Raw genomic sequence first — 576,716 nt, forward strand, 5'->3', positions numbered from 1 at the left:
TGGAGTGTATGTTATAAGCGAAGTCATCCCAGCCAGCAGATCTACTGCAGGCCTTGGTTAGGGGCAGATCCGACATTTCCCGCAAGCAGCAAAGCTGAGCTCTCAGCAGCAACTCCACCCAAGACACAGATTCAGAGGCATTTCTCGTATGCCTCTAGGAATAAAGCTGGCGCGAGCTCCTATTCAGCAGAAGTTTAAAACGAACAATGCTGCATAAAGGGATTCCCCCCGCCCTCAGCTTGAAAACCGTGGCCTTTCGCACAATGGAATAAAATGGGAGCGCGGGAGAGAGAGAGAGACAGAAATTGAATCTCAGCACTTGTTCCTGAGAAAGAGAGAGAGGAAGCCCTTTATCCACCTTTAGAGGAAAATGGTACCTGGCTGTCATTAGAGAAAGGGATCATTTTTCTTGGCCGCGCAATATTTCAAGGCAATCAGCGGCCACTTAATTACCCCGTGGGATTCTCTCAATAAACGGGTCTCGCTAAAGGGGGCTGAGCGAGAGCCCCGCAAAAAGGTTACCCAGAGAACCATTTTTGTCAGTCACAGTTATTTCAGATAATAGTCCAAAGTTCAACAGCATTCATATTGGTCCTCTGGATTCAATTGATTTTGTTAAAGTTCACTCCGGCAGTCGGAGCCCGTGACTGCAGCGATTGCAGTCTAGGGACCCTTCCCGGAAAGTTATTGGCATTCCAGGCATGTGCCGGTTGAGATGGCAGTTCATGATGGCTGCGAAGACGGCTGGACCAGTGGCAGGGAAGAAAAAGAGGGAGTTTGTTTCCCGATTACCAAGTAAATACTTTGCAGTAATTACAACTTTAAATTCTAAAAGCGGTGATCTATAGGAGTAATATCGCATGTATAGGCAAGAGGGGAGTTTCTGCGGCCATCAGGGAACGGAGCGTTGGCAGAAGGATTAGATTAGTGGTGAAATGAAGGCAAGGCGGTGAAAATGAAAAATGAACGGTGCCCGAGACGGTGCTGCTCGTGGCTGACTCAACCTGCCGACAACGTCAAACAGGGATCTATCGTCACGGCCCCTTCCGACTCCCGTTTGCTAAGTGAAAGATGGAGTTTGCCTCCAGTTGCAGAGAACCGCCATTACACCCAAATGGACCTCATCATGATAAAGAATGATAACATTGCATTCCACCGAGTGGAAGAGGGGTACAGTGGTACCTTGGGTTAAGAACTTAATTCATTCTGGAGGTCCGTTCTTAACCTGAAACGGTTCTTAACCTGAGGTACTTTAGCTAATGGGGCCTCCTGCTGCCACCACCACACAATTTCTGTTCTCATCCTGAAGCAAAGTTCTTAACCCAAGGTACTATTTCTGGGTTAGCGGAGTCTGTAACCTGAAGTGTCTGTAACCCAAGGTACCACTGTATTGCCAAAGCCACCGGGTAGCCTGAGGGGAACTCTGACTTCAGATGGCACGGTTCGCTGCGAGTGGCTGTAGCACTCACCTTGGCACCCACCGAAATGGACCTCATTCTGACAAGAATCCTAGACATTCCACACAATAATATGGGGATGCTAACTTGTTCCTCAATGCTGACAGCTCCTTTCTCAGGTGATTCCTGTTCTGCAGCTGCTTTGGCTGCCAAATCTGTCCTTCAATTTCCTTTGATTTCAATTTGTCCTTTCTGATGTGCTTGGCAGAGGACTACTGCCACCTCCTTGGGGGCCCACACTGCTTCCAGGAGAGCAATGATTTCTGGGCCATATTTTACTGCCTTTCCTGTAGACTTGGGATGGCCCACTGAGGTCCAGCTCCAAGGGCCTTCTGGCAGTTCCCTCACTGCAAGAAGCGAGGTGACAGGGAACCAGGCAGAAGGCCTTCTCGGTAGTGGTGCCCAGCCTGTGGAATGCCCTCCCGTCAGATGTCAAAGAAATAAACAACTCTCTGACTTTTACAAGACATCTGAAGGCAGCCCTGTTTAGGCTGCATTCCCAAGCGGCTGCATTCCCAAGCCTATCTCTGTAAATATTGAATAAAAAAGCAGATGGTAAGGACTTTTCCTTGTCTTATTAATTAATTGATATACTGCCCTATACTCGGAGGTCTCAGGGCAGTTCACAGAATAAAATCACAATCTATAAAATCAAAATAAGAACAATAACCCAATAACAACCCCCCCAAAGAGCCACATTTTAAAAGGGTATAGGATGTCCATCAGGTTAACCAAAGGCCCGGTTAAAAAGGAATGTTTTTGCCTGGCGCCTAAAGGTGAATAATGAAGGCGCCAGGCGAATTTCCCTGGGGAGAGCATTCCACAGACGGGGAGCCACTGCAGAGAAGGCCCGTTCTCGTGTTGCCGCCATCCGCACCTCTCAAGGAGGAGGCACACAGAGAAGGGCCTCAGAAGATGATCTCAGGGTCTGGGTAGGTTCATATGGAAAGAGGCAGTCCTTGAGGTATTGCGGTCCTGAGCTGTTGTCTTATCCGTTCCTGGCAACCTGCCATGGGGTTTGGTTCCTCTGCTACCTGACAGCCCTGCTGCTCTGGTTCCTGTGCATTGACCCCAATTGACCCCCTTGTCACCCTTTGTCACCCCATGAGTACTTCCTACACAAACTTCTCTTTCCCATCCCAGCTTGCCCAAGTGTGTTCTAGTTTCAGCTATACCCCCTGCCAGGATCTTCCTCCTCCCTATTGTCATGCCAGTTCATGTCCTTCCACTTCCATCACGAGTGGTAGAAGGAGCTCAAAGACTTGGAAGCTGAGGATCCTGAGGAGGGATTCAGTGGGCTGTCACCAAATCAGTCCATGTCGTCCCAGCATGCAAGTTATCTAAATGTTGAATGTTTTCAGGTTTGGATCAGGAGCCCTGGGAGCAAGGCACTGACTAGCAAAAGCTAGCAATATTATTTGTTTTTGAGAGGGGACATTTGGCACGTTTGGAATGTTGAGAAAGTGCCATGGGTGTCTATCACAAAATGGCTGCTGGGTGGTTATGACGAGGCACAAAATGGCTGCCGCATCTAAAAGAAAGAAAGAAGCAGAAAAAGAGAGTGTCAGGTGATCTGTGGCGTAGTGTGTTTGTGGGGGGGGGGCACAAGGACAGTTTCCTTGGGTGTAAAATTGTTAGGGGGGTGCAAAATTTCAACACTCAGTGCTGCCTCGATACAGCTCCGCTGAAAATGGCTTCTTCATACAAACCAAGAAATGATTTCCCAGGACAATGGAACAACTCTTCTTATCTCTGTGACTGCGATCTCCTGGGTGACGTGGACGCCAAATGGCAGTTAAATGCACACGCGTACTTTATCCTTTTCCCACCTACCTACTCTGCGCTGTCCCGGGTGCTGGCAACCCATGCTACGTCACTGCAACTGATAAATACCTGGTGGGGACTCGGGCTTGTGCACCACCACCCACCTCCAGCAAAAGCGGGAACTTACTAAGATAACTGAGGGATAACTGAGAAGAAGAAGAGGAGTTTGGATTTGATATCCCGCTTTATCACTACCCGAAGGAGTCTCAGAGTGGCTAACATTCTCCTTTCCCTTCCTCCCCCACAACAAACACTATGTGAGGTGAGTGGGGCTGAGAGACTTCAGAGAAGTGTGACTAGCCCAAGGTCACCCAGCAGCTGCAGGTGGAGGAGCAGAGACGTGAACCCGGTTCACCAGATTACGAGTCTATGGCTCTTAACCACTACACCACACTGGCCACAACTGAGGGCCCATGGCTTAGTGCATAGCATTTGCTTTCATGCTTGGTTCAATACCCTGTGGTATCTCTCCTGTGGATATTCCCTGCCTGAACCCTTGTCCCCTGTCAGCGACAGCTCCTCTTATGTGGAATCACCTCCCTAGTAAGGTGCGCCTGACCCCGTCTCTCTGTACTTTTAAATGGTTAGTTAAGATGAATCTTTTTCAGCGAGTGTTTGGAGCAGGAGAGATCCGATTGCTGCTACTTTGATCAGTCATTTCTCTTTTGCTATTTGTTGCGTGTTTCTCAAACGATTGTGCTGTTGGATGGGTTTTATTGATTTCTATCTGTTTGCCTTGTTGTAAACCACCTTGTGGTTCGTGCAAAGGAAGGCATATAAATTATCTTAACCATATGAATAAAAATAACGACTATGCTGCGTTTGTGATTCCTATGTGTTCCTCTCTAGTTTCATGGGAAAACCAAATACTGCGAATGGTAGTCTGCTGCCTTTTTGGGAGAGACGAGAAGCAGGACTAATTCCATCAGCCTTTCTGAAAGACTAGCTCCATCAAGGCTGTTTCTATGCTAGCTGGTGATGGCATGAACTTCTATTTAAGAATCATTCTCTGAGTTTGCTTTTTTCCTCTTCCCTCCCTGTCCCTTTCCCCTTGTGTGTCATGCCTTTTAGATGGTAACCCTGTGGGCAGGACTGCCTTGTGTTAATCTATTGTATGGAAGCCCCTCTAGTAGCCTTTCCCCAGTGAGCCCCAATTTCTCCCCACCTTCATGTCCAAAAGCAGCCCTTATCACTAGACCCAATGCATCCTACATCATTGCACACAGGTTTTGTGGAGGAAGCTAGAACAAAAAGAATGCAATAATCTTTTTAATATTCCCAGCTGAGAAAACATAATCAAATATGAATGTGATGCAACATATGAATCTATAAACCTGAGCCATATTGCTGTGCCGTCCCCTTAAAACCCAGAAGCGGCTCCCCGTTGCCTAATAAGCAGGCTCTGAATGTTAATCAGAGCATTATTGGCCCAGGATGACAAGGCAGGGATGAGCATAAAGCTAAAGAGGATCTCGGGAGATAGCAGCAGGATTTCCAGTCCTGAAAACCATCCTGAGACCTCTGGGTGTGGGGCGGTATATAAATTCAATGAATAAATATAATAACAATAATAATAATAATAATAATAATAATAATAATAATAATAATAATAATACAGTGGTACCTTGGTTCTCGAACTTAATCTGTTCCGGAAGTCCGTTCAAAAACCAAAGCATTCCAAAACCAAGGCACACTTTCCCATAGAAAGTGATGCAAAACAGATCAATCCATTCCAGACTTTTAAAAACAAGGCCTCAAACAACAATATCACATGAATTTTACTATCTAAGGAGACCATTGATCCATAAAATGAAAGCAATAATCAATGTACTGTACTATAAAATAAGTAAGACGGTATTGTAGATGTTAAAAAATGAAATTATTTTTTTTCTTACCTGCACTGATGATAGTCATTGTTTGGATGGGGGGCTTTTATCCATTTCCGCAGTCACACAATCAGCCAGTCAGTAGCTGAACTGGGTTCTACACAGTCACAAAAACAAATGAACTGAGCCTCAAAAACAAAAACACAAAATAGCAAAAACAAAGGAGCCAAACTTCATCAGTTCCAGAAGTTCTTTTGACTTCCAAAATGTTCGAAAACTGAGGCGCAGCTTCTGATTGGTGCAGGCACCCCGGAAACAATAGCCAACAGCCATATTGGACATTCGGCTTCTGAAATTTTTTCGAAAACTGGAATACTTACTTCTGGGTTTTAGGCGTTTGGGAACCAAGGTGTTTGAGTACCAAGGTACCACTGTAATAACAAAGGGGGTATTATCAAAAGGCGTCAGTTAGGATCCACAAGGACCACTGAAATGTGTCAAAGGGATTTTTGGAGTGGGGAGGGGAAGTGTGGAAAGAATGCCATGCCTCTCAGGAAGTATGAAATGGCAAGGAGGAGAACTGAATCCCTTGGCCAGAGAAGCAGCAGCTGCAGGGAGCTGGTTTCCATGCTCCAAGCTGCCCTGCCACTGTTCCCTTGCCTAGAAAGCACGGTGGCCTTCCATTTGCTCCACCGCTTTCCCCGAGGAAAACCCAATTTACCGGTACGTTTGCTCCAATTCAGAGATGGGGTTCCCCTGGGGGAAAGTGGTGGGACAGCTGGAAGTGGGGATGAGACCCTACTCTGGCCTTATCCATCAAACAGAAGACTAGAGGCCACTGGGAGGCCGTACCTCCCAGGGGCGTAGCGTTGTTTGCCAGCTCCTGGGGCAGGTGCGTTCACACGCTCCGGAGACAAAGGCAGAGGGCGCTCATTCAGTCCTTGCTGCTGATGCTGCCAGACTTAGTGCTCCAGGCAGGGATGGGGCATGAAGGGTTCCCTGCCCCAGCACTTATTATTGATGGGCAAGGGGACACACCAGGAGGGGACAGGGCAGAGGGTGCACACCAGGGATTGGGGGGTGGTGCTGGTTTGTTTCGTTCTAATTGTGTGCCCGGGGCAATAATCACAATCATCCTCATCACAATAATTTATTATTTATACCCCACCCATTTGGCTGGGCCTCCCCAGCCACCCTGGGCGCCCCCCCCAAAGAATATTAAAAACATGATAAAACACCAAACACTAAAAATTTCCCTAAGCAGGGCTGCCTTCAGATGTCTTCTAAAAGTCAGATAGTTGCTTATTACCTTGACATCTGGTGGAAGGGCGTTCCACAGGGTGGGTGCCACTACTGAGAAGGCCCTCTGCCTGGTTCCTTGTAACCTCACTTCTCACAGGGAGGGAGTCACCAGAAGGCCCTTGGAGCTGGACCTCAGTGTCCAGGCTGAATGATGGGGGTGGAGATGCTCCTTCAGGCATACTGGGCCGAGGCCTCTGCCCCCGCACGATCCCCCACCCCCCCATGCTACGCCACTGGTACCTCCTGTCTCCCAAAGGAGGTCACTGTAGAGGGAAGGAGCTTGTTTCTTTGCCCTCTGCCAGACAGTACATCCTGCTCCAACTTCCAGTTGACCTGGGACTACAGAGATGGTTCCTTCTGGTTCCATCCATTAGCCAGGCCATTAAGGGCTACTGGGTGATGCTCTACTGAGCTTTGCATTATGACACGTTCATGTCTATTATTACAACCCATTGCAAGCTTACTTGAGAGTCATTGGCTCAAAAGGTGGTATCCAAATCAGTGAATCCAGCTATTAATAACAAGAAGGGTTCAAGTATCTTAACGGCATCAGAGGCTGTTGGCTCTGTATCAAGGGAGAGGTCTGATATTTTGCAATAGTTGGTGCACCCATTGCAGGTTTTCTGTTTCCTCCCCCAACCCCTGCCTTTCCCTCCTCTTACCTTCTGAAAGATATCTGGGAATCAATCAAGCCTTTTCATTTCACTCCCACTTAGCAAGCATCCTCATTATTAATAATTGGATAGCTTAATTTTAATTCCATTTATTCAAATCATTATTCCGCCCATTGATCAATACAGTGGTAATTAGATTAACAAATACAGAGTGATTAACGGGCACAGGAAATGCAGTTTAATTAATTTAAATGAAGCGCTTTTGCTTTTTTTTTTTTTTAAAGGAGGAGGTGAAAACCACCCCAGACCGTTTTAGTTTATTTATTCCTCAGGTGGGAGGGGGCTGTATAGCATCTCCCAAATTGATGCGAGGCTTCCCCATCCCTATTATTTTTAAATATTAAAAACTGGAAATTGAGTTGGGATCTAAGGTATAATTGCATCCTTCATGAAAAAGCAGAGGTTTAGGAAACCCAAAATGCACAGTATTGTGAGCTACTGCAGAGGCAGGCAATCGGTAGCCCTAAGGGCACAACGAGTAGTAGCCATTGATTGCCTTACCGACCCTACATGAATTTACTTAATACCATCTGAGCTGCCAAATACAGCAGTTCTTTCCAAGGATATCAGGACAAAAGGAATGAGGAGGTGGAAGAGGAACCCAAACAGTTTGATTAACAAATAAACAGCAGGCATGCAAAGCATAAAATAAAATATACCCTACAGGGGCTACCCACTCTCCCCTTCAGCTGCCTGGAGCCCCAGGAGAAAGACCCTGACCCTTGGTCTCCCAGCATCAGGTCCTTTGATCTGGGCAGAAGCTCACCAGGCCCTTCCCACCTATGGCTTTTGTAGCCTGCCTTGATGTAATCAAGTGCACCTGGCATTAAAGCAAAGGTAAAGGGATCCCTGACCATTAGGTCCAGTCGTGACCAACTCTGGGGTTGCAGCGCTCATTTTGCTTTATTGGCCGAGGGAGCCGGCGTACAGCTTCCGAGTCATGTGGCCAGCATGACTAAGCCGCTTCTGGCAAACCAGAGCAGCGCACGGAAACGCCGTTTACCTTCCCGCCAGAGCGGTACCTATTTATCTACTTGTACTTTGACATGCTTTCGAACTGCTAGGTTGGCAGGAGCAGGGACCGAGCAATGGGAGCTCACCCCGTCACGGGGATTCGAACCGCCGACCTTCTGATCAGCAAGTCCTAGGCTCTGTAGTTTAACCCACAGCGCCACCTGCGTCCCTGCACCTGGCATTACTCATGATTAATACAGAGCAGCTGAGAGTCTCCCACTACCTGCAGCCGGCAACCAGCCAGCACTTGCAACACAGAAGAACCCAATAAACTCCCGACAGGTGTGTGAAACACAAGAATCCACCAGCCCTCAAACGGAGGATGTTAAAAGGAAAGGGATATGCCACCTAACTCCTCGAAATACAATTGTCTTCCGCATTTCCACTACACCATCCATGTTGGTAGCCATTACTGTCTCCTGCAGAAACAAGTTCTGTAGTTTAACTATTTGCTGCATGACTAAATCCTTTCTTTTTACCTGTCCCGAATCTCCCAACATTCAGCTTCATTGGAAGCTCATTTGTTGTAGTGCCAGTTCTATAATCTCACCTCTTACTCAGCTTTCCTCATAGGGAACTCGCTCCAATGTGGTCTAAACCCCCCTTTAAATCCATATCAACAAAAAGAAAAGAACTCACTCTGAAACTCACCTACAGGTGGTACCTAACACCAAGAAAACTAGCTCAAATACACCAAGGAACCTCCCCAAAATGCTGGAGAGGGTGCACCTCCACAGGCACATACCTCCACATGTGGTGGGAGTGCCCCCAAATCCAACCATTCTGGACAACAACCATATGAGAAATAAGTAAATTAACTAAGCAAGTATTAGAAATCACCCCAGAATTGGCCCTACTAAACATCTTCCAAGACAATAATGCCCACTTACACCACAAAGACCTCATAACCCACCTACTTTCAGCAGCCAGAAGCATCATAGCCAGACATTGGAGAGACCTGTCAGGAGTAAGCATGGACCAATGATACCAAATAGTATGGGAAACAGCCCTACTAGAAAAATTAACCAATAAACTGAAACTGACACAGGGACAAATAGAAGAAGACACCTTCTTAAAGGTATGGCTGCCCTTTATCACATACACAGCTGAACAAGACAATGACAAAAATCCACCAACGGCATACAAATCAATATGGCTAACCTGATCCAAAACACCCACCCACCCACCCCACTCACACATGAAAACAAAGACCACCACCGCCCACCACATATGACCAACTACACCCTAGGCCAACCCCAACCTCTCTCATCAGCAAAGGAACACAAGTGAATAGAAGAACCTGCACAAACAACGCTGACACCAAACCCTACATATATTAAGTAAAATAGAAAAATTGCCACCCGACCCCCACCCATCTTTCCCCCCTCCACCTCTTTCCCCCTTTTATTCCTAATGTCTCAATAAATGAAACTGATTTGTAAAAATGTTACATGGGGGGAACACGAGAGAGACATTGCACACTTTTGTAAATCATCAAAATCTCTAATAATAATAATAATAATAATAATAATAATAATAATAATAGGGGACTCGCTCCACCCCCTTGATCTTCCACAAAGCCCCAGGCCTTTTGCGGGCAGTGTGTGTGGAAATGGCCTCAGAATTGCTGGAAAACATTCCCAGGAGATTCTATAAAGTGGCTTTCTCGTTTCACAGGGGCAGGATGAGAAGATTAAATCTCAGATGTTTCCTCGGGAAAACGTAAGAGAAATTTCAGCTTGGCTGTTTGCAATGCGTTAAGAAATCTCAAGGAGGTTGTCTTATGCTGAATCAGACCATTGGTCCATCTAAGTCAGTGCAGGCTACACTGGCTGGCAGCATCTCTCCAGTCAAGAGACACACTCAGGCCTACCTGGGGATGCCAGGAATTGAACCTGGGACTTTCTGAATGGAAAGCCGATGCTCTGCCACTGAGTTACAGACCTTATCGTAAGACACAGGAACATAGGAAGCTGCCATTGGCTCACCTAGTTCAGTATTGTCTACACTGGCTGGCAGCAGCTCTCCAGGGTTTCAGGCAAAGGATAATCCCAGCCCTGCCTAGAGATGCTGGGGATTGAACCTGGGACTTTCTGCATGCAAAGTAGATAATAATAATAATAATAATAATAATAATAATAATAATAATAGCACTAATAATAGTAATTGCACTAATAATTTCTTTCGTGCACTAATTTCATTTTTTTATCTCCCTCCCCCAGGATTTTGTGTTGTAGCCCTGTTCCTCTCTCCAGCTTCAACGAGACATTTCCTTTTGCACTCTCATCCCACCTTGTGAATCATCTCAAGGAAATGTTAACACATCTCATGGGGTCCTCGATGTCTGGCGTGCCCAAAAATGAGTTTAAAACCCTCCGTCGGTTTTGCGAGATGCAAAGCATTGAGCTCGCCGGGATCGGTCTGTGTGTGTTTTGGGAAAGAGCAGTTGACCCGCTTTCCGGCAATCTGTAGAAGGCCAGGGCTCCCCCTGGGAAGATTTTGTGATTCATCTTTCTGGGCATTGATTCCTGGCCTTGTTTTTCAGACGTTGTTGTTCTCCAAAATACAGACAAAGACCTTTCGCAATTGCGAACGGAGAACCCATAAAATGTCTGCATTTCAAAATCACGTTGTAATGAGCATGCCTGGAAATCACGCATTTTAATCTGGGAGGAGTCAAAGCAAAGCTAACTGAAAAGAATGAGTTTGCTGCGGACTTTCAGGGTACAACTGAGTTCTATAAAGAAGAAATATTGATGGAAGTGGTTCTCCTTATTCCAGATTATTGTAAAGTCTGCTACCTGGCATGGCCATTATGTTCCCTCTTCCAAATAGTGGGATGCAGTGATGGGAAATACTTTTTCTCCTGCTGATTCCTTTACATTGTTTCTTTACATCGTTCTGCCCGGATACTGAGGTCCAGCACCGAGGGCCTTCTGGCGGTTCCCTCGCTGCAAGAAGCCAAGTTACAGGGAACCAGGCAGAGGGCCTTCTCGGTAGTGGCGCCCACCCTGTGGAACGCCCTCCCACCAGATGTCAAAGAGAAAAATAACTACCAAACCTTTAGAAGACATCTAAAGGCAGCCCTGTTTAGGGAAGCTTTTAATGTTTAATAGGTATTTTAGTGTTTTGTTGGAAGCTGCCCAGAGTGGCTGGGGGGACCCAGCCAGATGGGCGGGGTATAAATTTGTTGTTGTTGTTGTTGTTGTTGTTGTTGTTGTTGTTGTTGTTGTTGTTATTATTATTATTATTATTATTATTATTATTATTATTATTATTACATGCATTCAACCGATAAAGTCACAGGAGGCCCCCTCCCACAAAGAACCCTCAGTTTTCCCTCAGCCAGCCCTCACTTGTCTGCCTTTTTCCTCACAACCAGCTTTTTCCTCCTCCCACATTCTGAAGTATTGCCCTTGTAGAACTCAGAATAGAAGAAGATGGGAACTAGAATGGGTTGAGTTTGCCTCTCTTGGGCTCTGGCGCCACCTACTGTTGGGCTCCTTGCCTTCCATCCTACCAGGGTTGGTAGCTGCATGAAAATGGGGGGCGGGGGGAGAACTTGGGGAGGGACAAAGCCCAGCATTTGTTTCTCAAAAGTTCCCTGAAACTTTCTGCTTTGCCTAAGTCACCCCCCCCCGCTTTTTCTCTAAAAATGCATTTATTACCATCTAATGAGCTAGTGCCACGCTTCCATACCAATAGCGGAGTTGACGATAATATATGGCTTTAATTAGCAATCTGGATTTGAGGTATGGCTTATTATGTGGATAGTTTCAAAGCATTCCCCCCCCCATAAAACAACGCCTTTGGAGAGGTTTCCTAATGACACGGAGATCTCCATTTTGTAATATAATCATGTAATTCTCTAGGCAATAATTACACACTGGCCTGCTGGTTAGTCATGACATTCTAGATTTCTTGGATGTTCATCCCCAGTCGTCTCAAGATAGGGCTAAGGTAAGGGTAGCATGACCTCTGAGGATGATTCGAAAGGACGCTGCTCCCACACTTGAGTGGGGTGTGTGTGTGTGAACTTGCCACACCCTGATTCCCCCAGGGAAGAAGACTCAGGTAGTCTCTCCCTGGCTGGGGCTGGGATGGCTCATGGGTAAGTGTGAGCCAGTCATAGTGTTATGGGGAAAAACCTGCTCCTTTCCCTTATGAGGTATCCAAGAGCCCGTTATAGAGTCCTTAAGTGGGTTCCCTATCGGTAGGAGAAAATAACAGAGGCCAACCAGAGAATATTGAGAAGCAAGGCGGCTAGTAAGCTTGATCTTTATTAACTATTGCAACAGGGTCCCCACTCACCACACACAGGAGGGAGGAGAGACCCCCGAACAATGGTGCGCAAGCCCTTATATAGAATTTTGAAATTGCCCACCCTTTAGCTCAAGACTGTGGGAACATTTATATAATTTAGCAGAGTTTAAACGATCCCCTGTTTGAGTTTATGCAGCGACAAGCGGGTTGCTAACTCGTTTGAGTCCTATCAATAATTACACTTTTCTGGTTGATAATCCCTTTCTGTCCCTCTTAAAGAAAACACACACGAATCTGAATCATATTAACAAACTACTTTACTATCGTGGGAAGCAGGTGGCGCTGTGTGTTAAACCACAGAGCCTAGGGCTTGTCGATCAGAGGGTCGGCAGTTCAAATCCCCACGACGGGGTGAGCTCCCGTTGCTCGGTCCCTGCTCCTGCCCACCTAGCAGTTTGAAAGCACATCAAAGTGCAAGTAGATAAATAGGTACCGCTCTGGCAGGAAGGGAAACAACGTTTCTATGCACTGCTCTGGTTTCTTCAGAAGCGGCTTAGTCATGCTGGCCATGTGACCCGGAAGCTGTACGCCGGCTCCCTCAGCCAGTAAAGCGAGTTGAGCACCGCAACCCCAGAGTCGTCTGTGACTGAACCTAACAGTCAGGGGTCCCTTTACCTTTACCTTTACTTTACTATCAGATTCATTCAGCTTTACCTAGTTGTTCCTGAAGGCAGGCTTAGGCTTAGGTTACATAACAGATAAACTATATACTAGATAGTAGTGAATTATGAGAAGACTGCATCTGAACAGTGACCAGTTAACACTCCTTGCAGCAACTGACCAACCAACCGACAAACCTGCCTGCCACATAGAGGTAGTTAGTCCTTTCGGAATGTTGGACTTGACTGACAGCTTTATATAAATCCCACAAAGACCACACCCAGAAACATCATACATACATCACAGAAGGGGGCGGTCTACAGCAGAAATCCTGTCTCCCAGGATACCTGACAATAGTCCCGGATTGCTTTACCTGGGCAGCCCAACCATTCTTTAGCAGCCTGACCCAATCTGAACAGTCACAACAAAAAGACTGCCTGCAGTTTTCAGATCTGAGGGAGACAGAAGTGCTTTTCCAAGCTGTCATATGTCAAACGCTCTACGGTGTGGCCATTAATTGCTTGGGGTTGCCCGGATGACAAGCCCAGGATACAGCAGGAGTAGTCAATAGAAAACAAAAATTGATATCGGTGAACATTCATTCCACAGGTCATGTTTCTGGGCTTCCAATAAGAGCATAAGGTGAGCCTGCTGGCAAAATTAAATGCGGTAATAAGATATCAAACACACCAGAAATTAAGGGCACAATGGTTATGGTTTGAAGAATATATGAACAAACACTGCTGTAAAGATAGCATGCTGATCTGTTTAGACTAAGATTGTAATGTGGCTTGATGTTATACCATAATAGTACTATTAAGTAATTACAGTGATAAATGATATGCAATGTAAATAAGAACTTAAATGACTCAAAGATGATGAGTGCTGGTGGAGGGGAGTCAAATGGGTGTGGTAATTCAACTTTTTTTCTTTCTTACCGTTTCCCTTTATTCTCTTTGGTATTTGGGGTTAACTGTGTGTACCTTATTGTTTGTTTGTTGTTGTTAGTTAGTCATTTAGTCGTGTCCGACTCTTCATGACCCCCTGGACCAGAGCACGCCAGGCACTCCTGTCTTCCACTGCCTCCCGCAGTTTGGTCAAACTCATGTTGGTAGCTTCGAGAACACTGTCCAACCATCTTGTCCTCTGTCATCCCCTTCTCCATGTGCCCTTCATCTTTCCCAACATCAGGGTCTTTTCCAGGGAGTCTTCTCATGAGGTGGCCAAAGTATTGGAGCCTCAGCTTCAGGATCTGTCCTTCCAGTGAGCACTCAGGACTGATTTCCTTAAGAATGGATAGGTTTGATCTTCTTGCAGTCCATGGGACTTTCAAGAGTCTCCTCCAGCACCATAATTCAAAAGCATCTATTCTTCGGCGATCAGCCTTCTTGATGGTCCAGCTCTCACTTCCTGTTTGTTTGTAAATATGCTTAAATAAAACATTAAACCATAAAAAGATGACCCTGCTGGATCAGGTCAGTGTCCTGTCTAGTCCAGCATCTTGTTCTCACGGTGGCCAACCAGACACTCCAATGGGAAGCTCACAAGGGCACTATCCTCTCCTGCAGCTTCCAACAACTGGAATTCGGAAGCATCAAGAAGATCAGAAGAGCCTGATGGATCAGGCCAATGGTCCACCTAGTCTAGGATCCTATTCTCACTGTGGTCAACTAGATGCCTGTGGGAAACCTGCAAGCAGGATTCAAGCACAAGAGCTCTCTCCCCTTCCTCTGGTTTCCAGAATTTGGTATTCAGAATCATTGCTGTCTCTGGCCGTGGAGCCAGAGCATAGCCATCATAGCTAGTAGCCATCAATAACCGTCTACTCCATGAATTTGTCTATTCTTCTTTTAAAGACATTCAGGTTGGTGGCCCTCGCTGCCTCTTGAGAGAGCAAGTTCTATGTAAATTTGCCTACTTTTTCCTCTTCCCTCCCAAACGCCCTTTCCTTTTGAGTCAAGAGTTTTACATATTGAAAACCATGGCAAGGGGCTGTTTTATTTCAATTGGGGTGGAGTACGGGGAAGGGAAACCCTTTTCAGATCAGGGCACAAGTGCTCTAAATCAGGGACGTCCAACTCCCAATAGACTGCAATCTGTTCACAGTATTAAAAAACTGGCAGTGATCTACCTAAAGTTGTTGAGGTTTTTTCTGGAAGCCAAAGTTGTGGAGCTTGACCTTTTTTTAGGAAGCCAAAGTTTTTGGCTCTTTCCAGCTTGCAAATGGTGGTTGATTTCCCTCATCCTCTTAGATGGTTACCGCGGCCTAAGTTAATCCATTCATCCTCCCCTTGTTGCATTATCCAATGTGCCGACTACACAGTTGCTGTTTCTGAGGCTGGGTCAGTGTGGTGGTGGAGGGTGAGCTGAATTACAGGATGGAATTTTGCGCCTGTGTATTCCCAGAGACATTTAAATACATTGGTAATCAATCAGCTTAATTAACGCCTAAGAGGAAAAGCTGCAAATTATATTCATGGAACGGCCAGTTTCATCCTGTTGGGGCTGGCTCAGTGGGGTCGTGGGAAATGGGGAAGGAGTTGCCAAGCAACCAGAAGGCCCTGGTTGTGCTGGGGTTTGCAACCCTCCTGAATCAGCTTCAGTTTGTTTCAAGGGAGAACCCGCAAAATAATTAACAAGACACTCCAACATATGGTTTGAAAGGGTTGCCAGTTTTCTTTTATTGTACACCATCCCATTGGAGAATGTGTGTTTGTGTGTGTGTGTCTGTATTCATTCATTCATTCATTCGCAGGAACTCTTGATAATATAGTCTGAAGTACAGTCATACCTTGAAAGTCAAACGGAATCTGTTCCGGAAGTCTGTTTGACTTCCAAAACGTTTGGAAACCAAGGCGCAGCTTCCGATTGGCTGCAGGAAGCCACATCGGACGTTCAGCTTCTGAAAAGCATTCAAAAACCGGAACACTCACTTCTGGGTTTTGATCATTTAGAAGCCAATTCGTTCGGGAGCCAATGCGTTTGAGATCCAAGGTACAACTGCCGTGGTTAGATTTCTGGCCTATGGGGGCAGTTGGATGAGTTGGAAGAGTTAGGGTATATTTAATCTGGAAAAGAGAAGGTTAAGTCAGCAGACCCTCCCAGTGTCCCTATTTTCCAGGGAAAGTCCCAAATTTACACAAGCCATTCTTGTCTCTGATTTGATCCTGGAATATCCCGCTTTTCTGTAGGACGTCCCTATTTTCATTGGAGAAATCCTGGAAGCTATGGAGTTATAGGACCCCCAACCAATGAGATAAGCATGCAAGACATCTGAAGGTAGCCCTGTATAGGGAAGTTTTTAAAAATGTTTAATGTTTTATTATGTTTTTATATATGTTAGGAGCCACCCAGAGTGGCTGGGGCAACCCAGTCAGATGGAAGGGGAATAATAATAATAATAATAATAATAATAATAATAATAATAATAGAATAGGACATCCCTATTTTCATTGGAGAAATGTTGGAGGGTATGAGTCAGTAGGGAGAGGCATGATATTAGCTTTTAAATACCTGAAAGGAATCTATATATCTGCTATATTTTTTTTAAAATTATATACTACTATTCATAACAAGAGTGATTTACAGGAATTGTACGTAAAACCATAAAATAAAACTACAGTGGTGCCTTGATACTCAAACGACTTGGTTCCCAAACACCTTGGTTCCCATGACTCATGGGGAGGGGGAAAGGAGGAACCAGCCAGGTGACAAGATACTCAGGTTACCTCCACAACTCCTCCCTCAACCCCTCCTTTTTGTGATGTGTCAATGATGTAGTCATGATGTATTTGTGATGTAGTTCTAGGGGCGTAGTTTGGGGGATTAGTAACTAATAAAAGTTGGGGTCTTCTTTTGTTCTGGGCTTCCATTTTGTTTCACCTGGTGGCAGGTGGGAGTCCCGTGCTTTGTTCTGGATCTTAGGCAATCAATCGAAAAAACTCAACAATTTCAGGGTGCCCTAGTTTTTTACTTTTTGAAATGGGTCAGCCCCACCTATCCCTGAACATACCATCACCCTGGGCATTTCCTTACAGAAAGAGGAGGCTGAGGGATTTTCACGAAGAAAGAAAACATGGAGGAAGTCCTGCTCATTTCAATCAGACTTGTGAGGAAACATTCAGCGAGGATCGGGCCCCTCCCCTCTTTCTCTCCCCTCTGCAAATATAATGAAAGGAGACCCCAGTGACAAAAAGTAATGTGATCCTAAATTAATGGCAAGATTCTAATAAATAATGGTGATGATTAATACTGCCCAATCCCCAAAGTAATAATCATTTAATAAATTGCAGAGGACTCCGGTAAGTCTCTGTGTATCTTTTAATTATATTGAACGGAGAGAGCAATTAGCGTAAAAGTTATTACTAATGGGGGCTAATGTAACTAAGCAAGACCACGCAAGTGGGATTAAATTATCCCATGCCTATTTTTCCCCCTTCCCCAAACACTCACATACTAATGGAGCTACAAAATGGAGAATCACTACTACAGTACTACATTGATGTGGAAAGAATAAATTTTCCATCCTTCTGTCTGAGAAGAGAAAACAAATTATCTCTCTCTCTCTTTAATAATAATCTTTATTAGTAAAGGGTAAAGGGACCCCTGACCATTAGGTCCAGCTTCCAGGTCATGTGGCCAGCATGACTAAGCCGTTTCTGGCGAACCAGAGCAGCGCACGGAAATGCCGTTTACCTTCCCATCCCACCAGAGTGGTACCTATTTATCTACTTGCACTTTGACGTGCTTTCGAACTGCTAGGTTGGCAGGAGCAGGGACAGAGCAACGGGAGCTCACCCCGTCACGGGGATTTGAACCGCCGACCTTCTGATCGGCAAGTCCTAGGCTCTGTGGTTTAACCCACAGCACCACCTGGGTCCCTGCTAATAATCTTTATTAAGTTCACACATAGACATATATGCATAAATAACAAATATAGACAAAATAAGTAGTATAATGAGAATTATTAATGTTTAATAGGTTATTGTATTTTAGTGTTTTGTTGGAAGCAGCTCAGAGTGGCTGGGGTATAAATAATAAATTATTATTATTATTATTATTGGAAGTTTTATATTTTAACCTGTTATCTAATTGTAATATATTGTGTTTTGTTTTTGTTTTCTTTCTATTTCCTTTCCTTTCACTGTTTCTGTCTATTTGTATTGCTTTTGCTCTGTTATGGTTTGTCATTTGGAAACAAATTCTCAAAGCTGCAAAAATATCGTGCAGTGTGCTAGACCGTTGTTGGAGCATCCAGTGAAAGTGAATAATGGGAGATTAGGGATGGACAAGAGGAAAGACTTATTCGCCCAGTGCATAGTTATCCTGTGGAACACCCACCCACTGGAAGCAGTGATAGCCACCAACTTGGGACGGCTTTCAAAGACAAGTTCTCGGAGTAGAAAGCTACTGGCCACGTTGGGAACCACAAGTGGGAGGACTGGTTATTGTGTCCAAGTCTTTCTTGTGGGCTTCCCAATGGGGCATTTGGTTGGCCACTGCCTGCTCGACTAGGTGGGCCATTGGCCTGTTTGCAGAGCTCTTCTAACATTCCTACAACAAGAATAAAGAAGCGATCCTGTGTCACAAAACCCCACAGAGGGAACCTCCTCAGGAAAGGTGAAAAATCCCAGCGGCATTCAAGTACAGTGGTACCTTGGTTCTCAAATGCCTTGGTTCTCAAACAACTTGGAACCCAAACACTGCAAACCCGGATATAAGCGTTCCGGTTTGCGAACTTTTTTTGGAAGCCGAACGTGCTCCGTTTTAAGCGTTACGCTACTGTTTTGAGTGTTACGCTCAGGGCCATCTTTAGCATACGTGCCGCCGGGGTGCAAAGATCCGCCCAGCGCCCCCAAATTTAGTTTAGCCGCCCCCAAATTTTTTAGAGGGGGGCAAACTCAAAGTTGTTGACCTTTTTGAAGGAGGGGGGAAGCCAAAGCTGTTGACTTTTTTGGGGGGGGGGAATCACTCACCTGTAACAATGACGCAGCAGAAATAACTGCTTTTGTTTCATGACGGAATATTTGACGCAATGGAGTAACACAGCGATGGAGGGGGGTGGGGCTTTTGCTCCATTGCTTTTCACTGCCACCGATCGATGTATACACTAGGTATATGTTTGGTGCCCCACCAGAATACATTTGGCGTCCCACAGAATTCAGTGCCCGGGTACCCTGTACACCCAGGTAAAGACAGCCCTGGTTATGCTGACAATTTGAGTGGCGCACTTCTGTTTTGACTGTTACGCTGAGGTCTGTCTCTTTTTGCTATTTATTTTGTTTTTGTGGCTTTTGTGGTTTGTTTTTGTGACTGTGTGGAACCCAGTTTAGCTACTGATTGATTGATTGTGTGACGGCAGTACATTGTTTATTGCTTTCATTTTATGGATCAATGGTCTCGTTAGATAGTAAAATTCATGTTCAATTGCTGTTTTAGGGGTTGTTTTTAAAAGTGTGGAACAGGTGAATCCGTTTTGCATTACAGCGGTACCTCAGGTTTCATACGCTTCAGGTTACAGATGCTTCAGGTTACAGACTCCGCTAACCCAGAAATATGACCTTGGGTTAAGAACTTTGCTTCAGGATGAGAACAGAAATTGTGCTCCGGCAGCGCGGCAGCAGCGGGAGGCCCCATTAGCTAAAGCGGTGCTTCAGGTTAAGAACAGTTTCAGGTTAAGTACGGACCTCCGGAACGAATTAAGTACTTAACCTGAGGTACCACTGTACTTTCTATGGGAAAGTGTGCCTTGGTTTTGGAACACTTTGGTTTTGGAACGGACTTCCAGAACGGATTGAGTTTGAGAACCAAGGTACTACTGTAGCCATCCCTGCAGTTTCCATTTACTAGGGCCTCATATCCACGTGGGTGGCGCTGCGGTCTAAACCACTGAGCCTTGGGCTTGCCGATCAGAAGGTTGGCAGTTCGAATCCCCATGACAGAGTGAGTTCCTGTTGCTCGGTCTCTGCTCCTGCCAACCTAGCAGTTTGAAAGCACATCAAAGTGCAAGTAGATAAATAGGTACTGCTCTGTCAGGAAGGTAAACGGCGTTTCCGTGCGCTGCTCTGGTTCGCCAGAAGCAGCTTAGTCATGATGGCCACATCACCCCGGACCTCCCTTGGCCTATAGAGTGAGATGAGCACCGCAACCCTAGAGTCGTCCGCAACTGGACTTAACGGTCAGGGGTCCCTTTACCTTACATATCCACTAGCCATGCATGGTAATTAAAAACGAAAATCTCGCTGCCACTGCCTGTTGGGAAGGGCACTTTTAACTAAAGAGAAGCCTCAGAGTGTAAAACTCATTTCCATTTCCAACGAGGACACGTAAGGACAGTTCAGTGGAGTCAGTTTACTCCCCCCATAGAGAATAGGCAACCCCCCCATGCTGTAATCCCAAATGACAGGCAAGCAATGAGGTCAAGATCACTAAGAGAGCCTTCTCCTGCTTATGACTTTTTTTTTAAAAAAGAATACATTTGCATTGATATGTACACATCAATAGGATGCCCCCATGCATTTAATTATTTGCAGGAGCAACAGTTCCCGAATGTGTCAATACACATTTATTAGGAGACAACTATTTGCTCTGCGCTCCATCCTTCCTTGACATCAGGGCCCAACGCTCTCCAAGGTAGGTCTTTAAAAGCACCAGAAGAGGTTCCTGCCAGGCTCCCAGTTAACAATCCCCGGGAACACCTATTCTCACAAACACACTCATCTACAATTGGACAACTCTTTAGCCTTGCAGGAGGATCCTTGAGAGGCACATTGCCATGGCAACCACCTCTTCTTTTGCTTAGAGAGAGAGGACCGTTGTGCTGAGGCTCAATCATTTGGGCCTTGGAATGATATTTTTGGCACGGTTTTTTTTCAGAGATGAGCCACCCCCCCTCCAAGCCTCCCAGGCAAGGCTTGCCAAACGCTTAAAACTGCTGGAAAACTCTCTCTCTCTCTCTCTCTCTCTCTCTCTCTCTCTCTCTGACATGTGGGACTGGCTCACTAACTGATTCATGCAGGGTGGGAGGTTAAAAATATTATGGTGTTTTGCGAGCCACTAATAGGAATGTTGGAGAATTCTGGCAAAAGCAGAAATAAAAAAGCCACAAAAATGCAAAATAAATAGCAAAAACAGACAGACCTCAGCGTAACACTCAAAATGGAAGTGTAGCACTCAAAACGGAGAACGTTCGGCTTCTGGAAAAAGTTCACAAACTGTTCACATACTTCCAGGTCACATACTTCCGGGTTTGCAGCGTTTGGGTTCCAATGTGTTTGAGTACCAAGGCATCTGAGAACCAAGGTACCACTATAAATATTCCGGAAGAGGATATAACTCAGGAATAGAGCACCTGCTTTGCATGCAGAAGGTTCCAAGTTCAATCCCTAGCATCTCCAGGTAGGGTCTGGGAATGTCCTGGGGTCTGAAACCCCAGAGAGCTGCTGCTGACCAGTGTAGGCATCACTGACCTACATGGAGCAACCTACATGGAGCAACCGCCTGACTCTGCCTAAGGCAGCTTCCTCCATTTGCAGTTGCAGCTCAGGGGCAGAGCATCTGCTTGGCATGTGAAAGGGTTTGATCCCTGGCATCTCCAGGCAGGGTTGGGGGAGATCTCTGAAGAGTCAGTGCTGCCAGTCAGTGTACGTAACACTGAGCTCGACAAAGCCCTTTTCTTTTATTTCTGGAGCCGGGAAGCCCTGAGCTCAGTGCTGCCTTTGCACAGTTGCCTAATGCCATTTGCATTCTGGTTCCATCTCAATTTCCTTTGGTCCCGGCTCCTGTCGCAATGGCCTCCCCTCCCTCTTGTTTACAGCCTTCACAAATATTTGCTGATGCCTTTGCCCCTCATTAGTCCTCATTTATCAGAGCTGTGCACAGTTAGCTCCCCTAATGTTGTCTCATCCATCACTCCCTCCAGCCCCCTAATGATCTCTATGGACACCCCATTTCCCCATTTATCTTCCCTTCCACTTCGCTCTAATCGGGTGAGATTGGATTTTCTCCAGTTAAAGCCTTATGCGCCCCACACTAGCTCAGGGTGGTTTGTAGGGCTTTGATGGAGCAGTATAGACTCTTGTCTAATAATAATAATAAATTTATACCCTGCCTATCTGGCTGGGTTTCCCCAGCCACTCTGGGCGGCTTCCAAAAGAATACTAAAAGCACAATAAAACATGAAACATTAAAAACTTCCCTAAACAGGGCTGCCTTCAGATGTCTTCTAAAAGTCAGATAGTTGTTTATTTCCTTGACATCTGATGGGAGGGCGTTCCACAGGGCAGGCGCCACTACCAAGAAGGCCCTCTGCCTGGTTCCCTGTAACCTCACTTCTCGCAGGGAGGGAACCGCCAGAAGGCCCTCAGAGCCAGACCTCAGTGTCTGGGCTGAATGATGGGGGTGGAGACGCTCCTTCAGGTACAATAATAATAACAAAGGGATAAGACAAGTATAAGGGATGCGGGTGGCGCTGTGGTCTAAACCACAGAGCCTAGGACTTGCCGATCAGAAGGTTGGTGGTTCGAATCCCCATGACGGGGTGAGCTCCCGTTGCTCGGTCCCTGCTCCTGCCAACCTAGCAATTTGAAAGCACATCAAAGTGAAAATAGATAAATAGGTACCACTCCAGCGGGAAGGTAAACGGCGTTTCCGTGCGCTGCTCTGGTTTGACAGACGCTGCTTAGCCATGCTGGCCACATGACCCAGAAGCTGTACGCTGGCTCCCTCGCCGCAACCCTAGAGTCAGTCACAACTGGACCTAATGGTCAGGGGTCCCTTTACCTTTAAGACAAGTATAAGAGCTCACATTCAAAAAATGAGTCTTCTTTCCCTGTAAACAGGGAGGACAGCAACATATAAATAAACTTTTAAATGGGCTCATTTCTTACATTGTGGAGCAGTGGTTAGAGTGGGAGGCCAGGGTTCAAATCCCCACTTGGCCATGACAATCACCGGGTGACTTTGGGCCAGGCACTCACTGCCTCTCAACAGAACCTACCTCACAGGTTTGTTGTGGGGATCAAAGGAGGGGTGAAGAACCATACATACCACTTTGAGCTCCTTGAAGAAGGTGGACTATAACTGCAACAAAAGAAATAAACTGGGTTTATAGGCCAATTTTCCTTCCCAGAGTTTGCTTCACTTCCTCCCCATTTTGTACCCATAACCACCCTGCAAGGTAGGTTCGAGGTAGCGCGATAGATATGGGAAAGGCCATATCTCCATGGTAGAGTATCTGTTTTGCATGCAGAATGTCCCAGGTTGTGTCCATAGCATCTCCAGGTAGGACTGGGAATGTCCCCTGCCTGAAATCTCGCTGAGCTGCCACCAATCAGTGTAGACAATGCTGAGCTGGATGGTCCAATGGTCTGGCTCCATATAAGGCAGCTTCCTGTGTTAGGCTGAGAGACAGCGATTGGCCAAAAGCCACCCAATGGTGAGTCGAGATTTCAACCCTGGTTTCCTAGGCCCTGGTCAAATGCACTGACCACTGCACCACCACTGTCTGTTTCAAAACAGACTGAGGAACCATAAAGCTGGACCTGAACTGAGTCTGGAGGGGAAGGAATGTTTTCACAGATGAAACTCACTGGTGGCTTTCTGCAACAATGAGAATAATTTCATTTCACCAAGTGTACAGAGATTAACACACACACTCCTGAGCTTATTGTGGTGGTCTTATGAAATTCTGTGGCTGCCATGATTTTCATTATGAAAATGCTGCTTTCTTCCTCGTCTTTTCATATGTGGCTTTATTGATGCCATAAATTGTGTGCTTTATTGGTTCTTGTGTGGAAAGCCATCTTGAGGGCTTTTGAAAAAGCCATGTGACGGCCAGGAATCGAGCTTTTGTGCTGTTGCAACCTGGTTCCCGTAACTGGCAAGGAAAGCTTCCCTCTCTGATCAAATGTCTAAAGAGGGCTGAGGCTGCCTGCTTTCTTGCTGTCATGGTATTTGCATTCATACAATAGCCTCACTCTCACATAATTCTAAACCATGGTTAATATTAACCATAGTTCATAAACCATGGTTAAAGTCGAGGTGTATCTAGGTGGGGAATTTTTTTTTTTTTACTCAGTTTACATTTGTAAGTTGTTTTAAACTGTTGTCACCTGCCCTGAAACCTTAGGGTGAAGGGCCAGTCATTAGCATCACCATCAACAACTTCATAGGTGAATCTGCCTAATTCATGCTTTCTGAAACAGCACAAGAGCCCCAAAATAGCCACTGCTGGAAATTCAGAATGCTCCAATTTTTTCAGTGCAGTTCCCCAACCCTGTCATGTGTACAAACATGCATGTATGTATAAAAATGAATGTGTGTGTATATACACATATATGTAAATGTATGTATACACACACACTTTCATCTATATCTATCATCTATCTATCTATCTATCTATCTATCTATCTATCTATCTATCTATCTATCTATCTATCTATCTATCTATCATCTATCTATCATCTATATCTATCTATCTATCTATCTATCTATCTATCTATCTATCTATCTATCTATCTATCTATCTATCACCTATCTATCTATCTATCTATCTATCTATTATCTATCTATCTATCATCTATCTATCATCTATATCTATCTATCTATCTATCTATCTATCTATCTATCTATCTATCTATCTATCTATCTATCATCTATCTATCTATCTATGATCTATCTATCTATCTATCTATCTATCTATCTATTATCTATCTATCTATCTATCTATCTATCTATCTATCTATCTATCTATCATCTATCTATCTATCTATCTATCTATCTGTATCTATCTATCTATCTATCTATCTATCTATCTATCTATCTATCTATCTATCTATCTATCTATTATCTATATCTATCTATCTATCTATCTATCTATCTATCTATCTATCTATCTATCATCTATCTATCTATCTATCTATCTATCTATCTATCTATCTATCTATCTATCTATCATCTATCTATCTATTATCTATCTATATCTATCTATCTATCTATCTATCTATCTATCTATCTATCTATCTATCTATCATTTATCATCTATCTCTCTATTTGTCTATCATCTATCCACACGCTTGCATGCACACACACACGCACACATATGAAAGCAGCATACAAAAATGCATTATATAAGGAATAATTATTTTACAAAGATGTGTACATCAGGCAAAATGGCATAAAAAGATGTGTATACTAGGTTAGGCTGAGAGGCAGCGACTGGCCCAAGGTGACAGCCAGTGAGCTTCATGGCCATGTGGGGGGGGGGGATGAACCATGGCCCCCCAGGTCCTAATATGACACTCTGCAACCACTACACCACCCTGGCTTTTTTAACCATCCAAGAAGTGGTGTAGCGTGGGTTGCCAGCACCCGGGGCTGCACAGAGCGGGTGGGTGTAAAGGAGGAAAACAGACGGAGTATGCAGGCACATTCAACTGCCTGAGTCACCCAGGAAATCACAGCCACAGAGATAAGAAAAGAAGAGTCATTCCATTGCCTGGAGAGGTCACTTCCTGGTTCACATAGAGAAGCCATTTTCAACGGAGCCCAGCAACGGAAGTGTGCAGTTGTTTTAAGGCAACACCAGGTGTTGAAATTTGGTGCCTCTAACACAGAGCCTAGCACTTGCCGATCAGAAGGTGGGCGGTTCGAATCCCCATGACAGGGTGAGCTCCCTTTGCTCGGTCTCTGCTCCTGCCAACCTAGCAGTTCGAAAGCACGTCAAAGTACAAGTAGATAAATAGGTACCACTCCAGCGGGAAGGTAAATGGCGATTCCGTGCACTGCTCTGGTTCGCCAGAAACGGCTTAGTCATGCTGGCCACATGACCTGGAAGCTGTACGCCGGCTCCCTCGGCCAATAAAGCGAGATGAGCGCTGCAACCCCAGAGTCGGTCACGACTGGACCTAATGGTCAGGGGTCCTTTTACCTTTACTTTTAACAATTTTGCACCTGGGCAACCGCCCTTGTGGTCCCCCCAGGCTACGCCGCTGCATCCAAGTTGGCTGTTTGCTACCTCTCGTGTGAACCAATTCCAGAGCCATGCAATTTTTAACTTCTTGCTCCTCCTCATCACCCGAGAGGATATCATCTACAGCAGTATCTCTTGAAGACTTTTGCATTCGATCCCTTCCACACCCTCCCACCTCCACAACCCTGCTGGTTTTAAGTCCCAGCTCTGAAGTGCATCTTCAACTGGCTTCTCCTCTGTGTCAAGGACCCATCGCTTCTCCAAGCTCCGGTGCAAATTGGAGCGTCTCCTCCTCACCACTGTTGCCTCGATTGCTCTGTTTTGTTTCCGCATCATTTGTTAATTCAGGAGGCAATTAATTAGCTGTGCAAGCGCGGCCCTCTCCCCCTCCCTCCCCCAGCAGATGTTGGCGGCTGTGCGCAGCCGGTGCACGCGCCTTCGCCTTGCTCTGCAGCTGTCTGCCTGCGTTCGCAGCCGAGACAATGGCAGCTTTAATCATGTCATTACAAGGGATTTGGATGCTGCCGAGCTCTCCCTGTCTTCTCTCTGTCGGCTTGGAACAAGGATGCTCTCGCCCCGGGGCCCAGTTCCTGCTGCCACCAGCCAGATGTCCCCCGAGATTGTTCAGCTCTGGAAGTGCCGCTGAGCCTTCTGTGGGCTGGAACTTCCACTTGTCAGGCACTCAAAGACTTGTACGGCCCCGGGTTACGCAGAGATTAGACTAATCTCTTCATTAATTGAAATCTCTGCTTTTGCCTGTGCTAGGCACACAGCTGTTTGTTCATGCAGCACAGAGGAGTCAGAAATAGTGTCTTAGGTGATCGTCTAAGGTGAGTTTCCTGATCTGTGGAGATGAATAACACCGGAAAGACCACCGGTGAATGGTCACAGAAATCGGAAAGCGAGAAGGATTCTAACATACATGCCTTATAGGCCTTCAAAGTAGGCCCCCTCTGATACAATGCACCATTGACAACATTCGTACAACTGTTGCAGGTGTCTGGAGAAGTCCTCTTTTCGTACTGTTTTCAGTTCCCTTAACACAGCAGCTTGGACGTGTGAAATGTTGGAAAATCTGTGCCCTTTTAGTGCAGATTTCAGTTTTTTTGGGGGGAAAAGAAATCCAGTGGGGTCAGATCTGGAGAATATAGAGGGTGGAACAACTCGGTAACCTCAGTAACGATTTCACACGGAATATGCAATTCTTCCGCCATCATTCAGACGGACAAAGGCTGATCCCGCATCAATAACTCACAAACTCTATTGACATTTGCCACCATTCTGCTTGTCAATGGTCTGCCAGACCGAAGGTCATCTTTGATGGTTTGCCGCCCTTCACGGAAATGCTTCAACCACTCACACACTGTCTTTCGAGTTACAGTTTCATCTCCATACACAATTGTGAGCATTTCATGGGTTTCTGATGCCGATTGTAAGTTCGAATATTTCTCGCCATCCGATTTCTGTGACTATTCACCGAACTTCCTGGTCACACCTTGTAAAGTCATAGAACTGTAGAGCTGGAAGTTAACCCCAAGGTAGAACCTTACATTTGTCCTGATTACAATTCATTTTGTTAGTTTTGGCCCAGTTCTCTAATCTCAAGGTCATCTTGAATCCTGTTCCTGTCTTCAGAGGCATTGGCTACCCCTCCCAGTTTGGTGACCATTAATTGAAGAAGCTCGAGGTGGTGTACATAATTCTTCTTCTCCCCATTATATCCTCAATTTGTGGGCATCCAATGAAGCATAATACAGAAGAGATAAAAGAAAGTCCTTCATTCAGTGCAGAGTTAAACTGTAGAACCTGTTCCCGCAGAAGGCAGTGATGGCCCCCAACTGTCAGGCTTGGGGGATTCTCTCCTCCCCCAGTAATAGTAATAGTAATTTATTATTTGTACCCCGCCCATCTCGCTGGGTTTCTCCAGCCACTCTGGGTGGCTTCCAACAAAGATTAAAAATACATTAAAATGTCACACTTTAAAAACTTCCCTAAACAGGGCTGCCTTCAGATGTCTTCTAAATGTCAGGTAGTTGTTTATCTCTTTGACATCTGATGGGAGGGTGTTCCAACAGGGCGGGTGCCACTACCAAGAAGGCCCTCTGCCTGGTTCCCTGTGGCTTAGCTTCTTGCAGTGAAGGAACTGCCAGAAGGCCCTTGGCGCTGAACCTCAGCATCCAGGCAGAACAATGGGGGTGGAGACGCTCCGTCAGGTATACTGGGCCGAGGCTGTAGCATCAAGGGTCAAGGAAGAAACAAGAAAGTTCGTTTTTACGGCTTTATTCAGTCATCGTGGTGCAAGACAAAGAACCCAGTCCTTTACTCCATAGTGACGTTGCTCACACTGACCTCCTCCCCTTCTTTCCCCAGGAGCAGCCCTTGGCTCTATGGGGGGCCTCAGGAGTCAATTGTTGTTGAGCCTTTTGCTCTTGAATTCCAATTGAGCAGCGAGTTCGCGGGGATGGTGGTTCTTCAATGCTTTCCAGGGACATCTCTGCTGGCAGTTCTCCCCTTCCTTCTCCTAACACCTCATAACTTGGAAGCTCTGAGTTCTGCTGTAATTCAATCCTGTCTCCCTCTTCTTTTGAAACTACTGGAAAGGGGGGGGGCGTGATTCCCCCACTCCTCTGAGGGAAGCAGAGGAGAGGGAGGGGGCGACCCCCCGCCCTCCTCTTCAGTCCAGTCCTTGACATAATCTTTGATGGCTTTAAAAGAGAAATTCAGGAGGATAGATCCACCAATGGCTCCTAGCTATGATGGTTGTGATCTGCCTCTATGGAAACCACAGGATGGTGGGGGGAGTGCTCTTGTGTTCGAATCCTGCCTGCGAGTTTCCCACAAGCATTTGGGTGGCCACTGTGAGAACAGGATGCTGGCACAGATAGGCCATTGGCCTGATCCAACAGCCTCTTCTTAGGTTCTTAGTGAGCATAATACACACTCACAACTCAGCCTCCACTGAGGTCAATGCAAAAATCCCCACTTGAGGCTTGTTTAACAAATGTTGACTTCATCAGCTTTGATTTCCAATTTGAAGAGTCCCAGCCAAGCCGTGTCTTTGATTAGCCAAACTAACTGAACTAGTCGCGCTAATCAGAGTCAAAGGTAGGGTTCATTACCCAAGCAAATCCTAGCAAAATTCAATCAAGTCAGATATTCCCATTGATATTCTTCAAGGCATACACTTCAACGGGAGTTTTAGCTAATGAAAATAAAGACTTGATTAGTGGATTGGGAGAGTATTGCTCCTCGGCGAGAAAAATCCTGAAGAAAGATATAGATAGATATATTTAAAAGCAAAGATTAGACATGCACTGGCTGTGTTTTGCCAGAGCCCAGGAAGCGGAAGGTGGATCCAGGTCAAAGACTCAACCAGAAAAACTGAGATGAGATGGCAGACTCTTGGTTACTGATACCTCTTGTCACTTCTTTCATAGCCTCCCAAAGGTTGGTAGAAGTGGTTTTGAAATGGTGGACTCTTGTGGCGATAGGATAGACTTTACTTAGTTTGGAGATGGTATTTAACACCAGTCAGATTAAATCAAGTAAACAAGAAATGTTTGGTGTTATGTTGGAGGGGATGCCAGGAAACCGGGAATTGTGCTCACATGTAATGAACATGTGAAAAATGTACAATTTTTCTGGCAAAGGGTGTTTAAGGAGATAACAGAAATCACTCGGTTCTTAGTGAGCATAACACCCACACAACCCACACAAGTGACCAAAAGTCCAGAGGTAGCATTATTATCAAGGTTCGCAGGCTATGAAGGACTTGCTCACAAATTTATTGACAGTGGCACGAATTATGATAGCTAGGAAGTGGAAGGGGCAATATATATATATTGTGTGTGTGTTTTTGTAAATATTTTTTATTAATTTTTCATTAATAACACTCCAGTTGATAGAATATCAAATCTTGCCAATATAAAATGGAAGAATGGTATAAAGAGGTGTGGGATATAGCTATTAATGGTAAATTAACATGTGCCATTAAGGCAAGACTGGGAATATGCAGGAGAAATGATTTTGAGCAGATATGGAGTGTGTTTGTAAGAATTTGTACTGTTAAAATGGAAAGGGGTCAAACCATCTCAAGAGGTGTTGAAATTTTGGGAGGCCGGATTGTTACAATGGTGGTGCACACTTTTAGTCTTATTTATTTATGATTGTTACTTTATCAAAGCAATAATAAAAAACAGGAAAAAAGATAGGCTTCACGGCATCCTGAAAGCATCACCTAAGCTGTATGAGAAGGGGACATAAGAAGCTACCTTATCTGGAGTCAGACCATTGGTCCATTTAGCTCAGTATCAGCCACACTGGGGATGAGGGGTAGACCAGTGACTGCACAAAGCTTTATAGGTCAAAACCAGCACTTTGAATTGGGCCTGGAAAATACTGTATTTTTCGGCCCATAGGGCACATCTAGTTTTTTGGGGGGGAAATAAAGGAAAAAAATTTTAGCATCTCCCCCCAGGCACGGGGCTGGGGTGGGGGAAGCCCGAGCTTCCCCCGACCCAGCCCCCAGAACAGGCAGCTCTCCACAAGCCGTGGGAGAGCTGCGCGAAGCCCGAAGCCTGGGGGTGCTGAGCTCAGCGCGTCCCCAGGCTTCGGGGTGCAGGCAGTTCTCCACACGCCGTGGGAGAGCTGCGTGACTTTGCGCAGCCCTCCCACGGTTTGCAGAGAGCTGCCCAAAGCCCGAAGCCTGGGGCGCTGAGCTCAGTGCGCCCCCAGGCTTCAGGGTGCAGGCAGCTCTCCACAAGACATGGGAGAGCTGCGCAACTTCGCGCAGCTCGCCCATGGCTTGCGGATAGCTTCCTGAAGCTTGGAGAGTGAGAGGGGTTGGTGCGCACTGACCCCTCTCGCTCTCCAGACTTCAGCGAAAGCCTGCATTCGCCCCATTGGATGCACACACATTTCCCCTTCATTTTTGGAGGCGAAAAAGTGCGCCCTATAGGGCTAAAAATACGGTACTTGGTAGCTAGTGCAGTCAAACCAGGATTGGTGTGATGTGCTCAGACCATCTTCCCCCAGTGAGCAACCTGGCCACTGAATTCCACACCAGCTGCAGTTTCTGAACTCTCTTCAAGGACAGCCCCACATAGAATGCATTGCAGTAATGTAACCTAGAGGTTTACCAGAGCATAAGCAACAGAAGTTAGGCTGTCTCAATGTGTGTGCGTGTTAGGAGGGTTGACATTTTTCAGATATTAATAGAGCTCTTATAAATAAAAGGCAGAATCTTTACTCATCAGTTCCGCCCAAAATGGGTTTAAATGAGCAGAAGGTAAGATGTGCATTACAGTTGTCTGTGTACAGACATTATGTCTTTGGGGGAGCAAGCGTCTCCCAATCTGCCCATCCAGTTCTGTGCTATTTGCAGCTCTCGGAACTGATGCACCGTGAATAACATGAGAACGTTGTCTGATCGCCGCCGTTATTAATGGCTCCCTGAAGCATCTCAAGAGCCACCGGGAAAAAAAATATAAACACATGCTAATGCAATTAAATACAAAAGCGTTAGTTAATGTGGCATTACCGAGCTGATGCCAAACTCCTGTTCCCCGAGAGATGCAAACAAGAAACTGCTGAATGTCACTCCTAATGCAAAGGAAGGTGGGAGAGTTGAAGGACCTGTGTTTGATCTCCAGCTTTAAAGGGGACACCAAAGAGTTCAGTTTGTATGTAAACCTCTGCCACTTCAGAGGTTGTTGGACTGCAACTCCCATCAGCTTTCATGAAAATTTATCAACATTTTAATGCAAATTTATTCGAACTTTGAGGCTGGATTACTGAAATGTGGTCTGTGGGGAGCTGTCCTTGGGCCTGGTTCTGAAACACCAGCTGGGGCAGAATGCTGGGGCTAGACTGCTGATGTGTCAGGGACTGGACTGAAGGGGACGAGATGGAGGAGGAAGCTTCCAGAGAAGAGGAAGGCAGTATTGCAGTGATGGCCAAACTTGGCCCTCCAGCTGTTTTGGGACTACAACTCCCATCATCCCTCACTAACAGGACCAGTGGTCAGATATGATGGGAATTGTAGTCCCAAAACAGCTGGAGAGCCAAGTTTGGCCATCACTGCCGTATTGAATTACAGCAGTGGATTGAGGAAGGTCACAGCTCAGAGACAGACAAACAGAAGAGTTGGGAGGTATTGGGAGAAGAGATAGGGGAAACTGAGAAAGAGAGCAGCCAGTTGACACATTAACACTGGAGAGTATTTCTGAACCCCCTTCTCCCAGAACCTGGCGGTCGTTGAGAGTGCAAGAGCAAAGGACTCAGAGACAATTAACCCCTGTTGGCCGCGGTAAAGGGAGGTGCTGCTGCTAGGAAGGGAAGGGGGAAGGAGCTCAGTTGGAGCAAAGCCGTTAAGGGAGACAGACTGCATTCCTTGTCTCCCATTGTGATAATCGAATAAACTCACTTGTAAGACCTCTTCTTTGTTTTCTCTGCTTCTTGCTGCCACTGGGGGTGGGGTGGGGTGGGGGGAGAATTCCCCGAAGCTTGACATGATGGGGGCATCTGTCTGAGACAGGTGTGCCAACTCTATAGGACTGAAGAAGAAGAGTTTGGGTTTGATATCCCGCTGTATCACTACCCGAAGGAGTCTCAAAGTGGCGAACATTCTCCTTTCCCTTCCTCCCCCACAACAAACACTCTGTGAGGTGAGTGAGGCTGAGAGACTTCAGAGAAGTGTGACTAGCCCAAGGTCACCCAGCAGCTGCATGTGGAGGAGCGGGGAAGCGAACCCGGTTCGCCAGATTACGAGTCTATCGCTCTTAACCACTACACCACGCTGGCTCTCTGAGGCCATTACATCCCTCCAATGCCTGTTGGGACAGGGCTCAGCTCCCCTAATCATGAGGAGGCAGGTGTGGTATGGTGGGAAATCACCCCAGACTGTAAAGCAGCGGAAGATACTGCATGGACTGGTGGGATGTGACCCTGGGCCGACCAGCGAAGCCTAGTGCATGAATGTCACATCGGGAGGAGGCCTAGTTGGCCTCTCATGAGGAGACAGTTGGCTTACACACATGTAATGCTCATGATGTCACACACAACCCCTTCAATGTTGGGCACCACTTAGCACCTGTGGTCTGAGAACATGGGACATCATTGTTAATTCCGGTTGCCCATCGATTACTGAGCCAGGTTCAAGGTTCTTGTATCAATTTGTAAAGCCCTGAATAACTGAGGCCCAGCGAACCTCAGGAATTGCCTGAACCCTTATATCTCAGCTCGATCATGGAGATAATCTGCCAGGAGCATTGCGTGTCATTTTCCGAGTTGGCCAGGCTCACTTTTCAGCAAGAAGAGCCTTTACTGTCATTGGCCGAGTCCTGTGGAATCCTCGGCCAATAGAGATTCAGCAGGAGCCTTCTGTGCCAGCCTTTGAACACTTGCTGAAAACTTTTCTATTCCCCCAGGCCTATGCAAACAATCAAGTATCAAGTATACATCCTTCTGCAATGGTTAATTGAACTCCGATTTCAATTTTTATAAGTTTTTTTTTGTTTTTTTTTTACTGTATGGCTTCATGCAATGCTTTCCCCCCCTAAACATTTTTTAGGGGTACTCTCATTTTGACTCAAGAAAATCACCATTTTATATTTCAAGTTGGGGAAATTAAATGCAGTAAATAGACAAAAGTGCAAAGAGGCACAAAATGTTTAGGGGTGTGCGTACCCCTGCATCCCTCCAGAAAAAAAGCACTGGCTTCATGTATTTCTGTTGTAAACCACTTTGGCATTTTTCATAAAACGGCAGTCTACAAATAATATTGACATTTTCTAATCCAATTTCCCCTAATAGAATGCCTGTCTTTATCCAAGCATAGGCATTTTAATGCATTCCTTGTGTGAAGAACTGCATTGCAAAACTGCATTGCAAAAATTATATCGGTGTGAATTTCAAAGGTGCATTTATGTTCGCAATTTGTTTCAGAAAATGTGAATTAAGTCCACTGCCTTCTTTTTTTTTTTGCGGAGAAAGTCCTGTTGCTCTGCCGTGACCTCCCTGCCAATTTAGATACAGTGACTGAACTGGAGGCCCCTCGACTGACTTCAGGTCCAGTGTTGGACCATTTTGATCGAATACTCCCTGCTGATGTGGATAGATTCCACCTGCCTCCTTGATCCGTGCCCGTCTTGGCTGATTAGGGAGTGTCCAGATGTTGCGCGGACCCCCCTGGTTGAAATTATCAATTTGTCCCTTGACACGGGGACATTCCCAGGGGAACAGAGGGAAGCAGTGGTATGTCCACTCTTAAAGAAAACTTCATTAGATCCCTTAGACCTATCCAATTACTGGGTACTGGGTAATTACTGGGTAAGGTGGTTGCTGAACAGCTTGGTAGGTTTCTTGAGGAAACATTGGCTTTAGATCCATTTCAGTCTGGTTTCCGTCCTGGTTTTGGGACCAAGACGGCTCTGGTCGCCCTAACAGACAATCTCCGTAGACAGCTGGATCGAGGCGGGTCAGGACTGGTGATCCTTTTAGATTTGTCAGCAGCCTTTGACATGGTCGGTCATGATCTTCTGGACCACCGCCTCGCAGACGTGGGGATACAGGGCATAGCCTGTAACTGGCTGTGCTCTTTTATCTCTGGTCGGGGACAGAGGATGGCACTAGGGAGGGAAATGTCGCCGTGCCACTCCTTGGTGTGTGGAGTGCCGCAGGGCGCAATCCTCTCCCCAATGCTTTTTAACATCTTTATGTGCCCCCTTGCCCAGATTATACGGAGCTTTGGGCTGGGTTGTCACCAATATGCTGATGACACTCAGCTCTATCTGCTGATGGATGGCCACACTGACTCGGCCCCGAATACACTGATGAGTTGCTTGGAAGCTGTGGCTGGATGGTTTCGTGGGAGCCGATTGAAACTAAATCCTTCGAAGACAGAGGGAAGCTGTCCCAGAAACTCCAGCGGGTGCAGAATGCTGCAGCGAGGCTCCTCACGGGGTCTCTGCCATGGGAGCATATTCACTCAGTGCTTTTCAAGCTGCACTGGCTCCCGGTGGAGTACAGGATCAAATTTAAGGTGCTGCTTTTGACCTTTAAAGCCCTTCACGGCCTAGGACCCTCGTACCTACGGGACCGCCTCTTCCGGTATACCCCACGGAGAGCCTCAAGGTCCATAAATAGCAACACCCTAGTGGTCCTGGGCCCTAAGGAAGTTAGATTGGCTTCAACCAGAGCCAGGGCCTTTTCAACTCTGGCTACGGTCTGGTGGAACGCTCTGTCTCATGAGACCAGGGCCCTGCAGGATTTGATTTCTTTCCGCAGGGCCTGTAAGACAGAGTTGTTCCGCCTGGCCTTTGGCTTGGAGCCAGTTTGATTCCCTCCCTTTCTTTCTTTTTTCTTTTCCCTCTCCTCCTGCGATGAGGCTACATTTTAATATTTTAATGTTTCAATATTTTAATGTTGTAATTTTAATTTTGTTTTTAAGTTGTAATCATTTAACTTGTTTTTATTATTGCTTGTTAGCTGCCCTGAGCCCGGCCTTGGCTGGGGAGGGCAGGGTATAAATAATAATAATAATAATAGTAGTAGTAGTAGTAGTAGTAATAATAATAATAATAATAATAATAATAATAATAATAAAAAATGTGAACTGAAGTGAATTTCTACCCCCACCCCATTTTCGGTTGGGCCTGCTGCAGACCATCTTCCTGCCCCTTCTGTAGAATATGGATTCCCTCCCTCCCAAGGAAGACAGACTGTTAATTAGTTGTGCTTAATTCCCTTCAGCTTGTTACTATAATTAATGCCTAACTTTCTGAAGTCTAATTAAAGTAGGATTGTTGGGTGCTCAACAGCTAAAATGTCCCATTAGATGAAGCTAATGCAACAGTCTCCAAATGCTAAGTGGCGTCTTTCTATAAGGGACAGATAAATAGGGCCTCGAAAGAAAATAACGCCCCATTGCAATGTGCCTGGAATAATGACGCGATCATTAGAAAGAGTTGTTGACGGAGCGGCCAGGGGCTTAATGACTCATTTACAAAGGCAAGGATATTTGTAGACTCCATTGGTTGTCCGTCCAGAGTGCCTGGGTGGTGAGGACTTATGGACTTCTCCCCCTGCCAAACATCCCCCTTTCTCTATTCTGCCAGCTGTGCTAGACAAACTAATAGACGGCGGGGAACATGTTGTGCTTGTCAAACCTTTAGGCGGTTATTATGAAAGATAGCCGGATTTGGAGAAGAGAGAGGAGAAAGAGAGGACTCTTGGAGAAGGGGCTAGAGGTGGAGGGAAAGACCAACTGCATAGGGAGCTGCCTCATTCTGAGTCAGGCCATTGGCCCATTTAGCTCTGCATTGCCTACGACACTGACTGGCAGCAACTGGTTTTAAGAGGGTGTCTCGAACCCCTGACCTACCAGGTGGCAAGTCAGTATGTCAAGTCCCCAGTCCAGAAGCCGGAAGCTCCTGCAGCCAATCGGAAGCCCCGGAAGCCCCGCTGGATGTTCGGCTTCCAAAGAATGAAAACTTCCGGTTTTCAATAGTTCAGGAGCCAAATCGTTTGGCAACTAAGCCGTTTGAATTCCAAGGTACACTTGTAATTTGCATCTGTCTGTCCCAGGAGAAATGGAAGAGTGCGCCATTGGTGTCTCGCCAAAGGCAAGGTGGTTCTTTTTAAATGAGATTCACAAGCAATACAAAATACACAAATGGGTGAGGAGGTTAAAGATTTTCTTCCAAAACAGCAATCGGCATATACCTAACAAGCAAGCACTTCAATCTGCCACTTGGAAGCTCTCAAGAAATGATGAAGTGACTCCTCCAGGTAGCCTTGGTTTGCACGGCCCTGCAGCCAATCAGTCTGTGCATGAGCTTCAAAGAAACCCTGCCCAAGCTGTCCGATTTTATAGATAGCCACCCCTCCCAATGCCTATCTTTCCCAAAACAATGTTTTAACTACAGAGATTTGGTTGCCCTGTCGAGAAGGAATAAAATCATCACTAGGTGGGAGTTTCCCCGAGATCTACTCTTCAGTATCAAAGGAAGGAAAATAAAAATAAGATCAGTAGAAGACAAATAAAGTGCATGTATAAATACGAAGAAGACTCGCAGAAGGGACTTGGAAAAGAGTTAAGAGCCTTGGACAGAAGATTACCAGGTTCATGGACTATATGGAATTGGTGGAAACGACTGGCAGAATCCGAGACCAGGGAGAAGAGACGGTGGAAGAAGATTGGAAAAAGTTTAAAGACTATTTATAGAAATATTGTAAAATTAATGAGTGTTAGAAAAATGTTGGAATGAAGCTATACGGCTTTAGCAGAAATGTTAGAAGGAATTAAGTACAAATAGATTATTGGAGTATTAAAGGGAAAATAAGGTTAAAATATGTTAAGACAATTATATGACAGAAAATAGAGGAAGATGGAAAGGAATTGCTGAAACAATTAATAGAAGTGGAATACAAAAAGGGAGGTGTGAGGAGGTCGTTGAAACAAGGGAATGTAAGATATGATATTGAAATGGTATAATGTGTGTTTTAAATTGCTTTTGCTTTGTTTTGTTTAGTTTATTGTGTTAATGTTGATTTGTGTATTGTTTATATATTGTATTGTATTTTCTTTTTTCTCTTCTTTTTTCTTTCTTTTTTTCTTTTTTGTAATGTTTAAAAGTAATAAATATTATTAAAAAAAAAACCATGTCCAACTTCAAAGAAGGTACCCAGTATTATCCTGCATCAAGCAGCTGTGTGTGGGCCTTCACCTCCTCCCAACGTTCTCAGGACATTAAAGGCTGTTCTCACACCATCAAAATACTTAACAAGAGACAGGGAGAGGGAAAGAACAGAAGCAGGGATTCCGGTGCCCCACAATTACAATCACATAAGAGCGATATCTGTCCATTGGAGGCAGGGAGAGTTCTGTGTTAGATTACCAACTCCTCTATACAGCTTTTGGTCTTCGGGGTGCATTTCCCAAACAACTGGAGAGTCACAGCGCCTGCTGTGGCTGTAGAGACCGATACAGAAAATACATGTGGAAAAAAGCTCCCCTTTGCCTGACTTTTTCAGCACATTGGACAGCTCCAAGCAGCCAAGTTGCTTCAAAAATATCTGGTACACAACTGAGGCAAGAGGGCTGTGTATGTGATAAAGGGGGCCATACCAGAGTGAAAGCACCCTCTTCTATTTCTCCCCATGTCAGTTTCAGTCTACTGGTTAGCTTTTCTAGTAAGGCTTTCCCCCCATATTGCCAGTTTTCCATGTTTATTCCTGACTGGTTCCTCCAGTGTCTGGCTATGATGTTTCTGGCTGCTGAGAGTAGATAGGTTATGAGCTCTTTATAGCATGAGTGTGCATTGTTATCTTGGAAGATGTTCAGTAGAGCCAGTTCTGGGGCAACTTCTAGCACCTGTTTAGTTATTTTGCTTATTTCTTGTATGACAGTTGTCCAGAAGAGTGACGCTGACACAACCCCCCCCACATACACTAAGTAAAAGAACATATGCTTTGCCACCCCCTCCAGTCCCCCCTTTTCCTCCCAACCCCATACTGCATATAACACCAGTGTCTCACAACAAATGTAAGTGATCTGTAGAAAACACAACCTGAAGAAAGAGACAATGCATAGGCTTTTGTAAACGAAGAATATTTTCATTAAAAAAAACTGAGAAGGATGAATTCAGTAGGGCAATGAGTAGGATGAATGAGTAGAGAAGGATGAATTCAGTAGGGCTTGTTGATGACAAGGTGGCAGCAATTAAGGCAACAAAGATGAAGACAAAGGCAAGAGGAGGAAGAGGAGGAGGAGGAAAGACAAAGATGGAGGGAACAGTTAAAGCCCCCAATAAATTGATCTGTTGTGCAGTACTGGCTACAATCATAGAACTGTAGTATTGGAAGGGTCCATGAGGCTCCGCTTGTCCAACTCCTGCAATGCAGGGATCTTTTGCCCAATGTAGGACTCAAACTCACCACCATGAGATTAAGAATCTCATGCTGTGCAGATTGTTTAAAGCTGAGAAGAGCATGGGCGGTGCCCTGTTGAGAACTATGGGGATGGGAAGAAGGAAATATAAGAGAGGATTGAAATGAGGCACGTGGGGAAGGAAGGGAAGGAATTAAATGGGAAGTGAAGCGAAGTGGAGAGGAGATATGACTGGGCAAAGAAAAGGTAGATGATCAAAGTGAGGAAAGGTGACGACCTTTGGGGCTTTTTAGGTCAGAGGATAGTTGAGCAATGGGAGTTTTTCTCTTCCTCTAAATATGTGCTTGAATGTTTCACTGTCAAATCGCACATATGCCATTGGGTGCAAAGTGGGGGCAGGATGCTATAAACAAACCAATATTGACATTCTCCAGATTATATGAGATGCTTGCTAATTGCATATCATAAAGAGAAGTTTTGAGGTGGCACCTTTAGCTCCTGGCCTGGACACCAGCGTTCCTTCCTGGGGAGCAAAGCAACACAAATTCCACCTTCAGAGGCGACCCAGCTGCAACGTTCCAAAAAGAGTGTTTGACCACCAGTAACATTCCGTCATGCATATTTTACACCCCTCGATTATTTTTGAACATTGTGTCCTTGTGGAAGGCGGTGGATTCATAAAAAGACATTTAAATCTTTTATGTGCAATTTATTTTATATCCCCTCTCTAGGGCTCTCTCTGTTTGACTTGGCAAAATACGAGAGCACCCAGCTTGGCCCAGAAGAGGCGACCTTCTGTCCTTTCTCCCTACTTTCTGCTCCTGTCCGCATGACTGGAAAGGTTAAATTGGATCTGAATCGATTGCATTGCAAATAATTGAAGTAAACACATGCATGTTTTTAATTAGGCATTCCTAGCAAGCTTTGATGTGCCCCTGGAATGCAACGCTGCAAGTGACAATTAAATGGTGCAGTGTTTTTGTTTTGTTTTTTAACACACTGTGTACCGCAAACATTCCATGCTGTTATATATTTCAGAAAGATAAATTGGCAGGAAGCCGGGGGTGGGGGTGGGGGTGGGGGTGGGGGAGGAGGGCCCAGGTGGAAATGCCATAGACACCAAGTTTAAATAGCAAGAATGAGGCAACAGTTCCTTTAAGTACAACAGTGCCGTGATTCTCAGCCAATGCTGTACTGTGTTTAGAGGCATGTTGTCTCTGACAGCAGAGTTGAAACATATCCATCATGCCTAGTGGCCATTGTTAGTCTTCTGCTTCATTATTCTGTCCAATGTTCTTTTAAAGTCATCTAAGTTGCTGTGGGGGACGCGGGTGGTGCTGTGGGTTAAACCACAGAGCCTAGGGCTTGCCGAATGGAAGGTCAGCAGTTTGAATCTCCGCAACGGGGTGAGCTCCCGTTGCTCGGTCCCTGCTCCTGCCAGCCTAGCAGTTTGAAAGCACATCAAAGTGCAAATAGATAAATAGGTACCACTCTGGCGGGAAGGTAAACAGCGTTTCCATGCGCTGCTCTGGTTTGCCAGAAGTGGCTTAGTCATGCTGGCCACATGACCCAGAAGCTGTACGTCGGCTCCCTTGGCCAATAAAGCGAGATGAGCGCCGCAACCCCAGAGTCGGTCACGACTGGACCTAATGGTCAGGGGTCCCTTTACCTTTTAAGTTGGTGGGCATCACTGCCTCCTGCAGCAGGGAGTTCCACAGTGTGAAGAATTCCTTTCTTTTACCCATCCTGCATCTTCCAGCAATCAGCTTCATGGGTTGTGCATGATTTCTAGCATTATGAGAGAGAGAGGAAAACTAGTCACTGCATAGTAACTATACACCTCTTTTGTGGGAATGTTCAGGGAGGCAGGAGAGGATATATTGTTTATTAATATCCTTCCTAACTTGCACTAGCAAGTTCTATAACTTAGCCGAGTTTTACATTCCCCTTTTAAACGCACAGTGGTTAACTTGTTGCAAGCTTGTTTAAGCTTCTCAGTACAGTGGTACCTCGGGTTAAGCATTTAATTCGTTCTGGAGGTCCATTCTTAACCTGAAACTGTTCTTAACCTGAGGTTCCACTTTAGCTAATGGGCCTCCCGCTGCCGCCGCGATGCCACCGCTCAATTTCTGTTCTCATTTTCTGTCGCTGTTTTTTGTGTTGAATATATACTATATGGTAAATAATAATAATAATAATAATAATAATAATAATAATAATAATAATAATAATAATTTATTTGTACCCCGCCCATCTGGCTGGGTTTCCCCAGCCACTCTGGGCGGCTTCCATAGAAACCAAAAAACACTAAAATATCACACATTAAAAACTTCCCTGGACCTAATAGGTATCGAAAGCCATTTTCACATAACAAAAGGCTAGCAGGTAGAGCCCATTATTTACATCATAGGAGCCTACACAACACAAAACACTGTTGCTGTATGTAGGTTTTATTTTATTTGCTTTTTATCTTATATTTTGGAAATGTACATCCAGTTTTTTCCCTTTAATTTTTTTGGGGCCCCCAAGAGAGTGGAGCCCTAACCATAACTTGTTTAGCTTATACGGAAATCCGGCACTGCCAACAATTAACCATCTCTCTGGTTGTGCTGATTTAGGAAAGTGATCCTGAAACGAAAAGCTTCCCCCTTCCCCTTCCTGCCTTCCCTTCCTCTTCCTTCCCCTTTCCACCCTTCTTTTCTTCTTCCTCCCTTTCCCCTCCTTCCCTTCCTCTTCCCATTTCCTCACCCTCCCTTCCCGTTACCAAACGGTACAGAAACGGTGCCACGGTGTGTTTATCATTAAGACAATTACGCCGGGCTGCCCTACTTTCCTCTCTGTGCCTCTGCAATAACAGGGGCCAGTTCATTAGATTGTCAGGACGGGCACCGGCGGAGAGGAGCTAATTGCCAGCAGGGCTCCTTAAGAAATGAAGCAGCCCTCATCATTTGTCACCTCACGTTTTTTCATTATAGCCGAGGAGCCGGAGAAGATGTTCCCTGATTAGTCTGTTGAATTATGAATTAGGCTTCGGGTCCCTTCGCTGCTGTTTCCTCCATGTCATTCCCGGCTCTTTATTTCCCTATCTGCTTATAAAACCAGGAACTTGATCCTGCAATAAACACTTCAAATGCCTTCTCACTCTCTCTCTCCCCCCCCATCTCTTCTAGAGGCTAATTAATTGTGTTGCATTTCTAGAGCACAACCTGCTACCGGGACTTGCATCAAATTAACAATGCTAATCTCTCTATCTCTCTCTCTCCCACCACCTCCATGTTCATACTCTGTTTGGCACCCAGGCAGTCCCCTCCTACAGCCCAGCTGGAAGATAAAACGAAATGACATCAAATGAGTATTTATCCCCATTGAAATGCACCGTTCACCATATATACAGGGTCTGGGGTGTGTGATATGCAAATACTCAGGAACCGGCTCTACTGTTAGGCAGATGCCTTGGACAGCAGGTGCTGGTGGCAAAGGGTTGCCTATTTGCCACCCGGACAAGTTCAATGTGTTACTATTAGTCTATGAAGCCAGGTTATCTTCGAGATAGTCTTATTTTATTTATGCCCCCTTGACTGCTTCCATCTGCAGACCTGGAGCTATTTCTGGTGCCACAGAATGCCACATCTGCATTTGTAAGAACTCAATCTCTTCATTGGGCAAAACCTGCACCGTGGAACTCCCTGCCACTTGACACAGATGCCTTCACTGTACTCTTTTCAGTGCCTGCTAAAAACATTTCTGTTTATGCAAGCCTATCAAGACGTGACAAATATTGGCATGTGCTTTAATCTGGTTTTTAGTTTATTGCTGATTTTCATCAATTTTTAAAATGTTTTAAATGCAGTAGCTCTTTTTAACTGTACCAATTGTTGTTTCATTTCCCCCCATAAACTGCTTCGAGGTGTTTTACAATCCGCTTAGCTCCAGCATGCTGCTTGGACCCTTGTATCCCAGCTCAGTCAAGGGAGATCATCTGCAGGAGTGTCGTTCGTCATTTCGCAAGTTGGCAAGGCTAATTTGACAGCAACAAGAAACCACCAGAAAGTTCCTCCTAATGTTCAGTCAGAATCTCCTTTCTTGTCATTTGAATCCATCGGCTCAGGTCCTCCCCTCTGGAGTAGCAGAAAACAAGCTTCCTTCATCTTCCACTTGACAGCCCCTCTGATATTTGAAGATGGCTATCATACCTTCTCCAGGCTAAACACACCCCACACCCAACTCCCTCAACCACACACACACACACGCACACACCACCCCAAAGCTTGGCTTTCAGAACCTTGATCATCTTGGTCAACCTCCTTTGCACGTTTCAGCTTGTCAATATATCCTTCGTAAACCATGATGCCCAAGACAGAATAGAGTGGCACTCCGAGGATGTGGACAGGCTGCTTGGACAAGTGAATCCGACCACCTGTCTCCTTGATCCTTGCCCATCCTGGCTGATAAAAGCGAGCCGGGAAGGGCTGGGCGATGGGCTCTCAGGGGTGGTGAATGCTTCCCTCTGTGAGGGAGCCTTCCCAGACCCGCTGAAAGAGGCGGTCATTAAACTTCTTCTTAAAAAAACATCTTTAGACCCAGCCAATTTGGCCAACTATCGCCCAGTCTCAAATTTACCATTCTTGGGCAAGGTAATTGAGTGGGTGGTTGCCAAACAACTCTGAGCATGCCTGGAGGATGCGGACCATTTGGATCCCTTCCAATCGGGATTCAGGCCTCACCATGGGACTGAAACTGCCTTGGTCGCGCTGGTTGATGATCTCTGGCGGGCTAGGGACAAAGGTGAGAGCTGTTTCCTAGTTCTGCTGGATCTCTCAGCGGCCTTTGACACCATCGACCATAACATCCTTCTGGACCGTCTAGAGGGGCTGGGAGCTGGGGGCACTGTTATATGGTGGTTCCGCTCCTTTCTCCTGGGCCGTGTTCAGAAAGTGGTGGTGGGGGGTGAGTGTTCAGACCCCTGGGCTCTCACTTGTGGGGTGCCTCAGGGTTCCGTCCTCTCCCCCATGCTTTTTAATATCTACCGGTATATGAAGCCGCTGGGAGAGATCATCAGGGGGTTTGGGCTGGGTGTTCATCAGTATGCAGATGACACCCAGCTCTACCTCTCCTTTAAATCAGAACCAGTGAAGGTGGTGAAGGTCCTCTGTGAGTGTCTGGAGGTGGTTGGAGGATGGATGGCGGCTAACAGATTGAGGTTGAATCCTGACAAGACAGAAGTACTGTTTTGGGGGGACAGGGGGCGGGCGGGTGTGGAGGATTCCCTGGTCCTGAATGGGGTAACTGTGCCCCTGAAGGACCAGGTGTGCAGCCTGGGAGTCATTTTGGACTCACAGCTGTCCATGGAGGCACAGGTTAATTCTGTGTCCAGGGCAGCTGTCTACCAGCTCCACCTGGTACACAGGCTAAGGCCCTACCTGCCCGCGGACAGTCTCACCAGAGTGGTGCATGCTCTAGTTATCTCCCGCTTGGACTACTGCAATGCGCTGTACGTGGGGCTACCTTTGAAGGTGACCTGGAAACTGCAATTAATCCAGAATGCGGCAGCTAGACTGGTGACTGGGAGTGGCCGCCGGGACCACATAACACAGGTTCTGAGAGATCTGCATTGGCTCCCAATACGTTTCTGAGCACAATTCAAAGTGTTGGTGCTGACCTTTAAAGCCCTAAACGGCCTGGGTCCTGTATACCTGAAGGAGCGTCTCCACCCCCATCGTTCAGCCCGGACACTGAGATCCAGCGCCGAGGGCCTTCTGGCGGTTCCCTCATTGCGAGAAGTAAGGTTACAGGGAACCAGGCAGAGGGTCTTCTCCGTAGTGGCGCCTGCCCTGTGGAATGCCCTCCTAGCAGATGTCAAGGCAATAAACAACTATTTTACTTTTAAAGGACAACTGATGGCAGCCCTCTTTAGGGAAGTTTTTAATGTCTGATGCTGTACTGGTTTTAATATTCAGTTGGAAGCCACCCAGAGTGGCTGGGGAAACCCAGCCAGATGGGTGGGGTATAAATAATAATAATAATAATAATAATAATAATAATTATTATTATTATTATCATCCTTGATCTGGACTGTTGATGCACCCTAGAATTACATTAGCTTTTGGAACTGATTTGTGGAAGTTGCCCTCTGCCTGTCTTGGGAGACAGTGAAGAAGTGTGCCTTTGGGGTGAAGTCAAACTGTTGGGAGCTCACAGCGCCTGCTGTGGTTGTAGAGACCAATACAGGAGAGACATGTTTTGTTGCAGCTTGGGCAGATGCAGGCATCCAGTTGCGCTGATGGGAGAAGCACCATGGCATTTCTTCTTTCTGCCCTCCTCCCACCAGCCATTTCTCCTTTTGTCGCTCCTTTGTGGTCACGTTCCTTTCTGTGTAGGGAGGAGGGATGTCTTCAAAGCCAAGGCTTCCCCGACTTAAAGCTGTTTTGCTTTCAACCTTTGTTCTGTGTGCGCAGGAAGGATTTCTGCCAAAGCAAGATATTTAAAGCACACGACACCTGATGGAATTGCAAAAAAGAGGATTCAGACATGTGCCACGACAATCACAAGGGCTGTTTTATTACTGACTTCCATGTTTTCAAATGCTGTCTATTGTTTTCCTCCCTCTCCTTTTCTCTTGAGCTCATTTATGTAGCTTATTATTATGGTGATGTCTCTTAGGAACACAGACCCATACACAATTTGGTTGCTGTTAGGGAGTTTAATGACACACGACTGAACTGACATTGTGTCTATGACGATCTGAGACAGGGCAGGATATCCAGTATGAATACATCATTGGAAAACCAAATTTTGAGCAATTGTATTGGGATTAGTCTTGGCAAGCAGAGTGAAAGCAGCATCTGATTTTTGGGTATCATGACAGGGAAGCGAATTCTTAGTTATTTTATCTATTTGTGTGCTTGTGCGTGGCACCTGCCATTTGCAAAACACCTGGATAGTTATCCCAGGGAACCAGTGCTTAGAACCTTCAGGCTACATGGTTTTGCTAACGGAGGATGCTGAGGATTCACTCTGAGATGATATTATCCACAGGGAAGAGCGCCGTACAAGGGGAAAGCAGCACCGAAGGCTTGTTGAAATTAATGAGCCTCCTCAAAAGAATGCAAAGTGCTTTGGTCAGTGATAATTAAAAGTTTCAATCTCACGATGCCAGCAATAATGGCAGGGGCGGTTTAAGAACATAAGCAGAGCCCGCAGGATCAGGCCAATGGCCCATCTAGTCCAGCATCCTGTTCTTACAGTAGCCAACCAAATGCCTGTGGGAAACCTGCAAACAGGACCTTAGCCAAAGGGGGCACCCTAGTGGGAATGTTGTGGGTAACAGGAGAGGATATATTGATTAATATTATCCTTCCTAACTTGGGCCGGCAAGTTTCTTTATACAACAGAGTGCATTGCCCTATTACATGGCAGGAAGCTGATTGCAGACTCGTTAGAATCTCTTAAGTCCTATTATTCCTGGTAAGACCCGTTGAAACCCTCCTAAAAGAATAAAGACAAAACAGTCTTATTCATAAGTAACAAAAAGAAGTTTACTTATAATCAGGCAGAGCACAGTGTTATCCCTGAAGGCAGGCTTTAGGCTTAAAGTTACAAATTACAAATAGGGTTTACCCCATATGGGAGATAACCCAGGGAATACTGGCTGAGAGCACCTGTGCGTGCCCCTGGGCTGGCCGAGAGGGAGGAAGGGGGAGGGTGCTTCCACCCCCACCCCCCATCAAGGAGGAAGGAAGGAAGAGGGAAGAGGAAGGTTGGAAAGCACTTCTGGAGCCTTGTGCATTGCTCAGAGCACGTCAGTGCAAGGACAGGAGTGTGTGGCATCACAGAGGTGCTCCTGGCTTCTGGCATTTCTCTCCCTTAACTCTGCTCCCAGGTTGGGGCTAGTTTGCAATGAGAAACTCCCTTGATTAGATGCTAGCCGGTGAAGGGACTGGCCGCTGCCTAGTCTACAACACTTGCCTTGCCCTGGGTAGCAGCAACCCACGTTATGCCCCTGCTTCCAACACCCCATATTCAGAAGCATTGCTGGTCCCAGCTGAGATGGCCAATGGCCATGGATGATGGGATTTGTAGTCTGGCAACATGGGGGGGGGGGGCTTGACATCCACTCCCCAGACCTGTGCTATACCACAATCCATGAACACAAAGCGGGATCGTATCTCACCTGAATTCTGGCTATAAAGTAAAAGAAAGAAAGAAAAAAGAGTGAGTTACGTTAGATATCCTATGACATGGGTAGGCAAACTAAAGTCTGGGGATCAGATCCAGCCCAATTGCCTTCTAAATCCGGCCCACGGATGGTCCGGGAATCAGCGTGTTTTTATATGAGTAGAATGTGTCCTTTTATTTAAAATGCATCTCTGGGTTATTTGTGGGGCATAGGAATTTGTTCATATTTTTTTCCAAAATATAGTCTGGCCCCCCACAAGGTCTGAGGGACAGTGGACCAGCCAGCTGCTGAAAAAGTTTGCTGACCCCTGTCCTATGAGCTCTAGATCATAGAGGTAAACCTTGCCAACCCCTGCTCTAGAATCTAGATAATACTCTCTCCCTCCACCAAGGCCAAAACTTTTAAGATGAGCCCTGTTGTCTGGCCCGAGGGGTCTCATTTGACTGACATTCCAACTAGGAGCTAGTGTGGGGTCCTTTGTAGTCCCTTCCTTCTCTCTAGACAAGTTTCTATTTTGCCCCCGGTTTGTACAGGGAAAACGAAACTGTATTAGGTTCTCCTTCATGCATGCATACATTAATTCCAAAGGAACACTCGGCTTCTTAAGATGACTAGAATTATTGGGGCTGTCAACCAATTAAAGCATTTTTAGCTGATTAATCACCTGCCTAAAATTAATCCATTTATCAATTACTTTTTTGGAAAAAATGTTTTGCCTAGCGCCAAAGTTCAGGTGCCTTTCTGAGATATTGAATGAAGTGTCGGGGTGGGTGATTTTAATAATAATAATAATAATCAAAGGCTACCACCCACCCAGCGTATTCATCACATCACATCACATCACATCGCATCACATCACATCAGGGCTTATTTAAATTCAAGTGCAATGGATGAAGGTGGTCTTTGCTTTGGGTTCCTTGAGGTTAGTCTTCGGCAGGAGCACACTGGTCTTCCTTGTTAGAGGGGATGCCCACTACATCAGAACCAGTGGAGGATGGTGATAGTAGAGTATGGTAGCCCCAGGAGCGAACCTGAGTAAGGCCATTTGACAACCTCCCCAAAATCCTCTTGGCGCTAGATTAAGCCGGGCTTTGATAAGGAGGCATGAGGCTCTTGCATAGTCCTAGAGCCCTCCTATCTCCAACAACAACAACAACAACAACAATGTATTATTTTTATAATTTATACCCTGCACATCCGGTTGGGTTTCCTCCTCTCTTGACCATTGGGCATGCTGGCTGAGGCTGATGGGAGTTGGTGGAGCCCATTATGTGGAAGGGTACACAAATGTTCCTAATATTTGCATTTTTTTTATTGCGTCTTTCATTCTTTCAGTGCTAGTCCTACTCAGAGGAGACCCATTGATCTTAATGGACATGCCTAACTTATGTTCATTCATTTCCATGGGTCTACTCTGAGTAAATGTTAGTTGACTACTCCCTCTTTTTATGTGCTGATGTTAGGACAGTGACAGAAGGTCTTCTGAAGATCCAGTATACCTGAAGGAGCGTCTCCACTCCCATCGTTCAGCCTAGACACTGAGGTCCAGCTCTGAGGGCCTTCTAGCTGTTCCCTCCCTGCGAGAAGTGAGGTTACAGGGAACCAGGCAGAGGGCCTTCTCGGTAGTGGTGCCTGCCCTGTGGAATGCCCTCCCATCAGATGTCAAGGAAATAAACAACTATCTGACTTTTAGAGGACATCAGAAGGCAGCCCTGCTTAGGGAAGTTTTTAATGCTGGATGTTTTGTAATAATAATAATAATAATAATAATAATATTCTGTTGGGAGCTGCCCAGAGTGGCTGGGGAAACCCAGCCAGATGGGCGGAGTATTAATAATAATAATAATAATAATAATAATAATAATAATAATAATAATCGTTCATGGCACCGAAATGCCAAAATCTGCTGCCAAATCTAATGCCTTTCTTGTACCTTTCAGCAGCTCCTCTCATGACCTTGGGTTCATATTCCTCTTTGGCATGATGCAAGAACTCTAAATCGGAAGGGAAATTGAGTACAGGGACAGCCATGGAAGTCCTTCTGCAAGGTGAGTTCATTATGCCAGTGACCCTCTGGCCTGAGGTTGTCTCCTTGCCGATCTCTAACCTGGAGGACTTCATTGCGGAAGTAATGTTGGAGTAAAAGACTGCAGGAGCAGACTGGTCCCCGTTAACTGAAGACTCATCTGTCGGCGAAGGCAGAACTTTCAGTTAGGAGCAGAACTGCTGGATTTATTTATTTGTAGCATTTTATCCCACTCTTCAGCCTACAAGTCTTCCAGAGTGGCTCATATAAGATCAATTGAAACAAGACCATCTCTGACTTTTTATCATATGTGGTGGGAATGTAGAGAAATTAATATTTTTTTTGGGAAATGATATATAATGAATTGAAGAAAATGTTTAAAATGACACTTGTTAAAAAAACCCAGAAGAATTTTTGTTAGGGATTGTAGGACAAGACCTGCCAAGGAAAACAAAGAATTTATTTATGTGTGCAACAAGAGCGGCAAGAGTCTTGATAGCACAAGGATGGAAGAATGAGGAAACCCCGACAAAACAGCAATGGCAAGAGAAATGGATGAACCACACAGAAATGGCTAAATTGACATACAAACTGAGAGATAAAGACAACCGTGACTTTAAAGAAAAATGGGAAATTTTCACATATTACTTAAAAAGACAACACAATGAATTGGACTCCTTGGCAGGTTTTGAATAAACACACACAAATCTATTGATTATTGATGTAGTAGATAGATAATATAAGGATTCATACAATTTTACAGTATGCAGAGAACAATATGAGTTGAGAAATCAGAGAGAGGAGCTGAGGGAAGTCTTGGGGGGGGGGGAGGAAGGGAGGGTTTGATGGGTAGGTGGGGGGGAAATAATGAATATGAGATGTTTTGATACGTTGTTATGTTGAAATCGTTAATAAAAAATATAAATAATAATAAAAAAGAAACAAGACCATCTCTGTCCCTGCAAGCTTACAATCTAAAAACAACAACCCCGCAACACACAAGGAAAAAGGGGCAGGGAGGGAAGAGGAAAAAATAAAACGCAGGCACCAATTTCTAAGCAGTTGTTTCTGTAATGACCAGCTGGCACAGTTCAGGGGCAGGAGGTGCCTGATTTGGCGTGCGTGGGGGGGGGGAGCTCAAGCTAAGCTGATGAAATGATCCCTGTTTTCTATCTGTCCCACCGAGGAAGCTCCCTTATCTAGTGCTCAGTCTTTAATGACAATAAAGATATTATTATTATTATTATTATTATTATTATTATTATGAATCAACATCCAAGTCTTGCTCTTCTTTAGTGTTCCCCTTGAACTCTGCATAAGGCCTTCTAGATTTGCCGCAGAGCACCTTCAGTGATGCCATCTGTTTTTAAGTTAGTGATTTTTATTACTTTCTGCTACTTCTTGAAGATGGTTGGTAGCTGTGTTATTATTATTATTATTTTTAAAATCATTCGATTCTATATATATGATCTAGTTGAGATAACTGCATTGCAGAGGGTTGGTCTGGATGACCCCTGCGGGTCCCTTCCAATTCTGCAATTCTGCGATTTGATTTTATGATCTTGGGGAGGTGTCCTGAGAACTCGCCAGCCAGAGTTCAATATCCTACATGATTGTAGGATACACAAGAGGATGCTAATGATGACTCAGCTTTCTGAATGGGGAAACAGGCTCTACTGAGAAAGTGCACTGTAATGGCTAAACTAACAAGCTGTATTTGCATAAAAGAGAGATGATCATCACTGGATTAAATTTATTGAGTTCTGCAAAAGCAAGCTACATTCATCAGCTGAGGTAGCACAGCCTTTTTGATTTATTGCAATGCATTAATCGATTGTGATCTTTGGTTCATTCTGGCATTTTAAATTTAATTTTAAATTATTATTTTTTTAAAAAAAGCAACAGCATAAGTGGCCCATGTCCTTGTCATCTCCCACAAGGCTGAAAAAAATTGAGAAGAGCCCTGCAGATGGATCAGGTTAAAGGGGGCCCATCTAGCATCCTGTTCTCACAGTGGCCAAATGCCTCTAAGAACCTGGGGCATAGCTGTCAACCGTCCCTTATTTGGCAGGAAACTCCCTTATCCCAGCACCGTGTCCCGCTTCTGTCCCTTATTGATGATGTCCTTTAAATTTCCCAGGTTTCAAAGGAAGCAGCTCCTCCTCCTCCCTCCCTGCCAGCCAGGGAGGAGGGAGGCTCCAACTGTGTTGCTTGGCTGCGTTGCTCACCCAATAAGGAGTCTAAGAATGACTGGGGGGTGGAGCTTGCATGCCTTGTGCCGATCAAATTGGCCACGTTGCCTGGGGACTCGCCTTTGCTCAGCGCTTCCCAGCGGAGAGGTGACGGTGGTTTTCCTTGCTGCATCCCCTTTGCTGGGTTGCTGCGCTGTGGGAACCACCGCTTGAGGCTTCGTTTGGCTGCTGGTTGACTAAAATCCCTTATTTTCAAATCTGTAAGTTGACAGCTATGACCTGGGGATCTCAGATAGACTGCCTCTGGACCTGGAAATTCCATAAAAGAGCCCGTTGGATCATCTGGTCCAGCACTCTGCTTTTACAGTGGTAAACCAGATGCCCCAGTTGGAATCACACAGTGTTCTCCCCATTTGTGATTCCCAGTGACTGGAATTCTGTATTTTCTTTGAAGGTTGGTGTGTTTGGTATTGATTCTTTGAGTTTGATTGGTTCAATTAGCTGTTAGTTCGGGACAGGAAAGACAGGTAAAAGGTAAATGTAAAGGATCCCTGAATGGTTAAGTCCAGTCAAAGGTGATTATGGGAGTGTGGCGCTTATCTTGTTTTCAGGCCGAGGGAGCCAGCATTTGTCCACAGACAGCTTTCCGGGTCATGTGGCCAGCAGGACTAAACCGCTTCGCAACGGGCGCTCACCCTGTTGCAGGGATTTGAACCACCAACCTTCTGATCAGCAAGTCCAAGTGGCTCAGTGGTTTAGACCAGGGGTCAGAAAACCTTTTCAGCAGAGGGCCAGTCCACTGTCCCTCAGACCTTGTGGTGGGCTGGACTATATTTTCAAAAAATAAAATAAATAAATAAATGAACGAATTCCTATGCCTCACAAATAATCCAGAGATGCATTTTAAATAAAAGGACACATTTTACTCATGTAAAAACATGCTGATTCCCAGACCGTCCGCGGGCCTGATTTAGAAGGTGATTGGGCCGGATCCGGCCCCTGGGCCTTAGCTTGCCTACCCGTGGTTTAGACCACAGCACCACCTGCGTCCCAAGAAAGGCAGGTCGGGATATAGTGGGGTAAATAGATGAGGTCTGCCCATCTAGCTGCTCTGATTGGCCTGCACTTGCAAGTGGACCCTCTCAAGCTCCTCCCCAGGGAGAGACTGCCTGAATCTCCTTCTGGGGGGAACTAGGGTGTGACAAACTCACCCCCACTTAAGTGTGGGGCTGGTGTTTCCTAATGCAAAGCTTGTTTTTTGTTGTTGTTGTTGTTGTTGTTTAGTCGTTTAGTCATGTCCGACTCTTCATGACCCCATGGACCAGAGCACACCAGGCACTCCTGTCTTCCACTGCCTCCCACAGTTTGGTCAAACTCATGTTCGTAGCTTCGAGAACACTGTCCAACCATCTCGTCCTCTGTCGTCCCCTTCTCCTTGAGCCCTCCTTTCCCAACATCAGGGTCTTTTCCAGGGAGTCTTCTCTTCTCATGAGGTGGCCAAAGTATTGGAGCCTCAGCTTCAGGATCTGTCCTTCCAGGGAGCACTCAGGGCTGATTTCCTTCAGAATGGAGAGGTTTGATCTTCTTGCAGTCCATGGGACTCTCAAGAGTCTGCTCCAGCACCATAATTCAAAAGCATCAATTCTTTGGTGATCCGCCTTCTTTATGGTCCAGCTCTCACCTCCATACATCACTACTGGGAAAACCATGGCTTTAACTGCATAGCTAAATCTCCAAGGGTTGTATCTCAAGGATTCTGCATCCTGGCAAAGCCCTGTGCCATCCAACCAGCTGCTCTGTCTTTGCAAGGGCCTTCTTTTGTCCTTGAGTCTGTAATTCTCAGGAATTGAGGGGGAGACCATCATTTTTCTTAATTTCTAGGACCCCCCTCTCCCTGGTGGGCTCCGTTTTGCCAGCTGGCATGGAGAACACACTTAGTCAAAGTTGCAAAGAAAGGGGGCGGCCCAAGGAGAGAGGAGAGAGACACAGAGAGAGATATCTTATCCCATTGTTTGTAGAAATCTGGATGGACTCATGGAAGCATAAAAGAACTGACTTTTTCTCCAGCATGTTCATCAAAGAGAAAATTGCACAGGAGCAAGAGTCAGCATTTAAGGAAGGCCAGAAGTATGGGTATATGGGGAGGACCTCCTCGGGGCCTTTTTGGATGGCAAGAGGGGATGGTTTTAGTGCAGTGGTTCAATCCAGCCCCAGCAGAAGGACTGTAGCTAAGGAGGTCCCAGGTTTAATCCCCAGTGGCATCTCCAGGTAGGGGCGTAGCGTGGGTTGCCAGTGCCCAGGACCACGCAGACAGGTGGGAGGGAGGGAGGGAAACAGAGAGAGTTTGCATGCACATTCAACTGCCTAGGGTCATTCCATTGTCTGGAGAGGTCAGCAGCAGCACTTTGAATTGTGCTTAGAAACGTACCGGTAGTGTCACATTTATGACGTCACACAGCTGGAGGAGGCCCAATGGGGCCCAACACACTCTCTGAAAGGCCCGATGGGGGCCTGTCGCAGCTGAGGCTAGGCTTGATGGTGCCTTTTCACTTGATGAGGCTCGCTGCTACTGCAGGAGGGAGTTGTGAAGGGGAGAGTTGTGGAATATTGAGGGGGCTCAGCCTAACATTACCAGACATCCCCGTTTGCCAGGGACAGTCTCCGGATTTACAAATCAGTCGTCTGACAAAATCCTATCATTCCTACTGAAGTTGAAAAGTGTCCCTGGATTCATTGGGGGGAAAATCTGGTCACCTTAGCTCAGCCCCCTCATTGAAAATGTGTGTGTGTGTCTCAGCCCCCATAGCCCCTGCCTGCTGTGGCAGACGCTACACAATTGAGCTATGGGGGATCTGAAATGCAGTGGTACCTCGGGTTACAGACACTTCAGGTTACAAACTCCGCTAACCCAGAAATAGTACCTCGGGTTAAGAACTTTACCTCAGGATGAGAACAGAAATCGTGCACCAGCAGTGCTGCAGCAGTGGGAGGCCCCATTATCTAAAGTGGTGCTTCAGGTTAAGAACAGCTTCAGGTTAAGAACGAACCTCCAGAACGAATTAAGTTCTTAAACCAAGGTACCACTGTACAGACTACATAGCTCAGCCCTCCCCCAAACTATGGCTGCTTTATTTTTTTTTGCCCCCACCATCAAAATCAGCGGGATCTTGTGCGGCAGAAAAAAATTGCTGGGGGATACAGTACATCGGGCCCTCCAACGGGGGTTTAACCACCCCATTCTAAACAGACATACAGTGGTACCTCTAGTTACGAACTTAATTCGTTCCGGAGGTCTGTTCCTAACCTGAAACTGTTCTTAACTAGAGGCGTGCTTTCGCTAATGGGGTCTCTTGCTGCCGCTGCGCCGCCGGCACACAATTTCTGTTCTCATCCTGGGGCAAAGTTCTCAACTCGAGGTAACTCTTCCAGGTTAGCGGAGTTTGTAATCTGAAGCGTTTGTAACCTGAGGCGTTTGTAACTCGAGGTAGCACTGTATTGGCAGTTGGCTCTGCTGAAATATTATGCTAAAAGTATCTACCAAGCACTGTGTCATTTTCCCTGCTTACGCAGCTGGTATTTCCCCTATAAAATGGAGTCTTATCAGATGTTAATTGCTATCTTTCTATTTTACGCAGGGTGTCATTACATGTCAATGAGGAAGAGAGAAGCTCGAATCGTTTCTCGCTCTCTGTCTGCTTGGTGGTAAAGCAATTTCCAATCTGTCAGCAGTGAAAGGATTTCCAGCCCTGCGGGATGCCACGTTACTAACCTGCAACACACATCACACACAGGCACGGAGAGAGACCATTGGAAGCCCACCAGTCCCTTAAACAATCTTAAGAGGAGTAAACCAACCTTATGGGAAATGCTTGAGGGAGTTGGCTATAGAGAAGAGGAGGCTGAGAGGAGATACAATAGACATCTCCTGTATTGGTCTCTACAACCACAGCAGGCGCTGTGAGCTCCCAACAGTTTGACTTCACCCCAAAGGCACACTTCTCCACTGTATCCCAAGACAGGCAGAGGGCAACTTCCACATATCAGTTCCAAAAGCTAATGCAATTCTAGGGTGCATCAACAGAAGTATAGTGTCCAGATCAAGGACAGTAATAAAGGTAAAGGTACCCCTGCCCATACGGGCCAGTCTTGACAGACTCTAGGGTTGTGCGCTCATCTCACTCTATAGGCCGGGAGCCAGCGCTGTCCGCAGACACTTCCGGGTCACGTGGCCAGCGTGACAAGTTGCATCTGGCGAGCCAGCGCAGCACACGGAACGCCGTTTACCTTCCCGCTGGTAAGCGGTCCCTATTTATCTACTTGCACCCGGGGGTGCTTTCGAACTGCTAGGTTGGCAGGCGCTGGGACCGAGCAACAGGAGTGCACCCCGCTGCGGGGATTCGAACCGCCGACCTTTCGATCGGCATGTCCTAGGCACTGAGGCTTTAACCCACAGCGCCACCCGCGTCCACTCTATTCTGTCTTGGGCATCATGGTTTAAGAAGGATATATTGACAGGTTGAAACATATGCAAAGGTGGTTGACCAAGATGATCAAGGTTCTGAAAACCAGGCTAAGGGGGGGGGGGTGAGGGAGTTGGGTGTGTTTAGCCTGGAGAAGATATGAGCCATCTTCAAATATCGGAGGGGCTGTCACGTGGAAGATGGAGCAAGCTGGTTTTCTGCTACTCCAGAGGGTAGGACCTGAGCAGATGACAAGGAAAGGAGATTCTGACTAAACATTAAGAGGAACTTTCTGATGGTTTCTTGTTGCTGTCAAATTAGCCTTGCCAACTTGAGAAATGACGAATGACACTCCTGCAGATAATCTCCCTTGACTGAGCTGGGATAAAAGGGTTCAAGCAGCATGCTGAGCCTAAGCGAATTGTAAAACACCTCAAAGCAGTTTACGAAAAGAATGAAACAACAATTGGTACAGTTAAAAAGAGCTATTTAAAACTTTTTTTTATAAAAAGATTAAAATCAGCTATATGCCAAAAGCACATGCCAATATTCGTCACACCTGGATAGGCTTGCATAAACAGAAACGTTTTTAGCAGGCACTGAAAAGAGTACAGTGAAGGCATCCGTCTCGTGTCAAGTGGCAGGGAGTTCCAAGGTCTATGTCAGGGGTAGGCAACCTAAGGCCCATGGGCCACAAGCAGCCCATTGGGGTCGTTTAACCAGCCCATGAGACACCCCCTCGGCGAGGCCATGCGTGCTGCACTAAACTGGCTCAGCGTGGCACGGGGACTTGCTTTCGTGGTGCCGGAAATCGCATCTGTGCAGACACAGACGCTGGAAATTGTGGGCGTGCGCGCTCATGCGCACATGCAATTTGGCCCATGGAGGGATCTCCACTGGAGTGAACAGGCCCAGGAGAGGTAAACCTTGCTGGCCCCTGGTCTAGGTTTTGCCAGACTAAAAGATTGAGTTCTTCCAAATGCAGATGTGGCATCAGAAATAGCTCCAGGTCTGCAGATGGAAGCAGTCAAGGGGGCATAAATGAAATAATCTCGGAGGTGACCTGGTACCAAGTTGTTCAGGGATGCATAGACTAATAGTAACATGTTCAGGGTTGCATAGACTAATAGTAACACATTGAACTTGTCCAGGTAGCAAATAGACAGTGGATCTCCAGGATTTTCAGGCAGGCGATGTTCCACGCCATCCCTAGAAATGCCACCTTGTGCATATAAAGCGATTGCTCTACCACTGAACTATGACCCTTCCCTTAAAAATAATTAAGATTCTAGCCCTCTTGGTTCTGAATAAATGGATCATTTGAATGAGAAGCTGCATTATACCAAGTCTGAACACTGGACTATTTGGCTGAGTATTGTCTACACTGACTGGCAGAGCCTCTAGGCTTTCAGGCAGGCGACACTCCCAGCCCCACATGGAGATGTCAGGGATTGAACCTGCAACCTTCTACATGGAAGGCAGAAGCTCTGCCACTGAATTACAGCCTGTCTGGAATGCATCTAAGCCTTTCTATGCATCAGTTTTTGCCCTGCCTACCAGGAATCTTCTACCTTAGGCTGACAAGCAACAGAAAGAGCTTAATCTCTTTGCTTCATTTGGACCAAATTGCTTTGTGTAGTAAATACAGTAATAAAAGGGGCCCTCCTTTTTAAATGTTTACAGGCTGGACTCCTTCGCAAAATGTAATGCCGCTGTTGATGGAGTCTGTAGTTTGCTGCTCCTGTATCTAAATTACCAGCCATTATTGCAACCGGCAATTGCCTGATGCTGGCTGATTTGAAGTTCTTGAGCAAAGCACTCTGCGTTCCGCGGGAAACGGTGGTGATGGACTGAGAACTGCCTTGCTGAATGAAGGCAGCTGGAGGCGGTCACTGGGGCAGGGGAGTGGGGGACCTGCTTCTCCCCTAGCAAATCAGGTCCCTACTTTGGGGAGGCTGTGATGGATGTCTGTTTTTTAAACCTTAGCAAAAGCATCACACACACACACACGGGTCACACTTGTCATCTGCTGGCTTCACGCCAGGGATGGGGAAAGAAGGCTTTTCGCTCGATGTGAATCCCAAAATGTCCACCAAGGGGCTGTTAAGAGGAAAAGCCCACTTGAAACGCAGCCATGAAATGATGGCTCCTTTCCAAACACTCTGATCACGCCACTGGGCGAGCGGAGTTTTCTTCCAATTGCCCCAGTGCAGAGATAATCATTCCTTCTAATGGCAAACTCAGGTGTTTCATGCCAAAAGGATTCCAGACAAAATGCATCTAGGGAGTGAAATGAGAAGGAAGGAATTATCAGCACAGTGATGCTCAGAGGTTTGCAGAAGTACAGAATAGTTTTTTCTTTTCTTTTTAAGACCAAAGTGTGTGTGTGTGGGGGGGGGAACCCAGCCGAATGAGGACTGAGCATGCTCAGTACCTGTGGAATATTGATTGAAAGTTGGAAAGTCGACTGTTCAAATTACTTCTGGAATGGTATACAAAAGATGGAGAAATCAAGGCAGTGATGATACACTGGGCTAGAGATTTTGGGTATAATATGCAACTTTTATCTTGGGAAAAGTTATGGAAAGAGGAAATTAAATTTACTGCATGCTGTTTGTTGAAAGAAAATTATATGAAAATGATGTATCGTTGGGATCTAACACTGAATAAAACTGTAGAAATGTACAAAACGAGTTCAAATTTGTGTTGGGAGGGAGGGTACTTTTTACCATATGTGGTGGACATGTACATTGGTAAAAGCTTTCTGGGAAATGATATATAACGAACTAAAGAAAATGTTTAAAATACATTTGTTAAAAAAACCAAAAGCTCTTTTGTTAGGTATAATAGGTGAAGAGACACCAAGAGAGGATAAAAGATTCTTTACGTCTGCATTACAGCGGCGAGAATGCTACTAGCCCAGAGATGGAAGGAAGAAAGAAGTACCAACAAGAGAAGAACAGCAGATGGAACGGATGGAGTATATGCAGAGATGGCGAAACTGACGGGGAAGATCAGAAACCAGGAAGATCCAAGACTGGAGTAAATTCCTAACTTACTTAAAAGACCACTGTAAATGGTTAAAATCATTGGCAGGGATGTAATGACGCTTGCAATGTGGAATTAACTCTGGTAACTATGGATATGTAACAGATGGATAATGGTAAAAGATGCAGAAAATCTAATTTTAAATGGAGGGAGGGAAGGAGGTCCGAAGGTTCAAACGAACCTTTTATTTCAATGTTTGAAATGGTTAAAGTTAACATGTATAAAATTTTGTAAAACCAGTAAAAATATTATTAAAATTAGAAAGTTGGAAAGTGGAGGGAATGGTTGGACACAGAGACTCCTTTTGTGACGGGGATGCGCTACAATATTTTGTTGCTGAACTCACGCCCTTCCCATTTTGCCCCCCAAATAAATGATTGCTTTTCGGCAGGTGCTGATTGAAGGTATATATGTGATTGAAGCCACCTTAGCAAAGCTGCTTGACAATCACAAACCCGACTGCCAACTGATTGAAGCAGATCCTTTAATTGATTAGACGTCTCTCTCACTCCAACATCGCATCCACTGTTTGGGGATTTTTTTTAAAAAAGCAACCCACTTGCTTTGCGGGGTTGTTGTAAGGAGTGCAGAGATAATGTGCCTGAAGTGTTTTGATTGCTCCAAAACTTCCAGATAACTGCTAGAAGTTAATAACCTCAGATTTTTTTTTTTAATAAAAAGCAGTCTGATTGATCAAATAATTTTTTGCAATTAGCCAGATGTTCAGATCACTAAAAATAAAATAAATACATGGCCCAAGTGCAGATTTGGGACATCAAGAAAAATGTTACAGTGTAATCCAACTTTCAGGGACGTGGGTGGTGCTGTGGGTTATACCACAGAGCCTAGGGCTTGCCGATCAGAAGGTTGGCGGTTCGAATCCCCATGACGGGGTGAGCTCCCTTTGTTCAGTCCCTGCTCCTGCCAACCTAGGTACCTATTTATCTACTTGCACTTTGACGTGCTTTTGAACTGCTAGGTTGGCAGGAGCAGGTTCTGAGCAACGGCAGCTCACACCGTCGCGGGGATTCGAACCACCGACCTTCTGATCGGCAAGCCCAAGAGGCTCTGTGGTTTAGACCACAGTGCCACCCGTGTCCCTTGCAAGATGAGCGGTGGCCAAATGACAGCAGGGGGAGCTGGCAGCTAGGGGGAAGAATACGCACGCAGTGGAATGGACAATTTGTCAATTTCAATTCCCATTTTTCTGTTTAGAGTTCAGTTTTGCATCACTGTGTTATAAAAACAAACAAAACGTCCTCATAGAAATTTATCACATTGTCATTGTTACAGTGGTACCTGGGTTCTCAAACTTAACCCGTTCCGGAAGTCTGTTCCAAAACCAAAGCATTCCAAAACCAAGGCGTGCTTTCCCATACAAAGTAATACAAAATGGATTAATCCATTCCAGACTTTTAAAAACAACCACTAAAGCAGCAATTTAGCATGAATTTTACTAACTAACAAGACCATTGAGCCATAAAATGAAAGCAATAAACAATGTACTGCAGTCACACAATCAATCAATCAGGAGCTGAAATGGGTTACACACAGTCACAAAAAAGAAGAGCTGCAAAAACGCAAAATAAATAGCAAAAACAGACAGACCCCCGCGTAACACTCAAAATGGAAGTGTGACACTGAAAACGGAGCATGTTTGGTTTCCAAAAAAGTACAGAAACCCAAAAACCTCTGGGTTTTCAGTGTTTGGGTTCCAAGTTGTTTGAGTACCAAGGCATTTCAGAACCACTCTGGGCGGCTTCCAACAAAACACTAAAATACAATAACCTAGAAGTTTGGTAGTTATTTTTCTCTTTGACATCTGGTGGGAGGGCGTTCCGCGGGGCGGGTGCCACTACTGAGAAGGCCTTCTGCCTGGTTCCCTGTAACTTGGCTTCTCACAGCGAGGGAACCGCCAGAAGGTCCTCGGCGCTGGACCTCAGTGTCCAGGGAGAACGATGGAGGTGGAGACACTCCTTCAGGTATACTGGACCGAGGTCGTTTAGGGACTTGAAGATTGTTGCTGAAAAGGTATACACGGGTGGCGCTGTGGTTTACACCATTGAGCCTCCTGGGCTTGCCAAACAGTGTTACAGTGTAATCCAACTTTCAGGGACGTGGGTGGTGCTGTGGGTTATACCACAGAGCCTAGGGCTTGCCAAACAGAAGGTTGGCGTTTCGAATCCCCGTGACGGGGTGAGCTCCCAATGCTTTGTCCCAGCTTTTGCCAACCTAGCACTTCGAAAGCACACCAGTGCAAGTAGATAAATAGGTACTGCTGTGGCGGGAAGGCCAACACCGTTTCTATGCACTCTGGCTTCCTTCACAGTGTCCCATTGCACCAGAAGCGGTTTAGTCCTGCTGTGCACATGACCCAGAAAGCTGCCTGTGGACAAGCGCCAGCTCCCTTGGCCTGAAAGCAAGATGAGCACTGCAACAGTCGCCTTTGACTGGACTTAACCATCCAGGGTAGGACTAGATGGGCCACTGGTCTGCTCCAGCAACTCTTCTTACATTCCTATGATCTGCACGCAAAATGTCTCAGCTTCAGAAACTAAGAGAAAACAGCACCCCTAGCTGATGGGAGAGGGAGTCGAAAACATCTGGAGAGCACCAGGTTGGCAATGGCTTCAGAATAGGAAGGCTGGCATATATTTTGGGGGATGAGGGCCAGCAGCCTAGGATGCTAATGAGCATTCCCAGACTCCGTAACATTTGGGAATTGCTGACTTCACAGTCTGCCGTCCAGGGGTCCTTTACTTTTGATTATCATTACCTTTTTATTGTTGCTGTATGTCTTAATCTGTTTTTAATTAATCGCTGATTTGATCTTTCGAGCATTTCAAAGTGTTACCATCATTTCGTTGTTTTGTTTTCGTTGTGAATCAGTTTTGGGTGTTTTTTCTTTTTTTTAAAAAAATAATATTTATTAAGATTTTACAAATAGAAATTTAAAAAACAAAAACACAGAAACAGACAAAAAACAAAAAACAAAATTTAAAAAGCAAAATTAAAAAGAAAAAATCCCTCTTTCAAATATTGTACCATTCATTAACTTATTTTCATGACTTCCTCACACCTCCCTTTTTTGTATTCCATTTATAGGTTTGTTCAGCAAATTCATACCCTCTTATTTTACCCTTAGTTATTTTCCTCACTTATTGTAACTTCTAATCATATTGCTAGAGCCACTTCGTTTCATTCCAACGTCATTCACATTCAAAAATTTTACAATATTTCTGTAAATAAATTTTAAATTTCTTCCAATCTTCTTCCACCGACTCTTCTCCCTGATCTCGGATTCTGCCAGTCATTTCCGCCAGTGTCTTCCAATGCTTTGCAGTTTTGGGTGTTTTTTCTCTCCAGTGGCGTAGCGTGGGGGGTGCAGGGGGGCCCGGCCGCACCGGGCGCAACATCTGGGGGTTTGGGGGCGCAAATCCATAGGTTAGGGGGTGCAAATTACTTGCCTTGCCCCAGGTGCTGACAACTCATGCTACGCCACTGTTTCTCTCCCTCAGTCAAGCAGTGTATACATTTCTTAAAGTAACTAGGAAAATGCTTTTCGTGCAGCGATGCCCTCCTCACCTCTCACTTGCTGGGCCTTAAGCAAGAAGGAGCCATTGGGGGAAATAATAAAAATATCAGAAAGGGAGTGTCCAGGTGGTGACGCTACTGGCAGCACTGACAGTGCCACCATCAGCAGGCAAATGTCTTCAGGCTCTCGGAAGGTATTAAAACTGTCTATCTTCGCAACGGATGCCCGTTGCCTCCATCTCCGCTACTCTCTGGGTAGCGGTGTGCAGCGAGACAGGAGTCATTGCTTCCCCATTTTCGCTTTACAGCTGCCTGAGGACAACACATGTGTTATAAATCCTGCCTGCGTTATCCAGAGGCCAGCGAAAAACAAACACGGAAATTACCCCCTCACCAAACAAAGAACGACAAGAATTACTGTGTGGCTCAGGTGTCTGGCGCTGGGAAAAGTGACACCAAATTGGAAGGGAATGGTGATGTATGGGAACCGGGCAAGGCGGCCGCCGGCCCCCAATCGCCAAGGCGCTGTGGGCTACGCCAGGCTTTAGTTAACGATACATCAGCCTCCAAATTGGATTTTAAAGGTGATCTGTGGTGCAAGCTACAAATCAACCCCCAATGCAGATCAAAAAGGGAGGGTTTCACTATCAACACCCGGGTCTCTCTCTTGATTTAGTCCTGATAGAGAGTGGTGGTGGATTTAACAAGGAACTCCAATAATAATAATAATAAGTAACTTATACCCCGCCTATCTGGCTGGGTTTCCCCAGCCACTCTGGGCGGCTTCCAAAAGAATACTAAAAGCACAATAAAACCTGAAACATTAAAAACTTCCCTAAACAGGGTTGCCTTCAGGTGTTTTCTAAAAATCAGATAGGTATTTATTTCCTTGACATCTGATGGGAGGGCGTTCCACAGGGAGGGAGCCACTACCGAAAAGGTCCTCTGCCTGGTTCCCTGTAACCTCACTTTTTGCAGGGAAGGAACTGCCAGAAGGCCCTCGGAGCTGGACCTCAGTGTCCGGGCTGAACGATGGGGGTGGAAACGCTCCTTCAGATATACTGGGCTGAGGCCATTTAGGGCTTTAAAGATCAGCACCAACACTTTGAATTGTGCTCGGAAACATACTGGCAGCCAATGTAGGTCTTTCAGGACTGGTGTTATATGGTCTTGGCAGCCACTCCCAGTCAATGTCTCACTTTCTGGGCCCACAACATCCTGTCTCGGCTGAATTCTGGGACTGGATAGCCTCCTCTGAAGCACCTGTGGCCCCACAAATGTCTGGGAATGTGTTCTTAGAAGGAACAGTGCCCCCACATTAACGTTTATGTGGAATTTAAACACATTCCTATTCACCTGGACCTTGTGTGGTTGAGAGATTTTTGGCCACTTTGAAATAATTAGTTATGATTTATTTTTCAGCGTTAAAGTGTATCTTTTCATTGTTTTGTTGCATGCCTCTCTGGGCTGCTTTGTGAGGGATAGTGGAGTTAAGATATTACCCACCATGGTAATGTTAATTAATAATAATGGTAGGACTGACTCTGACTCCTAGTTTGCACAGCTCCACAGAAAGCTAACTACCTGCCCTGATGCCTCCGTCCCCAACATGCAGAGGGTTCTTCATCCAAAGATGACAGGGTACCCCAAAAACAGGAAGATAGGATCCCACTTTCCTCCACAGACACGTCCCAACAAATGCTGGGACTTTCACCCCTTGCCTTGTCCAAACCCAGATTCTAGTGGGAACTTTTCTCAAGGTTCAGCCATTGTTGTTGACGACGACAATCACCTTGAGCCCAAGGAGGAAAGTCCCATAAAATGTCGCCCCCATCTTTGCATCGTCGACAGAGACAGTCATTTCTTTTCAGCTGCTCTGTCATCTTGAGTAATGGTCGAGAGTGGCGGCAGGATGATTGAGTGCAGGTCAGAGATGAGCTCCTCCGTTGCCGATTCCAAGCCTCGCAACGAGAAGCCCCAGATGCACATCGTGGCAGGGGGGAGAGGGAAAGGACTGGTTTTCATTTTTCGTTGACTCCTATGACATTTTGGGGACATGGGGCTGCTGCTCAAGCTGTAGCAGGGCGATGAGGAACAAGACTGGTTGTTTGTGAGATGCCAGAAAAGGCCTTGGATCAGATGAGGTCCCTGCATTAAGAATATAAGATGAGGTCAAAAGATGAGGAGGTAAAATCGGTCATGATCAAATGGGCACAAGATATAGGACACAACATACAAATTGAGGACTGGGAAAAACTGTGGAAAACAGATTTAAAATTTACAGACTGTTCTCTTTTGAAAGAAAACTACAGTGGTACCTCGGGTTACAGACGCTTCAGGTTACATATGCTTCAGGTTACAGACTCCTCTAACCTAGAAATAGTACCTCGGGTTAAAAACTTTGCTTCAGGATGAGACCAGAAATCGTGCAGCGGCAGCACACTGGGAGCAGGAGGCCCTATTAGCTAAAGTGGTATTTCAGGTTAAGAACAGTTTCAGTTTAAGAACGGACCTCTGGAACGAATTAAGTACGTAACCAGAGGTACCACTGTATATGAAAATGATGCATAGATGGTATATAAAACCAGTACAGATAGGAAAAATGTATAAAACTGGGTCAAATACATGTTGTAAAGAAAAAGAAGGGACTTTTTATCATATGTGGTGGGAATGTAGAGAAGTTAAAAATAATTGGGAAATGATATATAATGAATTGAAGAAAATGTTTAAAATGACATTTGTAAACAAACCAGAAGCATTTTTGTTAGGGATTGTAGGACAAGACCTGCCAAGGAAAACAAAGAACTTATTTATGTATGCAACAACAGCGGCAAGAGTCTTGATAGCACAAGGATGGAAGAATGAGGAAACCCCGACAAAATAACAATGGCAAGAGAAATTGATGAACTACGCAGAAATGGCTAAATTGACATACAAACTGCGGGACGAGAACAACTGTGACTTTAAAGAAGAATGGGAACTTTTCACATATTACTTAAAAAGACTACAAAATGAATTGGACTCCTTGGCAGGTTTTGAATAAACATACACAAATTTATTGTTGATAATAGGATGGATAGATATGTAAGGAGATATACAATTTAATAATATGCAGAGAAAATATGTGCAGCGAAATCAGGGAGAGGAGCTGAGGGAAGCCCTTAGTTGGGGGGGGGAGGGAAGGTGGGGGGGGAAGGGGGGAAATTATGTAGGTGGTTATATGATTTGACAATTTGTTACGTGGAAATTGAACAATAAAAATATTTTTTAAAAAAGAATATAAGATGAGGTTCCTGCTGGATCAGGAAATTGGGCCATTTAGTCCAGTATCCTTTAAAGCCCTATACGGCCTAGGACCCTCGTACCTACTGAAGGGAGAGGGAAGGGTTGCTTCCTATATATGCTCTCTATATCTTGTACCTTGTACCTAAGAAGGATTTTCTATATTCTCTGTACCTTGGATCTAAGTAAATTTCTGAGCTAATTTGACTTCTGCAAAAGAAGGTCAGCTAGCAGCTAGCAAGAAATAACCAGACCTGCAAAAGAGGCCCCTCGCTTTCCTATTTTAGGAATGCAAGATAAGAAAGACACATACGAGACGGGAGGACGGGATGCAGGACGCTTAGGGAGGGGGCTGCTTAGAGGGGCTAGCAATATAGACATGCCATTCTATATTAAGAAATAAGTTGAAAACTTTCCAGCTGATTGGGGAAGTTTTTCTTGGAGGGCGTTTGGGGAGGAGGGAGGGAGCTTTCTCAAGGTATAAGAATGTTTGCAGAGGCGTATTTCGGGGCAGCCAGTTTCCAGAAGTGATTCTGCTGGCTGTCACTGTGCACAGATAATAAACTGCTTTCCTCCAAAGAAGGATCTTTCCTGGAGCTTTCTTTCGCTCTCTCTCCGGATCTGGGGACGCGGGCCAACGATTCCCTGGCATGGACTAGGCTCAGCCTACATCTTGGTTCCCTGACCGGGAATCTGCCCCACCCCAGAGGACTGGGGAGAGCCAGGCTCGACCTCAGGTGGACAGCTCTGATCGGCGATTGCAGGCTCCACGCGCACCCTGCCAATTTGTGGGGGGAACCAGCCACACCGCTCCGGAGCAAGGACCCAGGTCGAGGGAGGAAAGAGGACTGGCCAGGGAAGGGAATCCGCAGCTGCTGAAAACGGTAAGCCCAAGGGAAAGGGCGTCGGCCCAAGGGAAAAGGGCGTGGGCCCAAGGGAAAAAAGGCGAGGCCTGATCAGCCTCACCTGGTCGTGTAGTGGAGTACCGCCAGGAAGGGAAAAGGGCGTGAAGGAGACTGGGCGTGGCAGTGATGTGCCACTAGTAAGGTTTGGTAAAAAAGGGGAACAGAGGGGAAAATTATTTTGGTGTGTTTAGTGTGTTACATGTTGAAATTATATTGATGTGTTTTGTATGTTGTAATTTTGGTGTGTTTAGTGTGTTACATGTTGAAATTATATTGATGTGTTTTGTATGTTGCATGTTGCATGTCAGTCATTTTAGTGACTGAATTGTCAAGTGTGGGCCAGGGCTTAGTGTCCCCCTTGGCCGAGCGATTGTAGGGCTGTAGTGTGTGGAGTGTGAAAGAATTTACAACCTGTTAGGAGCAGATTATCTGAAAATGGGGTCTGGGGCAAGCCAATGTAGTCCCCTGGAATGCTTTTTAAACAACTGGAAAGCAGCCACAAAAAATGATGACTGGGGAATTAAATTAAGAAGACAGAGAATGAAGACATTATGTGAGGTTGACTGGCCCTCGCAGCAAACTAACTGGCCCCCGGAGGGGAGCTTTGATTTGCAACTAATCAGCCCATTATATCAGAACATCTTGAATGTCCACCCAGATCAGATCCCTTATATTTCTACTTGGAAAACCAATGTAGAGAAGAACCCACCATGGTTGAAAGCCTGCCGAGGCGACGCCCCACAAAGTATAGTTTGTGCAGTTCGACCGACAGGGAAGTCAGAAAAGCCCCCAGTGATATCAGAAGAAGAAGAGGAGGGGGAAGTCATTAAACCACCTCCACCTTATGCTCCACCAACTGCCCCTCCCCTGGACCCAGGTCCCCAGGCCCCGGGAGGAGCTAGCCCCCAGCCTGAACCCCCCAAGGCTGATGAATCAGAAGAGGAAGAGGAGGATGATGAGGAATTTGTAAAGGGATTGGTTGAGTTAGCAAAGAAGGGGAGAGAGTGGACTCAGTATCAGTCTTTGAGATTGCAACAGTATGTACAACCCTATGCAGAAAAAGTGGATGTTAGCCCCCATGTGTTGGCTGCAGCAGGATGCTCCTCAACACAAGGGAAGAAATGGCAGAGGGAATGGATAGAAGCAGCAACCAGGGCAGCCTTCCATAAGTCCCATGAGGCACAGAAAAAGGGTGAGGCCGGAGTAATGCCCCTCCGAAGGGTTTATGACCCACCAGGACCTCCAGGGGCTAATGGAGCAGCAGCAGAACGGACCTACACGGTCCAGCATATACCCTTTTCAAGTGCAGATGTCTGTAACTGGAGAAATCAAAACCCATCCTTTGAGGAAAACCCAGTGAAAATCATAAAGCTGTTTGAAGGGATTTTTAAAACTTATAATCCCACTTTTGATGATGTGCAGTATTTGATGGATGCGCTGCTAACCACAGAAGAAACTAGACGAATCCATGCTGAAGCCCGAGCACACCTGAGAGCGCAGGGAGTGCAGGATCCAGCTATGGCAGCAGGATATCCAGAAAACACCCCGAATTGGAATTATCAGACTGTTGATGGCCAGAACACCCTCACTACCTACCGCCAGAATGTGTTAAATGGTATGAGAAGGGCAGCTAGGAAACCCACCAACTTTGTGAAGGTTAGAGAGATAGTGCAGGGGAATGAAGAGGCCCCAGGAGCATATTTAGAACGCCTGAAGGAAGCCTACTGCCAGTATACTCCTGTGGACCCAGATGAGGCTGCCAACGCCCCTATCATAAAAGCTGCCTTTGTGGCCCAAGCGGCGCCCGATGTCCGCCGAAAGATCCAAAAACACGAGGGTTTCATGGGCCACACCCTTGAGTGGATGTTAGAACTGGCTCAAACCACTTATAATCAGAGGGAGGAAGAGGCACAAAAGAAAAAGGAGAAGTACCAAGCAAAGAAGTTGATGGCGATACAGGCTACCGCACCCACCCCTCAGGAAAGAGGAAGTGCCCGGGGAGGAGGGCAAGGCCGTCTGGGGAGGAACCAGTGCGCCATCTGCCGGCAGGAAGGGCACTGGAAAAGAGAATGCCCACAGGCTCACTCAGGTGGAAGAGGACGAGGAGAGCGAATCCCAGGCCCAATCCCCGTGGGACCTGGACAAGAACTGAGACCTTGGACATCGGCAAATACAGGCAGGGGTAGAGGACGTGGACAGGGACCTCCCTGGCATCCTCCAGCCCAAAGACAGCCCGCCACGATGAGCCTGAGAGAGGAGGAGGAAGAATACTAGGACAGACCGGGCCCAGCTGATTTAGGTTCCCGTGAGCCCATGATCAAAATACAAACAGGGAACCGAACCATCCCCTTCATGGTTGACACAGGAGCTGCCCACTCTGTTTTGCCAGTACCAGTGTCCAAGCCCACCAAGCAAACAATTAACATAATAGGAGCTACAGGCAAATCACAAAGAGCCCCCTTCTTGCAATCTGTTGCCTGTCGCCTGGGCGGCCAAGTGGTCCAACACAAGTTTTTGTATATACCAGAGTGTCCCATCCCATTATTGGGCCGAGACCTGCTATCAAAATTGCAAGCCCAGATTTCCTTCCAACCGACAGGAGAAGTGACAATGACTACAGGGCAAGCAGGAGAGTTCTCCTTAGAGGTACCCATGAGGGAACACTGGCGCTTAATGATGATAAAAGAAGAGGAGGGGATTATTCCAGAAGACCTCCTGCAAGAAGTTAACCCTGGTGTATGGGCAGAAAGCAACCCGCCCGGAATGGCAAAGAACATCCCACCTATAATAGTCAAGCCCAAGCCATTCGCCAACCCTGTGGCTGTGAACCAATATCCTATCCCCCGAAGAGCTGCGGAAGGAGTATGGGTACATTTGGAACGGTTACTTCGCCATGGCATCCTGAGACAGTGTCAATCTCAGTGGAACACCCCACTCTTGCCGGTGAAGAAGGAAGATGGTTCGTACCGCCCGGTCCAAGACCTTAGATCAGTCAACCAGGCCGTGGAGACCCTCCACCCCAATGTGCCCAATCCTTACACGCTGTTGAGTCTAATACCTCCCACCGCATGTTATTTCACCGTATTGGACTTGAAGGATGCATTCTTCTGTTGCCGCCTGGCAGAAGAAAGTCAGCCCCTGTTTGCATTTCAATGGACAGATCCGGGAACAGGCACTAGGGTGCAATACACGTGGACGAGGCTTCCACAAGGCTTCAAGAATTCTCCAACCCTTTTTGGGGTTGCATTGGCCTCGGACCTGTCTAGCTTCCCCACCAGTCCGCGCAGAGTCTTGATGCAGTACGTGGATGATCTTCTTTTGGCCTGTTCAGACGAGAGCACATGTATGGAGGCCACCAAGGATTTGTTAAATCACCTGGCTGAAGCAGGATACCGAGTATCTAAGAAAAAGGCCCAGATATGTCAACCCACCATGAAATACCTTGGATTTGATATATCCCATCAGCGACGGACCCTAAGGGAAGAAAGGAAGCAAGCCATCATCCAGATTCCAGAGCCAAAGAATCGCAGGGAACTTCGCGGCTTTTTGGGCTCAGCAGGATTCTGTAGAATATGGATACCAGACTACAGCACAATTGCCAAACCTCTGCATGAGTCAACCAGAGGAACTGAAAAGGACCCCTTTGTGTGGGGAGAAGAGCAACAGCATGCCTTCAAGGATCTGAAAAAGGCATTGCAGCAAGCACCAGCGCTGGGCATCCCAAATCCTGAGAAGCCTTTCTCCCTATTTGTGGATGAAGACCAGGGAACAGCAAAGGGAGTGCTATGCCAAAAATTGGGAAGCTGGCAGCAGCCCGTGGCATACCTATCTGAGCGCCTGACGCCTACAGAACAAGGTTTACCGCCATGCATGAGAGCAATAGTGGCAGTAGCCACCCTACTGAACAAAGCAGACAAATTTACCTTTGGCCAAGACACTGTTTGTGTGACCCCGCATGCAGTCCCAGCCCTGCTTGACATGAAGGGTACCTATTTCCTCTCCCAAGCAAAAATGAGAAAGTGCCAGATGCTATTGTTGCACCCGCGTTTGAAGTTTCAGGTTACCACCGCCCTCAACCCAGCTACCCTGTTGCCGGTAGGAGAAGGTGAGGAGCAGGTGCACGATTGCATTGAAGTGATGGATGAAGTATATTCCAGCAGACCTGACCTAAAAGATGAGGCAAACCCCCACTGGCCTTCATGGTTTGTAGATGGAAGCAGCTTTGTTGAGACTGGACAGCGGAAAGCAGGCTATGCAGTAGTAGCCCTGGAAGACCAGGTGATCGAAGCAAAGTCACTCCCACCTGGAACATCGGCCCAGCTGGTAGAGTTAACTGCGCTTACCAGAGCCCTGAGCCTGGCAAAGGGACAGAAGATAAACATTTATACAGATTCTAAGTATGCATTCCTGACTTTACATGCCCATGGAGCCTTATAGAAAGAAAGAGGTTTGCTTACCTCCAGAGGAAACCAGGTGGCCCACCCACAAGCCTTATTGAACCTTCTGGATGCTGTATGGGAGCCCGAGGCAGTGGCAGTTATCCATTGTTATGGACACAAGACTGGACCAGGGGAAGTGGCCAGAGGAAACCGATTGGCAGACAGAGTAGCCAAGAAAGCAGCCCAAGAACTGGCCCCCGCCTCGGTTATTGGAGCACTGGTCCCAGAAGAGATTTTAAGCACTACTGACAAGCCAGCTTATACGAAGCAGGAAAGGGACACTGCGGACGCTCAGGAGTTGACGCTGTCCAAAGAAGGATGGTACCTTACCCCTGATGACAGGATATGGATTCCAGAGTCCCTTTCTCGGCAGGTCACTCAGAGATACCATGATTCAACCCACATAGGACCAGATGCTACAACCAAGCAGCTGGAAAAATGCTTCTATATAGCCCACCTCTACCAACTGGCAGCCCAGGTCTCCAGGAAATGCCTGCTGTGTCAAAAGAATAATCCCAGAGCCGGACCACTGGCTCCCCCAGGGATTCAGCACAGTGGAACTGCACCTATGGAAGATCTTGTCGTGGACTTTACTGAATTACCCCGTTGTGGACTGCACCGCTACCTGCTGGTAGCAGTGTGCACCTACACCGGATGGGTCGAAGCATGGCCCACAAAGACTGAAAAGGCATTTGAAGTAACCAGGTGCCTGCTTAGGGAAATCATCCCTCGCTATGGACTGCCAAGGTCCATAGGATCTGACAATGGACCAGCATTTGTTCATGCAGTCCTACAGGGACTGGCAAAAGCGCTCCAGATCAACTGGAAGCTGCATACTGCTTATAGACCCCAGAGTTCTGGAAAAGTAGAGAGAATGAACAGAACTCTAAAGAATCAGCTGTCCAAGCTGGTACAGGAGACCGGGTCTAATTGGGTGACCATGTTGCCCTTGGCGTTACTCAGGGTCCGCAGTCTCCCGTCAAAACGGACCCATTTGTCACCTTTTGAAGTTATGTTTGGGAGACCAGTTCCATATGTTAGAATGTTAACTCCATATGCTAGCCAAGATGTGCAATTGAATAACTATGTACAGTCACTCTCCCAAGTTTTCTCTTATCTCAATAGGTGGACCCAGGCTCGCACCCCATGTGTGTTAACTGAACCGTTCCATCAGTTCGAGCCAGGTGACGAAGTGTGGGTGAAAGACTGGCAGCGAGCCCCCCTACAGCCCTGCTGGAGGGGAGCTTACACTGTGCTACTCTCCACACCTACTGCTGTGAAGGTTGCTGGCATCACCCTGTGGGTCCACCATACTCGAGTGAAGAAAGCCATTTCCGACTGGACAGTAACACCAGATCCAGAGAACTCCCTTCGGCTGACCATCTCCAGGCGCCCGGTAGACGACCGCCCTGCTGGTATCACTCCGGAGGCTGATACCTCTACGCACGGCTGAAGAATTGGATGGGAGGGGCGCCCGCGGGCAGCGCTCCCAACGTACCTGCTCTACGAACTCACCCACCTGAGAATATCCTACCACAGTACAGGGACAGAGTGAGACTTACAATAATTTGGGAAGGGGACCACCCCATTGGGCATTTGACTCCTCACCAGGCTAGAGTTTTAGCAGCAGTCTATTCTTGTGGGTGTGTTGCTTTTTATTTCTCACCAAACCCCCCTCCAGGAGGTGCTTCTCTTTCTCCCACTCATCGAAGTACCATATACCCAGTGGGCCTTAGAGAATTGGTTATATTCTTGGTTGCCCGAAGGTGGATGGATGGGGAGGATATTTACTATGGTGATAGGTCCAATAATGCTTCTATTGCTTTTCTGCTTCTGTATGCCCTGCTTGATGCAATGTATGCAAAATATGATGGAGAAGATGATGTCTCGCATGATGGGACCTCGCGTGATTGCTTTCATGAGAGATTATAGACCCCTACCCCAGAACGAACCTAAGTATTAGGTTGTTCATAAGAAGAGGAGGGAGTGAAGGGAGAGGGAAGGGTTGCTTCCTATATATGCTCTCTATATCTTGTACCTTGTACCTAAGAAGGATTTTCTATATTCTCTGTACCTTGGATCTAAGTAAATTTCTGAGCTAATTTGACTTCTGCAAAAGAAGGTCAGCTAGCAGCTAGCAAGAAATAACCAGACCTGCAAAAGAGGCCCCTCGCTTTCCTATTTTAGGAATGCAAGATAAGAAAGACACATACGAGACGGGAGGACGGGATGCAGGACGCTTAGGGAGGGGGCTGCTTAGAGGGGCTAGCAATATAGACATGCCATTCTATATTAAGAAATAAGTTGAAAACTTTCCAGCTGATTGGGGAAGTTTTTCTTGGAGGGCGTTTGGGGAGGAGGGAGGGAGCTTTCTCAAGGTATAAGAATGTTTGCAGAGGCGTATTTCGGGGCAGCCAGTTTCCAGAAGTGATTCTGCTGGCTGTCACTGTGCACAGATAATAAACTGCTTTCCTCCAAAGAAGGATCTTTCCTGGAGCTTTCTTTCGCTCTCTCTCTGGATCTGGGGACGCGGGCCAACGATTCCCTGGCATGGACTAGGCTCAGCCTACACTACGGGACCGCCTCTCCTGGTATGCCCCACAGAGAAACCTACGGTCTGCAAATAATAACATCCTCAAGGTCCCAGGCCTCAGAGAGGTTAGGCTGGCCTCAACTAGAGCCAGGGCCTTCTCGGCTGCGGCTCCAATCTGGTGGAACGCTCTGTCACAAGAGACTAGGGCCCTGCGGGACCTGACATCTTTCCGCAGGCCCTGCAAGACAGAGATGTCCCACCAGGCCTTTGGTCAGGGCGCAGCCTGACTCCCTCCTCTGGCAACCTGCACAGAATTTTGCTTAATCGGTTGCCATCAATTTGATTTTAATTAATTTTTATAATGAAATATTTTTAGAATGTGTGATTATTTGACTGTTTGATTATTTGATTGTTGTTAGCCGCCCTGAGCCCGGCTTTGGCTGGGGAGGGCGGGCTATAAATAAAATTTATTATTATTATTATTATTTTTTTATTATTATTATTCTGAAAGTGGCCATTCACATGTCTGCAAGAATCCCACAAGCAGGGCCTGGGCCCAAGAAAACACTTCCCTCCTGTGCTTCCCAACAACTGGTATTCATAGAATTATAGAATTGTAGAGTTGGAAGGGACCTAGCCCAACCCTCCACAATGCAGGAACTTTCACCCAATGTGGGACTCTAACCCATGACCGTGAGATAAAGAGTATTGTGCTCTACTGACTGAGCTACTCAGAAGCATTGTAGCCATCAATTGCCATTGTCTAATCCTCTTTAAGGGACACAGGTGGCACTGTGGTCTAAACCACTGAGCCTCTTGGGCTTGCTGATCAGAAGGTCGGTGGATCGAATCCCCGTGACGGGGTGAGCTCCCGTTGCTCGGTCCCAGCTCCTGCCAACCTAGCAGTTCAAAAGCACACCAGTGCAAGTAGATAAATAGGTACCGCTTCGGCGGGAAGGTAAATGGCGTTTCCGTGCGCTGCTCTGGTTTTGGTGTTCCATTGCGCCAGAAGCGGCTTAGTCATGCTGGCCACATGACCCGGAAAAACTGTCTGCAGACAAACGCTGGCTCCTTAATTCCCAGTACCTGCGGCCTTTTTTTGTAGAGGAGTCACAGCGTCATTTTAGTTGCCCTTTTCTGAAGTTTTCTAAACTCTACAGCGACCAGAACTCTAGGCCTTATGGAGTGTAACAACTACAGACCGGCCGCCGCCATCCCTTCCTTGGCAAAGGTGGTGGAGAGGGTGTTTGTGGAGCAACTGCAAGCATTTCTAGATGAGACCAATAATCTAGATCCACTACCACCTGGGTTCAGACCTGTCTTTGGAACTCAACCAGCCTTGGTCACCTTGATGGTCGACCTTAAGCATAAGAAATAAAGGATGCGTTTATGGTATGTTGTGAAGCTGTCATGCACAACCAGGGGAGCATCAAGGCGCATAAAATCCAAGACTGGCAAATATTGCTAAAAGAAGGATAAAAAGGTAAAGGGATCCCTGACCATTAGGTCCAGTCGTGACCGAATCTGGGGTTGTGGCACTCATCTCGCTCTATGGGCCGAGGGAGTCGGCGTACAGCTTCCGGGTCATGTGGTCAGCATGACTAAGCCACTTCTGGTGAACCAGAGCAGCGCACGAAAACGCCATTTACCTTCCTGCCAGAGGGGTACCTATTTATCTACTTGCACTTTGACGTGCTTTCAAACTGCAAGGTTGGCAGGAGCAGGGACCGAGCAACGGGAGCTCACCCCGTCGCGGGGATTTGAACCGCCGACCTTCTGATCGGCAAGTCCTAGGCTCTGTGGTTTAACCCACAGCGCCACCCATGTCCCTTTTGAAAGAAGGATAGAGCAACTCAATTATTTATTAAAGTATTTATGTTCCACACTTTCACCAAAGCTTATCAAGACAATATGCAACATGCAAAGTTAGAATAATATCAGCAATAGCGTCCATTTAAAACAACAGCACCCATTTAAAACATAGATAAATACTGGTTGGTTAAAAAGAGATAATTCATATTGCGAATGCCTTGTTGAAACAATGCACTCTTCCAGAAGACATCTGGGGGGGGGGGAAGGAAGAGATGGTTCCTGCCAAACTTCTAGCAGCAGTGAGTTCCACAGTACAGGGACTGCCACACTGTAGCCTCAGCCCTTAGTCACAGCCAGCTGAACCTCAAAAGCATAGGGAACTGCCACAGGTACCCTATAAAGGGAGGTCAGTGACTGAGGTGAAGTTTAAGGAATTGGACAGTCCTTACTGGAAGAAGCAAAGATCACCAGTTCCAAGGCAACTACACTATTCCAAACTTAAAAATGGAAAGTGTAATGCTGGTGGTCAACAAAAGAGGTTTAAAGACTCTCTCAAGGAAAATCTAAAAAAATGTAGTATAAACACCAACAATTGGGAAACACTGGCCTGCGAGTGCTCCAGTTGGAGAACAGCCTTTACCAGAGGTGTCATGAGCTTTGATGACACTCGATCTTGGGACGCAAGGGAGAAACGTGCTAGGAGGAAGGCACGCTTGGCAAATCCACACCATGATCAGCTCCTGCCCGGAAACCACTGTCCCCGCTGTGGAAGGACGTGTGGATCCAGATCCACTTATGGACTCATTGTTAACACTGTGTTCATGGAAGACAATCTTACTTGGCTATGAGTCATCACAGTGGCGTAGCGTGGGTTGTCAGCACCCAGGGCAAGGCAAGTATTTTGTGCCCCCTAACCCGTGGATTTGCGCCCCCTAACCCTAACCCCCAGATGTTGCGCCCGGTGCGCCCGGCCCCCCCTGCACCCCCCACGCTATGCCACTGAGTCATCACCAAGAAGAAGAAGAAAGAAGGTTGGGTTATGAGGTGTGAAAGGACACAATACCGTGTTAAACAGTGAGCTCGTTTCCCCAAGGAGACAGTGATGGTCACTAACTTGGATGGCTTTAAAAGAGGATTGGATAAATTCATGGAGGAGGAAGCTGTTGATGGCTGCTTGCCATGATGGCTGCTCTCTCTCTCTCTCTCTCTCTCTCTCTCTCTCTCTCTCTCTCTCTCCACAATTGGAGGCAGTAATGCTTCTGAACACTAGTTGCTGGAGGCTGTGGGAGTAGAGTGTGTTCTGGTGCTGGAATCCTGCTTGCAGGTTTCCCATAAGGAGTTGGTTGAACAGGGGGCTGGGTTATATAGGCCACTGGCTGGATCCAGCAGGGCTCTCCTGAAGTTCTTAAAGTCCAGTTCTATCCAGTTGAGTTCTTTAATAATGGACAGTGGACATAGTAGCAGCTCTAATGAGAGCAGGGTTTTTGTTTGTTTGTGAGGATAGTGGTGGAACCGATAACTAGGCAGAGATACCAATCATGCAGCTGCTAAACTGCCGCATAGGCTGAAAACAATATATAAATAAAAAGACTCGAAAGCGAATCACAAGAGCAGCAGTCCCTCTGCCATGCATTCTTTCGCTTTGTATCCACGTTCAGTGAACGCCTGCAAATTGTGTTCCGGAGAGTAATGAATGTGCTGGTTTATCAAAAGGCTCCCAACTAATTTCCTTAATAGCCTTGGTGCCAGTCTAACTAGCATAAATTCTATTTATGCAGAGGGATAGCGTTCCTGTTCAATTATGTTCCAGGTAATAAGACAAGTCTCCCGCTCCCGCCCCCCCGACTGTAGCTCCCTTCGCCCCACCTGGTCCCTTAGCAGCAGGAGATTAGGGACAGAGAGAGATATATAAGCTGGACTTTGTCCTTGGAGTCTGTAATTGCTTGTCAAGTTAAATGCAGTGTATGGGAGACGGAGAACGCTATTTGCAAGTGTCTCTCTCATGCCACAACTATGCAAAGATTGCGTATGTGTGAGAGAGGTCGGGCGGGGGTTAGGGACGTGGGAGAAATACATTTTAATGTAAGCCCACTTAATTTGCAGTCCCAGAAGCAATTCGTGAGCCAAAAAGACAGCTTTCCTTTGAAATCCTCACTTCTTTGACTTTTGAAGCGCTGTTCTCCAACCAAATGTTTGCACAAATGCACGTTAGGGGAAAGTGTGTATAAAAATGCATATTTTTGGAGTGGGTGGGTGCGTTGGATATACAAAAATATATTATATTGGGGGGGGTGCCTTGCAAAAATGTATGTATTAGGGGAAATTGCCGACATAAGAACATGAGGCCACAATATTCTGTTGTGAGGAAAAGTTGCAGCATTTGGGACTTTTTAGTTTAGAGAAAAGGTTAAGTAAGATGTGATTTGTTAGAAGTTTCTAAAATTAGGCATAATGCCAGAACTTGCGGGCATCGAATGAAGCTGAATGTTGGAAGCTTCAGGACTAGACAAAATAAAGTCCTTCAGGCAGCATGAACTATGAAAATCACTCCCAAAGGAGGCAGGGTGGCCACCAACCTTTAAAGGGGAATTGGACAAGGCTCCTAGTCACAGTGGCTGTGCTCTGCCTCAATTGTCATGGTCCATTAAAGTCTTGGCTGGGGACGTCGGGACCAGGGGCAAGATGGTGGGGTGGGAGCAGGAACGGGAGTCCAGAAGCCAGGAGTCAGGAAGCCAAGAGTCCAAGGGTCAGAGAGCCGGGAGTCAAGAAGCTCCTGCATGCACACCTGATGTCAATGATTGGAGGCGATGATGCTGATGAATACCTGTTGCTGGAAGTCACAGGCGGGGAGAGCACTCTTGTGCTCAGATCCTGCTTTCCAGCTTCTGATTGGAGGCATTTGGGTGGCTGCTTTGAGAACAGGATGCTGGCCTAGCTGGGCCACTGGTCTGCTCCAGCAGCCTTTTCTCCTGCTCTTAATGCTTCGGGAGAACAGTTGCTGGAGAGTGCAGGAGGGGAGAGTTCTCTTGAGCTCGAGTAATCAAATCAAATCAAAACTTTATTAGCAAAGCCAACAGGCCACAGCTATACAAGAGTTAAAAGTGAAAATAGGGATAAAAGGAAGAAAAGAACAAGCAAAAGGAGGTCCGTCAGATGAACAAGTCTGTCACTCAGATGGTGGCCCTCAATTTCGCAGCTCTCTCGATGTACCTCGCGACCTTCTCTGTTATCTGACTATCCGTATCAGATAATAGAAAATACAGTGTAATGTCTGGTGAACGGCCGGGGTTGGAGAGAATGAGTGGAGTAATAATCTCATTCCTTAGGTCTTTGTAAAGGGGGCAAGATAGAAGGACGTGGGACACAGTTTCCGTGTTACCATCTCCACATGGGCAAAGTCGTTTTTCAAATGGAGTCTTTTGGTAACGACCTTCGAGTACAGCAGAGGGAAGAACATCCCATCTAGCCAATGTAAAGGCACGTCTGTATTTTGGGATGGTTAGTTTAAACAAATATGAAGCTGGAGAGTCAAAATGAGAAGGGGGAAAGTAGGTATACCATGGGCACAGTTTCTTTAAGATAATCAGGTTGTTTTGTCGTTCAATGTCTTTCAGGCGCTGGCCTATTAGACTCTTTGCTTTAATGAGGCCCATTGATAGTAGGGACTGTGAATGCAGACCGCATGTAAGGAGTTTTTGATGCACAGTTTTGAACCACTTGCTTTTGTGAGGGTCTTGCATTACTAGAGGCAGTAGACCAGGTGGATTTAGATTAAGACGAAGCCAATAGTTGAATGTTCTCTGCCAGGTCTGAGTTTCTACAGATGGAAGCTCGAGTCTTGCTTGAGGGTTTCCCATTGGAGGCATCTGGTTGGCCAGTTGTGCTGGTACAGGGGGGAGGTTACCGTGGGGCGAGGTCCAGGACCTGAGTTGAGGGTCGGCAGACAGTCCTCCTCGGGCGAAGCGGGGTCCACAGCAGGAAGCCAGGCAAGGACAGGAACTCTGGGGGAAACAGGACTGGATGCTGGCCGAAACAGCTCATCAACGATGTTGCTCCCGCAACCTGGGACCGGGCTGACTGGCTTTTATCTTCTCTGAGGCCAGGGGCGGTCCCGGCCCCCAGGAGACCCGCCTCTCTTAAGGCGAGCACTCCTCCTGGGAGAAACCAGTTCCCTTTGCCTCTCTGCCCTGAGCCTCTGCAGTTCAGGAGAGGCTGAAGGGTTACTGGGCCCAGGGGGAGACTCACCTGTAGGCACTGAGTCCTCAACCACCTCTGGAGCCAGAGTGGATTCACCTGGTGCCTGCTTCTGAGGATCAGGCACAGGTGCAGGCGCTTCAGAATCAAGGCCCTGCCCCAGTTCAGCCGGCCCTGGAGGCAGGGACTCCTGTGCAGGCTGGGACTTCTCCGGTTCAGCCTCTGAATTGGATTCCCAGGCCATCACACCAGTGTGAGTACAGGATGTTGTACGCGGGTGGCACTGTGGTCTAAACCACTGAGCCTCTTGGACTTGCAAATCAGAAGGTTGGTGGTTCAAATCCCCGTGATGGGGTGAGCTCCCGTTGCTCTGTCCCAGCTCCTGCCAACCTAGCAGTTTGAAAGCAAACCAGTGCAAGTAGATAAATAGGTACCTCTTTGGTGGGAAGGTAAACAGTGTGTTTCCATGAGCTCTGGCTTGCGTCACAATGTCCTGTTGCTCCAGGAGCAGTTTAGTCAATCTGGCCACATTACCCGGAATGCTGCTTGTGGACAAACGTCAGCTACCTCAGCCTAAAAGTGAGATGAGTCCCCCAACCCCATAACTGCCTTTGACTGGATTTAACTGTCCAGGGTAGGACTAGATGGGCCACTGGTCTTCTCCAGCAACTCTTCTTACATTCCTATGGTCTGCATGCAAAATGTCTCAGTTTCAGAAACTAAGAGAAGCTGAAAACAGCACCCCTAGCTGATGGGAAAGGGAGCCGAAAACATCTGGAGAGCACACCAGCTTGGCGATGGCTTCAGAACAGCAAGGCTGACATATATTTTGGAGGATGAGGACCAGCAGCCTAGGATGCTAATGAGCATTCAAACCTCCCAGACTCCGTAACATTTGGGAATTGCTGACTTCACAGTCTTGCCCTCATGGCAAGGAGGAGCGGATAAAATTGTCAGACCTAATGGATACCCTGAAAATGTCAAGGAGGGCTTCACACAAATCTACAAGAAGAGGTGCAGTGGAAGAAGCCAGCTTCCTCATGAGTTGCTCAGAAGATGAAAAAACCAAGAAGGCTTCAAGAAGATGAGCACTGTTGCAAACTGGAACCTGAATTCAACAGCAACAAGCCCAGCTTGGAAACAGAGACTTCACCTTCTTCTCCTTTCTTTTTTAATATGATTTTTTTATTACGTTTTCTATTTTACATTTCAAAATATTCATTTAAACAACCTTAAATCAACGACTTCCCTTCTCTTTCCGTGGTTCATTTTGCACACCCTACATCCTTGCATATTTTACATGAACTAAATCATTCAGTAACCCATTGTTACATCCATCAAAACTGATTAACACTGTTCAATTTATTTTAATGCTACCAGCATTTTTAAAGGAACAAATTTCCCCCCATATATTCAGTAAACATTTTCCAGTCTTCTTTAAACATACATTCTTCTTGTTCTCTTATTCTATATGTTAAATCGGCAAGCTGCGTGTATTCCATCACTTTAAGTTGCTGTTCTTTGGTTGTGACCTCGCATGTTTGGGGCTAACAAAACATGGGCTGCAGTAGTAGCATACATAAATAGTCTTTTTTGACACCTGGGAATTCATCTCTGAATTATCCCCAACAAAAAGAACTCTGGTTTTTTTTTGGGAGAGGTGCTTTTAAACATTTTTTTCAATTCATTATATATCATTTCCCAATACTCTTTTACCCTTTTTCAAGTCCACCACATATGATAAAACGTACCCTCAACCTCCAGCATTATCTGATTCGGACTTACACATTTTAGCAAGTCTACTTGGAGTTAAGTACCATCTATAAATCATTTTCAGGTAGTTCTCTTTCAAAGAATAACATGCTGTGAACTTCAGATCGCTCTTCAAGTGTTTTTCCCAGAGATTCAAATCTATATTATGTCCTATATCTATTGCCTAGTGAGTCATAGAGGCTTTAACAAGCTCGTCTTTCGTTCCCCAATCTAACAACAACAGATCGTACATTTAGATAATAGTTTTCCTTTGTTTTGTAAAAGTTCTTTTTTTCAGATCGTGAGCTTTGGTCCAGAAAATCATTTTTCCTGTCTGTTTGAAACATTTCATATAACTGGTGATATTGTAGCATCATGTCCAGCTTGGAAGCAGAAACTTCACCTTCTTCTCCTTTCCTTTCAATGGAGTTCAGATGGAGCATCTCTGCTTTCTTGATCCAGCACTGAGAACACTGTTGCATTGTGGGTTATGATAGATCTGGCTGACATAGGGCAAGGCATATGTATGTAATTGACAATTAAATTTTATTTTGGCCTCGTTCTCTGTGGAACTCAAGGTGGCATATATTGTATCTTCACAACCAATGCTATTCTTCTATGCATCCAGCTATAGCCACCAATGGCCCTCTCCCCCATGAGCACACCTCTACCTTTTTGTCCGAACTGTGGAGATCCACCTGAGGCCGTTAAAAACCCAATTTATATTCAGCAGCATGAGGAGACAGAGAGCAGAAGCTTCAGTCTCCGAACTCCTCTGCCCCAGCGTAATGGAAAGGGTTGTGGCTGCCTTGACAGCAGCCCTGTGAACTGCGTTGAAAAAAGTCACCCTCTCACAGGGTCATTGGACAGGAGATGGATTCTGTCTTCTGAGGGTGAGGAGAGCAAAGGGGCCTGGTCCAGAACAAGGGAGACATGAACATGCACCGTTTAGGGTTCAAAAGGCTAGCACCGGAGGGGATTTTTCTGAGCGTTTGAGCAACCTATCCTTGTATACTCGAACACCTCCTTGCCCACGGTCATTGTTGCAGCTGGTTTTGAGAGTCTCGCCTCATTCTTACTAAGTTGCAAGTTCCACTTCTTGTGTAGAAATGGGAGGGAAAGTCAATTCAGTTTACATTGAAGCAGTTTGCATGAAACACCACGGATAGCTTTAAAAAAGGATTGGACTAATTGATGGAGGCGGGACGCGGGTGGCACTGTGGGTTAAACCACAGAGCCTAGGACTTGCTGATCAGAAGGTTGGCGGTTTGAATCCCCGCAACGGGGTGAGCTCCTATTGCTTGGTCCCTGCTCCTGCCAACCTAGCAGTTCGAAAGCATGTCAAAGTGCAAATAGATAAATAGGTACCGCTCCAGAGGGAAGGTAAACAGTGTTTCTGTGCACTGCTCTGGCTCACCAGAAGCAGCTTAGTCAAGGTGGCCACATGCATGACCCGGAAGCTGTCTGTGGACAAATGGCGGCTCCCTCGGCCTATAGAGCGAGATGAGCACCGCAACCCCAGAGTTGGTCACGACTGGACCTAATGGTCAGGGGGCCCTTTACCTTTAATTGATGGAGAGGAAGGTTCTCAGTGGCAACTGGCCATGATGGCGACGCTTGGTCTCCATGGTTGGAGGCATTGATGCATCGGAATACCGGTTGCTGGAAGTCGCAGGAGGGGAGAGGGTTCTTGTGCTTGGGGGTTCTGCTTGCTGGTTTCCCACAGGCATCTGGTTGGGCATTGCGAAAACAGGATGCTGAACTACATGGGCCACACTTGCTCAACCCAGCAGGCTCTCCTGATCTTCTTAAGGGCAAATTAATCAAATTTGCACTTTCCAAAATGAGACAAGTGTCAGGCCTCAGAGAAACCAACCCCAATGGCAGGTTACCAGGAATGGACAAGACATGGAAAAGTCCTTACCATCTGCTTTTACAGTGGTACAGTACCTTAGTTTGCAAGCGTTTTGGATTACAACCACGTCAAACCCTGAAGTGCGTGTCCCTTTTTTTGGATTACAACCCATTTTTTTTTATTACAACCCTTTCTTTTTTTTGGAGGCCCCATTGGCGAAAGCGTGCCTTGCGTTACAACCTGTTTTGGTTTACAACTGGACCTCCAGAAGGGATTATGGTTGTAAACCAAGGTATCACTGTACGGCCATGCCTCATGTTATGTCCGCTTCATGTTACGTTCTTTTGGGTTACGTCCTGTGGCAACCCAGAAGTTCCGGAAAGGGTTACTTCCAGGTTTCACTGCTTGCGCATGAGCAGAAGCGCAAAATGATGTCACGCGCATGCGCGGAAGTGGCAAATTGCAACCCGCGTGTGTGCAGATGCGCCGCTGCGGGTTGTGCTCTTTTCATGTTTCGAACAGGCCTCCAGAATGGATCCCGTTCACAACCAAAGGTACCACTGTATTCAATATTCACAGAGAGAGGCTTGGGAATGTGGCCTCTCGGATTAATGGCATTGCTCGAAGTGAATCTCCACCGCCTCTGTTTCTCCCACTTCCTCATGAGTCATCACTACGGGTGCTGGAAGGTGCCCTCTGCCTTTGAGCTCTTTGCTTTCCTACTTTCAAGGCTCGCCGGGTTCTGGGAGGGGGCGTGTCTGGAATACTTTCTAAAGACACTGTGTCCGTCAGCTGTCTCCCTTTTGGTGCTTCTTCTTCCTCCTCCTCTCCCATTATTTCCCAGCTTTCCCCCTCAACTGCCTCTGAGCTTGACCTCCCTCAACCCCCTGTTGTAATTCTGAACTGTCTCCTTCTTCTCTGGAAGGGTCAGGCTGGGGAGGTGGTCTCCACCATTCCTCCTCTGCCCAGTACCTGACAACAGGAACTGAAACACAGACACCCTTCAAAACAGGCACTTAGGCAGATTTTGCAACGCAGTTCTCTGAGCGAACATTGATTGCAAAAATGCCTGTGTTGGGGGAAAGTGTGCATTATGAGAATTTAAAATAAAATAAAATAAAAACATGGCAAATCACTGCAGAAGCAAGGGCAACTGACTTTAAGAAACAAAACACATCTCATCCCATCAATCCTTATCAGGGTTCAAAGTTTGCCGCTTCCCACTGCATGAGCAGGGATGAATAAATGCCCTTGGGTTTAAAGAGTGGCTCTGAAAGAGGTCTGTGATAATTCCCAAGGCATTGGCTTCAGCCATTATTAAAATTACAAAATTAAAACGATTTGCATGCTGCCTTTCAGGGTACAAATCCTTCTAAGGTAGCTACAAGAAATACCATATTGGCCCAAATATAAGCTGCACTGCCCTGCCCCCATTTTTTCCTGACTGTGACAAGTTAAAGTGCAGCTTAAATTCACAACCTTACAAAAATGGGCTTTTACTATATCGCTGCTGAAACAGACATACGGTAAAACGGAACAGGTGTGAGTGGCTGCGAAATTTTAAGGGAGCGGCTTATATTTGGGTATTGTGTCCGTCCCCCCACTGAATTCTAAAGGTGCGGCTTATATTCGGGCCAATACGGTAGCAGCAAACTTCTTCCCGCCCCCCAATAAGCAATAATAGCACACAACAAGTCAGCAGGACTCTTCTCACAGGACAGCTGGTGGGAGATGTCCTAGTGGAGGAAGAGACCGTCCAGCTGGAATAGAAACAGGGTCCTGATGTCTTCTTCATCTGTCTCCCTCGCTTTACTGATATTCCAGCCATACGGCACTTGGGGGCAATTGGCCCTGTGAGCAGGAAAGGAAGGCTATCCAACTGGAAGAAGCTGGGGGGGGGGGCTTTTGTTTTTGTTCTTCTTCAGAGAGAGATTCTGCTAAATTTGTTACCTATTATTATTATTATTTTTTAACACCTCACTTTTCCCCCTGATGGAATTCAAGGCAGCTTGCAGAGAAATCCATGTATGGCTAAAACATAGACAAGCCAATCATTAAAATACAATTAAACATAGATAGGATTAAAACTACATTAGTGAAACAACCATTCTAATCTATGCCAGTAATGGTTCCTAATAATTTGGGTAAAGGTAAAGGGACCCCTGACCATTAGGTCCAGTTGTGACCGGCTCGGGTTGCGGCACTCATCTCGCTTTATTGGCTGAGAGAGCCGGCGTATAGCTTCCGGGTCATGTGGCCAGCATGACTAAGCCACTTCTGGCAAACCAGAGCAGTGCACGGAAATGCTGTTTACCTTCCCTCCGGAGCGGTACCTATTTATCTACTTGCACTTGACATGCTTTTGAACTGCTAGGTTGGCAGGAGCAGGGATCGAGCAACGGGAGCTCACCCCGTCACGGGGATTTGAACCGTCGACCTTCTGATTGGCAAGTCCAAGGCTCTGTGGTTTAACCCACAGCGCCACCCACGTCCCTAAGAATTTGGCTAGGGTGTGGCAAAGAGGTGTCATTCTTCCAGATTAGCTATTAGGGACCATGACAGTGTGACAGTTCAGCTGAAAAAAAAGGGAAGCCAGGAGTCTTGTGGCTGAATCTTTGTTATGCTGCTCAGAGCACTCGATATGTTGCAAGGCTCTAATTTTTTTCTCCCATTCTGTTAGGAAATATGAAATCTCCTAGTTACTTAATTATCTCTCCAACATTAAGCTTTGTAGAACTATGAGTGGGGGAGAGTCATCTGCTATCAGAGACCAGGCTAAGGAGTACTGGTCTGATGAAGAATGGTGGCAAACTTGCATATACAAAGTTGTCCGCATCAAGATAAATTTGTACTAAGATGGTGATGAATTTTCCTTTCTTTCTCTCCCCGCCCCCCCAGGCTTAAACTAACTTTTATTTAAGATTCAGCAATAACAAAAAATCCACAATAGTTAATACATCAGTTCATTTCAACTGACCACCTGACAAATTACAAAACATCACTTTAAGTTAGTCAATTTTTCATATCTAACTTTTATCTCTTTATCTCTTTCTTAGCAAATCAAAAAGGAAAAAGACCAAAAGAAGAGGATGAGAAAGAAGAAAGAGAGGAAAAGGGGAAAAAGGGGGTGGAAATAAAAAAGAAGGAATTAAAAGGAAAAAATAAATAAACACATTTGACTTCCGATAGATGACGAATTTTCATGAGTTTTGTTTGTTTGCTTGTTTTAAATTCGCAAACTAAAGTTGAAATGTGGAGAACTGAACTGAAGGTTGGGGGAAAAAAGGATAAATGCCAAAGCTGACAGATTCACCCTCAGCTGTTTGGGAAACATGAGCGTGAGCCGATTTTGCAATGACAAACGGAGCACTTCTTTTAGCCCTGATTCAGGCACTTCGATTGGATGCTGATGGGCGCAGCCCTTGCGATGCAGGGATGAGACTCCCATCAGCATCTTTCCTGCCTGCCGAGGTGAATGGGGCCGTCACGTTCCTGTCTGCTTTTTAAGCTGGGACGCCGGCTTCCTCTCGGCAACATGCAACAGATGTTGTCTCCTAGACAGAAGGAGGTTAAAAGACCTTGCTAGGGCTTTGCTCTGTCTGCTCCTTTGAATTCCTCTTTGCAATTTCTCTCTGCCATGCCCCTATTAAGCCGACTGGCTTGTTTGCCCAGTATGTGACCTGCCCGCACAAACAGCAGTCGGGATTCACTTTGGCTGGGAAGAGACACTCTCTTCTGAAACAAGGCTATTTGGGTGTGAGCGAGAGAGAGAGAGTCCCTTTATGAAACAGTAAGAGAACCAACCTAGCTGGAAAGGGCAAAGCCTACATTATTATTTTGCAGCCTCAAAATGCAAGCACGGATCTCTCAAATTCAGTGCTGGAGGATTTCAAGCTCTGCAAATTGGGGGGGGGGAATGGGTGCTGTGGTTTAAAACCAGTAGCTCCCAAACTTTGTTGGGCCTCCTCCTTCTCCCTGGTTTCATGAACTCCATCCCAGTGCCCCCTACTGTTCCCTGTAAAAAGCATTATTGAGACATTGGTATTGTATACAAATGTAGAAAATACAACATGAAAAAAGGGACAATGCATGTGCTTTTGTAAATGAAGAAAACCTTCAGTGGGTTTTTTTTTTTTAAAAAAACCATTATTCATAATAGTGGTTTGCATGGTGAATGAAGATAGCACCACAATAAGATTCAAAGCAGTAACAATTGATTGCACATTTATTCAAAATCCAATTAAAATGATTTAGTTTAATTAATTCAACAAAATAGATGAACTTGATTCAGTGATTCCACATGCTACCTCCTTGACTTAGTGCCCCCCCCAGATAACCCCCCCCCTCCAGATCATGGTACCACTCACTTTGGGAATGCCTGGTTTAAATGATTGATGCAAACTGGGGGAAATTGCATTTAATGGGCTGGGACATGGATGGTGCTGTGGGTTAAACCACAGAGCCTAGGACTTGCTGATCAGAAGGTCGGCGGTTCGAATCCCCACGACGGGGTGAGCTCCTGTTGCTCGGTCCCTGCTCCTGCCAACCTAGCAGTTCGAAAACACGTCAAAGTGCAAGTAGATAAATAGGTACCGCTCCAGCGGGAAGGTAAACGGCATTTCCGTGCGCTGCTCTGGTTCGCCAGAAGCGGCTTAATCATGCTGGCCACATGACCTGGAAGCTGTACGCCAGCTCCCTCAGCCTATGGAGCGAGATGAGTGCTGCAACCCCAGAGTCAGTCATGACTGGACCTAATGGTCAGAGGTCCCTTTACCTTTTATTTAATGGGTGTGCCTCGTTCTTGTCTAGAATTTGGGACTACACACCCTACACACCATTAATGGGAGGAAGTTCAGGCATGGCCCCCCCCAGCTCTGCAAAAAAAGTTGCTGTTCTCCTTTTGACAGTGTAGGAACCTAGGAAGTTGCCTTACTCTGACTCAGATCATTGATCCATCTAGCTCAGTTCTGTCCTCACTGGCTGGCAGTGGCTTTCTGGGGTTTCAGGCAATGGAGAGTCCTCAGCCCTATCTAGGGATGCCGCTAGGAGAACTGAACCTGGGACCTTGTGCATGCAAACAAATGCTTTGTCACTAAGCTGTGGCCCTTCCCAGTTTGGGAGACTGAGCCCAAGAGACACAGGCTAGCCTTGAGCAGCAGCTGGAATTGGAAGCCCTGTTCCAAAATCAGTTTTCATCAACTGGTGCCATTTTAAACTAGAACGGTCCTAGCTGGGGATTTTGGGAGCTCCAGCCCCAATCACCTGGAGGGCACCAGATCGAGGAAAGCTGTCCAAGAGCCAGTCTCCCTTCTATTCAGTGAGCTTTAACAGGGATAGCCATGGCAAGGTCCTCTAAATGTTGCTGGACCACAGCAGCTCTAATCCCTGACTATTGGCCATACTGGAGGGCATTACATTGCCTATTTGAGTGAGAGCCCATGTGACGTAGTGGTTAGAGTGTTGGGCTAGGACCTGGATGACCAGGGTTCAAATCCCCACTCAGCCACGAAGCTCATTGGGTGACCTTGGAGGCCAGTCGCTGCCTCTCGGCCTCACCTACCTCACAGGGTTGTTGTGGGGGCTAAAAGAGGAGGGGGAGAACTATGCATGCCACCTTGAGTTCCTTGGAGGAAAAGGTGGGATATAAATGTAAATCAGCATCAGTGGTATTCTTCTCGAAAAAGAGGTGCTGGAAGTTACCACAAACATCTCTCTTGTTCTCTTATAATGGCAATGGTACCCACCTGAGAGGTGCCGGAATAGAGTTCTGGAAATAGAGTTCTAGGGACATGGGTGGTGCTGTGGTCTAAACCACTGAGTTTCTTGAGCTTTCCGATCAGAAGGCTGGCGGTTCAAATCCCCATGACGGAGTGAGCTCCCCTTGCTCTGTCCCAGCTCCTGCCAACCTAGCAGTTTGAAAGCACACCAGTTTGAAAGCTGAAAAATATCTTCATGTATGCGACAACGGTCACAAGAGTTCCAATAGCACAAGGATGGAAGACTGAAGAAACCCCAACTAAAGAATCATGGCAAGAAAAATTGATGGACTATGCAGAACTGGCAAAATTGACATATAAGCTATGGGACAAGGATAACTGTGACTTTAAGGATGAATGGGAACCCTTTACAAAGTATTTGAAGACATAACAAAGCGAACTGGATTCCTTGGCTGGCTTTGAATAAACATTCACAAACTTTTCTATTGATGATAATCATCTAAAAAGTTTGAGGATCTATACAACTGTGTAACATGCAGAAAACAGCATTCTTAGAGAAATCAAAGACTGGAACTGAGGGAAGCCGGGGTTGGGGGTGGGGGGTTGGGTTTAGTTTGGGAGGGTGGGGGGAGGGAGGAAAAATGGGGGGAAAATAAGGATGATATGTTTCTGGATAATATGTTTGGTTTAAGTTTGAATTAAAAAGTGTAAAAAAAGAAAAGAAAGCACACCAGTGCAAGTAGATAAATAGGTAACTGCTGTGGTGGGAAGGTAAACGGCATTTCCATGCGCTCTGGTTTCCATCACGGTGTCCCGTTGTGCCAGAAGCAGTTTAGTCCTGCTGGCCACATGACCCAGAAAGCTGTCTGTGGACAGACGCCGGCTCCCTTGGCCTGAAAGCGATGAGCGCCGCAACCCATAGTTGCCTTTGACTGGACTTAACCATCCAGGGGTCCTTTACCTTTACCTAGAGTTCTGTCAAGTTCTGGCTGAAAAAAGCAATAATAATAAATAATAATAATAATGCTTAGTGACAGTCATACAGGTAAAAACAATGCCCAGATTCGGTCAAACAGAATTTGATCTGATTCCTTTGATTTACTTGCCTTGGAATTGTTCCTATCGCTTACAATCGTGGGATCCAAGGCTTCTTTGACAACCCACTTTACTGCTGCCTCATCCTCTCCTTCCTTGGGCTGCTGTAATTTCCGAAAGTGGCACTTAAGGGATGCTCCCTCTCCATCCATATTCTTCTGTAAATGGGGCAGCACATTACCTCTTGGCATGCTCAACGGCCTCACAACAACCCCACAGCCTTCTGGGATGACAGGAAAGGCTCTGGAAAGGGCATCAATTTATCCAGCAAATCCCCAGCCCCGGCCCATCCTGTCCCTCAGCCCATCAACTTATCCTGCACCGACGTAAAAAAGAAGAAGAAAAAGAAAAAAAAAGGAACCTTGAAGAAGTGTTTCTTGCAGCTTTAGAATACATTTGTTTCCTCCTGGCTGGGAGAAGATGGGGACAGATCAATCTTGAGCCTGTTGAGTAACGAAGCAATGATATGAACACAAGGTCAATTCATTAAAAGCCCATCATTTGCTCTTAAGGAAGAGATGCTGACTTGCTATCGGAGTTCCTGCTTTTCATCCATCACTCTGCAAGATGAAATGCGCATTCTGGTGGTCATTCTGGAGCATGACTGGGGTCTCAAGCAGCGGTGGAGCAAGCCGATCGGGTGCCTGGGGTGGTGCGCGTGCCCTGTGCCCAGGGGCAGGGCCAGCTGCCCATGGGGATGGGGTGAGCCGGGTGCAGGATGCTCTGCGGGGGCCTCCAAGGAGTCTGCCTACCTCCCACTCAGCTGCCCTACAGCTGAGGGAGAGGTCTAGGGCAGACTCTTTAGGGCAGCACGGAGACTGTGGGCGCCCAAGCCACCGTGTTACTCCCAGGAGAGATGCATGGCTTGGGCACGCTGCAGGCCCCGTGGTCCCAGCATTTTGTCACCCCCCTCCGTGGTGACACCCGGGGCGGTCCACCCCCAACACACCCCCTTCCTCTGCCCCTGGTCTCAAGGCAGGCATGGAAGCAAAAACCCTGCCATGAACGGGAGCTGCATTGAATACAATACAAATGAAACAATGCGTCACTTTTGGGTTTCAATATATTCTATTTTTAATTTTTTTTATTTATACTTTTCAAATATATACATTTCACTGATTTTGCAATCATTTTGACATTTTAAAACTTGACTTCCTTTCCCCTCCTTCTGCGGTTCCTTAAATTTATTTTTAATATCTTCTGCATATCCAAATTAACTTTATTTACTCATTTATTTATCTTCTTTATACAGTCAAACCTCGGTTTTCGAACGTCTTGGCTGCCAAACGTTTCAGAAGACAAATGCCCCAAACCCGGAAGTGAATGCTTCCATTTTTTAACGCACCTCAGAAATCGAATGGCTTTCGAGGTGCGCTTCTCAATTCCCCACATTGAACTTGCTGACAGCCCTTTGATCCTCAGTTTTTGAACATTTCAGAAGTTGAATGGACTTCTGGAATGGATTACATTTAAAAAATGAGGTTCCGCTGTATGTATACAGCAATAATCCTGCCAGTGTTTTTATCTGTTTACAATTCATCTGTTAATATTCAATAAACCATTTCCGTTCTTTTATAAAAAAAAGTTTGTTATCTTGATTTCTTATTCTTCTGGTAAGTTTCGCCATTTCTGCATTGGTTTCAATCCATTCTAGACCTACAGTGAAATCAGTGGACAGCTCTAACTTAGCTTCATTCATTTCAATAGGTCTTTTGTTTCAAGACAAGCCAAGAAAGAGGTGACACAACAGACACGTAAAACGATGCATGGCATGGAGATAATGAACAGAAAGAAGTCCCACCCCTTCCTAACAATCGAACATGTGGACATCCATTGAAACGAAAGCAGGACCCAAGTACAAGGGGGTGGGGTGGGATTAATTGGGTTACTGCTTTTGGTTTGATTTTATTTGTTGTGGTCTTGTTGTGAACTGCCCTGAGACCTCCGGGTATAGGGCGGTGTATAAGTTTAAATAAATAAATAAATAAATAAATAAATAAATAAATAAATAAAGCAAGCAAGCAAGCAAGCAAGCAAGCAAGCATTCTCCCTCCCTGCAGCTTCCAGGAAAAAGTTTTCTGAAGCATTAAGAACATAAGAAGAAGCTGATAGATCTGGTCAGTGGCCCAACTAGTCCAGCATCCTGTTCTCACAGTGGCCATCTGTAGGAAACTCACAAGCAGGACCTGAGTGCGAGATCCCTCTGGCAACTGGTACAGTGGTACCTCGGGTTACAGACGCTTCAGGTTACAGACTCCGCTAACTCAGAAATAGTACCTCGGGTTAAGAACTTTGCTTCAGGATGAAATCATGCAGCGGCGGTGCAGCGGCAGTGGGAGGCCCCATTAGCTAAAGTGGTGCTTCAGGTTAAGAACAGTTTCAGGTTAAGAACAGACTTCCAGAACGAATTAAGTTCTTAACCCCAGGTACCACTGTATTCAGAAGCATTGCTGCCTCCAACTGTAGAGGCAGAGCATAGCTATCCTGGCCAGTGCTGGATCAACATATAAGCTAAACAAGCTATAGCTTAGGGCCCCACACTCTTGGCCCCCCCAAAAAAAATTAAAGGAAAAACCCCCTGGATGTACATTTCCACAATATAAGATAGAAAACAAATAAAATAAAACCTACAGACGGCAACAGTGTTTTGTGTTGTGTGTATGTAAGTAATGGGCCCTGCCTGCTAGCCTGCTCCCTAAAATATCACTGGTTTGCTCATTTCTATATATAGGGTGCCTACATTCTGCATGTGCAAATGGCTTTAGATACCTATTAGATCCATAATTTACCATATAGCATACATTCAACACAAAAAAAAAACAGCGGCAATTTGTTGTTGACAAAGGACAGTTGGACATATAAAGGGCCCCATTACCTTCAGTAGTTTAGGTCCTCATCAAACCTAAATCCGGCCCTGCTAGAAGCCTCAGTAGCCATCTCCTCCATCATTTTGTACCATCCTCTTACAAACCATCTAGGATGGGGGTCACTACTGACTTTTGTGAGAGCAAGTCCCAAAGTTTAACTAGGCACTGCATGATGAAGGACTTTCCTTTTTTCTGTTCTGAATCTTCCGGCATTCAGCATCATTGAATGACCCTGAGTTTTAGTGTTAAGAGAGAGGGAGAAAAACTTTCCCCCTCTCCTCTCTCTCTATCACTTCATAAACTTCTATTATTTCACTTCTTGCTTGCTTTTTCTCTAGACTAAGAAATCCCAAAATGTTGCCACCTTTTCTCATGGGGTGTGTGTGACTCCATTGCCTTGATAGCTCTGGTTGTCCTTTTCTCATCCTTTTCCAACTCTGCAATATCCCCCTCTTCTTCTTCTTTTTGCATGAAACAACTGTAAGCAGTTAAGGCTCAGCCTTACACTTTTTATTTCCTCCTCTGCAATATTTATGCCCACTCTGTGTGATGGCGGATGGTCTCGTTTTCTCTCTGTGTTATGTGTGTGGGTTCATGTTGGTTGAGAGTGAGAAATGATGAAATTTCCTGGATACCTTTGTGGATTGCCAGGTAGTTGGAACCAAGGCGGAGTTTATATTAGAGTGCCTCTGATTTCTTCTGGGACTCGCTGAGGGTTGCCAATTTCAGAGAGAATTAATGGGACTCTCTCTTGCTTTCATCCCCTAGGTAGGAAATGTGCGCTGTTCAGGGTTTCCTGAACCTGCCGTGATAGATTCCAAATCACTGAACTTGGCTTTCAATAAGGAACCTGCCACTGTAGCCTAATACAGCAATTTCCCAACTCTTCCTATCTTCCCGGAGCCCTTCTCATACTGGCTTGTTGAAAGAGTGTCTCTGTTACAGTGGATTCTGAGACATAGAAGCATAGAAATCTAGAGTTGGAAGATTCCCCCAAGGGTCACCTAGTTCAACACCTTGAAATGTAGGAATCACTGCTAATTCTCCTCATGTTTGAGAGGTACACCTTAATGGGATTAATGTATGATTGTGAAACATGGCCCACTTATAAACACCATCTCCAACTCTTCAAAAGATTCCATCAACAGTGTCTCTGAAAAATTGTATACATCACTTGGGAAGACAGGCGAACTAATGCCAGTGTGCTGAGAGAAGCAAAGATCACTAGTGTCAAAGCCATGATTCTTCATTGGACTGGTCATGTTGTGCTAATGCCTGATTATCATCTTCCAAAGCAACTACTCTATTCCAAACTTAAAAATGGAAAGCGTAATTCTGGTGGTCAGCAAAAGAGGTTTAAATACTCTCTCAACACAAATCTAAAAAAAGTAGTATAAACACTGACAACTGGGAAACACTGGCCTGCGAGAACTCCAGTTGGAAAACAGCCTTTAACAAAGGTATCATGGACTTTGCAGATGCTCGAACTGAGGACGAAACATGCTAAGAGGAAGGCACGCTTGGGAAACCCTCACCATGATCATCTCCCACCCAGAAACCTATATCCCCACTGTGGAAGGATGTGTGAATCCAGAATTGGCCTCCACAGTCACTTACAGACTCACTGTTAAAACTGTGTTCATGGAAGACAATCTTACTTGGCTATGAGTCATCACCAAAGAAGAGAAGAAGAAGAATGGGCTTTGCTGTAATAGGAATAGAGATTGCAGTCTAAAACAAACCCAACACTGGAAGGAAAGGCCACAGCTCACTGGCAGAGTGTCTGCCTTGCACACAGAAGATCCCAGGTTTGATCCCCAGCATCTTCAGGTAGGGCTGAGAAAGACTCCAGGCTGAAATCTGGAGAGGCACCATGAGACAGCTAGAGGGACCAATGGTTTTAGTATAAAGCATCCCCCTATGCACCTTTAGGTAAAGGTAAAGGGACCCCTGACCATTAGGTCCAGCCGTGGCCGACTCTGGGGTTGCGGCACACATCTCGCTTTACTGGCGAAGGGAGCTGGCGTAGAGCTTCTGGGTTATGTGGCCAGCATGACTAAGCCGCTTCTGGTGAACCAGCGCAGCACACGGAAACGCTGTTTACCTTCCTGCCGGAGCGGCACCTATTTATCTACTTGCACTTTGACGTGCTTTCGAACTGCTAGGTCGGCAGGAGCAGGGACCGAGCAACGGGAGCTCACCCCATTGCGGGGATTCGAACTGCCGACCTTCTGATCGGCAAGTCCTAGGCACACATGCTTTGCAGGCAAGATGTCCTGGGTTCAATTCAGCCCTCATAGAATGAGCAGAATGCCTTTTCAAGTTCATGTGCTTTGCCATCTTATCATTCCATTGTGGTCTGACCAGAGGAAGACATTAATAATGTAATCACCACCATCATAATCTTCATCATCATTATTTATACCTCACCCATCCAGCGGGGTTTCCGCAGCCACTCCGGGCGGCTCCCAACAGAATATTGAAAGCATGATAAAACATCAAACATTAAAAACTTCCCTAAAAGGACTGCCTTCAGGTGTCTTCTAAACATCAGATAGTTGTTTATTTCCTTGACATCTGACGGGAGGGCGTTCCACAGGGCAGGCGCCACTACCGAGAAGGTCCTCTGCCTGGTTCCCTGTAGCTTCACTTCTGGCAGTGAGGGAACCGCCAGAAGGCTCTCGGAGCTGAACCTGTGTCTGGGCTGAATGATGGGGGTGGAGATGCTCCTTCAGGTATACTGGGCAGAGGCCATTTAGGGCTTTAAAGGTCAGCACTAACACTTTGAATTGCACTCCGAAACAGAAATTTGCATCTGGTGATCTCATGGTTGGAGTCCTGCTTGGGATATATATAAAGAGAAGTTCTATATAATTGCATAAAGAGTTATGTGAGCTGGGTTCAATTCCCAACATAAGAGCCCTGAAGAAGAAGAAGAAGAAGAAGAAGAAGAAGAAGAAGAAGAAGAAGAAGAAGAGGAGGAGGAGGAGGAGGAGGAGGAGGAGGAGGAGGAGGAGGAGTTTGGATCTGATATCCCACCTTTCACTCCCTTTAAGGAGTCTCAAAGCAGCTAACATTCTCCTTTCCCTTCCTCCCCCACAGCAAACACTCTGTGAGGTGAGTGAGGCTGAGAGACTTCAGAGAAGTGTGACTGGCCCAAGGTCACCCAGGAGCTGCATGTGGAGGAGCGGAGAAACAAACCCGGTTCCCCAGATTACGAGTCTACCGCTCTTAACCGCTACGCCACACTGGCTCTCAGTGTGAATCAGGCCAGAGGCCCATATAGTCCAGCATTGTGTTCTCACAATGGCCAACAAGATGCCCCAAGAGAAAACAAGCAAAAGTGAGGAGGATCCTCATTACAAGTCATTCATAGGTCACATTGAATCCCAATCAGACTGTACCATACACATGGCACCTCAGAGCCACTCCATTGCATGTTTAGATCATATTCTGAAATACCAAATGCTGTTCCTTGATGGCCGCCTGGTGATGACCCTCCCAGCAGGCTGCCTCAGTGGGAGAGATGTGAAGCTCTGCTGAGAGATCAGTTCCACCAGGTCACTCCTTGCCTTTGAACCATTTCTTTTCTGGCTCATCACGATCAGAACTGCAATTTACATTGAAGCATGTAAGAACGTAACAAGAGCCCTGCTGGATCAGGCCAAGGGCAGCATCCTGTTCTCACTGTGGTCAGTCAGGTGCCTGTGGGAAACCTGCAAGCAGGATTCAAGCACAAGAGTAATCTCCTCTCCTGTGGTTTCCAGAATCTGGTACAGTGGTACCACAGGTTACAGACGCTTCAGGTTACAGACTCCACTAACATAGAAATAGTACCTCAGGTTAAGAACTTTGCTTCAGAAAAAGAAGAGTTTGGATTTGATATCCCTCCTTTCACTCCCCTTAAGGAGCCTCAAAGCGGCTAACAATCTCCTTTCCCTTCCTCCCCCACAACAAACACTTTGTGAGGTGAGTGGGGCTGAGAGACTTCAAAGAAGTGTGACTAGCCCAAGGTCACCCAGCGGCTGCATGTGGAGGAGCAGAGATGCGAACCCGGTTCCCCAGATTACGAGACTACCGCTCTTAACCACTACACCACACTGGCTCTTCAGGATGAGAACAGAAATTGGGCGGCGGCGGCACAGTGGCAGTGGGAGGCCCCATTAGCTAAAGTGGTGCTTCAGGTTAAGAACAGTTTCAGGTTAAGAACGGACATCCAGAATGAATTAAGTTCTTAACCCAAGGTACCACTGTATTCAGAAGCATTGCTGCCTTTGGCCGTGGAGCCAGAGCATAGAAATCATAGCTAGTAGCCATCAATAGCCATCCCCTCCACGAATTTGTCTATTTGTCTTTTACAGCCACCCAGGTTAGTGGCCATCACTGCCTCCTGTGAGATCAAGTTCTATGTAAATGTGCCTGTGTTTACTTGTTCCTCTTCTCTCCTCAACACCCATTCCTTTTGAGTCAGGACTTTTACATATTGAAAACCATTGCAAGGGGCTGTTTTATTTCAATTGGGGTGGAGTACGGGGAAAGGAAACCCTTTTCAGCTCAGGGCACAAGTACTCTAAATAAACAAGCAGTATTATATAGATTGTCCTTGCTAGTTTTGGGCATGTGAAGCATCATTCTCCCCTGAATGCATCTTGTTTCTTTGGGTGTGTGTGTGTGATTTTAATCCTTCACTTGCCTTCTGATCAGCAAACCATTATTATCTTCATGCACAGACAATTAATGCTCAGCCTCTCTTCTGCTTTGTCCTCCCCAAGTTGTTCCCAATAAAGGATTTATAGTGAAGCACTCTCTCTCTCTCTGCAAGGAAAATGTCTGCATTTACAAAAAGGGGATAATCAAGAGAGTGTGCTGGCCTTGGATCATTATTATTAATCATTGATATAGAGCTGTTTGGTTGCCAAACACTCTGCAATCTTTCTCTCATTCATTCTCACAGAAAGTCTGGGAAGCAAAACATTATTATTCCTCATTTGCACAGCGAGAGAGACAGAGAGAGAGGACAGGATGCAGAAAAGCCAAGTGACTTTTTCAAGGCTGGTTCGCAAAGGACAAGAATGAGAGGGGAGTTGCTCTCCTCTCTCTCTCTCTCTCTCTCTCTCTCTCTCTCTCTCTCTCTCTCTCTCTCTCTCTCTCTCTCTCGGGCTGGATTTAGGTTTGATGAGGCCCTAAGCTACTGAAGCTAATTGGGCCCTTTATACTTTCAGCTGTCCTTTGTCAACAACAAATTGTCGCTGTTTTTTGTGTTGAATATATGCTTTGCATGGCGAGTTCCCGTCCCCACCAGTGGAAATAATGACACATGACACAATTATTAAGGTTAATGGGCTAAGTAAGGCCACAACTTTATTGGTTACAGGTGATGAGCGGTATTGGCTTAGGCATTGGTCCTAACAGACTATATCCAGCTTCAGCCCATTCGTTTGAAGTCCGGGAAGGGTTAACCACCAGTAGGCAGAGTCCTGCTGATGCACATCAACTAGGAACTCCACCCAGGGTCACCGATAGGGGGCGTGCCTTAGGTCCTCACCTCTCCAGGCTTCGGACAGGGCCACACCCCCCGGAATCCTTTATCGGACTACCCTTCAATATGTGGGGCAGGTGATGGCACTACCTCCCCTCTTCCATCTACAGAACAATACCAATGCCTAACTGCCAATACCCAGAAAGTTGTGACGATTTGGTACAAGGTAGGTGAAAACCAAGTGGCTGGTGCCAATTTGTGAATTGACACGTCTGGTAAAGGCTGTTCTCCAACTGGAGGGCTCGCAGGCAAGTGTTTCCCAATAGTTGGTGTTTAAACTACATTTTTAAAGATTTGTCTTGAGAGAGTCTTTAAACCTCTTTTGTTGACCACCAGCACTACACTTTCCATTTTAAAGTTCAGAATAGAGTAGTTGCTTTGGAAGATGATAATCAGGCATTCACACAACATGACCAGTCCAACAAAGTTGATGTTGAAGAATCAATGCTTCGACCCTGGTGATTTTTGCTTCTTTCAGTACACTGGAATTAGCTCGCCTGTCTTCCCAAGTGATGTGTACAATTTTTCGGAGACACCGTTGATGGAATCTTTCGAGGAGTTGGAGACGGACTTTATAAGTGGGCCATGTTCCTCAAGCGTAAAGTAAGGTATTTGGCCAGCCCCTCACAAACTAGAATTCCCAGAGTTTCCTGCGAAGAGGGATTGAATGTTAAATCACTCTTGAGAATTGCAGCTCTGTGAGAGGGAATAGGTTGCCTTTCAGCACCCTTAACAAAGGACAGCTCCTGGGATGCTTTGGGGGAAGCTATGGCTGCTTAAAGTGACATCACAGTGCTTTAAATGTGTCCTGGGAATGTGGCTTAACTCTGCACATTGGTTCTGAGCAGAGCAAACTCCGCTGAAGTGTGAGAACTGCTTATTAATAAATAAATAAATCATGGAGGGGATAGCGGGTGGGGGATGAATCCCAGCTCAGCATGAAGAAGCCCCTGGGCTTGAAAAATAAAAAAAACAATAATCAAAACATTTGCATTGATCTCGGCACCTTTCATGTGAAAATATCAAAGCGTTTTGTAGACATTACAGGATTAATGGGGGCATTTTAGCCCCAGGCAGAAGAAAGCAAGATCTTCTCCATCCATCTCCACTTGCGCTCCCAAGAGGCCCACTGTGAGTATTTATATATACAGTTAGAATTGATATTTGTGTTTTCTAGTAAGGGGAGGGCTGTGAAAAGGAGCTGGATTTGGCATTATGCATTTCAGGAGCACCTTTGCTGTTGCTGGACCGATCAGCTCTGCAAATTTTATATTGATTATCTATTTACTGCATTTTTCTATCCCAACTCCCCCCCCCCAAGAAGCTCAAGGTGGTATACATGAATTCTCTTCCTCATCATTTAATCCCCACAACAACCCTGTGAGGTAGGTTAGGCTGAGAAAAGACAGTGACCAGTTCTCGGGATCACCCAGTGAGCTTCATGGCCCAAGTGGGGATTCGAAACCTGGTCTCTCCCAGATCCTAGTCCAACGCTCTAACCACTGTACAACACTGCCTCTCACACTCAGCTCTCAGATCCCTCACAATACAACCCTGCAGGTATTTACTCGGAAGAAAGCTCCCATGCTTCATGGGGTTTACTCTTTGGCTAATGTACATTATTGCATTTCGACTCCACCCTTCCTTCCCAAGACGCACAGGGCAGAAAACAGATATAAACCAAATATATTCTAAAATGTTCTGAAAACAATTACAATTAAAAACAAGCTTGAAAATCCCTCTTGAAAGTTAAACAAAAGTTTTCCAGGTTGGTTGTCCATCGGTTCTACTGCTAATTTTCTGGAAGCTGTGTGTGTGTGTGTGTGTGTGTGTGTGTGTGTGTGTGTGTAAAAACTCCAACATGTACAAATATAAACAAAGGAAACACACTGGCTGCTTGTTCACTTGATGGCAAGGTTAAGAGTCACAATCTATAAAGCCTCAAATGGCTTGTGGGCCAGGCTATTTGAAGGACCTCTTTCTGCCCCTAGGAATCTGCCTTGAAGTTGTGTCCTTTGGGAGAGGGTCTTCTCTTGGTTCTGCTGATCTCTGATGTGCATTTGGTGAGAACTCAAGAAAGGGCCTTCTTAGTGACAGCACCCGGAGTTGGGAACTCCCAACTGAGCGAGGGCTATCTTATCGCCATCCTGTTGGGTGAAAGCCTGTCGCTCTGGGGCACAGCATTTCTTTTGCACACAGAGGGTCACAGGTTTAATCCCCAGAATCTCTGGAGAGGGCTAAGAGAGAGAGCCCTGCCTGAAACTCAAGAGGACCACTGCCAATCGGTGTCCTAAGCTAGATGGACCAGTGGGCTGATTCAGTACAGTGGTACCTCAGGTTGCATATGTTTCAGGTTACAGACGCTTCAGGTTACAGACTCCGCTAACCAGAAGGATGATTGAGTGCAGGTCAGAGATGAGCTCCTCTGCTGCCGATTTCAAACCTCGCAACAAGAAGCCCCAGATGCACATCGTGGCAGGGGGGAGAGGGAAAGGACTGGTTTTCATTTTTCGTTGACTCCTATGACATTTTGGGGACATGTGGCTGCTGCTCAAGCTGTAGCAGGGTGAGGAGGAACAAGACTGGTTGTTTGTGAGATGCCAGAAAAGGCCTTGGATCAGATGAGGTCCCTGCATTAAGAATATAAGATGAGGTCAAAAGATGAGGAGGTAAAATCGGTCATGATCAAATGGGCACAAGATATAGGACACAACGTACAATTTGAGGACTGGGAAAAACTGTGGAAAACAGATTTAAAATTTACAGACTGTTCTCTTTTGAAAGAAAACTACAGTGGTAGCTCGGGTTACAGACGCTTCAGGTTACAGACTCCGCTAACCCAGAAATAGTACCTCGGGTTAAGAACTTTGCTTCAGGATAAGAACAGAAATCGCATGGCGGCAGCGTGGCAGCAGCAGGAGGCCCCATTAGCTAAAGTGGTACCTCAGGTTAAGAACAGTTTCAGGTTAAGAATGGACCTCCAGAATGCATTAAGTTCTTAACCCGAGGTACCACTTTAGCTAGTGTCATAGCTCAGTGGAAGAGCATCCATCCCAGGTTCAAACTGTAGCCTATCCAAGGAGGGCTGGGAATGTCCCCATATCTGAAACCTGGGAGAGCTGTTGCTAGTCAGTGTAGACAATGCTGGATCAATGACTTGACATTGACTGGAATCAGCTTTCCAGTTTCCCATGTTCCAAGTCTCTTCCGACAGCAGGCAGCAACTTCCTTATGTAAAGAAGCATTTGTCCTATTGCGAGGCATTTGTCTTATGGATTTGTCTCGCTCTGCTGCTCTGCGTTTTAATCTGCATTTTTATTTCATTGTGTTTTTAACCAGCTGCCATTGTCTGGCTTTATCTGCTCTTGTCTACTAGTCCTGCTCTTTGGTTTTTGTTTTGTTTTGTTTGCTGCGTTGTTGCTTTCTTGTTTTATCGCTTGGTTGTCGTTAGGCACCTTGGACATTTTATATGGAAAGGTGGGGTATAAATTTAAGCAACCAATTAATGGGTGCACATTGCACAGCCCGCTGCTTCCCCGCTCCACAGCTGCTGAGACATCTGCTGGAACTGCAGGCAACATATTATCGGACCGTTATGTATTTCTGGTATATCTGCCAATATACATAAAAATGTAGGGTGTTGTCACGCTCTGCAGTTTGGTCTGTGCCTATTGGCAGAAGGAGGAATTGCAGGCAGGCCCAGGAGAGCTGTTTAATGGGAGGGGAAATACTTCTCATAGCAGTTTAGCAAGCCCCTTTATGAAACACCTCCCACTCCTTTAAAAGAGGGTGGGGCTTAGGGTGAGAGGAAAGGAAGTGGGGCAACCTGTGGGGAGTAGGCAAGGGGGTGGAGAAGGCATAAAGGGAGCAAGGTTGTCAAGTGTGAGGAAAGTGCAAAAGGGTGTGCAGGATTGGCATGTGGAGGGAGCAGGCCCAGAAGTCCCTGGTCTTTAATCAAAGGGATAAACCACCCTCTTGGCTTTTAAATCATTGGAGGGCAGGCTTTTGCTGGGAAGATGAATAAAGCATTCAGGAGGCAGAATGGTGAGAATGGCCCTGGGAAATAGTCTCAGGTCATAAGTTTACTGTTATAGCCAAAGGCCATGACAAACTTATAGCAATAGTGTTAATAAAATAATACAGAACATATATCCATAATATGAACCACCACTCACGATGTAACAGAAAAGAGTTACCAGAGACACCAATAAGTGCAAATCCAGCTTGATTGCAGATCAAATGTCCGAATCAACACAACAATTTATGGTGATTTCACTTAATTCCATTTCCAGATTTTTATTTTTTTGCTGCCAGTGCATAGAGGGCCACTCTGTGTTACAAAGCTATTACTGTCATTCAGAAGAAACTGAATCATTTCTTCCAGGGTGTACCTGCTTGCTTGTGGGAACAAAGGTTTCAGAAAATGATCTCTTGGGTCTCTATATAAGGGGCAGGCTAACAGTAATGAGTTATGTCTTCCACCTGAGGTTAACCACAACTACAAAGTCTATGTACGCTACCTTGTTGTAGAGGCTATTATTATTGTTATTATTTCAATTTATACACTGTCCTATACCCAGAGGTCTCAAGACAAACAAGACAACATAAAAGCAAACCAAAAACAATAACCCAATAGCGGCCCCCCTGAGCAATATTCTAAAAGGGTGTTAGATGTCAATAAGATCAACCAAAGGCCTGGTTAAAAAGGAACGTTTTTCCTTGTCACCTAAGGGTGTCTAATGAAGGCACCCGGCGAACTTCCCTGGGGAGAACAATCCACAGACAGGGAGCCACTGTAGAGAAGGCCCGTTCTCATGTTGCCACTCTCCAGACCTCTCAAGGAGGAGGCACATGAAGACGGGCCTCAGAAGATGATCTCAGGGTCCAGGTAGGTTGATATGGAAAGAGGTGGTCCTTGAGGCATTGCAGTCCTGAGCCATTTAAGGCTTTATAGGTCAAAACCAGCATTTTGAATTGGGTCCAGAAACTAATTGGTAGCCAGTGCAGTCGGACCAGAATCGGTGTAATATGTTCAAACCATCTTGCTCCAGTGAGCAACCTGGCCACTGAATTCTCCACTAGCTGAAGTTTCTGAAACATCTTCAGAGGCAGCCCCATGTATAACACATTGCAGCAATCTAACCTTGAAGTTACCAGAGCGTAGACAACAGTAGTTAGGCTATTCCTGTCCAGAGAGGGGTGTACCCCCAGGCTACGAACCTATCCAAGACTGCAGTGGGCATCATTTGGAAACACGGCACGAATAAAGGCATTCTGAAGGAAACTGTTGAGAGAGTGGTCAGCTAGCTAGCTGGCTGAAGGGTGAGTCTGGCCCTGGGTTCAAAGGAGGGAGATGCTTTTGGGTAATGGTCCTCAGGGTTAGAAGCACACCACTGTTTCCAGGGAATCTAGTCCTGGGAACACAGAGCCCACAGGCAGGGAAGGAGAAGGCAGGCCCTATATCTATGCTGGATTGACATAGTGGTAGCTGGTGTCCATTGGGACTGGTAGGGCAGAAGAGACCAACAGTAGGTGCAGCCAGAGCCACTCTTGATTGGTTGTAAGTAAAAAGGTAGAAATGGTTGGGTTGGCTGAGAACAAGCTAAGGTTGGTGGGGCAGCCTTGCAATCACCCTAATGGACCAGCCTCCACAGCCTTATACTGAGACAGACCACTGGACCATCAAGCTCAGTGTTGCCCACACTGAATGGCAGCAGCTTTCCAGGGTTTCCAGCAGGGGGCATTCCCAGCCTGAAGTCAAGATGCTAGGGACTGAACCCAAGACTGGGACAAAGGAGGGGAAGCTGACAGTTGGGACCAACCTCCCAGACTGGTTTAAAGTATGAAGACAAGTCTTCTTCTTCTTTGGCAACCACTCATAGTCAAGTAAGGTTGTCTTCCATAAACACAGGTTTAACAGTGAGTCCCTAAGTGACTGTGGATGTCAATTCTGCATCCACATGTCCTTTCACACTGGGGACATTAGTTTCCAGGTGGGAGTTGATAGATCATGGTGAGGGTTTGCCAAACATGCCTTCCTCTCAGCACGTTTCTCCCTTTTGTCCTGAGTTTGAGTGTCTTCAAAGCCCATGACACCTTTGGTAAAGGCTCTTCTCTAATTGGAGTGCTTGCAGGCCACTGTTTCCCAGTTGTCAGTGTTTATACTACATTTTCAAAGATTTGCCTTGAGAGAGTCTTTGAACCTCTTTTGTTGATCACCAGCATTACGCTTTCCATTTTTAAGTTCAGAACAGAGAAGTTGCTTTGAAAGACGATAATCAGGCATCCGCACAACATGACCAGTCCAACAAAGTTGATGTTGAAGAATCATCGCTTCGACACTTGTGATCTTTGCTTCTTCTAGTACACTGACATTAGTTCGCCTGTCTTCCCAAGTGATGTGTCATTTTTTTCAGATGCCATTGATGAAATCTTTTGAGGAGTTGGAAATGGCGTTTATAAGTGGTCCATGGTTCACAAGCATACAGTAAGGTTGGTAGGACAATAGCTTTGTAAACAAGCATTTTGGTTTCCCGGCAAATGTCCCGGTCCTCAAACACTCTTGTAATGGTTCTAGGGGTTGCTTGTGTGTAAGTTGCCGCCACTCCTGGCCAGGTTACCTGATTGAACCCTTTCTGTCTGGACAGCCCTTCACTTTGTGGCTGTCTCAGTCGCTGGCAGAATCCGTCAGTGGGCGTTTCTTGAACTTCTTCCAGCAAAGAAGTTCTTTGACGCCAAGTCTCCTCCTACTCTCCCTGCGCGGAAGTCTTCTGCGCAGCGAGGGTGTGGGCAGCGGATGACCCGTGCTCTCTCCGCTGGTCTCCGGTGAAGAGTCCTGGAGCCTCCTCTCCAATTCCCCCATCTGCCCCCCTTCTCCACTGGTGTTACGCTGATTTCCTTCCCCAGCAGATGGGCTGCCTCTCTCCCTGCTGGGACCCTCTCCGGTGTCCCTCTAGAGCCTTCCCTCTGCTTCTAGCTCCAATGGCAGTTCCCTGACAACTCTGCACATCAATCCGGAGAAAGCTGCACTCACAGAGCTCAGGTGATGCTGGATTTCGGCATCAATGTTGTATGCTTGGAGGAGTCAAGGCCATCTTGGCTGTGAGTCCTGGGAGACCTGCTCCATTTTTAAGAACCTGCCTGATTCCTGTGATTTAATAATAATGTTGTGTTTGGATTGTTGCAGCCTGCCCTGGGACCTTGGAGCAAAGGGTGGGTAACAAATTGTAACAACAACAAGAGAAGAGCCTGCTGGATCAGGCCAATGACCCATCTGGTCCAGCATCCTGTTCTCACAGTGGCCACCCAGATGCCCCAATGGAAAGTACGCAAGCTGGACCTATGCACAACAGCACTCTCCCCTCTGGTGGTTTCCAGGAACTAGTATTCAGAATCCAAAACAAGGATTCTGAACTCCACAAGCAGGAGTCTAGCATAAGAGCACCTTCCCCTCCTGTGCTTCAGCTAACATGAATTTTATACAAATTTAAACTAGCCAGAATACAAATCCACAATCAGGCATCTTTGGGTATTCGTCACCCACACAGGGGCTTAAGCATGTGCAATTGAAAATCACATTCCAAGACCCTAGTAACTCACAGCATAAATTAAGTAATTTGTGGAGTTGAAAGATTACTGTACAGTTCTCGCTAGAGGAGGAAAGTTTTGAATTCTAAGGTGCCTAAGGATTGGAGTGGCGAGGAGTTAACTTTATGAAATTACACTCTTCAGAGGTAATCTAAGGCACACTGCCTTAAATTTATGTTGGCAAGATGCAAATTGCAGACAGAAGCGACTTCCGCAAGGTAATCAAACAGTAATTGAAGGTGCTATTTAATGGAGAGCAAAATAAAATAGAATAATCTTGCCATTGTGAAACAGGACACATCTGCACCGACACTTAAGTGTTCCAAATAGACCTTTGTTTGGCAAGGAGGAAACAGTGGGTGACAAGTCTGTTGGGAGCCACTGAAGCAAGATGTATCATACAAAAGCAACAAAGCGCTTTGTCACACCTTGAGGTTTGTTGTGACTCTCCTATAAGGGAAGATTGCAGTGTTTGGGATCTTTTAGTTCAGAGAAAAGATGAGTAAGAGGCAACATGGTGGTAGCTTAAAAAATTACGCACGGCATGGAGAAAATGGATAGAGAACAGTTCCTCTCCCCTCTCTAATAATGAAAGACCTCATGGACATCCATTCAAGATGAAGGTTGGAAGATTCAGGGCAGATAAAAGAAAGAATTTCATGCAGCACAGAGTTAACCTGCGGAACTCACTCCCACCGGAGGCAGTGTTGACCACCAACTTGGACTGCTTCAAAGTGGATTGAACAAATGCATGGAGAAAGCTACTCATGACCCCTAGCCATGCTTTGCCTCCATGATCAGAGGCTTCTGGTCATGTTAGGTTTAGCACATCTCTCACGCATGACACAGCAAGCTGGCAGTTGAACTCCTTTAGCTTTATTTGTCAATTACAGGCTTACAGCAAACAGAGCCTCCCACAGCTCATTCTTCACTATCAGAGTCAGTTGACTCGACTGGCCTCTGGCCTCTTCCAAGGCCAGATATATGCTGAGCCCGCCCTTGCTTCCAGCTGGTCTTCCTTTGCTGTAATTGCTTGCTCTGCCTCCTACTTCTGGGAGACTCAGGTGCAGCCACTTCCTCCTCCTCTGGAGTTGAATCCAACCCCCTACTACCACCTGCTTCCTGCTCCTGCATCTCAGTGTTGCTTTGAGAAGTGACAGGCAGCCTTCTGTTTCCCTCTGCCTCTTCCTCCCCCTCTGCCTCTTCCTCTTTGTGGGCCATGTCTCTGACAGGTCACTAGTTGCTGGGAATCCTAAGTGGGGAGGAGCTGTCATGCTCAGGTCCTGCTTGCGAGTTTCCCAGAAGAGGCATCTGCTTGGCCACTGTGAGAACAAGATGCTGGACTAGATGGACCACTGACCTGATCCATCAGGCTCTTGCATTCTTAAGGCTCACAAATTCATTATGGCATGAAGTTTCATGGACTCGAGTCCACTTTGTCAGATGCATGGAGTGAAATCTCCGTTGGCAGGTATATAAAGAAAAGGGTAAGGTGACTGGAAATTGAACCCTGAGATGAAAAATTGCAGTCAGCGATAATTACAGCTCAAACACATATTAAATAGGCCTGCCTTTTACAGTAATGGACTGGTGATATTTTACTCGGCATTGCTGAGATGATTGTATTAATACATGCCAAAGCCGGCAGGAGAGCAAAATGGAAAACATTCAGGCACCTAGGTGCCCAGCTCAAGCAGGGAATTGTGCAGAATGTAAAAGCCAGTTCAGCAGCAGCAATAATTGCATTGTGTAGTAAAAATGATCGTGCATTGTTTGCACAACAGAACTGGGCAGCTGGTTGCGCAATGTGGAAAACACTGGTGCAAGGCTGGCCACCTGTCATGGATGCTTTAGCTGAGATTCTTGCAATGCAGGAGGTTGGACTAGATGACTCTTGGTTCCCCTCCAACTCCACATGCTTATTATATATTTTATTTATTTCATAAAATGTATACACTGCTTGATTGTAAAACAACAACAACTTAATTTGCAAAAGGATAAAACAATAAAACGATCCACAAGCAAAATGAACAACAATAATTTAAGGCGTTGGAAAAGTTAAAATGACAATAGACTAAAGACCAGCACCAATTTTCCAAACATCTGGGTGGGCTTTTGCTTAAAAAAGATTGTTTTTGGCAGGTACAGTGAAGGCGCCAGCCTGATATCAACAGGCAGGGATTTCCAAAGTATAGGTGGCGCCACGCTAAAAGGTCCCAGGTATTATGCAACACATGTACATAGCTGTCAACGTTTTCCCTTTTTAAAGGGAAATTCCCTTATTCCAAATAGGATTCCTTGCAAAAAAGGGAAAAGTTGACAGCTATGCACATGTAACAATGCCAGTTCCACAGACTGAAGCAGTCAAGTGGGCATATCAAAGGTAAGGCGATCTCATTGGTAAACTGGTCCCAAGTTAAGGGCTTTATAGACAAATAGGAACACCTTGAACGTATGGGGTGTTTGGGGAGGGGTAGTACTTCTGGGGGGGCATGCCATGCTCCTTTGGTTTATCCACCTTTGGTCCCCACCCTGCACTCGGCTCTCACCTGTGACTCCTAGAAGCTGTCAGCATGCGACAGTGACCACACTCCATGAACGGCTTTGACTAACCAGCTAAGCCAGGTGAGGGTAGCCAATGGGTCTCAAACCCTCAGTGAGTTAGAGACTGTAAAGGCAGGCTCTGGTGGATTGACTGGATGAGAGTGGGTCCGATGGTCAAAAAGGTGCTTTCTGCATGTGCTGTGGAAGGAAGTGAGGGGAAGATGGGTGTCAGGGACTGTGCGGAGGAGGGCTGTACTGCTGAGGAATGGTGGGAGCCACCCCCTCCTTCTTCCCAGGAGCAGGAGGACAGTATAGACTTGGAACAGTGGTTTGCAGAGGGGCATAGTTCAGAAGGCAGAAGTTGGGAAATGCTGGATGGGGAACAGCTAGGAGAAGAAACACTGGAAGACAGAGGGTTAACAGATTCACAGTCTCTGGATAGCATCCCCCCCCATCCCCAAGGACAAGGAGAGCTCAGAGAGTGTTAGAACAAGCTCAGATTACAAGCTCAGAGGGTACAAACTCAGATTACAAGACGTAGGAGTGACGTCGATTAATGGGGAGGGGGTGAACCTTAATTGGGAGCACCATCATTCTAGGCATACACTTTCTTTTGTCTCTCACTGTGTTTATTTAAGAAACTAACTGGTAAGACTTTCCTTTAGTTTGATCTGCTTATTTATTGCCACGTTGGAGGAAGCCAATTCCCCGAAGCCTGACAATGGGGCTCATTAACCTGGGAAGGTAGCCCGTCTAGGAGAAGGAAAACTCTGATCCTAAAACTCTGCTGCCTTGTGGGGTATCTTCAGGAGAAGAAAAGGCTAAGGAGAAAACCCTGCACAAATTCAGAGTGGAGTCCCTAAGATGCTTGGCTGGCGCCTTGGACGCCTTCATCTTGTGGGATGTGAAACACAAGAGCAGTCAAGTACAACATTCCCAGAGTGAACATGTTTACACATGGGGAGGAATGTTTGTCCAGCCAGCAGGTAAACTTCCTGTTTCCTTCTGGGCTGGGACAGACTTCCTCTGCATGTGACTAGAGGTGGCCGTGGCCTCACCTGTGCAGATAATGACAAAAACACAGGCCAGCCATCTCTCTCTCTATGACTACATGCATTGAAGAAGCAACATCTACTTAGCCAAAGATGCTCTCTTGGCATCCAGCCAAGAAAGGACAAAGGGATTATCTCCTTACGAGATAGTTCCCAGGTGTATGTTACTTTTCTAAGCTAAGTTGCCTTCTGGGATCCGATTGTGAACAGAATGTGAGTAAACTCTTTTTATATTTTTATAGAAGACTGTGTTGTGTCTTATCTTTTATGAGGGAATAAGGTGAAAATACCAGAACAGTTATAATACAGTGGTACCTCAGGTTAAGTACTTAATTCGTTCCGGTGGTCCGTACTTAACCTGAAACTGTTCTTAACCTGAAGCACCACTTTAGCTAATGGGGCCTCCTGCTGCTGCTGCGCCGCCAGAGCACAATTTCTGTTCTTATCCTGAAGCAAAGTTCTTAACCTGAAGCACTATTTCTGGCTTAGTGGAGTGTGTAACCTGAAGCGTGTGTAACCTGAAGCATATGTAACCTGAGGTACCACTGTAGAGGCTTTAGCGAGCCTGAGCAAACGCATCCGCTGTGAGTTTTAAAAGGGGGATGTTACTCTGCTAAATTGTGAACTTGTTCCCACAAGCTGGAAAGGCTATAATCAAACAATATATCCTCTCCTGCATCCCTGAACATTCCCACACATCTGGCATCTCCTGCAGCCAAGCTGGTACCAAACCTGTTGCTCTGCTTTCCTTTGGACCACACCAAGAAGACCTTGGCGTCTGGGCAGCCCACACCCTCCCTACACACTGCCCAGGCTTGTGCCCAAGGGAGGTCACTTTGGTGCTGCTAACACAGTGGTTTGACTTCACCCCTGAAGATCCACTCCATCATCTCTAAAGACAGACGGATGCCAACCGTGAACGTGGCTCGGTAGCAAATTGGCAACCAGTGCAGATCTCTGAGCAGGGCTGTTATATATTGACAAGGTCTCCCCGCAGCTTTACGCAAACACGTTCTAGCTGCTGGCCTGGAGGTCAGTTGGGTTTTGCTTCATCCTTCCCTCCCCCTGGTTGGTTGGCAGTCCTGTATCTCTGAAGCTTCTGCAGCCCCTCCAGCTTCTCCTTGGATTAAACCGTAGATAACGCAGGAGCTCTCTCCTGCGCCGCGGCCTGTAAATCACCGCCTGAAGCATGGAAAGGGCTGGGTCGCCTCTTTCCCCCCTCCCTCTGTCCCATCTTCCTGTCACTTGAACCTCCTTTCTTGAAGAGGAGCGCAGAGGGATTTATGGTAAACATAACCTTGGTTCCCTCCGCTGCGTATTTCTTCCCTGGCTGGGTATTTATCACAGGTGCCTTTCACCTCCATTAAAGCAGGGAGATGAACAGAGCAGATTTATTCATGCAAAAGGGCATTGCAAGGTGCTTATAAAACTTTGTCGGCTGTTCCATACCCCCTTAGCAGGCTGCTTTTTAATGGTCTCTGCTCAAGGAGCTCGGCACCATGCAGAAAGGGGTGGTAAGGAGAAGAAATACAAGCACTCTCTTCTTTATGGGAGGCGGGCATCAAAGCTGTGAGCATATGCCCACTAACTTCAGAGCTGCAGGGATGGATGAATGAATCTGACACTTTCGGTTCCTCTCTGTTCCTCTTTTTCCCAGTCTTCCATTCAGCTACATTTCCACATCTGTTTGCGTTAAAGAAAGAAAAAATACCCCACAATTCATCAGCATTTTAGTGCATTTTCCTCCTTAATATGCTCATGTTATAAAGCAGCTTTGCCTAACATAGACACGTTTTTGCAAGCAATTTCCCCTAACAGAATGCATCAACTTCTGACAAGACAGAAGTACTGTTTTTGGGGGACAGGGGGCAGGCTGGTGTGGAGGACTCCCAAGTCCTGAATGGGGTAACTGTGCCCCTGAAGGACTGGGTGTGCAGCGTGGGAGTCATTTTGGACTCACAACTGTCCATGGAGGCACAGGTCAAATCTGTATCCAGGGCAGCTGTCTACCAGCTCCATCTGGTACGCAGGCTGAGACCCTATCTGCCTGCGGACTGTCTCGCCAGAGTGGTACATGCTCTGGTTATCTCCCGCTTGGACTACTGCAATGCGCTCTATGTGGGGCTAACTTTGAAGGTGACCCAGAAACTACAACTAATCCAGAATGCGGCAGCTAGACTGGTGACTGGGGGCAGCTGCCAAGACCACATAACACTGGTCTTGAAAGACCTACATTGGCTTCCAATACATTTCCAAGCACAATTCAAAGTGTTGGCGTTGACCTTTAAAGCTCTAAATGGCCTCGGCCCAGTATACCTGAAGGAGCATCTCCACCCTCATTGTTCAGCCCGGACACTGAGGTCCAGCGCCAAGGGCCTTCTGGCGGTTCCCTCATGGCGAGAAGCAAAGCTACAGGGAACCAGACAGAGGGCCTTCTCGGTGGTGGCACCCACACTGTGGAACGCCCTCCCATCAGATGTCAAAGAGATAAACAACTACCTGACATTTAGAAGACATCTGAAGGCAGCTTTGTTCAGGGAAGTTATTAATGTGTGACATCTTAGTGTATTTTTGGTCTTTGTGGAAGCCGCCCAGAGTGGCTGGGGAAACCCAGCCAGATGGGCGGGGTAAAAATAAATTATTATTATTATTATTATTATTATTATTATTATTATTATTATTATATATCACCAATGCACACATCTGCTTCATATTTTCAAAGGATCCGAGGGTTGGAAGGGATGCAACTCCTTGCAATCTAGTCCAGCCCCTTGCAACAAAGGATTCAGATCTTGGACCCAAGTGGTTCAGGGCTTTGTATACCAACACAAGAACCTCGAAGCAGTCTTCTTTTAATTCCAGGACCCTCCCACGCCTTTAAGAGAAGAGAGGCTTCTAGCCTGACTCTTAGGAACTATAACTCTCCGTCCTGCTCTCCCCTTCCTCTGGACACTAACCCAGCTCACGTGCCACGCTGGAAGTGCAGATGCAACTGAGATGGATTGAAAGCTTAATCACCTTGGCTCCTTCAGTGGAGACTGCTTAAACTCCATTTTATCACCCTGCTGCAATGTCATATTATAGAGAATTAGTTTTTAATGGCTCCTAAATTATCCCCTTCCAGGTCTGGAAACAAAGAACTCATAATGACTCCCTCTTCTCTCTCTCTTTTTTGCTTTTTGTTCCATAGGGAGTTCTGGCTTTATTAGTGTTGCCTGGGCAGCTTCAGTGGCACAGCAAGGGACCTCTCTGATGAAAGCGGGGTACACCGTCGACTAGTGGAAGAGGTCTGCAGCTGGATCAGACCAAAGGCCCCTCTACTTCAGCATCCTGTTGTCCCACAGGCCAAGCAGATGCCTCCAGGAAGCCTGCTAAGTTGCACTTGAGAGCAACAGCGCTCTCCCTGCTCAGGCTCCCCAGCGTACTGCCTTCAACAGTTGAGGTAGAACATAGCAAGGAAGTGGTGGACCACAAGCTTAACATGAGTCAACAGTGTGATGCAGCAGCAAAAAAGGCTAATGCTATTCTAGGCTACATCAACAGAAGTATAGTTGCCCAGATCAAGGGAAGTAATAGTACAGCTCTCCTGAACTGCAGAGGCTTAGTGCAGAGAGGCGGAGGGAACTGGTTTCTCCCAGGAGGAGTGCTCGCCTTAAGGCCAGGAGAGGCAGGTCTTCTGGGGGCCGTGACCACCCCTGGCCTCAGAGAAGATAAAGGCCAGTCAGCCCGGTCCCAGGTTGTGGGAGCAACGTTGTTGAGTACCTGCTCTTGCCTGGACCCAGACCTGACCTTCCAGTGTTCCTGTCCCCGCCCGGCTTCCTGCTTCGGACCTCGCCTCGCTCCTTGTGAACTGTTTCCAGACCAGTGACCCAGGACCAGACTTTGACTTCGCCAACGGTAACCTTCCCCCTGGGACCAGCACAGGTGGGAAGGTAAACGGCATTTCCGTGCGCTGCTCTGGTTCGTCAGAAGCGGCTTAGTCATGCTGGCCACATGACCCAGAAGCTGTACGCCGGCTCCCTCAGCCAATAAAGCGAGATGAGCGCCACAACCCCAGAGTCGGCCATGACTGGACCTAAATCAGGGGTCCCTTTACCTTTATAGGGCTCCTCCCACTGGTGTTTTACCCTTGTGAGACTCCCAGCAGATGGGCAGGAGTCGGGAAATAGCCGGGTTTCACCCAATGCCAAACCGCTCACATCTGTAACCAATAATGTTGTGGCCCAATTTATCCCCTAAGCCTATATATCTGTGTCCGTGTGTTTATTATCTGAGAGAACTGTGGGGTATGCAAGTACACAGCTCAAAGTAAACCTTGATAGATGGGCAACCGACCTCTGCTGAGAAACCTGTCAAATGGGTCTTACCATCAGAAAACTCTTCCGAATGTTTCGTTGGAACCTCCCTTCTTGTCATTTGAATCCATCAGTTTGTGCCCTACTCCTCAGAGCAGCAGAAAACTAGTTTGCTCCATCTTCCATGCGACAGCAGCCCTTTCCCTGTTTTTTCTGAGCTGGGACTTGCCAGCTGGTAGCAGAGAAGCCGCAGGTGGCTCTTTTGCAGTTGTCTAAGCCAGAGAAGCAGCCTTTGCCGTGCCCAGGGAGGATGGGATGGAGCGTGCGGGGGGGATTACCTCGCAAATGGTTATATTAAAAGGGTTAGGAGCTAAGCCCGGAGGCCCAGGCCTCGGAGGCTAAATGAAAAGGCGGATAGAAATTGGATAATCTAATGCCAGATGTTTAGAGCTCTTTGCTGCTAACTTGTCCCTTACAACACACCCACCCGGGAGGTGTCAGGCCTGCATTTCTAAAAGCAACTTCTGGAGCCCCTGCCCCCCCCCCCGGGTGACATGAAAGCAAGCTCCTTGTTGCTGGGAGATGCACAAAGCTGGGAGACTAGATTCTTCCCCTTCCCTCATGATTCTTCCTAAGAACAGGACAGGCTTTCTCCACCGAAGCCAGGGCTTTAAGGAGAAGCCACGTGGTCCAAAACATGGCACTAACTTGCAGGAAGTCTGGGGGTGCCACACAGGAGTGGGGGTGAAGTTGCCATACCCCAGCTCATCTGGAAGAGAGGACTCACGTGGTTTATCCTAGGAGAGGGATTTAGGAGAGGGAGACCCCCTTTAAGCCTTGCTCCTTCCCAAACGATCCAGTCTTCTCCTGCAGTATGGGGTTTTGCTAACTACCCATATTGAAGATGGGTAGGATTTTTTGGCGATGCGGGTGGAGCTGTGGTATAAACCACTGAACCTCTTGGGCTTGCCGATCAGAAGGTCAGCGGTCTGAATCCCTGCGATGGAGTGAGCTCCCATTGCTGGGTCCCAGCTCCTGCCAACCTAGCAGTTCAAAAGCATGCCAGTGCAAGTAGATAAGTAGGTACCACTGCAGAGGGAAGGTTAACGGTGTTTCTGTGTGCTGCTCTGGTTTCAGTGTTTTGTTGTGCCAGAAGCTGCTTAGTCATGCTGGCCACATGGCCTGGAAAAACTGTCTGTGGACAAATGCCGGTTCCCTCAGCCTGTAAAGTGAAATGAGCACCACAATCCTAGAGTCGTCTGCGACTGGACTTAACTGTCAGGGGTCCTTTACCTTTACCTTTAGGATTTTTGGGGGGAGCTCCTAATTAGCTGTGGAACTCCTATTTTCTTCCTGCTTCATATTGTTGGGACAATTGTTTGGAGTGCTGTTGTATTTTATTGGTTTAATTGGCTGTTGGCTCAGGCAGGGATGTCAAGAGAGGGGTGGTGGGTAAATAACTGAGGCAGTGTGTGGGAATGTTGTAGATACTAGGAGAGGATATATTGATTTAATAGTACCCTTCCTAACTCATGCTTGTGAGTCAGCAGCAGAGTACAACCCTCGATATATAGCAGGAAGCCAGTTGGTAGATTTGTTTGAATCTCTTTACTTAAGCAATCCATTCTGGCTTTTGTATGGGGTCTGCAAGGCTTACGTCCACCTACCTGGTCACAGGCAGGGGGAGGATGCTCCAGACCAGGTGTAACAGGAAGTTCAACTGCCTGGATCAACATCCCCCTGTCTGTGTCCACTCTAGGCAAACAGGAAGTGTTGTACTTGACTGCTTATGTTACATCCCACACAGTGTTGGGTTAAAGGTACTCTTTGATCACCATGCACTGTCTTGTGTGGCATCATTGAGGTGCCATTTAGATTTGGCATGCATTTTGGGGACATGCATGTATCATTTTCACACTTATTGTAATACATTGCAAATCCATAAGCAGTTCATTAAATTGAAGTTACTTGATAATAAGGAAAGAAAAATCTTTATTTCATAAGAACTCGTTTTATAGCGGCATATAATCTATCCAGGGACCATTATCCTGACTCCTTCTTGATGAATTATAAAAGCAGGATCCTGTTTGTTTAATACTTCATTAGGCATTTTAAAGGATCGTAACATTGCTGTTAGTTTTATCACTCTAGGTTGCTCTCATAATTTTTGTATTCCTTCTTATTTGCCTGGCGTCACCTCCGAGTTTGAGCAGACAGTATCCTAGCAGAAGGCGATTATATGTGCAACACTTGTGCTCAAAGTTTGATTTTAACAACTACAGCGGTTTGTACATAATTCAGGAAACATAATAATGGCTCGGTTGTTATGCTAACCACAAATATTGCCTTAACAGCGGTTGTAACAATTGACCAGTATTTCTTGGCTTCCTAAAATTTCCACCATAAATGAAAGTGGAGGAGGGGGGGGTCGTCATTTGCCTCTTGAGACAGCCAGCAAGAGCCAGTAGCAGCTGCTGCCCATTGGAACAGGTGGGGTGGAAAGCAGGGAGGCCAACTGTAGGTGGCGCCAGAGCCAAAGACAGGGAGAGGCAACTAATTCTAGCTTTGCCCCCATCCTCCTCCCTGCTGAGTTCTACAGGGGCAAAACTAGGACTAAGGAAGCAGGAACCAGACAGGCAGTGCCACTCCCAAGACTATAAGAAGAGCTCTGCTGGATCAGGACAGTGGCTCATCCAGTCCAGAATCTTGTTCTCACAGTGGCCAAACAGATGCCTCAACGGGAAACCAACAAACAGGATCAGAGCAGAAGAGCACTCTCCCTTTCTGTGGTTTTCAGCAAGCGGTATTCAAAAGCACATTTGCCGCCTTGTCCCCATGATAGAGAAGATCCAGGGCCATGTGACATCAGTGTGCCATGCGTGCATGTCCCGCAGTGTGTGCGCATGTCACCGGGCCACGCCCGGTGGTATGCTGACATCAGGCATGCACGCCCAGCACCGTCCCTGTGCAGCTGCTACAGTAGTTAGGGGGTCCAGCCTTATTATTTAGAATTTTGTTGGGGCCTTGGCCCCTAGGGCCCCCCAGACTTGACACCCCTATTCAGAAGCAGCACTGCCTCGACTGTGGAGATAGAGCATAGCCAACATGACTGGTAGTTGTCCATAGCCTTCTCCCTCATGGATTTCTCCAATACTCTTTTAAAGCAATATAACTTTGGACACGGGTGGCGCTGTGGGTTAAACCACAGAGCCTAGGACTTGCCGATCAGAAGGTCGGCGGTTTGAATCCCTGTGACGGGGTGAGCTCCTGTTGCTTGGTCCCTGCTCCTGCCAACCTAGCAGTTCAAAAGCATGTCAAAGTGCAAGTAGATAAATAGGTACCACTCCAGCGGGAAGGTAAACAGCATTTCTGTGCACTGCTCTGGTTCGCCAGAAGCGGCTTAGTCATGCTGGCCACATGACCCGGAAGTTGTACGCCGGCTCCCTAGGCCAGTAAAGCAAGATGAGTGCCGCAACCCCAGAGTCGGCCACGACTGGACCTAATGGTCAGGGGTCCCTTTACCTTTACCTTTAAGTTGGTGGCTGTCACTGCCTCCACACGGGCTACCCACTTGCCCAACCCCGGGCACCAGCAACCCACGCTATGCCACTGGATTTGAGTTCCATCGTTTAGCTACATGCTGCGTGAAGAAGGTCTTTCTTTTAAGTTTCCTATCCAGCGTTTCCCACTTGATCCACCCCTGTTCTAGCTAGCGCTGCACATGGAACTAACTGTGAAACTGTCCATTTGCAGCCAGTGCTAATAGTCCACTTCAGGGCAGGGGGCAAGCGAGCAGGGAGGAAAATCCCTGGCCAGCCCCCTGAATGAACGCAGCTCAGTGTGCAGCTTCCAGAACGACAGGTTCAGCAGCTTCCGCAAGGCAAACTCTCCTGAGCTTGGTGTTTCCCTGCAGCAGCGGTGAAGGAGTTAATACGGCATGTTCTCCTCTCGCTAATGCAATGATGATTGCTCTGCCCTGTGTATTCCTTGGGGCAGTGGGCAGGGTGGGGTGCTATTCCTCAGCAATAATTGCAGATTGCTTTCGTTATAATTGAATTTCAATTGTAACACATGATTCAACCCCCCCCCCCCCCCCGCTTTGCTCGCAGCCCCAGAATCAACAGTATCATTTAACCAGCCAACTAGATGAAAAGTTGCATGAGCTGGATTAGCTTTTATAATTAAAATGTGAGTCTCCCAGGAAAGATTCCTCTCTCTTTCTCCTCCTCTCCTCTCCCCGCCCCCACTCTCTCACACACCTATCTGTGTAGCCCCAAAGAGCCTTCAGCACTCCGATAAGAACATAAGAATGCAAGATGAGCCTGCTGGATCAGGCCCATGGACCATCTAGTCCAGCACCATGTTCTCAAAGGGGAAAACAGATGCCTGTAAGATACCCCCGAGCAGGATCCAAGCACAAGAATGCTCTCCGCTGCTGTGGTTTCTGGGTTGAACCACCAAAAGGGTCCACTCTGCTGATTTTAACACCCAAGAGAGTCTGTGTAGGAGATATTCCAGATATTTGGGACTTTAAACCCCCGCATGAGCACCTTGAGTCAGGTCTGGAAAGAAACTGGCAACTAGTGCAATCTGGCTGCTGCATTTTGGGCAAGTTCTGAGTAATAATAATAATAATTTATTATTTATACCCCGCCACCCTGGGCGGCTTCCAACGAAGTATTAAAATACAGTGGTCTGTTAAACATTAAAAGCTTCCCTAAACAGGGCTGCCTTCAGATATCTTCTAAAAGTCTGGTAGTTGTTCTTCTCTTTGACATCTGGTGGGAGGGCATCCCACAGAAGGCCCCCTGCCTGGTTCGCTGTAACTTGGCTTCTCGCAGTGAGGGAACCATCAGAAGGCCCTCTGAGCTGGACCTCAGTGTCCGGGCAGAACGATGGGGGTGGAGACGCTCCTTCAGGTATACTGGGCTGAGGCCGTTTAGGGCTTTAAAGGTCATCACCAACACTTTGAATTGTGCTCGGAAACATACTGGGATACTGTAGATCTTTCAAGACCAGTGTTATGTGGTCTTGGTGGCCGCTCCCAGGTACCAGTCTAGCTGCCGCATTCTGGATTAGTTGTAGTTTCCGGGTCACCTTCAAAGGTAGCCCCACATAGCGCACATTGCAGTAATCTAGCCTAGACATGAGTAATGTGCAGAGTGCCATGGCCAGGTTGTCTTTGTCCAAATGGGGCATAGCTGATGAACTACACGGAGCTGGAGAAAAGAATTCTGAGCCACCGAGGCCACTCCAAGTTACAATGTCTCTTGCACCTGATCCGGAAGCAGCAGTTAGTTCAGAATGCTGCAGCACGATTGCTGACAGGACTGAGATCTTGTCAGCATATAACTCTTTCTGCTCAAAGATTTGCACTTGTTGCTCATTTGCTACTGGGCTAGATTCACGTTGCTGCTATTACCAGTGCTTTTTCCATGGGGTACTTAAGGGTACACGATACTGTCAGCAATATTTGTTGTTGTTGTTGTTAAAAAGTGTGACACTTACTGGAACAACTTCTTGGTGGGCACTGATTTTTCTTGTTTTGAAAAAGCACTGGCCGCGGGTGGCACTGTGGGTTAAACGACAGAGGCTAGGACTTGTCAATCAGCAGGTTGGCAGTTCAAATCCCCGTGACGGGGTGAGCTCCTGTCACTCGGTCCCTGCTCCTGCCAACCTAGCAGTTCGAAAGCACGTCAAAGTGCAAGTAGATGAATAGGTACTGCTCTGGTGGGAAGATAAACGGCATTTCTGTGCGTGGCTCTGGTTCGTCAGAAGCGGCTTAGCCATGCTGGCCACATGACCCGGAAGCTGTATGCCGGCTCCCTCGGCCAATAAAGCGAGATGAGCGCTGCAACCCCAGAGTTGGTCACGACTAGACCTATTGGTCAGGGGTCCCTTTACCTTTACTATTAGAATATACAACCCTTGGGACCAGTTTGCCTGACGCCATGCATGCTACTTGACCATGCCAATCTGTGGAACTGGCACTGACCTGTTCCACTTTGTAAAGAAATTGATCTTTTAGTATGGAAACACATAAACTCTGGAACTCCCTGCCTATTGACACCAGGCAGGTGCCTTCAATGTACTGTTTTCACTGCCTGTTAGAAACTTTTTTGTTTCGAGAAGTCATGCAGGACATGCAGAATGTTGATGTATGCTTTCATCTGTTTTTATTTTATTGTTTTATTGTGGGTTTTTTTAGTGTTTTAAAGTGTTGCTTTTACTGATAATTTAATTGTTTCATTCTAGGGTTGCCATGTTTCAAAAAGTGAGAACCCGAACACACATGTTTTTGAGCTTTTTTTGCAATATCTTCTGCCGGATGGGATGCCATAATATTATGAAATATATAAATTGTAAATTATCTCTATACTCCAGGGTCTGGAAACAGAGTGCTGGGAGGGCTACACACATGAAATGGATATTTGCATGTTTGGGAAACAACAAAGGTGCTGATTGTAAGGAAACAACAAAGGCTAGCTATGAAAATGGATTAAAATTAATAGAAGGATGAGAAGGTGATTAAAGAAGAAGAATGAAGTAGCAACATCAGGAAGCGATGAACATATGTTTGTAACAGGAGCAGGAAATCTCTTTTTTATGTATTAAATTTAAATAATTTGGATTGATTTATTAAAATTTGGAAACTAATAAAAATATTTTTAAAATGAAATAGATAAATAGATAAATGTTGGAGAACCGCCAAAGGTTGATGGTAGTTGGAGTCTATCCTGATATGGAGGGCACCATATTGATTACCCCTGTCCTAGTGGATCAAAGAGAAAGACATTGACATTAACTGGAACCTTTAGTTTCCTGCTGGAACCTGTTCCTTGCTCCACCGCATCGTCGCATCTTCAGCTCATATTTCTCCTTCTGTTCCTCATCTCATAGCCATTAACTCTTATAATTGGGAGGAAATATTTAAATGAGGCCCAATGAATAGGCAAAGGAAAGATTTAAGAGCCGAGCAGGAATGTTCCATCGGGGAGACTGCAAAGTGACTTATTGTCAGACCTGACCAAAGTTGACGTTCAAAGACCTCTGGGACCAAGTAGGGAGGAAAAAAATTAGAACCCTCTCAAGTTGCAAAAGCAGCTGAGCCATGTGGAAGACTTCCAAACTGCACATAAAAATGAATTATAAGTTGGCAAATGAGATGCAAGCACATTCAGCTTCTTCTCCAGTATTTGTTGACTGATTCGTCTCATGCCGTCCAGGGAAATGCTTAATCTTGAGCCTACATCATCTAACCTCCTAGATCTCTGTTTTCCCTTTTAAATCCTGGTTTGGGAATTTGAGGGAGTGACAGGTGAATTCCCCCTTGGCCTGATTCAGATTTGGATAGGCATTTATGATGTTTCCTGGGAAAAATCTTAGCAATTAATAATAATAATAATAATAATAATAATAATAATAATAATAATACAGTGGTACCTCGGGTTAAGTACTTAATTCATTCTGGAGGTCCGTACTTAACCTGAAACTGTTCTTAACCTGAAGCACCACTTTAGCTAATGGGGCCTCCAGCGGCTAACGCGCCGCTGGAGCACAATTTCTGTTCTCCTCCTGAAGCAAAGTTCTTAACCTGAAGCACTATTTCTGGGTTAGCGGAGTCTGTAACCTGAAGTGTATGTAACCCGAGGTACCACTATAATAGCCTCCTCTTCCTCTGTATCTCCTGTGGTGCAATGGGTTAGTGCGTCTGTCTGTTAACCAGAAGGTTGGTAGTTCGAGCCCACTCAGGTATGGCAGGATTCCTGGATTGTAGGGGCACTCAGGGTCCCATTCTATGATTCCATGACTTTGTCCAATCCTTTTTCAGCCCTGTCCAAATTTTGTGGCACTCACTACCTTTTGTGGGAGCAAGTTCCGCAGTTTAGCCATGCGCTCTGTGAAGAAGTCATAGAATCATAGAATCATAGAGTTGGAAGAGACCACAAGGGCCATCGAGTCCAACCCCCTGCCAAGCAGGAAACACCATCAGAGCACTCCTGACATATGGTTGTCAAGCCTCTGCTTAAAGACCTCCAAAGAAGGAGACTCCACCACACTCCTTGGCAGCAAATTCCACTGTTGAACAAACAGTGTCCTTTTCAAACAGTCACCAACAATTACCCAGCTACAAATGTGGCCGTTTATATGACTTTACATGTGTGAACATATCTGGGACATTTCTCCAGTGCCTGGGTTTTGCAGCAACTTCTGGGGGGCTGTGCACACAGCATACGTTTAAAACACATGACTTCCCCCAAAGAATTCTGGGAACTGTTGGTTGTTAAGGGTGCTGGGAAGTGTAGAACTGTGAATGACAGTTCCCCCCTTTTTTTGCAGGAAATCTAAGTGGTTCAAAATTCTAGCAATAACGTCCCCCTGCCCCATCATGAAAATCAAGCAATGCTTCTGAAGTTTTGTTGTTGTTTAGTCATTTAGTCGTGTCCGACTCTTCATGACCCCATGTACCAGAGCACGCCAGGCACTCCTGTCTTCCACTGCCTCCCGCAGTTTGGTCAAACTCATGCTGGTAGCTTCAAGAACACTGTCCAACCATCTCGTCGTCTGTCGTCCCCTTCTCCTTGTGCCCTCCATCTTTCCCAACATCAGGGTCTTTTCCAGGGAGTCTTCTCTTCTCATGAGGTGGCCAAACTATTGGAGCCTCAGCTTCACGATCTGTCCTTCCACTGAGCACTCAGGGCTGATTTCCTTCAGAATGGAGAGGTTTGATCTTCTTGCAGTCCATGGGACTCTCAAGAGTCTCATTCAGCACCATAATTCAAAAGCATCAATTCTTCGGCGATCAGCCTTCTTTATGGTCCAGCTCTCACTTCCATACATCACTACTGGGAAAACCATAGCTTAGCAAGAGTTAAAACAATGACTCTGAGGTTCAGCAATGGTTCTCCCCCTTGCAAAACACACCTGGAATTCATAGCTCTGCTCCCCATAAAGGTTTGCAGCTCCATCCTTAAGCATAATTAAGTTTAACAATGTATCATAATCCACCCTCACATTAAAACCTTTAATACTCAATTTTACAGTACCCGGTGACTCCATTTCTTCTCCCTCTCAAAGCCATCTCTGCGGAATGCGGCCAGTTTTTCCCCTGGAAGGCCTTGCCTGCCAATCTCTTCCATTAGAAAAAGATCTCTCTCATTTTATCCTGTCCAATCTTTTTTTTTTTTGGGGGAAAAAAGAAATATTTTTTTTATTATTGATTCGTATCCAAATAGCTTCCAATGATTGAACTTCGCAGAACCCTGTTAAGCTAGGAAAGATCTCAGCGATTCTGTTAAAGTTGGCAGACTGCCCAAAAGCAGCAGGGGGATAGAAAGAGGGGGAGGAAGTGGAGAAAGGAGAATGATGGCGCAATCTTTTGCCTATTTGGATGACGGTCAATTGAGCTAACTCCCACCAAGCAAAGTGTGTTCAGGTTTGCAACCTGAACCACAGCATGGATTAACGACAGAACCCGTTAATATATAAAATTAGGAGCAATGCAGCATCTTTTAACAGCAGCTAATCATTCTGCAGGTTAATTCTCAAGCTTGCACACCAAGCTGCTAATTTGTGGCCTACAACAGAAATGTGATATGTGAGGGCTGGGGGTAGAATGCATTCCTCTCTGAGAAATGGTGGCTTGCAAAGGACACCCAAGCAGAACTCGAACACAGAGCTCATGGGTTCAGCTCATTGCACCACACTGGTCCTTAGCACTGCTCTGCATATACACAGCTTCCATTTACTTCAAAGTAGCTGGAGCCCCATCACAGGCAGAGGCGAGGGTACCATGGACAGGGCTCAGGCTGACCTCTTCCTAAGAGCAGGGCTCCGATGTTGTTTCAGCACTGGCCAATCTCAGACTGAGCCTGAAATAGGAGCCTCAGCCCTACCATTGGCTCCCAGTATGTTTCTGAGCACAATTCAATGTGTCGGTGCTGACTTTTAAAGCCCTAAATGACCTCGGCCCAGTATACCTGAAGGAGCGTCTCCACCCCCATCGTTCAGCCCGGACGCTAAGGTCCATCGCCGAGGGCCTTCTGGCGGTTCCCTTATTGCGAGAAGGAAAGCCTCAGTGAACCAGGCAGAGGGCTTTCTCGGTAGTGGTGCCCGCCCTGTGGAACGCCCTCCCATCAGATGTCAAAGAGATAAACAACTACCTAACATTTAGAAGACATCTGAAGGCAGGGAAGTTTTTAATGTGTGACATTTTAATGTATTTTTCATCTTTGTTGGAAGCCGCCCAGAGTGGCTGGGGAAACCCAGCCAGATGGGCGGGGTACAAATAATAAATTATTATTAATATGTTGTTGTTGTTTAGTCGTTTAGTCGTGTCCAACTCTTCGTGACCCCATGGACCAGAGCACGCCAGGCACTCCTGTCTTCCACTGCCTCCCACAGTTTGGTCAAACTCATGTTGGCAGCTTTGAGAACACTATCCAACCATCTCGTCCTCTGTCGTCCCCTTCTCCTTGTGCCCGCCATCTTTCCCAACATCAGGGTCTTTTCCAGGGAGTCTTCTCTTCTCATGAGTTGGCCAAAGTATTGGAGCTTCAGCTTCAGGATCTGTCCTTCCAGTGAGCACTCAGGGCTGATTTCCTTCAGAATGATCTTCTTGCAGTCCATGGGACTCTCAAGAGTCTCCTCCAGCACCATAATTCAAAAGCATCAATTCTTTGGCGATCAGCCTTCTTGATGGTCCAGCTCTCACTTCCATACATCACTACTGGGAAAACCATAGCTTTAACTATTATACCTCAGTTGCGAGCTCCGCATTGACTGAGATGGGTCTCTTCATTGAAGGGGTCCAGCCTGCTTCAGCAGCTGTCAACTCTGATGGAGACAGTGAGAGGAACGTTGCACTAGGACTTTTGAGCTGGAGTCCTCTGAGCTAGAGGGCAAGACAGCATCTTCAGGCTAGATAGGCTGGTGGCATCATAGGCTGTTTTTGAAGAAGTGCTCCCAGTATTTTAGGTGCTAAACATAAGAAGAACCTGCTGGATCAGGCCAATGGCCCATCTCATCTAGCATCCTATTTTCACAGTGGTCAACCTGAGGTCTCTGGGAAGCCCACAAGCAGGAGTTGAGCACAAGAGCACTCTTCTCTCCTGTGGACTCCTGCAACTGGAATTCAGAAGCTTTGCCACCTCCTACCATGGAGTCAGAACACAGTCATCCTGGCTTGTAGCCATCAATAGCCCTTTCATCCAAGGATTAGTCTAATCTGCTGTGAAAGCCATCTAAGTTGATGGCCATCGCTGTCTCCTGTAGAAGTGAGTTCCATAGTTTAATAATAATAAAAAATAGTAATAATTTTTTATTTATACCCTGCCCTTCCCGGTTCCAAAACTGGGCTCAGGGTGGCTAAGAACAAATTTAAAACACTTTAAAACACTTAATTATAAAAGCAGCATAAAATACAGTATAAAAACATGAATAACAATAAAAATAAAAGATTAATGAGATAATCCCCAGGGCTAGCTGGCTGAGTTATCCTACTTGGGCCAGTGAGGAGGCCAAGGGAGAATTAGCTGTGGGGTCTCAGATTGGGTAATCTTCATAAAAGGGGAGAGGGAGGGAAGAGAAGGGAAATAAAAGATCAGGCTGAATTCAAATTAAAGGCCAGGCGGAACAGCTCTGTCTTATAGGCCCGATGGAAGGAGGTTGAATGGTCCTAGTCCCATGGGACAGAGCATTCCACCAGGTTGAAGCCATCACTGAAAAGGCCCTGGCCCTGATGGAGGATAGTCTGACTTCCTTAGGGCCCGGGACCTCTAAACTATGGTTATTAATGGACCTTAAGGTCCTCTGTGAGGCATACCAGGAGAGGCGGTCCCGTAGATACGAGGGCCCTAAGCCACAAAGGGCTTTAAAGGTCAAGACCAGCACCTTGAACCTGATCCTATACTCCACCTAGTTTAACTATGCGCTGCATGAAGAAATACTGTCCCCGAGGGCAGTCTCCTTTCTCACTGTAAATCCCTGGACCTGAAGTCTTCCTGAAGACATAGACCCTGACTTCTGGGGCCTTGACAGTAAGCTGGTGAAGAAGGACTACCCATTGGGTGGTGCTTTGTACCAGTAGCATATTCTCACCCCAGTGAATTTGTCTGCATAAATAGATAGCCTTTCACCACTCACTGTTCCATCCTGGAAAAAAAAGCACAGGGATACCATTTGAGCATATGGGTGAAATAAAGCAGAATGAGTGCAGTAGAATTTAATTCCTGTGCAGGGAACCAGTTAAAAGCCTGAGTGCCACTTACGCTTGTGTGTATGTGTGTGTGTACCGTTTATTCGCTAGCACCAGCACTTTGTAAGGTGATGATGATGATAACTCTGGCACACTGAGATAATTGATGGTGCAACTACTTTGGAAATGACGGCTGGCTTCATGGCTGTATATTCTGGACCTTTCCCACTCTACCTACACCCAGAACATTTTTGTTTTATCACTAAGAACATTTGCATGGCTATTAAGAGTCCATCTGTTCTCACACTCTCTTGCCTGGATCATAACCGTAATCCTGTTTTTTTTATAGTGGTATCCCATTCGTCTCCATGGCAATGGCCGATAATGGGGCCATGCTCAAGTCTCTTGAACATAAAGGAAGGATTAAATTAGGAGGAACATGCGCTCATGTCAACACCAACCACTGGGGAGCTAGAAGGTCAACCCCAACCCAGGAAACTGCCTTATTCTGAGTGAGACACTTAGTCTACCTGGCTCAGTATTGTCTACACTGACTGGCAGTGTCCCTGGACATTCCAAAGATTGGAATCAGGGCCTTCTGCACGCAAAAGTGATGCTCTGCCACTGCGTTGTGACTCTTCTGCTTAGGAAAATAAGAAGCTGCCTTATACTGAGTCAGACCATTCGTCAGCATCGCCCATTATAGTTTCTCTGCAGGGTTTCTCTCCAGGGGACATTTCCAGCAGTGGTGTAGCATGGGTTACCAGTGCCCGGGGCAAAGCAAGTATTGCATCCCATAAGCCATTAAAAAGTGTACAGTATTGGGGGGGCTGAGACAGAGGAAGGGGGTAGAGGAAGAAAGAGTGTAAGAGAATCTCAATCCTAGAAAAAAGAAGGAAATGATCCAATTTCCTTGGGGAGGGGGTGCCAAAAGGGTGATGTTCTTGGTGATAAATTGAAACTATAAACAGGCCACCTCCCTGACCAAATTAGTCAGTGAATTTCCTCACCCACTTGGCAAGATGTAAAGGTAAAGGGACCCCTGACCATTAGGTCCAGTCGTGACCGACTCTGGGGTTGCAGCGCTCATCTCGCTTTATTGGCCGAGGGAGCTGGTGTACAGGTTCCAGGTCATGTGGCCAGCATGACTAAGCCGCTTCTGGCGAACCAGAGCAGCGCACGGAAATGCCATTTACCTTCCCGCTGGAGCGGTAACTATTTATCTACTTGCACTTTGACGTGCTTTCAAACTGCTAGGTTGGCAGGAGCAGGGACCGAGCAACAGGAGCTCACCCTGCCATGGGGATTCGAACCGCTGACCTTTTGATTGGCAAGTCCTAGGCTCTGTGGTTTAACCCACAGCCCCACCTGCGTCCCTATGGGTTGCAGCAGGGGCAGGCAAAGTTTACATTGTTGTAGGAATACTGTAAGTGAATGAGGTTTGTGCTGGTGTGACAGCGAAAGAGAGACCATTTTACCTGTGCCACGCCAAGTTTCCGGGAAAGACCAGACATTCTCTCGCTGTGTTGAGCAAAGAGCTCGGAGCCCCAGGAATCCACTCGCATTTGGTTTTTGCAAGCCTTGTACTGCCTGGAAATTTGCAGCTCTGTGCCCGGTGAGAGACAAGGCTGCCAGCTCCTAGGGAACAGCAGGGAACGGAAAGCAAAGTTCTGTATTTATTTTTCGAGGTTACCTACAGAGAGATGAAAGCGCAGACATGGGCAAGCAGGAATCACTTAAGGAAGCAACAAGGTGCGTGCTTGTCTCTGTGTGGGTGGGTGGGAGCAATGGGACCCACAGCACTCCACATCTATTGCTCCTAGTGGTACAATAAAGAGATGTGTTTTTGCAGGTCTGACTTCGAGCTGCATTTCCTGGATATTCAGAAGGGAAATCAGAGAGCTCTAGATAAGAGCAGCAATAGAGTGGTACCCAGACCGGAGCCTGGTATGTGGTTATTCACATTTCTCTGCATCAATGCATTTTTTAAAGGAAGAGGTACCCTGAATCAGAGGGGGAGGACAGGATCCAGCCCTGCTCCTTGTGGTCCAAGTTGGGCAGGTGAGTGTGGCTACGCACCTGCCAATCACTGAGCATCACTTGAGCCATTTCAGCCTGTGCAATTAGGGGTTCACCTGTCGGGGGGGCAGCATGCCAGACAGTGCTGGATTTACATATAAGCTAAACAAGCTATAGCTTAGGGTCCCACTCTCTTGGGGGCCCCAAAATGTTTTTAAAGGAAAATAATACTGGATGTACATTTCCAAAATATAAGATAAAAAACAAATAAAATAAAACCTACATACAGCAGCAGTGTTTTGTGTTGTGTAGGCTCCTATGATGTAAGTAATGGGCTCCGCCTGCTAGCCTGCTCCCCAAAATATCACTGGTTTGCTCATTTCTGTATATAGGGTGCCTACATTCTGCATGGACTGGTTGCATGCCAACATGTGCAAAGACCTATTAGGTCCATAAATTAGCATATATTCAACACGAAAAACAGCGACAATTTGTTGTTGACAAAGGACAGCTGGACATATAAAGGGCCTATTACCTTCAGTAGCTAAGGGCCTCATCAAACCTAAATCCATAGCTGTCAACGTTTCCCTTTTTTAAGGGAAATCCCCTTATTCTGAACAGGATTCCTCGCAAGAAAAGGGAAAAGTTGACAGCTATGCCTAAATCCAGCCCTGATGCCAGAGAAAGGTGGGGTCAGAGCCAAACCTCAGCAGGATCAGAGCAAAATGCAGAGCCAATTGTGGGCAGAAACACTTTCTCTTTCTGTCACCCTTTCCTCTCTCCCTCCCTCCCTCGCTTGCTCTCTCTCTCTCTTTAACCTCTTTCTCTTTCTGTCACTCTCCTCTCTTTCTCTCTTTCTCATCTGTAAATGCAGCATCCCACCGCTGCACTTATTTAGAGGTATATCAAGATATACTTAGGCAGCCTTCTAGAGTCAGAACTTCCTCACATGGATTAGTGTCGGGGCCAGCCCAAGACATTGTGGCTTCTGAGGCGAACCACAAAATGGCAGCCACCTTCCACCGGAGAAGAAGAGGCGAGTAAAGATCAACAGGATCAAATCAACCTTGCCCTGTGGTGGAAATGTGAATCACATACCCTCCAACATTTCTCTGATGAAAATAGGGATGTCCTATTCCATAACAATAATAGGAATTTTACTATTTATACCCCGCCCGTCACAAGCAGTGACTGGGATACCCCAGCCACTCTGGGCGGCTTCCAACACATATAAAAACATAATAAAACATTAAACTTTTTTTTAAAAAAAATACTTCCATATACAGGGGCTGCCTTTAGGTGTCTTCTAAAAGGTGATATTCCAGGGGAGTGGAAAACACTTTTTACGTATGCGATGACAGCCGCACGGATGCTACTAGCCCAGAGATGGGAAGAAGATAAAGTCCCTGTTATGTACTGAAGTTCTCACCCTGGGCCAGCAGGGGGATACTGTAGATAGTTATGCAAATAAGGGATCGAAAGTGACGTTCAGTGATTGGATAGTCTTAGAAAGTTGTTACAGTAACGTTGTACTGGAGCTCTATATAAGCAGGCTGACTGAACCCTTCAGTTCAGTTCTGTTCTGGCCTGTGAATAAACAAGAGCTGTTTGAAGAATCGCTGTGCCGTCAGATATGTTTACCCACAACTTAACAGTCCCTACCAGAGAAGAATGGCAAATTAAACTGTTGGACTATGCTGAATTGGCAAAACTGACTGGAAAGCTCAGGAACCAAGAATACTAAAGCTTTAACAAAGAATAGGGGGGAAATTATAATCTCTCTTGGAGACCACTGTAAGCAGGATAAAAAACAATAGCAGGATTGCAGTAACACTTCTGTAAATCTGGGACTGGAACGCTTGTCTGGGATGCTTGTGTTGGGATGCAGCCAATTTGCAAGCCCCCAGTTGGCCCCAGCCCACCGGCCGGTAAGCTGGGTGATCTCCAGTCCTTGGCTCAGTGACCCACAGCTTCAGAAGTCTTCAAAAGCTGGAGCACACACTAATCAGCAGAGTAAATGCTACGCAACAGAAGTGGCAGGAGATGGCTATGTTGAGCATATTTACAAGCAGTTTATTCAGCATACATCAGGACAAAAGGAAAAACATTTCTTCTCCCTTTCCTGTCCAAGCAAGTGGCATAAGCAATAGATATATGTACACAAAACGGAAGTTCCCAGCAAGCTGTGCTGGAGTGTAAACAGACATGTGACATAAAACAATCCACACATCTGTTCTTAAGGTGGAACGGAATATCCTAACAAACCAAAACACCTACTTCCAGGTTTGCAGCGTTCTTAATCCAAGTTGTTCATAAACAAAGCTGTTATTAAACCAAGGTACTACTATATAAGAGTCAATAGACTGACCTTTTAAATAGGAAGCTACTCTTTATGTTTCTAAGCCATTTTTTGTCTTTCAATTAATTCACCAATTTTATAATGGCTCTTAGTACCATTAAATAATGCCTTACAGTGGTTCCTTGGTTTACGAACTTAATCCGTTCTGGAGTCTGGTCTTAAACCAAAGTGGTCTTAAAGCAAGGCATGCTTTCCCATAGAAAGTAATGGAAAACGGATTAATCCATTCCAGACGATGAAAAACAACCCCTAAAACAGCAATTTAACATAAATTTTACTATCTAACGAGACCATTGATCCATAAAATGACAGCAATAGGCCAGGCTGTAATCTACTACCCAGTATAAAAACCCTTCCCTGCCCATGCCATCCTGTGAGGGAATGCCATGGCAGTCACTTCTTGTCAGCGAATCTCAGATGTGGACAGGAGGAGAAGAAGCAGGCATAGGGAGAGAACCGTTAGCAGCGGAGGGCAGAGAAGAGGGGGAGAGCAGCTGTAATCTGAGCTCGTTAAGCAAAGGGGGGGGGGGAACCAAGGTGCCAACAAAATTCTGTTTTATTTTTTAGCTATGCTAGAAAGACCAAAGCAGGTTGCAAAGAATTTCGTTTTATTTTTTAAGTAACAGCAACACTCCTGAATCGCCCTCCCTCTCTGCAGCAGCTGGAGAGATAACCCTAACATAAAGTAAGTCATATAAAACTTGTCAATAAATAATATGCACAGATAAATGAGCAAACAGGCTTTAGTCTAACAGGTTAGGATGCAGCTTTTTTTAGGGCAATGTCCCCTCCCCTCTCCACAGGTGGTTTAGAAAAGACTGGATTCCTCTAGGTCAGAGATGGATTATTTAGCTTTCTGGGCCTTGCAGAGCCTGGGTGTAGCACCCTGCTTGTGGTTAACGCTTAGCTGGAATGAAATATTCAACGCAGCAATAGAGAAATTAAAATAATAATTTATTTGTCAGACAAATAAATGAGACACACAGTGGTATATGGTTACCAAAGCTCTGCCCACTCCAGCCCTGATGGCCAGCACTTATATTTCCTCAGCCCAGCCCCCTTGCTCCTCCTTTGGCTGCCTCTGTCCAATCAGCCTGGTTGAAATTCCTATTGGCTGTTTGCTAGAACCAATCATAAAAGATACACCCATTTCCTATTACCTTTTATGGGAGACAAAGAGCTATATTTCCTTCTATCTATAAATGGCAAACAAGTAGCCATATATCTTACATTTGCCTCAACAAGGCACCTTAATTACCAGAGCACCTCTTGCCCTTCTTGCCCTATTGCCCTCCAAAACAGATGGTTAATGGTTTTAAATTTTTACCTTAAACAGAGATCAGAGATCTTGGGCTCACATTCTCACACACCATCAATGAAATAAGAATCTAACATAAGAATCTAACATTTCTTACTTTCTAAATACTTTGCATAATTACATTTAAGCCAATATATTTCATACATAACATATATAGATTTTTAGAAGCAAAGGCCTTTTCAAAGTAAAAAGGAACTTAGTAAAAAACACTTTCCAAAAGCAATCCCTTAAATTTACACCCCCCTTTCAAGCCAGCTGCTGTTTCTATTAGCTCTTGCCGTTTAACCTTAGGAAAATATGGCTCAAGTCTGATGGGAGGCACCTAGTATTATTTTCTGTTAAACAATAAATCCTACTATTTACCAACTCTTAATTGTGTTTTTGCAGCTTGATTGTATTCTGTAATATGTATGGTCAGTATGACCTTTTGCTCCTAGCTTGTAATTTTCTTTTACAACTTTGAGAATTTTGGCTCCTATAAATCAGGGGGCCCTTGTCCAGGAGGATAAACATCTGCCAAAGCCAGCTGGTCTTCTGCCTGGCATAAAAACATCTTTAAGTTCATTTTTAAAATACAGGCCTTGATCAGATGCCTCATGGGAGCTGCTTCCCCTCCGTCTCTTGGCCTCTGCCATGTTGACTCCTTTGAGCTCTTAGAATGCCTGTGCAGACCACTTTCTCAGGCAGGTTTGTCAGCAGTGCTGTGTTTCTGCCAGCACCTCCTTAATTTTGCTAGCCCCCGCTGCCAAAAGAGACCCAGTAAAGAGGCTTGTAGCAGCCGTCCCCAACTTGGTGCCTTCCAGATGTTGTTGGCCCAACTCCCATCATCTCTGACTGTTGGCTATGCCGATGGGAGTTGGATTCCATCAGCATCAGCATTGCTATCCTGTGCAAATGAACCTGTTTGCCTGGGAGTTTTGGGTGGGCAGGAAGGTGAAGGGAATTTTGAGAGTCCAGGTGGTTCATGAAGCGTGCTATGCTTTTATCTGTTTTGTATAAGCAGTGTTGGATCGGTTTTATTCTTGTGTTATATTATAATGTAAGCTCCCATGGAATCCTTGGAAGAAAGGCGGGTTAGAAATTGTCTCATAAATAAAAATTGCAGCGGGAGACTTAAAAAGCATTAGATAGCAACCTGGGAGCAGACATTGTCTGCCCAAGGAAGTTGCTTGTTTGTGTGCAGGTGTCATTCAGCACAAATAACAAGATGAAATATGAAAAGATCTTTTTTAATAATTCCAGTAATTTAGCTTTAGTATGTATAATGGGACATGAATCCAATATCTCAATTCAGAACAGGTCTCTCCATAGTTTTTAGTTTGGTAATGAGTTGTAATTCAGCAACCTCTCTTTCAAGTGTATTTCTAAAATTCTCTGCAATAAGACAGCTACTTTAAGATCCTGTATAGAATGCAGTTAGAAGCTAATTTTGGTCATCTATCCCTTTAAGAATCCCTTGCCCTTCCCTGTGGAACCAACTGCCATAACAGTCCTCAACAGTTATAAGGCTGAAGTATCTGATGAAGTGTGCATACACGAAAGCTCATACCTTGAAAACTTATATTGAGTTGATCTTTAAGGTGCCACTGGAATTATTAAAAAATATTTTTCCATCTTGTTATTTATTATGACTATGACAGAGCAACATGGCCTTCCACCTATATCTGGTGTTATTCGTGGTTCACCTCTCCTACGCACACTGTCTTAGGCAACTTATTCCGGTTTTCAACTTCGGCTTTTGATCTCAAAACTTTCTGTTTATCACAGCTGATTCCTCTGTTCGTCTTTATTGGAATCGGAGGGACCGAGTTAGAGTTAGCGTTAGAGTTAGAGTTAGCATCAGGGGTAGGGGTAGGGTACCTTGGTTTGCAAACTTAATCCATTCCAGAAGTCCGTTCTTAAACCAAAGCATTCTTAAACCAAGACGTGCTTTCCCATAGCAGCAGGTGACTCAATTTACAAATGGAACACACTCAACAGGATCTGGAATCAAATGCCATCATGGGAGGGGGGTGGGGGGTGTAGACCTCAGGAGACCCCAAAGGGGATCCCTTATCATTTCCTCCCTAGGGATTGGAGGAGATCAGCAGCACCTCCTGTTCAACAAGACGCTGCTGTAGAGGTGGCATGCGGAGGAGGTTGCTGAGGAGGCGGCAGATCTGGCCTCCTGGAGTACACTGCAGCTTTTGCTGCCACTGTGGCAGTGGAAGCAGTAGCGGGCAATACATTCCTTAGAGGCAAGATTTGCTGCCCCTGTGGATCCTGCTGCCCAAGGCAGTCGCCTCGCCTTGCTTCACGGAAGAGCCGGCCTTAATTAGAGCACAGAATGAGTTTTTTCTGCTCAGCGGCGTAGCGTGGGTTGTCAGCACCCGGGGCAAGGCAAGTAATTTGCGCCCCCTAACCCCTAACCTGCCGCCGCTGCCAGCTTCTTCTTGCTGCTGCCTGGGCTGGGGTATTTACGGTAAGGTAACCACGGCGGCGGCGGCGGGTCCGTGCAGCAGCTGCAGCAGCAGTGGCGGTGGCGGGGCTGTGAGGAGGGGCTGCCTGGCGCGCCCTCCGCGGCCCTGAGGCGAGCGCTGAGAGCTGCTGCCTGCCGGACGCCTTCAGCCCTGAAGCGCGCACAGCTCGTCGGTTCCGCGAGACATGGGGCTCTGCTACAGCCTGCGCCCGAGGCTCTTCGGCGACTCCGGAGGCGGCAAGCGCGCCCCCCCCAGATGTTGCGCTGCCCCCCCTGCACCCCCATGCTACGCCACTGCTTCTACTACCTCCAGAAATGTCTGTCCGCCTGCCCGCCCTTTCGTGACCTTCTCTCCTCCCGTACAATTAGCAGGGACCCGAATTGATCTGTGCACATTTACCAATTGGCAAGCCTTTGTAGCGTTAATGAATGAGCCCTCAGAGGGAATATATTGATTGGTTTGCAAATAGCTCTTCTTTGATACCTCTGCAATGTAGCCAGCCCTGCTGTTTCCTTAAGGACACAGTAGATTCCCAACATTCCTGAAGGCTGTCCCACCTTCTTTTTGATGCTGGAGGCTTTCTTTTCTAATGTGTCTGGTTGTTCAATTAACCCCAATGGCTGTGATAAAGATATTGGCATTTTCTCATATATGCCTTGTTTAGTCGTTTAGTCGTGTCCGACTCTTCGTGACCCCATGGACCAGAGAACGCCAGGCACCTCTGTCCTCTACTGCCTCCCGCAGTTTGGTCAAACTCATGCTGGTAGCCTCGAAAACACTATCCAACCATCTCGTTCTCTGTCGCCCCCTTCTCCTTGTGCCCTCCATCTTTCCCAACATCAGGGTCTTCTCCAGGGAGTCTTCTCTTCTCATGAGGTGGCCAAAGTACTGGAGCCTCAGCTTCACAATCTGTCCTTCCAGTGAGCACTCAGGGTTGATTTCCTTCATCATTTCTCATATATACCATATATATATATATATATATCGAAAGCATATATATATATATATATATATATATATATATATATATATATATATATATACACGGCCAATAAAGCAAGATGAGCACCGCAACCCCAGAGTCGTCCGCAACTGGACCTAATGGTCAGGGGTCCCTTTACCTTTTTATATATGTTGGAAACCACCCAGAGTGTCTAGGACAACCCAATCAGATGGCTGGGATATTATTATTATTATTATTATTATTATTATTATTATTATTATTATTAGAGGAGCACATTGATAATGACCTTGAAGCAGTTTCCTTCTGTTGGGGGGAGGGGATGCAGAGTGAGAAGGAAAGGGCATTCCTAGAGCTTAGTTTCAGCAATGCCTTCATTAAGGCAAACCAGGGACATTGCTGTGTTGTTTTTTCTTCTAATAAAAAGCTAATTGCGTTACATGCCTTCTGTATGTGTGCCCACCCTGTGGATGACCTGGCTCATTGACAGTTCCACCATGACATCCTTTTTATGTTGCTCTTTTCTGTGAACCGCCCTGAGACCTCCAGGGATGTGGGTGGTGCTGTGGTCTAAACCACTGAGCCTCTGGGGCTTGCTGATCGGAAGGTTGACGGTTTGAATCCCAGCGACGGAGTGAGCTCCCAGTTCCTGCCAACCTAGCAGTTCGAAAGCACACCAGTGCAAGTAGATAAATAGGTCTTGCTGAGGCGGGAAGGTAAACGGTGTTTCCGTGCGCTCTGGTTTCCATTATGGTGAGCCAGAAGCGGTTGAGTCCTGCTGGCCACATAACCCGGAAAGCTGTCTGTGGACAAACGCCGGCTCTCTTTGCCTGAAAGCGAGATGAGTGCCGCAGCCCCATAGTCACCTTTGACTAGACTTAACCATCCAGGGGTCCTTTATCTTTTTATCTTCATAGGGTAGTATATAAATTCAATAAGTAATACTAATACTGTAATAATAGTAGTCATTGTCTTTCCTCCATGATCCAGCAGGCATTTCTTATGTTCTTATGCAGGAAATGTCAAGTTGTTGTATACAGTGGTACCTCGGGTTAAGAACTTAATTCGTTCTGGAGCATAGCTGTCAAGTGTCCCTTATTTGAAGGGACAGTCCCTTATTCCAGCGCCATGTCCCGCTGCTGTCCCTTATTGATGGATGTCCCTTAAATGTCCCTTAAATGATATCCCTTAAATGATGTCCCTTAAATTTCAAAGGAAGCAGCTCCTCTCCCTCCCTCCCTGCCGGCCAGGGAGGAGGGAGGCTCCAACTGTGTTGCTTGGCTGTGTTGCTCACTCAATAAGAAGTCTAAGGACGACTGGGGGGGTGGAGCTTGAATGCCTTGTGTGTGGCTAGTTAATGCAAGCTGAGAGGTTTTTTGAATGCTGGACGCCATTTTGTTGCACGTGCTGTTGCAAACTTTGCGGTGCAAAGCCAGGCTGGGGAGCCATCTTAAGTTGAGGCTGCATAGGCCTTGTGGTGCATGTGATTCAGATTCTATTCAGTTGAACCTCTGGTTACAAAGTTGGTTGGACAGTGTTCTCGAAGCTACCAGCATGAGTTTGGCCAGACTGCAGGAGGACAGGAAGACTGGAGTGCCTGGAACAGGTGAGGCTGCAGGTCCCTTATTTGGGCTGCTGGTCCCTTATTTTCAAGGCTGCTGGTCCCTTATTTTCAAATCTGTAAGTTGACAGCTATGTTCTGGAGGTCCGTTCTTAACCTGAAACTATTCTTAACCTGAGGTACCACGTTAGCTAATGGGGCCTCCCACTGCTGCCGCACAATTTCTGTTCTCATCCTGAAGCAAAGTTCTTAACCCGAGGTACTATTTCTGGGTTAGCGGAGTCTGTAACCTGAAGCGTATGTAACCTGAAGTGTCTGTAACCCGAGGTACCACTGTACAGTTTCAGCGCTGCTTATATTTGATTCTGGAGTGTTCTCAGAGGTAAGCCGTATTCCTCCACACTTTCAGACACCATCAGTTCTCATAGCGATGACATGTATCCAAAAATTGCCTCCTTTAGACAAGCACATTGACAGCTCTGTGGTATCTTATCAGTTTCCAGCAGCAAAAAGAAAAGAAAAGTTTCTCCTTCACAGCTTCAGCCTACCGCTAAAAGGTTACTGTCTCTCAGTGCTCTTATGTCCAGATCCTTGGGTCTCAGAGCCCATCTTGGTGTGCCTAATATCTATTAGCAACCAACATGATGGGCCATTGAAGAAACACATTGTAACCCTCTGTGTCCATTGAGAAAAGCCCAAATCTTAGCTATTCACGAAACAAAAGACATTGGAAAAGGTCAACTCCCCCTGGATAGCCATTATAGGATTTTGACCGTCTCCTAGCCTCTCTCTTTTTTAATAGATCTAGCTCTTAAATACATTTTTATTTCCCTTTCAAATTCCTTCCTTCCTCTCCAAGCAGTAAAAGCTCTCAGATTAATATTGGGCAGCACCTCTTAAACTTGCAAGATTTGAATAATTTCTGGGGGCACAGTTGAGCCAAAGTTTATCATGGCATCTATAGTCAGTCCAAGGGAGCTCAAAGTGATTTACATGGTTTCCCCCCTCCCCTGTTTTTATCATCCCAACAGCCCTGGGAGGTAGGTTAAGGTGAGAGAAGGTCAACAAGTGAGCTTCGTGGCTGAGTGGGGATTTGAACTCTGGTCTCCTTGGTCACAGCCCAGCATTCTAACCACTGCACCATACTGCCTTTCTATGTTGTGCTTGACTTTGCTTAAACTTGCTAAATGTGGTTGGATGATGGTCCGTGAGCTGGGTGGCCAGGGGGCTGGGAACAGGGTACTGGACTAGATAAGCCGTTGGTCTGATCCACCAGGCTCATCTGATGACTGCCAGTCAGTGTAAACAATACTGAACAAGATGGATGAATGCTCTGCCATGGTATAAGACAGCTTCTTATATGAGAGGGGGAGGGTTTGGTCACCTATTCTGTTGCCTTGGGGTGGGACTTGATCGTGACAGTGCAATAATAATAATAATAATAATAATAATAATAATAATAATTTTATTTTTATTATTTAAATAAAAAAATTATTTACACCTCACCCATCTGGCTGAGTTTCTCCACCCACCCTGGGTGGCTCCCAACAAAATTAATGATAATAATAATTTAAAAACCGATAAAACATCAGACATTAAAAACTTCCCTAAACAGGGCTGCCTTCAGTTGTCTTCTAAAAGTCACATACAGTGGTACCTCGGGTTACATACGCTTCAGGTTACAGACTCCGCTAACCCAGAAATAGTGCTTCAGGTTAAGAACTTTGCTTCAGGATAAGAACAGAAATCGTGCTCTGGCGGCAGCGCGGCAGCTGTAGCCCCATTAGCTAAAGTGGTGCTTCAGGTTAAGAACAGTTTCAGATTAAGAACGGACCTCTGTAACGAATTAAGTTCTTAACCTGAGGTAGCACTGTAGTTGTTTATTTCCTTGACATCTGATGGGAGGGGCGTTCCACAGGGCAAGTGCCACTACTGAGAAGGCCATCTGCTTGGTTCCCTGTGACCTCACTTCTCACAGTAGGGGAACCGCCAGGAGGCCCTCGGAGCTGGACCCCAGTGTCTGGGCTGAATGATGGGGGTGGAGACGCTCCTTCAGGTATACAGGACCGAGGCGGTTAGGGCTTTAAAGGTCAGCACCAACATTTTGAATTGTGCTTGGAAATGTACTTGGGAGTCAATGTAGGTCTTTCAGGACCGGTGTAATCTGGTCTTGGCAGCCACTCACAGTCACCAGTCTCTCAGCTGCCACATTCTGGATTAGTTGTAGTTTCTGGGTTACCTTCAAAGGTAGCCACACATAAAGCGCATTGCAGTAGTCCAAGCAGGAGATAACTAGAGCATGCACCACGCTGGCGAGACAGTCCGCGGGCAGGTAGGGTCTCAGCCTGCATACCAGATGGAGCTGGTAGACAGCTGCCTTGGACACAGAATTGACCTGTGCCTCCATGTCCAGCTGTGAGTCCAAAATGATGCCCAGGCTGCGCACCTGGTCCTTCAGGGGCACAGTTGCCCCATTTGGGACCAGGGAGTCCCCCATACCCGCCCGGCCCCTGTCCCCCCAACAGTACTTCTGTCTTGTCAGGATTCAACCTCAATCTGTTAGCCGCCATCCATCCTCCAACCGCCTCCAGACACTCACACAAACATAAGCCCATCACATTCCAAAGTTTTGGGTCTTGCAAAATTTTAAGAAACAATGTGTAGTGTTAGGGCCACATTCAAACACGCATTAGCTGGGCAGTTTTGACAGGAGGCATCCGACGTCTATTGAAGGAACTGTCTGCAAGAACCTCGGGGCGATATTTTAAACCTCAACGTCCTCCATCACTCAGATGAAGTTGGACGATCATATTCCCTCTCCCCCCCCCAGCCCCAAAGCAGCATACATATTTCTACCATGCCCCTGGATACTACAGAGCTTTTAACATATTTTCCCCATTATGCTCTTCAAAGATGCAGAGATTTCCTCTCCCTCCCTCTCCGACTAGAAGTTTAAATCATCCTGGTGCCATAAATGCAAAACAACTACGTCAATTGTTTTGCTGGGCGCCTTTCAATGCATTATGGCACCAATAACTCAGAACGCGGTGAAATTTCCTTCTCAGTAAATTCACTTTACTGGGTATCACTTGTTCTACTCCTATGCAAAGTAAGCACATTTTGACTAGGGAAAGCAAGCAGGTTTTCTTCTTAAAAATAAAAAAAACAAAAACAAAAATCCCCAGCTCAAAAAAACTCACATTTTCTCTCCTGCACTGGGGGTAGGAGGCTGGGAGCTTGTGTCCCTCCATCAACCCCAACCAGCATGGTCAATGTTTGGGGATAATAATAATAATTATTATAATAATTTATTTATACCCCACCTATCTTGCTGGGTTTCCCCAGCCACTCTGGGCAGCTCCCAACAGGATATTAAAAACGCAATAAAACATCAAACATTAAAAACTTCCCTAAACAGGGCTGCCTTCAGATGTCTTCTAAAAGTCAGATAGTTGTTTATTTCCTTGACATCCACAGAGCAGGTGGCACTACTGAGAAGACCCTCTGCCTGGTTCTCTGTAACCTCACCTCTCACAGTGAGGGAACAGCCAGAAGGCCTTCAGTGCTGGACCTCAGTGTCCGGGCAAAACAATGGGGATCATGGGAGCTATTCATTTTAATATTACATAGTTGCTCCTGAGCACCTTTTCCTGCTTCGTGGAGCCCTTTTAGCTCCCTGGTATTTTCCAGAGCTTAGGGCGAGGAAACATCCATCCTCCTTAGAGGCAGTGAAGGTGGCAAAGGTGGCATACCAGTAATTTTCTGCCTCCATTGTATCTTCATTCTGCCATCCAGCAGAGCTTTTCTGGGTAATACCGAGCCTCTTGCAGTCTGGCTTGAAGAAGGTGGTGGAACTGATGGCAGCTCATTGTGACTTGTTTGCAAACGAAATGTTAAGTTGTGGGTGAACATATCAGACGACACAGCGATTCTTCAAACAGCTCTTGTTTATTCAGAGGCCAGAACTGAACTGAACTGAAGAGCTCAGTCAGCCTGCTTATATAGAGCTCCAGAACAACGTAACTGTAGCAACTTTCTAAAACTATCCAATCACTGAACATCACTTTCGATCCTTCATTTGCATAACTATCTACAGTATCCCCCTGCTGGCTCAGGGTGAGAACTTCAGTACATAACACAAAGTATTTTGAGGATAAAATCATTGGCATCCACCAGGACCTTGACTCCGCTGTTACAGCAGATGAACCTCAAGGGGAGTTCTTAGTACTTTCCTAGTCCTGTTGTGCTGGATGAGTTTCAGTTAGTAAGGCTTGAGGATGTGGACAAGGTCCTTGGACACAACCACTTGCACTCTGGACCTCTTGGTTCATAAAAACTAGTGGGGAGAGGACAGCTGGCTGGGCCAAGGAGGTGATGAATGCCTCTTTGTGTGAGAGGGTGGTCCCTCCCTCCTTAAAGGAGGGCAGTGGTAAAACCACTCCTCAAAAAATCATCGAAGAAATTACTGGGCAGTTGTGAATCTCACCTTATTGGGGAAGGTTCTTGAATGGGTGGTTGCGGACCAGATCCAGGCACTCTTGGAGGAAATTGATTTTCCAGATCTATTTCCCTTGGACATCGTCACGGTTTGGTTCACAGACGATCAAAGTCCTGGCAGGGGATGTCAGGACCGGGGGCAAGATGGCGGGGTGGGAGCAGGAACAGGGGTCCAGAAGCCAGGAGTCAGGAAGCCAAGGGTCCGAGGGTCAGGAAGCAAGGAGTCACAAAGTCAGGGGTCCGAGGATCAAGAAGCAAAGAGTCATGAAGTCAGGGGTCCGAGGATCAAGAAGTGAGGAGTCACGAAGTCAAGGGTCCATGGATCAAGAAGCAAGGAGTCACGAAGTCAAGGGTCCGAAGATCAAGAACCAGGGAGTCAAGAAGCCAAGGTTCAAGGATCAGAAAGCAAGAAGCCAAAGGCAGGAAGTGTGTTGCTGTGACAAAAAACTGAAGGGAAAGCTGACCTTATAACCATTGCCGGCTCTTGCCACCATGTGCTGTGAGTTACCAGTTGGCCTCACCTGTGAGCCTTGCCTCTTCAGAACAAACTTAGGAAGGCCCCAGTCCTGCAAACTCTGATTGGTCACAAGGCCTGGTTCCTGCACACACACCTGACAGACATTAGGCCCACTTTTTGGCACAGAAACTGCTTTGGTCACCTCTGTCAGGAGAGAGACAAGTGAAATGTGTCCTTGTTAATTCTTCTCAACTTCTCAGCAGCTTTCAGTGCCATCAACCATGATATCCTTTTGGAGCGGCTGTCTGAGCTAGGGGTGGGTGGCACCACTTTGCGGTGGTTCCAGTCCTACTTGGATGGTCATTACCAGAGGATGATGTTTGGGGAGTGCTTCCTGGCTCGTGGAGCCTTCAGTTTGATTTTATCCCCCATGCTTGAACATCTACTTGAAACTGCTAAGTGGGTTCATCAGGAGTTTTGGAGTACCTTGACAGCAATATGCCAATGACACACAGCTCTACGTCTCCTTTACATCTGCAGGTGTGGCTGAAGAGGTGCTGGACTGCTGTGTTGCCTCAGTAATGTGGTGTAGTGGTTAAGAGTGGTAGTCTCGTAATCTGGGGAACCGGGTTCGTGTCTCCGCTCCTCCACATGCAGCTGCTGGGTGACGTTGGGCCAGTCACACTTCTCTGAAGTCTCTCAGCCTCACTCACCTCACAGAGCGTTTGTTGTGGGGGAGGAAGGGAAAGGAGAATGTTAGCCACTTTGAGACTCCTTAAAGGGAGTGAAAGGCGGGATATCAAATCCAAATTCAAACTCTTAATGGACTGGATGAGAACCAATAAACTGAAGCTCAATCCAGACAACGTCACACATGTCTCCTGACACCACTCAGACCATACTGGTTGGGGTTTGTGGGAACTGTAGTACAAAGTGGTAGAATCTGATGGGAGCTTTTGTCCAAAATGGGGGTTAGACTAGATGACCCCTAGGGTGGGGTCCTCCTCCAACTCTACAGTTCTATGATTCCAAGTGGCTACAGTCACTGGGGCTGGTGGGAATTGTGGTCCCAAACATCTGATAGGGCACTAGCTTGTCAGTGGCTGCTTTAACAGTCCCCCCCCCATCTCCCTTGTCTCTTTTTTCTCAGCCCGAGAGATAAACATACAGCTTGCCATTGTTGCATTTCTGAATAGCACCTCTGACTTTCCCTTCAGAATCTCCAAGTTCATTTCCAGCTTTGGTGAGGAGCCCTGCCTGCCTCTCAGAGTTTCACCCGCCATTGAAAAATAGCCAGTTCTTTGCATTCTATTTCTTTGCATTCTTTGTGAGGGGTTTTTTCTCCAGTTCTTCTCTCTTGCTCAAGAGGTCTCGAATGTTCCTGCACAATTCTTCCCTTTTGTAATTAATGTTCATGGCAGGAGACTCCAAGACACTCAGCCCTTCATGTGTCCGGGGCTTTAATGACACCAAACATCTTCAAGCTCTGAGATGTCATTCTCCAGCTGCCAAGCTCTGCATCAAAGCTGTCTCTTTTCAGCTGTACTTTTGACCATTGTGGCTTCATTGAGGGCTAGTCTGTCTCCAGGATAGTATGTGCAGATGATATCTCCTTCTACAGCTCTTTCTGTCTGGCCTGGGAGTGTCTTGCTTTCAGGCTGTGAAGGAGTAAGGCTATTATTATTCTGCAGATCTACAAGGCTTCCCCATAAAACAGGGACATCTGTGGCCCTCTTGATGTTGTTGAATGGCAGCAGGGGCCTTCCACAAGGTCTTCAGGCTATCTCCTCACCCACACACCCCTTTCTCAGGTCACACACCTCACCCTCTTTGCATTAGAGTTTGTATGCAATGGCAGAAATTACCTTCCTCAGCAACTGCTATTCAGGGTCAGGATGCAAAAGGCGATTGTCTCTGCAGCTGCTGGAGTTAGTAAGGGCATGGCAGGGTCTTCTCTGTGGTGGCCCTGTGCCTGTACAATGACACCCCTCAAACGTGCACCATGCACCAACATTACTGGCGTTTTGTTGGCCAGCTTTTTGGAAGGGGTGAGGTGCAATACTGAAATGGAACGATTCATTTTATTTATTCACTCCGCGCTTTACTGGCTGCTGTTGACTTTTTAGCATAAGGTTTGATGTTTTACATGCTTTAGCCTCTAGAGATGTTGCTCATTATTGTTTTAATGTTCTATGTATTCCTGCCCTGGGACTGCTCGGTTAAGCATGGGTTATAAATATGGTAAGTCAGGGGATAAGTAAGCTCTCCCTCCCAAAGCTGCTGTAGTTCGTGCAGAAAGGGGAGACCCCCCCATCCTCCAACCTAGGTTCTCTTGCATTTCTCAGGGCGCCTAATGCCCGGAACTTCCATTCCAGTATGAAGGAGGAGGTGGGTGGCCCAAAAGACAGATAACTTATTTAACTTGCATTACAACCCAGTTTGGGAGAGGGAACTATTGGTGGGCTGGCACCTGGTTTGAAATTAGTGGGGGGCACTTTTTATGAGTGTGCCATATTCCTATTCTGTTCTGGGTAGTTCTGAAATTCAGCAACATCACTAGTCAAGGATGTCCCCATTCCCATAAGTACAACATTGCTGGTTACGCCATGGACCAGTTAAATAAAAACCAAGGGCATGGCCAAGCAACAGGAGCTGTGGGCAAGAGGAATGGTGGGTTGGCTAATAGCCAGGCTCAGTTCATGCAGAGTTGGCCAGTTTCCCATGGATGGCACTTTCCATAAAAAGTCCCCAAGCAGGTATGATTACATTTGTTTGGCAAGGAGGAAGGGAAGCATTTGATCGGGACAGAGTTCTCAGGAGGGTTTCTGGTGCTTCATTTCAGCACATGTTACACCCCCCCTCTCTCTCTCTCCTCCCCCCTCCCCTCTCTCTCCCCCTTCCTCCTTCTCTGTGCACTGCTTACCCACAAATTTCCAGCTCTCCTCATGGGAGCACTTCCACACTTCTGCTGACTTCTATTTACACAGCCCCAAAAACGTTACACTGACACGGGGCAGGCTGTCCAAAGAGCTGACACAGGTAAATGCTGATAATGAGCCCAGCGCCCGACCGTCGCCTTAACGAGACTCGGTGGAGCACATCAAGGCAGCCAATTAGGTGAGCTGAAGGGAAAGGGGATGATTTACATTGTCTTCGCAGATGGATCTCCAAACTTGCAATCAGAACAAAAGGGGACTGAAACAAGCTGGAATTGTTCCAGAGAGGGATCTGGGTATCCCACACCTCCCAGGCTCCCAAAAAGAAAACAAGCGCTGTCCTCTCCTCCTAAAACTTAGCACGATTTCCGCCTCCGCTTTCAAGTGGTTTTGACCCTCACCCCAACCATTCTGGGTAGTCCAATGCCAAATTAGCAATTCCAGTGCCACTCGACTGACTGTTTCACCATATCACAGTGACCTAGTAAGTTGTGCAGCAGTGCAGGAGAGACTTTTCAGCCTGAGTGCCACATTCTGTTCCGGGCAGCCTCCCAGGGGCCACATGTCAGTGGTGGGTGGGACCAGAGGCAAAGGTGGGTGGAGAGACAAATGAAATTTCACCTGTGTACAGTAGGCTATACTCACACCCACCTCTCTGCCCTCCATCCAGGTAATCAGCAGCAGATCATCTAAGTGTCCCTTTTTTCCAGGGACAGTCCCAGATTCACAGAAGCCATCCCAGTTTTTAATTTGATCCCGGAATGTCTTGCTTTTCCTTAGGGCATCATTATTTTCACCGGAGAAATGTTGGAGGGGATGGAATAGGACACCCCGGTTTTCATTGGGAATATGTTGAAGAGGGTGTCTCTATTTTCACAGGAGAAATGTTGGAGGGCATGGAATAGGACGCCCCTATTTTCATGGGAGAAATGCTGGAGGGGATGGAATAGGATGTCACTATTTTCATGGGAGAAAAGTTGGAGGGCATGGAATGGGTCATCCCTATTTTCACCAGAGAAATGTTTTAGGGGATGGAATAGGATGTCCATATTTTCATTGGGAAAATGTTGAAGAGGGTGTCTCTGTTTTCTTCGGAAAAATGTTGGAGGGTATAGAATAGGACGTCTCTATTTTCATCAGAGAAATGTTGGCAGGTATGCAGCAGGGCTTATCAGAGTTCAATCATACATTGAATCAGGCAGCGTAGGAAGAAGGGATGTTGCCTAGGGCCAGTTTGTGAGGCCTGGGGTGCTGTATCTGGTCCCACAGCCTGAGGTACCCCAACTCTGTAATACAGGAATAAATCTTGAGGTCATTGTTCTTCAGTTCCTTTCAGAAAAATGGAGAAAGCATTTTGTCATAACTCCAGAATGCCACGGTCATCCAATGAAGCTGAGTGTCGAAACCATCTAGGCAAGTGAGACCACATTCACACCACATATTTCAAGCACCATGATACTATTTTAAACAGTCATGGCTTCCCCTCAAAGGATTCTGGGAGCTGTAGTTTGTTAAAGGTGCTGAGAGTTGCTAGGAGATGCATATCCCCCTTCCCACAGCTACAGTTCTCAGAGTGGTATAGCCATCAGTCCTTTTTGATAGGGAACGCTGGGAATTGTAGCTCAGGGAGGAAAACGAGGGTCTCTTCTAACAAAACCTCAGCTTTTGTTTCTCATTAACTGGTGGAGAATGGTCAAGCAGGTGGTGGCAGCAAAGAGGGATAAATTTCTGCCAGAGCACTAGCGTTTACGGCATAAATGGTTTATTGGATTTCTCGTCTGCAGTCCCTTTTTGAAGATGATATAACATTGGATTAGAAGCTTTTACGGCTGGATTACCTCCCCGGATGACTTGCTGGGTTATGAGCTAACGGCGTTGCAGCAACTCTGGCAGAGCGCTAGGTTATCGTCTGACTTACCTGTTCTTTGGATTTTTGTTATATTAAAAACAGCTTGACCTTTCTTGCTCTTTTTTAAAGAAAAGAGACAGGACTTTAAAAACTGGTATCCAGATTTTGTTTAAAAATGGCCATATGCACACTCAGGAATTATGGACTGGGTTCTTCCCAGTGGAACACAATACGTTGCCTTATTCTGAGTCAGACCTTTGGCCCATCTAGCTCAGTATTGTCTACACTGACTGGCAGTAGCTCTCCAAGATTTCAAGCAAGAAATCCCAGTCCTACTGGGAGATGCTGGGGATCGAACCTGGGACCTTCTGCATGCAAAGCAGATTTTCTACCCCTGAGCTACAGTCATTCACTATATTGAGTTGGACTACCAGTCCATCTAGCTGTCTGCAAAGCCCTTTCCGAGCCTGCAGAGGAGAGGGTGTTGCGGGCAGGACCCTCCCACATTCGCGGGGGCTTCCCTCGCCCCCGCGAGAACTGGGGAATCCCTGGGCGTGCTTGCAACCCAGCCCGCCAATCGGCGGACGAGGGGAGGCGCGGCCTGGGCTACTTAAGGCCAGGCATGCCCAGGGACCGCCCTCTTTTCCCCCTCGCCCAGCAGCTGAGCGGTTTTCCCATCCCACCCACCCTTAGGTTTAGCTAGAATTGGCCTTGCTATGGACTCCGGTTGGTCACCGCAAGGGGCCTGGTAGGAATTTTTCCAAATTGGCGCACTTCCTGCCTTTTGGTTTTTTCGCCTACCTCGTAGCAATCGTCACAACTTTCGCGGTATTGGCGGTTAGGCATTGGCATGGGGCAAATTTTAGGAAAAGGAGGGGGGAAGGGAGCGCCATCACCTTCCCCCAATGAGAAGGGGTAGTCCGGTAGAGGACTCCCAGGGGGGCGTGGCCTTGTCCGAAGCCTGGAGAGGTAGGGCCTCCGGCACGCCCCCGAGCGGTGACACCCGTGGGATCCTAGTTGGCGTACTTCAACAGGACTCCTGCGGTTTGTGTTCAACCCTTTCCGGTCACCATGCCGGGTAGTCGATAGAAGCCAATGCCTAAGGCCAATACCTTCAATTCCGTAATCAATAAAGTTGTGGCCTTTTACGCCTATTAACTTTAAAACAATGTGTCTGTGTCTTCATTTCATCTGGGGGAGGAAACTTGCCACGCAATGACAGGCGCTGGCTCTCCAGCATTCCTGGCAGGGGTTATTCACAGCACAACTTCAGCATGCCAGGAATTGAACCCGGGACCTTCTGCATCTAGAGCAAGTCCTCTACCACTGACCTCCAACCCCTCCCAAAATAGCAAAACAAGAAGATGCCTTATACTGAGTCATATCGTTGGGCCATCCAGCTAAGTGTCTTCTTTGTTGCTGGGCAAGGGATATTGGACATATTATACAATTTTCTTCATGGGAAAAGTTATGGAGGGAAGATTTAAAATTTACACCATGCTGCACGTTGAAGGAAAATTATATGAAAACGTATCGTTGGTACCTAACTCCTATTAAACTAGCAAAAATGTACAGAACTGCTACAAATATATGCTGTAAAGAGAAAGAAGGCACATTCTATCATATGTGGTGGAAGTGCAAGAAGATAAACGCACATTGGGAAATGATTTATAATGAGTTGAAAAAAATGTTTAAAATGACATTTGTTGGAAAAACCAAAAGCCTTTTTATTAGGAATTCTAGGTCCAGAAATACCAAAGGAGCAGAAATGACTGTTTATGTACACTACGACAGCTGCGCAGATGCTGTTAGCCCAAAGATGGAAGGAAGACAAAGTATCTGCAAGAGATGAATCACTGATAAAGATGGACTAGGCTGAAATGGCGAAAATGATTGGGAAGATCAGAGATCAAGAAGATAAAAAAATTAATAAAGAATGGGGAAAATTTATAAGTTACTTAAAAGAACACTGTAAACATGCAAAAATAAATGTCAGGATTTTTTTAAAAAAAACACTTGCAATGTAATGAGAACTATGGTGAGAACTGATTTTTAAAAAACAAATAAATATGGAGAATATTATATGATGTAGTTGGAAAAGAATAAATATGGAAACCATGGAGGGGTGCAGGGAAATCCAGGGATTCAGAGAATCCTATGTGTACATGATTATTACTTACCATACTTTTCTGTGTATAACACTAGGGTTTTTTTTTACTCTAAAATAGTGTTTAAAAATGGGGGTCGTCTTATACATGGATAGCCATCTCCCCTCATTTTCTTAAATTTGAGTCCCCCAAAATAAGGGGCGTCTTATACACGAGGGCATCTTAGACACGGAAAAATATGGTATTTGTGAATCTAACTGTTAAAATTAAAAGTGAATGAAGTGTCTTCTTTGTTTACAAACTCTATTGCAAATTTCAAAAACAATTACCAAACGTAAAAGTGTTGTCTTCCAAGACAAATACCTGTGCAGATGCTATGTGTCACATGCAATCATCCACATGGCGTCCAAATAAACTCAAAAAAGCTTATACATTACAGATTAAGCTCATATCCGCAGGGTGGACTTCAATCCAGAGCGTTGAGATAATTTCTCCATGGTGGCTGCTGCGACGGAGATGGAAGGGAGATGACTGTTGTTAAGAAAGGATATAAACTGAAACCATATGGAGCCAAACCCATCTTTCAGTGTTGTCTGCACTGACTGGCAGCAGCTATCCAGAACTGCACACAAAATCCCCTCCCAGCCCTACTAGGAGATGCCAGGAATTGAGCCAGGGACTTTTAGCTCAGTGGGTGTGCTGCGTCCCTCCTATAAATGCCGTGTGTCTGTTGCAAAAGAAGAACAGAAAAGCTGTGTGTGAGAGCAGATGGGAAAAAGTAGTTTTTGAAGTGTAGGTGGATTCCCACAAGACACAGTGATAACAACAAGAACCTTCATTGAACTAACGGAACTGGACAACAGGGACAAAGCAACTGCTTATATACATTTCTGAAGGCCTAGGCCACTCCCATTCCCAATGTGATTGGCTGTCTAAACTTCCAAGCTGCGAATCATGACTCGGAGTTTAAGGGCCAATGGCAGAGGCCTAAATCCTGAAATGTTCTATGATTGGATATCATGTAACGAATCAGGAGCTCAAAATCCTTAGACCAGACTCAAGCTCAGGCAAACACAGACCACTGAATATATAACAGTTTTCTTGAGCCTTTATAAGCTTAAAGTGTCCTGGAGGAAGATAATAGGTAGGGCCTGTTGTGGGGGCATGTAAGGATGTACTGCAACATTTTGTGGCAGTTTCTTCTACTACTTTTAAAAAAGCCATCTACAATACATGAGCATCGTCCACATTTTTTAGCAGCAAATTCCAATGCGCCAATTGCATTTTATGGGAAGTCGTATTTCCTTTAATCAACGAGAGAATCTTCTGCTAACGTGTTTCTCTGAGCAGTCCCAAGTTCTCGCAGTGTGAGAGATGGAGGAAAATCTCCTTTTCTCTGCCCCTCACCTCTATGATGTCACCTTCCCCCACCTAAACTAAAAAGCCCCAATTTCTTTACCATTTCCTTCCTTACACAGACACTCAAATCTGTTCCCTTCATCTTTAGAGATGCCCTTTCCATGTTCCATGACTGCCCTTTTCCCAGACCTCCCCACCCCCCGAGGTCAGCAAAAACATTTGTAAATTTGCCAAAGGGTTCAGTGTTTGGGGTCTGAAGTCTGCGCTACCACTAAGAGCAATAAATCTGAATTAGGTTTGACCTTCTGTGAGAGATAGGAAAACAAAGAGCATCAATCAATTAGCTCCTGGCAAAAATGATTTTTATTTTATTTTTTAATGGAAAAAAAATCCACGGGCAGGCAAGAAGTTGGGGACGAATGCTACTGCCTCAGATCCACCCATTGAAATCCATCTTGAGGATTTAGAAAATAGATTTAGGCCACACTCACACAGTGAAGGAAAGGAAAAAAAGGACAGGGAGGGAAGAGGGATAAAGAAAACCAGTTTCTTAAAGTAAAATAATCCTTCTTACAAGGGCATTGCTGAGAGCAGCACCGGGTGTGTGGCATGTGAAGAAACACTCTCATATCAAATGTCTGGAAAAGTAACAGCCTGGCTTTTTCAAGGCCGTAATACTGGGGAGTAAGTAAGTTCCGTGGTGTCGCCCAGTGGATCAGAGCAAAACCTGCTTTAATTTCAGGCTGCAAACCAAACAGCCGCCTCCTGGCATTTCCCCCTCTGTCATCCCTGAGAGCTGTTGGCAGGAGATTTCACCTCCCTATTGATTCTAAATCTTTACAAAATTATTCACAAAGTGGTTATTCTTCATTTTCTGTTTGCAAATGGAAATGTTTCTGTATCAAGCTGAGCGGAAAGGTAAATTTGTTTTTAAACGGGCATTGTATCGGCAGGCGGGGGAGAAAAACCTCCCACGGTCCCCTGGGCTTTGAATGGAATAGAACGGCTCTCTCTTCCTCCCCTGGGTCTGTAAATCTGAATGCGTACAGAGAGCTCTCTGTTATGAGCAGCTTAGCAGAGACAGAGGGAAACTGCTTTTACTCACCAGAGTCCCTACATCGAATCTCATAATTGTACACTTGGAAGGGACCCCAAGGGTCATCTAGGTAAAGGTAAAGGGACCCCTGACCATTAGGTCCAGTTGTGACTGACTCTGGGGTTGCGGCGCTCATTTCGCTTTATTGGCCAGGGGAGCCGGCGTACAGCATGACTGGTGAACCAGAGCAGCGCACGGAAACGCCGTTTACCTTCCCGCTGGAGCGGTACTTATTTATCTACTTGCACTTTGACGTGCTTTTGAACTGCTAGGTTGGCAGGAGCAGGGACCGAGCAATGGGAGCTCACCCCGTCGCAGGGATTCGAACCGCCAACCTTCTGAATGGCAAGCCCTAGGCTCAATGGTTTAACCCACAGCGCCACACGTGTCCAAGTGTCATCTAGTCCAATACCAATACCAAATTTATTATTTATACCCTCCCCACCTACCTGGGTTTCCCCAGCCACTCTGGGCAGCTTCCAGCACAAATAAAAACATAACAAAATGTCAAGCATTAAAAACTTCCTGGTGCAGGGCTGCCTTCAGATGTCTTCTAAAAGTCAAATTGTTGTTTATTTCCTGATGGGAGGGCGTTCCGCAGGGTGGGTGCCAGTGCTGTGAAGGCCCTCTGCCTGGTTCCCTGTAACTTCACTTCCTGCAAGGATGGAACCGTTAGAAGGCCCTTGGAGTTGGGCCTCCGTGTCCAGGCTGGACCATGGGGGTGGAGACGAAGCTTAAGAGGAGTGCAATTATAAAGCATCATATTAAACAGGTATTTAAACAGCCTAAGTTTTTATCTTCCACACGAAAGAGGCTACTAGCGGAAAGTTGGTGCTCTGTGAGTCATATGTGAGTCATGAACTCACAGGGCAGCTACTCAACTCTCAGTCTCCACATCTACAGTTTGGGAGAATTGTACTGCTCTATGTTACAGAATTGTTCGGAGGATTATAAGTCACAGTCCAACCCCCTGCAATGCAGGAATCTTTTGCCTAATGTGGGGTTCAAACCCACAACCCTGAGATTAAGAATCTCATGCTCAACCAACTGAGGTATCCTATGGTGGCATTGAACTCCCACTGCCACTACCCCGCAGCCTAGGCCACCCATGTCTCTGTGTATTTATTGATTTCATGAAATTTATATACTACTTAAAGCCAGTGGCGTAGCGTGGGTTGTCAGCACCCGGGGCAAGGCAAGTAATTTGCGCCCCCTAACCCCTGGATTTTAGCACTCGAGTGTGAGCACGCCCCCCCCAGATGTTGCGGCCGGCCCCCCTGCACCCCCCACGCTACGCCACTGGGGCTGGGGGCGAGCGAAGGAGCCAAGGACCCCCCCTTAAGGCTCAGCAGGAATTTATTAAATTTATTATTTGCGGCGCCCCCGCGGGCCGAGGCAGCCAAAGCCCCCTCCCCTCGGGCGCCTCCCCGCCCCCTCCTCTCCTTGGGCTGTAGGTGGAGCCCGCGCTCCGAGGCGCTGCAGATCGGGGCTTGGCGAGCGCCTCTCCTCCCCCCGGCCTGGACCGGGGGCTTCCAGCCGCGCTCCGTCCTTGCCCGACCCCCCTCCCCCCGCAGCTGAGAGTTGCTCTGAGAGCCGGAGCCAGCGGCGCCCCCTTCCGCCGGGAGACCATCGCCCGCCCGCCGGCTTCCTCTCGGAGGGTGTTGGGGAGCGCAGGGCGCGGCGAGGCCCCTTGGAGCTCTCCTCCCCCCCAGTCGGCAGAAGCAGCCGCCGCCTGTGGCTGGGCTGAGGGGATGGCGGCGGCGGCGGGGTGCGGAGGCTGCCCGTGCCGGCCAGGCGTTGGTGGTGGCGGTGGCGCTGCTGCAGCAGCTGCTCCTCCTGCGAGCAGTGAGTGGAGCGCAGCCGCAGCAGTGGCGGCGGGGGGCGCGCGCGCACTAGGGCGCAAGGCTGGCGGTGGCGGCGGGGAGCCCGGCGGAGGAAGGAACTTGTCCCTTCCCTCTGGACTCGCGCCCCCCCAGAAGTTGCGCCCGGTGCGGCCGGCACCCCTGGCACCCCCCACGCTACGCCACTGCTTAAAGCAGTGATGGCCAAACTTGGCCCTCCAGCTGTTTTGGGACTACAATTCCCATCATCCCTGACCACTGCTCCTGTTAGCTAGGGATGATGGGAGTTGCAGTCCCAAAACAGCTGGAGGGCCAAGTTTGGCCAACACTGACTTAAAGGGTGAAAAAAAACCTCAAAGCCGGTTACGAGAAGAATGAAACAATAAGATTATCAATAAAAATGGTTAAAGCAAGCTTTTTAAACAATCAAAACCAACTAAAAACCAGGTTAAGCACATGTTCAAATCCTAAGTGTCTGCATAGGCTTTGCCTAAACAAAAATGTTTTTGCAGGCGCTGAAACCAATACAGTCAAGGCACTTGCCTGGGGTAAATATGCAGGGAGCTTCAGAGGGTGGGCTCTGCCAAGGTAAAATATCAATTTCTTACAAATGTGGAATGAGTACAGTCGTGCCTTGGAAGTTCTCCCTAGTTCTCAAACGTTTTGGCTCCTGAACGATCGAAACCCGGAAGTGACTGTTCTGGTTTTCAAACGTTCTTTTGGAAGCCAAACATCTGATGGGGCTTCTGCGGCTTCCGATTGGCTGCAGGAGCTTCCTGCAGCCAATCAGAAGCTGCACTTTGGGTTTTGAATGTTTCGGAAGCCGAATGGACTTCCAGAACGGATTCTGTTTGACTTCCAAGGTACGACTGTATCATAGCTGTCAACTTTTCCCTTTTCTTGCGAGGAATCCTATTCGGAATAAGGGTATTTACCTTAAAAAAAATGGAAACATTGACAGCATGGACTGTATTATGTGACACCTGTAAAAGCAGGGTTGTCTTACCCATAGGCACTAGAGGTGCGGGACACCTGGGCACCGGGCTCTCAGGGGCGCAGGCCAAGAGTCTGGGGCCTGAGAGTTGAGTCTGGGGAAGAGCCCGCCCGTTGGTCAGAGTGTTGGAGATAAGCAGTGTCCAGTGCACAGCGGAATGATGAGAAGTATATGCCAACATGCTCTATACTACTTTATTTACAGTTCAAAGCTGGTAAGTTACAGAAAAACATTTTCCCTCTGCCGGAGCAGAGAAAGCGTCATCTCTCCTCTAAAGCACGGAGAGAATCACAAACTTAAACTGCAAAGAACAGTGAAAAAACAGGAAACCAGTGTACGTCATATCCAGTCTCCTTTCCCGTGAGAAACCCAACAGTACAGACTCTGTGGAATGTAAACAACCTGCCTCGTGACAAGCACTTCGCTGCACAGAGAAGAAAGCAGAAACCAACATCCTCCCCCTTTCTGTGAACATCTCTGGGCAGCGTGTTCGTACAATATCAGTACAAACCCAACTTCTGCACATAGGTACAGTGTTGATCCCTTGATACAATCTTGGACAATACATCAGCAGGAATTTCATTACCTGGCATATAGGACACCGTTACGAGTCCCTTTTGAATATGTTCCCTAGCATGTTGCACCTTCAATTGCAAGTGCTTCGTGCTTTGCTTACAACCTTCAGAATTCAGCAAAGCCAAACATGCTTTGTTGTCCTGGTAAACCTGGATTGGACATTTGACAGGAATTTTCATGTCTTTGCACAATTGTAACAACCATTCACAATCTTTAAGTGAATAAGACAGTGCATTCAGTTCAGCTTCACAAGTACTTAAGCTAACTGTTGTTTGCTTCTTGCATGACCAATCAAATAGACCCTGATTGTACTTATAGCAAACTCCAGACGTACTTTTCCTGTCTGTAGTGTCACTTCCAAAACTTGCATCTGCAAATATCTCAAGACCACCAGACTTCTGATTGTTAAATCTCAGTCTGTAATGCATAGTGCCTTTCAAATACCGCGCTATGCGTTTCAGAGCTTTCCAATCCTTAACAGTAGGATTGTTGACTTGTCTGCTTAGCAAATTACAGCTAACAGCAATGTCTGGTCTTGAACATCTGGCAATGAAGTTTAGCTTGCCTAGCACACTTCTGTACAGTGTAGTGTCAGAAAATGCTTCTTCAGTGTCATCTACCTGATAACCTGTTGTCATCGGTGTGTCTACAGGGTTAGCATCCATCAGGTTTAGTTTGCTTAACACATCAGCAATTTTCCGTGACTGGTGTACTAGAATGTTACCATCTTGATCTCTCTCTATTTCCAGAGATAGGTAGTTGTTTACCTCACCAAGATCTTTCATGTCAAAGTGCTCTTTCAGTTGAGCTAGGGCGTTATTGTACATTGTGACATCTTTCCAAAAGAATAAAAGATCATCAACATAAAACAAACAATACAGTTTCTTTTGCCCCTCCTCTTTGACAAATACACATGGATCAGATTTCCCTTGCTGAAAACCTAGAGAAAACAATACTTCAGTGAGTTTTGTGTGCCAACACCGTGCACTTTGTTTGAGACCATAAAGGGACTTTTTCAGAGCACAAACAAATCCCTGTTTTACCTGTACGCCATCAGGTGGAAGCATATAAAGTGATTCATTTAGAGATCCGTACAGAAAAGCTGTATTCACATCATGGTGACTAATGTGTAGATTTTCTTCTGCAGCTAGCTTGAGCATAAGTCTAATGCTCTCATACCTTACTGTAGGTGAGTAGGTCTCGTGACAGTCTTCACCTGGTACCTGAGCAAAACCTCTGGCTACCAATCTGGCTTTGTGTCTGACTATCTTGCCATTTTGATCAGTCTTCGCTTTGAAGACCCATTTGCTTCCAAGCAATTTCATTCCTGGAACTACTGGAACTAGGTCCCATGTTTTGTTCCTTTCCAAGGAATCAAGCTCAGCCTTCATGGCATTTAACCATGGCTCAGCTTCCTTTGAATCCAAATCCTGGATTTCTTGGAAACTTGAAGGTTCAAAAACCTTCTTGGAGCTTTTAACAGCTGTTACTGCTATCTTAGCAAACTCATCAGCAAATCTCTTTGGAGGTCTGCCTTTTGTGGCTCTCTGTGACCTGCGAATTAGCCTTAAGTCTTCAACACTCTCCTCTTCCTTCTTAGGAGAAAAGTGACCTATTGTGAACAATGGTTCCTCCAATTCTTGATCAGAGCTTTCAGAGGGTCGCATAGAGGCTTTCGCACTCTTGAAATCCTCTGAATCACTCGATTCAGTTTCAGACTCAGAATCAGAACCTTCATCAGTGGGTGTGGGTTGTTGCGGTTGCTTTTGACTATCCTCAGTCTCATCACTGTCATCAGGATAACATTGGAAAATTCCCACATTCTCCCCCCACTTGGCATTGTACTCAACACTTCTTGTGAGCTTAATTTCCTTAGAGTCAGTCATCATTATTCTGTAAGACCCTTTCTGATAACCTAGAAAGATACCATGCAATCCACGCTTGTCTAACTTGGAGTTTTGTGGTGAGTGAACCCACATGTCAGAACCAAAAATTTTCATGTGTTTGATGTATGGCTTCTTGCCAAACATCTTCTCATAGGGGGTACAACCAATCGCTGAAGATAACCTGCGATTATAACTGTAAGTGAAACATGAGAGAGCTTCGGCCCAATAACTCTCTGGAAGATTTGCATCATGCAGCAAGGTTTTTAACCCTTGAAGCAATGTCTGATTTGCTCGTTCCGCAAGTCCATTCTGCCATGGCGAGCGAGGACTAGACAAATCGTGTTGAATTCCTTTCTCAGCCAGAAAAGCTTCAAACTGCTGAGAAGTGAATTCTCCCCCCCGGTCAGTGAAAAGAATTTTTATCTTCTTACCATGCACATTTCCCAACCAAGCACAGAATTCCTTGAACCTAGGAAAAGCCTCTGATTTCTGCTTGAGATTGTACACATAAATATACCTGGAAAATGCATCAATAAGAACCATGAAGTACCTATTCCCACCCAAAGAGGGCGCTAGTGGTCCAACCAAATCAGCATGAATAATTTGGTATGGTTCTGTAGCTTGCCTACTAGACACCTTACCTTTCGCAGCCATTTTTACCTTGTTTGCTGCGCATGCCTTGCACTTCATGTGGTACCTGCAGGGTTTAATAGTCATACCTTCAACCAAGGCAGGCATTTTAGATACTGCCTCAAAATGCAAATGACCAAATTTTCGATGAAAATCGTGAATACATTCTGCATGCAAACTTTTGTTAGAACCTGCAATGCAACAAGTGTCATCTTGCACAACATCATCATAATACAAAACAAACAAACGATCAACAAATTCAGCATACAATTGATAATCATTTTTCTTGGTGATGATGCACTTATTGTTCGTAAAGGAAACGTCTATTTTCCGCTCCATCAGCTGTCCAACGCTAAGCAGATTATGTTTCGCGTCCGGCACATAAAGAACATCCTGTATCGATAAGTCCAAACTGTGAAGAACAACAGTTCCGTAGCCTTTACTGGGGATAGTGTGGTCATCCGCCTGGTGAATTGCACCTTCCTGCGGTGTAAAAGACACGAACAGTCGTTTATCGTTGCACATGTGATGCGTTGCCGCTGAATCAACAACGAAGAAAGATCTAGACGTCTTCTGGACCTCTGCAACCTCTGCAACCTTTGTAACCTTTGGAGCGTAGCGTGAGACCATTGCCTTGTGCTGCGTTGTCCTGGACACCGGACCTTTGCCTTTGCTCTGGCCTTTTCCACGCGATGAGCTTTCGCTGCGCTGCTCTGTCTTGGCCCTGGGATATTTGCATTCCCTCTTCATATGGCCTAGACGTCCACACGAGTAGCATTTCACTGCCTTCAAAGCTTTGGCGCCATCTGGTGGTTCCACTGCACTATGGGATGACGTCTGTGAAGACTCCCCCTTTCCCATGCAGCCAGCACCCCGCCGATCTGCTTCATTCTGAATCATGGCAGTATCACAAGCTACTGTGAGTTGAGCATTTGGCTGATCAGTGGTATCAAATTCCCCACTTGCCCCATCCAGCCTTCTGCAGCTAGCCATCACTGCTGCTTTAAAAACAAGCTGCTTTAATCCAAAGGCAATTTCAAAACAGCCTCTGCCTATGAGCCTGTGCAGCTCTTCTGTTTATTTGCTTTGCTTATCTGCAGCTGCTTCAAAGTGCATTCCAAAAGCAAATTCAAAAGCGAAAGTCCCCAAGTGCTTTCTCTATGTTGCCCTTTAATTCTAGCTGCGTCATGTCTGCAGCTGCTTTGAAACTGCAGCATTTGTAAAAGTTACTTTCACTTTCCCAGCCATCCAAGCCACTACGCTTGTGCCGTGGAAAACGGCTTTAAAAGTTCAAAGTCCAGCCTTAAAGCCATTAATTAGAAGCTGGCAGGCTGCCCGGAGCAGTAGCACATACCTTCATCAATCATCTTGACGCGCAGAGCAGATACCGTGCGATCCGTGCCTCTGCCGCTGTTCCGATGCTTTGCCGGCACTTCGTCTCTGTGCTCCTTTGTTCCTTTGCCAGGAGCCCGACTTCTGAAGCCCATTCTCAAAACACTGCATTTTTCTGGGCCCGGAACCAAATGTTGGAGATAAGCAGTGTCCAGTGCACAGCGGAATGATGAGAAGTATATGCCAACATGCTCTATACTACTTTATTTACAGTTCAAAGCTGGTAAGTTACAGAAAAACATTTTCCCTCTGCCGGAGCAGAGAAAGCGTCATCTCTCCTCTAAAGCACGGAGAGAATCACAAACTTAAACTGCAAAGAACAGTGAAAAAACAGGAAACCAGTGTACGTCATATCCAGTCTCCTTTCCCGTGAGAAACCCAACAGTACAGACTCTGTGGAATGTAAACAACCTGCCTCGTGACAAGCACTTCGCTGCACAGAGAAGAAAGCAGAAACCAACACAGAGTGCTGCTACGGGATCTTCTGCTGCGGGCGGCTCTGTGTCGTGCGTTTGGGGGCGCCCAAGCCAGCGAGATGCTGAGGTGGCTGGCCGGCTCTGCCCTACTGCATGCCTGGGACTTGGCAACCTGGGGTGTGTGTGTGTGCACGCTGGATGGATCTTTGCACCCCGGTGCCACATATGCTTAAGACAGCCCTGTGTAACAGGGCAAGTTCTGCAGATTGAAGCGGCCGAGAGGGCGTATAGGGGGTAAAGCGATGTCACAGGTAAACTTGTCTCAATTTGTTGAGGGTTAATCTAATAGCAAGATACACTGTAAGTGTCCCGTAAAAACCGGGACATCCCTTTTTTATTGTGAGAAAACAGAGGCGACTTGAGTTGCTGTGATCGAGGAGGGCTGGTCTTCCTTCCTTTTTTTCAGCTCTGCTAAATATTCTGGAGGTTATGCAGTGAGTCCTAAAATTGGTGGCTATAATCCTCCAGCTGTGGATATGAGGAGGCTTGCTGGACTGGAAACCTGAATAAAGTATCTCTGGCAAAATCTTTCACTGTACCCCTCAAGGAAGGAGTGCGGCATTTGTTTATCTCGTTAATCTGTTTGACTTAATTCCCCATGCAGCCTATGTCTGAATGTGCTGGCATTTAGTTGTGGGGGGGAGAAAGGAGGAAAAAAAAACCACACACCCCACTCCATCAGATAAAACTAACACTCTTCAGGGGTTGTTAACCTCCTGTGTGTTTTGGAAGGAAATCAGTCTCCAGTCAAACAAAGAGGAAATAGCAAACACTTCATAATTTATAATACCATCCCGCGTTCGCACATGATAGACTCTGGAAATGCAAGGTAATTTCAAGGTGTTTGGACAGTGCAATGACATATTGTTGTTCCAAAGCATTGTCCCCTCTCTTCTGTGTACCTAGCAGAATTGGCTCCAGTCAGAGGAAAAATTCATATAGTGGTGGTCACTTCTCTCATTGTTCCAAAACAACCTCTTTGGTGCTCACTGAAATGTCCTCTCCTGTGTACTTCTTCCACATAAGCTGCAGGAAGGATAGAAATCAGAGGCAAATGGTTTAGTAACAGAAAATAACGTAGGACCCGAGGATTTACCAGATCTCGATTCCACCCCCCCGCCTGCCTTGGCTAAAAATGGATGGCGGCTAACAGATTGTGGGTGAATCCTGACAAGACAGAAGTACTGCTTTTGGGGGACGGGGTGGGGGGTGGGTATGGAGGACTCCCTGGTCCTGAATGTGGTAACTGTGCCCCTGAATGGCCAGGTGCACAGCCTGGGAGTCATAGGTCAATTCTGTGTCCAGGGCATCTGTTTATCACAGCCGCTCTGGGAGGCTCCCAAAAGAATATCAAAAGCACAATAAAACATCAAACATTAAAAACTTCCCTAAACAGGGCTGCCTTCAGATGTCTTCTAAAAGTCAGATAGTTGTTTATTTCCTTGACATCTGATGGGAGGACGTTCCACAGGGCAGGCACCACTACCGAGAAGGTTCTCTGACTGGTTCCCTGTAACCTCCCTTCTCACAGGAAGGGAATTGCTAGAAGGCCCTCGGCGCTGGACCTCCATGTCCTGGCAGAATGATGGGGAGACACTCCTTCAGGTATACTGGGCCGAGGCCATTTAGGACTTAAAAGGTCAGCACCAACACTTTGAATTGTGCTCGGAAACGTGCTGGGAGCCAATGTAGGCCTATCAGGACTGGTGTAACATGGTCTTGGCATTCATACATACATCATTTTATTTGTATGCTGACTTTCCTTGCTCAAGGCAGCTTACAAAATGAAAGTAAATAAATACATAATGACAGAGATAACCCAAGTAGTCCTGAACAATAAACAAAGCACATCAGAAAGTACGCAACCAAAATGCAACCATCAGTTTTGAATGCTCCTAAGGGCTTGTTCAAGGGACATGGGTGGCACTGTGGGTTAAACCACAGAGCCTAGGACTTGCTGATCAGAAGGTCAGTGGTTTGAATCCCCGCGACGGGGTGAGCTCCCATTGCTTGGTCCCTGCTCCTGGCAACCTAGCAGTTCAAAAGCACGTCAAAGTGCAAGTAGACAAATAGGTACCACTCCAGCGGGAAGGTAAACGGCATTTCCGTGCGCTGCTCTGGTTCACCAGAAGTGGCTTAGTCATGCTGGCCACACGACCCGGAAGCTGTATGCCGGCTCCCTCAGCCAATAAAGCGAGATGAGTGCCGCAACCCCAGAGTCAGTCACGACTGGACCTAATGGTCAGGGCTTGTTCAGATTATGGGTACCAATGTACCAGGATCTGTTCTCCATTTCACAGCCACAGAGCATGAAAACTACCCAAGGGAAAGGTATATCCTGATCACCTCCAAGTAATGGGAGTGGCGCACACCATGCTCTAGGCTGAAATGCAAAATTGGGGATGTGCAGATGGACCTACGAGCCATTTGAGAAGACAATGCTGTTCAGCAACTCCTGTGCTTTCCTGTTTGGTGAATGTGTGGAATCTTCCTATGACGAAATGAAGGTGGGAGGGAAGAGAATTATTTGAGTAACACAGGTTCTTCAGAGCTTGGATGGGTTGGCGGGTGTTGAACGTCCTTATATACTTTATACACCTCTCTCATGCCCGCCTTACTCACATTTCCCCCCAAACTAAACAGCCTCCAAACTCTCCCGGCTCATTCCCAGCCAAGTTTGGTGTCGGTAAAAGAGGTGGTTTGAAAAGGATTGGACCAATTCATGGAGGTGGGGTGGAGACTATGGGTGGCTATGCTCTGCCACTGCAGCTGGGAATAGTGATGCTTGCTGGGAGCCCAGGAGGGGAGTGTTGCTCTTGTGCCCAAGCCATGCTTCTGGGTTTCCCATGGGGGCATCTGACTGGCGACTGTGGGGAGAGAATGCTGGACTGGATGGGCCATTGGCCTGATGTACTAGGTCCTTCTGATGTTCTTAGATGCAGTCTCGCCTAGGAATCTGGAGGAAAGCTATGAAATTTTGATGCAGTCTGTGTATGTGTGTGTATGGGCAGAGCTCTCTTCCAAATTTCAACAAAATACATTTTTTTGGGTACAAATTAAACATGCCATCTCAGCTGTTCGATACTTCATCATAACATTTAATTATAAAAAAGTTACCATCTGTGAAATAGTATCCGGCAATACATAATGGTATCATTTTCTTTTCATCTATTTGAATTTCATTTTGCGTGTTCAGCAAAGTCATCAATTATCTAGACTTAGTTATTTTTCTCAACAACCTCCCCCCCACCCCAATTCTTTCATTTCCAGTAGATAATATTACCACTCTGGAAAGTCTTTTCTCTCCCCCTCTTCAATTTCCAGTTCTCTGAAGCTTTTTTTAAAATTCCCATTTGATGTTTGACAATGGGGATGCAACTTAGGCTGAAGGTGGATGAGTTTTTCCAGAGATTTGGAAGCAGAGCAATGAAGGCACCATTTCCTGCAGTGCAAATATTCATCTCATTCTCAAATGTGTTTTTTAAAGGGTTTTAGAATATATATATTTTAATCTGCACCTCAAAATTAGAGTCACCTTTGTATTGCCACAGAAGCAAAACCTGGAGGTGAATTCGGATCTTCCTCTTTGGGTTAGACATTGAATGAGTTCTCAGAGAAACAAAGAGATGGGTAAGGCTCATGGAATTTCTCTGAGGGTATCCAGCTGCTCATAAGAACTTAACATGACCCTGCTGAATCAGGCCAATGGTCCTTCTTGATTAGCATCCTGTTCTCATAGTGGCCAACCAAATGGCCATGATGGGAAATCTGCAAGCAGGATCTGAGCAACAGAGCCCTCTCCCCTCCTTTTAAGTTCCAGCAACTGGTATACAGAAGCATTACTACCTCTGAACATGGAGGCAAAGCATAGCCATATGTAGCCATTGATACAGCCTTCTTCCTCTATGGACCACTTATAAACACCATTTCCGCCTCCTCGGAAGATTCCATCAACGGTGTCTCCAAAAATTTTTACACATCACTTGGGAAGACAGGTGAACTAATGCCACTGTACTGGAAGAAGCAAAGATCACCACTGTGGAAGTGATGATTCTTCAACATCAACTTCATTGGAATGGTCATGTTGTGTGGATACCTGATTATTGCCTTCCAAAGCAACTACTCTATTCCGAACTTAAAAATGGAAAGCGTAATGTTGGTGGTCAACAAAAGAGGTTCAAAGACTCTCTCAAGGCAAGTCTTTAAAAATGTATAAACACCAACAACTGGGAAACACTGGCCTGTGAGCACTCCAATTGTAGAGCAGCCTTTACCAAAGGTGTCATGGGCTTTGAAGATGCTCAAACTCAGGACATAAGGGAGAAACGTGCTAAGAGGAAGGCACACTTGGCAAACCCTCACCGTGATTAACTCTCACCCGGAAACCAATGTTCCCACTGTGGAAAGATGTGTGGATCCAGAATTGGCCTCCACAGTCACTTACAGACTCATTGTTAAAACTGTGTTTATGGAAGACAATCTTACTCAGCTACGAGTGATCGCCAATGAATAAGACTTGTCCAATCCTCTTCTAAAGCCATCCAAATTGGAGGACACCACTGCCTCCTGTGTTAGCAAAACCATGCACAGCATGCAGAAGAGTTTTCTTGTACATGTCCTCATTCTTCCACCATTCAGCTTCCTTGGATGGCCACAATATATACAGCCCTATACCACTTTAGGTCTCCGTGATCTCCCAGGATTCTAAAATGAGTGGGGAGTCGGTTGATGTAAGGGTAGCAAAAACACATCTAGGAAGCTCAAATCAGTGGTGTAGCGTGGGTTGTCAGCACCCAGGGCAAGGCAAGTAATTTGCACCCCCTAACCCGTGGATTTGCGCCCCCTAACCCTAACCCCCAGATGTTGCGCCCGGTGCGGCCGGCCCCCCCGCACCCCCACGCTATGCCACTGGCTCAAATCATATTTGTGACTGACACCCTTCTTTGGAAATCAAATCAGTGCCCAGACTTTAACATTCAAAAACTTTACTTGCAGAAACCTACAGCTATGGATGAATTAAAGCATAATATTCACAGTCGCATGCTTCTCCAATCATGGGCTTACAGTCTCTTCAAACTTCCAAAAAACTGCATTTTCCCTCTTTCCAGAGCTCAGCCTTCTGTATCTCAATTAGGCCATGCCTTGCAACTCCAATGAGAGATTTCCACTTTTACCTTCTCCTGCAGTTTTGCACTTTTTTTCAAGCAGTGAAGAAGCACTCCAACACTCTATCCCACTGAGCGGTGTTGACAGTGGAGTCTAAAACACAGTCATCTTGCTTCACATAAAAAAGGAGCCTCTCCTTTGCAAGGTGCCTCCCATGTGACCAATGTTAGCTAATCACATGAGAACTACTAGAGAACTCTGTAGAATTCAGATACCAACCAATCAAGTTTAAGCACCCAGTAATGCATGCAAGCATTTAAAATTTCAGGGAATTAAATTGCTATACTCAACAGAGCCTACAAAAGGAAAGGAGGCTCCACTTGCGTGGTTCTGTCTTCAAAGAAACATCAGGACGCTGGAGAGCATTTATCATCAGCTAGCTTCTCTCCCCCCTCCCCACCTATTTAAAGCCCAACTAATAAAATTTAAGCAATACAAGAGAATAAATGCTCAGTGCAACAATCCAATAAAAGAACTCATAAAAAAACAGCTTAAAACCCACAATATTCTTTCTGTCTAAAATCACAGCTTAACTAGAAGCAGGAACAAACCCCAAATATAATCTCTACCAGCAGTTTGCAAGCTATAATCAATCCATCTGTTTCAGGTTTTGGACCCCCACCATTCTGCCTTACAAACCATGCACCCCCAGCAACTAACAACAAAGGCAATGCAAAAGCTTTAGTCATTCAAACCATATGACAATTTGGAACATAACAAGGCAGTAACTTACAGCGGCTGATTGGCTGCTGTGAGAACTTGGTGTATTGGACTAGATGGGCCTTTGATCTGATGCATCCACCAGGCTCTTCTTATGTTCTGTCCAGCAGTGAAACAAATTCCCACAGACACATCTATTCTACAAGCTAGGACAATAGGGGCTCAATGTGGGTGTTAAGAACTCACAGGGGAAAACCTGCTGGCCAATGGCCCATCTTGTCCACAATCCTTTTCTCACAATGACCACCCAGATGTCCCAATGGGAAGCTGACAAGCAGGCCCTGGGAGAGGAGATGTGCCTTTGCCCAGATGGTGGACTAGAGCATAGAATTGTAGAGCTGGAAGGGTCCCCAAGGATCAACTAGTCCAGCCCCTCTGCAATGCAGGAAACTCAGCTAAAGCATCATGACAGATGCCATCCAACCTCTGAAGTGAAGGCATGAGACGGGTGTTGGTAATGCAGGTGAGCTGGGCAGAAGCAAGCTAGCAAGCATGCTCCAAGCAAGCTGCCGGCTAGCTCTGTAGAGGCTCCTTTTATTAGCAGAAATCAACAATTGGAAACAGTAGTGAAACCACTCTGAACTTTAACATATTTCCATCTAAGCTCATTTCCAGTGTTAGCAAATACACGTGTCAGCAGGTGCTTCCCTCAAATGTTCCCCCGATACTTGATTACATCTGTGTTCCCTGTCATGCTCCAGACAAGCGATATGTCCAGCAAACAAATTGTGAAAGGACAAAAGATCGGGGGGGGGGGGGAACCCTGTTTTCTAGCCAAGAAGGCAAAAGGTCAGGGAAAGCAGGTGTAACGCTCCTTGACATACTGTGGCACGTCTGATGAGAGGTTTACCTTCGCAAAGCGGAGCGTTACCTCTACAAACCTCTGCTTAAAAACCTCCAAGGAAGGGGAGTCCACAACCTCCCGAGGGAGAACAAGATGGGTCTTGAACTGATCAGCGGTGTGGTGGTCCAGAGCTGGGGGAGGGGAGTTAAAGACCTATTACTATTTCTGCAGCAGGGTACTAGTCTCCAGTGTTCTGGAGTTGCCAAATCAGCATGAAAGCGGAGCTTTTAAGCCCCTGAGAAGAAGTCTTCTCATCCTTTGTGCTGGCTGGAGCGCGAAAGGAGGTGAGTTGGCCACTCAGGAGTTATGCTGTATGGTTCAAACCTAAAAATTTAGGAAAAGTGAACAATGGAACTTCACACACAGCAGAATTTAAGTCCTTCCAAAATATGATATTGGAGCACTTCGAATCATTTACCCAGGTATGTGTCCAGAAAATCTTAGATCGAGCAAAGAGGCAAAACATGGAGATCTGCACTGATAATTGCAATGCATCCCTATATAATTATAAGATTACAGTGGTACCTCGGGTTAAGAACTTAATTCGTTCCAGAGGTCCGTTCTTAACCTGAAGCACCACTTTAGATAATGGGGGCTCTTGCTGCTGCCACGCCACTGGAGCACAATTTCTGTTTTCATCCTGAAGCAAAGTTCTTAACCCGAGGTACTATTTCTGGGTTAGCGGAGTCTGTAACTTGAAGCATCTGTAATCTGAAGTGTCTGTAACCCGAGGTACCACTGTAGTATTCTTATTAGAAGGGGACATGGCTGTGACTATCATGAAGAGACCCAGGACTTCTGGATTTGCCACTGCACCATGGGGGCTGGACCTACATTGTTCAGAGTCTTGCAGATTAATACAAGAGCCTCAAACGTGGCTTGGTAGTAGATGGGCAGTGTCAGGTGTGGAGAATCCTCTCCCCCACTGGTAGCATCAAAGGCAAGGATAACAAGCAGTTTGTATTTTGTGGTCCTTTTTATTCAGTCATCTGGTTGCACAAGAAGAATCCATGTCTCCACACAAAGAGCAACGTTGGCTCCTCTGAGCCCCGCCTCTTCCATCCCCAACAACATTCCTGAGGTTCGAATCCCTGTGATGGAGTGAGCTCCCATTGCTCTGTCCCAGCTCCTGGCAATCTAGCCATTTGAAAGCACACCAGTGCAAGTAGATAAATAGGTACTGCTGCAGCGGGAAGATAAACAATGTTTCCGTGTGCTCTGGTTTCTGTCATGGTGTTCCATTGTGCCAGAAGCGGTTTAGTCATGCTGGGCACATGACCCGGAAAGCTGTCTGTGGACAAATGCCGGCTTCCTCGGTCTGAAGGCGAGATGAGTGCTGCCACCCCATATTCACCTTTGACTGGGTCCTTTATCTTTTACCTAGTCTGATCTAAAGGTAAAGGGACCCCTGAGCATTAGGTCCAGTCGTGGCTGACTCTGGGGTTGCGTCGCTCATCTCGCTTTATTGGACGACGGAGGCGGCGTACAGCTTCTGGGTCATGTGGCCAGCATGGCTAAGCCGCTTCTGGCGAACCAGAGCAGTGCACGGAAATGCCGTTTACCTTCCCGCCAGAGCGGTACCTATTTATCCTACTTGCACTTTGATGTGCTTTCAAACTGCTAGGTGGGCAGGAGCAGGGACTGAGCCACGGGAGCTCACTCCGTCACGGGGATTCAAACCACCGACCTTCTGATCGGCAAGCCCTAGGCTCTGTGGTTTAGACCACAGCGCCACCCGTGGGGCTTTATTTTTATTCCCTGAGGACCAGGGGCAGCCTGGTCAATTGCCCACCTTGAGGATTTTTGCAGGTGCTATTTTCCCATTCCTGGTTTATTTTCCATTCATCTCCCTCCCCCTCCAATTGCTGATGGAATCTGGTGCCTGGGACGCAGGCAGCACAGGACTCCCAGGTGAGAGGCATTTCAACTCCAGCTTCCTTTGATATCAACTCCTGCGCAGGGCTGATAGGTTTGCCTTAAACAAGCACCTTCTTGACAACTAATAGCTTAATACCTGGCACGCAATAATACCTGTCTCAGAAAGTGATGGAGGAACAACAGCTCTCCCTCTGAGGAGGGTGCTGAATGACTCTTTAAATATATTCCTGTTTTGATCGGGGGTCTCCCCCTCCATGCCGAGGGCTGACAATTTATCTCTGCTTCTAGGCTTCCTATTTGGCGCCAATATTGTGTGTCAGGGAGCAGAAGGAAAGGATTAGCCGTCCCTTATCTCCATTCACATGATAGCAACGCAGGCTTGATAAGGCGCTAATCCACCGAGATAAAAGAGAGAGAGAGAGAAAGAATGAGAAAGAAACAGTGCAAGCCGATTTCACAGGCCTTTAGGATGAAACGTGTAGAGGGATTTATGTTATGCTTGCAAATGACAAAAACTATACAGGTTGGTTTTTTTTTTTTGCAATGCGAGCTGCAAACGCCCGTGTCACCAGGGCAATTAGCTCCCAGGATCCAGCTGATTTTCTTAAAGCATTAAGGAGATGAGCTGGCAACATGATAGAATGGGGGGGGGGGGGGAGAGAGAGAGAGATGTGGTGTGGGGGGTGGGCAACCGGGAACCCGCGATGAATGAGACCTTCAGCACGCCATTGTATGGGAATCACAAGCCATTTCTATTAACAAACAGAATGACAAGATAAGCAGTTATTCTTTCCGAGAGAATTGCTGTTTTGGTGTAATGAAAGGAGTTGTGGGGGCGGTGCAGTGCGAAGGCGGAGGGAATAGACTCTGAGGCATCTGCTGGCTGTGAAGGAGATTCGTGGAGAGAAACAGAAGCCATGCGTGCAGTTGTGATTGTGTCTTATAGTGAGACCCAAGCTGAGATCGAGGGGGCAAGCAGATGATCAGTAAGAAGAAATGGGGGGAGTTTGAAACAGGGGTCAGGGACTAGGGTCATCCCAGCGGTGGATGAGCTACAGCTTCCGTCATCCCTGATCATTGCCCCATGGTGGCTGGACTGATGGGAGCTGATGCCCAACAGCATCTGGCAAGCACAGTGATGTTGCCACAGGGTGCGGTTCTATGGGTCTCTACAGTCACGTTTGTACCACACAATTAAGGTATCAAAAGTCATGGTGTTATGAGAATTCTAAGGTCTCAAATATGGAATAAATGCTCGCATTTCTAAATATATAAACCACGTGTCTGAAATAGTACAGGAGAGCAATCCTGAAGCCATTTTGACTCTCCCGATGACCCAGTGGCGTAGCATGGGGGGTGCAGGAGGGGCCGGCCGCACCGGGCGCAACATCTGGGGGTTAGGGTTAGGGGGTGCAAATCCACAGGTTAGGGGGTGCAAATCCACGGGTTAGGGGGCGCAAATCCACGGGTTAGGGGGCGCAAATCCACGGGTTAGGGGGCGCAAATCCACGGGTTAGGGGGTGCAAATTACTTGCCTTGCCCCGGGTGCTGACAACCCACGCTACGCCACTGCGATGACCTCAAATATTCCTCTGCAGTAAGGGAGGCAAATGAGGAAAGCCTTCCCATTGTCTTTTTGCTTCCAAATCCTGTTTTAAGGATTTTATTTGTGTATGAATAGGGTGAGCATGCAACCTGGATTCAGGAACTAAAGTATGAGCCATCACAAAAGAATGGCCAGGCTGCCCAGGTAATGCAATCGGTGACCATCTTCAGGTATCCTGGCAGACAGGATTTCTGCTGTAAACTGCCTCCTTCTGCAATGTGTGTATGAAGATTTTGGGGGTGGTCTTTGGCTAAGGGGGTTGGGCAATGTCAAAAGTCTTTAAAGGTGCCTGTATACCTTTGTTCAGGGTCTGTCCCTCCTTGGAAGGAGAGGAGGGAACTCTGTTGCAACAGAAAAATAAATATCTGCCTTGCTTTCCACTGGATTCTGCCTCCATCCATTCTTCTCTGACTAATAATAATCATCATCATAATAATAATTTATTTATACCCCGCCCATCTGGCTGAGTTTCCCCAGCCACTCTGGGCGGCTCCCAATCGAGTGTTAAAAACAATACAGCTTTAGATATTAAAAACTTCACGGACTTAGGGGACTCAGAGTCTGATGGGGAGTTGGACAGCAAAAGCCAAACCCCATTTTTTACATCACTAGCTTCCCCCCCAAAATCATGGGTGTAGTTTGTTAAGGGGGCTGAAAGTTATTAGGAGACCCCCTCTATCTCCCTGCCCCGATCTACAATTCTCAGCTTTTTCTTGCAAGAGAAATTGATTGTTCAACCACTCTGGGAAATGTAGCTCTGGGGGTCTTCTAAGAGCTCCCAGACCCCTTAACAAACTACACTTCTCGGGGAGGCTGTTTAAAATTGTATCATAGTAGTTTAAGTGTATGGTGTGAATGTGGCTTACATGAACTTCACTGACTTCAGTGTCAATTTCAGTTCCCCAAGTTATTTATTTTTCCAGTCTTAAATTCTGTTCCCCATATTTCCACAACCATTTCCGATTTCTTTCTTTTTTGTTTTAAAATAATCCCCATGAAAAGTCACCAACCTCTTACTGCAAATTTCTCATTATACAGTATACATCTAGGTATGCAATTTTGCCCAATATACAGATTGGTGTTTTTTTGGCAAAGCGATTCTTTCTTATGTAAGGCATCTTGTATATTGTGTTCACCAATATGTATACCTTTCTGTGCATGTTTTACCCTAGCATTACAAAATTCAGAGAAGCGCAAATTTCAAAGGATGCTTTAGTTCACGTATAGTATCGAAAAGTGTCAGTTTGGTAGGTTCAATGTTAAGAGCTAACTGAATCAAATTTCTCCTCCAGTCCTACTTGTAATGTTTGGCTCTCTAATACCAACTTGTAACTCTAGGGGGCATTGTGGCTCCCTAGTTCTTCTCCGGCTCGGATTTTAATAACCCTTTACTAGCCATTCTCTATGCACTCCTTGCTTGCTTTTGCCTGGCTAGTGTGTGTTCTTGAGCTCCGTGCACTCTGGCACTCATCATGGTGTTCTGTGCACCAGAAGCGGTTTAGTCATTCTAGCCATATGACCCGGAAAGCTGTCTGTGGACAAACACCAGCTCCCTTGGCCTGAAAGCGGAGATGAACGCCACACCCCATAGTCGAATTTGAATGGACTTAACCGTCCAGGGGTCCTTTACCTTTACCTTTTTAAAAAGATGAAACCAGGGGTGTGACTCAGTACAACAAAGGACCACAGCGCAGTGGCAGAGCCTTCAGAAAGCATTGGGTTCAATTCCCAGCTTCTCCATGTAGGGATAGGAAAGGCTCCCTGTCTAAAACCCTTCAAAGCCACTGCATGTACAGAATACTGAGCTAGATGTACTGGAGCATCATATAGGACATAGAATCATAGAATTATAAAGGGACCACAAGGATCATCTAGTCCATGTTAGAATTCTGCCTGGGTCAGAGGAATGTGCCACAACGTAGGCACCGGCAGATATTCCTTATCGACCTCCCCGCTGCGCCACTCTGCTGATAAGCAGGCGAGGTCTCGGCGATTCTTCTCAGAAGTGTGAGAGGAACACACCATTCTTCCTCTCTCCCCTTTGGTGTCCCCCAGGGAGGGGAAAGGAGCAGACAGAAATCTATTTACATCTTTTATTTCTGTCTTTTACATCAGTACAGAGAAACATGTCTGCACTCCACAGCAGTAAGAATAAAACTCCACCCATGTACTTCCAGTAGGGGTCATATGACACACACACTGAGCTAACATCCGGTGCTCAGTACAGAACGGACTGCCCCTTTGTTCCCATGGCAACAGTCACAAACATCCTGTTTGGCTTTCCAGCCACAAGCAGCTGACTGAGCTGCTAGAGCCTTTGCTTGCTGCAGCTTTGGTGCTTTATGGTAACAGTCCAACCCCATGCAATTCAGGAACCTTTTTGCTCAGCATGGGTCTTGAGCCCACAACCCTGAAATTAAGAGTTTCATGGTCTTACTGACTGAGCTATCCCACTGTCCCACTGCTGTGTGTCTGTGTTCCTATACATAGCCCAGTAAGGTCTGGGTATGATCTGTGGCCACTGAATTCTGTTGAAGTGGGGATAGGACGGCATGAAGTAGTCTGGACAGGGACTAGAATACTCTATACTGCAACATCTGGTTGCAGCCCTTCCTTGTTTCATTGAAAGATGATTTTTAGGGCTTTGTACCCAGGCACCGCAGGCCCTCATCTTTCCCTACCACCTGCAGCCGCACCCGATTTAACCTCAAGAGGGCTGGGGTTCTTTATGCTGACTGATATTTGTAAAAAAGAATCTTCCACACTCTGGCTACAGCGAGAACCCTCACATCTTGCACGGTGGCCTAGCCTGTCAAGCAAAGTCTTCCGCATTCAAGGGGAATGTGGAGGGATTTGACTTTATTAAACTGGAGATTTAGGTCAAAATAATTCAAATGCCTAATTCTCAAAGCCTCCAATCTGCTTAGTGGACATTTGCTTTTAATGTCATTTCAGCCAACAGTCCTATTTTAGACATTTGGTGGCCATCTTTGGCCCGAGGGAGATCTCTAGGTCTGAGCATGGTGCAGGCTGAACCTGGAACCTGGGTGGCTCCCAACAAAATATTAAATACATGATAAAACATCAAACATAAAAAAACTTCCCAATACAGGCCTGCCTTCAGGTGTCTTCTAAAAGTCAGATAGTTGTTTATCTCCTTGACATCTGAGGGGAGGGCATTTCACAGAGCGGGCGCCACCACCGAGAAGGCCCTTTGCCTGGTTCCCTGTAACCTCACTTATTGTAGTGAGGGAACCGCCAGAAGGCTCTTGGAGCTGGACCTCAGTGTCACACCCTCTGATAAAACCAGATTGAAAAAGTGCTTCTTCATGCAACATATTGTTAAACTATGGAAGTTGTTCCCCCAGGAGGCAGTGATGGGCCACCAGACTGGATTACTTTAAAAGAGGATTGGATAAATTCATGGAGGATAGGGCTATTAGCCATCATGGTTATCCTATTCCTCCACAGTCAGAGACAATAGCAGTTGCTGGAAACCACCATAGGGGAGAGTCATCTTGCACTGAGCTCTTGTTTATGGGTTTCTGCAGGCATCTTGTTAAGTTGTGGGTGAACATATCAGATGATTCTTCAAACACAGTGATTCTTCAAACAGCTCTTGTTTATTCACAGGCCAGAACAGGACTGAACTGAAGGGTTCAGCCAGCCTGCTTATATAGAGATCCACTAGAACACAACAGTAACCATTTTCTGTAACTATCCAATCACTGAACGTCACTTTCAATCCCTTATTTGCATATGTGGACCTGAGTGAAAACTATCTACAGTATCCCCCTGCTGGCCCAGGGTGAGAACTTCAGTACATAACACATCCGGCAACAGCCACTGTGAGAACAGTACTTTCTGATGGCTAGATGCACTGGCTCAAGCCTTCAGATGCTGGAGATTCCAAACTGGGATGACTTTTAAGGAGCATTTCTTGTGAAGCAATACAGGGAGCTGCCTCTTACCAAGCCAGACCATTGATTCATCTAGCCAGGTCTTGCCTACATTGGGTATGTGGATGTTTTAGACCAGGGTTTCCAAAACTTAGGTCTCCAGTTGTTTCTGGACTACGGTCCCCATCATCCCGAACCACTGCTCCTGCTAGCTAGGGATGATGGAAGCTGTAGTCCAGTAACAGCTGGAAACCCAAGTTTGGGAAACCTTGTTTTAGACAAACACATGGAGGAGAAGGCTACCAGCCCTGATGGCTATGCTCAGCATCCATGGTCAGAGGTAGCAATGCTTCTGCGTCCCAGTTGCTGGAAGCCTGAGGAGGAGAGCGTGCTCTCGTGCTCAAGTCCTGCTTCTCCCATTGGGGCATCCGGGTGGCCACTGTGGGAACAGGATGCTGGACCAGATGGGTCATTGGTCTTCTTATGTGATGTTCTCTCCATCAGGTGTTAATTGTAGTGAGGCCACAGTTTGGAAACCGCACAAAGGCCTGGGCCAGGAAAGCTCTGCAGCATCACAGGGGCTTCTGACTTGTTCCAGGCAGGGTTAATTTACAGCTCTGCATTCGGGGTGAAAAGAGGGCTAACGTTATCCTCGTAAATAAAGAGCAAATCCAGAGCTTTCTGAATTAAAGGCTAAGCAGCGGCTCCTCTAATCACTCTCAACAGGGCTGAGGAGGATCTGCCCTCATTTAGAGAGCGATTTTTCACATTAACTTACTGCAAAAAACCCACTTTGGACTAATCTGTCTTTGCCCGGGGAATCTGGGCATATGGCTTTGACAGGCACAATCCTGAGTAAGAGTGAGTGGGGTGTTTTTTTGGGTGTTTTTTTTGCAAGGGGGGGGGCGTTCTTAATCTAGCACTTGCCAGTTGATACAACCTCTCTGCTCTTTTAAGTAGCCCAGGAATAACTTTATAATCACTCCAAACAGCCCAGTTTCCTTGACCATCCCGGTTCCCAAAAGAAGTTCAGCTGCTATCTGCAGGCTTGGTAACCTCGCTTCAGGGTGAAGACTGCTTTAAGACAGAGAATTGCAGTACCATCTGTCCTGAATATGCGGGTGGCGCTGTGGGTTAAACCACAGAGCCTAGGGCTTGCCGATCAGAAGGTTGGCGGTTCGAATCCCCGCGGCGGGGTGAGCTCCCATTGCTCGGTCCCTGCTCCTGCCAACCTAGCAGTTCGAAAGCACACCATTGCAAGTAGATAAATAGGTACCACTCCAGCAGGAAAGTAAATGGCGTTTCCGTGCGCTGCTCTGGTTCGCCAGAAGCGGCTTAGTCATGCTGGCCACATGACCCAGAAGCTGTACGCCGGCTCCCTCGGCCAGTAAAGCGAGATGAGCGCTGCAACCCCAGAGTTGTCCGCAACTGGACCTAGCGGTCAGGGGTCCCTTTACCTTTACCTTTACCTGCCCTGAATACCAGTTACTGGGAATCACACATGGGGCGACGGTGCTGTTGTGCTCAGACTCTGCTTGCAAGTTTCCTATTGGGGTATCTGGCCAATGGCAGCATCCTGTTCTCGCTTATTATGCAAAGCCCACAAGCAGGACCCCAGTGCAACAGCACTCCCCGCTCCTGTGGTTTCCAGCAACTAGTATTCAGAAACATTACTGCCTCCAACTATGAAGGCAGAAAAGAGCCATCAATGTTAGGAGCCATCAAATGCCTTCTCCTCTGTGAATTTGTCTAATCCTCTTTTAAAGCCATCCAAATTGGTGGCCGTCTCATGTGGGAGTGAGTTCCATTGTTGAACTACAAGCTGCATGAAGAAGTCACCCCCATAGCTGTCAACGTTTCCCTTTTTTAAAGGGAAATTCCCTTATTCCGAGTAGGATTCCCCGCAAGAAAAGGGAAAAGTTGACAGCTATGGTCACACCTAGAAAACTTTAATATGGAAAATTTGTGAAGAAGAAGGAATTCCTGAACGAATATAGCCCATGGGAACTGGGTGCTGAGCTATGAGTCTGATCCAGCAAGAAGTCCTCAAGGAAATTCATCAGTGTTAAAGCACTTCTAATATATGCACATTTTTGCATACCATCTTGCTATTTTCGCAAACATTGCCCCCTAATAGGATGCTATGCTGCTTTCACTAATATATGCAATCTTCCCTTTAATGCACACATATTATTTGGTTTGGAGAGCTGCAATGAAAACGCCCCCAGAGAAGTCTGGATTTTGAAGGAAGGCTGTGTTTTGTTTCACATATCACATCTGGGAAGTGGGAATCAGGTAGTTTTCATTAACATGAGAACCGAGCCAAATGTCCACACCATTCCTACACAAGGCGCACCTTGCTCTTCAGATCCTGTCCCTTCAATGACACCTACAACCCTATCATATTGCACAGGTTTGCAGTAAGAATGGAAGCTCCACCAGTCAAAATGTGATCTTGTAAGCCATTTGAATCCCTATAGCTGTCTGTTCATACTGGTTCTGTGCATCTTTCTATATGTTTCTCTTCTACCAGGCATTCAGCTTATTAACAACCCTATGGTAGTGCTTTTTCCCCTTTTAAAAATGTTTAGGGGTACTCTCATTTTGACTCAAGAAAACCACCATTTTATAGTTCAAATCAGGAAAAATAAATACAGTAAATGGACAAAAGTACAAAGATTCACAAAATGTTTAGGGTATGCGTCCCCCCCAGAAAAAAGCACTCTCCTATGATCTTTTAAATGTGTTTGTGGGAGGGGGTTATTGTTTAGTTTTAGTTTTAGTATGTATTTGGTGTTTTTGTGTTGTATTTTTATGCTGTGAACTGCTCTAAGATATTTAGATGAAGATCTAAAATACAAATGTTGGTAATAAACAACAACAACAACATGCAATTGAACTTCCTTTCACCCTTTCACCAATCCAGCTCAATATTGCCTACTCTGACTGGCAGGGTCCCTCCAGAGTTTCAGGTGAGGAGTTTTTACCAGCCATTGAGGATTGCACCTGGGCCCTTCTGCATGCAAAGCGGGTGTTCCATCACTGACCCAAAGCTCTTCCCTTACAGATAGGTAAAAGGTCAAGGACCCCTGGACAGTTAAGTCTAGTCAAAGGTGACTATGAGGTTGCGGCGCTCATTTCGCTTTCAGGCTGAGGGAGCTGGTGTTTGTCCACAGACAGCTTTCTAGGTCATGTGGCCAGCATGACTAAATTGCTTCTGGCACAACGGGACACCGTGACGGAAACCAGAGCGCATGGAAACACCATTTACCTTCCCGCTGCAGTGGTACCTATTTATCTACTTGCACTGATGTGCTTTTGAACTGCTAGGTTGGCAGGAGCTGGGACAGAGCAACGGGAGCTCACTCCATCATGGGGATTCGAACTGTCAACCTTCTGATCGGGAAGCCCAAGAGGCTCGGTGGTTTAGACCACAGTGCTACCTGCATCCCCTTACAGATTAAACAGGATTCCAGTCCTCATGGTTCTGAATGAAGGGCTGGTTTCATGGGAAGCTGCCTTATACTGAGCCAGACCATTGGTATGAAGTCAACATATATGCACACTTCAGGGATCCTCCAGGCAACAGCTTGTGGCCTGAGTCCAAACCAGCATCATCTCCCACTTTGAGGAATCTGTCATCTTCCATCCCAGTAGCCTGCCTTAATGGTGCCTTTCATGATTCTTTAATGGCGGTGAGGGATCCTGCTGCTTCAGCAGTCTGCTGTCAGAGTGGGTGCTAGTAAACCACAATGCTGCAGGAGGAGGTTGAGCGGACAAGCAGGGGCTCTCTGCAGGCCCCTCGCTCCGCTCCAGTCGATTTGATTAAAGACGTAAATCAAAAGGTGGAGGCAGGAATCAATAGCCCTGACAAATGGAGACTCTTCTGGAGACGCTACACCTGGCCCAAGTCTGATTCATCAACATGCACTGAGTAAGTAACTCTTGATGCAGGAGGGGAATTGTGGAGAGGGTGGGGGAGCCATAGGTAGCAGTACTGGCCCATCAATAAGAAAAAATCCAAAAGTCACAGCGTGATTTAGGAAGGGTCAAATCTGTCTGTTATGGGTTATTTTCACTTTTATAATTGTCGTCGTCGTCATCATCTTCATCATCATCATCATCATCATCATCATCACAAAATAGGTATTTACTGGGGGCTGAATCCCTGCTTGCTCTGCTCACCAACCCCCTGGCCAACCCCTGCTACATTAATTCCCAAAAGCTTCCTCTTCTCACTCCATGCAAAGACTTAGTTCACTTTTCTTGGCCTCTTGGATTTTTCTTCATGCAAATGCAGGGTTGCGATGCCGCACTACAAATCTTCCAATGGGAGCTACGTGACGACAGCCTTACATTTTTATGTATATAGGAGGAAATACTTCACCGGATGGTACTTCAATGTGAATTTTTGCCTTAATATTGAACATGTAAATGGATAGAAACTGCATCAGCTGTGAGCCAACCTGGCAGGCAGGTGCACCATCAGCACTGAGATCAGCACCAGTCAGCTTGGAAACACCATTTTTAATTTCCTATATGCTTTGTGGGTGTGGGAATCTTTTTATCCTGAGGGTCACCTTCCCACTTGGGCCACCTTCCAGCTTCCCATTGGTTCATCTGGTTGGCCACTGTGAGAACAGAATGCTGGACTAGATGGGCCTCTGGCCTGATCCAGCAGCCATGCTCTTCTCAAAACAGAGGTTAGGTGAAAACACGTCCCTTGGATCAAGTCTGACTCAAGGAAACACCCAGCTGGGTTAAAAAACTAGTATCAGGGCTCTCCCTGAAGGAGTATCCCCTTGACATTTATCTGACAAGCTTCCTGTTTGTACTTTCTTAGGGCTTCACGAGACAGGATGCTAAATGTATCCTTAGAAACACCAGCCAGTTTTAAAAATTATTTAATAGCAGGTGCTGAGGCTGATTTTCAGTGTGTGTATGGAGATAAAGATTAACTCTTCCTTCCCCAGTTACTTACCTAACAAAAAATTGTTCTGTCCTCACTAGGTAGAGGGACCAGGGGCCTGATTCTGTATGAGGCAGCCACCTACTTTTGAGCCTGGTAGACTGGGTGTGGGCAGAAAAAGTGATGTGAAATGTCATGTCCTACATCCTTATCTATATAAAGCACCTGTCTTGATATTAGAAAAGAAATTATGGCTGTACTTTTTTTTCTTTCCTATGCTGACAATGCAGGGTCTTTTCCTGTCTAGGTAGGTAGGTAGGCAGTGGTGGCACTGTGGTCTACACCACTGAGCCTCTTGGGCTTCCCGATCAGAAGGTGGGTGGTTTGAATCCCCATGACAGGGTGAGCTTCCATTGCTCTGTCCCAGCTCCTGCCAATCTAGCAGTTGGAAAGCACACCAGTGCAAGTAGACGAATAGGTACCACTGCGGCAGGAAGGTAAACAGCATTTCTGTGTGCTCTGGTTTCCATCATGGTGTCCCGTTGCACCAGAAGCAGTTTAGTAATGCTGGCCATAGGACTTGGAAAACTGTCTGTGGACAAACGCCGGCTCCCTCAGCCTGAAAGTGAGATGAGTGCTGCAACTCCATAGTCGCCTTTGACTGGACTTAACCATCCAGGGGTCCTTTACCTTACGTTTTTTTTTACCTTACCTTTGTCTGTCTGCTACATTTGAGATTCTCAGTTCCTGCAGTGGACTTCAGAAACCCAGAGAGGAAATAAGAGGTACTATGGTCAAGAGTCTGAAAGCCAAGCCTTAGGAGTTGAGGGATTTGGGCATGTTCATTCTGAAGAAGAGGAGAATGAGACGTGATATGAGAGCTGTCTTCAAATATCTGAACCGCTGTCATATGGAAGATGCAGCAAATCCCCCCCCCCCCCCGCTTCTCCAGTGGGTAGGACCTGAACCAATGGATTCAAATGACAAGATAGGAGACTCAAATGAAACATTAGGAAGAACCAGGGCTTTTTCCAACTGGAACTCACCACAACCCAGTTCTGGCCCCTCTCAGGTGGGCACCATTGTAAGATAACAAGGAAGGTGTTCATGATGAGTTCCGGCACCTCTTTCTAGAAAAGTAACACTGGGAAGAACCTTCTGATGGTAAAAGCTATTCAACAGCAGAACAAACCTCCACCAGAAGGTTGTGGACTCTCCTTCATTTGAGGCTTTTAAACAGAAGCTGGATGGTCATCTTTCAGGGATTATTTAGCTGTGATTCCTGTCTTGCAAGGAGTTGCAGTAGATGCCCATTGAAATTCTAGGAGTCTATGATCCAGCCCTAGGTTTGGATACAGGGACCCTCAGCCTAACCCTGAAAGTCACCTGGAGCTTAAAAAGCAAATATTGCTATGCAAATCCCCCCGCCATCCAAAAAACAAACCCAAGAAGATGAGACTGTAGTAGAGGGAGAATGTTTTTGCACCTGGAAACCAGGTACGCATCCTGAATCCAGCCATGATTTGTTACCCTCCAGTTCCTCTTTTGGAAGAAATCTGGCCCTTAAATCTTCTTAAGGAAGCCACCCATCAGTCCCAAGCAGGTGTTCTATGGAGACAACTCTATTCTTTGGGAAAGATTATGGTGACAAATGGGAGGTGTGTGGGTGCCATGCATCTAAACAAGCACCCACTGGGATGGGTGGGAGGGCTGGCATTAAAACTTTTGCGCCACTGAACCAAATAAGGAGTGAAGCCACCCAGGGACCCGGTTTGCTTGAGATTGTTTAGCCAACCATGTCATGCAGATCATGAAAAGTGCTTTAATCTGCAATGTTACAGGGCTTCCCGAGGGGATTAGCTGCCATCCCAATATGTTAATATAGCAAAAATGGATGATCCAATTAAGCTCTGCAAAGTCGCGTTGGAAGCAAAGGCCCATATGCTGCTTTTTATCCCTCTCAGTGTGCAAGGATGCAGCATAAAATCCTGGCGGTCTGTGACATCCGATGAGCCGTTTTGGCCTTCTGCAAGACGGTGTGTGTGTCTTGTGGGAATCTCTTCAATCTCAGAAAGCCTGAGCCGAAAGGACTTTTCTGAATTCATCATGCCATTCACAGGTGGCAAATTTGGGGAGGATTTCAATGGTCTGCAGGATAGACACAATGTCTGTTCACAGACAAGCAGGTAGCGATGGTTCACTTCAACAAGGAGAGAAGGTTCACTCCAGCAGGTGGAGGAGGTTCACTTTAAGCCAGGAGAGGTGGTTCATTCCAGCAGGTGGAGGTGGTTCACTCTAGCCAGGAGAGGTGGTTCATTCCGCAGGTGGAGGTGGTTCACTCTAGCCAGGAGAGATGGTTCACTCCAGCAGGTGGAGATGGTTCACTCTAGCTAGGGGAGGTGATTCACTCTAGCCAGGAGAGATGGTTCACTTCACCCAGTTGGGATGGCTCACTCCAGCCAGTAAAGGTGGTTCATTCTAGAAAGTAAAGTTAGCGTGCTTCAGGAAGTTGCCTTATCCAGAGTCAGGCCATTGGTTAATCCAGCTCAGTACTGGCTGGCAGTGGTTCTCCAGGGTTTCAGGCAGGAGTCTTTTCTCTGTCTAGTTTGGCCATACCAGGGACCTTTTGCATCCAAAGCTGCTGCTCCACCATTGAGCACCACCGGACTGCAAATCCCTTGACCCTTGACCATTGGCCATGCTGGCTTGGACTGATGGGAGTTGATGTCCCACAACATCTGGAGAACCACAGACTAGGGGAGGCTGCTCCAGATATCATAATATGGGCTTTATCAGAGATGTTGTGGACACATGATTCGGCCTGGGGCTGCTGCACCGCAACACAGAATTGCATAGTTTTCGGCAATGCACAGAGGAGTGTTTTCTCTCTCTCTCTTTTTCAGAGTAAGAGCATGCCAGCAGGCCTTATTAAAGAAAAGCATGCTGATGAAAGGAGAAAGCCAGAAAGTGTTCCAGGGAGAGTCCTTTGGCTCCTGCCCCATCCTCTCCCAGTTACTGGAGCACTGGGGCTCACAGTAAATGGCTGTTGCTCATAATTTGCTGAGCTCATTGCAAGCAGAAGCAGAGGGAGGCCAACTCCTTGCCTGGCAGGACCATTTCAATACAGACACATAAAAGAGATTTGACTTCCCCGCTGCCTTGGTAGGATGTAAGCCCAACTAGCTTTTCTTCTATCAACCGCTGATGGGGAAAGGGAGGACTCCCGAGCCAGCTAGAGGAGCCGATTACCAGATTTAGAGAAGAGGCTCTGTCAACTTGCCCTTTACATTGCTAGGCCTGGCCCAGTGTTTCCCAAACTTGGGTTTCCAGCTGTTTTTGGACTACAACTTTCATCATCCCTAGCTAGCAAGGCCATTGGTCAGGGATGATGGGAATTGGAAAACAGCTGGAGACCAAGTTTGGGAAGCAATGGCTTGCTTATGAGAACCACTTTGGAAAAAGGCACGGAGGGAAATTTGAAGTCTGTTGGCTGGATGTGGGCCATCAGGCTTTTCTACCTGGCCCTTGAGACTGCCTCACCTGCTCTGTGGGCCATACCTCTCATCTGTGTTGATCCAGACTCTCAATTGCTTTTGCCTGGCTGAAACGTGCCCTTGAATTGTGATAATGCCTCTTGCTTGCTGGATGGAGATAAGCTTAGACACTGCAAGCTCCTCCTCCTAGGGAGGTGGAGCCACTGGTAGGCGAGGCCCTGCCAACCTTTATATGGCTTAAGAAGGGATGACAACATCTTCCCAATCTCAGATAGCAGGTTTCCCTAGAAGAAGAAGAAGAGTTTGGATTTGATATCCCGCTTTATCACTACCCGAAGGAGTCTCAAAGTGGCTAACATTCTTCTTTCCCTTCCTCCCCCACAACAAACACTCTGTGAGGTGAGTGGGGCTGAGAGACTTCAAAGAAGTGTGACTAACTCAAGGTCACCCAGCAGCTGCATGTGGAGGAGCGGAGACATGAACCCGGTTCACCTGATTACGAGTCTATCGCTTTTAACCACCACGCCAGACTAGGAGCTGTCCAGGGTCCTGATTCCTCCCTGGCCCAGAAGAGGCTCTTGTATTCATCACCAAGTCAAGCCCCAGTAGAAAGAGGATTGGTAGCAGGGAAAGAATGCAGACCAATGGCTGGTAGACAATGGAGACTCATCGCAACAATCTAGGAATGAGTCTGAGGAAGCCCATTGGTTCCCTTACTGTTCCCTACTACGATGAGCTGTGTTTCCACACTGATGCTGGCAAGGTTGCCAGAAGGAGTGGGAATCAAGCTCAGGACACCAGCCTTCTGGTCGCTGCAGAGTATCACTGAGTTGTAGGTCTGATCTATGGAAGTGTTGAAAGGTCACTGCTTGAACTGAATATGGAACTCACTTCCATAGAAGGAAGTGATGGCCACTCACGTGTAGGGCAGTAAAAGAGGACTGGAGAAATTCATGGAGGATAGCAATGGCTACTAGTCATGATGGCTGTGCTCCGACTCCACAATCCAAGGCAATGATGCTTCTGAATGGAAGCGGCAGGAGGAGCGAGCTCTTGTGTGTTCATGGTCCTGCTTGAAGGTTCCCATGTGGGTATCTGGACAGTCACTGTGAGAAAAGTATGGGGCATTGACCTGATCCAGAAGGCTCTTATGTTCTTCTATGTGCATAGAATTGTTATTGTTAATGTATAAGACAAATAATAAATGTTGGAAATGTAAAGAAAAAGGAGGAACATTTTACCATATGTGGCGGGAATGTAAGAAAGTCAAAAAACTTCTGGGAAATGATATATAATGAGATGAAAAAGATGTTGAAATATACATTTTTTTTAAAAAAAAACAGAAGCATTTTTACTTGGTATTATAGGTGAGGATATTAATAGGCAAGATGTTAAATTGTTTTTATATGCAACAACAGCAAGAGTATCGTTAGCCCAGAAATGGAAGCAAGAAGAAATTCCAACGAAAGAAGAATGGCTGACAAAAGTAATGGATTATGCAGAATTAGATAAAATGACAGGAAGGATTCGAAACCTGCGGGACCAGAGAATTACAGAAGATTGGAAGAAATATACAAACTATTTGAAGAGCAACTGTAATCAACAAATTACGCTAGCAGGACTACAAGAAGTTTTGTAAGGAGAAATGTATGAAGCATTGCAAAGTAGAGAAAGAATAGTGATAGTAGTTATGAGTTAAATGTAATTGTGGAAGCAAGAAATGTATACTTAGTGAATAGATTGGAAAATTTTCAGATGTGATTGATGGAAGTCAAAAAATTGTATAAGATGTTAAAGTACATTTAATTATTGTTGAAAATGATATGTTGAAAATTAATAAAAATTTAATATATAAAAAAGAATTGTTGTTGTTGTTGTTTATGGAGGAGCAGTCAGTCAGACTCCACACTGGACCAGCTACTAGTTATGATGGCTATGTTCTGTTTCCATGGTCGGAGGCAGTAATGCTTCTGAACAGCAGTTGTTGGAAACTGCAGGAGGGGAGAGCCTTCTTGTGCTTGCCAGTGTGGTGTAGTGGTTAAGAGCAGTGGACTCGTAATCTGGTGAACCGGGTTCGATTCCCTGCTCCTCCACATGCAGCTGCTGGGTGATCTTGGGCTAGACTCCTTAGGGTAGTGATAAAGTGGGATATCAAATCCAAACTACTACTATTCTTCTTCTTCTTCTTCTTCTTCTTCTTCTTCTTCTTCTTCTTCTTCTTCTTCTTCTTCTTCTTCTTCTCCTCCTCCTCCTCCTCCTCCTCCTCCTCCTCCTCCTCCTCCTCCTCCTCCTCCTGCTTGTGGGCTTCCCATTGGGGCATCTGTTGAGAACAGGATGTCATGCACCATTGGCCTGATCCAGCAGGCTCTTCTAATGTTCTTTTTTTATATAAAAATAAATAAATTTATTTAACACAATTGTTACAAAATTTAAGCAAAATATTGCAAATACATACATGTATATTTCAAATAAGCATATATATGTGAAAAAAGTAACAAAAGAGAAGAAAAGAAGAAGAAGAAGAAGAAGAAGAAGAAGAAGAAGAAGAAGAAGAAGAAGAAGAAGAAGAAGAGGAAGATACTTTTGGGGGAGGTTCCCCCTTCTCCTTCCACCTCTTCTCAAGCTGTGCCTTCCACCTTTTAAAGACCCGACCACCACGTTAGAGTAATTATCCTCATCGAGTTATCTGCAACTGGCAGAGGAAGATTCAGTTGGGTCGGTTAGCAGCTAAGAGAGAGTGAACGGACAGCACTCTCAAATCAATTAGCAGCCAGCAAGGATCAAATTGAAAGGTAATATTATTTTCATCTCCTGTCTGGGAGACAGGCTGGAGCGAGGAAGCTCAGGGCTGAACATCATACCCAATTGCTTCTAGTCTGGGAGCTGGAATCCTTGTCATTAATCTCTTCTTCTTCTCTGGCTGCAGTGAATCAGTGTAGAATCTCAGAGAGATGGGTCTGAACATGTGGATGCTCTGAAAAGGGATATGGCTCCAAACCCTGCTCCTTGCTCCATCTATTGCTACACCTCATTTCTCCTTCAGACATGCTCTTCTGCTCTCACTTCAGTTGTTGCACTGTGGCTGGGGGCAGGTGCCATTCCCAGCAGCTGCCTGGTTGGTGTTGACCCATGGCAGGGCCTTTTCAATGGTGGCTCCCATTTATAGAACGCCCTCCATAGTGATGTGTGTGTCCCTCTCCTTCATTATTGACATTCAGGGAGCTTTTGAAAACATTCCTGTTTAACCAGGCAGTTGGTGGCTAAAAAATGACACTGTTCCTAGAAACCCCGAGAACACCAGCTGAGAAAATGTTTCTAAACTGTTTTCAGAATGTTTTAAAACTGCTTTCGCTTGTTGGTGTTTTTTTAAACGTTTAATCATTGCTGTGACTGCCACCCTGGGCTCCTTTGGGAGAAAGGGTGGGATATGAAGCAAATAAACAAAAACAAAAAGAATAAATTTGCGAGGGAGAGAAAGTCGACGAAGAGAAGGAAAAGGCAGAGGCGGTATGTTATCGTTATAGCAACGTAAGATAAATCGTGTCTGCCTGGAGAAGCAGAGGTGGAAGGGCACCATCTTCTCTAGAAAGGAGACCCCTCCTTCAATGGGGTCATAAATCAGTGCTTGCTCTCAGATGATGTTGATGGGGCAAGGAGAAGTTTCCAGGTAGATGGGAGCTGTGCCCTCTGAGTCAAGGAGAAAGAAGGGTCAACTGCCAGGGCCATCAAAACTCCTCCACGTCCATTATGGGCTGCTGTTCACCATCAGTGTGCCTAGGAATGGCTCTCCAGCAGCTGTGGACCCCATCAGGAAAAGCCCCCTTTGGCTTGCTGTTTTTCAGAATCTCGCAAGATGGCTCTCTGAGCTATCATTGCAGAACCAGGGACTGAGATGTGTTCCCTGCGCCGAGGAAGCCGCCCGGATAATGAAGATGTAGACACATTTCCAGTGCACAGCCCCAGCTAAGTGCAGGCAAATAATCGCTCTAATTACTCTAATTACTTAAGAGATAGCTCTGTTTTCCCAAGGAAACGTTTTAACATGGCGGCTCAGCAAAATAAACGTGTGTGGCTGGCTCCAACCTCCGAGCTACAGGGCAGCTGGCAAATGCGTCCCTCAGCTGGATGCAGATGTCCAGACTGACCAGGTGTGTTTGCCACTTCAGGGAGGAAATGTCAGTCATGACAGTGGATGTCAGAGAATCTGGACTTAAACAGAAACAGAAATTGCCAATGCTTGATTCATCCCATGTCCAGAACTGAAATCAATCCAGAGAATACTTTTTGTTGTTGCTGTCATCCTGCAAAAGATACCTGAATGCTTATGTCTGCATTTATTTTGCCTTGAAGTGAATGTAGTTGGAAGGAAGTCATGACGATGTCACTTACATAAGCGACTTAATTTCACCACAGCAGAGAGTGAGTCGAATGACGTAGTTTTGGTGGAAGGCGAACCGCAGCAGAATGGAAACGCTGCTGCGTGTGAAGACTACACAGTGGAACAGAAAACAATGTGTTCTTACATCCCTAGTTAAGCTTAAGGGTGCAGAAGATTAAGAAGGAAACAAACCTGACCCGTTGATAGGGAATTCTCCTGTGTAAAGCCTCCTCAAAATGAATGGGGATGCTGAAAGAGCTGAAATGGGATGTTCATGTTCTTGTGGGAATGTTGTAGATACTAGGAGAGGATATACTGATTTAATAGTATCCTTCCTAACTCACCCTTGTGAGTCAGCAGCAGAGTACATCCCCAGTGTGCCAGTGTGGTGTAGTGGTTAAGAGAGGTAGATTCGTAATCTGGGGAACCGGGTTCATGTCTCCGCTCCTCCACATGCAGCTGCTGGGTGACCTTGGGCCAGTCACACTTCTCTGGAGTCTCTCAGCCCCACTCACCTCACAGAGTGTTTGTTGTGGGGGAGGAAGGGAAAGGAGAATGTTAGCCGCTTTGAGACTCCTTCGGGTAGTAGTGATAAAGCGGGATATCAAATCCAAACTCCTAAACTCCTCCTCCCCAATATATAGCAGGAAGCTAGTTGGTAGATTCGTTTGAATCTCTTTACTTAAGCAATCCAATCTGGCTTTGTTCAGATTGGGTTTTGTTCCTGGCCAGTCCCCTTTTTATCTCTCCTAAAAAGAATAAAGACACAAGAAGCTTCCTTTAAAAGTAACAAGTTTACTCACATTCAGTTCACAGTTGGATCCCTGAAGGCAGGCTTTAGCTTGCAGTTACAGATACAGTGTGGCTTACATCCTTGTAAGGATGGGCCTATGAGCTAGCAGTGCAGTCCAAGAGAAGAAAAGGCATCAAAAGAGGAAGATGGCTGTGTGACCAGCCCCTTTTATGGGGTCTCCCAGGATCATGCCCACCTGCCTGGTCAAAAGCAGGGGGAGGAAGATCCAGATCAGGTGTGACAAGAAGTCCTCCTGGCTGTGGAGTTACACCCCCCTGCATGTCCACTTGGGCAAACAGGAAGTGTTGTACTTGACTGCTTATGTTACATCCCACAGTTCTGAGCCAGTATATTCATTAGGGCAAATGGGGCACTGCTCCACCAATCTCATTCTGCCCTCAACCAGCCATCTCTTGACTGTCTTCTTAATTACAAGCAGTCCAGGGGGTGGCCCATCCTATCAGCTTCCTCCTCCTTAGTCTCCTAGTATTACCCTTGTAGAACTCATCCGGGAGGAGGATAGGGACAAAACTAGTTGCCTGTCTTTGACTCTGGAGGCACTTACTATTGCGCTCTCTGACTTCACCCAAACAGTCCCAATAGGCATCATGCAGCACTGAATATAACCCTAGTTACCCCCAGGGGATTGGTAAGACTGGATGAGGAGAAAAGCCTCTTGCCTGCCAAGAAAAAAATGTGGAAAGATGCATGGGTGTCTCTGTGCAGAAACTTTGGACCTTTGCCTGTTGGGAATGTAGTCTATTGCACAAAGGTATTGTCCATTGGTCTGCCTACTTGTGCATCTGTTCACACTCAGCACGAGTATGCGGCACCTGGAGATTTTGGGGGAAGGGAAAGAAAAAATAAGACCCCAGGAAATGTTCTCTGAAGTTACTCAGGGCAGTGTTGGCTAGCCTAACCAAGGAAGGGCTGTGACTCAGTGCTAGAACATCTGCTTTGCATGCAGAAGGCCCCAGGTCCAATCTATAATGGCAATCTCTGATGGTGACTGAAAGTGGCTGCCGAGACCATATAACACTGGTCCTGAAAGACCTACATTGGCTCCCAGTACATTTCCAAGCACAATTCAAAGTGTTGGTGCTGACCCTTGAAGCCCTAAACAACTTCGTCCCAGTATAACTGAAGGAGTGTCTCCCATCGTTCAGCCAGGACACTGAGGTCCTCCTCTGAAGGTCTTTCGTTGGTTCCCCCGCTGCAAGAAGTGAAGCTACAGGGAACCAGGCATGGGGCCATCTCTGTAGTGGAACCCGCCCTGTGAAACACCCTCTCACCAGATGTCAAGGAAATAAACAACTATCTGACTTTTAGAAGACATCTGAAGGCAGCCCTGTTTAGGGAAGTTTTTAATGTTTCATGTTTTATCGCTTTATTATTATTATTATTCTGTTGGGAGCCACCCAGAGTGGCTGGGGAAACCCAGCCAGATGGGTATGGTATAAATAATAATAAGTTCCTCCTCTTCCCCTGCTTCTACTTCCTATAAGTCTGAGAATGTCCCCACCCATGTAAATAATACTAAACTCACTAGACCAATGGACTGACTCTATCTAAGGCAGCTTCTGACGGTCCTGTGTTTGGGTAATGCTCAATCCCCTCCTGTCTTCATACCCAACCATCAATGCCAGTTCTCTGCCCCCTATATCTCCAGATCAATATGTGGGTCAGTAGTCAAGGCCTGTCCAAGAGAAGTGGTTGCATCTTTCCTCAAGCCACTGTCTAGGTCACTTGTGGGGACTAGGACTGTGCCTTGCCCCATGAGCTTCCAGAGGTAATTGTCCGGCTGCTGCTGGCTGCAACAGCTGGAATAGATGTATCTCAATCCAACCCAAGACTTTTCTGAGGTTCCTGATGTGTAGTCATTCCTCCAAGCTGAGCTGAAACAGAAGCGAGTTGCCTGCACAGTGCAGGCACCTTCAAATTGAATTTCAACAGGGAGGTATCAAACGCTACAAGCAGGAAGAGAAAATCAATCGCATTAATGCAAAATGGAGGTTAATTGGCTAGACTCTAACCTTCCTGTGCAGCTTCTGGGGATGATGAGGAGTCCCTGCTTGGGTAGGAGGCTGTGATATCACACTGTAGAGAGAATATGGTTACACTGTCAGGCCTGTCTCCCCTGCATCAGCAGAGGTTTTGTGAAAGGTGTGATGGGGAGGGTTGTGGAAATCAAAACTGCAGAAATTACTTGGGAGAGGGCCCCGAACTCATGAGAGCCAGAGAGTCCTCTGAAAATGTCGTGAAATGCAGAATACAGTATTTATACAGTACAATGGTACCTCGGGTTAAGTACTTAATTCGTTCTGGAGGTCCGTTCTTAACCTGAAACTGTTCTTTACCTGAGGTACCACTTTAGCTAATGGGGCCTCCCGCTGCTGCTGCATAATTTCTGTTCTCATCCTGAAGCAAAGTTCTTAACCCAAGGTACTATTTCTGGGTTAGTGGAGTCTGTAACCTGAAGCGTATGTAACCCAAGGTACCACTGCAATTGTCACACAAAGCTCAAAGAATAATTTTCTCCAGTATAGTGGGATATTGCAGAAAAGGTTCAAAGCAATATTTCAACACCTTCTGAAATACTGTAGTTGCTTACCTTAGATTCAGCTTGCGTGGCGAATATTTTACTTTACTGGCAGTCTGTGGTTTCATGTGTTGGAACATTTTTGCACAGTTTGTGTGTGTGTGTGTGGCTTTTGTGTACATGAATAATCAAATTTGCCCTTGTGCTTATTTCATGTCACCTTCACTCTTGTGAAGAAAAGTTCACAATCCTTAATCCTGAAGCCAAACTTTATTTCTTGCTCTAACAGTGGTCAGCTTTCTTAAAGGCTGGTTGTCCCTGTTTTTGGGTTCTTTTAGAGCATGGCAGCTAAATGTATTCTGGAAAAAACATTGCATTTGATATTGGTGGTCGGGCACCCCTGTTCCACAGGCCTGATTAGGAGGTCCATCTGTCTTGGTCCACACTGCCAGATGAATAACTCAAACTTGGGATAATGTTTCCTCCAAAGTCTTTCATGCACAAATCTGCAGGGTGAAGACGTGAGAATTAAAGGCACAGGGGGTGCATTACATGTGCAAACTGAGACATTGATTCAACAAGCAACATGCTGCCCGTCTCTTCCTTTTGAAGAGTGGGGAAGGCAAAAGTCTTAGTGGAGCAAGTGATGTGTTTCAGGATTTGGCAGGCAAATGGGCACTACTGCAAATGAGTTGAGTCTTTGAGGTTTGTCTTTGCTGGCATTTCCATGTCTTTGGTATTGGAGTCAGTGCTGGCTCGGTATTGGACATACTCTCAAGTACCTCTCCAGAAGGATGAGACTCCTTACTGACAGTAGGAGAAGGAGGTGGCAGGCCCACTTCAGAAGGTGCCCAGGTATTGGATAACACAATGGTGCCATGGTTAGAGTGTTGAACTAGAACAATGTCTCTGAAAAAAATTTACACATCACTTGGGAAGGCAGGTGAACTGTTATGTATTAAGCTTGGATCCTAGAACAATAGGCAAGTAGAATAGTAGAATGCAACAACTGATTGGCTTGCAGCAAAAGACCAATCAGGCTCCAGGAGGAAGTTAATCGGTCTATTAGGCTGGTAGGATCGTAGAATGCAACAACTGATTGGCCTGCAGGAAAAGACCAATCAGGCTCCAGGAGGGAAGCAGAATTAGCCAATCACACGGGACTCATTGTGTAAATAATGTATATAAAAGCCTGAGGTTTTTTTTTGGGGGGGGGGGGAGCAATTCAATCACTGTTTTACAAGCTGCAATAAAGAGCATGAAATCACTACAAGACTCCGAGTATATTTCACGAACTAATGTCACTGTACTGGAAGAAGCAAAGATCACCACTGTGGAAGCAATGATTCATCAACGTCAACTTCATTGGACTGGTCATGTTGTGCAGATGCCTGATTATCGCCTACCAAAGCAACTACTCTATTCTGAACTTAGAAATGGAAAGCGTAATGCTGGTGGTCAAGAAAAGAGCTTCAAAGACTCTCTCAAGGCAAATCTTAAAAATGGTAGTATAAATACTGACAACTGCGAAACACTGGCCTGCGAGGGCTCCAACTGGAGAACAGCCTTTACCAAAGGTGTCATGGGCTTTGAAGACGCTCGAACTCAGGATGAAAGGGAGAAACATGCTAAGAGGAAAGCACGCTTGGCAAATCCTCACCGTGATCAACTCCCACCCGGAAACCTATGTCCCCACTGTGGAAGGACATGTGGATCCAGAATTGGCCTCCACAGTCGCTTATAGACTCCCTGCTAAAACTGTGTTTATGGAAGACAATCTTACTTAGCTAGGAGTGATCACCAAAAAAGTTTAACTAGGACGTAGGAGACCAAGGTTCAAGTTTGCATTGAACTATGAAGTTCACTAGGTTTGCATTAAACTATGAAGTTCACTATGAAGCTCAGGGCCAGTTGCTGCCTCTAAGCCTAACCTACTTTGCAGGTTTACAAGCCACACCGGAAAAGCGAAATGCAAGGGCCCCACCTACCTGTTATAGTGACCGACTGTGAATGGGGCATCTCAAGATGTGGCTAGCTGAACTGAAAAACATTCCCCACCTGTGAACTCCCTTAAAAGAAAATGTCCATCTGTTCCTTTGACTCCTAACAAAAAACAGCTCTGCTACTCTTAAGATAACTCCAAGGGCACAGAATTGTGCTTCAACAAGGTCAGGGTTTTTTTTGTAACATGGGAGGAATTGGAGTCGTGGCAGCTGGCAATAGCCAGCTGATAAGTTCTTCCTTCCTCAGAGGATCTTGGGTTGATGTCACACAGACTTCAGTACCTACCTCTGTTCAGACACACCCTTATATAGAACCCAAAAGGGTGAGGAAGGAGGAGCCACGGGTTGAAAGAGGCAGCACTTCTCCCCCAGCAAACTCCATCCCCCATATGTGAGCGGGCAGACACACATTGTGTATCAGTGAAAAACCTGTCCATACTGCACTTGGCTTCCTTCTCCTGAAGCCTGTTGAAAAACAAACCCTTCTCCCTACCAACTTAATTATCCCCCATGAATATGGAGAGGTTCCTTCTGCCTGGGAAGCCTTGCAGATCAGCTTCTCATGAATAAATTATCTTTGCTTTGTGAGACTCAATGCACCCTCCTCACCCGTTGGAAGCATCCATAATTACCTTTGAAATACAATCATCTCTTGGATGGGAATGTTTGTGTTGCCACTCTGCTTTCATCTTCCTCCCCCTCTTCCAGAAATGCTAAGCCATTTCCCTTCTCAGGGTGGCTTTATAAAGTTCATCTGGTTAGGGGAGAATCGAAAGCACTCGTCGTTTTTTGATCCTGCCAAAACTATTCCTGAAAAACAGGAAGGGGGAAAGTCTTCGGCCAACCTATTTGGTGCTGCTTACATAAAAGCTTGCTTGCTCATCTTAATTGCCCCCTATTCCTGCCCCACCTGCCCCATAGACTTTATTGAATTCATTGATGTAATCACCTCACCAAATCTGATGGATGCTATAGTGTAGTGATGGCATCTTATTCACTGTGTGACTTCTGACTGGCTGTGAATCACTATTCAACTCATCCAGGAGGTTTCTTTGCCCATGGAGACCTCTGGTCAAATCTGATTGGATAGTCCCATGTGACATCATCCTTTTATGATGGGAACCATAATTGGCTGAGACTGCTCATGATTGAATGAGCCATCAAGAGGTAAATGATGAATCAATGAGGGAATGAGCCACTGAAGAACATGTTGTTGTTGTTTAGTCGTTTAGTCATGTCTGACTATTCATGACCCCAAGGACCAGAGCACGCCAGGCACTCCTGTCTTCCACTGCCTCCCGCAGTTTGGTCAAACTCATGCTGGTAGCTTCGAGAACACTATCCAACCATCTCGTCCTGTGTCGTCCCCTTCTCCTTGGGCCCTCCATCTTTCCCAACATCAGGGGCTTTTCCAGGGAGTCTTCTCTTCTCATGAGGTGGAGCCTCAGCTTCACGATCTGTCCTTCCAGTGAGTGCTCAGGGCTGATTTCCTTAAGAATGGATGCGTTTGATCTTCTTGCAGACCATGGGACTCTCAAGAGTCTCCTCCAGCACCATAATTCAAAAGCATCAATTCTTTGGCGATCAGCCTTCTTAATGGTCCAGCCTTCACTTCCATACATCACTACTGGGAAAACCATTTGTTGTTGTTTAGTCGTTCAGTCGTGTCCGACTCTTCGTGACCCCATGGACCAGAGAACGCCAGGCACCTCTGTCCTCCACTGCCTCCCGCAGTTTGGTCAGACTCATGCTGGTAACCTCGAAAACACTATCCAACCATCTCGTCCTCTGTCGCCCCCTTCTCCTTGTGCCCTCCATCTTTCCCAGCATCAGGGTCTTCTCCAGGGAGTCTTCTCTTCTCATGAGGTGGCCAAAGTACTGGAGCCTCAGCTTCACAATCTGTCCTTCCAGTGAGCACTCAGGGTTGATTTCCTTCAGTATGGAGAGGTTTGATCTTCTTGCAGTCCATGGGACTCTCAAGAGTCTCCTCCAGCACCATAATTCAAAAGCATCAATTCTTCGGCGATCAGCCTTCTTTATGGTCCAGCTCTCACTTCCATACATTACTACTGGGAAAACCATAGCTTTAACTATACGAACCTTTGTTGGCAAGGTGATGTCTCTACTTCTCAAGATGCTGTCTAGGCCTGTCATTGCCCTTCTCCCAGGAAGCAGGCGTCTTTTAATTTCGTGGCTGCTGTCACCATCTGCAGTGATCATGGAGCCCAAGAAAGTAAAATCTCTCACTACCTCCATTTCTTCCCCTTCCATTTGCCAGGAGGTGATGGGACCAGTGGCCATGATCTTCGTTTTTTTGATGTTGAGCTTCAGACAATATTTTGTGCTCTCCTCTTTCACCCTCATTAAAAGGTTCTTTAATTCCTCCTCATTTTCTGCCATCAAGGTTGTGTCATCTGCATATCTGAGGTTGTTGATATTTCTTCCGGCAATCTTAATTCTGGCTGGGGATTCATCCAGCCCAGCCTTTCGCATGATGAATTCTGCATATAGGTTAAATAAGCAGGGAGACAAAATACAGCCTTGTCGTACTCCTTTCCCAATTTTGAACCAATCAGTTGTTCCATATCCAGTTCTAACTGTAGCTTCTTGTCCCACATAGAGATTTCTCAGGAGACAGATGAGGTGATCTGGCACTCCCATTTCTTTAAGAACTTGCCATAGTTTGCCGTGGTTGACACAGTCAAAGGCTTTTGCATAGTCAATGAAGCAGAAGTAGATGTCTTTCTGGAACTCTCTAGCTTTCTCCATAATCCAGCGCATGTTTGCAATTTGGTCTCTGGTTCCTCTGCCTCTTCTAAATCCAGCTTGCACTTCTGGGAGTTCTCGGTCCACATACTGCTTGAGCCTTCCTTGTAGAATTTTAAGCATAACCTTGCTAGCGTGTGAAATGAGTGCAATTGTGCGGTAGTTGGAGCATTCTTTGGCACTGCCCTTCTTTGGGATTGGGATGTAGACTGATCTTCTCCAATCTTCTGGCCACTGCTGAGTTTTCCAAACTTGCTGGCATATTGAGTGTAGCACCTTAACAGCATCATCTTTTAAAATTTTAAATAGTTCAGCTGGAATACCGTCACTTCCACTGGCCTTGTTATTAGCAGTGCTTTCTAAGGCCCATTTGACTTCACTTTCCAGGATGTCTGGCTCAAGGTCAGCAACCACACTACCTGGGGTATACGAGACATCCATTTCTTTCTGGTATAATTCCTCTGTGTATTCCAGAGGAATACACAGAGGAATTTCTGTGTACTCCTGTGTATTCCTGTGTATTCCTGTGTACTCCAGGGTGGGAAGTTTTAGACAGCGGTGGCTGGTGCACATTGGAATGGATGGGTCAGTAAGCTAAGAACCCAACAGAAGATGAAGGCAGAGCCAATGACAGGCAGTGCCAACTAATTCTACAAGGGCAACTCTGATACTTATTAAGAGGAAGAACCTGACAGGCAGGGCCAGCCTTCTGGGCTGGTTATAAGAAAGAAGACAATCATGTGAGTGCTGGCTGAGGGCAGATGGAGGTTGGTGCTCCCTTTGCCGTAACGGAACAACCTCGCCTGCTGAAAGCTTTATCTGTGGTGTATGATCCTCAGGCATATAGTAAAAGCTATGGTTTTCCCCTGTGTATTGGGGGGAAAATACACAGGGGAAAACCATAGCTTTTACTATATGCCTGAGGATCATACACCACAGATAAAGCTTTCAGCAGGCGAGGTTGTTCCGTTACGGCAAAGGGAGCACCAACCTCCATCTGCCCTCAGCCAGCACTCACATGATTGTCTTCTTTCTTATAACCAGCCCAGAAGGCTGGCCCTGCCTGTCAGGTTCCTCCTCTTAATAAGTATCAGAGTTGCCCTTGTAGAATTAGTTGGCACTGCCTGTCATTAGTTCTGCCTTCATCTTCTGTTGGGTTCCTAGCTTACTGACCCATCCATTCCAATGTGCACCAGCCACCGCTGTCTAAAACTTCCCACCCTGGAGAATTTGGGTTTTGGATTGCAGCTTCAAGGTTGCATCCAGTGCTGGCCCTACCCAGAGTTAGGCCCATTGATAGGCTGCAGCAGACTTAAGTTCACTAATTTCAATGGGTCTACCTCGTGTAAGTTTATGATGCAACTCTTATTCTCTTCACTTCCCACTACTGCTTTTCCGTTGAGTCATTTTATATCCTTTTTGTAATATTCACCTTATTTCTTGTATTTATTTACGTGAGTTGCTTTGAGTATTGATTTTCCCCACTATAGAAAGTTGACCAATAAATCCATATTACCACAATATCACCCAATATTCCTGGAAGAAATAAGCTTCTCAGCAGAGTAGGTTCACACATTGAACATAATGTTTCAGTCATTGGCAGAGATGTAGTGGTCCAGAGTCATGTGGGGGATGGGGGAATTGAAGACCTGTAACCATTTCTGCAGTGGAGTCCCTGCCTCCAGCACCCGAGAGTCACCCAATCAACACGAAAGGGGAGCTTTTTAAACTTCTGAGAAGTCATCTTCTCACTCTCCATGGTGCTTGGGGCCAATCAGCATGAAAGGAGGTGAGTCAGCAGCTGAGAACGGGCTCCTAGGGCCGCTCTGAAGAAGGCACATTGGCAGAACACCATAGAGGAGTTGTTCCTTATGCACCAAAGTTAAGCATTTAGGAGCATGCAGTTTCCAGAATATAGTGTACATGTCCTGTTATGTGCAATGGAACTTGATGAAAAAATGCAACTTCAAAGGATGACAATGGAGCACTCCGGATCATTTCCATGTGCACAAGAAATAGTAGTTTTGAAAGGCAGTGCATGGGGATCTGGGTTGTGTGGGATGTAATCCATTGGAGCAGTCAAATACAACATTCCTTGTTTCCCTAGAGTGGGCACAGACAGGGGAACATCCACTCAGTGTAACTTCCTGTTCCACTGGTCTGGAGTGTCCTCCCCCTGCATGTGACCAGGAAAATGGGTGTGACCCTGGCTGACTCCATAAAAGAGCTGAGTCACATAGCCACTTCTCTCTCTTGATGACATGCTGCTCTCCTGCAGCCATTTTGTTCTCTTAATGCTGTTCTCTTAAAGTATTTTGCTGTCTGCTGGCTCTCAGCCAGCAGCACATGGGCTCAATCCCCATAAGGGATGAATTCACACTATGTTCTGCTAAAATCTGCCTTCAGGGATCATACTGTGAACTGAATGTGAGTAAACTTCTTGTTACTTTTAAGGAAAGACTCCAGTGTCTTTATTCTTTTAAGAGGGATCAAAGGGGACACCAGGAATAATCCAGTCTCATCAAGCCAGACTGGATTGCTTAACTAAAGAGATTCAAATGAATCTGCAGACTAACTTCCTGCTGTATTGAGGGGAATTTGCTCTGCTACATGACCTACTAATGTGAGTGAAGGAAGGATAATATTTAATCAACAGATCCTCTCCTACTATCCTCAACATTCCCACAGGTTGATCATTGCAGTGCATTCTTAATTACAATTATTGCATAATATGTGATCTTAGAATGGGGTATGGCTATAAGGGAGGGAGCAAGATTATGACTATCATGAAAGGACCATGCACTTCTGAATTTTCCAGTACACTACTGGTCATTGAATATGCATATACAAGTAGGTCTCTGTGCCTGGGAGTTCAATGTAATGTATTTCTATTTTGCCAGTCAATTAATTATTTGGCAAAGTTCAGAGTTAACCCTCTGTGTTGGCACCCACAACCCATTATTAATCTTTCTGCCTCCATTGGTTTAGAGGAGTTAATGGAAGGAGCCAGAGAGTGGATGTTTTGTCTTCAATGACGTCCTCCTGGTAGCTGCCTTTTCTATTTATGCAGGAGAGGATCCCTGGCTCTCTCTGTTCCTTTTCTTACATTGCAATTTCAGACTGGGGTATTTTTCCACATGGCAGAATTATTTATGAGAATTCTGAAAATGTAGATATAATGTTTCCAGCTAATAGAACTCAAATCACTTGTGCTGCACCATTAGAGAGCAAACCTTCCCAAGTAAATTATACACAGGCTGTAAATGGAAGGACTTGTAGTGTTTTTATGACCCTATAAAACTTTGGAAGTTTATTGCTATTGAACAAACAGGAGATCCAGATCCTTGAAACTCAACGGCAGAAACTGATGGCATCCAAAAGCATTGCAGTGACGTCCAGACCTATTTACTGTGATGAATATGATTAGTGGTTTGAGCAAATGGATCATTCAAGGCCTCCTTTGTGGCACAATCTGAAAAGGCCAAGAATAGGGATGGGTGTAATATATTTGAGGTGGTGGTGTATTATTGCATTATATATATGTGTGTGTGTGTGTGTGTGTGTGTTGCTTTGCTTCTCCCCAAATCCCCCATATTTTTATAAGAACATGAAAGCAGGCTGCTCATATACTTGAAGGAGCGTCTCCACCCCCATCATTCAGCCCAGACACTGAGGTCCAGCACCGAGCGCCTTCTGGTGATTCCCTCACTACAAGAAGTGAGGTTGCAGGGAACCAGGCAGAGGGCCTTCTCGGTAGTGGTGTCTGCCCTGTGGAACACTCTCTCATCAGATGTAAAGGAAATAAACAACTATCTGACTTTTAGAAGACATCTGAAGCCAGCCCTGTTTAGGGAAGTTTTTAATGTTGATGTTTGATCGTGTTTTTAATGTTCTGTTGGGAGCTGGCCAGAGTGGCTGGGGAAACCCAGCCAGATGGGTGGGATATACCGGTAAATAACATTTCTTCTTCTTCTTCTTCTTCTTCTTCTTCTTCTTCTTCTTCTTCTTCTTCTTCTTCTTCTTCTTCTTCTTCTTCTTCTCCTCCTCCTCCTCCTCCTCCTCCTCCTCCTCCTCCTCCTCCTCCCTCTTGTCAGCCCAATGACCCATCTAGTTCAGCATCTGGTTCTCCTGAAGAAGGAGGAGGAGGAGAGTTTGGACTTGATACCCCGCCTTTCACTCCCCTTCAGGAGTCTCAGGGTGGCTAACATTCTCCTTTCCCTTCCTCCCCCACAACAAACACTCTGTGAGGTGAGTGGGGCTGAGAGACTTCAGAGAAGTGTGACTGGCCCAAGGTCACCCAGCAGCTGCATGTGGAGGAGCGGAGACACGAACCCGGTTCCCCAGATTACAAGTCCGCTGCTCTTAACCACTACACCACGCTGGCTCCCAGTGGCTAGAGGACTCAAACTTATGAGGTCCCTGAGTCTTAAACTGGAGGATCAAACAGCCACAGCAAGTGCCAGTGATATACCAGATACTTATCTGCAGTCCTACAGCACCCGGCAGGAGGTGGTGCATTATAGCTCCACTGCAGCAGGTGGTCAGGAAGGGGTACTGCAGCTGCTAGCTTCACATAGATCAGGTGACACATGGCAGCCAGTAGGGCTCAACCTGGTCCTATAAAAGCTGTTGACTGCAGCCGAGCTTCTCACTCTTATTTATTGCTCAGTAATGCCCATCTAAGAAGCACCTTCTGGATTTCACCAACGATTAATTGGGCTTTTTGAGCCTTCCAGTTAGAGATCCATTCTGCAGCTGAGATATGAGTTCTGAGGCTATACTATGCCAGCTTCAAGCAGAGGTGGGAGTCCTGCGTTCTTCTCAGATTGAAATGTAAGCATAAATCTTAAGTGTCCTGTTCTCACCCCTGACTTCATAACATAATCGGCTACCAATCAAAATTCAAGGCTCTGGTACTACCATTAAGAATCCATGCAGCTCAGGACACCGTTACTTTAAAAACTGCCTTATGTACCCAGAAGGTCACTGCTCTCTGCGGGAGAGTCTCTCCTTGGAACTCTTAAACCAACAGAACCCCACCCCTGACAGCAACTCAGAGCAGTGTGGAACAGAATCCTTTTGTCGGAATACAACAGGTGCCCACTTTTTGTAGTTTCCAAAAACAATTAAAGGCATTTTTGCATGCAACATTTTCGGTTCAACCACCTTTGGTATTATATATTATTATATTGCATATTAATATAATATAATATAATATAATATAATATAATTATATTATAATCTATTCAGTAGTTTTTTTGGGGGGTACCCCTAAACATTTTGTGAATCTAACAGGAGATTTTTTAAAAAAATAATAATAGTTCCTTCTCTAGTATGGTGAATTTTCAGTTCCCTTGCTACCCCCAATGGTGGCCTTTTGTCCATTTACTGTATTTATTTTCCCTGATTTGAACTATAAAATGGTGATTTGCTTGAGTCAAATGAGAGTACTTCTAAACTTTTTTTTTTAAAAGAAAAAAGCACTGTTTACCATATATTTCACCATTACTCCAAGAAGCTCAAGCTGGCATACAAAGTTCTCCTTCTCCCCATTTTCTCTTCAATTCATGAGCATCCAATGAAGCACAATGTTGGAAGATTCAGGACAGATAAAAGAAAAATCCTCCTTCATGCAGCACATAGTTAAGCTTTAGAACTGGTTCCCGCAGGAGGCAGTGATGGCCCCAAACTTTAATCATCATCGTCATCATTTTATTGATTTGTTTTGGATGTTTGGATGTGATGCCAATAAAAGGTTTGATGATGATTTTATTTGTATGCCACCTTTCCATAGTTAAAACAATGCTCAAGGCAGCTTACAACATGACAAGATTGACATAATTACCAACATAACAAAAGTCATAAACAATAAATAAAACACATCAAAAAGTACACAACCAAATGGAAAACAATTTCCACATAAATCATAAAATCTAAAACTAAGAATATAGCTTTAATATCAATCACAATTTAAAGTGACATAAATCAAAAACAAAAACAAAAACAATATGTCTTGCAGGTCATTGTCTGTAAAATTTTACTTTCAGTTCATGAAGCATTCTCTATCCACCCACCACGCTGATGAAGAATTCTACAAAACAGTAGTCAACACCTGGAATTACTGTTCAGTGTTGGACATCATTGTTGAATACACAAAGCTTCACAGCTTGTCTTCCACCGTACAATGTTTGGCACCTCGCTTCATCTAAAGCAGTGTTTCCCAACCTTTGGTCTCTAGCTGTTTTTGGACTACACTTCCCATCATCCCTAACCACTGGTCTTGCTCCCTAAGTATGATGGGAGTTGTAGTCCAAAAACAGCTGGAGACCCAAGGTTGGGAAACACTGATCTAAAGATTGTCAGAGACTTTGAGACTAAAGATTTCATTCTGAACTTTTTATGATTTGAAGGAATTCTATAAAGATTGTATATTACATATGTATATGGTCATCGTGTGGCCTAGGCATTGTTGATGTTCTCTTTGCAACACAGGGGTTTGTTTGGCCCCAACCCAAGCCAGGTGGAGAGAAGCAGGGCAGGGCCCTTCAGGCTCCCAGCAGGTCAGTCCTGGCTTTAATAGAGGATTAGGCAAATTCAGGAGGAAAGGGCCACCAAGGGCTACTGGTTATGACAGTTGTGTTCTGCCTCTATGGTCAGAGGCTGCAATGCTTCTGAATGCCAGCTGCCGGAAACCACAGGAGGGAAGAGAGCTCACGTGCTCGGGTACCGCTTGCAGGCTTCACACAGGCATCTGGTTGGACTAGGATGCTGGACTAGATGGGCCTTTGGCCTGATCCAGCAGGGTTGTTCTTCTGTCCTTCTGCTCTTCTGGCCCAAGCAGGGAGGTCTGGACATTGACTCCAGCATTTTGCTTTAGGCAGAACTTGCTGGCAGTGCCGGCGCAGGGAGAGATTTATGACAGTAGGAAGGCATCCGTCCTCTACCGGTTCCCGTTCTTCATGTGACAGAGCCTGACAAAGGACTGAGCACAAATCTGCGGTGCTCCACACGGAGAGGATCGGATGAGTCAACTCCAGCATGCCTGCCTTGCTTTGCAGCATGCCGATAAATTTATAAAGTTTTTCATATTTTATGAACGCGATCAAGCAGGCAGTGGGGGGGGGGGGAGAGAGAAAACCCTCATTATATCTGAAAGGATGAACTCTCTAGAGGGCTTTGGGGTTTAAGCATCTTGCTATACAGCAGTAGCAGAAACACAGAAGAAAAATAACAGTACGGAGATTCACAGTTTACGGTGCCCAGTGGAGACCTGGCTTTCTCAGCGCAAGGTCATCTGATTAAATGGAGAGTTCGGGTTTGGTCATTCGCCATCAGTGGCGTAGCATGGGTTGTCAGCACCCGGGGCAAGGCAAGTAATTTGTGCCCCCTAACCCGTGGATTTGCGCCCCTAACCCGTGGATTTGCGCCCCCTAACCTGTGGATTTGCGCCCCCTAACCCTAACCCCCGGATGTTGTGCCCGGTGCGGCCGGCCCCCCCTGCACCCCCCACGCTATGCCACTGTTTGCCATTCCATTTGATGGCTGTGCTGTGGCTCCACGGTCAGAATACCAGTTGCTGGAAACAGCAGGAGGAGAGAGGGCTGTTGTGGTCAGATCCTGCTTCTGGGCATCCATTTGGGGCATATGGTTGACCACACTGACCACAGGATGCTGGGCTAGATGGGCTACTGGCTCTGCTTATATCCTGATTTGCTCATGGGATGGTTCCGTCAGACAGAATACAGCTAAATTTGCAAGCTGGGGCAGGGGTGGCTCCACTGAAGTCTGTGGGCCGTATCTGGCTACCGAGAGGGTTTTTGTGACTCCCACTCTGGACCCTCCCTCCAGAAATGTAAAATGATAACTAGGTCACTTTAGTGCTGAATCAGGTTTGTATTTGATCTCAGAGGAGGCTGGACACAGTTTCAGGTACTGGAAAGGTAGGGCCTTAAGGCCCAAAGCTCCTAAGGACCACACACAGCAGCTTCATATAGATATTAAATAGCCTCGGGGAGAAATGGTACCCAAGCCAGCTCAGCCATGGGATGCTGGGCCTGATGGAAGTGATGCTGCAAAACACCAGGAGAGCACCTGGTTGGTGAAGCTCAGCCTCTGTGTTCTTTTCATTCTGAAGGGGTTCATCGTTATCGGGTCCAGTGAGAGCAACCACCTGTATCTTGCAAGTGTGTGTGTTTGACAGGATGGATTGCACATATTGATAAAGCCCGGAGCATCGTGTTTGGGTGCAGGGACATGGTGAGGGAGGGAGGGAAAGAGAGAGAGAGGCAGAGAGATTTATGGCCGTAATAAAGGGCAGGTGGAGAAGCCTTTTCCTGCAGCACTGACTGACATTTGTGTTTCAAATGGAGCGTAACGTCTGCCAAATAAGTAGCTCAGGCAGCTCAGTCAGATGAGCGTTCTTGCCTCTTTCTGATCTGGACCAAGATACTTCTCCTGCCCCCACCCCCTATGCTTTTGCAAGCAAGCCTCTGGACCATGGGTAGGCAAACTAAGCCCGGGGTCCAGATCCGGCCCAATCGCCTTCTAAATCCAGCCTGGATCCGGCCCAATTGCCTTCTAAATCCGGTCTGGGAATCAGTGTGTTTTACATGAGTAGAATGTGTCTTTTTATTTAAAATGCATCTCTGGGCTATTTGTGGGGCCTGCCTGGTGTTTTTACATGAGTAGAATGTGTGATTTTATTTAAAACGCATCTCTGGGTTATTTGTGGGGCATAGGAATTAGTTCTTTTTTTTCTTTTTCAAAATATAGTCTGGCCCCCCACAAGGTCTGAGGGACAGTGAACCGGCCCCCTGCTGAAAAAGTTTGCTGACCCCTGACAGACACTTTCTGTGGGCATTTTCATGAATCCCCCTGATGCTATGATACCTTTTATTCAAACTGCCTTGAGACGGAGGTTTAGAAGGCAATTAAAAAAGCATAGATCAGCACCATAATCAGTGCTGCTATTTTGTGGGTTTCGACTTTGCCTGCACAGATTGATTGCAAATCCCATGAGCGAAAAAGGGGGTCATCTGACTTTGGAATGCTATCGACCGGTTGACTGGTGGACAATCTCAAGCATCTGTAGAACTTGGCTCACCGGGTGGTTGGAGGAGATAAAACCAACTGACATGCCATCTGGATCCAGTTTCCTAGCCCTGGCCTAGAGATAGTCCTGAGGGCCGGAGAGAGACGTCTCTAGGGCCACATTTGCCCCTTCCTCCTCCCAGGCCTGAGGCTTCTCAGCCCTGTCCTAATAGAACTTAGTGCACCAAACAGGCATAAAACTGGGTTGTGTGACCTGCCTGCTACTGTAATCTAACTGCACCCTCTGGCTGCAACAATACACTACAGCCTTCAGTACTCCCAAAACTGTTGTGTGTCCAGAACTGGATGCCATGAGACAAACATTTCATTCTCCCAACGGCTGGGCTTGGTGCCCACATTTGACAACTGTCACCTGCCCACTTGTTTCAACCTCTATCCTCCGGTCTCCCCCATCCTCCTGTGGCATTCTGTTTCACGTCAACTCCCCCGTCACACATGTGGTGCTGACAAATGTTTATTAATGAATAATTGCATGAAATATTCACAAGCCAGCAATATTGAATATTTTAGTAATATTTTGGCATGCATAATGGATGGCACGCAGCACTCACTATTTATTAAACATTGACTCTCATTATTGCTTCTGAGAGGGGCTGAATTACACCCCTCCCCCCAAAACACACACACACACACACACACACACACACAGACACCCCTCCTGGCAGTTCCTCCTCCTCGTCTTAATGTCTGTTCCACGAGCAAACCATCCTCTCCACCCCTTCCAGAACTGATTCTGAGCATAATCTCAGGCTCGGGAGCTGTATGTGGCCCTCCAGGGATATATTTATGGACCTTGGGATTCTCCCAAGGCCATATCATTCACTGCCCTTGTTCAACACTCTCCTTGAATTGTAGAGTTGGAAGGCACCCTGAGGATCATCTAGTCCAACCCCCTTGTAATGCGGGAATCTCAGCTAAAGCATCCATGGCAGGTGGGCATCCAACCTCTGCTTAAAAAAAACCCCTTCAAGTGCTTTTGGAGGTTTTGAGTGTTTTTGCCTGGCTGGAATGGAAGGATCCTTGAACTGCAATAGAGCCCTGCTTGGTCAGGCCAGTGTCCCATCTAGTCCCTCATCCTGGTCTCACAGTGGCAAAACAGGGAAATCCCACAAGCAAGATTTGAGCACAAGGTAACTCTATCCACTTGTGGTTTCCAGCAACTGGTATTCAGAAGCGTTACTGCTCTTTAAAATAGCACAGGAACAACTTCATAATCACTCAAAACAGCTTCCTTGACCCAACCCAGTTCCAAAAAGTTCAGCTGCTATCGACAGACTTGAAGCAGCAATTACAGGAGCAAAATGAAGGCTGGTTTATGACTATTATGTAGGTTACTAAAGTACTAAATGTAAGTTCAAAAATGGTGTCTGAGCTGCAGAGCTCAGACAGGCACAAACAATCAGCTTGGAGGCATGATAAAGAAAAGAGAGGTTGCCCGGGCAGGAAGGAAGTATGTGATGTTATAGCTTCCTGCCAAGGCAGACAAAGGAAGTTATCTCACAGAGTTCTCTTTAGTAAATTTACAGGGAAGCTGTGTGAGACTCAGCCCTTTCATGGGCCCATCTGGCAAAGCAGGAATTGTTGGTTTGACTCCAATACCTGAATACCTGAATGAGCGTCTCCACCACATCGTTCAGCCCTGGACACTGAGATCCAGCTCTGAGTGCCTTCTGGTTGTTCCCTCACTTCGAGAAGTGAGGTCACGGGAAAGCAGGCAGAGGGCCTTCTCGGTAGTGGCACCCACTCTGTGGAACGCCCTTTCACCAGATGTCAAGGAAATAAACAACTATCTGACTTTCAGAAGACATCTGAATAGTATAGGGAAGTTTTCAATGTTTGATGTCTTACTGTATTTTAATTTGTTAGAAACCACCCAGAGTGGCTGGGACTACCCAGTCAGATGTGTGGCATATAAAAAATAAGTAGCAGTAATAGTAGTTATAATGTGCCACAATTTTAAAGATATGCAACTGAAGACCAGCTACTTGAAATCCTGCAGGCTAAATGCAGGTGCAAGGAAGAGAGCTTAAAAGCTCTTTTTTGTGCCAGGAAAACCTGGTGCTAAAGAGCTTTTAAGATCTTTGCCTTGCATGGGGAGTGAGGCCTTCTCTGCGCACCAGCTCAAGAAGTCCTGGGCTGTTTTCATGAGATCTTGTGGGAACTCAGATGGCCCTGTAAGATCTCATGAGAGCACCCCAGGTTTCCAGAGTTGTTGAACAGAAAGGCAGGAAAGGGAGCTAAGGACTTACAGGCATGCCAATTCCAGAAGCCTCAGGATGCTCTTGTTGGGGCAGTTCCAAGGCTCTGAGTACAGTCGTACTTTGGAAGCTGAGCAGAATTTGTTCCTGAAGTCTGTTTGACTTCCAAAAGGTTCGACAACCAAGGCGAGGCTTCCGATTGGCTGCAGGAAGCTCCCGAAGCCAATTGGAAGCCATGTTGGACGTTCAGCTTCCAAAGAACGTTTGCAAACCGGCACACTCACTTCCGGGTTTGCGGTGTTAGGGAGCCAAAACGTATCAGTGCTAAGGCGTTCGGCTTCCAAGGTACGGCCGTACAGTGGACGCTCGGGTTGCGAATGGATCCATGTGGGAAGCATGTTCGCAACCCGCAGTGCTGCGTCTGTGTATACACGGATCGTGATTTGGCACTTCTGCGCATGCACAAAGCGCGATTTAGTGCTTCTGTGTATGCGTAAGCACCGGAAGTAACCCATTCCGGGACTTCCGGGTTCGGCATGGTGCGCAACCAGAAATCGCGCAACTTGAAGTGTCTGTAACCTGAGGTATGACTATATATGCATTTTCATGTATACCAGGAACTGTTAGAACTGAACCTCTGCATACCATGCGATTGTACTACAGTGGTACCTCGGGTTAAGTACTTAATTCGTTCCGGAGGTCCGTTCTTAACCTGAAACTGTTCTTAACCTGAAACACCACTTGAGCTAATGGAGCCTCCCGCTGCTGCCGCGCCGCCAGAGCACAATTTCTGTTCTCATCCTGAAGCAAAGTTCTTAACCCGAGGTAATATTTCTGGGTTAGCGGAGTCTGTAACCTGAAGTGTATGTAACCTGAAATGTATGTAACCCGAGGTACCACTGTATTTTCTTTGTTTGTTTCTTAAAGGGGTGAACTGGAACTAGTTCTGGTTCCTTTTCAAAAGGAACTTTCCAAACTCTGACAATCGCCAATCTTCCCTAAACCAGAAGAGAAAGCCTGTTGAGACGGCATCTCTCCAAGACATCCATTTGCATACCCACATTTCATCTGACAGCTCCACGCAGCCAAAGAAAAACACTTGCCTCCGACCCTCCCCTCCCCCTTGACGCTCATATTTTGTTTTTATTTCGGTCTTCCTGCCCCTCTGGCAATGATAATACATTATTTAGCTGCTGCTGTGGTTCATGATTTCCCTTTTTTAGTGATTTAATAAAAAGCAAACAGACATAAATCCATTTTAGAGAGGGGCTTCCCAACACCCCCCTCCCTCCAAAAAGTAATGGAGAGTCACAGGAGTCGGAAGAGGAATTAAAGCAACAATTCACGATCCTGAGCTTTCTGCCTTTGAGAAACCCAGCAGCTGAATGAAGGCACAGTGAGATTCCTGCAAAGAGAGAATACACTTCTTTCCCTCCCCCACTTTTAAATTTAATAACTTAATTTGATGATTGGTTGCTTCATTTTTATTTTCATTTTTTGCCGCTGAACTGCACGCTTTCTATTAAATGCATAATTCAGGTGTCTCCAGACATGCAAGTCGGGGCTCATTACGTCTCAGTCAAATGAGGTGGAAATAAAACTGAGTTGTTACTTTGGAAGAAGGCGGATTGCTTAATAGATGGGAAGGATCACGCCCCATTCCAGCTTTTCCCCATGAAAGGCTTTGAAACAAACACTAATATGGTGCTGCAAATTTAAGAGGGATGGGGCAGAGGGCGCATTAGCCTGGTGGTGTTGTTTAGTCAATTAGTCGTGTCCGACTCTTCGTGACCCCATGGACCAGAGCACGCCAGGCACTCCTGTCTTCCACTGCCTCCCGCAGTTTGGTCAAACTCATGCTGGTAGCTTTGCAAACACTATCCAACCATCTCGTCCTCTGTCATCCCCTTCTCCTTGTGCCCTCCATCTTTCCCAACATTAGGGTCTTTTCCAGGGAGTCTTCTCTTCTCATGAGGTGGCCAAAGTATTGGAGCCTCAGCTTCACGATCTGTCCTTCCAGTGAGCACTCAGGGATGATTTCCTTGAGAATGGATACATTTGATATTCTTGCAGTCCATGGGACTCTCGAGTCTCCTCCAGCACCATAATTCAAAAGCATCAATTCTTCGGCGATCAGCCTTCTTTATGGTCCAGCTCTCACTTTCATACATCACTACTGGGAAAACCATAGCTTTAACTATACAGACCTTTGTTGGCAAGGTGATGTCTCTACTTTTAAAGATGCTGTCTAGGTTTGTCATTGCTTTTCTCCCAAGAAGCAGGCGTCTTTTAATTTCGTGGCTGCTGTCACCATCTGCAGTGATCATGGAGCCCAATAAAGTAAAATCTCTCACTGCCTCCATTTCTTCCCCTTCTATTTGCCAGGAGGTGATTGGACCAGTGGCCATGATCTTCGTTTTTTCGGTAAAGGACCTGGTAAAGGACCTCATTTGCTCCAAAGGGCATTTTTTGCTGAAGGTGCGACAGCATGGATCATTCACTTTGTAACTTCAGGGTTAGCTCAGTTGTCCATAAGTGAACAGGCCAAAGTTACTTTGCTTCGCAACTAGGGATGGGCATGATCCTTAGTGAGGTAGCATGTGCTTTGATTGGCTGTGTAACTGGGGAGGTGCTTTCTGGTGAATGTGAAGTTGAACCTAAGTTTGCTCTTAACAAGGCCTGCCCTAAAAGATAAAACCGCCCCCTGTTCCTTTCACCTCAAGTTATATGCTTTTTTTGGTTCACTTTCCTCAGTAAAGTGTTATCAGGTTTTCTTGTCTCCAGACAGTGTTGAAGAGAGTATCGAAGCCTTAAGGGCCAAGGAAAGAGGTTTAGAGGATAATAATAATAATAATAATAATAATAATAATAATAATAATTTATTTATACCCCACCCATCTGGCTGGGGAAACTCTGGGCAGCTCCCAACAGAATATTAAAAACATGTTAAAACCTCAAACATTAAAAACTTCCCTGAACAGGGCTGACTTCAGATGTCCTCTAAAAGTCAGATAGTTGTTTATTTCCTTGACATCTGGGGAGGGCATTTCATAGGGCGGGCGCCACTACCAAGAAGGCCCTCTGCCTGGTTCCCTGTAACCTCACTTCTCACAGGGAGGGAACTGCCAGAAGGCCTTCAGAGCTGGACCTCAGTGTCCGGGCTGAATGATGGGTCTGGAGACGCTCCTTCGGGTATACTGGGGCCAAGGCCATTTAGGTCAGCACCAGCACTTTGAATTGTGCTCGGAAACGTACTGGAAGCCAGTGTAGTGTTATATGGTCTCGGTGTTATAAGGCCTGAGGTTCTCTGCCGCTTACATATCAAATGCTTCTTGTGTGGCATAACATCACTTTCCTCTGTCCACTGAAAATTCCCCTGGGATTTCAAAGAGATTCGAAGTCGTCTCCGAGGTGTGTGGAAGGGGAAGCTTTTAATGTTTAATAGACTATTGTAATTTGATATTCTGTTGAAGGCCGCCCAGAGTGGCTGAGGAAACCCAGCCAGGTGGCCAGGGTATAAATAAATTATTATTATTACTATTACTATTATTATTATACATCTGGAGGCCTGGGGGGGGGGGTGTTCTCTGCTTCTGCTGGGTTCCTTCTGCTCTGATTCTCCACCCCAGGCCTCCCTCTGATGTTGACAGGAGCCTTAACATGTCCCTCGAGATAGGAGCTGGAGAGCGAGAGCTACTAGAGCAGCTGCGAGGCCGCGTTCAGGCCGCCCCCCTCCGTCCCGTCTCCGTTAACCATGTCCGACTTCGACGAGTTCGAGCGGCAGCTCAACGAAAACAAACAAGAACGCGACAAAGAGAATCGTCATCGGAAACGCAGCCACAGTCGCTCACGGAGTCGTGACAGGAAACGCCGCAGTCGCAGCCGTGACAGGCGCAACAGGGATCAGCGCAGTGTTTCAAGGGATCGCAGGAGACGCAGATCACCCCTAAGCCTAGCAGGTCCCCTGAGCCGTTCTCCCAGGCATGAGAAGAAGAAGAAGGTTCGCAAGTACTGGGATGTCCCGCCCCCAGGCTTTGAACACATCACTCCCATGCAGTATAAAGCCATGCAAGCTGCTGGGCAAATTCCAGCTACAGCCCTCCTGCCAACGATGACCCCTGATGGACTGGCGGTGACTCCCACTCCTGTGCCAGTAGTAGGCAGCCAGATGACACGGCAAGCCCGGCGTCTCTATGTGGGAAATATCCCCTTTGGAATCACTGAGGAGGCTATGATGGATTTCTTCAATGCTCAGATGCGCCTTGGTGGCCTTACCCAGGCTCCTGGGAACCCTGTCTTGGCAGTGCAGATAAACCAGGACAAGAACTTTGCATTTTTGGAGTTTCGCTCTGTGGATGAAACTACCCAGGCTATGGCTTTTGATGGGATCATTTTCCAGGGACAGTCGCTGAAGATCAGACGCCCACATGATTACCAACCGCTCCCTGGCATGTCTGAAAACCCTTCAGTCTATGTGCCAGGAGTGGTGTCCACAGTGGTTCCAGACTCTGCTCATAAGCTGTTCATTGGGGGTCTGCCAAACTATCTTAATGATGATCAGGTCAAGGAGTTGCTCACTTCTTTTGGACCCCTGAAGGCTTTCAATTTGGTGAAGGACAGTGCCACTGGCCTGTCGAAAGGTTATGCCTTCTGTGAATATGTGGACATCAACGTCACAGACCAGGCCATCGCGGGCTTGAATGGCATGCAGCTGGGCGACAAGAAACTGTTGGTGCAGAGAGCCAGTGTCGGAGCCAAGAATGCTACTCTGAGCACAATAAACCAGACCCCAGTGACCCTGCAGGTACCGGGCCTGATGAGCTCGCAGGTGCAGATGGGAGGTCACCCCACGGAGGTGCTGTGCCTCATGAATATGGTGCTGCCCGAGGAGCTGCTGGATGACGAGGAGTATGAGGAGATCGTCGAGGATGTGCGCGATGAGTGTAGCAAGTATGGTGTTGTCAAGTCCATTGAGATTCCCCGGCCTGTTGATGGCGTTGAGGTGCCTGGCTGTGGCAAGATCTTCGTGGAGTTCACATCTGTCTTCGACTGTCAGAAGGCCATGCAAGGCCTGACTGGGCGCAAGTTTGCAAATCGGGTCGTGGTGACCAAGTATTGCGACCCCGACTCCTATCATCGCTGAGACTTCTGGTAGCCCAACCCTGAGCCAGGCATGGGGGTGTGGGGTGTTTTAAGGAGGCAGGGGCAGCTCGCTGGCCGGAGAGGCTCCTTTAGCAACATAGCCTGTTTATATTTTATGGCCAAAATCTCCTGTATTTTTTTTTCTTCCAATTGTCCCAACCCCTTCCTTTTCTATCCCTGCCACCAGCTCCCTCGGCCCACCCCACCCCCCTCGGTTTCCCAGTGATGGTTACTCTGTAGTAGAAACGTTGTCTCTTTTCCCCCATATCCCCATCCCACTGTGATGTTTCTGATTTTTTCCTAAGAGGAGTTTTGCTCTAAAACAAGATGGGCCCGTTTTGTTGTATTTTCCTTTCCTCTGCGCTGTGTGTATGGACGACTATTTCTCTAGCATTGTCTCTCATAATTAAACATTTTTTCCAATAAAAAAAATAAAAAAATAAAAATAACATGTCCCTCGAGATAGAATCTGCCCCTGACAGATGAAGCCCCCCACAAAAAAGCCCTCTGTCATTCACTAGAGAAACCTGCTTTTCACCCTGCCTCAAGTTCCTTCTCTTACGAGAGTATAAGGCACGAGAGGGGGAGCTTTAACTATATACTTAGGGATTATTTATACAGAGAGGACACATTATAAAAATAGATAGGCTCCCCACGCCTGGATCACACTGGCTTCGCGCCGGTATCAAGCTAAGTGATAAGGAGTAATGAAACTCGTGTGCTACCCAATCGGAGGAGATAACCAGCTGCTTGGAGGCTGCCGGCTGCTCCGTTTGTCAGAGGAAGAGAGCAAGGGATGGTTTTTCTGCCTGCTGAATCCAGCCACGTTTCTCCCCATCTTGTCCCTAATCTGATCTCTCTTTGTGGGGGACACAGACAATCGACGACACAGGAGAAGGTGGTGGATTTTGGCCTTCATTTTCTTAAATGTGCTCTAAACTGCATTTGTAGCAGATTTCATCATGCTCTCTGGATGCTGCTTCTTCTTCTTCTTCTTCTTCTTCTTCTTCTTCTTCTTCTTCTTCTTCTTCTTCTTCTTCTTCCACCCTGTTATTGTTCCAGGCTTGCATTCCATGTTAACCTGACTCAGGGTGGACCCTGGGAAATGAATGAACATGACTGATTTAGGCTATGGTTACCAGAGGTGCCCATTTCCCGCGGACAGTCCCCAGATTTTCAAATCTGTCCCCGGAATGTCCCCGGATTTCATTTAATGTCCCCGGAATTATATTTTAAGTGTTGTAGATTTATTAGTAGGGAATGAATGTTGCGTGATTGATTCAACAGCAAAAGACACATCATATGGGGACTTCTGGCGAGGCAAAATGGTGGCTGCCACGGCAGCGAGCAGCTCCTGAAGCCGGCCAGAGCCAACTGCACTACCAGGCTGGCTCCAGGCTGCTGAGACTGCCACTGCTGCCACCACTGCCGAGGGGGAACTGGGGATGCCCGGCACATCAACTGAGGGAACCGCTGATCCTCCATGACCCAAATTGAGCCAGGAACGAGAGCACCCGGCTGACTGCCCAGTGGTGCTCCGGGGCCAGGAAAACCCCAGAACCAACACAGGGAGAAGGAAGAGAGGAGAAGGAGAAGGAGAAGGAAGAGAGAGAAAGAGGAAGGAGAAAAAAGTGGGGAGCCCCAACCTTGCTGCGCTGCTGCCGTCGCTGAGGAGGAAAGGTAGGAAACAGCACCCAAGCCTATTCCACGGCTGCTAGTGCTCCAAGAGAGAATGCCCCGGGCCCAGAGGAAGGCCGTGAGACAGAGGAAACCACAGAATAGGATATATTACTTCTTAATTTTTTTAAAAAATACTTTTTAAAATTAATTAATCTTTGGAAAAAAATCTGGTAACCTTAATTTAGGCCCATTCATTCCAATGGATTTATTCTGAATAGAACTGAGGCTGCATTCACACGACAGTTTGTTCCGTTTCCTGAACTGTTGCTTTCTGCACCCAAGTTAAATAGGGTTGCCATATTCCAGAGAGTGAAAATCCGGACACAAAAGTTGTTGAGCTCCCCTCCCCACCTTCCACCATCAAAGTTGTTGAGCTATTTCTGCAAAATCTACAAAAAAAATCAAAGTTTGACCTGTGTTTTTTTTTAAAAGGAAACTTGCCAAATAATGTTATGCCGTACACCTGGGTTTTCTTGGACAATTTATCAATTTCCGGAAATCCCCCCCGGATGCTATTTCCAGCGGCTGAATCTTCCCCTTCTTAACCTGGATAACTTGTGATGGTGGGATAAGCAGCCTCATATGACCAACATGCTTAAGTTTAATTAATGCACGAAGGGGTTAATGTCACAGAGTAAGCTGTCCTGCCAGGCTCAGCTAGGCCACTTCCCCTCACTTTGGGAGGAAAGTAATCAAGCCTGTTTTTGTACCTCCGTCTATTTGAGAAATTCAGCATGTAAAGATGTCTGAACTGGTTGCTCCAAGCTCAGGCCACATGGCTCTAACAAGCCTTTGTTTGAATTCCTATACTAATAAGTTAGGAACTTTCACTACTGTAACTAAGCCAAGTTTTGCTGCCTGTGCAAGCTTTTCTGAATGCTGTATGGAAAAGCACACAAACCTGACCTTTGGAGAGTTGGTAAGTAAATGATTTTTAGCTTACCAAGTGTATAGTCTTTTACCTATGCTGGGGGAAAAGGGAAGTTTTGGAAATTTATTATTAATTTTTAATTAAAATAAATAAATGAAGTTTTGGAACTCACAAGGGCATCTTTAAAATGTCTAACAGCTTATGTCTCCATGCTTTGCGATTTAAAATCTCTCTTGGGGTTCTCTCTCTAAAGATTCCTAAACTTGGATCTTGGCATCCAGCAATTCTCCTTCTATATTTATTTTTTTCAGCATGAATTGCACCAGACTCACTTGGTTTCCTAAATGGCAACCAATTGAAAGTCCCCAGAGGTGGTTGTTGAGAGGTTCAGAGTTGTGTCACAGCATGATGCAAGCAAATTCCCCTTTAAATGCATGGCTGTAGTTTTTATCGCTGCAATGCAGAAGGAATATGAATGTCCAGCCTCCCTCAGCTGGGCCCAGCAGGTGCTGGAGACAAAAATAAAAAACCCCAAACAAACAGCCTCCATTCCAAATCTCTCTGGATCCTCAGCCATTCTGGTGGCTTTAATGTTGGAGATGGACTTGGAGGCGGGTGCTTTGAGGCTACCCTATTAGCAAAAAGCAGCTGAGAGCCAACCCAATCATCTCAACTCCTCTACTTATGAATGCTTTGTTTTGCTTTTTTGCAGGTTTCCCAATTAACCATTGTTCAGTAAAGTTGTTTTCCTGATTGCCGATCCTTCCTTCTACCAAAAAGCACACCATGAAATCTTGCAATCCACTTCAATCCACTTAGCTCTTGATCAAATATAAATCTTCTTCCCGAATATAATTAATCCAATTTGGATTAAGGGGGGATTAGCTGTGCTCTTAAGGCCTCTTTTTGATAGCTCACAATTGTTGCCTGCCATGCTCCTGTTGCTCAGCATAAGAGAGACAGAGATACAACAGGCAAATCAGAATTATACCCAAGGCTAAAGCTCTCAAATGTTCTCTTACAGGCAGGAGAGCTGAGGATCATATTGGGGAACTGGCAGCTTCTCTTTCAGAGCTGCGTAGCAGGAGCGAATGAAGCGGTAGAGCATCTGCTTTGCATGCTGACAGTCCCAGGTTCGAATCTGGCACCTCCAGGTAGGGCTGAAACCCTGAGGAGCTACTGCCAGTATTTGTAGGCAGTACTGAGCTACCACAGAGCCTAGGACTTGCCAATCAGAAGGTTGGCGGTTCGAATCCCCATGACAGGGTGAGCTCCCGTTGCTCAGTCCCTGCTCCTGCCAACCTAGAATTTCGAAAGCACGTCAAAGTGCAAGTAGATAAATAGGTACCACTCTGGCGGGAAGGTAAACGATATTTCCGTGTGCTGCTCTGGTTCACCAGAAGCAGCTTAGTCATGCTGGCCACATGACCTAGAAGCTATACGCCGGCTCCCTTGGCCAATAAACTGAGATGAGTGCCTCAACCCCAGAGTTGTCTGTGACTGGACCTAATGGTCAGGGGTCCCTTTACCTTTACCTTACTGAGCTAGATGGACCAATGTTTCATAGAATTGTAGATCTGGAAGGGACGCTGAGGATCATCTAGTCCAGCCGTTCTCAACCTGTGGGTCCCCAGATGTTATTGGACTACAACTCACATCATCCCTGAGCTCTGGCCTTGCTAGCTAGGGGTGATGGGAGTTGTAGTTCAACAACATCTGGGGAACCGCAGGTTGAGAAAGGCTAATCTAGTCCAACCCCCTTGCAGTGCAGGAATATGGAGCTGCCTAATAGGGGCATCGAACTTGCAACCTTGGTGTCATCAGCACCACCCTCTAACCAACTGAGCTATCCAGCTGCTGTCGACTCAGTATAAGGCAGCTCCTGATGTTTGTATGCTGTGGGAACAAGCTTTTTAGCCTTATTGGGAACATGCATGGTTTCTCATTAATCAGTTTCCTGACTGGCCTGAGGCTCCTTCTAATTGATTTAGAGTGCAGCTTTAACGCTTTACTTTAAAAAGGGGGGAGAGAATTCAATTTACCTACTCCGACGCTAACGTATCCGTCTCGTTTCACATAGATTTTTAAAAAACAAAAACAAAACCAGTGGGTGGTTTTCTGATCCAGCAAAGAAAGATCAAGATTCCCACAAGACAATTGGTTGAAGCTCCTCACCTGATAACTTACAGGGTAGAAAGAACTTTTTCCTTTATTGCAATGCTGCGAGTGTTTATATTGTCAGTGCTATTTTTCTAGGAAAAGAGGTGCCGGAACTCACCATGAACACCTCCCTTGTTCTCTTAAAATGGCATGGGAGCCCACCTAAGAGATGCTGGAACTGAGTTCCGGTGAGTTCCGGCTGAAAAAGCCCTGTACAGTGGTACCTCGGGTTACATACGCTACAGGTTACATACGCTTCAGGTTACAGACTTCGCTAACCCAGAAATATTACCTCGGGTTAAGAACTTTGCTTCAGGATGAGAACAGAAATCGTCTTCCGGTGGTGCTGCGGCAGCAGGAGGCCCCATTAGCTAAAGTGGTGCTTCAGGTTAAGAACAGACCTCCGGAACGAATTAAGTACTTAACCCGAGGTAGCACTGAATATCATATTGTTTCTTCAGGTTGTAAAGCATCTCGCACAGCAATTGACTGATCTGCAACGATTTGGCAGTTCAGCCTCTGTGAGGATAACAGTAATATAAAAATGATGTATTTATTATACCCCGCCCATCTGACTGGGTTGCCCTAGCCACTCTGGGCAGCTTCCAACAAAATACGGCATCAAACATTAATAGTTTCCTGAAACAGGGCTGGCTGGACTTGGAATTATAAGGGACAGTCACATACCCTCCAACATTTCTCTGATGAAATTAGGAACGTCCCATTCCATAATGATAATTTTACTATTTATGCCCTACACATCTTGCTGGGTTGCCCCAGCCACTCTGGGCAGTTTCCAACATACAGTGGTACCTTGGTTCTCAAATTTAAACTGTTCCAGGAGTCCATTCAACTCCCAAAGTGGTTCAAAAACCAAGGCACAGCTTCCGATTGGCTGCAGGAGCTTTCTGCACTTAATCAGAAGCCCCAGCAGCTGCGTCTCAGACATTCGGCTTCCGAAAAATGTTCACAAACCAGAACAGTCACTTCCGGGTTTGCGGCGTTCAGGAGCCAATTTATTAGGGAGCCTACCAAAGTATATAAAAACATAAGGTAAAGGTAAAGGGACCCCTGACCATTAGGTCCAGTTGCGGACAACTCTGGGGTTGTGGCACTCATCTCACTTTATTGGCCAAAGGAGCCGGCGTATAGCTTCCGGGTCATGTGGCCAGCATGACTAAGCTGCTTCTGGCGAACCAGAGCAGCGCACAGAAACGCTGTTTACCTTCCTGACAGAGCGGTACCTATTTATCTACTTGCACTTTGACGTGCTTTCGAACTGCTAGGTTGGCAGGAGCAGGGACTGAGCAATGGGCGCTCACCCCGTCGCCGGGATTCAAACCGCCAACCTTCTGATCAGCAAGTCCTAGGCTCTGTGGTTTAACCCACAGTGCCACCTGTGTCCCTATATAAAAATATAATGAAACATTAAACATTTTTAAAAACTTCCCTACACAGGATTGCCTTAAGACTGCTTGGGGGGTCAGATAACTCCATACCCTCCAACATTTCTCCAGTGAAAATAGAGATGTCCTAAGGAAAAGCGGGACATTCCAGGATCAATTCAGAAACTGGGATGGCTTCTCTAAATCAGGGACTTCCCTTGAAAGTAGGGAGACTTGGAGAGTCTGCAGTCATAAGGGACTGGCTATTTAGAGGAGATAACTGAGAGAAGATTTTTTAGAAAGCAGCTCTGCAAAAGAACAACAAACCCCCAGCCTTGGAACAAAGGCCATTTCAGAAAGATATTGCTGATCCCTCTGAATTTCTTCTGAGCTGCATTGAAGTCGGATCAGTCTGGGGCTGCTTTGATTGCTCTGACAGATCCAAGGCTTGATCTGATTACCTCCAGGAAAATCGCCCAACTTGCTAGAAGGCAAAGCAGATCAGATCTTTATTGTTTATATATTTAATTGCCCTAGTCTGCCACCCTTCAAGGTATACATTCTCAGGGCTGCTTACATTCATAAAACAGAACAGAGGGGAAAATACAGTAATTTCACAGTATTAAAACAACCGATAAAACTTGCAACCAAACATCAGAGCGAGGAGAAAATATCCGAACGAGGAGAGTGAAAATCCTGTGCTCACCCTTCCACCCCAAACTAGCAGGACTTGCCCTGTGATTCAAAAAAGTGGCTTCTTGTCTGTTGGTGACTTGTGGAGGTCAACTGGTAGCTCATCACTCCTCAGCAGGTGAGATGCATCAGCAGAATATTCAGAGCCCCAGCAGAGTCTTCAGAAAATTCCTGCTCCTGGCAGAACAGCTTTTTCCAGAGTTCCCAGTTAAGGGGGGAAATTCCTCTCCCACACAGTTCAAAGTAATACTATGTTTACTGTCTGCAGATACAATGCAAAGCTAAACTCTACTATCTGCTATATACAGTTCTTCGGATCTATAGAGATACATCTTCGTCTTTGGCAATCACTCACAGCCGAGTAAGATTGTCTTCCATGAACATGGTTTTAACAGTGAGTCCGTAAGTGACCGTGGAGACCAATTCTGGATCCACAAGTCCTTCCACAGTGGGGACACATGTTTCCAGGCAGGAGTTGATCACAGTGAGGAAGGCCAAGCATGCCTTCCTCTTAGCACACTTCTCCCTTTGGTCCTGAGTTTGAGCGTCTTCAAAACCCATGACACCTTTGTTAAAGGCTGTTCTCCAATTGGAGCACTCCCAGGCCAGTGTTTCCCAGTTGTCAGTGTTTATACTATCTTTTTTTAAGATTTGCCTTGAGAGAGTCTTTGAACCTCTTTTGTTGACCACCAGCATTACACTTTCTATTTTCTAAGTTTAAAGGCTGTTCTCCAATTGGAGCGCTCGCAGGCCAGTGTTTCACAGTTGTCGGTGTTTATACTACATTTTTTTAGTATATACTACATTTGTGTTGAGAGAATATTTAAACATCTTTTGCTGACCACCAGCAATACGCTTTCCATTTTTAAGTTTGAAATAGAATCGTTGCTTTGGAAGACAACAATCAGGCATCCACACAACGTGACCAGTCCAACGAAGTTGATGTTGAAGAATCATTGCTTCAACACTGGTGATCTTTGCTTCTTCCAGTACACTGGAATTAGCTCGCCTGTCTTCCCAAGTGATGTGTAATATTTTTCGGAGACACCGTTGATGGAATCTTTTGAGGAGTTGGAGATGGTGTTTCTAAGTGGTCCATGTTTCACAAGCATACAGTAAAGTTGGTAGTACAATAGCTTTGTAAACAAGCATCCACTAACACTATAACCATTCTAGCTGTCACTGTTGGGTAACAACCACAGCCTATTCCCCTAACACTCACGGATTCACATTCAGACCCTGACAGCAAACAGGACAGGACGCAAACATAACAGACACAATGAAAGCAATGCCCTAGAGACTATTGCACCCATCCTGACATGGGAGGGTGAATACACTTGACCTCTACTCTTTTGCTATGGTAACCCAATGGACTTGCTCTTTTATCTCTGAATACCCAGACATGGTGTGTGTGTTTCCAACTCAAGACACGAGACCAGACCCTGTGTAATTCAATGCACATTACGCCAACATTGTCTTCCTTCTGGTCCTCCTGCAAGAGCCGCCTCCCACCCAGACCTTAGGACAGTGAAATGTTCATTATGTATTGGTTTTAAACTTGGCTCCAGTTCTCAAAACCAATGAACCATTAGACCAGTGGTTTCAAAACCCTTTGGGGCTACTGCCCCCTAGGTTCCATAAACTCATTCCCAGTGCATCACACCCTACCCTATAAAAAGCATTATTCAGAATAGCAGAATAGCAGTTTGCATGACTCACTACGGAACAGAATGTGGCATAAAAAACCCCAGTAACAATTAATTGCACATTTATTCAAAATCCAAACTATTTCACCAAACTGATGAACTTGACCCAGTGATTCCAGCTTTTCAAAGTTGGATAGTCATTTATAGCTCCATTGCCCACTTGCCTCTTAGTGCCCCCCTAGGGAATCACATTTTGGGATCCACTGCCTTAGACCAGGGGTCAGCAAACTTTTTCAGCAGGGGGCCGGTTCACTGTCCCTCAGACTTTGTGGGGGGGCCGGACTATATATTTGTTTGGGGATGGGGGGGGGAGAACGGATTCCTGTGCCCTACAAATAACCCAGAGATGCATTTTAAATAAAAGGACGCATTCTACTCATGTAAAAACACGCTGATTCCCAGACCATCCGCGGGCCGGATTTAGAAGGTGATTGGGCCGGATCCAGCCCCTGAGCCTTAGTTTGCCTACCCATGCTTTTTAGACTGACAAGGTGCTGGGGCTATCTAATGCAAGAGAGAGTGTGTGTGTCAGGAAGAGAAAGATTTATTTACTTTATCTGCTAACTGACTTCAGATACAGCTTCTAAACTCACCGAGAGCGGTATTTATCAGCTGGAGAATGGGGGGGGGGGGGGAAATATACCAAGACAAATACATGAGCTACCTGTGGCAGATAATAATTCAATGAGCCGGGCAAGCCTACCGAGACTGGCATTTCTCATTTCATTGTTGCCGTGTTTGCAAAGGACTTCGCCCTCCCCTTGTTCCCCTTGTTCCCAGTTAATTTCTCTGTTTGTTGAGATTTAGCCCTTGGTTGCCAGCCGCGGATCTGATAAGGGGAGCTGCAGCCACACGGAGGAGCAGGCTTGCGCTCGCTCTCTCTCTCTCTCTCTCTCTCTCTCTCTCTCTCTCTCTCTCTCTCTCTCTCTCTCTCTCTCTCTCTCTCTCTCTCTCTCTCTCTCTCTCTCTCTCTCTCTCTCTCTCTCTCTCTCTCTCTCTCAAGTGGAACCAAGCTCAGCGAAAGTGGCATGTGTGAGTTGGGGGGGGGGCACAGCTCTTTTATTAAGAGCCCAAATATTGACTGATGCAGAGAATGAAGGAGCCAAACCAGCTTCAGAGATTGCAGCACAGTGGTCTGTAGGAAGATGATACAAACACAAGCTCAGCCAATCACAGGGTATGATTTCCCACTCCCTTAACCATTAAAAAAATGGAAAACTTCCTTTTGTGGTTTTTGGCTCTTTAGTCATCGATTGCAATTCCTGTGTGGAAGCCCAGATGCACAAATTTTCTGGAAAGGGAGCAGTCTTCAGATGGTGCTAAACTGATACCCATCTACAATCTTTCTCATCACCATCCCCCCATTTTTTTTAAATATAATTTTTATTTTTGAGTTTTTTCAGTTTTATAGCCTAAATAAATACAATGGAAATACAATACAATACAGATATCTTCTTTGACTTCCCTTGCCCCCTTTTGTGGTTCTTTGTGTTAAGGTTTTCTTACTGCAGCTCCTTTTTGATTCCAATTACAGTGGAACCTCAGGTGTCTAACGTACCATATTTTTCTATGTATAAAATGCCCCCATGTATAAGGGGGGGACTCAGATTTAAGAAATTTGCACTAGGCACTATCCATGTATAAGATGACTCCCACTTTTTAGCATAATTTTAAAAGAAGAAAACCTGGTCTTATACATGGAAAAGTATGATAATCCGTTCTGGAAGACCGTTCGACTTCTAAAACATTTGACAACTGAGGCTCAATTGCCAGTGGGCCAATTCCTTTTAAAAACTGGAGAAACACGTCTCGGAAGTCATTTGACTTCCAAGGCGCGTTCAAAAAGAGAAACATTCACTTCCGGGTTGTTGGCGTTTGGGTTCCGAATTGTTTGGCATCGGAAGCGTTTGACAACCGAGGTTCCACTGTATTATTTACTCCCTCCGTTTTATGAGTTTTAAGTTAATCCTGCTGATGGATTTAATTGTTCACAGTAATTTCCCAAATAAATGACATGCTCCCCATTCTTTGTTAAAGCCACTTCCGGCCTGCCCAGGAGGTGGGGTTGCGGGCTTCACGCCCACCCCCACATGAGCTACTGGTTTCAGCCCCCACGAGAACAGGGGAATCCCGGCCTGGTCTGCTCTATTTAGGGCCAGCGCAGAGGGGGCTCGCCCTCTTTCGCCGGCTAGCCCTCACGTTTTCCCACCCTCCCTCCCTTTAGGTATGCTTTAGGTAGGTCTTTGACTTTGCTATGGACTTCGGTCTGTCGCCGCAAGGGGCATGGAAGGAATTTTTCCCAATTGGCAATTTGTAGCCTTTTGGTTTTTCGCCTACCTCGTAACAACTCGTCACAACTTTTCGGCATTGGCGGTAGGCATTGGTATGAAGGGGTTAAGAGGATGTGGGGGGGGAGGAACACCATCACCTCCCCCCAGTGAGCGAAGGGTGGTCCGTTAAAGGACTCCGGGGGGGGGGCGTGGCCCTGTCCGAAGCCTATGGAGGTGTGGGCCAAAGGCACGCCCCAGAGCGGTGACCCGGGGGAGCTCCTAGTCCACGTGCCTCGGCAGGAGACTCCCCCGATAAAGTGTTAACCCTTCCCCGTGTCTCCAGCAAATGGGCTGGAGCCGGATAGTCGATAGGTCCAATGCCTAAGCCAATGCCTCTCATTCCTGAATTCAATAAAGTTGTGGCCTAATTCGCCCAATTAACCTTAATTATGGTGTCTCGTGTCTTTATTTATCCTGGTGGGGGGGGCGGGAACTCGCCACGCAAACGTTGTTTCTTCCTGATTTCTGATTCTTCTAGTAAGTTTGGCCATTTCAGCATAGTCCATTCATTTTATCTTTCTCATCCCCTTTAATTATTATTTATTTATTTATTTATTTATTTATACCTCACCCATAGGGATGCGGGTGGCCTTGTGGGTTAAACCGCAGAGCCTAGAACAGGCTGATCAGAAGGTTGGCAGTTTGAATCCCCGTGACGGGTTGAGCTCCCGTTGCCCGGTCCCTGCTCCTGCCAACCTAGCAGTTCGAAAGCACGTTAAAGTGCAAGTAGATAAATAGGTACCACTCTGGTGGGAAGGTAAACGGAGTTTCCATGTGCTGCTCTGGTTTGCCAGAAGCGGCTTAGTCCTGCTGGCCACATGACCCGGAAGCTGTACACTGGCTCCCTTGGCCAGTAAAGCGAGTTGGCCATGACTGGACCTAATGGTCAGGGGTCCATTTACCTTTACCTTTGCCTCACCCATCTGGCTGGGTTTCCCCAGCCACTCTGGGCGGCTGCCTTTGGCAGGGGTGTGTGGTTTGAGTGGCTGTGTGATTTTTTTTAAAAAACTCATTTTGTCACCCCCCCCCCAGTGATGACCCACCGCACCCGCTTCCTCCCCCACTGGGGCTCCGCAATTGTGCCACTTCCACGCTCAGCTTCCAATCCCTGAATCCCTTTCATCAGCAGCTGCTGCGAAGAGCTCCCCTCCCCCCCACACTTTGCATGAATTTCAGCTGTCATGTAATTATGTATGTTTTTTTTTTCATCTGTCACTTTCTCCTTCCAAAGTGACAGAGTGTCAGAGCAGGACGGAGGGGAGCCCTGGCGTTCTCACCCACTGCTGGGATTAGCTGCCGATCCGTCTTCCCTCCGAGTCCCTTCCTGCCTCTGAAAAGCAAACCCCAACCCCCTGGTGGGGGCGCTTGGCTGGCAACTGGCTTTGACGCAGGATGAGATTGGGAGAGATGTCGATGCGGCAATGACAGATGCCCTGCAGGGACAGATTTGCAGATCCTGTGAGGCCGAGCCAGAGAACAAGGCTGGCGTTTCGGGTGAAGAGACAATCAAAGGCTGGACTGGCATCGCTGCCAAATTCGAGGTCCTGTGGCAGAGAGTCTGGTGCGGAAGTCCCAGAACTGCCAGGACTGGTGATGGGGGGGGTGATGACACTTGTCTCTTCCAGGAGGATGAAAGACTGCTTGTTAGCTTCAGAACAGATAAATGAAAGCCCTTCTTCAAGCGGTGCATAGTTAAACTATGGGAGGCAGTGGTGACCAGCAGCTGAGATAAGGTAATAGACCCCTGACTATTAGGTCCAGTCGTGGCCGACTCTGGGGTTGCAGCACTCATCTCGCTTTATTGGCTGAGGGAGCCGGTGTACAGCTTCCGGGTCATGTGGCCAGCATCACTAAGCCGCTTCTGGCGAACCAGAGCAGCACACGGAAATGCCATTTACCTTCCCACTGGAGCGGTACCTATTTATCTACTTGCACTTTGACGTGCTTTCGAACTGCTAGGTTGGCAGGAGCAGGGACCGAGCATCGGGAGCTCACCCCGTTGCAGGGATTCAAACCATCAACCTTCTGATCGGCAAGTCCTAGGCTCAGTGGTTTAACCCACAGCGCCACCCGCGTCCTGTAACTTTAAAAGGGGATTAGACAAATTCATGGAGGAGAGGTCTATCAATGGCTACTAGCCACAGTTGGAGGTAGCAATGCTTCAGAATGACCGCTCCCCGCTTAAAACGGGGGGCGCCCTTTGCGTGGACGCGTGCAGCCCCTAGATCTGGAGCGGCTCCAACAGCATAGGCTAGGCTTTGCCTTCCCTCAGGTGGGATACCTGGAGGTCTCTGCCTACCTCAGTCAGTTGTACAATCCCACCAGGGGGAAGAGTTGCCAAGGAGACCAGGCCAGGTAGGGGAGGGATTACCTGCCCACACAAAGGAGGGAGGATCTTACCTGGGAATTCTCACTTGGCTCCAGAATGCCAGTTGCTGCAGGAGGGGAGTGTGGTCTTGTGTTCGAATCCTGATTGTGGATTTCCCACAGGCATCTGGGTGACCACTGTGATAGATGCCTGTGGGATTTATGTGGGGGGGGGGGCGCGTGCAGGTCTCCTGCCATTGGCATAGCGAAGGGCGGCAGCTGCTCCCCCGAAATCAAGTAATAAAAATTCTTCAACTAACTGAGGTTCTGCCCGCCCCCTCAACATGAAACCTGCCCCCCTAACAAAAATTCTGGCTATGCCCATGACACCCGCCTGTCATCATCCTCTGTCCGGCTCTGTCTAGCAGATTTGGAGTGAATTGTCTCAATCACAGTTGTTTTAAATGGCTTTCTTTTGACTCCAAGTGCTCAGAGAAATCTGTTAAAATCTTCAGTCACTGGAAAACTAGAAGTAAAATAATAATAATAACATCAAGGTTTATCTTTCATGAAGTTAATGGGTATATTTTGCAAAATTACAAAGGACATGCCCTTTTTCATCTTTTTTTTAAAAAAATCCAAACTAATACTTATTATTTTTACAATCAACCAGTGTATCTTATGAAATAAATAAAATAATAAATGTTATTTTATGAAATAACCAAAATAAAGTTTGTGAAATAAAGAAGAAGAAGAAGCAGGTGGACGTGACCTAACCTGTCCAGGTAACAAATGGAAGAGTCACGCAGCACACCTCTTTTTTTGGACTCCTTCGTTTGACTAGCTTTTAGCTAGGACTGCTCTACTAGCTCTCAGCTAGCAGAACAGTGGGATTATTCCCCCATATGGGGTAGATCCACATGTACATATTTGTAACTAAGTCTGCCTTCAGGGATTCAACTGTGAACTGATGTAAGTAAACTTCTTTGACTTTGAGAAAACAACAACAACAACAATGCTGTGTGGAAAAAGTCCTTTCTTTTATCTGTGCCAAATCTACCAACTTCAAACTACATCTGGAGGGCCTCAGGTGAGCTACCTATGTCCTAAAGGCTGCTTGTTCATTCCCTCTATCATTTCCCTTGCAGGGAAGAATGAATGGAAGGCTATCCCAGAATGTCTCAAACCAGAGGCAGCCAAATGATGATGGCGACCCTTTCCCAACATCTGACGAGGAGAAAGACGGAATGACCACAAATCCTTAATTAAACACTTATTCCGAAGAATCCGGGAGTCTCCCAAGGCTTCTTTGAGATCCCCGAATGCCTTGCCCTGGGATTTGAGGCTTTCATTCCGATCACATTGGAAGATGTTGTCAAGGTAGCGAGTGGCCTACTTACAGCAATCAAAGACTTCTCAAGATTTGCATCTTGAAACGGCAGCTGGAGAAAAAGAGTGTGTTTGTGTTTGTGAGTGAGAGAAAGCAGATTACATAACGACAGCTGGCTTTTGTTTATTTGCTTAAACTCAACCTTGCGTTGTAGTCAAGAAGAGACGCGGGGGCAATTCTGATAATCCATTGCTTTTTAATAACATTCGCAGAGTGCGATGCGGTGGACTGGCACTTTGGAGACTGGCTGACAGCCTGCCTGTGGTGTTTGCTCTGAGGGAGCACTCCAGAGACCTCATCTCCACAAGCCCGCAGGCAGTGGCTAAGTAATTGAATGTCTCTGCACACTGATCCTTCATATATATATATATATATATATATATATATATATATATATATGGTGTGTTTATCTGTTCAATATTTCCTAAAAGGCTATATTTACCTGTGCACGACACAACATATTTGCATTTGAAACACAACAAAACAAACACACAGACACAAACACTAGAAAGAGGATGGAATGTGTGGGGAAATGTGTCATTTGGAAAAGTAGGAGAAAACCGTCACTGGCGAATATTTATTTTTTCATTTACTGCTTTTCCATCCTGCCCCCCCCCCAAAAAGAATAAAGGCGGTGCCTGTGGTTCTCCCCTCCCTCAGTTAATCCCCACAAATACCCTCCGAGATAGGTTAGGTGAGAGACAGTGACTGCCCCCCCCCCCAAGGTCACACCGAGTGAGCTTCAAATGGCCGAGTCGGGATTTGAACCCTCAGGTCCTAGTCTGACATTCTAACCACTATACTAGGGGTAGGCAACCTAAGACCCGGGGGCCGGATGCGGCCCAATTGCCTTCTAAATCTGACGGTCTGGAAATCAGCGTGTTTTTACACGAGTAGAATGTGTCCTTGTATTTAAAATACATCTTTGGATTATTTGTGGGGCATAGGAATTCATTCATTTCTCCCCCCCCCAAAAAAATATATAGTCCAGCCCACCACATGGTCTGAGGGACAGTGGACCGGCCCACAGCTGAAAAAGGTTGCTAACGCCTGTGCTATATGATGCTGGCTCTGTTGTGGGGATGTAAGAAGGCGCCATTTTCCGTTCGTCCTTGCGTTCACTGCACACAGCACTGTTTCCATTCCGCTGCAGTTTGCCTTCTTCCCAAAGACCACATTCTTCATCTCGCCGTCTGCTGTGGTAAAGCGACGTGACTTACACCATGGATTCCATATATCATGTAAACTATGTAAGGAACATCCTCATGTCATTTCGTTGCATTCGGTTTACGGCAAAAGAAGCACGGCACAAATACAGGAAAGAGTAGTCAATTAGGTTGCACTGAAAGCAACAAGAATTTGTATTCGCTGGATTGCTTTCTGTCCCAGGCAAAACGGAACGCAGTGTCTGCATTGCTATTTATCTTTCCCCTTCAGGGTCTCTCTTTCTTGCCATCAGTGCCCCACTGTGGCATCGCGGCAAGTAACTCAATTCCCCCTTAATCTGCCTTGCCAGCTAGGGCTCCGTGCTGCATTATTTTAATGCCTCCGTGTGGCTTGTGAGAGCGCTTCCATTTATTTTCCTGTCTCATGGAGTTCTCTCCCATCCCCCCATAGCTGCCTAATGTTTTATTCGTTTTTGTGGCAGAGCCTTCTGGCTTCTTCACACCTGGCTTCCAATTTTCTCCATTTCAGCATCCCCCCCCCCCCCCACACCACAATCCTCGTGACAGTGTCCTAGCAAGCATTGCTCTTGCAGAGGCAGATCTCCTCCTGGGGTTCGTTCTGTGATGCTTCACAAGGCGGGAAGAAGCTGTCTTAGGATGCCATGCTACTCCAGGGGAATATTGCAGCTGGGGAAGCATTTATTTGAGATATTTGTATACCGCTGTGTAATAAAAATATACCTCAAAGTGGTTTACAACAATAAAACCGTAAAGCCATACTGTGAAAACTGATTTTAAAAAGTTTTAAAACATACATCAATTTATATATATTATATACATACAGTGGGTTTTTTGTTAAAAAACTGTTTAGGGGTACTCTCATTTTCCTACTCATAGTGAAATACTGCCCCTCAATGAGACTAAACTTAGATTCACAAAATGTTTAAGGGTATACATACCCCTGCTTCCCCCCAGAAAAAAAAGCAGTGTGTGTGTGTACACAGTGGTACCTTGGGAAGCAAACGGGTTCCATTCCGGAGCCCCGTTCATATCCTGAATAGAACGTAAAATGCAACTGCACATCTGCGTCTACGCAGGTTGCGTTTCGCAACTTCCACGCATGCGCATGACGTCATTTTGACCGTCTGCGCTTGCACAAGCGTCGGAACCCGGAAGTAACACACTCTGTTGCTTCCGAGTCGCCGCAGAGCGCAAACCAAAAATACTTATCCTAAGCATATTTATCCTGAGGTATGACTGCATGTGTATACGTATACATATGTGTGTGCACGCGCACACACACTCTCTCACACATACACACAGTGCTTTTTTCTAAAAAAGTGTTTAGGGGTACTCTCATTTTGACCTAAGAAAATCACTGGGAAAGGAAATGAAGCCGCCATTGGAGTCACAAAATGTTTAGGGGTATGTGCACCCCTGTGTCCCCCCAGAAAAAAGGACTACACACACACACACACACACACACACACACTACCCTATAACTGCAGGTCTTGGATCAGTTCACAGAATAAAATCAAAATATAAAACCACAAAATACATAACCAAAATAAAAATAACTCCCCCCAACCCCCCAATCCCATTTTAAAAGGGCACAATTAACCATTGTGGAAGGCTTCATTGCCTGCATTGGCCTGGTGGAATAGGAAAGTTTCCAGACACAGTTTAGAGGTTGACACAGAACGCACTCACTGTATCTCTATTGGCAGAGAGTCCCACAGGACTGGGCCAATGACACCAAAGGCTCGGTTTCTTGCTGCTGTCAAAGGAACCTCGCCAGTGCTATTCTTCTAGAAAAACAGGTGCTGGACTCACCAGGTCTCCCTTGTTCTCCTAGAATGGCAATTAGAGCCCATCTGAGAGAGCTGAGCTCCTGTGAAAAAACAGTCCTGAGCTCGGGGAATAGCCAGGGATTCTCCTGCAGATGATCTCTGTGGTAGAGCTGGGATAGAAGGGTTCAGGAGATCCCCGAGGGATCCTGTCTGTCAGGGATTCTTGAGCTGTGATTTCTGAACTGCACGGGATGCAACTAGATAACCTTTGCCTATCCCTTCCAACTCTACAATTCTCTCTCTCTCTCTCTCTCTCCGAATTTAATGGAATTATAAAGTGGAGAGGAGCTAGGAAACTGGAGAGGGGCTTTCAGCCCCGCACCAGATGCTATTGTGTTCATTCCATGTTAGCTTTCTTTCTTTTCTTTTCTTTTTACAACAATATTTATTATTTTCCATACTTAAACGTAACAGAAGAAAGAGCCAACCATAATAAAGAAAAAAGAATGAAACGGAAAAAGAAAAAAAGAACATATAACATAAAATACATCAAATCACCACATAAACAAAAACTTAATTCATGAATCAAAATCCATCTTCATAAACATATTACTTGACTTCCTCAAATCTCTTCCATCTGAGTTTCTTAGTAATTATATATAGCACTTTCCAATATCATTATTTCATAAAACCATATCACAGTCATAGTCCTATTTCCTAACTTTTCTTATTGTACATTTTCTTATTTATTTATTTATTTATTTAATCCCAATTTAATCCTAGGCCTAATTGATTCTTTCAAGTGATTACATATCTTTATCATTCCGTGTTAGCTTCCTTAGCCAGGGTCAAGTGCCTCCCCCATCCTTGTCTCGCAGTTATCAAAAAAAGGGCTCCTTTTTCTCCCTGGAGCAAACCCATTTGTTACCAGAGTTTCTGAATGGCAGGCCGTTACCTGCGAAGCATCGCATAATTCCGTGCTCCTATTGACATTGCTCTTTAATTAAAGACCGTGTAAATGCACCGTGTACGTAGCTCCCCATCAGATAGGATTTATGCCCCCCTGAAGGGAGGGATGCTGTGTTAAAGGAGCGGAGACGCCGCACGCGCGAGGTGCATTCTAAGTTTTCTCTGCTTCCAACTTCAGGGGGCCAGAGAAGATTTGCAATCTGCTCCGGCTTTGCGTCAATCAAGTTAATGGGAAACCAAGCACAGCAACAACCCAGAGAGATAAAGAGACCACGTGGAGATCTCTAGACCTGGGCAGTGCTTCAGTGTGACACCAGGTGATGATAGCAATGGATCTCTAAGGGACTCTACGACTTCTAAGGTCCTCAGCTGGGTGATAAGGCCATCAGTGTCCAATAGTCAAAAGGGCTATGTTCTACTTCCATTGGCAGAGTGGGAGATGTAGTGAAGGCCAGAAACTTGGATGGCTTTAAAAGAGGATAGGACAAAACTCATGGAATACATACAATTGGAACTCCCTGCTGTTGACATCAGCAGGCCCCTTCACTGTACTCTTTTCAGCTCCTGCTAAAACAGAGACATGTGAAGACCCTCCAAGTGCCCCCATTTTCCAGGGACAGTTCCCAGATTTACAGAAGCCATCCTGTTGTAAACTGTTTTCTGATTTGATCCCTGAATGTCCCACTTTTCCTTAGGACGCCCCTATTTCCATCAGAGAAATGTTGGAGGATATACTGTACATGTGTTTCAATCTGGGTTTTAGCTTATCATTGATTCTAGCTTTTATTTTTAATTTTTCAGATAGGTGTTTTTTTTAAAAGCTGTTTTTACTAATATTTTCATTGTTCCATTCTTTTCATAAGCTGAGTTCTTGTTTGGTTTTTAACAATCAAACAGCATATAAATTTTATTAAATATTCCAGTAGTCCTATGTTGTTGTTATGTGCGCTCATGGGTTACATTGCTGGTATTATTAAAAAACCAATCTGGTTTCAATTGAAAGGACAATGTCAGGAGCAGCAGTCAAGCATAGATCAACAATATGTTATAAGAAAAAAAAACCTGTTCTTTTTCCTTTATGGGGTATTCCGGAGCCTGTATAGAGTCCTTAAGTGGGTTCCTTATCAATAGGAGAAAATAACAGAGGCCAACCAGAGAATATTGAGAAGCAAAGAGGCTAGTAAGCCTGATCTTTATTAAACTGTTACAACAGGGTCCCTACTCACCACACACAGGAGGGAGGAACAACCCAGAACAATTGTGCGTAAGCCCTTATATAGACTTCTGAAATTGCCCACCCTGTAGCTCAAGACCACCACCCCAAAACATCATACATACATCACAGAAGGAGGCGGTCTACAGCAGAAATCTTGTTTGCCAAGATATCTGACAATGGTCACTGACTGCTTTACCTGGGCAGCCTGGCCTTTCTTGTGTGATGGTAAATACTTTAATTCCTGAATCCAGGTCACAGGCTCACCCTAGGTAAAGGTAAAGGTACCCCTGCCCGTACGGGCCAGTCTTGACAGAGTCTGGGGTTGTGCGCCCATCTCACTCAAGAGGCCAAGGGCCAGCGCTGTCCGGAGACACTTCCGGGTCACGTGGCCAGCGTGACATCGCTGCTCTGGCGAGCCAGAGCCGCACACGGAAACGTCGTTTACCTTCCCGCTGGTAAGCGGTCCCTATTTATCTACTTGCACCCGGAGGTGCTTTCGAACTGCTAGGTTGGCAGGCGCTGGGACCGAGCAGCGGGAGCGCACCCCGCCGCAGGGATTCGAACCGCTGACCTTTCGATCGGAAAGTCCTAGGCGCTGAGGCTTTAACCCACAGCGCCACCTGTGCACCCTATTCATACACAAATACGTCCTTAAGACAGGTAAGCAAAAGACAGTGGAGAGGCTTTCAGATTTCCTTCCTCCTTGCAGAGAAATATTTGAGGTCAATTTAGGATAGTCAAAATGGTTTGGGGAGAGTCAAAATGGTCTCAGGATTGGTCTCCTCTTCTATTTCAGACACATAGTTTATATACTTATGTATGTGTTTGGCATGTACATTTATGAACGTTTATTTTATATTTGGGACCTTAGAATTCTTATAACAAATAACCTTGGAAGAATGGCAGATGAAAGTGATAGACTATATGGAACTGGCGGAAATGTCTGGCAGAATCCGAGACCAGGGAGAAGAGTTGGTGGAAGAAGATTGGAAGAAATTTAAAGACTATTTGCAGAAACATTGTAAAATTAATGAATGTTAAAATGATGTTGGATTGAAATGAAACGGCTTTAGCAACAAGGTTAAAAAGAATATGTAAAAATGGATTGATAATCAGATGAAAATACGAAGTTATAATACATTAAGATATAGAATTAAGATAAAAACAAAGAGGGAAAGGATTTGCTGAATTAACCATGTGAACTGGAATACAAAAAAAGGAGGTGTGAAGAGGTCAGGAAACAAGTAAATGAAATATAAGACATGAAAAGATTGATTTGTTTTTAATTGTTTTTAATTTTTCATGTATCTTGTATTTTTCCTTTGTATTTTTGTACCTTTTTTCTTTTTCTTTTTTCTTTTTTTTATTCTGTAACTTTTTTCTGTCTGTAAAACTTCAATAAATAACATTTTTTTAAAAATAGAATTCTTATAACAAATAAAAAACCACGGTGTCAGTAAAGTTAATTATTTATTCAAAGAAGCTAAAACAGGGCAGGCCTAGTGAGCCCAACAACTCTTCCCAGTAGGACTTGCTCCAACAAGGCTGTTGCGAGGACTGAAGGTCCCACCTTCCTAATACTTCCTAAGACTCCTCCTTTCCAGGGTTTTCCCCAAGCAGTTGCAAACTGTCCTCTTCATTTCTCTGCATGTTCTGGGACAGCAGGTTGTGGGGAGGGGAGCTGGTTGCAGCAGGAGGGGAAGACTCCCCGGCTTCTTCAGCAGCCTCCCTCATCTCTGTCTCCTGGCCCCACCCCACTCCAGCCTCTGCTTCTGCCTCAGAGTCTGAACTGCCCTCTGCCACAGCCTCTACCCGCTCACCTGTCAGGGACCGTGCTGAGGGGGGCTGCACTGAGGAGGAATGGTGGGAGCCACCCCCTCTCCCTGCTCCTGCATTTTCCCAGGAGCTGGAGGACAGTATAGATTTGGAACAATGGTTTGCAGAGGGACATAGTTCAGAAGGCAGAAGCTGGGAAATACTGGATGGGGAACAGCTAGGAGAAGAAAAGCTGGAAGAGAGAGGGTTAACAAATTCACAGCCGTTGGACAGCATTCCTCCACCGCCCTCCCCAAGTTGAGAAGAACTCAGAAAATCTCAGGACAGAAAGCACAGAGGGTACAAGCTCAGATTACAAGACATAGGAGTGACATACAGTGGTGCCCCGCAAGACGAATGCCTCGCAAGACGAAAAACCCGCAAGGGTTTTTCGGTTTTTGCATCGCTTCGCTAGACGAATTTCCCTATGGGCTTGCTTCGCAAGAAGAAAGCCCATAGGGAAATCTCCGGGGACCTCTTTTAAATGCTGGCGGTGGGGAGCAAAGCCTTTTCCCCCCCTCCGGACTTCAGAAGAGGTCCAGGAAGGCCGGCGGGGGCCAAAAGGCTTTGCTCCCCACTGCCAGCATTTTAAAAGCGTCCGGGATAGCAGGGAAGCGCTTCCCGCTATCCCGGACGGCTTTTGAAGGCAGGCGGGGGGGAGCAAAGACTTTCGCCCCCTGCCGGCCTTCAGAAGAGGTCCTCGACCTCTTCTGAAGGCCGGCGGGGGGCAAAAGTCTTTGCTCCCCCCTGCCTGCCTTCTCGGGAGAGCGGAAAAACGCGCTGCGATTCTCCGCTCTCCCCGACGGCTTTTGAAGGCAGGCGGGGGGGGGAGCAAAGACCTCTTCCAAAGGTGGGCGGGGGGCAAAAGTCTTTGTCCCCCCTGCCTGCCTTCCCGGGGGCTTTTAAATCGCCCCGGGACTGTCCCTGGGCAATTTAAAAGCCCCCAGACGGCTTTTGAAGGCAGGCGGGGGGGAAGCAAAGACTTTTGCCCCCCGCCAGCCTTCAGAAGAGGTCCCTCTTCTGAAGGCTGGCGGGGGGTAAAAGTCTTTGTCCCCCCTGCCTGCCTTCCCGGGGGCTTTTAAATTGCCCCAGGACAGCGGAGAATGTCCCGGGGTTTTTTAAAATGCTGGCGGGCGGCAGTGAAGGCTTCGCTGTCGCCCGCCAGCATTTTAAGATCGCCCCGGGACAGCGGAGAAATCCTCTGCTGTCCTGGGTTTTTTTTTAAATGCTGGGGGTGGGAAGAAAAGCCCTTGTCCGCCCCCCCCCAGCCTTCAGAAGAGGTCGGGGGACAGACTGTCCCCGGACCTGGTCTGAAGGCGGTTTCCATAGGAATGCATTGATTGATTTTCAATGCATTCCTATGGGAAACCGTGCTTCGCAAGACGAAAAACTCGCAAGACGAAAGAACTTGCGGAACGAATTAATTTCGTCTTGCGAGGCACCACTGTAGATTGATAGGGACAGAGGAGGTGTAAGCCTTAATTAGGAGCACCACCATTCTGGACAGACACTTGCTTTTGTCCTTTGCTGTGTTTATTAGAGAAACTAACTAGTAAGAATTCCCTTTCATTTGATCTGCTCATTTACAGCCATAAGGGAGGACGCTGATTTCCCCCAAACCTGACATCGCCAAACCTGTAACCTTTTCTGCTCCCGACACCTCCTGCCAGTCTGCTTCTTCTCCTCCTTTCAACTACTCATCGATGTCCCACCACCAATCCTCTGGCTCTGAGCTGTCTTCCCCTGGAGGTTCATGGGGGGGGGGAGTTTTCCTAGCTGATGCCTCCCACCACTCCTCTGCATCCAGCCAGCCTATGGCGAACAATGCATCCAGGTGTTCAAGTTTTAAAAGAGCTCTTTGGGACCACAAACATAAGGATAAGAGCTTGGATTTCCCCCTGAACTTCTTTTGAAACTTCGAACGTGCTGGGTCTAAGACCAATGAGATTAGGTCATGTCTGTCTGTCTCTCTGCATGTGACACGACAATGGAGGCCAGACTCACCACTGAAGCCTATTAGCAGATGTCGAAAGAGGCAAGGAGTCTCCAGTGGTTGCCATCTCAGTAATCCTCTCTCTGATTTCAAACATGGGATCAGACACAGGTGAAAAGCAGATGCTCTTAATGCTGATCCTTCTTGGAAGGTAATCAATATGTCTGCCGACAAGGGAAAGAACAGCGTTAGATGTTGCTAACAGTGAGTTTGAGAAGAGTCACGGGGGGAAATGGTTTAATGAGCAGAGATCATGGCCCTTTTGCAATCGGATCCCATTGCTGAATTAATAAATATCAGAATAGAATTAAATATGATATTCCTGGAAGGTTGGGAGTATTATTTATCTATCTTGCATTTATATCCCATTTTATTTTCTCCGAAGAGCTCACAGCGGCATACATGGTTCTCCCCCTCCTTGCTTAATGCCCACGACGACCCTGTGAGGTAGGTTATGCTGGGAGGCAATGACTGGCCCAAGCCCACTCAGTGAGCGACATGGCCAAGCGGGGGGGGGGGGATTTAAACCTAGGTCTCCAGATCCTAGTCCGGCACTCTTAACCACTACACCAAACTGGCTCTCTAGGGTCAGGAAGTGATAGCAGCTTAAAAGATGGATGGTAGCAGGAAAAACCCAGTTTGGATTTGAGAAGCCAATTCTCCGACCACAGTGTGTCACAGAATAATGGGGGAGGGCAACAGGGGGAAATGAAGGGCTTGGCTAATTTGCAGCTGAGCTCACAGGCCCTTTCCAGTTAACGTTCATGATCTGTCTCCACTATCTCCTCTGAACATCAGTTGCCGGGAATATCAGGTGAGCAGAGTGCTGCTCTTGTGCTCAGGTGCTGCTTGGGGTCTTCCTGATCCAGAAGTGTCTTCTTATGCTCTTATCCTTAATGAAAGAGATGGAATCGTTCTCAGGATTCAGGGCAGAGGGGAAAAGAGGGCTTATTTATGCAGTGCATAACTAAACTATGAGAGCCAGTGTGGTGTAGTGGTTAAGAGTGGTGGACTTGTAATCTGGGGAACCGGGTTCGCTTCCCCGCTCCTCCACATGCAGCTGCTGGGTGACCTTGGGCCAGTCACACTTCTTTAAAGTCTCTCAGCCCCACTCACCTCACAGAGTGTTTGTTGTGGGGGAGGAAGGGAAAGGAGATTGTTAGCCACTTTGAGACTCCTTCGAGTAGTGATGAAGTGGGATATCAAATCCAAAGTCATCGTTGTCCTCCTCCTCCTCTTCTTCTTCTCCAACTTCTTCTTCGAAACCTGCTCCCACAGAAAGCAGTGATGGCGACCAAAGGAGCCAACTAATAGGGGTCCCTTTGGCTCCCCCAATATAATACTTGAGTGGCCACCATCTCCCCCTCCCCCTGAAAAAAAAGTTCAAATGGTGTGCATGCACTGCATCATGTGATCGTTTAGGTGGGGTGGGGCTTACTTGGCCCCTCAATATTTTATTCAAGTTGCCACCCCTGATGGCCACTAACCTAAATGGCTTTAAAAGAGGATGTGATAAATTCATGGAGCAAGCTATCAGTGCCTACTAACCATGATGGCTATACTGTGTCACCACAGTTAGAGGTGCCCATGCCAGTTGCTGGAAACCAAGGGAGGAGAGCATGTTCCTGCGCATGGGTCCGGCTTGTGGGTTTCTCTTGGGCATCTGGTTGGCCAGTTTGAGAACAGGATGCTCAGCTAGTTAGGCGGCCATTGCTCTGCTTGCATCCTGATCATTGGTGAAGGAGACAAAGCATTGAGCTTTAAAAGAGGCAGAAATGCAGGTGCCCAGTTTCCACTCGAGAACAAAGCATACTGTAAGTGGCCTAGCCTACCTCAGAGGGTTGTTGCGAGGGCAAAACCGGGGAAGCCTGTGCATGCGTCTGTAAGAAAAAACAAGAAACAAAGTTTTGCACTGTGGTCACCTTGGAGCATTATTTTCCTCCCAGATCCAGTAAAGGTTCTATTAATTACTTCATTAGCCTAATGGTCTCCAATGCACTTTGGTGACTAAAGGGCCAGGACACTGCAGAAATTCTAATGCTGATGATTGATGCAAATGCCATGTGCTTCCATTACTCCTTGCTGATGCTAATTGTAGGCTGGAGGTTGTTTTCCTGCTGTCTCTTCCCCCCTGGCGTTTACATGCCTTCCTGGATCAGATTTCCGAAACTCATTGGATGAAAAACGTAGAATTGTAAAGTTGGAAGGGACCCACCCAAAGGGTCATCTGGTCCAACCCCCTGCTATGCAGGAATTACAGCTAAATAATCCCTGACTTGTGGCCATCCAACTTCTGCTTAAAAGCCTCCACTATGACTTTCTGAGGGAGTCCATTCCACTGTTGAACAGCTTAGCCAGAAAGCTCTTCATTTGCTTTGGCACCACCTAATGTTGGCCTCCCAGCCTACCAGTCCCAATGGTCACCACCCATTGGCATAGCTGTCAACTTTCAAATTTGAAAATAAGGGATCAGCAGCCTCGAAAATAAGGGATCAGCAGCCTCACCTGTCCCGGGGACCGTCTACAGGATATCTAACAATCCGGGATAGCAGCGGGAAGGAGTGGGAAACGGCGCTAGAATAAGGGATTTTCCCGTAAAAAAAGGGAAGATTGACAGCTATGCCCATTGGACCAATTGTAAGACTCAATATAAGGTTGCTTCTTATGTTCCTATGATTCCAGAAGCCAGTTTGAAAGTTGGCAACTGCTGCTGTTGCTATGTCCGCCCTTGTATTGATGCTGCTAGAGAGTTGGAGAAAGATGATTGGCTGATCCCTGCCCCTCTTGTGATGTCACAATTGCACTGGTGCATGCAAGGATGGAAAAGCAAGGGATTGGTTCACTTGCCTCTGTTGTCATAATCACTGCCTGGGATGGGTAGTTACAGGAGATTTGAGGTAAAGGACTGCTATGCATTGTCTTCTCTTCATCAGGTAACTTATACTACACATATTTGTTCCCTGGTGTGGCGTTTGCCCTCCTAGGTGTGTGACATCATACTGGGTTAAGGTGTGTGACATCATACTGGGAAAAGGTTAACTAAGTGTAAAATGATTAACCAATAGGAACCCAAGGGGAGGAGTTAGAGTTAGTGTTGTTAAGAAATCAGTCTGGAGTTAGAGAAGGGAGAGGGAGGATAAGTCTGTGGGTTGGGCTAGTTTGATGTGAGAGAGTGAGAGAATCTGTTAAGAGGAGTCAGTTAAACAGTTGGGATACTCAGTTAGAAGGTATTAGGAAGGTATAGGCCGGTAAAGAAACTAAGGTTAAGAAACTGACAAGAAAAAATATCTGAAACCATAAACTTGTTAATGCTTATAAAATAAACTTGTTTATTTGGTTTAATGTTAACAACTGTCTGGACTCAGTGTGTACCTGAGAGAAACGGGTTAGTGGCAACGGGGAAGCTATCACAGTGGTGGCACAGGGATCAATAGACCGTCAAACGTCCATGGACACTGTGTGATCGCCACACCTGGACTCAGGGTGTTAATGCTTTAGGTCACCCAATGGTCTTCTGCTGTCATCATCAGCCAACAGAGGAAAAGGGCTATCTTAATCAATCACACAATTGGTGGGTTGGGGTATACAGACCAAGAATTTGGTTTGTATCCAATATTGAAATTGTAGCACGGGAAGGATTGTGGAATGTAGATTGGAAATTTACAGTGTGTTATGTGATAAAAGAAAATTATATGAAATGATGTATGGATGGCATCTGACTTCTAGTAAATTAGCAAAAATGCATGTCGAAATCAGCTGGAAATGGAAAAAGAAGGAGGGTACCTTCTTCCACATGTGGTGGACATGTAAGTAGCAAAAGCCTTCTGGGAAATGATTTATAATGAATTGGGGGAAAATGCTAAAAATAACCTTTGTCAAAAAACCAGAAGCTTTTCTTTTAGGTATAATCGGTGAAGAGGTACCCAAAGAACAGAAAATGAACTATTTATGTACACCATAACGGCTACCAGAATGATTTATGCCCGGAGATGGAAAGAAGAAACAGCTCCAGCGAAGACGGGCTGGCAACTAAAATTGAATGGAATATGCTGAAATGGCAAAACTTACCGGAAGAATAAGAAATCAAGAAGAGAGACTTTTGAACACAGAACGGGGAAGGTTTATGGATGATTTGAAGATGTAAACAACTTAAAACATTAGCAGGATTTATATAAAAAACATGCAGTAGGAATAGCGTAAAGGGAATCTAAAAGGAAAATTAGTAAACAGGTTTGGATTGGATGTGCAGTGGTAAAAGATACAAAATACCAGGTAAGTAACCACAGAAAACGGGAGAGGGGGTTGAGGAGGATGTGGTATTGTAGATTGATTGTGTAAAGATGTTTTTTGTTTTAATATTGTAAAATGACATTATGTATATATATACACACACCTGAAGGAGTGTCTCCACTCCCATCATTCTGCCCGGACACTGAGGTCCAGCACTGAGGGCCTTCTGGCGGTTCCTTCACTGCGAGAAGCCAAGTTACAGGGAACCAGGCAGAGGGCCTTCTTGGTGGTGGCACCCGCCCTGTGGAACGCCCTCCCGCCAGATGACAAAGAGAAGAACAACTACCAGAATTTTAGAAGACATCTGAAGGCAGCCCTGTTTAGGGAAGCATTTAATGTTTAACCGACCATTGTATTTTAATATTTTGTTGGAAGCCGCCCAGAGTGGCTGGAGAAACCCAGCCAGATGGGCAGGGTATAAATTTATATATATATATATATATATATATATATATATATATATATATATATATATATGCAGGTTTTGGTGTCCTCGGGTGTCTTCCCGTGTAAAAGTTGGGGTGTCTAGGCGACGTTTCGACGAGGTCTCACTCGTCATCTTCAGGCTGGTGCTTTCGGCTTCTTGTTACTGGAACAGAGCAGGATCTCAGTGTTTGAGTTCCTATAAATACTGTTGAGGGGGTGTGGTGTATAGCCTCCAATGTTCTGGGCAGAGAGGAAGTTCCCAGGCTATCCAATCCACACCTAATGACCCACCTAAGTGGTACTCAGGATATCACTCAAGAAATCACTCAAGATATCCCTCAAGTAATTAAGGAACAAAAGAAGAAAAGGCACACTAGCCTGGGAACTTCCTCTCTGCCCAGAACATTGGAGGCTATACACCACACCCCCTCAACAGTATTTATAGGAACTCAAACACTGAGATCCTGCTCTGTTCCAGTAACAAGAAGCCGAAAGCACCAGCCTGAAGATGACGAGTGAGACCTCGTCGAAACGTCGCCTAGACACCCCAACTTTTACACGGGAAGACACCCGAGGACACCAAAACCTGCATTCCTGTACCCGTGAAAATCTACGAAAGCAAATATATATATATATATATATATATATATATATATATATATATATGGAATCTGGGTTGGATCAGGCTAAGTTCTGCTCAAAGGATGCCTATTTAGAGCACTCCTAGGAGGCTCCCAAGCCTTCTAGAGCACAATATACACACTTCCAGATTTAACGCTAAATACATTACTTCTGGTAAATGAGCTGCCATAGCTATTAGAGGGCTGTGAAAATTTGCGTCCTAGGCTTTTTAGACTCATCTACCCAAGTACTATCTGAAACCAAAGGGTCGCATGGGTTGCCAGGTGTGATATCCCCCCCCCCCCGCTCTCCTACCCAACTAAAGGTGTTCTTCCTCTTTTGTAAATCATCTCTGAAAGAAAAATAAAAACAAAACAGTCATCCTGGTTCCCCTGACCTTTCTCCTGCGCTCAGCAGGGCAGATCAATAAATTTCACAAGTGCTGAGCCAGGGGGAAGGAAAGGCCATAGCCAAGGCTTCCCACTCTAATGAGATGGGTGTCCTTTCGTGTGCCAATGCTGCCCAGAGAATCAGTTTGTTGTTTGTTCTGAGCGCCATACTTGTTAGCATTGGGGAATCGGCTGGATTTGAAGCAGTTTAACCTTTTGAGAGTTTTGACTAGGCTGGGCCTTTGCAAGAGTGGAGACAGGTATATCAAGGTGATGGCGTTCGTATTGATCAGGCAGGAGAGGTGGTTGGTCATTTTTCATCCCAAATTCAATGCACATGGTGCTAATAGGCGTTCTACAATCTTTATCGCAGGCGGTATCTGTCTTGGATTTGAGATCGTTTTGTATATGTTTGCAGCTGTACACTGTTTTTATTGCTGTGATTGTTCTTATTGTAGGTTGTTTTTATGCAGTGCTTTTTTTCAAAGGTACACAGAACTGGCACTTTTCTTCTTAGAAGAAAAGCACTGGTTAAAAATGTGGCACTTACTGCAATGACAACATGGTGAGTACTGGCACATTTTTTCCTCCCCCCCCCAATTATTTTTTATTAGTTCTCTAAATTATTGCAGATCAAACCAAATCACTTTAATTTAATACAATTTCTTTTTTAAAAAAAACAGGTTTCCTGCTCCTGTTGTAAACATATGTCAATCATTTCCTCCTGTAGCCGCATCAGGTCTTCTTTAATATCCATTTGATCCTTCACTTGTTGTTAGTCCATTCTTACAGCTGAGGCTCATTTTTTCCCTAGAAGGAAAGTACTGATGGTGTGAGCAGGAGCAAAGTTCTGCTTTGGAGCGGGGAGCAGAGTTGGGAGCTAATGTGTGTGTAGGGAGAAGGTTGAGAGTGAAGCAGGGGTGGTTGTTTTTCCCCAGCCAGAGCTCATCGGAACTCAGTTCTGGCAACCTGAGAGGTGGACGCCATTGCCATTATAAGAGAACAAGTGAGGCGTACACGGTGAGTTCCAGCACATCTTTTTTCCCAAAAAAATAGCTTGGCTTTTATGTATGCAATTGTTTTATCTGCTTCTATGGATGCTGTTGTTTTTGCCCATGGAGTTTTCTTGGCAGGGATACTGGAGTGGCTTGCCAGTTCCTGCTCCAGGTGGATCGCGTTTAGTCAAAACTCTCCACTATGACCTGTCCATCTTGGGTGGCCCTGCACAACATAGCTCTTAGCTTCTCTGAGTTATTCAACCCCTTCGCCACAACAAGGCAGTGATCCATGAGAAGAGAAGACTCCCTGGAAAAGACCCTGATGTTGGGAAAGATGGAGGGCACAAGGAGAAGGGTACAACAGAGGATGAGATGGTTGGACAGTGTTCTCGAAGCTACTAACATGAATCTGATCATGGTCCATGGGGTCACAAAGAGTTGGACACGACTAAACGACTAAACAACAACAACATAGATGCTGTTACATTGCAAATCACTTTGGATAATGATATTAGGTGACATCAGGTGTTTGGGAGCAGTGAAAGACTCAGCTGCAAAGGAACAAACAGAAGAGTTGACTGTGAGTTGTTCCGTGCAAGAAGGACCCACCGTCAGTATTATTACTGCTACAGTGGTACCTCGGTTACAAACGTTTCGGGTTACAAACGCTTCTGGTTACAGACTCCGCTAACCTGGAAGTAGTACCTCGGGTTAAGAACTTTACCTCAGGATGAGAACAGAAATTGTGCGGCGGTGGCGCAGCAGCAGTGGGGTCACATAACTCTATACCCTCCAACATTTTTCTGAGGGAAATGTTGTGTAGTGGTTAAGAGCAGTGGACTCGTAATCTGGTGAACCGGATTCGCTTTCCTACTCCTCCATATGCAGCTGCTGGGTGATCTTGGGCTAGTCACACTTTTCTGAAGTCTCTCAGCCCCACTCACCTCACAGAGTGTTTGTTGTGGGGGAGGAAGGGAAAGGAGATTGCTAGCCACTTTGAGACTCTGCAGTTCTGCAGTTCCGCCTTTTCTGCCACCCAATTACATTTCTTATACTGTACATGCCCTTCTTAAGCTTCAGATCATATGTAAGCTCCTTATGCAGCCATACAAATTTCTTTAGATGCCTCCCACTTTTCTTTCTTGTTGTAATAATCTTTGTGCCTTCAATATTTCAACTTTAAGAAACACCCATCCACCGTGGACTCCCTTCTATTTCAGTATTTCTGACCATGGAATCTCACCCAGTAATTCCTTAAGCTCTTTGAAATCAGCCTTCTTAAAGACCAGAGTGCATGTCTGATGACACTCAGCTTTCCTTTCCCTCTGTACCATGTATTCAAGCAACCTCTGGTGTCCAAGAGGGCAGGCAATACACTTAGCACCAGACGGGAGCAATGAAACTATGCAGAGTTTGCACCAATTTGGCCCTTTAGTCATCCAAGTGCCTTTAGGGAAGTTTTTAATGTTTGAAGTTTTATTCTGTTCTTAGTGTTCTGTTGGGAGCCGCCCAGATGGGCGGGGTATTATTATTATTATTATTATTATTATTATTATTATTATTATTGGAGACCATTCGGCTAATGGCTTAATAGAACCTTTACTAGATGCAGGCGGAAAAGAAGGTTAAATGGTGCCCAAATTGCAAAACGTTGCATAAACTCTGGGTTTCCCACTCCTGCTTCTTCCAGTCTTGAAAGTCCCTTCTTTGCAAAAGGCAGCCCCCATATTTCACCAAATCAATATCCCAGAGTGAGCGAATATAGATTTTGTCAGCCGCGGGCAACATAGAAATGAAAAGCAATCAGAGGAGGCCTATGAGGAGGGATTTGCCTTGTTCCTCTGAGATTTGGGCAGAAATGATATGCAGGGCAATGCGGGGGGGGGGGGCTTTTGTTGTGGAAGGGTAGTCCATGTCTATTGCTGCGTATCTGCAAAAAGACCTGATATTTTCCCCAGGATCAATTTTTTTTAAAAAAAAATATCAATGTACAAGGTGCATCCTTATAGGATCATAACACAATAAGGGATAGACTGGGTGGGACATAAATCAGGGCTAGATAAGGGTGCATTTATAATATGCATCTAGCTTTTACTGTTGGCAAATCTGCCTTGAAAAGCTGGGGTGCAAAGTTCTGTATGCAGGTGTGGCATGTGTGGTTAGTAGCCTTCAACAGCCCTCATGGAGGAGAGGGCTCTCAATGGCCGCATGCCGTGATGGTTATACGATACCTCCATAGATGGGGGCAGCAGTGCTTTTGAATGCAGTGGTACCACAGGTTACATACGCTTCAGGTTACAGACGCTTCAGGTTACAGACTCCGCTAACCCAGAAATATTACCTCGGGTTAAGAACTTTGCTTCAGGATGAGAACAGAAATTGTGTTCCGGCGGCGCAGCGGCAGCAGGAGGCCCCATTAGCTAAAGTGGTGCTTCAGGTTAAGAACAGTTTCAGGTTAAGAACGGACCTATGGAACGAATTAAGTTCTTAACCCGAGGTACCACTGTACCAGCTGCTGGGATCTGCAGGAGAGGAAAGTTGCTCTTGTGCTTGGGTCCCTCTTTCAGGCTTCCCACAGGTACCTGGGTGGCTGCTTTGAGAACAGAATGCTGGACTAGATCAGCCATTGGCCTCATCCATCATGCTTTTCTTATGTTCTTAAGTGTGGCTTGAATTCTAATCCTGTCTGAAAATTAACAACTTCCATGGGGCTCACTTTAAGTGCTGATCAACACTGATAGTGGAGGGGTCCTGCTTGCAAGGAACAACTGACAGTCAGCTTTGACTATTTATGTATACTACTACTGCGGCCCGTGTCTTATCAGCCCCAAAATGGAGAGGTCCCAACCAAAGAAGAATGACAACTTAAACTGATGGAATACGTGCAACTTGCAGATTTAACATATAGAAGATGAAAAGAAGAAGAACATATGTTTAAAGAAGACTGGAAGATGTTTACTGAATATATGGGTGAAACTTGTGTTCATTTAAAAAGGCTGGTAGCATTAAGACAAATTCAGCAGTGTAAATAGGTTTTGATGGATGTAACAATGGTATACTGAATGGTTTGGTTCTTGTAAAATATGCAGGGACGTTTGATAGTCACGATGAACCACGGAAAAAGAAGAAGGGAAGTCACTGATTTAAGGTTGTTTAAATGAATATTTGGAAATGTAAATTAGAAAATTTAATTTAAAAAGTTGTGTGTGTGTGGCTTAAATTCAAGCCCTATCTGAAAATGTACAACTTCCATGGGGCAGTGGGAGGCCCCATTCGCTAAAGTGGTACCTCAGGTTAAGAACAGTTTCAAGTTAAGAACAGACCTCTGGAACTAATTAAGGTCTTAACCAGAGGTACCACTGTATTATTATTATTGAATGGGATGTCCCTATTTTCATCAGAAAAATGTTGGAATTGCTCAACACCTACTTTGCCTCTATCTTCACCCCAGAGAAAAGCAGCGCCCAACCTGGTGATAACAGAATAAACAATGCAAAGAGGGAGCCCAAGATGATAAAAGAAGTGGTAAGGGACTGCCTGGTTACTTTAAATGTATTCAGCTTTCCAGAACCTGATGAGCTGCTCCTAAGCATACTAAAGGAGCTTGTGGATGTAATCTTAGAGCCTCTGTCTTTAATCTTGGAGAATCCTTAGAAAACAGGTGAAGTCGCTGCAGATTTTTGTTTTTTTTAAAAAAATAATATTTATTAACAGTTTAGAGTTTACAAAGAAAAAGAAAAAGAATTAAACAAAACAATACAATATAAAAACAAAAACACTACATAAAACATTGAATTAACAAAACAAAACAAGAACAATTAAAAACACATCCAATAATTTCAATATCTTATCTTTCATTCACTTGTTTCATCGACCTCCTCACACCTCCCATTTTGTATTCCACTTCAATTAACTGTTTCAGCAATTCCTTTCCATCTTCCTCTGTTTTCTGTCCTGTAATTTATCTTAACATATTCTAACCTTATTTTTCCCTTTAATGCATTAACAATCTATTTGTACTTAGTTCCTTATAACATTTCCGCTAAAGCCATATAACTTCATTCCAACATTTTTCTAACATTCATTGATTTTACAGTATTTCTTTAAATTTTTTCCAGTCTTCTTCCACCGACTCTTCTCCCTGATTTTTGTTGTTGTTTAGTCGTGTCCGACTCTTCGTGACCCCATGGACCAGAGCACGCCAGACACTCCTGTCTTCCACTGCCTCCTGCAGTTTGGTCAAACTCATGCTGGTAGCTTCGAGAACACTGTCCAACCATCTCGTCCTCTGTTGTCCCCTTCTCCTTGTGCCCTCCATCTTTCCCAACATCAGGGTCTTTTACAGGGAGTCTTCTCTTCTCATGAGGTGGCCAAAGTATTGGAGCCTCAGCTTCAGGATCTGTCCTTCCAGTGAGCACTCAGGGCTGATTTCCTTAAGAATGGAAAGGTTTGATCTTCTTGCAGTCCATGGGGCTCTCAAGAGTCTCCTCCAGCACCATAATTCAAAAGCATCAATTCTTCGGCAATCAGCTTTCTTTATGGTCTAGCTCTCAAGTAGGCAAATATTGTTCCCATCTTCAAAAAGGGGAAAAAAGAAGACCCAGAGAACTACTGAGCAGTGACATCAATTCCAGGAAAGGTCCTAAAACAAATAATTTAAAAGTCGGTCTGTAAGTGCTAAGAAAAGGATTCTGTGATTACTAAGACCCAACATTGTACAATAAAACAAATTGTACCAGATGAATCTCACTACTTCTTTTTGGACAGAGTTAGGGTCCAAAGGAGTTAAGGCCCGAAGGAAGGAAGGAAGGAAGGAAGGAAGGAAGGAAGGAAGGAAGGAAGGAAGGAAGGCAAAAAACCTATCTGTTCATTTCTTCTCAGATTATACACTGTGTTTTGTTCCATTTTTCCTCAGTGAAGTGTTATTGGTCCTTTTCTACCTGGACTCCCCCAGCATTATTTAAAGGACTTTGCTAACAGAGAAGAATGCTTTTATCTGCTCTTCTGTACCCTGATTCAGAAGACGATAGTGGAGCTGACTTTGAAGAGGCATTTTAGTATGCTGACTGCCTCCCCTCATGTGACTATAGAAGTGTGCAATTGTGGGCTTGGGGTGGGGGCTGTTTCATCTATATTTTTTAAGCCACATTTATTTCATTTTAACTGCATTTGCTTTAACTTACTTTTCTTCACTGATTTCAATGGAGACCCCTCCTGTCGCTTGGTACCTGAACCTTTGGGGTTTTCGATTCAAAATGGCACAAGACGTAATAGGCTTTGTGCTACTAGCTTAGGGTATCCCATATGCAATATTTCAGGCAGACTGGGAAACACACACACACACACACACAGAGAGAGAGAGAGAGAAAATGAATGTGCCCACATTTGGTTTTGCTGTTTGTTTTACATTTTTTAAGAAATCATTTTAATTCATTTAAGAATGAACCCTGCACGTTCCTATTGTGAAACAGCATTTTCAGATGGCATAACTGATCTGGTTGGGCACGGTCTTTATATTATTATTATTTATTATTACATTTCTGTCCCATCTTTCCTCCAAGGAGCTCAGGGTGCCATACATGGTTTTCCTCCATTTTATCATCACAGCAAACCTACAAAGCAGGCTAGGTCACAAGACTGTGACTGGCCCAAGGTCATGTTGTGAGCTTCCCACGGCCAAATGGGGATTTGAACCCTGGCCTTTCCTAGTTCAATATTCTAGCCACTATACCACACTCTCTGTAAAGGAATTGCAACTCAAAACAGGTCCAGCAATGTTTACTGTGCCAATAAATTGAGAAGGAAGGTGGGAGAGTGTTCAGACCCCTTCATCTCTGTACCCACGCCCCTTGGTATATAAAAAAGCAAAAAAGCAAAACAAAAACCCCATTTTTATATACATGAAAGTGGCTAATATAAGATCAACAAAGTTATCTGCTTCAATTGCATCTCATTTACTGCTTTGTGCCTTAAATTCCCAGTAGGTCTGTGGAGATCTTCTCCTGTAGTGTAAGCTCAGAGGATCTCAGAGGCCTGTTCTGCAGTTTCTCAGAGGAGCAAGGCCTTGAACATGACTGCTGCTGTTTCGTGGAACAGCATTCCTGTCAAGATGTGAAGGCATCTGCTATCTGCACTGTCTGGAAACAACGGAAGATGTTTTCGATCCAGCAGATTTTCCTGGCTCGATGAATAGGTCTCTACCATGAGTATCTATCCATATTATCCATCTGTAATATTGCTAGCTATTTTTCTGAGTCGTGCAGAGTGATGCTGTGGTTTCACCCTCAAAGTCCTATTGATGATGTAGGCTTACACACGAGACTTTCAAGATGACTCTTTAGTTGCAGGATGGCAAGTATTAACAAGCAGTATCATACATATATATGAAGTCCAGTGTGATGCGTTGCATTCTCTTGAGCCCAAGAGAGGTTCTTTTTGCTTATGAAACTCCTTTGAAGCATTCCATGAATTATAGCTTATCTGTCCTCACCAACTCCTCCTGGCAGCATGTTCTTGGAGTCTCCACAAAATGTGAAACAGCCAGCCAACCTACAACTTCCATACAGGCTCATTTTTAAAGGGAGAACAAATTATTGACACGGCAATGATTCAGCATTTGAGTCAACAACTTCGGCCAAAAGAAAGCTCAACAACTTTTGTTCCCAGATTTTCACTTTTTGAAATATGGCAACCCTGCAATATTATATTACATAGGTTTTCCTTTACCCAGTACAATTTATTCTTTGTAAAATGCATCTTCTAACAAATGCAGTCCAAATACAAATATGCTTTCCATGTTATGTTATGTCTAACTATTTAAAAGTGGTTTTTTAAAAAATCTTTGAGGGGTGTGGGCCAGGCCCCATCTGCCTCTGCTGCCACCTGTATACCCTCCAACATTTCTCTTATAAAAATAGGGATGTAGCGTCTCCACCTCCATCATTCTGCCCGGACACTGAGATCCTGCGCCGAGGGCCTTCTGGTGGTTCCCTCACTGCGAGAATCCAAGTTACAGGGAACCAGGCAGAGGGCCTTCTCAGTGGTGGCGCTCACCCTGTGGAACATTATCCCACCAGATGTCAAGGAAATAAACAACTATTTGCAAGAACCTTTATTGAACTAACAGAACTGGATAACTGCAACTGCTTATATACATTTCTGGAGGCCTAGGCCACTCCCACTCCCAACATGATTGGCTGTCTAAACTTCCAAGCTGCAAATCATAACTCAGAGTTTAAGGGCCAATGGCAGAGGCCCAAATCCTGAAATGTGCTGTGATTGGACATCATGTATCAAATCAGAACACAGGGGCTCAGAATCCTTAGTCCAGACTCAAGCTCAGGCAAAGACAGACCACTGCATACATAACACAAGCTGCAGAAGAATTCCTGAGCTAGCGTATGCAAAACAACCTGGTCAAACTAAGACCATTAAGCAATACAGGGTCATTGAGAGCCATTGGCAATGCAAGAGAACTGTCCTTCCCCCTGGCCCTGGGGTGTGAACAGAGACTGGGGGTTTGGAAGCTTGCCAGGGTGACTGGATGTGAGATGACAGGAAAAGAGAGGGGTTTTTTTTTTTTAGCAGGGTGTTCTGGGAAGAAGAAGGACTGGACTCCATCTTGGGCAGGTTGGCTGAGAGAGGTGCCTTGGACTCCAGGGCTGCACTTCTGTGGGGGACAAGCCCCTCTTGAAATGACCATGTACAGAAAGTACAGAAAGAATGAAAATTTTTAAAAGAATATTTGAAAAATTATTGTAATACCAATAATCTCCTGGCAGAACTCGAATGAGTCTTGTAAAATAAAAAAGTATAGATAACAACTCCTTTTTTGATAAGAGCAAAGAAAATAAATGGTAATTTGAGACTGTGTGTAAAACAAGAATAGGAACAATAATACAATGAGTCTAATCGGAAATCAAATTTATTTCCCCCCATTTTTTCTTTATTTTTTATTCCTTCTCTCTCTCTCTCTCTCTCTCTCTCTCTCTCTTCCCTCTTTCGTTTTCTTTCTTCTTTGTTATGTAAAACAGATAAGGTTTAAAAATATATGGAATGTTGATCCAGTCATCGTGATGTTTTGTAATGCTATGTATTATTAAGGATGGTGGAATGTAGTGAATAGTGAATTGTTGTGTTAGTTATTGTTTGAATGTTAAATAAAGGCTTTTTAAAATAAAGAAAAAGAAATGACCATGCTACAAGATCTGGACTCCCTCCATGCAGACTGATGTTGTAAATAGATAAACCGTATTTCTTAAAGCTACGAGAGTCTCTGCCGTGTCTCAGTTCTCCAAAGGACCGCAAACCCTGGATCCCCCTGAGATCTTGTGATTGCTCGGCAGAGAGTGGGAATGGCACACAGAATTATCCCCAAGTGGGTGCACCAATGGGGGCAAAGAAAATATTGGATATCTTTCTTAATCAGGAGATCACGAGACACTTAATCCAGGTCGTGGGTTTGAGCCCAACGTTGAATAAAAGATTCTTGTATTGCAGGGGGTTGGTCTAGATGACCCTCGTGGTCCCTTCCAATTCTACGATTCTTAAAAAATCTATTTCGCTGTAGCTTATTGGCTAAAGAAAAAGTGCAAGTTTCAGGGCAGCACACAACTGCCGTAACAAAAAGCAGCTTTGTTAGATCAATGGTTGGAAAAGCCTCCAGTCCCCATTGTGTCTTGGGTAGTACTGGGCATGGGGACGGATGGCCAGGACCGCAATCAGCCAGAGTACGTGATTGCCGCTTGCAAGTAATGTCACAAGTGGCTAAGTGTTGCCTCTAGGAGAAAACAATGGTGTATGGCTTGGAAAGCTCTCCGTGTGCATCATGGGCAGAGCTGGTAACTGCTTCCCATCTGTTCTGCGACAGATCTAATACCGCTGGGGGCATCTGGGAGATTTTAGTTTTGTTTTCCAGAAACCAAAACAAGACAGATTGGGAAGCATGGAGGGAATATATTTTTATGATTTGTGTGTGTATGTGTGTGTTTAAAGAGAATAATGTTCAGCACTGTGCCATCCAGAAGGTAGTGGACAGTATTCTGGCTCAGCCTATGACCCAAATGACCCCCTTTGGCACTGAGCTCTGATCAGGGCGATGTCTGCCACAATCGCAGTCAGAGAAGAGATAATTGTGGGGTGGGAGGACGGCACATGGGCATGTGATCCTCGTTTTGGACTATTGCAATGGTCAGTGCTTTTTTCTGGGGGTACACAGGGGTATGCATACCCCTAAACGCATACCCTTTCCCTGCCCGCTTCTCAGAGCTTCATTGAGTGAGATGCTTTTATTCAGTTCCTGGGCATCTTAGGTACATAGGAAGCTTTCATGTATGGAACAACATCCGCCCAGATGTTATTGGCCCAGAGATGGAAAGAAGACAAGGTCCTTACCAGAAAGGAATGGCAAACCAAGTTGATGGACTATGCCGAAATGGCAAAACTGACTGGAAAACTCAGAAATCAAGAGGATTTTTTTTTAATAAAAGAATTGGGGGAAAAAAATTATAAGTTATTTAGAAGATCACTGTAAGCAGATGGAAACATTGGCAGGATTTTGATATCACTCGTAGTGTAACAATTATCATAGGTAATATGGATTGATATAAAAGTTAAGAGTATGGAAGAATATGCAGTTTTAAATGTTTGAAATGGGACCCCATGGAGGAGGTGGGGGGAAGTCCCAAAATCCAGAGGAATCTCTGTATATTTGAATTTTTATAACTTTGTATTTGTAAAACCAAATAAAAATGATTATTTTTTTTTTAAAAAAAGGTACATAGGAAGCTGCCTTAAACATGTGCTTGGTCTATCTAGTTCAACATTGCCCACACTGACAGGAGAAGAAGAAGAAGAAGAAGAAGAAGAAGAAGAAGAAGAAGAAGAAGAAGAAGAAGAAGAAGAAGAAGAAGAAGAAGAAGAGTAGTAGTAGTAGTAGTAGTAGTAGTTTGGACTTGATAGCCTGCCTTTCACTCCCCTTCAGGAGTCTCAAAGCAGCTAACATTCTCCTTTCCCTTCCTCCCCCACAACAAACTCTCTGTGAGGTGAGTGAGGCTGAGAGACTTCAGAGAAGTGTGACTAGCCCAAGGTCACCCAGCAGCTGCAGGTGGAGGAGCGGGGAAGCGAACCAGGTTCACCAGATTACGAGTCTACTGCTCTTAACCACTACACCACACTGGCAGCATCTCTCCTGGATTTTAAACAGGGTTCTCTCTCTTCCCACTTGGAGATGCTTAAGACTGAACCTGGGACCTTCTGTAGCCCAGGCAAGATGCTCTAGCTACTAATCTACAATGCTTCCTGTATATTATGGGTCTATTGCAGATCTTGTATATCCACAATTATTTTATTTGCTGCTATTCCTTCTCACCCGCTGCACACGCACAAAGGAAGGTGTCAGGAGTTCATGTTTCTTTATTTGAGTCTGAATTGGATTATTTTCATCCTGAGAAGTAGCTGAGAGAAGAGTCCGTTTTTAAAAAGAAATAATTGGGGGAGGGCAGAGGGAAGGGGGGTGTTTTCTGAATTGTAACCGCTATCCGAGTATGGGAATTGAAGCATTGTGTAAAAAGAAGACGGTGTTTAAACTTCACTTTGAAAGGAAGGTAATTGAAACTAGTGTTGACTGTCATGTTGGTTTCAGATTCAAGGACTGTGACAGAGATCAGAAGGGCCTGCTTTTTTTTCTGAATGCAAATTGACTTTATTGCAAGGAACTCGTTTTGGCAGAATTTTGATCCCCTTTAGAAATAGCAAATGCTTTAGTTTAGTGGTTCCTTAGGTTTCCAGTTGATCTCTCAGGATTCATTGTTTTTTGAGAAAGATTTCGGGGTCTGTGTGTATGGTTCTAGAGCTGCTACTGGATTTTCTCCTAAAGGTTCCAGCCTCCCAATTTGGGAAATTTCAATACAGTGGTACCTCGGGTTACATACGTTTCAGGTTACACACTCCGCTAACTCAGGAATAGTGCTTCAGGTTAAGAACTTTGCTTCAGGATAAGAACAGAAATTGGGCTCCGGCGGCGCGGCAGCAGCAGGAGGCCCCATTAGCTAAAGTGGTGCTTCAGGTTAAGAACAGTTTCAGGTTAAGAATGGACCTCCGGAACGAATTAAGTACTTAACCCGAGGTACCACTGTATAAGCAGAAGAAAATGACATGTGACAGTTACTATCAGTGGCTGCTACCCATGATGGCTCTGTTCTGTTCTCACGGTTGGAGGCAGTGATGCTACTGAATACCAGTTGCTGGAAGCCACCGGAGGGGAGAGGGCTCTTGTGTTTTGAGTTTTGTGCAGACATCTGCTTGACCACTGTAAGGACAAGATGCTGGACCAGATGGGTCACTGGCCTGATCCAGCAGGCTCTTCTTACGCTCTTACAAGTTGATCCTGCAAGAGGGTTCATGGTGCCACCCATCCTTGCCCATCCCCAGGACACTCCATTTCATCCATCCAGTTTACCATTTTTAAATTGTTTTCCAGCTGTCACTCAGCATTCTGTGGCAACTGAGCATGCTCAACCCTCACTAAACTCCTTTGCTCCCTTTTAAAAAAGTTTTATGTATGCCTAGCATGGACTATGATGTTCTTCTTCTTCTTTGGTGATCATTCATAGCTGGGGTCAGCAAACTTTTTCAGCAGGGGGCCAGTCCACTGTCCCTCAGACCTTATGGGGGACCGGACTATATTTGGAAAAAAAAGATGAATGAATTCCTATGCCCCACAAATAACCCAGATATGCATTTTAAATAAAAACACACATTCTACTCGTGTAAAAACACCAGGCAGGTCCCACAAATAACCGAGAGATGCATTTTAAATAAAAGGACACATTCTACTCATTCCTCCTCGGTCCAGCCCCTGACACACGGTGAAGATTTGCCAAATGTGCATTCCTCTTAGCTTGTTTCTGTCTTTCGTCCTCAGTTTGTGCTTCTTCAAAGTCCGTGACGTATTTGGTAGAGGCTATTCTCCAATACTTGCCAACAAAGGTTCATATAATTAAAGCAATGGTTTTCCCAGTAGTGATGTATGGACATGGCAGCTGGACCATAAAGAAGGCTGATCGCCGAAGAATTGATGCTTTTGAATTATGGTGCTGGAGGAGACTCTTGAGAGTCCCATGGACTGCAAGAAGATCAAACGTATCCATTCTTAAGGAAATCAGCCCTGAGTGCTCACTGGAAGGACAGATCCTGAAGCTGGGGCTCCAATACTTTGGCCACCTCATGAGAAGAGAAGACTCCCTGGAGAAGACCCTGATGTTGGGAAAGATGGAGGGCACAAGGAGAAGGGGGCGATAGAGGACAAGATGGTTGGATAGTGTTTTCGAGGTTACCTGCATGAGTTTGACCAAACTGTGGGAGGCAGTGGAGGACAGAGGTGCCTGGCGTTCTCTGGTCCATGGGGTCACGAAGAGTCGGACATGACTAAACAACAACAACAAATTCTCCAATTGGAGCACTCGCAGGCCAGTGTTTTCCAGTTGTCAGTGTTTATACTACATTTTTGAAAGATTTGCTGTGAGATAGTCTTTAAACCTCTTTGGGTGGACTATGTATGCTCGTATGGACTAGCTTTGGATACCATCCTTTTGCTCCAAGGGAAGGCAAAGCTACCGTAACTGGATTAGGCACGTCTATCCTCTGCCAATTTCAATGCACCTACTCCTGAGTATATCTTAGTTGGATAGAACCTAAAGCACAGGTGTATGATCATAGGTATAAAATGCAGAGCAAATGTGGAAGAGGTATGAGGTGAGGAAAGATAATGGCATCTGTCTTTCATTTAAAAACTGTAAGATGCAGCAGCTGGGAATGGATCAAGGAGCTGTTGAAAATGCACGTTCACTCTTGATGCGATGCCTGTCTCTTTTTCTACTTCTAGCCCCCCACCCCGAGTGTAGAAACAGTTGCAGGAGATTTTTTTCTCAATATTCCATACGAAAGAAGCAAGATAAATTAGCAGTGGGAAGGTGTCTTGGCTTCCAGCTGCTCAGGAACAAAGAATGGACAAGGAGCTCTTTCCAAAGGCTTTACTGCTTAGATTTACTGCGGTACCTATGCAGATGGTTGGCTTAAGACACTTCAGGCAACACACACTGCTGATCAGGAATACAGCTACAACAAAGGCAGGTGCCATTTTGTAAAAAATAAAATAAAATCGCAACACTGAGCAGGGGCAAGAAATGGACTCAGTTTCCCCAACAGAAATCAGGCAAAGCCCACTTTAGTGTTTTAACTTTTGTATGTATAAAAGTATGGGTTCTCTTCATTTTACTGTTTTGTCTTTTGTAAACCGCTTTGAGGGGGTTTTTGTTTTTTATTTTTACAATCAAACAGTCTATAAATGTTATGAGATAATAACTAAACCAGTGCTGTCACGGATATTATTGTCCATATACACACCTCTACTAAATACGACCCCCAGATAACCTCCCTGATTTCTCATCTCTTTGAATCCAGGTGCATTTGGGAGGGAATCAAACTAGGCAACTAGGATCTTGAAGGGATCCCAAGGGTCATCTAGTCCAGCCCCCTACAATGCAGCAATGAATCGCAGTTAAAGATTCTCTGGCAGGCGGCCACCAAATCTGTTTAAAAGCCTCCAATGAAGAAGAGTCCACCACCTTTCGAGGGAAAGGTACAAGGACCCCTGACTGTTAGGTCCAGTCGTGAATGACTCTGGGGTTGCTTTGCTGGCTGAGGGAGCCTGTGTTTGTCCGCAGACAGTTTTTCCAGGTCATGTGGCCACCTTAGAATCATAGAATCATAGAGTTGGAAGAGACCACAAGGGCCATCGAGTCCAACCCCCTGCCAAGCAGGAAACACCATCAGAGCACTCCTGACATATGGTTGTCAAGCCTCTGCTTAAAGACCTCCAAAGAAGGAGACTCCACCACACTCCTTGGCAGCAAATTCCACTGTCAAACAGCTCTTACTGTCAGGAAGTTCTTCCTAATGTTTAGGTGGAATCTTCTTTCTTGTAGTTTGGATCCATTGCTCCGTGTCCGCTTCTCTGGAGCAGCAGAAAACAACCTTTCTCCCTCCTCTATGTGACATCCTTTTATATATTTGAACATGGCTATCATATCACCCCTTAACCTCCTCTTCTCCAGGCTAAACATGCCCAGCTCCCTTAGCCGTTCCTCATAAGGCATCGTTTCCAGGCCTTTGACCATTTTGGTTGCCCTCCTCTGGACACGTTCCAGTTTGTCAGGTCCTTCTTGAACTGTGGTGCCCAGAACTGGACACAGTACTCCAGGTGAGGTCTGACCAGAGCAGAATACAGTGGCACTATTACTTCCCTTGATCTAGATGCTATACTCCTATTGATGCAGCCCAGAATTGCATTGGCAAACCAGAGCAGCGCACAGAAACACTGTTTACCTTCCTGCTGGAGCGGTATCTCTTTATCTACTTGCACTTTGACATGCTTTTGAACTGCTAGGTGGGCAGGAGTAGGGACTGAGCAATGGGAGCTCACCCCATCGCGGGGATTCGAACCGCCAACCTTCTGAACGGCAAGCTCTAGGCTCTGTGGTTTAGACCACAGCGCCACATGCGTCCCTTAACTTTCAAGGTAGTCCGTTTCATTATTGAACAACTCTTACCACCAGAAAGTTCTTAATGTTTAGTCAGAATCCATGGGTTTGGGTCCTAAACCCTGGAGCAGCAAAAAGCAAGTATGATCCAGGCTTCCATGCGGCAACCCTTCATATATTTGAATATGGCTACTGTATCACCTATCACTCACCTCTTCTCCATGCTAAACACAGCCAACTCCCTCAACCATTCCTCATAAGGCTTGGTTTCCAGACACTTGAACATCTTGCCCACCCTTCTCTATACATGTTCCAGCTTGTTAATATTCTTGTTAAAGTGTGATTCCCAGAGCTGGACACAGGACTCTGACCAAGGCAGAACAGAGCGGTACAGTGGTACCTTGGTTCTCAAACGCCTTGGTACTCAAACAACTTGGAACCCAAACACTGCAAACCCCGAAGTAAGTGTTCCAGTTTGTGAACTTTTTTTGGAAGCCAAACGTGCTCCATTTTTAGGGTTATGCTTCCGATTTGAGTGCCATGCTTCCATTTTGAGTGCCTGAAGTCTGTCTGTTTTTGCTATTTATTTTGCGTTTTTGTTTTTGCGACTTTTTTGTTTTTTTTGTGACTGTGTGGAACCCAGTTCAGCTACTGATTGATTGATTGTGTGACTGCAGTACATTGTTTATTGCTTTCATTTCATGGATCATTGGTCTCGCTAGATAGTAAAATTCATGCTAAATGGCTGTTTTAGGGGTTGTTTTTAAAATTCTGGAATGGATTAATCTGTTTTGCATTACCGTACTTTCTATGGGAAAGTGCACCTTGGTTTTGGAACGCTTTGGTTTTGGAACGAACTTCCGGAACGGATTAAGTGTGAGAACCAAAGTACCACTGTACAATTGTTTCCTTTGATATGGCCACTAGACTTTCATCGATGCAGCCTAGAATTGCATTAGCCTTTCTGTTGCTGCATCGCACTGCTGGCTTGCAGGTTAAGACCCCCTAGATCTCTTTCACAGGTACTGCTGTCCAGCCAGGTATCCCCCATACTATATTTGTGCACCTGATAATTCCTGCCTAAGTGTAGACCCTTAAAGGTAAAGGTAAAGGGACCCCTGACCATTAGGTCCAGTCGTGACCAACTCTGGGGTTGCGGTGCTCATCTCGCTTTATTGGCCGAGGGAGCCGGCGTACAGCTTCTGGGTCATGTGGCCAGCATGACTGAGCCACTTCTGGCAAACCAGAGCAGCGCACAGAAACACCGTTTACCTTCCCGCCGGAGCGGTACCTATTTATCTTCTTGCACTTTGATGTGCTTTCAAGCTGTTAGGTTGGCAGGAGCAGGGAACGAGCAATGGGAGCTCACCCCGTTGCGGGGATTCGAACTGCCGACCTTCTGATTGGCAAGTCCTAGGCTCTGTGGTTTAACCCACAGCACCACCTGCGTCCCTTGTGTAGACCCTTACATTCTATAAAAACAGCAGCCAACTTGTTTACAACATTTTCTCCTCTCCAAGTCCCAGCAGCTCCCAGTCCTCGCTCTAAGCCTCGATGCCCCTAGCCATCCTAAGCTCTCTCTGTCTCCCCAACTACCTTCCATGTTTGCAACGCACGTGTCCAGTTCCTGGCTCCAGCACGCCCTGGACAGCTCGTGGCTGTGTTCCTGAACTCTGCTGCCTTGCCATCAGCCTGCAGGCACACCGAGTGAATAAATAACTTGCCCCCGTCCTCATTGATCGGCCTGGCAGGATGGGGAGTGGAGCGCAAAAGCAGCACTCGGGTTTCCCATTGATTTTTCCGTGGGATGTGCAGTCCTTGACCTGTCGGCAGCGCGCGGCGGAGAGCTCTCCATTAACAAAGCCCCCCGGATATATTTTTCACCCGCTTCTGCCGTGCATCTTTATTACCCAGAGAGGTTTGTGTTTTACATGATGGCCTGTTAGGCTGGGAATAATTAAACCACAGATGGATGTTTGCTGTTTGTCTCGGAAAGTTGAGTCTTGTAGCTGGAGCACCTGCATATGGATTGCTTGGGGTTTTCAGGAGCGGGGATTAGCTAGTTCTCGAGTGCTTAGCTACAGCTTCTCATTATTGGTATGGAGTGTCTCTGCCTCTGGTTCATTTGTTCCTAGCACCTGGAATCATTGCCTGGGATGTGGAGAAATTTGGTCTGGTTTGCGTTTCAAGGTAAACCTGCCTCATTTGACAGATGCAAGAGTTCCTGGACCAGGAAAGGAGTGGTGGGAGGCACCAGCTGTAGAACCCCCAAAGGAACCCCCAGGGGAAGAAGGCTTAGAGCCAATGGTGGTGGGTGGGATGGCAATGAGTGGTCAGTGGGAGAAGACTGGGGGTGGGTGGGCAGCTGTCAGAAGCTGGAGGAGCAACAGGGTTTAGTGAGCAGGAGAAGTCTGTGTCAGAGAGCAATGCAGACTCTGAGGGTGAAGGACAGGAGGAATCAAGGGCCTGCAGAAGAATCCGGAATTTCCCCCTCCTGCTGTGACCAGCTCCCCTCCCCGCTCGTCTCCAAGGGCATGCAGAGAAATGAAAAGAGCAGAACAGAGCCGTGATCTGTTATTGGTCCAGAGATGGAAAGAAGACAAAGTCCCTACTAGAGAAGAATGGCTGATTAAAATGATGGATTATGCCAAAATGGCTAAAGTGACCAGAAGAATCAGAAATCAGGAAGACCAAAATTTTAATAAGGAATGGGGGGAATATATAATATATCTTAAAGACCACTGTAAACAGCTAAAATTGTTAGTAGGTTTGGAATAACACTTGTTGTTTAATGGTGAATTTTGGACACAATGGAGATTTTAATCTGAAAAACCGAAGAGAGAGAGAGAGAGCTCAGAACAGAGATTAGTTGTGTGCAGACATAGTCTGAGACCGCATAGAGGAAACCAGGGTGAGGAGGAGCCTTAAAGAAGGGCAGAAAGGACCTTCAGTCCTCACAATTATGTCATTGAAGCAAGACCTCCTAGGAAGAGTAGCTGAGACCACTAGGCCTGAGCTGTGGTTTGTTTACTTGAATAAAGATTTGGCTTCACTGGCCTCAGAGATTTATTGCTTTTTGTTGTTGACCTACACCTGACTTAAGCCCTGACAATTGGCAACTTCAAGACTGGATTACTGCCACGTGCTTTATGCAGAGTTTCCTTTGCACTTGATCCGGAAACTGCAAGTAGTGCAAGAATGCTGCAGAACAATTGATGACAGGAGCGAGGCCTTGTTAGCATATGACACCTGTGCTCAGAGATCTGCACTGGTTACTGATTTGCTACTAGGCTGAGTTCAAGGTGTTGCAATTAGTATATAAAGCCCTTAACAACTTGGGATCAATTTACCTTGCCCCATAAATGCCCACTTGACTGAGGAACTGGTACTGTTGCAGGTGCCATGTCTTCTTCTTCTTATTATTTTCTTCTTTGGCGATCACTCATAGCCGAGTAAGATTGTCTTCCATGAACACGGTCTTAACAGTGAGTCCATAAGTGACTGTGGAGGCCAGTTCTGGATCCACTAGTCCTTCCACAGGGGGGGACATAGGTTTCCGGGTGGGAGTTGATCATGGTGAGGGTTTGCCAAATGTGCAATGTTAGCATGTTTCTCCCTTTCATCCTGAGGTTGAGCATCTTCAAAGTCTACGACATCTTTAGTAAAGGCTGTTCTCCAATTGGAGCGCTCGCAGGCCAGTGTTTCCCAGTTGTCGGTGTTTATACTACATTTTTAAAGATTTGCCTTGAGAGAGACTTTGAACCTCTTTTGTTGACCACCAGCATTACACTTTCCATTTTTAAGTTTGGAATAGAGTAGTTGCTTTGGAAGACGATAATTAGGCATCCAAACAACACGACCAGTCCAACAAAGTTAATGTTGAAGAATCATCGCTTCAACACTGGTGATCTTTGCTTCTTTCAGTACACTGGCATTAGTTCGCCTGTTGCAGGTGCCATGTATTACCCATTTCACATTTATAAGAAATAAATATTTTAGTGCGGCAACACCCGCACTTTAGAACTCCCTGCCTGTTGACATCAGGCAGGCACCTTTCCTGTACTCATTTGGGTGCTTGCTAAAAACCTAGTAGGTTCACTTTTAAACGTGAGCTGAAATTCTTTCCCATCAGTACAAGCTGTTCCTGTTTTTTGTGGGGCTTATGTCCCAAGGCACTGCTCATGTCAGTGAAAGCGTTTATCATTGAAAAAGCCTGCAGACACCCCGCTCTGCCCCTGTTCTGCATCTACCCCACCCCCGTTGCACCCTTTTAGGGATGTTCCAGTAATGCCTTTATGATGTTTTTGGGTCACATCCAGGTTCCGCACGATGTGCGCATATTGAATGTAAATGGGGGGGCTGCTTGTACTATTTTCTGAAGCTCCCCAATTCTGAACTTTTGAGGGACCCACTATTCAGTTCTCAGGACAGATAAAAGAAAGGCCTTCTTCATGCTGTGCAGAGTTAAGGTAAAAACGCATGTGGCGCTGTGGTCTAAACCACTGAGCCTCTTGGGCTTGCCATTCAGAAGGTCGGCAGTTTGAATCCGTGCGACGGGATGAGCTCCCATTGCTCTGTCCCAGCTCCTGCCAACCTAGCAGCTCAAAAGCACACCAGTGCAAGCAGATAAATAGGTATTGCTGCGACGGGAAGGTAAACGGTGTTTCCGTGTGCTCTGGTTTCCATCATGGTGTTCCGTTGTGCCAGAAGCGGTTTAGTTCTGCTGGCTGCATGACCCGGAAAGCTGTCTGTGGACAAACACTGGCTCCCTCGGCCTGAAAGTGAGATGAGCACCGCAACCCCATAGTCACCTTTGACTGGACTTAAACATCCAGAAGTCCTTTACCTTTTACCTGCAGAGTTAAACTCTGCAACTCGCTCCCACAGGAAGCAGTGAGGGCCACCAACTCAGATTGCTTTCAAAGAGGATTGGACCAATTCATGGAGGGGACGGCTTTTGAAGGCTGCTAGCCATAATGGCTGTGGTCAGAGGCAGTAATGCCTCTGAATCCCAGTTGCTGGAAGTCATAGGAGGGGAGAGAAAGCTCTTGTGCTGCTCTTGTGCTGCTTGTGAGTTTCCCAGAAGAGGTATCTGGTTGGCCACTGTGAGAACAGGATGCTGGACCAGTTCCAGCTGGGCTCTTCTTAACTTTATTACATCCTTGTGCCTTTGTTGTGTTTCCCCCTCCTCTCCCTGCCTTCAAGGAAGGTAGGGCAGAACAGCTGTGTTTAGCTGCATGCCTCCTGCAGTTCTCCTGGAGCTCAGCAAATATTAGTGCAGCGAGACACATTCCTTGCTTTACAATTTTCTGCTTGCCAAATATGCTTTTCTTTTTTTTCCTATGATATTTTATTTTTATCGCCCTCCGTATGATCTGTTTGTTTGCATTAAGTCGATGCGAAGTTTTCGTAATCTGATTAGGGGGGAGTGGGGCTCGGAGGGAGGCCGTAAAACAGCTGAGCGTGCCGGCGATATTACCTGCGTCTCCTCGGCTCCGGCTGGGGCTAGCTGGGCTCTGTGCCAGACGCATACATCGCGGGGACTTCTTGTTCCCACCAGCAAGAAATCTCATGCCAAGCTCACAAGCCACAAGGAGCTCCAAAGGCATAGACTCGTATTAATTTAATGGCCGTATCTATCAATTTTAGCACCGGTGAATGATGGACTGATTTGTGCCTGATGGGGCTCTTCCTTGGGAGGTTGCATGCCATCAGGTAGTTAAAGCAGACCTGGCCCTGCGGCAGATGCTACAAATCACTCGTTCTACATTTGTGAGAAACCGATCCTTTTTGTACCTTTGGAACTCCCTGCCTATTGAAATCAGGCAGGCAGCTTCGCTGTGCTCTTTCCAGTGCCTGATAAAAACATTTCACTTTAGGCAAAGCCCTAGACAGACATGTAGAGTGCGGGCAGGTATTTTAATCTCTACACAGCACAAAATTGAGCAGTGGAACTTGCTCTCCTAGAAGGCGGAGAGATGGCCACAAACTTCGATGGCTTTAAAAGGTAAAGGTAAAGGTACCCCTGCCCGTACGGGCCAGTCTTGACAGACTCTGGGGTTGTGCGCCCATCTCACTTAAGAGGCCAGGGGCCAGCGCTGTCCGGAGACACTTCCGGGTCACGTGGCCAGCGTGACATCGCTGCTCTGGCGAGCCAGAGCCGCACACGGAAACGCCGTTTACCTTCCCGCTGGTAAGCGGTCCCTATTTATCTACTTGCACCCGGAGGTGCTTTCGAACTGCTAGGTTGGCAGGCGCTGGGACCGAGCAGCGGGAGCGCACCCCGCCGCAGGGATTCGAACCGCCGACCTTTCGATCGGCAAGTCCTAGGCGCTGAGGCTTTAACCCACAGCGCCACCTGCGTCCCCGGCTTTAAAAGAGGACGAGACAAATTCCTGGAGGAGGAGACGTTTATTGATGGCTGGTAGCCATGATGGATATGGTCTGCCTCCATATCCGGAGGTAGTAATGAGAGTTTGTGGAAACTGCAGGAGGGGAGAACAACAACAACAACAACAACAACAATAACAATAACAATAAAATTTATTTATACCCCGCCCTCCCCAGCCAGAGCTGGGCTCAGGGTGGCTAACACCAATACAATTTCAGTAAAAACATAATAAGAAAAATATATATTAAAATGCAGGTTAAAATGCCATTTAAAATGCAGCCTCATTTTAACAGTCAAAATCATGAAGGGGGGGAAACATAAGGGTCAGACTGAGTCCAAACCAAAGGCCAGGCGGAACAGCTCTGTCTTGCAGGCCCTGCGGAAATATGTCAAGTGCCGCAGGGCCCTAGTCTCTTGTGACAGAGCGTTCCACCAAGTTGGGGCCAGTACTGAAAAGGCCCTGGCCCTAGTTGTGACCAACCTAACCACCTTGTGACTTGGAACCTCCAAAATACTGTCATTTGTGGACCTTAAGGTCCTCCACGAGGCATACCAGGAGAGGCGGTCCAGTAGGTACATGGGTCCCAGGCTGCACAGAGCTTTAAAGGTCAAAACCAGCACCTTAAATCTGACTCTGTACTCCACTGGGAGCCAGTGGAGTTGGTAAAGCACTGGATGAATGTGATCCCATGGCAAAGACCCCGTAAGGAGCCTCACCGCGGCATTTTGCACCTGCTGGAGTTTCTGGGTCAGCTTCAAGGGCAGCCCGGCATAGAGCGAGTTACAATAATCAAGCCTGGAGGTGACCATTGCATGTTCTTGTGTTTGGTTCCTGCTTGCTCTTACTTTTGGTGGCATCTGGGTGGCTGCTGTAAGAATAGGATGTTGAGCTAGACAGGCCATTGGCCTGATTCCTCAGGCTCTCCTGATGTTCTTCCTAGCTTTAGTTGCTTCTGCCTATTGTTGGCTCTGGCCAAGGGTGCCAACTTGAATAAAATATTGTGGGAGGGGGCAGGCAAGCCCCGCCCCCATAATTGATCACATGACACGATGCGCACACACCATTTGAATGGCAATACCCATCAACTTGGTGGGGGCAGCTCCCTCAAATATTTTATTAGGGGCCCAAAGGGACCTTGGCCCCTAGGAGTTGGCTCCTGTGGCATCCTTCTTGCCTCTGCCTTCTACCCCACCAGTCCCAACATCACTGCTTAAAATGAGGGTTGAATGAAATTCCCCCCCCCCCATCCCTGTGACTAGCCCACAAGATCTCAGGTCCCCAGTTGTGACTTCTACAAAAATGTAATTAAGGCTATGCCAGACGGGTTCACCCCTCATTTCACTCCACTTAGAAGAACGCCGGCAAGTTGTCGAGGAAATCTACTTTCTCTAATTGGCCAGGAGGCGGGCGGGAATTTAAGTTCTTAGAGGCAGGAGGTAAATAATTAAAATCTGCAACAAAAGCCCACATTTGCTTTACATCTCCTTTGGGGTTTTGTCCATCTCCCCTCAGCTACATGCGCTTGAATTGGCTTAATGGCTCTTAGAGGAACTGAAGCAAAACTCCTGGACTCCACTCAGTGGTGGCTCCCAACCTGTGGTAGGTCCTTCTATCAGATGTCAAGGAAATAAATCTTACCTTTAGAAGACATCTGAAGGCAGTCCTGTTTAGGGAAGTTTTTAATGTTTGATGTTTTCTTCTGTTTTCAGTCTGTTGGGAGCCACCCACAGTGGCTGGGGTAACCCTGCTGGATGGGTGGGGTATAAATTAATTATTATTATTATTATTATTATTATTATTATTATTATTTCACAGATCTAATCCCCAGTGGTGTAGCGAGCATTGCCAGTGCCCGGTGCTGCACAGTGCAGGTAGGTGGGAGGGAAATGGATGGAGTACACATGCACTTTCAACTTTCAAACGCCGTCGTGCAGAAGATTGCAGCTGCAGAGATAAGAAAAGAAGAGTCGTTCCGTTGTCTGGAGAGGTCACTTCCTGGTTCGCATGGAAATTTTGCGCCCCTAACAATTTTGTGGCAACTTCCCCTCTGTCCCCCATGCCGCTGTCCATCCCCTGGTAATTTTTTCAGATGTGAGAAACATGACATGGAATGTGTGTGTATGGAATCATTTCGGTTTAGGGGCCTCAGGGGTGTTTGTGCATATGGGGAAAACATTAGGACCATAGGGAGCTGTCTCCTAGGAAGGGGGGCCCTTGCTCCATCAAGCTCAGTATTGTCCACACTGACTGGCAGCAGCTCTCCGGGATTTCTGGCAGAGGGTGTTCCCAGGCCCAGCTGGAGATCCTGCAGGGGACTGAACCTGGGACCTTCTGCATGCAAAGCATATGCTCTGTCACTGAATGTGGCCCTTCACTTGAACAGGAATCCAGAAATGAACCTAGCACATGAACCTAGGAGGCTGCCTCATACTGAGTCAGGCCACTGGTCCACCTAGCTCAGTGTTGTCTGCACTGACTGGCAGCTGCTCTCCAAGGTTTCCAGTAGGGGGTGCCCTATGTGCAGATGCCAGGGATTGAACCTGCAACCTTCTGCATGCAAAGCAGTTGCTCTGCCACTGAGCCACAGAGCTTCCCTGGCTCTGCCTTTCAACTTGTCGCTCCATGCTGATGAGAAAACCAGCTGCCACGATAGCCGTATGCAATCCTCTCTCCCCTTTTTTAAACCAGAGGGTCATTTTTATTTTATTTTCACCCTCTGAAGTTTTCATTTCCTTAATTGGAAATAGGCAGGTGAAGAACTAAATAACTTGGTTTCACAGTCCCCGGCAATTGCTAAATTGCAGGGGAAGTTAATCTTCAGCGAGATTACTACATATTCACCAAGTAATAAGTTTCCCTCTGAAGCAACAGGGCTTTTTCAGCCTTTATCGTTGGCAATAAATGCGCTATTAGAAGCCAGAAATGATATTGGAGGTTCTTTCCCAGAGGGCTCTCCTGGGGGTATTTTTGAGAGGCAAAATATCCTACAGGCTATTTTTGCAAAATACATAGGGCTGATTTAAAAACATCAGCTGGCCAACTGAAACCTCAGATTCTGAATTTGCAGTAATGGAGATCTAAAGGAGAGTATGCCAGTGGACGGTCATTGCAGGGTTCACCTTTACAGTAGAGCAGGGGTAGCCATGGGGTGCCCCCCAGATGCTAAAGACTACAACTCCCATAAGCCTCAGCTACAACGACCAACATCTTACAGCATCGACAACAACGGCAGCATCTTAAAAAGCAGAGACATTACCTTGCTGACAAAGGTCCATATAGTTAAAGCTATGGTTTTCCCAGTACTGATGTATGGAAGTGAGAGCTGGACCATTAAGAAGGCTGATCGCTGAAGAACTGGTGCTTTTGAATTCGACTCTGGGATTGCGGCGCTCATCTCGCTTTATTGGCCGAGGGAGCCGGCGTACAGCTTCCGGGTCATGTGGCCAGCATGATTAAGCCGCTTTTGGCGAACCAGAGCAGCGCACGGAAATGCCGTTTACCTTCCAGCCAGAGAGGTACCTATTTATCTACTTGCACTTTGATGTGCTTTTGAACTGCTAGGTGGGCAGGAGCTGAGACCGAACAATGGGAGCTCACTCCATTGCAGGGATTCGAACTGCCAACCTTCTGATCGGCAAGCCCTAGGCTCTGTGGTTTAGACCACAGCACCACCCGCATCCCTTATATACTTCCATATTGTCATACTATTATGTTTCTTCTTGTTTATAAATAAAATTGCTAATGTTTATTTAAATCCTGCCAATGACTCTATGGGGGTTTTTTGTTTCTGCAAGTATGATGTAAAGGGTTCCCATTCTTTTTCAAATTCACTACAGTGGTACCTCGGGTTAAGAATTTAATTCGTTCTGGAGGTCTGTTCTTAACCTGAAACTGTTCTTAACCTGAAGCACCACTTTAGCTAATGGGGCCTCCTGCCGCCGCTGCGCCACTGCTGCGCAATTTCTGTTCTCATCCTGAAGCAAAGTTCTTAACCCGCGGTACTATTTCTGGGTTTGCAGAGTCTGTAACCTGAAGCGTTTGTAACCTGAGGTACCACTGTATTGTCTTTTTCACGTAATCTGTCTGTTAACTTTGCCAGCTCTGCATAGTTCATCAGATTCTCTTGCCATTGTTTCTTTGGATGTGAGGACGATCTGGCTGTGACATCTGCCACCCCATTTATCGTCAGGGTTAAATCGGCTGGTCTGGCTGGCTTGGCGGGTATCCCCTTCGTCCCTCACCCTTCCATGTGCATCCCTCCCGAAGCTGCGTGCTCGGTGGAAGAGGACTAGCATCCCAGATAGAAGGAGTGTACCGTTCTTCGGTCAAGGGTAAATGATAGCTGCGCTTCCCTGCAGTGGCGTAGCGTGGGTTGTCAGCACCCGGGGCAAGGCAAGTAATTTGCGCCCCTAACCCTGAGTGAGCCAGGTAGGGGCAGAGAGCTGCGAGTGCGAGCGCCCCCCCAGATGTTGCGCCCGGTGCGGCCGGCCCCCCCTGCACCCCCCACGCTACGCCACTGCTTCCCTGCTAGAACCTTCAAACAAGCCCAACCACCTGTTTTAACACAATTGGCCCTACTTCAGATGTTACCTCTGTGTTTTGTGTGTGTCAAGAATTCCCTGTGGTCTGGGAAATGATATATAATGAATTGAAAAGGATGTTTAAAATAACGTTTGTAAAAAAACAAAACAAAACGCCAAAAAGCTTTTCTTTTGGGACTTATAGGGACACAACTACCTAAACTGTATAGAAACTTATTCATGTATGCCACTACAGCAGCAAGAATGTTCCTCGCCCCAAAATGGACAGAAGCAGAAGTCCCAGCAAAGGAAGAATGGATACAGAAACTTACGGAATATGCAGAAATGGTGAAACTTACCAGAAGAATAAGAAATCAAGATAACAAACTTTTTATAAAAGAGTGGAAATGGTTTGTGGAATATTTACAGATAAATTGTAAACAGATAAGAACATTTGCAGGATTATTGTAATAACCTGCAGTTTTATAAGCGTATATATTTAAAATAGATGAATAAATGAGCAAATAAGTTAATTTGGATATGCAGAAGATATTTAAAATAAATATGAGGAACCGCAGGAAGAGGGGGAAGGAATTCAAGTTTTGAAATGTTAAAATGATTGTTAAATTGGTGAAAGGTATAAACCTGATAAGCATATAATTTTATTTTATTTTTAAGAAAAGAATTCACTGTGGTCTCAAGAAGTCCTTTCTCCCTTCATGGGACTCCCCTCCCCCCCCCCCCGCTTCCTAGATAATGTTGGTGATGGTAGTTATTATTAATTACTTACATTTTTGCACTCAAGTGCCTCAGAGCGACTCACATAGCAAAAATACAATAACAAAGATATTAAAATCAGGTTTAAGCAGCGGTAAGCAAAGACTGAAATGCTAAAATTGTGCTGGTCAGGATCACACTAGGCTTCAGAGGGCCGCTGTTCCTCCTACTTCTGACACCACTTGCAGTAGCAGTGGTCCAGCAGGCTGATCTTACGTGCTAATAAGGAGCATCCGCTTTGCATGCAGAAGGTTCCAGGTTCAAACCCGAGCAACTCCAAGTACGGCTGGGAGAGACCAGACACTCCCAAGCGTCTCAGTTTTCTAGGGACAGTCCTGGATTTACAGAAGCCATCCCAGTTTCTGATTTGATCCCGGAATGTCCCGCTTTACCTTAAAAGGTTTTGTTTTTAAAGGTAAAGTACCCCTGACAGTTAGGTCCAGTCACAGACAACTCTGGGGTTGCGGCGCTCATCTCACTTTACTGGCTGAGGGAGCCAGCGTTTGTCCACAGACAGTTTTTCTGGGTCATGTGTGCTGCTCTGGTTCGCCAGAAGTGGCTTAGTCATGCTGGCCACATGACCCGGAAGCTGTACGCTGGCTCTCTCGGCCAATAAAGCGAGATGAGCGCCGCAACACCAGAGTCGGCCACGACTGGACCTAACGGTCAGGGGTCCCTTTACCTTTATTTTCATTGGAGAAATGTTGGAGGGTATGAGAGACTCCTCACCTGAAATCCTTAGAGAACCACGGCTAGGCAACACTGTGAGCCAGTGTGGTGTAGTGGTTAAGAGCAGTAGACTCGTAATGTGGTGATCCGGGTTTGTGTCTCCGCTCCTCCACATGCAGCTGCTGGGTGACCTTGGGCCAGTCACACTTCTTTGAAGTCTCTCAGCCCCACTCACCTCACAGAGACTCCTCCTGGTAGTGATAAAGCGGGATATCAAATCCAAACTCTTCTTCTTCTTCTGAACTGGTTAGATCATTGGCCTGACTCAGTATGAATCCCCATTTGCTGGAAACTGCAGGAAAGGAAAATGTTTTTGTGTTCAAATCCTGCTTGCAGGTTTCCCATTGGGGCATCTGGTTGGCCACTGTGAGAACAGGACGCTGGATTATGTGGGCCGTTGTTCTGACCCAACAGGCTCGTCTTACATTCTTATGGACTCCTATCCAACTGTTTTCAACATCTTCTATCGTCTTTCCTAGGTGGAAATCCAACTAGTTCACCGTTACACCGAACTGCATTTCCATGGCTGGCATTAAGCACATGTTTATAAAAAGCACACTTAGCATAAATGTGCAGCCTGGCCCCGGGTGGATACTTGGCTTGAAGGAGAAGCTTGCCTCCTGCTGACTACTTAGGAGCTCATTGAAAGGCTGAGAGGATCATTTAGCACTTTCCGCATCTCAGACAAAGGCTTAAGAGCCTCGGGGGAATGGGACATCAGTGCTCTTCGGCTGTCTCACGGGAAGAATCCTGACTCTGCAATTTCTCACTGGGGAGACCTGTTTTCAATGGAGGGATTGTGAAATATACTCGGAGTCGAGAGCGGATTTCATGCTCTTTATTCAACTCATAGTGGTGAGGAGGACTGGAAGTTCCCCCAGAATGTCTGCTTTATATACATTATTTACACAATGGGCCCCACATGATTGGCTAATTCCAGGATTCACCTGTAGGCCAATCTGCTTGCGGATTCACTTCCACCTGGAGCTGGATTGGTTGGCTCCTGTGGACCAATCAGACTACTGCATTCTGAATCCTATTGTTCTAGGACCAATCAGACTGCTGCCTTTTGGATCCTATTCAACTCAGTACATAACAGATTGCATGGCGATCGAAAGGGAAACTGTCTTGGAAACCAGGAGTGCTCAGAAAGTGCTTCATCCAAGGAAACAGAAGGATTAATTAATTTTCTGTTCCATCCTCCATTTGAGGACCACAGGAGTTTTGCAATATCAAAGCACAAAAACGCATAACATAGTAAGAAACAAAAACAACACCCTCCCACCCCCCACAGTTTAAAAGGCCATAGCATAGATCGTTTAATTAGCCAAAGGCCTGGGAGAAGAAGAATACTTTTGCCTGGCACCTAAAGATGTATAGTGAAGGCACCAGGCGAGCCTCCCTGGGGAGAGAATTCCACAAATGGGGAGCCACTGCAGAGAAGGCCCTGTTCTTGTGTTGCCACCGTCCGGACCTCTCTAGAAGGAGGCACATGAAGAAGGGCCTCAGAAGATGATCTCAGGGTCTGGGTTGGTTCATATGGGGAGAGGCGGTCCTGAGGCGTTTAAGGCTTTATAGGTTAAAACCAGCACTTTTTGTTGTGCCTGGAAACTAATTTGCAGCCTGTGCAGTCAGACGAGGATTGTCATTTTATTCTCAAATCATAGCTAACAGACAGATAAGAGAAATGACTTCTCTATGGAGCGTATAAACTATGGAACTCCCCGCCACAAGTGGCAGCAATGGCCACCACCTTGGATGGCTTTAACAGAGCATTAGACAAATATGTGGAGGAGATGACTAATGAAGGCGACTAGGCAGGGTGGCTCTGCTCTGCTGCCTCAGCTGGAGACAGCAGTGTTTCTGAATACCAGTTGCAGAAGGGGAGAGTGCTCTTCTGCTTGAGTCCTGCTTGCTGTTTTCCCACATGCATCTGGTTGGCCACAGTGACCTGACTTCCTTTCCTCCTCCCCCCCCCCCCGACAGCCACTGATCACTCCGGGCCCATCCAACCCAACTTGCACTAAAAAAAGGTAAAGGTAAAGGACCCCTGGACAGCTAAGTCCAGTCAAAGGCAACTATGGGGTTGCAGTGTTTATCTCACTTTCAGGCCGAGGGAGCCGGTGTTTGCCCACAGACAGCTTTCAGGGTCATGTGGCCAGCAGGACTAAACAGCTTCTGGCGCAACGGAAGACCGTGACGGAAACCAGAGCGCACGGAAATGCCGTTTACCTTCCCACTGCAGTGGTACCTTTTTATTTATTTTATTTTATTTTATTATTTTATTTTATTATTTTATTTTATTTTTGAAAATACTAAAAGTGCATTTACTTCCCCTTTTAAACTTCTATTCTGGTTACAATATATTACTATTCTATAAGAATCTATTACAGTGGTAAAGGTAAAGGTAAAGGTACCCCTGCCCGTAAGGGCCAGTCTTGCCAGACTCTGGGGTTGTGCGCCCATCTCACTCAAGAGGCCAGGGGCCAGCGCTGTCCGAAGACACTTCCGGGTCACGTGGCCAGCGTAACATCGCTGCTCTGGCAAGCCAGAGCTGCACACGGAAACGCCGTTTACCTTCCCGCTAGAAAGCGGTCCCTATTTATCTACTTGTACCCGAGGGTGCTTTCAAACTGCTAGGTTGGCAGGCGCTGGGACCGAGCAGCGGGAGTGCACCCCGCCGCGGGGATTCGAACCGCCGACCTTTCGATCGGCAAGCCCTAGGCGCTGAGGCTTTAACCCACAGCGCCACCTGCGTCCCATTACAGTGGTACCTCGAGTTAAGTACTTAATTCGTTCCGGAGGTCCGTTCTTAACCTGAAACTGTTCTTAACCTGAAGCACCACTTTAGCTAATGGGGCCTCCTCCTGCTGCTGCGCCACTGGAGCACAATTACTGTTCTCATCCTTGAAGCAAAGTTCGTAACCCGCGGTGCTATTTCTTGGTTAGCGGAGTCTGAAACCTGAAGCGTATGTAACCCGAGGTACTACTGTATATCCTTTGCTGTCCCATATATTATTTTATTTCCCAAATTCAACCTAACCCTCCCCTCCTCCCCACTGCTTCCTTTCACCTGTGTGAGATCTTCCCTTCATAATATTTTTTCTAGTTGCTTTGATAAAATAGAGTAACATGAAAACTGTTAAATTATAATTACTACTTTTGTCCTTACACGCTTAACAATTGCTTATTAAGAGTTCTGCTTTAACACCATATTTCTTCATGTATTCCCCTATGCATTCCCATTCTGGATAGAATTTTTCATTGGAGCAGCCCCTGATTGATGCAGTCATTTTTGCCATCTCGGCGAGTTCACCGACGCAGTGGTACCTATTTATCTACTTGCACTGGCATGCTTTCAAACTGCTAGGTTGGCAGTAGCTGGGACAGAGCAAAGGGAACTCATGCCGTCGTGGGGATTCGAACCGCCAACCTTCTGATCGGCAAGCCAAGAGGCTCAGTGGTTTAGACCACAGCACCACCCGCATCCCAACTTGCAGTAATCCTTGCCTGTGTGTACCTGATTCATCTGACACCCAATGCCCTCCAGATCAGAACAACCTGGCTCAGGATTCAATCCTCAGATGAATCCAGTGCATAACCCTAGGAAACCGTCCGACAGAGCTACCATTCAGAGGGGCTTTTTCAAAGCCATCCAAGGCCCCTTGCCACCACATCTGTGCTCCTCTGGCTATTGATAGGCATCCATCTCTCCACCCCGTGCAAGAAATGAATCTCACAATGCGGCTGCCAAGGAAGACTTGGTGTTTTATCTGCCAAGTGGATAAAAGCACACATGGAGGCTGAAGGCCACAAAGCCAGGCACAGCACTGAATCGCCAGAAGCTAAACATTTGATGCCTTCTTTTCTTAAGCCACCTACCTGTTTGCCCCCATGGTGAGAGAAGATGGATGGAAAGGCTTGGAAATAATGCCAGAGGGGAGGAAAGCCACTTTTATCCCTTTAGAGCTAGAGCCCCATGTTCTTCTCTTTGGTGAGGACACAAGGGCAGCCCGGAAGAGGGAGGCTTGCAAGCTGTTGCAGATACCATCAATCTGTTGAACTGATGCTGGGTGCTGTGGCAAAGGCTCACAAAACCACATGGGCTTACACTGGAGCAACAATCCTGGACTCCCAGCTGTCACTCTCATTGAAGAGAAAACCAAAGTGTTCAGTTCTAAATGATTTGCCAAACGTCTGATTTGGGCAGAGAGGAAACGATCTTCCCTGGGATATTATTCAGCCTTGCATGCATTGGTTCCTAAGAGTCACCCAGAAGTAATTTGCAATATAATAAAAACATATCTAAAACGATATCCTGTACATTTGGGGTAAGCCGTTCACACTCTATGCATTTTCTCAAACAGCTTTTACAATACACTGCATGATTGTTCCCAAGATCAAGGAACAGGTTTTTTTAAATCTGTGTTTGGATACAGGAGGGCATTTGGAATCAAGAGGGCTAGACCATGCAAAACTGCACTGATTTATTGGTTTTCTAGAATTTCCGAGCAGTGCCGGGCTCAAGGCTTCTGGCTGCATATATAAAACCTTTAAAATAAAATACATTCAAGCATACACAATTTAAAATAAGAATGGAACACAGAGAAAACCTAGTCCAATCCAAGCTGAACAGGATAAAGACTTCCATTTGGAAACCCTGCTGGAAAGAGAAAAAAAAATGTTAAGATGCTATGTAAGAAACCCCACATATAATAATAATAATAATTTTTTTATTTATACCCTGCCCTCCCCAGCCAAGGCCGGGCTCAGAGTGGTTTACAAGCAATAATAAAAACAAGATGAATGATTACAACTTAAAAACAAAAATAAAATACAACATTAAAATAATGGAATATTAAAATGTAGCCTCATCGCAGGGGGAGAAGGAAAAGAAAGAAAGAAAAGAGAGAGAGAGAGAGAGAGAGAGAGAGGGAATCAAATTGGCTCCAAGCCAAAGGCCAGGCAGAACAACTCTGTCTTACAGGCCCTGCGGAAAGAAATCAGATCCTGCAGGGCCCTGGTCTCATGAGGCAGAGCGTTCCACCAGGTTGGAGCCAGAGTTGAAAAGGCCCTAATATCTAATAGCCTTAATCAACCTGGTGTCATCCAGATGTTTTTCACTTCAGCTCCCATAAATTCTAGACAACATGGCCATACTTTCATCAGTCCCAGCATCATATGAGTGCTAGTTGGGGCTGATGTAGTTAACGTGATTGATGAAAGTTAATGTGTAACACGAAAGCAGTCACAATCAGCAATGTGTACCATCTGCAATAATTCCTTCAGGACCCAACTGAATGCTTCAGGAAGCAACTCACCTTGGTTCAGCTGGAGAGGCCCTTTTTGTTTCACTTGTCCCTACCCCACCCCAATATACTATTTTTAAAAGGGGAAAGCCTTTAACTTGTGCTGACTTTTGGCAGAAATGGATAGAATTTGTAGGCTGATTAGCCTCTTCACAGTGAATCAAGCATTTTAGGGACATAAGGGACATCACATTTATCTTAGGGATATACCGTACTTTTCTGTGTATTAGATGAGGGTTTTTTACCCCAAAAGAAAGTAAAAAATGGGGGAGTCGTCTTATACATGGGTAGTGCAGAGGGGGGATGGGCAATTGGTTGCATCTGTGAGCAGGATCTAGCGACTGGGTGGGTGAATGGTGTCTGCTGCAAGGGCTGCTTTAGATTGGCTGCTGCTTTGTCAAATGGGTGGGTTATTAGCAGATGCGGCATTAGCAGATTGGCTGCCGCATCGTCATTTTGGCTTGCGCCACTTGCGATTGTTAGCATTTGCCAGTTGGGTGAGTGATATCTGGTTCGGCATTCCCCCCCAAAATTGTTCAACAACCGTGGGCATCCCTCCCCACAAAAAAGCTAAACAGCTCCATGCCATCTCCCCCCGTTTTCTTAAATTTGAGCCCCTACAAACATCTTATACATGGGGGCGCCTTATAGATGGGAAAGTACGGTAGCTTGGCTTTCAGCTGAAGCTTGTCTGCAGCATTCCTGCAGTGTTTGGATTGCTGAGGCCTGGGAAAGTGCTTCAGGAATGCCTGGTGCAACTCATACAGGCACATATAAACCCCGCTTCACCTCTGAGAAACCTCACCTGGACTCGGGATGTGGGATTCATCCAATTACAAAGCACATCGCCAGTGAAAAGGGGCACCCAATATCCACAAACTCTGGATCTCTGAACACCTGTAGCTTTCCAGTCAATCAAAAACTTCTGCCTGTCTAGATCTTTATTATTATTATTATTATTATTATTATTATTATTATTATTATTATTTGCTGGGTTCCCATTTAAAATAACCCATACCTAAATGAATTCATTCTGGGAGTACCCTGCAACTCATTGCTGTTCCAGATATCTAAAAATAACATTAAATCTTTGAACTGGAAAGCCTTGGGGAAACTGCTTAAGAAGACTGTGAGACAAAACATGCCCAGTTAAGATAATGATTCCACTTGTAGGGTTTGTTCTTTACAGATGATGCTTGTAAATCGTGGGTGGTTGACCCCCCCTCACCCCCTCCCAGTTCAGGACCTGACCTAACCCCCCCCCCCCCAATATCTTCTGGCCCTCAAGACCTCACTGATTTGAGGGCAGGAGAGATAGGGGGAAAAGTAGACATAGCACTGGAGTGGGTGGAGCCCAATACCCTGATAGGGATGGAAACTGCCCCCTTTCTAGCCATTAGACCGATCATTTGTTGAGTGTGCAAAAAGCCCCTCCCCAGCTGATTTTCCTGGTTCAGCTGGGTGTGTCTGAAAAGGCTGAGAAAAGAGACTTGGGAGAAGAAACAATGGAAGAGGACTGGAAGAAGTTTAAGGACTATTTACAAAAACAATATAAGTTGTATGAATGTTAAATAGTTGCACGATTTAGAAAATATCAGCTCCAGCAAACAGAATTTGCAAAATAGAAAACTAAGTTATAAGTAAGAAAAGGTCAAAATTTAAGGTAACACTATGTTTAAATTTAAGGTATGAGTAATTGAAAAAATTGGGAAAGTACAAAACAAGGTATGAAACAAGGTAATAATTTGCTGATATTTTTATTATAAATAACGCAGGGTAAAGGAGATGTGAGGAAGTCCAGTTAGTTATACAAAAAATTGTATTGAATGGTTGGTTTCTCTCTTTTTTCTTTCTATTTTTTATTTTTTTCTTTCTATACTGATTTTTGGGGTATTTGTTCTGGCTTTTTTATGTATTATTTCTTGGTGAAGGGATCTTTCATGTACATTGTCTACTATATATTTGAAAATTTAATAAAATATTATTTTTAAAAAATGAAAAGGCTGGGAAAAGAGCAACCAAGTATTCAGTGCTGTTGTGCTCGGATCCTGAACCAGAGCCAGGGCTTTTTCGGCTGTGGCCCCGATCTGGTGGAACACTGTGTCACAAGAGACTAGGTCCCTAGTCACAAGAGACTAGGACTTGACATCTTTCCTCAGGGCCTGTAAGACAGAGCTGTTCCACCAGGCCTGTGGCCAAGGCACAGTCTTGGTGATCCTCATAGAACTCTGGCCCAGTGGCTGCCATTTGATTTTGAATTGATTTTAGAATATTGATTTTAGAATGCTGTGTTACTTTTATTGCTGTTAGCCGCTCTGAGCCCGGCTCTGGCTGGGGAAGGCTGGATATAAATAAAGTATTATTATTATTATTATTATTATTATTATTATTATTATTATTATTATTATCCTGATCCTGCTTGCGGGTTTCCCATAGGCATCTGGCTGGCAACTATGAGAACAAAATGTTGGATTGGTTGGGCCATTCGCCTGAACCAGCAGCATCTTCTGATGTTCTGGTGTGAACTACTCTTCACTTTTATGTCCCATCTCCTGTTTGCGGCAGTGATCTCCCTGCTGCTCAGATTAATTCAAATGTCCCCCCATCTTATTAAATAAGGGGGGGGTTGTATTGCTGATGATGTCTGGTTCTTCCAAGGCGATCTGTAGCAGGGTTGCAGCACAAAATTGATCCAAACTGAGACCAAGAGGAGCTATTTAGATGCCCCTGGCTGAGTTGGTTGCGCAGAAAAGGTTATGCTCTTGACTTGATTGTGAGTCAGAGATGCTACACCTTCTCCTCACCCTCTTTTCTTCTTCTTTTTTTACAAAAAAGCCAGACAGTCAGGCAGGATAAAGGACTACTCTCTCCCTCTCTTCCTCCCCAGGAGATACTCACGGCTCTGAATCCCAACTAGGGAAGCAAACTCTGCAGGGATTCTAATTAGAAAGGAGCTTTCGGAAGGGAAACGAAAACGTACAGCTTTGTTTTCCAGCTTCTTATTTGTTTAGACTGTGCCACGGCTCTTTGCGGCTTTGTTCATGCGTCAGCAGAAATATGTATCTAATATCATGAAAAGCATGCTGCCTCTCTACCGTACAGTGGGGGGGGGAGGTGGATATGGCGCCATTTTATTTATTTATTTTTGAGACATCCTGTTGACTCCCTTGGTTTTGCAAAGCGGGCTCCTGGAGTGGCTTGCAAAATGCCATTGATAAAGACTTTGACCTGCAACTTTCCATTGGTGGTGGGTGGGCAAGTAGGTTTGGAACGCGCACAACACAAAAGGAAAAGGGGAGTGGGAGGGAGAAGGAAAAAAGAAATGAAGAAATAGGACCAGAGTTTGCAGCTTCTTGCAGTGATCAGCTGGAATGGGAAATATTGCAGGGAGCGGAGTCAAAGGCTTCCAGCCTTTTAACAGACCCAATGGAGAAGCCCCACAGCTCCATCTCTTGCCTTCTCCTTGTGGGAATGTTCTGGGGTGCAGAAGAGGATATATTGACTAAATATATCCTTATCCAACTTGTGCTAACAAGTTCCCAAAATATCAGCAGAGTTTATAGACATTCCCCTTTAAGTTCGCAACGGTAACACTTGCACAGGTTCGCTAGAACCTCTATAATAATTACTCTGGTAATTTCCCCTTTTGTTCCCTCTTAAAATACAAGACACGACACAGTCTTCATAAAAGTATAAAAGAGTTTACTCACGTTCTGTTCACAATGTGATCCCAGAAGGCAGACAGCTTTAAAAAGGATACTTACATTCAAAATCTATCTTGTAGGAAGATAGTCCTGTCCTCTCTTGGCTGAGAGCCAAGAGGGCATGTTGCTCCTTCAGAAGATGAAGATGAGAGAGAGAGAGATATGGCTGCCTGCCCTGTGCTTTTATCATTTACCTGCACAGGTGAGGCCACACCCACCTCTGTGGGTTAAACCACAGAGCCTAGGACTTGCTGATCAGAAGGTCGCGGTTTGAATCCCTGCAATGGGGTGAGCTCCCGTTGCTCAGTCCCTGCTCCTGCCAACCTAGCAGTTCGAAAGCACGTCAAAGTGCAAGTAGATAAATAGGTACCGCTCCAGCGGGAAGGTAAATGGCTTTTCCGTGTGCTGCTCTGGTTCGCCAGAAGCGGCTTAGTCATGCTGGCCACATGACCCGGAAGCTGTACGCTGGCTCCCTCGGCCAGTAAAGCAAGGTGAGTGCCGCAAACGCAGAGTTCGTCACAACTGGACCTAATGGTCAGGGGTCCCTTTACCTTTTAAGGAATCTCAAAGCGGCTAACCATCTCCTTTCCCTTCCTCCCCCACAACAAACACTCTGTGAGGTGAGTGGGGCTAAGAGACTTCAGAGAAGTGTGACTAGCCCAAGGTCACCCAGCAGCTGTATGTGGAGGAGCGGGGAAGCGAACCCAGTTCACCAGATTACGAGTCCACCGCTCTTAACCACTACACCACACTGGCTCATGCTCGAGATGCTGACTGCCTCTCCCTCCAAGCCGCAGCCAAGAACGTTAACGAGGAAATCGGGAGGTGGTATTTTCCACCATAAATCAGTGAAAAAATCCACGTACTCGGGAGTAACTGGATTGTGCAGTCGAATATAGCTTTAATTATTTATTTTTTACTGCTCCCTCACCCTTGCCGCCCACCAGTTATCTCATCATTTTATCAGGGTGGATTAATTTGTCACCAGCAAATAACACCCGTGTAATGAAGGCAGGTGGGCATTTTGTACTGTCAGATTTAAGCAGATGGCCCTCTCCACTCCCAACATCCCCTACATCTTCAAGGCAGATCATCTTGGGAGGGTGTTGGGAGATCCTGTTGTGCCCCGGTGTATCTGAAGTTGGATTAATATTTCTCTGTAATCTCATTCATTCAGTGAAGGAAACGTCTGTCTTCCTCTCTCCTCCCTTCTGCAAACTATCGAAGAACATTAATAAATCCCCCTCGGTTGGCAGTTAATGAAAGTCTTTGTAGCTTAATTTAGCAGCAGCGGGCTGCTGGCTGGAGGTTTTGAAGGTAGCAAGTTCAAATCCAACAGGAGTTGGATTCATATATTAAAAATTCCCCTGATCTCCCATTCGTCACATTAGAACTTCACTTCATTACCTTGATCATCTTCAACCATGTGACGCTTAGGAACATTATTCAAAGTGCAAAAGGGGAGCTGCCACAGAGGCCCGTTCTTTCAATTCTTCGCCTGGAGAACATGCCTTGGACCAGAACAAGCCGGTCAATGTGGCAAAATTGATTTGAAGCGACGCCCCTATCCCCCCCCCCCCCCGCAACATGTTCCTTAACATTTTGGTAATGTGCAAAAAGGTGGAAGTATGGCTCTGGGTGCCGGTTGCTGGTGATTGCAGGTGAGGAGAGTTAATGTTCCCACAGTAGTCAACCAGGTGCCTATTTTGAGAAACCTTCAAGCAGGACTCAAGCACAAGAGCAGTACCCTTGCCTTCAGCACGTGTTCCAGCTTGTCAACATCCTTCCTAAATTGTGGGGCCCAGAATTGAACAGTTTTCCAGCTGTGGTCTGACCAAGGCAGATTAGAGCAGTGCTGTTACGTCCCTGGATTGGAACACTATAGTTCTGCTGATACAGCCAAGAATAGCGTTAGCTTTTTTTGCTGCTGCATCGCACTGTTGAGTCATGTTGAGCTTAGTGGTCCACTAAGATGCCTAGATCCGTTTCACATGTACTACTAGTAGTTGGATTTTTTAAAAAACACACAACCCCCCCCCCCACATAATTTTTCTTAAATTTTCTGTTTTACAATTTAAAATACTTGTTTTACATTCTTAAGACGTGGCTTTCCTTCTTCGCTTTCCATGGTTCATTTTACATATCATAAATCCCTGCATATTTTACAAAAAACTATACCATTTAGTATTCCATTATTGCATCCATCAAAACTTGTTTACACTGTTGAATTTATCTTAATGCTGCCAGTGTTTTCAGCTGTACACAGTTATTTCCCTTATATTCAATAAATGTTCTCTAATCTTTAATCATATGTTCTTCTTGTTCTCTTATTCTATATGTTAAGTCTGCAAGCTGTGCATATTCTGTCAACTTAAGTTGCCATTCTTCTTTAGTTGGAACCTTGCTTGGTTTCCATTTTTGGGCCAACTAAACACTGGCCACAGTAATAGCATACATAAATAACCTTTTTTTGACATCTGGGAAATTCAGTCTGAATTATCCCCAAGAGAAAGGACTCTGGGTTGTTGTTGTTCTTTTTTTAGGGGGGGATTACTTTTAAACATTTTTTTCAATTCATTATGAATCATTTCCCAATAATCTTTTACCCTTTTACAAGTCCACCACACATGGAAGAACGTTCCTTCCACCTCTTTGCAGCACTTATCTGATCCAGTCTTATACTTTATTTATCATTTTCAATTTTATAAATCAACACACATGGAACAATCCATATATTATAGTAATTATATATTATATAATTATATTATATATATATATATATATATATATATATAATAGTAATATGACCCTCATGATCTCTTCTGACTCGTTCTATGAATCTAAAAAGCATCTTTAACTTCACTTTCCTTCCCAGACTAGAGGCCAAATTAAACCAAACAAAAATGCCACTCCAAACAGCGAACTCCCAACACTGTGAAGTAGAAGAAAAAGAGGACTCCTGGACCAATTAGGGTCTCCCACTCCAAATACTGCTCAAACAAAGGAAAATCAGCAAAGACCACACTCTATAGGAAGAGGTAAAGGTAAAGGGACCCCTTCCCATTAGGTCCAGTCGTGGCCGACTCTGGGGTTGCGGTGCTCATCTCATTTTATTGGCCGAGGGAGCCGGCGTACAGCTTCCGGGTCATGTGGCCAGCAGGACTAAGCCACTTCTGGTGAACCAGAGCAGTGCACGGAAATGCCGTTTACTTTCCTGCCAGAGCGGTACCTATTTATCTACTTGCACTTTGTCGTGCTTTCAAACTGCTAGGTTGGCAGGAGCAGGGACCAAGCAACGGGAGCTCACCCCATCGCGGGGATTTGAACCACGGACCTTCTGATCGGCAAGTCCTAGGCTCTGTGGTTCAACTCACAGTGCCACACGCGTCCCTCTAGGAATGTCTTCTCTAGGAGCGTCTTCTCTAGGAAGAGAGGATGCTGCAAAGAGGAGGAGGAACAGTTTGGGAAGGAGCCAATTTATAAAATGAGTCATTCCCAACCAGCATTGGCCCAAGCCTCCCTGTGCTCCTCTCAGCTCCTCCCTGGTCCAAACCACTTGTGTCGTCTCGCTGGGGGAGCTGGAGTGTGGCAAACTCACCCCCACCCTAGAGTGGGAATGGTCTTCTCTAATTCTGCTCCCAGCCTCCTTCAAATTCCAATGAGATCCACCGGCCCAAGGAAGATGTGCTTTCCGAGCCAGAAGTTTATATCTCCGTGCACACGCGCGGCCACTTTCAGCCAAGTTGGGCTTGTTTGTTTGTTTCTGAGGTTTCACCTCTGTAGTTTACAGGCATGTTCATCTTTGGAAGGAGAAGAATACATAACCGCAGGTGCTTATTGACTGGGGCGCTATTGAGTTACAAATAGACTCAGCCGAGCCTTTGACTGAAGAATATATATAGGGGGAAGGTGCTGAAATATTGATAAGAGCTGCGGTGGAACGGAGGAGTCGGGAATGTGGTCTCCTCGGCAGCTCAGGCACATCAAATGGATCGGCGGAGCCGCAGCTGGTTTTACACACACGCAAGCCAGCCTGGCACCCCCTCCCCTCCCCCGCACGCCCCCAGTTGCAAACCGATTCCAGTTTCTGCACGGAGCCTCGCTATTAATTACCGGGAGAGCTGCCATTAAGCAAACCTCAGCCAATCGTTCGTATTAATTAAGTCGGTGCAATCCTCTGCATGAATTTCCACGATAGCTGGAGCAGCAGTGGTGGAAGAGAAGCACCCTTTTGCTGTTTTCGTGGGGTGAGGCCCACACATGTTGCATCATGTGCTGCTGCAATGTGCTGTTGCGCTTGATCCGGAAGCTGCGGTTAGTTGTGGAATCCTGCGGCACAGTTGCTGACGGAAGGGAGAGCCTGTCAGCATATGCTCAGAGATCAGCACTGGTTGCCGATTTCTGCCGGGTCAGATTCAAGGATCCCAGCTGTGAGCCCTGCAGGATCAGGCCAAAGGCCCATCTAGCCCAGTTCTCATGGGGTTACATGTCCTAATAATATGGACTGAGTGCCACAGATTTCTCCTCAGTACTGGAGAAGAGTACCCAGCACAGCTAAACTGCAGAATTTGGGCCGCACAGTGTCATTACAGCTACCAACTTGGATATTTTTAAAAGGGGATTAGACAAACTCAAGGAGGGCAAGGCCATTAAGGAAAAGATAAAGGACCCCTGGAGGGTTAAGTCCAGTCAAAGGTGACTATGGGGTTGCGGCACTCATCTCGCTTTCAGGCTGAGGGAGCCGGCGTTTGTCCACAGAGAGCTTTCTGGGTCATGTGGCCAGCATGACTAAACTACTTCTGGTGCAACAGGACACTGTGACAGAAACCAGATCGCACGGAAATGCCGTTTAACTTTCCACTACAGTGGTACCTATTTATCTACTTGCACTGGGGTGCTTTCGAACTGCTAGGTTGGCAGGAGCTGGGAAAGAGCAATGGCAGCTCACCCCATTGTGTGGATTTGAACCGCCAACCTTCTGATTGGCAAGCCTGAGAGGCTCAGTGGTTTTGACCACAGTGCCACCTGCATCCCTTTGCAAGGCCATTAGTGACTACTAGCCACTATTCTATCTCCACTGTCAGAAGCTGTACGGCTCTAAATACCAGTTGCAGGAGACTTCCGGAGGCGACGCGAAGGGTAATGGCTCCCTTTCCTAACCGGGAAGGGAGCTCCGTCCGAGAACGGGTCGTCCGCTACGGCGAAGCGGAGACCCACACTGGAAAACTGCAGGCGGCAGAAGCCTGCAGTCTTGGGACCCGGCGGGCGCCAGGAGCTGCCCCCGAAACTTTGAAGGAACCCCGTAAGGGGCTCCGGATCGCGGAGGAGGCAGCGGCGCTGAGGGTCGTTCCGCGATCGGCGGAGAGAAGCCGCGAAGCCGTTACCGTTGAGCGCTGACCTTTCTTCCTGGATTTGGCACTCTGAAAGAACAGCAACCCGTGAGTAACAGAGACTTTTAATCAATTTGAGACCAAAAAGCAACGGAATTTGGCTGAAAGCGGAGGACAAAAGAAAAAGGAAGTCCGTCTTCCGCTGCCATTGAACTTCAAAGCAAAGAGCTGGAGGAGTGGAGGCTGTAAGTGAATCTTTTTTGCTGATTGGATCTGAGCATTTATTGAACTGTACCTAAAGGCAGAAAAGGAGTGTAAGCATTGGGATTTATGTGTTAGCATGGACTGTGAAATCTTCTTCTGCTGAAGTTACAATTTAAAGAAGGAAACCAGGGTCTGGAACTGTCTGGTAACAGTAGCAATCAGTTTGCAGACCCCAGCATCTTGATACAAAAACTGGAAAAATTTGAGAGGTTTGGACTTTGTTACTTTATAATAGCAACTGAAGTACCAGCAAGCACTGTTTTGAGACATTGTGTTTTTATAACACCAACTCTGCTAAAAACATAGTATTTGAAGGCTTTTGGACATTAATTTTTATTGTTGGATAATCCTTCCTGAAAGACATTTTAAGCTCCCCCTAGAGGTTTTTGGACTTAACAGCAGTGATACTGTTTTACTTTCTATTTCTTGGCCTGCTGGCTGAGTGCTGCACCTGGGCCGTCTTTTTCTCATGGGAACAACTCAGCTTGACCTTGACTACCAGATAGGTTTGGAATGAGTGGCGCAAAGAAAAAGGAGACTAAGGAAAAAGAACAAAGACCAAGAACAAGACAAACAACTCTAGCCTCAACTTTACAGCAACGCAGATCGTCTGTGCCTATTTTGCACTCTGAGGAAGAAGCTGTCTCCTTGCCACAGGCAGGGGGAGGAGAGACAGAGGATTTACAATTGGAGGACATGGCTACAGGATCAGCTTCATCCATTTTAGAAAAAATCTATGAAAAATTGGAATCTTTGGACAAGAGAGTGGAATCTTTGGACAAAAAGGCTGATGAGCAAACTGCGAAAATAGACCAGAACACAGAATGTCGAAATAGAATAACTGGGCAAGTGGCACAGAACACTCAATCGATTGCAAAATTGGAGGAGGCTTCAGGGGAAAACAGGAAACTGGTTGAAGACACTAGCCAAAGACTTGGAAAGTTAGAAAAAGAGGTAAGGCCACTCAACAAACAAGTAGGTGAACACCAGACCTATCTTTCGATGATTGAATTGAAAAATAGGGAGACCAATTTAAGGATAAGATCTGTATCTGAAGTAGAAGAAGATAACCTGGCTGAGTTCCTGACTAAAATATTTTCTGAGCAGTGGAAACTTGAGGAAAAAGACTTTAAAATTACATCAGCTTTTAGACTGGGAAGACTGATAAGAAAAGACAAGCCCAGAGATTGCCTGATAACAGTGAGATCAAAGGAGGAAAGGGACAAGATTTTGGGCCTACATTACAGAAAATCACTGGACATTTTGGGCAAAAGAATTGAAATTTTCAAGGATATTCCTAGACAGCTTTTGGATTTGAGATCTGAATACTTGGAACTAGCAAAACTACTGAGGAGCAACTCAATCATCTTTAGGTGGGACTTCCCTCAAGGACTATCTTTTACTTTTAGAGGGAGGAAGATTAAAATTAGAACATTGGAAGACAGAGACAAATTTCTGAATCAGTACGGAGAAGACCTTCATAAAGGACTTGGACCATTGCCGGAGCCTGGAGCACCAAAGGAACCGGCACCCTTGGATTCTGAAGACAAAGTACCACCCCCTGAAAAATAACCAGATTTACACAGGATGTCTCTGCAACTTCTGAGCTGGAACATAAATGGCTGCAATATTCCGGAAAAAAGGAAGAAAATCTTTCATATATTAAAAAAGGAACAATTGGACATTATTTGCTTGCAAGAAACACATGTGACTAGGCTCCATAGAAAAGTTTTGGTAAACAAAAGACTCGGCCAGGAATTTATATCTTCAGACAAAGTAAAGAAGAGAGGGGTGGTGATATATGCAAAGGAGAGCCTTTCACCTAAATTATTATTTAAAGATGAACATGGCAGAATTTTGGCAGTTGAAATACAACATCAAGGAGAAAAAATTATGTTATTAGGAATTTATGCACCGAACGAAGGGAAATCGGAATTTTACAAGAAGTTGCATGAGAGCATGCTGGAATATCTGGACTTTGACAACATCATTATGATGGGAGATATGAACGGGATCGTATCAACTAACATGGATAAGTCGCAAAGTCAAAAAGTTACTAAAGATGGCAGACTACCAAAGACCTTTTTTGAAATGACAGACAATATGGACTGGATTGACATTTGGAGAATGAGAAACCCCTTGGGAAAGGAAGGAACATTCTTCTCTGAAGCCCATCTGACTTGGACAAGAATCGACCAAATATGGATTACTAGAGGTCTGGCACCTAAGGTCAGAAAAGTGGAAATCTGCCCAAAGACCTGCTCCGACCATAACGCTTTGAAAATGGATTTGACATTGTTACCAACCGGCTCCTTTCGATGGAAGATGAATAACAACTTATTCAGAGATCAGGAGATTACTAAAAAGGCCCAAAAAGTTTTGAAAGACTATTTTGAAATAAATTTGAACACAACGGTGGAAAAGAGAATCTATTGGGACGCAAGTAAAGCTGTGATGAGAGGGTTCTTAATACAACAGAATGCTATTAAGAAAAGGAAACAAAATGAGAAGAAAGATAAGATCTTGGAGAAAATAAAAGAATTAGAGAAGAAGCTAAGAGCAAATCCGAAGTCACAGCCGATTCTGAGAGAAATTAAACTTCATCAGGCACAATATTCCAAACTGATAAATCAGGAAATAGAATGGAAGATTAAGTCAATGAAACAAAAAACGTTTGAATCGGCAAATAAATGTGGGAAACTGCTGGCGTGGCAGTTGAAGAAGAGACAAAAGTTGAATATAGTAACAAATTTGGAAATGGAAGGAAGAAATATTCAGAACCCCGTGGAAATCAGAAAATCTTTCCAGAAATATTTCAAGAAACTATATACTCAAGGGCCGCAAAATGAGGTTGAGATTGAACAATTTCTGAAAAAAAATAGTCTTAAAAAACTTACACAAGAAAACAGACTACTCCTGAATAGTCAAATAACACGACAAGAAATTGAACATGCCATTCAGAACATGAAGCTGGGCAAATCTCCGGGGCCAGACGGCTTGACCTCCAAGTATTATAAGATAATGAGTGACTATTTGATTCAACCTTTGATGGAGGTCAGCAATGAAATTCTGGAGGGAAAGAAGGCGCCGGAATCGTGGAAGGAAGCTTTTATCACGTTGATACCAAAATCAGAAACTGAAAAGACACAACTTAAGAACTACCGCCCCATCTCCCTTTTAAATGTGGATTACAAAATATTTGCTGATGTTTTAGCAGGCAGACTTAAAAGAGTTTTGAATGAAGTAATTCACAAGGACCAGGCCGGCTTTCTCCCAGGTAGACATATGTTTGCAAACACAAGGAATATTATCGACATTTTGGAACTTTTGCAAACAGACATAAATACTAAAGCAGTGCTGATTTTTATAGACGCGGAGAAGGCCTTTGACAATATCTCTTGGAAATTTATGAAGGGGAATCTAAAAGAAATGGGAGTGGGGCGGGGTTTTCAAAATGGGATTGATGCAATATATTCAGAACAGGAAGCTAAATTGATGGCGCTGTGGGTTAAAGCCTCAGTGCCTAGGACTTGCCGATCGAAAGGTCGGCGGTTCGAATCCCTGCGGCGGGGTGCGCTCCCGCTGCTCGGTCCCAGCGCCTGCCAACCTAGCAGTTCGAAAGCACCTCCGGGTGCAAGTAGATAAATAGGGACCGCTTACCAGCGGGAAGGTAAACGGCGTTTCCGTGTGCGGCTCTGGCTCGCCAGAGCAGCGATGTCACGCTGGCCACGTGACCCGGAAGTGTCTCCGGACAGCGCTGGCCCCTGGCCTCTTAAGTGAGATGGGCGCACAACCCCAGAGTCTGTCAAGACTGGCCCGTACGGGCAGGGGTACCTTTACCTTTACCTAACGGAAGAATTTAAAATTGAAAAAGGAACACGACAAGGCTGCCCGATTTCCCCTCTGTTATTTATTTCAGTTCTGGAGGTGCTCTTGAACTTGATAAGAGGTGACCGGCTGGTGCAGGGGATTCAGGTCGGAGCGAAACAATATAAACTTAAAGCTTTTGCAGATGACCTAGTCTTGACACTGCAGGAGCCAGAATCTAGTACGAAAAGAGTACTACAACTGATACATGATTTTGGTCAGGTGGCGGGATTTAAGCTAAATAAACAAAAAACGAAGGTGTTAGGGAAAAATATGACAGACACAGAGTCAGAACGGTTTCAGAGAGAAACAGAATTATCATTGGTGAAAAAGGTAAAGTACCTAGGGGTCAACATAACAGCCAAAAATCTGAGTCTATTTAAGGATAATTATGAAAAATGTTGGTCTGAAATTAAGAGAGACTTGGATAGCTGGGCAAAACTGAAACTTTCTTTGTTAGGCCGAATTGCTGCCATTAAGATGAATGTGCTGCCAAAGATGCTGTTTTTGTTTCAAACATTACAAATTGTGGACAAAACGGAGTGTTTTCGGAGGTGGCAGAGAGATATTTCCAAATTTGTCTGGCAGGGCAAAAAGCCCAGAATCAAGTTTAAGATATTAACAGATGCAAAGGAAAGAGGGGGCTTTGCCCTGCCAGACCTAAGGTTGTACTATGAAGCCGCAGCTTTCTGCTGGCTAAAAGATTGGCTACTTCTCAAAGACACCGATGTGTTAGATCTGGAAGGCTATAATAATGCTTTTGGCTGGCACGCATATCTGTGGTATGATAAAGCTAAGATCAATAAGGCCTTTAAGAACCATATTGTCAGAAAAGCAGTGTTTAATGTCTGGACAAAATACAAAGACTTACTGGAAAATAAAACTCCAAGGTGGCTCTCACCTTTGGAAGCCAAGGCTTGGAAAAGACCCAATATGGAAGCCTACTGGCCAAAATATTGGGAACTGTTAGAAAAAGATGGAGATAATTGGAAATTGCAGAGTATGGAGAAAATGAAGGATAAAGTGCGAGACTGGTTACATTACGCTCAGATTAAAGAAATTTTTAAAAGTGACAAAAAGTTAGGATTCCAGGTGGAGAAATCGAAGTTGGAAACAGAACTGTTAGAACCTAAGACTAAGGTACTTTCAAGAATGTATAACTTGCTGTTGAAATGGAACACACAAGACGAAATGGTTAAGTCGGCTATGATAAAATGGGCTCAGGATATTGGACATAACATTATGTTTGAGGACTGGGAAAGGTTGTGGACCACTGGGCTGAACTTTACTGCATGTAATGCTTTGAAAGAAAATGTAATGAAAATGATATACAGATGGTACATGACCCCGGTTAAACTTGCCAAAATACACCATTCGTCTGATAACAAATGTTGGAAATGTAAAGAAAGTGAAGGAACATTCTTCCACCTCTGGTGGACTTGCCCTAAAGTGAAGGCCTTCTGGGAAATGATATACAATGAGTTGAAAAAAGTATTTAAGTATACCTTTACCAAGAAACCAGAGGCCTTTCTTCTGGGCATTGTCGACCAGAAGGTGTTAAAGAAAGATAGAACATTTTTCATGTATGCAACAACAGCAGCAAGGATATTACTCGCCAAGAACTGGAAAACCCAAGATCTACCCACACTGGAAGAATGGCAGATGCAACTGATGGACTATATGCAACTGGCGGAGATGACTGGCAGAATCCGAGACCTGGGAGAAGAAAGGATTGAAGAAGATTGGAAGAAGTTCAAGACTTATTTACAGAAATATTGTGATTTAGTGGAATGTTAAGAAGGATGCTTGGTTATAAATAATTGGCCATCATTAAAATAGTTTAGAATTTGATGATAAGAGAGACTGAGAGAAACAAATTTGTAGGAGAATTATTTTATTGTATTTAAATGGGCGATTACAAATTTGGAAATAAGATGATAATTTGCTGGACAAAAATTTATTAATGATGCAAGTCGGAGCGGGAGGCGTGAGGAAGTTCAAGGATGTTATGAAATTTTGTTAAAACAAAACAACATTGTTTACTATTATTGTATTTTTTTTTTCTTTCTAAAAACTCCAATAAATATCTTAAAATAAATAAATAAATAAATAAATAAATACCAGTTGCAGATCCTCCAAGCATCTCTATTTTCCAGGGACAGTCTGGGATTTACAGAAGCTGTCCTGGTTTCTGGTTTGATCCCGGAAAGTCCCACTTTTGCTATTTTCATCAGATAGATATTGGGGGGGGTACAGTTATATGACCCTTGAGCCATCTGAAGGCAGCCCTGTATATGGAAAGGGTTTTTTAAAATGTTTAATGCTTTATTAGGTTTTTATATATGTTGGAATCTGCCCAGGGTGCCTGGAGCAACCTAGTCAGTTAGGCAGGATATTATTAATAGTAGTAGTAGTATTGAATAGGGCATCCCTATTTTTGTTGGAGAAATGTTGAAGGGTATGCAGTTGTAGGTGGATCTGGAGGAGACTCTTGAGAGTCCCATGGACTGCAAGAAGATCAGACCTATCCATTCTGAAGGAAATCAGCCCTGAGTGCTCACTGGAAGGACAGATCCTGAAGCTGAGGCTCCAATATTTGGCCATCTCTTGAGAAGAGAAGACCCCCTGGAAAAGACCCTGATGTTGGGAAAGAGAAGGGCACAAGGAGAATGGGATGACAGAGGATGAGATGGTTGGATAGTGTTCTCGAAGCTACCAGCATGAGTTTGACCAAACTGCGGGAGGAAGTGGAAGACAGAAGTGCCTGGCGTGCTCTGGTCCATGGGGTCACAAAGAGTCGGACACAACTAAATGACTAAACAACAACAACAACATGCAGTTGTAGGAGAGAGTGTTCTTGTGCTCAGGTCCTGCTTGAGGGGAATCCCATTGGGGCATCTGGCTGGTCACCATGGGAACAGGATGATGGACCAGATGTGCTGTTGGCCTGATCCAGCAGAGCTCTTCTTATGTTCTTATATTCCTGGAAGTGCAGCCGTTCTGGCTTCTGGGTTGTCTTAATGAAAATGGGTTCCAGGAAGGAATAGGGAGCATCTTAAAAACACCTCTGTGTTTAGCAGAAAAAAGAGAAATCTCTCCAGTGGGGGACCTTTTAACAAGGAAAACGGTGGAGTTTGTCGATGCCAGCACCATAAACAAACAGGCAATAAATAGAGAATTGCTTCTGAAATTACTTGGAAGGGCCGAGTATTGAATCTGATCTTTTTTTTTATGGTTTGTGGAATGGGATCCCTGTTTTATGTATCCTTTCCCATTGATGGGATTTGAATGTTTTTTGTGATTCAGTGTGAGGGGGCGGAGGGACAAACCACCACCCATCAGCCATCCATAGCTGTCAACATTTCCCTTTTCTTGCAAGGAACCCTATTCTGAATAAGGGAATTTCCCTTTAAAAAAAGGAAATATTGACAGCTATGCAGCCAAACTCAGACTGCTCTGTGCGAAGGTCTGAGTTTGGAATAGGGATGGCTGAATATAAATCAGAATTCACTTGCTTGATGAAACTTCTCTGAACAAATTAACACCTGAAGAGAGCCCTGCTGGATCAAATCAATGGCCCATTTAGTCCAGCATCCAATGGCCAACCAGATGCCCCCCGGGATTGAAGAAGAAGAAGAAGAAGAGTTTGGATTTGATATCCCGCTTTATCACTCCCCTTCAGGAGTCTCAAACCGCAGAGTTGGTCACAACTGTACCTAATGGTCAGGGGTCCCTTTACCTTTTAAGGAATCTCAAAGCGGCTAACCATCTCCTTTCCCTTCCTCCCCCACAACAAACACTCTGTGAGGTGAGTGAGGCTGAGAGACTTCAGAGAAGGTCACCCAGCAGCTGCATGTGGAGGAGCGGGGAAGCGAACCTGGCTCACCAGATTACCAGACTACCGCTCTTAACCACTACACCAGACTGGCTCTTTCCTCCTGTGGTTTCCAGCATTGGCAACCTACAGTTGTGGATGGCAAAGACCCATCAGCTCTCTCCTCCATGAATTTGTCTGATCCTCTTTTCAAGCTATACATTGGTGGTCATCACTGCCTCCTGTGGGAGCAAGTTCCGCAGTTTAAACACGTGCTGCACACCCTGGAAATGATCTCTTTCAGCTTCTGCCTTCTGGAAGAAGGTACAGGGTTATAAAGACTAGGACTAGATGCCTGAGAAACAGTTTCTGTCCAAATGCGATTTTGGGTTTAAACACAGTGTAAGGAGTTTCTAGGGAGGCGGGTGGCGCTGTGGGTTAAACCACAGAGCCTAGGACTTGCTGATCAGAAGGTCAGCGGTTCGAATCCACCTGACGGGGTGAGCTCCCTTTGCTCAGTCTCTGCTCCTGCCAACCTAGCAGTTCAAAAGCACGTCAAAGTGCAAGTAGATAAATAGGTACCGCTCCGGCGGGAAGGTAAATGGCGTTTCCGTGCACTGCTCTGGTTCGCCAGAAGTGGCTTAGTCATGCTGGCCACATGACCCGGAAGCTGTATGCCGACTCCCTCGGCCAATAAAGCGAGATGAGCGCCGCAGCCCCAGAGTCGGTCACGACTGGACCTAATGGTCAGAGGTCCCTTTACCTTTAAGGAGTCTCTGTGGGAATATATTGTATTTAAAAATGTTTTTAGGGGGCTAACCAGGTTGGGATAGCTAGGATAGCAGGCTTGCTGGTTTTTGATTGTCTTATGTAGATTTTTCAATTTCGTTGTTCTGTATGGGACAATGACATTAAAGTTTATCATCTCATCGTATCGTATCGTATTGTATCGTATCGTATCAAGAAGTGCTTTCTTTTATCTGTTCTGAATCTTCCAACACTCAGCTTCATTGAATGTCTATGTTTCTGAAATCTTGAAAATAGATTAAAATTGTGTGCAGTCCCCCTCCAAGACTATGTGAGATTCTTTCTGCAACTTCATGCCAGTCACATTTCTTGACATCTCTCGGGATGATGTCACATTAACTCAACTTGTTCCCAATGCATTCTGAGAAACGTGACTGGTGGAAAGGGGTGCAAGGGTCTCCTCCCCTTCCCACCAGCTATCCTTCCTGGTAATAATCTATCAAAGGAAGAAGCAGCCCCATCTGGAGAAATTTCATACAAGACAGAGAGCAGAAAATCAGCAACATGTTTCAGTAGAAAATGAGGGAAGTGATTTCAAACCAGCTTTGTTGTTCTGGGGAAGTATGCCTCTGAATTTCATTTGGTGGGGATGACAGGTTAGGAGACCACTGCTGTGCTGATGTCCAGCTTGCAGGCTTCTCATATCTTGCATCTAGTCAGACAGTGTGAGAACAGGATGCGCCATGGACCTGATCCAGCAGCCAGGGTCTTCCTATATTCTTACGCCTTTATTACAAAAAAATTACTCAATGCGTAGGACCAAGGAGCGAAGCAGGACTCTTAGATGTCCTTGATGTTTCATATGTGTGTTAAAACATCCACCCGCACCAGCAGGCACCCTTATAGAGGATGGCCCGACTCAAAGAAATCCACCAATAGAAGGAGAAGAAACCCAGTTTTTCCAACCTGGTGCCTTCCAGATGTGTCAGACTACCAGTACCATCAGCCTGAGTGGTTGGGGGGGTGATAGGAGCTATAGTTCAAAACATCTGGAGGGCACCAGGTTGGAGGGGAAAGGCTGAGAAAGTGATGGATGAGGCAGGGAAATGAAGAGAGGATAGATATGATGCGTTCCCCTCCAGCATTTCCCACAGATGAGATACAGTATGTGACACTCTTGCTAGCTTGTAATGCCCCCGTTCCCAGCCATGGATCACTGCTCGTGCAACCTCCCTCTCTGCTAGAAACTGTTTGCTAAAAGCTCTTCTCTGACGGCTCTACATTTCATTCATTAACTCTGCAGCAGCCGGTTCTGTGTAAGATTTTGGAGGGGTGTGACTGCACCCACCATAGCAGTTTTATTATTTTTTAAAAATACCTAAGTCTACCATTTTCCATTTGGAAAGTTGCCTTGTTTGTTGTTATTCCTCTGTATCAAAATGACCCAGATCATTTCTTCAACAGCTGCATGTTGTGTGAAGTTGTCCATTGTGAAATTCCAGACTATCATTACCTGCTTGTGAGTAGAGGCTCACAACAGGAACCTCTACATCAGGCATGGCCAAACTTGGCCTTCCAGCTGTTTGGGGACTACAACTCCCATCATCCCTAGCTAACAGGACCAGTGGTCAGGGATGATGGGAATTGTAGTCCCCAAACAGCTGGAGGGCCAGGTTTGGCCATGCCTGCTCTACATGCTAGCAGATGTTCAAGCATTGGGATTTTACTGCCGCCAACTGTATGCCACACATAACATAAAGGAGTAGAAGCACTGGAGGAGGTGGGGTTAGAGGCATAATCCCTCTCTTTCACCAACACAGCAAGGATCTGCGTGCTCTTCTGTCTTGAGCAGGGATCAGCAAACTTTTTCAGCACGGTGCTGGTCCACTGTCCCTCAGACCTTGTAGGGGGCCAGACTAGATTTTGGAGGGGGGGGAAATGGACGAATTCCTATGCCCCGCAAATAACCCAGAGATGCATTTTAAATAAAAGCACACATTCTACTCATGTAAAAACACCAGGCAGGACCCACAAATAACCCAGAGGTGCATTTTAAATAAAAAGACACATTCTACTCATGTAAAAAACATGCTGATTCCCGGACCATCCGCAGGCCGGATTTAGAAGGCGATTGGGCTGGATCCGGCCCGCGGGCCTTAGTTTGCCTACCCAAGGTTTTGAGCAATGGCCTCAGCAGTACAAAGGCAAGGCTTCAGTGGTACCTTGGACAGCTCCATGCAGGGTTCAAGCTGGAGATTCCATAAGAGTAGAGCTTAGGTGTTGCGTCAGCATCAGCCACTGAAACTTACATACTGTCTTGAGTAGCACCCTGGACAGCTCCATGCAGAATTTTGGAAAGGGCATGGCTGTGACTATCATGAAGGCACCTTGCAGTTCTGAATTTGCTGCTACATTTCCTGCTCTCGTGACAAAGAGGTTCATGTCAGCATCTTGTTCTTTATTCTCCTACTCTAAGGTGGTGGTGGTAGTGGGTGGGGAAGCCCCACTGTTCTCACACCTTGCCGTTCTCTCAAATTCAGTGTGCGCAGCAGACCTTGACAATTACAGCAGCTTGTGAGCGTCAAGACAAGACTTTGGGGACTCCTTATTCCCACTCCCCTCCCCTTGATATTGCAGGAGGAGGATGCGTAGATAATATTTGATCACTGAGGAAAACGTGCTCCATTTAATGAAAGGTCGGGCTGGAATAAACTGCCGTAATTTAAAAAGCCCCAGGCTCTTGGAACTTAATGCTGTAGAAGTGATGAGCTACGACGTGGCATGATGTATTTACCATGGCTTCCTAAAGTGGAGTCTTGCTAATAGGAAACCACCTCCTTTTCAGCACTGAAGTTCAAGGCAGTTCAATGCACCTGTTCCAAAAGAGCAATTTGGGGCTGGTGGAGAGTGCTATGCAGCTTGCTTTCAGATACCCCTTTTTTAGATACCTTACTTTTCTCAAAGAAAGGTGTTTTATATTATAATAATAATAACTTATTATTTATACCCCGCCCATCTGGCTGAGTTTCCCCAGCCACTCTGGGCGGCTCCCAGTCAAGTATTAAAAACAATACAGCGTTAAATATTAAAAACATCCCTGAACAGGGCTGCCTTCAGATGTCTTTTAAAAATAGGATAGCTACTTATTTCCTTCACATCTGAAGGGAGGGTGTTCCACAGGGCACCGCCACTACCGAGATGGCCCTCTGTCTGGTTCCCTGTAACCTTACTTCTTGCAATGAGGGAACCGCCAGAAGCCCTCAGCGCTGGACCTCAGTGTCCGGGCAGAATGATGGGGGTGGAGATGTTTCTTCAGGTATACAGGACCAAGGCCGTTTAGGGTTTTAAAGGTCAGCACCAACACTTTGAATTGTTTTGCTTTTTTGCTACTGCTATGGATGGCAAATAAATCTGACAAGGGCTCATATTTATGGAGCAGGAGCTGACATCACATTCCACACCACTCTGCAAGTTTTCCTTTAAGGAAAAAAAAATGCACCCCCCAAATTTAGAAACGTTTCACAAACTGCACACCTTTGTGTGCATTTTATCCTAAAATATTCCTTGCAGCTTAAGATGGATTGTGGTACTTTTTGTTTGAGTCAAGAAATGTAACAAAAGCATTCAGTGAAACCTCACTGAAGACTTTTGGGTGTGTGTGTATGTGACAAAAAAGTGGTATACAGTAATGCAGAGTGAGATAAATAATAGCATGTGTTGAGGATTGTTTTCTGAGAATGAAGTACATATACACAAGATTGCTCTGTTAGTGATGGAAAGAAATTTGTGTTCTTTGAGGTTTTCCAGAAGGTGAGAAGTGCATTTTGCCATGGAATTGCTCCCTTCATCCCACGACTAGGCAGGAATTCTATAATAAAATTGATGCCAGCTAGTATTTAGGGCTTTCCAGTATTATGGAGCACATGAGCTTGGGCAAAGCACATATGTCTGCCTTTTGCATCCAAAATCCAAGAGAGAGAATAGTCAACTGCCAAATAGCTCTTTTGTATAAAACCCAGATAATGTTTTCTGTTGGTTTATGAATCAAATGGAAGGGGTGCTTTAAAAAACACACACGATGTGGCTTGACTAAGACCTCATTCACACCATACTTTTAAATCACCACGATGCCCTGGTCACAGCTTCCCCCAAAGAATCCTGGGAAGTGTTGAATCATAGACTTGTAGAATTGGAAGGGGTTAGAAGGGTCATCTGATAAAATTGCTGCAATGAATATTGCCCCATATCTATTATTTCTTGATTTATATACCACTTAATGCTGTTGTAGTCCAAAATGGCTGTGCTGGCTGGGACTCATGGAAGATGGTAATAATAATAATAATAATAATAATAATAATAATAATAATAATAATAATTTATTTATACCCCTCCACTCTGGGTGACTTCCAGCAGAATATTAAAATACAGTGGTACCTCGGGTTAAGAACTTAATTCGTTCTGGAGTTCCGTTCTTAACCTGAAGCACCACTTTAGCTAATGGGGCCTCCTGCTGCTGCTGCGCTGCTACTGCGTGATTTCTGTTCTCATCCTGAAGGAAAGTTCTTAACCCGAGGTACTATTTCTGGGTTAGGGAAGTCTGTAACCTGAAGCATCTGTAACCCAAGGTACCACTGTACAATGATTCATCAAATATTAAAAGCTTCCCTAAACAGGGCTGCCTTCAGATGTCTTCTAAAAGTCCAATAGTTGTTTCCTTCTTTGACATCTGATGAGAGAGCTTTCCACAGGGTGGGTGCCACTACCGAGAAGGCCCTATGCCTGGTTCCCTGTAACTTTGCTTCTTACAGTGAAGGAACTGCCAGAAGGCCCTTGGTGCTGGACCTCAGTGTTCGGGCTGGACGATGGGGGTGGAGACGCTCCTTCAGGTATACTGGACCGAGGCCGTTTAGGGCCTTAAAAGTCAGCACCAACACCTTGAATTGTGCCCAGAAACGTACTGGGAGCCAATGTAGGTCTTTCAGGACTGGTGTTATGTGGTTTCAGTGCCCACTCCCAGTCACCAGTCTAGCTGCCAAAACATCTGGAGGGCCCGAGATTGCCAAATCCTTGGAGAAGGAGTCAGGTCCAGAGACCACCAGGGCAAAGTTGTTCCCATGCTCTTGGGTGGGCTCTCATTATTCAAAGAGATGCCAGTCCCTTTTTGCTTTTTCAGTCCATGCAGAATTCTGTTTTGGGGTCTTTCCTTTGTTCCTTCCCTCCCTCCCCTCTTACACCCTTCTGGGGAAATATATTAAGGAACTTAATATTATTTGAAAAAGCTGATCACTGGAATATGGCTCCCTTCCCCTGGGTCCCATTGAAGCTGGATTGCTGCATTAGCTTTCCCTTTGCCTGGGCCCAGCTGAACGCCTGCCTTCCTGCTCAACCCGCTCCCTCGCTGCAGCACAATTTCTAGCCCCCACCCCCCAGTTTTTCTGCTTGCTTTATTTATGCTTCCCTTGAAAGTTTCCTTTCTCCTTCAGAGCTCAGCCACTGCAGCTCTCCAAATAGTGCAGATGCAGACCTGACATCAGGCCAGAACTTGTCCTTTGGCTTTCGTCCGTCCGTTCGTTTTGTGGGCTTAGGGGGTGTCACTTTGGACGATGCCTTCAGTCTCTGCCAATTCTTAGGTCCTGTGCTCAGAGAAGGTTAGACTCTAATAGAAGATTCTATAGCTGAACTCGTCAAGACAAGTTTCTTTGTAAGACAATGACCGTAGCTGGCCGCTTAAGCATCCCAAAAGAAGCACCCAGGTTGCGAGGGCTGCTGCTAAGTGATGTTGCCCTTTTGGCTAATGGGTGAGCCTTCCCTCCACCCCATCACCTGACCAGTGTGGTGTCTGACAGCTGAGCTGGAAGCAGACTGGAAGCTGGAGATGCAGAGACATGCTTCCTCTGTGCTGGATCCAAAGTAGTGACTGGGGCGAAGCAATATCTTTTGGAGTGTTACATAAGCTCCAAGTGTCTTGATTTCCCAGGTACAGTCCCAGAACTATGAAAGCCATCCTGGCTTCTGATTTGATCTTGGAATGTCCCTATTCCATGAGACAGTGTTGAGCTTGAAGAGGAGGATGAGCCAACGCTTGTCTTGAGCGGTGATGGTACCAGCTGTGAGGGACCACCCCATGATCTCTCCACAGCCTCCCCATGGCTGCCACTGCTAGCATCCTCCCTTGGGCAGCTCATAGTGGCTGCTGGAGAGTGGGCAAGGAGGAGATGCTGCCACCACCAAGCTCAGCTCAGAGGAGCAGGCAGAAGGCAGAGCCATCCTGGGCGGGAAGAAAGGGGAGCGGAGCAGAGTGCAAGGGGTCTTGATTTTTTGGGGGTGGGGAATGTTTTGTGCATCCGTTTCTAATCTTGCCCCTTAAAAAAAAATTATTTACAGTGATACCTCGGGTTAAGAACTTAATTCATTCCAGAGGTCCGTTCTTAACCTGAAACTGTTCTTAATCTGAAGCACCCTCTGCCACCGCGCCGCCAGAGCACAATTTCTGTTCTCATCCTGAAGCAAAGTTCTTAACCCGGGGTACTATTTCTGGGTTAGCGGAGTCTGTAACCCGAAGTGTCTGTAACCTGAAGTGTCTGTAACCCGAGGTACCACTGTATTGGCATGTGATTTTTCTTTTCGCAAATTCTTTTTGCAAAGAATAAAATAAAATAAGGGATTTTCTCAAGACAGGGGAGTGTGTGTGCACTGTGTCCTTCACTGCACACTTTCCAGCACCAGCTAATAACTTTTTTTGTTTAAACAAGCCTTCCCAGATGTTTAGAAAGCTGATGCAAGTTTTAATCTGTTTTTAGCTTACTCTTATTTTAACTTTTGTTGTTAATTCTTCTTGGCGATAACTTTTATTGTTTTATCGTGTTGTAAAAGATTATCTTTTTAAAAATCTTTTTGAAGTTTGGGTTTGTTTGTTTTTTTACAATCAGGATACATGTGTATTCGGGGGGCGTGGGGGGCACTGCGGTCTAAACCACTGAGCCTAGGACTTGCCAATCAGGAGGTCGGCAGTTCGAATCCCCACAACAGTGTGAGCTCCCATTGCTCTGTCCCTGCTCCTGCCAACCTACCAGTTCGAAAGCACCCCCAAAAGTGCAAGTAGATAAATAGGTACCACTCTGGCAGGAAGGTAAACAGCGTTTCTGTGTGCTGCTCTGGTTTTGGTGTTCCATTCCACCAGAATGTGCTGGCCACATGACCCGGGAAAACTGTCTGCGGACAAATGCTCGCTCCCTCAGCCTGTAAAGCGAGATGAGCGCCGCAACCCCAGAGTTGTTTGTGACTGGACTTAACTGTCAGGGGTCCTTTACCATTTTACATGTGTATTCATTTTATGAAATAAATAAATAAGATAGGATAAAGGACACGTGACCTGACACACTTCTCAGGAACTCCCTGTGCCTAGTCTAAATGCGCTGCGTTCCACGGATACCCAGGATGTGATTTTCTGAACGTGCCACAAGGAGGAGCTCAAGCAGCAGACCAGCCTGGAGAGATGTTCATACAAAAGCCGTTCATTTTTGTTCTTTTGCCTGTCGGTGGGGAAGGTGTGTGTGTGGGGGTGGAATTTGGACCTTGTAAAGTGTGAGGGCTGAAAACGCAAACACCTGCTTGCCAATCTGTTGCTATTCGGCAACAACCAAAATACTAAACAATGCCTCTGAGCGGAGATGCGTTCCACTCGAAGGCCCCCTTGCTGCTGTCGAGGAGGCAGCCGGCGCACAAACTGGCGAGGGAGAAATGCCTTCCTGAGGATGATAAAGCTCTTTAATATGAGCAAGAAATTCAACTCATTTGTCTTATCCTCTACAGCTTTTGTTAACGGGCTGGGAAGGCTTCACTGAAGAGTCACCGGGCAGAGGTCTATGTTGGGCCAATGGGGCTGATATTTCCCCCATCAGACTCCCTCAGGCAGTTGCCCTCCAGATGTTTTGGACTACCACTCTCAATAGCCCCAGCCAGTTTGGACCACAACTCCCATCAGCCCATAAACATTACCAAAGAAACTATTTTTTCCCCGTTTGTGGAATGCTCTCCCCAAGGAGCTTTAGCTGGCACCTTCATTGAGAGCCAGTGTGGTGCAGTGGTTAAGAGCGGTCGTCTCGTAATCTGGGGAACTGGGTTCGCTTCCCCGCTCCTCCACATGCAGCTGCTGGGTGACCTTGGGCTAGTCACACTTCTCTGAAGTCTCTCAGCCCCACTCAGCTCACAGAGTGTTTGTTGTGGGGGAGGAAGGGAAAGGAGAATGTTAGCCGCTTTGAGACTCCTTCAGGTAGTGATAAAGCGGGATATCAAATCCAAACTCTTCTTCTTGTTCATTATACACCTTTAGGCGGCAGGCAAAAATGTTCCTCTTTAACCAGGCCTTTGGCTGATTGACAGCCAATGCCCTTTTAAAATGTGTGTGTGAGGATGCTATTGGGTTGTTTTTGTTTTTATTCTGATTATGTATTTTGTGTTTTCCTATTGTGATTTTATCCTTTGAACCGCCCTGAGACCTATGGGTACAGGGCGGTATACAAATGTAGTTGTTATTATTGTTATTATTATTAGTAGTAGTAGTAGTATTTTGCTGTCCAAAACTAATGTTACTGAGTATTTTTGATGATACCAGTGTAGCTACATTGTCAAAAGAATTGGCCTTATATATTATCTCGGCAGCTGGAATAGCAATTGCAACGCAATGGAAAACAGCCCAAGATATTACACTGGGTGCTTAGTACCATTCACTCTGGAATATAGCTATAATGGAGAAAATTACACAGAATCTGAGATTTCGACAAAGACTAGAATCTCCAACACTTTCTATATGATTTGGCATTCCTCCATTACACCTACAGCAGAAACATCATTTTCAAGAACAGCTCCTCACCAGCGTGGCAAATTGGGAGCTCCACCTGACGACCTAATAACCCTAGTATTCCTTCTTTATGTGAAAACAGCTTTTATGCTCACTTTTTCCTTTCATGACTTGGACTTCACTATTTCAACCCATGAGTCACTGTGCTTCTCCTCTGTGCCTATTTTATAGTTTTGCTTTACCTCTTTTAATTTCCCTCTTCTTTTATAAGCATTCTCTCTGTTCTAGATACATTATAAAATGAAAGAATCTTTATATTTAAAGGCTCCCGCTAGCCTTAGAGAGCACGGCCCTTTGAAACTATGTTAGTCTCAGCCAGTGGTGAAGGATGATGGGAGTGTAAACCAAGAATTTCCAGGGATGGAAAGAAGATAAAGTCCATACCAGAGAAGAATGGCAGATTAAGTTGATGGATTAAAATGACCAGAAGAATCAGAAATCAGGGAGACCGAAATTTTGATAAGGTATAGGGAAAATTTATAATTCATCTTAAAAACCACTGTAAAGAGCTAAAATCGTTAGTAGGATTGGAATAACACTTGTAGTTTAATGGTGAATTTTGGACATAATGGAGATGTATAATGGAGAAGTAAATGAACTGGATTATCATAAAAGATGCAGGAGGAAATGATTAATGACAGGACCCACAAAGTCAAGGAGATTCTTTGGAATCTTGTTTTTAGGTTGTATGTTGGATACATGATTGTAAAACTTTAATCTGAAAATATATATACAGTGGTACCTCGAGTTACATATGCTTCAGGTTACAGATGCTTCAGGTTACAGACTCCACTAATCCAGAAATAGTACCTCGGGTTAAGAACTTTGCTTCAGGATGAGAACAGAAATTGTGCTCCAGCAGTGTGGCAGCAGCAGGAGGCCCCATTAGCTAAAGTGGTGCTTCAGGTTAAGAACAATTTCAGGTTAAGAACGGACCTCTGGAACAAATTAAGTACGTAACTAGAGGTACCACTGTGTATATTTGTGTGTGTGCGTGTGTGTGTATACACATATAAACGTATTTGGTGACCTGGACCTTCAACCCCTTTTCCAGCCCCAGGGTTACCACAGCCCAAAATCTGGGCTGTTTTATATGTCCTTCAACAGACCAACAGGATCACCCTGCAACAGAAAGGACACTATAGATGGAAAAGTTTCAGAAAAGCCAAAATAATCAAGGAGGTGAAGCGATTCCCCTATGAGGAAAGGGTGCAGCTAGTGCCAGATTTACGTATAAGCTAAACAAGCTATAGTTTAGGGCCCCACTCTCTTGGGGGGCCCCAAAAAATTCAAAGGAAAAAAACCTGGATGTACTTTGATAAAATGCATATTTTGTTATGTGCAAATGGCTTTTTAGATACCTGTTAGGTCCATAAATTACCATATAGCATATTGTTGTTGTTATTTAGTCTTTTAATCGTGTTCGATCTTATTTACCCCATGGACCAGAGCACGCCAGGCACTCCTGTCTTCCACTGCCTCCCGCAGTTTAGTCAAACTCACGCTGGTAGCTTTGAGAACACTGTCCACCCATCTTGTCCTCTGTCATCCCCTTCTCCTTGTGCCCTCCATCTTTCCCAACATCAGGGTCTTTTCCAGGGAGTCTTCTCTTCTCATGAGGTGGCCAAAGTATTGGAGCCTCAGCTTCAGGATCTGTCCTTCCAGTGAGCACTCAGGGCTGATTTCCTTCAGAATGGATAGGTTTGATCTTCTTGCAGTCCATGGGACTCTCAAGAGTCTCCTCCAGCACCATAATTCAAAAGCATCAATTCTTCGGCGATCAGCCTTCTTTATGGTCCAGCTCTCACTTCCGTACATCACTACTGGGAAAACCATAGCTTTAACTATACGGACCTTTGTTGGCAACGTGATGTCTTTGCTTTTTAAGATGCTGTCTAGGTTTGTCATTGCTTTTCAGTATCCCTGCCAAGAAAACTCCATGGACAAAGACAACAGGCATATAGCATATATTCAATACAAAAAACAGCAGCAATTTTTTGTTGACAAAGGACAGCTGGACATATAAGGGACCCCATTGCCTTCAGTAGCTTAGGGCCTCATCAAACCTAAATCTGGCCCTGGGTGCAGCATTTGGGATTTCTTAGTTTAAAGACAAATAAGAGGTGAAATGAGCGAAGCTTATAGAACGATGAATGGCATGGAAACAATGGACAGAGAGAAGCTTTCCTCCCTCTCTTATAACACTAGGACTCGTGGACATCCAGTGAAGCTGAATGTGCAAAGATTCGGGCCAGGCAAACGAAAGTCCTTCTTGATGCGGTGCATAGTTAATCTGTGGAACTCACCGCCACAGGAGGCAGTGAGGGCCACCAACTTGGATGGCTTTATAAGAGGGCCGGACAAATGCATGGAGTAGGCTACTAGCCACAATGGATATGTTCTACCTTCACAGACGGTGGCAGTCAATGCTTCTGAGTTCCAGCCGCTGAAAAACTCAGAAGGGGAGATGGCCTTTGTGTTTGAATCCTGCTTGCTGGTTTCCCACAGGCATCAGGCCGACAACTGTGAGGACAGGATTATGGACCATTGTTCTTAGGGAGGGTTGTAACCCCTCTAGAATTTATAATGCGAGAGAGAGAGAAGAAAGAGACCTGTGGGTGGGGGCAGGTTCCAAGCAGGTTGGTTAATGAATGAGCAGACATGAAATTAATAACGACTCCAAAATACTTGAAATCCTGAGCTGCATTTAAAAACCTGCTGCTCTCGATGAATCATGAGCAGGAAAGGAAAGGGCAATTTAAGGAGGAAGAGCCTTCTCCGTAGGCATGCATAACTGTAGACACGCAGAAGGTCCCAAGTTAAATCCGCAGTATCTCCAGTAGGGCTGGGAAAATATTCTCCCTTAAAGCCTGCAGAGCTGATCCCAGCCTGTGCAGGCAATACTGAACTAGATGGAACAATGGTCTCAGAGGAAAACAGCTTCCTAAGCGATACATCATGGCGTTGAAAAGAAAGGAGCGCTAGTTCCGCAAGGCACCAGGGGGAAGTTGCTGCCAGCACCCGGTGCAGGGAGGAAGGAGGGAGCCCTGCCTGCCTGCCTGGCCAGAGAAGGAAGGAAAGTGTCAGCGGCCTAGGAGGAATGGTGGGGGCCATCCCCTTCTTCTGAACCTTCCCAAGAACAGGAGGATAGTATAGATTTAGAACACTGGTTTGTAGAAGGGCATAGTTCAGAGACTGCAGTGGGGAGAAGCTGGGAAATATTGGGAGAGGAACAGCAGGAAGAAGAAACACAGAGGGAGAGACAGCTGACAGACTCAGTGTCTTTGGAAAGCATTCTTGTCTCCGCTTCTCCCAGGACCAGGCGGGCATTAAGAGAAGTAGAACAGAAAGCTCAGAGGCAGAAAGCCCAGATCAGCCGATGCAGGGGTGACGTAGGAGAAGGGAGACACAGCGGGTTGGGCTTTACTCTGAGCAATGCCATCATTGAATAAGGACTACATTCCTTTCTCTCTCTGTGAATACTGAATGAATTATGTGGTAAGGACTCTTCATGTTTATCTTCATGTTTATTCCCTGAACTTTGACAGAAAGGCTCCAGTCGGCAGGCAAGCCCTGACCTACGATATATTGCTGGGTCAAAATGCCATTGTGATCTGGCCCTCAAACCGGTTCTGGGCGATTTATTGACACATCACCCAGGCCTAGTGTGGGCCTTGGATGTATGAACATGACAGGCACATTGAAGCCCAGATGTCCAATATTCACTCGATGTGTCTGCCTGGCTAGAGGGCATCCTTTCCCCAGCACTGCTGCAGGCCAGGCCTGGAAAAGTTGACTGAAGAGTGCTCTCAGCCCAACACACGTGCTGGGACGCGGGTAGTGTTGTGGTCTAAACTACTGAGCCTCTTGGGCTTGCCATTCAGAAGGCTGGCAGTTCGAATCCGCACGGCGGGGTGAGCTCCCTGTTAAGTTGTGGGTAAACATATCAGATGACACAGCGATTCTTCAGACAGCTCTTGTTTATTCACAGGCCAGAAGAGAACTGAAGGGTTCAGCCAACCTGCTTATATAGAGCTCAACTACAAAGCAACAGTAACAACTTTCTGTAACTATCCAATCACTGAATGTCACTTTCAATTCCTTATTTGCATATGCAGACCTGAGTGAAAACTATCTACAGTATCCCCCCTGCTGGCCCAGGGTGAGAACTTCAGTACATAACACTCCCATTGCTCTGTCCCAGCTCCTGCCAACCTAGCAGTTCGAAAGCACACCAGTGCAAGTAGATACCTGTGGTGGGAAGGTAAACAGCATTTCCGTGCGCTTTGGTTTCCATCACAGTGTCCCGTTGCACCAGAAGCTGTTTAGTAATGCTGGCCACATGACCCGGAAAGCTGTCTGTGGACAAACGCCGGCTCCCTCGGCCTGAAAGATGAGCGCTGCAACCCCATAGTTGCCTTTGACTGGACTTTCCCCCCCTTTTTTTACCTGAGCCCAGCAGTGCCTCAGGTATCATCTCAATCCTTTATTAAATCCTCTCATCTGTCCAGACTAAATGCCAATTGAACAAATTAAAGAACACCACTGCAGTCAGTCAACCCTCAACAGCATGAAGTAGGTGAATAAGAGATTACCCCGATCCAATATGGACCTTCCCCCCCATATCCTACTCAGCCCCCTGTAAAGGATGAGAGGGGTGCCAGAGGAAGAAGAGGGAAGATGGGCATGAAGGGGACTGAAATAACCTTTTCTCTGCCTTTGCCCTATTGGGCAAAATGCCCCACATGTTCCTCAAAGCTCCTCCTCTCTTTTTTTCAAGGGAGTAGGAATGTGAAAAAATTCACTTTCCCTGAAAAAGGGGAAATTGCAATGCTGTAGGAGACAAATCTCCACCTGACCCCTTCCAGCGCTTTTCCTTTTGTCAGTGTTGCTGCCAAGAGACTGCTTTCAAGTCAGACATCAATTGTGGGCCTTCGTCCTCAGCGTAACTGTGGGCAACCGGCCCTTTGAGAGAGGGTGTCCGGCTCCCTGCAGAGCCCAGGAATCTCTCCTATGATGGGTGGCACCAATTTATAACAACAATGTCGGCCCTTCAGTTTGTTCGGGGAACAGGATGGCTGTGCTGTGCCAGGCATAGCGCCAGAGGAGAAATCTCTTTGAGGACTTTTCCAACACCTGTGCGCTGGGGCCTCCAACCAGCCTCCTTCCGCTACAAAGAGGAAGAAAGGGGCTTCTGATGCCTGATGTTTATCACGGAGCTGGCCCCTGTCCAAAGGGGAATTAGATGTGTTTGTGTGTGTGACAAATGCCTTTGAAATGGCAGCTGGGGGAGATGCAGCAATGAAGGAGGTGGTGATGCAGGAGGAGGATAATGGATGCAGAGTAGCTTGTTTGAAAAACAAGGGGAGGGGGTGTGCCCTTCTGAAATGGCACACGCAGCGGGCTGGCAAGGATGAGAGAGATCGCCGAGTTGGGAGGAAGCCCACAAGTCGCCTTGGTGACTCAGACCCTTCCTGGCTCCTGGTGGGAACCACTGGCACAGAGCTGCAATTATGCAAACGTCTAAGTGGACTAAGTGAAAGGAGAGATTCCCCCTGCCTGTGGGGTGGTGGCAGCGGGGACTGAAAAAGAAAAAGGAAATGCCAGGGGGTTGTTTTTGTTATCTTATTGACTTCCACACATATGGCTCAAAGTGATGGACAAAATGCAATAGAAACTGCTCAAAGCAGCAAGCGGCAGATTTGTGTGTGTGTGCTTTTAAAGAAACAAGTAGATACCCATGGCAGGGACCCATTCATTCAGCTGGGAAAGCTTGGCAGAACCCAAAAAAGAAAAGGAAAAAAAGTCTTTGGTTGTTTCTGGAAGGTGCCAATAGGGGGTGCCTGTTGTGTCTTGGCAGGCCCCATTCTGCCACCGGAGGCTCCCAGGATCAGCGGTAAAACACCTTTGTGGCCTGCTAGGCAGATGCTGAATGAGCACCCCCTGTATTTTATGTCCCTTGTACATGGCGTGAGGGTACTGGCTGTGGTCAGTTCGTATGGCATTCTGCTCCCTCTTCCTTCTGCTGCTCCCACATTCCCTTTGTGATATTCAATGTGACAGGCTACTGCACCATGGAGTTCCACTCTTTCTTTCTTTCTTTCTTTCTTTCTTTCTTTCTTTCTTTCTTTCTTTCTTTCTTTCTTTCTTTCTTTCTTTCTTTCCTCCACACTGAGTGAGCAGTGTTAGTGGTCCACCATTGTAAATAGCTTCATTTGGTTTTATTTGGTTACTTTCAGCGGCTAGGTGTGGGGTTGGAGTATTCAGTTAGGTGGCATCCTTAGGCAGTGGTTTAGACCACAGCGCCACTCTTGGGATTGCCGATCAGAAGGTCAGTGGTTCGAATCCCGATGACATGGTGAGCTCCTGTTGGTCTGTCCCAGCTCCTGCCAACCTAGCACTTCAAAAGCATGCCACTGCAGGTAGATAAATAGGTACCACTGCAGCGGGAAGGTACACAGCATTTCTGTGCAATCTGGTTTCCATCACGGTGTTCTTTTGCACCAGAAGTGGTTTCGTCATGCTGGCCACAGGACCCGGAAATCTGTCTGTGGACAAACACCAGCTCCCTTGGCCTGAAAGCAAGATAAGCACTGCAACCCTATAGTTACCTTTGACTGGACTTAAACGTCCAGTGGTCCTTTACCTCATCCACCTGGAACTTTGAGACCCTGAGAGGTAACGATGCTGGAAAGGCCTCTATACCTTCAAGGTGAGACCTAGGATAAGGGATAGGAGGTACTTATGCCTTGCCTCCATTTTTTCAGGCAGGGCTGGATCTGCAGGCTTGTTCCTGAGGTTCAGCTTATTCCCACATATTCTGTTTGTTTGGTTTAAACATAGATAAACAACGGAACACACTCCCACAGGTGGCAGTGAAAGCCACCAACTTAGATGGCTTTAAAATAGGATTAGACAAATACATGGAGTTGGGTATCATTGGCTACTGACCATGAAAGCTTTGCTGTGCTGGCCCATCTGGCCTATCCCACAAGTGTCCAGGAAAACTGGGATATCCCATTTTTTTCCTTGCAAGATGACAGCGGCCATTTTGGGTGCTATGATATCACATGCTGTTGTGCTGTGATTTCACCCCTGGAAAAGCTTTGGGAGGGGGGCACAATCTTGCATCATGCCCAATATGTGCATTTTGGGGCGCTGTGCCCGAAAAAGCACTTTTGAGGGGGGGATGAAATCACATGAGATAATTGCATCCAAAATGGCCACTGTCCTCTCTCACAAGAAAAAAAATGGGAAGATGGTGTCCCGGAAAATGACACCCCAATTTTTGCCTTTGATGTGTTGGTGAGCATGAGTTAGACGCAGCAATGAAGAAGAAGTAGTAGAGTTTGCATTTGATATCCCGCTTTATCACTACCCGAAGGAGTCTCAAAGCGGCTAACAATCTCCTTTCCCTTCCTCCCCCACAACAAACACTCTGTGAGGTGAGTGAGGCTGAGAGACTTCAGAGAAGTGTGACTGGCCCAAGGTCACCCAGCAGCTGCATGTGGAGGAGCGGAGACGCGAACCTGGTTCCCCAGATTACGAGACTACCGCTCATAACCACTACACCACACTGGCTCTCTTGGCAATGCTTCTGAATACTCATTTCTGGAAACCTCAGGAGGGGACAATGCTGTTGTGTTCAGTTCCTGCTTGCAGGTTTTGCAACCGGCATCTGGTTGTCCACTTTGATAACAGGATGTCGGACTAGACGGGACCCCATTGGCCTGGTCCAAGAGGCTCTTCTAATGTTTTTAAACTGACTGTGTCTGATTCACTATTTGGCCATCAGGTCCCAAGGAAGCTATTCCACAGAACAGGGGCAGCCACACAGAAGGCCCTGCTCCTCTCAGTAATTGCAGAGCAGGCTTCTGAGATCTCTGGAATTCGCCGGAGAAACTCTCCCGCAGACAACAGCGGTGGTCTGAGCATTTAATTCCAAATAAACAGATGGCAGTGAACAGTTCATGACTAGCATTATCAAAGAGTGTGAGGATGGCTGATAGGATCAGCTCATGTCATTTCCCTGATGTGTGTCCTGAGAACGGATCGATGAGGTTTACCAGACACCTGGGAATCCCTTGTTATCTCAGGATAACAGCCCCGGGATAACAGCCTCTGAAGTTTTGATGCTCCGTGCAAGTCAATCAATACCATGAGCAAAGCTTTGGGGAGGCTCACGAAACCCTCCCTGTTCTTTCCCTCCTCCTCTTTTTCCTCCTAGGCAACTGAGGGGTGATTGACTACACTGAGAGTAAGGAGCTCCGGGATCTGTTACCTGGATGACATGCATTTAATCTCTTTGCGGTTCGCTCAGCGTGGGTCAGCAGCCTTAATGGGATCCAGCTGCGGCACTTCTAATAATTTCCCTCAGCTGGAGTGCTTCAATGACTATGTTTAAAAACAGAGGGCTGTTTGCCTCCCGCTTCCTTCCTAAAAAAAACACACCAAAAAACAAATATACTGTAGGGGAACCTAATCGAAGGGTAGAGTCTATATATCACATATATCAGCCTCTGCTGTTGCTGCTGACTTTCCCGGCTTGTTTGGGCTGCGAGTAGGGAGGGGGCAGGAGAATTTCAATTCCGTTCACCTTTAAAGGCAACCTAATCCACACTTTCTGAAACAATGCAGGGACCGAAATGCAGCCCACCTTTGAGATGCGCGCATGTCCCCAGATTTGCAGCATGGCTCACCTAGCAAGTAATGCAGAGAAAGATCCACAGACTATGGTGGAGTAAGCATAAAAGCACACATCTGAGTGAAAATTGCATACCAGTGCATTATTATTCAGAGAAAAGGTAAGTAAGATACAACATGATAGAAGTTTATAAAAGGAACAGAAAAGTCTATGTATGCGACAACAGCCGCATGGGTGTTACTAGCCCAAAGATGGAAAGAAGACAAAGTCCCTAACAGAGAGGAATGGCAAACCAAACTGATGGACTATACCCCAAAACTGACCGGAAAGCTCAGGAACCAAGATGACAAAAACCATAAGAAAGAATGGGAAATTTTTATAATTTATTTAGGAGACCACTGTAAGCAGATGAAAAGATTAGCAGGATTTCAATAACACTTGTAATGGAACAATTTACTGTGAACAATATGGGCTGATACAAAATATGGACTATGAAACAATATGCAGTTGAAAATGATGACAATAAGACCCATGGAGGGGATGGGGGAAAGTCTAGAGATTCGGAGAAATCTCTAAATGTGGATATTTATTTGGTATTATTATAATTTTACACTTGTAAAATCAAATAAAAATTATTCTAAAAAGAATTGAACAGAAGCTTATAAAATTTGCAGGGCATGGAGGAAGTGGTTAGAGAAAAGTTTTTCTCCATCTCTAGAAAAGCTAGAATTCATGGATATCCAAGGAAGCAGAATTTTGGAAGTTTCAGGACAGAAACTTCTGTCTGTGTTGTTGTTTGTTGTGTTACATATTTTGTGTTTTCTGTTTATTTTTTTTTATGTCGTAAACTGCCCTGTATTCTCTGGATGAAGGGCAGTGTATACAATTGTACCTCGGGTTAAGAACTTAATTCATTCCGGAGGTCCATTCTTAACCTGAAACTGTTCTTAACCTGAAGCACCACTTTAGCTAATGGGGCCTCCTGCTGCCGCTGCACCACCGCTGCACAATTTCTGTTCTCATCCTGAAGCAAAGTTCTTAACGCGAGGTAATATTTCTGGGTTAGCGGAGTCTGTAACCTGAAGTGAATGTAACCTGAAGCATATGTAACCCGAGGTACCACTGTACATTACATAAATGCATGAATATACTTCTTCATTCAGCACATAGTTGAACTATGCAACTCAGTCCTGCAGGAGGCAGTTATAGCCACCAAGCTAAAAAAGGTAAAGGGACCATTAGGTCCAGTTGTGACTGACTCTGGGGTTGCAGTGCTTATCTCGCTTTACTGGCCAAGGGAACCGGTGTACAGCTTCTGGGTCATGTGGCCAGCATGACTAAGCCGCTTCTGGCGAACCAGAGCAGTGCACGGAAACGCCGTTTACCTTCCCACCGGAGCGGTACCTATTTATCTACTTGCACTTTGACATGCTTTCAAACTGCTAGGTTGGCAGGAGCAGGGACCGAGCAACAGGAGCTCACCCCGTCGCGGGGATACAAACTGCCGACCTTCTGATCAGCAAGTCCTAGGCTCTGTGGTTTAACCCACAGCACCACCTGCATCCCTTAGCCACCAAGCTAGATGGCTTTAAAAGAGGATTAGACAAACTCACAGAAGAGAGGGCTATCGATGGCTACTAGCCATGATGGTTATGCTCTGCCTCCATGGACAGAGGCCGTAATGCTTCTGAATACCTCACCCTGCCAACTGCAGGAAGGCAGCAGGCACGTATGCATGGTAGGTAAAGGTAAAGGACCCCTGGATGGTTAAGTCCACTCAAAGGCAACTATGGGGTGCAGCACTCACCTCGCTTTCAGTCCAAGGGAACTGGTGTTTGTCCACAAACAACTTTCCGGGTCATATGGCTAGAATGACTAAACCGTTTCTGGTGCACAGAACACCATGATGAGTGCCAGAGCGCATGGAAACGCTGTTTACCTTCCCACCGCAGTGGTACCTATTTATCTACTTGCACTGCTAGGTTGGCAGGAGCTGGGGCAGAGCAACAGGAAGTCACCCCATTATGGGGATTCAAACCACCGACCTTTTGATCAGCAAAGCCAAGAGGCTCAGTGGTTTAGACCACATCGCCACTACTTACAGGTTTCCCACAGACATTTGGTTGGCCACTGTGAGAACAGGATGCTGAATTAGCTGGGCCATTGTCCTGATCCAGCAGGCTCTTTTTATGTAATAATAATAATAATAATAATAATAATAATAATAATAATAATAATTTATTGTTTATATCCCGCCCCTCTGGGTGGCTTTCAACAGAGCATTAAAAACAAAATAAAACTTCAAACGCTAAAAACTTCCCTAAACAAGGCTGCCTTCAGATGTCTTCTAAAAGTCGGATAGTTGCTTATTTCCTTGACATCTGATGGCAGGGCGTTCCACAGGGTTGGAGCCACTACCAAGAAGGCTCTCTGCCTGGTTCCCTGTAACCTCACTTCTCGCAGTGAGGGAACCACCAGAAGGCCCTCAGAGCTGGACCTCAGTATCCAGGCAGAACACTGGGTGTGGAGACACTCCTTCAGGTATACTGGGCTGAGGCAGTTCTTATGGAAGCTGGAATGTAAGAGGTCAGGAACAGATTTGGAATACGGAGATGTAAGAATGGAGCTCACACTCAGGGCAAATGCTGCTTGGTTGCTGACGGAAATTACTGTTGTAAATTTTGGATTTTCACAGCTTTTTGGATCCCACCCCCCGCCTTCAATATTCCACAATTGTAGGACCAGCTGTGCTCACAAATAGCTATCTTTGCTTGGCGATCCCTGGACTCACACTCCTTGCTTCCATGTTGGTACCAAAGACCTCCTTCTGTCGTAAATCGGGTCCTACGCTTCCAGAGGAAATGGGCAATAAAGGGTTTATTTCTTCCCAATAAATGCTTGCTAGGTGATGCCATCAATTATTCACATCCTTGCACGGTGGAGATGTACACTTTAATAAAATGCAGAAAGGTTTTTAATTTTTCAGAGCAATAAAGACAATTGATTTTCTGACTCTCATGATGAATAGATGGATTTTAATGTCTCCCGGTTGAAGTGTTTTGCATTGTTTTAAGTATATATCTCAATACACACAAACAAACAAACACACACGATTTGAAATATAGAGATTGGCGTCTTAAAGGTGCTCACTTGGAATCAAGCTCCCAGTGGCCCTTACTGTGCGGAATGGGAATAAACTGTGCGGAATGGGGATAAATCCTCTGAATTTGAAATTCTTTCTTTCTTCCCTTTCACAGAGCCCTCAGCATTAGCCCTTCCGTTACACGAATTGTGCCGCCTTAGTCATCTTTATTTGCTCCGTGTTTTCATAAACATTTACAAAATATTAATAATGTACAAAATCTATTTCATTTCAATGGTAACAGCGAGGCGCCAGTGTCATAAATATGCAGCATAAGTAACAAGGAGGCCTGCAAGCTCGGAGATGGCATGTTATCTCACTTGCATTTAGAGTATCTATCTACACATGGATAGATTTTATGTCCCAGTAAACTAGGAGAGACAGAATGGACTACCGTGGAAGGAGGTGGACTCTCTTTCATTGGAGCTTTTTAGGCAGAGGATGGATGGCTATCTGTCAGGGAATCTTTAGTGGTGTTTCCTTCATTGCAGGAAGTCTGACTATATGACCCTTAGAGTCCCATCACTCCATCCTATGATTGTATGAGATATGCTTACCACAAATTAAGAACTATGATGAATGGGGCTTACTTCCAGGAAGGGGCGTGGGTGGTGCTATGGCAGGCATAGGCAAACTCGGCGCTCCAGATGTTTTGGGACTACAACTCCCATCGTCCCTAGCTAACAGGACCAGTGGTCAGGGATGATGGGAATTGTAGTCTCAAAACATCTGGAGGGCCGAGTTTGCCTATGCCTGTGCTATGGTCTAAATCACTGAGCCTCTTGGGCTTGATGATCGGAAGGTCGGTGGTTCAAATCCCCGCAACAGGGTGAGCTCTCATTGCTCTGTCCCAGCTCTCAGAGGTGTAGGAAGGGGTGTGTGGTCTGCCCTGGGTGTCATGACTGCGGCGGGTTTGGCCTTACTAAACATCTTCCAAGACAATAATGCCCACTCACACCACAAAGAACTCATAACCCACCTACTTTCAGCAGCCAGAAGCATCATAGCCAGATACTGGAGAGACCTGTCAGGAGTAAGCATGGACCAATGGTACCAAATAGTATGGGAAACAGCCCTACTAGAAAAATTAACCAATAAACTGAAACTGACATGGGGACAAATAGAAGAAGATGCCTTCACCCCGGTATGGCTGCCCTTTATCACATACACAACCCAACAAGACAATGACAGCAATCCACCAACGGCATTCAAATCAATATGGCTAACCTGATCCAAAACACCCACCCACCCCACTCACACACGAAAACAAAGATCACCACAGCCAACCACAAACAAACAAGGCCAACCCCAACCTCTCTCACCACCAAAGGAACACAAGTGAACAGCAGAGAACCTGCACAAGCAACACTGACACCAAACCCTACATATAGTAAGTAAAATAAAAACAGGGCGGGCATATGCTCTGCCACTGCCAGCACCTGTCAACCTAGTAGTTCCAAAGTACACCAGTGCAAGTAGATAAATAGGTACCACTGCGGCGGGAAGGTAAACGGCGTTTTCGTGCGCTTTTGTTTCCTTCACGGCGTCCCATTGCGCCAGAAGCGGTTTAATCCTGCTGGCCACGTTACCCAGAAAGCTGTCTGTGGACAAACGCCGGCTCCCTCGGCCTGAAAACAAGATGAGCGCTGCAACACCACAATCGCCTTTGACTGGGCTTAACCGTCCAGGGGTCCTTTTCCTTTTGCTTCCAGGAAAGTGTGTACAGAGCTACAGTCTTACAGAAGCAGGAGCCTGTTTTAGATGAGATCCTAGGAATTCCAATTAACATTTGTTAAAAAAAAGCCTGAAGCATTTTTGTTAGGGATTGTAGGAAAAGACCTGCCAAGGAAATTGAAGAACATATTCATGTATGCGACAACGGCGGCAAGAGTCTTAATAGCACAGGGATGGAAGAACGCAGAAATCCTGACAAAAGAACTGTGGCAGGGGAAGCTGATGGACTATGTGGAACTGGCGAAACTGACGCATAAATTACACAACAAGGACAACTGTGATTTTAAAGAAGGATGGGAACCTTTTACAAAGTATTTAAAGAAACAACTAAATGAACTGATCTCCTTGGCAGGTTTTGAATAAACAAACACAAATTTATTATTGGTAAGACATAGACAGATTAATTAAGGATCATTCCAATTTTATAATATGCAGAGAATAACATGTGCTCAAAAACCAGAGGGAGGAGCTGAGGGAAGTCTGGGAGGGGGTGGGAGGGTGGTTCTTCTTAGGGAGGGGGGAGGGAAATTTATGGGGGGGTGGAGAAATGAGGACGATATGTTTTAGACAAATTGCTGTGCTGAAATGTTTAATAATTTTTTAAAAAAATAAAAATAGAAGAGAACCTAGGAAGAGCCTGGGTGGTCAATGTTATGCCTATCGGTGTGGTTGCTCAAGAGCGATCAGGCAAGATCTCTTCAAAAGCTTTATTATTGGTGCAAAAACCTTTACAGTGCAGAACGCCTCTATTCCATGTCTTGCTCACTCACTAGCAGAATCTGAGAGTGGGCGGTCCTTAAACTTCCCCCAGCAAAGTAGTTTCTTGACCCCCAGCCTATGCCTCCCCTCTCTGCGCGAAAGCCTACTGCGCAAGGAAGGCTTGGGTAACAGGGAACCTCTCTCCTCCCCGCTTTGCTCAGGCAAGGTGTCCTGGCACCGCCTTGCATCCTCTGGACCCTGCAGATCTTCCCCACTAGAGGCGTGGCTTCCTTCCTCCGCTGAGGAAGTGCTGCTTCCCACGATTTTCAGAGGCTCTCTGTAATCCATCCGCCTTTTCCCCTCTCGCCCCTGAGCCGATGGCAGTTCCCTGACAGTTAATCAGGCCAGTGGCCCATCTAGTCCAGCATCCTGTTCTCACATTGACCAACCAGATGTCTACAGAACATGAGCACCATGGCAATCTCCCTCGTTCTCATTCCCAACAACTGGTATTCAGAGCCATGCTGCTTTCAGTAGTGGATGTAGAACACATGGTAGCCATAATGACCAGTAGCCATTGAAAAGTTTCTCCACGAGTTTGTCTCATCCCCTTTTAAAGTTGTCAAAAATTGGTGGTGATCCCGATGTCTCCTGGAACCAAATTTAGCTATGCATTGTGTGAAGGAGTTCTTCCTTTTTGGCTGTCCTGAGTCTTCCAGTATTCAGCTTCTTTGGGTAAGTTTAGGGATAGGTTTTGCCAGACGAAGGGATGCAGGGGGGTGGGCAGGTTAACGATCAATCCTTCTTCACAAGGAACTCTGGGAATTGTAGCTCTGTCAGAGGAATAGAAATCTCTTAATGACTCTCAGCACCAGTGCTTTTTTAAAGGAAGAAAAACTGCCGGTACTCTAACCATCCAATTTAGCTATCCAGGCTGATCACCAGGATCAGTAAGTTCCACACTTCTTACATTTGAAAAAAAGGCGTCAGTACTGTGTAACCTTGAGTACCCCAGAAAAAAGCACTGCTTAACCAACTACAACTCACAGAATTCTGTAGAGGAAACCATAACAGGTTGAAGTGGTATAACTTTGAGGCTGGATTACTGTAATGCAATCTATGTGGGGCTGCCCTTGAGTCTGGTTCGGAAGCTCCAGGTGGTGCAGATTTAGGGGACTAGACTGCTGATAGGAGGTTCTGGTCAAGAACATACAAGGGAAAGTAAGGTTGGTCTATAACAAAAATGATGATGTTGTTGTTGTTGTTTAGTCGTTTAGTCGTGTCCCATGGACCAGAGCACGCCAGGCACTCCTGTTTTCCACTGCCTCCCGCAGTTTGGTCAAACTCATGCTGGTAGCTTCAAGAACACTGTCCAACCATCTCGTCCTCTGTTGTCCCCTTCTCCTTGTGCCCTCCATCTTTCCCAACATCAGGGTCTTTTCCAGAGAATCTTCTCTTCTCATGAGGTGGCCAAAGTATTGGAGCCTCAGCTGCACGATCTGTCCTGCCAGTGAGCACTCAGGGCTGATTTCCTTAAGAATGGATAGGCCTGATCTTCTTGCAGTCCATGGATACCTCGTGTGAATTGATTTGGGAGGCCTATGACATGGCCCAAGATAAAAATGATACCCTGTGCGAATTGATTTGGAAAGCTTTGATGGTGATGGAGATTAAGCAGGAAGGGCAGTTAAAGGGGATGAGAGGCTACCATATGTGGTGGCAATGTAAAATTATTAAGAAAACCTGGGAAGTGATACATAAAGATTTGAAGAAAATGTTGACTTTTGTTTTTAAAAAAATTGAAGCCATGATTCTGGAAGGTACAGGACTTAATGGATTTACCATGTAAAAGATGTTGTTCCTGCATCTGAGAACAGAGGCCAGGCCAAGACCAGCCCATCCCTATAGAAGTCACCACCAAAGAAGATGAAGGAGATTGGCAAAACAAACTAATGAACTATACTGGAAACACCAGACAATTTCTCCCCCCCCCCCCGAAATAAAAAAATTAAGGTCATATATATACCGACTCTGCCTACTGGTGGTTAACCCTTCCCAGACTTCAAGTGGATGGGCTGAAGCCGGATAGTCAGTTAGGACCAATGCCTAAGCCAATACCGCTCATCACCTGTAACCGATAAAGTTGTGGCCATTTTTATCCCATTAACCTTAAATAATTGTGTCATGTGTCTTTATTTCCACTGGGTGGGGGGCGGGAACTCACCACGCAAATTGTTATACATGGAAAAATCAATAAAAATTATTTTTTAAAAAAGATGTAGGGATGGAGAGGCTGTAGCCTTAATTGGAAACACCACCATTCCTAGAGGGAGATGTTCATTATCCCTCGCTGTAATTATTAAATAATTCAAACTCTTAAGAATAATAATAATAAATAATAATTTATTATTTGTACCCTGCTCATCTGACTGTGTTTCTGCAGCCACTCTGGGCGGCTTCCACAAAGACCAAAAATACACTAATATGTCATACATTAAAAACTTCCCTGAACAGGGCTGTCTTAAGATGTCTTCTGAATGTCAGGTAGTTGTTTATCTCTTTGATATCTGATGGGAGGGCATTCCACAGGGCGGGTGCCACTACCGAGAAGGCCCTCTGCCTGGTTCCCTGTAGCTTTGCTTCTCGCAATGAGGGAACTGCCAGAAGGCCCTCGACACTGGACCTCAGCGTCCGGGCAGAACGATGGGGGTGGAGACGCTCCTTCAGGTATACTGGGCCGAGGCCGTTTAGGGCTTTAAAGGTCAACACCAACACTTTGAATTGTGCTCGGAAACATACTGGGAGCCAATGTAGGTCTTTCAAGACTGGTGTTATGTGGTCTCGGCGGCTGCCCCCAGTCACCAGTCTAGCTGCCGCATTCTGGATTAGTTGTAGTTTCCGGGTCACCTTCAAAGGTATCCCCACGTAGAGCGCATTGCAGTAGTCGAAGCGGGAGATAACTAGAGCATGCACCACTTTGGTGAGACAGTCCGCAGGCAGGTAGGGTCTCATCCTGCGTACCAGGTGGAGCTGGTAGACAGCTGCCCTGGGTACAGAATTGACCTGCACCTCCATGAACAGCTGTGAGTCCAAAATGACTCCCAGGCTGCGTACCTGGTCCTTCAGGGGCACAATTACCCCATTCAGAACCAGGGAGTCATCCACAACCGCCCGCCCCCTGTCCCCCAAAAGCAGTACTTCTGTCTTGTCAGGATTCAACCTCAATCCATTAGCTGCCAGAGAAGTTTGACAGAGAACCAGGTACACCACCTTGATCTCCTTGGAGGAAAAAGTGGCCTATACATGCAACAAATGAATGAATGGTGTGTGTGAGAGAGTAGCACTTGATGAACAACCCAACTGGACAGGTCCCTGCCAATGCATTTCTAAAGGAAGGATTTGTGCCAGCCGCTCCACGTTACCTCCATCCAAAGTGTTGGGGAGTGATATAGAGAAGCAGATTTACTGACATTTAAAGGCTGCCTGAGCTGACGGTCTTGTAGCCGAGGAGTGAAGGGCTGTCAGAGTGGCAAGGCGAAGATATACAGGTTTGCTCTTTCGCCGAGCCTCCGGGGAATGGCCAGCTAATGAACTAGATGATTAAGAACTTCCACCTGTCTCAGGAACAGGGAGCAGCTAGGAAAATATATACCTGGATGGGAGCAGCTAGCTGGGAAGGAGAGAAGCTAAATATTAGTTGGCCCAAGGCTGGCAAACTTTTTCTTTTCCCAGTGCAGAGATAGCAGTGCATTCCGAGCCAGTGAATAGACTCCACTCTCCAGTTAGAAGGGCACCAAATTACTCTTGGTGGGGGAGAAATAGAATTATATCTTAGATTATAGCTCAGAGGGAAAACATCTTCATATGCAGAAGGTTTCTGTGTGAATCAGAATCAGTATCTCCAGGTCAAGCTTGGGCAGACCCCACCTGAAATCCTGGAGAGCCACTGCCAGTCTGTGTAGGCAGTCTGGGGCTAGATGGACCAATGGTCTGACTCAGGATAAGGTCGCTGAGGGTGTGTTCTGAACCCATAAAGGTGGTCCCATAAAGGTGAACCCATAAAGGTGGTCTGAACCCATAAAGGTTCAGTCTCCAACATCTCCCAGTAGGGCTGGGAGACAACCCTGCCTGAAATGCTGGAAAGCTGCTGCCAGTCAGTGTAGACAATACTAAGCTTGGAGGACCAATGGTCTGTCTCTGTGTAAGGCAGCGTCCGATGGGAACCTTACTCACTTCTCCCCTATCTTATTCAGCATCGTTGGGAACACAGGAAGCTGTCTTACACAGTCAGGTTGTTGGTCTGCCTAGCTCAAGATTGTCCACACTGGGGGGTGAACTTTGGACCCTTTGTGTGCAAATAATGTGTTCTGTCACTGAGCACCAGATCAGCTGTTTATGGACTACAAATCCTATCATCCCTGACCATTGGTTCTGCTAGCTAGGGATGATGGGAGCTGTAGTCCAAAAACAGCTAGAGACCCTAGTTTGGGAAACACAGCACTAAAAAGATCTGGTGCTCAACTGAGGTTGGGTGGAAGGAAGAATGAAGAAGGAAGAGAAGGAGAAATATCCTTGTTGGTCTACATTACCCACTCCCAAGACTCCATCTGTGCCCGGAGGAGTCTTAAATGGACAGTTCTCTGTCATGGAGTCTTGCGCTCTGCTGCTTCTCCACCAGCTGGTTCCTCAGCAGAGTCCTAGTTCACAGGGTGCAGTCTCCAATAGCCTCAGTTCAAGGAATAATGACTCAGAAGCCTCTGATTGACAAGCTGCAGTCTCCATATGGACCTCAGTCCTGGGTCTGGTTCCAGCACACAGACACACAGTTCAGTATCACAACACCCGGCCAATTTGGCCTGCAGGAGTCACTGGAGTTTTCTTGGCACCATGGCAGAGCCAAGTGTGTGCATCAATGGCTTGTGAGCATCAAAGCATTATACATGCTCTCTCTCGCTCTCTCTGTGTGTGCATGAAATAGCAGTGGCCTAATTTTATATCACGGCTGGCTCTGCACCGTCTTGTAGACTAACCAAATCAATGTCCATTGAGGAACGCCGGACACTTGCTAATATTCTGAGTGGTCTGCAAAGCAGGAGCTAAATTACATTTGTTTTCCAATCTCAAGCTGTCTTGCAGCTTCCTAAAGGCATGATTTCTTTGAAATTGGGCTTCTAAAGTACTTCACAGGCTGGTGGGGGAAGCTAATTTGGGAGTGGAAAGATGAGCCGGTTAATTGATTGGAAATGTCATTGCCTTGTGAAGGTGTCCCCCCGCCTCCCACCGCCCGCCGCATAGAAATTAAGATGAATGCTGTGTATACTTGATGTCGAATGAGGCCATTTAATCTAATACCTAGACATTAGGGCATTGTTTGAGAAAGGAGTCAGAGTCTGTGCATGTGCGTATGTGATATGACACTGAGCCCGAGCTGAATGAAATAACCAAGTTTGAGATGTCAAAATCATTATCCAGGAAGTGTCCTTTCAAGTGCAGCTATTTAAACTGCAGCCAGATAATATCAAGGCTGGGGAGGGGGGAGAGGAATCAAAGGAGGAGCAAAGGATGTCAGTGTTAAGGTCCCTTCATTGGGACAAATGTAAGCTTACACCATGGCTAAGCAACACTGGGTGACCCACCATAATCGCATCCTCTCATTATCCTCAGTAAACAATGTCAGGGGAAGGGAGGGGAGGAAGGAATTTATATAATGAGGTATAAGAGCAAGGTGGGGAGATACACACAGAGAGAGGGAGAGAGAAAAGCTGCTACTACTGCTACTATTAATTAATTGCCCTTATTCATAATAAAGGGGCGCGGGTGGCGCTGTGGTCTAAACCACTGAGCCTAGGGCTTGCCGATCGGAAGGTCGGCGGTTCGAATCCCTGCGACAGGGTGAGCTCCCGTTGCTCGGTCCCTGCTCCTGCCAACCTAGCAGCTCAAAAGCATGTCAAAGTGCAAGTAGATAAATAGGTACCGTTCCGGCAGGAAGGTAAACGGCGTTTCTGTGCGCTGCTCTGGTTTTGCCAGAAGCGGCTTAGTCATGCTGGCCACAGGTCCCGGAAAAACTGTCTGCGAACAAACGTCGTCTCCCTCGGCATGAAAGCAAGATGAGCACTGCAACCCCAGAGTTGTTCGCGACTGGACTTAACTGTCAGAGTCCTTTACCTTTATCTTTATTCCTAATGTTCCAGGGTAGGTTGCGACATTAAAATACAATGCAGTGGTACCTTGGTTCTCAAACTAAATCCGTTCTGGAAGTCCGTTCCAAAACCAAAGTGTTCCAAAACCAAGGCACACTTTCCCATAGAAAGTAATGCAAAATGGATTAATCCGTTCCAGACTTTTAAAAACAACCCCTAAAACTGCAATTTAACATGAATTTTACTATCTAACGAGACCATTGATCCATAAAATCAAAGCAATAAACAATGTATTGCAGTCACACAATCAATCAGACAGTAGCTGGACTGGGTTCCACACAGTCACAAAAACAATACAAAAAAGTCGCAAAAACAAAAACGCAAAAGTAGCAAAAACAAACAGACCTCAGCATAAGACTCGAAACGGAAGCGTGGCACTCAAAATGGCGCACGTTCGACTTCTGAAAAAAGTTCACAAACCAGAACACTTACTTCCGGGTTTGCAGTGTTTGGGTTCCAAGTTGCTTGAGTACCAAGGCGTTTGAGAACCAAGGTACCACTGTATTAAAAACAATTGAAAACATCTTAACATAAAAATAAGATGGTCCTAAAAACACACACTTCAAGCATCAAAGGGCTGGGGGAAAGAGGTTCATTCATTGGAAGCTGGAAGGTGCCAGACACACCTCTGTGGGGAGGGAGTTCTACAAGTTTGGGGCTGCCACAGAGAAGGCCCTTTCCTGGGCTACCTCAGCCCACAGCCTCTGAGGGTGGAGGAACTACCAAGAGGAACTACCTCTTTTGCCAATATCTGCAGGGGCTTAGCATCAGAGTGTCAGGCGCCAGAGAATCCAGCCCCCCACAGTAGGTTGCCAGGTACGGATAAGACAAGGAAAAGTTATTGCCAACTGCTTTTTATTCAATATTTACAGAGAAAGGCTTAGAAATGCAGCCTCTTGGTATACCTGAAGGAGCGTCTGCACCCCCATTGTTCTGCTTGGATGCTGAGGTCCAGCTCCGAGAGCCTTCTGGCAGTTCCCTCATTGCGAGAAGCAAAGCTACAGGGAACCAGGCAGAAGGTCTTTTCAGTAGTGGCGCCCACCATGTGGAACGCCCTCCCATCAGATGTCAAAGAGATAAACAACTACCTAACATCTGAAGGCAGTCCTGTTCAGGGAAGTTTTTAATGTGTGACATTTTAATGTATTTTTCATCTTTGTTGAAAGCCGCCCATAGTGGCTGGGCAAACCCAGCCAGATGGGCGGGGTACAAATAAATAATAATAATAATAATTAATGGTGTTGCTCCGAGTGAGTCTCATGCATCATCACTACTGGTGCTGAGAAGGGCCCTCTGCCTCTGAGCTCTCTGCTCTCCTACTTTCAAGGCTTGCTGAGTTCTGGGAGAGGGGGTAGTCTGGAATGCTTTCTAAAGACACTGTGTCCATCAGCTGTTCCCCATCTGGTGCTTCTTCTCCCTTCTCTCTCATTATTTCCCAGCCCCCCCCCATCTGCCTCTGATCTGTGATCTCCCTCAACCTCCTGTTGTAATTCTGAACTGTCTTCTTCTTTGGAAGGATCAGGCTGGGGAGGCGGTTTGCACCATTCCTCCTCTGCCCAGTCCCTGACATTGGGGTGCCAAGGGGCCCATTGCCCTGGGCACGCCGTTTTTGAGGGGGTGCAAACCAGGTGCCCCTGTGCAGGTGACCTGAGTGCGGCGCAACCTGGTGATCCCCTCCGCCCACCAAGGGCTGCATCAGCCAGCCGGACTCTGCAAAAATAAAGGGGAAGGTTATACAGTGGTACCTCGGGTTAAGAACTTAACATAATTCATTCCGAAGGTCCGTTCTTAACCTGAAACTGTTCTTAACCTGAAGCACCACTTTAGCTAATAGGGCCTCCTGGTGCTGCTGCCACGCGATTTCTGTTCTCATCCTGAAGCAAAGTTCTTAACCCGAGGTACTATTTCTGGGTTAACAGAGTCTGTAACCTGAAGCATCTGTAACCTGAAGCGTCTGTAACCCGAGGTACCACTGTACCTGCAATTCAGACTAGTTTCCCACCTCCCAATGCGATCATTTCAATCCCCTTCAAAACAATCCGTGGGAAAGTAGGATGAGACTAAGATGTCAGCAACCCTTGTGAAGGTCACTGCTCTAAGAATGAGCTGAAGACAGCAGCTTTGGGGAAGAGGCAACGCCCCCCCCCTTTAACTCAAGTGATGAGCTACGGCTGAGTCTTGCATCATCTCACTTTCCCCCTTTATGTCCAATGGATCACAGTGCAGTGATGACTGATGGCTACTGAGGAACAAGCAGCATTTGGAATAGTTTATGGATTTATATGAGGGACGCGGGTGGCGCTGTGGGTAAAACCTCAGTGCCTAGGACTTGCCGATCGTATGGTCGGCGGTTCGAATCCCCGCGGCGGGGTGAGCTCCCGTCTTTCGGTCCCAGCTCCTGCCCACCTAGCAGTTCGAAAGCACCCCTACGTGCAAGTAGATAAATAGGTAGTGCTTTATAGCGAGAAGGTAAATGGCGTTTCCGTATGCTGCGCTGGTGCAGGCTCGCCAGAGCAGCTTCGTCACTCTGGCCACGTGACCCGGAAGTGTCCTCGGACAGCGCTGGCTCCCGGCCTCTTAAGTGAGATGAGCGCACAACCCTAGAGTCAGACACGACTGGCCCGCACGGGCAGGGGTACCTTTACCTATGGATTTATATGAAAAGCGTTCCCTCCCTCCTGCACTCTCTCTCACACAAAAACATATATAATCTCTAAAACAATGGTCGCTAATTGGGCACCCAGAGGCAAACATGTGCCCGCAGAGGTATTCCCTGGTGCCTGCAGGCTTGAAATAAGCATTCTGTTCTGGCCAGAAGACTAGGCAGTGGTGTAGGCAAGGCATAGAGAAAGTGGCTGGAGGAGCTTTCCTTCCTCACATGACACTTGTGAGCACCCAGTAAAGCTGAACGTTGGAAGGTTTAGCAGCAGGGCCTTTTTGAAACCAGAACTCAGTTCCAGCAGCTCTCAGGTGGGCGTTGTTGTCATAATAAGAGAATTCCTGGTCAAGGATGGAAGAACGAAGAAACCCCGACTAAAGAACTATAGCAAGAGAAAGTGATGGACTACGCAGAATTGGCAAAACTGGCATATAAACTACGGGACAAGGATAACTGTGATTTTAAAGACGAATGGGAACCTTTGACAAATTACTTAAAGAAACAACAAAGTGAATTGGACTGCTTGGCAGGCTTTGAATAAACACTCACAAACTTTTTATTGACAATAACTAGTCAGACAAACGAAGGATCTATACAGTTTTGTAACATGCAAAGAATAACATTTGTAGATAAACCAGAGAGAGGAGCTGAGGGAAGTTGGGGGGAGGGGAGGGGGGTTACTTTATAGGGAGGGAGGGAGGGGAGGGGGGAAATAGGGGGGGAAATAAGTATGGTATGCTTTATGATAAAATGTTTTGTTGAAATTCCTAATAAAAAATATTAAAATAAAATAAGAGAACTCATGGTGAGTTCCGGCACCTATTTTTCTAGAAAAATAGCACTGGTTAAACTGGTTAGACAAATTCATTGAGTTTAAGGCTACTACAGTGGTACCTCAGATTAAGTATTTAATTTGTTCCTGAGGTCCGTTCTTAACCTGAAACTGTTCTTAACCTGAAGCATCACTTTAGCTAATGGGCCCTCCTGCTGCTGCTGTGCCACCGGAGCCTGATTTCTGTTCTTATCCTGAAGCAAAGTTCTTAGCCTGAAGCACTACTTCTGGGTTAGCAGAGTGTGTAACCTGAAGCGTATGTAACCTGAAGCGTATGTAACCTAGGTACCACTGTAATGGCTATTAGCCACAAGAGCTACGTTCTGTCTTCAGTGTCAAAAGGTATATGCCTCTGAGTGCCAGTTTCTGGGAATTGCAAGAGAGGATAGTGCAGCTGTTGTGCTCACCCTCTGCTTGTGGGCTTCCAATTTGGGGCATATGGTTGGCCACTGTGAGAATGAAGGGCCATTAAAGTATTGTTCTCTATATGATCCCAAAAACTCTTTTAGGCTTTTTCTCCTCTCTCAGATGTTACAGTGAAAATAGGCCTCTCTTTCTGGAATGTCTGGCTTAGGCGGGTAGAAGATAAGAGCAAAGTTGAATGGGTGTTATTGTAACCCCAGACAGGGGGAGGCTGAAAAGGAGGAGGCGAACTGAAAAGGAGATGGGTAACACAAGAAACAAAGCCCCATCTTATTGCTATTAGTGTAAATCACATGTTTTACATGTGAACACGTGTCTATGCATTCTAAGGGGTATAAAAAGTGGGCGCACCCTTACTGGAGTGTGCAAGTTGTGAACTTATCGCTCTGTACCTTTGTTCTGCATATATGCATTTCAAATAAAACCCTGTTAATAACCTGCAAGGACGTTTTGCCGCTTTGTGTGAATCTGTGCTCCGGGGACCCAATAGCAGATATTGGGTCCTACAAGAACAGGATGCTGACCTAGATGTGATGCGCCCCCCCTCTGGCCTGATCCAGCAGGGCCCCCCTAATGTTCTTAGGGGTTCCATCCAATGCCACAGAACTGGATAAATTTCTCTCTGTAATTCCTCAAGTCTTCCTGTGTTGGGCTTGACGTTTGTGTTATAAGAAAAAAACTGCTCCTTTCCCCTTATGGGGTATCCAAGAGCCTGTATAGAGTCCTTAAGTGGGTTCGCTATCGGTAGGAGAAAATAGCAGAGGCCAACCAGAGAATATTGAGAAGCAAAGCGGCTAGTAAGCCTGATCTTCATTAAACTGTTGCAACAGGTCCCCACTCACCACACGTAGGAGGGAGGAGAGAACCCTAAACAATAGTGTGCAAGCCCTAATAAAGACTTTTGAAACTGCCCACCCTGTAGCTCAAGACCACCACCCCAAAATATCATACATACATCACAGCAGGCTGTCTACAGCAGAAATCCAATTGCCAAGTTACTTGATAATGGTCACTGATTGCTTTACCTGGGCAGCCTGGCCATTCTTTTGTGATGGTAAATAATTCTGGTTCCTGAATCCAGATCACAGGCTCACCCTATTCACACACAAAAATGCCCTTAAGACAGGATTTGTAAACAAAGGGAAGACAAAGGGAAGGCTTTCCCCATTTCCTCCCTCCTTGCAGAGAAATCTATTGAGGTCAACTGGGGAGAGTCAAAATGGTTTCAGGATTGCTCTCCTATACTATTTCAGACATGTGGTTTATATACTTATGTATGTGTTTGCCTTGTACATTTATGAACATTTGTTTTATACCTGGGACCTTAGAATTCTTATAACATTTGCATTTGCCAGCTTTTTGGTGGCACCTCTGAAATAGACCCTTGAACTTCTGTGTGTGGGGTGCTGAATAGAGAAGAGCTGGTTAATCAGCACCCTTTGAGCCCTCAAACGCCCCTTAATTGGTTTCATGAGGCCTGGGATTCGAGATTGGCTCTGTGGCTTGATCAGAGGAAACAGAGTCTGGGCTAGTGGGTCTGGGTCCAGGTGGTGGATATTAGCGCTCAAGTTTATTTGCTTGGAAAAGATAATTGCATTGCATCGATACCAGCTGGGGAAGAGCAGGCCCAGTTAACATAACAAACATTTGAAACCTGGAACGCCTCCCATAACAGCTTTTTGCGGTTGCTTGCAGCACCGAGCGAAGTTGGCAGGGAGTCTTTTGCACCGAGCCATCTCAGGTTGCTTTGGTTGCTTTCTTTCTCTTCCCTCCCTCCCCCCCCTCCCTGCACTTTGTGGGATGACTTCATGTCTGGCCCTGAAGCCCAGGATGGTGCCTGACTAATTGCTCAATGGCAGGAAAGGTGGTGGTCAGCTGCCCAGCCGGTAACATGAGAAATAGCTGGATGGGGGAGAGTGAAAAGCAAGGGAAAGGAGTAAATTTGCTGCTTCAGAATGGGACTTGATTTGCCCAATGAATGGGTTAATAATAATAATAATAATAATAACAACAACAACAACAACAACAACAACAATTTATTATTTATACCCTGCCCACCTGGCTGGGTTTCCCCAGCCACTCTGGGTGGCTTCCAACAAAACACTAAAACACAATAACCTATTAAACATTAAAAGCTTCCGTAAACAGGGCTGCCTTTAGATGTCTTCTAAAAGTTTGGTAGTTATTTTTCTCTTTGACATCTGGTAGGAGGGCGTTCCAGAGGGAGGGCGCCACTACCAAGAAGGCCCTCTGCCTGGTTCCCTGTAACCTGGCTTCTTGCAGTGAGGGAACTGCCAGAAGGCCCTCGGCGCTGGACCTCAGTGTCCGGGCAGAACGATGGAGGTGGAGACGCTCCTTCAGGTATACTGGGCCTAGGCCGTTTAGGGCTTTAAAGGTCAGCACCAACACTTTGAATTGTGCTCGGAAACGTACTGGGAGCCAGTCTACGTCTTTCAAGACTGGTGTTATATGGTCTCAGCGGCCGCTGCCAGTCACCAGTCTAGCTGCTGCATTCTGGATTAATTGTAATTTTTGGGTCACCTTCAAAGGTAGCCCCACATAGAGCACATTGCAGTAGTCCAAGCGAGAGATAACCAGAGCATGCACCATTCTGGTGAAACAGTCCGCGGGCAGGTAGGGTCTCAGCCATCATACCAGATGGAGCTGATAAACAGCTGCCCTGGACACAGAATTGACCTGCACCTCCATGGACAGCTGTGAGTCCAGAATGACTCCCAGGCTGCACACCTGGTCCTTCAGGGGCACAGTTACCCCATTTAGGACCAGGGAGTCCTCCACACCCGTCCGTCTCCTGTCCCCCCAAAACAGCACTTCTGTCTTGTCAGGATTCAACCTCAATCTGTTAGCTGCCATCCATCCTCCAACCAGTTAAGATTTATTAAGAACATAAAAGGGGCTTGTTGGATCAGGCCGATGGCCAACTGGATTCCTATGGGAAGCCTGCAAGCGGGACATGAGCACAACCACATTCTTTCCAACTGGTATTCAGAGACATTTACTGCCTTTGATAGTGGAGGAAGAACACAGCCATAGACAGGGCTGTAAATCTTAACAGGAGTTCTTCTGTTAGGGGTTAAGGATATATTGCAGCAGGTTGCTGCAGAATCCAGTTTATCTTAAATGCTTGCAGACAAAGAGGGGGAAGCCCTCTCCCCTCGTGTCCCATTTGTGACATGTTTGTATCCAAGAGGCTATATGGGGCAACTGGACATTGGATACTTAGGGGTGAGGGGAAAATTCAACTCAATTTGCATTGACAGGTGAACCTGCTTAGTTCACACTTTCGGGGGGGGGGGATGCACAAGCCAAAACACAACCATTCTTTGAATGGGCACTTCTCCAAATTCCGCAGTGCAGTTCTCCAGGCAGGTAATATGTATAAAAAGGCATACACTGGGATAAAGTGTGAATGTGGTGGGGTGGTAGGAGCAAAAATGTGTTATGTCAAGGAACACTGCTCTGCAAAAATATGAGTGCTTGGGGAAAATTGCACTAGAATGAGGATGAATTTTTGTGAGGAATTTGAAAACAACAGTAATCACAAATGGATGTGGAAATGTGGCAAAATGAACTTGCAATGTGGGGGATGAGAAATGGAGAGGAAGTGAGGAGGGAGAGAAAGAGAGAATGAAATTGATAGGTTCTGTTTTTCCTAGGGATGCTCGATGGACCTCTGAAACTGACAGATTCACCTCTCGCTGGGAATGCTAGATGGAGCTCTGAAATTGACAGATTCACCCCTCCCCAGGGATGGTAGATGGAGCTCTGAAATTGACAGATTCACCCCTCCCCAGGGATGGTAGATGGAGCTCTGAAATTGACAGATTCACCCCTCCCCAGGGATGGTAGATGGAGCTCTGAAATTGACAGATTCACCCCTCCCCAGGGATGGTAGATGGAGCTCTGAAATTGACAGATTCACCCCTCCCCAGGGATGGTAGATGGAGCTCTGAAATTGACAGATTCACCCCTCCCCAGGGATGCTAGATGGAGCTCTGAAATTGACAGATTCACCCCTCCCTAGGGATGCTAGATGGAGCTCTGAAATTGACAGATTCACCCCTCCCCAGGGATGCTAGATGGAGCTCTGAAATTGACAGATTCACCCCTCCCCAGGGATGCTAGATGGAGCTCTGAAATTGACAGATTCACCCCTCCCTAGGGATGCTAGATGGAGCTCTGAAAATAGACAGAGTCACCCCTTTCTAGGGATGCTAGTCAGGGGTCAACAAGCTTTTTCAGCAGGAGGCCAGTCCACTGTCCCTCAGACCTTGTGGGGGGCCAGACTACAGGTATATATATATAAATAACCCAGAGATGTATTTTAAATAAAAGGACACATTTTACTCATGTAAAAACACGCTGATTCCTGGGCCATCCATGGGCCAGATTTAGAAGGCAATTGGGCCAGATCCGCCCCCCCTAGTATGCTAGCCTGCCCTGTTAGCCTGCCCAGCCATGCAAGCTCCTTGCTCCTCCTTCAAGGCAGTTGCTTCAGTGACTTCCTGGCCACCAGGGAACGGAGCAGCAGCCACTTTGTCATACATCAAAAACCGTGTTGCTGATTCCCTGAGAGCTGTCTGCAATTGTTTCCTAAACAGCCAAACAAATGGAGACCCGGAGCCTTCATTATCTATTCATCAGGCACCTCACCTCGCCCCACGCCAGCTGCCTTTCTGAGCCCACATGCTATTTTCCTTTATTGCAAAATACCAAGATGAAATGCTTTCCTCCTGATTGGCCTTAATTCATCCCCAGCCATTGAAGAAAAGCAGCCCGCGAGCGGGGGAATGGTATCCCTACTGCGCACAGTCATCTCGGGCATGTAACACGCTGCTCCATTAGCCTAAATGGGTTAGCAATGTTGTGCTAACAACGCGGTCTCTGCTGGCTCTCGTGAATGCTTATCAGGGCATCTCTGAGCCCCCGGCAGTTTCCTATGCCAACCTCGAGTGGATGCAGGAACAGAAGAAGGTGAGGCTGGCGCGATGCAGTGCCAAGGATAAGCAGGGACCAGATGTTGGGATTCAGATCTCATCTTTCCACCCACTGACATCTCCAGCTTGGTCGGTCCCCGGGGCACATTCCCTCCTAGGGGTTTAAAATAACAGGCAGCGACTCGCCTCCACTGTCCTGTCCCATTGACAGGCCTGCTGAATGAATTCCCTGGTCTGGGATTCAGTTTCTGGGAGGGAAATTGCTGGAGATAGAACAGGGACTTCTTGCAGAAGCGGGAGGTGAAATATTTATTTGTTGGTTTTAAATCTGATCTGTTTGCTTGTGCCTGTTTTTTGGTACTATGACATTGCAAAGCAAAAGGGAGCTAGACATTACCCTGGAAGAATGGTCATGGGAGGACGTCAGATGCTGTGGTCCATCTAGCTCAGTGCTACACTGACTGGCAGCAGCTCTCCAGGGTTTCAGGCAGGGAATCTTTCTCACCTTTACCTGGAGATGCTGGAAATTGAACTTGGAAACTTCTGCATGCAAAGCAGAGGCTCTAACACTGAGCTCTGACTTTCCCCCCTATGAATTAATTAAGATTCTAGTCCTCATGCTAAAAAAATTCCAAAGTGCTCTGAATACAAGGGAGAAAAATGGCCATTAGCCATGATGGCTTTCCTTTGCCTCCATGTCTTGAAGCAGTAGTACTTCTGAATCACAGTTGCTGGAAACCACAGCAGGGTAGAGCGCTATTGGTCCTGCTTGTAGGTTTCCTACAGTCATCTGGTTGGCCACTGTGAGAACAGGATGTTGGGCTAGCTAGGCCCCCATCCGTCTGTTCCACCAAGTTCTTCTTATGTTCTTATGACTAGGTTTGCCATATGTCAGGACAATTCCTGACATGTCCTGGGTTTGGGATGTAAAAATGGCATCGGGGGAACCCCCCCCCCTATTTACAGTAACATATCCAACATACTGTCAGGAGCTCGTCCTACACTCGAGTAGGACCCTGGCAGAGACACACATGCCTGACTGGCATGTTCTCTCCCTCCTGGTCAATCGTTCGGAAGCTTCAAAAGCTTTCTTCTGCCTGAACATCACAACGACCGATGCTAACAGACATCGGCACACTTAGGGATCCGAAGAGTGTTCGCAGTTTGTGTAACAGACCTCAGCAACTCAGCATTTTGGCTAATCTACTTTATTTACATATAAACACACATGGAGCACTGCAACATGGCTCCCTCTCTCTCTAGCGTCAGACAGCAGAGAGAAAGAACAAAGGACAATAGTCCCACTTCACAGAACACAGTAACACAAACATCCTGTCTCCGTCACTTCCCACTCTGTGGAGTCAAAACATATATCGTCATGTGATAGACAACAATCCCATGACTGCAAACACGAAGCAGGAATTCTAACACATACAACATAAAAACAAGATTCCAAGGAATCTCTTGGACTTCCCTCCTCCCCTTTGTGGGACTTATCGTTAATCATTTCCTCCTGCATCTTTTATGATGATCCAAATCTTTTACCTCCCCATTGTGTTCAAAATTCACCATTAAACTACATGTGATATTCCAATCCTACTAACAATTTTATCTGTTTACAATGGTTTTTAAGATAAGTTATAAATTTTCCCCATTCCTTATTAAAATTTTGGTCTTCCTGGTTTCTGATTCTTCTTCTCATTTTAGCCATTTTGGCATAATCCATCAACTTGATCTGCCTTTCTTCTCAGGTAGGGACCTTATCTTCTTTCCATCTCTGGGCCAATAACATTCATGCAGCCGTGATTACATACATAAATAGTCTTTTCTGCTCCCCTGGGATTTTGGCACCTAGAATTCCTAAAAGGAAGGCTTGGGGGGGGGTATAGAAAAGGTTATTTTAAACATTTTTTCCAACTCTTTATATATCATTTCCCAAAATTCTTTTACTACCTTACATTTCCACCACGTATGATAAAAGGTGGGGGGGGATTTTGCCAAATCAGCAAAATGTCAGGGAAAACCCAGATGTATGGCAACATGATGGAAAATGCAGCAAAAACAGCCCCCCAAAGCACAAAAAGCTCAAGAATTTTTGAGGTTTCCTTTAAAAAGCTCAACGATTTGGGGGTCTTCCTAAAAAAAACCTCTCAACAACTTTGCACGTGTCAGGAATTTTACTTTTTAAATATGGCAACCCTGCTTGCGTGGCGATTCCCACCCCCTCCCACAGATGGAATAAATAAAGACGCCGGACACAAGAATTTAGGTTAACGGGCGAAAATGGCCACAACTTTATTGATTTCAGGTAAGAGCGGTATTGGCTTTAGGCATTGGCCCTATCAGACTATCCGGTATAACCAGGAAGGGTTAAGCACCAACAGGGGGAGCCCCTGAGATGCACACCCCTAGGCGCTCAACCAAGGGGTTACTGCTCAGGAGCGCGCTTTAGGCCCTAGCCTCCATAGGTTTCGGACGAGGCGACGCCCCCCCCCCGGAGTCCTTTAACGAACTACCCTTCAACATTTGGGAGAGGTGATGGTGTTCCTCCCCCCCAACTCATTTGCATAACAATACCCCTGCCAATGCCTAACCGCCCAAACCAAGGGTGTTGTGACGTTTTGCTACGAGGTAGGCAAAAAAACCAAGTGGCTTCCAAAATACAGCCAATTAGCCAAATGGAAAAACTCCTACCAGGCCCCTTGCAGCGACCAGCCGAAGCCCATAGCAAAGTCCAAATGCAAACCTAAAGGGTGGGTGGGAAACCACAGCTGCTGAAAAGGAAGAAAAAGGGCGAGCCAGGGCTGCCCTGACCTTAAATGACCCTCTAGTAAGCCCGCCCCTACTGCCAGCCGATTGGCTGGCACGGTGATAGATGAATATTGATGAACCAGGGAATCCCCGAGTCCCGCGGGGCTGCAGCCAGCTCCGCGAGAATGTAGATGGGGCGTGAACCCGCAACCCCCCCCTCCTTATGTCGGGAGTGGCTTTATGATGACAGTATGCAGTGCCTTGAGCATTTGAGCTTTTGAAAATCCACATTTGGGAGACTTTAAGGATCATTTCTCTCAAAGGAATGTAGAAAACTTCCTCTTGCCAAGACAATCCATTGATGCATCTACTGTAGCTCCATAAGGTCTACCTAGTTAGATGAATTCATGGAGGATCAAGCTACCAGTCGTGATGGCTGTGCTCTGCTTTTAATCTGTGAGGCAGCAATGCTTCTGAATGCCATTTGCTGGAAACTACTAGAGGGGAGTAGGTGACGCAAGAGGGGAGTCGGGACGTGGGTGGTGCTCTGGGTTAAACCACAGAGCCTAGGACTTGCCGATCAGAAGGTCGGCAGTTCGAATCTCCGCGACGGGGTGAGCTCCCATTGCTTGGTCCCTGCTCCTGCCAACCTAGCAGTTAGAAAGCACGTCAAAGTGCAAGTAGATAAAGAGGGACCGCTCTGGCGGGAAGGTAAACGGTGTTTCCGTGTGCTGCTCTGGTTCACCAGAAGCGGCTTTGTCATGCTGGCCCCATGACCCAGAAGCTGTCTGTGGACAAACGCCGGCTCCCTCGGCCTATAGAGCGAGATGAGCGCCACAACCCCAGAGTCGGTCACGACTGGACCTAATGGCCAGGGGTCCCTTTACCTTTACCTTACTAGAGGGGAGAGAGAGCTCTTGGGCTCAGGACCTTCTGGGCATCTGGGTAGCCACTGTGAGAACAGGATTCTGGACCAGATAAGTCTAGCTGGATCCAGCAGGATTGTTCTTAGGTTCTTGTAAAGCCTCTTTTACATCGGGAGGAAACTTCAGAGAAACGGGCAGGCCGATTTCTGGCACAGCACTAACACAGTGTCCGTTCCGTCATTTGCCTAATGCAAACCTCGGTCATTTACATAAAGAAATGACGGGATTTGATTGGGTTAGAGAGGGAAATGAATAATCCTATCAGCGCAGCAGCCCTTGGGTTATTTATTTTGGTATTAAACCCAATTTGTTTTATGCTATGCTCACATTTCCATTATGCCTGCGATTTTTATGCCTTTTCAGGGCCCAGCTGTAGTTGCCATCTGCACAGCCATAACGAATTGTGCATGTTCTCTGTGCAACATCCTCCACACCGTCTACAGAGATGTGGATGCTGTACATTCTCTTCTGATTAGCTTCAGCCTGAGTGGTGGGAAATCTCATCTCCTCCATGTGTGAGTGGTGAAGAACAAAGGTCAGCTTCCTTACTACAGCCAGCTCATGGTGGCCACCAGAGGCTTGTTTATGTATGCATAATTCCTGCAGGACCAAGTGATGATTTGCTCATGTACCTGGGCCATTATTTACATGAAAGTGGTAAAGGTGCATCTCCAACTCCATCATTCAGCCCGGACACTGAGGTCCAGCTCTGAGGGCCTTCTGGCAGTTCCCTCATTGTGAGAAGTGAAGTTGCAGGGAACCAGGCAGAGGGTCTTCATGGTAGTGGTGCCTGGAACTTCCTCTCATCAGATGTAAAACCGGTAAACAACTATTTGACTGTTAGAAGACATCTGAAGGCAGCCCTGTGCAGAGGAATGTTGGTGGGGAATGTCTCTAGACTGGAGGTGCCTCATCAACAGCAGAGCTAAGGAACCTTTGGCTTTCCAGATGTCACTGAACTACAGCTCCCACCAGCCCCAGCAAACATGGCCCAGTGGCTAGGGATGATGGGAGTTATAGTCCAGCAACATCAGGAGGGTCACAAGTTCCCCAGACCTGTCAAAGGTGCTTCTAGCCACTGAAGCTACCTGGGCTTCCAATGACAGTAACCCCCAAACTGTGAGCCTGCTCCTTCAGCAAGTAGCGCTACCCCATCCAGGGCAAGCAATTGACCAATTTCTTGGACATGGGGACAACTCACCCTCAGTGCCCCTGCCTCGCCATCATTCAGGATAACAGACCCACCTAGCAGAACTGGCTCTTCAGGTCAGCCGGTGTTGTGTCATCAGATGCCCAGCTTTGAGGTTCAGGGATGGTATCGCTCCTTGAGCAGCCATTCCAGGAAAAAAAAAAGCTGGTTGAGATTCAGCTTCTTCTTTTCACTCCAGTCTCCTCTGCCTTGAGCAGCCGAGGAAGGCTGGCAATAGTTCAGCAAAAGGCCAAGCAGACAAGCTTGCAATTCAGGGACAGAGGCATCGATGCATCTCAGAAATAAAACCAGTTAAAAAAAACCAAGAGCAAGCGGATGCGGCCCCGTCTCCCTGCAGCCCCGGGCTAAGCCGACAACCCCTCCATCTCGAACGGATTTATTTAACATTACACAAAGATCATCCTTCTTCATTATTGATCCCTGCTCTTGCCTGGAAGACGCAGGAACTTGGTTAGTCAGTCGGCACCTGACATGAGGTCGTGCGCTGGCACCAGGTGGGCTTGACAGCTTGATGCCTCCTTGACGCAGCTATAAAGGTGGACGCTGTCTGGTCATGACTCTGCCATCTGCAGGCGCCAGCTCTAAATTGGCCTAATCGGGGTCATGCAGCTCTCTGGCAGAGCATCTGCTTTGCAGGCAGAAGGTCCCTGGTTCAATCCGCACCATCACCCGGTCAGGATGGGAAAGACCTGCTTGGAATCCCAGAGAACTGTTGCCAGTCAGTGTAGACAATGCCGAGTTAGATAGACCAATGGACTGACTCAGAGTAAGGCAGCTTCCTATGTTCACAAGGGTTTGGCACTGGTAGCTGCTGCATTGCTGAAAAGCTCCAGCAAATGTAGGGACAGAGGTTGTGCTAGACTGAGTGGTACACCTAGCTCAGTATCTGTCCGGGACCGTGCTGAGGAGGGCTGCACTGAGGAGGAATGGTGGGAGCTTCCCCCTGCTCCTGCTCTGAATCCTGAATCTTCCCAGGAGCAGGAGGACAATATAGATTTGGAACAGTGGTTTGCAGAGGGGCATAGTTCAGAAGGCAGAAGCTGGGAAATACTGGATGGGGAACAACTAGGAGAAGAAACACTGGGGAGAGAGGGTTAACAGATTCACTGTCTCTGGAAAGCAATCCTCCGCTCTCCCCAAGGTCAAGAAGAGCTCAGAAAGTGACAGAACAGAAAGCACACCAAGCACAGAGGGTACTAGCTCAGATTACAAGACGTAGAAGTGATGTAGATTAATAGGGACATAAGGGAGGTAATCCTTAATTGGGAGCACTGCCATTCTAGGAGGAGTATTCTTTGTCCTCTCGCTGTGATTATTGAAGTTTCTAACTGGTAAGAAGACTCATTTTCCTTTGTTCTGCTTATCTACTGCCACGGGGGGGGGGGGAGGAAACGGATTCCCTGAAGCCTGGCAGTATCATTTATAGTCACTGGCACCAGCTCACCAGGTTCCACAGTGAGGGACATTATGGGATTCAACCAGGGGTTTCTGCATGCAAATAAGATGATCTACCACCGAGCTAAAGCTCTTCAGTTACTTCAAGGCTTGGAATGGAGACGTCTGTGGCTTTTTTAGTCTCAGGTGATCCAATACAAAAAAAATAAAAAAGTAAGATGAGCCCATCTAGTCCAGCATTCAATATAGAATTGGAGAGTTGGAAGGGACTTCATGGGTCCTCTTGTTCAACCTCCTGCAATGCAGGAATCTCAGCTAAAGAATCCCTGACTTAGGGCCAGCCAACCTCTGCTTGAAAACCACAAATGAAGTAGAGTCCACCATTTTTCAAGATAAGCCATTCCACTGTCAAACAGCTCTTTCCCTCCTAATGCTCCCTCCCTCCTAAAGTTCTTCCTAATGCTTAGTCGAAGTTCTTGTCTTCTCATTCAGATCCATTTGTTTGGGTCTGGCTGGAACAGCAGAAAACAAGCTTGCTCCATAGTTTATGTGACAATATTTGAAAATGGTTATAATGGCACTCTCGGTCTTCACATTCCAGTACTGACACAGCTAGGAGTAGTAGCTATGGATGCAGTAAGTTTTGAGACCCATGAGCCACAGTGGAAATGTGTCCTCTCCTGTCATGACTCCTGGTTGTTTAATGGCAGAATATGACTTTGCAGCTATCAGTTTCACACTAGGTCATGTGTTGCAAAATTCAGAGAAGGATGGCAACCAACAGAAAACTGTCTAGATCCGTGTATTTGTCCAAAGAGTGAGAATCAGGTCAGTTTGCTTTAAAAATGCAGGCCAGATGGCTTCCTTCTGCATCCCTAACCCAGATGTGTGAATGTGATATGACATCTGGCAGGAATTTCCCCCTAAGTACAGACACAGTAGAGTCAGTTCACACATTCAGCTGGTGATAGACATCAAGTCTCCTGTTCGTTCTCAAATGGTGAGAAAAATCAAGTGTTGAGCATGAAGGTGTGAATCAGGAACAGATGTCTTCCTGGAGCACTATACGAACTTTGTATTCAGAGTAGCTTTTGGTGGCCAGGGAGAGGATGAAGAAGGGCAAAATTGGGTACTGGGAACCTTGTGATCTGGGCACCAGAGTTGAAGAAGGACATCGACAACCTGGAACTTGACAGACTCATAAGAACATAAAATGAGCTTGCTGGATCATGCCAGTGGCTCATGTAGTCCAGCATCCTGGTCTCACAGTGGCCATCTAGATGCCTGTGAGGAACCAGTGAGCAGAACATGAGCACATAGGCATTCTTCCCTCCTATGGCTTACAGCAGAAGAAGACTAGCCTCTGAACATGGAGGCAGAGCATAGCTGTCATGGCTAATAGCCATCAATAGCCCTCCTCCTCCATGAATTTGTCCAATCCTCTTTTAAAGCTATCCAGGTTGGTGGACATCAATACCTCCAGTGGGAGCGAATCCCAGAGTTTTACTATGTGCTGTATGAACTATGTGTTTCATGGTTTGGGGTTTGGCCAAAGCTGTTGCACAGCCCTGGTTATTCTCATCTCACTCCCTGGCCCCAAGCCCTGGGAGGGGTCAGAATAGAGATCAAATGCAATAAATAAGAAATGGTTGCAGGAGAAGGGAACGCTTTCATATATTTGAAAAGGCTTTGTCACGTTCCTTCGCTCTGTTCCGCCTGCTCAATTTTTCTCCAGGCTAAACATGCCCAGGACCTTCAATCTTTCATCAGGTCATGACTCAGCCATAATCCAAAGTCTGCCAAAGTCTCTGAAGAGTAACACTCTCACAGACACACACAGAGAGACACCAAGTTCTCTTCAGAGTTCTGTTTGTTTTCCTTATGAGTTTCATGCCTGGTTTATACTTGAATGCTCAACCAAAATAAGTCCATATTTTTTCTAGCTTTCTTTGGCTGCTTCTTCATTGATTTTGTATCTTTTTTTGTTTTACCTCTGAGTTTTCTGCATAGTTACAACTGCTGCCAAAGAGATATAGAACAGGTATAGATTGTCTCCTATGCCTCTCCATACCTCAGCGTTCTACAACAGAGGTGGGGAACCTCAGGCCCGGAGGCCAAATATGCCCCAAGCTTCTCTTTCTGGCCCTCAGGACTCTCCTCAGCTCACACGCTCTCCCCAACCACATCACCTCTCCAACTGACAGATAAAAGAGAGTTGTGTAGTTAAGCTATGGAACTCATGCCCACAGGAGGAAGTGATGGCCACCAACTTGGGGCTTTTAAAATAGGATTGGACTAATTTGTGGAGGAGGCTATCAAAAAGGGATGCTGGTGGCACTGTGGGTTAAACCACAGAGCCTAGGACTTGCTGATAGGAAGGTCGGTGGCTTGAATCCCTGCGACGGGGTGAGCTCCCGTTGCTTGGTCCCTGTCCTGCCAACCTAGCAGTTCGAAAGCACAAAAAGTGCAAGTAGATAAATAGGTACCATTCTGGCGGGAAGTTAAACGGCATTTCCGTGTGCTGCTCTGGTTCGCCAGAAGTGGCTTAGTCATGCTGGCCACATGACCCGGAAGCTGTACACCGGCTCCCTCGGCCAATAAAGTGAGATGAGCGCCGCAACCCCAGAGTTGGCCACGACTGGACCTAATGGTCAGGAGTCCCTTTACCTTTATGATTGCTATGCTCTTCCTCCACCATCTTCAGTAATGCCTCTGAATCTCAGTTGCTGGAAACTTCAGAAGAGGAGAATGCTGTTGTGCTCATGTCCAATTTCCAGCTTTGGCCACTGTGAGAAAAGGATGCTGGACTAAATGGGTCGCTGGCCTGTTCCTGCAGGCATTTTCTTATATTCTAGTAGCCATCCAAGTGGGTGGTCATTACTAATCTGGCTGCACATTTTCTGCCTGGCTGCCAGGATTGTAAACCTATTTGATTGATCATTTGTTTTTCAACTTATAGAAAATGTTATGAGATGAAAATGAAACCAAAGGTTGGTCAACAAGCCAATCTCTACAGAGAGCCCTCTGCCACCTGCTATGCTGCCCCCTTGCCTAAGTGAGGTCTTCCTCGGAGGCAAAACTTTCACTGGGTGTTTCTCATGGTAACCTCCATTGCTCCATGCGCCCAGCTGATTTATAAGGTGATCGCAAGGCTGTTTGCCCAACTCTTATGTGTCAAGAGTGCTGGATGGCAGCTAACAGATTGAGGTTGAATCCTGACAAGACAGAAGTACTGTTTTGGGAGGACAGGAGGCGGGTGGGTGTGGAGGACTCCCTGGTCCTGAATGGGGTATATCTGTGCCCTGAAGGACCAAGTGCGCAGCTTGGGAGTCATTTTGGACTCACAGCTGTCCATGGAGGCACAGGTGGATTCTGTGTCCAGGGCAGCTGTTTACCAGCTCCGTCTGGTACACAAGCTGAGACCCTATCTGCCCACAGACTGCCTAGCCAGAGTAGTGCATGCTCTGGTTATCTCCTGCTTGGACTACTGCAATGCGCTCTACGTGGGGCTACCTTTGAAGGTGACCTGGAAACTACAACTAATCCAGAATGTGGCAGCTAGACTGGTGACTGGGAGTGGCTGCTGAAACCACATAACACCGGTCTTGAAAGGCCTACATTGGCTCCCAGTATGTTTCCGAGCACAATTCAAAGTGTTGGTGCTGACCTTTAAAGCCCTAAATGGCCTCAGTCCAGTATATCTGAAAGAGAGTCTCCACCCCATCGTTTTACTCGGACACTGAGATCCAGTGCTGAGGGCCTTCTGGTGGTTCCCTCACTGCGAGAAGCCAAATTACAGGGAACCAGGCAGAGGGCCTCCTCAGTAGTGGCGCCCTCCCTGTGGAACACCCTCCCACCAGATGTCAAAGAGAACAACAACTATCAAACTTTTAGAAGCATCTGAAGGCAGCCCTATTTAGGGAAGCTTTTAATGTTTGATGTATTACTGTATTTTAATATTTGGTTGGAAGCCGCCCAGAGTGACTGGGGAAGCCCACCCAGATGGGCGGGGTATAAAAAATAAATTATTATTATTATTAATATTATTGCAGAAAAGTTCCAACAATGGGCATAAACAATCTGCATAAAGCTTGCAGATTTAGTCCTTTTGGCCTCCCTGTGTCGACAATTGTATAAAGAAATATGCATACTTCGACTGGGTTGTGAAAGGTCTCTTTGTAGGGCCAATGTGACTTAATGGTCAGAATATTGGACTAGACCCTGGGAGTTCTGGATTCAATCTCTCTCTCAGTTGTGGAGTTCACCGGAAGACCTTGGTCCACCCACAACCTCCCAGTCTAACCTACCTCACAGGGTTGTTGTGGGCATAAAATGGTCGAGGCGACAATTTTTATGTAGTCTGGGGAAAACTATCAATTACACAAAACAACAAGGCATGTGGTGAAACAGTACCTACGGTCTGCAGCACAGTTTGGCACATATTTTGATATTTTTTCTTTTTTCCTTTTGCTTTTATATAAACTCCTTAACTGCTGCTGATACAATATAGCCTGGCAATGGATGTTACTGTACATTATTATTAAAATTGTGATGGCTTTAGCATGTACACTTTTTGTTGGTGTATCAGGTCACGATTCTCTGTTGTTGTTTCATTTTCCATTTCCCTTTTCTGTGATTGTGTAATTGTTGTGTGTTGTATGTTTCCCTGAACTCCTTGGAGGGAAGGTGGAATGTAAACAGATGATGATGATGCTATTCTTACCAACATTACTAATAAGGATAATGTTGCAGGTTGCACACTCTCCTCTGAAAAACACCCCTCTTATTGTCCCACACTTCACGCTTCCATAAACATCTGAAAATATTTTCACTTTCTGCTGAATTGCTCACAGAGATACTTCCTGAGAGAAGTGGGAACTCAAGCTGTTGCCTGGTGGGTTTGTAATCCATCAGCAATTAGAACAGTAGGTGGTAATTATGCAAATACAATGCAGGATTGCCTTCCTACATGCAAGGAAGGCTTACAGTGGGAAAGGCTGCAACCTTTGCCCTCCTGGCATCCGTACTACCTAGAAACACCAGGCGTTTTGTAGAGTGAGTTCATTCACAGGTAGAAAAGATGTAGTGGGAGAGGGCAGGGAGGCCGAGGAAGGCAGGGAACGGGCCTGATCGCTCCTCATTAGTTAAAACAATCAGGAAAGTGTCTCCGGTGTGCTTTTAATTAATAATTAACGAGGCAGCTCCTCAAAGTTGAAATATTCATGGCTGGGAGAAAGATTCAGGTTTGTTTAGGGAAAGGACAGCAAGGAGGGAACGTCCCCGCCGCACACTTAACTTGATTACTCAAGCGCTTTTTCGCACTTCTGTTAATACCTGCAAGTTTAATCTCCAAAAGTTGTAAGGGTCTGGCTTTTTTCTTCTTCTTTTTTAAGCATGAGAACTTGGGTAAATGAACTCCATTTGGCACTGAAAAATTCATTGTGGACATTCCGGTTAACATGGCTGTTTGATGTTAATATTTGGTTTTTCCTTTGCCCGCCCTGCTCCACCAGGGATCCCGGGCTCTCATTAAATGCTATCTTATCCCATCTCAAGCAGATTAAGACACAAATGGGATTCAGTGTGTCGGTGCTAAGTGGAAAGGTATGGTCTTTTTACGTGGCAAGGATTCAGTCAGTGCGGGTACACAACAGAGGATGGCAACCAGGGCCGGATTTAGGTTTGATGAGGCCCTAAGCTACTGAAGGTAATGGGGCCCTTTATACGCCCAGCTGTCCTTTGTCAGCAACAAATTGTCACTGTTTTTTGTGTTGAATATATGCTATATGGTAATTTATGGACCTAATAGGTATCTAAACCTTTATTGGCATCACTTACATTCCTGCCAGAGTGGTACCTACTTATCTACTTGCACTTGACATGCTTTTGAACTGCTAGGTTGGCAAAAGCTGGGACCGAGCAACAGGAGCTCATCCCGTCGTGGGGATTTGAACCGCCGACCTTCTGATCGGCAAGCCCTAGGCTCTGTGGTTTAGACAACAGTGCCACCCGCGTCCCTTCAGTAGAACTTAGGTTTGAGTAAAAATGCTTAGGTTTGAAGTGTAAGGCTGCACAGTCTTTCCCCAGTTACCTGGGAGCAAGTTACATTGAATACAATGGGACTTACTTCTCAGTAGACAGTGTGAGGCTCCATTTACAATAAAGGAAAGCCACTTTCGCCCTGCAGAGGAGATGGGATTGTGGGTGTCATGGCCCCACCGCACACACAGTGGCTGGAGCTCAGGCCCCGTGTCATTGGGAGAATCCCCAGCCGTGTCACCCCCTGGCCAGCCAATCAGCTGGCTTTGGGGGCGTGGCCCGCCCGATTTAAATGCAGGCGCGGCCGGGGATCTCCCTTTTTTCCTGCAAAGCAGCTGCTCCTGTTTCCTAAAAAATTGCTGGCTGCTGAAGCATTGCAATGAAATAATTTCAAAATTACAGGAAAGGTTTCATATGCCAGCATCACCATTTCCTTCATTTGGAAATGTAATTTTCAGTATAAACAGGACTTTGTTTTTGCACCTACACAAACACCACTTTTAATTGTTCTCCAAGACGTGGAAGGGAGGACAAAGGGAAACTGAGACATTCCGGTATCAAATCAGACACCAGAGCAGCAACCATAATTCTGGGACTGTCCCTAGAAAATAGGGACATTTGGAGGGTATGAGATCAGGGTAACCTGAAAGGCAATGACTGTCAATATGCAAAATTTCCACTAAAATAAAATAAGGCTGCATTAGTTTTGCTGAAGATGTAGCATTGCTTATCACCTCTCCCCCGCCTGCCCCAGCCTTGCTCCTTTGCAGCCTGAGAATGATCAATGCAAAGTCCAAACCAGAGGTGGTGCAGAAGATTCTATCGATTCGGCGAGGAGTCACTCACTACAAATCTTTCAAATTCCAGTGCAGAATAAAGACTAAATATATAACACCGTGGCAATCGAAGTTTTTGAGTAGAAAAATGTTCAACGTGACCTTGTTGGTGTGCAGATCCTTGAGAATCAAACCTGTAGGAATGTAAATTCAGATGTCTGGTTGCAGAATGTATTTATTTATCACATTTATATCCCGCCTTTTCCTCTGAGGAATTCAAGGTGTGTACATGAATTATTTTCCTCCTCATTTAATCCCCACAACAACCCTGTGAGGTAGGTTAGGCTGAGAGCTGGGACACCGGAGTTCTAGTCCCCACTCTGCCACGAAGCTCACTGGCTGTGACCTTGGGCCAGTCGCTGCCTCTCAGACTAGCCTACCTAACAGGGTGGTTGTAAGGATAAAATGGGGAGTGAGGAGAGAAGCATGTATACCACATCTCACTTCTTGCAGGAAAAAGGTGTGTGGGGGGGAACGTGATACAGTAAGTAAATAGAAACAAAACCCAAAAAGTGTTTATCCAGAGAAATTTGCGCTAAAATGCTGATGAATTTTCATGAGAACCTGCTTTTAAGAAAAAATGGGGAGAACTGTATTTAGGATTTGCGGAGGTGGGGAGTGAAACTCAGAGATCTGAAATGGATGGATACTTTCCATCCCTATCTGTACCCTTCTACATATTGCAAGGTAAGGTAAATAAAGAAGAAGGTAAAGGACCTCTAGACAGTTAGGTCCAGTCAAAGGCGACTACGGGGTTGCGGAAATCTTTCCGGGTCATGTGGCCAGCAGAACAAAACCCCTTCTGGTGCAACGGGACACTGTGATGGAAACCAGAGTGCACAGAAACGCCGTTTACCTTCCCGCCAGAGTGGTACCTATTTATCTACTTGCATTGGTGTTCTTGTGAACTGCTAGGTTGGCAGGAGCTGGGACACCAGGCAGACTGGGGTTATGTGAACTCCTATCCATCAGTCATTATTTCCTGGCCTGAGCTGTGCATCTCTCCTAAGATGAGGAGGCCTCTCATCCCAGCATTGGGCAAAACGTTTAGCCCCTCTCCTGGAGATGAGCTGCCTTTTTTCTCAGTGTACCTCCTGCCTCCAATATTTCAGCCAGATAATGCACAAGAAGCACTCTGAACAATTGAAAGCACTATGCAAATGGCAAGACACGCAGTGTGTGAATTTTGCAGAGTTCTCTCCATTTCCATTTTGTATCTTTCCCTCCTGCGTGGTAACAATGTGCATACAAAAGATGGGATCGATGGGACTGCAGGTATAGGATGGCATACAAATACCTTCTGGAGCTTCGTTCTATGCAGCTGCATGTGTGCCTGTGTGCATTGATCAAAACAGACTCCACGCACTGCAACTTAATGCAATTGTACATATGGTCATGGAAGACGTTTTATCAGGTGCACATCAGTACATGAGTGGAGAGATGCAAAAGGTCTAAAACAGGGGTGAGCAAACTTTTTCAGCAGGGGGCTGGTCCACTGTCCCTCAGACCTTGTGGGGGGCCAGACTATATTTTGGGGGTAAATTGAACGATTTTCGCCCGCCCACAAAGATGCTTCACTTTACCTGTCCCAGCTGTTGTCCCAATAGCTGCAGTTGGGCATCTCCAGCCAGCCAGGCGCCATGGTAGGGTAGGAGGCTGTGCTGGCCAGTGAAGACAGAAGCAGCAGCCCCATCAGAGGAGCTGCGAATGGAGGTAGGGGAACTGGGGCGTCGCTGGAGCTTTTACCCACCATCTCCTGCTGCTGCTGCTTCCTGAGAGGCACAGCGGAGAAGAAGACAGAGCCGTCCACCAACGCCGCAAACGGCAGCCCCGGCCACCGTAACGACCTGCCTGAACACCATGGGAGGAATGAAGGAGGCAGGCAGGCGGCAACGAAGAAAGAGCGCAAGGAAGCAGTGAGGAAAAGGGGTGCAGAGAAGAAAGGAAGGGCAGATTGAAGGAGAGGGAGGAGGAGCAGGAGGAAAACGCAGAAGCAGCTGGCAGCCGGTGTCACACGCCCCCTTCACAGTGCCGCCCTGCTGAGGCAGGCAGGCGGGCAAGCCGACTCCTGCCATCGGCGGTGCCCGGCGTGGGACAAGGTTGCTCCATCCCTGAGGAGAAAAGTGCTGCTGTGTGAGGGAGAGAGAGGGAGAGGGAAAGAACACACAAACTGACGATCCACACAGCGATTCCTGGACCATCCATGGACTGGATCTAGAAGGCAGTTGGGCCTGATCCGGCCCGCGAGACTTAGTTTGCCGACCCATGGTCTAAATGCTCTAAAACATGTATGCTCCCATTCTGGAATTACCCGTTGAAGATTCTCCTAGTTGCACTGGAATTAGGAAGTAGAAAGTAGCACAGAAATTAAAGTGTGTGTTTTAGTGGCGGCATGTACCCGGTGTCCCAGCTCTCATCTGTATAGCTCTCCGTATTGGGTCTGTCGGACCCAGTCTGCATGCTTTGGGAGACTCATCTGTGTGGATGAAGCATGCCTAGAAATAATGTCTCTGAATCAAAGGCCAATTGCCTTGCATGTGCTCCTGGTACTGGCTTTGAACCGGGGAAGGTTGCAGGGGCTTGGCATATGGCAGTTTCCTTTGTTCCTATATTAGAGTGAGAAACATAGGCTAGCCCAAAGTCACCCAGTGAACTTTATGGCTGAGTGTGGATTTCAACCCTAGTCTCCTGGGCCCTGGTCAAAAGCTCTAACCACTACACCATCACTGTCGTTCTTATGAAGTTTCACCTCAAACATGCTCTTTAGGAACTGAGGCAGCATAAATCTGGACCTCTAATGAGTCCAGAGGGGAAAGTCAATTGGTGTAAACCAGAGCTTTCCAAACCGTGTGTCATGACACGTTAGTGTATCAGCTGTAGTGTGTAGGTGTGCCGTGCTAACGCTCCCCGCATTCTTCCCACTAGGGCTGGAAAGGGAGTGGGCAGCCCACCGGTTTGCTAGTAAAATGGAATTACTGTGTCGTGAAATAATGCACATCTAAAAAGTGTGTCACCAACATGAAAAGTTTGGAAAGCTCTGGGGTAGACAGCACTGAGCTAGATGGGCTGATGGGCCTGACTTAGCATATAGAGGCTTCCTCTGTTCCTACAAGACATCACCTTTGGAGATTCCTCCCCTATATATCTAGCAACGCTTGAAATGAACAATGGAAATGATTGCTTGAGTCCCACCTGTTCCAAAATGTTCTTGAATCTGGCTATATGCACAGAAGTTGGGAGACCCGTTTAACCACTCTCTTTTTATCAGATCTTCTTCTTCCTCCTCCATCCAGTATCTATTCTGGGATATATGCCTCTTCTCTCCATCACTTTCTGATATTTCCTTCCTGCATCCACATAAGCCCTGATGCTAGTTTTAGATCATCCACCCCATAGCGCAGGGGGCCATCCCTTTGGTCTTTTCAGATTGCATGGGCTCCCTACTAACATTGCTTTACTCCATAGTCCTGAGCTGCCTCTTGCCACATGTCCTTCAGTTGTCCATTTAAAATTCATGGCCTTTCCCACTACATCCATAACCCTCTCTCTTTATTATTATTAGCTTTTCTATCTATTCACAATATTCTTAACATTGAAAGTTCCATGGCATGTTGTGTGATTCTTATTTCGTTCATGTTTCTCTGTGTTCAGTTCTTTGCTCCATAACACAACAAAGGTAATATTCACATGTTGATAACTTTAGCTTTCATGTGTAAGAATTTATTTATTTTTTCATTTTTCTTTATAAAGCTGACTTTTTCAAAGGCCAACTATGATTGTTCTAGTCTTTATTTCTTCTCTTTATTTCCATTGTTTGATTTTCTCTTCCTGGTATGACTTTTTTTTTGTGCACTCAGATGTATCTTTCATCTTGCTCTATTACTTTACTGTCTAATTATATATCATTCCCCTTGCAAACATCACCTTAGTCTTTGCTAAATCCATCTTCATTCCTACCTTTCTTGATTCTTTAATTCTTTTAGCATTACTTGTGGTTTTGGTCGACCCTCAGCTATTGCAATCATACTTACAACGTGAAAAACACAGCAAACCCCGTATTGCATGGAACATTGCTCATAAAGTTTATTAACATTTTGTTGCCTGGTGTCTCATAAAACTCAGAGTGATGAGGCATTAAGAAACAAATGATGGCAATAAGCCCAACAATTTCTTGCTCCATACTGTGTCATTGGATTAGCTTTGCAACAATGGGAGGGACGGTTTCTTTTAATTTTTTTTAAAAAATTATTCAACAGCATCTAAAATTACTGCTGAGTAATTTATACTCAGCCTCCATTAGAAATCGGTCCACCTGCCCCAGTAAGATTAATTTGTCAGGCGGATTCTGGCCTTTTTCCCTCTTGGTTGTTAACGATTTTCAAGTTGTTGTGGCTCTTTCACGAGTCAATTGATTAACTGGGATTATGTGACCATCAAACAAAATAAGCGAGAGGTGAATTGCTATCTAACAAAGCAGCTGGAAGAGAGGCACAGCTGCTGGCAAAGCAGTTCAGAGGCTGGATGCAGATGCAAAGCAGATCCTTGGCCAGGGTATGGCGAGAGCATGGTGGCAAGGCAGGCAAGTGGGTCCTTCAGCACCATGGAGAGCTCCAAGTGAACCGGCTTGTTCCATCATGTTTTACATGGCTTAGCCATGTAAAATATGAATTTCAGTGGCTTATTATACTCAACTCAAATAGAAGGTGAAGGAAGGACTGTCGCTCATTGGGTGGAGCATCCACTTTGCACACAGAAGGTCCCAGGTTCAGTTCCTGGCTTCTCCAGGTAAGACTGGGAGAATGACCACATCAAATGGGGGGAGGGCTTTTGCATGGTACCGCGCAGCCCCCCAGATCCCAGTGCAACTCCTGATAGTTTGGGCTGACTTCATCCTCCCCAGGCTGGATACCTGGAGGTCTCCGCCTACCTCAGCCAATTGCCCAATCCCACTAGGGGATTGGCCAGGTAAGGGGACGGACTGTCCTGCCCACACAACGGAAGGTAAATCTTACCTGCGAAGCGGCAGTTGGCTCCAGAGCTTCTCCCACCTTCCCCTCCCTCAGTTACGTCTTCTTTTGCAGGTTAACCTCTTCTCCACAGGTACGCAGGTGCTGCTACGTCAGGGTCGCTGCTGAAGGGCCGGAAGAGAATTTTCCTGCATTGGCAGGTTTCGCCTTTCCCGTAGCAATACGTCACAACTTTGGCGGTTTCAGGCCTTGGGTGGAATCCTTTAGTCTATCTTCCTAAATGGGTGTGGGTGTGTGAAGCTGTGACCCATGCCCCCTTTGCGGCAGCAATACCAGGGTTCCCCGTTAAAGGGGCCATATGCCAAGAGGTTGTCATTGCTCTTCCCTCCAACGGCGGCAAAACGGGGGGGGGGTAGGCTCTCTGTTTGAACATATGTTCTCCAGAGCCAGCCCAATCCCCACACATTCTGGATACCCTTAAGTCTCCCAGATCCCCGGCTGGGGACTGGGAAGGATAAACGCCCAATGCCTGAGCCAAGGTCTACCTACACCTGAAGCTTAATAAAGTTGTGGCCAATTTTAATCCCATAGCACGTTGTCTTGAGTCATTATTCTGCTCGGGGGTCGCCTGGGGTTGGGGGGGTCCCCGTCTGTCCACGCAAAGACACCTGCCCCAAACCCTGAAGAGACACTTCTGGTCAGTATAGGTAATACTGAGTTAGGTGGACCAATGGTCTGACTCTCTATAAAGCAACTTCTTGTGTAAGGTTTATGGCCCTGAAATTTCTTCTCCGGCTCAGAGTTCTATCTGAGCCAAAGAAAACTTTGTTGTTCCTCCCTATCAGTAGCTCTGGGGAAACTCAAATTCCCAGAGCTCTTTACAGCCATAGAAACAAGCTGGACATTGTGAAGAAGGGAAGAGACCTCCTTTCTGCTACTGTCATTGGACGAGCAAGGTAGGCAAACAGCTTAGGTGGAAGGAAGGAGGAAGGGGGGTTTAGAGCTCTCCAAATGTTGCTGGAACTTTCATCAGCCCCAGCTGGCATGGGCTGTGATGGGGGATTATGGGAAATGCAGTCCAACAATATTTTTGAGGGGGGCACAAATTTCCCATCTCTGGTTTTGGAGGTAGGTGGGAGGGAAGCAGTTTGGAAGGTCACTAGAGCGCCTAGGGAAGAGATCACATCTCAAAGCATTCCCCATAACATCATCAATACCTATCAGGGGGTTGGACTAGGTGACCCTTTGACCCCTTCCAGCTCTACTTTTCTGCGATTCTATTATCAAGGTTGTGAAAACTCCAGTTTGGCTCAGGAAGAGGGTCAAGGATAACTTCAGCTCAAGTCCACGTCCCCCCTGACCTCCGACCCCAATTCCAAACCTCATGGCATGAGTTCACCCCATCACTACTTAAAATTTTGTTGTCAAATATAGGTAAGGGCAGCCATATATACTGCTTAATGGCCAAAATGCCTTCTAAGCAGTTTACAGGTATAAAACCATTTTTTAAAAAAACAGCGATGCTCTTAATTAAAATACACAGCAGAATAGTTCTATCAAAACCTTAAAATAAACCCCTGCAATTAAAAAGTGTAATAAAAACAAGCCAATTCAGACAGCAAAGTAATTACTACATAAGAAAAGCCTGCGAGTGCCCAGCTTCCTGTTGTTACAGTGGCCAACTAGATGCCCATTATGGGAAACCCGTAAGCAGGATATGAGCAAAAGAGACACCCCCCCTCCGTGATTTGCAGCTGCTGGTATTCAGAAAGCTACTTCCGCCCTTCAGAGGAGGTGGAGCCCAGCCTCCACGCTATTGGGGGGAATCCCCAGCCGCGTCACCCCCTGGCCAGCCAATCGGCTGGCTCTGGGGCGGGGCCGACCCAATTTAAGGGAGGTGCGGCCGGGGATCTTCCTCTCTTGCTGCCTCCAGCTGCTCCGGTTTCCCACCCTCCCGCCCTTTAAGGTTTTCGTCCTTGAGCTTGCTATGGACCTTGGTTGGTCACCGTTAAGGGGCCTGGTAGGATTTTTTTCCACTTGGCAAATTGGCACCAGCCACTTGGTTTTTCACCTACTTCATAGCAAATCGTCACAACTTTCTTGGTTATTGGCGGTTAGGCACTGGTATTGGTATTGTAATGTAGATGGAAGAGGGGAGGAAGCGCCATCACCTGCCCCGCATATTGAAGGGTAGTCTGATAAAGGATTCCGGGGGGCGTGGCCCTGTTCAAAGCCTATGGAGGTGAGGGCCTAAGGCACGCCCCCTATTGGTGACCCTGGGGGAGTTCCTAGTTGATGTGCATCAGCAGGACTCCCCCTACTGGTGGTTAACCCTTCCTAGACTTCAAGCAGACAGGCTGAAGCCGGATATAGTTGGTTAGGACCAATGCCTAAGCCAATACCGCTCAGCACCTGTAACCAATAAAGTTGTGGCCTTATTTAGCCCATTAACCTTAATAATTGTGTCATGTGTCTTTATTTCCACGAGGCGGGGGGACTCAGCACGCAACATGACTGCCTCAGACTGTGGAAACAGAGCATAACCATCATGGCTAGTAACCTCTCTTCCACGAATTCATCTAATTGTGCTGATCCCGGGGGGAGGCTACCATGAGGCGTGGTCAGAGTCCGGTCCTGGGTCGAGGGTCTGGAGACAGTGGACGGGAACTCTGGAAGTACAGGTCTGGCTGCTGGCAGAAACAGGTTTCCAGTGACGTTGCTCCCGCAACCTGGGACTGGGCTGACTGGCCTTTATTTCCTCTGAGGCCAGGGGTGGTCCTGGCCCACAGGTGACCCACCTCTCCTGGCCTTAAGGCGAGCACTCCTCCTGAGAGAACTTAGTTCCCTCCGTCTTTCTGCCCTGAGCCTCTGCAGCTCAGGAGAGGCTGGAGGGTTATTGGACCCAGGGGCAGCTTCACCTTCAACTGACAGGGCTGGGAGAGGCGCACCTGCAGGCAATGGGCCCTCAATCACCTCCGGAGCCAGAGTGGATGCATCTGGTGTCTGCTCCTGAGGATCCGGCACAGGTGCAGGCCCTTCAGATTCAAGCCCCTGCCCCGGCTCAGCTGGCCCTGGAGGCGGGGACTCCTGTGCAGGCTGGGACTCCTTAGGTTCAGATTCTGAATCAGATTCCCAGGCCATCACACTAAATCCTCTTTAAGTCATTCAAGTTGATGACCGTCTCTGCCTCCTGTGGGAGCGAGTTCCACAGTTTAACTATGTGCTGCATGAAGTGCTCCCCCACCCCCCGTCCTGAATCTTCCAGGAGACCTCCGGGTATAGTGCGGTCTATAAATTCAATAAATAATAATTCCAACATTCTGCTTCGCTGGATGTCCACGAGCTCTAGCGTTAGGAGAGACAGAGAACAAATTTCCTCCATCCACTTTCTCCATGTCATGCATAATTTTGTAAAACAGATACAACAGCATTTGAAGCAGGAGGTTCAGGTCGGGAGATCAGGGGAAAGCTTGTCTAAACAGATGCGTCTTCAAGAGCCAGCGGCATGCCAATACTGATTGGCATCTCTCAAATTTCAGCAGGGAATATTGGTTTCAAAATCAGTTAAAATATAAATGCTATTCCTTGGCCCAAAGCAGTCTTCTTAAGAGCTGGTGCCCTCCAGATGTTTCGAACAGCTGCTAGGAGCTGTTGTAAAAACATCTGGAGGGGACCAGGTTTGGGAAGGCTGTCCTAAAGAATGGGGACGAGTAGAGGGTGCCTTGATGATGCCTTGTTAACAGATCCCTAACTTGACTCCCAACTCCTGAGAAGAGGGAATTATTATTAAATTACTTTGTATCTAGTTCAGATGGACCCTAATTTTGATCCCCCAAAACTTTAGTATAACTCACAGAGTTTCCTTTTCTGGAAGGGAAATATGAAAGTAAACCCCACACATTGCTGAATCAAGCAGCTGCCTGGTGTTTGTCCAATTGCCCGATTTAATTCACCTTGATTTAAGTTGCCAGTTTGAATCAGGAAGAGGAAAACCTTCAATTTAACCTGTCAATTGTAATCATGTTGTCAATTTGTACACATACCCTTAAGAACATGCTGCTATTGGTTGAAGGAACTGTTAAAAGCAAGATGGATAGACTTTTTGCAGTACATACAGGGTTAACTATATATGTTTATTTTGGCAACGGTGTGCTTCTAAAGATGTCTGTTTGCTTTCTTAATAAAAAAGGTAAAGGTACCCCTGCCTGTACGGGCCAGTCTTGCCAGACTCTAGGGTTGTGCGCTCATCTCACTCTTGATACCTATGGCTAAATCTGGGGAAGAAATAGTAAGGGAAAGGTATGGAATATGTTGGCTCTCAAATTCTATCATGTCCTTCCAGTTGCATCAGATCATGCTTCCTGGTGGAACATAGAAATGATTCCCAAGATCTCTGCCTGCTCCTATACATAAGGAGTGCCTATTTCTGGTTACAGCTGGTCTGTCTGGTTCCCTGTCACCTCACTTCTCGCAGGGAGGGAACCGCCAGAAGGCCCTCAGAGGTGGACCTCAGTGTCCGGGCTGAATGATGGGGGTGGAGATGCTCCTTCATGTATACTAGGCCAAGGCCATTTAGGGCTTTCAAGGTCAGCACCAACACTTTGAATTCTGCTCAGAAATGTACTGGGAGCCAATGTAGGTCTTTCAGGACCGGTGTTATATGGTCTCAGCAGCCATATACTGATAAATAACAATGCCTGAAATAAGGATGGAGCTCTGTGGAGTCATTGGCTGGCTTCACGGTTTTTCCCACATTGTGATTTTTGCATAGCACAAATACACACACACACATGATGATTTGTGATATATTGCCAGGTCAAAAATTATGAAGCCAATAAAATGATACAGACTTCAATCCAGTTTTGGAAAACATATCGCCCAGCCCTAACACACATCATGGTTCAAAATATATTGCCAGGTCAAAAATTATGAAAATGATATCACAATATGGACTTCAAACCAGTTTTGGACGACATATCACCCAGCCCTACTCACAACCACTCACTGTCTCTGGCATCACCTGCTGTTGGTTTCTCTGGTTTCTGCCCTACCAGTCCCAAAGAATAACAGCCAACCTTGGGTATGGTAGATTCCTATGTTCCTGTTTAAGACACTTACAGAGATGATAAGGAAGATGGGAAGGATAATATAAGCAGGTAGTTCCTTCCCACTTTAGTTTTGATGGTACTTAATCATAGGTTCATTTCGTCCCATTTTTGTGTAGATTTCAGAGAAATGGGATGGAGAATAACAATGCCAGAACAATTTTTTTGGCATCTATTTAACAAAAAAGTCTGGGTGATGTACAAAAGATAGGAAAGAACAGTTTCTTCCTGGGTTTCTTAAGGGCTGGATTAGATGGCCTCTTGAACTGATCTTCAGTACTTATTTACACAGCGCATAGTTAAAGTATGGATTCCGCTGTCATGGGAGGGAGAGGCGGCCACCAACCTGAATGGCTTTAAAAGGTAAAGGTAAAGGGTAAAGGGACCCCTGACCATTAGGTCAACAACAACGAAATTGAAAAATCTACATAAGACATTCAAAAACCAACAAGCCTGCTATCCTAGCTATCCCAACCTGGTTAGCCCCCTAAAAACTCTGATACATTTTAAAATACAATATACTCCCACAGAGACTCCTTAAAGGTAAAGGGACCCCTGACCATTAGGTCCAGTCGTGACCGACTCTGGGGTTGCGGCGCTCATCTCACTTTATTGGCCAAGGGAGCCGGCATACAGCTTCTGGGTCATGTGACCAGCATGACTAGCCACTTCTGGCGAACCAGAGCAGCGCACAGAAACACTATTTACCTTCCCGCCGGAGTGGTACCTATTTATCTACTTGCACTTTGACGTACTTTTGAACTGCTGGGTTGACAGGAGCAGGGACCAAGCAAGGGGAGCTCACCCCGTCGCGGGGATTCGAACCACCAACCTTCTGATTGGCAAGCCCAAGAGGCTCTGTGGTTTAACCCACAGCACCACCCATGTCCCAGCTTTAAAAGAGGATTGGACAAATTCATGGAGGAGAAGGCTACTAGTCACAAGGGCTCTGCTGCCATGGTTGGAGGCAGTGATGCTTCTGAATGCCAGATTCTAGAAACCACAGGAAGGGAGAATTGCTCTTGTGCTTGGGCCTTGCTTGAAAGTTTCCTACAGGCACCCGGTAGGCCAGTGTGAGAACAGGAAGCTGGACTAGACGGGCCACTGGCTGGATCCAGCAGAGCTCTTCTCATGCTCTTATCAAAATTCTTATGCTCATTTCTAATTTGTGCAGCTGGAAGACGGCAGAGCCAGGCTGAGAAGTCTCACTGGAGCAAAACCGCAGGATTATACAAGCTAGCCATTTTGCTCCGTTCCCTCGGGAGCCGTAGGATTTAAAAGTGCATATAAAAGAAGCTATTCAGAGAGGCAATCCAGAAGAGCGATTATGCAATATGTATATTATACGCCAGTGAAAGTGTGCAGAGCTCCTCCAGACAGCCAAGGCAAGAACAAAAAAATAAAAATAAAAATGCCTGCTTACTTACCTTGAGGCGTCTTTCTCAGAAAAGGGGATGACCTGTATTGCAATGTACAAAGGGATTTTGCCGTGGTGGAGTGGCAGGTTGCAGAGCTGGGAATTCCCCATAGAGAAATTTTGCTTACAATCAAAATAGTCTTAACTTCCTTCAGAGTTCCTAGGGACATAAACATGTATGCATCTTTGTTTGAAGTATTTTAAAGCAACCTCCCCCCCTTTTTAGTTACCTTCTCGCAATCCTGGAATTGCAGACTCGAAGGGTCACCCACTTCAACCCCCTGGATCACGGCTAATCACAAGGCGACATCTACTGCAATGCACTGTGTGTGGGGCTGCCCTTGAAGCCGGTCCAGAAGCTGTGGCTGGTTCAAAATGAGACATCTGGACTGCTGACTGGGCCAGGATGTCACCGGCATGTTATCCCACTGGGCTATTTTCAAGGTGGTGGTTCTGGTGTATAAAGCCAGGTTGGGACCAGAATACCTGAAAGATCATCCCACCCATCAGATACCCATCAGATCTCTACAATCTGCAGGAGAGGACCTCCTGTAGATTCTATCTTATCCAGAGCTCCATTCTCAGGGGCTCCTTCCAACTCTGCTATTCTGCAATTCCCAACAACTGGTGCATACTGTCTCCAATAGTAGAGGTAAAACATGCAGTAGCTACTACCTAAGGTTGCCACCTTTGCTTGGGCAAAATATAGGACAGGTTGGGGAAAATAAAGGACCAACGGTGGGGAGTTCCCCAGACTCTGCCTCCCACCTCTCTCACCACCCAAGCCCCACTTTCCTCCATGACTCACATAGATGGGCAGGGGCCAGGGATAGATGGCTGGCTCCCATAGGCAGCTTGAGCAACAGATCCAGCCTCTCGCCTATGCTGGCATCAGAAAAGACTCAAGTATGGAAGAAGGAGCAGGGAGGAGGGAGGAGGAGAGTGCAAGCTGGGTGTCAGGAATGAGCCAGCTCCTAGCGAAGGTTTGCAGCCAACTGCAGAAAGCAGGCAGGAACAGAGAAGCTTTGATGTTAGTCAGGCAGGGGAGAGCAGACAGCTGCAGACTTCAGCTCTTCCTGATCTCGATGGGGAGGCTGATAAGGCAGTAGCTGAGAGCAGGCTAGAACACAGCCAAAGCTTGCCGGAAGCAGAAACAGGAGTGAGCAAACTCACAGACAGCCTCTCAGAACAGGAAGAGTTTGGAGCTGATCCACTAAGTCTGAAGAGTCAGCGAATGGGAGGGCTGCTAGATAGGAAGCAAAACAAGAGACGTAAGGGTCATAAATTCAGTATCTTTTGTCAACGCCGGAAGGATTCTTCAGAAGGGTCATCTTGAGTAATGATGCCAGAGGCTTTATTAGAGCCTTCCGGAGCTATTTGTTTGTTTTTGCAATAAATCCTCCTTTTCGATTATCTATGCATACTGCGTTATCAAGCTGGAAACCTGGACTCCTGACATCGGGGTAGCAGAGGGAGCCAAGCGGCTGTGGGCTCACACCATGCTAGACAGTGGCTGAGAAGGAGCACCAGCAAGAGGGAAAGAAGGAAGGGGTGGGGGAGAAAGAGGAGGTCACTCTTTCCCTCTTCTCTCTGTTGCTGCTTGCGCCAGCTGGGCTCCTCATCAGCTGAACCAATAGTGATGCAACTGCCATTTTGGGGGCACCAGAGCTCAAATATGGGTAAAAAGGCATGTTTGAAGTCCAAACAGGACAGAGAACAGTTTCGTACAAAAACGCGGCGATCCCGTTTTTCTAGGGACGGATGGCAACCCTACTAGTACCAGTCAGATGCATTTTCAGTCCTTACGGTTAGGAAATGAAGGCAACAGCTGGCTGGCTAGCTGAATGAATGAATGAATGAATCTATCTTTATTTGCATCAGCCACCAGCCATAGCAATAAAACAAACACAATACTGTATACAGAGGATAAAGGTAAAAAGTCAATTATATAGAATACATTTGGGGGGTTTGGGTCAATAGTCAAATAAAGGATCTTATTCTAATTGCCCCGGCTAAAAACCTTGCAGCCTTTGCTGTCCCCTGCTCATCTTGATCTGCCAAGAGAAAGGACACTGTGGCAGTGGTTGGGCGACCCAGAATGGACAATAATAGAAGAGTGGAGGGCTAGCTCAGTTGGTTGAGCATCAGACTCTTAAACTCAGGTTTGTGGGTTTGAGCCCCACATGGGGCAAAAGATTCCTGCATTGCAGGGCGTTGGAGTAGATGACACTCAGGATCCCTTCCAACTTGACAGTTCTATGATCCTCTGTGGTTCATGGCTAGCATCTGGTATTCAGAGATGCACTAAATTTCAACAACAAAAAAACAAGAGGCCTTGATTTAGACATTACGCCTGTCATGCCCCAGCCTCTGAATTCACTCTAGGCAAAATTCAGCAGCTGCTCAGCCTCACACAATGTGGGACCATTGACACTCTGTTGCCCCCGCTCCCCCCGATATTGCATGTGAAGCTGTGAGGCTTGTGAGCATCTTTGACAGCAAAGAGCTGAAGGCCCAAATAAAATCTGATCTGATTAGGCTTGAATCAATACAGCTGGTCTGTGTCGCGGCAATGGGCAAAGGGTATGTGGATCCTCTGCTAGGCTGCCACCGCCCTCCCGTTCTTTGCAAAGCTGAGCCGATGCTGAGAGCCAGACCTCACCAATTCATTTGGTGCCATTGCCAGAAGAGAACAATTTAGCCTGTTTGCATGCCTGGCACACGCACACCCTTCCTTCTGCTTTGCAACTCAGACACACTTATTTCGTCTGAGTTCCCAAAGACCGGCTCCTAGTCTGCCTCGTAAAGGTAAAGGGACCCCTGACCATTAGGTCCAGTCGTGGCCGACTTTAGAGTTGCGGCGCTCATCTCACCTTATTGGCCGAGGGAGCCGGCGTACAGCTTCCGGGTCATGTGGCCATCATGACTAAGCCGCTTCTGGCGAACCAGAGCAGCGCATGGAAACGCTGTTTCCCTTCCCACTGGAGCGGTACCTATTTATCTACTTGCACTTTGACGTGCTTTCTAACTGCTAGGTTGGCAGGAGCAGGGACCGAGCAACGGGAGCTCACCCCGTCACAGGGATTCGAACCGCCGACCTTCTGATCGGCAAGTCCTAGGCTCTGTGGTTTAACCCACAGAGTCTGCCTCGTAGCCTGAAGCTATTCTACTCTCCCTTGATGTTCTCCAGGTGAAAATAGGGGGAATCCCAGTTCCCACATGAGAACATAAGGACATAATCAAAGCCTGCAGGATCAGGCCAGTGGCCCATGTGGTTCAGCATCCTGTTCTCACAGTGATGTCTGCATTGCAGGGGGTTAGACTAGAGAGCCCTTGTGGGTACCTTTCAACTCTTCAATTCTTTGACTCAATGAAAATAAATACCGTATTGGCCCGAATATAAGCCGCACCTTTAAAATTCCCCCCGGAAGGGGGATAAAAAAAGATAATACAGTGGTACCTCGGGGGTTACATACACTTCAGGTTACATACGCTTCAGGTTACAGACTCTGCTAACCCAGAAATAGTGCTTCAGGTTAAGAACTTTGCTTCAGGATGAGAACAGAAATCGTGCTCCAGTGGCGCAGCAGCAGCTGGAGGCCCCATTGAGAGCCAGTGTGGTGTAGTGGTTAAGAGCGGTGGTCTCATAATCTGGGGAACCGGGTTTGCGTCTCCGCTCCTCCACATGCAGCTGCTGGGTGACCTTGGGCCAGTCACACTTCTTTGAAATCTCTCAGCCCCACTCACCTCACAGAGTGTTTGTTGTGGGGGAGAAAGGGAAAAGAGAATGTAAGCCGGTTTGAGACTCCTGAAGGGGAGTGAAAGGCAAGATATCAAATGCAAACTCTTCTTCTTCTTAGCTAAAGTCAGGTTAAGAACAGTTTCAGGTTAAGAACGGACCTCCGGAACGAATTAAGTATTTAACCCGAGGTATCACTGTACCTGAATATAAGCCGCTCCCTTAAAATTCCACAGGCACTCACACCTCTTCTGTTTTACCATATGTCTGTTTCAGCAGCGATATTGTAAAAAAGCCAAATTTTGTAAGGTCGCAAATTTAACCTGTGCTTTAACTTTTCACGGTCGGAATTTTGAAAAAAAGAAAAAAAAAAGTGTGGCTTATATTCAGGCCAATATTGGTAGCAAGGCTTTCTAGACATGTAGACATTCACATATTTTGTTCTCTGTTCATTTTAATTATTTTAATTGTTGTGGGTTTTTAAACAAATATTTCTTATCAACAGCCGAGCTGTTTTTGCTACAATCGCGAGGTATATAAATTTTGTGAAATAAAATAAATAATACTGTCCCTGCGATAATGCTCAAGGAAGGAGCAAAGGTGGAGCCAGTGAGGAATGTGGTCTGGGGAGAAATGGTGGCTGCTGGAGGTTCTGGGGGCCACACAGAGAGGTATGGGAGGGCTGTATTTCCTTCCTATGGCCCTGAGGCCCCCCCAAAAAATTTCTGGACTCTGTTCTCCACTGGTTTCTGACACTGGACCTGTTTAGTAACCTGACCTAGGGATGGATAGATCTATCTATTCCAAGTCTGTGTCAATTTCACGTTTCATTCATCAGTCCGTTCTCTCTCACTTCTACATGAATCCCTTCACCCCCTTAAAAAATCAATACAAAAATCCATATTTAAATCCATAATTAAACAAACACATTTCACCCCGATGCCCATGTCCCTATATACATTTCATCCTACAATATTCATGCTTTAAATGTGTTTTGGTACTTGTCCAGAGCAAACCCATTGAGATGAATTAACATGGCAAATAAAACATCATGCATTTCAAGGCCCCTGCTCTGAGTAGGGCTAGTATCAGAGGCAGCCCTAAACTTCTAGAGACTTCACGTGTGTGTGTGTGCATTTGAAGAACATTTAAGATAAAATAAAACAAAGCTTCTGCCAAATCTACCCCAAAGGCAAAATCAGGACAGCTTTTTCTCTCTTCTTCTTTGCTGATAAAACAAAGCAAAACAAAACTTGTCTCTTGAAAACCAAAAATTGAAGTGATTTCCCAAGCGCATCACTCCTAGCAAGGAACAATGGCAGGCAGTTGTGGCTGGCATTAAATCAGCATTCTTCAGAGCCTTCCTGAGTGTTTCACGGTTCCCAAGATGACCACGAAGAGGCTTATATGCTTTGCCTTCTCCCGCCTCCTGCGAGAGACAGCAGCCATCTTTCTCTTCCACCAGCAACCATCTGCTTCCTTCTATTAATGAATGAGGCAGCATCCTTGATGAGTCAGGTAAGCTCAGCATCCCTCGAATCCACAGTGCTTCCCCTCCACCTTTCCTCATTTTGCCATATGCCTGGAGTATGGCATGAATGAGGAAGCCAGCCAGAGGGGCGGGAGAGAAGGAGAGATAATATCCTATCAAGGAAGTCTTAGAGATTCCATTCACTTATTCCTTTCCTTCCTTTGCCCTCTCCGAACCATATTGGCTGAGAAATATGCTACGCTCTGAGGTTAAGACCACATCCAGACCATAGGTTTAAAGTACTTTGATACCTCTTTATGCACTCGTTAAAAAGGTAAAGGACCCCTGACAGTTAAGTCCAGTCACGAACGACTCTGGGGTTGCGGCGCTCATCTCTCTTTACTGGCCGAGGGAGCCGACATTTTGTCCGCAGACAGTTTTTCTGGGTCATGTGGCCAGCATGACTAAGCTGCTTTTGACGAAACCAGAGCAGAGCATGGAAATGCCATTTACCTTCCCACCGGAACGGTACCTATTTATCTACTTGCACTTTGATGTGCTTTCGAACTGCTAGGTTGGTAGGAGCTGGGACCGAGCAATGGGAGCTCACCCCATTGTGGGGATTCGAAACACCAACCTTCTGATCCTCAAGCCCTAGGCTCTGTGGTTTAGACCACAGCACCACCCATGTCCCCATTGCTTCCCCTCAAATATTCCTGGGAACTGTAGTTTTGCCTCCACGGAACTACAATTCCCAGCACCCTTAGCACCTTCCCAGAAATCTTTGGAAGAAGTTAAATGTGTTTTAAATGCCTGGTATGACCTCAGAGAGGAAGCGGGGAGTCCATCAAGCTGCACACTGTATGTTGAAAGTGCTACGATACCACTTTAAACAGTTGTGCCTTCCCCCAAAGAATTCTGGGAGCTGTAGTTCATTAAGGGTGCTGAGACACCTCCACTTCTCTCCCAGAATTGCTTATTTATATTGTTATGAGTTGGGGGTGGGTAGGCTGTATTCCTGAGCCTCCTTCTAATTCCTGGATCCAGCATAGATTCAATTCCTGAAATGGCCAGCATAGTTTCCTGGTGAGGTAATAGCCCTCTAAGTATGGGTCATTAAGATAACAAAGGAAGTGGCTCTATGTCAGAAAACAAATGGGTCCCCCCCCCTTCAATTTGCTGGTAGAAAGACAAAGTCCAGAGTTGAGGGAGTTGAGGTATGTGCTTTTTAGTTTTTTGTATTTTATTTGTTTTAATTTGGGTAAGTTGCCTTGAGTCCCAAGCTGGGGAAAAGATGGGATATTAATAACAATAATATTTCCACATCTGCATATCTGCATATAAATATATCATTTGGAAATCATTGCACACGTCTCCAACCTCTTTCTATTTACTTCTAATGTAATCTCATCTATGTCATTTATTTTGTACAACAGATTGCTTCGTTTGAAGAGTTTGAGAGTTTTTTAAAAAAAAAACTTCCCACCCTTGTCTGCTCCGAGATTATTATTTTTAAAAGTGTGGATCAACAGAATCAGCCCATTTCGAGGCAGAGCTGATAAAGTGATCAATAATGGGGCAGACACTTTAGAAATGTACCAATAAATCATTGTGCATTGTATTGGGCGGGAAGCCAGAGCAGATATATTCACATCAGGAAAGGGTCAGGGGAATGAATACTTTCTATCCAAAGTCTGGGTGGCGGGGAAAACCCAGCCAGATGGGTGGGGTATAAATAATCAATTATCATTAAATTATTATTACGAGGAATCTGACAAATGCATCTTGTTTGTACAGATGGACAATCACCAGGTGCCATCACTATCTTGTTTTTGACATCCGCTGAAAACTTATTATTAGTATTATTTTGGGAAGCCTACCTAAGAAGCAGGGTTGTAGCTCAGTGGTAGAGCACACACAGAGCCTAGGGCTTGCTGATCAGAAGGTCGGTGGTTCGAATCCCCACGACGGGGTGAGCTCCCGTTGCTCAGACCCTGCTCCTGCCAACCTAGCAGTTCGAAAGCACGTCAAAGTGCAAGTAGATAAATAGGTACCACTCCGGTGGGAAGGTAAACGGCGTTTCTGTGCGCTGCTCTGGTTTGCCAGAAGCGGCTTAGTCATGCTGGCCACATGACCCGGAAGCTGTACGCCGGCTCCCTTGGCCAATAAAGTGAGATGAGCGCCACAACCCCAGAGTCGGTCACGACTGGACCTAATGGTCAGGGGTCTTTACCTTTACCTTTACCTAAGAAGCAGGGTTGTAGCTCAGTGGTAGAGCATCTGTCTCGTGCACAGAAGGTCCCAGGTTTAGTCCCTGCCATTTCAAGGCAGGGCTGAAACCCTGGAGAGGGTACATTGCTAGTCACAGTGTACGAAACACTTTGCTGGATGAACTGTTGCTCTGATTCAGTATGAATGCCAGTTGCTGGAAACCACAGGAGTGAAGAACGCAGTGGTGTAGCATGGGCAAGGCAGCGGGGTGGCGGTCCCAGGCACAAAATTCTGTGAGGGGCGCAACCAGTCACCCCCACGACAGGCTTCCTTGTGTGGCTGAGCTCCTGTCACCTCCTGCAGTGGGACAAACTTCACCCAGGCCAGGCCTTTGGGGCTGGGGCAGCACCTCCTTCTCCTTGTGACTAGTGAAGGGACAGCCACCCATCATTGTTCCCGGACACTGAGGTCCAGTTCTGAGATCCTTCTGGGGAATCCCTCCCTGCAAGAAGTGAGGTTACAGGGAACCAGGCATTGGGCCTTCTCGGTGGTGGCGCCCATTAATTTTATTCCTTCCTTCTAATGCAGGGTGCACAGGCATTGGTATGCGACAGGAAGATGAGTTGGTGCTTGCAGGCATCACTGGTGCTTCTGGTGGTACTGCACTCTCATTGGCTCCCAGTACATTTCCAAGCACAATTCAAAGTGTTGGTGCTGACCTTTAAAGCCCTAAACGGCCTCGGCCCTGTATACCTGAAGGAGTGCCTCCACCCCCATTGTTCAGCCTAGACACTGAGGTCCAGCTCCAAGGGCCTTCTGGCGGTTCCCTCACTGTGAGAAGCCAAGTTACAGGGAACCAGGCAGAGGGCCTTCTCAGTGGTGGCGCCCGCCCTGTGGAACGCCCTCCCATCAGATGTCAAGGAAATAAAAAACTACAGTGGTACCTCGGGTTAAGTACTTAATTCGTTCCGGAGGTTCGTTCTTAACCTGAAACTGTTCTTAACCTGAAGCACCACTTTAGCTAACGGGGCCTCCCGTTGCCGCCGCGACAGCAGAGCATGGTTTGTGTTCTCATCCTGAAGCAAAGTTCTTAACCCGAGGTACTATTTCTGGGTTAGTGGAGTCTATAACCTGAAGCGTATGTAACCCCGAGGTACCACTGTATCTGACTTTTAGAAGGCAGCCCTGTTTAGGGAAGACTTTAATGTTTGATGTTTTATTGTGTTTTTAATATCCGGTTGGAAGCCACCCAGAGTGGCCTGGGAGGCCCGGCAGGGTATAAGTAATAAATTATTATTATTATTATTATTATTATTATTATTATTATTATTATTATTATGACCCCGGTCATGTGGGCGGGGAGGGGGGGGGGTTGCAGTGATTTTTAGGAAGTCATTAGTCTGCACCAGGCGTCATATTGGGAAGACCCAGTTTTCTGAGTGCATGTTCTGGAAGTTGGGCAATAGGGGCAGTACAGGATTCCTACTGGTGTACCGACCTCCCCGCTGCACCAAGGATTCCCTGCCCAAGCTGCTTCAGGTCGTGGCGGATATGCTCCTGGAGACACCTAGCTTGGTTGTCCTGGGGGATTTTAACATCCATGCCGACACGACCTTACAAGGGGCCGCTCGGGACTTCGTGGAAAGCATGGCCTCCATGGGGCTGTCCCTGAATAAGTCTGGCCCAACTCATAGCCACGGACATGCCTTAGACTTGGTGTTTACCTCTACGGATGTTGGTGATCTGACATTAACTAAAAGCGAAACAAAAGAAGTGCCATGGTCAGATCACTTCCTGGTGCAACTGGACTTCTCCGCAACCCTTCCCCTCCGCAGGGAGGTGGGACCGATTCGGATGGTCCGCCCCCGCCACTTAATGGATCCAATTGGCTTCCAGAGAGTGGTAGGGGATGCTTTATCCCAAGTTGATGGCCTTTCAGCTGATTCCCTGGTGGCACGCTGGAATGCGGAGCTAACCAGGGCAATTGACTGTCTGGCTCCGAAGCGCCCTCTCCGATTGCATGGAGCCCGGACAGCCCCGTGGTTTTCCCCGGAGCTGAGGGTGATGAAACAATCGTTGAGACAGCTAGAGCGCCGGTGGCGGAAAACTCATTCTGAATCAGACCGGACACGGGTTAGAGCTCAACGTCGAGCCTACCAAGTGGCAATGGCGACGGCGAAGAGGGCCTTCTTCACCGCCTCCATTGCATCTGCAGAAAACAGCAGCAGGAGACTTTTTCAGGTGGTTCACAGTTTATCGGAACCACCTGTACCACCGGGGCCTGGTAGGGACCCCAAGATCTCCTGCAATGCTTTTGCAAAGTTTTTTGCAGATAAAATCGCTCAGATTCAGAAGGAGGTAGACTCCACCGTGGGAGCAGGGCCAGGGCGGGAGAGTGCTAGAGTTCTGTCTGGTCCTGTTATATGGGATCAATTCCAATCTGTTACCTCCGAGGATGTGGACAGGCTGCTTGGACGAGTGAAACCGACCACCTGTCTCCTTGATCCTTGCCCATCCTGGCTGATAAAAGCGAGCCGGGAAGCGCTGGGCGATGGGCTCTGCGGGGTGGTGAATGCTTCCCTCTGTGAGGGAGCCTTCCCAGACCCGCTGAAAGAGGCGGTCATTAAACCGCTTCTTAAAAAAACATCTTTAGACCCGGCCAATTTGGCCAACTATCGCCCAGTCTCAAATCTGCCATTCTTGGGCAAGGTGATTGAGCGGGTGGTTGCTGAACAACTCCAAGCACGCCTGGAGGAAACGGACCATTTGGATCCCTTCCAATCGGGATTCAGGCCTCACCATGGGACTGAAACTGCCTTGGTCGCGCTGGTTGATGATCTCCGGCGGGCTAGGGACAAAGGTGAGAGCTGTTTCCTAGTTCTGCTGGATCTCTCAGCGGCCTTTGACACCATCGACCATAACATCCTTCTGGACCATCTAGAGGGGCTGGGAGCTGGGGGCACTGTCATACAGTGGTTCCGCTCCTTCCTCCTGGGCCGTGTCCAGAAAGTGGTGGGGGGGTGAGTGTTCAGACCCATGGGCTCTCACTTGTGGGGTGCCTCAGGGTTCTGTCCTCTCCCCCATGCTTTTTAATATCTATATGAAGCCGCTGGGAGAGATCATCAGGGGGTTTGGACTGGGTGTTCATCAGTATGCAGATGACACCCAGCTCTACCTCTCCTTTAAATCAGAACCAGTGAAGGCGGTGAAGGTCCTGTGTGAGTGCCTGGAGGCAGTTGGAGGTTGGATGGCGGCTAACAGATTGGGGTTGAATCCTGACAAGACAGAAGTACTCTTTTTGGCGGACAGGAGGCGGGCAGGTGTGGAGGATTCCCTGGTCCTGAATTGGGTAACTGTGCCCCTGAAGGACCAGGTGCGCAGCCTGGGAGTCATTTTGGACTCACAGCTGTCCATGGAGGCACAGGTTAACTCTGTGTCCAGGGCAGCTGTCTACCAGCTCCACCTGGTACGCAGGCTAAGACCCTACCTCCCCGCGGACTGTCTCGCCAGAGTGGTGCATGCTCTAGTTATCTCACGCTTGGACTACTGCAACACGCTCTACGTGGGGCTACCTTTGAAGGTGACCCGGAAACTGCAATTAATCCAGAATGCGGCAGCTAGACTGGTGACTGGGAGTGGCCGCCGGGACCACATAACACCGGTTCTGAGAGATCTGCACTGGCTCCCAGTACGTTTCCGAGCACGATTCAAAGTGTTGGTGCTGACCTTTAAAGCCCTAAACGGCCTCGGTCCTGTATACCTGAAGGAGCGTCTCCACCCCCATCGTTCAGCCCGGACACTGAGATCCAGCGCCGAGGGCCTTCTGGCGGTTCCCTCATTGCGAGAAGTGAGGCTACAGGGAACCAGACAGAGGGCCTTCTCGGTAGTGGCGCCCGCCCTGTGGAACGCCCTCCCATCAGATGTCAAAGAGATAAAGAATTACCTGACATTCAGAAAACATCTTAAGGCAGCCCTGTTCAGGGAAGTTTTTAATATGTAATGCTGTACTGTTTTTAACACTGATTGGGAGCTGCCCAGAGTGGCTGGGGAAACTCAGCCAGATGGGCGGGGTATAAATAATAAATTATTATTATTATTATTATTATTATTGTTATTATTATTACATCATGAGATGGTGGTGCAGGAGAAAAGAACATAAGAGCCTTCCTGGTCAGTCCAGTGACCCATCTATTCCAGTATCCTGTTCTCACAGCTGCCAACCCACAAGCAGGATTCGAACACAAGAGCACTCTCCCCTCCTGCAGTTTCCAGCAACTGGTGTTCAGAAGCATTGCTGCCTCCAGCCGTGGAGGAAAAGCATAGCTATCAGTAGCCTCCTGTTCTTCTGATTCTCTTTTAAAGCCATATAGGCTGGTAGTTACTGAAGAAGATGAAGAGGAGGAGGAGGAGTTTGGATTTGATATCCCGCTTTATCACTACCCTAAGGAGTCTCAAAGCGGCTAACATTCTCCTTTCCCTTCCTCCCCCACAACAAACACTCTGTGAGGTGAGTGGGGCTGAGAGACTTCAGAGAAGTGTGACTAGCCCAAGGTCACCCAGCAGCTGCATGTGGAGGAGCGGAGACGCAAACCCGGTTCCCCAGATTACGAATCTACTGATCTTAACCACTACACCACACTGGCTCTTCTGCTTCCTGTGGGAGTGAGTTCCACAGTTAAACACACAGCACACTTAATTGTGAGCGCCACGACCAAGATCAAAGGCGCAGCCATCTGCATGACTGTTCCACCGTATGGAATCTCAGACCAAATCATGAATATTGCAGCGAGGCAAAAGGATTTAGCCATGGCAGCATTATGGAGCGTATAAAAAAAATGCCCAATTCCTGTTGTCTTTGAGATAGGGCAGAAACAAGAAGGAACGCCTTGCCAGATGCTCAGATCTCGCAACGACTTCCCCAATTACCGCAGGCCAACCGTCGCAAGCCCTGGCAGGAACTACAGAGGGCAACTTCTAAACCAGGCAGGAGGAACGACTCAAGCCGAGGCGACTGTAGGATCAAAACTTCATTTTCCACAGAGATTCAAGCTTGAATCGGCCTTAAGTGAGGCTTTGGGACTGCGCTTTGCTAAGTCGTTTGATGTGTGTTTATTGTGGATTGGGCGCTTATCTCCACTTAGCACACCTAAACCATCTGCACCGAGACACTTGTTCATCAGTGTTCCACGTGTAAAAGTTGAATCGCAGCATTACTCGGGGTTTGCTTCGTGAGCTGAGCATGATGAATCCCGGGCAATCGTCTCTAAAGGAACAGCTTGATATGTACAAAATCCAGATCAGCTGCTAGCCAATCCCCATGTTCCAATATGTACTTTGCAATATGATCCCACGTTGGGGGAAAGGAAATTTTCAGGAAGTTGTGGTCGTGCCGTTCTGCAAAATTTATCCCATTCTTTTTTCTCCCCCGCCCACCCAGAAGCATTCTCCATCGTTTAATGGGAATATAAAATACACCGGAACTTTATGAAAAGAGAGAGAATGTTTTAGAACTTAAGAAGAACCTGCAAGGAAGGCTATGAAGAGAACTATTAGTTAATGATAATTTAAAGTAATAGAGAAATTAAGAAATGCAGAATAAGTGATAAAGAATGGAAAATCTTCAGTTGTTGACGGAAGTCTAAAATATTGTATAAGAAATTATGTTAAATGATTGCTGGAAATAATATGTTAAAATTAATAAAAAATGTATAATAATAATAAAAAGAACCTGCTGAATCAGGCCAGTGACTCACCTGGGCAAGAATCCTGTCCTCACAGAGGTCAACCAGATGCCTGCGGAAGTCCATGGGGTCACGAAGAGTCGGACACGACTAAACGACTAAACAACATCAGGCATTCAAAAACCAACAAGCCTGCTATCCCAGCCTGGTTAACCCCCTAAAAACTCTGATACCCCATAATTAAATACAATATACTCCCACAGAGACTACCTTACACTGTGTTTAAAACCAAAATCACATTCGGATAAAAACTGTTTCTCAGGCAGCTAGTCCTAGTCTTTATAACCCTGTACCTTCTTCCAGAAGGCAGAAGCTGAAAGAGATCATTTCTGGGGTGTGTACTATCCTGCACTATCTCTGCAGCTTTCTTATGACACCCAGAAGCATACGTTCAGTCCTGTGGTGCCAGTGGAGGGACATGGCACTGGGGGTGGGATAAGGGGACAATACTTTCCCGCGATCAGCTGCGATCTACCAGGATCAACCAGGTGATCTACCTATTGATCGTGATCAAACGGTTGGACATCACTGCTATAGAGGGTTGCCTTCAGACGGCTTGAGGGTCAGATAACTCCATACCCTCCAACATTTCTCCAATGGAAATAGAGACATTCTAAGGAAAAGTGGGACATTCTGGGATCAAATCAGAAACTGGGACTGCTTCTGTAAATCCAGGACTGTCCCTGGAAAATAGGGGCACTTGGAGGGTCTGCTGTGGTGTCCTTGAACGGTGTCCTTCAACTGTGATAATGCCTGGGTTGAAGGACAGAGGGTGAGGGCATGGAAACGTCCATCTTTTGCCTGGCTGGAATGCAGAACTACTGAACAAAGATCATGCCCCTTGCTTGACAACTTTTGCCCCCGGCCCTGCCCATCCCTCGCATGCGGCCCTCAGAAAATTGCCTCTGAGGGGATATGGCCTTTGGGCTGAACGTATTCCACGCTCCTGGCTTCTCTGACTGGCATTGCTTGTTTGGAGGTGACCCTGTGGACTCCTAATCCCCTTCTCCTCCAGCCTCAGCACACTGAGTCCTTTCTCTTTTTTCTAGTAATAGCTCTTCATATAGTCTGGCAGTTTCTCAAAGGCCGCAGTGCATGCCTTGGCATGTCAATGAGTTGCAACTTCTGCAGTCCAGAGAGGACTTTGAAGGGAAAGAAGGGGGAGCTCATGAAAAAACAGCAATCAATGGCTGGCCCAAGGGAGGCAGCCAGAGCTTAGGAAATGCATCACTCAAATATTAACTTTGCTTCCACTCAGGGCAGCGGAGCAGACTTTATCCGATTAGAAGTGAAATCTTTCTTTCTTTCTTTCTTTCTTTCTTTCTTTCTTTCTTTCTTTCTTTCTTTCTTTCTTTCTTTCTTCCCTTCTTCCCTTCTTCCCTTCCTTCCTTCCTTTTTTAATTCATGAATCTAAATCCCTCCACACTTCCCCCCCTCATCCCAAATTGTGCTGTCACAAAACCTTTTTTTAATACATTTTAAATTAAATCCACTATAGCAGATAATACTCCTCGTATTACAACAGGTTGAAAGCCGCACAATGTATTATTACAAAACACTACAAAAAAAAAACCACAAACACCATTTCAGCATAAAACTATTAGGTTGGTTTATATGTACTCTTTTACAATGAGTTAATTTAACCATTGTGCTGTAGATCAGATTTGCCCCCCAAACCATCCACATACGGTATATTAGGAGATATAGTTTTTAGCTTTCATAATCTTTTTCATTAGTTACAAGGTTAAATGCTATTTCTCGGTCATTTTCCGGGATAACGTCTTTCAGATAGTCAAGTAAATGGAACATTTTTAAAAGAAAAATTGATTTTAAAAGAAAGAAAGGTAGAGACGATGAATTGATGTTACAAAATATTCAAAGCAAATACAGTCTTTCAGTATTGTGCATGGTCCTATCCGGCCGCATAAAAGGAGGGGGGAAAAAGAGAATTAAAAAGTATAGAGCATTTATTTGTTTATTAAACTTAGTCTCTGCAATGCCTGACCCAAGGCCATGTAACTCAAAGTGATTTATGACAATGAATATATAACATATACATTGAAATCAGCATAAAAAACAAACCATAGCAAGATCTAAAACTTGTTCATATTTTTTTAAAACATCCTACCTACTGAAAGAGGCCACAGAATAATTAAAAACCCAAGGCTTGGTTCATGAATTGGTTTAAACAGAAACAAAGGGGGAACAGGATAGAACAGAATTAACAAATAACATTCAACATCTAAATGCCCTTATCATTGTGCTTAGATTAAGTATGAGTAATAGTCATGTATTCTCTTATGTTAACAATGAAACAATACCAAGTGCTGGTATATTGATGAATGTAGAAGGGGGATTCAAAGTGAAGGTAATAATTTGTGTTTACATTTAAATTTAGATCAGTCACATTGAGCCAAATGCTGATTGTGGGAGGGGATGGTTTGTTCGTTTTCTGGAATACTGGCATATGTTATTAAATTAAACCAAGCAGGGTAAAGCCATCTTTCGTTGTTTGCCATGTGTCAACTGTAGCTTGTTAATCTCTCAAGGAGGGCTGTTTCCCAAACCGTTTTGTACCCATTGTTTATCGTTGTGCCACAAAGGTCAGGTTATGTTGCATCTCGCCGCTTGCAATAAATGCCTTATTAATTCTTTATTATGTAAATCCAGATTGCTGTCTTGAAATATATTTCATCAATCTAATTCTGGTTTGACTTCCCATTGCTGTTTTGTTGTTTTGTTAATTTCTCAGGATATCGAATTCCAGTAAGGCTGGATTTCTGCAGGTTTCCATCACATGTGGAGATATGTACCAGGTGTAAGGCAATGTGGTGAGACAACAAGGTGGATCCTTGTCAGCTTTCTAGGGATTAAGTACCACCTATATATTTTAGGGACGCGGGTGGCGCTATGGGTTAAAGCCTCAGTGCCTAGGACTTGCCGATCGAAAGGTCGGCGGTTCGAATTCCCGCGGCGGGGTGCGCTCCCGTCGTTCGGTCCCAGCGCCTGCCAACCTAGCAGTTCGAAAGCACCTTCAGGTGCAAGTAGATAAATAGGGACCGCTTACCAGCGGGAAGGTAAACGGTGTTCCGTGTGCTGCGCTGGCTCACCAGATGCAGCTTGTCACGCTGGCCACGTGACCCGGAAGTATCTTCGGACAGCGCTGGCCCCCGGCCTCTTAAGTGAGATGGGCGCACAACCCCAGAGTCTGTCAAGACTGGCCCGTACGGGCAGGGGTACCTTTACCTTTATATATGAGTTTTAGGGTTAATTCTCTGTTGCTTGCTGAAATAGACTTACTTTTTTTTGTCCAAAGTATGTTCCATTGACCTGGGTCAAGCTCATAGTCAAAACCGCATCCCCATTGGTGTTGAATAGGGTCACATGAACCCCCCGATGCACTGAGTATACTTTTATAGATTGTGGATGCTATACTTGGTCCTTCTATGGATATTGCAAATCTTTCAAATGGGGCTAGTAGTCTTGTGGCTGCCTCATTTGGCAACCGAGTTAGCCAAAATAAAAAAGTGTGGATTTGGTGCAGCGGCAGCAAAAGGCTTGGTAAGTTTCCTGGTTTAGACTATAATTCTTAGTCTGACCGTGGTGTTTTCCTGTTATAAAAGTCGTATAACTGCTACAGACCTTTCACCCTCCATCCAGCAACATCAAATTGTCGAATTGTCAGAAAGTGTTGTGAAATTGTGGGTGGAAGACGTCATTCCCTTTTGAGATGCTGGGCAGTGTGTGGACAGAAATCAAGACCCCCTGCTTGAAATTTCACCTTTCTTAATTGACGATTTTATTGCATATGCTATATTCTTTGTAAACCACTTAGTGGTGTCATTTGCAAAAAAGCGGTACACAGATTTTGCTTGATTTTTGCTAAAGGCATTTCACAATGGTCCAATCTCAGCCCCCTCCCTGTTTGCAGGATGTGTTTTTACATTGTGATTTTATGTTGTGACCTCCCTGAGACCTGTGGGTATAGGGCGGTATGCAAATTTAATAAACAACAGCAGCAGCAGCAACAACAACAGACAGTGATTCCCTCCCACACCATTGGTGGAATCGCCAAAGCATCACCGGCTGTTCATCTCCTTTTGCCCCTCAATGCTCCTAAAGAGAATCAGCTAAAATGGAGGGGGGGAGGGAGGGAAACATCAAAAGGGAGCTTCCCAGCCTCATGCGCTCTTGAAAACCCTGAGCTCAGCAGCTGCAGCAGATGGAAGAGGGAGTTATTAAATATGCATCACAAGGTAGCACTAAGCTGTCCTCTAATTAAACAGGAGTCATTTCCTCCTAGGCTGCCCCCAGAAGCTGGATCTTGCAGCATGATAGATGGCAAACAGAGGGGTTCCCCTTGGGAGCTTCTGAAGGTTACTAAGTTTTGGTTCAGAGGGAGATTCGGCCATTTCCAACTAGGGCTGTTGACACACATACACTGATCTGATGTCATAGAATTGTAGAGCTGGAATGGGGTGTATGGGGTGTTTATGCTCCATCTGGGGTAGGTTGTCCGCCTTTGGTACCCACCCTGCACTCAGCTCTCAGCTGTGACTCCTAGAAAATGCTAGCATGTGATAGCAGCCACACACCTGGGAATGGCTTTGACTGGTTGGCTAAACCAGGTGAAGGTAGCTGATGGGTCTCAAACCCTCGGTGAGTTAGGGACCTCTCCTGTTTGAGAAGACAGTCAGGCAGATTGAGCAGGCAAGACCAAGAGTGGGTCCAATGGTCAAGAAGGCGGTTTCTGCAAGTGCTGCAGAGGGAAGCGATGGGAAGATGGAGCTCGTCAACCTGGGAAAGTAGAAGAAGAGTTTGGATTTGATATCCCACTTTATCACTACCCTAAGGAGTCTCAAAGTGGCTAACCATCTCCTTTCCCTTCCTCCCCCACGACAAACACTCTGTGAGGTGAATGAGGCTGAGAGACTTCAGAGAAGTGTGACTAGTCCAAGGTCACCTAGCAACTGCATGGGGAGGAGTGGGGAAGCGAACCCTGTTCACCAGATTATGAGTCCACCGCTCTTAACCACTACATCACACTAGATGGTAGCCCATCTAGGAGACGGAAAACTCTGATCCTAAACTTCCACTGCCTTGTGGGAAGAAGAAAAGGCTAAGGAGTAAACCCTACACAAATCCAGAATGGAGTCCCTAAGACTGTTGGATGACGTCTTGTATGCCTCTTTCCTGCAACACCTGCAGCCAAGCAAGTGCCAAACATATTGCTCTGCTTTCCTTTGGACCCCATCAGCAAGACCAAGTGGGGGTGGTCTTGATGTCTGGGCAGCCCAGGACCTCCATACACACAATACAGGGGTATGGGTGTGTGTCACTCTGGTTCTGTGGTTTGACTTCACCTCCAGAAGTGAATTCCATTGTCTCTCGAGACAGGAGCTTTCCCCCTTTCCCCCCAATGGTCAATCCAGAGTAGTCTCTTGGAAGTTGGACTAGATTACTTAAGAGGTCCCTTCCAACTGTACAATTCTTTGGTTCTATGAAAAACAGCTGTTCTTCAAAATCCGCAACTCTGAATTTTGCAGTGCTGTTCTCCAGTCAATTCATATTCAAGAGTTGCAAATTCTAGGGTAAAGGATTCATTAAAAGAAAATGCATTTCAATTTGCTTTCCAAAAGGTTAAGTTATGAAAGCTGGCCTTCATACATTTGTAATTTGTTTTTTTTTTTACAAATTCATTCTCTTTCTACCCTTAATTCCATTCAGATTTTTGAATTTAAAGCACAGGGGGAGTTTGAAAATTGGTTGTGGGGCATTAAAAAGAAATTCATTTTCAGGTCTGGTCATAATCCAGCTCTGTGCACACATTTCTCCCGGGTTAATTCCAGAGACCATCAGCCTCTGAAACAGCCTGGACTGTTTCCACTCTCTTCCTTTCGCAAGCTTTCCCCTTTGCCATCCAAACGCTCTTCTTCCCCTAGTGATCCCTCTCCACCTTTCAAAATCTGCATATTATGCAAATGAAAGAAGCCTTGCCTTTAGATCACCCATGAAAATCTGCCAACTCCAGCACACCTCCAGAGCTTTATGAAAACTGTTTTGGATGCACTGATGCTAAATAATTATTTTTAATCATAAACCAGCGAGATCTGCTTGGAGCTTCAAGCTGATGTAGTTTTGGTGCCAGGTAAAGATTTGCCTCTCCACCCCACCAAGGCTTTTCAATAGACTGAGATGGAGTTGTTTTGTTACCAAGCTGTTGTCAAACCTTCTTGTGGCTGTTACAGAATGGGGTGTTGGTTGCTTTTAGAGTGGTATCTTGGTTCTCAAATGCCTTGGTACTAAAAACAACTTGGAACCCAAACTCTGCAAACCCAAAAGTAAGCGTTCCAGTTTGTGAACTGTTTTGGGAAGCCAAACGTGCTCTGTTTTGAGTGTTATGCTTCCAATTTGAGTGCCACACTTCCGTTTTGAGTGTTATGCTGAAGTCTGTCTGTTTTTGCTATTTATTTTTGTGGCTTTTTTGTTTTGCTTTTGTGACTGTGTGGAACTCAGTTCAGCTACTGACTGACCGATTGTGTGACTGCAGTACATTGTTTATTCCTCTCATTTTATGGATCAATGGTCTCGTTAGATAGTAAAATTCATGTTCAATTGCTGTTTTAGGGTTTCTTTTTAAAAGTCTGGAACGGATTAATCCATTTTGCATTACTTTCTATGGGAAAGCGTGCCTTGGTTTTGGAACGCTTTGGTTTTGGAATGGACTTCTGGAACGGATTAAGTTTGAGAACCAAGGTACCACTGTAATGGTTTTTATTAAGTTTTCTTAAACATGTTTTAAGTTGCTTAGAGGCCTTTGGATAAAAAGTCACTAAAAAGAGACAGTGTGGTGGATAGCTCAGTTAGTTAGGGTAAAGGAGCGGATGATGATGATGTTGATGATAAGAAGAATACTTAGATCTGGAAATATTGCAGATGCTCTCAGCATGGAGCCAAGAGGCTTAAGGTTTTAAATATCAAAAATTGGATATGTGTGTGTGTAAAACTCAAGTCATCAAAACTGGAACAGTTCCCTGATGTCTTGTTTGCCTTCTCCCTTTTGGCTGATTCTCCTTTGAATGACAATAAAGTGTTTTGAAGGAACCAGGAGTGAAACAGACATTATTTTCATTCTTCTGTGCTTTTTTTTGGGGGGGGGGTTAGGGGAGGGACATTGGAATTAATGCAAACACCTCAGCAGACAATTGTCTGTATAATTCATTGGTCTCTTGCAAGACTTCTGAGCCCTGGAGTCATTTCTAGGGCACATCACATTTCCAGGGGAACGGAATTTTTTCATTTTAAAAGAGAGGCATGACGTTGGAATCCTTGAGCGATTGATCCAGCAGTTAAATGCTCAAGCTTTATTGTGTGGCATGTAAAGAGGACTGGGAAGGATGCAATTTCCCAGCTTTTTTTTTTCTGGAAGGGGGGAAGACACTTGATTTGTATGACTCTCACCATTTGATTTGTATCGCAGTGGGGAGCAGGGAAGAGGAAAATTGGGCAATCATAGAATTGTAGAGTTGGAAGGGGACACCCAGGAGTCATCTAGTCCAATCCCCTGCAATGCAGGAATCACTGCCAATTACAAGGTGACTTCTACTGCAATGTGCTCTATGAATGCCATGGCTTCAGGGAAGCCAGTCCCCTCCCTCACGGCTGGCAGCCAGAAATGGGAAAACAAGACGTTCTTACCATGGTATTTTATTCAATATTCACAGAGAGAGGCGGATGGTGACACCTCTCAGGTAATGGCGTTGCTCCAAGTCCCACCCCCTCCATCCCTCCTATTCTACATCATCCCTGCATCAGTTAATCTGTGCTTTCTGCCCCTGAGCTTTCTGCTCTACTACTCTCAATGCACGCCGGGTCCTGGGAGAAGTGTTGGGGGGTCAGGAATGCTGTCTAAAGACACTGAGTCTGTCAGCTGTTTCTCTCCTGTTGCTGCTTCTTCCAATATTTCCCAGTTTCTCCCCTCTGCAGCCTCCGAACTATGACCTTTGGTGTCATGAATGAGCCAGCTCCCAGTGATGGTTTGCAGCCAGCTCCCAGTGAAGGTTTGCAACCAGCTGAAGAAAGCAGCCAGGAACATACAGGGTTAACTGCCAGGCAAGATGAGCATCGGCTAGTGCCAACTCCCCTGCCCCTTGGAATGCCGGTTAATAAGGGAATGGCTGAGAGTGGGCCGGAACCCAGCCAACCCTCTCAAGAAGTGGAAACTGGTGCAAACAGAGAAGGAAGCAGTTTGTCAGAACCAGAAGAGATTGGAGCTGAGCCAGTCCCTCCTAAGAGTAGGCTAAGGGGAGGGCTGTTAGACCGGAAACAAAGCAAGAGGCGCAAAGTGAGAAAGTTCAATATCTTCTGTAACCGGAAGGTGTCTTCAGAAGGGTCATCTTGACTGATGATGGCGGAGGCTGTGTTAAGATGTCCAGAGCTATCTGTTCATTTTGACAATAAAGCATCTTTTAAAATTAACTATGCTCACTGTATTATCAAGCTGGGAACTGGACTCCTGACATTCTGCAAACCACTGTTATAAATCTGTACTGTCTCCCTCTTCTCGGGAAGAGCAGGAGGAGGGGAGCGTACTCCACCTCAGATCAGTCCCTGACAATGAGGGGCTGCCCTTGTGGTTTGTGCAAAATATCACTGTTATGTACTGAAGTTCTCACCCTGGGCCAGCAGGGGGATACTGTAGATAGTTATGCAAATGAAGGATTGAAAGTGACGTTCAGTGATTGGATAGTTTTAGAAAGTTGTTACAGTAACGTGGTACTGGAGCGCTATATAAGCAGGCTGACTGAGCCCTTCAGTTCAGTTCTGTCCTGGCCTGTGAATAAACAAGAGCTGTTTGAAGAAATCGCTGTGTTGTCTGATATGTTCACCCACAACTTAACAATCACCTACTTCTTAGCTATTGGTGTACATTCAATGTGCTGGTTCTGGTCTATAAAGCCCCCTGAAGCCTGGGTACAGGATACCTGAAAGATTATCTCACCCCTTATATATCCAGCCGATCATTGTGTGCTTTGCAGGTGAAGGCCTTTTGCAGTTACCATCTTATCACGAGCTCTGTTCCATGTAGAAACTGGGCCTTTAGTATGACACCCTTTGGAATCTCTTTGCACAGTCTCCTTTGTAAGTCTTGGGATCAACTCTTTCTTTTTCCTTTATTTTAAAGCTCAATGTGGGACTAGAATCAGCAGCTTCCATTCCTGGATTTCACTCTGTGCTTCATTTCAAGTCCTCTTTCATTCCAGTTCAACTCTGAGAATTTCTAAAATTAATTTTGGAATTGGTTCATCTGCTTATTGCTGCAGCGTCTGAGTTGCTTTCCATAATCCTAATGACATGCAAATACCACAAAGAAGAATAAGAGGGAGAAAAGGGTGTGGAATTGTGATGCGATTGTAGGTGTGATATGGTGGCTTTGGCAGAATGCCTCCAAATAGCAGTTTATTTGTTTTACAAAATTTGTATACCGCTTGCAAAGTTGAAAAACAAATGTCTGAGCAGTTTATAAGGGACAATCTAAAGCAGTCATCTCAAAAATACAAATAAAAGCAAACATTAAATGTCCTAAAATCCAACTCTTCTGGACATCAATCATACAAGAAATAGGCCAGTATTAGAAGTCACCCCAGAACTGGCCCTACTAAACAACTTCCAAGACAATAATGCCCACTCACAACACAAAGAGCTCATAGCCCACCTACTCTCAGCAGCTAGAAGCATCATAGCCAGACACTGGAGAGACCTGTCAGGAGTAAGCATGGACCAATGGTATCAAATAGTATGGGAAACAGCTGGATTAGAAAAACTAACCAACAAACTGAAACTGACACGGGGACTAATACAAGATGCCTTCACCTATGGTTCCCCTTTATCACATACACAACCCAACAAGACAACAACAAGAACCCGCCAACAGCATTCGAATCAATCTGGCTAACCTGATCCAAACACACACACACACACACACACACCACTCACACACGAAAACAAATTTCACTACAGTCTATCAAAGAAAACCAACCCCCAACTTCTCTCACCACCAAAGAAATATAGTGGCACCTCGGGTTACAAACTTAATTCATTCCAGAGGTCCGTTCTTAACCTGAAACCGTTCTTAACCTGAGGGGCCTCCCACTGCCGCCTCGCCGTCACCACACGATTTCCGTTCTCATCCTGGGGCAAAGTTCGCAACCCAGAGCAACTACTTCCTGGTTAGCGGAGTTTGTAACCCAAAGTGTTTGTAACCCAAAGCGTTTGTAACCCAAGATACCACTGTACAAGTGAATAGCAAAGAGAACCCACACAAGTGATGCTGACACAAAACCCCACATATATGCTAAGTAGAATAGAAGCATTGCCACCCCACCTCACCCCACTCACCATTCCCCTCTCCCCCTCTTTCCCCCTTTTCTTAATAATGGAACACTATTGTCTCAACAAATGAAGCTGTAGAAAACATAACTTGAAAAAAGAGACATTGCACACATGTTTATAAACCAAGAAATCTTTAATGAAAATGTATTTTTTTTTAAAAGCAAACATTAAAAACAAGTTAACATGTGTGTGTGTGTATTCAGCAATCTTAAAACTACTATACACAATAATCGAGATTCCTGCATTGCAGAGGATTGGACCCAGGTCCCTTCCAACTCTACAATTCTATGATTGCATATGACTGCGTGGGCTTGCTGAAGGGGGATGGGAATGTTTTTAAGCTGCTGAAGTTCCCTGCCTAATATTAAATGGGCAGGGAGTTCCAACGAACAGGTGGTACCACACAGAAAGATCAATGCATACAGGACTGCACTGTAATTTCCCACAAATGCTATTTGCTTTGTAGAGTTTTGAAGGATATCAATGGATGCATAGGTGAACCAACACATATAATTTCATAAACTGTGTCTGTGACCGCTTTCTGGGATGTTTCCGCCCTTGCAACATTTTCACCAAACATATAAGAAATCACATTCGGAATTAGGGGTCAGCTGACAATCAGGCCGTCTAATGATCAGTATTATTTGCTGCTCCCAAGTTATAATACCTTGCCCAAAGTGTGGTACTGCCAGAAATGTCTGTTTTCTGCAAACTCCTGAGGAAGGTGGCTGTGTGAATGAGTGAGGAGGTGGAAGTCATCAAATGGAGCGTTATCAAAAGCCAGGAGGGATGCAAGGAGATCTCTGCTTTGTTGCACACCAATAAAAGGGGAGGATGAGAGTAGCAGACACAAAATAAGAAGGTTAAAAAATTAAAGGGGGGGAGCTATGGTTTTCCCAGTAGTGATGTATGGAAGTGAGAGCTGGACCATCAAGAAGGCTGATTGCCAAAGAATTGATGCTTTTGAATTATGGTGCTGGAGGAGACTCTTGAGAGTCCCATGGACTGCAAGAAGATCAAACCTCTCCATTCTTAAGGAAATCAGCCCTGAGTGCTCACTGGAAGGACAGATCCTGAAGCTGAGGCTCCAGTGCTTTGGCCACCTCATGAGAAGAGAAGACTCCCTGGAAAAGACCCTTGTATGTTGGAAAAGATGGAGGGCACAAAGAGAAGGGGACGACAGAGGACAAGATGGCTGGACAGTGTTCTCGAAGCTACCAGCATGAGTTTGACCAAACTGTGGGAGGCAGTGGAAGACAGGAGTGCCTGGCGTGCTCTGATCCATGGGGGTCACGAAGAGTCGGACACGACTAAACGACTAAACAACAACAACGGGGGAAAAAGATAATTCAAGAGAACAGGGGTGTCCTGCTGGGCAGATTTCCATCTCACCGAAGAAGTCTCAAGACAAACAAAAATATGGGCAACAGGTTATATTTATGAAAACATAATAACTAGAAGACCTGCCAATCAACAGAACTGGAACCAAATTAGCCTGATCAAACAAGCTCAGGCAAGTGAGTTTTAAAATAGGAACATCTAATCACTCCAATTTTCTGAGCCAGTTTCCAGCTGCATGCTGTGGTCATACAGCAAGGTTTGATAAAACTACCCTCACTTCTATGCCCCTCCAGCATATGAACCCCACCCAGTGTTGACATGAGGGAAAGGATGGTGCAAGAAAGCCTATGAACAACCTGTGATTGACAGACCAGTGCTATTTTTCTAGAAAAAGAGGTGCCAGAGGTCACTATGAACACCTCCCTTGCTCTCTTATACAGTGGTACCTTGGTTCTCAAACGCTTTGGTACTCAAATGCTTTGGTTCTCAAACACCAAAAACCCGGAAATAAGTGTTCCGGTTTTCAAATGTTTTTCGGAAGCTGAACCTCCAATGCGGCTGTCGGCTATTGTTTCTGGGGCGCCTGCACCAATCAGAAGTTGTGCCTTGGTTTTCAAACATTTCGGAAGTCAAATGGACTTCCAGAACTGATTAAGTTTGGTGCTTTTGTTTTTGCTATTAATTTGCCTTTTTGTTTTTGAGGCTTTTTTGATTGACTGACTGACTGACTGACTGACTGACTGATTGATTGATTGATTGATTGATTGACTGATTGATTGTGTGACTACGGAAATGGATAAAAGCCCCCCATCCAAACAATGGCCATCATCAGTGCAAGTAAGGGGGGAAAAGTTTTTTTTAATATATATCATCTACAAAACTGTCTTTTTTATTTCATAGTACAGTACATTGATTATTGCTTTCATTTTATGGATCAGTCGCTTCGTTCAATAGTAAAATTCATGTTAAATTGCTGTTTGAGTGTTGTTTTTAAAAGTCTGGAATGGATGAATCCAATTTGCATTACTTTCTATGGGAAAGCACACCTTGGTTTTGGAACGTTTTGGTTTTGGAATGGACTTCCGAAACGGATTAAGTTTGAGAACCAAGGTACCATTGTAATGGCGATGGCAACCACCTGAGAGGTGTCAGAACTAAGTTCCGGCAAGTTCCGGCTGAAAAAAAAGCCCTGATTGACACTAAGTTGATGATCGGTGTCTAAACAGCCTTTTTCTAGCAGAATTATTTGGGCAAATGGCTTCCGGCCAACCCTAAAATGTACAAATATAGGATCCTATAAAAATTATAGCTGGTGAGCTCAGAGAAAAATGTGGACTGAATAGGCAACTATAACTCACAGGGACAGGGTCAGCAACTTCACAAAAAATAATGGCGCAACAAGTAGAAATCCGAGACAATGTTACGAATGGGGAACATATGTCAGCATGCCAAAAACCAGTGAAATATTTTGTGCCTTTGCAGCGCCGTCTCTTCCCTGTGTTTCCTCTCCTGCTACAGAGAGGTGAAGAGGAACATACATTTCTGCATACGGACAGAAGTTTTATGGTGAACAGTAAATTAGTCAGGCTGGGAGGGAAAAGAAATGGAAGCTTTCAGGCCCTAAATTAGTTTATAGTTGATGCAAGCTGTAGAGGGAAGATGATAGGCATCATTTGCAACAGCAAGTCAATTAAGAATCCGAGGAGGATCGGATCCTGGCATGATGGTTAGTTATTTGAAAGGCACAGAGATAAATAAAAGTATGCAAAAAGATTGGGATGCAGATGATGTAAGATCAGAAGGACATATAGGAGGGCAGATCCCAGTTTTTCTGAAGAAAGAGCCCTGAGAAAGCTTGGTGGCATTAGAATCAGAGAATTGTAGAGCTGGAAGATACCCCAAGGTCATCTAGTCCAGCCCCCTGAAATTCAGGAATCACAGAAACCAGAGGCCTTTCTCCTGGGTATGGTCGGCCAATTGGTGTCAAAGAAGGATAGAACATTTTTTATGTATGCTACAGCAGCAGCAAGAATACTTATTGCAAAGTACTGGAAGACGCAAGACCTACCCACCCTGGAAGAATGGCAGATGCAACTAATAGACTATATGGAACTGGCAGAAATGACCGGCAGAATCTGAGATCAAGGAGAAGAGCAGGTGGAAGAGGATTGGAAGAAGTTTAAAGCTTATTTACAAAAACATTGTAAAATTTATGAATGCTGAAGGCATTGAAAATTAAATGAAGGGGTTCTAGTGACTAAGATAAATAAGAGTACAAAGGGAGGGATAAAGGATGAAAATGAATAACGAATGAGCTTACTGAAATAATTTTTAAAGTGGAATACAAGAAAGGAAGGCGGGTGGAAGTAAAGAAAATAAGGTTTTAAAGGTTATTAAATTGAAAAAGAGTTTTTCTTCTTTTTTCTTTTTATGTTAAATCTTTTTCTATGTTTTTTTTCTTTCTCTGTTTTGTTTGCATTTTTGATGTTTGTTTTTTGCTGTTTTTGCGATTTTTGTTGATTGTTAATCTTCTCTAAAACTCAATAAAATATCATTTAAAAAAAAAAGAAATTCAGGAATCACGGCCAAAGAATCCCTGACAGTCCTCCAATGTCCATTTAAAAGCCTCCACTGTAGAAGAGTCCACCACCTTCTGAAGTCTGTTCCACTGTCAATTGGCTCTTAATGTCAGGAGGTTTTACCTAACGTTTAGTTGGAATCTCCTTTCTGGCCATTTGAATCCATTGGTTCCAGATGTCCTACACTCTAGAACAGCAGAAAACAAGCTAGCTCCATCTTCCATGGAGGCAGATGGAGATCTTTGAAGCTATCATATCAACTTTCAGTCTTGTCTTCTCCAGGCAAAACAGACCCAACTCCCCAATGAAGACTCTGATGGAGATGATGTAAGATCAGAGGAACATATTGGGTGGCAGATTCCAATTCTGCTTCAGGAAGAGCCCTGAGAAATTTTGGTGACATGAATGTCAGACCTGTGGGTGACAATATCTCTCAGGTTTCGGTGAATCGGCTTGGAGGTCCCGGGCCTCAAGGAGGTTAGACTGGCCTCAACCAGAGCCAGGGCCTTTTCGGCCCTGGCCCCAGTCTGGTGGAATGCTCTGTCGCAAGAAACCAGGGCCCTGTGGGACTTGACACAAGGCCTGCAAGACGGAGCTGTTCTGCCAGACCTTTGTTTGGGGTCTAGTCTGACCCCCTTCTTTCTACAAGACCTTGCATATAAGTGGCCTCTCTAACTCTTCTCACTGGCTCATACAAATAGCTGAGCCTGGTGATTTATTCTAATTTATTCTGATTTTAAGCTGTATTTCAGTCGACTGCTGGATTTTATGTTTTAATGTGTTATATACTTTGATGTTAGCTGCCCTGAGCCTGGTTTGGCTGGGGAGGGTGGGATATAAATTATTATTATTATTATTATTATTATTATTATTATTATTATTATTATTATTATTTCCCCATGGCCATAAAATGAAAGGGAATTATTACCAGTTAGTTTATTTATTTAATGAGGGACGAGGGTGGCTCTGTGGGTAAAAGCCTCAGCGCCTAGGGCTTGCCGATCGAAAGGTCGGCGGTTCGAATCCCCGCGGCGGGGTGCGCTCCCGCTGCTCGGTCCCAGCGCCTGCCAACCTAGCAGTTCGAAAGCACCCTCGGGTGCAAGTAGATAAATAGGGACCGCTTTCTAGCGGGAAGGTTAATGGTGTTTCCGTGTGCAGCTCTGGCTCGCCAGAGCAGCGATGTCACGCTGGCCACGTGACCCGGAAGTGTCTTCGGACAGCGCTGGCCCCTGGCCTCTTGAGTGAGATGGGCGCACAACCCCAGAGTCTGGCAAGCCTGGCCCGTACAGGCAGGGGTCCCTTTACCTTTACCTTTAGTTTATTTAATAAACACAGCTAAGGACAAAAAAAGCATCTAACCAGAATGGCGGTGCTGCCAATTAAGGTCACCCCCCCTCCATCCCTAATAATCCATGTCACTCCTACGTCTTGCAATCTGAGTTTGTAGCCTCTGTGCTTTCTGTTCTGACACTTTCTGAGCTCTCCTGGACTTTGGGGGAGGGGGTTGGATATTATCCAGAATCTGTTAACTCCCTCTCTTCTACTGTTTCTTCCCCTAGCTGCTCCTTATCCAGTATTTCCCAGCTTCTGCCTTCTGAACTATGTACCTCTGCAAACCATTGTTCCAAATCTATACTGTCCTTTGGCTTTTGGGAAGATTCAGGAGCAGGAACGGGGGGGGGGAGGGGGAGGCTCCCACCACATCCTTCCTCAGTACAGCTTTCCTCAGCACGTTCCCTGACAATACCTGACTGTATACCCTGAGTGTTACTTCTTTGGCCAAGGGCTCTTGCTTCCCCTTCCACTGGGACATAGGACTGACTTTAGGGTTGCCATACATCTGGAATTTCCCCAGACATATCCAGAATCCTGCATTCAGAAGCAGTGTCCGGGCAGAAATCAGTAAAATGTGCAAGAAAATCCAGACTTAAGGAAATCCATGTCAGTAGTGTCATTTTGGGTGATTATCCTAAAGAATAATAATAATCTGTTTGGATTTTCACTGTTTGAAATATGGCAACCCTAGCTGACTTGGAGGGGTGAACTAAAAGTTATATCATGAGAACATTCAGTAGAATATTGGGGCTGGGAAAAGCCAGAGGGCAAGGCGATGGCCCAAACAGGACTCTCTGTTTCATATAATATCAGAATCCTGGATTACCCAACAAAAGAGAATTAGGCAAGTTCATGAAGGATAAGGCTTTCAATGCTACTAGCCACAATGCTTATCCTCTGCTTCCCTGGTCAGAGGCAGTAATACTTCTGAATTTCACTTGTTCTGGTTTGCCCCCGTGAGAACAGGATGCTGGACTAGATGGGCCATGGGCCTGATCCAGCAGGTTCTACTTACATTCAAAATTCTTAAAGTCGCAGCGCAGTTCTCCAGCCAAGCAATGTTTACGAAAATGCATATACTATTGTGTGTATTTAAATGCATATATTTAATTGAATTGAAGTGAATTATTATTTCGGTCACAGACTAGTTCCAGCCCACATACAATATCAAGGAAGTCATAAAACTCGATAGGGATACATTTGAATTTGCAATTAGGTATAACAGGGACACTACGGATATAGCAACAGTTAAAAAATATATAAATTAAAACTTAGTCACTAACATATAACCTAAAATTATAGTATCATTTAAGGCCTTAATCATTATGATAGCACAGCTTGTTCCCTAAGTTTTATGGCAATCGCACAGAATTTGGCTACCCTTAACGTGACCCTCTACCAGGGATTTTAGACAATGCATATATTAGTGAAAATAATGTGTGTGGGGGGGATGCATTCTATTGAGGGAAATGGCTTTGCAAAAATCTGCAGATCAGGGGAAATTGCACATAAAAACATGCATGGTGGGGAAATTCGTGCAGATGAATTTTATTCTGGATTTTCTTTTAATTTTAAAAAACCCAGAAAACCAGGATGTGTGAATGGAAATAGAAATGAAGGGAACTGAATTGAAGATTGGAAAGATGATTGAAAAATTTTGGCCATCCCCATTTGCAAGTTTCTGGGGTCAATTCGTCAGCGGAAGCTTTCATTCTCGTCCCTTAAGAGGGCAGCTTCCGCAGTTCAAGAATGACAAAGATCCTTAGCTTCATTAAATCCCGTTTTCAACAACCCATTGATGCAACTGAAATTTCAGCAAGATGGATTCCGCCGTCCCCCCTCCCTACACACACATCTCTTTTCTGCATGCCTCTAACAAGTTGTGTGTATATGTGTGTGTGTGCTGTTTTCTGCATACCTTTTTAAGCAGAAACCGCAGGGCCTGGCTCTCCCCAGAGAGCAGACCTAGCCAGTTCCTTTCTTTCCCTAACAAGCAAAAGGATGCTATGTTGACTGCAGGCAGTGCATCAGAAATTGTAATTCTGCTCTTCTCCGGCCTACGGGGAATTCTCTTCCCACTCACAGAAAGCCAGGCAAAAGGGGAGGGGGGAGAGAAAGAAAAAGGGGGGGGGATAGAAGGACCTCCCCACCACCACAGCCCCCGCACTCAAAGCACAGAAAGGCCTGTGGAGACCAGGGAATCGGACGCCTCCAGAATCTGCTGTCCGCCCCCGCCTTTCTCCAGCCTCCCTGGGAGGCGGCGGAACTGCCTTATTCGGTAGCGGCAGAGAGGCGGAATCTTGACACACTTGGAAGAGGCGAGGAAGTTTATTTTGAGGGTTACAGCCAGGGTGTGAAATTTCTAATCGCATTTCCACAGCGGCGCGGGCGAGGACCTCGCTTGGAGTGCTAATTGATTCGGCAGGAGCGGCGTTCCATCGCTCTATCTCCAGCCTCCCTCCCCATCTCTCGTGTTCTGCTTAGCCGCACAGAGAGAGCGTGCGGGCCACCCGTAGAAATTCAGAGGCGATAATGCGCACAGATGTGTGGCGGCCTAGGATCCCTGGTTCCCCAAATTGAAAGCAAAAACCAGGTATTTGGACCGGGTCCAGTAGCAGAGGAAAGGGATGGAGATCTGCTCCCAACCATACAAATCCTCAGAGAATTCTCAGAGGTGGAACCAACACCCTTTCCCCCTCTGAGAGTTGCCTAGAAAACTCTAGTGTGTGCGAAAGTTCATTTCATGGCAACCCGGAGAGATTCTGACAATCGCTGTTGATTAGTAAGCATGATAAAGACGTACGAAATTATGCATGATTAATTTGTCTCATTGCTTACAGCCATCTAGGTTGGTGGACATCACTGCCTTCTGTGGGCGCACGTTCTATATAGTTTAACTCTGTGCTGCAGGAAGAAGGACTTTTTAAAATATCTGTTCTGAATCTTCCAGCACAGAAAGAGCCCTGGGAAAATTTGGTGACATGAATGTCAGACCTGTGAGTGACAATACCTGGCTGTAGACCTGGGATTATGTGATCTTCAGCCCAGGGGTGTTGCTTCCCCTTTCACTGGGACATGGGGCTGACCGGGAGGGGTGAATTAAATTTTTTTATTCTGTGAACCTTCTGAAAATGGGGGGGCAGGGACTTTTCTTTCTATGTCCCGAATCTTCCAACATTCAGTTTCACTGGATGTCCACAACTGCACAACCTGCATAGAATTTACCAATCCTGGTGGGAAACGATCTTCCAGCAGCTCCGAGTAACCTCTGCGGAGCCTCAGGCTGCAGCCTGAGTGAGACAGCAGCCTCACACCCCGGTGCAGCAAACAGCATTTGTACCCATTAATACAGCGCATTAGGGGAAGCTTCTCCATCTATTTATGAGAACAAAAATCAATCTGGGGCATATTGCAGAGAGACAATGTCTGCCTGCTGTGTGCACTAGGTGGAAAGGCGAGTCACCTGCTCCCTCTAACATGGGCAATCAGGGGAGGAGGACTGGAAGCAATTGCCTGGGCTGCCAAATTAAGATGCTGGGGTTTTGCCGGTGGTGGGGGGGGGGGAGAGAACGAAGCAGAAGGAGCCAATTGTGGACTGAGCCTGTCCAAGCCGGGAGGAGATGGCTTGTCATTGCCAAGGCTGCCCATCTATTTTTAATAGGGAAAGGATAGCTCCAAAGATTGAAATGTGAAGGAGCAGCCATCTCTGAAAGCCTCAACTACTGCTTTGTCAATCGCTCCAGTGTGTTTGCAGGATGGGGGAAGAGGCGATTTTCCCAGAGAAGCAAGAGTGAGAAGATGCCTCTGTTGTGGCTTTGTCACAATTTTTATTCTATTAATTCAATATATGCTTTTAATTGGGTAGGGCAGGGGGGGACATGGGTGGCGCTGTGGGTTAAACCACAGAGCCTAGGACTTGCCAATCAGAAGGTCGGCGGTTTGAATCCCCGCGACGGGGTGAGCTCCCATTGCTCGGTCCCTGCTCCTGCCCACCTAGCAGTTCAAAAACACGTCAAAGTGCAAGTAGTTAAATAGGTACCGCTCCAGCGGGAAGGTAAACGGCGTTTCCGTGCACTGCTCTGGTTCTCCAGAAGCGGCTTAGTCATGCTGGCCACATGACCCTGAAGCTGTACGCCGGCTCCCTCGGCCAATAAAGCGAGATGAGTGCCGATGAGTCAGTCACGACTGGACCTAATGGTCAGGGGTGCCTTTACCTTTAGGGTAGGGTAGGGGGCATTAGGGATGAGTTCATGCAACTGAGGCAGGGAGTTAGCCTGCAAAGGTTTGGGAACCACTGATATAGCGCTGTCTCTTTTTTTGAGAATTTAAATGCTAGATTAAAAATGATTACTTCATTGAGAAGGGGATTGGAAGAAAAACACTGGGGCCTAATTTGAATAGTAGAGTGCCTGGTATCTGGTGGGCAATCTCATCCTTTATTTCCACACTGTGGCTGCTGAACAAATCACGTGTCAGGAGAGTTATGAGATTCAGTTGAGGGTCAGATGCCTTGCCAATCCCAGCAGGTATTTAAGAGGCCTTCACCCTGGCCAGCCCTTCACCTGTTGTAATGTTATTCTTAGGGAAAAAAGCAGGTCTCCTCTCCCCCAACTGTCATCTAGGGGCAGCAGTGGGAGAACTGGGAAGCAGAGCTCACTCCATTGGCTCTGCTGCAACAGGCCAGACCCATCTGGTCTCCTTTGGAATGGCCATCGGGGGGACAGCCATTCCATCAGGCCGCCTCAGTGGGAGTGATAGGAAGCAGAAGTCATTTCATCACCTTGGCTGCAACAGACACATCCTGCCCCTGAACAAGGCCAGCTGGTCATTATGGAAACAACAGTTTAGGAATTGGTGCCTGAGCTTTGATTACTTTCCTCTTCCCTCCGTGTCCCTTTTCCCTCGTGCATCGTGTGCTTTTAGATTGTAAACCTGCATGTAAGGACTTTCTTCTTTTGATTGTGTGTTAGCCACTCTGGGGGCCTTTTTGGCTGAAGAGCAGAGCACAGATGCACTCAGTAAATAAACAACACATTGCAGAATGTATCAAAAATGCTCAGAATACGCAGCTAGCAGACAAGTAGATCATTCATGATAGCACAACCATCTGTGAGGGCAGCATTCTTCTCTTTTCCTAGATCCATCTTCTGTTTTCCTCCTCTCTTCCTCCTTCACTTGGGAATGGGAGATATATATACAGTGGTGCCTCGCAAGACGAAATTAATTCGTTCCGCAAGTCTTTTCGTCTTGCGAGTTTTTCGTCTTGCGAAGCACGGTTTCCCATAGGAATGCATTAAAAATCAATTAATGCGTTCCTATGGAAACCGCCTTCAGACCAGGTCCGGGGACAGTCTGTCCCCCGACCTCTTCTGAAGGCCGGCGGGGGGGCGAAAGTCTTTGCTTCCCCCCCCCCGCCTTCCCGGGAGAGCGGAGAAGCAGCGCTGCCTGGACCTCTTCCGAAGGCGGGCGGGGGGCAAAAGTCTTTGCTCCCCCCCGCCTGCCTTCAAAAGCCGTCGGGGAGAGCGGAGAATCGCAGCGCGTTTTTCCGCTCTCCCGGGAAGGCAGGCAGGAGGGAGCAAAGACTTTCGCCCCCCCGCCGGCCTTCAGAAGAGGTCCAGGACCTCTTCTGAAGGCCAGCGTGGGGCGAATGTTTTTGCTCCCCCCCGCCTGCCTTCAAAAGCCGTCCGGGATAGCGGGAAGTGCTTCCCTGCTATCCCGGACCGCTTTTAAAATGCTGGCAGTGGGGAGCAAAGCCTTTCGGGCCCCGCCGGCCTTCCTGGACCTCTTCTGAAGTCCGGAGGGGGGGGGAAAGGCTTTGCTCCCCACCGCCAGCATTTAAAAGAGGTCCCCGGAGATTTCCCTATGGGCTTTCGTCTTGCGAAGCAAGCCCATAGGGAAAATCGTCTAGCGAAGCGACGCAAAAACTGAAAAACCCTTTCGGCTTGCGGGGCACCACTGTATATAAATTTCTTTTGCATTCTACTGAAGTAAATGAGGAGAAATACAGTGGTTGACTCATGACAGGGCCTTTTCAGTGTTGGTTCCCTGTCTGCAGAATGCCCTCCATGGCAAGGTGTCTTTTGCATTACTGACGTCCGGGAGGCGATGAAAAACATCGCAGTTTAACCCAGGCATTTGATGGCTGAAGGACACAAAGAAGCCAAGAAGAGACTGCCGGATCCAGCCAATGGCCCATCTAGTCCAGGATCGTGTACCACCCAGATGCACCAATGGGAAACCCTCAAATAGGACTCAAGCACAAGAGCACTCTCCTCTCTTGCGGTATTCAGAAGCATCACTGCTTCTGACTGTGGAGGCAGAGTAAAGGTAAAAGGTAAAGGACCCCTGGACAGTGAAGTCCAGTCAAAGACAAATATGGAGTTGTGACGCTCATCTTGCTTTCAGTCCGAGGGAGCCGGTGTTTGTCCACAGACAGCTTTCTGGGTCATGTGGCCACCAGGACTAAACCGCTTCTTGCACAACGGAACACCGAGATGGAAACCAGAGTGTACGGAAACGCTCTTTACCTTCCTGCCACAGCAGTACCTATTTATCTACTTGCACTGGTGTGCTTTCAAACTGCTGGGTTGGCAGGAGCTGGGACAGAGCAACAGGAGCTCACCCTGTCACGGGGATTCGAACTGCCGACCTTCCGATCGGCAAGCCCATGAGGCTCAGTGGTCAGCCATTGTGTCTAGTAGCCACTGATAGCCTTAACTTTCATGAGATTGTCAAGTTCTCTTCTTAAGCCATCCAAGTTGGTGGCTTTCACTGCTCCATGTGGCCCCTGCCCCTACCTGCCAAGAATATCCCAATCTAGCGTGGTGTGATGGCCCTGGAATGAAATGTCTGCTGTGCGCTATGGCCTTCTAAGCCCAAATAGAACCTGAGTGCATCTTAGTCTGAGCAGCATTTTAAATGAAAACAAGCCCCAGAAATACTCGTCCCTCAGCTTCTGAAATCCTGGAGTGATGGATTGGAATACTCAGCAGCCAAAGTCCTGCCAAAGCAAAGGTTCTCAGGGCAGTATTCACTTCACTCCCCATTACACATGCACTATAAATTTAAGGCTACATTTAACAGTTCAGCTAGCAATGAAAATTATTCCCCAGAAGCAGCAGGGAGAAGCCTGATGGAGACAAGAGAAATGCAGGAATCGTGCATGGTTCAATTTCTTTCTTTTGCCACCCCCTAACCTCCTTCATTATCGGGGGTTAGGGGGGTGGAGGAGACTCTGTATGGATGACACAAGGGGCATTGCATCTTATTTACTAAAGGGTTGGCCAGCATTTCAGAAATAAGCTCTCTGCTTTGCTTTCTTTAATTAAGCTAATCCTGTTTAAACAAATCGGCTTGCTTAGGGCTGGGGGAAGTTGGGAGGTGGAAGGGGCTCGGGAGAAAGTGCTAAATGGAGCCGTTCATTTCCTCTCGCCTACTACTTAGTCACATTAAAAGCCCTCAGCACCACTCTAGTGAAACCCTCTCTGCCATTTAATACTTCATCAGAGCTCCGATGAAGTATGGGAGGGCTTGGTTTCCCTTCCTGACTCTCTGGGAACATAGGGAAATGACTTAACATAAGAATATCAGAAGAGCCCTGATGGATCAGGACAGTGGTTTGCCTAGGGCTGCATCAATAGGAGTACAGCATCTAGATCAAGGGAAGTAATAGTGCCACTGTATTCTGCTCTGGTCAGACCTCACCTGGAGTACTGTGTCCAGTTCTGGGCACCACAGTTCAAGAAGGACACTGACAAACTGGAACGTGTCCAGAGGAGGGCAACCAAAATGGTCAAAGGCCTGGAAACGATGCCTTATGAGGAACGGCTAAGGGAGCTGGGCATGTTTAGCCTGGAGAAGAGGAGGTTAAGGGGTGATATGATAGCCATGTTCAAATATATAAAAGGATGTCACATAGAGGAGGGAGAAAGTTTGTTTTCTGCTGCTCCAGAGAAGCGGACACGGAGCAATGGATCCAAACTACAAGAAAGAAGATTCCACCTAAACATTAGGAAGAACTTCCTGACAGTAAGAGCTGTTCGACAGTGGAATTTGCTGCCAAGGAGTGTGGTGGAGTCTCCTTCTTTGGAGGTCTTTAAGCAGAGGCTTGACAACCATATGTCAGGAGTGCTCTGATGGTGTTTCCTGCTTGGCAGGGGGTTGGACTCGATGGCCCTTGTGGTCTCTTCCAACTCTATGATTCTATGATTCTAGACTAGTGTCCTCTACTCACAGTGGCCAAGCAGATGTCCGTGAGAGACCCTCAAGAACAGGGGTCAGCAACCTTTTTCAGCAGGGGGCCGGACCACCGTCCTCAGACCTTGTGGGGGGCCGGACTATATTTTTGAGGGGGAAATGAATGAATTCTTATGCCACACACATAACCCAGAGATGCATTTTAAATAAAAGCACGCATTCTACTCATGTAAAAACACCAGGCAGGCCCCACAAATAACCCAGAAGTGCATTTTAAATAAAGGACACATTCTACTCATGTAAAAACACGCTGATTCCCGGACCATCTGTGGGCGATTGGGCTGGATCTGGCCCCCGGGCCTTAGTTTGCCTACCCCTGCTCAAGAAAGACCTGAGCACAAGAGCCATCTTCCCTCCTGTAGTTTCCAGCAACTGGTATCCATTCTGAGGATGGGCCAGCTAGACCAAGGTAAAAAAGGTAAGGTAAAGGACCCCTGGACAGTTAAGTCCAGTCAAAGGTGACTATGGGGTTGTGGTGCTCATCTCGCTTTGAGGCTGAGGGAGCTGGCGCTTGTCCATAGACAGCTTTCCAAGTCATGTGGCCAGCAGGACTAAACCACTTCTGACACAATGGAACACTGTGATGGAAACCAGAGTGCACAGAAATGCCGTTTACCTTCCTGCCACAGTGGTACCTGTTTATCTACTTGAAATGGTGTGCTTTTGAACTGCTAGGTTGGCAGGAGCTGGGACAGAGCAATGGGAGCTCACCCCGTTGCGGGGATTTGAACCGCTGAACATCCGATTGGTAAGCCCATGAGGCTCAGTGGTTTAGACCACAGCACCACCAATGACCCATCTTGTTCAGCATGCTGCTGGCTAACCAGATGCCCATAAGAAGCCCACAAGCAGGATGTGGGCACAAGAGAACTCTGCCCACCTGCACTTCCCAGAAACTGGTATTCAGCAGAAGAACATAGGAGGAAGAACATAACCATCATGCCTAGTACTACTGAGCTATGGCCATTCATGGACAGGAACATTGGAAGCTGAGTTATACAGAGTCAGACCATTTGTCCATTTATACCCAGATGGGCGGGGTATAAATAAATTATTATTATTATTATTATTATTATTATGATTATTATTATTATTATTATTATCCTGCCCATCTGGCTGGGTTTTCCCAGCTACTCTGGGTGGCTTACAGCATATCTAAAATGGTAGTGATAATAATGATGATAATGATGATGATGATGATGATGATCATCATCATCATCATCATCATCTAGCTCAGTATTGTCTACATCAGTGTTTCCCAAACTTGGGTCTCCAGCTGTTTTTGGACTACAATTCCCATCATCCCTGACCACTGGTCCTACTAGCTAGGGATGATGGGAGTTGTAGTCCAAAAACATCTGGACACCCAAGTTTGGGAAACACTGGTCTACACTGACTACCAACAGCTTTTTTTGCGGGGGGTGGTAGGCAGGGGATACCCCCCAGCTTTACGTGGAGATGCCAGGGATTGGCTCTCAGGTAATATTTAGACTACTTCTGCCCCATTTCCCCACACACATACCTGGCATAAGTCTCATTGAACTTGATGAGCCTCACTTTCTTTGGGGAACAGAAAGCAAATGTTGTGGACTTCTGGAAATCTGAGCTGGAGATGACGTAGGATGGATCCGCAGCAACTTCGTCACCTCAGCGACCTAAGAACTGGGACTTAGGAGCCGAGATGTGGCTATGCCTGAGTGGAAACTGCTGTACTGGAAGATCCATGAAAGGTTATGCTCACGGCAGCGGCATTCAAGGAGAAACGGAGGCGAAGAGACACTTCTAATATTCAGCGCCTGCTCCACTTCTCGCTAGGATGAAATACAAGCAGTCTGAGAAAAAGCCACCGGGCTGGGGGAAGCCTTGTTATTTATCGGGGCCAATTCTCAATTAGGCTTGTTGTAAGGATGATCTAATCAGATCTGAACCTGACCAGAAGCTGTTGATCATTTGTTGTTTATGATTTCCCCGAGACCTCTGGGCAAGTGTAACTTAATTATTTCTGAACGGAGGCACCGAGGGCCAACGAGACATTTGCTATCCAGGTCGCTATTGCCACTAAATTAGTGCACCGTAATTAAAGCCGTCAACAAAGCATAAAAGCGCATGCAATGCATGCTCAGCACAGCAGAGATAATCGCTCTCCCAGCTACATGGGCTGCAGACCAGGTTTTGCAGACCCTCTGAGAAATTTAAGTCAGCAAGTAGTGGCCTGGAGGGTGATAATTTGGCACTGAAGCATCATGCTCTCAATGACTACTAGGTGTGATGGCTATGTTCTACCTCCACTGTACATAGGAATATAGAATGCTGCCTTATACTGAGTCAGGCCATTGGTCCACCTATCTCAGCATTGCCTACACTGACTGGCAGCAACTTTCCAGAGATTCATGATGCCTTTAAAAGTGGATTGGATAAATTTGTTGAGGAAAAGGCTATCAATGGCTACTAACCATGATGGTTATGCTCTGCCTCTATGGTCAGTCCCTGGCAGCCAAAGGGGCAGAGAGTGTTCTTGGGTTCAGATCCTGTTTTTCTCCCAGTCATCTGGTTGGCAACTGTTGAGAATGGGATGTTGGATTGCATGGGCCATGGGCCTGATCCAGAAGATTCTTCTGATATCTCTATGTCATTTGGACATGGCTAACTTAGTGCAGTAGGGAAGTGGGTGGCACTGTGGTCAAAACCACAGAGCCTAGGGCTTGCTGATCAGAAGGTTGGCGGTTCAAATCCCTGCGACAGAGTGAGCTCCCATTGCTCACTCCCTGCTCCTGCCAACATAGCAGTTCGAAAGCATGTCAAAGTGCAAGTAGATAAATAGGTACCATTCCAGTGGGAAGGTAAACAGTGTTTCCGTGTGCTGTTCCGGTTCACCAGAAGCAGCTTAGTCATGCTGGCCACATGACCCGGAAGCTGTCTGCAGACAAACACGGGTTTCCTCAGCCAGTAAAGCAAGATGAGTGCTGCAACCCCAGAGTTGTCCGTGACTGAACTTAACAGTCAGGGGTCCCTTTAACTTAGTGCAACTAAGTTAAGCAGGCTACTCAGATACAGCCTATTGACTATCAGCAGCTGTCAAGGGGTGTTAGGAGGGCAGGTTCATCCACAGGGCAGGAAAAGGCCTCGAGACCTAGAGTGCAATCAGCATTTGTTGACAAAAGTAAAAAAAAAAACAACATAACAGAGTTCGTCAAAGCTAATCTGGCCTAGTCGAAGATGTTGATGGAACTGGTGTCTGGCCCCTTTCCTTCTCTAGCCCTCTCCCTCTGGACTCTTCCTAAGCAGCTGTAAATTCTGGCGACGGGGAGGGATCCCCCTCTGGGACTGTCTGACCCATTGCTCAGCAACATGCAAGATTCTTCATGATCTGGGTGTCAGTGGAGGAGGAGAGCTGACCGAAGAGGGGCTGTCCAGCTGCCGGGCAACTGAAGCAGCGCCTGGCTCCTCTCTGTCTGTGCTCACACTGTGACCCTTGGTGTCCAGCTCTCTCCTTCTGATCCCCTGTGTTCACTCACTTCTGCTTCTATCACCTCCAGTGAGAGCCAGTGTGGTGTAGTGGTTAAGAGCCACAGTGGCCAAGCAGATGCCTGTTGCAAAACCTGCAAGCAGAACCTGAACACAACAGCATTGTCCCCTCCTGAGGTTTCCAGCATTGGGTATTCAGAAGCATTGCCAAGAGAGTCAGTGTGGTGTAGTGGTTAAGAGCGGTGGACTCGTAATCTGGGGAACCGGGTTTGCATCTCCGCTCCTCCACATGCAGCTGCTGGGTGACCTTGGGCTAGGCACACTTCTCTGAAGTCTCTCAGCCCCACTCACCTCACAGAGTGTTTGTTGTGGGGGAGGAAGGGAAAGGAGAATGTTAGCCGCTTTGAGACTCCTTCAGGTAGTAATAAAGCGGGATATCAAATCCAAACTCTTCTTCTTCTTCTTCTCCCAGCTTGTCCCTTCTGCAGACTGGTCCCTCGTGTCTCACTACCACTGGCCTGGGTCTCCTACCTCTGTGTCATTCTTCGGGGTTCTTGGGCAGGCAATGTCCACCACTCTTCCTCATCCAGCCAGTCCCTGACATCGGCTCTCTAAAGTTTTAGGCACAGAGCCTCCCCTCCCTCCCCTGCGCCCGACCTGGAGATGTCATTGGAGATTAAACCCAGGACCTTCTACATCCAAAGCAGATGTTCTGCCACTGAGCCATGGCCCTCCAGTACTCTTTGAGTTGTCCTGCCATTGATTGAGATGGGCTGAGCAAAGCCCTGGGCCCATTCCATCCTTGGGAAATGTGTGAGCTTTAGTCACCTATTGCACTCAGCACCCACCATAATTCAAGAACAGTGCACCTTATCCCTGCAGTGTTTTGGACAGGAAAGACGTTAGCGTAATTTAAACCGACTGTTGCCCCACCTCTGCCCCGCAAATACCAAAATCTCTAATTCGGAGAATAAATTGATGCTTCATAATACGTCCTTGGTACCAATAAAGCAAATAAATACTGCTCCCAAAGACCACATTAACTGCTGGGATTCGTTCTGGCGTGCAGATAAACCCTTTGCAATCAAGCTTGGAGAGGCATAATACCCATCCATAACACACTTGGCCTTCCGCACTGTTTTATCTGTGCTGTGATAGATTTCCGCGCCGTGTGCAATTCATCCGGCGCATCTCAGCATTAGCGAGGAAGCTATTTCAGCAGGTATTAGATTAATCACTGCTCATTGGCAGACTGGCTCCGCTGGATGCTTTTCTTGTTTCTCGTGAAACACTGGGTGACTTTTAGAAAGAAACCGAGAACTGTTGGTACAGGCCTCCGCCTGCCAATGCCATGACAAGCGCTCCTTTACAAAATGCTCAGCATAGATTCCATTGTGGCAGTCAGTGTGGAAGAACTCAGATGCTGCTCGTAGGAGATGAATGAATTAATGACGGGCTGTAGCTCAGTGGTAAAGCATCTGTTTTGCATGCAGAAGGTCCCAGGTTCAATCCTCAGCATCTCCAGGCAGGACTGAGCACAACTCCTTCCTGAAATCTTGGAGAGCCTCTGCCTCTTGTTGTTGTTGTTGCTGCTGTTGTTGAGTCGTGTCCGACTCTTTGTGACCCCATGGACCAGAGCACGCCAGGCACTCCTGTCTTCCAGTGCCTCCTGCAGTTTGGTCAAATTCATGTTGGTAGCTTTAAGAACGGAGAGGTTTGATCTTCTTGCAGTCCCTGGGACTCTCAAGAGTCTCCTCCAGCACGATCAGCCTTCTTTATGGTCCAGCTTTCACTTCCATACATCATTACTGGGAAAACCATAGCTTTAACTATACGGACCTTTGTTGGCAAGGTGATGTCTCTGCTTTTTAAGATGCTGTCACTGCCGGTCAGTGCGGGCAATAATGAGTAGCATAGACCAGTGGTCTATTTGGCAGCTTCCTATCTTCCTACTTAGAAAGGGCCATAGATCAGTGGTAGGGCAATGACTTTGCATGTAGAAGGCCACAGGTTTGACACCCATCATCTCCAGGTAGGGCTGGGAATGTATCCTGTCTTTCTGTCAGAGGTAGTCAATACCCCTGAATATCTGTTGCCAAGAATCCCAAGTCAAGGGAAGTGATGTTGTGCTCAGGACACAGAAGCTCAGCTGGGTAGATGTAGCACTAAGAATAAAGGAATAGGGTGCCTCTGGAAATATGCAGGCTTCCCAGAGGCAGTAATGGCCACTGTGATGGACTGGCTGGGGGAGTTTTTGCAGTCAAACCTAGCTACCCTAACAATGTATATCTATGCTAGTTAGTATGTGAAGGGGTTAAGGGCCACAGAGTTCTAAATTACTAGAGTAGACTCTGAGATGTCACATCCCCTCTTCTCCAAGGAGGGAGAGTGGAAGGGTTGCTTTCTGTCCCCCCCGCCCCCTGCCCTTCTGTTTGATTCATGTAAGCTGAACAGGCGCATGAGTCTGGAGCTCCATGCCTAGACTAATGTATTTTGCAACCAAGAAAACCTTGTGTGTTGCTTCTGCTGTAGCATGAATGACTGAGACCTGAGATTACTGTAAGTAAAGCATTTAAACTTACTAAGGTTTGTGGTCTATTCACTCATGGAAGTCAGTATATTGCATGAGAAGGATGCACCTCAACCATGGAGGGCATTCCACAAACAGGGGACTACCACTGAGAAGGTCCTGTCATGAATCAACCACCATATTTCTCATCATTTACTACAGTAGAATGGGCCATTGGCCTGATCCATCAGGTTTTTCTGATGTTCTTAGCTTTGCTTTATTTAAAACGGGTTGGAACAGTTATACAGCACAGGCTTTCCATGAGGAAGGTCCCATGGTCGATCCCCGGCGTCTACCCTAGGGATGGGAAAGAGCTTCATTTTTAAACCCTGAAGAGGTGTTGCCAATCATTGCTGTTAATACTGAGCTAGATGGGCCAATGGTGTGAGGCAGCTTCCTCCATTCCTCAAATATTCAGACCAAGAAGGACCTTCAGATTTCGCTTTTGGGAAAAATATGTGGCTGTAACTTCAGAGTTCCTAAAAGCCGTGAGACAATCCCCCCCCCCCAGCCAATGCATTTCTTTCCCACAAAAGTGCAATTCTATTTTAGACCTGACAGACAAAGATGAATTGATCAGTGAATCATTAGTGAATGCTGGCTTGCCAGTAATCTTTACTCGAACACATTCATTTTGTGCAAACGCAGGACAGTCCGAACAAGTAACATATATACTCAGTGCTTTTAAAAGGCTAATTTCCCAGAGGTAAAATCAATCAAAGGCTTTGCCTGAAGGGTGGGTGGGAGAGGGGGAACCCAGGCAGCGAAAGGTAAACAGCAGCCTGGTGTTGTTTAACAAGGGTTCGGATAGGTGATTGACAGCGACAGCAGCAAAGAAATGAAGATATTTCCCAGCGCTGCAAATAGCAGAAAATGAACACCCTTTCTTGTGGAAACAGAGATATTGTGAAGGCAGTTAATAAACAAGCCAATTACGTTTTGCAGGTTGCAGTGATGTCACACCAGCGTGTGGAGGGCCACAGGGGCAGTTGCCCCGGGTGCAAATTTCAACATATGGTGCTGCCTCAATACAGCTGCTCGCTTTCATCACTGGACTCCATTGCAAATGGCTTCTCCATGCAAATCAGGAAGTGACCTTTCCAAACAATGGAACAACTCTTCTTTCTTATCTTTGTGGTTGTGATCTCCTGGGTGATATGGACATGGTTAAGCAGTTGAATGCACATGCATGGTCTATGTGAAACCAAAGGGGTGCAATGGTTGCCGGATGAATTTTTGTTTTTTTTAGCTCTCTTACCCCACTATATGAAATTCGCACCCACAGGAGGCAGTGATGGCCACCAACCTAAAAGGTAAAGGGAACCCTGACCATTAGGTCCAGTTGTGAGCGACTCTAGGGTTGCAGCGCTCATCTTGCTTTATTGGCCGAGGGAGCCAGCGTACAGCTTCCGGGTCATGTGGCCAGCGTGACTAAGCCACTTCTGACAAACCAGAGCAGCACACAGAAATGCTGTTTACCTTCCTGCTGGAGCGGTACCTATTTATTTACTTGCACTTTTGTGCTTTCCAACTGCTAGGTTGGCAGGAGCAGGGACTGAGCAACGGGAGCTCACCCCATCGCAGAGATTCGAACCGCTGACCTTCTGATCGGCAAACCCTAGGCTCTGTGGTTTAACCCACAGTGCCACCCACGTCCCTAAGGCCACCAACCTAGATGGCTTTAAAAGAGGATTAGACAGATTCATGGAAGAGAGAACCATCGATGGCTACTGGCTCTGCTCTGCTTCAGAACCCCAGTAGGGGAGAGGGTTCTTGTGCTCAAATCTTGCTTGTTGGCTTCCCAAAGGATTTCTGCTTAGAGCCAACAGTTCTCAACCTGTGGGCCCCCAGATGTTGTTGGACTACAACTCCCATCATCCCTGAGCTCTGGCCTTGCTAGCTAGGGGTGATGGGAGTTGTAGTTCAACAACATCTGGGGACCCACAGGTTGAGAAAGGCTGGCTTAGACAATGTGAGAACACAATGCTGGACTAGGTGGGCCATTGGCCTGATCCAGAAGGCTCTTTTGATGTCCTTATGAGCAGCAAAGGTGATTTGCCATTTATTTGCCTGTGCATAAGAAGCATACAATCCCAAGGGGCATATATCTGCCCAGAGGCTGATAATGCTCAGCTATGTATCACCAAAATCAGCAGAGCATATGCAATGACTCACCCAGAACTAAGGCGAGAGGCTTGACATTTCTGGCCTGGTTCTTGCTTCTTACTTCTCCAGCACTCAGTGTTGCTGAGTAAGGATTGCTAGCTTCATTTCCTGGGAAAGGGGAAACCATCACTTGAGGTGCTTGGTTCCCTGGATGCCCTAATGGCTTGCAAGCAGTGCACACAAAGAGGGTGAAGGGTGCTTGGCAGAAAGGTGGCTATAAAAAAAAAGGAGCAAATTTTATACAACACTCTGATCCTGAATTTGCACTGCACTGCAGCTTGCAGGAAAATAAAGAACACAGGGGGCACGGGTTGAAGAAGTCACCCTGCAACATGATGAGGACTGTGCTCCCTGATTGGCTGGTGGAGTGCTGTGCTCCCTGATTGGCTGGTGGAGCATGCTTGACAATCCTATCATTGCCTTCTCCTCAGCTGGCTCTTGGTTGAAATTCTCATGGCCGGAGGAGAGAGCAGGAAGCCCTCATTCCAACAGCATTCAGTGCTGTATCAACAAAGCTTCCACTTAACAGCCCAAATGGATTATTTTCTGCCTGGCACAATTAGCCGCCCTGGCATTCAACTGGTATCCAAAGAGGGATTTGGCCCAGTCACTGGGAAAACCTTCCATTTCCCCATGTTGCTGCCAATGCAACCTAAGCCAAGGCCTCCATTATCCACCCTTCCTGTCCTTTCTTGAGCCAGGCTGTCTCCACCCTCACCACATTGCTGTCCAATGTGGCTTTTACAGGGTACTGGCAATTCTTACCCTCCTCGCTGCTTGCAACAGGAAACTGTCCTCCAAAATCAGCATTTAGACAAGGCAATGGTTTGCATCAGAGGGTGTCAGATCTTCCTTCCTTCCCTTGCAACATGCTGCTAATCATTTGCTTAGTCCGAAGAAAGTCGCACTGATTTCAGTGGGGTACTTCCTACCAGTTCAGCGTGCTTGGGATTATCCCCACCCCACAACTTTATAGATGGGACTGGCGGCAAAAGTCATCCCATAATTGCATCCTGCTAAGGTCTATCTTGTAACAGGTAAGGGGAGGCCCTTTCCCATCATGACAATGAGTTGGGAGAGGCAGCTCCCCTTTGAAATAAATCAAGCAGTAAAGGTTGGATCTTTAGGGGAGATGGGACAGCCAGCCCCCAACTGCCTGACTTCAAACTTAACAACCAGCTCAGAGCAGGTGGTCCTGCTTCCCAGCTTCCTCCTCCTCCTCCTCCTCCTGAGTCTCAGTGTTGCCCCTTACAGAACTCAACAGAGAAGAGGATGGCAAGAAACCTAGACTTAGTTGGCTCTGGCATCATGTACTGTTGGACTCCTTGCAATAATTGTTTGGAAGATTCAGGACGGATAAAAGAAAGTACTTCTTCACACAGTGCATAGTTAAACTAAGAAACTTAGTCCCACAGGGTAAAGGTAAAGGACCTCTGGACGGTTAAGCCCAGTCAAAGGCAGCTATGGGGTGCAGCACTCACCTCGCTTTCAGGCCAAGGGAGCTGGTGTTTGTCCACAGACAGCTTTCCAGATCATGTGGCCAGCAGGACTAAATCACTTCTGGAACAACGGAACACAGTGACGGAAACCAGAGCGCATGGAAACACCATTTACCTTCCCACTGCAGTGGTACCTATTCATCTACTTGCACTGGTGTGCTTTTGAGCTGCTAGGTTGGCAGGAGCTGGGACAGAGCAATGGGAGCTCACCCCGTCACAGGGATTCGAACTGCCAACCTTCTGATCGGCAAGCCCATGAGGCTCAGTGGTTTAGACCACAGTGCCACCCGCATCCCTTTCTCACAGGAGGCCATGATGGTCATCAACTTGGATGGCTTCAAAAGAGGATTGGACAAATTTTTGGAGAAGGCTAACTGTTGCTACCGCTATCAGAGGAAGTACTATTTCTGAATACAGTGATACCTCAGGTTAAGTATTTAATTCATTCCAGAGGTCCGTTCTTAACCTGAAACTGTTCTTAACCTGAAGCACCACTTTAGCTAATGGGGCCTCCTGCTGCTGTCGTGCCACCAGAGCACGATTTCTGTTCTCATCCTGAAGCAAAGTTCTTAACCCGAGGTAATATTTCTGGGTTAGCAGAGTCTGTAACCTGAAGCGTATGTAACCCGAGGTACCACTGTGCTAGATGCTGGGAGCCACAGGAGGGGAAAGTTTTCTTGTGCTCAAATCCTACTTATGGGATTGGTTGGCCTCTGGTGGCTACTGAGAGAACAGGATGCATGGTCCATTGGCTTCATCCAGCAGACTCTTCTTATCTTCTTTTTCACCAGTCTCAATGGTCACCAGCAACTACTGAAGTCGAGCCTGCATTTTGCTACGTTTTTGTCCTATACCAATGACTTTTTTATTCACCCAGCCAATTGCTAGCTCTTAATAGCCTCCCTCTGCCCCAAACTGGCCGGTTTCCCTGCAAATATTTGTATCTTGCTGCATATCAGTGTGTTGTCTGTATGAAAAACATAGTTGTGTGCTCTGAACCGCCTTGGTGTCATCAACGAAGGGCAGCCTAGGGAAGGTGTAAATAAATAATCTGATGTCCAGGACTTGGGCTAAAAATAAATTTAACTAAAAATTGCTTTGTTTCCCCTCTCCTTCCTCCCAGTAACCTCAAGGTGATTTGGTGCCTGATAGGGCAAATTGGAAGTGAAAGAAACTAATTCAGGGATGGCTGCTCAGAACTGGTTTCTTTCTACTTAATGCATTTCACATTGACTGAAACAGGCAGGTCCCATATTTCCCTCCACCACCACTTACTAAAAAACAGAGGCTCATCCCTAAGAATGTTCATTGTTTGACTGTTACCTATTCCAAAATAGACTGAAGTAAAGATTTCCAATCAGGCAGATGCTCTACCACAGACCTATGGCCATCTATATAAACATGAAGTTAAGAAGTTGCCTTTTGGTCTGTCTAGCTCAGTATTGTTTGCACTGACTGATTGAACCTGAGACCTTCTGCATGCTGTGCAGGAGCTTTGTGACAATCCTTTCCCCTAGGACCAAATAGATATGCTTACTCTGTTCAATGGACATCCCTATTTTCGTCAGAGAAATGTTGGAGGGTATGGAGTTATGCGACCCCTGAGCCAAGGAGATAAGTATCTACACAACCTTTAGAAGGAATCTGACTTCCTGAAAAGGGAAGGTTTTCTGAAGGAGCGTCTCCACCTCCATTGTTCAGCCCGGACACTGAGGTCCAGCTCCGAGGGCCTTCTGGCAGTTCCCTCCCTGCAAGAAGTGAGGTTACAGGAAACCAGGCAGAGGGCCTTATCAGTAGTGGCACCCGCCCTGTGGAACACCCTCCCATCAGATGTCAAAGAGAAGAACAACTATCAGACTTTTAGAAGACATCTGAAGGCAGCCCTCTTTAGGGAAGTTTTTAATGTTTGATGTTTGATCGTGTTTTTAATATTCTGTTGGGAGCTGCCCAGAGTGGCTGGGGAAATCCAGCCAGATGGGCAGGGTATAAATATAATAAATTATTATTGTTGCTATTATTATTATTATTATTATTATTATTATTATTATTATTATTAGTTTAATTAGGTTTTTTATATATGTTGAAAGCCATCCAGAGTGGCTGGGACAACCCAGTCAGATGAGTGGGGTATAATAATAATAATAATAATAATAATAATAATAATAATAATAATAATAATTCATTGGATAAATGTTGGAAGGTATGTGGGTCATCAAAAGGTCTGCTCAGAGTATCCTCATTTAAATGACTGGACCTAAGTTAGCCACGCTCATCTATATCAATTGGTCTGCTCTGAGTATGGATATTAACTCCATTTCTGAAACTCTCTCCCCAAACATCTAAATCTTCTTCTGATTCTCCCATGGTTTGGAAGATAGATCAAGACCCAAGGGACCAGAAAGTAGAGCAGACAAGAGTCCCTTAAGGAATCAAGAGCCAGGTGAGGCTGACAGAGCTGGAGAATTAATGATGTCAGGAACACAGACCTATAAGAAAAAATCTGTTTGTAGGAGAGAAGTTTTGTGGTGCTTCTGATGGGACCATGGCCCAAAGCCATCTCCCACCTCCGCCCACTATAATGTGGAATATTTAGTTTCACCATCTTAAAAACTCATGTAAACATTAGAGAAAATGGAGTGGAAAGAGTGTTTGTGATCTCCTGTTCATTACTGCGGCTTCCTCCCCCTCCCCAACCCATCTGACTTCAGAAGCCTCCCCTCATTGCTATGCATCAAGAGCTTCTGCCTTCCAGGTAATCTGGTGTTAATTCTGTGCTCTGATGGTGGAGGAAAGAACAGAGTGAGGGAAGAAGAGAGAGAGGGGGGGAGAGAGAGAAGCTCTAATGAACTAGTAAAAATGATTGATGCGGGTTTCCTTGTCAGGCAGCTGAGCGGCTGTTTGTCAAGAAACAACAAAAATGTCACGGGGATTTGTAAGCAATTGTAACCATTACATAAAAAGCACTTTGACTAAAAATCACATCAGATAGCTTCCGCAAGTTGCCACCGCTCTAAGTGTGTTAATATAACCACTGGCTCTGCCTGACGTTTCTCCAAACAACTTATAAATATTCTGTGGGAGGGGCTGGCAGTCGCTTCTGGTCTGGAGGGGAATAGCTGGAACGGGCAGAAGGGTTGGGTCTATAGAAGGTGGTGGAGAAGATTACCCAGCACCACAACATCAGGATCCTCTTCTCTCTGCATGGCAAGCATTGGTTTACATGGTCCTCTGGATCCCTTTGTTGTTGTTCTTGTTGTGTTGTCATTTAGTCGTGTCTGACTCTTTGTGACCCCATGGACCAGAGAATGCTAGGCACTCCTGTCTTCCACTGCCTCCCGGAGTTTGGTCAGACTCATGTTGGTAGCTTTGAGAACACTGTCCAACCATATCATCCTTTGTTGTTCCCTTCTCTTTGTGCCCTCCATCTTTCCCAACATCAGAGCCTTTTCCCAGGAGTCTTCTCTTCTCGTGAGGTGGCCAAAGTATCAGAGCCTCAGCTTCAAGATCTGTCCTTCCAGTGAGCACTCAGGGCTAATTTCCTTCAGAATGGAGTCCATGGGACTCTCAAGAATCTCCTCCAGCACCATAATTCAAAACCATAAATTCTTCAGCGATCAGCCTTCTTTCTGGTTCAGCTCTCACAACTCTGCAATTCTATGATTCTGTTATTCTCACTCTGTGCATGGCTAACTATCCTCCCTCTCTGGGGCTTCGTTGCATCTGCAGTGCCCATGGGATCTCCCTAGGAAGCAGAGATGATAATGCCTGTCTGTCCCCCTCCAGAAAGATACTGAAGATTGATGTTGTCAAAGGAAAAGGGTGTAGCTCAGTGGTTAAGAACATAAGCATAAGAACACCAACATCTTCTGCATCTCCAAGCATTCAGCTTCATTGGCTATCCCTGAGATCTGGTGAGATGAAAGAGGGAGAAATACTTCTCTCTGTCTACTTCCTCCACGCCAAATCTGCAAGAGGCCTCTTCTGTTGTGTGAACAAACCCTTCCCCATTTCCTGCACCGATCGCCCAATTATTTCGGTGGCCTCTGTGCTCTTCTCTCATGAAGGAGGGAGAACTCTCTGTGCCCATCAGAAATCGACAAGCCTCATCAGCGCCAGGGGATCTGTTATGCTCTGATGGCCAAGCGGATGAGTTTTTCTGCCCTGGCTGCCAGCACCAAGCTGTGAAGAATTCACTGGCACCTCAGTTTTTAGCATCGTAGGGCCAAGATCCATTGCAGGGCACAGCTGCATCATAACCTCCTGGCTCCTCACCAGGTGGCATGGGCATTGTTTACACAAGCTCTGCATCTGGCGCTTACTCCTCTGCGATGCAGAGCTGTCTGGGCACAGCTGGTGCATTTATCCAGATGGCAATCCCTGGACCCTGTTAGCCTTCCCCCTCAACGTGGTGGCAGGGGGCTCCCTGTGCTGAAGCAGCCCAGCTTATATCCAGCACACATCCAGCCGAGGCATTTGATGAGAAGCATCCATGTTATCATGGCAAGTAAACCCAGGATTGCTTCTGAATACCAGTTGCTGGAAGCCACGGAAGAGGAGAGTGCCCTAGTGCTTGAATCCTGCTTGTGGATCTCCTACAGACATCTGGTTGGCCACTGTGAGAACAGGATGCTGAACTAGCTAGGTCACTGGCCGGATCCATTAATAATACTACTACTAATAATAATTTATATTGCCAAATAATTGATGCTTTTGAATTATGGTGCTGGATGAGACTCTTGAGAGTCCCATGGACTGCAAGAAGATCAAACCTCTCCATTCTTAAGGAAACCAGCCCTGAGTGCTCACTGGAAGGAAAGATCCTGAAGCTGAGGCTCCAATACTTTGGCCACCTCATGTGAAGAGAAGACTCCCTGGAAAAGACCCTGATGTTGGGAAAGATGGAGGGCACAAGGAGAAGGGGACGACAGAGGACGAGATGGTTGGACAGTGTTCTCGAAGCTACCAGCATGAGTTTGACTGAACTGCGGGAGGCAGTGGAAGACAGGAGTGCCTGGCGTGCTCTGGTCCATGGGATCACGAAGAGTCGGACACGACTAAACGACTAAACAACAACAATTATTTATACCCCGCCCCATCTAGCTGGGCTTCCCCAGCCACTCTGGGCAGCTTCCAACCAAATATTAAAATACAGTAATACATCACACATTAAAAGCTTCCCTAAACAGGGCTGTCTTCAGATGCCTTCTAAAAGTTTGGTAGTTGTTGTTCTCTTTGACATCTGGTGGGAGGGCATTCCACAGGGCGGGTGCCACTACCGAGAAGCCCTTCTGCCTGGTTCCCTGTAACCTGGCTTCTCGCAGTGAGGGAACCGCCAGAAGGCCCTCGGCGCTGGACCTCAGGGTCCGGGTAGAACGATGGGGGCGGAGACGCTCCTTCAGATATAAAGCAAGCTCTTCTTACGTTCTTATGGAAACTGCAGGAGAGGAGAATGCTCATCTAGTACGGCATCCCGTTCTCAGTGGCCAACCAGATGCCCCAATGGAAAGCCCACAAGCTGAACCCAAGCATAAGAGCACTCTCCCCCCTGTGGTCTCCAGCAACAGGTATTCAGAAGCATTAATAACATAAGTACAGCCTGCCTAATCAGCCCACTGGCTCACCTAGTCTAGCTTCCTGTTCTCACCATGTCTAGGCCAAGAGAATAGGGCAGTTCCTGACACAGTGATCTGACTCCATACAGAGGGACTGGTGGACTGCTGCAGTCAACTCTCTGGAGGGTGAATCATAAGAACATAAGAAGCACATACTGGATCATCCTGGCCCATCTAGTCCAGCATCCTGTCATTACAATGGCCAACCAGATGCATGTAGGAATCCTGGTACAGGATTCAAGCTCAAGGGCAAATCAAATTATCTACTACTGAGCTATCTACTACTGAGCTATTTTCAGCCTTTGTCAAACCCAGCCTGGAGTCCTGTGCCCGGTTCTGGGTAACACAGTTTAAGAGCAATATTGACAAGCTAGAACATGTACAGAGGAGGATGTCCAAAACGGTGAAGCATCTGGAAACCAAGTCTTGTGAGGAACGGTTGAGGGAGCTGGGTATGTTTAGCCTGCAAAGGAGAAGACCGAGAGTTGATATGATAGCCATCTTCAAATATCTGAAGGGTTGGATGATGGAAGATGAAGCAAACTTCGTTTCCTGCTGCTGCAGAGTATAGAACCCAAACCTATGGATTCAAATGACAAGAAGGGAAATTCTGACTCAACAGGAAGAAGTTCCTGATGGTAAGAGCCACTTGACTGGAATCAACCACCTTGGGACCACTGAAGTCTCCCTTACTTGGCTGCTTCTGCAGTGGCGGCAAAGTGAGAGGTGTGCTCTTCCATTTCTGCCACCCGAGGCAGCTGCCTCACCCAGCTTCATGTGTGGGCCGGCTCTGAAATGAGGCAACATTTCAATGGGAGGTGGAAATGTTTTCACATTTTTCTTACATAGTCTCCCCCTCTAACTATCTTAGCGTTTGAGGGAGAGTCCATTCCCTTTCCCACTTTATCTAGAGCAAATTCCCTGCTGTCAATCCACCAGATGTCTCGCCCAGATGGGAAGCAGATGGCCCAAACAGCAGGGGGCGGGAGTGTTCGCATCACCTGCGTGGAGGAGCATATGTTGAGGTTGTTCACCTTTGGGCTTGTTGATTGATGATGGACACAAACCACCTTTTGCTTGGAGGACACAAAAGCTCCTGGGAATATATATCAAGCAGACAGGCAAGCAAGCTGGGGTTTGGTGGGAGGTGGACATTAGCAGCTGTTCCTTTTCTGGTTTCAGAATTATGATGGGCCATGGTGCTTCCTGGCAGGTTGCAGAGCCGATATCTGGATTTCCAGAGCGGTGGAGGACATCTCATGGAGAAGGTATCAGAGATGCTTCCAAAGATCTCCTCATCCAGATGTTTCCCCGGGTCCTGAATGATCTGGTCCCAAAGTGAAACTGATGCCATCAAAGGCCACCCCTCTTCATTTATTTATTTTTAACTCAATTTCTGAATTTTGTACACTGTGCTGTGGATGCCATAACTTCTGTCCTGGATCTTAAGGAAATACTTTATACCAAAGGAAAGTGAATGGGCCGTAGCTCAGTGGCAAAGCATCTGCCTTGCATGCAAAAGCCAGTGTAGTGTAGTGTAGTGTAGTGTAGTGGTTAGAGTATCGAACTAGGAACTGGGAGACCCAGGTTCAGATCATTTCTGTATCAGTTTTCCTTTAAAAAAATCAGCACAAAAGTCCATATGCAATTTTTTGCACATTTCTCCTAACATACACATTTGAGCACATAATGTTGCCTAATATATGCATGTTTGCAAGTAAATAAGCTCAGACCCCTTGAAAGGACCCAGAGTTCCCAGTGGGGTCTGGGTGGAGTGAATGAACATGCCTGTTCCAGCAGGGGAACACAGAGAGAGTCAAAAATGAACAGGTCTGAATCGTCTGCTCACCAGCTGGCAGAGGCACCAGGTTGCCTCCAAGCTTGGAGAGCTGTAGTGTGCATCACACACATATGACATCACTTGCGTGTGATGTCACACATGTGACACATGTTATGTGATGTCATACGCATCTCCAACATCGTGCAGGCTGGTGCAGCCTTCTGCGATGTCATGCTGGGCTCCCCATCGCTGGGGGGCTGGGCCACCTTCAAGCAAATATTGAGGGGGCTGAAGACCACCTAGAGTTGGGGTGCCTGTCTGTTGTTGAGGATTCCATTCTGCTTAGTTGGGCTGTGTGTGTGTGTTCGCTACTTGGCAAGTGGAAGATCCAGACCTGCTGCCTGCAGGGGTCTGCTGGGCCAAAGCGTTCCCTGCCATTCGACATTAGCCCCTGCCCAATTGATTCAGGGCCAAATCCAGCCTGGATGTTAAGGAAGAGCCTGCTGGATCCGGCCAATGGCCTAGCTAGTTCAGCATCCTGTTCTCACAGTGGCCAACCAGATGTCTGTGGGAAATCCGCAAGCAGGACTTGAGCACAACAACTCGCTTCTTCCATACCATCCAACATTTCTCCAATGAAAATAGGGACATCCTGTTGTTGTTGTTGCTATGATGATGATGGTGATGATGACTATTGCCAGGGGTGATTTGGGGCCTTGGATAGGGTTAGGCTGTGCCCAGCACTGGCACACAACTCTTTTCCTTCCACATCCCTCAAAGTGAACCATCCCTCAGATATATGAGACCAAGTACAGGAGAGGGAAGAAAGGTGCATTTGTGTGCTCTGTGAATGCATGTGAGAATGCGTGTGAACCATTATGTGGGGCCAGTACCCATCCAGAGGGCTGGCCAACTCCCCAAGCAACTCCAAAAGAAAGTTAGGCACCACTGCTTTGGGGAGGTGTTTTGTTATATATCTTTTAACGTTCGAATGTATTAGAGTATGTGGTTTCCCCTCACTAACTTCTAAGATGGTATGCAGTTCGTTCTACTGCCTTGGGACTTCATTACCACATTGCTTCCTCCTTCTGCCTTGTCTGTAGAGCCAGCCTTAAATAGCTTTCTGGGAGCATCACAGATCTGCTGCCTCAGAGTCAGCATTTACCAGTCAGCAACTTCTGCAACCCAGTGAAGGTTGCTAAGAGCTCCCAGACCCACTTCCTAATTAGCAGAGAAGCAGGCGGCTGGAGGAAGTGTTTCCTTATCAATCGCACTCCGCTGGGCTGATGTTCCAGTGGACATCCCATAGCATATTACAAAGAGAGGCAGTGTGGTGTAGTGTTTAGTGGACTGGAAGAAGCAAAGATCACCAGTGTTGAAGCAATGATTCTTCAACATGAACTTTGTTGGACTGGCCATGTTGTTTGGATTCCTGATTACGGTCTTCCAAAGCAACTACAGTGGTACCTCGGGTTACAGACGCTTCAGGTTAGAGACCCCGCTAACCCAGGATGAGAACAGAAATCGTGTGGCGGCAGCATGGCGGGAGGCCCCATTAGCTAAAGTGGTACCTCAGGTTAAGAATAGTTTCAGGTTAAAAACGGACCTCCAGAACGAATTACCGGTAAGTTCTTAACCCGAGGTACCACTGTACTCTATTCTGAATTTATAAATGGAAAGTGCAATGCTGGTGATCAACAAAAGAGGTTCAAAAACTCTCTCAAGGTAAATCTAAACAAATGTAGTATAAACACTGGCAACTGGGAAAACACTGGCCTGTGAGCTCTCCAATTGGAGAACAGCCTTTACCAAAGGTGTCATGGACTTTGAAGATGCTTGAACTCAGGATAAAAGGGAGAAATGTGCAAAGAGGAAGGCACGCTTGGCAAACCCTCACCGTGATCAACTCCTGCCCAGAAACCTATGCCCCCACTGTGGAAGGACTTGTGGATTCAGAATTGGCCTCCACAGTCACTTACGGACTCACTGTTAAAACTGTGTTTATGGAAGCCAGTGTGGTGTAGTGGTTAAGAACGGTGGATTTGTAATCTGAGGAACTGGGTTCGCTTCCCCGCTCTTCCACCTGCAGCTGCTGGGTGACCTTGGGCTAGTCACACTTCTCTGAAGTCTCTCAGCCCCACTCACCTCACAGAGTGTTTGTTGTGGGGGAGGAAGGGAAAGGAGATGGTTAGCTGCTTTGAGACTCCTTCGGGTAGTGCTAAAGCGGGCTATCAAATCCAAACTCTTCTTCTTCTTCTTCTTACTTGGCTACAAGTGATCGCCAAAGAAAAAAGAAGAAGAAGAGTGTCAGAGTCAGACCTGGGAGATCAGGGTTCAAATAGCCACTCGACCATGATGCTCACTGGCTGACTTTAGGCCAGTCACTCGCTCCTCATGTAAGCTACCTCACAGGGTTGTTGTAAGGTTTAAACAGGGGGGGGACCATGTACAATACCTTGAGCTCCTTGGAGGAGAGGTGGAAAAACAAACAAACTGGATAGATTATTTACACCTCACACCCTATGCAGTAAGTCATGTTCAATGCTACTTTACATCTTCTATCTGCATATTTTGGTTCTTCTGAAGCTCACCTAAATATCCGTAGTTTTCCTCTTGAGTAGATGCTTCCACGAAGCAGAAACAGCCCTGCACAGGTCAGGAATGAGAGGTGCTGCTTAGGGATAGGAGAGGAATCTGATTTGGTTTCCATTTTAACACACGTTTAACTGATTCACGCTTCCAGAAACTTTCTGATAACAGGAACGTTGTTTACCCTTTGAAATTCACACTTCATTGAATTTTGTGATGTGGTTCTCTGCCAAAAAAAAGTATGCACAATAATGCATATCTCTGGTAAAAAAAAAAAAATGCATACATGACATAAAATAGAAATGCATTGTTTCAGGGACAAATGCGGCCCATAATATGGTATACTAGAGAAATACTGTTCAGGGATGTCAGAAGCTTCCCCTGCCATAAATCAGAGCAGGGCCTTTGCTGTGGCTGCCCCTGTTCCACGGAATAGCATTCCTGTTGGGGTACAGAAGGCTCCTTCTGCCAACACTTTCTGCACAAAGTTGAAAACATTTTTTGTTTCGATGGGCTTTCCCAGCTGATTGAAAAGGTCTATGCCATCAGTGTCTACTTGGTATGTAAAAATTAACAAGTCAACTGTTTTCCGTGTTGTGGATGACTCTTCTTAAGCTGTTTTTTTAAAGGTATAAATCACCTTGAGAGCCATGCGGAGGGCAACAAAAAGGTAAATGGATGTGTATGTGTGTGAGAGAAGAGGGGTGGTGTAGTGGTTAGAACCTAGGGGATCAGGGTTCAAATCTTGTTTGACAATGCAGCTCACTGTGTGATCCTTGGCCCAGCCACTACCTCTCTCAGAGCTGTTGTGGGGATTAAACGAGGAAGGGCAAGGAACCATGTATGCCATCTTGATCTTGAAGGGGAAAAGGGAATGTAAATGCAATAGTTAGATTCCCAAATGCCGATAAATTTCTCTGATGATTTTTTTTTTAAAAAAGATAAATAAATAAATCACAAACTGATACAGATGCATGGAGGATGCAAGACTGGAAAAGTGGCAGAAATCAGATCTGACAGCTTCATCGATCTCTAGTTTCCGTACACACTATCACTGTTACCTCTGCCATGAATATAACCAGCGGAGAAGGCAATGACCTAAGAGGAATGTAGTTGTCTGTTGTCTGCATGATGCTCCAATCTAGTTTGGCCTGTTTCCAGTCAGGTGTGTGTGTGTGTGTTTCCAAAGAAGCAATTTTGCAACATCTCTGCAGCAGCAGAGCTTGGTTCATCCACTCCATGGCTGTGTTGGCTGGAGCTGATGGGAGCTGTAGTCCATCTGGATGGCAGCAGGTTGACTTAGCAGTGGAAATATCCAAGAAACTTTTTAAGAACAGAAGAAGTGCCTGCTGAATCAGGTCAAAGAGGGGACCCATCTAGTCCAGCATCTCATGTCCAGCCCATAGCTGTCAACTTACAGATTTGAAAATAAGGAACCAGCAACCTCGAAAATAAGGGATCAGCAGCCAAAATAAGGGATTTTCCAAACACAGGTATGTTCAACTTCTGAGCCCCTCCAAGCCAAAGGCAGAAAGCCCAGCAAGCAGCCAAACGAAGCCTCAAGCAGTGGTTCCCACAGCGCAGCAACCCAGCAAAGAGGATGCAGCAAGGAAAACCACCATCACTTCTCCGCTGGGAAGCGCTGAGCAAAGGTGAGTCCCCAGGCAACGCGGCCAATTTGATCGGCACAAGGAATGCAAGCTCCACCTCCCAGTCATTCTTAGACTCCTTATTGAGTGAGCAACGCAGCCAAGAAACACAGTTGGAGCCTCCCTCCTCCCTGGCCAGCAGGGAGGGAGGGAGAGGAGCTGCTTCCTTTGAAACCAGAGAAATTTAAGGGACATCATCAATAAGGGACAGCAGCTGGACACGGCGTTGGGATAAGGGAGTTTCCCGCCAAATACGGGACGGTTGACAGCTATGGTCCAGCCAGATGCTTGTAGGAAAACCCACAAGCGCAGGACCTGAACACAAAAGCTCTCTCCTGTGGCTTCCAGAAACGGGCATTCAGAAGCGTCGCTGCCTCCAATATGTTCAGACTCCAAAGGTGATTAGCTCTTCTGCGAAAGCTGCAAATCCTAGCGCGTCAACTCTGCATATTTTGACACAAGAAAATCCCCCAGACCTGCCAAAAGATGTGACTCAGCTACACAACACATGCGTATATAAATATTCAGCAGATAGCACACTGAACACACACCTCTTCCCAATTTCCCCTTTTTTCCCAACAACTCCTGTCAATCCTCAAGGTTTCATTCTTATTTTCTGCTCTCCTCGCTTGGCTTGGGGCCTGGTTTATACATCCTTTTTCTATTCTGGGCTATCTGAAATATGTATGATGCTAGGAGAGACTGCGGGGAGCTTGTGAGAGGAGGGGAACCATACCATTAATGCAATGGGTTTCGTGCGATGAAATCCTTTGTTGCTGCCAATTAGAGATTGCATAATGGCAAGCTCCATGCCTTATTCATCACCTCCCTTCCAGCTGACAGCCCGCCTCAGGTGGTGACTGCAAGAGCTAAAATCCAAAAAAGGGAGAGCCCAGGATTGACATATGTGAGACATTTGTCTGTTTGCACATCTCTCTGTGTGCAGAGGATACCGTAAAGGGGGCAAAAAAAGAAAAGAAAACCTTTATTTCATTTTTTTTTTGTCATTGTTGAACTTGTACACAAGTAAAATAAAATGCATATCTTTTATATATATATATATATATAATTTATATATATACTGCAGTCTCGAGGGGATGAAAAGGGATGCATTCTTTAACAAATGCCCCTGTAAACATGGCGGAATACTGAAGGTGGAAAGATGGTTAAATTGCAGGAATCGGAAACGCAGGAGCAGCAATGAAATCGTTGCGTCAACTCTTCAAATGGTAGGCGGGTACCGGTATTTGCAACATCATTCAAGGACTGTTTCAAATTACAAGTAACACTTTGGAAAACATTTTGAAAATGGCGTATTTGCATCTTTTATTTTTTTTTCTATTTTATTTCATTTTTTTTCCATAGGTAAATCTTTCTCTCTCTTCCCCCCCCCCCCTTTTAACCATCAGCTGTGGCTATAGACTCTCGTGGGCAAGTGCAGTTCCAAGGACGAAAATATAATAATAATTAAAAATTAAAACACATAAATTTCAGGAGGAACAAATAAATTATGTACAACGTTTTGTTTTTTATAAAGGCATCCAGTTAACTCGTAGTGTAACCAAGGTTTGTTTTTGTTTTTTTGTATTTCCCCCCCTCTGGGCTTAACTTTCTTCTTCTTTGTGGAAGTGATTTTTTTTAATGGTTTTATTTATTTTTTTATGCAAAAGTCCTGGGATTAAAGTATCACTCCTCGAGGAAAGGGGTGGGAGGGCAACAAGAGACATGTTGCTGTCGTTTCAACAGGACCAGAATAGACTCCACATCAACAGAGAGATCGATAGGCTGGGGATTAGCCGTGAGGTGGTACTTTGCGTGGGCTGAGCCATGCGACACTGTGACCTGGATTTGTTCTTTTTCGAACACCCCTGTCTCTTTTTGGTTGGGACTGTCGAAGGTTCGATGGGGCCTAGGAACTCAGGTTTCAAATTGGTCAGTGGAGGGTCCACTGCACTGGGGAAGGTCCCAAAGGGGGAGTCATTGATCTGTTTGTTGCTGCTGTTTTTTGAGGGGTCCGTCTCCGCCTGGGGCTTAGTTTTGGCGATGTTTTCCTTATCCTTGAGGGGGTTGTTGGAGGAGGCCCGGCTGCTGTGGGAAGACGGGCCTGCCTTGGCTTTGGCTTCATAAATAAAAGACTTATCCATCTCCGGCTGGCAGCATTTCCGCCCACCATCGTGGGGGCTTAGAGGAGGGTCAGCCGTTGGCAATTTGCCAGTCCTGGTCTTAGTGCTAAAGACGCTCGTTCTGATCTGGTTGAAAGAGTCGATGCATCCCTCCAGGTCGGCGCTCTGCAGCCGTTTGAGGTCCCTCCCTGCCAGGTGAGCGGGCAGGTGGCACTCGAGTTCTGAAGAAGACCCTTTGAACTGCTTGAACCAATCCCAGAGCGACCGGGCTTGGCAGTCGCAAACCCATTGGTTGCCGTTCAAGCGGAGATACTGGAGGGAGACCAAGGGAGCCATCGTCTCTCCCGTCAGCACCGTCAGGTTGTTATTAAAAAGGTACAAGGTCATCACTTTGCCCAGGTCGTGGAAAGCCCTGCGGTGGATCACACTGACCCGGTTCTGGTGCAAGAGGAGCCGGTCCAGGTTGATCAACCCCCGGAACACGTTTTCCGACAAACTTTTTATTCTGTTCCCGTGCAAAAACAGATAGGTGAGGTTAGCAAGATCCAGAAAGGTGTCATCCAGGAGGTTCTGCAGGCTGTTGTCCTGAAGGTAGAGATACTGCAGAGAGAATAGCCCCCGGAAGAGCCCTGTGGAGAGCTCCAGGAGGCCACAACGGTCAAGGTGCAAGGTATGGAGGTGGACAAGGCCTTGGAAGGTGGAAGGGTTGATGGACCTCAGGTTGGTGTTGTCGCTGAGGTCCAGCTCCTCCAACTTGTCGAGCCCGTAGAAAGCCCCGGGTTCGATCAGGCTGATGTTGTTGGAATGGATCCAGAGGATGGACATGTTCCGGCAGGAGGTGAAGCTGGTGGAGCGGATCACGGTGATCTTGTTGCTGTGGAGGAAGATACGCTGAGTCTGGAAGGGGATTTTGGTGGGGATGGCTCCAAGTCCTTGCTGTTGGCAGCTGATGGTGATCTTGGGTTCGCTGTAGCATACGCAAGCCCCTGGGCAGGATTCCGCTTCCGACGGGAAGTTCAAGCACAGCACCAAAATTAGCAGTTTGCTTCCTGGAGGGACAGCCATAGGGGAGGAGGGGGGGAAAGAAGAAGAGAGAATGATATGCAAATTAGATCATTAGCACCTTCATTTCCAGCATCCCCTACATTAGCTCAAAATGCACCTTTGGAAAATTCATTAACTGCACAACCTTGGTGAACGTGCATGACCTTGATGAAAACATAGGCATTGCTTTTGTTCCAACAGCCTGAGAATCAGCTCAAGGAATGGAAGGAATAAGGCTTAGCAGAGGAGCTCATTGTACCCTTTCCCTTGCCCCCCAGCCCTAGCCTGATTTGGGTCAAAAGTAGATTTGGGGCAGCGGGGAGAAAGAACGATGAGAAAGAAAAGCAGTTCAGGTAGGCCGCATCCACACCATAGCAGTATCATACCGCTTTAAACAGTCATGGCTTCCAACAAGGAATCTTGGCAGCTGTAGTTTGTTATGGGTGCTGAGAGACATTAGGAGATCTCCATTTCCCCCCCCCCCCACCAAGAACTATAGTTCTCAGAGCAATTTAACCATCAATCTTTCTTCCCCGGGAACTCTGGAAACAGTAGTTTGGTAAGGTGAGATATAAGTTAACTAAAAGCAGCTAAAAGCACAAACACAGCCAACACGTTTAAAAATAGATTATAACACTAAGAAGTGGACACTCCTGGGAAACATCCCATGACACAACAAAAAGGTCTTCAATTGTTCCTGGAAAGTGCAGATAGTGGCCACCTGTTGTATCTCAACAGCAATGTTATTCTGTGAAATAGGGGCAGTCACACGGAAGGCCCTGCTCCTCTGAGTTACTGCAGAGGGGACTTCTGAGATCTTTGGAACTGACAGGAGGAACTCTTCCACAGACAGCAGTGATCTACTGGGTGCATAAGAGATAAGGTGGCATCTCAACATTAGATTAGTTTACCTGCGAGGTCACCTTACCTCTCACATGCCCACTCAGCCACTTCACACCAATACAGGATTCACATGGAAGAACTTGGTCTTTTAGTGTGGCAGTGTCCACACTCTGGATCTACTTGCCTATTGATATCAGTCACCTTCGTTGTATTCTTTTCAGCACCTGCTAAAACCATTTTTGTTTAGACTAGCCTACCCAGATAACTAGAATATCTCAAATGCTGATGTGCGTTTTAATCTTTTCTTTTTGTTTATAGCTGGGTTAATAATAATAATAATAATAATAATAATAATAATAATGTTTCAAATTGTTGTTTTATTGTTTCAAATTGTTGTTTTATTGTTAACTGTTTTATTGTTTTATTCTATTCACTTTGAGGTTTGTTTGTTTGTTTGCAATCAAGCAGGGCATAAATTTTATGAAATAGATAGATCCCATTATATGTATTTTACTGGCAAATGCATTGAAAAGTGCAGGTTTACATATAATTATTTTTAAGTGCATATTTTATTTTATGTAGAACTGGCACTGTTGCAGGTGCCATGCTGTATCTATTCTGCATCTATAAGAAATTGATATTTTAGTGTGGCGTCATCACACTTTGAAACGCCCTGAGTCTTCGCTGTACTCTTTTCAGCCCACGTTAAAAACGTTTTTGTTCAAACAAGCCTACTCTGATTCTAGAACGCTGGAGTGTTTTTAGTTTATTATTGCTTTTATTTTTATTTTATTTTTATTTAAAAAATGCTTCAGTTGTTTTTACTAATAACTTCATTCCTTCATTCTTTTTGTAAACTGCTTCAGTAAACTGCTGCAATCAGTTGGGATATGAATATTGCGAAACAAACAGACACATTGAATGCAAAAAGTGCTTGCAAAATGTGTACCAAAAGCCTATGGCAGGAGGTAATGCAGGGTGCAACAAACTACTGACTGACAGTGAAATTGTAGGTGGGGCAAGGGCACAGCTCAACTCGTGCCCTCCTTTTTGGCAGACAGCTCTGCAGCAGGTGTGACTTTCACCTTGGCTTGGTGTGACCCATATCTCCAGATGCCTGTCCAATTTGTCCAGCACACTCTCTCTCTCTTTCTCTCTCTCTCTCTTCTCTCTCTCTCTCTCTCTCTCTCTCTCTCTCTCTCTCTCTCTCATTGCCTCAGCTGACCCGGCTCTCTCAACTCTGTGACTGAGCTGTGACTTCGCATTAAAGCATAATGAGGCATCAAAATGCATGAGCATCCTTCACAAAGGAGGATGACTCTTTTCCCGAAGACACGAGAAAGGGGTCCTGAGGCTTGGACTTCCCTAGATGATGGGATGGGTTGCTGGACAATTCCTCCAAATGGAGGGAGTGCAGGTCAAATCTGACAGGGATTCCTGGTGCCTCTTCAAAATGTGGATGGACCAGATTGGCAGAGATAATTCATAATGATGTGGGTTTTTTAATATATATATATTTTATTAAAGATTTCTTGGTTTATTTTCAAGCTACGTTTTTCTACAAATCAGTTTCATTTGCTGTGAGACATTAATGTTACATTAGGAAGAAAAGGGGGAAAGAGGTGGAGGGGGGAATGGTGAGTGGGGTGGGAATGCTTCTATTCTACTTAGTGTATGTGTGGGGTTTTGTGTCAGCATCACTTGTGTGGGTTCTCTTTACTATTTGCTTGTATTCCTTTAGCAGTGAAAGAGGTTGGGATTGGTTTAGGGTGTGGTTGTTTGTTTGTGATTGGCTGTAGTGAACTTTGTTTTCATGTCGGAGTGGTGTGTGTGTTTGGATCAGGTTAGCCAGATTGATTCGAATGCTGTCAGCGGGTTCTTGTTATTGTCTTGTTGGGCTGTATATGTGATAAAGAGGAACCATACCGGGGTGAAGGCGTCTTCTTCTATTTGTCCCCGTGTCAGTTCCAGTTTGTTGGTTAGTTTTTCTAATTAGGCTGTTTCCCAAACTATTTGATACCATTGGTCCATGCTTACTCCTGAAAGGTCTCTCCAGTGTCTGGCTATGATGCTTCTGGCTGCTGAGAGTAGGTGGGCTATGAGCTCTTTGTGTTGTGAGTGGGCATTATTGTCTTGGAAGATGGTTAGTAGGGCCAGTTCTGGGGTAACTTCTAAAACTTGCTCAGTTATTTTGCATATTTCTTGTATGATTGATGTCCAGAAGAGTTGGATTTTAGGACATTCCCACCACATGTGGAGGTATGTGCCTGTGGAGGTGCATCCTCTCCAGCATTTTGGTGAGGTTCCTGGGCATATTAGTGTTAGTTTTCATGGTGTTAGGTTGAGGGCAAATCTTTGTCTAAAATGGTTTGTTTTAATTATGCATTAGGTACTGTGTACTACAAGGGACGCGGGTGGAGCTGTGGGTTAAACCACAGAGCCTAGGACTTGCTGATCAGAAGGTCAGCGGTTTGAATCCCTGCAGCGGGGTGAGCTCCCGTTGCTCTGTCCCTGCTCCTGCCAACCTAGCAGTTCAAAAGCACATCAAAGTGCAAGTAGATAAAGTAGATAAGCAGATAAGTAGATAAGTAGGTACCGCTCCATTGGGAAGCATTTCCGTGTGTTGCTCTGGTTCGCCAGAAGCGGCTTAGTCATGCTTGCCACCTGACCTGGAAGCTGTATGCCGGCTCCCTCAGCCAATAAAGTGAGATGAGTGCTGCAACCCCAGAGTCAGCCACGACTAGACCTAATGGTCAGGGGTCCCTTTACCTTTACTGTGTACTACAGTTTAGGGGAAGAGTTGAAGATTAGGGCGGCTCCCAACAGAATATTAAAAACACAATCAAACATCAAACATTAAAAAGTTCCCTAAACAGGGCTGCCTTCAGATGTCTTCTAAAAGTCTGATAGTTATTTATTTCTTTGACATCTGATGGGAGGGCGTTCCACAGGGCGGGTGCCACTACTGAGAAGGCCCCCTGCCTGATTCCCTGTAACCTCACTTCTCGCAGTGAGGGAACCGCCAGAAGGTCCTTGGAGTTGGACATCAGTTTCTGGGCTGAACAATGTGGGTGGAGACGCTCCTTCAGGTATACTGGGCCGAGGCCATTTAGGGCTTTCAAGGTCAGCAAAAACACTTTGAATTGTGCTCGGAAATGTACTGGGAGCCAATGAGAGCGCAGTACCACCAGAAGCACCAGTGATGCCTACAAGCACCAACTCATCTTCCTATCGCATACCAATGCTTATGCACCCTGCATCAGAAGAAAGGAATAAAATTAATGGTTTCATCCTATGTTACCCACGTATCCTTCCTGAGTAGGAGAGATGGTGACTGGCCCAGAGTCCACTTCAAGGCTCAACAAGGACTGTGCTTTCCTAATCTCTTTCTGACCCACCAGTCCCATTCCTCCATGCTGGATCTCAACCCCAAGCACGCCAACTGTTGTGAGATGGAGTGTGCCAGAGAAATACTCTTGCATGCTATGGAGAGCAGGGCAGAAACCGGGCTATAAATCTCAATCAATAACTTATTATTGCTTGCTAGGTCGATACTATAGATATGGCTTGAATGTTTTATTGGGGGAATGAGAATGGTGCCAGGGGGGTGATAACCATGAAGAAGGGAGATTCTCTCTTTGGGGTAATCAAAAGCTGGAAACCTAAACCGGAACTGCAATCTTGTCATCATAACTCACTCGGTGCACTTAATAAAACTGCCAGAATCTGAAGCATCTATGTGCTTCCATACACTTCCATATCAGATATCAGGGGAGAGCTGGCACCTGCCTGGAACGCATGCCTAATCTGTCCCAGATATTATTAGCTTCTGCACAGCCCCCATGAGGCTCTGGGTTAGGGATTTGCCTGGTGACATCTGCTGGCTGGCTCACCATCTTTTTTTGACACATCACCGCCCATCGAATGGGATAAAATAACACAAGGCGCATCAAGTCCCTGCTGGGAGTGTATCACACTGGGAGGCATCCCTGGGGAAATTAAAGCATTGCAGGCACCGCTCTCTGCCCAGCACTATTTCTTACTGGGTGAGAGAGGCAGCAGAAGGATATATATATATATATATATATGCAGGTTTTGGTGTCCTCGGGTGTCTTCCCGTGTAAAAGTTGGGGTGTCTAGGCGACGTTTCGACGAGGTCTCACTCGTCATCTTCAGGCTGGTGCTTTCGGCTTCTTGTTACTGGAACAGAGCAGGATCTCAGTGTTTGAGTTCCTATAAATACTGTTGAGGGGGTGTGGTGTATAGCCTCCAATGTTCTGGGCAGAGAGGAAGTTCCCAGGCTAGTGTGCCTTTTCTTCTTTTGTTCCTTAATTACTTGAGGGATATCTTGAGTGATTTCTTGGGTGATATCCTGAGTACCACTTAGGTGGGTCATTAGGTGTGGATTAGTTGCTAAAGTCTTTGTGTCTTGACCTCTTGAACTTTGTGAAGAGTTTTTCTGAGAAGATGGCTGTACTGCACTTAGTTGTGCTCTGGCTTGGCTTCGTGTATAGGGGCGAGCTGTGGTTTTGTGGCCTGTGTCAGCCAGATCTGTGTAGGGATTGCAGGGGGGTGCAGCATCCGGAGGTGCCACCATGGTTTGGCTACTGGATGGTGTCTGTAATTTATCTGTGGAGAGGGTCTGGGTTTGGGTCTGGTGTGGTTGATTGGTGATGGCGTTCTGTGTGCCTCTGGATCTGGTGTCAGTTTTTGTGGGGAGGGCTAATTTCCAGATGTCTGGCAAGCGGGATGTGTCGTCACGCTTGTTCATGTTGTGAGGGTGTTTCTCTATCTCGATGGCTTCCATGATTATTCTCTTGTGGTGATGTTCCATGTTAAAGAGCAATTTGGAATCTGCAAAATTAATTTCGTGTCCTGTTTCTTTCATGTGTTGGAAAAGAGAGGAAGTTTTTTCTTCTTTTTTGACGGCATTCTTGTGTTCTGCGATACGTGCATTTATTCGTCTGTTTGTTTGTCCAATGTACGTGGCTGGGCAGACTTTGCAGGGTATTTCATAGACCCCTTGGTTTTCCAACTGGAAGGAAAAACTGGATAGCTTCCTCACACATCTCAACAGCCTACACCCCAAAATACAATTCACTATGGAAATAGAAGCCAACAACCAACTTCCCTTCCTTGACGTCCTAATCTACAAAAAACCTGATGGCTCCCTAGGACACACTATCTACCGGAAAAAAACACACACCAACCGCTACTTACATGCACAATCACACCACCACCCTGCACAAATAAACTCCGTAGCCAAGACTCTCATCTCCAGAACCAAACGCCTGGCTGACAAAGACCACTTGACAACTGAGTTACAGAATCTCTCAAATGTGTTAATTGCCAATGGATACCAGCAAAACAGGGTTACGAAGCTAATCCAAAAAGAAACACCCCCCAAAAACCAAGACACAGAAGAAAACAATGGCATGGCCCTCCTTCCTTATATCAAGGGCACTACAGATAAAATTAGCAAAATCCTCCATAAACACAATATCAAAACAGCCTTTTGCACCAACCAAAAAATAGCCAATATCCTCAGAAACCCCAAGGATAAAATCCAGTTGGAAAACCAAGGGGTCTATGAAATACCCTGCAAAGTCTGCCCAGCCACGTACATTGGACAAACAAACAGACGAATAAATGCACGTATCGCAGAACACAAGAATGCCGTCAAAAAAGAAGAAAAAACTTCCTCTCTTTTCCAACACATGAAAGAAACAGGACACGAAATTAATTTTGCAGATTCCAAATTGCTCTTTAACATGGAACATCACCACAAGAGAATAATCATGGAAGCCATCGAGATAGAGAAACACCCTCACAACATGAACAAGCGTGACGACACATCCCGCTTGCCAGACATCTGGAAATTAGCCCTCCCCACAAAAACTGACACCAGATCCAGAGGCACACAGAACGCCATCACCAATCAACCACACCAGACCCAAACCCAGACCCTCTCCACAGATAAATTACAGACACCATCCAGTAGCCAAACCATGGTGGCACCTCCGGATGCTGCACCCCCCTGCAATCCCTACACAGATCTGGCTGACACAGGCCACAAAACCACAGCTCGCCCCTATACACGAAGCCAAGCCAGAGCACAACTAAGTGCAGTACAGCCATCTTCTCAGAAAAACTCTTCACAAAGTTCAAGAGGTCAAGACACAAAGACTTTAGCAACTAATCCACACCTAATGACCCACCTAAGTGGTACTCAGGATATCACCCAAGAAATCACTCAAGATATCCCTCAAGTAATTAAGGAACAAAAGAAGAAAAGGCACACTAGCCTGGGAACTTCCTCTCTGCCCAGAACATTGGAGGCTATACACCACACCCCCTCAACAGTATTTATAGGAACTCAAACACTGAGATCCTGCTCTGTTCCAGTAACAAGAAGCCGAAAGCACCAGCCTGAAGATGACGAGTGAGACCTCGTCGAAACGTCGCCTAGACACCCCAACTTTTACACGGGAAGACACCCGAGGACACCAAAACCTGCATATATATATATATATATATATGTGGTGCAAAGGGGTGAGCTTTCTGGAGCTAGATGGCTGCTGATCATGTATCACGCAGGTGAGGTGCAGTAGGGATTGGGAGGTGTTCCACACTTCCTCATACTTCTGCGTTGTGAGGGCAGCAAGTCAGGGGGATAACATGGTGAGGGCCATAGCCCCGGGCACCGGTCCAGGGCTGGACTGAGGAGGAATGGTGGGGACTGCCCCAACCTTCTCCTGAACCTTCCCAAGAACAGGAGGACAGTATAGATTTAGAACAGTGGTTTGCAGAAGGTCACAGTTCAGAGTCTGCAGAAGCTGGGAAATATTGGAAGAGGAACAGAAGGAACAAGAAGCACCAGGGGACTCAGTGTCTTTAGAAAGCATTCCTGACTCACCCCCCCTTTCCCAGGACCAGGAACAAGAAGCACCAGGGGACTCAGTGTCTTTAGAAAGCATTCCTGACCCACCCCCCTTTCCCAGGACCAGGCGTGCATTGAGAGTAGTAGAACAGAAAGCTCAGAGGCAGAAAGCACAGATCAGCCAACGCAGGGGTGATGTAGAATAGGAGAGACGGAGGGAGTGAAACTTTACCCAGAGCAATGCCATTATCCTAGGTAGACTGCATTCCTTCATCTCTCTGTGTGCGTAGTGAATAAATTCCTTGGTGAGAACTGCTTTTTGGTTTGTCTGCTTCTTGGCTGCCACCGTGGAAGGGATTGGATTCCCTGAAGCCTGACAGCATCATGCCCCCAGTCCCCTCATTGAATGGCGACCCAGACAGTGTTGGAGGGATGCGCCTGCCCAGGGCTGCATCGGCCGGCCTGGCTCCCCCCCTGCATGGGTGGGCAGGTGGGCAGGCAATGCAGCAGGGCCCTGAGAACCTTCCATGCCCCCTACCCACCCAGCAGTGCGGATTGGGCGAGCGCAGCAGCTTTTGTTTACCCTCCACACCCCAGCCCCTGGTCCTGCCTGGTGTTTGTGCACGTATGCCCCGGGTACCAGCAAAGGACGCAACGCTACTGCACCAAGCTCCACCTGACACTGCCCATCTGTGGGGCTTCAGCTCGGCCAATTCTATCCATTCTATCTCAAACACGAAAATAAGATGGTCAAGGAAATGGAGAAACTCCCTTATGGAGGTTGCAGCATTCGCCCCTACGGAAGTTGCAGCATTTGGAACTTTCTAGTTTAGAGAAAAGTTGTGTGAGAGGCAGCATGGTTGAAGTTTATGCAATTATGCATGACATGGAGAAAGCAGAAAGAGAGAATTTTCCCTCCTCTTATGACACTAGGGGCATCCAGTGAAGATTAACATAGATTCAGGCCAGAAATTCCTTCTACATGCAGTGCAGAGTTTTTTTGTTTTGTTTTGTTTTAATATTTTATTTAGGATTTTCTTGTTTTACAGAAGTGTAATGCCTCGTATTTTTTTCCCCCCATGTAACATTTTTACAAATCCGTTTCATTTGTTGAGGCATTAGGGGGAGAAGGAAAAAAAAGGAAAAAGAAAGGGGATGGAGGGAAGGAAGATGGATGGGGGTGGGTCAGGTGTGGTGTTTCTATTATGCTTAATGTATGTAGAGTTTGGTGTCAGCGTTGCTTGTGCTGTTCATTTGTGTTCCTTTGGTGGTGAGAGAGGTTGGGGTTGGCCTAGGGTGTGATTGTTTGTTTGTGATTGGCTGTGGTGATCTTTGTTTTCATGTGTGAGTGGGGTGGGTGGGTGTTTCGGATCAGGTTAGCCATATTGATTTGTATGCTGTTGGTGGATTATTGTCATTGTCTTGTTGGGCTGTGTATGTGATAAAGGGGAGCCATACCGGGGTGAAGGTGTCTTCTTCTGTTTGTCCCCGTGTCAGTTTCAGTTTATTAGTTAATTTTTCCAGTAGGGCTGTTTGCAGAGTTAAACTGTGGAACTCTGTCCCACAAGGTGCAATGATGGCCACCTACTTGGATGGTTTTAAATGAGGGTTTGACAAATTATTGAGGCTATTGATGGCTGTTGACCACATTGACTATAATCTGTGTCCATGGTTGAAGGCAGTGACGCTGCTGAATACCAGTTGCTAGAAACCCTGAGAATTGTGTGAGTGTGTGTGTGCGCGCTCTTGTGCTCAGGTTCTGCCTGTGGGCTTCCCACTTCATAGAATCATAGAATAGTAGAGTTGGAAGGGACCCTGTGTGTCATCTGCTCCAAAGCCCTGCAATGCAGGAATTTGTCCAACATGGGGTTCAAACCCACAACCCTGAGATTAACAGTCTCACGCTCTACCGACTGAGCTATCCCTAAGGGACAAAACATTACGCTGACAAAGCTGGGGTTTCAGTGCTTGAGTCCTGCTTGCTGGCTTTGGAGCTTCTGTTTTGCCACTCTGAGAACAGGATACTGGACTAGCAAGAATATTATTGGCCCAAAAATGGAAGCAAGAAGAATTACCGATGACTGAAGAATGGAGGATGAAGTTAATGGACTATGCAGAATTAGATAAACTAACAGGAAGAATTCGAAACCGGTGGGACCAGAAATTCACGGAAGACTGGAGTAAATTTACGGACTATTTGAAAAGTATTTGTGAAGATCAGACGACGTTTGTAGGTTTGCAAGAAGTTCTATGAGGAGTATTATTGGAAGTATTGCAACAATAGATAGGGGAAGGATAATTTGTTAAGAGACTTAAAGGCAATACAAAGTTAAGAAATGTATAAGAAGTAGATAAAACAGTGGATTGTCAGAGGTGCTGATGGAAGTAAAAAAAAAATTGTATAAGTGATAAGTTTCGTGGTACATTTTATAATTGATATGTTAAAATCAATAAAAATTATTTTTTTAAAGAGAGAGAGAGAGAGAGAGAACAGGATACTGAACTAGATGGGCCATTGGCCTGAAGCAGCAGACTCTTCTTACATTCGTTTGTTTTTACCAACTTTGCCCACGCACAACTCCAGAAAAAAAATGTTTGCAGCGCCCTGCCCACTCCACCTCCTCCAAAAAGGCTCGTGAAATTGGCAAAACGACTCAGCCCTGGCTACACAGACATGGATCCTAAAGAACCCAATCACAAGCCCTTTCAACATCTAACACACACCACCTTCATGCTGCTGAAACTCGACGTTCATTTTCCCCATGGCCTCCGAGGCAAAGTGGAGAGCAGCGGGCCGCAAGTGTTTCAAAGCAAACCGGATCGCCTTTTATCCCTCCCCGCAGAGACAAAGGCAAGAGAAGGCTGTTTGACTCAGCAAAAGTCTTTGAGCTGCCTATGAGCCCCTTTACGTCCAAGGCAGGAGAGAATTCTAATGATTATTGATCCGGCTGCATTATCATACCCCCGAATCAATAGATTCGAGAGGCGAGCAGTTGTTGGGGTGGGGGGTGGGGTGAGGAGAAGGCCAAGCCTTGGCAAGCGGAAGAAAATTGCATTTTGCTTGGGCCTCTGAAAAGAAAAGGAGAAGAAGAAAAAAACCGGAGCATCTATTAGTGGTCTCCAGAGTCTTTTCCTTCTAATTGCCGTGTCTGACAATGTGATCGCGCTGGGACCAGCGGAAAGGCAGATAATGGACCCGCTCTAATTGCTTCCCTGTTCTCTGAGTCATCCAACACTTTGGAGATGGCAAAAGGGTCGTGCCAATGTTTTTGACTGGAGGAGGAAACTAGCTTTTAAGAAGGCCACGGGAGAGGCAAACACCCGATTCAAAGCCCATCTCAGCAAGAGAACGGATGTTATCAGGATGGTCAAGTGCTTGTTTTTCTACAGAGGTGCTTTTGACCTGAGAGACACCCTGAACGTTTTGATCGTGGTTCTGCTGAGAGATGGCCCTTGTGTGAGGGGGGGAAAGGGCTTTTACGGATAAGGAGGAATGAGGAAGAGGGCAAAGGGGAGCTGATGGCTAGTTGATAGGAATGGAGAGGGGCGTCTGGCAGAGAATATTGAGCTATGTGGGTTAAACCACAGAGCCTAGGACTTGCCGATCAGAAGGTTGGCGGTTCGAATCCCCGCGACGGGGTGAGCTCCCGTTGCTCGGTCCCTGCTCCTGCCAACCTAGCAGTTTGAAAGCACACCAAAGTGCAAGTAGATAAATAGGTAGCACTCTGGCGGGAAGGTAAACGGCGTTTCCGTGCGCTGCTCTGGTTCGCCAGAAGCGGCTTAATCATGCTGGCTACATGACCCGGAAGCTGCTGGCCAATAAAGCGAAATGAGCACCGCAACCCCAGAGTCGGTCACAACTGGACCTAATGGTCAGGGGTCCCTTTACCCTTTACTTTAAGGCCAGTAAGGCAGTGTCGAGTCAAAGGTAATAGGGCTTTTTTTCAGCCGGAATGCACCAGAAATCAGTTTTGGCAGCTCTCAGGTTGGCTCCATTGCCAGTACAGTAGTACTTTGGAAGTCAAACAGAATCTGCTCCTGAAGTCCATTCGACTTCCAAAACATTCAGGAACCAAGGCGCGGCTTTCGGTTGGCTGCATGAAGCTCCTGCAGCCAATCAGAAGCCACGGAAGCCACGACGGACATTCGGGTTCCGAAGAACGTTTGCAAACCAGAACACTCACTTTGCAGCGTTCAGGAGCCAAAACGTTTGACTCACAAGGCTTTTGACTTCCGAGGTACGACTGTACAGTAGTACCTTGGGTTACAGATGCTTCACATTACATACGCTTCAGGTTACAGACGCTTCAGGTTACAGACTCCGTTAACCCAGAAATAGTACCTCGCGTTAAGAACTTTGCTTCAGGATGAGAACAGAAATTGTGCTGCAGCGGTGCGGTGGCAGCGGGAGGCCCCATTAGCTAAAGTGGTACCTCAGGTTAAGAACAGTTTCAGGTTAAGAACAGACCTCCAGAATGATCTAAGTTCTTAACCTGAGGTACCGCTGTATAAGAGAACAAGGGAGGCATTCATGTTGAGTTCCAGCACCTCTTTTTCTAGAAAAATGGCACCAGTAACTCTTACCTGACTTGCATTCAGAGTCATAGATTAGATCCAGTGAGTTAATAAGAACATAGGAAGATCCTGCTGGAAGACAGTGGACCATCTGTTCCAGCATCCTGTTCTCACATTGGCCAACCAGAAGCCCCAATGGGAAGCCAGCATGCAGGACCCGGCACAAAAACACTCTCCTCTCCTTTGGCTTCCAGCAACTGGTATTCAGAAACATAGTCTCTGACTGTGGCGGCGGAACATAGCCATCGTGGCTAATAGCCATCAATGGCCTTCTCTCTCCTCCAGCAATTTGTCTAATCCTCTTTTGAAAGCATCTGAGTTGGTGGCCCTCACTGCCTCTTGTGGGAGTGAGTTCCAGAGTTTAACTAGACACTGCATGAAGAAGTCCTTTCTTTTGTCTGTTCTGAATCTTCCATGTGAACTTCAATTGGCTGAAGCAATTGGCAAGGCTGCCATGGAATGATGCAGGAGGGAAGGCAAACTCAACCAAACTTATTGGACTAACAAGGAGGACAGGGAGGGGGGGGGGAAATTGAGATTAATTACACTTTTTGCATATGGATGTTGGAGGAACTGCCAAAATCTTGTCATGCCTGAAGCCTATAATCAAACTGGGGAAAAGGAGACGTCAAAAGAGAACACACTGACTGCCAAATTCATGGGGAAATGGTCACAGCTCAGTGACAGAACATCTGCTTTGCATGCAGAAGGTCTCAGGTCTAGTCTCCAGATAGGGCTGAGAATGGTAGTGAATGAATAAAGTCTATCAGTCTATCAGATGCACAAATCATTGTCATCCTGAGCTACGCGTGGTTGGAGGAGGAACAGAGGAAAATGGGAAGATGCCTTTGTTGTTGTTGTTTAGTCGTTTAGTCGTGTCCAACTCTTCGTGACCCCATGGACCAGAGCATGCCAGGCACTTCTGTCTTCCACTGCTTCCCGCAGTTTGGTCAAACTCATGCTGGTAGCTTTGAGAACACTGTCCAACCATCTCCTCCTCTCTTGTCCCCTTCTCCTTGTGCCCTCCATCTTTCCCAACATCAGGGTCTTTTCCAGGGAGTCTTCTCTTCTCATGAGGTGGCCAAAGTATTGGAGCCTCAGCTTCAGGATCTGTCCTTCCAGTGAGCACTCAGGGCTGATTTCCTTAAGAATGGAGAGGTTTGAACTTCTTGCAGTCCATGGGACTCTCAAGAGTCTCCTCCAGCACCATAGTTTAAAAGCATAAATTCTTCAGCGATCAGCCTTCTTTATGATTCAGCTCTCACTTCCATACATCACTACTGGGAAAACCATAGCTTTTACTATACGGACCTTTGTTGAAGATGCCTTATACTGAGTTAAACCCATGGTTCATCCAGCTCATTATTGTCCACACAGACTGGCAGCGACTCTTCAAGGTTTCAGGTGTGGAGTCTCTCCCAGCCCTGCCTGGAGATGCCATTTTGGGACCTTCTGCATGCAAGACAGATGCTCTACTACCAGCTATGGTCCTTCACCGTTGGTCCACCTAGCTCAATATTGTTTACACTGACTGTCAGCTGTTCTCCAAGGTTCAGGCAGGGGTCATAGCTGGAGGTGCTGTGAATTGAACAGAGGACCCTCTGAGCACAAAGCTCTAATCATTGCACTGTGGCCTTCTTCCCCTAAAAATAATGTAAGGTTCTAGTCTTCATTGTTCTGAATCCTGTAAACTGCCCTGAGACTTACGGGTATACAGAGGTATATAAATTTAATAATAATAATAATAATAATAATAATAATAATAATAATAATGGACTAAAAAAAGATAGGAACAGGGGAATCTGCCCTGTGCTGTGTCAGCCCATCAGCCCACCTGCACTGACTGGCAGCAGTTCTCCAGGGGTTTGGGTGGAAATACTTTCCAAGCCCTACTTGCAGATGCCCAGGGCCAGACTTAGGTTTGATGAGGCCCTAAGCTACTGAAGGTAATGAGGTCCTTTAAATGTCCAGCTGTCCTTTGTCAACAACCAATTACCACTGTTTTTTGTGTTGAATATATGCTATATGGTAATTTATGGACCTAATAGGTATCTAAAGCCATTTGCACATAACAAAATATGCATTTTATCAAAGTAATTGTTGAATTGAAATACATTCCATGCAGAATGTAAGCACCCTATATATAATGAGCAAACCAGTGATATTTTAGGGGGCAGGCGAGCAGGTGGGGCCCATTACTTACATCATAGGAGCCTACACAACACAAAACACTGTTGCTGTATGTAGGTTTTATTTTATTTGGGGTTTTTTTGTCTTATATTTTGGAAATGTACATCCAGGGTTTTTTCTTTTAAATTTTTGTGGGGGCCCCAAGTGATTGGGCCCCATGTTATAGCTTGTTTAAGGTAAAGGGACCCCTGACCTTTAGGTCCAGTCATGACCGACTCTGGGGTTCCGGTGCTCATCTCACTTTATTGGCCGAGGGAGCCGGCGTACAGCTTCCGGGCATGACTAAGCCGCTTCTGGCAAACCAGAGCAGCGCATGGAAACGCCGTTTACCTTCCTGCTGCAGTGGTACCTATTTATCTACTTGCACTTTGCCGTGCTTTCCAACTGCTAGGTTGGCAGGAGCAGGGACCGAGCAATGGGAGCTCACCCTGTCGCAGGGATTCGAACCACCAACCTTCTGATCGGCAAGCTCTAGGCTCTGTGGTTTAACCCACAGTGCCACCTGCATCCCATAGCTTGTTTAGCTTATATGTAAATCTAGTACTGCAGATGCCAAATATTGAACCCAAGGCCTTGTTCATGCAGGACAGATGCTCTGTCACTGAGTTTTGTCCCTGCTTTGGGAAAATATGAACTGTGAGATCAGAAAGGAAAGAAAGAAACTGTGAGAAAAGAAAGAATCTGTGAGATCAGAAAGAAAAGAAAGGCAGAAAGGTATACAAACAACACACACATATTCTGCACGAGAAACCAAGGTTTGGCAGTCATTTACTTTACTCGTGCTATATAATGGTGCTGTATAAACAACCCCTAAGCATCTCCATTAACCCTTTGCCTTGCTAAGCGGGCATGGGACATACACACACCGCAAGTTTAATCCAGGCTGCTCTTGCAGCACAGAGGAAAGTTATTTGACTGGATCATTGCCTTAATGAGGCTGAAGCAAGAGTTTGCTTAGCCTGATTGTTTAAATCTTTAACAAACCACCCAAATAGGATTATGGGCTTTGTTAATAACCCAGATCCATCATCCTCAAACATTGCGTTAGCAAAACAATAGAAACCAGTGGAATGGATCTAGGCTGAAGTTTGAGCAAATATTTTACCAAGTTGTTAAAGGGAAATGGGGGAGGGAAAAGGAACAGAAAAACATAATTTTATAGGTGCAGCAGAACCTGGTTGAAAGAGAACAGAATGGACGTCATGTGGTTCTGGGCAACTGGAGATTTCATCAAGGATTTGGCTACAGTTCTATTATCAATTATTGTCTTTGCATCCCACTTTTTTCTCCAAGATTGCATGCGTGGTCCTCTCCCTCTCCCAATTTAATCCCCACAACAGCCCTGTGAGGTAGGTTAGGCTGAGAGGCAGTAACTGGCTCCAAAGTTCACCCTGTGAGCTTCATGACCACGTGAGGAATAGAACCTTGGTCTCCCAGGTCCTAGTCTGAGCGACTAACCACGACATCACACTATCTCTAAGGATCCTATGTAAGAAAGGCAGTGTGACATAGCAGTAAGAGTTCTGGACTAGGACCTGGGAGACACCAGGCTTCAAACCTTCATGTGGTTGTGAAGCTCGCTGGGTGACCTTGGGTCAGTCACTCTCAGCCCAACCTACCTCACAGGGTTGTTGTGAGGACAAAAAGGGGAGAAGGAGAACAATGCATGTCCCCTTGAGCTCCTCGGAAGAAAAGGTATGATAGAAATTTTAAAAAGGCAAGACATAAATAATAAAACTAACCACTACCCAGAGCAAATCCACTAGAATTAATGGAACTAACTGCATCCATTTCATTCGTTTCAATGGGTATACCCTACCAACGTTGCCTACAGCACTACAGGACACAGGTGGCACTGTGGTCTAAACCACCAAGCCTTTTGGGCTTTCCAATCGGAAGGTCACGGTTCGAATCAACACTACAGGGTGAGCTCCCATTGCTCTGTCTCAGCTCCTGCCAACCTAGCAGTTCGAAAGCATGCCAGTGCAAGTAGATAAATGGGTACCGCTGCAGCAGGAAGGTAAATGACATTTCCATGTGATTTGGTTTCCATCACGGAGACCTGTTCTGCCAGAAGTGGTTTAGTCATGCTTGACCACATGACCCGGAAAGTTGTCTGTGGACAAATGCTGGCTCCCTTGGCCTGAAAGTGAGGTGAGCACCACAACCCCATTGTCACCTTTGACTGGACTTAACTGTCCAGGAGTGCTTTACCTTTACCTTTTACAGCAGTACATCTTCCTTTGAGAGTGCCCAGTGCCTGATTAACCATGAAATTAATGTGTGGGTTGGGGGATAGAGCAGGCCAGACGACCCCTTTTCCATTAATAACCCCCTGAGACCTACTTAATCAAATCCCAGTGTTTGCATGGAATCTGATTTCATTCAATTTGATTTAGATAAATTACACCATTCTCGATTTGAATTCATGAAAGATGGCGAATTACTGGAGATGGTGGGTTGACAGCGATGAACATGCACCGCAGTGCAAATTTGTGTGTGTGTAATCAGAGATTCAATTATGCACAACCGCCCCTGAGCTTTAACTCTGCTTGCTAACAGGGACCTCTTTCTGAAGGAAGGAATAATCTGAAGAAATAATGTCTCTGTCCCAAGACATAGGCAAAGTGCTCCTTTAATTCCTCCTACACCAGTGAAAACAGGCTGACCTTATCAGGCATTTACCCTGATCCACAGGAAAAAACACTGACAACTGGGAAACAATGGCCTCTGAGTGCTCCAGTTAGAGAATAGCCTTTACCAAAAGTGTCATGGGCTTTGAAGACGCTCGAACTCAGAATGAAAGGGAGAAACGAGCTAAGAGGAAGGCATGCTTGGCAAATCTACACCATGATCACCTCCCACCCGGAAACCTATGTCCCCACTGTGGAAGGATGTGTGGATCCAGAACTGTCCTCCACAGTCACTTACAGACTCACTGTTAAAACCGTGTTTATGGAAGACAATCTTACTCAGCTACAAGTGGTCGCCAAAGAAGAAGACACAGGAAGGGATGGCTTGAGAAGAGGAACTCATGGAGAAGACTATTTAGGGCTACTGGCCATGATCACCATGTTCTGCCTCCAAAGTCAGAGGCAGCAATGCTTCTGAATACCAGCTGCTAGAAGCCACAGGACGTCCCGCTTGAGCGTTTCCCCAAAGAGGCATCTGATTGGCTCCTCTGAGGATGCTCATCCAGCATCAGGGACATGCCCAGCAGAGAGGAATCTCCAGAGGAAAAGGAATTGGCTGCACTTGAGTCTCCAAGAAGTAGGAGGCAGAGCAAGTGATTAGAGCAGAGGCAGGGGAGGACGGGGCGTATATCTGGCCTTGGGAGGGGTCAGAAGCCAGTCAAGTCAACTGACTCTGATGGTGAAGGATGAGTTGTGGAAGCCTGGACTGCTGTAAGCCTGTTATTGCGAAATAAACCTCAGCTACTTAAACTGCCAGCGTTCCGTGTCTTGTGTGGGAGAAGTGCTAAACCTGACATCCAGCAAGGCCCTTCTTATGCTCAATATGGTATTTAAAGCATTTATGCTTTGAAACGCTATGACTTCCTAGAGCATTTGATTGGATGTGGTGCCATGGTTGACACTGCTAGTTTTGCCCATTAAACTCAACACCTCTTTGGAGAGCTGAATTTGTATGCCTAGCTGACAGCTCTGCTTTACGTGGGTCTATGCAGACTATTAATAAGTGACAGCCCACTGTGTAATTCCTTATCGATTAAACCCCACATCAGATCTGACTCCCCCACATCCCCCATGGTCAATAGAAGCCTAAGCAGATAGTCCCATCTCATCTAGACTGCTCAGAGCACTAGAACATAATGAAAGGGACCTGCGTACATTTTCAAAAGCGGCGTTTGTCGAGGTGTGAATCTTTTTCTCTTTTTGTGCATCTTGGTTTCTGAAGTTCAGTTCATCACATTCTGCGCAATCCTTAGTCCTTGATCTTTGACTGACTGGGTAAGAAGGAGAGCAGAAGGCTGGAAGGCAACCCCTGCTGGGCGAGAAAGATGGCTTGGCCACTGGTCTTTTTTAATACTCAGATACAAGAGCGATGCAAAAACAAACTGTAGAAATTTACCAGCGTTCAATAAACTGCACTGCGCAACCTTAGCAACTGAATGGGAAAAACCCTTGCCCCATTTTCCTGCACACCCTATGCTCTCACTATGAAAGAGTCTTCTCTGAAGGAGCGTCTCCAAACCCCATCGTTCAGCCCGGACACTGAGGTCCTGCTCTGAGGATCTTCTGGCGGTTACCTCAAAGCAAGAAGTAAAGCTACAGGGAACCAGGCAGAGGGCCTTCTTGGCAGTGGTGCCCTCCCGGTGAAACACCCTCCCATCAGATGTCAAACAGATAAACAACTACAGTGGTACCTTGGTTTTCAAACATAATCTGTTCCAGAAGACCGTTCGAGTTCTGAAACGTTTGAAAACCAAAAACTCAAGGCCTCAGCGGAAGCCGTGTGGCATGTTCGACTTCCGAGACGTGTTCAAAAACTGAAGCATTTACTTCTGGGTTTACAGTACTGCGTTCGAAAACCAAAATGTTCATCAACGGAGACGTTAAAAAACTGAGGTACTACTGTATTTGACTTTTGGGAGACACCTAAAGGCAGCCCTGTTCAGGGAAGTTTTAAATAGTTGATGCTTTATTTTGTTTTTAATATTTTGTTGCAAGCTGCCCTGAGTGGCTGGATCAACCCTGCCAGATGGGCATTATTATTATTATTACTACAGTGGAACCTCAATTTTTGAGTGTCTCAGAGGCTGAACATTTCAGAAGCCGAACACCAAAAACCCAGAAGTAATCACTTCCATTTTGGACCACACCTCAGAAGTTGAACGGCTTCCACTGCGTGTTTTGCTTTTTTCTTAATGGATTTTGCTGACCACACATTGCTCCTCAGTTTTCGAACATTTTGGAAGTCAAATGGTCTTCTGGAACGGATTTCGTTTGAAAACCGAGGTTTCACATTATTATTATACCATCAAGCTTCTTGAAGAGAAAAGGTGGAATATATAATAAAATAATAATAAACACCCACTGTAACATTGAAAGCTGTCCCTTTCCACTGTCCTCTCTTTTCATTGCGGGGGGGGGGGGGGGCGGTGGCTTACGTTGGGTTAGAAAGCAACCTATTTTCTCATGACTCCTGCCCGCCATGTTAACATTACTGCCTAAGTGCAAAGAGAACTCAGAAATGCTTTTAAACTTCTCCAATTTGGGACCAAGGAGTTCAAAGCAACGTCCAGCCTTCCCTTGGTGGTTCTGCAGAGCCTCCCACAAGCAAGATGATGGAACAGTCATGAACTGTCTGCCATACCTTGACAACAAAGCAAACCCTGAAATTAGCGCATCCATCTAGCGATGGACTGATGGCTTGAATTAACTCTGCATTTAGGACAGACTGATGTTTTCTCCCTCAAAGTTCACAGGAAGTGATGAGAATATTTAGAGGGCTCTCTTTTTCCCACTCTGCTCTTGAAATGTTAGATCATGAATCGTGTGGGTCTTCGCTGAATCCCAAACATCTCGTCTTAGCATTTATTAGAGAGTTATGTAATGGTGTCCTGGTTTCGGTATCCTTTGTGATTTTCTGTGCCGTACCTAGGGACAAATGAATCAGCCTATTTCCATTCTCTGTCAGTTTTTGCATGCAGTCCATCATAAGTCTGTTCTGCCCTGGGTTTTGTGAATTCATTAAAAGAAACGCATGGGGGGAAATGTACATTTAAACTGTTTTCATTTTCTACACATTTTGGGTGCATTCATCCCCTGAAATGTGCATTTTAATATGCTTCACAGTTACATTATTAGATGTAGTACTAGCAACAGCAATGTTTCAATTTATTTATATACCATTCTTCAGCCCAATGACCCCCCCTCTAAAGTGGTGAAAAGCATATCAAAGGAATGAAATATATACCTGACTACAATAAAATGCCCTAAATCAATTTGCAAGCAAAAGCGTATGAGAGAATAAATTGACACACATAGGAAAGCCAAAGGAAAGCTTCACAAACTAGAGGGGTACTTTCACCAAATCTATATCCCACATTCTTAGGGACTAGAAACCTGAACAATGATAAATATCAAAAACAAAAACGCCTATCCCAGTTAGAAGAATGAAGGGCACTCTCACCAGCTCCATTTTAATGATCCAATGCACAATGCATTTTAACATCACACACACACATACGAAATTTTGGGACTCTGAATTGCAAAATTCAAAGGAGTGTGACTCTGGCTGCATTCTGATCCCACTCCACACAAATTTGGAGCAGGGTCTTCAGAGTAGGTGCCCCGTCCACACTGTCTGCACTTTCCGTAAATACTTTTTTTTTTAATTGCATGGACTTTCCCAGCTGCATAAATGGGTATTCTTTTAAAAATTATCTGTTTTTATTCTCTGTGTTGCTTTTGAATGTTTCCACTGAATTTTGTACAAGCTGGTGCCAAACGTATTGTTCTGCTTTCCTTTGGACCACATCAGCGAGGCTTGGGGGGGGGGGTCTTGTCTTCTGGCAGCCCAGGACCTCCATACACACCACCCAGGCTTGTGCCCTGGGGAGATCACTTTGGTTCTGCTTGTTGTGCTATTCCAATCCACCTTAAGAACAGTCATGTGGAATTGTTGTATGTCACATGTCTGTTGACACTGCAGCACAGCTTGCCGGGAACTTCCATTTGTGTATAGCTTTTGCTTTTAGCTGTCTTGCTTTGGACACAAAGGAAATCAGACATGTTTCCTTTTGTTCGGCTGTATGCTGAATAAGGGATGCGGGTGGCGCTGTGGGTTAAACCACAGAGCCTAGGACTTGCCTATCAGAAAGTTGGCGGTTCGAATCCCCGCGACGGGGTGAGCTCCCGTTGCTCGGTCCCTGCTCCTGCCAACCTAGCAGTTCGAAAACACGTCCAAGTGCAAGTAGATAAACAGGTACCACTCTGGCAGGAAGGTAAACGGCGTTTCCGTGCGCTGCTCTGGTTTGCCAGGAGTGGCTTAGTCATGCTGGCCACATGACCCGGAAGCTGTACGCCGGCTCCCTCTGCCAATAAAGAGAGGTGGGCACCGCCACCCCAGAGTCACTGAACCACGTCCAACAAGAATAATGTAAGTCATAACAATAAAAGAAGAGTCTGTCTGGATCAGGCCAATGGTCCATCTAGTCCAGCAGCCTGTTCTCACAGTGGCCAATGAGATGCCCCAATGGGAAACCTTAAACAGGACTGGTGCATGAAATCACTCTCCTCTCCTGTGGTTTCCAGCAACTGGTATTCAGAAGTATTACTGCCTCTGATTCTCTTGTCCAGGACTAGTAAATTGCATCAGTCAATTGCCAAACGACTTTCTCTTCCGTCCCAAGCTGCTTATGTAATGATGCTAAGTGTCGAAGGCGCCTGATGCGTCATGCAGCAACATTATTTTTGGCACTGGTTTGTTTTTGTGTGCTCTCCTACCGATGGCACGGGGTCACCAAGCCATCTTCCTTATGCAAGTCATCGCTGATGGGACTCAAGAATCCCACCGAGGAACTAATTACCCAACTCGCCATTCCAGGCACGGACAGAACTGGGAGGGCTGGAGTGGATGTCTTCCCCACGTTCTCCCAGAAGTCTGTTCTCCTGCTGCCATGCAGGGGGATCTGTTTTTAATGAGAACTAATCAAGAGGCTTCTCCTCACAGAGCCCATCAAAAGCAAACCTGCTTTGCTGGCTGCTGATAAAATCATTAATGGCTCGGCATCATCAAAAGGATGGAATTGGACTCTCTCTCTCTCTCTCTCTCTCTCTCTCTCTCTCTCTGTGTGTGTGTGTGTGTGTGTGTGTGTGTGGATGTGAAGGATGTGTGCCATCAGCTCTCCTTCTTTAAGAAGTTGGCTGGCAAATACCTGCAGATATTTTGAGGATCCAGCAGTTGCGTGGCGAGTTCCCGCCTCCCACCAGAAGAAATAAAGACACGAGACACAATAATTAAGGCTAATGGGGGAAAATTGGCCACAACTTTATTGGTTACAGGTGATGAGCGGTATTGGCTTAGGCATTGGTCATAATCAACTATCCGGCTTCAGACCGTCTGTCTGAGAGGCCGGGAAGGGTTAACACCAGCAGGGGGAGCCCTGCTGATGCACATCAACTGGGCACTCCCCCGGGGTCACCGCTCAGGGGCGTGCCTTGGGCCCTGGCCTCCATAGGCTTCAGACATGGCCACACACCCCAGAGCCCTTTACCGGACTACCCTTCGCAACCGGGGGAGGTGATGGCACTACATAACAATACCCCGACCAATGCCTAACTGCCAAACCATGGAAGTTGTGACGATTTGCTACGAGGTAGGGGAAAAAACCAAATGGCCGATGCCAATTTGCCAAGTGTAAAAATTCCTACCAGGCCCCTTAACGGCGACCAACTGAAGTCCATAGCAAGGTCAAAGGAGAAACCTAAAGGGAGTGAGGGTGGGTGGGAAATTCCCCAACTGGTCGGTGGCAAAGAGGAAGCTCCTCTGCTGCGCTTGCCTTAAATGCAGCAAGCCACGCCCCCTGAGCCAGCCGATAGGCTGGCCAGGGGATGATGCGGCAGAGGATTCCCCCTGTACATGCAGAGCTGGGAGCCAGCCTCCGCGCAGGTGTTGGGGGCCGGAAGCCCGCAACACAACCCCCTCCCTAGGGTCGGAAGTGGCTTTCTCACCTCCCAACAGATCTGAATTGTTCTCCATCTCCATAGCTGTGAGAAGCTGGAGGGAGCTCAAAATCTGGAAGGAGGAATTTTGATTGACTGATTGCATTTATAAGCCACCCTTTCCTCCAACAAACTCAAGGCAGTGTACATAGCTGGATGTCCTATGGTTCTGGGCAACTGAAGATTTCATCAATAATTTGTCAAAGGTTCTGATTATTATTTACTAATTGGATTGAAATCCCACTTTTTCTCCCAAGAAGCTCAAGGTCATGTACATAGTTCTGCCCCTCCTCACTTAATCCCCACAAGAACCCTGTGGGGTAGGTTACGCTGAGAAACATTGACTTGCCCCAAGGTCACACCCAGGGAGCTTCATGGCCGAGTGGGAATTTGAACCCTGGTCTCCCAGCTCTTACTGAAATGCTCTATCCAGTGTGCTTTAGTCATTAAATTAAAGAGAATAAGAATATAAGAATTTGGCCACATCAGGCCAGTAGCCTAGCATCCCAACCAGGTGTTTTTATGAGAAGTCAGGAGGCAGAAACCTTTCAATCTGAATCAGAGGTTAGGCCTCAATGTTCAGGGATTTTTATCCTAGGCCTCTCCCTTCTTTCTGTCAGACATCAAATATGAAATCTCGTCAGCTGCCAAGGACTAAATGCCTTTGCGTAATCAGCTCTCAAGGACTGTCAAATATTAAAACACCATTAGATGTCAAACATAAAACACTGTCAAACATTAAAATCAAATATCAGAATGCTGGGTGGATATTTGCCGCCGCTCCAGGCATTCACAAATGACATGGGCAACATGAAATCAACATTCCTGGAGGGGGGGTATCTAAGGGCATGTGAGGTTCATCTCAGCCATTTCCCAGTGAAATTGACTGCCATCCAAAGTGGTTGGAACTGGGCCTCGCACAGGGCTGGATGTGTTTGCCATAAGAACATGCAAAAACACAGGAAAAGTCCAGCTGGATCAGGCCAAATGCTCAACTGGTTTGGTAAAGGTAAAGGTAAGGGACCCCTGGACAGTTAGGTCCAGTCAAAGGCGACTATTAGGGTTGCTGTGCTCATCTCACTTTCAGGCCGAGGGAGCTGGCGTTTGTCCACAGACAGCTTTCTAGGTCATGTGGCCAGCATGACTAAACCACTTCTGGCGCAAAGGGACACCATGACGGAAGCCAGAACCCACGGAAAGCCGTTAACCTTCCTGCCACAGCGGTACCTATTTATCTATTTGCACTGGTGTGCTTTTGAACTGCTAGGTTGGCAGGAGCTGGGACAGAGCAACGGGAGCTCACTCTATTGGGGGATTTGAACTGCCGACCTTCCGATTGGCAAGCCCACGAGGCTCAGTGGTTTAGACCACAGTGTCACCCGCATTCCACTGCTTCAGTATCCTGGTCTCACAGCTGCTCAGAAGATGCCCCCAAGGGAAGCCTAGAAGCAGATTGCAAGTGGCAGAGAAACTCTCCCATACCTTCCAACGCATAGGAACCAACTCCTAGGGGCTGTGGGGCATTTCCCCCCCCCCATAAAATATTTGAGGGGGCTGCCCCCCTTCCAGTGGATGGGCATTGCCATTCAAATGTTATGCATACACTGCATTGTGTGATCTATTGTGTAGGGCAGGGCTTACCTGCCCTCACAATATTTTATTTAAGTTGGCACCCCTGCCCCAACATTTCTGCAATTTAAATTGGGACACTCCATTCTATATCAGGAAACTCCTTCCACATTTGATCTCCCACACCACATTGACGTCATATGCACATCCACATCGGTCACCTTGAGCCAATTACAACATCTCTGCCTAACCTATCTCACAGGATTGAAAATGTGTGAGGGAAGGGATCATGTACAACACCTTCAACAGATATGGAATGAAATAAAATTTTAGCTGCAAGCTGCATTGAATCAGGAGGAAAAGGCAGGCAATAATCATAATCATAATGGAAACAGAGAGAATGGTCAGAAACATACCAGAGAGTCAATCTTATTGAACTCAGTGGGACTTAGTTCTGAGTAAAAAAATGCTTAGGATTGCCATGTAAGGCTGCACATCCCAGTTACCTGGGAGTAAGCTCCATTGAATACAGTGGGGGAATATGCATGTATGTAACTAATTCATAAAAAAAAATCAGACCTGTTCACAACAACTGTACATAAAATCAAACAATAAAGACCCTATAAAGAGGGATAAAATCAGAACTCAGCTAACTATTGGGCAAATATGTGTTCTTTATTGGCTGCATAAGCCTGGTGGAATAGAAAAGTTTTCAATGGGCATTTCCGAATGCATTTTGAGACAGAAGGTGCCTGTTGGATCCATAATGGCAGAGCAGTCACATGCCTGGGTTTGATAACACTAAAGACTCAGGGAACGAGCAGCAACTCTCCTGCAGGTGATCTCAGTGATCTAGCTGGGATATAGGGGTTCAGGCAACCCCTGAAGTTCCCTAGTCCTAAGTAGTTCAGAGCTTTGTAAATTAATGCAAGGGTCTTGATCCCGGCTCAGTTGTAGATGTGTAGTCAGTGCAGCTGTTTTAACAAGGGTGTCGCAAGGGTGTTTTCAGCCAGATGTCCCCATTAGTAATCTGGCCACTTCCGAACCAGGTCCGAGGGCAACCCCACATAGAGAGTACTTTAGATTCTGTGGGGTTGGGGAACCTGCAGCCTCCCAGATGTTGCTGAACTGCAACTTCCATCATCTCTGACCATTGGTCTTTACTGACTAGAGCTGACAGGAGTTTGGCCACCTCTGGAGGGCCACAGAGCTCTGCTCTCACATCTTGCTTCAGGAAGTGCTCATTGGCTGGGTTTCCCTGAATGAACCTCTCCCTTGTCCCTCTGGTTAGATAACCTTGTGCTGCTAATGAATTTGAAGAGGGTACTTGTAGAAGCAGGGACATCAGGTCCATTACAATGAAGAGGCTAAAGCCTACTCTGCAGCCTGTTATATTACTTAGGCTAGTCCCTGGAAGTTTTCAGCTCTTGTTTCCACATGCTCCAGTTGAAATTTGCTATAAAAATGGGGCAAGAAAGAGGACGAGATGATGCAAGAGAATGGAGAAGGATGGCAAAGGACAGGAGATCATTCCCCCCCCTTTTTAAAAAATCAAGTTTCAGAGTCATTTATACAGCTTTCACACATAAGACTTAAGAACAAAAGAAGAGACTTGTTGGATCAGGCCAGTGACACGTCTAGTCCTGCCACCTATTCCCACAGTGGCCAACCAGATTGCTTAGGAATAATATAGGGGTTAAAAGATACCTGCTGTAATCACTGGCAAAGAAGGAGGGGGAACCTCCCCAGATCCGTTTGGCATTCAGTGTTGGTGATACGCAGTTTGATGGCTGATTTGGCCTAATCAAAACCCATTCTAAGCAAAGGCTCAATGGGAAAGCCCAGAGCTCTAATTTTAGTCCGAACTGCCTATACAATGCAGATTGAAACTTAAGAATAAAGGGAGCGAGCCCAGAAGGAAAAAAACAATAATCTTAGCCAATAGGTGAGTATGGATCCATGCTCTGGTGTATATGCTCAAAAAAACCTGCCTCCAACCTCAAAAGGCGTTTGAAGCTAGTCATTGACTGTAATAAGATGACTTGATTTGACAGTGGCCAACCAGATGTCCCGATGGGAAACCCTCAAGCAGGAATGGTCCTCAAGAGCACTCTCCCCTCCTGTGGCTTCCAGCAGCTGGTATTCAGAAGCAACATTGCCTCTGACCATGGAAACACCCTCTCACTGAGCTGGAGCCCTCTCCAAAACTGATGCAGGAGATGCTTTGCCTCTAAGGCATGAGGAGGAGGGGGAATCACTGAGACCTCACTGACTCCCCCGTGGGGTTATTAAGGTGCATTCCGAACAATAGATGGAAAGCAACAGTTTGAAGCAGGTGAACATACAGTCTAAGATGCCTTGATGGTCAACCAGTAACTAATGATACGCTCAGCCTCCTTCCGGACCATTCTAATTGTCAGAATTCAGGTCATGAAATATATACATCCTGCACACCAAGGCAAACTGCTCGTGGATGGAATTTGGGTGTCCAAAAGCACCTTTCCTCACATTCTTGAAGTACTGACGGATCTAAGAACATAAAAAGAGCTCTGTTGGATGACATTTTTCACTCCACCTCCCATCAGCTCCAGTCAGCACAGCCAATGACTAGGGATGATGGGAGTTGTGGGAGAACAAGTTCTGGAGGGAAGGTTGACTACAGCTGTATTTTGTGATTCAATACGAATGAAGTGCATTGGCCGAAGCAGCCTTTGTTTAGCTCAGAAGACAAATACAGTATTGAAGAGCCAGTGTAGTTGGACTAGGGACCTGGGAGGTAAAGGTAAAGGTAAAGGGACCCCTGACCATTAGATCCAGTCGTGACCGACTCTGGGGTTGCAGTGCTCATCTCGCTTTATTGGACGAGGAAGCCAGTGTAAAGCTTCTGGGTCATGTGGCCAGAATGACTAAGCCGCATCTGGCAAACCAGAGCAGCACACGGAAGCGCCGTTTACCGTCCCGCCGGAGCCGTACCTATTTATCTACTTGCCCCTTGACATGCTTTCGAACTGCTAGGTTGGTAGGAGCTGGGACAGAGCAATGGGAGCTCACGCCGTTGTGGGGATTCGAACCACTAACCTTCTGATCGGCAAGTCCTAGGCTCTGTGGTTTAAGACCAGGGTTCAAATCCCCACTCAGCCATGAAGCTCAATGGGTGCGACCTTCTCAGTCTAACCGACTTCACAGGGTTGGTGTGAGGATAAAATGGGGGGGAGCGAGGTCTCTGTACACCTTGAGCTCCTTGGATGAAAGGTAGGATATAAATGTAAAAAAATGAACAAATTAAATAAATAAAAAGAACTAAGAAGCATCTTTTTTATTTTCTTTCAAAACTGGTGCTTCCCATCTGGAAGGAGAATGATTATTTGTGTTTTAGGGTCTTTTCCCAAAGCTAGGGGGTTGGATGGTGGTTTGGGGTCCAGTAGAGCCCCACATTTTAATGACTAGAGTTTACCCTTTCTTCCGATCTTTGGTGAGCATACCCAATTTCATGGCCCAACAATATAATTTCGCCCCCTCTATGCTTGCGCACACATCACAATTATTCAGGAAATGCAAAAAGCGCAGAGGAGGGTGCTTCTGAAATTAATTACTTTCCAACTCATTTGCTCAAGAGCTACACTGGGAGCCTGTGAAGAATTACAACCTTAATTAGGGAGTAAACGACCCCTAACTCATAACAATGGTCTCCTGGCTTGGGGAGCCATTTGCTAACAATAATGAAATGCATCTAGCTTTATTGCAAAACCCAACAATGGAAGGTGGAGGCTCACAGTAGCTTGAAATTAGCTCCGACATGGGGGTTACGGTAAGCAAAAGAGCTTTCCCCATATCTATCTTGGTTTAAGCCAGTCACTGGACAATACCCATCTGATCTCTGGATGCCCACAATTACAACCAACCTCAGAAGAAACTCGGGCAGCAAAAAATGACCCACTGAAGCTGCCTCTGGTCCATTCAGCTCAGTACTTCCTACACTGACTGATAGCAGCTCTCCAGAGTTTCTGGCAGGAAGTATTTCCCAGCCCTGCCTGGAGATGCTCCTTGGGGATTGGACCTGAGACCTACATGCAAAACAGATTGTCAGGAACTGGCTGGATGAGGAGGAGAGATGGAAGCCGCCTGGCCAAGAGCCCCCCAGGGAAAGCACAGAGGGAGAGGATTTGGATCCTGGTGGTGGGAAACTGACTACATCCCAGGGGAGGGGAAGAGCTGGGAAGCTCTGGGAGCTTGGAGGGCGATGAAGAGGAGGAAACAGGCAGGTTCCCCAGCACAGGGCAGAGATGGGAATCAGACTTAGCAGCTCTACCACACAGCCACCCTGACAGCTTCTCTACTGGTAGCCTGCAAGCCCCATTCCCCACTCTAATTATTATTGTTATTATTTATTTATTTATTTATTTATTTATTTATAAAAAACTCCCATCTGACTGGGTTTCCCCAGCCACTCTGGGTGGCTCCCAACAAAATATAAAAAACACGATAAAACATTGGACATTTAGAACGTCCTGATACAGGGCTGCCTTTGGATGTCTTCTAAAAGTCAGATAGTTGTTTATTTCCTTGACATATGACAGGAGGGCATTCCACATGGCGGGCACCACTACCAAGAAGGCCCTCTGCCCAGTTCCCTGTAACCTCACTTCTCGTAGGGAGGGAACCGCCAGAAGGCCCTTGGCACTGGACCTCAGTGTTTGGGCAGAACGATGGAGATGCTCCTTCAGGTATACTGGGCCACTGTTCTCACAGTGGCCAGCCAGATGCCCGTAGAACCCTGCCATCAGGACACAAGCACAAGACCATTTTCTCCTCCTGCAGTTTCCTGCAACTGGTATATTAAGTATTACTGCCTCTGACTATGGAGGCAAAGCTGGGGAGCCAACTTGAATAAAATATTGGGGGAGCAGGTAAGCCCTACCCTGCATAATCACATGACTTGGCACACACATACACACACACACAATTTGAATGGGAATTCTCCTTAACTTTTTTTGAGGGTGGGGGCACCACCATCTAATTGCCAGGCTTCGGGGAATCCCACGGTGGCAGTCAAGAAGCAGAGAAACGATAAAAGTTCTTACCGTGCAATTTATTCAATAATTCACAGAAAGCAACGTAGGAATGCAGTCTTCCCTAAATAATGGTGTTGCTTCAAGTAAAGTCCCACCCCCCTATGCCTCCCCTATTCTACGTCACCCCTGCACTGGCTGATCTGTACTTTCTGCCTCTGAGCTCTCTGTTCTACTACTCTCAAGGCTCACCTGGTCCTGGGAAAGGGGGGTGGGTCAGGAATGCTTTCCAAGGACACTGTCAGCTGTCTCTCCCCTGGTGTGTCTTCTTCCTGCTGTTCCTCTCCCAATATTTTCCAGCTTCTCCTCTCTGCAGCCTCTGAACTATGCCCTTCTGCAAACCACTGTTTTAAATCTATACTGTCCTCCTCTTCTTGGGAAGGTTCAGGAGAAAGAGGGGTGGTCCCCACCATTCCTCCTCAGTCTAGATCCTGACACTAATATTTTTTAAGGCAGGGGGCTGAAGGGACCTCAGCCCCTAGGAGATGGCTCCTAAGAGGCAGAGCGAAGACATGGTGGGAGGTAGCGTTCTCCTCCAAATTTATCCCATCCTCTATTAACGCTATTCAAATTCGTGGCCATCATTTCCTCCAGTGAGAATGGGTCCCATAGTTTTAACTACGTGCTACCACCTGCTGATGTGTCCCCAATGGGCCGATTCCTGGCTATGCTGACCTCTGGCGAAGGATTGTGCTCCATGAAAAAAAGTTGGCCCCAGGCGCCTAGCAATAATGCAGCAAGCTGGTTTGAGCATCACATACAGCAGGGGTGTCCAACAGGTCGATCACAATCTACTGGTGAATCTCTATGAGGTTTTGGTTGATCAAGGTCGATCGCTGGCCCCCTCGGCCTGGCCCGCCCTCCAATGTTGGAGAACAGAAGACAGAGTTTACAAACCAAGGTCGTTTCCCCCCCAGCGATCCTTCGGTGCGTTGCTGTTTCTCCTTGACTCCAAAATAATGTAAAAAACATTGCGTCCCCCCCCCAAAAGCTAAGCAACTTATGCCTCCCAAAACGGGGCTTTTCCCCTCCCCCGAAAAGCTCAACAACTTTCACCTGAACCCCAATAAAACAGAGGTAGATGAGTGCCAGTTTTTAATTCTGTGAGTAGTCTTCCAAGCATTCCCTTGGAAGTTGGCAACCCCTGATGCACAGATATGCACATTTATGCATCCGAAGAGAAGGGGAGCTGCAATTTTTAAATAGAGTGGAAGAGCTGCATTTCTTAAATCTCCCACACCACACCGTTTCTGATGGAGAGAAACTACGGGCAAGCTTTTTCATTTCACAGTGGGATAAAAAAACAACAGGTCCCCCTTAGGGCAATTGAGATAGCTCTGAGGGCAGGCTGTGACACAGAGGCACTAATTGGCCTACCCTGCTTTATGGGACAGCCACCTGCCTTGGGTGATACTCACCCCTGCCTTACACTAGAGAAGCCCAGAACATCACCTTCCCGGGCTGCACCTCTCTTTCACCCCAGCAGCCTATGCAGCCTATTCATTCTTTATTGGGGGGATTAGGAAGGCGTTTGTGGTTTCTTTTATTTTATTTTTTATTTTGCAGAATTCTCAGCTCCTCTGAGTCTAATTTCCTGCCCTATAAATAATACAGCAGTGATAGCAGCAGGCAGCACTTCAAAGCAGAGGATTTTTTTGGTGCCCCTCACGTGGGGAAGCGCCGATGCCGAAGTTTTCCTCCAATAACGCCTCCACCCCCCACCCCCCTTTCTGATGCCACTGGGCTGTTTCTCACCATCATCTGATTAAATGGGCATGTTAGAAGGATGGAAATTGGAGAGGAAAGCATTGCTGAGGCAGGTGAGATTGCGCCTTTTGATAACTGCGACTCAGGGGAGCCCAGGGGAATAAGGGCCATTGTCTCTCTCTCTCTCCCCCACCCACAATAAACGAAGCATTGCGTATAAAAACACTAGCCTCCAGCAGAATTATTAGATGAGCAAGACAGCATTCCCACACCCCACAAATATAAAAGTTACTGTCTAGGGATATGTGTGATTCACTGCCTTCACTAGTGTGTTCTTGTATAATAATAATTTTATCTATATCCCACCCTCCCCAGCCAAAGCCGGGCTCAGAGTGGCTAACAACAGTAAAATGATACGACATTCTAAAATCATTTCATTATAAAATCAGGTTAATGGCAACCATTGGGCTAGAGTTCAGTGAGGATTGCCAAAAGAGGGGATCAGGCTGTGCTTTGGCCAAAGGCCTGGTGGAACAGCTCTGTCTTGCCGGCCCTGCAGAAAGATGTCAAGTCCCGCAGGGCCCTAGTCTCTTGTGACAGAGTGTTCCACCAGATTGGGGCCACAGCCGAAAAACCCCTGGCTCTGGTTGAGGCCAGCCTAACCTCCCTGTGGCCTGGGACCTCCAAGATGTTTTTGTTTGAAGACTGTAAGGTCCTCCGTGGGACATACCAGGAGAGGCGGTCCCGTAGGTACAAGGGTCCTAGGCCGTATAGGGCTTTAAAGGTTAAAACCAGCACCTTAAACCTGATCCTGTACTCCACCGGGAGCCAGTGCCACTCTTTCCTCTTTCCTGCAGTTCCTTAAATTTATTTTTAATATTTTCTGCATATCCAAATTAACTGAACTTGATCAATTATACATCTACTTTAAATATATACTCTTAGGAAACTGCAGGTTATTGCAATAACCCTGCCAATGTTCTTATTGGTTCACAATTTGTTTGTAAATATTCAATAAACCATTTCCGTTCTTTTATAAAAAGGTTGTTATCTTGATTTCTTATTCTTCCAGTAAGTTTCATCATTTCTGCATATTCCATAAGTTTTTGTATCCATTCTTCTTTCGCTGAGACTTCTTCTTCTTTCCATTTTTGGGCTAGTAACATTCTTGCCAGGGACGCGGGTGGCGCTGTGTGTAAAAGCCTCAGCACCTAGGGCTTGCCGATCGAAAGGTCGGCGGTTCGAATCCCCGTGGCGGGGTGCGCTCCCGTTGTTCGGTCCCAGCGCCTGCCAACCTAGCAGTTCGAAAGCACTCCCGGGTGCAAGTAGATAAATAGGGACCGCTTACTAGCGGGAAGGTAAATGGCGTTTCCGTGTGCGGCTCTGGCTCGCCAGAGCAGCGATGTCACGCTGGCCACGTGACCCGGAAGTGTCTGCGGACAGCGCTGGCCCCTGGCCTCTTGAGTGAGATGGGCGCACAACCCTAGAGTCTGTCAAGACTGGCCCGTACGGGCAGGGGTACCTTTACCTTTTTAACATTCTTGCCACTGTAGTCGCATACGTGAATAAATTCCTGTACAGTTTGGGTAGTTCTGTCCATATAAGTCCCAAAAGGAACCACATTACTGCCCAGGCTTGTGCCCGGGGAAGGTCACTTTGGTCCTGCTAACACAGCAGTTTGTCTCGAGACAAACAGATGCCAACAAATCAGTACAGCAGCAACAGTTTAAAACATAAGGAATATTTAACTACAAATCTTCACACGAACACTGTCATCACCAGCTGTTCAGTTCATGTAGACATCGCTACATTCACATTTCTAAACCAACTTTCTCCTGTACTGAGTGTCAGGCCAAGACTGAGCAGCCTAAATCTTATTTATTTATAGCAGTTGTATCCTTCTTTTTTCTCCAGCAAGCTCAAGGTGGTGCACATGGTTCTCCTTTCTCATTTAATCCTCACAACAACCCGGCGAGGTAGATGAGGCTGAGAGGCAGTGATTGGCCCAGAGTCACTCAGTGAGCTTCATGGCTGGTCCGCTCCACCTTCCCTGGCACTCAGTTATATTCACCTCCCTTCCAACAACGTTTGGGCAGATGTTTTCAAAAGACAACAACACTGCACAAAAATCTGCTTTGAAATGGTGCACATTTTGCATGCACTTTGTACAAACTTTTTAATTTATTAATTTATTTTTAGCAATTTAATTCATATCCCACTTTTCTCTCCTTGTTTTTATTTGGATCTAGACCACTGTCTTGGATCTATCCGGGAACATGTGCAGAGGAAGGCGATCAAGATGATACAGGGTCTGGAAATGGAGTCTTGGGAGGAATGGTTGATGGAGCTGGGTATGTTGAGTATGAAGAAGCCTGAAAGGTGATATGAGAGCCATCTTCAAATTGGGGTCCATGCAACACTGGTGTTAGAAGTGGGATAGTGTTTCCTGGAAAAGAATGTGTGAACCCTTCCATCCTATGCTCAGGTTGTATCTATGTGCAAATGAAACCATATCTCATTAGGACACCCGAGTCTCTGCTGACCTTCATTCCAAGAAAACTGAACCCTGGGTAAGTGTGGGATCTCCTGAAGTCTCTTGCTCCATGGAGATTAGGGCGTGTGCAGCAGTATCATATATCATGTTCCAACTCCTTGGCTTCCAGATGTTCACTTCCAAATCTTGGTTGACAATCCTGAGTAGTGTTTGTTGTGTGTGTGTGTGTGTGTGTGTGTGTGTGTAGCTGAGATTGATTTTTGCATGTGTACATTGCTGCAGATTGATTCCATTGTTTGGCAGAAGATGATGGCGAAAGATTAGCAGGCAAGCTTCAAAGGCGGTTGGCACAGTGCATTCTGGGTAAGCGCATTCTAATTAGGCCTCCTCATTTGTCTGCGTCCTCATTGGTATGCGTTTACCCAGAGTGACCTTCAGGAAGCTCAAAGGGGGGAAATGTATACTGCTGATTATGAGTGGCAGGGTTAAGGAAGGCCCCATTATTCTCTGTCTCATTGCAGGAGACGAACATTAGCAGGCACCTTTAGAAAGACGAAATCCCTCATCAATCATGGATTAGATTTCGGCAGCCTCACTCAGAGTTCTTGCTTGCACTTCCTCTGAGTTTACCGCATTTGAACTCTTGACAAATAAGTACACATGAAGGGGGGGGGTGAGTTTCATTTGGATTGCATAAATCATCAGTTTCGGGTTGCAAAGGCTGTTCTCTCTTTTTTTGCTAAATTGATTTTCATGCTTTTCATGCCAAAAATATTGCCATACCAAAGGTCACCAAGCTTTTAGGTGGACAGAGAACTCTTCTGCATGATACATTTAAAACAGCATCATGCTAAAGTGTCACGGGGCATGGGGACTATTCTTCTGGGGTCCCAGTGAGTTCAAATACAGCCACATTTGCATCATATTTAAAGCACGACTGGAGGGGGTGGGGTTGCTTTCTCGGCGTGTGGGCTGGTGCCTCACTCTGCCTGACACATGACTCTCTGTTGGAGAGGTTGGAGGATTCTACGACCTCAGAAGGTGGTGGACTCTCATTCAAGATTTTTTTAAACATTGAAATAAAAAAGTGAAGGTCTTATATATATAGTAAATGTTCATGAATGTACCAATCTAGCACGGACATAGAAATGGGGACCACATGTCTGGAGCAGCACAGAAAGACCACCCTGAAACCATTTTGACTCCCAAACTGACCAAATGTTTTCTCTGCAAGGAGGGAGGGGGTGAGGGAACCTTCCCATTGTCTCAGGAATTGGGTACTCACCATCTTAAAGGAATGGCCAGACTACCAGGAAAAGCAATCAGATAAGGCATTATCAGATAACCTGGCAGACAGGAAAAACAACAACATTCACATTTCGTTGTAGACCACCTTTTCTGTGATGTAGTTCAAGAACTAAGCTGTTCGAAAACCAAGGTACGACTGTACATAATAAAACATTAAACATTTTTTAAAAATTCCCTATACAGTGGTACCTCAGGTTAAGTACTTAATTCGTTCCAGAGGTCCACTCTTAACCTGAAACTGTTCTTAACCTGAAGCACCACTTTAGCTAATGGGGCCTCCTGCTGCTGCCGCGCCACCAGAGCACGATTTCTGTTCTCATCCTGAAGCAAAGTTCTTAACCTGAAGCACTATTTCTGGGTTAGTAGATTCTGTAACTGAAGCATATGTAACCTGAAGTGTATGTAACCTGAGGTACCACTGTACAGGATTGCCTTCAGACAATTCGGGAGTCAGATAACTCCATATCCTCCAACATTTCTCCAATGAAAATACAGTGGTACCTCTGGTTGTGAACGGGAACCGTTCTGGAGATCCAGCTGGATCCCGAGGTTTCCGCAACCCAAGGATCACTGTTCTGCGCATGCGCACGCGGTGAAACCCAGTCCAATACTTCCAGGTTTGCCACTTTCGTAACGTGAAATTTATGTAACCAGAGGGTTATGTAAGCCGAGGTGCTACTGTAGCGACATCTTAAGGAAAAGTGGGACATTCCGGGATCAAATCAGAAACCAGGACGGCTTCTCTAAATCGGGGACGTCCCTGGAAAACAGGGGCGCTTGGAGGGTCTGCCATTGCAACCCTGTTTGAGATAGCAATAATGCTTTTTCCCCACTCCCAGATTGGAAATGCAGGCCTGTGGGTAACACCTCTAATGGAAATGCAATGTGGGAATCGGCTTTCAACAGAAGCACTCTGAACTACTCGCTGGTTCATGTACAAAACCATGCTAGCCCCAGTGGTGTGTTTGCATTGCACAGGGTGGGTGGGTGGGTGTGTGACAGCTCTCCATTCAGCCTGCCAGAACCTGCTCGCGATGAGGAATGCTAAGGCCTTCAAAGTCCACAGTGTTCCCGTGGCATGCGTGGGCGGTTGCTTTAAACTTTGGAAGGCTGATGTTTTATTTAAACACAAAGGCCCAGAATTCCAGCTCGTTTCGGAAAAATAAAAAACCTCCGAAAAAGATGCCTGTATTCATATCTCTATATCTATCAATGCAGGTACAGATACAGGCTCCATTTCAGACCCTCCAAGTATCCCTATTTTCCAGGGACGCCCCCTGATTTTAGAGAAGCGGTCCCCGTTTCTAATTTGATCCCGGAATGTCCTGCTTTTCCTTAGGATGTCCCTGTTTTCATTGGTGAAATATTGGCGAGTTTGTAATTATCAGACCCCCAAGCTTCTCTGAAGGCAATCCTGTATGGGCAAGGTGTGTGTTTTTAAAAAAAATGTTTAATGTTTTATTATGTTTTTATGTATCTTGGAAGCTATCCAGAGTGGCTGGGGCAACCCAGTCAGATGTTTGGGGTATAAATAATCAAATTATCATTATGGAAAGGGACGTCCCTATTTCCATCAGGGAAATATTGGAGTGCATGCCACTTGCACTATACATTTAAAGCTCTCTTCAAACAGGCATGGCTTCCCCCCAAGAATTCAGGGGGGCTGTAGTATGTCAAGGGTGCTGAGAGGAGTGCATTCCTCTCCCAGAGCCGCAATTCTCAAGAGGGCTTTAACAGTCAATTCGCCTTCAGTGAAATCAGGCCATTGTACCTCTGTGCAGCTGCAGAACATATGCCTGTGCTGCCCAGGGCGGGCGCACTCCCGTGGGGGGGGGGTGGCGCAAAGGGTGCCCTCCAAGGCACGGGATAGATGCTTGGGTGCCAGAGTATTGCACGCGCCCTGCAGCCAGGGCTGAAGCGAGCCACCCATGGCGGGCATTCGGCACGCTGCCTGCCCACGACCCCAAAGCCTCCCCCAAGCTGTCAAAATGAAGGTGGGAGGGGGGAATTCCGCTGACAAAGTGGCGCAGCTCCCCCCCCATTACCCCGATGACTCGCCGGCGAGTCGCCGGCGGGTGGCACGCTGAATGTCACCCCCCCTCGGGTATGACATCCGGGGTGGACCACCCCCCTTCCTATGCCCCTGCCTCTATGAGGGAAATAAAGGGTCTCCTAACCATTATCAGGATGCGGGTAGCACTGTGGGTTAAACCACAGAGCCTAGGGCTTGCCGATCAGAAGGTCAGCGGTTTGAATCCCCGCACGGGGTGAGCTCCCGTTGCTCGGTCCCTGCTCCTGCCCACCTAGAAGTTGGAAAGCACATCAAAGTGCAAGTAGATAAATAGGTACCGCTCCAGCAGGAAGGTAAACGGCGTTTCCATGCACTGCTCTGGTTCACCAGAAGCAGCTTAGTCATGCTGGCCACAAGACCTGGAAGCTATCTGTGGACAAACGGCGGCTCCCTCAGCCAATAAAGCGAGATGAGCGCCGCAACCCCAGAGTCAGCCACGACTGGACCTAATGGTCAGGGGTCCCTTTACGTTTACCTTTTAACCATTCTCAGCACCTTCAACAGATAAATGGAATGAAAAAAATTTTTAGTTGTAAGCTGCCTTGAATCCCTGTCAGGGACAAAAGCGGGTAGTAATAGTAATAGTAATAGTAATAGTAATAGAAGTAACTGTGAGAATGTTCAGGAACACACCAGAGAGTAAATCCTATTGAACTCAGTGGGACTTACTTCTGAGTAAAAATGCTTCGGGTGTCAGGGTAATGCTGCCCAGTCTTTACCCAGTTACCTGGGAGTAAGCTCCATTGAATACAGTGTGTAAAGGCTTGTAGTGTACGGCTCAGTTTACAATAAAGGAATAAACACTCCATGTGTTTCCTTTAAAAAATAATAATTGCTGGCTGCTGAAGCATTGCAATTAAAGAATTTAAAGTGGGTTGGTTACGTTTTCATTTAAAATTATAGGAAGGGCTTTGTATGTCAGCTTCACCGTTTCCTTCATTTGGCACAGGTATTTTATTTTCAGTATAAACAGGACTCCCTTTTTGCATCTACACACACACACACACACACAAAACACACCAAAGGCTTCTGTTTCAAAAAAGGACTGAAAGGGGAGATGTCAGATCTCTGCACCACTTTTCATTGTTCTCCAAGATATGGAGGGGAGGTGAAAGGACAACCGGGACATTCTGGGATCAAATCACTGGGATGGCTTCTGTAATTCCAGGACTGTCCCTCAAAAATCAGGACACTTGGAGGGTACGTTCCAGGCATGGTGCTGGGCTGGGCAGAGAGGGTTTCAACCTTTCCACCCAGTCCAGTGCTACAATCAAGCTGAAAATTATGTAGATACAGATAAATATATATTACACAAATTCACCTCCTTTTATGTCCCCTCACCACCCACCGCCGGTGATTCTATTAATTCCATCTCCAATGTGTTTTATCTGCAGTAGTGCCGTGAAATCCTCCAGTGCAAACACAGGCTTTTTAATTTCATTTTGGGATCGCGGATGGAAACAAATTTATTAACTAAAGTCAAGTAAACAATGATCCAACCTCTCCTTTGTTATTAATATTCTCTGTTTCTTTGTGTTCCTCTCCTGGGAGCCTGAACAGAAGGGCTGCAGGAGGGGGAGGGCGGGTAGCAGTTTGTACTTGGGTAGAAAGATGCACCATTCAAGGAGGCTTTGAGGAGCCAAGTGGGACTCTTTCATGACAGGTACAAAGATTTTGTTTTTTAACGGCATCTGCAGTCATCAGTTACCGAAAAAGGATAGAAACAATATTTGCAGTCCAGAGTATGTGTTATTAAGAACATAAGAGATGGCTGGATCAGGCCAATGAACCTTCTAGCCCAGCGTCCTGTTCTCACAGTGGCCAACCAGGTGCCCATGGGAAATACTCCAGTGTCAAATATGGGAGTTCCAGTGGCTCACTGATAAGAATTAATGAGCATTTAGTAGATTTATAGTCTTTTCATTACAGTGGTACCTCCAGTTATACACGCTTCAGGTTACAGATGCTTCAGGTTACAGACTCCACTAACCCAGAAATAGTGCTTCAGGTTAAGAACTTTGCTTCAGGATGAGAACAGAAATCGTGCTCTGGTGGCGCGGCAGCAGCAGGAGGCCCCATTAGCTAAAGTGATGCTTCAGGTTAAAAACAGTTTCAGGTTAAGTACGGACCTCCGGAACAAATTAAGTACTTAACCCGAGGTACCACTGTACAGCATTCTGTTATAAGCACAAACAGGCAACTCTCTGCAAGGATCTTAGTTGCCTACTCTGACTCCTCCTTGCAATTTCCACAGCAAGGAGCACGCCAAACAGAAGTCCACCCCCCACGTTTTCTTTGTTCTCTGACATGCTCAGACCTCCAAGTTCAGGGGGAGGGAGGGGATTCCCCCCCACACACACACACTTGATTCATGTATCACCCAGCTGCTCCCTCCCTTCTGGTTGCTTAGCTACTATCTCAAAGCTGGGCAGCTCCTCTCTCAACTGTGCTGCTTCTGTGTCTGGCCTGTCTTCCTGCTTCTACAGACGCAGGAAGCAAAGGGGGACGTGAATATTCCCCCTCCTCTTTTGTTAGGATCCGATCTTCCAGCAAATGCATTCCCCAGTCATCCAATTCAGACCAGCCCCTGACATCCAACAGGATTTGAGTGCGAAAACCACCTTCCGCACTCCCACAGTTTCCAGAAACTGCTATTCAGAAACATTGCTGCCTCAACTACACAGAGCAGAGCAGAACCCGAATTACGGATCAAAATTGATCAACTAAAAATAACAATCAAAAACTGTTTTTTGAAGTGCAAACATACAATGCAAGTCTTGTGGCCTGTGCATAGCTCCAACGTACACCTTTGACCTCAACTGTGAAGGGTCCTCACTCTTTTGCCCTTGAATGCCCAGGATATGGGCCTGCCAGCTTATCTACCAGCCTGAGCGACTTCGTTCTCCAAATCCCCCCCCCCCCGTGCCCAGCTGATGGGTCGTGCCTTCAAATGGCATCGCAGCCTTGGACCATCTCAGGGAGAACTGCTGGTCAGCAAAAGCCTGGCATGGTGAGGAGACCAGCTTCATTCCCAGACCAGAGAAAAGGGGACTGCGTTGCTGACCTCTATTAATAATGCAGTTCCTCAACCCATCACCCACTGCCCAGCAGAGCACCAAGAAAATGCTGATTTGTCACTTGGACATATTTTATTTTTCTTTGCAGTGCAATGGAATATTTCTGCAAAACTTTGAATACACACACACACACACACACACACACGAGCAAATGGCTGAGTCAGCTGGATGGCGATTTCCTCCAGAAGAATGAAAGAGGTGGAATTTGAAGAAGCAAATAGAGGACAAATCCTGCCCCAAAGACACTCAGGTGGTTCTCCCCCATTGCCATCTAACCTGCATAGATGTCAATGAATTAACATGTGTAAATCAATAATAGTTCCTGCCCCACCCCTTCCCAGCTGGGAAGGGGGCCAGTCACTCTCCCGTTTTCTAATTATTGCAATGGCAGACTTTTTAAAGCATTAAAAATGTAAGCGCATTAGAAGAGCCCAGCTGGTTCTAGTCTAGCATCCTGTTTTTACAGTGGCCAGTAAAGAGACAGGATGAGGCAAACTTATCTAGCATGGATTAGTGCTGTGCCAGAATATGTCCTCCATTTTCTTGAAGTTGCCTTCCTCTGTGAAAGGCGTTTCTGCTTTTCCAGACCCGGGGTACTAAAGAAATCCTTTAGGCTATCAGTTGGTGAAAGGTTTCAAGCTTATCTTATCACTGAAAGAGGTAGCTGAGAGTGATGTGTGTTTCCTCCCTCCCTCCCTCCCTCCCTCCCTCCCTTCCTCCCTTCCACACTTCTCCAGAGTTCTGCACCCTGCCCAACTACCCATGCTTCCGAATGAAAAAAAGCCCCCTGGAGGAGTTAAATCACAATGGGGGTTAATTGAAGTATGGGCACCCAGGGAGGCTGCAGAGAACAGTGGTTGTATGATTTGTAGAAAGAAAGGGCACTCAGAAACACCCATCAGCAAGACCATAGAAGAAGGAAATCCCAATGTCTTTTCCTGGGGGTTAACTGAAATGTGGGCAACTGGGGAGGCTGCAAAGAGGTACTTTGTTTACACCTCCACCTTACCGGTGGCAGGACAGCCGCAGCAGCCAGGACGACTGCAGATTAGGTAAAACTTTTGCCACCAGCTCCCTACTCTGTTTCTGACGCTGCTCTCCCTGAAAGAAAAGGAGAGGTGCCAAACCATCCCTGGAGGACCCTGGCCCCACCCATTCCTGATTGACAGTTGCTGGCCTTGACATCAGAATTCTGGGTGGGGTGGGAAGATTAAATCAGCATCAGCAGCATCAATCAGAATCTCTAGGTTGATGCCAATGATTTTGGGGCTAGGGAGGAGGGTCAGTGTTGAGTTTTTATTGTTATCGGTTAGTTAGTGGGTGGGAGCATTAAGATCATAGAACTGCAGAGTTGGAAGGAACCATGAACGCAATGTAGTCCCTGCAATGCAAGAATCTTTTGCCCAATAAGGGGCTGGAACCTTTGACTTGAAGATTAAGAGTCTCATGCTCCACCGACTGAGCTATACGCAGACAAATACAAAATCTTTCCAGGGGGCACCTGTATTACTTTCTCACTGAATTGTTTGCTTACCACTACTTTTTATTATTGTTATTGGGGGGCTGGTGGGGTGTTTTTTTCGTTTCCCCAATATGTTGCACAAAATATCAACGTGATCTCTCCCCACTGCCCTTCAATGTTATACTGCTATATTCAGTTGAAGTTGCTTGGAGAGCCTTTCGGTGGCAGGTGACGGGTAAGTTCAACAAAGGAATAAATAATAGACTTGTAGACTTGGAAGGAACCCCCAAAGGTCATCCAGTCCAACCTTCTGCAATGCAGGAATCACAACTGAAAGAATTCCTGGCAGGTGGCCATCCAACCTCTGTTTGAAAGCCTCTGATGAAGCAAAGTCCACCACTGCCAGGAGTGGGTGTCAGGTCAACAATAATTCGCATAGCGTCAGTGAAGTTAACCCTTTAGTCAAGGGAACAAGGTTGACTCGGGAGGCCAGGCCTAGTGAGCACAGCAACTTGTCCCAGTAGATCTTTTCCCCCATGGTGCCTCCCACCACTCCTCTGTGTCTAGCCAGGCCATGACAACCACCTTCTAAGGGAGTCCATTCCTCTGCTGAACAGTCTTACTGTCAGAAAGTTCTTCCTAAAATTGAGTCAGAATCTCCTATCTTGCAAATACAGTGGTACCTTGGTTCTCAAACTTAATTTGTTCCGGAAATCCATTGGACTCCCGAAACATTCAAAAACCAAGGCCTGGCTTCCTGCAACCAAGCGGAAGCTGCATTGTTCGGCTTCCGAAAAAACATTAAAAAACCAGAACACTTACTTCCGGGCTTTTGGTGTTCGGGACCCAATTTGTTCATCAACTAAGCCATTCAAGAACCAAGGTTCCACTATAAAAGGACACCCAGAAATACCCCTTGGCCACCTCAGATGTAAAGCAGGAACAACAAGAAATGAAAATCTCTGCCCTTCAATCATTCTCAGATTCAATTCCATTTTGTCGGTAATTGACAGAGAATGGTTGGCTCGGGTGAGGAACAACTGATTTTTTTTAATTTTTGGCAAAGCACTAGTGTAGATGGTTGTGGTTTCTTTTAAAAAAGAAGACCCCATGGACATGCCCATCAAGAACAATTAATCATTCATGCTAGCTGAATGAAACAGCCATATTTCTAATGGTGTGCAGGAAGTGGACATGGAAATGTTTTTCTCCCTGTCTCATAACACTGGATCTCATGGATATTCAGTCCTGGAAACCACAGGGCAGGGGGCTTATACCCTGGGCTTGTACCCTGCTCATTGGGGCATCTGTTCAGCTGCTGTGAGAAGGGGATGCTAGGCTAGATGGCCACTGGGCTAATCCAGTTCTTATGTCCTTATGGCAGGTTTACTAAACCAAGGGGGCAAACAGCAAGAACTGGTTATTGCTCTGATGCCCTGCAAACTTCCCTTGCAATCTTCAAAGGCTGGCCACTGAGGAAACAGGTTGCCTGACAGGACATTGGTACAATCTAAGAAAGGAATTCTTATTCTAAAAGATTGTAATCTTATGCATGAGTCTCCAAGTCGTCTTGAGCTACTGTCAAATCCTCCATTTTCAACATTCTGTTTACACTTCACTTCTTGCAAATAACAAGGCACATTCCCCCCCCCCATGCAATGCCAGTGTTTGCCATTCTGCAGCTCCCCTAGCAATAGCGAGCAAGAGAGAAAGCAGGGGCTGACGCCTGTCCTGTGATGCTCAGCACAAATCATTTCGCGGTGCAATCACTCAGCAAGCCCAGGGACAGCTGAGACAGATCAAGGGCTCGGTGCTGATGAACTGGGCTGGCGTTGCACATGCCTGACAAGCTCAGCTTCTGGTGTGGCCGGTGCTTACTCTGAAATGAACAAACGATGGCAAGGAAATAGGCTGCTGAAATGACCTGAAGATTGAAATTGATCTCCCTTGCCCTGTCCGTTGAATAGAAAGAATCAATAGTGCTGGGATGGAGAGCTGACTAGTTTGTTGTTGATGCCTGAAGCATCGGTATATCCGACTTCCATACTCACAAAGGTAGAAAGAACATAAGAAGAGCTTGCTGGATCAGGCCAGTGGCCCATCTAGTCTAGCCTCCCATTCTCCCAGAGGCCTGTGGGAAACCCACAAGCAGGATCCCAGCACAAGTGCCCTCTCCCCTCCTGTGGCTTCCAGCAACTGGTATTCAGAAGCATTATGACCGTGGAGGCAGAACATTGCCACCATGGTTGGTAACCATCAATAGCTTCCTCCTTCACAAATCTGTCTATCCTCTTTTAAAGCCATCCAAATCTGCAGTCATCACAGCCTCCCATTGGAGCGAGTTCCATAGCTGAACTGGCTGTCATCCATGCTTCCGTTCTTCAGGTGTGCATCTAAAACTGTAAAGCATGAATGCGGAACATCCCCTGCTGATAAACACCTGACTCCTAAGTTTATCAATGTTGATGGGAGTAGATGAGGCTCCCTTCAGATTGCTCATTTGGTTGGCATTTCGAAAGGTGCAGAAGGGGCTAGTCCTTTTACAGGCTCTTGAGGTGGGTTAGAAGAATCTTACACAAAAAGGAACCGTCATCTGGTTGGCCCGTGGCTGTGCGGGGGTGGGATTCATATTAGAGCAACATTTTCTTTAGGCCAACCCAAATGTCACAAATGATTCTCTTGCGGCTCAGGGCTGTAGCTGAGTGGTAGAACGTCTCCTTAATTCCCAAAGGAAGTGTTTCCATACTTGAAACCCTGGAGAGCTGCTGTCAGTTAGTGTAAACAATATAGTGTAGGTGAACCAATGGTCTACGTCAGCAGAAGGCTGTCTCCTATGTACCTGGTTGGAAGGATTAACAGAGGACAGTCCTCTGGTTGAAGGTGTCCTCTGGTTGAAGGTCCAAAGATCAGGCACCCTACAAAAATGCCAATCAACTCTTAGTACCTGGTCTGCAGACCTGAGCAGGTACCACAGAGTCAGCTGGCCATAACCCTCTCCACTATGGTGACCTGCATTGTATTCCTGTTTCAATCATGGCTGGGGAACTCTGCAGCCTTCCAGATGTTCTGCGGACTGACAACTTCCATCATTCCTGAATGTTGGCTGTGATAAAAAAAAAAGTGATGGATAGCTCAGTTGGCAGAACAAGGAATTCTAAATTTCAGGTCTGTGGGTTCAAGCTCCACGTTAGGCAAAAGATTCCTGCATGGCAGCCACTTGGAAAGATGAACATTGTGGCCAGCTTCCAAATCCATAATTATATGACCCTATGAGTCACAGTCCATCCTGGATTTAAATTGTGGTGTTTCTTTCTACACTTGCATTTATGCATGTGCAATTTTTATACAGTGGTACCTCAGGTTAAGTACTTAATTCATTCCGGAAGTCCGTACTTAACCTGAAACTGTTCTTAACCTGAAGCACCAGTTTAGCTAATGGGGCCTCCTGCTGCTGCTGCGCCGCCAGAGCCCGATTTCTGTTCTCATCCTGAAGCAAAGTTCTTAACCTGAAGCACTATTTCTGGGTTAGCAGAGTCTGTAATCTGAAGCGTATGCAACCTGAAGCGTATGTAACCTGAGGTACCACTGTACTGATCTCCACTATCTTTTCATAATAATAAAGAAGCAACCTTGGCTGATGTCCTATCTATAGAAACCAAAAAAATGGTTGTTGACAGTCTCCATCCTTAGGCAAAAGGCACTGCCTTGGTACATTGAAAACAGGACTAAACAGAAACCGGGCAGTTTTCTGTATCAGCAATGGTGCCAATTAATTTTAGGTGGCATGCCAGGTAAAAATAAAAATAATAATTACAAGGTTAAAACACCTATAGCAGAAGGAAATATGATTGAGGGCAGGGGCAAAAGTCTGTCAGCTAACTCTGAAGGGTGTAAAATTAGAAGGGATAACTTTTCTCTCCTCTTTGATGATGATTTTCAAAGGCAATTCCTTTTCTCATTAATTGATGGGGAGCAGCTGAACTGGCAGCTATTAAATCACCAGAGCAGGGACTTGTCTATCTGTCATAACACTGGCTCTCATGGACAGTCAGTGCAGCTGAATGTTGGAAGACTCAGGACAGGTAAAAGAAAGGAGTTCCCAGTGCCAGAACTTGGAGTCTCAAATTCCAGGGGTAGCCTGTGCAACGTCAAAATTTGACGCACCTCCACCTCTCATGCTGCATTGCAAATCATGGTTATGGCACCCCCAGTGGCACACCGAGGCTCTGCACCCAGTGCAACCAATCTGGTTGCGCTCCCCTAAATCTGCCTGTGGACTTCTTCACCCAATGCATAGTTAAACTATGGAACTTTCTCCCAGAGGGAGCAGCAGTGACTACCAGCTTGGATGGCTTTAAAAGGGGATTGGACAAATTCATGGAGGAGGGGGTTATCGATGGCTACTACAGCTGGAAGCAGTAATCTTTCTGAATGCCAGTTGCTAAAAAGCAAAGGTGGTGTCAGGAACGTGGTTCACCAGAGCGCAGGGGAAGAGTCAGACTCAGAAATTGAGCTAAGTGTGTGTGAGAGAGAGAGACTCTGCAGATGAGAGCTGGCTGACAGAGCCGAAGAGGGGCAGTTCGACCCCCCCTTCCCGAAGAATACACTGTTAGCTCTCAAGAAGCGGGAGAGTTGGGAGGCAGCCAGAGCATTGCTAGGCAATCAGCAGATAAGCAGACTGTGTCAAGTGAAAGGGGGGAGGGGGAGGCCAGCCTCTCAGTCCCCGTTCTAGGAGACTGGATAAGATCAGAGGACAAAGGGGAAGGGCAAGAGGGGAAGGGCAGGAATTTGGCATACTTCCTTCTGTGAAAGGGTTGGAAATTCAGACTGACCAACTATTGTCAATGCGAGCAGGCGAGAAGCCATGCTCTGGATGTGTGTGTGTGGTGTTGTTGTTTTGTAAATAAACATGCATAAAATTGCGGGAGAGTCATTACTTCTTTTCGGGACTTGCTTGCCTGCCTCAGATCATTACAGATGGGAACTGCTCTTGTGCTCAGATCCTGCTTGCGGACTTCTCATGGGCATCTTTTTGGCCACTGCGAGAACAGGATGCTGGGCAAGAGGAGCCATTGGCCTGATCCAACAGGCTCTCCCTGTCTTCCTTTATTTAGGAGGCTCGGTGCACATTGATGGCAGTGTAAGCAAATGAATAAGAAGCGTGACATGGTTTTAGCATCCCAAGAGGGTCATGCCCACGTCTTCAGCGATCCTAATAAAAATGAGCCAAGGTCATTCTGCGGTAAGGATGCTGAGGAGGGAGGCTGAAGAGTACTTGGTCCATCAGTTTTAACAGGGTGGGGGAGTGGGGGGGGGAGGTACATTTTCCATTTCATGAACCACCAGCTCTCATTTCTCCAGGCCCCATCCCTTTGCTGCCTGAGCAGGTTTCACACCAGTAATCGCTTATTAGAAAATGTGATGTCCAGCAAAGCAACACGGCTGAGTCACCATCGTCTGGCTGAGCAGTGGCAATGAGCCAGTTAGCGTTAAACTCCCTCCTAACACTCCTGAGCCCGCAGTGTGACATGAAGTGGGTGATGGTCATTTCACGCCAAGGCCGGTGGTTCGCATCCAAGCTGCAACATCCTCTTCGCGCTGGCTAAGCGGCTGGAATGTGGCACTTAGGATTTTTCTGTTCCTGAATAGGGACGTCAGGGACTTCTGGTGGAAATGGGAACAGAAATGGCCGAGATCAGTTTATTCATCTCATATTTGGAACAGAAATTAATCCAGCAAGTACGCTGTTTCCAGGAACTCTTCTCATTGTGAGGCTTTTGTGGGTGAGCTGAGAGTTTGTGTGAAGCTTGGGTGAGAACCACAGGTGGCAAGTTGCGCCTGACATTGGGGGAGGGGAGCTGACATCACACTCATGAGGCATGTGACATCACATATGTTGCACATTGTCCAACCTGAAATTGGTTTTTATATACAGTGGTACCTCAGTTTTCGCATGTCTCGGAAGCCAAACGTTTCGATTTTTGAACGCCTAAAACCCGGAAGTAAATGCTTCTGTTTTTGAATGTGTCTCAGAAGTCGGACAGCTTCCACTGAGGGTTTTTTGTGGGGTTTTTTTTTTGCAATTTTCTCCATTGACTTTGCAGACTGCCCTTTGCGCCTCAGTTGTCAAATGTTTCAGAAGTCAAACGGTCTTCTGGAACGGATTACGTTTGACAACTGTGGTACCACTGTATTAGTAACTTTGTATTGATGTTACATTTTTATATGTACAGTAACTGTGTATTTTTGTAATATTTCAAGTTGTTCTCTATTGCTTCCATTTTTTTTGTACTCTGCTACAAGACATTTGTAATATATTAAGCTGTACAGTGGTACCTCAGGTTACAGACACTTCAGGTTACAGATGCTTCAGGTTACAGACTCTGCTAATCTGGAAGTAGTACCTCGGGTTAAGAACTTTGCTTCAGGATGAGAACAGAAATTGTGCGGTGGCAGCACGGTGGCAGCAGGAGGCCCCATTAACTACAGTGGTACCTCAGGTTAAGAACAGTTTCAGGTTAAGAACGGCCCTCCGGAACGAATTACGTTCTTAACCCAAGGTACCACTGTATAGGATTTAAATATAATCATTCAAACAACAATCACTCAAACTGGGGAGGCATCTTCTTGTAAAGGAGCTAAGGAAACTGCTTCATACATTGAGCCATAGGAGCCAACTCCTAGGGGCTGAGGTTCCTTCGACTGCCCCCCAATAAAATATTTAAGGGTTTCGGGGCCCCCAAAGCTGATTGTCATTGCCATTCAAATGGGGGGGTGCACTGCATCATGTGACTGATTACGAGGGCCAGGGTCTAATTGCTCCCCCCAATATTTTATTCCAGTTGGCACCCCTGCATTGATCCATCTAGCTACGGATTGTCTACACTAGGAATGGAGAAGATTTAGACCATGGGCAGACAAACTAAGGCCCGGGGGCTGGATCCGGCTCAATCGCCTTCTAAATATGGCCCACGGACGGGCCGGGAATCAGCATGTTTTGATATGACTAGAATGTGTCCTTTTATTTAAAATGCATCTCTGGGTTATTTGTGGGGCATAGGAATTCATCATTTCCCTCCCCCCCAAAAAAACCTGTATAGTCAGGCCCCCCACAAGGTCTGAGGGACAGTGGACCGGCCCCCTGCTGAAAAAGTTTGCTGACCCCTGCTTTAGACAAATTCATGAACGAGAAGGCTATTTATTGCTGCTATTCCCACTGGCTGTGCTTTGCCTCCCAAGTCAGAGGCAACAATGCTTTTGAATACCAGTTGCTGTCTAACCCAAGTATGGGGAAGCTTTAGACAAATTCATGGAGGAGAAGGCTATCAATTGCTACTAGTCATGAACTCTGTGTTCCACCTCCACCGTCAGAGGCAGTGGTGCTTCTGAATACCAGTTGCTGGAAGCCACAGGAGGGGAGAGGGCTGTTCTGCTTGGGTCCTACTTGAGGGTTTGCACAGGCATCTGGTTGGCCACCATGAGAACAGGATGCTGGACTAGATGGGCCTCCTTTGCCCTGACCCAGTAGGCTCTACTTGTGTGTGTGTTTTTTGACTCTCTGGATGTTGCTGAACTCCAACTCCCATCAGCCCAAGCAAGTGTAGCCAATGACCAGGAATGATGCAAGCTGTAGGTCACCAACATCTGGAGAACCAAAGGTTCCACACAACTGATCTATGCTGGTTGACAGTGGCTCTGCAGAGTTTCAGGCAGGGGGCCTCCCCTGTCAGCCCTCCCTGGACTGAACCTGGGACCTTCTACATGCAAATAGATCCCAGACCATGGAGACCCTGAACATAAGGAATTTGGAAGATACTCCAAAGTTATTTCAGATGAGGTCATGCCACTGTATAGCTTCAAAATAATAGAATCTCAGCCTGCAGAATAGCTTTCTACAGTTACCCTTGAACTTCGTGAGAGCAAGATGCCGGGGCTATAAATGGGCCATTGGCCTGATCCAGCCACAGGGGCTCCCCTTGCATGCTTCAATACTTGCTGCCTGCTGTAGAAAACAGCATCCTGCTCCACCCTGCCAGGCCAGCTCCCTCCCAAGCTCGCTGACGGCGCGCATCTGCCCGTCGCAATAAATTTGGAGCTCTTAATTATTGATCAGTTAGCATGCAAAGGGAGGATCTCGTGGTGAGCCGGAGGAAGGTGGGAGGCAGCCGTGCCCGTGTGGATCTTTCCTTGGGAGGGGATGAATGAATGAATGAATGAATGAATGAATGAATGAATAAATAAATAAATAAATAAATATTTGGATGGATGGCCGAACGGCATGAATTTTGGAAGAGACCTTCTTGCGACCGCTCAGGCTATCCTTATGCTAAGTTGCCCGCCTGCCCTGACCCCCTGCCTTCCCTTCTTGGCAGCTATTTCAGGGGGTGGGTTGTCGCTCTAGGGTGAGAAGGGGGAAATTCTCCCAGTGGGAAAAAAAGGGGACACACACAAACACGCCATTGGTTGCAAGCTTCTGCCAGCCCGAGCCCGAATCCGCTTGCCGGTTTCCTCAGAGAGCTGGTATGAATATTCACGAGGGAATTTGAATTTCACAGCTTAGCACGGAGCAAGTAACCAAAGGAGCATTTCGTTTTGATCAGCGTTTTGCTCTCAAGTTCATTATTTTATGGTTGGAAGCAGATGGGGGTGGGAGTTGTAGCAAAGGCTACTAGATGAGCAGGGGTGCCAACTTGAATAAAATATTGGGGGGCAGGTAAGCCCTGCCCCACATAATCAATCACATGACACGGTGCAGTGCCCATCAACCTGGGGGGGGGCTGCTGGCCCCCTCATATATTTTATTGGGGAGGCTGAAGCCCCCATGGCCCTTAGGATTTGGCTCCTATGGAGATTCTGTGCCCCCTGAAAATTCTCACTGTTTTACCAGGGGGCTGAATTTGTCTTTCTTTGCTCCCATTCATGGGGCCAGAGGTTTTTTTCGGGGGGAATTTCATGGAACTCAGTTCTGGCACCTCTCAGATGGACGCCATTGCCATTCTAAGAGAAAGAGGGAGGCTTTCATGGTGAGCTCCAGCACCTCTTTTTCTGGAAAAATAGCACTGCGCGGGACCCAAAACTCGTTGCTTTGCCATAAGAAGGAAGGATTTTATTTTATTTTATTTTATTGATTTATTTATATCCCACCTCTCCTCCAAGGAACTCACACACTTCTCCCTCCCCCTTCATATTATCCTCACAACAACCTTGTGAGGTAGGTTAGGCTGTGCGGCAGGGACTGGCCAGTGGGCCTCATATGGCTGAATGGGGATTTGAATCTATGTCTCCAAGGTCCTAGTCCAGCATTCTAACCACTACACCACACTGGCTATCAATACAGTCAGGTAAAGGAGGAGTGGAGAAAGTATGGTCTTCCAGCTGAATATTTGTACTTTTGTCCATTTAGTATTTTTTTTTCCTAATTTGAACTATAAAATGGTGGTTTTCTTGTGTCAAAATGAAAGTACCCCTAAACCTTTTTTTTAAGAAAAAAAGCACTGTGTGTGTGTGTATATATATATATATATATATATACACACACACATACATACACACACACAAATATTATTATGAAGACTGTGCATTTATTTAATTGGACAGGAGAATGGACTACCTCAAAAGTTGGTGGATTATCTTGCCAATTAATTTTTATTAATTTTAGAAGGTGGTAGATACTCATTGGAGATACTTATTGGAGACTTTTATGCAGAGGTTGGATGGCTGGCCATCAGGGATTTTTTAACTATGATTCCTGACTTGCAGGGGGTTGGACTAAAAGACTCTAGTTCTACATTTCTACGATTCCCTGCTCTTTGCATCTTAAAATAAACCAACACCAAAATTCTAGGAATTGGGGGGGGGGATGCTGTGAGAAATCTAATGAAGTCGCAGAGGTGAAGCAAGACTGGGGCACCATCACTCTGCCCTGGTTTCGGCTGTCGGCCCCTTGTAAAAAGTGACATATGGCTCCCCCGATCCATATACGCTGCAAAAAGGAATTTATTTCACTGTAAAAAAGAAATGTTCCAGGAGAATCGGTAAACGGCGTTCCTGGGAACAGCCAGCCTGCAGCCATATAGAGTCGTTTGCACAAACAATTGCTTTCTCCTTTCCCCCCTTCCCCAGAAGGCCTCCATTCATCTCTGTTCACCTCCGTGGTCATCCTGGACTCGGAAGAGAGAATCAGAGCTTGAAGAGCTCACCAAATAAGGCTGGAAAAGTGTCAGTGCCCTCTGCCAGTCAAGCGGGTCCAAACAGGTTAGATGACCAGACTCACGAGCCAACAGAGGAACACAAGAAGCTGCTATGTTTGTTAAATTTATATCCCTTTCTTCCAGGGGCAGCCTCAGGCATTTTGGCACCTGAGGCAACACACCCTGTTGCTACTACCACAATGGGGGCACAGACTTTGAAGGAGCCTCCCTGCTAGGCAGGGAGGAGATCCTTCCTGGGTCTCCCACCCTCCCACCGTACTACAGGACTTTCCATCACCACCTCCCTTCAGGAGAAGGCAGTGCAAAGCCCACACACACACCTACCTCCAGGCAGTGGGAGATCCCCACCCAGCCAGCAGCAAAGCTGGGTGGCAGAACACCTCCCCTCTCACTGGGCAGCAGGGGAGGCATTCTGCAGAGCTTTGCCACCAGGACCTCTCTGTCAAGAGTCCAGGTTCCCAGCTTGATAATACAGTGAGTGTAGGTCATTAAGAAGGAGGATTTATTACAAAAACAAACAGATAGCTCTGGACGGCTCTGACAAAGCCTCCAGCATCATTAGTCAAGATGACCCTTCTGAAGACTCCTTCCTTCGTTGACAGAAGATATGGAACTTATGACTCTTACGTCTCTTGTTTTGCTTCCTATCTAGCAGCCCTCCCATTCACCAACTCTTTGGTCTTAGTGGATCAGCTCCAACCTCTTCCTGTTCTGAGAGGCTGAGTCTATTTGTGCTTAAGAAAATGCAGGGCAAAAGGTAAGTGTGGATAAGCCCTTAGTCTACACTGACTGGGGGTGGATCGCTCCCATGCCTACCTGGAGATGCTGGTGGTTGAACTGGGACCCTTCTCCAAGCACAGCAGATGTCCTTCCACCAGCCTACAGGCCTTCCCTGGAAAATAAGTTCAGATTCTAGTCCTAAAAAGAGAGAGCTGAGTTAAGCAGCTAGCTGCCTTATATGGAGTTAGACCTACTGAGGTCTATCTAGCTCAGTACTGTTGACATGACTGTCAGTGGCTTTCTGGGGGTTCAAAGAGGAGCCTCTCCAGCCCTATCTGCAAATACAAGGGATTGAATTTTGGACTTTTTTCAGGCAATCTGAACTACGGCTCTCCTTAACTCGTCTCATACAAAGTCAGAACATTGTTTCATCTAGCTAAATATTGGCTACATTAACTTGCAGCAGCTCTCCAGGGTTTGGGATAGGGGTCTCTCCTGCCTGGAACTGGTGGGTACTAAACCCAGGATATTCTACGCAAAAAGAAGGTGTTCTGTCACTGAGCTACCTTCCCAAAAGAGCCAAGGTGTACGAGAGAAGATGAGTCAAGCGGGACTCTCTCCCACCCCCTCCACTTTAAATATGACAAAAACCTCCTTTGTGAGCGGGTGGTAAGCCCGGTGTAAGATTGATGTTCTGGTGGGCCCAATGGAGAGGGAGAGAATCTCATTTGCTGGCAAGAAGTCAGAATAAGTGGAGATAAAATGGAGTTTGGATTGTTCAGGCCCATAAATTGCTTTTTCTGATTTTGCACGGAGTGATTCTGGGAACATTCTGCTGTTACTGCATCAGCTACAGTGTGCCGGGTGCTTCATAGTAGAGTAAATGCAAATCTCCTTTCCTCTAGGGCTGATTGAGCTAGGAAGTTACTCATACAGCTGGAACAGATTTGCTCCAGAAATTCCTCTTTTAAAAAAAGTCACCCTCTCTAAATTTTGGACACAGATATCCTCCAAATATTATCTGGAGAGATGGTAATTTGGAGCCTGGATTTTAGACATTGAGATTCAGACTGCAAAATGTTAACGACGTGTTGAGAAATCTCATCCTGGATTGAGTCTGTAGCTAAAACACTTTTTTGTAAATGACCTGTCAGGGTTATCACCTTGCTATCATCATTCTGGGATACAAACCCAGTAACCATTACACATGTGTCTGACCAAGTGAACATGAGTCCATGAAAGCTTGTGCTGCAGAAAATCTATTCATTATCGTCAGCAGCGTAGTGGCAAATTCAGAAGTGCAGTTTCCCTTTATAACAGTCAAAGTCATGCCCCCTCACAGTCGCACCCCTTTGAAGATTATACAGCACTCTGAGACTATAATATAATCTCAGAGTGTTGTATAATCTTCAAAGGGGTGCAACTGCGAAGGGGCATGGCTTTTTACAAATAAAATTAATATACAAACTTAATAATTAGGGATGCATTGCAAGGATCTCAGGTTTTTCTTTTCAGCTAGATCTACCATTTTCTGTGCACCTACGTGGGCAAATGATCTAGGGTGCTTTAATACCTTCTTTTGGAGTGACTGAGACTGTGTTTTCCATGAAGTTCCTTGAAATTGCACACCATTCTCTTGAAATGGAAGCACCTTGTTTTTTCAGGGTTCTTAAATGCTTAGATTTGGAGCATTGTTGTTGTTTAGTCATGTCCGACTCTTCATGACCCCATGGACCAGAGCACGCCAGGCACTCCTGTCTTCCACTGCTTCATGCAGTTTGGTCAAACGCATGCTGGTAGCTTCGAGAACACTGTCCAACCATCTCGTCCTCTGTCGTCCCCTTCTCCTTGTGCCCTCCATCTTTCCCAACATCAGGGTCTTTTCCAGGGAGTCTTCTCTTCTCATGTGGTGGCCAAAGTATTAGAGTCTCAGCTTCAGGATCTGTCCTTCCAGTGAGCACTGAGGGCTGATTTCCTTCAGAATGGATAGGTTTGATCTTCTTGCAGTCCATGGGACTCTCAAGAGTCTCCTCCAGCACCAGAATTCAAAATCATCAATTCTCCGGCAATCAGCCTTCTTTATGGTCCAGCTCTCACTTCCATACATCACTACTGGGAAAACCATAGCTTTAACTATACGGACCTTTGTTGGCAATGTGATGTCTCTGCTTCTTGTTGGAGCATATAGTACAACAATTCCTTAATGTTATTAGCCCCATGTGCCTTCTCCAGAGTGACCCTAGGAGCCAATGGTTAACTCACCACCATTCACTCTGACTGGTTCCAGTCAGCACAGAGGGCAAGAAGATTTCTTCTGTGTGGTTAAAAAGCACCCTTTTCATGTTGGTTGGCCAGCTCTAGGATGCTGGAGACAGATCCTGCTGCAGAAATAGGAATGAGTCTCTGCCCCTACCAGGGCCGGATCTAGGTTTGATGAGGCTCTGAGCTACTGAAGGTAATAGGGGCCTTTATATGTCCAGTTATCCTTCGTCAACAATAAATTGTCACTGGTTTTTTTGTGTGTTGACTATACGCTATATGGTAATTTATGGACCTAATAGGTATCTAAAGCCCTTTGTACATGTTGCCATGCAACCAGTCCATGCAGAATGTAAAAAGGTAAAGGTACCCCTGACCATTAGGTCCAGTCATGACCGACTCTGGGGTTGTGCACTCATCTCACTCTATAGGCCGAGGGAGCTGGCGTTTCTCCGCAGACAGCTTCCGAGTCATGTGGCCAGCATGACAAAGCCGCTTCTGGTGAACCAGAGTAGCGCACGGAAACGCCGTTTACCTTCCCGCCAGAGCAGTACCTATTTATCTACTTTCACTTTGATGTGCTTTCAAACTGCTAGGTTGGCAGGAGCAGGGACCGAGCAACGGGAGCTCGCCCCGTCATGGGGACTCAAACCGCCAACCTTCTGATTGGCAAGTCCTAGGCTCTGTGGTTTAACCCACAACGCCACCTGCGTCCATGCAGAATGTAGGCACCCTATATATAGAAATAAGCAAACCAGTGATATTTTAGGGAGCAGACTAGCAGGTGGGGCCCATTACTTACATCATAGGGGCCTACACAACACAAAACACTGTTGCCATATGTAGCTTTAATTTTATTTGTTTTTTATCTTATACTTTGGAAATGTACATCCAGTTTTTCCCCCTTTATTTTTTGGGGGCCCCAAAAGAGTGGGGCCCTAAGCTATGGCTTGTTTAGTTTATATGTGAATCTGGCACTGGTCCTTGGCCCCGTGACCCAGGATCACTACAGCACCAGTTGTCTCCACAATGCCGCCAGACACTCTTTGTGCTTTTGACACGTTCTAAGTGCTTTAAAAAGCATTTTTCCCAACCACCCTGAGATCCTAACTGATGTGAAGTGGCTTAAAAAGTCAAATAAATATATCAATCAATACACTTTCCCTTTGCAGTTTAATCCTGGATATATCCAAGAGATGGTCTTGGTTCATTGCTGGGAAGCTTTCTTCTGCTCCCTCCCCCCAAACCCCTCCCCCCCTTATATATCAAAATCAAAATGTGTTGAGAGCAATAGATTCACAAACATGCTTTCCTTGCCCCTGCCAGCATTGTGTCTTCATTATACATTTCTGATAAACACTGAATGGAGAAAACGAAGAAGAAAATGGGGTCTGAGACAACTGTCTGAGCCTTGGGCTGCAGGTACCTCATGAAACGGTCTCCTGCTGCCAGGGATTAAGGGACTCATTGAGCATGAAGCTACATTCCCAAGCCCACTTGGAAAAGAGCAGGTTCAATTCTCTATGTATCTGCCTGGAGCTTTTTAAAAAAATAAATTGATATATTTGGCACCCAGACTCACGCAAGCATCATGTGAGGAAAACAACTTTATGCACTAGAGAAAGAATAGAACGCCTCTCTGCAGGTCTGCTAGGCAAACTTTCACAAAGAAATAAGAAGATAAGGAGAAATTTGTGCTGAAATGTTGACATGTTTTTATGAGGACATGGGGGGGGTTAAAAATGAGGAAATGTGGCAAATTGAATTTAAGACTGGGAAAAGGAGAAAGAATGAAAGCAACAGGTTCATTCATCCCTGATCCAGATGGGCTGCCCATTGAAAGGGAAACAGAGAATGGAACAGCAGCTGCCTACTGAGAGGCATGTGGATGGGCAGATGTAGGCATTGTTCCTCTGCACGGCATTCCGTTCAATGGGGTGCACATTGGATTAGATAAGGAAGCATCAGTCCAGTTGCCACAGCAACAGAGAAGGCTCCCCTCTTCCTCCTCACCTCCCCACCCCGTCATTCCAAGCTGATTGGGGTGAAAAAAACCATGAACACACACAATGGATCAAACAGTGAAAAGTAAGAGTTTTTCATTAACATTTCCACACTCCGCAAGACGGATCTGACGGATCTTTGGCTCATGCTTGTTCACCCAGATTGTCATTTTACTGAAGGTGTTTGTATAGAAGAGAAGGTTAAACTGGGCTGGTGGGTGTGTTGGAGAAAGGGAGGGAGCATGTGAACATAGCATGAAACATAGGGCATCGTCTTTGGAGTGAAAAATGAAGCATTACAACTATACGAGTTGTCCTTATCAGTTGCCTCAACAACATAAGGTATTTTTAAAAATTAAATTAAAAAAGTTAAAACATTTAGGGTTCTGTTCAACGGAGTCATACTCAAAGTAGACCCAGTGAAAACAAGTTGACAAGTTAAACAGACAACCAGACTGAAGTCATGCAACTAAGAATGATTCAACTTTGCTTCTTTAAGTTCATTGATTGCAAAGGGTATGGGTTAAATGGATGCAGCTTTTTCATCGCATTGCACAAATCAAAATGGCATGCAAAGGACTTCCCAAGTTACCTCTCATCCAGGCACTGAACAGAGCCGGACCTGCTTAGCTTCAGCAATCTGGCTAATAACAACAATGTTATTGTTTATATGTTGCTCATCTGACTGGGTTGGCCCAGCCACTCTGGTCCTCTCCCAACAAAATGTTGAAAACAAAACCGAACATCAACCATTAAGAGCTTCCCAATACAGGGCTGCCTTCCGGTGTCTTCTAAAAGTCATATAGTTGTTTATCTGTTTGACATCTGATGGGAGGTTGTTCCATAGGGAGGGTGCCAGTACCAAAAAGGCCCTCTGCCTAGTTCCCCTGTAACTTCACTTCTCACAGTGAGGGAACCACCAGAAAGCCCTCAGAGCTGGATCTCAGTGTCGGGACAATGGGGGTGGAGACGCTCCTTTAGGTATACAGGGCTGAAGCTGCATAGGGCTTTGAAGGTCAGCACCAACACTTTGAATTGTGCTCAAAGTCAATGTAGATCCCCTCATATCATGCTCTGGGACCAGTTGCCTTGAGAACACACTACAATGGGCCATGACCAGACACCTTGTCTTCTAAGGCATTCCATTAAAGTGCTGCCCTTCACCAAAGCAAAACCCAAAGCAAATTCCGAGGTGCCGTTTCAGGAAGCCTTCCCCAACCTTTCTGCTGTTTCGGATTGAAATTCCCAACAGCACCATCCAGCAAGGCCATTTTGGGCTACAGCCCTTATCACACCTAGCCAACATGCCGACATGTTGGAGCTGAAGTCCAAAACAGCTGCAAGTCCCCAAGTAGGAGGTGGTTGGTCTATGGCATTTCACGTGGTGCCACGAGACTACCAGTAAGATCAATGGGACTGGGACCAACCACAAGAACATCTAAGCATCACTTGCTTGCCCAAAGTGAGGCACATGCTCCTCTCCTTTCTTCCAGCCTCTTCTCCTTTTTGCCATTCTCACCACCTGAGCCACATAGCTCAACAGAGAGACAGGCAAAGATGCTGGGCATTTTTCGGGATGGGGCTGTCCTCCCATGCATTTCGCTATGGCAAGTTAAGAAGGTGCTGCATTAAGAAGCTTTAAGAGCATTAGCATCAATCAGCAGCATTAGCCATGTGGTCAAACCACTAAGATGTTGGTTTGCTGGAGTGAAAAGATAAGCCGACTCTCCACCGTGGATCTTTCTCTTATCTGGACTTAAACCATAATCTACTTAAGTCCATTGATCTCAGGAGGTGTATAGCAGAGAGATTGAAGTCTGGGTCCTCACTAGCCAAAGTGCAAAATGTACCCTTACATCCAGGTGGGAAAGGCTGCTGTCTCCCTGAGACAACTTTGGAAGAGCTTTGCTGAAAAGTGCATGATTAAGCATGAACCAAAAAACACTGTCAGTGGTGCTGAAGAACAGCTCCTTTCCTTGGCAACTACCCAGAACTCCTTGTGAAACTCTGATTCCGTTTCCCAAAGCCCTCCTCTGCCCTTCCTCTCTGCTGCCTTCATTTATCCTCAGTGATATTGTCACAGTTCATGGTGATACCATCAGGCTACCAAATCTGATAAACTGTGTTGCATCTTGTGTCTGTATTTAGAATAATAGAATCATAGCTGGAAGGGTCATCTGGTCCAACCCCCCTACAATGCAGGAATCACAGCTAAAAAAATCCCTGACAGATGGCCACCCTGTTAGGGGCTCGGCCTACACTTGAGTAGGACCCTGGCAGAGACACATGCCCGACTGGCAAGTTCTCTCCCTCCTGGTCATTTGTTCAGGAGCTTCAAAAGCTTTCTTCAGCCCGAACATCACAGTGACCGATGCTAACAGACATCGGCACACTTAGGGATCCACAGAGTTTGGTCAGTTGTGTAGCAGACCTCAGCAACTCAGCATTTTGGCTAACCTACTTTATTTATATATAAATACACATGGAGCACTGCAACACGGCTCCCTCATAATTAGCATCAGAAAGTAAAAAAGCAAAAGGGCAACAGTCCCACTTCAGGGAACACAGTAACACAAACATCCTGTCTCCATCACGTCCCACTCTGTGGAGTCAAAACATATACCATCATGTGACAGACAAAAATCCCATGACTGCAATCATGGAGCAGGAATTCTAACACATCCAACCTCTCTTTAGAAACTTCCAATGAAGGAAGGTCCATCACTTTCCAAGGGAGGCTGGTCCACTGTTGAACTGCTCTACAAGTCTATGATTTTATTGATTGCAGGGGTGGCCACGTTCTAAGGGAAGAGCCTTTTGGACTGACCCCACCCACCTAGACTAACCATTGCATCCTATTGGCCAGGGAGGAATATATAAAGTGCTTCCTGTATTATGATGTACCAGTAACACAGCTGTTCCAAGATGCTGTTGAAGAAAGACGGACTCGCCCTTCCTTCTATAGTCAAAAGCCTTTAACCAAAGCTTTTGCACTAACTGTCTTAAAAGAAGATATAAATGACACATACAAAGAGCGGGGGGAGCCCTCCTAAACCCTGATCTTCAAAATGAACCAGACCACTATGCTGGAAATTACACCAAAGAGGATTTAATTTGCTTTTTGATCTGCTGCCTGAAAGGCTCGCTCTATCAGAGGAAGTCTCTTCATAATTTATTCACAAGTAAGCGCATTTAAAAGTCTGTCTGAAGTCCTCACAGTAGTGCAGGGTGGGAGAATTATTTTTATTTAAAAGGGGTGGGTGGGTGGAGGAAAAGACCATAAAGAGATTCATGGTTCAATTTCCCAAAGAATCGGAGATCCACTTAAACCACTGCAGAGATGGCTTTAAGAAATACTTTCCAGTTGTTTCTCATTGGAAACAGATCCCTTTGAGAAGAATCTCTCTTCCCAAAGGGAACAGCTATTATAGTTAGCTATGGTTTGTCCTCTGTCAATATCGGTCCCACTGAGTTCAATGATACTCCCAGACAAACAGGGTTAGGATTGCAGCTTCTAGGATGTGCAATCCTAACCAGGTCTACTCTCAAGTAAATATTAGATGTGTCTTTGGCTTGATTTAGGAGGGCTCTTCCTATGATCACAGAAACCCATGAGATTTCACCAAATTCTCTCTCTCTCTCCCCTTTGATCATTTTTGAATGCAATTTATTTTCTGATTAACTGATGGTGAATTGTTTAAAAGAAAATGCAGGATAACATTTTCAACACAGCACAGCATTACTTTTTAACCGGAGACACCATGGATTTAAACACAGGACATTATGGATGCAAACCATACTGTTATAGGTTTGTGGGGGTCAGTTTGGATGATATGCATGGATCCCTTTCCAAGCCTATGATCTTGTTTCTGTGAGGTTATAATCTAATAAGGGGAGACCTGCTGAACCAGACAAGCCAATTCCTTTGTTAAGGTAATAGCCTTGGCTGGCCAGTTAAATACCACAATTTGCATATCTAAAAAGGTTGCCATGGAGACAAATGGGTGGGCCCTTTCCCACCTCACCTGGCTGGATGCCACATCATCCGAGAAAGGACAAAATAGGTCACGGGATGCTGTGTGTGAGATAGAGTTTTGGCTGATTCATTCCCTCTAACATGTCCAGGAGAAAAACTGGGAGTGCATTTCCTGGGCTGCGCTCCTGGGTGAGTCAAGTGACCTGTTTGAGAATATTGAGCCCCCAAACACACGTTTTGGGTCTCCATGTTCTCGCACAAGATCACGATCTTTCACGTTTTTGGGCTTCGTGCTCTCACGGGACTATTTAGGTTTTATCCGGACAATTGAACAGTATGCTGATGCTGGAAGCTGGAGACACAGAAACATGTCTTGCTCTGTGCCAGACCCAAAACTCTTGCTTGGGGATCTCCCTTGAAACCCAATGGAGAGGCAATATCTGTTGGAATGGTAATGCGGTGAGACTCTCCATTCTCTGCCCAGGATGTATATGTGCGGCAATAAAACCATAAATCCTAAAGACACCACAGTCTCCATTGACCTTCATTCCAATGAAACCAAACCCTGGATAAACCCTGAAGACTCTTGCGGCACAAATATCAGGGTACATGCAGCCATTTGCTCTAATGCTAAGATATGGGCTCACACAAGACGGGGATGGGGTGAGGCATTAAGTTCAACATAATGCCTCACCTTGTGGCAATTCCTGATGCCCCAAAGGAATTCAAGATCTTAGGGGACCCCCCCCATAAACACACATGCTCAAAACCAGTGCCATAAGGGAGCCTTCCAAATAACAATGACCCTTCATCCTTGAAGCAGCCTCCAGAACTCTCTCCAGGTCACATGCTCCCTTCATCTTACTGGTCCTGCTTTGGAACATGTGTATTGGTCTGCTTGGAATATTGTTCTTGAACCTGGTCAATATTCTAGCCAGTTTACTTGGGTCCAGGAGGGTACATCAAGCTTACTGTACAAAGGTAACCTTTACATTTATTGCTCCACCCAGTTTAGTCTCTGGTCGTGCCACCCACAGGCATGTCAACACCATAAGCTTGCCAAGAAGGGAACATGACCCTTGGGCAGAGAAAGAGACCCACCACCTCTACTTAGCACATCCCTCCTACCCTATCTTGAAGCCCAACTGCTGGAGAAACATTCCTGCAGCATCATCCACCCACACTCATTTACATGTCGCGCACTTGGCACAGAAACAGAATCAAACTCTCTGGAAATGCTGTCCCCTAGGCTCACCTCAACATCTCTTTGCCCCTTGGCTCACCCTCTGCTGCCGCCACCTCCACCCCCACAAGCTATTGCTCTGGCAAAAGCAACCTTTGCAAGCAGATTGATCGAGCCAAGTGATCCTCTAAGCAGGCGCTTTGCCTTGAAGAAGGAAAGCAAACCGGCAACGGGACATTTAAGGTTCCTTGTAGCCGAGCACTTCATCTAGTTTATATTTACAGCGTAATGGCTTTTCAGCCTCACTAACTTCCATTTCCAACAAAGAGACTTCTACTGTACTGCCCTCAGCTTAAGTGCTAACTACAGCTTCACGTTAATAAATATTTTAGACCTGGGGAACTTTAAACTGCGGCGGCTCCATGCCAGCTGTCTGCAGCCCCCGACGAGAGGGAGGGAGGGAGGGAGGGAAAGGGTTTGAATGTGCAAGAAAAGAAGAAGATCAAAAGAGTCCTTCATAAGAACAATGGACCATCAGGTCTAGCATCCCATCCTCACAGTGGCAAATGGAGCTGGGGGATATATCGATACATCATCCCAAACTGGTTTGAAGTCAATAGTGTGATATCGGTTTTGTAATTTTTTACCTGGCAATATATTGTGAATCATGGTGTGTGTGTTATCACAATGTGGGGGAAACCGTGAAGGCAGCTAAGGCAGTCCCTGTTAAATCTTGCAGGTCACCTCTCCCCTGCGTACTGGAGAGGACATAACCATGAAGCCAGCCAATGCCTCTACATAGTTCCATCTTTATTTCAGACATTGTGATATATCAGTATATCTGGTTATACGTATATCTGTCAGGGACTGGGCAGAGGAGGAATGATGGAGGCTGCCTCCCAGCCTGACCCTTCCAGAGAAGAAGGAGACAGTTCAGAATTACAACATGGGTTTGAGGGAGGTCACAGCTCAGAGGAAGATGAGGGGGAGAGTTGGGAAATAATGGGAGAGGAGGAGGAGGCAGAGCTGGAGCAGCTGGCTGACACGTTATCACTAGAAAGCATTCCAGACCCACCATCTCCCAGAACCCGGCGAGCCTTAAAAATAGGAGAGCAAAGAGCTCGGAGACAGATGGCCCTACTGTTGATGAATGAGGAAGTGGGAGAGAAGAGGGAATGGAGATTTACTCGGGACAAAGCCATTATTCCAAAAGGCTGCATTCCCAAGCCTCTCTGTGTAAATATTGAATAAAAAGTAGATGATAAGGACTTTTCCTTGTCTTATCCATTCCTGGCAACCTGCCGTGGGGGTTAGAAGTTCTACAGCCTGACAATATCACAGTGTTGAAAACCAGATACAATGGTACCTTGGTTCTCAAACGCCTTGGTACTCAAACAACTTGGAACCCAAACACTGCAAACCAAGATGTAAGTGTTCCCGTTTGCGAACTTTTTTCGGAAGCCGAAAGTGATTCATTTTGAGTGTTACACTCCCGTTTTGAGCGCTACACTTCAGTTTTGAGGGTTACTCTGAGGTCTGTCTGTTTTTGCTATTTATTTTGCTTTTTTGTTTTTGCGGCTTTTTTGTTTTGTCTTTGTGACTGTGTGGAATCCAGTTTAGCTACTCATTGTTTGATTGTGTGACTACAGTACATGGTTTGTTGCTTCCATTTTATGGATCAATGGTCCTGTTAGATAGTAAAATTCATATTAAATTGCTGTTTTGGGGGTTGTTTTTAAAAGTATGGAACAGGTTAATCCATTTTGCATTACTTTCTATGGGAAAGCGCGCCTTGGTTTTGAAATGCTTTGGTTTTGGAACGGACTTCTGGAACGGATTAAGTTTGAGAACCAAGGTACCACTGTATTGCCCTGTCCTAATGGCCAACCAGAGGCCTATGGGGGAAGTTCAAGTAGGCTTTGAGCCTTCTCCCATCCTATGGTTTTCAGCAACATAGTCATTGAAAGCCCATGAATTTGTCCGATCCTTTTTTATTTTATTTTTTTAAAATAATATTTATTAAAGTTTCAAAAAAGTTACAAAAAAAGAAAAAAGAAGCAAAAAATACAAAATACAGAAAAGTAAAAACAATTAGAAACAAATCAATCTTTCCATATCTTGTCTTTCATTTACTTGTTTCCCTGACCTCCTCACACCTCCCTTTTTTGTATTCTAGTTCAATTAGTTATTTCAGCAAATCCTTTCCATTTTTGCTTTTATCTTAATAATTAATCTTAATATATTATAACTTTACATTCTCACCTGTTAACAATCCATTTTTACATACTCCTTTGTAACATTACTGCTAAAACCACATAACTTCATTCCAGCATCCTTCTAACATTCCTTAATTTTACAGTGTTTCTGTAGATAGTCTTTAAATTTCTTCCAATCTTCTTCTACTGACTCTTCTCCCTGGTCTCGGATTCTGCCAGTCATTTCCGCCAGTTCCATGTACTCCATCACCTTCATCTGCCATTTTTCCCGGGTGGGTAGATCTTGTGTCTTCCAATACTTTGCGATGAGTATTCTTGCTGCTGTCGTGGCATGTCCGATCCTTTTTAAAAGCCATTCAGTTTGTTGGCCATCACTGCCTGCTGGGGGAGCGAGTTCCGTACATCAACTATGCGTTGCATGAAGAAGGACTTTCTTTTATCTCTCCTGAATCTTACAATCGTCCAAATGAATGGTTAGGCTACCATGCTGTGTGCGTCAGGTGAAGAGCTGGGGAAGAATATTTGCATTCATTGACAGCATCAGGCCAAGGTCTTCTTCCCTTGCAATACACAAGAGCAGGATGAATATATCCACATCAAAGGAGGAGGAAGCCGCAGATCCATCAGAGAAGTGGGTTAGCTCCACTTGCCATTGTCTGCCTGGTCTGTGTTGTGGGAAGAATGGGCCTCTCTGAAAGAATATGCTGCCAATGGCATTGTATGGAGAAATTTAAAAAGCCTTGTTTGTAGGGAAATTGTGCGGGGTGGGGGGGGGGGTGGGGGGAGAGATCCACTTGACTTGAAGAATCACAAGACAAAAAAACCACCCTCCACTCTCTCAAATAAGTGTCCCCTTCTGTTGCACGTGACATTACCTTGCAAAAGGGATATGCAGAAGAACAGGATTTTCAGGTGGCTTTGATTTCCTCGCAAACTGCAAACCCTATTCATTAAGAGGGAAGTTTGGCATTCATTAGAAGGTGCATTAAAAAGCCTTTGTGATCTTGCTAGCCTCAAGAATTAGACCTCAGAGGGCAATAAAAAAAGAAGAGAGAGAATGTTTTTATTGAATATCCTAATAGATACACATGGGTTTCATTATTTTTTTTTACAAAATATATTATTTGCCTCCAAAGAGGCACGGCGGGGGCGGGGAGATAAAAATGGGTCACTCCTTTCCACATGCTGTGTGAGCAAGGAGGGTTCAAACCTTGGAAATTACTAGCAATACAGCTGGCCAATGGAAAGAATAATAGAATCATTGAATTGTAGAGATGGAAGGGACCCCAAGGGTCATCTAGTCCAACCCCCTTTAACGCAGGAATCTTTCGCGCATTGTAGGGCTCAAACCCATGACCCTGAGATTAAAAGTCTCATGCTCTAGCAACTGAGCTATTTGTCCAGATAAGAGTGAGAGGTGAGCCTAGGGAGAGACATCAAGAACAGTGAAAGCTGGGAGCATCATTGACTTCTCCATCTTTGCTTAACCCAAAGGTGGGGAACCTGTGGCCCAGCACATCTTGCTAAACCAGAATTGCGTGGCAAGTCTCCTCCCCCATGTGAAATGAAGACACTGGACACATTATTTAATGTTAATGGGCATAAAAAGGCCACAACTTTATTGATTACAGAATTGAAAGGTATTGGCTCCTATTGACTACCCGGCATGGAGACCGGGAAGGGTTGTCCACAAGCCGTGGGAGTCATGTTGAAGTACGCCAACTAGGATCCCACGGGTGTCACCGCTCGGGGGCGTGCCGGAGGCCCTTACCTCCCTAGGTTTCGGACAAGGCAACGCCCCCCGGAGTCCTCTACTGGACTACCTCTTTCATTGGGGGGAAGGTGATGGCGCTTCCTTTCCCCCCCATTCATTTGCATAACAATTAACCCCTGCCAATGCCTAACTGCCAATACCGCGGAAGTTGTGACATTTGCTATGAGGTAGGTGAAAAAACCAAAAGGCTCGAAGTGCGCCAAGTTGGAAAAATTCCTACCAGGCCCCTTGCGGCGACCAACCGAAGTCCATAGCAAGGTCATAGCTAGCTAAGCCTAAGGGTGGGTGGGATGGGAAAACCTCTCGGCTGGAAAGGTGGAAAGAGGGCGGTCCCCGGGCATGCCTGGCCTTAAGTAGGCTAAGCCCCACCTCCCCGGCCCGCTGATTGGCGGGCTGGATCGAAGACACGCCCGGGGATTCCCTGTTCGCTCGGGGGCAAAGGCCAGCCCCCGCGTGTGTGGAGGAGGGATTAGCCCGCAACCCCCTCTCCTCCCAGGTCGGAAATGGCTTTCTCATCATCCATAACCATTGGCCACGCTGTCTGGGACCGATGGGATTTGGAGTCAAACAGCATGTGGAGAGCTACAGGTTCTTCATCTCTGTCCTAGGTGAATATTGCACATTTAATATGTGATCCCTGATTGGTTGGGACAGGAGTCTAGGACAGGGCTGAAAAACCAGAGCCCTTCACAGATGTTGATGGACTACAACTCCTATCATCCTGGAACATTGTCCAGTCTCTCTGGGTCAGTCTGGAAGACCATAGAATCCCCACTCATGCCTTAACCTGTTCAGGAAAAGCAGAAGGTCAAATGGCCTCACAGGTGCCCCTTCCCCACCCCAGAGCTTTTTCCCTAGAGATTGTTCATGAAGTCATAAGAAGAGCCTGCCTTTCATCAACTCCAACACCATTTGCTCTTGTGTTCCTTCTCTTCTTCCCTACCAGCCCCAAAGGACAGCAGCCATCACTGGGATAGGATGAAGACCTTAGTGCAGGGTGCTGCAGCACAATTGCTTATGGGAGTGAGGCCCTGTCAGCATACAACACTGGTGCTCAGAGATATGCACTGGTTCCCGATTTGCTACCAGGCCAAGTTCAAGATGTTACTATTCGTATTAGGGAGAGGGAGGGTGGCGCTGTGGTCTAAACCACTGAGCCTCTTGGGCTTGCTGATCGGAAGGTCGGCAATTCGAATCCCCATGATGGGGTGAGCTCCCCTTGCTCTGTCCCTGCTCCTGCCAACCTAGCAGTTTGAAAGCACACCAGTGCAAGTAGATAAATAGGTACCATTGCAGCGGGAAGATAAACAGCATTTCCGTGCACTCTGGCTTCCATCACGGTGTCCCGTTGCGCCAGAAGCAGTTCAGTCATGCTGGCCACATGACCCAGAAAGCTGTCTGTGGACAAACGCTGGCTCCCTCAGCCTGAAAGCAAGATGAGCGCCGCCACCCCATAGTCGCCTTTGACTGGATTTAACCATCAAGGGGTCCTTTACCTTTACCTACTACAGTGGTACCTCAGGTTACATACACTTCAGGTTACATATGCTTCAGGTTACAGACTCCGCTAACCCAGAAATAGTACCTCAGGTTAAGAACTTTGCTTCAGGATGAGAACAGAAATCTTGCTCCAGCGGTGCGGCAGCAGCAGGAGGCCCCATTAGCTAAAGTGGTGCTTCAGGTTAAGAACAGTTTCAGGTTAAGAATGGACCTCTGGAACGAATTAAGTACTTAACCCAAGGCACCACTGTATTAGTACATAAAGGCCTTAACAGCTTGGAACCAGTTTGCCTACAAGATCGCCTTACTCCATATAAACATCCATACAACTTCTTCAATCACTGGAACTGGCACCTCTACAGGTCCGCATTTGTAACTACTCCATCTTTGAGTATGGGAGCAACTACACTTCGGAACTCCCTGCCTATTGATACCAGGCAGGAGCCTTCCCTGTGGTCTTTTGGCACCTGCTAAAAACAGTTTAGAAAGTTGGTGAGAGTTTTAATCAGTTTTTAAGTTTCCAAATGCCTTAAATTAATGTTGTTAATTTTTTTCTTATTGATAATTTTATCATTTCAGCAAACCACTCTGAGGGGAGCTTTTTTTTAAATAGCCAAGTGGCATATAGATTGTACGAAATAAAATGAATGAATGAATGAAGAGGCATAGAGCCCTGACATCTCTGTGGAAATTCTAGCCAACGCTCTTCTTCATCTTGATTTCCTTCCCTACCGATGTGAGGAAGATTGATCTGCTTGCAAAATTACCCTCATTCTAAGTTCTTGTGCACAATCACACACACCACACCAAAAAAAATGACGAAAGGAGACTGCAGAGCTGAGAGAGACCCAGAATGGTATTTTGGGGAGATGGGATTCACGGGAAATTGCGGCACGCCAAAGGTTTAGTGATGAATCAGGAGACATGCAGACAGGAATGGAGATAAAGTTTAAGGTGTGGAGCCCATTTGATTGCCGGGCTTCAAACAGGCAGCAGCTGGCTTCAGAAATGTCTCACCTGGACCAGCGCTTAACAGGGAAATCTTGAGCATGCTGGTTTTACAAATGGGGCATTCAAAGGGTAATTGGACCTCTGCGCTTTTTTTTGAGCCAGCATCCGGATGGAGCGGAAGGAGGACACATCAGGAATAACAAGGAGGCTGATCACTGGGAGATCCACTTTGAGACAGCAATTGAGCAAAAGGCAACTTAATGGCAAGACAAGCCCAGCCATCAGCAGAACAAGAGGAAATCAGAGACGGCTGCAGCAGGGCAAGTTTGGCTTTGTGAGACATATTCAGACCAATGGTGTGGATAGATGTTCTGCTCCTGGCACATTGAGGAGAAACCAGATCATCCCCCCTCCAAAAAAAAAAGTGGACATTTGTGAAATAATCCAAGCCCCAAATTGGTTCACCCCTACCCGCTCCCTTCAGCCTTGCCTATTTGTGATTAGAAAATCCCAGGAGTTGTCACTCATGTGCTTCTCACCACAGCCACCAGCAGGCTTGAGCTGACATAAATTGGAGCGAGACCAAAGGAAATGAGAAGTGGTTAAGACGAGGCATGTTTCAACAACCGTCCAAAGTGTCACATTTTCAGGGGAAGCTGAACAAGAAGCAGCTCATAATGCATCTGTGACTCACTCACCCAGCGAGGGCTTCATGAATGCCAGATCTTCACCTGAAGTAAACATCTTCCTTGGCTGAGAATGATTGTTGTTTAGTCGTTTAGTCGTGTCCAGCTCTTCGTGACCCCATGGACCAGAGCACGCCAGGCACTCCTGTCTTTCACTGCCTCCCGCAGTTTGGTCAAACTCATGCTGGTAGCTTCAAGAACACTGTCCAACCATCTCGTCCTCTGTCGTCCCCTTCTCCTTGTGCCCTCCATCTTTCCCAGCATCAGGGTCTTTCCCAGGGAGTCTTCTCTTCTCATGAGGTGGCCAAAGTATTGGAGCCTCAGCTTCAGGATCTGTCCTTCCAGTGAGCACTCAGGGCTGATTTCCTTAAGAATGGATAGGTTTGATCTTCTTGCAGTCCATGGGACTCTCAAGAGTCTCCTCCAGCTCTATACAATCTGGGGTGCTCTGGGGAAAGAGCCCTGGCTCGCTATTGGCAATGGGTGGCCTGTGGCTATCCGGGTTCAAGGCTGTTGCTTTAATTCACATAGCCCTAAACAACATGGGCACAAAGTAACGATGGGTATGCTCTGACTCCACAATTGAAGGCAGTGATGTTTCGTGCTCAGATGTTGCCTGATGTTTTCCCACAGGCCTTTGGTTGGCTGCTGTGAGAGCAGGATGCTGGACGAGACGGGCCATTGGCCTCATCCAGCAGCCTCTTCTTAACATTCTTATACTATATGCTTCTTCTAGGAAGCCAACAAGCAAGACCTAAGTGCAACTGTCCGCAAAACTAGCATTCAGAGGCAATACTACCTCCATCAGTGAAGGCAGAGCATAGCCATCATAGCCAGTAGCCACTGATAGCCTTCTCCTTCATGAATCTGTCTAATCCTTCTCTTCAAGCCATCCAAGTTGATGGCCATCGCTGCCTTCTGTGGGAGCGAGTTCCAACCAGATGCCTCTTCTGGGAAGTCCTGCATGCAAGATCTGAGTTATAATAATGTAGCCGTACCTCAGAATTCAAACGGAATCAATTCAGGAAGTCCGTCCGACTTCCAAAATGTTCAGAAATGTGCCTTCCGATTGGCTGCAGGAAGCTCCTGCAGCCAATCAGAAGCTGAGGAAGCCTCATTGGACATTCAGGTTCCAAAGAATGTTTGCAAACCAGAACACTCATTTCCGTGTTTGCAGCATTCAGGAGCCAAAACATTCGACTCGCAAGGCGTTCGACTTCCGAGATAATGACTGTAATAATATTTTTTAACATTTATATCCCACCCATCTTGCTGGGTTCCCCCAGCCACAACATATATAAAAACACAACAAAGCACCAAACATTTAAAAAACAAGATATTCTATACAAGCAACAAACAAACCAATACACCAATAGAAACCAATAATTACAACAACAACAGCCAGTTTTCAGTTATACCCAAATTAAAATAACCGCCAACCCCAACTAAACATTTAGCCAACATCAACAGGACTTTCCCCTTTCTGATTCCTGGCAACCAACTCAATGTTCACATTTCTTTAGATGCTGATATGAGCTGGTAGTGAACTGATCGTCATCTAAATAGAATCAGGTGGGAAAGGATTTCTTAACCCTTTCCCTCCTGCTGCTTCACTCCCCCGAAACTGCTATTTGCATTTGGGGAAAAACAAGAGTTTCTCTCCCAAAGCTTCAGAAGAAGCATGATTCTTAAGGCTGCAATGAGGCGAGGAAAAAAATGAAGAAAGTTCCCTTTTTGTACCTTCCATTTCCCCCAATAATCACCATCCCTTCCAGGGGTATAGTATTTGCACTTAAAAATAAACAAACAAACAAATCTCATTTGGCTCTGAGTCCACATCACACAGGCAGCATAGCAAATGGAAGAAAAATCCCATTCATGAGGCATGAGCTCATTTGCCGCTGACAAATAGGTGTGTGTCCCTGAGAAACTGGGTCACCAATGACAGGCGACAGGCCTGCCTTTCGTACCTGAGATGCATGACTCCCTCTGGGGTTTATTTTCGTCCACCCTGCAGTTTCCGTCCAGGAGAGCAGGGAGTTTCGCTGAAGATTATGACCAGTTAAGCAGGGGGAGAGCCTTTGGGTCTGCTTAAGTCACCTCAGCATCTGCTAGATTAGCTAGCAAGGTCTTGGGTCTCTTCGATAACCCTCATAATATCACCATAGCTGTGCTAAATTCAGGGCAAGGCTGTCTGGGAAATGTGGGGATTAAGAGAAGAATTCATCAGCAGTGACTTCTCTGTTTCTCGTTTTTCTATTCTAAAGTTCAAGTCTTTCCTGCATTTAGTTTGCACCTTAAAATAATAATAAAAAATTCCACACGATAATTCATGTGTGATCAACTCCCGTCCGGAAACCAATGTCCCCACTGTAGAAGGATGTGTGGATCCAGAATTGGCCTCCATAGTCACTTACGGACTCATTGTTAAAACTGTGTTTATGGAAGACAATCTTACTTGGCTACGAGTGATCGCCAAAGGTACATTTTTGCACTTTTGTGCACACTCCCCCTTGTTTGCATAGTTTGGGGCTGGTGAGCTGCCTCACAAAATTCAGAGAAGTGTGACTCTTGAAGGACAGTGGCCTTCCTTTTTGGTAGCCAGAATGGCAAATTAGATGGATCCCCTTTAAAATGCAAATGGAAACAATTCCTAGGAGGTGGAATTGGTGTGTGAGAGTGAAAGAAGTTCAGCCACTCCCCCCCCCCACTGAACAAACATTTTGCAACTCTTACACACACACAATACAGACACTAGGAGCTGCTGCCCCTGCTCTGTCTGCTTGCCAACTCTACCCACTCGCCCATCCTTTTGACAACCCCCTTCCCCCACACCTGGCCAGACCTCCTTTCTTTACACTTTCCCCATACTTCATAGCTCATCCCATGCACCATAACCTCTTAATGGAGGGAGGAGGAATTCCAGAGAGCGGCTCAGGGTGAGAACTTCAGTACATAACAAATATAATAATAATTTATTGTTTGTACCCTGCCCATCTGGCTGGGTTTCCCCAGCCACTCTGGGCAGCTTCCAACAAAGATTAAAAAGACATCAAAATGTCACACATTAAAAACTTCCCTCTCCTGCCACCCTGAACATTCACACAGAATATAACCAAATGGTAGAAAGGACTCTATGAACTGAGATGCTTTATGTACTTTCGCAACCCAAGAAAATATGCAATAAAAACAATTCAACAACAACAGCCCCATGTGTCTTTAGGTGAAGAGGTAATCTGTACCCTGCGTTTGAGAAAGTGCAAGGTCACTGCACCCACTTTGGGACACACCCAACAGCAGCATGGTGGTTGTCCAAGAATGAATTTGTCCCTTGGGCTGAAATGATTTGGGTTGTCCACACCTGCTGTACTCCCTGCTCAACAACCACAAGAAGAGCAGAATCCTGAGAACCTCCGCCAAGAGGTAAGATGCTGCTGAAGCCTGACCTCCTCCCATCCTCCTGCTGCCCTGACAGAGCATGTACCTGTCATGGAAGAAGAAGTTTTGGCTCTAGCAAATCCGCCATACTGATCAAAACGCCCTGGGAATTATGCAGAAAGTAACCTTTTAGTTTATTGCTCCTGTTTCCATTTTGGAAATGTCCTTCAAAATGCCAGGCAGTGATTGGATTGCACGCTCCCCTCCTAAGGATGTGTTTTGTGGGGTTTTTAAAGGTAGATATAAACTGCAGTCTGAAAGCACACTCCTTTCCAACATAATTTTCTTGGTATTTTTTTAATTATAGCAAATCATTATCATTCATCTGATGCAAGGTTCTGTTTCCTTCTCTGTGTGTGGACATACCCTGCTTTCTATACTGTTTATATTTTTTACACACACACACACACACACACCACCCTTAGAACAAAGTTCTCAGGGTGACTTACAGTGGGGAAGAAAAAAATGAATTAATATTCAGTGAAGCTCTCTGAATTCTGGAGATTGTCCCACACACTCTGCAATGGCCCAGATCACAGTCTTCCTATTCCCCCCGACTATTTCAGTTGGGCTGGTATAGACATATTAACCTCCCACAATTTAAAAAACAAACTATTTATGATTTTCAATTTTCTGCATTTCACTAATTTTACAACCATTTTAACATTCCAAACTCGACTTCCTTCCCCCTCTTTCCGCGGTTCCCCCTCTTTCTGCGGTTTTATTGCATAATTTCTGCATTTTCCTAATTAACTTTACCTAATCATTTATTCATCTACATTAAATGTATACTCTTATAAAACTGCAGGTTATTACAATAATCCTGCCAAAGTTCTTATCCGTTTGCAGTTTGTTTGTAAATATCCAACAAACCATTTCCATTCTTTTGTAGAAAGTTAGTTACTTTGATTTTTTATTTCTCCGGTAAGTTTTGCCATTTCTGCATGTTCCGTAAGTTTTTGTATCCATTCCTCTTCCATCGGGACTTCCCCACTTTTCTTTGCTAGTGGTTGTGTCCCATGTTAACCGGTGCCAGTGGAGGGTGCAATTTTGCTTTTCCAATTTGGGCAACGAATTGTGTTGGGGTTTGGATGCAGCAGACATAGGGAGCTGCTTTGTATTGAGCGAGACCATTGGGTCCACCTAGAATCATAGAATAGAATCATAGAATCATAGAGTTGGAAGAGACCACAAGGGCCATCGAGTCCAACCCCCTGCCAAGCAGGAAACACCATCAGAGCACTCCTGACATATGGTTGTCAAGCCTCTGCTTAAAGACCTCCAAAGAAGGAGACTCCACCACACTCCTTGGCAGCAAATTCCACTGTCGAACAGCTCTTACTGTCAGGAAGTTCTTCCTAATGTTTAGGTGGAATCTTCTTTCTTGTAGTTTGGATCCATTGCTCCGTGTCCGCTTCTCTGGAGCAGCAGAAAACAACCTTTCTCCCTCCTCTATATGACATCCTTTTATATATTTGAACATGGCTATCATATCACCCCTTAACCTCCTCTTCTCCAGGCTAAACATGCCCAGCTCCTTTAGCCGTTCCTCACTCAGCTGTTCCTCACTCAGTGTTTTCCACACCTGGGGTAACCAAGGTGATACCCTCCATATTTTATTTTAATAATAATAATAATAATAATAATAATAATAATAATAATAATTTACTTATACCCCGCCTCCCCAGCCAGAGCCAGGCTCAGGGCAGCTAACACCAGTAAAATTCCATTATAAAAAAAAGCACAATTTAAAATACAGGTTAAAATATAATTTAAAATGCAGCCTCATTTTAATAGTAGCCCATAGATCAAAACCATAAGGGGAGGGAAACATAAGGGTCAGACTGAGTCCAAACCAAAGGCCAGGCGGAACAGCTCTGTCTTGCAGGCCCTGCAGAAAGATGTCAAGTCCCGCAGGGCCCTAGTCTCTTGTGACAGAGCATTCCACCAAGTCGGGGCCAGTACTGAAAAGGCCCTGGCCCTAGTTGAGACCAATCTAACCACCTTGCGGCTTGGAACCTCCAAGGTGTTGTCATTTGTGGGCCTTAAGGTCCTCTGCGAGACATACCAGGAGAGGCGGTCCCGTAGGTACGTAGGTCCTAGGCCGCATAGGGCTTTAAAAGGTCAAAACCAGCACCTTAAACCTGACCCTGTAAAGCTCCCACCGTCTCTGACCATTGGCGGAGGGGCTTATGGGCACTGTGGTCCAACAAACTCTGGCGAGGCTGGGATTGAAGGGCACTTGGCTGCTGCCTTCGTCTCACACCGCCCTCCCAGTCCCAAGCCAATTTGAGAGGCTGCGGTGATCCAAGGGCCACATTGTGTGTGTGTGTTGTCTGCTGGCACCAGCAGCGAGGGCTGGGTGCCGACAAACTACTCTGCACTGCTATGTTCTGCCTCCATTGACAGAGGCAGGATGCCCCACATCCCAGTCACTGGGCATTACAGGTGGGCAGAGTGCTGTTGTGCTCAGGTCCAGCTTGCAGACTTCCCACAGGCATCTGGTCGGCCACTGGTGAAGCAGAATGCTTCACTAGATGGGCCTTTGCCTGATCTAGCAGGCTCATCTTACATTACCACATTGGCTACCCATGGTCTACAGCAATGGGACATCCCCAGCAAGGTGCCAGGATTTGAACACTTCTGCGTGCAAAGCTCATGCCTATCAGGGACCGTGCAGAGGAGGGCTGCACTGAGGAGGAAGGGTGGGAGCCACCCCACCCCTTGCTCCTAATCAGGATCTTGAATCTTCCCATTAGCAGGAGGACAGTATAGATTTGGAACAATGGTTTGCAGAGGGGCATAGTTCAAAAGGCAGAAGCTGGGAACTACAGTGGTACCTCGGGTTAAGAACTTAATTCGTTCTGGAGTCCGTTCTTAACCTGAAACTGTTCTTAACCTGAGATACCACTTTAGCTAATGGGGCCTCCCGCTGCCGCACTGCTGCTGCGCGATTTCTGTTCTCATCCTGAAGCAAAGTTCTTAACCTGAAGTACTATTTATGGGTTAGCGGAGTCTGTATCCTGAAGTGTCTGTAACCTGAAGCGTCTGTAACCCGAGGTACCACTGTACTGGATGGGGAACAGCTAGCAGAAGAAACACTAGAAGAGAGAGGGTTAATAGATTCATAATCTCTAAACAGCATTCTCTCCCCCCCCCCATCCCTAAGGACAGGGAGAGCTCAGAGAGTGTTAGAACAGAAAGCACAGAAGGTACAAGCTCATATTACAAGGCACAGGAGTGACGTTCATTCAAAGGGATAGAGGAGGGTTAGCCTTAATTGGGAGGACCGCCATTAATTAAGGGTTAGCCTTAATTGGGAGGACCGCCATTCTAGGGTTACACTTTCTCTTGTCTCTAGCTGTGTTTATCAAAGAAACTAATGGTATGACCTTCTTTTCATTTGATCTGCTTATTGACTGATATGGGGAAGGAAGCCGATTCCTGAAGCCTGACAATACCCTCCAACATTTCTCCAATGCAAATAGGGACGTCCCATTCCATCATGATAATTTTACTATTTATACACCACACACATCTGACCGGGTTGCCCCAGCCACTCTGAGCAGCTTCCAACATATATAAAAACATAATAAAACATTAAACATTTTTAAAAACTTCCCTATACAGGATTGCCTTCAGATGGATCAGAGATCAGATAACTCCATACCCTCCAACATTTCTTTGATGAAAATAGGGACATCCTAAGGAAAAGGGACGCGGGTGGCGCTGTGGGTTAAACCACAGAACTTGCCGATCAGAAGGTCGGCGGTTCGAATCCCCGTGATGGGGTGAGCTCCCGTTGCTCAGTCCCTGCTCCTGCCAACCTAGGAGTTCAAAAGCACGTCAAAGTGCAAGTAGATAAATAGGTACCGCTCCGGCGGGAAGGTAAACAGTGTTTCCGTGCGCTGCTCTGGTTCACCAGAAGTGGCTTAGTCATACTGGCCACATGACCCCAAAGCTGTACGCCGGCTCCCTCGGCCAATAAAGTGAGATGAGTGCTGCAACCCCAGAGTTGTCCACAACTGGACCTAATGGTCAGGGTTCCCTTTACCTTTAAGGGAAAGTGGGACATTCCGGGATCAAATCAGAAACAGGGATGGCTTCTCTAAATCAGGGACGTCCCTGGAAAATAGCGACACCTGGAGGGTCTAAAAGCTGGTGCTGTACCACTGAAGCATGGTCCTCTGCTTAGGGGCTTAGGAAATTGCCTTATGATCAGCTCAATCCCCTCTCTAGTTCACCATTGTCTATACTGACAGGTAGTTTCTCTCCACTTTCAGACTGGGGACATTCCCAGTCCTACCTGGAGCTATGACCTTCTACATGCAAAGCAGATGCTCCACCGCTGGGCTATGGGTCCTGAGCGTTCTGCACCGCTTTGAACTGCAGCGCCTGCTCCCAGGGGGTGTGGAAAGGGCAGCTGCAAGAGCTCTTCACAGGACGTCATCGTTCCCATCGGAGGCCAATTAGGAGACCGCTTAAGACCTCCTTAATCTCTTGCCACTCCCTCATAACTGCAGATAAAACCTATTATAAGCCCATCACAAGCCACAGTAGCAATCACCTTAATTAATTAGCACTCAGGGCTGATCTATGCCAGCGTCTGACTGCTGGGTGATATAACCAGAGGTGGCGGGGGGGGGGGGAGAGTGGCAGCCAGGTGGCTTCTATTATTTTGAAGCCCCGGGCAAATCTTAGAGCTGCCAACTGTGCCACTCTAAGCCACGGACACAGACGTGCAAACCAGTCTGATTCCAGGGCTCACTCATTAACCCATTTTGTCCCATTTCCATCTTAATTTCTGTGATTTGAATTTAAGTAGATATTTCCCCTCAAAATACATTTATATATATATATTACATTTATATCCCAACGTTTTTCTCCAAAAAGCTCAATGACATGTCTTGGTTCACTCTCCTCCTCCTCAATTAATTCTCACAACAACCCTGTGAGGTAGGTTAGGCTGAGAGGCAATGACTGGCCCAAAGCCGCCCAGTGAGCTTCATGGCTGAGTGGGGATTTGAACCCTGGTCTCTTGGGTTCTAGCCCAACACTCTAACCACTACACCACACTGGCTCTTATTGTCCTACTTTTTGGGGAACCAAGGACCACTTCAGGATGCTTTCATAAGAGGGAAAGGGGGCATCATCCCTCTCAAAATCTACAGAACTTCAACTCCACGATCATTTCTGAGTGAAGATGGATGAATCTGTTAACTACGGTTTCATTCGGTTGTTCCATTCACACCTGCAATCCTAAACTCAGGAAGAAGAAATACTGAACCACAAGTTTCGTTGGAAAAATTGTAGCAAGGCCCATGTGCTTTTATTGACTTCTCCTTATTGCTGTTCAAATACAGGTTGTAGTCCACTAAATTCTCTGGTAGCTCAGTTGGTAGAGCATGAGCCCCTGAATCTCAGGGTTGTGGGTTTGAGTCCCACATCGGGCAAAAGATTCCCGCATTGCAGGGGGTTGGACTAGATGATCCTCAGGGTCCCTTCCAATTCTATAATTCCATGAAACTCTACTCAGAGTAGACACATACCTAATTTAGCATTCCCATTCATTTCAGTGGGTCAGCACTTGAGTATGACTAGCTTATCATGAACTTTCAATGAGGCTGAATGTTGGAAGGTTCGGGACAGACAAAGGAAGCACTTCTCAGAGAGCCTGGTTAACCTGTGGAACTCACCCCCACTGGACACCAACTAGGATGGCTTTAAAAGAGGATTGGACCAACTTCAAGCTATTGATGGCTACTAGCTATGATCTACATCCCTGATCAGAGGCTATGTGCTTTGTGAAGACAAATCTTTGGGGGGGGGGTTTCAATTCAGTGTGGATTTAAATTCAAAACAAGAAAAGTGGGACCCAGCAATTAGGCATTTGGCAAACAGTAGGCTAATGTGGATAACATTCTCCACACAACACAGCAGGGAATACCGGCAAGTCAAACGCAGCAGCAGGAGCCAGGAAGGGGGGACACCAGGCAATTTCTGCAGCAAATAACGTTTGCTAAGCTGAGCTAATGATATGGGTATATCTCAACTTCTCCTGAGTCTCTGGGTAAGCTGATCACCTCCGTGCCTGAGCTTGCCTAGCAGCAAGGGGGAAATAGCTCTGTGCAAAGGCGAGTTGCTCTGGCTGTGTAAGGAAAGGGCATCAAGAGGCAGAATGCTGATGTCGAAGGCTACAGCCAACAGGAATGGGAAGGATTTAAATCTGCATTTAGGAGGAGGAGGAGAAGAGGAGGAGGAGGAGGAGGAATTTGGATTTGATATCCCGCTTTATCACTACCCGAAGGAGTCTCAAAGTGGCTAACAATCTCCTTTCCCTTCCTCCCCCACAATAAAAACTCTGTGAGGTGAGTGGGGCTGAGAGACTTCAGAGAAGTGTGACTAGCCCAAGGTCACCCAGCAGCTGCATGTGGAGGAGCGGGGAAGCGAACCCAGTTCACCAGATTACGAGACTACCGCTCTTAACCACTACACCACGCTGGCTCAAGAAGAAGAACTTCAAAACATTTTGCAGTTGGGCATCCAAGTTCAATGGCAGATTTTAATGCATAAAGTCGTGTGCATCGTTCCATGGACAAATCCACCCACAGCAGATGTCAGACACGGCCTAGCCATCACCTAATGCAAAACATCCGAAGAATCGCCTTTTGTTTCAAATGGAACATTAAGTCAGTTCCACACAGCTTTGTGGAATAACAATGTCAAGAATGTCAATCAGGAATTCATCCCAGCTTCATTAGGGTGATTTTCATTTGGGTCTAACGGTGATAGAAGAGGTGTCAAAAGGTTGGAAAGGACCAGAGCAAAGTCAAGGATATAAAACAGCTTTCTCCAACTGGGTGCCCTCTGGAAGGTTTGGTCCATTTCCCCACTCTTTTTGCCACCGCTGCCAGAATCAAGTGGGGTCTTGGAGCACCAAGAAAACAATTGCTTGTGGGCCAGAACAGGCCCTTTATATTTGTGTTTGGTGCCCTTACAGCAAATGAGTCCATTGCTGTATCCTCTGTCTTATGTCACAGCCATGACGGCTGTGCTCTGCCTCCACTGTTGGATGTGGCAATACTTCTGATTGTGGAATAAGAGAGCTGGAAAAAATGCCATTATATTTCACATCTGGCAACCAATGAACCCCTTTGGTTTCAGATAGTACCTGACGGGTAAGTTAAAGGTAAAGGGACCCCTGACCATTAGGTCCAGTCGTGACCGACTCTGGGGTTGCGGCGCTCATCTCGCTTTATTGGCCGAGGGAGCTGGCTTACAGCTTCCGGGTCATGTGGCCAGCATGACTAAGCCACTTCTGGCGACCCAGAGCAGCGCACAGAAACGCCGTTTACCTTCCCGCCGGAGCGGTCCCTCTTTATCTACTTGCACTTTGACGTGCTTTCGAACTGCTAGGTTGGCAGGAGCAGGGACCGAGCAACGGGAGCTCACCCAGTCACGGGGATTCGAACCGCCAACCTTCTGATCGGCAAGTCCTAGGCTCTGTGGTTTAACCCACAGCACCACCCGCAAAGCCCAGGACACAATTTTCACGGCCCTCTAGCAGCTATGGTAGCTCATTTACCAGAAGTAATTAGCGTTAACTCTGGATAGGTATACTTGCTTCTGACCAAACTACTACTACTACTAATAATAATAATAATAATAATAATAATAATAATAATTTTATTTGTACCCCACCCTCCCTGGCCAGAGCCAGGCTCAGAGTGGCTAACATCACATAAATAACACAGCATACATAAAAACAGGCATCAATTAATTAAAATACATCTTAAAAATTAATTCAGACAAATTAACATCTGGACAAATGGCAGTTATCAGGTTAAGCTTGAGAGTGAATAATACTTGCCAGGACTAACTGTTTTCACTGATCATATAAGGACCTGTGAACAGGCCTCACCCCCTTTGAAACCCCCAAAGCCTCCTGAATTTCTAATAGCCAAGGCATATTGTTCTTCCTTGAGTCTAAATTGGCAGCACACTTCATGCTTATACTTGCAAAATTCAGAGAAGATTCTGTCGCTCGGTGACATAAAAATGACTTTGCATGCAGAAAGGCGGACTTTCACTCCCCAGCATTTCCAGGCCAGGTACCAAAATTCGGGAAAATCCCCTTAAACTAAGCCTCGTAGAGCAAAATATACACCAGCCAAAATTAGCACAATCCTAGTAAACTACCGTATTTTTCGCTCTATAAGATGCACCAGACCACAAGACGCACCTAGTTTTTGGAGGAGGAAAACAAGAAAAAAAATATTCTGAATCTCAGAAGCCAGAATAGCAAGAGGGATCGCTGCGCAGTGAAAGCAGCAATCCCTCTTGCTGTTCTAGCTTCTGGGATAGCTGCGCAGCCTGCATTCGCTCCATAAGACGCACACACATTTCCCCTTATTTTTTAGGAGGGAAAAAGTGAGTCTTATGGAGCAAAAAATACGGTAGCTAAAATGTACAAGACATGGTTGAATACACAGTGGCAGAGGAAGCTCTCGGGCACCTGGGGTGGCATGTCCAGGGGTGGGGCAAACTGCCCGTAGGGGTGGAGCAGGGCACATGGTACCCATAGGGATGGGATGGGGCGTGGGGCACCCTTAGGGAGGTATGGGAGGGGGCACGGCACCCATTGGGGGTGATTGGTGTAGCGATCAGCATCCAGGGGGGCGATTGGCACCCAGGAGGGTGGTGTGGTGATCCACCCAGGGGGGATTTTGTCACACACACACCCCAGGGATGGCACCCAGGGCAGCCCGGCCCCCCTTCCTACGCCCCTGCAAATACATGCTGGAAATGGAAGGGAAAAGACGCACCTTTTATCATATGTGGTGGACATGTACTGTAAGGTAGTAAAAGAATTATGGGAGATGATATATAATGAACTGAGAAAAAAATCTTCAAAATAACCTTTTCTTAAAAAAAAAAACAACCCAAAGCTTTTCTTTTCAGAATTCTAGGTGCCAAAATTCCAATGGATCAGAAAATATTATTTATGTATGCTGCTCAGATGTTACTAGCCCAGAAATGGAAAGAACACAGAGTCTCTACCAGAGAAGAATGGCAGGCCAGAAGAATCAGAAATCAGGAAGACCAAAATGTTAATAAGAAATGGGGGAAATATATAATTTACCTTAAAAACCATTGTAGGATTGGAATGACACGTGTAGTTTAATGTTGAATTTTGGGTACAATGGAGATCTAAAAGATTTGGATTAACAGACAAGATGCAGGAGGGAAAGGTTAAGATAAGGACCCACAATGGTTGTTTGATAATTGTTTGTAAATTTTTTAAAATCTGAAAAACTAAAGAATTTTGTTTAAAGAAAATGGCACAATCTTGACCCAAACTTGCACTGACCACGATGGCGCTTCTCCGCCAGAGATGGATTCAACTGGGTGTGTGACGGTGGCAGAACAATGGTGACAGGAGCAGGTAGGTGGTGGCAGAAGTGGCAGGAGTAGTAGGACAAAGCTGTCCTTCCCATTTTGCCTCAAGTGGCAAAAAGGGATGAGCTGCTCCTGACTGCAAACATGCAGAATTCTCCAATATCCCCAATTTGGCCATGCAGATGTTGAATGCTGAAAGTCAACAGTGTGTGGCTTTGGCGCTGCTGTTCCTTTCCACCTCTCAAAATGATCCTCCGGCAGGCTTTAGACATGTTTGCATCATGTGGTGGCTTGTTTGTTTTTATCAGACACCGAGCGTCATCTCTCAAATGTCAAATGCTTCCATGTGTTAAATATTGCATGTCCTCAATGCAACGCCATCAAGGGACTAAATGCTTGATGCGCCAGCCCTCCATTGCGGGCAAATATGAAATGCTGTTGCACGTCAGCAACTCCTGCCAAGTATAAATGCCACGAAATCTACTCTGCTACAACCGACTCCATTAAATCTTGCTCGGCTTCTCCAGAACATCTGAATCAGGAGAGGTTGTGAAAGCTCTGGATTGGTGTCTTAATGCAGTGACGCTCTAGATGTGGGCCAATAAACTGTGCTTGGATCCTGCAAAGATGGAGGCTCTTTGGGTGGGTGATTCCCATGTTTGGGAGACGGGAAAGTTACCCGTTCTGGATGGGGTACCTGAAGGAGCATCTCCACCCCCATCGTTCAGCCTGGACACTGAGATCCAGCACCAAGGGCCTTCTGGCGGTTCCCTCATTGCGAGAAGTGAGGTTACAGGGAACCAGGCAGAGGGCCTTCTCGGTAGTGGCGCCCGCCCTGTGGAACGTCCTCCTATCAGATGTGAAGGAAATAAGCAGCTATCTTATCTTTAAAAGACATCTGAAGGCAGCCCAGTATAGGGAAGTTTTTTAATAATGCTGTATTGTTTTTAACATTCTATTGGGATGTTGTTGTTGGGTTGCACTGCCTCTGAAGGAGCAAGGGCATAGGTTGGCGTGTTCTCCTGCCTTTTACCACCTTCACCTCATTTTCCAGCTACAGCCGTTCCTGCACTAAGATAGCCTGACCAATGTAGCCCATTTATTGTTAGCCTTGAGGATGGATTACTGCAATGCGCTCTATGTGGGGCTGCCCTTGGGCCTGATTTGGAAGCTCCAGCTGGTGCAGAATGTGGCAACCAGAAATTTGATGGGGGCATCTTGCTGAGAACCCAGGATACCATTATTAAAACAGCTGCATTGGCTCCCCACCTACTGCTCAGCCGGGTTCTAGTTCCTTGTGTTAATTTACAAACCCCCACATTTATATCCCAGCTTGATCACTGAGATCACCTGCAGAAGCACCATTTGTCATTCCAGAGTTGGTGAGGCTCACTTAACAGCAACAAGAGAGCTTTCGTGTCATCAAGCCCAATATTGCGGACTACTTTGTGTCAATAGATATTCAGCAGGAACCTTCTGTTTTGATTTTTAAATGCCTGCCGAAAACATTTCTATTCTGCCAAGCCTGTGCAGGCAATTAAGAGTACAGTGGTACCTCGGGTTACATACGCTTCAGGTTACACACTCTGCTAACCCAGAAATAGTGCTTCAGGTTAAGAAATTTGCTTCAGGATAAGAACAGAAATCGTGCGGTGGCAGTGGGAGGCCCCATTAGCTAAAGTGGTGCTTCAGGTTAAGAACTGTTTCAGGTAAAGTACAGACCTCCGGAACGAATTAAGTACTTAACCCGAGGTACCACTGTACATCCTTCCACAATGGTGCATGGATGCCTGTTTTTAACTTTTTTAAATAAGATTTTTATTGTACTGTTTTTTCTTGTTGTAAACTGACTGTGTATGAATGTGTTTATGACATAGCAGTAACTAATACAGTCATACCTTGGATCCCAAACGCCTTGGTACTCAGATGTTTTGGCTCGTGAATGCCGCAAACCTGGAAGTGAGTGTTCCAGTTTGCGAACGTTCTTTGGAACCCAAAAGTCCGACGAGGCTTCCACGGCTTCCGATTGGCTGCAGGAGCTTTCTGCAGCCAACCAGAAGCCACGGTTTGGTTTCTGAACATTTTGAAGTCGACCGGACTTCCAGAATGGATTCCATTCCACTTCCAAGATACGACTGTATGTTATTTATTTTCCTTTCTGGTTCTAACCACAGAACCATTCCACACACAAACCTGGTTCGTGGATTTTGAAACCATGAAACCACACCATGGTCCTAACGTGAGCGGGGTTATCTGCTTGCAATTTTTGAAAAGGCCTCAGATGGGGTGTGGAATAGGTGCATGGATGGAGACAGGGTTAGGCGCTAACAGCTCAGAGGTTGGAACCCAGTGGATAAGATGTGCATACAATGGGGTGGGGGGAGGAGATTAACCCTCTCCTGGGCTCAAAAGAGAGCTTGCATGGTGTAGAGGTTAGAGCAGCTAGGGGAAACCTGGGCCCATCCTGGTTTTGAACTCCCAGAAGCTCCAGCCAGAAACGTAAATGGTCAGGGGTGATGAGAATTGTAGTCCCAACATCTGGAGGCCAAATATTTCTCCCCACTCCTAGATAAGAAAAGCAGATTTAAATCCATGCACAATCCTGAACTAAGGACTGCTTGGTTAGTGTTGCCTCATGACAGGGCCGTTTCAGTGGTGGCTCTCAATTTGTTGAATGTGCGCCCTGGTGGACACATTCCTGGCCTGTCTCCATCTTTATTCAGGAAGCATTCAGAAACATTCCTGTTTCCCCAGATGCATTTGGCGACTGAGGAATACTGCTCCCTAATTCCAATTGCTTTTGGAATGTTTCGTGCCTGCTTTGGAATGTTACTTTTTCTTTGGTTTTAGATCATTGCTGCCTTGGGCTCCTTGGAAGGAAGAAAGGGAGGGATATAAACCCGATAAAAAAATTAACTAAAAGGAAGCTCCTCCCTGAATGAAAAGCCATCATTGCTGAATAGAGCCCGCCTTGAAGGGCTGTTGTCAAAATCCCAAAGGGGAAAGGAGTTCTGGGATTCTACCTGGAGCTCCTTATGGGAGAGCCAGAATATAAATGTAACCAATAAAAAAGCTGGTTTATTTAGTGAAATACTGAAAAAAGATCAAATATCCATTGGCTGACAAACAATACTCTTGGCTAGCCCCTTCTCCTTCAGCCCCCCTAAAAGGCCATGCTAGGCCTAGGGCCTGGGGCCCTTTTTTTGCTGCTTAAAAGACAGTAGCAAAGGGTCTCCCTGCATGGCCTTTTGCAGAGGGAGAAGGAGAGAGAGAGAGAGAAAGCAAAGAGAAGCTTCTCTGGCGAGCAGGAGGGGCCGTTCTGGGTCTAAACCACAGTTACAGGGCTAATGGAGATTTTACAAGGACACAGAATCAGGGAGTGATGAATTATTGAGGTTGCAGCAGACGGCATCCTCCACAGGGCTTTCCATTAATGCGAGGGGAGGGAATGTCACTTGGACCACAGCAGAGAGGCAGCTCTGCTGGGGCTCCAGAGTTGAGAATCCTGGGCTTTAGAGGGCATGCATAGTGAGCAAAGGGTGTGTGTGTGATGAGCACCTTCTTTCTGAATTGGAAGGTGCCCACCCCTTGACTGGATTAAGATCCAGCCTGCCTGACCCCTTCTCCAGATTGAGCACAGCCAGGCCTGACAGCTAAGTGGGCTAATCATGGCGAGAGATGCCCTCCTCTCCCCACATCAGATGGGCCTTGTCAGGGGTGATGGATGGAGCCAACCACTAATAAGCCCTCTCCATATTTGTTTCCTCATTTGCAAGCAGCGCCTTGCCGTGGTTTCCCACAATCCATCATTCTTTGCGTGGCCGGGCGCTGTAATAACAATTATTTATGCTCCCACTATTGTCAGAGAGATTAGCGATGAAGGTAGGGAGAGAGAGAAAGAAAGCAGGAGAGGGGAAGGGGCTGCGTTTGATCAGTAGATGTGACCCAACCCTCCTCCACCTCTTCTTCCTCCATCACCAGCAGCCCATGCACAAAGAAATACCCCAAAAGATTCAGGATGAAAACACATTCTGGATACTGTGTACAATACAGGGAGCTGGCATGTTGTTGCACTACAACTCCCATCAGCCTCAGCCACTTCCCAGAATTCTTTGCGGGAAACCATGACTGTTTAAATTGGTATTATTCAATTGAATAAAAACCTCCAAGGAAGTAGAGTCCACAACCTCCCGAGACAGTTCCACTGTTGGACAGCTCTGATGTTTAGCCAGAATCTCCTTCCTTGTAACTTGAAATTGTTGGTTCAAATCCTAACTTCCAGAGCAAGAGAAAACAATCTTGCTCCATCTTCCATGAGACAGCCCTTGAGATAGTTGAAGATGGCTATCACCTCTCCTCTCAGTCTCCTCTTTTCCAGACTAAACACACCCAACTCCTTCAACCGTTCTTCATAAGGCTTGGTTTCCAGGTCCTTGATCATCTTGGTTGCCCTCTTCCGCACATGTTCCAGCTTGTCAACATCCTTCCCAGAACTGGATACAGACCAGGCCTCACCAAGGCATATATATGCATATACAGTGGTCGCTTGGGTTGTGAACATGATCCGTGTGGATACATGTTCACAACCCGCAGCATTCGCAACCTGCACCTGCACGTCTGCGCATGCACGAGTTGCGATTCAGCGCTTCTGCACATGCGCAAAGCGTGATTTAGCACTTCTGTGCATGCGCAACTGCCAAAACCCGGAAGTAACCCATTCGGCGGTCCGCAACCCAAAAAATTGCAATCTGATGCGGCTGTAACCCGAGGTATGACTCTGTGTGTGTGTGTGTGTGTGTGTGTGTGTGTGTGTGTGTCCACTCAAGTCTCTGGTTTGAAATGTTTCCAGACTTTGACCCTTCCTTGCCTCGGAAAGAATAGAGAGACAATAGTGTTTTTGTGTTTTTCCCTCCCGTTCATTTTCTCTCTTTCAATAAACCCAAGCAAAGGTCTCAGCAGCATTCAATACAAACATCTTCAATGTGATAAACAGCACCAGGAAGGGGAGGGGGGAACCATACAAAAAAACACAGATGTTTGTATGCAGTGCAAATAGACTCGTTGAGCGGTAAATAAAAGCTCGTGGAGCAACTCCCATCTGACAAGGCGGACGGGGCCGCTCTTGAACAGTTTGGAGGCAGGAGCGACAGGAGTGTTCAGCGCAGATGGGCTAATGTGTCTCCTCTGAAGTGAAAGGGACAGACAGCCCTCTAGTGTAAAGACAGAGGCAGGAGTGTTTTGCCTTGGCTTGGAAAGGGCTGTCACTCAGCAGCAGCAAGGAGGAAGGACAGAAGGCGTGGGGAGGCATCGCTGCAACCAAGCACAGCTATGCCAGACTTGGCTGAGAGATCAATGGCATGCGGCTTCCTTTACGGTTCCTAATTAATGAATTACAATTAGGATACTCTCACTCTCTCCCACACACATCTATGTATATATCCCAGAGGGTGAGGATGGCTGATGCCCAGAAAAGCAAGAGGTGCTCTTCCTAGCAAAAAGGGATGCGGGTGGCATTGTGGGCTAAACCACTGAGCCTCTTGGGCTTGCCAATCAGAAGGTCGGCGGTTCGAATCCCCACGATGGAGTGAGCTCCCATTGCTCTGTCCCAGCTTCTGCCAACCTAGCAGTTTGAAAGCATGCCAGTGCAAGTAGATAAATAGGTACCACTGCAGAAGGAAGGTAAACGGTGTTTCCGTGCGCTCTGGTTTCTGTTGCAGTGTCCTGTTGCACCATAAGCGGTTTAGTCATGCTGGCCACATGACCCAGAAAACTGTCTCTGGACAAACTCCCTCGGCCTGAAAGCGAGATGAGCGCCGCAATCCCATAGTCACCTTTGACTGGACTTAACCATCCAGGGGTCCTTGACCTGACCTTCCTAGCCCTTCTAGAGCCCTATTTGCACTGCGCATTGAAATCAGCAGATGGACATTCAAGGAAGTTGAATGTCAGTAGATTCACAGAACTCGTAGTTAAGCTATGTAGCTCACTCTCACAAGCAGCAGAAATGGCCACAAGCTTGGATGGTTTCAGGACTAGACAAACAAACCGAAGACAAGAATCCCAATGGCTACTAGCCACAAGGGCTATATTTGCCAGTTGCTGGGACTCGCAAGCAGGAATAGTGCTCTCATACTTTGCGGTGTGGCATTGGTTACTGCTGGGTGGGGTGAGGCACCAGGCCAGATGCTGACAGAGCGACCCCAACCCCACAAAGCGGAGCCATGCTGAGCCACCTGCCCGGCCATGTGGGGGGGGGGAGCCCAGCTGGGCGACATGCCCTTGGTGGGCAGAGAGGAGCAAACATCCCCTTTCATGTCCTACTGACTAGAGCAAACATCCCCTTTCATGTCCACTCTAGGAATGTTGTACTGTATTTGACTGCTATCTATGTCACATCCCACACTGAGGTTCACCACACTATGCCCCCTGGCACCCCCACACTATGCCCCCGCTCACACTGAGGTCTTTCTTGATAAGCCGCACCAACAGGTTAAAGAACAGTTTCTACCCATGGGCCGTGAGGCTGCTGAATGGAAGACAGCAACATTGCAGCTGACGTTCAGGGTTGGTGGTCGTACGACAGCTCAGAGAGTGTAACAAGGACTGAGAGATTGGGGGGGGGCTTGTTTAATCTCACTGTAAACAAATGGTACAGTAACAATAAAATATTTCTTCTATTTCTTCTTCTATTCTTGCAGGTCTCCCACTGGTTGGCCCCTCTGCAGACACAATACTGGCCTTACGGGTCAGGATCTTCATATGTCCTTATTTTTGTATGTATGCAAACAGTGACAGACAGCAGCGGGTGGCAATAAACAGGGAGCATACGCTCGCTCATCTGCTTGCAAAGCCGCATTTGCTAATTCAGTGGGGCACACAGGAATTTCATGATAAAAGACATGTGTATCCATCCGTATCTCAGCAGCATATACCTGTGTGTAAGTATCTCACCTTGCTGAACCAGGGTGATGGTTCACACACACACACACGGACACCCAAACTCTCATTGATTTAACCTACCATTTATTTCTGTCACTCACAATTACAAAAAACACAGAAAGCTAAAGATAAACAAAAGGTAACAGTGAAAAGTGGAATTGGAAGCAACACAGAATTTAAACAATACAAAAATGCAAGTATATTAAAATACCAACAATAAACACAGCACCACAATATTAAAAGCCCTTTCCTTAAAGAGCAGTCAGTTCCCAAAGGCCTGTTGGAATCAAACAGTCTTTAGTGGCTGGCATAAGGACAACAAGGAGGGAGCCGGTCTACCTGCTCTAGGAAGGGAGTTCCAAAGCCTGGGAGCAGCCACCGAGAAGGCCCTGTTCCACAGCCCCACCAAGCATGCCTGTGAGGGTGGTGGGACCGAGAGAAGGGCCTCCCTTGAAGATCTCAGAGCCTGGGCAGGTTTGTATGGGAGGATAGGGTCCTTCAGATAGCCTGGGCCTAAGCTGTGTAGGACTGGCAGCCAGGAGCCAATGGAGCTGTTGTAACAAGGGAGTTGGATGTGCCCTATAACCAGTCCTAGTCAACAGTCTGGCTCTTAGGCCAGTTGAAGTTTCTGAACAATCAAACGTTGCCCCATGTAGAGCATGTTAAAGGTAAAGGTAAAGGACTTCTGACTGTTAAGTCCAGTCGCGAACAACTCTGGGGTTGCGGTGCTCATCTCGCTTTACAGGCCGAGGGAGCCAACGTTTGTCCACTTCCACAGACAGTTTTTCCGGGGCATGTGGCCAGCATAACTAAGCCGCTTCTGGCGAAACCAGAGCAGCGCACGGAAATGGCATTTACCTTCCTGCCGGAGCAGTACCTATTAATCTACTTGCACTTTGATGTGCTTTCAAACCGCTAGGTTGGCAGGAGCTGGGACCAAGCAATGGGAGCTCACCCCGTTGCGGGGATTCGAACCGCCGACCTTCCAATCGGCAAGACCTAGGCTCAGTGGTTTAGAACACAGTGGCACCCACATGTGTCACTGTGACCTGTGCAGACATCTCCAAGAACAGAGTTAGTTGGCACACTAGCTTTGCCTTCGTACCCTCCAGCATTTCTCTGATGAAAATAGGGACGTCCTATTTAATAATAGTAATAGTAATTGTTGTTGTTGTTTTATTTATACCTCGCCCATCTGACTGGGTTGCCCCAGCCAACATGGGTGGCTTCCAACATATATAAAAACGTAATAAAATATTAAACATTAAATAACTTCCCCATACAGGGCTGCCTTCAGATGTCTTCTAAAGGTTGCATAGTTACTAATCTCCTTGGCTCAGGGGGTTGCATAACTCCGTACCCTCCAACATTTCTCTGATGAAAATAGAGACGTCCTAAGGAAAAGTGGGACATTCTGGGATAAAATCAGAAACTGGGACGGCTTCTGTAAATCCGAGACTGTCCCCGGAAAATAGGGACCCTTTGAGGGTCTGTACCTGTGCAAATGCACTGCTGGCGAGCACAGAAACCTGGGCATCCATGCTCAGGGCTGAATCCAGGAGCATATCCACAGTCTGAACTCTTGGAAAAGCACACAAAGCAATATCAATTTGGAGTGTTTCAAAGCAATATACAAATTTAACAGCCCCCCAAAATCAGCCGCCACATAAATGCACAGGGCAGCGTGTCACAGACCTTAAATATCTGACGGGAAATGCGCCGAGTTTAAATGCTTCCCTGCAAATCTGGCTTGCAAAGAAAAACCCTGTTGCTTTGATGTGGGAAAAGCACCTCACCTCAGACGAATCCATCATATTTACTCACTGTTTTAGTGCTAAGTACACAGCTGAACTCCCGGCAAACGTGAAATGGCTCCTGCAAGAGAGCTCAGTCTCCATATGGTTCCACTGTTGCTCTTCAAAGCAACTTCATTATTTCCAAGGCAGAACAGCCCCCAAGGCGGGGGAGGCATTGTGTCTCAACTCCTGGACCTAGAGATGCTTGAACACCTGCCCCCAAAGGGCCTTAAACCTTGAAAAGTATGCCAAGCGAGCGCACATTCAGAGTAGCTGTTCTTCACATTCTCCAAGCGAGCATGTCTGTGATGGCCTGGGATTCGGACTCAGAAGCTGAACCTGAGGAATCCCAGCCTGCACAGGAGTCCCTGCCTCCAGAACCAGCTGAGCCGGGGCTGGGGCTTGAGCCTGAAGGGTCCTCACCTGTGCTGGATCCTCAGGTGCAGGCACCAGCTGAGACTGCTCTGGCTCCTGAGGTGATGGAGGACCCATTGCCTGCAGGTGCTCCACTCTCAACCCCGTCAGAGGAAGCTGAGGTTGCCTCTGGGTCCGGTAACCCTCCAGTCTCTCCTGAGCTACAGAGGCTCAGGGCAGAGAGGCGGAGAGAACTAAGTTCCCGCAGGAGGAGTGCTTGCCTCCAGGCCAGGAGAGGCGAGTCACCTGTGGACTGGGGCCGCCCTATACCTCGGGGCAGATAAAAGCCAGCCAGCCCCAGTCCCAAGTTGTGGGAGCAACGTTGTTGGTAGCCTGTTCCTGCCTGCACCCTGTCCTGCTTCTCTGCCGGAGCTCCTGACCTCACCCGACTCCCTGCCTTGGACCCAGATTCAGCTTTGACGGACTGCCTCCATACCGCACCCTCGACCTTGGACTGGACTCGGACCTCGCCACACGGTTAACCCTCGGGACCAGCACAATGTCCAAATTACTGGTCAGATCAGAAGGGAGAGTGAGGTGATCACCTCAGAAGAGCCTGCTGGATCAGGCACACTCCCTCGACGCTTCCTCTGAGCCTCCTGGCCACCCCACTCCATTAGAGATCAGAGCTGGGCATCTCTGGCCCTGCCATTAGGCTGAGTGAAACAACGGCCTCAGGCAGCAGGTCCTGGGAGGCGTGGGCAGGCTGGCATGGCATGAATCCCAGGAACCAGCCTGTGCTCCTCAGGCACAGTGAAGGTCATCTCATTGCCAGTGTTGAAGTAAGATTCAGCTGCCAATCCAGTGGGAATGGGATGAGGGTGGTGACTTCTCCTTTCCCTCAGGCGGCACAATCTCTTGAGCTGGCTCTGCTCACAAACACTTCAGGTAGGAACTGAAGAAGCTGCCTCACCCCTCACCCCCAAGTCAGACAGTTGGTCCCTCTAACTCAGTATCCCTACACTTACTAGCAGTGGCTTTCCAGGGTTTCAGACTGGTGACATTCAGTAACGTCCCTTAGGATTGAACCTAAGGGACCTTCTGCATGCAAATGCAGATGTTTTGCTGCTGAGTTCTGGCTCTTCCTCTGCTAGCAAAGTAAGAATTAGAAGCCAGGTCTCGTTCAGAACAAAAATAGGATTTCAACAGGAACATAAGAAGTTGCCTTGTACTGAATCAGACCATCAGTCCACCTAGCTCAGTACTGTCTGCACTGAATGGCAGCAGCGGCTTTCCAGGGTTGCAGGCAGGGGACCTTCCCAGCTTTACCTGGTCAACCTGGGACTTTCTGAGCAGTGATCGAAATGAGCCAGGTGCCAGGCACATTTTGAGCCTGGCTTTTGAGCACTTGTAACCAAGTGAAGAAAGGGACGCAGGTGGCGCTGTGGGTTAAAGCCTCAGTGCCTAGGACTTGTCGATCGAAAGGTCGGCGGTTCGAATCCCTGCGGCGGGGTGCGCTCCTGCTGCTCGGTCCCAGCGCCTGCCAACCTAGCAGTTCAAAAGCACCTCCGGGTGCAAGTAGATAAGTAGGGACCGCTTACCAGCGGGAAGGTAAACGGCGTTTCCGTGTGCGGCTCTGGCTCGCCAGAGCAGTGATGTCACGCTGGCCACGTGACCCGGAAGTGTCTCCGGACAGCGCTGGCCCCTGGCCTCTTAAGTGAGATGGGCGCAGAACCCCAGAGTCTGTCAAGACTGGCCCGTACGGGCAGGGGTACCTTTACCTTTACCTTTACTAACCAAGTGAAGATGCCTGGGCAGCAGGATGGTACCTGACATCTCCACCAATGGGGATCATTGGATCTGGATCAGTTGTTGCTGTTGCTGTTGCTGTTGCTGCACCGATAAAACATCAAACAATAGAAACTTCCCTAAACAGGGCTGCCTTCAGATGTCTTCTAAAAGTCAGATAGTTGTTTATTTCCTTGACATCTGATGGGAGGGCGTTCCGCAGGGCAGGTGCCACTACCGAGAAGGCCCTCTGCCTGGTTCCCTGTAACCTCACTTCTTGCAGGGAGGGAACCGCCAGAAGGCCCTCAGAGCTGGGCCTCAGTATCCGGGTTGAACGATGGAAGTGGAGATGCTCCTTCAGGTCTACTGGGCCGAGGCCATTTAGAGCTTTAAAGGTCAGCACCAACACTTTGAATTGTGCTCGGAAACATACTCGGAAATGTATTATTATTATTATTATTATTATTATTATTATTATTATTAGTGGACCGTCCCAGGATCAAGTGACTTTTCTTCTTTAAGTTCTCAAAGCTCTTAACCTAGTTCAAGGGTGCCATCTGAAATAGCCAGATGTTTAACTAAGAATCAATCAGTTGAAAAATAAGATTTAGAGCTGTCTGGCCCCCAAAAGGCAACTAGACATTCCGTTTTGGCGACTGCAACTTTGGTTTAAAGAACCTTTTGGTGCCTACCTTATTTATCTGCGTTTATAACACTGCTTCTGAGCTGAGCAGCCCTTCCTTGCAACAACTTTTTCCAGGCTGGGGGAGAGTGGAGCCATTGCACCAAATTTGCATGACCTGAAGGGAGACCGAGTTGCATAGCCTCACTGCAACCCTTTAAACCAGCCTTGTAGGCAGTTTTGTTGTTGTTGTTTTTTAAGCAGGGGGAGCTGTTAAAACCAGATTATGCACCTTAAGGAGAAAATTGGAGACTTGATCTTGTTAAGAGAGAGACAAGTATGCAGGGTTAGCAATATCTCTGTTGCAAGAGGCTGCAAGGACAATGCAAATATATGGGGGTGGTTGTGTTTTTTTCCCCTTCCCCTTTCCTCTTCTTTTTCAGCTGCACCTCAGAATCAGCAGAAGACAGGAGCTGACTTAATTAGGTGTACTCTCTCCTTTCCCCCTGGACTTGAAATGCTTTCTCTTGCCATCACCTTCATTAAGATCTTCCTCTGGCAGCCAAGCTCTCCCCTTTGATGCTTCTGGCAAAGGGAGGGGGGTATTTATCTAGGAGGTAAGAAGGAACATCAACAGCTCTTGCCTTGGGCCAAAGGAGCTGCCTGGCTGTGGCCGAGGCAGGAGCTGGAGGGCGCATAGAAATATGTTCTTCGAGATGTTCACAGAGCCATTCCCAAGACCACCTCGGGCACTTTGAAGGCTGCAGCCGCCTACGCACCATACACTGAAAGCACACGGCTTCCCCCAGAAAATCCTGGGGGCTGTAGTTTGTTAAGGAGTGCTGGGAATCCCAGCTCCACAAGGGGTGAACTACAGTTCCCAGAATTCTTTGTGGGACACCGTGCCATTATCAACTTTCAGGAAGAATGTGGAAACATTCCTCTTTTGCAGGCAAGAATAGTGAAGAATGCTGCTCCTGGGTTTTTTAAAAACTGCAACTGATTTTAGATGTTTCTAATTGTAATTGGGTTTTTAAAAAATCTTTTAATCTGTTTACTGTTCTGGGCTCCTTGCGGAGTAAGAGCACGACATTAATTCTGGTAATGGTAATGATAATGATAATGATCAGTGCTTTTTTATTTAAAAATGTTTAGGGGTACTCTCATTTTGACTCAAGAAAAACCACCATTTTATAGTTCAAATCGGGGGAATTAGATACAGTAAATGGACAAAAATACAAAGATTCACAAAATGTTTAGGAGTACGCGTAACCCTGCATTCCCCCAGAAAAAAAGCACTGAAGAAGAAGAGGAGGAAGAGGAAGAGGAAGAGGAAGAGGAAGAGGAAGAAGAGGAAGAAGAGGAAGAAGAAGAAGAAGAAGAAGAAGAAGAAGAAGAAGAAGAAGAAGAAGAAGAAGAAGAAGAAGAAGAAGAAGAAGGCATATATTCTGGGGAGATAAAGGGAGGTGGTATTGTTTGTTTGTTTGTTTGTTTGTTTGTTACATTTAGCTCCCATCTGTATCTTTAAGGAGATCAAGGTGGCATGCACAGTCTCTCTCCCCCCCCCACACACCTATTTAATTGCCACAACAACCCTGCAAGGTAAATTAGGCTGAGAAGTGCCATGACTGGCCCCCAAATTCACACCCAATGAGCTTCATGGCTGGGTGGGAATTTGATTCCTGGTCTTCCAGGTCCTAAAAGGTAAAGGGACGCCTGACCATTAGGTCCAGTCGTGACCGACTCAGGGGTTGCAGTGCTCATCTCGCTTTATTGGTCGAGGGAGCCAGCGTACAGCTTCCGGGTCAATTGGCCAGCATGACTAAACTGCTTCTGGCGAACCAGAGCAGCGCACGGAAATGCTGTTTACCTTCCTACCGGAGCGGTACCTATTTATCTACTTGCACTTTGACGTGCTTTCGAACTGCTAGGTTGGCAGGAGCAGGGACTGAGCAACGGGAGCTCACCCCGTTGCGGGGATTCGAACCGCCGACCTTCTGATCGGCAAGTCCTAGGCTCTGTGGTTTAACCCACAGAGCCCAGACAACAACCCTGCAGGGAAGGTCAGGATGAGAGGCAGCAGCTGAGCCAAGGTCACACCCCAGTCAGCTAAGTATGTATTTGAACCCTGGTTTCTCCCAGGTCCCAGTCTGACACTCTAAACACTACACCGCCACTGGCTCTCGTGACCATTTCACATGACCGTCTAATGAATTTACATAGAATTAATATGCAGGCACAGCCACTCACTTCATTTTAAAATCAGGATTAGGTATATTTACATAGGACCACTCTACCAGCAGTAACTGGTCATGATAGGTAATAAATCTTCCATGTACAAGAGCAGTATACCTCTGAATTTCAGGTGCAAGGGAACAAACAACAGGGGCAGGCCAGCACTTGCATGCTTTTCTTCTGGGGCTCCCAAATCATCAACTTTGGGAACAGAACACTGGACTAGACTGGGCAATGGTCTATTCCAGTAGGACATTTTTTTTCTGTTCAAAAGTGAGAAACAAATCCCTCTGGAATGGGAGCGTTCAAAGGGAGCTGTCCATGGTCAGGTTTTTTGCAGCAGACTTCAGGCTTGATCAGAGATGGAGAAATATGTTTCAGTTCAACATTTAAAACCAAAGAACACAGGACCCCAAATCCTTCAAAATGTGCCCTGATCCAAATTTTGAAATGCAGTCCTCTAAGCCACCAATGTTTACACATACAAAAATAATGCATATGTGGAGTGAAAGTGGGCATAAAAATGAAGCTATTTGTGAAAATAACATACAAAAATGCATTATTAGGAGAAATTGGGGACATTAGTCAAAAGAGCGTGCAAAAAATAATAATGGTGAAATCCCCATTAAAACACTGAGGATTTTCTTTTAAAAGAAAATGTGCAATTGCTTTATTTATTTTATTTTATGTATTCATTTATTTATTGAATTTATATACCGCCCTATACCCGGAGGTCTTAGAGCGGTTCACAGAAAAGATCACAATATCAGAAATGTGGAGAACCAAATTTAAGACTGGCAAAATGAGAGCCTGTGATAAACGAAATAAATAGGACCTTCCACTTCTAGTCTTGACTGATCTCCCTTGTTTCATTTGGCTTTGATACTAGAACTTTGACATCCATCAGCCAAAGTCTGATGCAAAATTATGGTGCTGAGGGTGCGGAGAGCTTCTGTGCCCTCAGAATGAAGAGGCAGATTGCCCTGGAGGCCAGATAAATGTTTCTCAGCTCTGATCTCACACAAATCCACTCAAGATACTCACTTCAATCTTTCTTCATTCTGATAACCTAGTTTAGCAGAGGAAGGAAGCAGGCCATTTGCTGTAGTATATAGGTTGTCGACCTTGAGGCTGGATTACTGCAATGTGCTCTTTGTGGGGCTGCCCTTGGGCTTGGTTCAGAAGCTCCAGCTGGTGAAGAATGTGGCAGCCAGACTGCTGGTGGGAACATGTGACGCCATTGATAAAAGAGGCAGGTTCAAGGTCCTTGTATTAATTAAGCCCTGAGCGACTTAGGTCCAAGGTACAGTACCTCAGGAATCACCTGAGCCCTTACATCCCAGCTCAGCCACTGAGATCATCTGCAGGAGCATTGCTGGTCATTCTCAGAGTTTGTGAGGCTCCTTTGATAACAAGAGACCAAGTGTTTAGTGCCATGTGGAACTCTCTGCCACTAGACACTAAGCAGGCACCTTCTGTGCCAACTTTTACATGCCTGCTAAAAATTCTTCTCTTCCACCACGCAAGGCATACACAGGCAATTAAGAACACACCCTTCCAAAGTGGTTAATTGATGTCTGTTTTTGACTCTTTTTGTGGTTTTTAATGTTTTATTGTGTTTTTACAGTGGTACCTCGGAAGTTGAGCGGAATCTGTTCCAGAAGTCCGTTCAACTTCCAAAACGTTCGGAAACCAAGGCGCAGCTTCTGATTGGCTGCAGGCAGCTCCGGCAACCAATCGGAAGCCACAGAATCCACTTCAGGCGTTCGGGTTCCAAATAATGTTCACAAACCAGAACACTCACTTCCAGGTTTGGGGCGTTCAGGAGCCAAAATATTTGACTTGCAAGGCATTTGTGAACCAAGGTATGACTGTATCCTTACACCACAATATACAAATATTTTCATAAATAAATGCCACTCGAAGTCAAAAACCCTTGCTGATCTATTGCAAACCATGTGTCAACCTACTAGATCTGCAAGCCATTGTTTTATTTTAAACATCTGCATGCTTCTCTATAACAGGGACGTTCAAATGTGCAGCAAACCCTGGACAGCTGCTGCTTGTCATTCCAAAGCTTATCAACCTTACCTTAATCCCCAAATGCTGCCTGTTATAGCAGCCATCCCAGACTCAGTGCCCTCCAGATGTTTTCGAGCATGGCATGAATCAGCCCCAGTCAGCATGGCTAGTGCTCAGGGATGTTGGGAGTTGTAGTCCAAAACCTGGAGGCTGCCAGGTTTAGGAAAGCTGGGCTCATTCCAGAAGTCCTTGTGTGGTTTCCCCAAGTTACTGCAAACTACAGCATTCCCAAGCCACAGCATTCCCTCACCGCAAAGCAACAACAACAACTTAAAAATCCTGCTTGCCCTTGCATCTAGTCCAACCTCCTGCAATGCAGGAATCATGTCCCTGAAAGATGGCCGTAAGATTGTTGTGGGAATAGAAAGGCGACCTTGAGAACCATGTACACTGCCTCAAGCTCTTGGGAAGAAAGATGGGATATAAATGTAATGAAATCAGTAAGTAAAATGCACCATGTAGAGTGGTACCTCTGGATACAAATGGGATCCATTCTGGAGCCCCGTTCGCATCCTGAAGCAAACGCAACCCGCATCTGCACATCTGCGCATACGCAGGTCGCGATTCGGTGCTTCCATGCATGCACGTGATGTCATTTTGAGTGTCTGCGCATGCGCAAGTGGCGAAACCCAGAAGTAACGCACTCCATTACTTCCAGGTCACCACGGAGTGTAACCTGAAAACGCTCAGCCTGAAGCACATTTAACCCAAGGGATGACGGATAGGTGTGCCAGATAAGCCTCTAAAGTAAGCTTCCTGGTAATTCCCCTTTTATTCCCTCACAAAAAGATAGACACTACACAGCCTTGCATAAAAGTATAAGAGTTTACTCACACACATTCTGTTCACAAATGGATCCCAGAAGGCAGACTTAAGTTACAAAGTATATGCATGTGGAATCTATCCCATAAGGAGATAATTCCTTTGTCCTCTCTTGGCTGGAAGCATCTCAGACTAAGCAGATGTTGCTTCTTTGAGGAATGGAGTCAGAGAGAGATATATGGCTGCCTCTTCTGTGCTATTTTGTTACCTGCACAGGTGAGGCCATGCTCACCTTTGGTCACATGCAGAGGAAGTTTGTCCCAGCCCAAGAGGAAGCAGGAAGTTCTGACTGGCTGGTCCAGACACCCCCTTTTTACATCCACGCTAGGAATGTTATATTTGACTGCTCTGTATTTCACATCCCACACATAAGACCTTTGGTCAGCCACTGCATCTGGCTGAGAGCCACTGGGTCCAAGAGGGTGGATCAGGCCAAGTGTCCAAACGCCGCCACTCCAGCAACAAACACAGTCAGTTAAAGCACTTCCGTTCTCCGTTTCAGTCCACAGAGGACGCTCAAGGTGGTTTCACAATGCATAAAACATGAAATGCAACAAAACGCACAGCACCACTCAGGATAATCAGCAATTCTTAAGAGAAAAAGCCAGCAGAGGGATCCAACAAAGCATCAACTTCAGTGTTGGCTGCACTGACCGGCAGTGACACTCCAGGGTTTCAGAGACGAAGTCTCTCCCATCCTGACCTGCATGCAAGGCTGATGCTTCTATCAGTAAGCTATGATCCTTCATGGCTTGGTCAGGTGTGGCACAGTGTTAGAAACTCAGACATAGGTAAAAAGGGTAAAGGACCCCTGGACGGTTAAGTCCAGTCAAAGGCAACTATGGGGTTGCAGCACTCATCTCACTTTCAGGCCAAGGGAGCCGGCGTTTGTCCACAGACAGCTTTCCGGGTCATGTGGCCAGCAGGACCAAACCGCTTCTGGTACAACGGAACACTGTGACAGAAACCAGAGTGCACGGAAATGCTGTTTACCTTCCTGCCGGAGTGGTACCTATTTATCTACTTGCACTGGTGTGCTTTTAAAGAGCTAGGTTGGCAGGAGCAGGGACTAAGCAACAGGAGCTCACCCCGTCGTGGGGATTTGAACCGCTGACCTTCTGATTGGCAAGCCCAAGAAGCTCAGTCATTTAGACCACAGCGCTAATCACCAAAATGCACCTTAAACCTGGGCTTTGGTCGCTACAATGGAATGTCTAGGTGTCATTTTTCCACCAACAAGGTTTATTATGTTTATTATTATTATTATTATTAATTCCATTTCTACACGGCTTTATATTTTAAAGAAAAAATCTCAAAGTGGTTTACAACACATTAACACGTTGAATAAAACAATCCAGAATAAAACAAATTCAAGCTTAAAGGAAAATATTTCAGATCCTTCTCCTTTTGCTTTCCCCATATTTATTTACCTACTGCCCCGTGGCAGAAATACTCTAGGAAAGCAGTGTGGTGTAGTGGTTACAGTGTTGGACTAGGACCTGGGAGATCAGGGTTCAAATCCCCACTCAGTCATGAAGCTCACTGGGTGACCTTGGACCAATCACAACCTCTTAACCTACCTCACAGGGCCATTGTAGGGATTAACTGAGGAGCGGGGGGGGGGGAGGTTGAACTATGTAGTCTTTGAAGCAAAAGGTAGGATATAAGTGCAATAAATAAGCTGTTCTGCTTGCCTGCATAAGAAAACTGGAGGGGCCAGCCAGGTGAGATGTCAATCACCAGTGTGGCCTCCAGAGATCTCAACATGGTCACAATTGGACCCATGCCAGTCACAAAACGTGCCTGGCGCCTGGCTAATTTCTAACACTGGTGGGAGAAAGGGCAACTAGCAAAGGGTTTTAATATTTGTATCATTCTGAAAAGTCACTTTGAGTCACTCTTTGCAGAAAAGTTACTGATCATAAGTAATAATACTGTATAATAAGTAATAATAATAATAATAATACTGTATTATAAGTAATAATACTGTATAATAAGTATTATTACTTATGATCAGTAACTATACTATACTGCTAATAATACTCTAGCAACAATAAAACTATACTATACTGCTAATAATATTCTAGCAACAATAAAACTCTAGCAATACTAATACAGTACTGTACTGCTAATAATACTCTAGCAACATCTGGCAGGCCACAGGTTCCCCATCCTTGGACTGTAGGTTTTTTTCTCAGTTCCTAATCCCACCAGAGGGGATCTGTGGAAGAATATATTCCTTTAGGAGAAGCCATAGAGTGAACAGATGTTCTGTTTGACAGTGCCTCACATCTGGGGTGTGATCACCATCTTGCAGAATGCATGGCTTGCTGAATGTCAGAAAACCTCTGTAGGCTCCCATCTGAAACTGTAGCTCAGCAGCCAACCTTTTCTCCCCAGTGTTTTTTCCTTTCTTTCTTTCTTGCTATTGTATATTTAAAAACAAAAACATCCAATAGAGACTAGACACAAGCCCACACTCTCCAGAGCAGTAGAACATCTGGGAAGGTTGATGGTGCAACCATTCATGAGAACTACCTTTTCTCTCCAAATAAGTCAGTCTGCCCCCCCCCCAAAAAAAATTCACTTGCAGGAGAAGGGAGGAGGTAGTTGGAATGAAATAGTGGGATATCACCACAGCAGTTATAGCTGATGACCTGAAACAGCGGTTCTCAAACTTTTTGGGCCACCCTTAGTCCCATGAACTTATGCCCAGTGCCCCCTACTTCACCCCATAAAAAACCATTACAGTGGTACCTTGGTTCTCAAACTTAATCCATTCCGGAAGTCTGTTCCAAAACCAAAGCGTTCCAAAACCAAAGCATGCTTTCCCATAGAAAGTAATGCAAAACGGATTAATTTGTTCCAGACTTTTAAAAACAGTCCCTAAAAGAGCAATTTAACATGAATTTCACTATCTAACGAGACCACTGATCCATAAAATGAAAGCAATAAACAATGCACTGCAGTCACACAATCAATCAGTCAGTAGCTGAATTGGGTTCCACGCAGTCACAAAAACAAAACGAAAAAGCCGCAAAAACAAAAATGCAAAATAAAACTCAAAACAGTAATGTGGCACTCAAAACGGAGCACGTTCGGCTTCCCAAAAAAGTTCACAAACCCGAACACTTACTTCCGGGCCGGGTTTGCAGTGTTTGGGTTCCAAGTTGTTTGAGTACCAAGGCGTTTGAGAACCAAGGTACCACTGTATTCAGAATAGCAGTTTGCACAACCCGCTAAGGGAGATAATAACACAATAAAATTCAAAACAGTAACAATTAATTGCACATTTAATCAAAATCCAATTAAAACGACTTCTTCAACAAAGCCAGCAAAATTTATGAACTTGATCCAGCGGTACCAGCTTTTCAAAGCCTGATAGTTGTTTATATCTCCAGCATCCCCCTGCTACCCACTTTCCTCTTAGCACCCCCTAATCCACCACCTCCAGGGGGAAGTAGCCCCCACTTTGGGAACCACTGATCTAAGACGTAGGGGTCTGTTTCACACCTTGATCATCTTTTCCCTTTGTAATATCTCTCTCTCTCTCTCTCTCTCTCTCTCTCTCTCTCTCTCTCTTCTTTCTTTCTCTCTTATTTATTTCCACAGCCCCTTTCCATTAAAATGTTAATTTTGGCTCTGGAAAAGTTAGAGGCAAGGAGAGCACAACAGCAGCATCAAAACCAGTTGCAGGAAGCAACAACAGCTCAAGTACAGTAGCAAGGGGCCTTCAAGTGCTTATGTATAAGTCACCTCCCCAAAATAACCCATTCCCCACCTGTAAAAAGCATGCTGTGTCGTAAATCTAAACATCCAAACGAAGGAGCTTCACAAGCAAACACAGAAAAGAAATCAAATCTGGAGGAAGGGAAAGTACTGTAGTATTGAAACAAATCATTCACACTGGATGATCATAAACAGGAGAAAGGCCTGATTCTGCTGGCAGGAATCAATCAGAAGAGTTCAAGGTGTATTTCCCTAAGGAGGGAATCCCAAAAAGGCAGTGTGATTTAGTGGTTAGAGTGTCAGACTAAGACCTTGGAGACCACAGTTCGAATCCCCATGCAGCCAGTAAGCTCACTAGGTGTGATCTTGGGCAAGTCACTGCCCCTCTCAGCCTAACCTACCTCGAAGGGTTGTTGTGCGGATTAAAAAAAGAGAGAGACGCTGCCTCCTTGGACAAAAAGTTAGGAGATAAATGCAATAAATGCTTTTGCACCAGCTATTGAGACAACTGTGAACCTTTTTGCCCCCCATTACAGTGCATTTTTATTTAACTGCCGTGGTTAATACCACACATTGCTACAGTACACCTGAAATAAAGACATGACACAGGAGAAAACACACCTGCAGTAAAACAAAACTTATTTCGTATAATAATTGATTCTGTACTTTTTACTACTTTGTAAATTTTTGTTCTGCTACTAATTGGAGGAAGGCAACAAGGTTCCACCTGGAACTGCCCCCACACAAGGATGTTGTAGCTCCTACAGGGAGCAGAAACCTCTTCGTGCATTTTATTAAACGAATCCTCAGGAGAATGAATTCTGTGCTCTTCTTTCAAGCTCTAGTGGAATATAGGTGTCAGCACAGCCCTGTTTGTGTCTCTGGTTCTCCTTCAGGGGCAATTTAACAAGAGTGCCAACAAGGGCCTTTTAATCCTGTAAAATGAGCCAGTCAGGACAACCTCCCCTCCCCCCCCCCAATTGAATCAACACATATCAAGTACTGTTGGTGGGAACATACAGAAGGGCCTGTGGAACTCTCTGCTTGACGTTAACCCTCTGGCTCCCCCTGTGGTGACTTTTCATCACTGCTTCAAAAACTTTTTGATGTATTCTTTTCGGGGGGGGGGGAGATCATTTATATGAGAATTGAATATAACAACAACAATGACCACATTTTCCTGTTCCATTATATATGGAGAGAGGGAGTTTAGTCCAGGGGTTCAAATCCTTGTTCAGCTATGAAACTCACTGGAAGGCCCTGGGTCAGTCCCTGTCTTTCAGCCCAACCAACTTCACAGAGTTGTTGTAGGGATAAAATGAAGAGGAAGAGGACCACCTTGAGCTCCTCGGAGGAATGGTGAGATATAAATGTGACCGGTAAATAAATAGTGTCACAGTTCTTTCTTGGCTTCTGCGAGACCCATCAAAACGAAACTCCTGGGCTGCTTGGTAGCTCATGTTTATTTCAGTGGAGCTCGTCTAGGCAAATGTGCCACAAATGCTGCCTTGTGGTCCCCATTATGCCACCATTCCAGGCATCCAAAACCTGCCCCTGTGGCCAGCCGCCGCCTCTCCTCCGGGTTCCGGGCAGTGCTGCCTCTGCAGCCATCTGATCCCCACGGAGCACAGGTATTTGAGCAGACCTGGAACAAGACTCATCTCCCTGCAAATGGCAACCCCCTGCACACACAGTTCCCTGCCGATAGCCAGATGCCTTCCGCGCCGATTACATCGGGGGGCATCATTACCCAGTGGAACGAAAGCGACGCCTAACCTACAGAACATGATTTCCTCACTTTGCATGTAATTTCACACACAAAGCCTTAATCCAGTTTAGCGCCTTGATTCCCCCCCTTTAAAAAAAAAAAAAAAAATGAAGCTGAGCAGAGGAGCAATTAGCTAGTGATGCTTTGAGCCAGCCCTGCTCAACAGTGACACCCCACTCCCTTTTTCCTTCCTCACCCCACCATTTTTCCCAGGACCATCACAGTGGAGATCAGATCTGCAGGGGCTGGAGGAGGATGAGATGCCATAATCCCCTCTTTCCCCCCCCCCCCCATTCATCCTTTTCCGCCCAAACAAAGAGCTTTGGTGCCTTTTGAGGGTGGAGAACATTCCCCACCAACCCCCCAAGAAAAGAATACTCCATGCCCCCTGGAAGGTATTGTACATAGGAATCTGCCTTATCCTGAATCAGGTCATTGGTCCAGCTAGCAGTGGCTGCCCAGGATTTCAGACAGGGGATAATCTCAGACCCAACCTGGAGATGCCTTGGGGCCAATTGAACCTTCCATATGCGTAAGAGGCACTCCCACCACTGAGCTACAAACATAGAAAACCGCCTTAAACAGAGCTAGGCCATCTAACTCAGTATTCCCAACACTGATTAGCAGCAGCTCTCCGGGGTTTCAAGCAGGGGATGTTCCTAGCCCTATCTGGAGATGGTGGATATTGGACCTGGGACCTCCTGGGTGCAAAACAGGCAATTCCACCACCAAACACAGAAAACAACCTTAAACAGAATCAGATCATAGATCCAACACTGACTGGCAGCAGCTCTCTGGGGTTTCAGACAGGGGGCATTCATTCCCAGTCCTGAGGATTGAACCCAAAACCTGTATGCAAAGCAGGTGTTCCAAGGACCAAATATATATCGTTTTAGTTACGAGACAACCCGGAGGTGACACACACAACCCATTATAAATGCACACTCCCATTAACAGCTCTGTCTAATCAGATTGCTCTTGCCTAGATGGAATGTCACGTTATCCCTGCGGTGTTCAGACAAGCTCTGGGAAACTTTGGCCAACTCCATGGAGCTTGCAGCGCAGCTTTCTCCTGCCAGGGAAGGAAATGCTGCTAAAATACTTGATGCTCTGGGTGGCGGTGGCAATACTCCTAAAATGGCCATGGGGTCTTTTCCACTAACACCTTCCATCATAAAGTTGCCCCTTTTCGACCCAGGAAAGGAGCGAAAGATTGCCTCCCGCATCCACACGCCGAGGAAATGCACCGCGGGGGGGGGGGGCACGCGGAGGGACCACTGCCCGCCCCCGTCTTTCCACGCTGGCCAGGCAAGAGCGCCTCTGCAGACACCTGCTGGAGCCGCAGACCGTAAGGGCCTCTGGGGGGCGCTCTTGAGAAGCCCATGAAAGATACGGGGCCGAACCTAAAGCAAGCCCCTTCAAGCGGGAGAAGGAGGTGGGGTCTGAACTGGCAAGCCAGGAACTTCTGCATCTCCAAAGCTATTTTTGAGGGGGGCAAAATGCTAACCCTTTCCTCTCTCTCCACCTGGGGGAGATGTTGTTTCTCTGACAGCCAAGCTGCCCCAAACTGGCGACTAGCATAAAGAGCTATTTTGGACACACACGCTAAACAGCATTTCCTTTCATTGGAGGCCCTTGACTGCACCCCATGCCATCTATTCCACCTCTCCTCAACCTGCTTTGGGGTCCGAGTTGAAAATGATTGAGATGGAGTTCTTTCTCCCCGACAGACATATTTTCCCCGGCAGACACTCCCCCCTGCAATAGCACAAAAGCCTGGCATGGAGAAGGGAAGACAGAAAGACGATGATAATAACCCCCCGCTCCGCGCGCTCAAATCCAGGCGCAACGCGCCGTCCGGTCTACATTCCTTGTAAACGCGCCAACGTCGAACTAGATTCTCCTCTACACACAAACACACGTCCAGGGAGGAATTCTGCGCCAAGCGGGGCGGGGGAAGGGGGGGGAGAAGCGAAGGTCCTTCAAGGGCGGGGTAGGTCCCGCGAGCACACCCCCCCCCCAAAGAAAAGACACAAACACACCGTCTATCCTCTCCGGACTTTCAGCAGGCGATGGCAAGTTTCCGTAGCCTGCCTCTTTGAAAAGGGCGCAGTTGGCAAACGCTTCCCCCCGACGCCCCTCGCCTTAAGTTAGACGGCTCCCGCCTCCCTCGAAGTTGGCCCCCGCCGTCCCCCCTCCTTCCCAGAGCTTCCACGGCCGGCGACAGACAAAGTTGCCTCCTCGGAACTTCTCCCCGCGCCGCGCGCAAAGGAAACCCCGACAGCCACACTCTTTCATCTCCCCTCTCCAGCCCATATTTGTGTGTGTCCCCACCTAAAAAAATTATTTTCCCCTTTGTGTCTCTTCCTCCGTGCCGTCACTTACCTTCAGCGATCGCCCTCTTCATTTTAGGGGCTCGGGAAAGGCACGGCTCGGAGGGCAACGGGGGGGACGCAGCGGCAAATCCTTCCCAAAAGAAACGCAGCGGAGCCTCATGCAAACTTCCACCCGGGCGCGGGCACGACGACAGCGATGCTGCTGCTGCCTTTACCGGCGACAAGCCCGATGCCCGCCTGGCTCATCGGGCTAGCGAGGCGGAGCGCTCCTGCGGCCGGAGGAGCCAGCATCCAGGCAGAAGGGACTGAGGGAGGAGACGCCCCGCGCGCTGTGGCTCACACCAACGCGCCGGCGGCTGCGACGCAGGAAAAAAGAGGCAGGCGCTGGTTCCACCGAGCGCGTCCGCCCTGCTTTGCCTCGGCTCCGCTTCTGCTAGTCTTGCCCTCCCGGCGTCAGGGTGGGGAGGAGCGGGTAGTTGTTTTTTTGTATGGCGAGGCTTTCCCAGCTGGGAAAGGGCGCGCGATCCGGGGCTCGGAGAAGGAGGGACGGCGGCGCTGGCGAGGCTGGTTTCGGCTGCTCCGGCGGGGGGACTGAAAGGTGATGAATGTTTTATGGGATCATGTGGTTTGACGTGAGAGGAATCGGCCTAGATCGGATTTACTGGCTGGAGGAGGTAGAGGGAGAGGGAGGAGGGAGGGGCCGCCGCCGCCGCGCGCTCCAGCGAGGGGGGCGCACGCGGAGCGCGTTTGGGAGTCCTGCAGAAAAACGGGGAGCGCTTGGCCGGAGCGGGCTTAGCTGTGGCTAGACGTCGCTCTCCACCACCACCAGGGGCTTGCCTGCGGGGAGACGAGGGGGACAGCGGCACCTGGCCCCCACCCACCCACAATACACGCGCGAGATGTATGGGTCCCGGGAGCCTCTCTCCAAAAAGAAATCACTTCGGACTTGTTCGGAGGCGTGTTTGAAGATAGGAGAGTGCGAGGAAGACCCTTCAGGACTATGACAGGGCCCCGTTCGGGCTGGAAAAGGGTTCGGAACTGATGGAAGGTGCGGAGGGGGGGGGGTGAAGAAGAGAAGACTGCAGCAGCGATGTTTCTCCCGGCCCGGGTCTGTCCGCGGCAGCACGCTGGCCTAGGCGACGAGGCTGGCAGCTCATTCCTGGAGGGACGGTGCCACCTATAGGACGCCGAGGAGAGAATCCGGACTGACTGTGCAGGGGGGCGGGGGCGCGTCGGAGTGCGGGCGCATCTCTCCCTTCTGCTTCAGAGAATAGACATCTCATTCTTGCTTGTGAAGCGAGACTCCGTCCTGGGAGGCATCGAGCACACTCCACGCCCACCCGAAGACATTCCCACACCCGCATTTCCCAATGGTTCCTACCCTGGATATCTGACTCTCTCGAATATCGGTTCCTCACACTTCTGGGACAGGGTGACGCATCCCTCATCACCCCCCTCAGCGCTTGACACGCGTGAGACCCATTTTGAGAAGGGGTGGGGGGTGGGGTAAACAGAAGGAAATGGTTGTGTCCTCAGACACACATACACAGGCCCCCCCCCCTCGCGTGCCTTATGCTTGATATGCAAGCTCTAATCCATATTAGTGATTTGTTGGGACAACAAAACCAGCAGCTTGAAATGGGAGTTAATCTAGATTAATCTGCTCTGAATAGGGACGGGGACTTTCGCTCTTAACTCTCTGTGTCTTAATGTCCTCTTATCGCACCACACTGATTTGAAAGACTACACAGCGAGGTTTTTTTTTACCTGCTCTAATTCACCTCTTGGGAATACAGGAGCTTGAGGCAAAAAGTCCCGACTTAAAGGGGACCTTCCTCTGATACGATGGTGCCTGGTGCCCATTGGTTGTGGTAGGGCAGAAGACAAGGAGCCCAACATTAGGGGGAGCCAGAGAGCATAAGAGACGGGACGAACAAAGGTGGGGCCAGTGTCAATAATAGGTGGGGGCAGCTATTTCTAATTTTGTCCCCATCCTCCCCACTGCTGAGTTCGACAAGGGCCACACTGAGACTGAGGAGGAGGAGGAAGAGGAAGTTGATGGTCAGTTCTTCCACTCCCCCAAGACTGTAGGCAACTAAGAAGCAGCACTGTAGTGCTGCAGAGTCATGGGAAGTCAAAGCCCTGTGATTATTTTTTGCAGCATGATCCCCGTATCTTTTGAGGAAAAGCTTCGCTATAAATGCAGTCAATCAGTTATAAGATATCAATGCGCATAGGGTCACCTCCTGAAGCTTACATACTCCTGCCCCACAGGGTAAACTTTGGACCACACAAACACCCATGACACCCACCCCCTTTCAGATGCTTTGGCATGCTGCCCAGTCCAAAGGATCCTTTCCAGGCAAGCCGCTCTCAAGATCGATGCCCCCATGCCACTGACTGCCAAGACCTGCAAATAAGAAGGTGGGGCCTTTGAAGCCTCCTGCTGCTGGTAGGGATGCCTGGGGTGAGGTGGCTTGGATCACAGCATCAACACTCCAACAGATCTTGCTTCTTCCATTCATCACAGCTTTCGTTCTATCACAGAGCAAACTCTGTGTCTCTGTGTCTCCAGCTTCCAGCCTGATTCCAGCTCAGCTCAGTTCACACACACACTGATGGCTATTGTTCTCCAAGAGAGCTAGACGATTAGGGTGGTGGGAAGGCTCACCTATTAGCCCAAAGGGCACCATTACGTAGCTGCAGCTCTTGTAACCTGGCTGCTTCTTTGGGGATACTGATGAGGACACCTTAGTGGCCAGCTAAGGTCACTGCCGCAGGTGGCGCTGTGGGTAAAACCTCAGTGCGTAGGACTTGCTGATCGTATGGTCAGCGGTTCAAATCCCCGCGGTGGGGTGAGCTCCCGTCTTTCGGTCCCAGCTCCTGCCCACCTAGCAGTTCGAAAGCACCCCTAAGTGCAAGTAGATAAATAGGTACCGCTTTATAGCGGGAAGGTAAATGGCGTTTCCGTGTGCTGTGCTGGTGCTGGCTCGCCAGAGCAGCTTCATCACACTGGCCACGTGATCTGGAAGTGTCTCCGGACAGCGCTGGCTCCCGGCATATAGAGTGAGATGAGCATACAACCCTAGAGTCGGACACGACTGGCCTGTACGGGCAGGGGTACCTTTACCTTTTTAAGGTCACTGCATTACAAGGAACCTTGTCTATTTCAGCAAGCTCCTCTTGATTCTCAAGCTCACTGGGTATCCAAAGAACTGGAAGACTGACACACACACCCCCAACCCACAACAATAGCACAAACATAACATGCATTCAAATCCAAGAAAGATACCAGCTGGGATGAATATTTCAGAAGGCTTGTTGAAAGAGGAACGTCTTGAGCAGTTACTGAAATGCCAATAGAAGGAATGCCCACCCCCACCCCCCAATATGCAGTGGGAGGATGTTTCAGAAAGCAGTTACCACCTTACTAAAAGACTGGTTCCAACATCATACAGAGCAGACTTCCTGAGAGGATGATCTCTGTGAGATACTGTCTCCTGCAGAATACAGTGTTCAATTGGGCATATAAGGAATGGGGTGAAATTTAGGTATCCTGGACGATATTGGGCTTTGTATAGCAAACACAACACCTTGAACTTTACCTGATAGCTATTTGGCAGTCAAGGCAATTGCTTTAGCGGCTCCATATGTGTTGGCCATTTTCTGTCCCAGCTGCAGCATCTGGGCAGCCCCTCCCCCACTGAATACCAAAAGAGCGTGCTGGATCAGGCCAACGACCATCTAGTTCAGCATCCTGTTCTCATAATGGCCACCCAGATCCCTGCAGGAAATCCAGAAGCAGGATCCAAGCACAAGAGCACTCTCCCTGTCTTTTTCAACTGTGGAGGCAGAGGCTTGACATCTTGGCTAGTAGTCATTGATAGTCCTCCAGGAATTTGTCTAATCATCTCGTAAAGCCATCTAGGTTGGTGGCTATTACTGCCTCCTGCAGAGGCAATTTCCATAGCAATTTCTATGCCCTGTATAATAAATAATAATATATTTTGTAGAAGTCCTTCCTTTAATCTGTCCTGAATCTTCCAGCCTTCAGCTTCACTGAAGGTCCAAGTGGGAGATAAACTTAGAGCATAAAGCTCATTATTCTCCACTAAACTAATACATCATTAAAAAGCTCAAATTTTCAATGAACTGATTGTCTTTCTTCCCCAACTCACGCTACGTTATCAAAAGAAATTGGTCACGTAAGCAGTGTGTCCCAAACTCTCAGAAGCCACTCATCGATGGAGGGCAGATTAATCTTTTTCCCATCTAAAACTCCAAACCATACAAGCCACAATCAATAAACGAACCATTGTTTCTCAGTCTTCAAGCAAAGCCATACGTCTGACATCGTGAAATAAAAGGACTCTTGGATCTAGCGGCTGTGTGTGCCCTGAAATGCTTTTGATTTCATTTACAACAGAAACACTGTTGCTTGTGAGTTGAGAACATGACCGAAATATGTGATATATATATTTGCTCTAAGGGAACGAACATCTCCAGCAATCATCCTTCACCGCGTGCGGATTCTGTTCCACCTGAACGATGCTAAATATCAACTGAGCAGAATTTTCACGGAGGAAAAGGCTATAAATGGCTACTAGCCCTGATGGCTGTGCTCTGCCTCCATGGCCAGAGGCAGGAAGTCTCCTGAATCCCAATTGCTAGAAGCTACAGGAGGAGAGATGGCTGGTGCTCATGCACCACTTCCGTGTTTCCCAGAAGAGCCATTTGATTGGCCACTGTGAGATCTCAGGATGCTGGACCAGATGGACCACCGGCCTGATCCTGCAGGACGCTTCATATGTTCTCCATTTTAGAAGGGAAAGAAGCTTTCCTAAAAATTCATACACAGGTTGTTCCATGTACGGATGTGTTGGGTTGAAATAAACGACAGACAAATGACAATACCGGAACTCAAGGTGGCTTACCCAAATGAAACCAGCATGAAAAGCAAAAATGACGCTGCCGACATCGGATGCCATACGTCCAGATTTCTCTGACATTTTTTTGCCGATTTTCTCCTGGACACTGCTTTCGGATGCAATATTCTGGTTATGTCCAGGAAATTCCAGACATATGGCAGCCCTAAACTAGATGACGCTCAGGGTCCCTTCCAACTCTATGATTCTATGAGTCTCTATGAGTCTCTGTGCTGCTGAACCAGGGCCCTCCCCTGGTTAAGTGTCCTTTGCCAGATTTGAGAGCCCAAGCAAATACCCAACCGTCCCGCTTTCTGGAGCCAGCCCTGCTGTGAGTTAACCCACAAAAACGTCAAGGTTTCCCAGAGATTAAACATAGCTAATCTGGTATGGCACATCACAGCTTTTGCCAGGGAAGAGAGAATGGGCCTAACCATAAGCAGCACCTAGCTGGGGAGAGGACGACAGCCAGCCCCGAGATATGAATAAGTGCTAATTGAATTCTGAGATCAGGGCTCAGCCAATGACGGCATCCACTGGAAAGATGCAGATTTTTAATATTATTTTTTTAAAAAAGCTAGCTTTGGAAGGCAAACAGATTTTTTGGTTGGGAGGTGAAAAGATGTGAGGGCCCAGAAATAGAAGAAAGGGGTAGGCGGAGTGTTGAGTGCCTGCTGTCATCAAAGGAAAGTATAGGGCACTTTTTGTGTGCGGGGGGGGGGGGGGAGAGGGTGGCCAACCTTGCATGCAGATGTGACACAAAGCCCAGGTTGGTGGGACAATCAGAGCATGCTCCGTTGGCCCCAGAGGAGAGGGAGGCGGGAAGACACACCGCTTGTGCATCACTGAAGAAAAGGCATTGTGATTATATATATATATACATATACATACATATATATATATATATATATATATATATATATATATATATATATATATATATATTCTGAGCAGAGAGGCACAGGATGTGACTGGATCTACAAAGGAGGGACATGAAAGCTGCAGAGAAGGTACCAAACTGGACTGTGCAAAGCAGGTCTTATAGACAGGCCAGGGATGAGTTGGAAATGCAGGTATGAAATGCTAAGAGGAAGCCAGGCTTGGGTTTTGCTTAAACTGCACTGTGGTTGTACAGTGGTACCTCGGGTTAAGAACTTTGCTTCAGGATGAGAACAGAAATCACGCGGCGGCAGCAGAAGTCCCCATTAGCTAAAGTGGTGCTTCAGGTTAAGAACAGTTTCAGGTTAAGAATGGACCTCCAGAACGAATTAAGTACGTAGCCAGAGGTACCACTGTATATGATGCGTTCCCCCACCCCTGTGCACCTGCCAGTTCAGCCTGGGCTGTTAGGCAGAATGGGGCAATAGCTTGACAATCTCAGCCAGCCCCTCCTGTAGGGATGTGTAGAGATGCTAGGAGGGAGTATATCTTACCTTCTTCATGTTTGTGACTTCAGCAAAGTGCATCCCTTTGCAGCTTAAAAGGGAAGGTTAAATAGACTGGTTTTAGTCTTTTCATTTAAGTAGTCCAGGATGCTCTAAGGCAGACTGGATTCTCCTGGTATTTCCCCCTTTTCTCCCCCATAAAACAACAATCACACAGACAATCTTGCAAAAAGGTAAAAACTGCATTTACTCCCTTGGAATACTCATTGAAGATGAACAGATACAGCAGCTTTGTTCAGGCAGTCTTAAAATAGTAATTCAGTTACAAAGACATACTTAAGTCAAGCTTAAAATGGAGTCTGAGTTGCAGCTCAGGCTTAGCCATTTGTTTCTTCTCAACAAATATCTTGGTGATGAGATGAAGCGGTCAGAGTGAGAAGAGGCAAAAAAAGAGGATGTATCCAGGCAGGTAAGAGAATATATATATAGCTATGCCCTCCCCCTGTCAGAGCACAGCTGGAGTGACTCTCAGAGCAATCTCTAGCAAAGTTACAGGGAAACTCTGTGAGTTTCAGCTCCCATCATGTGCCTATCTAGCAAACATGCTGCTGCTTCTTCTTTGGCAATCGCTCGTAGCCGAGTGAGATTGTCTTCCATAAACACAGTTTTAAAAGTGAGTCTGCAAGTGATTGTGGAGGCCAATTCTGGATCCACACGTCCTTCCACAGTGGGGACATAGGTTTCCGGGTGGGAGTTGATCACAGTGTGGATTTGCCAAGTGTGCCTTCCTCTTAGCACATTTCTCCCTTGTGTCCCTTGAGTTCGAGTCTTCAAAGCCCATGACAACTTTGGTAAAGGCTGTTCTCCAATTGGAGCACTCGCAGGCCAGTGTTTCCCAGATGTCAGTGTTTATACTACATTTATTAAGATTTGACTTGAGAGAGTCTTTGAACCTCTTTTGTTGATCACCAGCATTACGCTTTCCATTTTTAAGTTCGGAACAGAGAAGTTGTGCCGGAAGATGATAATCAGGCATCTGCACAACATGACCAGTCCAACAAAGTTGATGTTGAAGAATCATTGCTTCGACACTGGTGATCTTTGCTTCTTCCAGTACATTGGTATTTGTTGGTTTGACTGCATTGTCAATATCCCACACCTCCACCTGACTGTCTTCTTGCTTACAGCCAGGGAACAGCGCTGCTGCACTCAGCTCCCATTGGGACATCCAGTTCCCTGCCGTGAGGACAGGATGCCGGACTAAATGAGCCATTGATGTGGTCCTGTATGTTCTTCTGGTGTTCTTAATGCTTCTGGAAAACACAGGTGGGGAAAGTGCTCCTGTGTTCGAGTCCTGCTTGCTGGCTTCCCATTGGTGCATCTGGGTGGCCACTGGGAGAACAGGATGCTGGACTAGGTGATCCACTGGTCTGATCGTGCATGCTCTTCTTATGTTCCTACATCCTTCCATCCCTACTCACCAACACCAGCAAATCTGCCCCAGGAAGGCAAAATAGGCCCAGCTCCCACCAACAGAGCCAGCCATTCCAGAAATCCCACTTCGTACTGGAAAAAAATAATAACTTACATTTGCCTAATGCTTTGTCAAACTGCCCAGGATCTCAGATTGACGCTATCAGGTTTATAAAATGGCATCAGCTTCAGACGGTGAGATATTGACATGTTGCCTGTATTCATAGCTCCATAAAACTATTTTACAGTGATATAATAACCCTAAATATGGCCTGTATTGGCAAGTGTGGATTTGCAACTGTGGGTGCTTTATCCATGATGAAATACATACCACCACCACCCCATTCCTACCCACCCCCCAGGCATCGATACAGGATTCTTGATGGAGTCAAGTAAATAGCCACTTTCCTTCAATATTCCTCTCTCTGCTGTGGGTCGCAAACACATCAATATAGATCCATTGCCGTCTCTCTAGAATGAGGCATAAATCAGGGGGGGCAGTTTTCCCTTGAGAAAGAGTGTTTTCTTATTAGAACAGTGGAAAGCAAGATCTGGGGTGTTTGCTAACAAGTTTCATAATCTGCAAGGCTAATGACAGCTTCATGCCTCCCCCAGAAACCTTTGCAGGGATGATTTGCATCTCTGGGCCAGAAAGGGGGGCTGGAGACAGGAGAGAGCAATAGTTTTTGTTGTTGCCCATCCTGATCCCGTTGATGTAGTGGAAGGAGGGGCACACCTAGCATAGGCTTCAGGGTTGACAGAGGTTCTTAAGAAGAGAGTTACTGGGGTTTGCAAGAGGGAAGTGTGACTTTCTGCTGGGCTCCCTGGTGGATTGGCAGAACAAAGAAATTCATCTGCCCTTGCTTTGCTGCTCATCAAGGCTAAAAGCCAGGTCTAGCATCAGCAGCTGATGAAGACCTGCCTAGTCTGCACCCTCTAAAATATTGGTGCTTACCTAGTCTCTCCCCCCCCCCCTAAAAATTCATGCTCCTGCCATTTGGAGGTTAAGAACATAGGAAGAGTCTGATGGGTCAGGCCAAACAGATGCCCCAAAGAGAAGCTCACGAACAGGATCTGGGTGCAACAGCAATGCTCTCCCCATTTGTGATAATAATAATAATAATAATTTATTATTTATACCCTGTCCATGTGGCTGGGTTTCCCCAGCCATTCTGCGCGGCTTCCAACAAAATATTAAAATACAGTGGTCTGTTAAACATTAAATGCTTCCCTAAACAGGGCTGCCTTCAGATGTCATCTAAAAGTCTGGTAGTTGTTCTTCTCTTTGACATCTGGTGGGAGGGCGTTCCACAGGGAGGGTGCCACTACCGAAAAGGCCCTCTGCCTGGTTCCCTGTAACCTCGCTTCTCGCAGGGAGGGAACCGCCAGAAGAACCTCGCCGCTGGACCTCAGTGTCCAGGCTGAGTGATGGAGGTGGAGACACTCCTCCAGGTATACTGGGCTGAGGCCGTTTAGGGCTTTAAATGTCAGCACCAACACTTTGAATTGTGCTTGGAAATGTACTGGGAGCCAATGTACTCAGTGGCATTTTCTGCCTCTTAATAGTGGGGGTAGATCATAGTCATCATGGTTAGTAACCATTGATGCAGTCCAGCATCCTCTCCCCTTTTAAAAAAAGGACTAGGCAAATTCATGAAGGACAAAGCTACCAGTGACTACTAGCCAGGATAGCTCTGCGCTGCTTCCACCGTGCTACAATTTCTGGAGCTCCCCAGAGAGAGTGTTTGATTGTTAAGCCACCCTGATAATTGTAGCTCTGTCAGGGGAAATGGGGTGGGCGGGCAATCTCTTAACAGCTCACAGCACCCTCAACAAACTACAGCTCCCAGGAAAGCTGTGACAGTTTAAAGGGATGAAGGTGGCACTGTGGTCTAAACCACTGAGCCTCTTGGGCTTGCTGATCAGAAGGTTGGCAGTTCGAATCCTCACTATGGGGTGAACTCCCGTTGCTCTGTCCCAGCTCTTGTCAACCTAGCAGTTTGAAAGCATGCCAGTGCAAGTAGGTGCCGTTGTGGCGGGAAGGTAAACGGCATTTCCATGCGCTCTGGTTTCCGTCGCGGTGTCCCGTTGCACCAGAAGCGGTTTAATCATGCTGGCCACATGACCCAGAAAACTGTCTGTGGACAAACACCAGCTCCCTTTGACTGGACTTAACAATCCAGGGGTCCTTTACCTTTTTACCTATGACAGTTTAAAGTGGTATAAAACTGCTTTAAATGTACAGTGGTACCTCAAGTTAAGAACTTAATTCATTCTGGAGGTCTGTTCTTAACCTGAAACTGTTCTTAACCTGAAACACCACTTTACCTAATGGGGCCTCCTGCTGCTGCCGCGCCACTGGAGCACGATTTCTGTTCTCATCCTGAAGCAAAGTTCTTAACCCGAGGTATTATTTATGGGTTAGCAGAGTCCGTAACCTGAAGCGTCTATAACCTGAGGCACCACTGTATAATAGATGGGACCTACGGATTTTGGAAATTTGAATGAGGGAGTTTCGTATTAAACCCCATTTTGCATTAAATTGCTCACTGGATTGAATTTTACTGCTTGGTTCCCCCCTCCTCATTTTATCTCCACAAAAGTCTTCTGAGGTAGATTGGTCAGAGAGTGAGTGTCCGGCCCAAGGTCACCCAGTGAGCTTCTTGCCTGTGTGGAGATTTGAACCCTGGTCTCCCAGATCGCTACATCCCAGTGACTTTCCTGCAGGGGTGCCAACTTGAATAAAGGATGGGGGGGAGGTAAGCAACCACCCCACGTAATCAATCACATGACACGACACACACACCATTTGAATGGCAATGCCCATCAACGTTTTTTTGGGGGGGCACTCCCTCCTCTGCTTTTCCACATCCGTACTATAGCTTCAAGATTCCTACTCACGACTATCTTTCCAGCATGGCTGTAAGCTGTGTTGGCTAAAAAAATCTTTGTGACGATAAGGCTCGTTTTTCAGGCACGATGGATTCCTGTAAGCTTTGTTGAGCCAACAATAGCGAGAGCTGAAGCCTTTGGAAAAAAAGATTGATACCTGGCAAATAGAAGCTGGAGTGCATTTAATTCTGTTTAGCTATAAGCCTTCATGCACACACATGACCGCGGATCCTCTTTGCAAAGGTCACCGCGATATAGAATGGCCATCATCTGTAACAAAGCTGCTTAGCCATTGGAAACCTGTTGCATCCAAAGCAAATGTTTGAAAGAAGAGGAAAGCAGAAAGTGGCATATATGCATTGGGAGTGGGGTGCGGGGCATGCTCAGATTATGGGATCAGATCCTGCATCCTCTACTTGCTAGCAGTAAGAGCCCTGGTACTAGGGAGTGTCAGAGCTGAAAGGTTGAGCAACAAAGGAATCCAGCACAACAGTTGTACAACAGCTGATTTATTTGGAGCCTATTGTTATGCAGAGTGTGCAAACTGTGCTTTGTGCATTTGGTTAGAGAGCAGACCTTACCTGTTGCAATCACACACAGAGAAGGATGCATGTAGAATAAGAAAATAACAACATTGTTTATTATAGGAAGTAATGTAACTTGGATGGAAAATGTGTTTGGTTCAAAGCCAACTAACTAATCCAGAGAAGAGAAAAGCAGCAATGCTTGCTCAGTTGTTCTCAGAGGTTAGAGGCAAGCAGTGGCATAGCATGGGGGGGGGGGACAGGGGCAGTTGCCCCAGGCGCAACATTCTTAGGGGTACAAAATTTCAGCACCTGGTGCTTCTTCAATACAGCTGCACACTTTTGTTGCTGGGCTTTGTTGAAAATGCCTTCTTCATGTGAACCAGGAAGAGACATCTCCAGACAACGGAACAACTCTCCTTTTCTTATCTCAGCAGCTACGATCTCCCAGGTGACACACACACCGTTAGGAAGTTGAATGCACATGAATACTCCGTCCGTTTCCCTCCCTCCACACGGCCTCGGGTGCTGGCAACCCATGCTATGCCACTGGAGCCAAGGCAACCTCTCATCTTGAGGTCTGAGAGAGAAGTGTGAGGAGGAGGAAGTTGTAAGCAGGATGCAACCTAAGGCATATCAGTCTAAACTGTGAAGGAGAGGGAGGTCACATAGAGGTCCGTTGCATAAAAATCTTCAGTAAAGGACTTGTGTTTTCTCCTGTGCAACAAGGTTCCACCAGGGCAGAAAGTCTGCTATGAAGCTTTGTGGCTCATTGAGTATATGAACCCTGGACTCCCAGCTGCTTGCCCAATTCCCTAACCATTATGGCTACCAGCTCCCATCAGCCCCAACCAGCACAGCTTTGTGGGACAAAGATTTCTGCCTGGAATCCAGAAGAGCCACTGCCTATTTGTGAAGATGATGCTAGACAAGATGGACCAACGGGCTTAGCTAGGAGTAACTCAGGGTGAGTGCCTCTGCCTTGCATGCAGAAAGTACCAGGTTCAATCCCCAGCCACTCTGTAGCTTAAACCCTAGAGAGGTGCTGCCAATCAGTGTGGACAGGACTGAGTTAGATGATCCAGTGGTCTGACTCAGTTATAAGGAAGCTTTCTATGATAGGGCAAGGGATGCAACTCAGTGGTAGAACATCTGCTTTGTGTGTAGGGAGTTCCAGATTCAATCCCCAATAGCACTCCAGGGATGGTTGAGAGCCCTGCTTAAACCCTGCCAAGCCACTGCCAGTCAATGTGGACAATATTTAGATGGACCAATAGTTTGACCCAGTATAATGCAGTTTCCCATGTTCCTAATGTACTCAACTCTTCCAACTGTTCATTTGAATACTTTGTCTCCAGATCTCTCATCATTCTGGTGGCTTTTCTCTGGGCATGATCCTGCGAAGTTCCTCCTTTAAATGTGGCGCTCAGAGCTGGCTGAAACAGAGAGAGCAGAGTTTGGCCGCTCCAAAAGCAGGTGGGAGAGCGAGGGATAAACAGGTGGAATGACTCTACTCCAGCCAGATCCATGGCAATTCATCTTCATTCCTGCTATTAAGCGGAATGTCACTTCCAATCCACCAGAGCTCACAGCTCAGGTGTCAAAGTCTTTGGAGACATCCAGGTGACACTCCAGAAATTGAGGCACTGCTGTTCCTTCTATCTTCTCAGAGCAGCCGTTTAGTTAGATCAATTTGCAGCTGATATTTGCAAAACATCTCTCCCTCTCCACCCCCCACCCCCGCTCTCTCACTCACACACTTGTTTTCCTAGGAGAAAAGAGTGTCTCCTTCTATGAGAGATGCAGAATAACTTTTCTGATCAAAGAAAGAACTGATCATTTTGAGGAGGCTTTGCTCCAAACAGGCTCCCTGGCTGGCAAAAATAATAACTCGTCATGCGTCAACTTTTGCAAGATCATTTGGTATGGAAGCTTCAGTAGTGGAGAGACATCCTTCTCAGGCTGGAATCAGAACCATGGGGAAGCTCCACTGGTATTCAAAGACCCCTTTCTGGATCATAAAATTGTAGAGTTGGAAGGGACCCTGAGGAACATCTAGTTCAGGAATTTGGAGCTATCCCATACAATGCAACCTTGGCATTATCAGCACTGTGTTCTAACCAACTGAGAAGTTTCTGGTGGTTTTATTTACCTCTAAAAAGGAAGCCTCTAGCTCTTTGTCTTATGGAAATTGTGTCAGCATCATCAGAGCATCTGAAGAGCCTGGCTGGATCAGGTCTGTGGCCCCTCTAGTCCAGCATCCTGTTCTCACAGTGGCCAATCAGATGCCCCAATGGGAAGCCCTACAAGAACACTCTTCCCTCCTGAGCTTTCCAGCAACTGGTATTCAGAAGCATCACTGCCTCCAACTACATGGACCATTAGCCTGATCCGGCAGGCTCTTCTTATGTTCTGATGCTTAGGCTTGCCAAAAAGCCTCACTTTGCCTCCCGTGGGAAGCTTTCTTCAGGTATCATTGTGACGCCAGTAGGTGGGTGGGAGGGAAGCATTTTCAGAAGCTTTTTTTAGATGCCACTGAGATGCCCACAAGTGCAGCATAATGGCCACAACCTCCTTTTGGCATCTGCCTCAAGCATTTGATATTCTGCCTCTGAAGACAGGAAGTGCCATTTATCAATTGAGCTCATAGCTGTCATTTCTGCCCTCCTCCACCTTGCATTGGTCTAACCTGCTTGGAATGTCATCTCAACCAGATGGCCATTGCAGAAGCAGCGAAGTCCATGTGTAAATTGTGGTGGGGAGGAAGGTCTTCTGTTCCTCCTATTGACTTAACTGACTCACAGGTAGGTGCCTTTTGCTGAGTCAGACTATTTGGTTCATCCGGCTCAGCTGCTTAGAGCATGGTGCTGAAAATGCCAAGGTTGTGGGTTCAATCCCAATATGAGCCATGCATTGCAGGGGATTGGATTTGCTGACCCTTGGGATCCCTTCAAGCTATAGAATTCTATGATTCTCCCTCCAAAGACTGTCAGCATCCTATATCCTGGAGAGTCCACACTCCACATGCAGTTTGATGCTTGGCATATCTTGATAGGGCTGGGAGAGACTCCCTGCCTGAAATCATGCTGCCAGCCAGTGTAGCCAACATTGAGTTAGATGACCTGGCACAGTATAAGGCAGATTCCTGTGTTCCAAACTTGTGGATCCCCAGTGGATCCTGGATAGATGTCAGCTCTGGCCTCCATGAAAGCCCAGCTATTTTCCCCTTACATTTACAAAATGCCACTTTGATATAAAGACTCGAGCCATTAACCGAATCGATCGAGCTAATTTATAACCACAGAATCTCTGTGCCCATTCCATCAGATGGCAGTAAATTTAAGGTTTGGGGCTTGGCAATCAATAACCAGGAGAGATGTGGACCAAAGTTTTGCACCACACCCAAAGGAGAATTGAAGATGCTGCCATCTTTGGACTGGTGTTAAGGCACAGCTGCCAAACCAAAAATACATCCCCACCCCGCCCCACCAAAAAAGCACAATGTAAGGCAAATCGGTGGGGAACATATGGTCCCTGTGGGCTGCTTGATCAGTCTGAGAAAAAAGGGGTGATGGGATGGACTGGACCAATTCATGCAGCAGGTATGAGAATCCATTTGGCTGTGCTGAAGCAGAGCATGATAGAAATTGTAGATCTCAGCACAGCATGCCAGGGAAAGAGACAGTGGGAAGTCCAGCTGCGTCAATGGAAGCCCTTCTGGTCATGTAATTATTTTGCTGGATACTGCCAAGCTTGTTAGCCCACATCTGGCCCATCATAAACTCCAGACAACCATTCGCCAAGCTGATGTCCTCCAGATGTTTTGGACTATAACATACCCTCCAACATTTCCCCGATGAAAATAGGGTTGTCCTAAAGAAAAGCGGGACATTCTGCAATCAAATCAAAATCCAGGGCTGCCCCTGGAAAACAGGGACACTTGGAGAGTCTGCTATAATTCCCATCAGCCCCAGCGTCATATACATGAGTGCTGTCAGGAGTGACCATATAACACCTTTGCTGAATACTTGCTGATTTGCTACCAGGCCAAGTTCAAGCTATTACTGTTAATGTAAAAGGTAAAGGGACCCCTGACCATTAGGTCCAGTCGTGACTGACTTTGGGGTTGCAGCGCTCATCTTGCTTTATTGGCCAAGGGAGCCGGCGTACAGCTTCCGGGTCATGTGGCCAGCATGACTAAGCCCCTTCTGGCGAACCAGAGCAGCGCACGGAAACGCCGTTTACCTTCCTGCCAGACTGGTACCTATTTATCTACTTGCACTTTGACGTGCTTTTGAACTGCTAGGTTGGCAGGAGCAGGGACTGAGCAACGGGAGCTCACCCCATCACGGCTGCATTAGTGTACACAGCCCTTAATCATTTAGAAGCAGTTTACCTGTGAAATTGCCTTACCCACTTAATCACTTTGACTGGTGGAAGTGGCACTCTTACAGGTGCCACCTATTACTCCTGTGGTTATAAGAAACTGGCATTTTAGAGCGATAGAACTCCCTGTCTATTGACATCAGGCAGGAGACTTTGCTGCACTCTGGGGATTTGAACCTGAGTCTCTCCCAGGCCCTAGTATGAATAAGAAGGAAGCCATATTTGGATGGTTCTGGTCTGGACATCACTGCCATCCTTCCCCAGCATGAACCTCATGCCCAGCTGAGAGCAATACCCCAGTTCTGAGAATGATGCTCTGCCAGCCTGCTGGTTCTTTCACTGCTGGCCAGAATCCCAAGCAGGCATCTCGGCTCAGCTCCTCTTTGCCAGGAAAGAGCCTGACAAGTCATCTGTACTTGTTAGAACAGTGCCAGGGAGAGACTTTTTTTAATGGCACTTTCCAGGGGAGAGGCGTAATGAATATATTACCCCAGATGCCAGTTTTATTTCCAGTAGTTAACTGAGCCAGGAGTGAATTATGCCCGCCCAAATACCATTCAAAAGCCATAAAATTGCAGGAAATAACCTTTGTGTTGGAGGCTAATTGAACTAATATTAATTGAAACGGGCTTCCTGATGGGAGCCCCCTGCTCCTCCGCAACTGCACTTTGGGGAATTGCCTGACCCAGAAGGAAGCAGCTAACAGGGCAGGGTTAGCAGGGTCAGAGGAGGAGACCAGAGATGGACAAAGAGCTTCCTCTCCCTCTTCTCAGAATGCCAAGCAACTCTGGAGAGCACAGGAAGCATAAGCTTAGCTAATGCATGGCTCAGAAGGAGAGCTACCATTAGACAGAGAGGCACGGCACAGAGTTAACCTGTGGAACATGCATCCACTGGATATAGTGTTGGCCACTGACTTGGAGGAGTTTGAAACAGGATTGGAGAATTTTGTGGAGGGTGAAGGCTATCAGTGGCTACTGGCTGCTAGGGCTTTGTTCCACCTCCACTATCAGAGGCTTCTGAATACTGGTTGCTGGAAACTGCAGGAGGGGAGAGGGCTCCAGGGCCTGGGTCCTGCTTGAAGGTTTCCCACAGGCATCTGGTTGGCCCCTGTGAGAACAGGATTCTGGGTTGGGTGGGCCATTAGGCTCTCCTTAGCTTCTGAATGCTTCTGAATACCAGTTGCTGGAAATGGGACAAAGGGAAAGTGCTCTTGGGCTCAGGTCCCACTGGCAGGCTTCCCATAGGGACATCTGGCTGGGCAGCAAGAGAAAAGGGTGTTAGGTGATATATTAGATCAGAAAAGGGTGTTAGATTAGATAGATAGATGGATGATAGATAGATGATAGATAGATGGATGATAGATAGATGATAGATAGATGGATGATAGATAGATGATAGATCAAGTGATGAGGCTTTGAAAGTGATAGAACAGAAAGCACAGAGGCAACAAGCTCAGATTACCCAACCTAGGAGTGACATGGATTAATGGGGACACAGGGGGTGAACCTTAACTGGGAGCAACGCCGTTTTTAGAGAGGCATGCATTCCTTTGTCTCTCGCTGTGATTATTAAAGAACTTATCTGGTAAGAATGCTCCTTTTGTTTGACCTGCTTATTTACTGCCCCCGGGGGAGGGATCCGATTCCCCAAAGCCAAGTCATTCAAGGACGCATCTCAACTGGGAAAATCATTGAAGAAGCATATTTAGCAAGGCCAGTAAAGGATGTGGTGTGGCTAGAAAGGGGATGTCCTGGGAAGAATCCTGAGACATGGAGAAGTGTAGACAGACACAATTGGCTCCTGGGCCTGAACTTCCTCCACCTGCCAAATTGTCTTTACCCCATATACATTCACTTGACCACTTAGATCTGAGGAACTGGCACTATTCAATGTGCCACACAGTACTCATTCCACATTTGTAAGAAATCAATTGCTTCATGCAGCAACACCTACACTTTGGAACTCCCTACCTATTGATATCTGGGCAGGCATCTTCACTGTGCTCTTTTTGGCACCTGCTAAAAACATGTTTGCTTAGACAAGCCTACCCTGATATATAGAATTCTGACATGTGTTTTAATCTGTTTTTGGTTTATTACTGATTTAAATTATTATTATTATTATTATTATTATTATTATTATTATTATTATTAACAACAACAACAACAACAACAACAACAACAACAACAACAACAACTGTTTTTTACAGTGTTCACAGATAATCTTATTGTCCTGTTCTTTTTGCAATCTGCTTTGAGGGTTTTGGTTTTTTAAAAAAACAATTAAGTGGTCACTACAGTGGTACCTCTGGTTACAGACGCTTCAGGTTACAGACTCCACTAACCCAGAAGTAGTACCTCAGGTTAAGAACTTTGCTTCAGGATGAGAACAGAAATCGTGCGGCAGCAGAAGGAGGGCCCATTAGCTAAAGTGGTACCTCAGGTTAAGAACAGTTACAGGTTAAGAACGGACCTCCAGAATGAATTAAGTTCTTAACCCGAGGTACCACTGTATATTGTATGAAACTGATCTATAAACAAACCTTGAAATAGCAGACAGACAGACAGAACCAGGAGCCAGGCTTAAAACCAAAGTGCTGCATTTAAAATTTTACATCGCAGGCAATTTGCACAGTTTAGGGGAACCTAACCAGGAGCAGGCGAGAGGGAGAGAGGGAGGGAGGGAGGGAGAGAAGCCTTTTGTGGCTTTGCTCAGAGAACTTGAAAGGGAGGCCGACAAGCCGATGAAATAATGAACTTTATTTGATTTTATTTTCACATTTTGGACCTGGAAGGGAAAAAAAGAAAAAGCCCAGCGAGACAATGCGGACCCAGAATCAAAGCCAGCTGACCTTCGCTTGATGACCCTGCAGGGGAAAAAATGAGCTCAAAATATAAGATGGAGAGAAAGCAGAACCGTCTCCTGGCTTATTGTATTCGTTTCATATTTCCCAGGGGCATCAGCTGAAGCTGTTAACAAGTGGCTCACAAATGAATCCATTCCCCTTTCATCTTTTTTTTTGTCTCTTTGCCTGTCCCTCCAACCTCAGCGTTAATATAGATTTCCCTGCTGCTAGATCCCCTGCTAGCTGCTCTCTGAGTCAGCCTTTCTGCAAGGACTGTGTCATTTATTTCCTCATTTCCTAGCACTTCTCTCTCTTTTTTCCCCTTGCTCTTCCACCACAGCTCCCAGGAGCACGACATTTCCTGAATCTGCACACTCATTTCTGAAACACTCTGCTTTCCTTTCCCTTAGCCTAAACTGAATCTCCCCACTGGTTTGTTGGGGGCTCCTTCCTAAAGAGATGAGAATCTGTCCATCGGGGGAAATGGAGCCAGATTCCTGCTAGGCCTTTTCTATTCATCCCCTCCTCGACTCTTGGCTTCCCCCTGTTGGGAGCATAAGACTCAGGACACAGACTGCATTTGCAGGCCACCACCGGTGCCAAGGCAATTCTCGGAAGGACACGGCAATAAAGAGGAAGAAAGGAAAATATCTCATTTGCTCCAGAGTTCCTTCGAAGCCGGGCTCCAGCGCACCTCATTTGGCAAGGTGAGAATCTCCCAAATCCTCTTCTGGTCTTTGCCAGCAGCAAAGAATAAAAGTGTGGGGCTTTGCTTTAATGGAGTTTCGTGTTTATGGGATGAGATCAGCCAGGAGCTGTGCCCGGGAATAAATAAGTCCCCAAGGCACAAAAGTCAGCAGCAAGGAAGAAAAATCTGCTCTGGTTGGGGAAGGAAGGAGGGAGAGGCGATTCTGTGATAACCTGAAAGTTATCTGCTGAGAAGGAGGCCAACTGTGCTTAAGGGGTTCCAGAACCTACATAGGTTTTCAGGGAATAAACGCACAGAGCAATCATTTCAGTGGATTTTCAGAGACGTAAAATGGAGCCATCTCCCATTATTGATGCTAAAACAGGGGTGAAGATTCAGAGGCCTGAGGGCCCTTGAGAAGCTTCCCAGGCTATCCCTTCTCATCAGCCAAACATCCCTCCCCTTCACCCTCTCCTTGAGTGTTTAGTCCTGGCTAGAAAGTACTTGCCTGGTTGGAGGAGAGAGAGGGGTTTGTGAGTGTAAAATTGTACAAAAGTAAAATCTATATCTAATACTCTACCCCCAGAGGTTTCCAAATGTCAGGGACAGGGCAGAGCAGGAATGGTGGAGACCGCCTCCCCAGCCTGACCCTTCCAGAGAAGAAGGAGACAGTTCAGTATTACAACAGGGGTTTGAGGGAGGTCACAGCTCAGAGGCAATTGAGGGGGAAAGCTGGGAAATAATGGGAGAGGAGGAAGAAGCACCAGAAGGGAGACAGCTGACAGACACAGTGTCTTTAGAAAGCATTCCAGACCCCCCTTCTCCCAGAACTCGGCGAGCCTTGAAAGTAGTAGAGCAAAGGTCTCAGAAGCAAAGGGCCCTCAGCACCACCCATAGGGGACAAGGTGACGAATGAGGAAGTGGGAGAAAAAGGGGCGGAGAGTCACTCAGGACAACGCCGTTATTCCAAGAAGCTGCATTCCCAAGCCTCTCTCTGTGAATATTGAATAAAAAGCAGGTGGTAAGGACTTTTCCTTGTCATATCCATTCCTGGAAACCTGCCATGGGGGTTGATTCCTTGGCTGCCTGACACCCAATTTATTTGGCCTACCCCTCCCTTTGGGGAGAGGGCACTCAGCGCACACCCACACCCCAGGAAATCTACCTTCTTTAAGCGAACAAACCCAGAGATGCAGCGACAAATTCTTTTATGTACCTATATTTCTACCTACATCCTACAACATGGTAAAGAAAATGTGGTTGTAAATATGACACCTTGGAGCTTGAAATTGTAAAATTATTTATTGAAGTAAACCATAGTCACATTCACATTACACACAGGGTTTGCCCAAGCACAGGAAAACAATCTCACCTCCAGCGTGACTGCCAGATCCCAGGAAGACATTGTCGCTGTCCCGCAACGGCACCCAACCTGCTGGTAAGCGTCATTACACAACAGATGAAATATGTATGAATGGTTTTTTGAATTTTTCTCCTCTTCTTTCTTTATGCTTCCACAGCCCCCTTGTTGTTGTTTAGTCGTTTAGTCGTGTCCGACTCTTCGTGACCCCATGGACCAGAGCACGCCAGGCACTTCTGTCTTCCACTGCCTCCCACAGTTTGGTCAAACTCATGCTGGTAGCTTCAAGAACACTATCCAACCATCTCGTCCTCTGTCACCCCCTTCTCCTTGTGCCCTCCACCTTTCCCAACATCAGGGTCTTCTCTTCTCATGAGGTGGCCAAAGTATTGGAGTCTCAGCTTCAGGATCTGTCCTTCCACTCAGGGCTGATTTCCTTAAGAATGGAGAGGTTTGTTCTTCTTGCAGTCCATGGGACTCTCAAGAGTCTCCTCCAGCAAAAGTCTCCTCCACTTCCTCCTTATTTTTATTCAATGCACCTCAATTGCACCTGAGGCTACCACTGCCCTCCAGGATCATTCCAGCGTTTCCCAGGGGGTGGTATTGCTCACTTTGGGAAACACCACTCTACCCACTCTTTTCCAATGATGGAATGTGGCCCCTGGAATGTTGCTCAGAAGGGAAGGCAGCTACTGTATTGAGTTCAAGACATACTCCACTCGACCCTCCTTGGATAATGAGCCCAAAGCTGCAGTGGTTATAAATTCAAGGCTTATTTAAGCACCACAGACAGCTCTTTCCAGAGGACAGAGCCTACAGTACAAGAGGTCTTACCTGCTCAGACATCTCCAGCTCTCTACTACTGCAACATCTTCCCTGTGTTGTCTAAGAAGGAGCCAGCCAGGCCTGATTGAATGGGGAGCTCTCCAAGGTGCTGATCTGATTTCCTGAAACTATGAGTCTGGGGTGGGAAACCTGTGGCCCTCAGGATGTTACTGTACTACAACTCCTCTGATCATTGGCCGCACTGACTAGGCTGGAGTCCACCAACATCTGGACAACCACAGGTTCAAGCTATAGTGTGGTGATACCTGACTTGGAATTACCTAGTGAGACCCCTTCTAGCTTCCAGCTGCCCCTAAGGAAAGTGCTGGGCACTTTGTGAAATATTTTTTAACTCTGTCCTTTTTTGGTGTCTATATTTATGCTGCATGGGGGAGGTTTTTGTGGGGTCCCTGAAGCAGCTCAAAGCAGTATGGAACAAAATCAATAAAAAGTTTGAAAACAAATGATTTACTTTAAAAAGATAAAAGGCAGGTACCATAAGAGGAAAAGAGAGAAGAGCCTGCTCCATCTGGCCAATGTCCCATCTAGCCCAGCTTCCTGCTGTCACAGTGACCACCCAGATCACTCAGACCTTCAAGCAGGACCCAAGCCGAAGACCCCTCTCCTCCCCTGCAGTTTCCAGCAACTGGTATTCAGAAGCATTACTGTCTTCAACCGTGGAGGCAAAGCATAGCCACTCTGGCTAGTAGCCATCAATAGCCCTCTGTTCCATGAATTTGTCTATTCCTTATTTGAAAGCCATCTGCGTGGGTGGCTATCTCTGCCTCCTGTGGGAGGAAGTTGCCTACCATGGACTACAATGGTACCTCAGGTTACAAGCACTTCAGGTTACAGATACTTCAGGTTACAGACTCCACTAACCCAGAAATAGTACCTCGGGTTAAGAACTTTGCTTCAGGATAAGAACAGAAATCGTGCGGCGGCAGTGGGAGGCCCCATTAGCTAAAGTGGTACCTCAGGTTAAGAACAGTGTCAGGTTAAGAATGGACCTCTGGAACAAATTCTTAACCTGAGGTACCACTGTTGCGTACTTCCTTTTATCTTGCCCTAATCTTCCTGCGGGTCTAACCCGGGACGCGGGTGGCGCTGTGGGTTAAAGCCTCAGCGCCTAGGGCTTGCCGATCGAAAGGTCGGCGGTTCGAATCCCCGCGGCGGGGTGTGCTCCCGCTGCTCGGTCCCAGCACCTGCCAACCTAGCAGTTCGAAAGCACCCTCGGGTGCAAGTAGATAAATAGGGACCGCTTTCTAGCGGGAAGGTAAACGGCGTTTCCGTGTGCAGCTCTGACTCGCCAGAGCAGCGATGTCACGCTGGCCACGTGACCCGGAAGTGTCTTCGGACAGCGCTGGCCCCTGGCCTCTTGAGTGAGATGGGCGCACAACCCCAGAGTCTGGCAAGACTGGCCCGTACAGGCAGGGGTACCTTTACCTTTACCTTTAATCTTCCTGCATTCAGCGCCATTGGATGACCACGAGCTTGAGTGTCACTAGAGAGGGACACAAACATTTATCAATCCACAGGCATCGGGTAGGGTAGCTACATCAGAAGCAAGTAGCCAGGGATCCCCTCTGAAGCTCTGGAAGGGGATCAGATGCAACTACAGTGGTACCTTGGGTTACATACGCTTCAGGTTACAGACTCCGCTAGCCCAGAAATATTACCTCAGGTTAAGAACTTTGCTTCAGGATGAGAACAGAAATCATGCAGTGGCGGCGCAGCAGCAGCAGGAGGTCCCATTAGCTAAAGTGGTGCTTCAGGTTAAGAATAGTTTCAGGTTAAGAACAGACCTCCGGAACGAATTAAGTGCTTAACCCAAGGTACCACTGTATCTGGGAATTTCCATCAAATCCGCCTCCCCATCATTTTATTCCTCTCCTCCTTAAGGAGGAACCTTCATCAAGTCAGCCCTGGTGCCAAGGGAGGCATAAATAGGATCGCTATCTCCCCCTCATTCATAAAAGACTGCAATCCCTGCCTGTTAACAAGTGCTGTGTAATGAAGGGCAAGCAATGGTGACCTCTTGGAGACTAAATGAGGCCCACTTAGCATCCGCATCACTCCCTGGACGTCCATTCGGATTCTCTATTACCAAACTGACTAGGCCTGACACAGGCTCCTCCGTTCTGCTTCCTATCCAGGGATCGCGTGAGTAGCTTAAGAGCTGAGTTTACCCTCGGAAAGAGTGTTTGCTTATTATCAACAAAGCACAGCGCTCGAGGTTGCAAATCCCATTTGGGCCACGGGGGCCATAACAAGGCCCAGTTCAAAAGCAGTTTAAAAGCAAGAGAAAATGTAGCTGTGCAAAGCTGATTGAGACTGGTTTAAAGTGGATCGCCAGCCAATCCCAGCATCAGCCAAGGGGTTCCTGGCCTGATGGCAGACCGGGCCTGGTCAGCAGCCAATTCAGTTTAAATGTGGCAGCGGCCACAGGGAGCCTGAACACAAATAAGGCTTTTAGAAAAATGCTCAGCAGTGCCGTTGTTAAATCAAGCCTTCTACAGATGCAGCGCCATAATCAAGCTAGCCATAGTCAAAACAAAAAAATTCCTTCCAGTAGCACCTTAAAGACCAAGTTAGTTAGTTCTTGGTATGAGCTTTCGTGTGCATGCACACTTCTTCAGATACACTGAAACAGAAGTTACCAGACCCTTCTATATAGTGAGAAGGTGGGGAGGGGTATTACTCAGAAGGGTGGTAGGAATGGGTGATTGGCAGATAGCTGTGATGAGCCTGTTGACGACTCTTAACGACTGCAATAGGTCGTACAGGAAAAAGCAAGGGGTGAGAAGGTGAAAAATGGCTTTGTCATGTATAATGAGATAAGAATCCAATGTCTTTGTTCAGACCAGGTCTCTCCATGGTTTTAAGTTTGGTAATAAGTTGCAATTCAGCAGCTTCTCTTTCCAGTCTATTTCTGAAATTCCTTTGTAGTAAAACAACTACTTTGAGATCTTGTATAGAATGTCCTGGGAGCTAGCCATGCTAGCCATGTTCTCTTTGAGCAATGGTGAGGAACCTCCAGCCCAGGGGCCAAATGCAGCCCCCAGGCCTCTCGATCTGGCCCTTGTGATTTTCCCCAGGCCATGCCCCCCACCGGCCCTCCATTCCCAGACCCTCCAAGTGTACCTATTTTCCAGGGACAGTCCTGGATTTACAGAAGCCATCCCAGTTTCTGACATGATCCTGGAGTGTCCTGCTTTCCCTTAGGGTGTCCCTGTTTTCACTGGAGAGGGGTTGGAGGGTATGTTGCACCTTACTTCCCCCCTTTTTTTGCATTAAATGTTTTTGCCCCTCTGAAAGCTACCAGTCTAGATGGCTTTAAAAGAGCATCTAAAAAATGCATGGAGGAAAGGACTATAGATGGCTCATAGCCATGGTGGTTACTCTGCATTGCCCTTGAGTACCAGTTGCTAAAAACCACAGGAGGGGAGAAGGCTCTTGTGCTCGAATCCTGCTTGCATGTTTCCCACAGGTAGTGGGCATCTGATTGGCCCCGGTGAGAACAGGATTCTGCACTCCTTTTGGCCTGATGCAGCAGGCTCCTATCGTGTTCTTATGGTGCTGCTGTTCTCCTATTGTGTGTCAGGCTTCGGGGAACCCGATCCCTCCCACGGTGGCAGCCAAGGAGCAGAAAAACAAAAAGAGCTCTTACCGAGTCTTTTATTCAGTATTCACAGAGAGAGAGAAGATAGAAATGCCGTCTCTCTTAGATAAATGGCGTTGCTCTGTGTAAAGTCCCACCCCCTCCATCTCTCCTATTATACGTCATCCCTGCATCAGCTGATCTGTGTTTTCTGCCTCTGAGCTTTCTGTTCTACTACTCTCAATGCATGCCGGGTCCTGGAAAAGGGGGGTGGGTCAGGAATGCTTTGCAAAGACACTGAGTCTATCAGCTGTCTCTCCTCCTGTGTTTCTTCTTCCTGCTGTTCCTCTCCCAATATTTCCCAGCTTCTCCCCTCTGCAGCCTCTGAACTATGTCCTTCTGCAAACCACTGTTCTAAATCTATACTGTCCTCCTGTTCTCGGGAAGGTTCAGGAAAAGGGGGGGCGGTCCACACCATCGTCCTAAGTCCAGTCCCTGACATTGTGTTATTATGTTCTCACCTGTTGTCCGAGGTGGTGTGCCTCTGAATTCCTGTTGCTGGGAATCAGAAGTAGGGAGAATGCTGCTGCTAAACTCAAGCCCTGTTTGTGGGCCTCCTGTTGTGGCATCTGATTGGCCACCGGGAGAACAGGAGTCTGGACCAGATCAGCTTTTGGCTTGATCCAACCACTGACCTCTTCTTCTTTTTAAAATTGTTTTTTATTGAAGGTTTTATTGGGTTGCAAAAATACACGCATCGTCTCTATTTTCAGATCATTCTACAGATCAGTTATATTCAATGTAAGACTTTAAGGTTGTATACAGTATAGGGTTGGGGGAGAAGAGAGTAGGGGGGTAGTAAACTTTCATTCTTTTCATTCTTTCATAGTATATGTGCGAGGTTTTTGTGTCAGCGTCATGTGGGTCAGTTCTCTTTCTACTCATTTATTAGCTTTCATTGGCAGTGAGAGAGGTTGAGGGGGTCCAGGGCCTGGGTGGCTGCCTTCAACTGACTGCACTGAGCTTTGTTTATGTGTGTGAGGGGTTGTCAGGTCAAGATAGCCATATTTATTTGTATGCCGTCGGTGGGTTCTTGTTGTTGTCTTGTGGGGCTGTATGAATAATAAAGAGGAGCCACACTGGGGTGAAGGCATCCTCTTTTATTTGTCCCTATCTTAGTTTCTGTTTATTGCTTAGCTTTTCTAGTCAGGACATTTCCCATACAATTTTGTACCAGTGGTCCATGTTCATGCCTGACAGGTCTTCCCAGTGTCTGGCTATGATGCTACCACTGGGCTCTTCTCATGTTCTGAACCTACTGTATTTTTTGCCCCATAAGAGACACACTTTTTTCTTCCTAAAAAGTAAGGGGAAATGTCTGTGTGTCTTATGGAGCAAATGTGTGGTCCCTGGAGCCGAATTGCCTGGGGCAAAAAGCCGATCATGCTTTTTTAAAAAAATAAAAAGAGGTTGTTTGCTGATCGGGGAGAGAAATAAGGGATGCTAGAGATAAAGGAGGCTGCCTGGGAGTGGGGAGTTAAAGACACCAAACTTACAAAGTGGGGAAACAGGAAGACTAAAGCAATAAAGAGAGAAATTAGAAGAAAAGGAGGAGCAAAAAACTGCTCCAGCTAAGGAAAAGAGACTAAGGCAAAAAAGAGGGAAGGGAGTGTTGAAAGGAAACGGCTGATTGGTGGGATCGAAAGAGAGATAAGGGACGGTAGCGGAGGCTGCCTGGGAGGGGGGAGGTAAAAGCCCATGGATCCTCAGAATTTTTACACTGGGTCACCCCAAATTCACCATCAGATCACATAGCATGTCCATGGCTACAGCCTGCACCAAAAAAATCACGCACCCACTGTTGCGTGGGGCCACAATGGTGCAAAAATGCCTGGTGCTGAAAGGCGTTTCAGACTTGCCGCTTTTCATTCCTTCCTCTGCCCCATGGCAAAAATCTCTCACACTATTCCTTGTTCTTTCCAGATGTTCTTATTTCAAAGCATCCAGGAATCCCAATGCTCCAGATTGTGAAATCAAGGAGCGCCTGATTTCTTTGAGATGACTGACATAGATGGGGGGGGGGCAGGAATGGTGGTGGATGGCTCTCCTTCCAGATATGCAAACACCTGGATGGGCTCCCTGCCCATTTCCAAGGAGCCTGTCTGATGGTTTCCTCTTTTCTTTGCTTTCTATCCATGAAACCAGCTGGCACCTTGTTTTTCCTGTTAATGAGCCTGCACCGGAGGAGGGGGAAAGGGACTTGATCCCTACCAGGTTTTCAAGTTCCCCCCCACACACACACACACCTCCATTTCTCAAGTAGAGCTGAACTCCTTCTTTGTCCTTGCCTCAGCTTCTAAATCTGGAAATGACTGAAGCTGCAAAGCATTCCCGAAATAAATCTTGTCAAAATCCGAGCTCCGACACCCTCTCCCCACCGCTACCCCACACCAGAGGGTGAGATTTCTCACACCCAAACCAAGACTCAATGTATTAAAAGACAGGTGAGGGTATTCGAGGCTGCCTCAAAACCCCATCCTTTGATCCACGAGCCCTAGATTTGTTTGGGAGCTGACTCCAGTGACTCATGGAGACATACATCATCTGCAAAAGTGAGCAGGTGGCACTGTGGTCTAAACCACTGAGCCTCTTGGGCTTGCTGATTGGAAGGTTGGCAGTTCAAATCCCCGCAACAGGATGAGCTCCCATTGCTCTGTCCCAGCTTCTGCCAACTGAGCAGTTCAAAAGCATGCCAGCACAAGTAGATAAATAGGTACCACTGCAGCGGGAAGGTAAACGGCGTTTCCATGCGCTCTGGTTTCTGTCATAGTGTTCCGTTTCGCCAGAAGTGGGTTAGCCATGCAGGCCACATGACCTGGAAAGCTGTCTTTGAACAAACACTGGATCCCTCGGTCTGAAAGCAAGATGAGCGCCACACCCCATAGTAGCCTTTGACAGGACTTAACCATCCAGGGGTCCTTTACCTTTGCCTTACATATGCTACATCCTGTGTATCAGGGTAGATAACCCTTTTCTGCCTAAGAGCTATATCCCCTTGGGTTGGGGGCACATAGCTGCAGTGGTGGTGGGCAAGGCCAGTGGCAAAGTGGCCAGAGCAAGTAATGTGAATTGTACCTTTCTATAATAAGCCAGTTTCTACACACACTCTCACACACATCCGTCTCTGTCCTCCATCCAGACAAGCAAGAGGCAGGAACAGAGTTTAAGGGTGCATTCCACCCAGGCAAAAAACATTCAAGGAAGGTGTGAATCAGGACCAGTGATGGGTGTGGGCCAGGAAGAGAGGGTCTGGCCTTGCAAAATTTCTGCAGTCCAGATAGAGAATCCTGGAGGGCCACATTTGACTCCAGGTCTGAGATCCCGTACTCTTGCTGTATGTCTGCTTAGGTGTGGTGTTCTGCAGACCAGTGTCCCCTTGCCCGTATTAGAATTCCTGATCCATGATTGCAGTCATGGGATTTTTGTCTATCACATGACGGTATATGTTTTGACTCCACAGAGTGGGAAGTGACGGAGACAGGATGTTTGTGTTACTGTGTTCCGTGAAGTGGGACTATAGTCTTTTGTTCTTTTTCTCTTTGCTGTCTGATGCTAGAGAGAGAGGGAGCCATGTTGCAGTGCTCCGTGTGTGTTTATATATAAATAAAGTAGATTAGCCAAAATGCTGAGTTGCTGAGGTCTGTTACACAACTGTGCAAACTCTGCAGATCCCTAAGTGTGCCAGTGTCGGTTGGCATAGGTAGCTGTGATGTTCGGGCTGAAGAAAGCTTATGAAGCTCCCAAACGATCGACCAGAAGGGAGGGAACATGCCAGTTGGCTGAACTCCTGACAGCCCGGCCCCGGTGCAACCCAACAGTGGATGGCTGCTTGCAAGAGTTTCTGGTTGGCAGGGAGCCAAACAGTCCTCCTTGCTGTCCTCATAGCAATCATCACAACTTTTGGTGGTTTAGGCAGTGGGTAAGCCTCAGTTTTCTTTGGAGGGCAGGTTGTAGCCTCTGCCTGCCCCTCGAAAGGTAAGGGGTGTCCCATTAAGGGATCCAGGAGGAGATGTTTCTGTCTGGATGCCCAGGCAGGGCTAAGGCCATAGCACTTCTCAAGGTGGCAATCCTATTTGATGTAAGTCATAGGACCTCCTCACTTCAGGGTTGACCAGAAAAGAAATGCTTCCAGGCTGAATATCGATGGTTATACCCAATGCTCATGCCAAACCTCTAACATCTGTAATAAATAAAGTTGTGGCCTTATTTGATCCAAAGTATTTTGTCCTGTCTCTTTCTTCCCCATAAAGGCAGGGCAGCAGGATGCAATGCCTGGGCATGCAAATGCTTAGCTGCAGGCATCTCCTCCCCAGCCCTGCCTATGCTGAAAATAAAGTCTCAACTACCTCATTAGGGAGGAGTGTCAAATGAATTATCATCATTACTTGTAGAGCACCTACGATCTAAGTGCTGTCCCTGTTATAAAGCAGGAGTAGTCTGAGGATAAATGCCAGGTGTTTTGGATTGCTGCTCCCATCGGCCCCAGCCAGCATGGTCCATGATCATAGCTGATGGGAGTTGTAGTCCAAAATATCTGGAAAGTACAAGGTTAGCTACTACGGCTGCCTCTGCTCATGTTGCTTGCCAATCTTACAAAGTGAAGTGTGACGACTCCCTTACAATTGATATTATATAGTAAGCTAAGGCAATCCTCAAGGGTCACGGGTGGCGCTGTGGTCTAAACCACAGAGCCTAGGGCTTGCTGATCAGAAGGTCGGTGGTTCGAATTCTCGCGATGGGGTGAGCTCCCATTGTTTGGTCCCAGCTCCTGCCCACCTAGCAATTCGAAACCACATCAAGTGCAAGTAGATAAATAGGTAGCACTCCGGCGGGAAGGTAAACAGCGTTTCCGTGTTCTGCTCTGGTTCGCCAGAAGCAGCTTAGTCATGATGTTCACATGACCCAGAAAAACTGTTTGCAGACAAACTTTGGCTCCCTCGGCCTGTAAAGCAAGATGAACGTACAACCCCAGAGTCATCTGTGACTGGACCTAATGGTCAGGGGTACCTTTACCTTTTAAGGCAGTCCTCAGCTCACAATCTAATAGACATGATACAAAAGCGTAAAGGCCAACTGAGGGGGTTAAGTTGCTCTCCCCCTTGGCATGATGATCATCTTAGGATACAGGGAGTGCAGCCTCCCAGCAACCCTAAGTTGCCTGCTTCTCTCTTAGCCCAACCTAGGGATGCTGGAGATTGAACCGGGGCAGACTCCCTTCTCAATATAAGCAGCCACCTTATGCCAAGTCAGCCCACTGGTCCATTGAGCTCAGTGTGGCCTACACTGACTGGCAGCACTTTCTGGTGTTTCAGGCAGGAGTCTCTCCCTCCCCCAACACACCTGGAGATGCTGGGACTGTTGTGCACGGCAGATGTTATGGTCCATTATTTTGACTGGCAGTCTCCGGAGAGAATCCTTTTGAACAGAAACAGAGAGCGCGAGAAATCTCTAGAGGAAAAATGACTGCCAGCATCTCTCCAGGGTTTCACAGAAAGGAGACATTCCCAGACCCACCTAGGATTGAAGCTGGGATCTTCTCTACCAAAAGTCCATCCGTTTTGTACACTACTTGTGAGGGCCTAGAGCAGCCTAGTGGCATGTATAGGTATGCATATATAGCTGGTCACAGTTTGTAAAGTTCAAAAGGTAATGAAAACAAATTTAAGAAAGAAACCACAAAAAAATGATCCTATGAAACGGCAATGCTGAAGCTCAATCATGAACCGGATATGTGGTGATTTGGGGGTACCAAGGAGGAGGATGGCTGCTTTTTCACCTGGGCTTTGATCAGCATCTAAGCTGAGTCACAGTATGGAGGGGAGGGGGAGGAAGGAAGGAGGGCGTTTTTCCCCTGAAAGGGCAGTGACAAAAGAGATCCTGGGAAGGCTTCATCGATACCATTCTCCTTTGAGCTTTTTATTTATTTTGCTCAAAGGGCCCTTTCTTCTGAGTACAGAGAGAAAGCCCTTGTGGCAGTGGGGAGAAAGTACGGGAGGGGCGGTAGAGAGAGAGAAAGGAAGAAGGAAATGGAAAACATCCAGGCCCATCCTCCACATTAGCGAAAAGTCCAAAAGGGATGGATGCCAGTACTAAAGATAACAGCATCCTCATTCTCGGTATGTGACCCCTGGAGTGAAACTGGGCAGCCTCTAATGGCTGGCACCACACTAGAGTTCTGTGACCTTGAAAGGAAGCATTTAACCAGGGCTCACAATCTAATGGGCACCTCTCTGGCCTTAATTGCTTAATTAATACTCTGGGCACAGGCGTTTGGAAGCCGGCAGGTGTGGTGGGGGGAGTCACGCTGCCCGAGCGATGCTCCCGCACATTAGCATTCAACTTGGCTCTCCGCGGCGAGGGAAGAGCGAGGAGGGGTGCCAAAGGAATGCAATTAGTGGGACGTTCGGCCAAATGTTGCTTTTGCATGGAAGCGCCCAACGCCGTCCTGAAAGCGGGGTGCAGCCAAGCGTGCCGGCCTGGCACAGGCCCCAGGCTGGCAAGGTGTCCATGCCAGCCATTGTGGATGGATCAAACGAGATACTCCGGCTGAGTGCGACACTACCACCTCTCCCCTCATCCCCTTCTGGACCCATTTGCTGCTGCTGTACAGCTTCACTGCTGCCTAGAGGGGCTCTTGATGGATGGATGGAGGTTGGAGAGGAGAGGACACCTGCCCCCTTGCCCTCCTCATCTCTGGATCACCTCCCAGTTGGGTCCGTTGAGCATGGGTACCAGCATGGAGTTGTTTGCTCAGAGAGCAAAGAGGAAGCCATCAATCCTAACTACCAGGCTAAGCAAGGACATGCCATTGGCTCACAATGAAATTGGCCCAGCCACGGCGGTGGGAAGCTGTGTTTGCAAGCCTCGGAAACAAGGGTGGCTGCTAGCCATGATGACTAGGCTCTGCCTCCATGTTTGTCAGAGGCAGGAATGCGTCTGAATGCCAGTGGATGTGAACTGCAGGTGGGCAAGAGTGTTGTTGAGCTCAGGTTCTGCTTGCTGGTTTCCCATTGGGGCATCTGGTTGGCCACTGTGAGAACAGCATGCTGGGCTAGATGGGCCATTGGTTGGATCCAGCAGGTTCATGTTACATTCTAATGGCAGAACATCTGCCAGTATTTCCTTTAAAAAATATATTTATTTGGTTTTTCAAATTAAAATTTTACAGAGATATATCAAACATAAAAACATAATTCCAAGGAATCTCCTGGACTTCCATCCAGGAGACTTCCATTATTAATCCTTTCCTCCCGCATCTTTTATGGTAATCCAAATCCTTTACGTCTCCATTGTGTCCAGAATTCAGCCTTAAACTACAAGCGATACTCCAATCCTACTAACGATTTTAACTGTTTACAATGGTCTTGAAGATAAGTTATAAATTTTTCCCCATCTCCCAATATTTTCAGGTAGGGCTGAGAGAGGATCCTTATCTGAAATCCGAGATAACCACTGTTAGTAGTAAACAATACAGAGCTGGATGGACCATTGATCTAATGAATACCAGTTGCAAAAAGCCACAGGGGGGGGGGATTCTTCTCCTTGGGTCCTGATTACAGGTTTCCCACAGTCATCGGGTTGGTCACTGTGAGAGCAGGACTCATCTTCCTTCTTATGAGGACAGGGTGCACTGCCTGAAGCCTTTGGATTCTTGCAAGTCCAAACTGGGAAGACTCTTAAGGATCATATCTTGCAAACGTACAAATGAAGCTACCATTGATCCATCTAGACAGGGATTGTCTAAACCAGGTATGGGGAAGCTTTAGACAAATTCATGGAGGAGAAGGCTATCAATTGCTACTAGTCATGAACTCTGTGTTCCACCTCCACTGTCAGAGGCAGCGATGCTTCTGAATACCAGTTGCTAGCAGCCACAGGAGGGGAGAGGGCTGTTCTGCTTGGGTCCTACTTGAGGGTTTGCACAGGCATCTGGTTGGCCACCATGAGAACAGGATGCTGGACTAGATGGGCCTCCTTTGCCCTGACCCAGTAGGCTCTACCTGTGTGTGTTTTGTGACCCTCTGGAGGTTGCCGAACTCCAACTCCTATTAGCCCAAGCAAGTGTAGCCAATGACCAGGGTTGATGTAAGCTGTAGGTCACCAACATCTGGAGAACTAAAGCTTCCACACAAACGTTCCACCAGTTCCACACACTGGTTGACAGTGGCTCTGCAGGGTTTCAGGCAGGGGGCCTCCCCTGTCAGCCCTCCCTGGCCTGAACCTTGGACCTTCTACATGCAAATAGATCCCAGACCACAGCGACCCTGAACATAAGGAATTTGGAAGATATTCCAAAGCTATTTCAGATAAGGCCATGCCACTGTATAACTTCAAATAAAAGACTCTCAGCCTGCAGAATAGCTTTCTACAGTTATCCAGCAGCACATGAGGCAGTATAATGTAGTTGTTAGAGTGTCAGTCTAGGACCTGGAAGACCAGTGTTCAAATCCCCAGTCAGCCATGAAGCTTACTGGGTGGGCCAGTCACTGCCTCTCAGCCTAACCTACCTCACAGGGTTGTTGTGGGGTTGAAATGAGGAGGAGGAGAACAACGTACACCACCTAGAAGTCCTTGGAGAAGAAGGTGGGATATAAATGCAATAAATAATATTTGTGATGCCATTCCAATCACTGAGCTATTTGATCCTGGGTGGGACTAACTGGATTTATTAAAAGAGGAAAATATGGCTGGATATTTGTCCAATCTTTTTTAGGGTTTTCCCAACCCAGCCAAAATGTCCAGTTTTCCCACCCTCAGAAAAGGAACTAGGTCTTAATCAATGCAACCCAAGTCCAAGTATTCCTCCCACGTGCATTCTGGGAGATATGCAGATAACTGAGGTAGCTTTTGTGGCCCCATTGGCTGATTGCAAAGAAGGAAGATAGGGGGGAGAATAGGTCAATCCATGCCCGAATGAGGCTCTCATCAGGCATCGCCTTGCAGCAGCCAAGTTGCTGTCTGTCTCCTTTTGAAATGTCTAGGAGCGATTTTGGCTCTCGCTAAGTAAACTGGGTCTTATTCCCACTCCTGGCAGAGAAGCAGCAGCTGCAGCTGCTGTTGAGGAAGGAAACTGCTTCAGACAATGAATAATGGGCTCTGTTTTTCTGGAAAACCTGAAAGTGGAGACTGCCAATCTCAGGAAGTGTCTTCCGGAGAAAGGGGAACCCAGGGCTATTTTTTCCACCCTTGCCTGAAACAGAGTCGCTCTGCATAGTGATACCTTTCTAAGGTTTCTTAAAAGGTGCAGCTTGGAGAGCTGGTCAAGCCTAGCTGGAAGGAAGCAGCGGAAGCTGCCATGTGCTCAATCAGTGGTCCATCTAGCCCAGTGCTGTCTACACTGACTGGCAGCAGCTTTCAGGCAGGAGACTCTTCCAGCCTTACCTGGAGATGCCAGGGGTTGAAGCTGGGAGCTAAGATTCTAGAACTCGTGGTTCTAAATAAAGGGATGATTTAAATGAGGAGCTACTTTATACCACCTCTGACTGTTGGGCAATTTAGCTGAGTATTGTCCACAATGACTGGCAGCAGCTCTCCTGGAAAAGCTTGGACACAGTTGTCCAGGTGGGGTCTGATCAAGGCAGAACAGAGTGGTCCTATGACTTCAATTTCCCTTGATCTGGGCACTATACCTCTGTTGATGCAGCCTAGAATAGCATTAGCTTTCCCCCCTTTTCTGCTAACTCATGTTAAGCCTGTGGTCTGCTAAGACCCCTAGATCCTTTTCTTAGGCCCTGATGTCAAGCCAAGTGTCCCCCACCCTATATTTGTGCATCTGATTACTCCTGCCTATTCCAAGTAATCCCTAGTTCACTAAAACCTACACTTCCTTTGTCCCTTCAGCTAGGCTGGCCAACTTTCTCAGTGGCAGCCCCTAAATGGTTAGATCCCACCAAAGTGTGTCTGACATCACTGCATGGCTTCCATCACATTTATTTGTCTATTGCATTATGTCCCACCTGTTCTCCAAGGAGCTCAACAGTGGCGCGCAGTGAATTTTTTGTAGGGGAACAGGGCCAGAGGTGCCAGCTTGGGAGGACAGGGGGGAGGACATCACACATGTGGCACCCTGACGTCATGCTCATGAACATCGTGCCTCCCTCACTAAGCTGGGCATTGTGAAAATATTGTAGATACTAGGAGAGGATATATTGATTTAATAGTATTCTACCTAACTCACAGGGACACGGGTGGCACTGTGGGTTAAACCACAGAGCCTAGGACTTGCCGATCAGAAGGTCGGTGGTTTGAATCCCCATGACGGGGTGAGCTCCCATTGCTCGGTCCCAGCTCCTGCCAACCTAGCAGTTCGAAAGCACGTCAAAGTGCAAGTAGATAAATAGGTACCGCTCCAGCGGGAAGGTAAACTGTGTTTCCATGTGCTGCTCTGGTTCACCAGAAGTGGCTTACTCATGCTGGCCACATGACCCAGAAACTGGCCGGCTCCCTCGGCCAATAAAGTGAGATGAGCGCCGCAACCCCAGAGTCAGTCATGACTGGACTTAATGGTCAGGGGTCCCTTTACCTTTACCTAACTCATGCTTGTGAGTCAGCAGCAGAGTGACATTCCCCAATATATAACAGGAAGCTAGTTGATAGATTCATTTGAATCTCTTGATGTAAGCAATCCAATCTGGCTTTGTTCAAAGTGGGTTTTGTTCCTGGTAAGTCCCCTTTTTATCTCTCCTAAAAAAGAATAAAGACACAAGAAGCTTCTTTTAAAAGTAACAAGAAGTTTACTCACATTCAGTTCACAGTTGGATCCCTGAAGGCCGGCTTTAGCTTGCAGTTACAGACAGTGTAGCTTACATCCTTGTAAGGATGGGCCCATGTGTTTCTGGCATAGAGCCAGCAGTGCAGTCCAAGAGAAGAAAGGGCATCAAAAGAGGGAAGGTGGCTGCGTGACTGGACCTTTTGTGGGGTCTGCAAGGGTCACGCCCACCTACCTGGTCATATGCAGGGGGAGGATGCTCCAGACCAGGTATAACAGGAAGTTCAACTAGCTGGATCAACATCCCCCTGTCTATGTCCGCTCTAGGCAAACAGGAAGTGTTGTACTTGACTGCTTATGTTACATCCCACAGGCAACAGCTTCCCGGGCTATGGGAAGAAAGCGCCAGCCCTCTGACAGAATGCTGGAGCCCTCCTGCCTCCTTTCCAAAGACTGGCTTTGAGAAATTGGTGGAAGGGCTCTTGGACCACATCGGAGCATTGTGCCTCCATTCCCAAGCAGAAGCTTCCTGGGCTTTGAGAAGGAGGTGTCATGGTCCCGGTTACAGGCAGTCGGAGTCCTGGCTTGGTACGTCGGGACCGGGGTAGAGGTTGGGAAGCAGGAATCAGCAGTCCAGGGGTCAGGAAGCCAAGAGTCCACGAATCAGGAAACCAGGAGTCAGGAAGTCAAGGGTCCAAGGGTCAGGAAGCCAAGGGTGCAGGAGTCAGGAAGCCAAAGCACAGCTAGGTGAGTAGCATGTTGCTGTGGCAAAGAGCCAGCGAGAAATGCTGGTCTTATACAATCCACCCACCCCCAGCCCTTGCCACCAGGTGCTCCAAGCTTCTGTGAAGTCTCACCTGTGCAGCCACGCCTTGCCCTTCCAGGCCAAACTCAGGAAGGCCCCAGTCCTGCGAGGCCCTACCAGTCACAGGGCCTGGCTCCTGCACACACTCCTGACAGTGGGCACCAGGCTTTCATACTCTAAGACTCTAATTGATCGGGAACATTTAGGGGACTAGCCTAGTCCACTGACCGCACGCCACTGAGCTCAAGATGTGTGGCATACTTAGCAATTGCTCTGCACCCTTTCAATGGGTGGTTAAATTTAACCAGCTCCTCCATTACAAAGCACGGCTGAGTGAATGAAGCTGGTTGCTGCCAGGCAGTGAGGGGGCTTGGGGAACAAATGCGGAGGAGGGCGGGTGGGCGGGGGAATTACCCAGATAATAGATCAGTTGTGTATAAAATAGTTGCTATGAAATTAGTTCTAATTGGCTTCAACTGCTCCATTAATTGGACCGGAGTGTTCATTATCTGTACTCCTAGCACTTGGCTTAGAGCCCTTAGAGCTCCCTGAGCAGCTTCATGTCATGAATGGGGGTCTCGCTGGATTCAGCCAGTGCTGCAAACAAGCAATCAATCAATCTACAGTGACTCCTCCCCTTCGCTTTAACAGAGCTCTGTTATTGACCCAAAAGAATGATGTCCAACATGCTTTCTTTGTTGCCCCCAATCCAGATGGCATGAGAGGAGATGTGAGGTCCCTCGCTGCTCTGGTATGTTTGCAGGTAAACATACTGGCATCAGTGGAGTTCTCCTGAATGCAATTCACCAATTCAGTGGACTTTAGTCAGAAGCTGCGCATCAGAAACTCTTGAGTCATCATCAATTTGTCAGCCCCCTTCATCCCAGAGTGAAACCTTGTTTCTCACTGGGAAGGACAGGAGTGAGACCCTCTCAGCATATATAACACCTGTGCACCGGTTGCCAATTTGCTACTGGGTGAATTGTTGTTGTTGCTATTAGTATATAAAGTCCTTAACAACTTGGGACCAGTTGACCTGCGAGATCGACTTACCGGTACTCCACGTATGCCCACTTGACCACTTCAGTCTGCAAAACGACCATTCTTACAGGTGGCACATTCGACTTCTTCTGCACTTGATTGTTTTGTGTAGGAGCACCGACACTCTGGAACTCCCTGCTGGTGCCTTTGCTGTGCTCTTTTCATCACTTGTGAAAAAACACTATTCTTTAAACAAGCGCGGGGCATTGTGGGTTAAACCACAGAGCCTACGACTTGCTGATCAGATGACTGGCGGTTCGAATCCCAGTGGCGGGGTGAGCTCCAGTTGCTTGGTCCCTGCTCCTGCCAACCTAGCAGTTCGAAAGCACGTCAAAGTGCAAGTAGATAAATAGGTATGGCTCCAGTGGGAAGGTAAATGGCATTTCCGTGCGCTGCTCTGGTTCACCAGAAGTGGCTTAGTCATGCTGGCCACATGACCCGGAAGCTTTACGCTGGCTGCCTCAGCCAATAAAGTGAGATGAGTGCTGCAACCCCAGAGTCGGCCACGACTGGGCCTAATGGTCAGGGGTCCCTTTACCTTTACCCAGACATGATTAAAAAGGATATACCAAGAGCTCTGGCCAAAAGTTTCAATACACGGAATAATTCCTACTCGAGAGTTGAAAAGAAAAACGTGTATATTCTGCTAAGAATAACAGTTTTAAACTGATAGTAAATTTAAACACAACGTATAAGTGCGACAGTGACAGGGCCCTGTTTCGGAGTAAACGCCTTCTTCAGCTCGATTTTTTAAAGAATATAAGTCTGTTGGAAGTCTGTATCATTCAATTTTTTTATGTTTCTTTTTCCAACATACGTCTTAGATAAATGAATCCAAATTTTCTTGCGTTTCTCTGTGCGTTTTCTCAGATTACATCACAGTCAATACAAGATTGGTGGAGCAGCTGGGACATTTGCAGCAGGGACATTTGATGGGAATGCCCTCGGATTTCATTATTCTCGCCCCGGGTATATCAAGAAATATCTAAAATAATTAAATCACCTGTTCAGGCTTCCCCACAACTGTCATTACTGAATACTGTATGTGGGTGGGCAGTATGAAACCTTGTCACTCTAAAGAGCTTTGGACAAGGGTGTTGCAGCTAGGGTTTGTATAGGCCAGCAATAGAAAACCTTGAAAAATCTGCAATTCTCTGTGTGGCATAAGAACTTATGGACTTTGCCTGTTGTGGGGAAAATTGCACATAAACTGTTTGTCACCAGGGGGATGGAGGATCAATAATAATAATAATAATAATAATAATAATAATAATAATAATAATAATTTATTTATACCCCGCCCATCTGGCTGGGTTTTGCCAGCCACTCCAGAACCCTTTTGTGTCATCTGATGAGATTTTATTTCCTGTGCTCTGGACTTTAGACATCCAACATTCACCATCCATGCCAGGTATGGGATGTCTTGATTAATATTGGTGGGTCACCATTTCTTTCTCTTATTGTTTTGCATATAGTATGGTGTAATACTCTGCTACCACACTTTGTGGCTGTTAGTAATGGTAAAATAAATAAAGAACCAGACATTACAGCAGGGATAGAGAGCCTGTATCCCCCACCTGGATGTTGTTGGGCTACCAGCCCTATTGGCCACTGAAATGCCAAAGTCTGTGTCATAGATGATGCAAGGGACAATGCTGAAAGCTGAGCAATGAATCTGAGCATTGGCTTCCTCCAGGAGGAAAGTGATGGTTGTCAGAACCTCAGAGACCTGATCACTGAATTAGCTTTGAAGGGGGAGGAGGAGAGTGATTCAGAGGTGGATCTGATTGCACTGAGCTAGGGGGATGCAGAGCCATCTTTGAAGTGACTTTTGGAGGGCCGGGTCCTGCATCAAAGCATTCCTGATGATTCACATTAGCTTCCAGAATAACACACATCATCTCTCCTCATTGCGGAGCAGGTGGGAGTTGATCAAAGAGACATTCTTTGAGAAGACAAAATTAAATCTCGTTAACGGGGAGGTCAAGCAGTATGGAAAGTTTCAATTTGGACTGCCCGTCAACATGCAAACACGTTCCCTCAACCAACCAAGCCACTGTATTTGTTTCTTGGTGGCTTGAAGGAGAAAGAGAGCTGCTCTTGGAAGGCAAAGCCCAGCCTGGGCCAAGATGGAATAGACCCTTTCAGGTTCCCCTTCAATCCTCTCAGATCTTTCATCCGAATAGGAACATCCAAGTGCAGACAAGAGCCACTGGCGACCTCAGGATGTGGGGTGAGCTTGAGAAATGGTTTGTATCCTGTGTGAGGTCTATTCATCCTTCCTTGGAAATTCCTGAGGAAGAAGGAATCCCCAAACAGGTTTCAATATGCCTCTCGGGGAGAGGAGATGGGTTAAGCGGTAGTCACGAAATGACCTCATTGCCGCAAAGCCCTAAACTTGGCAAAAGAGCTGAGCTCCCGACATTTTTTGTGCATTCCTCTGCTCGGGTATTTGTGAACAGATTATCACTGATTGGATTTGTCTGTTTAAATTTTCCAGGTTGATGGTTCTTAGCAAAACAAGCCCATGAGGAAACAACCCAATAGGCATCACAAATACAAACCAGCTAACCAAGCTTCAAATAGAGAGGCGACTGATAAATGGATTGTTCACACACATCGGGTTGCATTTCCCTGCAATTCAGGGTATTACGACCCAGAGGGACAACGGAAGTCATATACAATTTGATCTTCAGTCTTTTTCTTTTTTTTTTAGAAAGAAAGGTGGGGGAACTCCGCTCTCTTTGTTTTTGGCCTCCTGTGGCTGGTTCCTGAGAAAGGAATCTATATGTCTATATTTATATCTACAGGCATCTAATGTCCAAATCAAGGGAAGTAATAGCACCACTCGGTTCTGCCTTGGTCAGACCACGCTTGGAATACTATGTCCAGTTCTGGGCACCGCAGTTTAAGAAGGATATTGACAAGCTGGGACATGTGTAGAAGTGGGTCACCAAGATATTCCAGAGTCTGGAAACTAAGGAATGGTTGAAGGAGTTGGATATGTTTAACCTGGAGAAGAGAAGAGTGGGAATCAATGCATGAATGGCAGCAAAAAGATCCCTGACAGGTGGCCAGCCAAACTCTTAAAAAACCTCCAGTGAAGGAGAATCCATCACTTTCTGAGGTTGTCCATTCAATGGCCAAACAGCTCTTACCATTAGAAAGTTCTTCCTAATGTTTAGTTGGAACATCCTTGCTTGTCATTTGAATCCATTAGTTCAGGTCCTGCCCACCAGAAAAACAATCTTGCTCCACCTTCCATGTGACAGCCCTTCAGCTCTTTGATGATGGCTGCTATATCACCTCTCAGTCTTCTCTTCCCCAGGCATAACACACCCAAATCCCTCACTCTGCTCCCCGCTGCCTGCCTGCTTATTTACACCCAGTCCAGGGGGTGGTCCTGTCTGTCAACCTTGTCCTTGTCCTCCTTCTTCTCAGTGATGCCCTTGTAAAACTCGCCAGGGGGAAGGAGAATGGGGAGAAACCCAGAAGGAGTAGGTTCTGCTTGACATTGGCTCTGGTGCCACATACACGGGCCTGGCATACTCATGAGGCAGGATAGGACAGCTGCCTCGGTCAGCAGAATCCACAGAGGCAGCAGATCTGGCCTTCAAGGTGTGCTGGGCCCAGGGATAACCCTTGAAACGCAGTCCAGGACTGGTCCAGAATCTGGAGGTTCCGCTAGGAGTCAGTCCGACAGGGCCAAGGAAGGAAACCAGGCAAGGACAGGTTCAGGATCTCAGGCAGGATCTGACCTACAGCAATGTTGCTCCCGCAACCTGGGGCGGGGTCCGTCAGCCTTCTATCTTTGTCGGGGTAACGGCCAGTCCTGATCCCCCGGCAACTCACCTCCCTGTTTCACCCAAAGGCAAGCACTCCTCCTGCGAATACTCAGGTCTCTCCTTCTCTCAGACCTCAGTCTCTGCAGCTCGGGAGACGTCGGTGGGTTACTAGACCCACGGGCCACCTCAGCCTCCCCTGACTCAACTGGTAGTGGAGCAGCTGTAAGTGATGGCCCAGCTGAAGGCAACGAGTCAGGCCCCTGACTCGGCCCAGCTGGTGCTTGTTGCAGGGGAACCTGTGCAGACTGGGACTCTTCAGGATCAGGCCCCAGACTTGGTTCAGATGATGCCTGAGGCAAAGGATCCGGTGCAGACTGAGTCTCCTCTGGTTCTGAGTCTGAGCCCGAGTCCCAGGCCATCACACAAGCAATGCATCTCCTGCTGCTGCTGTGATGCTAGCTACAGCTGCTGTGATGCTCCTTGGAAGCTGGATCTGCCACACCTTAGCTGCCTCCCCTGTGCCACCTCTACAGCTGCCTCGTGGTGAATAGGAGACACTGTTGGTCTCCTCCCACCCTTGCTCCCATTGTAGATCTTTATTTCCCGCTTGTTCCTGATGTAGATCTTCACTCACCACTTTTCTCCCGGTGGGACGGGAGGAGGCACCATTTTATGCTTTGCCACAGGTACCAAAATGTATTGGGCTGGCCCAGCACCTGCTGTTTGCTCCTTACCTTCCACCCTACTAGCTCCAGTGGGCACCAGCCAGCACTGAGAAGTGTGAGGGGAACCAACAGCATAGGTGGCATTCTGCCACCATCCATGGCTTTTCTGCTAACCTAGCCCAAGTTGTAGCATTTGCCTCCAAGCCTAAGCATTGGGTACATGATAATTTCAGTGCAGCCGGTCACAGAAAACATCTGGAATCCCTGTTGAGAAGCAGGTTGTGCCCCTATGCCAGCTTCATTTTGCAGATCGCCGCAGCGATGGGCACTTTATTTTTATCTTTGTTTTTCCAAAGCCCTCTGGGAATAATTGGTGACAACTCTGTCCTTCTGCAGATCAATACGGCAACTCTCCCCTTGAAAGAGAGCAAGCTGAGTGCCGAGTTTGGCTCTCTTCTGGCAAATGAAAAGGCAGGAGAGGGGATTTGCTCAACGTGCAAAAGTGTCAGGGCAATTTGTCACAGGCCACAGGAGTGAAATGGATAGGGAGAGAGACGCTTGATCTAGTCAACTCAAGCCAATGCCTGCAAAGCCATCTCCAGCAGGGCTTTCCCGACAGAAGGGGGCGTTGAAAAATCAAGGGGGTGCGAGGAAAGGATATAGCATTTGGGTTTGGTTTGCTGAGATGGGAACATAGGCGCCATCTCCTCAGGGTCATGGGTGCCCAAGCTCCCACGAAATTTTAAATGAAGGGGCTGGGCCCCACAAAGCGCAGCAGCAAGCATGCCTACATGCCTTTCAGCATGTCTGCAAGACATCACCATGCCTCACTATGTACACGAGTGACTTCAGCCCGCCACAGGAGCATGGTGACATCACTCACACACACCAGGGGGCATGATGACATCATGTGCACCCTGCAGCATCCAGACATCCCCAGTGATGGCACACAGCCCCAGGCACCCACAGTTGCAGGGACAAGCCAGAACTGCTTGTTGGGAACAATTGAGTGGTGCATGATAGAGCACAGAGTGGAACCTCAGATCTTATCTCCCATGAATTTGCATCAGGCCAATGGGCCATGTAACCCAGCATCCTGATCCCACAGTGGCCATTCAGATGCCTGAGGGAAACCTGCAAGTGGTTTGCAGGAGAAACCTCCTGTGGTTTCTAGCACATGGTTTTCAGAAGTATATCTCCACATTATGCATCATTTTATATGCCTCTATCTTGTCTCTTCCTACTCAACTTTTCTCTAGGTTAACTATCCCCAAATGTCATAACCTTTCCTCGTAGAGGAGCTGCTGATGGGTTTTCTGTAGGAACCTGCTGTTCAAGATCTGCAGACCGAAGTAGGAATTTCTTGATGGAATGGTTGAATCTGTCAATTTCAGGCTCTCTCGGTTTCTTATCTTTTCCATTCTTAAATACAGTTCTGCATCAGTTTGCAAACTTTTTTATATATAAGCCATCATGACTGTTACCCAAACATACACATTTTCCTGTATATGATTATTATGCTTTGCCTCCATTGTTGGAGGCAGAAAAACGTCTGGGAACTGCAGAAGGGGAGAAGAGTCTTGTGCTCAGATCCTGCTTGTGGGGTTTCCATCGGAACATCTGGTTGGCCACTGTAAGAATGGGATGCTGGACTAGATCGGCCACTGGCCTGATCCAACAAGCTCTTCTTATATTTGTACACCAATCTGGTGTAATCTCACCAATCTCAGTCTCAGTGTTGGCCCTTGTGGAACTCATCAGGGAGGAGGAAGGGGTCGAAACAAGAATTAGTTGGTGAGGCACTGCCCCATTGTGTGGGAATGTTTAGGAAGGTAAAGGTAAAGGGACCCCTGACCATTAGGTCCAGTCGTGGCCGACTCTGGGGTTGCGGTGCTTATTTCGCTTTACTGGCCAAGGGAGCCGGCGTACAGCTTCCGGGTCATGTGGCTAGCATGACTAAGCCGCTTCTGACGATCCAGAGCAGTGCATGGAAACGCCATTTACCTTCCCACTGGAGTGGTACCTATTTATTTACTTGCATTTTGATGTGCTTTTGAACTGCTAGGTTGGCAGGAGCAGGGACCGAGCAATGGGAGCTCACCCCTTTGTGGGGATTTGAACCGCCGACCTTCTGATCAGCAAGCCCTAGTCTCTGTGGTTTAACCCACAGCACCACCCAAGTCCCTTTTAGGAAGGTAAAGGTAAAGGGACCCCTGACCGTTAGGTCCAGTTGTGGCCGACTCTGGGGTTGCGGCGCTCATCTCGCTTTATTGGCCGTGGGAGCTGGTATACAACTTCCAGGTCATGTGGCCAGCATGACTAAGCTGCTTCTGGCGAACCAGAGCAGTGCACAGAAACGCCGTTTACCTTCCCGCCAGAGCGGTACCTATTTATCTATTTGCACTTTGATGTGCTTTCAAACTGCTAGGTTGGCAGGAGCAGGGACCGAGCAATGGGAGCTCACCCCGTCGCACGGATTTGAACCACCGACCTTCTGATCAGCAAGCCCTAGGCTCTGTGGTTCAACCCACAGCACCACCTGCGTCCCTTTTAGGAAGGTAGGTGAGTGTGAGAAGTTACTTACGTGGACTTACAATGAGACAAGGAGACACCGAGATAAGGTCTATTACTTCCCTTTTATTATAACGCGTTTGCAAAGGCGGGCTCCCCGTCCCAGGGTGGTACGAAGAGCCCCGAACAATGGACGGGCAAGTGTATTTATCCCTATTGCTGCCGCCCTTCATTCGAAGCTTGGCTTACAATCTGTCTAATCATCAAAGACATGGTACTAATACATCATCCATTCTACGCTCTCTAAACCTAACCTTATTTAGAGACTCTTTCTACTTCCTTATCTTGTTGACCTGGCTCCCCCACCGCTGGAATTTACAACAGCCCAACGCTGGAATTTACGACTGAGTTCGAGGCACACCTTTTTACTCCTTCTCACAATCCCCCCTCTTTTTGTATCTTGTCTCGAACTCACATAATAATTCTTGGGCTGCTATTTCTGCTTCCTCATCGGATGTGGGTACTGAGGCATATTGCATCTTCATAAAATATGTGGATACCTTCCGTTCTGCTAGGAGGGACAAAGAATTATTGATAGTTCTAACGAAGATTGGCAAAATGCATGGAATTAAAACGCATCCTGCCGCAATTAACCCAATTAGGGCCACTATGGCCTGCAGACCAGGTAATTTAGGGAACCATGAACCAAACATATCCTTAAGGTTGCCAATACACATGAGCCGACCCAATTTAAAGGTAACCTATTGTAAGCATAGCTCTCACAAGCCCAGTAAAACCCATCGGGGGTTGTCCATTCTAGCATTCTGTTCTCCGGGTCTAGGAGAAAGCTCATATTGGTAATATTTCCGAGGGGAGAGGGCCAAGTTTTATTATTATTCCCTTGACTCCACCACTGTTTGTCCTCCCATTGTCCTATACAAGGGAGTGTCCCCACATGCGTTCCATTTATTCGGCTGGTGTTCCTGGTGAAGCATTCTGTCCCAACTAGGTGATTAGAGATTTGCCATACCCCGTTACCCAAATGCTTATAAGTGTAATTGTTTTGTGTTTTATATACCTCCGTATAGTTTACTTCATGAGCCACCCATGGCCACTGATCCCCCATTTGTTCCTCCACATACAAAACAATTTTTCACCGTTAATTCCTTGGCTATAGTCTCAGCTAAACTCAGGAACATATTATGGGCTTTAGGGGGTAGGGGAAGGGTATTTAAATGCTGTACTTCTTCCTCAAAATCTTCGAATACTGATATGGGTTGTCTTGTTACCTTAGTTGTGTGTATTTGTATGATGAGATATCCATAAGGATCTTTTCCAGTCCCATCAATGCCTATACCTATGTGCACAAGTTTAGGCGAAGTAGAAGGTCTCTCGCTCGCCCATAGACATACTGGGTTGCATTTTCCTGTGGAGCAGTCGGTGGAGGCAGCTCCCCTAGTGAGATTTATTCCCTCAGGGCCTCTATAGGTGGGCTGTTTATTAACTCCCTCTGTGTACCAATAATTATATACCCCGGCCCCAGCCCCCACGTTACTTCCTTTTATTCTCTGGAAAAGGTACTTTCTTTCCTGTAAATATGATTGTTCCCATCCACGATTTCCACACCAGACCCCTGCCCCTCCATTTGGGCCCTGTCCTTTATCTATTGCGATACAAGCATCAAAACAGACCATAATCCTGCCCTCTCCCCTTGTTGTATTATGTGCTATATAACCCTGTCGGTTTTGGGCCAAGGAAAACATACTTCTCCCCTCACCAGCTTGATTAGCGGTTCCGCCCTTATATCCGTAAACATATATACTGGAAGTTATGGGTCCCACCGCCAGGGGTTCATAGCATTCCGTCTTGTTTCCTTTTACCCTACATCTATAATATTGAGTTTGGTTGTGAACACAAGGATCTAACTGTTGAACACATTCTGGCGCTATATTATAATACATTAGGGTCTGTGTGATTTTATTGCCTGTTCGGGTTGTCTGGATGCACTCGGTGCACTGGGGTTCCGATTGGGTTGCCCATGAAGTGGCCCATCCTATTAATACTATTCCTAATACTTGCCAGTTACCTTTCATGTGTGGGGTTCAAATAGATTAAAGCTTGCCTCACCGTTGGGGTTTCTGCTAATTGGCACGTTACCTCCCCTCCTAATTTCACTTCACAATATTGGAGTATAACGTCCTCTATAAAGATGATGCTGCACCTTTCAGTACAATGCACACACTGCACACACCCTTCGCAATGTTGACAGCAACAGCACTCGGAAAAAAAACACACAGGTACAAAACAAACACATCACAGTCTAGGTGCGCCCTTCTGGATCCCGGTTCCTGATTTGGTAAGCGTAACTTTCAGCGGATTATTTGGACTAGTCACTGCTGTCCAATTTTCAGGTGGAGCTCTTTTCACCCGGTGGTAATGGGTCCATCCATGCTCTCTGGTCCGTACTGCTGATTCGGTTGTGAGCAGGACCTGGTATGGGCCTTCCCAACTCGGGCTGAGTTTCTCCGTCCGCCAAGCCTTTATCAGGACCAGGTCTCCGGGCTGAAAGGTGTGCTGTTGCTCCAGGAGCGGGGGCCGCTGTGCTAGTATGCCTTGTCTGTGGAAAGATAACAGAGACTGGGACAGTGACTGCAAATATTTCCTGATAAACTGATCCCTGAACTCGATTTGAGGGTTTCCTAATACTACCAAATATGGGTGACCCATCATCATCTCAAAAGGGGACAGACCAGTGTCTTTTCGGGGAGCTACCCTCATCCTTAATAGTGCCAAAGGGAGATTTTTCGTCCAAGGCAGCCCATTTTCAAGATATAACTTAGTCAAATGTTTTTTTATTTCCCCATTCGCCCGTTCCACCTTTCCGCTACTCTCAGGGTGCCAGGACGTGTGGAAACTCCACATAATCCCCACAGTACCTCCTGCATTGCTTTTTTTGGTGAAATGAGTTCCCCTATCAGAGTCTATGACTTCTATTATTCCATACCGACTTCTGCCCCCCTCTTTCTGGCAGTTCGGTAAAATCTACCTGTACTCTCTGGAAGGGCCATACCGCTAGAGGCCGCCCACCCCTTTCAGTTTTCCTTGCCCGGGCTTTGTTAACCTTTTGACATATCAGACACTTCCATGCGATGGCATGCGCCATCGGCCACATGTCTCTACTCCAATACACTGACTTCACCAAATTCACCATTCCCTCCGTGCCTAAATGACTTCCTTCATGTATTTTCTCCAATATATTTAACATAGTTGATTTTGGAAGGACCATTTGCTTTTCCGGAGTCTCCCAACTTTCTCCTTTTCTTTCCCATCCCTCCTTTTCCATCTATTCTTTCTCCTTTTGAGTGAACACTAAATCTTTTACATCCTGCGGGTCAATCACAGGTACTTGCAGGACACATTGTTTAAATATTTCCTTCCTTGGTTCCCCCTCCGCCGCTTCTCGCGCTCGGAGATCAGCCCATGCATTTCCCTGTTCCTCCGAACTGTATCCTTTGGTGTGGGCGAGGATGTGCACAATGCCTATCTTCCGAGGTCCCATCAGGGATTCTAGTAGCCGCTCGAGTAAAGCAACGTGTTCAATTTGTTTCCCATCCGCCTTTATGAAGCCCCTTTCTCTCCAGGTCCAACCGAAAGTATGCACCACTCCCCATGCATATCTTGAGTCAGTCCAGATTGTCACATCTAACCCGGTTGCCAATTCCAGGGCTCGGGTTAGCGCCATTACTTCACATTTCTGGGCTGACCAAGTGCTAGGGAGGGCCCCGCTTTCTATTGTCTCCCCGTCTTCCTTGACCACTGCGTATCCCGACCTTCTTTTTCCTTCCCTCACATAACTAGATCCATCTACGAACCATCTTTCCCCTTCCGTTAGAGGTACCTCGCTTAGATCTTCCCTAACTTTGGCCATTAATTCTATATCTTTAAGGCAATCATGCTCCTCTAGTTCCCATTCTTGCCGCTCCCCTCTTAGGAATTCCGCTGGATTCAAATTTCTATCTGTCCCTATGGTTATATCATTTCCAGTTCTGAGTATCCCTTCATATTGCACTAGGCGCCTGTCCGTCATCCAGGTGGGTGCAGCACCTGTCAGTACTGCGCCTATCTGATGAGGGCTGTGCACTATCAGTGCTCCCCCAAAGGTCAATTTCCTGCTTTCCAATACTAATTCGGCCGCTGCAGCCACCGCTTGAATGCACGCCGGCCATCCTCTAACCACTGGTTCTAAGGTTGCGCTTAGATAAGCTACTGGCTGATATCGCCCCCCTCTTTTCTGAGCCAGGACTCCTACTGCCGTCTGAGCAGCCGCTGTCACATACAAGTGGAACGGCTGCTGTAGATTTGGCAGGGCCAGAGCCGGACTAGTTATTAAAGTTTTCTTAATTTCTTCCCACCTGGCCTTATCTTCCTCGTCCCATTGCACCTCCTCTTGTTTTCCTGTCAGTTTCCTATTCAAAAACTGAGTCAACTTTGAATACTGATCTATCCACAATCTGCAATATCCCAATAATCCTAACATTCTTCTTACATCAGTTTTATCTTTAGGTGGTCGTAGTTCCATGATCCCTTTTACTCTATCTGGGTCTAATTGCCTTATCATCCCAAACCAACAAAACCTGTCCCAAAGGACTATTTGGATCTATGGGGTCTTTGGTCCCATTACTGGGGCCCCTTTTACATGTACTCTGACTCTTTCCCATACTCTATTATGTCTCTTTTTCGTTCACTCACACAATCACGCGGAATCGCCTGGCCGTTTCCCTCGCGGGAGAACGGAACCGCAAGCTAATCCTCCCGCCGGGGTCCCAGGCCCCCCGGTCCACACTCACGCGTCCGTTTGGAACCTCTCTTTCATACAGAGACCACACACCAACAACACCCAATATTCCCCTTCCCAGGGATATATTACCAAGATACTCACCCCCTTCAGTCTAGTGCCTCCTTCTCGGTGGCTGGTAAACTGGCAGGCGTCCCTGCAGGGCGAGGCAGTCCCCGACTGCGGCGGTCCCAGACCACCAGTCTTTCAGAATATCTTAAGTCGGTTCTCCGTCCTTCCAGCTCCCGGAACCTGTCACCGCGGGCCCTGAGCAACAGATCTCTCCGAAAGTCGGAGTGCCGGCTGATCCGTTCCCCAGCCCCCGCCGAGCAGGTCGTCGAGAGCCCCACGTCGTTGGGCGCCAAAAATTGTGAGAAGTTACTTACGTGGACTTACAATGAGACAAGGAGACACCGAGATAAGGTCTATTACTTCCCTTTTATTATAACGCGTTTGCAAAGGCGGGCTCCCCGTCCCAGGGTGGTACGAAGAGCCCCGAACAATGGACGGGCAAGTGTATTTATCCCTATTGCTGCCGCCCTTCATTCGAAGCTTGGCTTACAATCTGTCTAATCATCAAAGACATGGTACTAATACATCATCCATTCTACGCTCTCTAAACCTAACCTTATTTAGAGACTCTTTCTACTTCCTTATCTTGTTGACCTGGCTCCCCCACCGCTGGAATTTACAACAGCCCAACGCTGGAATTTACGACTGAGTTCGAGGCACACCTTTTTACTCCTTCTCACAGTGAGGATATGTTGTTTTGGTATGATCCCTCCTCACTCATGTTAGTGAGCAAACAGCAGAGCACATTCCCTTGCAGCTTGTAGGAAACTGTTGTTGACTGGTTCCAGTCTTTCTATTAAGCGATTCAGGATGCTTTTGTGCAGACTGGATTCTTCCTGGTAATTTCCCCTTTATTTCCCCTCTTAAAATAATAATAACACAACAGTCTTCTTCAGAAGAAGAAAGTTTTACTCACATTCAGTTCACGGTAGTAATCTGAAGGCAGGCTTCATCTTGTGGTCCCAGTTACATTTGCAGGGTAAAACATGTACAGAAAAGAAGTCTGACCTAAATCTCAGGCTTGTAACATGCGGGCTCCATCTTTTTGTAAAGCATGAGCCATGTGCTGGTTAAGAACCAGGAGCTGAAGAGATCCAGAAGGAGAAAATGGAGAAAGGGGGAAGATGGCTGAATGCCCTGCCTTTTTATTTGGGTCAGCTAGGGTCATGCACATCTACCTGATCCCACTCAGAGGGAAGTGGCTCCGAACCGGCATGACAGGAAGTCCTCCCCACATCACCCTGCATGTCCCTTCTAGGGAAACAGGGAATATTGTACTTGACTGCTCTAGCAATACATCCCACACATTGGCCCTAAGTGATCAGCCTCCACTGATTGGTATACAGTGGTACCTTGGTTCTCAAACTTAATCCGTTCTGGAAGCCTGTTCCAAAACCAAAGCGTTCCAAAACCAAAGCATGCTTTCCCATAGAAAGTAATGCAAAACTGATTAATCCATTGCAGACTCTTAAAAACAACCCCTATAACAGCAATTTAACATGAATTTTACTAACGCATAGGTAGGCAAACTAAGGCTTGGGGTCCGGATCCGGCCCAATTGCCTTCTAAATCCGGCCTGCGGACGGTCCGGGAATCAGCGTGTTTTTACATGAGTATAATGCATCCTTTATTTAAAATGCATCTTTGGGTTATTAGTGGGGCATAGGAATTCGTTCATCCCCCCCCCCAAAAAAAATATAGTCCAGCCCCCCACAAGTTCTGAGGGAAAGTGGACGGGCCCCCTGCTCACTAACTTTGCCGACCCCTGATCAAATGAAACCATTGATCCATAAAATGAAAGCAAAAAACAATGTACAGTGGTACCTCGGGTTAAGTACTTAATTCATTCCGGAGGTCCGTTCTTAACCTGAAACTGTTCTTAACCTGAAGCACCACTTTAACTAATGGGGCCTCCTGCTGCCCCTGCGCTGCCAGAGCACAATTTCTTTTCTCATCCTGAAGCAAAGTTCTTAACCTGAGGTACTATTTCTGGGTTAGCGGAGTCTGTAACCTGAAGCGTATGTAACCTGAGGTACCACTGTACTGCAGTCACACAACCAATCAGTAGCTGAACTGGGTTCCACACAGGCATGGGGAGGGGACTACAAAAAATGCAAAATAAATAGCAAAAACAGACAGACCTCAGTGTAACATTCAAAACGGAGCAGGTTCGGCTTCCAGAAAAAGTTCGCAAACCGGAACACTTACTTCCAGGTTTGCAGTGTTTGAGTTCCAAGTTGTTTGAGTACCAAGGCATTTGAGAACCAAGTCACCACTGTATTAGATTCACATTGCACTGAAGAGGTGTGCCGCATTGCTCACAGCTGCATGTTCTTACGGAAGCTCACCAGCATATTAAACCAACATTTGCTTAGCTGGATCAGTGTCAGTATTCCGACCCGCAAGCTTTGTCTTTCTGAGCACCTGATGCTCAAAGCTTTCATTTCTTGAGCAGCGGTAGAGGAAGATGCACAGGACAGCGAACAGAGGAGGCTCCTGCTGGGAGGAAAATAGAGCAATATGTGGTTGCTGGCATTTGTCTTGCAGTGTAGAAGCTGAAAGGGATGCACAGCCATGACACTCGGCACCTGTCACATATCTGCAGGCATGAAACTACGCAAATAACCCTCCTCATCTGAGCATCGCACAATGGATCGCCTTCACCAGAATGGTGGGCATATGGAACGGAATCTGAAATGCCAAGCATCATATATGCCAGCCGGGGCGGGCATGGGTGGGTGGGATTCGGCTCAGTTTGCATTTTAATGCAAAGTCTAGCTACTTTTTGCAGTTCTGGAAACAATAGGAAAGCAGGAATGTGTATCTCCTTTGAAGTCTGACACTGCTCTGGACTCTGTGATGCAGTTCTCCAGGTGAATAAAGGTAAAGGTAAAGGGACCCCTGACCCATTAGGTCCAGTCGTGGTTGACTCTGGGGTTGCAGCACTCATCTCGCTCTATAGGCCGAGGGAGCCGGCGTACAGCTTCCGAGTCATATGGCCAGCATGACTAAGCCACTTCTGGAGAACTAGAGCAGTGCACAGAAATGCCGTTTACCTTCCTGCCGGAGCGGTACCTATTTATCTACTTGCACTTTGATGTGCTTTCGAACTGCTAGGTTGGCAGGAGCAGGGACTGAGCAACAAGAGCTTACCCTGTCGCGGGGATTCGAACCGCTGACCTTCTGATTGGCAAGCCCTAGGTTCTGTGGTTTAACCCACAGCGCCACCCACGTCCCTTCTCTGGGTGAATAATTTGTACCAACTAATAATAATAATAATAATAATAATAATAATAATAATAATAATAATTTATTTATACCCCGCCCATCTGGCTGGGTTTCCCCAGCCACTCTGGGCAGCTTCCAACCGAATATTAAAAACAATACAGCATCAGACATTGAAAACTTCCCTAAACAGGGAAATAAGAGTTTGTAGATGTGCATATATAAGTGAAAATAGCATACAAAAATGGATTATCTCGTGGAAAAAATGCTGGCAAAAATGAGGCAAAATTGCTTACATTAGGACTTAAGAAGAGCTTGTTGGATCAGGCCCATCTAGTCCAGCCTCCCATCATCCGCTTTCTATGAAGCAGCTCCTCTACGAGGAAAGGTTACGACATTTGGGAATAGTTAACCTAGAGAAAAGGGATGCGGGTGGCGCTGTGGGTTAAACCACAGAGCCTAGGACTTGCCGATCAGAAGGTTGGTGGTTCGAATCCCCACGACGGGATGAGCTCCCATTGCTTGGTCCCTGCTCCTCCCAACCTAGCAGTTCGAAAGCACGTCAAAGTGCAAGTAGATAAATACACCACCGGGAAGGTAAACGGCGTTTCCATGCGCTGCTCTGGTTTGCCAGAAGTGGCTTAGTCATGCTGGCCACATGACCTGGAAGCTGTACGCCAGCTCCCTTGGCCAATAAAGTGAGATGAGCGCCGCAACCCCAGAGTTGGTCACAACTGGAAACATTGAGAAACTAAACCTTTACCTTTAACCTAGAGAAACATTGAGTAAGAGACATGGTAAAAATGATCTGTAATGTGGAGATGTCTGTTAGGGGAAAGTTTTTCTACCTCTCTCATTGTGCTAGAACTTGTGGACGTCCAATGAAGCTGAATGTTGGAAGATTTAAGACAGATTAAAAGGAAGGGCTTTTTCATGCAAAACAAGGTTAAACTATGGAACTGGAGGAGGCACTGAAGGCCACCAACTGGGTGGCTTGGAGAGAGGATTAAACAAAATCATGGAGGAGAGGGCCACTGATGGCTGCTGACCAAGAGGGCTGTGCTCTGCCTTCCCAGAGAGAAAACAGCAAAGCTTCTGAAAACCAGTTGCTAGAAACCTGTTCTCACAGTGACCAATCAGGTGCCCCAAGCAGGACTTGAGCATAACAGCATGTCAGGGAATAGCTGGATGAGAAGGAGCGGTGGAAGCCACCTGACCAAGAGCCTTGCCCCCCATGAAAGTACAGAGGGAGAGGACTTGGATCCTGGTGATGGGGAAACGGCCACACCCCAAAGGGGGGGGAAGCTGGGAAGTGCTGGAGGCTGGGAGCTTGAAGGATGATGAAGAGGAAGAAACAGGCAGGTGCCACAGCACAAGGTGAAGACAGAACTCAGACCTGGCAGCTCCACCACAGAGCATAGCTGTCAACTTTTCCCTTTTCTTGCGAGGAATCCTATTGGGAATAAGGGAATTTCCCTTTAAAAAGGGAACAGCTGACAGCTATGCCACAGAGTATGGTTACCAGATTTTTTTCCCAAGGAATCCGGGGACACTTTCTTTTTCTCTTTCCTTTTTCTATTTTTGAATTCCACGCTTTATTATTTTAGGAAAGGGTTGACCAGAGTTCTTGATCTTTTGGGGGGGAACCCCAAAGTTGGCGGGCCCGCATCTCAACACAAGGCAGGCAGAGAAGCCCATCTACAAACACACAAATGCAAAAAAAAAAGAGAGGTGGGGGTGGAAAGAGATTGAGTAAAGGCGCTTGCTGGTCTTGGGAAAACACGCATTAAAACACACACACAAGGCAGCTGAGCAGCCCAGAGCCCATTGGAGCACCGCAGGCTCTTCTGTTATGGGCGGCTCTGCGTGAGTTTGGGGTGAGCGTTGAGGAAGCAAGCCAGAAGGAAGCTCTCTGGCTTGTGCCTCAGTTTAAATAGCCCCCTCTCCCCACCAGCCAGCGGATTGGCTGGCTGGAACTTTGACATGGCTGGGACCTCCAGTGCTGCCCACTGCTATGGCGCCTGCCCTGTTGCCTCACCGGAAGTCCCCAGGCATAAATCCAGGGACATTAATTAAAATCCGGGGACATTCCAGGGATAGATTTTGTCCGGGGACAGATTGGTGAATCTGGGGACTGTCCCTGGGAATCGGGACGTCTGGTAACCCTACCACAGAGCCACCCTGACAGCATCTCTGCTGATAGTCTGCAAGCCTTTCCCTTCCCCGAATGAGGCTTCTATTGCATGTTGCTGAGCAGAGAGCCAGGCAGACACAGAGAGGGTCCCTTGGGGCTCACCGTAGACAGAGGGAGGGGCCTGACACAGAGGGATAGGAAGTGGAGAGGGAATTTCAAGCCAGCCCAGGCAACCACTTCATCTAGACAGGAGCAACCCTGAAAAGTCTCTGTGTGTTCTCTGTTCTGATTCCTTCAAAAAGGAAATAACTGTAGGTTTCCAAGTGTTTCACTCTCTGTGAACACCCTGTTCTCCTTGTCAGCTTCCTGAGACAGCACTACTCCCAGAAAATGCTACTCACTGCCTCTGACAATGGAGGTAGAACATTGTCATCATGGCTAGCAGTCATGGATCCAGTCCTGCGCCCTGTTCTGCTCAAAACAGGATCAGACAAATTTGTGAAGA

At 46.5% G+C, this 576,716-nt stretch overlaps 1 protein-coding gene, 4 long non-coding RNA genes and 1 pseudogene across 7 annotated transcripts; 3 read left to right on the forward strand and 3 right to left on the reverse strand.

Annotated features, from left to right (window-relative positions):
* Nucleotides 1–7,813: 7,813 nt before the first annotated feature.
* LOC309359145 lies at nucleotides 7,814–376,387 on the reverse strand. The gene is made up of 3 exons (XR_014163730.1): nucleotides 376,259–376,387; nucleotides 8,273–9,165; nucleotides 7,814–7,903 (listed from the first exon to the last, which is right to left on the reverse strand). It is a non-coding gene; the product is annotated as an uncharacterized lncRNA (long non-coding RNA).
* On the forward strand, nucleotides 74,290–234,749 carry LOC309359163. Its single transcript, XR_014163752.1, has 3 exons — nucleotides 74,290–74,441; nucleotides 178,281–178,470; nucleotides 234,650–234,749. It is a non-coding gene; the product is annotated as an uncharacterized lncRNA (long non-coding RNA).
* Nucleotides 179,573–181,902, reverse strand: LOC309359207. 2 transcript variants are annotated; one of them, XR_014163778.1, is made up of 3 exons: nucleotides 181,762–181,902; nucleotides 181,334–181,553; nucleotides 179,573–180,253 (listed from the first exon to the last, which is right to left on the reverse strand). It is a non-coding gene; the product is annotated as an uncharacterized lncRNA (long non-coding RNA). The 2 variants fall into 2 exon arrangements; XR_014163779.1 differs by having other exon boundaries at nucleotides 181,316–181,553.
* On the forward strand, nucleotides 208,738–210,499 carry LOC309358343 (splicing factor U2AF 65 kDa subunit pseudogene; annotated as a pseudogene). The gene has a single exon. The product of its transcript is annotated as a splicing factor U2AF 65 kDa subunit pseudogene (transcript).
* A 36,583-nt stretch (nucleotides 376,388–412,970) lies between the features above and the next one.
* Nucleotides 412,971–522,207, reverse strand: RTN4R (reticulon 4 receptor). Its single transcript, XM_081892439.1, has 2 exons — nucleotides 521,514–522,207; nucleotides 412,971–414,750 (listed from the first exon to the last, which is right to left on the reverse strand). The coding sequence occupies exons 1-2, from the start codon at nucleotides 521,533–521,535 to the stop codon at nucleotides 413,318–413,320; spliced, it is 1,455 nt and encodes a 484-aa protein (XP_081748565.1). The 5' UTR covers nucleotides 521,536–522,207; the 3' UTR covers nucleotides 412,971–413,317.
* Nucleotides 522,208–539,814: 17,607 nt separating this feature from the next.
* LOC309359160 lies at nucleotides 539,815–551,867 on the forward strand. Its single transcript, XR_014163749.1, has 3 exons — nucleotides 539,815–540,604; nucleotides 541,927–542,023; nucleotides 551,744–551,867. It is a non-coding gene; the product is annotated as an uncharacterized lncRNA (long non-coding RNA).
* Nucleotides 551,868–576,716: the final 24,849 nt, after the last annotated feature.

Source organism: Podarcis melisellensis, assembly GCF_964234715.1.
Source record: "Podarcis melisellensis genome assembly, chromosome: 16".
NCBI classification, from domain to species: Eukaryota; Metazoa; Chordata; class Lepidosauria; order Squamata; family Lacertidae; genus Podarcis; species Podarcis melisellensis.

What these genes read in the sequence shown, in the direction of transcription:
- RTN4R (XM_081892439.1), bottom strand. Translation starts at nt 521,535, where the DNA reads ATGAAGAGGGCGATCGCTGAAG. An exon ending in GAAGAGGGCGATCGCTGAAG is followed by an intron (nt 414,751 to 521,513) that starts GTAAGTGACGGC and finishes CTGTCCCTCCAG; the next exon opens with GAAGCAAACTGCTAATTTTG.